Source organism: Dysidea avara, chromosome 4 (assembly GCF_963678975.1).
Source record: "Dysidea avara chromosome 4, odDysAvar1.4, whole genome shotgun sequence".
In the NCBI taxonomy this organism is placed as follows: Eukaryota; Metazoa; Porifera; class Demospongiae; order Dictyoceratida; family Dysideidae; genus Dysidea; species Dysidea avara.
This window is the reverse complement of record NC_089275.1, coordinates 33123120-33699835: the sequence shown is the minus strand read 5'-3', so window position 1 is coordinate 33699835 and position 576716 is coordinate 33123120. Positions and strand designations below refer to the sequence as shown.

General features: G+C 37.8%; 23 protein-coding genes, 14 long non-coding RNA genes and 1 pseudogene across 54 annotated transcripts; 22 read left to right on the top strand and 16 right to left on the bottom strand.

Moving 5' to 3' along the window:
• The first annotated feature begins 390 nt into the window (after positions 1-390).
• Positions 391-31852, top strand: LOC136254743 (uncharacterized). Its single transcript, XM_066047487.1, has 10 exons — positions 391-512; positions 11161-11208; positions 28731-28841; positions 28902-28970; positions 29019-29078; positions 29127-29214; positions 29264-29895; positions 30007-30135; positions 30185-30380; positions 31446-31852. Exons 3-10 carry the CDS (start codon positions 28815-28817, stop codon positions 31679-31681), a joined length of 1437 nt encoding a protein of 478 aa, XP_065903559.1. The 5' UTR covers positions 391-512; positions 11161-11208; positions 28731-28814; the 3' UTR covers positions 31682-31852.
• On the bottom strand, positions 21206-23843 carry LOC136254750 (uncharacterized). Its single transcript, XR_010700721.1, has 3 exons — positions 23344-23843; positions 23059-23289; positions 21206-21625 (listed from the first exon to the last, which is right to left on the bottom strand). It is a non-coding gene; the product is annotated as an uncharacterized lncRNA (long non-coding RNA).
• A 66-nt stretch (positions 31853-31918) lies between the features above and the next one.
• LOC136253776 (prolyl 3-hydroxylase 2-like) lies at positions 31919-37784 on the top strand. Its single transcript, XM_066046434.1, has 12 exons — positions 31919-32325; positions 33109-33202; positions 33652-34056; positions 34098-34107; positions 34175-34305; positions 34356-34472; positions 34526-34723; positions 34777-34866; positions 36110-36257; positions 37202-37322; positions 37375-37453; positions 37506-37784. Exons 1-12 carry the CDS (start codon positions 31919-31921, stop codon positions 37689-37691), a joined length of 1986 nt encoding a protein of 661 aa, XP_065902506.1. The 3' UTR covers positions 37692-37784.
• A 5422-nt stretch (positions 37785-43206) lies between these two features.
• LOC136254744 (receptor tyrosine-protein kinase erbB-2-like) lies at positions 43207-48164 on the bottom strand. Of its 3 annotated transcripts, XM_066047489.1 has the most exons (15): positions 47267-48164; positions 47130-47209; positions 46219-47075; positions 46033-46165; positions 45923-45979; positions 45754-45867; positions 45601-45699; positions 45105-45292; positions 44990-45053; positions 44768-44935; positions 44288-44715; positions 44143-44233; positions 43979-44080; positions 43475-43580; positions 43207-43425 (listed from the first exon to the last, which is right to left on the bottom strand). In XM_066047489.1, exons 3-8 carry the CDS (start codon positions 46854-46856, stop codon positions 45215-45217), a joined length of 1119 nt encoding a protein of 372 aa, XP_065903561.1. In that variant the 5' UTR covers positions 46857-47075; positions 47130-47209; positions 47267-48164; the 3' UTR covers positions 43207-43425; positions 43475-43580; positions 43979-44080; positions 44143-44233; positions 44288-44715; positions 44768-44935; positions 44990-45053; positions 45105-45214. The 3 variants fall into 3 exon arrangements, with proteins under 3 accessions (XP_065903561.1, XP_065903560.1, XP_065903562.1); XM_066047488.1 differs by having other exon boundaries at positions 44143-44715; XM_066047490.1 differs by lacking the exon at positions 44288-44715.
• LOC136253775 (receptor tyrosine-protein kinase erbB-2-like) lies at positions 43295-45215 on the bottom strand. Its single transcript, XM_066046433.1, has 7 exons — positions 45105-45215; positions 44990-45053; positions 44768-44935; positions 44675-44715; positions 43979-44080; positions 43475-43580; positions 43295-43425 (listed from the first exon to the last, which is right to left on the bottom strand). Exons 1-7 carry the CDS (start codon positions 45213-45215, stop codon positions 43295-43297), a joined length of 723 nt encoding a protein of 240 aa, XP_065902505.1.
• A 2714-nt stretch (positions 48165-50878) lies between the features above and the next one.
• Positions 50879-54270, bottom strand: LOC136254749 (uncharacterized). Its single transcript, XR_010700720.1, has 5 exons — positions 54075-54270; positions 53406-54026; positions 53166-53348; positions 53022-53111; positions 50879-51189 (listed from the first exon to the last, which is right to left on the bottom strand). It is a non-coding gene; the product is annotated as an uncharacterized lncRNA (long non-coding RNA).
• A 2157-nt stretch (positions 54271-56427) lies between these two features.
• Positions 56428-56899, bottom strand: LOC136254762 (uncharacterized). The gene is made up of 3 exons (XR_010700735.1): positions 56732-56899; positions 56602-56679; positions 56428-56556 (listed from the first exon to the last, which is right to left on the bottom strand). It is a non-coding gene; the product is annotated as an uncharacterized lncRNA (long non-coding RNA).
• A 27821-nt stretch (positions 56900-84720) lies between these two features.
• LOC136254761 (uncharacterized) lies at positions 84721-85645 on the top strand. Its single transcript, XR_010700734.1, has 3 exons — positions 84721-84875; positions 85260-85368; positions 85490-85645. It is a non-coding gene; the product is annotated as an uncharacterized lncRNA (long non-coding RNA).
• Positions 85646-86311: 666 nt separating this feature from the next.
• On the top strand, positions 86312-87906 carry LOC136254760 (uncharacterized). The gene is made up of 3 exons (XR_010700733.1): positions 86312-86465; positions 86746-86807; positions 87604-87906. It is a non-coding gene; the product is annotated as an uncharacterized lncRNA (long non-coding RNA).
• A 2995-nt stretch (positions 87907-90901) lies between these two features.
• On the bottom strand, positions 90902-94908 carry LOC136254747 (jmjC domain-containing histone demethylation protein 1-like). The gene is made up of 11 exons (XM_066047493.1): positions 94886-94908; positions 93435-93598; positions 92546-92720; positions 92451-92483; positions 92369-92401; positions 92205-92237; positions 91384-91416; positions 91302-91334; positions 91220-91252; positions 91123-91146; positions 90902-91069 (listed from the first exon to the last, which is right to left on the bottom strand). The coding sequence occupies exons 3-11, from the start codon at positions 92676-92678 to the stop codon at positions 90924-90926; spliced, it is 501 nt and encodes a 166-aa protein (XP_065903565.1). The 5' UTR covers positions 92679-92720; positions 93435-93598; positions 94886-94908; the 3' UTR covers positions 90902-90923.
• Positions 94909-100112: 5204 nt separating this feature from the next.
• On the top strand, positions 100113-129979 carry LOC136254753 (uncharacterized). Its single transcript, XR_010700726.1, has 2 exons — positions 100113-100348; positions 129848-129979. It is a non-coding gene; the product is annotated as an uncharacterized lncRNA (long non-coding RNA).
• Positions 108872-110064, bottom strand: LOC136254751 (uncharacterized). 2 transcript variants are annotated; one of them, XR_010700723.1, is made up of 3 exons: positions 109340-110064; positions 109113-109217; positions 108872-109062 (listed from the first exon to the last, which is right to left on the bottom strand). It is a non-coding gene; the product is annotated as an uncharacterized lncRNA (long non-coding RNA). The 2 variants fall into 2 exon arrangements; XR_010700722.1 differs by having other exon boundaries at positions 108872-109217; positions 109340-109499; positions 109548-110053.
• Positions 115500-125555, top strand: LOC136252730 (uncharacterized). The gene is made up of 12 exons (XM_066045297.1): positions 115500-115522; positions 115578-115763; positions 115827-115935; positions 116016-116244; positions 119628-120136; positions 120965-121134; positions 122710-123163; positions 123217-123412; positions 123460-123597; positions 123653-123802; positions 124817-124966; positions 125019-125555. The coding sequence occupies exons 1-12, from the start codon at positions 115500-115502 to the stop codon at positions 125249-125251; spliced, it is 2547 nt and encodes an 848-aa protein (XP_065901369.1). The 3' UTR covers positions 125252-125555.
• Positions 129980-133011: 3032 nt separating the features above from the next.
• On the top strand, positions 133012-142937 carry LOC136253773 (uncharacterized). The gene is made up of 3 exons (XM_066046431.1): positions 133012-133321; positions 142270-142562; positions 142778-142937. The coding sequence occupies exons 1-3, from the start codon at positions 133012-133014 to the stop codon at positions 142925-142927; spliced, it is 753 nt and encodes a 250-aa protein (XP_065902503.1). The 3' UTR covers positions 142928-142937.
• Positions 142938-174512: 31575 nt separating this feature from the next.
• Positions 174513-176913, bottom strand: LOC136254752 (uncharacterized). 2 transcript variants are annotated; one of them, XR_010700725.1, is made up of 3 exons: positions 176453-176913; positions 174775-174929; positions 174513-174730 (listed from the first exon to the last, which is right to left on the bottom strand). It is a non-coding gene; the product is annotated as an uncharacterized lncRNA (long non-coding RNA). The 2 variants fall into 2 exon arrangements; XR_010700724.1 differs by lacking the exon at positions 176453-176913 and having other exon boundaries at positions 174775-176276.
• A 7869-nt stretch (positions 176914-184782) lies between these two features.
• On the top strand, positions 184783-285762 carry LOC136254738 (uncharacterized). Of its 2 annotated transcripts, XM_066047476.1 has the most exons (17): positions 184783-184854; positions 187764-187858; positions 190887-191150; positions 200551-200625; positions 208260-208346; positions 216965-217642; positions 222137-222403; positions 229482-230380; positions 236458-236523; positions 243500-243536; positions 260022-260165; positions 274724-274816; positions 281019-281066; positions 281708-281980; positions 282029-282082; positions 285264-285335; positions 285391-285762. In XM_066047476.1, the coding sequence occupies exons 2-17, from the start codon at positions 187816-187818 to the stop codon at positions 285672-285674; spliced, it is 3384 nt and encodes a 1127-aa protein (XP_065903548.1). In that variant the 5' UTR covers positions 184783-184854; positions 187764-187815; the 3' UTR covers positions 285675-285762. The 2 variants fall into 2 exon arrangements, with proteins under 2 accessions (XP_065903548.1, XP_065903549.1); XM_066047477.1 differs by lacking the exon at positions 222137-222403.
• LOC136254758 (uncharacterized) lies at positions 193601-195687 on the bottom strand. The gene is made up of 3 exons (XR_010700731.1): positions 195656-195687; positions 195291-195579; positions 193601-195183 (listed from the first exon to the last, which is right to left on the bottom strand). It is a non-coding gene; the product is annotated as an uncharacterized lncRNA (long non-coding RNA).
• Positions 195788-196910, bottom strand: LOC136254757 (uncharacterized). The gene is made up of 3 exons (XR_010700730.1): positions 196807-196910; positions 196182-196279; positions 195788-195854 (listed from the first exon to the last, which is right to left on the bottom strand). It is a non-coding gene; the product is annotated as an uncharacterized lncRNA (long non-coding RNA).
• Positions 202965-204050, bottom strand: LOC136254755 (uncharacterized). The gene is made up of 3 exons (XR_010700728.1): positions 203910-204050; positions 203430-203494; positions 202965-203370 (listed from the first exon to the last, which is right to left on the bottom strand). It is a non-coding gene; the product is annotated as an uncharacterized lncRNA (long non-coding RNA).
• LOC136254748 (uncharacterized) lies at positions 204088-508134 on the bottom strand. 10 transcript variants are annotated; one of them, XR_010700716.1, is made up of 9 exons: positions 507261-508122; positions 507026-507206; positions 506815-506977; positions 506562-506688; positions 506244-506511; positions 506155-506183; positions 505972-506064; positions 505462-505526; positions 505250-505402 (listed from the first exon to the last, which is right to left on the bottom strand). XR_010700716.1 is itself a non-coding variant. In XM_066047498.1 (9 exons), the coding sequence occupies exons 5-9, from the start codon at positions 506271-506273 to the stop codon at positions 505327-505329; spliced, it is 333 nt and encodes a 110-aa protein (XP_065903570.1). In that variant the 5' UTR covers positions 506274-506308; positions 506562-506688; positions 506815-506977; positions 507026-507206; positions 507261-508134; the 3' UTR covers positions 505250-505326. The 10 variants fall into 10 exon arrangements, 6 of the variants coding, with proteins under 6 accessions (XP_065903570.1, XP_065903566.1, XP_065903567.1 ...); XM_066047498.1 differs by having other exon boundaries at positions 505972-506104; positions 506244-506308; positions 507261-508134; XM_066047494.1 differs by having other exon boundaries at positions 506244-506308; positions 507261-508134.
• Positions 297284-318334, top strand: LOC136254746 (protein lin-37 homolog). The gene is made up of 10 exons (XM_066047492.1): positions 297284-297331; positions 297709-297772; positions 298325-298426; positions 299228-299244; positions 309400-309471; positions 309943-309976; positions 310341-310514; positions 311578-311680; positions 311974-312038; positions 318085-318334. The coding sequence occupies exons 1-10, from the start codon at positions 297325-297327 to the stop codon at positions 318158-318160; spliced, it is 714 nt and encodes a 237-aa protein (XP_065903564.1). The 5' UTR covers positions 297284-297324; the 3' UTR covers positions 318161-318334.
• Positions 303274-306905, top strand: LOC136254739 (uncharacterized). The gene is made up of 2 exons (XM_066047478.1): positions 303274-303731; positions 303847-306905. The coding sequence occupies exons 1-2, from the start codon at positions 303478-303480 to the stop codon at positions 306506-306508; spliced, it is 2916 nt and encodes a 971-aa protein (XP_065903550.1). The 5' UTR covers positions 303274-303477; the 3' UTR covers positions 306509-306905.
• Positions 306910-308910, bottom strand: LOC136252729 (uncharacterized). Its single transcript, XM_066045296.1, has 2 exons — positions 308773-308910; positions 306910-308386 (listed from the first exon to the last, which is right to left on the bottom strand). Exons 1-2 carry the CDS (start codon positions 308908-308910, stop codon positions 307349-307351), a joined length of 1176 nt encoding a protein of 391 aa, XP_065901368.1. The 3' UTR covers positions 306910-307348.
• On the bottom strand, positions 321849-333777 carry LOC136254737 (uncharacterized). The gene is made up of 8 exons (XM_066047475.1): positions 333618-333777; positions 332713-333399; positions 331175-331873; positions 328369-329067; positions 325263-325961; positions 323819-324478; positions 323715-323765; positions 321849-322302 (listed from the first exon to the last, which is right to left on the bottom strand). The coding sequence occupies exons 1-8, from the start codon at positions 333700-333702 to the stop codon at positions 321995-321997; spliced, it is 3888 nt and encodes a 1295-aa protein (XP_065903547.1). The 5' UTR covers positions 333703-333777; the 3' UTR covers positions 321849-321994.
• Positions 347496-348778, top strand: LOC136253281 (mitochondrial carrier homolog 2-like). The gene has a single exon (XM_066045918.1). The coding sequence runs from the start codon at positions 347523-347525 to the stop codon at positions 348540-348542; it is 1020 nt and encodes a 339-aa protein (XP_065901990.1). The 5' UTR covers positions 347496-347522; the 3' UTR covers positions 348543-348778.
• LOC136253280 (uncharacterized) lies at positions 352715-354404 on the top strand. Its single transcript, XM_066045917.1, has 3 exons — positions 352715-353213; positions 353333-354063; positions 354111-354404. The coding sequence occupies exons 1-3, from the start codon at positions 353054-353056 to the stop codon at positions 354324-354326; spliced, it is 1107 nt and encodes a 368-aa protein (XP_065901989.1). The 5' UTR covers positions 352715-353053; the 3' UTR covers positions 354327-354404.
• On the top strand, positions 373612-376212 carry LOC136254735 (uncharacterized). Its single transcript, XM_066047473.1, has 2 exons — positions 373612-375783; positions 375843-376212. Exon 1 carries the CDS (start codon positions 373681-373683, stop codon positions 375691-375693), a length of 2013 nt encoding a protein of 670 aa, XP_065903545.1. The 5' UTR covers positions 373612-373680; the 3' UTR covers positions 375694-375783; positions 375843-376212.
• Positions 379737-381146, top strand: LOC136254734 (short-chain collagen C4-like). Its single transcript, XM_066047472.1, has 2 exons — positions 379737-380014; positions 380078-381146. The coding sequence occupies exons 1-2, from the start codon at positions 379754-379756 to the stop codon at positions 381053-381055; spliced, it is 1239 nt and encodes a 412-aa protein (XP_065903544.1). The 5' UTR covers positions 379737-379753; the 3' UTR covers positions 381056-381146.
• On the top strand, positions 392773-393861 carry LOC136254572 (uncharacterized). The gene is made up of 2 exons (XM_066047320.1): positions 392773-393734; positions 393782-393861. Exons 1-2 carry the CDS (start codon positions 392778-392780, stop codon positions 393806-393808), a joined length of 984 nt encoding a protein of 327 aa, XP_065903392.1. The 5' UTR covers positions 392773-392777; the 3' UTR covers positions 393809-393861.
• On the top strand, positions 394232-397625 carry LOC136253772 (uncharacterized). Its single transcript, XM_066046430.1, has 3 exons — positions 394232-395997; positions 396145-396333; positions 396659-397625. The coding sequence occupies exons 1-3, from the start codon at positions 394232-394234 to the stop codon at positions 397623-397625; spliced, it is 2922 nt and encodes a 973-aa protein (XP_065902502.1).
• LOC136254733 (filamin-A-like) lies at positions 409703-427665 on the top strand. The gene is made up of 6 exons (XM_066047471.1): positions 409703-410166; positions 418552-419991; positions 420046-425951; positions 426052-426191; positions 426238-426341; positions 427077-427665. The coding sequence occupies exons 1-6, from the start codon at positions 409815-409817 to the stop codon at positions 427385-427387; spliced, it is 8253 nt and encodes a 2750-aa protein (XP_065903543.1). The 5' UTR covers positions 409703-409814; the 3' UTR covers positions 427388-427665.
• LOC136254730 (uncharacterized) lies at positions 436336-440260 on the top strand. Of its 2 annotated transcripts, none has more exons than XM_066047467.1 (2): positions 436336-436408; positions 436531-440260. In XM_066047467.1, exon 2 carries the CDS (start codon positions 438482-438484, stop codon positions 440129-440131), a length of 1650 nt encoding a protein of 549 aa, XP_065903539.1. In that variant the 5' UTR covers positions 436336-436408; positions 436531-438481; the 3' UTR covers positions 440132-440260. The 2 variants fall into 2 exon arrangements, with proteins under 2 accessions (XP_065903539.1, XP_065903540.1); XM_066047468.1 differs by having other exon boundaries at positions 436353-436408; positions 436518-440260.
• LOC136254745 (uncharacterized) lies at positions 453765-462336 on the bottom strand. The gene is made up of 4 exons (XM_066047491.1): positions 462017-462336; positions 454959-455045; positions 454106-454836; positions 453765-454058 (listed from the first exon to the last, which is right to left on the bottom strand). The coding sequence occupies exons 2-4, from the start codon at positions 455035-455037 to the stop codon at positions 453843-453845; spliced, it is 1026 nt and encodes a 341-aa protein (XP_065903563.1). The 5' UTR covers positions 455038-455045; positions 462017-462336; the 3' UTR covers positions 453765-453842.
• Positions 462565-464254, top strand: LOC136254729 (uncharacterized). 3 transcript variants are annotated; one of them, XR_010700713.1, is made up of 8 exons: positions 462565-462860; positions 462915-462981; positions 463027-463138; positions 463187-463289; positions 463339-463580; positions 463636-463692; positions 463734-463795; positions 463852-464254. It is a non-coding gene; the product is annotated as an uncharacterized lncRNA (long non-coding RNA). The 3 variants fall into 3 exon arrangements; XR_010700714.1 differs by having other exon boundaries at positions 462565-462865; XR_010700712.1 differs by having other exon boundaries at positions 462565-462981.
• On the top strand, positions 506085-536057 carry LOC136254754 (uncharacterized). The gene is made up of 4 exons (XR_010700727.1): positions 506085-507573; positions 534912-535237; positions 535290-535926; positions 535984-536057. It is a non-coding gene; the product is annotated as an uncharacterized lncRNA (long non-coding RNA).
• A 7477-nt stretch (positions 536058-543534) lies between these two features.
• On the bottom strand, positions 543535-544104 carry LOC136254517 (uncharacterized). Its single transcript, XR_010700533.1, has 3 exons — positions 544069-544104; positions 543908-543987; positions 543535-543748 (listed from the first exon to the last, which is right to left on the bottom strand). It is a non-coding gene; the product is annotated as an uncharacterized lncRNA (long non-coding RNA).
• A 5153-nt stretch (positions 544105-549257) lies between these two features.
• LOC136253771 (uncharacterized) lies at positions 549258-550710 on the top strand. Its single transcript, XM_066046429.1, has 2 exons — positions 549258-549689; positions 549778-550710. The coding sequence occupies exons 1-2, from the start codon at positions 549258-549260 to the stop codon at positions 550708-550710; spliced, it is 1365 nt and encodes a 454-aa protein (XP_065902501.1).
• Positions 550711-572018: 21308 nt separating this feature from the next.
• Positions 572019-575742, top strand: LOC136254419 (uncharacterized; annotated as a pseudogene).
• The last annotated feature ends 974 nt before the right edge of the window (positions 575743-576716 follow it).

Genomic DNA, 576716 nt, shown 5'->3' with positions numbered 1-576716 from the left:
TAGAAATAACAATGCTGAGTGTAAAAAGGAGTTTGAAAAAGATGTTTTGTTCTTTGCCATTGTGAAATCTATTAACTATCGTACATATTGTTTGCACAGTTGCAAATACTGTGACTACATACATATTATAGTCATTATTGTAATGGCGAGTAGTCGACTACCTATTTAGTGTAGGAAACGACTATACAGTTATTGCAAGTTCACATTATTGAACTTTGCATGGGGAGAACACTGGTGTAATACATAGTGGTTAGACTTCAAACACAGGATTCTATGGAATAGAATCTCCATCTTAATATTGACCACAAGCATTTGTATATTTATACTATATTGTAAATTTGCTTATTGAATTTTGCATAGCATCACTGTTAACATTGCCACCATAGCAACGAGCATTACTTGAGCGCGCACATGAAGCAGAAGCCAGTGTAGTGGCACTAAAGAAAGAAGTTTCTGAACAAGCTCATCATTATCAAGACATTATTAATGAAAAGGATGATATAATTGTAAAGGTATGTAAATAAAATTATTAAACCAGGCGCGTGCACACAGCCGGCCTTTGGCCGACTGTGGGCGCTCGCCTGGTTTACTGAAATTGTTTTCGTAAAAGTGTGTGTGTGTGTGTGTGCCTACCTACCTACCTACCTACCTACCTACCTACCTACCTACCTACCTACCTACCTACCTACCTACCTACCTACCTACCTACCTACCTACCTACCTACCTACCTACCTACCTACCTACCTACCTACCTACCTACCTACCTACCTACCTACCTACCTACCTACCTACCTACCTACCTACCTACCTACCTACCTACCTACCTACCTACCTACCTACCTACCTACCTACCTACCTACCTACCTACCTACCTACCTACCTACCTACCTACCTACCTACCTACCTACCTACCTACCTACCTACCTACCTACCTACCTACCTACCTACCTACCTACCTACCTACCTACCTACCTACCTACCTACCTACCTACCTACCTACCTACCTACCTACCTACCTACCTACCTACCTACCTACCTACCTACCTACCTACCTACCTACCTACCTACCTACCTACCTACCTACCTACCTACCTACCTACCTACCTACCTACCTACCTACCTACCTACCTACCTACCTACCTACCTACCTACCTACCTACCTACCTACCTACCTACCTACCTACCTACCTACCTACCTACCTACCTACCTACCTACCTACCTACCTACCTACCTACCTACCTACCTACCTACCTACCTACCTACCTACCTACCTACCTACCTACCTACCTACCTACCTACCTACCTACCTACCTACCTACCTACCTACCTACCTACCTACCTACCTACCTACCTACCTACCTACCTACCTACCTACCTACCTACCTACCTACCTACCTACCTACCTACCTACCTACCTACCTACCTACCTACCTACCTACCTACCTACCTACCTACCTACCTACCTACCTACCTACCTACCTACCTACCTACCTACCTACCTACCTACCTACCTACCTACCTACCTACCTACCTACCTACCTACCTACCTACCTACCTACCTACCTACCTACCTACCTACCTACCTACCTACCTACCTACCTACCTACCTACCTACCTACCTACCTACCTACCTACCTACCTACCTACCTACCTACCTACCTACCTACCTACCTACCTACCTACCTACCTACCTTTGTTTGTCCGTATGCACCCACGTGAGCAAAAACGTTAAAAATGACAAAAATTAAGTCTGTATTAAACTTCCACACACATAAACATTGCTCTGAGGTGGTTTCTTCTTGGTGGTCTGAAATACGGGTATGGCAACTCTTCATATACTCCTTGAACAGTCTTCCTTTTCGGTTTTATAGACCTTTAACAATTTTAAAACAGCACTGAAGGCCTCTTAGGCTACCAGAGGTAGCGTATCCTTCGGGTTGAGAGGGGAGCTTACCCGTACTTATGCGAACGAAATTGAAGGGCAGCCCTGAGGCTTTCTCTATACAATTCACATGAGAAAACACGATAGACACTACAAAACAGTTCAGAAGATACGTACTTCTGTGAGTAATTTGCGGTTTAAAGTGGTTTGTTATAGTTACGCTTCCTTAGCAATACATAGCAATGTAATTACCAAATTACAAAAATAATCCATGAACTATGAAATACACTGAATTACAGAATTTACAAATTCTAATTATCTAGCTGAATTAATTACCGTAGATTCCCTAAAATTTTGACATCTCTAAATATTCGGCACTCCCTGTGCTTTAAACGCAATGTGCTCTAAATTTCGGCAAGCGGAAAGCAAGTTTCTATTATAAGCCGCTAATTTTTCAGCACTTGGAGTACTAGTTGACGAAGGTTTCTTTAGTACTGAGGATTCCCAGTGACCTCACATAATATGCTACCTCGATGCTGGATGAAGCACCAAGTGTGAAATTGTTCACGGAACGTGCCCAACGATATCATCGTGTGACATCACGGCTACCACAAAACGATCTTTGTTTCTGTTCACAGAATAACATCTCTCCTGGAGTCCACAAACATGATGCACCCTCAGATATAACGCTCTGTTAAGTCATGGAACACTTTATGCAATAACTGGGAGCTAGCGAGATTTAATTAATTATCACAAGATAGCTAGTTTAGTAGTATTGATTGTGGTTTCTATTATTATTAGTGTCGAGAGACTGTATATACAAAAGTAATGCAGTAATAACATTGATCATCTCTTCTGGATAATGTAGGCAATCACGGTATATAAGTTAGTGCTGAAGCGAAGTGAGTGTTGCGGCCAGTATCGTCAGTTTCGCCACAAGGCATTCCTGTTAGTCCGGCCCTGTAGAAAGAAATCCAGAAAGTAACCAGTAAGCAGATCACAAATAACATAGCCATGAAGCGTGCAGGCTGTATTAGGGATAGATCCCTAAAAATTCGACAATAACACCGGGTTGGTACATTTTTTCCTAATTGTTCGGCCAGACACGAACGGAATTAATTTATTTCTGCCGAATTTTTAGAAAATTTACGGTATACCTATAATATAAACTAAATTATATACATGGCTGATTAATTTAGTTAGAATGGGATATTATTAATTGCATGGGCTCCTGGTTTTTAGAAGTAGCACAACATAAACGTGTTTTTTATGGCAAGTGATTAAAGTTGTGAAATCAAAGGTGGCAGCCAAGAAATGGCTGCAATGATGTCAATGTCAATAATTTTATAATGACAAGATCATTGAAAATGATTGACATTACCATCATTTGGCGGCCACCTTTGTTTTCATAACTGTTTCACCCTGGACTTTTTGGGAGTTGAACCCTTTTTGACAGCTTGGCTATGCATAATTTGACAACTCAGCAGTTTGGGTTTACTTCTTTTTTTCTTCAAATTCTACATATTTTTGTAAATTGTTTGTAGTTATGATGAAATATTATCATGTATCAATATGATACTGTGTAATGCAGCTGATCCTGCAGATCTTTACCAAGTAACTTGTTTGTATCTCATCATGAACTCAATACTGGGTGACTAGTAACATAACTGAATTCTCTATAGGGTGACTTGTTGTGTAGCTGAGCTCTCTATGGAGTGATTGTACCATAGCTGAGCTCCTTACTGAGTGACTTGTGAACTGTCTACTGGGTGACTTATAGTGTAGCTAAACTTTCCACTGAGTGTACTGGATTCTCTACTGGGTGACTTATAATGTAACCAAACGCTCTATACTTGTAAGATAAGTAAACTCTCTGTCAATAACTAAAAGGATGGCATCTATTAGGAAACCTAACTAATTAAAGAAGGTACTGGGAAAAAGCCCTTAGTTAATTTTGACTCTCGCGTATCATCTAACACAACCCTGGTGGGTATTCATTTGTGTAACTTCGTAGTTAGCCTGTACATTAATTATTTATCAAGACATACGGTTATTAGTGTATCATGTGGCCCAAGAAGCCGGCGCGCCACACCGTGAGTATATTAACAGGGAGAAAGAAAATGTGATTTTAACATCTATGTAGTTCTGTGATCCCTTATCTGATTGGAACCACGTTTGCTACAGAAGTGCTGACTAGGTAGGGGAGTCTACATACTAAATTTGAAGAAAGTTGCTCCAGACATTTCCGAGATACGAGCGATCAAAATTTCGTTTTAATATCTTTGTTTTCTCTTCTTCATTTTGCACACTTTGCAAAATCTGCCATAAAACATGAATGCGTGCTCCAATTGGGCTGAAATTTGGCACACTTAAAGGGCTCATTAAGGCAAATCTCAGTACCAAATTTGGTAGGAATCCGATGAAAATTCATGGAGTTATGACCGATTATTCACCTGAAATAAGGTCGAAGGTCTGTCACACCCACAGGGTAAACCCCTTGAAGGAATGAGCTAAACATTGCTATGTAGATGGAGTAACTATTGTAGGAGTGCCTTTTTGTGGTTTGAAGGAATCCAGATAAAGGCCATCGAGAAATGACACAAAACCCAACTTGTGTCACAATTACGAGATCAATTTTTATGAATATAAAGCTATTAGTTTTCACGCCTACCAGGCAAATTGTTAGAGCAATGAACTGAAAATCGGTGTGTAGCTGGAATAATCATCATAGAAAGTCCTTGCAGTAGTACAGAAGAATCGGATTACAAACCACTGAGTTGTGATTCGAAAGCGAACCATGTGTAGCAAATGCGAGATCAAGATACTCTAATAGAACAGTCACCCTAATAGAGCATTCAGCTACGTTTATAACCTACTCCGTTATAGAATTATATTACATTGCAAGTTATTCTGTAGGGAGTTCAGCTACAATCAGTTAATCTTATTGACAATTCAGCTAAAGGAAAATCACCCTGTATAGAGTTCAGCTACAAACAAGTCACTGTGTAGAGAGTTCAGCTACAAAGAACTACCCAGTAGAGAGTTCATCTATATAAGTTAACTACCCTATAGAGATCAGCTACCCTATAGAGATCAGCTACAAACCAGTTAATTTATACAATGTTTACCTACAAGTAAGTCACTCTGTAGAGAGTTCAGCTACAAACAAGTCACTGTGTAGAGAGTTCAGCTACAAAGAACTACCCAGTAGAGAGTTCATCTATATAAGTTAGCTAACCTATTGAGATCAGCTACAAACCAGTTAATTTATACAATGTTTACCTACAAGTAAGTCACTCTGTAGAGAGTTCAGCTACAAACAAGCCACACTGTAGTACAAACAAGTCACTACGTAGAGAGTTCAGCAACCAATCAAAAAACCATCCTGTAAAGAGTTCAGCTATACAAGCAAAAGTTATAATTATCTAAACCAAAACAGCCAAGCTGTAAAAAAAGAGTGCGGCCCCCAAAATAGCCAGGATGAAAAAAGATGTGAAATCCAAGGTGGCGGCCAAGAAATGGCTGTGATGGTAGGTTAATGGCAATAATTTTAATTACGACAATTCAGGTGAATTTGCGTTGCCTCCTCCACTAGGATTCAGCACCAAATTCACCTGAATTGTTGTAATTAAAATTTTTGCCATTAACCTACCATCACAGCCATTTCTTGGCCGCCACCTTGGATTTCACATCTTTTTTCATCCTGGCCATTTTGGGGACCGCACTCTTTTTTTACAGCTTGGCTGTTTTGGTTTAGATATCACTTCTTTTTGTATTGCAAGCCACAAAGCCAGCCATTAACTGGCTTTGGTTCTTCCTTCTAACTTGTTTTTTTCTTTTCTGCAGGAATTGTGGAACAAAGGAAGAAATGTTGTGTACAATTTTTTGTCTGACTAATAAAAATATTTGTATATTCAACAATGAAAGATAATCATACTGTAGGTAATAAGGTGACTTCTTATACATAACTGAACTGTAGCTGAAACTCCCATTGTTTGTAGGTGAACTCTTTTCAGAGTGACTTGTTTATAGCTGAACTCTCTACATGGTGATTTGTTTCCAACACATATTTCTACAGGGTGATTTGTTTGTAGCTGATCCCTATAAGGTAACTTGTATCTAGCTGATATTTCTACAGGGTGACTTGTTTGTAGCTGATCTCTCTACAGGGTGATGTGTTTGTAGCTAAACTCTCTACATGATGGTTTCTTTGGAGCTGAATTCTCTACAAGGTAACTTCCTGTAGCTGATCTCTCTACAATGTAACTTCTTGTAGCCGATCTCTCTACTGGGTGACTTGTGTCTAGTTATACACTCTACGAGGTGATTTGTTTGTAGCTGATATCTCTACAGGGTGATTTTTTGTAGCCAACCTCTCCGCAGGGTGATTTGTTTGTAGCTGAACTCTCTACAGGATGGTTTTTTGTAGCTGAACTCTCTACAGGGTGATTTTTTTCTAGCTCAACTCTCTCTAGGGTGATCACTTCACAGCTGAACCCTCTACGAGGTGACTTCTTCTATTTGATCTCTCTACAGAGTGATTTGTTTGTAGCTGAATTCTCTACAAGGTGACGTTTTCTGGCTGAGCTCTCTCTTGTTTCTAGCTGATACCTCTACAGGGTGACTTTGTTTCTAGTTGATCTCTGGATGACTTGTTTCTAGCTGATCTCTATACATGATGACTTGTTTCTAGTTGAACTATCTAGAGGGTTATCTGTTTGTAATTGAACTCTCTACAAGGTGGTTTCTTTGTAGCTGATCTCTCTACAGGGTGACTTGTTTCTAGCTGATCACTGGATGACTTGTTTCTAGCTGATCACTGGATGACTTGTTTCTAGCTGAACTCTCTATAGGGATTTCTGTTTGCAATTGAACTCTCTACAGGATGGTTTCTTTGTAGCTGATCTCTCTACCGGGTGACTTGTTTCTAGCTGATCTCTCTACAGGATGACTTTTGTCTAGCTGATCTCTCTACACAGTGACTTGTTTCTAGCTGAACTGTCTATAGGATTTTCTGTTTACAGTTGAACTCTCTACAGGATGGTTTCTTTGTAGCTGATCTCTCTACAAGATGACTTGTTTCTAGCTGATCTCTACAGGGTGACTTGTTTCTAGCTGATCTCTGGTTGACTTGTTTCTAGCTGATCTCTCTACACAGTGACTTGTTTCTAGCTGAACTCTCTATAGGGTTATCTGTTTGTAACTGAACTTTCTACAGGATGGTTTCTTTGTAGCTGCTCTCTTTACGGGGTGATTTGTTTCTAGCTGAACTCTCTACGGGTGATTTGTTTGCAGCTGAACTCTCTACATGGTGGTTTCTTTGTAGCTGAACTCTCTACAAGGTGATTTATTCTAGCTGATCTCTCTACAGTGTGATCTGTTCGTAGCTGAACTTTCTACCGGGTGATTTGTTTGCAGCTGAACTCTTTATATGATGGTATCTTTGTAGCTGAGCTCTGTACAAGGTAACTTCTTCTAGCTGATCTCTATATATAGGGTGAATTGTTTGTAGCTGAACTCTCTACAGCAGTGTGCGAAATAACTTTTCAGACATGTCCTGTCGTACTGTCAGGGCATTGCAAAACTTGAGTGGACATTAAGCAATTTGACTGGACATTTTAACTTCTATTGTTTCTCCTTTCCTATGTTTCTACCACTTGTATGTTTGTATCAAACACTGGGGCCACCAATGTACTGTACAGCTGATTACTTGTCAACCACTCACTGATACTGATAGTACAGCATTTTAAAGGTAGCTACTGGCCACATGAAAGGGCTTCTATGCAATAAATTGGGCCTTTGTAGGAAAGGAACCATAAGGACTTCAGTCAGGGCTTGCCTTGGAATGATAAAGCTATGTGGTCAAACTTTGCTTATGCTGGCAGCTGCCATGGCTTAGAATATTATAATGGCTCTATCCCTAATATAAATAGATGCACTGATGTCTTGTTCATTCTAGCTTAAAAACTGGTTGTACAGGTGATCATGGATACCACAAGTAAAAGCTACTAACTGTAATCAGGTTATAAATACATTTTACTACTGCAGTACAGGTGACTGAGACAAGTAGGCTGGCACAACATAGTAAACTGTTAACCTCAGAGTACATCTTGGGCATACCCTTGTGGTCAGTACAAACCAAAAGCAAATAACTTAATTACATGTCAATACCATCATGTCTGGCCTCCCTCCTAGCCCAATGCAACACTATAAACTTTGAAAGGACATTATTTCCGGACAAATTCAATGATGACCTGACACCTAGTGTAATTGACCGGAAATTGTCCGGTGTCCGGACGTTATTTCGCACACTGCTACAGGGTGATCTGTTCATAGCTGTACTCTCTACAGGGTGATATGTTTGCAGCTGAACTCTCTACATGGTGGTTTCTTTGTAACTAAACTCTCTATAAGATGATGTCTTGTAGCTGATCTCTCTACTGGATGACTAATTTTTTCTAGCTTATCTATCTATAGAGTTATAACTTTCTCTATAGAGCTATAACATGTTTGTATAGCTGAACTCTTTACAGAGTGGTTTTTTTGATTGGTTGCTGAACTCTCCATCTACACGGTGACTTGTTTGTACTACAGAGTGACTTGTTTATAGCTGAACTCTCTACAGAGTGACTTACTTGTAGCTGAACATTGCATAAAGTAACTTGTTTGTAGCTGATCTAGATGAACTCTCTACTGGGTAGCTTTTTTGTAGCTGAACCCTTTATACAGTGAATTGTTTGTAGCTGAATTCTCTACAAAGTGACTTGTTGTCTCTACAAGGTGACTTGTTTATAGCTGAATTCTCTTCAGTGGGACTTATAATGTTCTGAATCTCTACAGCAACATATTTGTAGCTGAACTCTCTACAGGGTGACTTGCTTGTATCTGAATCGTCTATACGATTAACCGTTTATAGCTGATCTCCCTACAGAATAACTTGCAATGTCATATAATTCTATAATGGAGTAAGTTATAAACGTAGTTGAATGCTCTATTAGGGTGACTGTTCTATTAGAGTATCTCGATCTCGCATATGCTACACATAGTTGGCTTTGGAATCAGAATTCAGTGGTTTGTAATCCGATTCTTCTGTACTATTGCAAGGACTTTCTATGATAATTATTTCAGCTAAACACCGATTTTTGGCTCACTGCTCTAAGCGGTTTGCCTGGTAGGCGTGAAAACTAATAGTTTTTTTATTCATAAAAATCAATCGCGTAATTGTGACACTGGTTGGGTTTTGTGTCATATCTCGATGACCTTTAACTGGATTTCTTTCAAACCACAAAAAGGCACTCCTACGATAGTTACTCCATCTACATAGCAATTTTCAGCTCATTCCTTCAAGTGGTTTACCCTGTGGGCGTGACAGACCTACGACCTTATTATATGCAAATAATCAGTCATAACTCCGAGAATGTTCATCGAATTCCTACCAAACTCGGTACTGAGATTCGCCTTAATGAGCCCTTTAAGTGTACCAAATTTCAGCCCGATTGGAGCACGCATTCGTGTTTTATGTCGGATTTTGCGAAGTGTGCGAGAAGAAGTAGTAGTAGAAGAAGAAAAAACCCAAACTTTGGCCACTTGTATCTCGGAAATGTCTGGAGCGATTGTCTTCAAATTTGGAATGTGGACTCCCCTACCTAGCCAGCACTTCTGTAGCAACTTTGGTTTCAATCGGATAAGGTGTCACGAAGCTACAAAGGTGTGAAAATTGCGTTTACTTTCTTCCTGTAAATATACTGACGGTGTGGCGCGCTGGCTACTTGGGCCGCACGACACACTACCGTGTGTCTTGATCTCTATAAAGAGATCAGCTAGAAACAAGAGAGAGCTCAGCTACAAACTTGACAGATCACACCGTAGAGAGTTCAGCTAGAAATAAATCACCCTGTAGAGAGATCAGCTAGAAACAAGCCATCCAGTAGAGAAATCAGCACCTTTTAGAGAGTTGCAGGTACAAACAAATCACCCTGCAGATAGTTCAGCTACAAACAAATCACCCTGCAGATAGTTCAGCTACAAACAAATCACCCTGTAGAGGGATCAGCTAGAAGAAGTCTCCTTGTAGAAAGTTCAGTTACAAAGAAACCACCATGTACAGAGTTCATCTGCAAACAAATCACCCTTTAGAGAGTTCAGCTACGAACAGATCACCCTGTAGAGAGTTCAGCTAGAAACAATTCACGCTGTAGAGAGATCAGCTAGAAACAAGTCATCTTGTAGAGAGATCAGCTAGAAACCAGTGACCTGTAGAGAGTTCAGCTACCAAAAGAAATCACCCTTTTGAGAGATAAGCCAGACAAAGTAACCCTGTAGAGAGATCAGATAGAAACAGTTCACCCTGTGGAGAGTTCAGCTACAAAGAAACCACCCTGTAGAGATTTCAGTTACTGTGTAAACAAGTTAGATCGGCTAGAAACAAGTCACCCTGTAGAGAGATTAGCTAGAAACAAATCACCTTGTAGAGAGTTCAGCTACAAACAAAATCACCCTTTAGAGAGTTCAACTACAAACAGATAATGCTGCAGAGATTTCATCTAGAAACAAGTCATCCTGTAGAGAGAATCCTGTAGAGAGTTCATCTACAAGCAAATCACCCTGTAGAGAGCTCAGTTACATTTCAAGTCACCCAGTAGAGAGATCAGCTACAAGCAAGTTATCCATAGGGAATAATTGATATGTAATAAATATATGTATTATATATATACGTAATTTGTACATTTACTGATAAAATCAGAATTAGTTAAAGTATTTAAAATCTGCTTCATCTTTTTCTTCTTCCTTTGGTAAAGAAAAAAAGATAGGTTAAAAAAGCCCCAAAGCCTGCCATAGGCTGGCTTTGGGGTATACAAATACTGAAATCTAATCCAAAGCAGTCAAGCTGTAAAAAAAGAGTGCAGCCCTCAAAAAGGCTGTGGTGAAAAAAGATGTGAAATCCAAGGTGGTGGTCAAGAAATGGCTGTGATGGTAGGTTAATGGCAAAAAATTTAATAATGACAATTCAGGTGAATTTGGTGCCGCTCGGTCTTGGCACAAAATTCACCTGAATTGTCGTTATTAAATTTTTTACCATTAACCTACCATCACAGCCATTTCTTGGCCTCCACCTTGGATTTCACATCTTTTTTCACCATAGCCTTTTTGAGGGCTGCACTCTTTTTTTACAGCTTGGCTGTTTTGAATTAGATATTATTATCATGAACCACAGTAGTGGTTCAGTCAAACACAAACACAGTAGTCTTCTATTTCAATTTGTTATGTTTTTTGCAGCTACAGTTTGAGCTCAGTAAAGTGAAATCTGATAAAGCTAGCTTTAAGGTAAATAATGAATATGTATGTTTTATATACGTAGCAATTTATAAGTGTTGTGTTTCCTGGTTGTAGTAAGTACATATATTCTGTTTTTGTGTAATATGCTTTGCATTAGTGCTAGGCCATAGCCACTTTGTCACAAAGACAAGCCAAAAGTTCACTGTAACAGCTGTGATTATTATTGTCAGGACCAAAGAATTGTACAGAGACACAACTTTTATAGGGTACATCACGTGAGCTTAATTATATTACATCATTACATTTATAATTAGCTGATACAATAAAATAATCAAATAGTTAAGTCCAGCTTAGTACAGAATCTTGATGACACTCCCGGGGGGCACAAAATAGTACGGTGCAACAATCATCCTCAAATGAATCATAAATGGCCTTGCGAGCTTCTATTGACACCTTTCTTGGTTCACAGCTTCTATCTTTAATATTATCATCTTCATATTCAATCTGTTCTTTTGCAAGAGTTCCTGACGAGTCCCTTTTTGTACAACATTGCAACACAGGCTTATCAGATACTGGTGTTTCCAAGGGAAATAGATGATTAATAGCTTGAGAAATTATTGACTGTCCAGGTAGGAGTATTTCAGCAGATCTAACTCTAGAATCACTGCTAGGTATTAAACGCCCAAGTTTCCAAGTACTCCTATGTAAATTATTGTCTTTCACAATAACAATACTTCCTTCCTTAGGCTCCATAAGACACTGTGACTTAGGATGTTTGTGTTCAAGAGGAAGTTTTTCTCTAAGACTTACTAAGTATTCCTCTTTCCACACCTTCCAAAATAAATCAACTTGTTTTTGTCCTTTTTTCCAAATTTCTATTAACTTTGTAGCAGAGTCTTTGCTAGGTTGAAAATCCTCATCACAATGATAGTCAGCATCACTGGAATTGAAGAGTCCAAGCTTTCTATTGGTTGCTAAGAAATGTCCAGGGGTCAATGTAAAGCCAGAGTCTAGATCTTCGTAGACATATGTAAGAGGTCTAGAGTTGAGAACCGCTTCTATCTCTGTCAAGAGTTACTAATTGCTCCAAAGAAAAGTGCTTTCTGCCTATTGATTTTCTCATACATCTCTTCACTAGACCAACCAATCTTTCATAGAAACCACCCTGCCAAGGGTTTGCGCAAAGGCAATCGTGTACTTCCATTTAATACCTTCTGCTGAAATATAGCTTATCACTTCTTTGTCCTTGAAAACTTTCCTCCATTCTCTGTCCACAACTGTACGTACAAGCTTAAATTGAGGAGCATTATCTGAAATGATAACATCTGGTTTGCCTCTACGAGAGACTAATCTTCTTAAGCAATTGTGGAACTGGCTGGCTGACAAATCTAATGTCCATTCCTAGTGTATTGCTCTTATCGAGAGACATGTGAAAAGGCAGATCCAAGTCTTCTTCAAATCAGATTCATACTTCACATTAATAGGTCCCAAATAATCTAAACCCACAAATTGGAAATGATCAGATCTGGAAACTCGTTCCCTAGGCCAAGGCGGCATAGATGGGAGTCGAAATGATGGCCCTTCTAGTCTTCGACACAATAAACATTGAAACAATACTCTTCTGACTTCCGCCCTTCCTTGTGGAACCCAGTACTCTTCTCTTATCTGGGCCAGTGTATGGGCAACACCAGCATGGATTAGTCTACAATGCACTTCAGTGATCAATAAGCTAGTAAGGTGCTCTCTTCTAGGAAGTAACTTAGGATGTTTCACACTCTCAGTTAGAGTGGTATTCAAGAATCTTCCGTAACATCTCAGTATATCTAAGTCATCAATCTTCAGTCCAAGTTGCTGTTTCAAACAATGAGACTTATTCTCTTCAATAGCAGATAACACATCACAAAACCTATTCTGTTGAATACAATAGATCCACAATAACATAGCCAACTTGATATCATTTGCACATATGAACTGTCCATCAGACAGTGAATTAAATATCTCAGTCAACAAAACATGTGTCTTTCCAATAATCTCTTTCCTTGATTCTGATAGTACATCCCATAGTCGCTTCTTCACAAACTTTAAACAGTAACAAGTCACTCTGAGAAGTTTTCGTAAAGTGGAATATTTTGTTTCATCAAGTCCACATACAGATAATTTCTCATCCTGTTTACCATGAGTCAAGACATTAGAACACTCATATAACACTCTTCCAGTCTTAGTTTCTGCTTCCACATCCTGCAGTACTGGTTGTGGAGGTTGCCACATAGGCCAAGAATCATGTGAAGACATTAGCCACTCTGGCCCATTTCACCAAAGTCTCGACTGTTCAATCTCAGGTACTGTTAATCCCCGAGTTGGAAACTCAGCTGGATTTTCACCTGATGGTACATATATAATAAAATAAATCACCTTGCCTTTGAGTTTCCTTCACACGGTTATCCACGAACAATGATAGTGGTTTGTTAGTTCGAAGCCAGTACAAAACACAGGTAGAGTCTGTCCAGGTTGTTTGTTTTAAAGAGGGGATCTTCAGTTCCCTAGTGACAAAATTAGAAGCACGGACTCCAATAGTCACTGCCAATAACTCTAAACATGGAAGAGTAATTTCCTTCTTAGGCCTTTTGCTGTTTTCTGTATCAATTGATACCAATCTCAGTTTTGAAAACACTACATTAACTTTAAAATAATCCTGATACTCAGCACGAAGATATATCACTGTGGCATATGCCCTTTTAGAGGCATCAAAAAATACGACAAGTTCATAGTTACAAGTATCACTCACATGACCAATAAAACGAGGTATCTTCAGTTGTGAGATTAGCTTCAACTTCTTCAAGACACTGTTCCATCTTTTGTGTAACATCTTAGGTAATGGCTCATCCCATGTTAGTCCCTCTTTCCACAATTCTTGGATAAATACCTTGCCATAGAACAGCACAGGAGTAACCAAACCTAAAGGATCAAAAATTTGACCAATAACGTTCAACACTTCCCTTTTAGTAGGTGTTACATCTTCATCAGAAAGAATGATACCTTGAATTTGTAAAAGGTCATCTGTACAATTCCACACTATCCCAAAGGCCTTCACAACACATCCTTCTGATCTCTCAACAGTTGGTAACAAATTCAAAAACTCAGTAGAATTAGACATCCACTCTCTTAAATTCATACATGCCTTTTGAAAAATTTCTTTAGACTCCATATAAATTTTGTAGGCTTGTTCAACTGACGTAGCTCCCAGCATCACATTGTCAACATATATATTGTCACCAATAGATTGAGCAACTGGAGTTCTAAACTGTTTCAAATGAAACTTAACTGTTCCGGCTAACAAAAATGGGCTACAGATGATCCCAAACGGAACACGGCAAAATCTGTACACATCATATTCTGACACTCTCACATCATCAACATCTTTAAACCATAAGAACCTTGTCACATCTCTGCATATGTGGCATGATATGCTCAGCTATGATTTAACTAACCTCTGGTGCAACAGTTGCATATTTGCATAAAATCTATTACATTTGATTGTATATAAGAAAACACCAAGTGGTTATATAGTGTCATCTGTATGCTACACTAAGACTGCTATGGGAGTTCAGTTGTGTCAATGTACCATTTGTAAAAAAGTATTATTGCAGAAAAGAATTTGTGTACCTTGTTGTGGTGTTAGCTATAGTGTTGCAGTGTTGTGGTGTTGCATTGTTGCAGTGTTGCGGTGTTGCATTGTTGTGGTGTTGCATTGTTGCAGTGCTGCGGTGTTGCATTGTTGCAGTGTTTCGGTGTTGCAGTGTTGCGGTGTTGCATTGTTGCAATGTTGCATTGTTGCATTGTTGCAGTGTTGCATTGTTGCAGTGCTGCAGTGTTGCGGTGCTGCAGTGTTGCATTGTTGCAGTGCTGCGGTGTTGCAGTGTTGTGGTGCTGCGGTGCTGCAGTGTTGTGGTGTTGTAGTGCTGCAGTGTTGCAGTGTTGTGGTGAACTTGAAAGATATATAGAGAGAGAGCCTCCCAAGAAGCACTTGTAAGTGTGACTGATATGTAGATCAAGAAAGACAGATTTTGTTTATACCATACAGTGTACATTACTATACTACTAGTTTGTACCCATTGTCTGCTGTACTAACAGCTTCATTCAGACTATAATACAAATGTTTACAAAATATAGCCACTACAGTCAGAAGTCATTGGAGCTACATGGTGGTACTGTATAGGTGTACCCAAGCTTCATCACCCAGCTGGTGCAGATGACATTTATGAATTAATACACATAGCTAACTGCATTCAAGATGAGATATTAGCCAAGAAACATCACTGTTCTGCATGTAGCTAATCTGTATAATATCATAGCTACAGCTAACTGCTTTAACTAACACATGTTATTTAGCATATATAGTGCATGTAGTCACATTTTCAATTCCACAACTCGGACTTGCCCCAACATGCTTTAGCATCTGTCTTGTTACTATGAAGGTGTGGAATACCAGCACTACACTACATGTAACCCATTGTGTCGTACTATTATGGGTACTCACAATAATCTAATCTTAGTACAGTCTATATTGATAAGTTAATGCATCAAAGTATTATTATCATGCTGTGCTATTAAATTTGTACAGAGTTGGGAGTAACTAGTTACTTTTGTAACTAAATTACATAACGGATTACTTTTAAAGTAACTAGTAATCTAACTAGTTACATCCTTTGTAACTTGTAACTATAGGATTACCTGTCCTCAACGTAGCTTATTTACAAAAAGTTACAATAGTCACTTAATGTTTTGTACTCGATTAACCTTATACATATCTTGGGCAGAAACATTAGCTCCTTCGGCACTTGCCTCCCACTTAGTGGTGGTAGTTTGGTAAATGTACCCAGTCCCGGTTGCCACACTGGGTCAAAATATTTTCTTCTGTCCTAATAAATCTATTTTAGTTTGCTTATTGGCCTACAGGGGTCTTATATTATTTCTCTATTTCCAGTGAGCCGATACTTGGGTAGAGAAGGGATTTGGTGCTCAAGAGGTATTCTATGCTCCAAATTCCTTCCTTCAAGCCACAGAAAGGAGGACTGCAGAGCGCAGTCAGCCTTTCACCCAAGTATCTGTTTCTTCGTAGATACCTAATGTATGTTTCTTGGCATGCAAGAGTAATTATAGTAATGCAACAGTTACATGAGGAATACTTGATCATTGAAATATGTCAGCACTTTATTACAACAAAGGTCATAGAGGGTATTATACAGTCCTTGCACGTGGGTGATGACCTGTTACAATAGTCTTAGACAGCCTTGCTAATTGTTTGGGAGGAGGTCTGATGTATTGTTGAAAGGCATTGCTCCTCCAGCGGCCCAGCATTTGAACGTGATCATCTGGTAATTGAGCTAGTGAAGCAGAGGTTGCTGTGCCAATGCGGAAGCTGTGAGTATTATAGCAGTTATTGTCTAACTTACGCTTATGTAGCACAGATTTGAGTCTTGCACAGAACGTGCTCCTGGTCCAGCCTTTTTCCTTCTCGGTGACGAAGAGTGGTCCTGGCTGGGTACTTCTTTTTTGCAAATAAGACAGAACTGCCTTTACTGGGCAGACCGTACTATCAGTGGTGCCCATGTACACTTTGGTACCCTGCTTGTATGGGTCAGTTTTTGATTGCTTAAGAAAGAGTTGCAGTAAACGGGACTTTGTTCTGTTGTCAACTGCAATATCACCAAGTGATAAGTGGCAGGATGAGTCATATGAATTCTCTGCAGGGATAGTGAACTCACTGACCCTTAGGAAGCCGAAGAAGGCAAGGCAGCACATAGCCCAGAATGTAGTGCTGTCGTAAGAGGAGGCTTCTTTTGACAATGGAGTTTTGATGCTGCGTGGAATGGGAATGGTGATCGGCAGGCGTGGTTTGGTGAAACGCCTGCCAGCTTGACGCTTCTTAATTCCCCTTAGGATGAGATGAAGCCGGGGAGTGACTTGGTAATTGAACTGCTTATGCAACCCCTTGCAGACATGCATGTGTCTGACAGCTGCTAAGTAGACCTTTATAGTCCTCAGTGATGTGTTAGATGTTGCCAAGTGTGTAACAAATAGTGTCAGGGTGCACTCGGTTGTAGGAATTAGCTTTTTTCCCACCAACTTGCAAAAGTTGAAATATCTTCTTTTACCTGCCGCATAGGTCTTCCTGCTTGACTTAGCCAGGCCGGTGTGTAGTAGTTCATGAGCTTTCCCAAGGAGTTTATTTAGGTGGACAGTTCTTAGCAAGGATGGTGGTTTGAAGCAATCTGTAAATGTGACCGAATTTTGGAAAATCACCCTTATGGGCGCATTTGACACATTAAATATTTAGCTCTGAAACATAGCATTATAAGTTAAATTCCTACCCAATTAAGTGTAGAATAAACCATAGATACCCTGAATTACAAGAAAATTTTTAGAAATATTTGAAAAGTGCTTTCTGCTAGTAACAGCATCATGCTACTTCACAAATTCTAATTGTTTCAGGCGCGACCATAAGGGTGATTTTCCAAAATTCAGTCACAAATAATACCCTTAATAGACAGGTGCAGTAGACAAGCTTGTTATATTATATTATATATATATATGCGTACATATCAATGCACAGTGAACAGAAGCAAAAGTGTGCATATATGCAATGTATTAATATAGCCTATACAGTGTAGTGATATGTGTTTATCAGTTCCCATTAATTAAGGGGTGCATGAAGTTTCTTAATGGAGTGTTTGAAGTGGCGCTGAAAGGAGGGGGACGTTCAGTCTAGCTTTTGTGGTGATATGAGTTTCAAGAGTGACATTGGGATAACCTCCGGGATGATGGACACATGTGCATTCAGCTTTAAGAATTCTGCCGATCTGTTTCTGGAGAGCTGAACTGCAGCCGTGTTCAGCACCCCTGGAATATGGCAGGCTACAATTGTGAAACCGAAGTAGGCTGAGAAGAACCAAAGACACCGTAAAAGATGCATGACCAATGGCTCCTTAGAAGAGCCCTTGTTGATTGAGTCTACCACCCCACTGTTATCACACTTGAATTGAACCTTGCTGCCTGACAGTAGTGGGCCCCACACGGCACAGCTTAAGACGATTGGTACCAGTTCCTTTGCCATGATATCCCTCCATGCCCATTCCTTCGACCAAGCCAATTGTATCCATTGAGGTCCAAAGACCCCACCACAACCCCAGGACCCTGACGCGTCTGTAGCAATGAAGTGGTCCAGGGAGGAGTTGTCAAGAAAGCTGATCCCATTCCAACAGGATGCAAACAGGTGCCACCATCTGAGGTCCGACCGGAAGCCGGCTGTGAGCCTTGTACTGTGAGATAGTCTTTTGAGGCGAGCTGCTGCTTTATACATTCTAGAGACAAAGGTCCTACCTGGTATTTCCACCTTAGTGGCATGCTGTAGAAGACCTATCAAGGACAAAATCTCTCTTTTAGTAGCTTTTTTGCGGGATAGCCAGGCTTTGACTTGGTTACGCAGTCGACTAAGCTTGTCCTCAGGTAGGCGAGCCTGCATCAGTTCAGTATCTAAGGTAATCCCTAGGAATGTCAAGCGCTGGGACGGCCCCTCTATCTTATCCAGCGCAAGCGGAATTCCTAAGCTGGAGCAAGTGTCCTTAATTTTTTGAAGGTTGTTGGCACACAAAGGGGAGTCAGATGGGCCCAAGGTGAGAAAATCATCCAAATAATGCATGACTGGTGTCACCTGCATTTGTTTGAGAATCCACGACAACAGGTCAGCCAAGACATTAAACAGCTTGGGGGCAGATCGTAGCCCAAAAGGTAAACAAGTGTCAATAAAGATCTGATTATTCCATTTCATTGACAATAGGTGGTGATCGGCTGGGTGCACAGGAAGTAGGCGAAATGCATTTTTAACATCAATCTTTGCCATCAGTGTGCCATACCCTATCTGTTTGATCTGGTCAATTGCCGAGTCTATGGTGATGTACTTCAGTGAGCATAATCCTTTTGGGATCCCTCCATTGACGCTGCCATCAACTGGGTGAGACAGGTCAACGATTAATCTCCATTTGTTTGGTTGGTGGTTTTTGGGGATGACTCCAAAATGGCTAAGATGTGCGTGTGGAACTAGTGACTGTTGAAATGGGCCGGCAACCCTTCCTAAAGTGATCTCCTCAGCCAGGTACTTCTCCACTGTGTCGGGGTGTTGGAGAGCACAGCATAAATTCTGCTTTGCAGACTTCAATGGGTGCAGTTGTTACTTGAAGCCTATGTGGAAGCCCTGTGTGACTCCAGAAAGAAAGAAGTCGGTTAGTGGCTTATTTGGGTGGTCTGAAAGTGCCTCCTTCCATCTACTCACATCAAGTGGGGATGTAACTACAGTGGCTACGGGTGGTACTTTGACATCAGCTGGCTGGCTCTTCAGGTGGGTAGTCCAAACAGAGATCCAATCAGCGTAACTGCAGCATAAGTCCTTGGTGTGCATGCCAACAATGTGCTGCTCTGACATCACTGCAGAAGAGAAATAGATTTGGATAACACTTGTGTCATAAAGCGATTATGGGTGCATTCGTACGATTGAGTTAATATCTAAATATCCACGCAATATGCCCTGACTGCAACACATATACTAGCTGCCCTTGTGAAACATGGTAGCTAGTATATTGCGTGCAAATATGGGTATATTTGGTAGCTAGTATATTGCGCAGGTATACCCATATCACTGGCGATGACTTTTTGAATTTACACTATGCAAATGGTGTACAAGATTAAGATACTAAAAAAAAACAAAAAAACAAAAAAATACCTTGCTGAAACCTATTGAAACAAGTCAAGACTAGTTGTTGTTCTGTTTATCCTGCTGCCTGTAAGTGCACTGGGAGGCTTTGTGATTCCTGTCTGTGACTCTAGGGTTATGAACACATCTGTAGCATAAATGAGCATAGCGGCAGGAAGGCCGAGAGCAACCGTTAGAGCTGTCATTCCAATCCAGGCATATAGGCTGTCTTGTTGGTAGGGTTGGTTTTGGCGTGTTGACCTTTAATGAGGGTTTGAGTTCGGCTGGTAGTAAGGGGGAGGACCTTGTGGTCGATGACCCCGGATAGCCCTTTCTGGGAAGGTTGTGTTCCAGATGGTGATATCTATGGTAGACCACTGCTTGAGATTAGAAGCAGATGCCTTTAAACGGAAACGACAGTCATAAGTTAACCATTTCCCTTCACGACAATCCAGGGATGCTCCCATTATGATTCTTTGATATCCCAGGAGATCTGCCGGCTTGTGGCGAGAAACTATGGCAATGTACATCCCAAAACACTGCACCCAATTCATAATATGGGGGTCGCTTCCGTGATCTGGTATGTTAGTCGTCTGTGTTAAGATCTGCCGTGTCCAAGTAGCTTGGCAGGAGCTCAGCCATCTCAACAAATAAACCATCCTCCACACGTTTCACTAGTCTTACTGGTATTGGAGGTAGCCCATTGCTGATCAATATCAGTTTCTCGGTTTGGGACAAATCTTCTGTGTCATTGCTATTGATGCTGGCAATCTCGTCATCAAGTTCTGGGATATGTGACAGCCGGCTGCTGTTGGGGAGGTCATCAGGTGCTGCAGGCAAGACACAGAACAAATGTGCACATTAGCTACATGGCAGTGATTCAGCATGCACAGGAAAAAATGTGGCATTTCCTGTAGCAGGATATGTGCAGGAAATTTACAGGACAGGTGACATTTCCAGCACATATCCGGGAGATGGAAATGTACAGGAAATTTGCAAATTTCCTGTACATTTCCTACTACATGATAGGGCACAATTTCCTGCAGATTTCCTGCACTGGACATATGAAATTTCCTACAGATTTCTTCTATAAGGTATTTATGAAATTTCCAATACATTTCCTCTATACAATATCTATGAAATTTCCTGTAGATTTCCTCTATACAATATCTATGAAATTTCCTATAGATTTCCCCTATACAATATCTATGAAATTTCCTACAGATTTCCCTTATACAATATCTATGACATTTCCAACAGATTTCTTCTATACAGTATTAATGAAATTTCGAATACATTTCTTGTACAGTATCAATGAAACTTATACATGTGGTAAAAACTGTAAACAATAATATCTACATGGTATTACATTATATACATGTACACAGTTACAAGGGTATAGTATAGCTACAAGTTAGTCACATAGTACAGTACCATATATCAGATTTTGTGACCCATCACGAAATTTCTTTTGCTTGGGACAAAGTGTGATCACCTGGGCTGAACCTGTTTAATTGACTACCATCTTTATCATCATATCAGCATGTTTACTCCTTAAGCTTGAGTTTTAACTTTCATTAGCTCATCGTGTCACTCCTTGCTAGATGTCTCTCTGCTCTCTTGGTGTATCGATGTCACTTAATATCTTCTTGATTGATAGCTATTTCCACCTTGCCCTTAAGTTCGGCATATTACAGCTGCTCCACTTTACTGAAGTTTCTGCAAATTGTATAATGTAAATGAATGCACGGTATAATACACATTAACAAAAAAATACAACCTACACTACAATATAACTATTTTTCTTGGACATTTAAGAAAGTTGAACAATGCAAGATTACTGAAAACAGATCCAGTGTAACCATACGAAAAATGTTTGTGGTCAGGGCCAACAAATATGAAAAACTGAATACATTAATACTATGCATAGAAAACACATTAATAGTAGGACCTAATGTATTTCGCAGACTGGACTCGCAGACTGGACTCATGCACTGAACTAAACAGCTTCTTAACAGTTATCCAGGCATTATCTAGCTCCTGTACCACTGGAAACACCATTATCAAGCTAAAACTGTTGAAGCTGCTCTTCCTACAAAGTTACAGAGTTCGCGAATGCACTAATTTAATAGAATGTTTACAAAACATGTGTACTTGTGCATACTAGCAGTGGTGGAGGCTATTGTAGTTGCGTAGGATTAATTCCTTTGTTGCTTTACTGCTTAGTACTAGTGGAAGGCTACTGTGAATGACCAGAAGTAAATACTTAGCGATGTTGTTAGTATTGCGCTATCCGCTTAATGCTGCCCGCTAAGCTAGTTTACATATAAAAATATGTTGTCACTATATAGACTGTGTAGAAAAGGCTATGTGTAGCCTATATCTAACTATTTATGCACTATTATAACGTCTTGTAAATATTCTAATAAATTAGTGCACATGCGATATTTGTGCCGTAGGAAGAGCAGCTTCAGTAGTTTTAGCTTGACGTTAGAGTCTACAGTGGTACAAGAACTAGGAAATTCCTGGATAATTGTTAAGAAGCTGTTTCTAACTTAGTGTGAGTCCACTCCACAAAATACATTAGGCCTATTAGTAGCAGGTTGGCAGCTATTCTTGAAAACTAGCTCCTTAAGTGGCTGAAATACAGCAGAATCAATACCAAAATCTTTGGCTGGCTGTTGAAGGCTATCCACCACTGATTCTCATGAAGCGAGGTCCTCGTGTCAAAGCCAGAAAATGTGACTAGAGCCTGACAGGGCACCCAGAAAACATAACCTCAAGAAACCAGTTTTGAGCATCAAAATCGCCGGATAGTTTGATAGTGTAGCTACCCACTAGAGGTGGTCGTTCAATTCCCCTGGTGTATAATTTGGATCCGCTTTCTAAAGTCAAGTTACAAATAATGGTAAAGTACTGTGTGGTATTAGGTTCAATCCAAATGCACCTGGGAATGCATACATACTACTCAAGGTACTACTTAGCACAATTACTGTAGGCAAGATATGAGCAATGTAGGATATAAGGTTACACATATTTTAAACAGGATGTCTGTTTGTGGCCTTGTTTAATGATACACCACAGAATAAACACATACTACTAACAAATACATAATTACAAACAAGACTTGTAATCACAAAAGAGAACCTCACCTACAGACCAGGTGACACATCAACGACATTCAGTAACAGCTCAAACTCAATTGTTGGTTGGCATCCGGAGGTCCGATGGACTTTTTCAACAGGTGCTATAGTCTTAATGATGTTCACCATCTTGGCAAAGCTACCATTCTCTTAATATATCTGGTGATACATTCTGCTGATGAGTAACACTATATTTATCTCCAGACATACTACTCTATTGATGAGTGCGATTTTGATAACCTGGATATAATAAATATTTGTGTACTGGACTAGGCGACTCTAAATGATGCCTACCTTGTTTTCCTGCACCGAGTTGTAGTAAGAAGAGCTTGTTTGTTTCCTCACATTAGAAGCAGTGGCAATAATACCATTCCTTTTCACATACCCATATGGAATTATAGCTGTTAAGGTAGGCGGGTGATGTGCGAGTAGTGACTTGAGTCCAGAACCCCTCGAGTCAAGACGGCCGCTTCACTGGCATTCTTTTATTTCACTACTTACTTGCAGAGTCTTCTCTTTCTCTATGTCACAGAAGAACGCTTCGATTCTCTCCAACTTTCTGCCAGCACCTGCCAACGTCGCCATTTTTAATGTTCCCGCGCAGCATAACAAACGCCTCAACTTTTGTCAGAAAAAAACTATTAAGTTGCGCGCTTAGGTTAAAATTGATCGGTTAAAATTCTTGCTCTTTGCGACCCACCCAACCTTTTACTCTAGAAGAGAAAGAGAGTATTTTCCCTCATATTATGTACAGCTAGCTAAATATTATACGTAGCTATACCATAGATTATATAGAGGGCTATAATCTATGGTTTTAAACTCTAGTGCACAGACTAACGTACAAGAAGCCATACAATTGCACGTACAAGAGTTTGCTACTTGATATTATTTCAGCCCTTCAGTACACTCAGACTTACTTCAAAGATTCTGTTGAGCAGCATGCAACTGTCAGCACCCAACTAAATTACGTTAAAAATGCTTTCAGATTGCTGCATCTCAGGCTTGAGTGATGATTTAAAAAATTTTCCTGGTGGAGGGGGGGCCTGCCCCCAGACCCCCTTGAAAATATGCTACAATTGCTATGCCCTCAACTGTGGTGGCCCACCCGCCCCTATTTTGCCAGAGCCAGCCCTGCTTGGTAGTCTTGTTTGGTTACACTTTGGTTCACACTTATCAGATTTGATCAATTTAATTGTTCAGGACAAGTAGTGCAATCTGGATCCAGAGGCATAGATGGTTTCAGTGCCCATGGGTGATTAGTGCTGTGAGCAACTGGCAATCTGGCTCAGTGCCCGACACATGCTGAAACACGTAGTAGCTACTGTAATACATGAAGGAGTTGATTATATAATTACAGGGGAGGATCCAGACTTTTAAAAGGGGAGGTTCCACTTTAAATTGCAACTTCAGTGTAGCTGTAAGTTGAAGATCAAAAAAAAAAAGGTCATTACCTGCTGACAATAGCTGCCCCTCACCATAGATGCCCTCACCAACTACATTTCCTTATTTATAACTGTATACATATAGCTTGCTACACTGCTCCTCAATAGACTACTGTGACTTCTCTATTAGAGTATCTCGAGTAAGAGAGGCTCTTCTTTCAAAAGGGGGGTTCCATGGAATCCTTTGAACCCCCCCTGGATCTGCCCCTGAATTCGATACAGAATTTTGCATGTATGATCAGCTTTGGCTACACAGCATGTGCAATTCCCACTGAGCCAAACTGGAAATTGACAAATAGCTACACCAAAATCTTTTAAGTGCATTCTATGTAAGTAATTATGTATCAGATGTAAAGCAAAAGCACACATCACAATGTCGACCCCATTTGATGTGGTGTCAAACTCATACATTATGTAGAGTCGTTTTTCTATGATAAAGTGTGTGGGAATACTACCTTAAATAGACATATACTTCTTGTAGCCAATATAGCTCCTAATGGTGTTCAGTCCCCTTCATTGACTCATTGTCAATAGTCTCTCAATGGACCACCCTATAGTTTGTGGCTGCTGATAGTAAAATATCTGAGTTGAGTTAGCTACATATACGTATGCTGGTGAGAATTTTATAAATTTATCCCAGAAATTTTATTGTAGTTGTAGTGGCACAATGGATCCTAGCCACTACTGCTATGATCCAGTAGCAGTAGTGGCTACTGGATGGTAGCTTCACTGGTTTCGTATACATAATTATGTGTTGACCTGGTTATAGTGGTACTCCTCTGGTAAGAGTAGAAAGGTGTGTGCTGAAGTTCCAACAGGTACTGTAGAAAATGTATGGGAGATGAGTTTCCCAGTTCGCTGTGTATAGAAAATTGTTCCAGCTCATCGATAAAATGATTTTTTGCTTATTGTGAGATGACACATAACAGCCTATAATATTATTTAATTTTATGGTGATCCTGTGTAATTCATAATACAAAGTGATGTAATTATGTAAAGGTTGCTTGTTTTCTGTTTTGTGCCATGGTTACCAATGGGGCTCAATAGAGAGTGTCTGGAAAGCCACCCATTTGTTTGTTTAACCATTACTAGCACTTACAAATTGTGGCAAACCTATTATATCAAACAGCATGTAGCATTTTTTGAGCTGTAACAATTTGTTATTACATATATAGGTATATTGATCACGAGATTAAAGTTTGGTGCATGGGTTAATTTCTATATTCTGCAAGACAACAAAAACTGTGAAGTGTGCGATAGAATTTTCAGTGGATGCAGATATATTCATGTAATAATTCTACCTTTAGCTACCAGTTAAACTGCATAGTACAAACTGAAAATAAAATTTTTGCAAAATTCTACAGTAATTTGAGCTGAAGTGTAACCATATCAATTTAAAATTCCATAGTAACTTCAAATCAATGACAGTAAAAGTGGCACGTGTCAAACTTATATTACATGCCTAACTGCAAACTACCATAACAGGTGATAAGTACTAATACAGAAAATGCACCAGAAATGTAAACAAATTACCTTGAAATTTCTGCATAACTGGAAATCACCTGGACAGGTGGTATGTACTAGTACAGGAAATGTTCCAGAAATGTGAACAAAGAACTCCTTGACAAAATATGGTTGTGGGATTTCCTGCACAACTGGAAATTAGATGGAAGAGTGATATGTATAGAAGTACAGGAAATGTGTCAGAAATGTAAACTAAAAAATTTCCTTGACATTTCCAGTACCAGGAAATGTGACATTTCCTGCATGAGTGGAAATTGCCTGGAAAGGTGGCATGTATTAGAGCAGGAAATGTGCCAGAAATATGAACAAAATATTCCTTGACATTTTTGAAAGTGGCATTTCCTGCAAAACTGGAAATCACTTGGAAATGTGATATGTACAAGTACAGGAAATGTGTCAGAAATTCAAACAGAAAATTTCCTTGACATTTCCTGTACCGATATAACTGCCGGAAATGTGGTATTTTTTGCTGTGATGATGCAGCCTTACAAGGGGGTGAGCATTAATAAGAACACCAGTGCGGGGGGGTTATTAAAAAATAAATAATTTTTTTGATTACATGCTGCAAAAGCTAGGGCATAGTGCTCTTCATTTGAAAGTAGCATATGCAGTGACTGATTATGCAAAGTACAGCTTATACTGTTGCTTACCGAAGTCTTCGTTTTCTATATCCTCCTCGTCGGTGCTGTCTTGGGGTTCCGGGCTTGCGGGGGGTTCCAGTTCTACGGCGGCGTGACGTCTGCTCAGTCTGGGTGGGTTGGATCATCTCGGCTGGGTTGCTTCTTTTCCGTCGGCTAGATCTCACTGGGTCAGTTTGTGTTCGTGGCGGGAGAGCTTGTACTACCGCTGAGACAATATCTGGGATATCAGCAGTTGTCAAGGGGCGTGTCTTTGGTTGCTTCGCCCGAGAGCCTCCCGTACTGTTGGCTTGTTGTCTCTTTCTGCCGGTCGTAGTGGTGGCGGATGAATCTTCTTGTGTTGGTGAATTATTTGGCGGAGTCGCCATCTTCCTTCTTCCAGCGGTGCTCTTGTTCGCGCTTCCCTTCTTCTTCGGACCATTCTTCTCCTTTGGCTTTGGGGGCATGACTTGACGCCTTGCACTTGATCGCCGCTCAAAATACAACTGACTGTTGTCACGTGTTACTGCGCATATGCTAGTGTTCTTATTGATGCTCTATTACTCCAAATATTGCCTCACGTCCTGGTGGCAGCTGTCGACTTCAACATTAACTTTGTCTAAAGGTATTTAAACTCCATATAGTTACTGACAATGAAATAAGAATATGCTTTAATTTTTGCGCCATAAATGTTATGGCCAAGTTAAGTAGACACATTCTGTGTATTATTCTTCATAATTTTGCCTGAGTAACAAAGAGAACAATAGTTGAAGTAGTAAAATGACTACAGAATTATTACTTTAAAGAATGTGCACATGTTTTCTTCCATTGTACTAAGGCATATCTGAGCACACTAATCACAAAACGGTGTTTAAAAGGTGCTAAACAAGCATATAAAAGTAACTAGTAACAGAAGTATTAGTTACCTTTTGAAAAGTAACTGTAACTGTAGTTAAGTTACATAGGAAAAGAGTAACTAGTAACTAGTTCCTTTTATGAAGTACGTAACTACCCCAACTCTGAATTTGTAACAATCATTCAAGGGCAGAGTACCCAAAAATATTCAATAATTGTACATATCATTGCTTTGACTTACTGTCTGTCCAGTGAACTTGCTCTCCAATTACCTCAACTCACAACTTTAGTTAATTCCTGTACATAAACACCTATATATGTGACCGGGCCTCTGAAAATAGGGCATACGGTCACATGAAATTTGTCTACTTTTATGAAATTTTTTGACTCATAACTTTTAATGCACAATAATTATGAACTAATATATTTACTTTTTATTGCATATTTAATTTGCCTTGTGATGTAAGTCACAGTACGACAACATGTTGTTCCAATACTGAGTTCCACAGTTAAGTGACATGGTATAGTTTGTGCCCACATGTCTTATTTTTGCATGCGGGCCTGGTCACATATTATTATTACATTTAGTACATGTGCTTGAAATCAAAGGGCTGCTACCAGTGTTACAAATCAGTTGTAACAAGTTTACAGATGTTTATAACATGGCTACAAGGAGAGAGTTATAAAAGCCAGACCTGAATGGAACTGGAACAGCATCAAAGAGAACTAGCACCAGCATTATAATACTAGAAATTACCACATCAATAGCAACGCAACATCGCAACAACACACAACTGCAACACCACAACACTGCAACACCACAACACTGCAACACCACAACACTGCAACACCGCACCAATGCAACACTGCAATACCGCAACACTGCAACACCGCAACACTGCAACACCGCAACACTTTGAAAAACACTGCGAGGCACAAAATCTAGAGGAAGCTTTTCGTGACAGCTGCAAAAACACCCTGCTACATTTTGCCATGATTGGTGACCACCAGATAGTGAAGCAATTGCTGGAGAAACTTTCACAGCTGGACAATGACAAAGTTGTTTTGAACCAAATAGCTAACTCTATGACAAAGATACATGGTGATTTTGACTCCACATGTTTTGATAAGTTATAGCGACCTTTTCTCTGAGATAAACAAGTTGATTACCACTAATAAGTGTGAATATATAATTTGGTTTATGGTTTATTAGATGTTTACACAGTTTTAAAAAATTATATAGGGTGGCCATACCATTCTACAAGTTGCCACACAGCAATCTCACTACCATGAAGTTAAAAGTGACCTGAAACCGTTGCAGGTAATTATGGATGAAAATATTGGAGTCACAGAGGTTAGCATGTACTTTGCATACACAAAGAGTGCAATGTTGAGATGGTTTTGTTTTGTTTAGACTTCTGATAGTTCTGCTGTTGCTTCAGCTGCTGGTGTGACTCTGAAATTTCCTTTAGCAGCAACACAGGTGCGTAATACACTTCATAGAAATAGGTGTTAGTATGTGTCATTTTAGCAAGTAAAAAAGCAAAACAGATCAGCTTGTTATCGTGAGATGAGCCCTGAACCTTTAATGGTACATGTCCTCTGTGCTCACATGATTTTACGTGATCTTATCTTACAGCTGTTGGCAGCAATGCCAAATCATTTGAGTATGTCAGGAAACCCGGACTTTGTTCGCATGGACTCCAAAGTTACTCCTATCACAGATGGTAAAATTTTATTTGTTTTAAAGATGTTTATCTCTTGTATATCTTTTAGGCATTATTCCCATAGGAAACCCCACTAGTGGTTTACTAATAAAGAGATCACTTCTTCATAAGTACCACAGTGTCACTGTGCAACCTTTCAAGATAGATGAACTTAACCCAAATGAACGCCAAAGCTATTTGGGTGTCCATCGTCCCACTGATACTAGTAGAATGCTTGAGCTGCTGTGCGGCCTCCATGGTTTAGTGGTAGACCAATTAGCTGCTAACCATTTCCTTGTATCGGCTCTTGTCATGATAAAATGTGACCGGGACAACCCGCTGAAAGTAAAGGTCATAATTCCCCATGCACGGGCATTGAAAACTGCTACTGATAAACAAGCATCCAATGAAATCCAGGTGTTTACTGTTAGCACAGCTGGGGAAATCCCTGTTCCACTGCCACAACAGGAGTACAGAACTGATTTATACAATTGTGTCATTACGACAGTGATAAACAAGGTGCAGATATTTGCTGTGACTGTTTTGGGTAAATTTCTTACTCTAAATAAAAAGTCCTTGTCCCATACTAAACCTCCTGCAATCAGATGTATATATCGTGTGATACTGAGTGAGCCTGTGGACTCCAGTGGCTGTATAACTGCTAATGTGTTCTGTGCCATTGATCTACCGACAACTAGAAAGGTGTGTGTGTGTGCACGCATGTGTACATTGTAAATATAAACATTTACAATGTAACATCCTGTATCAAGCAATGCAAAGTTGGTGGTGTTACAGACATGTTAATTGTTACAGATACTAACAGAGGAAAGGAAATCACCACCTGATGCTGATGGCTTCTTCATACTGTCACATGATCACATTGAGATGTCATATCGCATCACAAAGGGTCACGGATGGTTGATACCCGAGAAAGAGCATAAGGTTAATTGATTGTCCAGAATTTTCGTGTTGTTTTATAATGCCTTTACAGGTCAGTGCATTGCAGATCTTGCCCAGTAGTCAATCTGAGAATTACGAGTATCCTCCATCGTGGAAGTTTAAAGTTTTTCCTGATAAGAGTTTAAAGATAAAGAAAGTGTCCAGCCAAGTGGAATGCCATCTAAACATTACTGCTGGTAGAGTGAAACTAGTTCAGGAACGGTTCAATCATACACATCCCAATCAATGTAAGCTGTATTTAGTGTGTTTTATGTGTTCCACATATGTATGTATGTATGTCATACCGTATAGGGGTGGAAGTTTCAATGGATGAAACTTTTGTGGTGGGGGGGATCAAACTTACCATATAGATTTCGAGAGGAAAATATTGCTAAAAATAAAAATTTTCGTGGATTTTCAAGCACTCCCAAAATGTTTTAGACTATATAGAGGTCTAAATATTTCAAGGCTAAAATTTTTGCTGATAGCCCCCCAAAACCATGAAATCAGCGAAAATGTTCCCCCCTCGAAATATTTAGGCTATATGGTATTCTTTTGCGGTGTGGTGGCACCTGGTGAAGAGCTAAGCCACTTTAGGCAGTGCTACGCATATTATTCATCGTTGAAATAATCTTGCTCTTTGTTGGTGATATCTATACAGATATACAGCATAATATTATATTGTCTCAGGAAACAGTTGCAGTGCATTTGAGTACATTTGAATGCATTAGGAAAGAACAAATAAAATCACTATATGTGACCCGGTCTGCGAAAAGGGCTCTTATAGCCTTTCCAATTATCCATGTTTGGCTAATCATAACTCCTAATCTACTAAAGCTATCACCATGTAATTACACCCACAGCTACTGCCAGGTTAGGGTTGTTGAGTGACCAAATTGTAGGCTTGTACCATATTCACCAGTCAAGTTATGGGTTACCATATATATGCAATTGGAAAGGCTATAAGAGCCCTTTTCGCAGACCGGGTCACATATATGATCATCATAGTCATTTTATTTTATGATATTGGTTAATGTTGCAGGAACGCACACGTATTGTAATACTCTAGTGGTCCCGCAAAAAAAAACTCTTATAAAACCATGAAAGTTTTATCTATCGAAACCTCTCCCTGTATATGGTAAATTTAGAAAGTTCACAAGAATATAATTACCTTTGTGAGCTGTGTAATTTGAAGCACTTCACGAAATATATACAAATTTTGTAATTATATGTATAATCTATATAAATTATGTATTGTATTGCATTGATTGCTGAGGATGGCTCTAATAGATATTGTTTAACATCACCTGTAGATCATCAGTTATCAGCATCAAGTTCAATAGATGATCCATCAAGTCTTCATTCAGCTATGACTGACAGCCTCACCCAAGGGACTACGAACAGTGACATAAAGGGTGCCAGACATGGTGATGGTGACGTGCACACCAATGCACACAATGATTCCAGCACTGAAGATGGTCAAACCATCACAGTACAGCTTACAAAGAGTGGTGAGTCAAGAGGAAACTCCCAAGGGACTGTTGTGTGACTCAAGACATTTTGGACAATTTCACTGGATGATCTTATAATGGTAACATCAGCTGCCAGATATGGGACAGGGGCTCATTGTGACTATTTATATTCGTAAATAGTTAAATTTTAGCGCGCTTCTAATTAGAAGCGTGTATGTAATAATTTATTGAATTTTTTTCAGCGCTTAGCAATTTTATGTTATAACGCGCATCCTGGAGCTTAAAAGCTAATATTAACGAAGAGATTTGTGACAATGGTAGTTGGCAAATGTTTGCTGCTGTTTTTCGTGGTCGCTAGCAGTAGACAAGCGTTCAGTACTACTCACAAGAGGTTCGACCAGTTACACAAGGAAGGACTTAATGCTTATGGCGGTAAGCGCTGGTCGGAAGCAGCGCACCTGATAAGACGAGCCATATACCAGTACAATGCTAGCCGGGACGAGTTGTATAGCTGTGTACGGCAGTGTAGAGAGTCTAAGATGTCAGTTGACCCAGATAAAGGTGGTAATGACGACTTAGCTAAGCTGCAACTTCAGCTGGTGCACGTGTCCCACTGTGTCAAGAAGTGCCGCAAGGCATCATGGAAAGGCGTGGCTAGTGACGTGGTGCACACGTTGACATCCGCCTACCCCTTGACTACCTGCAATTCAGCTTGTATAAGGTTTGCAGCTAATATATTATAACTATAACAGCAAGGGTTATTATAATGGAGACTTATCATTAACTCTTTTGTTAACATGAAGCTATGAAGCCATAGTAAAAGTTGCTGAATATTTTCAAGACTTATGCTTCAGAGGTATAGCTAATACATCCCATTTGTATGCATCTATTAATATTAAGCTGGGAATGGTAGGGGTTTGATTCGATTTGACCTTAAACCACCCTGTAATTTGACTTCAAATATTTTATGACCTTACAGGTCTTCAAAAATAACCTGTTTCCCAAAGTAACTACTTGTCATGTCCCCATAGGTGGAGTATTTGCTTATGAAATAGTTAAATCCCTATCTTTTCTCTGCTGTTGTCCAGGTAGGGGAGGTAGCATTAGTCTATTACAATTCTTTAGGTGCTGGAAGAACAATGTGTAAATATGATCAGTAGTCCTCATCTCATGTTGATATTACTTCTCACCTAGTGTGTTAAGTGATAACCAAGATGGTGTGCAGCTGTGTTGATGGTGTTAGTAAACAGTGTGGGCCTTATTATAGAAACTGCATCTGGTCAACCATTGTTGCATATTGTTCTCACCTTATGACCACAAAGTTAATTAAATTTCCTTCGTTATTATATATTAGCTGTTCAGTTGTTGTTACAATGTCACATCCCATAGTTAAGGATATAAATGACTGGTAGCTAATTTCAGTGGTGGCTTAAGCAGCCAGCCATTTGTGATTACCAGGGCTTTAGGATGTCATTATCACCAGCACTATATAAATGTACTTTAGGCTGACAGATCAAGTTCCAGCTGCTAGGACTTTGGCTGTGGTTACCAGGGCTAGAGTGGCCATGCCACTTGGCCTTTTCTGTCTACAGGATGTGGTAGGGTATGATTAAGAAGTGTTTACTGTGCACTATGTAATACTTGATAGCAATAGGTATAGTCTCATGCCCTGACTCCTATTTTCTGTGGGAAAAAAAAAGCAGTCTGAGAGAAGAGCTTACTTATGTCTCAAGAGTTAGGAACTAAGTTACAACTGTACCTTGAAATAAAACATTTTGTGTTACTAAAATAACTTAGAGTTCAAAAGTTCACACCATCTGTTGTCCATGACTAACTGCATTATAACATTATGGGATTGTTACTTCTGGAGATAGATGTCACAGATTTTGTGATGTTGTCCTTAACTGCTAATGAATTTATTAACTTTCTCCTCACCCCTCCTCCTCAAAGTTTGTTTTGCTTTGGTTGTGGCAGCCATGCAAATTACTTAGAAATCTTGCAAATATTTATTCTTCGTCAAGCTTAGTTAGTTGTATTCTTTTTACAGGTTGGTAAATTAGAAGAAGCTTGTAGATGGTTTGTGACTTACCAGTACTTCAACCCGGAGGATGAGAGGGTTGATGAAAATTTACGTTACTATGAGTCACTTGGGCTGGATAAGAATTCCTTTGTTAAACTGGAGACACTGCCTTACAAGGACCTGTATGTGGATGGGATGAGCTTTTATGATGAACAGAAGTGGTCTGAAGCAGTGGATAAATTTGAACTAAGCCTGAGAGACTTTTACACAAAATTAGATGAGTGTTACATCACTTGTGAGGCTGTCAGTAGCTCGGATGAGTTAGTCGAGACAGAATATTATAGCTTGTTGACTGAATTGTTTATGTCAACACTGAAGTGTTGTACAAAGTGTGTAAACAAGTTGGATTCTTTCCGTGTCAACACAGATGAGAATATATTCTAACCAGCTACTTCGAATATCTACAATACTGCTATTTCAAAAGTTAGTAGCTGTAGTATACCATGTGCTTGATTGTATATCAACATTATTTGTACATGTACCTTTCTAGTTGGGAGGCTAACTGAAGCAGTGTCTACCTTTGCTGCTCTCAAGAGGGTCAGCCCCAATAACTCTATTGTGATTGACGGCGAAGAATTTTTTAAAAGGCAAGCTCCAGAATCCAGCTGGACTCTCAGAGAGGTGTGGCTCCTATAAAGCCTTGCTAATGTGATGGGTGTGGCTTCTTTTAGGCTGATGCTCATGTGATACAGCAGCTAGAGGATGATCATGCTCTTCTGGAACTATTCTATGAAGTTTCTGGTAAAGATGAACATGGCAGTGACAAGGAGGAGGATAATGCTGTCTTGGTAAGACAGACATTGATTTTAGTGACAATTTAATCTTGTTTTATTGGTATTAGTTACAACAAGATTTCTTAAATCACCCTGTGGGCAAGGCCAGTCCTGAGCCTATAGTTACACAGCCTACGGTTACACAGCCTATTGTTACACAGCCCACGGTTACACAGACTGATGAAGAATTATTAGGACCGAATCGCGTTGTGTTTGACAATGTTCTCACAGATGATCAGTGTCAGGTGCTGATTGATTTAGCCAAGGTGCGTAGTGGGGCTGTTTTACCAGTTGTAATGTTATGCCATTAATACTGTAGTTGGGTACTGAAGGTGATGGATATAGCAAAAAAAGTCCTCATACTTCACATGAGAAATTTATTGGTCTGACAGCAATTGGTGCAGCACAGGTTAGCAACTTGATGGTGATGTCATGTTACTGTGTGTGATGCAGTGGAACCTCTCTGTATCAGACACTGAAATCAAGAATATGTGATTCATTTTGCAATCCAAACGTTTTTCTTTCTTTCAGAGGCAATGTTGTATGTAACTGGGACCAATATCCTTGTCTTTTTGTCGGGAATTCCTTCCATAACCACCATATGGCAGAATTGATTATAAACGTCCATAGCATCACTTTCTAAGTGATCTTTTACTTCTGTAGTACATTTTTGTACCCCTGCACTTATCCTGTAGCAGTCAGACCCTTAAGTGAACGGAAACAGGGATAACCAGTCCCTTATGCAGGGGCGGATCCAGGAGCCAGCAAGGGGAGGGGCACAAACAGGCTAAGCTGTAGGTGGTTGGGAAGATCCAGATTATCTTGCTATTGCTGCATTTTTGAAGCAGCAAATAATCACCTCTTAGTAGTGTCTTACTGATGATTTTTTTTGTCACTTTGGCCTTTGAAGATGCAACAGCAACACGCTAATTAATTTTAGAGGCGCTTAGTACGCACGAAGGTGCAGGATAACAATTTAACAGTTAGTTTTGACATTGCTTTACTTCAGTTTCAGGTGAAATTGTAATAAATGCTAGTAAAATGTGCATATTTTCATGAGTTATATAGCTAAACTTATCTTGGCCTCACATAATGAAGTTTAGTAATTATGGCTGGTTCTTCCTGGGTCTTCCACGAGGGGGGCATTTGCCCCATCCTGGATCCGCCATTGTTATGCGCTATTGTAGGAAAAGTGGCTATTTTTGATGGTTGCTAGTAAGCATTGTAGATGATTCTTCGAAGTGATAATGGCATTACCAGTGAAGAGAAACAGTACGGAAAGATATTATATAGGTCATGGTGGTGTGTAGCTGTACATCCTGAATTAGTGGTGTCATGGGTATATGAGCATGCGCACTTGCTCACATGTCTGAAAACCAGACTTGGGGATAATTGGCTTCAATTCTCAACAAGTTGGCAATGTTTATTGTAAATAGTACTACACTGTGAAGTTGTGAGATTTTGTTCTACTGCACGTAACTTGATATAGGGTTCTATTAGATTATTTCTATGATTTGTAAGTTACAAGCAGTAGATTTGAGCCTCTACAAATTCATTGGTGAGAAGGTTAATTCAGAGAGTTTGTTAAGAGTGGTTTCACCATGTCGCTGATCATTGTATTATAGTATTTGTTGTTAATGTGTTGTATACAGGCAGTGTCTGCCAACAAGTCAGTACTAAACGCTGCTGAGCTGTATCTTAACTCATCTGAGATGTCAAGAGCACTGGTTGAGCAACACTTTAAACTTAACACATTGTATTTCTCCTTCACCCACCTGGTGTGCAGAACAGCCATTGATGGTAACTTCTCTTGTGAATTATTTGATTGTGTCTTTAGCTGTTAAACTAAATACACAGTGGTTAATGCCTGTGGTTTTACATTAGGGTTGGGCGATATTTTTAATTTGTGACATGCGATTATTGCATAAGCTTTTAATGCGATTATTGCATCACTACACAGTTTGGAAAGTCTGTAATGTCAATATGAGTACTTGTTTTCACTTAGAATTATTTTACAAACAAAACTTTCTTGTTAATAAGTTAACAAATTGACATGGTTAGTGATAGTATACAGGAACTGTATCAAATGTGAAACCCAGAACAGAGACAAATTAGATGATAATTGTGATAATTATTGATAAACATTACCCATGCGATAATATTACGAAGGCTAAATATGTGTGATAATTGAATTGCGGGCACTTGATTACATTGGTACCTCGTCAGAGCTCCAATTGTTAGTATACCAAAGTGACTGCTCTATTAGAGTGTTTGGGTTGTTTTACATATATACCAATTTTGAAGTGCTTTCTCACACAGCTTCAGATGTTCAAGCATTTCAGTTCTATATTGGTGCTCCTGAGGGATTTTTATGCCACTTTACTATTTGGTTCTTAGTACTGTACTGAAAATCACTAGATTAAAAATATTCTTTTTACTTAGACACTGTTGGTAGGATGTAGGGCTCAGTAATGAAATGAGGCCTTATTAATGAGGTCATGAAGTACACCTTAGCTATGTTTGGAACCTGCTTGACATGGTCATTATAAAGAGGTGATCCTGTTGAAATACACCTTAGCTATGTTTGTGACCTACTTGGTCACTATCACAAAATGGCTCTAATACAATAGGTGATGGCCACTAAGTGCAGTTTCACTGCATTATCAATCCCCTTGGTTAAAATTATAGAAATTAACAAGTTCTGTGAATGTTGTGAATCAATGTAAAACATTTTTGCTACTCAGATGGCCAGCAGGAATTCCGAAATGACCTTAGTCATCCGGCTCATTCTGATAATTGCATACTGGACACTGCAACTGGTGAATGTAACAAAATTTCTCCAGCCTACACATGGAGAGACCACAGGTTAACAATATGGTGCTACTAGTAGTAATTTACTACCTCTCTCATCATTTAGTGCCATTTTGTATCTAAACGATGATTTTGTTGGAGGAAAGTTTTTCTTTTCCCATGGCACAAAGGATCTCTCACCTCAGGTATAATTCCAATTGATGCTTCACATATTATGTTAGTGGTTTACCATGTTAGACATACGTCAGTCCAAAGTATGGTCGACTGGTTGGATTTTCAGCCGGCAAGGAGAATATACATGGTGTTACGGCAGTGACCAGTGGCAAGAGATGTGCTGTGGCTCTGTGGTTTACTCTGGATCGAAACTACAAGGAACAACACTATGACGATGCTGTAAAGATGATACTAGACATGAAAACATAGTGTACAAATAAATGTATAGTCTTTGATATTGCTTCACTAGCTAAATTATTGCACTTACACTGTATATTGAATCAAGGACTTCAACAATCAAAATGTTTATTAAAAAAAATTTCAAAGGATATACAGTCAGTGGGACAGCTTGTTTGATGAGATAACTCGCACTTATGTGAGAGTATAGATGATAACATCAAAATACCCTGATAGAGCAGTCAGTCATTCTACGGTATTTGATGATTGTTCTATTAGAGTATATCAGTCTTGTTATATATATATACAACTCCACAGTACTTGTATTTAAAAAATATTAAGATCATTTTGAGCATAATAGATGTTCAAAGCATCAAGTTAATAATTATCTGTGAAAAGAGCTTATCCTTGTAAGCTCCTGTTGCAAAGAAGATAGATCTCAAAGTCAGCAAGAGCAATCAGTAATGCTAACCCACACAAAAACAGAAACAGCCAAACTGTGAAAAAATGGTGCAGCCTTAAAAATCCTGGGTTAAAAAAGTAGTGAAAATCAAAGGTGGTGGCCAAGAAATAGCTGTAATGATGTTAAGGCTAATAAATTTAATAATGGCTGTAAATTACTTGTGCCCTTGTTCTTGATGCTCCAAGACTCCTGCACCAAGCAATTATAGTTATTTGTAAGTTAATTATAGTAATTAGATAGTTAACTACATAGGCTATCAGAGCTGGTGCCTGGTAGACCCTCAGAATTGTATGTCCCTTGCAAGCCAAAGTTTTTCTGTATGTGTAGCTGTGCCGCAATTCTGTAAAGCAATATATTATTATTATTATAATATATACTATACCATGTTGTAACTCTATTGGTATTCAAACTATCAAAAGGTACTGCTACAACGATCAGTCTATGTACACACCAATTTTCAAGTATAGCTGGAATAACTCGGTTTTACCAGGGGCGTAACTAGAAATTTAAATAGGTGAGGTAGACCTTGCAATGCTTTATGAATGATGCATACACTCTAGTGTGTAAGTACAATCAGCATGCGCTTAGTATATGTAATTATAAGCACTGATAACATGTCAATCCAGGGGGTAACACTGTGAAAAAAGAGGGATATAAGATGGTATTTCCAGTGGCTTATTGTATGCAAAAAAGCTTGGTATAACCTGTATTATATTAACAATCTCATGTGAGACTTCAGTTAATGTGTTAAATATACTGAAACCATATATGAGATGGTATAGTGTGGGCATTATACTAGATATAAGCTATTTGAGGTAATGTGATAAATAAACTGAAACCATATATGCAATAGTATAGTATGGATTATACTAAAGTATAAAATGAGTATAATACAGGATTTATATGTGACCGGATTTGCGAAAAGGTACCTTTTCCACACATTTGACATACCAGCAAACAAAATAATGTAACACTTGACTCCTTATACCAATTAACTTGCTCTTAGTATCAAAATGTAGCCAGATACTGTGGCTACATTCATTGAAAATTTCAAGCAATTATATGCTATGATCAAAAAGTTATGAAGCTTTGAAGTCCAAAAAATGGGTCAAATTTTGTGTGTGAAAAAGGTACCTTTTCGCAAATCCGGTCACATATTAAGGCTTATTTGTATTCAATAAGCCACTGGAAATACCATATTATATCCCACTTTTTGCACAGTGTAAGGTTATGCCCCCCCCCCCCCCCCCCCCTCCCCCTGGAAAAGCTAGGAGCAATTTAAATTGTTAAATTTTATCAAAACTATTGTATAAATTAAAATTTGCTTGACTGTTGTATTAGGGTGAGTACTCTATTAGGGGAACTGCTCTATTAGAGTTTATCGATCTTGCTTGACCAGTTTCTGAAAAGTAAATCTTAGTATTAGCTATCCCCCTAGAACTGCACCTGTATGAACTCTTACTATGTACAATAAGTGTACAAACTTTGTTAATGCAAGCTTTCAATGCATCTAAAAGGTCCAATGTAGCTCTCAGTTCAGTGACTTCAGTCACCAATATATTTGGTGAGGCAACTGCCTCACCTGCCTACATTGTAGCTACTATTTAATATAAGCTTTGATCATACCATACTGTATGATCACAGCTTAAATATAGTTTCTTGTGTATCACTGTATTGTTATTGTGCTACAGTATCTTGTTATTATTGTTATTGTACTCCACAAGAAAAAATGGAATAGCTCTAATGGCAGTAGTCTAAGATGTATAGGCTTGTATGTGGTGGAATGATGTGTATGTGGTTGCTCAGGACTGGCTCTGATTTAGAAAGTCTACTTGTATGTATTGGCATTGTTAATGAACTACAATTACATATGCGCCTATTAAAGTTACGCTCCGCAACTATGTACCAGGTCGGGTAGCATTTGTCCAAAGGGTAGGAGCATTTGCAACAAGAATAAGCATGTGCTTAGTGATTCCCTTAGGTATGTTAATTGTATGGGATTTGTAGTTTGCAGCACAAAGTTGTCCCCAGGGGTTGGGAAACTTGCCGTGTAATGTTTATGAATCCCCACTGTTCTTTACGTATCTAGGGCATGACATTGATAGGTGCATTGCTCAAAACTATAACTCATCACTATAACTCATCATGTCATGGGCTAATATAAGAGTTAAATGCTTCATCTTTTTTCATTTAAACAAATCTGACACCTGGGTTGTGATTGTCGACTTCAAGAAATTTGTATAGTGGGATAATGCCTGTCAACAACCAGACTTGGCGTTAAATACATGAGTATTTATATTTAATTGCAATTAAATACAAATTATGAGTAATTGTATTTGTGTAATTGTATTTGTAGTTTAGAAACTTAAAATATTTGTATTTGTAGTTAAATACTTTAAAATATTTACAATTACTTCAAATACTTTTACCAAAATAAGATCATAGAATTAATTGAATCTTTGATCATAAGTGGTGATCAGGAGTCAGAGCCCCCAACCAAGAAAATGACATTTTTCAATGATTTGATATAGAGACAGTATCTTCTAATACTATCATTGCTCCCAAAGACATGACATGGCACTTCAAACAGAAACATCAAAGTAGGTTGGATGACCATTCTAAAAATCCGGATGAAAAATATCACCAGGTCTAGCTGCAGATTCCCTAGACACCTTCTGTTCCTTCTGGACATCTGAATTATCCTCCAATAGTGCGTAATAAATAATGTCACACAAAGCATTATGTCATCTCAGTATGCGAAGTGGACCATGTCCACTTCCTATCAGGTGATCTCTAAAATGATCAACCATTTGTCCACAAACACACAATGGTGAATCTGCATCAGAGAAAACTGGAATACCCAGCCAAAGCCGGAGAGCAACAACAACTCAATAGGTGGAATTGTTAACCCAAGTTGAGGGCAAGCACAAGCCAATTGCAAACCAGAGGAATTTGATAAAGCTAGTAAATGAGCCCTATCAAGTATACTCTGTTTAAGCAAAGCTTCAGAGTAAAAATGCTTATCAAGATGTAACTGTAGATAATATATTTGTGAAGCAGGGGAGAAGCTGGAAGTAGACCAATCAAATTTTGCTGTGCTATAGCTTCTCCCACCAACATGAAATCGCTATCTCTCTAGATGCCCAATAATTGACAAACTAAGTCCTTGAAATCTGAACAGCTACCAAGGTAAGCTGCATAATAAACCATGTCAGAGGTCTGACGAATGCCCAATCCACCCAATCTCATAGGAAGAGTAGCTTGTTGCCAAGTGAGATCTGAAAGTGAATGGTGAACAACACGAGAAAGGCTAGAATGAAGTTGGTTGTCAAAATCTCAAAGGTGGCTCAGCAAATGTGGAGGCACTGTGCGAAGGATATGAACAATTTTACAACAACTCAGACACTGACGCAGAAGTGAAGCTCCACCTGGGTGTTATCAGCATCCTTATAATCTGCAGTTGGGTCCCCTGACTTTTCGATGCAGCAGAGGTGTACAACAAGGATATCCTCTAGACCCCTTAGTGTTCTCCCTGGTTTTGCTAGATTTGATGGAGTCTATTGAAGTTCCTTGTGACATTTCTTTTCAATAGATGATGGAACTTTTGTGGGGTCACGGTCTGCTGTAGTAGATTTATTGGACCTCTTAGCAACACAAGGCTAGGGCCATCCTTTGGACTCTGTGAAGTTTTTTGGCCAAGTGGAGATCCATCCTTTCCAACATTTCTGAAGGAGGTAGGCCATCCACTACAATTTCGGATGGTATTGAGTTGTTGGGATCCCCTATTTTCGGCAGTCCCAAGTCCTTTGACGATTTTGCTGATTCTCTTTTTGACAAGGTCCATTGTTTACAAGACTTACTACCTAGTTTGGAAGACCCTGGTCATTGATGACTGTCCAGACATTTTGACAGCACAATGTTTTGACACTATTTCAAGCACTGCTACACAGTATATATATATATATATACAAATTTTTGAATGATCTCAAATTTGAGTAGAATTATAACAACCGTTAAATCTACAGAATTACGTTTTCTCAATGTAGCAAGCTACATAGCAAAGAAGACTTGCTAATAGATAAGTATAGTGGATCATATGTAATGAACAAAGTACTGTAACATCCAGCCAGACTTCCTCTCCTGCAATGACCATCCCACATCCTGACCAACTGTCTTGACTACGAAGTACAAACATAACTATAAAACTTTAATATTTGTAAGTTCATGTGACTGTAGGCTGTGGGTACATGTTGCCCACAACCTTTAATGCAGGCCTTGCCTGTACTAAAGCATTAAAATAGTAAAAAACAGTAAAAAAATAAAATAATTATGCATGTATTCATTTATTGATAGCTAGCTAACTATGATTAGCTACTGTACATAAATAGATACACATATAGAAATAAAGACAGCATAAAACAGATTAACTGGCAAAGACCAAAGTTAAAGATTTTTCCTGTTACCATTCTCCGAGCGGTAACCAGTCTGTTAATTCTGGCTATAAAATTGAGCCTGTTTGCAACCCCAGGAGGTAAAGTACTCAGTAAACAGGTGTTTTGTGTACAGTACTTAGCCAGTGTAGTGGAAACTTGGAGATTGCTTTTGTAAGTAATACGCTAATATTGTGAAAAATCTTTATGAATGACTGTGTTTAAATTTTAGTGATTTTAATTTTCACTAAACTTACATGTTTTGGTTTAAGACTGTATCTTTATACAGAGTCATAATATTTCAATGAAACTTTTATGGGGTGTCATGGACTACTCACTCACAAATATAAACTATTCACCTTTGCAATCTGTTGAATATTGTAAATGTGATGGGATTTAATTTAGTGGATTGTCAAACTTAGTTGTGGTGCAGAGTGAGTTTATGGTGGTACCCCTTCTGAAATCACTTTATACATCCTAAGGAGTCACTGTTCCAAGTTTGGTACTTTGGTCCACTATGTCATGATTTTCGCAAAATTTTGACCAGACCACACAGAACTGCATGTGCTATCTGAAATGGCCATGGTGAGTTGGAGAATCCAGCAGCTAATATCAGCTATAGGTGTCATATTATACATGTAACCTAATAATCAGCTGTGATAGAAGGGAATTCCAATCACCTTGATGTATATACAGTACGTACTATGTAGCAGTAAAAAAATACAAACAAATTCACATAATGATTATGTTTCATCATGTTTAGAAGTCAATAGGACACTTGTTTTAAGCTTATCTGTGTCAGATTCAACGTCATCTTCCTCCCCATGATTAGGGCTATACTGATATCCTTCATCTTCTGTGTTATTAGTGAGTTCTGTGATGAGAGGTTGAGTAACAACTATGGTACTATACGATTGGTTCACCATTATCTATCACTAGATGATCATAGCCACATGTACTCGTTGTGCTGTTAATGGTCTGGTCTCCAGCATCCATAGCTACTTCATTGGTTATGATGACATAGTTATTCTAGTGGTGTAGAGCATAGCATGATTAATGAATAGGTTCAAGACACCTTTATTTAAGGGGGGCTAGGGGGTCTTGGTGATGCCATGGCCTAGCTATAAGTCGAAGACCAAAAAAAGGTCACAACCTGCTGGCAATTAATTGTTTCCCTCTACCAACTATATCTCCCCATTTACAACTACATACGTAGCTTGATATACTACTCCTCTAAGGATACTGCAACTTATCTATTAGAGTATCTTGATCTTGACTGCTCTATTAGGGTATCTTGAATTAGTAATGCTATTGAGCTAGACAACTATTGATAATTTTAATGGGATAAGCCCCCCATAATTTTTTCACAGGGGTTACAGCCCCCTTCTCCACCACCCCTGAGTAGGTTACAGCCAAGAAAAACTTACCTTATCCTCAGTTATTGTACTTGATTTCCTCTCATAGTGACTTTTACATCGTTCCAGTTTCGTGTTTGGAAGTTCATCATAGTTGTCCAATGCACCATCAACCTGGTAAGAGTGTGTGTATAAATGACTAGTACTGTTGTGCACATCTTATGTTGTACACTTACAATTGTTAGTATATATCTTAAAGGATAAAATTGTGCATGATGACGTCTAGGTCTGCAAATGATGGTCGAGCATCAGGATTATTTAACCAACCTACAAAACAGTACTCAAATGTTGCATAAATAAAATGTTCAACATTTGACTAACACTTCACAAGTACAGTGTAGAGATCAAGGATACAGATTTGTGGTTGCTCTAGTCTTTTCCCACTTTGTAGAGCATAAAGTAATTCAAAGGGTTGTAAAGATGGATATGGTAAAGACCCAAATGTCAGTATTTATTTTATTTATTTATTTATAAGGCTTTTCAGCATGGGTACAACTACATACAGATACAGTGGTTATACATTCATGAAAACAATATTAGTCCATGCTGAGGGTCCACTAGCAACCTGTGCTAGTGGCCTGAGTATGTTACAAAAATTAATTACTTAACTACAGTAAGTTACTTATTTATTTAATTATAAATTAATTAGTATGTAACTACAAGAGATCAAAGTTCATGACAAGATGATTGCTGACACAGTTACCACACAGACAGAGATAATGATATTTGTGTCTCCCATACTGTCACTCCTATGAGACAACTCAAACATCTGTGATCAGTCATAAAGCCAAACAAGCTCACCATATGCCCAAACATCAGATTTGTGTGTGAACAGTCCATGTCCAAGAGATTCAGGAGCTAGCCATCTGAATGGTAACATACCACCTGCTGATTTATAAGTTGTTTCTCCAACATTAAGAATCCGTGTGAGACCGAAATCAGTAATCTTGACATGTTCTGGTCCTTGAACTAAAAATAAACTTGTTTAACCTTGTGGGTAGACTTCATCACATGTGTTCTTACCTAACACATTTCTGGCTGCTAAATCACGATGTACCATCCTTATGCTCTCCAGATATTTCATACCCTACAACACCACATAATTTGTCCTCTACATAGCACTCTATAATGTCTGTACCACAGCAATTTGAGCTGCAAATATCAGTAGTGTCCTTGCTGTAAACTGTGACTCGTACTTTTTCAAATGATCATGTAGTGATCCAAATGGCACATACTCAGACACAAGCATCATTCTTGTTCCAAAAGACACACACAAAACAATCGCACAACATATTCATTACTAACAGAGGCCATAGTGATTCCTTCCTACAACAGTTCAATACTTGTAACATTATAAACATCATATGTGACCGGATTTGCGAAAAGGTACCTTTTTCACACACAAAATGTGACCCTTTTTTTGAACTTTGAAACTCCATAACTTTTTGATCATTTTATGTAATTGCTTGAAATTTTCCATGAGTGCAGATAAAGTATCTGGCTGTATTGTGAAACTAAAAGCAAGTTAATCAGTATAAGGAATCAAGTGTTACATCATTTTGTTTGCTGGCATGTAAAATGTGTGGAAAAGGTACCTTTTCGCAAATCCGGTCACATATGTTGTACACATTAACCTGGAGTAGTTCATTTTGGGATTGAGCAGATGTTCCTTCCTTCATTACTTTAATAGCTACAGTATACTTGTGAGTATCTCCCTCATGTTGCCAAAATCCCTACAAAACATTTTGTGTCCATGCAACTACACTCAGTGCATTTAGTTGCAGAACCTTATAAACAGTTCCAAATGCTCCATTTCCAAGTTCCTTCTCCAACTCTAGGGCAGTCGCTGGTATCACAACGAGGTGGGATTGATTGGGAAGAACTTTTGGAGGCTGTAACAACTAAATTATTCAGTGGGACTAAGTGGAGTGTGGTCACTAAACATTTCATACAAACCTCTTCCATTTTCATGCTAGCAAATGGAGACTTGACATATATTGGATTTTCAGCTACCTGTGTATTTACCAATTGTTACAGAGTAATTGTTAAAATTGGGGAAGTCTTACTGCTTTAAAGGTGTACTTGGCTGAAGGCTTGTACAATGCTCGAGTACTAAACATGATAACCACTATGATAATAATGATCAGCAGTACTCCACCTAGTACACCTCCTACTACTGCACTAACTGGAGTAGTACTCCTAATAATAGCAAGTGTAGCATTTAACAGTACAACTAACACTTCTTCGCTTACGATGCTGAACTAACTGCTGTTGTGTTGTCATGGTCAATGGTGACACACAATTGATCTTCTTCCACTGCCATAAAATCAGGACCACAACAACCAAACAGTCCTAGATCATCACCCTCTGGTGGAATGATGGTATATCCTGGAGGATCATTACATGATGTGCAATTGGTGGACTCTGGACCAACACATTCTGCACAATAAGGATGACATTGATCACATGTTGAATTAACCATATTCTCATATTTGTTACTGGGACATCTTCCTGAAGGTAAACACTTAAATGTGTCATCCTCACTCAAAAAGTTCTTAACATTCTTACAAGCAATACATTCTTGTTGACTCCCACCAATACATCCATCACACTCTTCATGACATAATAGACAACGTTTGGCACTGACATATTCTCCATCTTCACAACTACCAACACAAATGGAGCGACCTTGACTGTCTTCTCTTGATGCAAACACACATTGTGAACATTGATGGGCCTCAGGTCCACTACAAGATTGACAGTGTTCATGACAAGGATCACAAAATTGTGTTGGGAATGGAAATGGTTCAACAGGATCAAATGGAAGATTCAGAAATGTTCTGTCAATACAACCATCATCAGGAAGACATCTAACTTGACCTAGTCTCATTTCTCAACACATGATAACAACGATTACATCCACCATCTTCTAAACGATCACTAGGACCAGTACACCCAGTTTGTGGTACACACACACACTATTACAAGGGAGACAGAAGTTAGTGTCATTAAGATAAGTACCTAATGGACACTGTGAAACACAAGTGATAGTGTTGTTGGCAGTGGGAAGAGCAAAATTCTTACATCGACCAAAACAGTCACTAGGTGCCTGTAATATACGTATGACACAAGCTAATGAAACGTTATTGTGTAATGAACTTACTGGACCAGAACAAGAATCATTACACTCTTCATGACACACTTCACATGTCATTGTAGAGTTGCATGTCAGCATACAGGAATCTTATACAAAGCAAAATATGATTTAATATGTACAGCTTTTACAAGGTGCTCACTTACAGGGCTAGGAATTGTAGTTTAGTAGACTCACAGGAGTCAACACAGATACGTTCAGCTCCATTCCTGTACAGGTAAACTTTACACACTACACAGTCAGTATCAGCTGGACCCCAACACCGATATGTCTCATTACACTGGTTGTGACATGACATTCCTGCAGCAACTGCCGCAATTAACACATGTCAAAACAAAGTTTACACTGGAAACTGTTAATTAATATTTACACTTGAGGACACCTACATAATTCAGACACTTAGTTAAGGTCCAAAACTATCTCTTAATACATAAACTGATCAGAAAAATCAGGACCCCTTGATAATCAGGACTATTAATCTGTCCCATGGTGTTTGTAATACACCAGCTGCAGTGGTAGGTGAAAGCAAGAGTTAATAATAGTGGAGGGGAGAGTGTCTAACGCTGTATAGGGCTGCATAAAATGAGCGCGTGGGAGCTAAAGGGCTTCACCACGGATAATCTCGTGTTTAGTCGTATTCTCTACACTTGACAACTAGAACCAATCGTCACTTTTGTCAGGTCACATCAACGATGCTGCACAAGTTCATGAACACTAGAATCGATATTTGGGAAGTGCTGATAGTGGTATTTGGTTCCAACATGGCAGACCAGGTAACACCGCATCGCGTCTTCGAACGACGGTTTTCCTACTTCCCATCGAGATGATGTTTCTTCTTCCACTAGAATCTGTTTTCCACTCTCACGGGTACCGCCACAATTTGATATCTTCGACTGAGAACCATGAACAGACGCCATTTTATAACACTCGCTTCTCACGTGAACTGCTATCGATACACTCTTTTCTAAATGAGTATTGCGCCGGCCGCGTAACCATAATTGAATGCGTTAACACGTCGCTTGTTAAGATTGCTGAAGCCCTTTAGCTCAAACGCGCTCATTTTATACAGCCCTATAGAGCGTTAGACACTCTCCCCTCCACTATTATTAACTCTTGGTGAAAGGCATATCTTAGGCCTGTGACACCTCACAGCAAAATGACTTACCTCTGTTTGGGCATGACTACTATGTTACAAATTTGTGAAAACCCTTTTCTTATAGTTTCTAAGTAATGGACACTTGTCTATTATTTATTACACAACACAATATTGCACAACACAATATTGCATGTGTGTACAGTTTATGATAATGTTAAATTCTGAAACTCATTTACGTCTTCACAAAAACAACATATAATTTAACAATAAGTTAACTAACCACATTCATTGTAGTCCCTTCGTGCTGTAACACCATCATATAGAACTGTCTGGTTAAGTGATGCTTTGTAATATTCCAGTTCTCCAATATAACACAAGGTAGGATTGTTGACCAGCCAAATATCTAACCCTGATATTTCTACTAGTTTGGGAAAGTGTATTTGTGTTAGACTGACAGCAAGAAGAGCACTGGAGGTTGGGTTGTTGTCACTGATCTGTAGAGAATCAAGATAATTATCTGGTAAAGCAGTGTCCCCCTCAAATCCTCTAATGTACATGAGGTTAGGAAGATAGTCAAACACTTCCTCTCCCCAGTTAGCAATGACCAGTTGTCCTAAAATCACTTCAATACTAGAAAGGTTTTCCTTAGCTTGTGAGATTCTGAGAGCTGTGAAAATAATTATAATTTTATTTGTACTATTAATATCAGTCACTTACATGAACTGCTCATATGTTATGACATTAAAAGTGAGGTCACCATTAACAATAGTACATCCAGAAAATGACGGAACTGCAGCAGGTAACAGTTCTCCATCTACTCCTCTACACACTACAATATATCATTTCATAAGCAATGCTCAGTGAACGCAATAACAGCCAGCATTTCATCTACAACTATTTGCAAATTCAGGAAATAATCCCTCTGCACCCTTTTGTAGCTATATACTGATCCTACTAGCTTATAAAATACCAATATTTGCCTTATACTTGACAATGTTTGTTAACATTTTGTTGCAACGTAATTGAATGTGTATGAAAGGAAAGAATACCAGACAAATACACAATTTGCATAATAATATAATGAATTCAGCTAATTTAAACTACACAAATCATATTATGACATCTTACCACCTGAGGTTAATCAGTACCTGGCTGGTAACTTGTATAGTGATAATGATTTGTAGCATGCATGGTAAAATAAATAGTGCTTTACTGCCATGTTATAAGTTATCCTTCAGGGGCAATCAAATGCTATTCCTTCCACATCACTAAGGTGGTACATAGCAACAGATTAGCCACAATGCACCCTGTGCCATAGCTGAAAGCTAGGCCTGTAGCACAGCAACTTTTATGTAGCCGTTCCGCATAGTTTTTGGCTGTTTTATTGTTTATTACACTATCCCACTGCAGGAAGGTGTTGGGATTAGTCCTGCATGGCCAGACTGTTATTTTTCCTTTTATGAGTATAATGGTCAGCAGATGAAAGCATCTGGTGTATTAGCTACAATGGCCATATACTGACCATTTTTGGAGATGTTGAACAGATTATTTAATGAATTCAATAGGCTTTTTAATTCAGACGAGTTTTAATGCAGATGAATGCAGACTCGTCTGCAATAATGGTCTATGGGCAAGCTGATTGGTAAGGATGGTGAATAAAGATGTATTAACAAGGTGTAAATCATGCATTAAGGTTTCTAGCTCACACTAGCAGTAATAAACATAGAACATTAATTTTGCACCTTGTCAATATGTTTAGTCATCAATCAATATCTCCAAACACTGGATAGTTGTCAGAAGTAAATGGCTATTGAGTTACACCAGACCCTTTTTCTGCTGGCCATCACTCAAAAAAGGAAATATAAAGCAGCCTTACCACACCCAAACTCAAAGAATGATACATTAATCTGCTTGCTTCTACTACTGTGGGAGGTGTGGTACAAAGCTTATGCATATATTCTCAATACAAAGCCATTGGTGTGCTAGCATGAATTGACATCTTGTGCCATCAACAAAAAAGAAAAGAAGAACAAGGGTAAGTTCATGATGCAAGCATTGTACTATGACATACCAGCTGGGCTGAAGCGATGTCTAACAGTGAAAAAATCAAACCTGCATATAGCTTTATACAGCCATGCATGATTGAGTTATGCTTGTCAGAAGGCATGCAATTAGGTAGTCAGTTAGTCAATAACCTTCAAACAATTCAATGGAATTTCAAGTCATACTAAAATTAACTGCTTGATTGTACCTAATGTCAATAATGACAAGATGTGAGGCTAGTTTCTGGTCAATATTTGTAAACCTTCATGTTCCTTATTACATGATAACTAACCTCTTCCTCACACACACACTCCATTTGGACATGGTTCACAAACACGTCCCACTGTTTGGAAACCTGGTTGACACTCACTTACACAAAATATTCCTTGCTCAAAGCGATTACCTACAAAATAGTACCAATATTATTACCAAGAGTTAATAATAGTACAGTTAAAAAAAAGGTTCTTTATTAAACACCCCTTGGGGTGTTTTATCTACAATTGTTGTCAGGCTCCCCCTTAGGGTGTCCCAGTACACCCTTAAAGGAGTTTCAGTAACACTCACCAACGGTGTTCCAATAAACTTTAAGGTGGTATACATAACACCCCTAGGTGTTTCAATAACGTCTTTAGTAGTGTTACAATTTTATTAGGGTGATATTAAAAGAACAAGCATTGAAAACTGCTATACATAATGTATAAACTTAAAATTCATAAGAGTTTACTGTTCTATACACATTATCTCCAGATTGGAATAACAGTCTCCAGTTGCAACAGCTACTCATCTTTGAGATTAAACACTTAGTACTGGAATGGAACTAGTGATGGAAGACTCAGCTACCCTCATCTTCAGGATCGCGTCCGGTAATAACCAGAAATGGTTCTGACTGACAATTCGAAACTGCACAGAGTCTACATCGACATCACGTCACTGCAAATGAAAGAATAAAAATATATGTGACTGAATTTGACAAAACCCGGCTTCGACGCACAAAACTTCGTTAGGAGATATGGCGATTTTAAGTAATCATTGTGTAATAACTTCCCAGTGCCTACAGCTGTGCAAACAAAATTTGCACCAAGTATGCATCTATTTACTAGCTATCACTGAGTGGGTGTATACATTTCTGATACCCAAAATTAGCCCTGTTTTGGGCAGCTTTTCTCGAGTGAGTAATAATATCACAGGTGATAGTAATAGGGTGGGAGGGTGGGGGTGGATGGTGGTCTTAATATACGGGTATAAAATGGAGTAAGAAGACGATTGGAATCCAGAGGCCAAGTTTGGGCTCTCCATGGCCCTCAAATCACTCCAAATTGACCGAGAACACTATTGGTGAGGTCTCTGTGAAGTCCCAGCTCACTACACACCATTATCACAAAGCCATGGCCATTCAATGGCGCCAATCTCCCACTCGTGGCTTTGACAGGGTCGGAAGAAAGCTGCCACAGAAACCAGACTTGCCAGTCCTGAAGGAAGTACAGTGTGGAATGTGATAGTGTATTAGGCCAGCAATCCATTTCTGGTAAAAACGTAAGTTTGATTTTGTGTGTGTGGAAGCCTTGTTATGTGAAATCCGGTCACATTTAATATTAAGAGAGGCATCACGTGAGATCACGTGATCTAACAATACTACAGTTAGCTTGTTTGGCTGCCTCTTGCTACTCCTTGTGTTCCATGGGTTGGTAATAAAGTGTGGGCCTGTTTTCAAGCGTCAATTGGTAAGTTACACTTTATATGGGCTATAATGTATTCATGTGTGACTGAATTTGACAAAACCCGGCTTCGACGCACAAAACTTCGTTAGGAGATATGGCGATTTTAAGTAATCATTGTGTAATAACTTCCCAGTGCCTACAGCTGTGCAAACAAAATTTGCACCAAGTATGCATCTATTTACTAGCTATCACTGAGTGGGTGTATACATTTCTGATACCCAAAATTAGCCCTGTTTTGGGCAGCTTTTCTCGAGTGAGTAATAATATCACAGGTGATAGTAATAGGGTGGGAGGGTGGGGGTGGATGGTGGTCTTAATATACGGGTATAAAATGGAGTAAGAAGACGATTGGAATCCAGAGGCCAAGTTTGGGCTCTCCATGGCCCTCAAATCACTCCAAATTGACCGAGAACACTATTGGTGAGGTCTCTGTGAAGTCCCAGCTCACTACACACCATTATCACAAAGCCATGGCCATTCAATGGCGCCATTCTCCCACTCGTGGCTTTGACAGGGTCGGAAGAAAGCTGCCACAGAAACCAGACTTGCCAGTCCTGAAGGAAGTACAGTGTGGAATGTGATAGTGTATTAGGCCAGCAATCCATTTCTGGTAAAAACGTAAGTTTGATTTTGTGTGTGTGGAAGCCTTGTTATGTGAAATCCGGTCACATATAACATATAACAAGCATGACAATAGGTACATATTTCAAGGAACTATAGTCTTGGCTGTATACCGCACAATACAAAATTTTGGTGATTTTACTCGAGAAGGAATTTGGTGGATAATATATTGGCGAATAGTTGTGTCATATTGCATTTTTGGTGAATCAAAATCATTTTGCCAAATTAGCCAAAATTTCTCCCACCGTACAGTAAGTAGTACTGGACTATTATTGATTTTGGATACCAAGAAGCACTACAGCCTATCTAGAGTTGTGAATTTATATGCTAATACGTAATTAACGCTTCATGCAGTGAAACTATTAGAGGTTTTATATGTCAACCAAACATAACTTTGTGAATGTACACTACAGGTAAACATACCTCAAAATTCTTAAGTAAAACACTATCCTTGCAAACCATCTTGGATGTAACAGATGACAAATCAGCTTCCAAGTACACAATCAGTAACATCTGAGAAAAATAAGACCTTGTTACATACATTCAGTATTCTTAATTGTTATTTACCATCTGGGCGGACAAAAATCATTAGCTACATTCACCAAGAAGTCCCAATAGTTTCTTAAATTATGGCCTGGTCTTACACTAAAATGTTGACATCAATTTTGTTCTCCACATAGGCCAGTTGATAAAAATGAAGTCCTTTATATTGTCGTCAATTGGAACAGTTGCTTTAAACTTGTTTTGTATCTATATACCAAAAGAAAACATAATTTTCAAACTATAACAAACTATTATGGTACTTACCCAAGTACTTGAGTGCAAAGAGGGGAATTTTGATCAATGACCTCTGACAAAAGTGGACATTCAGTCACTATTAAAGCCAAGCGTTCAGTAGGGTTAAATCCACTTATCTTCGAAGTGTACAGTTCCTTTGCTACCCTCTTTTAATAGTTACCCTTCATGGACTGAATAGTGTCCTCATACTCAGCCATCAGAAATTTCCAATCCATTGTCATTGGACTCCATTCTCAAGTTTTTTAGTTGGTTCATTACTGATACTTTGATCAATTTGTTTGCTACACCCTCCTCTGAATTCTTAATTTCTAAAATAAACCAGTATATCAAGGTTTTACACTGAACAACATACTGACACAAGTCCACTGTCCATTGTCATCCAGGATCTAGCTGGGTGCCGCTTTTGAACCAGCTTCTGGCACACCACATTGTAAGCCTCTGACTTTGGATGTGCAATGATGCATGTTCTTGGCATCTGAGCTATCTCCTGTCTGCCCTGCAAGTTGTCAAACCAGTGGAAATGGCCTCTAACATTGTCACGAGAATGTATAAAGTTCTACTGAAGATACCAGTCTCATTACGCTGTTCAGAAGTGAACACTTCTAATCGTCGCCAGTTCTTTCTTCACAGCTATAGATCATGTATTATTCACGTCAAAGTTGCCAGGCTATTACTCACCTTTTCCCACTCTGGGCGCCCAAGCACTGACAGCCGGGTACAAATCGTCTTCCACGTTCCCGCCGTCGATGCTGTTAAATTTTGGTACATTTCTTTACTATCGAAAGCTGCTCGCACGTTATCGTCTCAACTACTTCTTTCGGTGGCCATATTACTGATATTGTGCACCTGGTCTCGCACCTGGTACACGCTATATAGTGCGCACTGCCGTTCAAAAGCTGGGCATTCAATGGAAAACAATTGGATCGTCAAGTCATCACTTATTTCTTGGTATATTTTGACGTTCTGGAAGGTATGCGTGCCAACACACGGGCCTAGGACTGCAGGGAGTGTAGCTCAGTATCCGCTTGAATTGTCCATTGGCCTTGTCACAAACAACTTTCATTAGTGAACATGTGTTGACATCCATTAGGCTTGCAATTTTAAAGGTCGAATCAAGTGTATGAAAAATCTCGATAGCTGAGCTTGATGTATAAATTGAACTCACAAACTGGCATTTTGAATCACGTCACAGTGTATGATGATGACCACAAGGCTACCCGCCAGCATCACAAAGGAAAATTGCCTTCCATTTTGAACATGATATGGAGTCTATTAATGATATTATTACATGCCCAGCTGACGACTGGAGTGATTGAAAATCTGATTATGAAGTAGCATTTAATGTGTAGCCTTGTATCAACACTGACATTACCATGCTTATATAATGGATTGCAATCGTATGGATTGCAATCGTATGGCTGACAAATTAGTACGGCACACAGAATTATTTACTTTATCGACTGCACGTACATTCATGCTCATATCTGTGACCTCTGCCTTTTGCACGGTGTACTATTTATATTTTAGATGTCTATAATTGTACGGAATTGAATTATTATTAATGCATGCACACTAAAATCAAATATACAGAATGTACAAACACTATTAGTACTTGTAAAAGCAGTTATTGACATGTACAATCTAGCAAGCTACAGTACGTTGATGGATTGAGTGTGGATATAGTATTGCTGATCTGTTCGTCTGCATGCTGAGCTCAGTGTAACATTGTTTGGGCTTCACTGTTGCACTTAACTAAATCAGCAACACTGCATGAGCTTATAATCCTATAGCATCACTGTATGGTGTGTAGACTCATTCCTACATAAAAAGAAATTCATTTCAAATGTATCAGTATAGAGTGTACAATAACACCTTTAATACACCCCAAAGGTGCTTCACTACACCTATTACAATCCAATAACATTATAGGCGTAATATAACACTCCTGGGTGTATATGTACACTTTTAAAGGTGTAGGTGTTCCATAAACACCTTTGTCAGGGTGTAACTGAACACCTCTGTTTTAACAGTGTAGGGAGGGAGAGTGTCTAACGCTCAATAGGCCTGTATAAAATGAGCGCGTAAGACAATCTGGCTTCTTGGCCAGACATGTTGATTGCATGAAGGGAGATGTGAAATGAGGCACGCCGCAGAAGGAAGTTATCGATACTACTAGCTGTTCACGAATCAGTCTCGTGAGCAACGTGCGAGGTAGCGTGTGCAATCAAACATGTCGATTTGTGATGAACAGCCCTCGGTACTGGCCGAAATTGAAGCAGAAACAGTTCAGCCTAGCAAGAAGAAGCGTCAGAGAAGATCAATGAGGAAAAGCGGAGATGAAGCACGCTCGGAAGCACAGGTAGAATTGCATCACGAATCTACCGTTCAGCCATGTCCCGAGGTAACGCCCAAGAAGAGGCGTCAGTCAAGGAGTGATGAGCCGGAAGTAACCAAGAAGTGTCAAACGAAAGCAATGGCAAGGAAAAGAAGCGGCGCCGATGAAACACAGCCTGGAGAATCCCAACCTAAGAAAAAGCGCCAGATGAAAGTTATGAACGATTTCTCTCTGGTTCTCCCATCACTCACTGGATTAGCCACCTTCGCATCACTGCTTTCTCACCAACTATCGATTTTGCAAGGCCATACAAAATGTGACATAACGTGTTTATTGCGGTCATCAACACTATAGGAAATTACAAAGGTATACGATAATAAGCGGGGTGCTCTACGCGCTCATTTTATACAGGCCTATTGAGTGTTAGACACTCTCCCTCCCTACTATTATTAACTCTTGTTATTACTGTTATATCAAATCACACTCTCATTTCATACTAGGACACGTCTTTACACAGAGTGAAACAGAATGAAATTGAAAATTATCATTAATCTCAACTCGCGTAGTTTCAGAATTGTATATTTCTCTTGGAGGACACTCAGTAACACAAGAACCATTGTTGTTGAAATTCTTGCATGCCTGTAAGAATTACGTATGTACTAACTTTGAGCTATTGTGCAACACTACTTACAGTACACTGGTTATCATTAGGTCCCACACAACCAGCTGCACATTCTCTACTACAACACTGAGGACTCCCTGCAATGTTCAGGTAACACCTCCTAGTTGAACAGTCTTCAAAGCAATTGCCAAAATTCTTTGTTACTATAGAACAGGATAATTACAATATCAAAGATATGAGCTTCTTACAAGTTTGACACAATCCTGAGCTCCAACAATATTGGTACTCACAGTATGAACAGTTACTAGCAATAATGTCTGTACTGCCTAAATGAAAATATCATTACACCATACACTGTTATGTACAAGCTCGACTTACTAGGACAATGATCATTTCCTATGTCTTGATATTGACTGTTAGGGTCAGTAAGAATATCCTCCCACAGGACACCTCTGTGATTACAAGAGCTAACAGTCACAATGTACACATCTCCTAATGTGATCTCTGTCAGTTTTGGTAGGTACACTGGTGCTGTTACATTGCCAATTAACAATGCTGGATTTCCAATAGGATGAAAGGCAAAAAATATTGCCAAGTTACGTCCTCTAATCAGTCGTAAATTTGGTAGTGTTATATTATCAGTTACATTGATGTTCTGAATTTTTAATGTGTCACCAATTTCCTCCACACTAGATAGAAATTCAAAATCTGTAGAACTATAAGTCTCATTCAGTTGTCTGTTTAAAATGTTAACACTTCCATCAACCATCCTACACCCACAATACACAGTACTCAAAGCTTCTAAGAATTGTTCTTTTGATTGTCCAATAACAGCTGCAGTTTCTAGTCCACGGAGACCATCACAAAATTCTAATGGATAAAAGCAAATTAAAAAAAGAATAAATTATAAGATAACAAAACTGTCATTATAATTGTCAATATTACTTTACTATACAGTGGGACATTATGTGGGAAATAATAATAGTTGATTATCTTCTGGTAAGGACAATGTGTATCTTGTGTACAAATGATACCAATTAGAGTTGTTTATATGCAACAAAACTCTGCATGCATTCAAATGATTTCCTGAGAAAGTGATGAGCACCAAACAGGTCATATATACGTATTTTAGTGGTGTCTTACTACTAGCAACTACCATGGTTCATAATAGTGATCGACTATGTTTTTTCCAAACCTAAACATCATCTTAGAAAGCTCCCCCAACCACAAAAGAAGCCTTAGAAGTTAATTTGGCAGAATTATAGGTCCACTAGTAAGCAAATTGAACCAATAAATGTACTTTAGAAAAAACTGAAATGTTCATAATACCATGAACCAAAATGGTTCCAGTGGTTGATCTTCTGGCATGGGCTATCATTATACATGGACCATCCAAACTTTGTCTCATGTGTATGCCCTTGTGATTTAGATACTTAATGATTATATAAACTATAGAGGTGTACTGATCTACTGATCTACCAATCCAGTATCAGATTGGCAGCTGAGTTGGACGATTGAAGCAAAATTGGCACAACTGATTTTTAAACAGTAATTCGATTTGATCTTTCTGATAACTCCATGTATTCAAGCATACTGGACTTACTCTATCATTTCTCTTCTCCATAGGCAATCTTTTCTGTAGGTCATGGTACAAGAAGCCATATGATTATGTACAAGTTTGCTTGAAACATACCCTCGAACTTACCCAACCTTCTAAGAAACAATGAATAGTGCTGCACTAAATGAAATGAAACACTTGAATACTGCACTACATCACTAACACATCAGCTGACAAGTCAGTATTCCACTGGCAGGCAAGTCTTGCAGGAGATTACATCAATGATATTTGTGGATGCCTTATAGTCTATGCTGTATGATTGAGGCCACACCACCATTGGCACTGATACATGGCTCTAGTAACAATACTTTGGTCATTATGCAGCTTATTTATTTATTTATTTTTTATTAATGCTTTACAGCACAAGTGCTGAAGGTCTGTAGGACACCTGGTCCTACAGCCTGCTCAAAGACTTTAGCTACATAAGGTGTTTTTGAAAAGTTGCAGAAAGGAGAAAAAATCCATGACTGGACCTGGGCAGCCTTGAACCTGCAGCTATCCGATTTACGCTCGAACGCTTACAGCAGTCTACCAGGTGGTCAGGATCTCTAAGTACCCCAAGTAGAACCAAATGGAGTATAACATAACTGCACCATATATAATAAGTTTGAGATAGTAAAATTGTATGAGCTACCTGTAACAAATACTTGATACATCATCGGTATCGGTAATAGTCTAAATATATTAGATCGGATTGAAATAGCTCAAAACTGTTGAATCAGTAAATCTCTATAGCTATGTACATGAACATTAAGAAAATTTGTAAGGGTGTGGCAGTGTTTTTATTTGCAGTGCATGCTTAGGCCACTCCAAATATATTCTCTTGGACTTAGGCATATTTGCATGCGGGCGAGTGGTCCATTTCCATTATTCCATTATAAGATTAGCAGCTTTTTAACACTTTACAAGCCATTATTTGCTTGGTACAACCATAAAAAGCTGCATAAAGCATGCTTAGGCTTGAACTTCTTTTTAAGTTGCAAAAATAGCACAAACGTGGATTTGTGCCGACTTGATAGCACTGCTGACACGTGAGCTGGCACAGTTGCACAATGAGCCTGTACAGTATGCAAGAATAACCGGAAAATAATGAAAGAATACGGAATAATGGAATATTTAGAGCTGACGTTAACCAGATGCAGGCGGTGGATGGAAAACAGAAAATTTATTTGGAGTGGCCTCTGATACACTTTGTGCTGCTCTCTCTGCTGTTGCTAGGAGGTTGGCTACAGCACTTGTTGACCCTTGCTGCCTTTCTGCATTTACTGCTTGCTGTCTTATTGCTTTGGACAAACATCCAGGTGTGAGGCCTATTGGAATTGGTGAGGCCTGTCGGCGATTACTTTCTAAGGCATTATTCGAAATGATGTATTGTAGGTGGCTGGTCCTTGCAATTGTGTGCAGGCCAACCTGCTGGTTGTGAAGCTGCCATCCATGCCATGAGGGTAGTTTTTGACTCCCGATGCTGAAGCTGTTCTTCAAGTGGATGCTACTAATGCTTTCAATTGTTTGAATTGTCCGGCTACTCTTAGAAACATCTCTGTTCTCTGTCCATCCTTTGCTAAAATTTTGATAAATACCTATCGAGAGGACTCCAAACTTTATATTGATGGTGACTACATACTTTCTCAAGGAACAAGATCCTTTGGCGATGCCAATGTATGCCCTTGGTATTGTGCCTCTTATCCAGCAACTTGCTGATATTGAGGTCTCATAGATGTGGTATGCTGACAATGCATCTGCAGGCGGCTCGCTGCAGTGTCTCCGCTCTTGGCGGGATCATTTAATTAGTCTGGGACCTGATTTTGGCTACTTTCCTAATGCAGTCAAGACATGCCTTATTGTGAAACCACAACATCTTCGTAGGGCCAGAACTTTGTTTCGTGGAACAGGTGTGGTTATTACTGATGTTGGCAAGAGTCATGTTGGTTCTGCTTTGGGCACTGTTGAGTTTCTGAATAGCTATGTTCAGAACAGGGTTTCTTCATGGGTGGGTGAAATTGAGAAACTTTCTGAGATTGCTATCACCCAGCCTCAGGCAGCATATATGGCCTTCATGCATGTATTTCTGCATCGTTGGTCGTATATTGCTCGAACAGTGCCTATGTCCTCTGAGCTCTTCCTTTCACTTGATGATGTTTTGAGCCTCTGCTTTCTTCCAGCTGTGACTGGTCAATCAGCATTTGGCCCTGTTGAATGGAAGCTACTTTCATTGCCTGCTCGCCATGGTGAGCTTGGTGTCATCATTCCAACTGTTCACTTTTTATCGTCTCTTTCTTCTAATCGTGTTGCAGCCCCTCTAATTGACCATTTATTAAGACAATGTTCTTCTTGTAGTCTTGATGTCTATCAGCAGATGTACCAGTGCAAGCGTGAACTGAGGGTCTCTCATCGCAATGATTTGTCTGCTCAGGTGGATTTGCTTTCTGATCGTTTGTCTCTATATTTGAAACATGTTTTTGATGCTGCTTCTGAGCGTGGTGCGTCAAGTTGGCTAACCACACTCCCCATTCCTGGGCATGGGTTTGCTTTGAGCAAAGGGGAGTTTTGTGATGCTCTGTGTTTACAATTTGGATGGCAGCCTGTTAACTTGCCTCAGACTTGTGTTTGTGGTAAATCCTTTAGTGTGGAGCATGCCTTTAGCTGTCCGTGTGGTGGTTTTCCATCTATTTGCCACAATGATATTCGAGACTTAATAGCAAAGTTACTGAGTGAGGTGTGCAATGATGTTTGTGTTGAGCCTGCTCTCCAGCCACTAGCTGAGGAACCTCTACATTATGCTACTGCTAATGGAGAAGATGGTGCTCGACTAGATGTTGTTGCTAGGGACTTTTGGGGTCGAAATAGGCAGCGTGCATTTTTTGATGTTAGGGTGTTTAACCCTTTTGCGTGCTCCTATATTCGTTCCCCATTGTCCAGATGCTACTTGGTTCATGAACAGGAGAAGCGTCGGGCTTACGATGAACGCATCTGTGAAGTTGAGAGAACATGCTTTTCACCATTGGTGTTTGCAGCTACTGGTGGCATGGGACCTTCTCAGTGCCACTACTGTCTTTAGGAAACTTTCTTCCTTGTTAGCGGAAAAATGGAATATCAATTACAGTAAATTGTTTTGGTTGTGATGTAGGTTGTGCTTTTCCTTGATAAGAACTGCTGTGATGTGTTTATGGGGTCATCGGTCTTCGTCTCGGCATCCTATACCATCTCATGTCGATCTGGCCTGTTCTGAGGGTCGTCTTGATTCCGGCGGCCCTGAGTGAATGCTGGTCTTTCCAGCGGTCCAGCACTTTAACAGCTAGTGCTGGGGGTGGCGGCAAGGGCAGTCCATCTAGCCCGGGAAAAAAATTGGAGTGGCTTTAACTCTGCATGCTGCATAGGTCTAATACAATATACCCTGTGGCTGTAGCTAATAGTGAACACAATTTATTATTATTATTTATTTATTATTTATTACAGGTAATTTATAAGGCTAAACAGCCTGTTACACCTGATCAACAGGTAAAAAAAGTACAAGTAGACTAATTACATACATTTATACATTTATATTGGCATCACTGCATATACTAATCAATTCAGTCATTGTTATAGTACAGTTCAGTAGCTACAGGTGCTATACGTACGTCAAGGAAAGTGTACTGCTATGAATTTTCTGACATACAGGTGTATAATGATTAATTCAATGTGGTTGCCTTTTGGAGGACAACTTGTAGTGGATTGGCTGATGACAGCGATCTGTAGTAAGGCGGCGACATGTGAAAGCAAGCTAATCATCTCGGGATCTCAGCAGATAACGAGACCATGTGGTAGTTTTCATGTGCAACTAGTACAGACCGAGTGACCTTTGTACGAAATACTATCAAAAGCGAGTGGGGTGCGGCACAGTACGGTAATCAACAAGGATGGTCACGTGACAGTGTGGCAGGTTCTTTCCCCAAAGTGATTTCACACAATCGAGAAACCCTGGAGGGCATATTCTCTAATCGATAAGCTTTATAAGCTCCAATCGATAAGCTTTATAAGCTCCAATCGATAAGCTCGACTGCTCGAGTCTAGTTTCGACTTTTTTTTCCCGGGCTAGATGTAATGCCCTTTCCTACCACCCCCAGCACAAGAGGCAAACGTGCTGGACAAGAACTGAAAAGCGGGACATCTAAAAGTCCCTAGGGCCATTTGTTAGGCCCATTTCAGGGGAAGCATCTGGTGATCTAAACGAGATGGAGCGGCTTCCACGGATGCACATCGTCGCTAACCTCAACAGGGAGAAAGACAGGGTACAGCGAATCCACGCCAAAGTACTACTGTACGATAAAGCACTACGTTTGGAAAGGAGCTCAGCAAGCCGGCGATAAAATGTGATGGCTTCCTTCCCCATGCCCCCAGTTGTGGCAAACACCAATGGAGTAAAAGATGCAAACTCCACCTCACGGACACAGACATGCCAACTCTCACGCATTAGGCGTGAGTCTCACTCTTTGGCTAGTAATCTCACGCCTAACCCTCTGTTTCTCACTCTTTCAGCTTAGTTCTCACGCATTTCTCACGCCTGATCTACTTCGTAATTAGCCCTGTGCTTAAAATTGGGCAGACCTGTGCTTATTTTTGTACTTAGAACATGCGACGACCTTTTTTTTTTTTTTGGTCTTCACTACCAAAAATCCTGGAGCTGCACTTGAATCTGGTCCACATTGCCAGTAGTGTTTGAGGTCTCACTCCTAAAATTGTTAAGAGGTTGCCATCTCTGCGGACACGGTCACCATACTCCCTCTTCTTCTGCATCTCATGACGCCTATACACAGATGGTATCGAAACATTGCGGTAGCTTTGTACGTTTGGGTGAAAAACCCTTACATCAAAAAAGGCACTTTGCCGCCGCCCCCAAAATCCGCGTGCATGAATGTCAGCCCTGGCATCATCTTGGCAGTTAGCTGATCGAGGGGTAAGTTCTTCGCCACTCAGGGATTGAAGTGGTGGCTCAATTGCAACATTAGTACAAACATTTGAAAGTAATTCAGCAGTTGTATCACACAGGTCATTGTGGCGAACAAAGGTCAAACCACCATGTCGACAGATCATTGCATGATCAGCAGTGAAAGGCGAGCCACACACACAGTGGCTAGGAGTATTCAGTAAAGTCCATCCATAACGCAGGTGAAGAGCATCCCAGAACTCCTGCTTTGTCAGATGGTAACCCTGGTCTTGCAGTGGTAAAGCCAGAAGCCAAGAAGAGGCTCCAGGTTCACTATTCAGATCAATAGCTCTTTGAAGTTGTGAAGAGAGACCATTTCTGATCTCAAGAGCCCGTTTCTTAGAAGCCTCACGCCGGTGTTGGTGAACCTGAGCCTTGATGGATCGAGTATCTGGGGGATGAGCATGTGCTACCTGACTAATAATCAAGTCTTTTAATGGTGCAGTAATGACTCAGTTGCAATGTTCATAAGTAGTAGCTAGCTAGCTATTTAATTTAGCTACTACGTAGTTTAATTTACTTGTACCAGTAACTGTGACGAGGTAGCTAACGGGGATGATTCTAAAATCTGAAAAGTTTCTCATCTAGTAAAGAGGTGATTATCCGGCCATCAATTATCCAAAAAATGTTCTGTTATGCTTATCCGAACTTAATCTCGCGTGGCCAAACCATTTTTTCTCGGCACGGCGCTTATCGATTGCATTATAAACGCCTGTTCGAAAAAAGCGCCTGCTCGAAAAAGCGCCTTTTTCGAGCAGGCGCTTATAATGCAATCGATAAGCGCCGTGCCGAGAAAAAGTGGTCTGGCCACGGTGCTTTTTCGAGCAGGCGCTTATAATGCAATCGATAAGCGCCGTGCCAAGAAAAAGTGGTCTGGCCACGTGAGATTAATCCGAACTGAGGTAGTGACTGTTCTATTAGAATATTTTACTTAAAGTGTATGTTCTATTAGAGAATTTTAACTGAATGTATGGACTCGATAATGGAGGGATCACGTATTCCTAAACCATCCAAAATGTCTAGTCTGGCGCCGCCCGCCCCTTCGCAAAAAGTAAGGGTCTGGAGAAGTACAAATACCAAATCATTTCAAAAGGAATTCAATTAGACAGCGCACTTAGGTCTACTGCTTGTGACATCAGTTGATTGTCATTCAATTCGAACAAACACATTGCATTGCCAAGGAAATTTATGTGTGAACGTCATTGGCACGCATTAATTGGCTACCGCCGAATCTGGGCGGTAGAAATGATTTAGTATCTATTTCACCAGACCCTTACTTTTTTGCGAAGGGGCGGGCGGCGCCAGACTACGAATGTCATTAATATCTATGCCTAGTTCTATACAATGCCTGAAGCTCCACTGTGCGACGTTCATTTCCCATCACACTAATTTGGTTTGCTCCAGCCTGCATGCTGCTTTGACTAGTTATAAACTTTATTTGTTTAGGCCAATGAAACTTGATTACCAGTTTCTCGCTCAGATTTTTGAAAATTTGATGCGGGCGGGCGGTTATTATTCATTATTTTTCCAAAAGCACAACACACATCCAAACATGAAGATTTCTGCCAAAAAAAACAGTGAGATCTACACTGATTACTCTTGCATTAATTAGCTAAGGTACGTTACTAATCTATAACAAGTGATTTTTCCATTAGAGTATAGCTGATTGCTCTATTAGAGTAAAAGTGACCGTTCTATTAGGGTATTTCGATCTGAAATACCAATAATGAAATTCCATGCGGGTGTATCAAAAGCATGCAGCGGGCGATGACGCGAAACTGCTAATCAAGTTTCATTGGCCTTATTTTAATACTTTACAGATCAAGTTAACACACATACAGAAACATTGGAGAAAATCAAGGGTGAAAAAATTACAAGATCTGAGGGTCAGCTGGAAACTAGTGCCAGCTGCCGTAATAACTTACTACTAGTATCAAGACACACGGTAGTGTGTCGTGCAGCCAAGAAAGCCGGCGCGCCACACCGTGAGTATATTTACAGGAAGAAACAAAACGCATAGATATACTAACCCCAGGTACGGGATTGGAAACGAGCGGCGCGCCTTAATAGTTCTGTTGACACACCAACGTAGTATCGCTCTTACTTTGAACAAACCATCAAATACACTAAATAAGGCCCCTATTTGGTGATTATTAGTTTCTCATCCACCGCCCGCATCCTTCTTAAGCTACCGCATGGTAAGCCATTATTCACTCTGTGCATGCTCAGAAGAACACGTGATACCAAACTGTTATAATTATTTTTGTTGATGAACGCTAAAATGCGCTATGTATCGCCAGGAGAACTGTTGTTTTCCTTAGCAAATTGCTACAGTGCCAGTTGCAATCGTGCTCTATCGACTTCATCCGGGAAAGCAGGCTTTCAGTTGACTGTCTAAAAACAGTTGGCGATCACGAAAAGTAGAATCAGCTGGTGAAGGAAATGTTTGTAGTAAGAAAGAAAGACAATTTGTACAAGGTCTGTACATCAGTGTGTTAATATTATAAAATAATGGCATAATGGTAATACCCTCCCGCCCGCATCATAATGATTAGAAAGGCTGGATGAGAAACTAATAATCACCGAATAGGGGCCTAGCTAACTTAAGTTTGAACAAATAGTCGAAGATTCATCATCGACATAATTATACGTATACGGAGTAATACAAAGTAGTGCTGTGGGAAGACCCTCCGTGCACTACCGGTGACGCTAGGGAAGGGGCATCATGGCTAGTAGTCGCCATTATACTTCCTTAGGCTTTGATTCAGACGATTCTTTACGCCTATCCGATATAGAAGATCAACTTGAAGCGGATCTTAAAGTTATGGAGAAGAAATCTAGTACTAGTAAACGCCGACATCCCCCTCCAAAAGAAGCAAATTACAGACACGATCAGGCTGGTAAACGTTTAAAACTTACAGGAACCCCAAGTCAAGGCTCCAGGAAGAAAAAGCCTCCAAAGACCAGCTGCAGGTACTACATAGTACTCTAGGCACTGGATGTCAATCCTTGCCACACGAGGGGTCCGCCACTCAGGATTATGATCGACGTGATTCGGAATCACCGCGTAATTCCAGTTGATTCCTAGATTCCGAACGTTGAATCCTCTGATTCCTCTGATTCTGCCAGCGATTCCTCACGATTCCTTTATTCCGTCTAATTCTAAAAGGGATTCCTATAATTCCATATGATTCTAATAATTCCGGCTGATTCCAAGACTGATTCTGTAATTCCAAGTTGATTCCACGATTCCCTAGAATGGATTCTGTACTATAGGCGAGCCAGAATAGTGACTATCACAGTGTATCACTTTAGCTACCTCTGCTGAACCTACTGGTGAGTATTGAAGTCATGTTAAGTTCCACCTGGCATGGACTCGAGCCGCTAGAAATTCGCTGGCAATAGCCTATTTTTATTTATCATTACTGGGCAGGCAGCTCTATATTTCTGCGTCTGGCAAAAGTGTCAGTGGATACCATCACAACACTAGCTAACCCTGATGAAAGACCTTAAACTGGATCACACCCTAATGTATAACATCAACAGCATCACCATCTCATGGAATTCTATTGTTAAATATCTTAGAGTTCACATTCAATCTACCTTATCTTGGTCTCATCATTGTAAAGTTGTTTCTGCCAAGGCCAGGAGATCACTAAACCATCTTCGTCACAGTTTATGGGGAGCTAGCACAGCTGCAAAATCTGTAGCTTACAAATGTTTAGTTAGACCACTGCTTGAGTATGCTTGTCAAGTGTGGAGGCCACATACTGCTCGTGATATATCTGGCCTAGAGTCTATACAATGTCGTGCTGCTAGGTGGGCATGTGGGAGCCAATGGGATCCTATTTCCAGGAAATGGAGTAAGTCATCTGATGATTGTCTTAATTCACTGCGCTGGCCTAGTCTCACTGATCGTCGTAACTATCTGTCTGTGTCAACACTGTATGATATCCTCAACAACAGAACATCCCTTAGCTTTCATGATTACTATCGCTGTAATACTTCCTACACCAGAGCCCATGAACTGTCTATTGTACCTTTACTATCTTCTATCAACAGTCACCGTTATTCTTTTTTTTTGTGAATACTGTATTTTTGTGGAACACTGTATCATTTGATACACTCATTATTAAATCTGTAAATTATTTTCATCGCTCCATTTATCATCTTTTTTGTATGTAGCTTTTTAAGTCTCTGTGTGTGTTTTGCTTATTGTAACTATTGTTTCTTTTCTTTGTAGTGTACTTGTGTTGTTATTCTTTGTCCTTGTAGTGTTATTTTTGTAATGTATGTGTTTAGGGAAGCACCCTTGTACAGGCTATGCCTTTTGGTGCCACCCTGTCATTTTGGCAAATTAGATAAATAATAAAATAATAACATCTTTCCTGACTGGATGTACACAGAGTGTTGTGTGTGGTGGTTGCACTTCCACCCCTGTGATGTTTTGAGTGGTGTCCCACAAGGTTCTGTACTAGGGCCTCTGCTATTTTTTACATACATAAATGATATCAATATGCTACTCGTACTACACAGCTATTTGCACAGCCACCAAGATGTAAAGTTTCTTTTACTCAAAAGCATTTTAGATCTCAAGCTGCCCACTGGTGGAATGCAGTTCCTAACGACACGTTAACATCTCCAACTTTTCAGGACGATTTATTTTCTTATTTGTGTAAAATTTGTTGATGATTTTTATGTTTGTAAATTGTTTGCTTAATTGTTTTGTATGTGCTATGTGTGTGTTGTAATTTTTTGTTCAGTCTTTGTGTGTGTGCCGTTGTAATTTATATGTGTATATGTATGCTATTTTTGTGTTTCCTCCTCAGTCAGGGAAGAACAGCATTGCCGACTGACTTGAGGCTAATTTAAAAATCAAATCAATCAATCAATCAATCAATCAATCAAATCGATATCACTAACGAATTAAGTTCTATTTGTCGCTTATACGCTGATGACTGCATTCTATATAGGAGAATTGATAGTTTAACAGATGTTAAAGATTTGCAAGATGATTTACAGATATTGGAGCTATGGGAGAAAAAGTGGAAAATGTCTTTCAATGTTGACAAATGCGTGGTTGTATCTATAACTCTTAAACGAAACCCTATATACTCCAGTTACCACCTTCATGGAGAACAACTTACTGTGGTTCAGTGTGCCAAGTACCTGGGAGTCTCAATTGATTCAAAATTATCTTTTAACCAACATGTGGACAATGTGTGCAAAAAGGAAAAGTCTGTATTAAGTTTTGTGAGGAGAAATTTTGCAAACTGCTCCTGTAAAATCAAAGAATCGACCTGTTTCTTACTTATGTCAAGCCCACAATGGAATATGCAGCTGCAGCATGGGCTCCTTACAGCAGACGGTCAAAAAACAAACTTGAGTCTGTGCAAAGATGTGCAGCTCGCTTTGTAATAATAATATAATAATAATAATAATAATTAACTTTACAGTGTACATATACCTACATACATACAAGTTGCAGATGCTGGTATGATAGAGAATTGGGGCATATGGCAGCACACTGATGGTCCACTGACATCCTGTGTCAGTGGCCGGAAGCTAAATTGTAGAGTGATTAGCTACAAAGTTTACTCACTAGTCTAAGATTACTTAAAAGGGGGGGGGAAATTAACAGTTAAAGGGAGTTGAAGTTAATGAATGATTAATATCAAACCAGCAGTGTATCAAACATGTTATCACATCTTAACTCGAGTACCATTGAAACTCATTTCAAACATTTAAGGCTTCAGTTGTTCCATAAAATTATTCATAGCATTGCGGATGTATCACTTCCTGATTATATAGCTCATAGATCAAGGTATACCAGAAGTAGTGAACTTAAATTTATACAGCCAGACACAGCTATTGATTCTTATAGATACAGTTTCTTTCCTGCTTCAATTTGATTGTGGAACACTCTACCTAGTGATATAAATTGTGCAATATACTTTTAAGGAACTTCTGAAACATATTACATTGTAATTTATTTTTATAGCTTATATTTGTAGCCTCATGATTTTACATTTTTATTGTAATATACTCACCCATATGAGTTCTGCAATAATTATAGTAAGAATGTATTGCAACTCATTAACAAGCTAGTTAGCTAAGGGTTAGTATAAATCTCGTTGGGAACACCGGATCCGGGCCCCACTGAGAACTTGTAGGAGCTGTTATTGAAAATTGTTAGATTACAGGATGTTCTGGAATCCGGGAAACCTCGATCCAATAGCCAGCCGACGGAGAATGAATTAGCTAGATATAGTGGCTGTAGTTAGCTGCTTCTGCGACGGCTCGCATTCACTCGCGAAGACTTAAACCTCGCTATAGAAACGCACAGGAACACTCACTGTAATACACGTAGGCGTATACACAAAGTGTAAAACCAGGTGCAAAACAAGTGAGAGTTAGCTTCTTTAGCTTATGAGTGTGTTATACTGTGTTAAACGGTAATTTACGATATAATTTTCATAACATTTATTTCAAAATATTTCTAATTACAAAGTTGATTCTGCTTCAGATTCCCATAATTCCATGATTCCTTGATTGATTCCAGTGATTCCTGAGGTCTTCGACGTGATTCCGAATCGTGGCGGACCCCTCGTTGCCACACTGTAAAAGATCTCGCATTATGCAGCTGTCAATGTCCACCTACATGTCATCAATAGTATATATATCTAATCCAAAACAGCCAAGCTGTAAAAAAAGTGTGCGGCCCTCAGAAAGGCTATGGTGAAAAAAGATGTGAAATCCAAGGTGGCGGCCAAGAAATGGCTGTGATGGTAGGTTAATGGTAAAAATTTTAATAATGACAATTCAGGTAAATTTTGTGAAGCGGCACAAAAATTCACCTGAATTGTCGTTATTAAAATTTTTACCATTAACCTACCATCACAGCCATTTCTTGGCCGCCACCTTGGATTTCACATCTTTTTTCACCATAGCCTTTCTGAGGGCCGCACACTTTTTTTACAGCTTGGCTGTTTTGGATTAGATTTCATTTCTTTTTGTATTTGTATACCCCAAAGCCGGCCTATGGCCAGCTTTGGGACTTTTTTAACTTATGTTTTTTTCCTTTACTACAGGAAGACGAAAAGATGAAGTAGATGTACTTTAATTATTTTATCAGTAAATGTACAAATTATATATGTGATCGGATTTGCGAAAAGGGGTCTTCCACACACATCCAATTTGCCAACTTTGACAATTGATAACTTCAGATTGGAAAGAGCTATTGCCTTGAAATTTGGACAGTGGTGATTTCTTTGCAGCTGAACTCTCTACATGATAGTTTCTTTGTAGCTGAACTCTCTACAAGGTAATTTCTTCTAGCTGATCTCTCTACAGGGAGATTTTTTTGTAGCTGAACTATCTACAAGGTAACTTCTTCTAGCTGATCTCTCTACAGGGTGATTTGTTTGTAGCTGAATTCTTTACAGGTGATTCGTTTGCAGCTGAGCTCTTTACAGAATGGTTTCTTTGTAGCTAAACTCTCTACAAAGTAACTTCTTCTAACTGATCTTTCTACAGGGTGATTTGTTTGTAGCTGAACTATCTACAAAGTAACTTCTTCTAGCTGATCTCTCTACAGGGAGATTTGTTTGTAGCTGAACTCTCTACAGGTGATTTGTTTGTAGCTGAATTCTGTACAGGTGGTTTCTTAGTAGCTGAACTTTCTAAAAGGTAACTTCTTCTAACTGATCTTTCTACAGGGCAATTTGTTTCTGGCAGAATTTTCTACAGGGTGATTTCTTTGCAGCTGAACTCTCTACATGATGGTTTCTTTGTAGCTGAACACTCTACAAGGTAATTTCTTTTAACTGATCTCTCTACAGGGTGATTTGTTTGTAGCTGAACTATCTACAAGGTAACTTCTTCTAGCTGATCTCTCTACAGGATGATTTGTTCATAGCTGAATTCTGTACAGGTGATTTGTTTGCAGCTGAGCTCTTTACAGAATGGTTTCTTTCTAGCTGAACTCTCTACAAGGTAACTTTTCTAGCTGATGTCTCTACAAGGTAGCTAGTTTGTAGCTGAACTCTCTACATGGTGGTTTCTTTGTAACAGAACTTTCTACAAGGTGACTTCTTCTAGCTGATCTTTCAATAGGGTGATTTGTTTGTAGCTTCACTCTCTACAAGGTAACTTCTTCTAGCTGATCTCTCTACAGGGAGATTTGTTTGTAACTGAACTTTCAAAATGATGGTTTCTTTGTAGCTGAACTCTCTACAAGTTAACTTCTTCTAGCTGATCTCTCTGCAGGGTGATTTGTTTGTAGCTGAATTCTGTACAGGTGATTTGTTTGCAGCTGAGCTCTTTACAGAATGGTTTCTTTGTAGCTGAACTCTCTACAAGGTAACTTCTTCTAACTGATCTTTCTACAGGGCAATTTGTTTGTGGCAGAATTTTATACAGGGTGATTTCTTTGCAGCTGAACTCTCTACATGGTGGTTTCTTTGTTGCTGAACTCTCTACAAGGTAACTTCTTCTAGCTGATCTCTCTACAGGGTGATTTGTTTGTAGCTGAACGATCTACAAGGTAACTTCTTCTAGCTGATCTCTCTACAGGGAGATTTGTTTGTAGCTGAACTCTCTACAGGTGATTTGTTTGAAGATGAACTCTCTAAATGATGGTTTCTTTGTAGCTGAACTCTCTACAAGTTAACTTCTTCTAGCTGATCTCTCTACATGGTGATTTGTTTGTAGCTGAATTCTGTATAGGTGATTTGTTTGCAGCTGAGCTCTTTAAATAATGGTTTCTTTGTAGCTGAACTCTCTCAAGGTAACTTCTTCTAGCTGATGTCTTTACAGGGTCACTAGTTTGTAGCTGAATTCTCTACATGGTGGTTTCTTTGTAACTGAACTCTCTACAAGGTAACTTTTTCTAGCTCATCTTTCTACAGGGTGATTTATTTGTAGCTGAATTCTGTACAGGTGGTTTGTTTGCAGCTGAGCTCTTTAAAGAATGGTTTCTTTGTAGCTGAACTCTCTACAAGGTAACTTCTTCTAGCTGATGTCTCTACAATGTCACTAGTTTGTAGCTGAGCTCTCTACATGGTGGTTTTTTTGTAACTGAACTCTCTACATGGTGACCTCTTCTAGCTGATCTTTCTACAGGGTGATTTGTTTGAAGCTGAACTCTCTACAAGGTAACTTCTTCTAGCTGATCTCTCTACAGGTAGATTTGTTTGTAGCTGAACTCTCTACATGATGGTTTCTTTGTAGTTGAACTCTCTCAAGGTAACTTCTTCTAGCTGATGTCTTTACAGGGTCACTAGTTTGTAGCTGAATTCTCTACATGGTGGTTTCTTTGTAACTGAACTCTCTACAAGGTAACTTTTTCTAGCTCATCTTTCTACAGGGTGATTTATTTGTAGCTGAATTCTGTACAGGTGGTTTGTTTGCAGCTGAGCTCTTTAAAGAATGGTTTCTTTGTAGCTGAACTCTCTACAAGATAACTTCTTCTAGCTGATGTCTCTACAAGGTCACTAGTTTGTAGCTGAGCTCTCTACATGGTGGTTTTTTTGTAACTGAACTCTCTACAAGGTGACCTCCTCTAGCTGATCTTTCTACAGGGTGATTTGTTTGAAGCTGAACTCTCTACAAGGTAACTTCTTCTAGCTGATCTCTCTACAGGGAGATTTGTTTGTAGCTGAACTCTCTATAAGGTGATTTGTTTGTAGTTGATCTCTCTGCAGGTTGATTTGTTTTAGCTGAACTCTCTACAGGCTGATTTGTTTGTAGCCGATCTCTCTACAGGGTAATTTGTTTGTAGCTGAACTCTCTACAAGTTGATTTGTGTGTAGCTGATCTCTCTGCAGGTTGATTTGTTTGTAGCCGATCTCTCTACAGGGCAATTTGTTTGTAGCTGATCTCTCTACAGGGTGATTTTTTTGTAGCTGACCTCTCTTCAGGGTGATTTGTTTCTAGCTGATCTCTCTACAGGGTGATTTTTTGTAGCTGACCTCTCTTCAGGGTGATTTGTTTCTAGCTGATTGCTCTACAGGTTGATTTGTTTGTAGATGAACTCTCTACAGGGTAATTTGCTTGTAGCTGAACTCCTTACTTTGTGTCTAGTTTGTAGCTGATCTCTCTACAGGGTGATTTGTTTGTAGCTGAACTCCTTACATTGTGTGTAGTTTCTAGCTGATCTCTCTACAGGGTGATTTGTTTGTAGCTGATCTCTCTACAAGTTGATTTGTGTGTATATAGCTGATCTCTCTGCAGGTTGATTTGTTTGTAGCCGATCTCTCTACAGGTAATCTGTTTGTAGCTGAACTCTCTATAAGGTGATTTGTTTGTAGCTGATCTCTCTGCAGGTTGATTTGTTTTAGCTGAACTCTCTACAGGATGATTGCTTGTAGCTGAACTCCTTACATTGCGTCTAGTTTCTAGCTGATGTCTCTACAGGGTGATTGTTTGTAGCTGAACTCTCTTCAGGGTGATTTGTTTCTAGCTGATCTCTCTACAGGTAGATTTGTGTTGATTTGTTCATTGCTGATCGTTCTAAAGGTAATTGATTTGTTGCAGTTGAACACCCTGCAAAGTGTTTTGTTTGTAGCTGATCACTCTAAAGGGTAATTTGTTTGTAGCTGAACTCTCTCCACAGTGACTTGTGTGTAGCAGAATTCTGTGTAACTGAATTCTCTAGAGAGTGACTTAATTGTAGCTGAATTCTCTACACAGTGCATGACTTGTTTATAGCTGAACTTTCTTCAGTGTGACTTGTAATGTTCTGAATCTCTATAGTGGTATATTTGCTTAACTCTCCACATGGTGACTGTCTTCTTGCTGAACTGTCTATAAGATTAACTGTTTGCAGCTGAACTCCCTACAGAATAACTTGTGATGTAATAAAATTCTATATTGGAGTAAATAAATTAGCCGAATGCTCTATTAGGATGACTGTTCTATTAGAGTATCTCGATCTCGCATATGCTACAAGGAGTTGGCTTTCGAATCATAACTCAGTGGTTTGTAATCCGATTCTTCTGTACTACTGGAAGGACTTTCTATGAAGATTATTCCAGCTATACACCGATTTTCAGCTCATTGCTCTAAGCGGTTTGCCTAGTAGGCGTGAAAACTAATACTTTTTTTATTCATAAAAATCGATCGCGTAATTGTGACACAGGTTGGGTTTTGTGTCATATCTCCGTGGTCTTTATCTCGATTCCTTTCAAACCACCAAAAGGCACTCCTAAGATGGTTACTCCATCTAAATAGCAATTTTCAACTCATTCCATGAAGCGGTTTACCCTGTAGGCGTGACAACAAATCGATCTTGTTTTACGCGAATAATCGGTCATAACTCCTGAACCATTCATCGGATTTGTACCAAAGTTAATGCTAGGATTCGCCTTTGGACTCCCTTTCTGTGTGCCAAATTTCAAGGCGATCGGAGTACGCGTTTGCTTGTTATAGCAATTTTTGCAAGTGTGCGAAAAGACGAAGAAGAAGAAAAAAAACGAAACTTTGGCAGCTCGTATCTCGGAAATGGCTGGAGCGATTTCCTTCAAATTTGGAATGTAGACTCCCTTGGCTGGCGGGCAACTGTGTAGCAAATTTGGTTCCAATCAGATAAGTGATCACCGAGATACAAAGGTGTGAAAATGACGTTTTCGTTCTTCCTGTCAATATATTCACGGTGTGGCGCGCCGGCTTCTTGGGCCGCACGACACCTTGATATATATATATATATATATAGTATTGAGTGGTACAATTGTACAGTAGCAACACTCACGCACACAATGCCAAGCAAAACCTACGGCAGCCGTCTAACACTGCCCAGTGAAGATACCTGTGCACTTAAGTGTAGTACTGACAAATCCTCCTATGGAGGACTGTCCAAGTCTCAAGGAAAGAGGTCATGGAATTCAAAGTTGCACATTGCCCTTAACACCGCTAAGCAAGACAAGGACAGTTTGGCATTTGCTTCCCCAGTAAAGACGGGGAACCATTGATTTTACAGCTGGGTGGTCTGCATCCCCAGTTGACACTAGTCTCGCGCAGCCAGACCACTATTTCTCCCCACGACGCTTATCGATTAGAGATTATAAGCGCCTGCTCGAAATAGGGTCTGGTACACTTCCAATAGGCCAGTTGTGACAGCACCTCGATTAGAATTTATAGGTGTTGATAATGCACCCTTAAAATTTAAATTAAAAAGAACCAGCATGCAATGGAAAATTCTTGCGTGTGCTTGTTAACGCCTTTTCGAGCGGCGTAATCGACACCTTACATTCCTGCCGGGTGCTGTCACAACTGGCCTATTGGAAGTGTACCAGACCCTATTTCGAGCAGGCGCTTATAATCTCTAATCGATAAGCGCCGTGGGGAGAAATAGTGGTCTGGCTGCGCGAGACTAAGTTGACACATAGATAGTATATTCTCCGTACTATCTATGGTTGACACCAGGTCCCATTGTACAGCTGGGTAGACTGGAGCAATGTGAGTAAAGTGGGGTACCAGCTTCCCTTTGTTATAGGATAGTGACAAGGGTTGATGGATATCAAGACATTGGAATGTAATTACAATGAGAGAGTTCATTGAGAGAATAGAATCAAAGCTATTTTCAGCCTGCACCTAACTTTTCTCTGAATTCCTTCTGCTATATAGCTCATTGAAATTGGCATTTATTTTACCTTTCAAATCTGACCTGGCGTATCTGTCACAGGTTGCAGATTATAATGCCATTTATTAGATGACCCTGAACTGTCAACAACAAAATTATTGGACAAACTTTGGTACAACTGTTTAATCTAGGCCATTTTGATTTTCAGAAATTGTACTTCTTAGAGCATCATTGTACTACACACACTCGAAAAACTGCTTAAGAGGCAGTATAGAATGCATGTCATCTTAAATAATTTTTCAATTGGAAATGTATTGTACATACTGTACCTGTACCAGCTTACGATTTTGCCATGAAAAAATTGTAGCAACTCTGACTTAAACAATTCAGCTATGTGTGTATACATATTAATATTTGCATCATGTTTGTGACTGTTTGCGACTTATCTGTTGTATTAAGTGTTGGTACACTATGTATAGGGTATATGGAGGTTAGTGTAGGCTATCCATAAAGGCTATTTAAACACGGTAATCATTGTAACAAATTTACTGACTCTAATCATAAAGTACCGTAAGCTTGAAAATTAGTATTGTATAGAGCATCTAACCTGAACATGTCTTAAATAGTTGGCCACATGTCTCTGTACACTTTATAATCTGGTGATTGAACGGTACATAATTCATAATCAGCTAAACCCTATTATTAGTTGCTTATACATGTATAAGTGTATCACACTTCTGTAATGAGACTATTGTACTTTGTATGGGAGGATCATAGTGCCAAAATGTACTGTAACTTCCATACAGTATTTTTTTATGGCTGATTTAAGTAGTATGGTTATAATCAGTTTACTTCTAAATCAAAGTTATTGCATGATGCAGACTTGATTCTAGAGCATAATTTAATTACATTCTGCAATAGAAATGGAGCAAAATCAACAGCACCATCAACAGGAGGTGATAGGACAAGTGCAGGAACGGCCTGACCAGGACAATTTTCATGTTGATGACATATCGCAGGGATGGGACATGGAAGGTATGTATAGTCAGCAGCAGTGTTTGTATATCATGTCAGTCTACATACAGTTTGTGGTAGATATGTGTTGGACTGTTCTACTAGAGTAGACTTATTAACCCACACTAGGTTAAAAAGCCTTCATGGAACCTTTAGCCCACTGCTCTTGGTTGTTCTGTGAGGATCTCAGCACTGCACTACAACACTGATACACTCATGATCCTCGTGTTATGTTTAGTAACACTGCAAGCCTCTAGTTTACTACTAATAGAGGGTGGCACATTTACAGTGTATATCTAATGAATTTGTTCTCCAATATAAAAGGCCATCTAGCAGTTGCAAGTTAGCTCACATATCTCAAATTGCATGGCATCCCCCACAAGTTGCTCATGGATTTTATCATTGGTTAAACACCACCATCACAGTGCTGCAATATTAAAGTGTGGTAGTTTAATCCTGAAGGCACTCAATCCACTGCACTTAGTAATGGGCCAAGGCTTCCTTGAATGCCTTAAGCTAACATGACTTCAACCTTAATATGTGTAAAACCAAAAATTTTTCTATCCAGTGTTCCATTCGACTAGTTTAGTCAAGTGAATAGTAACACTACTGTCACCGTGACTTATATATGATATCCTTTCCATGTTATAGTCATCAGGTTAAAGATATAACTTGATAGCTACGACTGCAAGCCTTTCTTGGCTTACAATGAATGAATGTCTAAACATCAGTATAAATTAAAATTTTTAATTTGGTCATTCTTTTGAGTATACATAGCACCAAACTACACCTGTTGTCATTGTCAAGTTTTTCTTTGTAGATGAAGACACTGAAACATTGAACCAGCTATGTGATCAGATTTCACAAGAATTGAATCTTGTGTCTAGATCGGAATCCAGGCCTTCAACTTGACACCGTCGCATGGAAAAGAGAGAAGAAAGCTGGGAAGGAACCAGAAATATTCTTTTTGAAAATGTTCTGGCTAACGAAGACCTTCCAGATTCTAATGTATGTATGTTCAAAATTATATAGTGTGTGTTAGTAGTAAATGGTGCACCCAATTTTAAAATAAGGGCTCCCCATATGCATACCAATGTAAGCATCATAAAAATTAGATTCTGCCCAAATCATTCCAGAATTTGCTTCAACATTTTTTCATCCCTTATACCAATACTATGTTGCCATGTGGACTTACCTATTTTGTACAGGTAATTTTGAAAAGACCATAATGTACATACAATCAATAGAAATGTACTCTTCTTTCTAACGTCTTGGTCTCCAACTAAAGAAATGGAGGCCCATCCATCTTTCATTATACATGTACTGTGCATATATACATATATACATATACGTATGTTTGTAGTAATATGTGCATGTGTGCATCTTGTTGTACTTAAGTGTTGTTTGTCCATTTTTGTTATGTTATACAGGATTGTGTGCTGTGTGGACAAAGTGCTTTCATCCAATGTTCTCATTGTGCACCATCTGCTCTGTTATGTACTTTTTGTGACGAAAGGGTGCATTCTGAACTACCACTGCATGATAGACAGGCATGGAGGGGAACACACTTTATCCATATAGCACCCACCGTTACAGTAGATCACAAATCTCTTGAACTAAAAACTATTAGTAAGAAATTCATGTGAATCATTGAAATTTAAAAGGAGTTTAACAACATGATTCATGCGTACTTGTGTATGCCTAGTTCCTTTAGGTTATTGCTTTGATTACACAGGACGATTCTGGCCACTGAAACTACTTTGGAGGTGTCCAAGCTGCAGAGGAACAGGAACTTTAAGAAGAGAACCTGTTAGTGGAGAGAAACGTATATTAATTACATGTGAAGGTATAGTAGTGTCCATTGCAGTTAGTGTATGTGTAATTGTGTATAGCGCAAGCTATTAATTTAATTGGTGGCTTAGTCTCAGTAGGTACAGTACTATATTCTCCATGTAGCATGAAATTCAACTGTTTATTGAGTATGACTGATTATATCAACATTAGGGTAATGATTATTAAAATTTTACAGGAAAAAATATGTCTATATTTATAAAGCTGAAAAGCCATCTGACTGTCCATCTGTCACACCGCTTACTCGCCAGTGACTGCCCGTATCAACACCTCATGTGCCCAACATGAAGCACTCATCTTTTCACTACTTTAAGTTTGTTACACACGTGCTTTTGTTTTGTCTCTACAGCATGTAGAAGGCCATGGTGTAGAGAAAAATTGAGCCACGTCTTCAAAAATCACAGAACAAACTGTTCATGTGGTGGAGCACCCGACTTGCCTTCAGGAGGTCATGGGTTCGAATCCAGGTAGAAATACAATTTTTTTTCGATATGCTATACCTTTTTGTGCACACATTTTAAAAGTTGAACTTTAGCCGATGGTTACCATAAGTGGTAGGTACTCGGTATCCACTATGCGTGTCGACATGGAACTTGAGGGAAATTAAACGCCCATCATCTGGTAATTCGAGAATTACAGTCGTATATCGATATGCTCTTTTGTTCGTTCTTTACAGCTCGTTGAAGGCATTGGTGTAGGGAAGATGTTGAGCAACATTCCTCTCAAAACCACAGACAAACAACTTAAGTGTTTGCGCACAAACCTGCCAAATCCAAGATAATAGCCAACTCAGGTTCGATCCCTGCTTTAGTCAAAAAAAATTTTCTTCCATTTACTAAACCTTTTTGCTGCACCTTCTTATTTTCTGTGCATCTACTTTGTACACATAGCATTGGCATAGGGGAACTTAGGACTCTTACACAACTGTTTTGCATATTTAATTATTTGCATCTATGTTTTTTTAAGACAAAACAACATCACACACAAAAGAACTGGATAGCTACACCTCTTAGCAGTGTGTGTGTGTGTGTGCAATTGCTCTAACTTGCACTTTGACTGCTTCCTTTCATGTTATGTAATGGATATGTGTGTACGGTACCTTAACGATAAGACAAGTGTACTAGCTAAGTAGTTTCACCTAGATAAATGTATGTAGTTAGTTAGAGTTCTGTATACCGTGCTCACAGTACACTTACAGGATGGTATAAGGCTCAGACATGTACGTTAAAGGTGACGTCTGAATTGTTTCACAATAGCTGCACCTATTAGCAGTGTGTGTGCAATTGCTTCACCTTTCACTCTGGCTGCTTCACAATACCCCTGCTCACAACCTTTTATTTTACTTAATAAGGTTAGTACTGATGCTTAAATATTTGGGTTTCCATTATTAACTTACTTTTGCCTTTATAAGTTTAACTTAGGGTTAAGACAAGTCCTGCACGACAAGGCAGGACTTATAATACCAGTGTTATATTATCTTATTGTCAGTAAATTGAACATCATGTATACTGAAACAGTGTATGCATGCACCTGTATGATAGGACAAGTACTAGCTATTTGGCAGTTTTCACCTGTGTGGTTACGGTGTAGACATATAGGTAGCTGGAGTTCTGCTGTTTTAACTTAACTACATGCTCAGAGTATACCTCCAGGATGGCATAAGGCTTTGGACTATCTAACTAAAGACGTGTATTGTGGACCAATTATTAAATATCAGACATCAGCACCAATATAGCATGCATGGTGATGTCACTCCAGCAGCATGCATGGTGATGTCACTCCAGCAGGTATCAGTGCTAGTCTATATATAAAGGAGAAAAGCTGTCTGTTTATCTGAACTCATGCACTGTTTTCATTAGCTGCTGCATGTATCGAAGCGGTTTTTGTGCCAAACGAAGTGCTCATCATCTATAAACAAAAGTTTCTAAAGGCATTTCCACAGTAGGTGCTAGTATGGGTCATTGAAGGCACTTGAGTAGAGCAATAATCTCACTTGAATTCTTTCTGTAAATCATGTGTAAACCGTAAGTAAACACATGTGTGTACCAGTAAAATTGCTTTGTTGTTGTTATTGTTTTAACTGTGGCAACCTTTTAGTGCACCTTTTTGTTACAAGAACACCTTCTGTAGTTTATCGCAACTTTGATGTCAGCTCATAATTATACCATTTTTGTATGCTAGCTATGGTTTGAAATGCTGACTCTACTGTGTTTTATAGCTTAGTTGATAAGACTTTTGTTCAGTATTATCCATGATGCATGAGCTATAGTATAATCACAGTTCTGCACATATGTGTAGGGCAAGCTTAATTTACTGTTGCTTTTAGGTGCACTGTATCAGTTGCTGCAGGGAACGTTGTAGGAACATTGGTGCACATACATTAGAATGTGCAATATTATAGTGTGTCTAAATATACATGACAAAAATTGCTTTGGTACTACAAAAAATAAAAGTGTACATGTAATAGTTGTAACATGGGCATGAGGGTATACATATCAGGCAAAGCCTGAGTGCCCGTGTTACAACTAATACGTAACACTTGTCAGGCTAATAGCTTGCACCAGGTGATCAATCACACAAGCCAATGTGAATGCAGCTACTGGATACTTTATATATACATGAAAAATTTGATTATGGATCAGCAGCTGGTACGTTCTGCCTACGTTTAGTTATGGTGAAAGGATAAATCCTAGAGGTATCTTGGGAGAATTTTGGTTATGCGAGTTTAATGTTTTAATCAGGGGGTGTGTCCATATATGAAAACGTGTGGAAGCACTTGATGAATAAGCTATAGCACTAGCTCTCACCTTATCCCAACATTTTTTCAACTCGTAGGATAGCAAGGACACCAAAACTCTTCCATCTGAGTGGTTTCATCGCCAAATCCAAGTCATGCATGCTAATTACATAAGTATTAACTGATCCCCACAATCAATTTTGGCATCTGTGTCTATGTAATAGCTGCCCGGTGTGGCCAGGCTACATTTCGTTTGTACGCCCTGCCAACTGGGCTACATATGAAATGTAGCCCGGGAAGCTCCTTTGTGATCTGAGGTGTGAAAGTGATACATGTGTGTTTGGAATATTATAGCCTGTGAAAATGACATTCCCACAGTATGAACAAGAATTAGATCCCTATTGTACTATGCAATTCAGTACAAAGTAGATATATATTATATAATATCACTTATATAAGTATCATAGACTGAAATATGGCATAACCAGGGCAATAAAGTCCTGGAGGTAAGGCAGGTACCAGTACTGTGTACCTTCTCGTTATTGCAACACAAATACTTTGACACAAACTCATAATTATAGTGTTTTTTGTATATCGAAGTTTCATCCACTGTCACCATGGAAACCTGCATGTATGGTAGAAACCAATGCTAACACTTACTAAATTGATTTGTCCAATAACAAGGATCATGTATTTGTTACAGCACTGCTGTAGTTCAATGTTTATTTTCCATTGTATATAGAGAGGTATGATTTGGATGATTGTAATGCAGTCTGTGCAAAGCGCAGTTTCAAATATGGTACTGCAGTCTCTGATGTCCTTAACATTGGATTTTGGCCAAGCAGTGTCCGTCGAACATCCAACTACTTGTTTTCTAGTCGTCTTTTGGAACTATATGATGTCTTACATAAGTTTGTCCCAGGAACTTCTATCAGTGGATTCGTTCATTCCTTAGAAGAGATATCAGCTCGCAATGGCAGGGTAAATTATTTGCTTTCTCTATATGGGCTCCATAGTAGTTTATTAATTGTACCTACTTTAGGTTTCAACTATCAATCAGTCATCATTTGTAAAATCCTTTGAAGAATATAAATACTGCCAAATGGAGTTGCTACGGTTGAGCAGACAACCACTGTTTGACTGTCCTGCTTTCTATGGCAGTCAACATTCTATTCATGTGGATGGCAATAGGAAACTTTACAGATTTAGTAAAGTTCCTAGGTTTGTGTAGTTTTCTTATATTTCCATTTCAGCAGATTTATGTTTTACCTTAACATATAATAATGTTATAACCTGAATATACTGTTTAAGTTGTAGATTATGTGAACTGTTTTGTATAGGGGCATTAGAAGTTCTTATTATGGAGACATGTTCATTGCGAAGAATGACGAAGTTGACGAACATCTGAAGGCTATTGGATACCAAGGGGACAATGTGAGTTGATACTTTATTTAATGTTTGTATGCATAAGCATGCTGCATTTTCCTTTTCTGTGTTTTGTAGAATCAAGTTTCTGGTACCTGTGGAACTAGCCGGTTTAAAGCAGCTAAAGAATCATCCAAAACTATGAAAAACTTGGATGAAACTGGTCTAATTGTTGGTGGTTGCCGCCATGTTATTGCTCAAACGGCAGTTAACATGTTTCGGGGTGAACTGTAAGTTATATTTCCCACATTGCATAGACTTAATGCATGTGTGTATTTTTTATTTTACAGATTTGGATACACCCATTTTCTTCATGTACATGACTGTGTACCCAAAAAAGTTAATTGTTTTTTTCATGATGTTGTGTGCCAGTATTGGCCATGGTGTGCAAAACTCAACTATCCTTGCTCCAATGCTCTGCAAATGATACCATGCCTTCCAGCAATGCATGCCAAGGCTCACACTTGGCATTGCAGTGTAAGCTGAGTGTAAAATGTAAATGAGGGATGTTAATGTGTATTTAGATACTATGGGGAGGACGATGGAAAGATGGATCTGCTGCTGGATCAGGGGAAGACATGGAATTGTTGTTTAGCTACTTGTCCAGATGGGGCCTGACCATTGACCAAGTACATGTTGGCTTACCGTATGTGCTATTGTGTGTGTGTGCGTGCACGTGAGTGCGAGGCAGCAGAGCCAAGTGGCTAGAGCATCAGCCTGGTAATTGTAAAGTTCCAGGTTCAATGCCCAGTCAGTCCAATTTGGTGTTGTTGTTTACTTGAGTAAGAAATTTTATACTCACATTGCTCAATCTACCCAGTTGTATATTTGGGACCTGGAGACCTTGGGAAGCAGCCCACCCAGGGAAGCAAATGCCTTGTCTCACTTGGCGGTGTTGAGGTCGTTGTGGAACCTTGGATTCCGTGACTTCTCTCCATTAGACCTGGACAGTCTTGCAGGTTACTAGCCCTGCCCCAGGTGGATTTGTCTGCACAAGGCTCAAGTGTCTGAGTGGTGCATATGCAGGAATCCCAGTGCTAGTTCACTTGATGGCGATAGCTGTCTCTTTCACATGGCTGCTGCTGGCTTTTTTTGTGTGTGTATTGTGTGCATGTGTGTGTGTGTGTGTGTGTGTGTGTGTGTGTGTGTGTGTGTGTGTGTGTGTGTGTGTGTGTGTGTGTGTGTGTGTAGTGTGAGTCCACCATTATCTCTGTTACTTGACTGTGAATATAATGATTCACCTATTAGAACCTTGTCTGGACACTTCACAACACTACATCGGTGTAAGCATACATGTGCATCATACACACACACATCATACATCACACAAACACAGTATAGTTTACAAGTATATGTAACTGTATTGGCAATTGATAACCTTTAGGAAGAGAAGAGTTTCTAACAGAAGCTGCAGTCTTTTGGAATTCACGAAAGATCAAGTCTTTGCCAATGGCATTGGTGCTACGATTAAAAAAGGTTCTCAATCATTGCTGCTATATATATATTTCCTAACTGAAATAGTTTATTGGTATAATATATATGTGTAGTACTTTTTAGCATAACCATTATGTTTAGTTTGTGTTTGTGAAGGATCATGGTGCATATAGGTGTGCTGTGTATAGGCTAATAGTAAGCTGTTGATGCTGGAAGGACAACTTAATACCATCAGAGCACAATCCAGCACATCCTTTGAAGAAATTGAATTAGAACTTTTTAAGCAACAAATACAGTCTCTAGTTCAAGGTACGTATGTAACATATAGTAATTATGATGATAGTGTGCATTGTAATTTTATGCAGGTGAATTACAACTAAACGCCTATCCACAAGATGACTGTGACAAAGAACAATACTATCTGCTATACATGCAATCAGCAATCGCTGCGCAACTAAGTGAATACAGCAGCACCACTGCATCGTTGGAAAGTATTATAACTGGTACGCCTAGTTCAGTGCTAGAAGTAACAGTCAACCGTCATCCAGCCAACAAACAAATTTTTGTTGTATAAGTAAAATCACAGTCAAGAGCTGGAGACTGTTAAAGCATGGCTTTACAATGTTTCCATACTTTAAAGTAAGACTGCTTAATTTCTGACCACTTTTTAGCACTGCTACACATTCGCATATACATGTATATATATATATTATATGTATGTAATATCAACAAACATCATTTGTGCTTTGTATTGTATACATGTGGATAGCTTCTGTCCACCTGTTTAATCAAGCTAGTCATTTAGTAGCAAGATCTAGTGCTAACATTTTGAAATTGCAAAGCCTGGAGCAAAAGCTACTGTTAGATAATGAATTAGCAAAGCAGCAGTGTTTACAGGTAAGAAATATTACATCACTTAACACATAGTTTTATACTCTTTTACAATTTGGGGGAAAAGGCTAAACACTATTTGCATGCAGTTATTGAAAATTATATGGCTCTTTTATTTAAAGACTGTATTGTGGTTTTAAGCTAATACGTCCCCAGAATAACAGCTGTGTATTGTAGATACCTTTTTGCCTGCTATAATTATCATGGTGTCCCGATATCAGTTTTCATCCTAAACTATTCTTTGTAACCATTACTAATTGTCTGAAATATGCAGTTCTCCTTGTCTCTCGACCTCAACTTACATATTCAATTATTAATGCTGAGCAAGGGTACTGTAACTATGTACTCCTGTTTTATTGACTGTTATTACCTCACGTAACCTCTTTTCAGGAAGGAAGACTTCTTGCAATAAGAAGGAAGTTAGAGCAACTCCAATCTGACATGGAGATGTATTTTTTAAGCATTAAGAAGAAATTGTCAGTAATTCAGACACAGACAAGTGCGTATGTGCTTTGGTAAAAAAAAAATTGTATTAGTGTGCAAGAGTTAGTGTCCATGTACCTCAGTGAGCAGTGAATACGTGCACTTGTATAGATAGTGTTTTTCTACTAATTTCTTAGCATCTAGCAAGCAGCGGTCAAGCTTATGCCACAGCATTTCTCAAGAGAAATCTAAGCTGGAAGCGTGTGTGGCTAGGTACAACAGTTTAGTCAGTATGACTAATTCTAATGAGAAGACTTCTGCTGCACAAATTTTAGATGGAAATTTTCCTTGGTCAGCACTAATAGGTATGGTTTATTCAGGTTACCTGATATATAGACTATTCTATGCAGCAAGTAGATTGCATACTGAATACCTTTGTATGCATCTACGGGGATGTGAGTGGACACTGCATGTTATGGTGGTAATCATGAGGGGTGATGGATGGGGAACAGCTGGTGGGCTACTTATTCCAGTATGAAATGAAGTAATTGACTAGTAGTATAGAAGGCTATATGAATAATGTTGGTTGTCCATTTATCCTCCTTACACTAAAACATATCGTATTAAAAATTTTATTTTAAAAAACAAGAATAGCCAGCCATCTATGCATTCCCCAGCTCACTTTACACCATTCTAACTAAACCATATCATTGAGTGGCAGCATGCAAACAATTACTTGAGGAATTTTCAGGGACCAAGAAATGTCCAGCACTAACCAGGTATACACCTGCAATCCACTTGTGGCAAAAACATAAAGTTTGATACGTGCTTTGAAGCTAATCCAGCCTTATTAACCTTCTAATGAGCATCCCTCTGAAGCTTGTACCTAAATGTTATACCTATGTAAGTGCACTTCCATAATATTAAATTAAGTGGTTAATGAACAAAATCAGGAATATTATCAAATATTAAATGTATGCTGCTTTTTTGTATTTACGTCTATGTAGGAAAGCGCCGTAGTGTAGAAATGCAAAAAAAAGTTGGAAGCAGTGGAACTTTACAATGAGTTGAAACGATATCGCGAAGAAAGGAAATTTATTATTGCAGAAATGAAGAATCTGTTAAACTATTACCACCAATGTGTACTACCAGCGATTTCTGAGGACATCAAAGGTATCAGTAAAATGCACTACATTGTGTGTATGTGTCTTAATGACACTAGATTCTATACTTATTAATATCTGGCCCTAGTGGTACTCCTAATCCTGGATTTGTCATTAAGTCTCTTCATTAGAGGTGCTTTTTGTCATTTAAATTTCTGTGATAGCTCAATTGACCAGTACTAGTTATTTTAGGAAAAGGGGGAATAATTTATTGGATTTATGCTTGCATAGTCCACACATATAATGTATGTACTACGAATTTATTAGTATTATGTTTGCATCACTTTCAGTGATCGACCATAAAATTTTTGGTACTCCTGAAGAATCCAAGACTTCTGATTCAGAGTTTAATGTAAGTGTACTGATATATACACACATACACATAATCATTTAGTAATTTTAAAGATTTCGACTTGTGAAGGCCAAAAAGCTGCAAATTTGATACTTTCACTGTGTATGCAGCCAAATATGTAAAGTGTTTACTCACTTTAGCACACAGCAGACTATCCATTGATATAACCATGAAGTTTCACAACCTTTTTTATAACTGGTATCTGTATCATACATGCATCACAGTGGGTGATGGCAGGGGCAGTGGATATCACAAAATGGCCTAGCAGGTCATCAACCTGTCTCCAACCTTATTATACACCAGTGGAAACCATCTGACCACCTGGGACTACATGACATAGAAATTGTTTAAGTAACTGTTGGAGAGTGTATAATATATGTCTCTAGCTTCATGTTTCTGTTGGCCAGCAGATTATTAGGTGTCAGAGAATTTCCAGTAGCTGACACATGTCCCTACAAATGCACTTGTGAAAAGTACCCTGATAGCATGCCTGTGATGTAAATGTGTACTGTACTGGTGTGACTATTCATTCATAGTGAAAACTCAGCATCAATGTTACATGTATGGATTGACAATTTTCAAAAGCTTGATCACACATTTAATATGTAGATGTCATGGCAGTCCTTTAAAAGGTTAAACAGAGTACCATAGACTGTGTTTTGTTATCGTGAGACCAAGGGCAATGATCAAATTCTAAATACTCAATGTGTGAATAATGCAGCCTAGCATTATTATTTCATATGCATTACATTCTCATTTAAATAAATAAATAAAAAAATTTAATTTATCAACTTAGATAATGACAGGGCGGTACTCATCGTGCTCAGCATCGAAAGACTACTTGCAAGGAAGAAAAGCGTTTTTGGAAAGATCTAAAGCAATGGCTGCAAGATACTTGATGTCTGCGATAGATGTATTCACCAGCTCAGAAATGGCTTTGGAGGAAACTAATGAATTTGCAGGGTTGATAGAGGTACACAACTCTGATTATGAAAGCGGTAGCACAGGTGATGAAATTGAGACTTAAATAATTCACTACATTGTAACTATAGTTCTATTCATATTTCTCTTTGTAAATAACTACATTATTACATCATATATTTATAGCAAAATGAGTGAATTTGTGCATGCACTGTAAGGTATTCAGAAATAATAGTGTGTAATGGTAAAATTACTGGTGCGAGGCAAAGCCGAACACTACTTCCTTCCTGTTTACAGTGCTCACACTATTAATCCTGCATATTATGTTATTACAAATTATTCCAACACCCTTAGCAACAACTGTTGCTAAGGCAAAGACCAACCACACAATATAGACTAAAGCAACAAATACACTGTACCTTAGCAACTATTGCTAAGCATCTGTATTGTCGATACAAATCAATTATTAATATTGGCCCACTGGAATTGCCTGATAGTCAAAGTAATACGCAAGGTACTATTATTCGCCCATTTACTTAGTAATTATTAAATCTATAATCAGCTGAAGTGTTTTTCTTCTGTTGACCACAAGTGCATGCTCGTAGTACATGTACACTCTTGTGTTATCAAAGTGTCAGAAATTGTATATCCTTTATTATATAGTCTAAAACTTAATTAGCGGCATGGAAAAAATGCACAATTTTGGTACATAAGTTTTGATGCATGTATTTAACTAAGCTAGAGGATGTGTATGTGAATTAGTGGCATGGGCCGGCATCATATTATTATGTTATACATTAATGATTAATGGCTAACTAACTCAGTGTATACGTAGCTGCAGATATTTTCAGGTATATCTAGATCTCTTGCAACATTGAACAAAAATTTAATTGTGATGGGTACAGACCTACACTATAGTTGCAATTGATCAATTGCACATATCAAATATTGCCATACCTCTTTTTCACAAACTTTGAACATCAAAGCTTTAATTTTTTTATCATTGCACTAACATCCCTGAATGAGTAAAGCTGCAAAAAATTTGCTACATTTTATAAGTAATTTATAGTTAATCAGTACCAGGAGATTCAGTTGAGTCTACCAGCACTGTTAATTGTTTACTGACATGATCATGTGGCCATGGGAAAGAGATGGTATTATGTAGCTAGCTATAGGACCTAGCCTTTTCACAAATCTGATCATAGAGTTATTCTACTACCTTCAATAGACTCCATAGTAGCATTTGTGTCCAGCCATGGTTTGTGAAATGGGTCCTCTGTGCACATGCATCCAATTCAAATTTGACTATTCTAGGTACTAATAATACATATACCATATTAACCATCATTTATTTGAAGGTTGTCGGCAGTAACAATGCATTAATTACTTGATGAATTATGGCTTTTCAAATTGAAAGAAGTTGGCCCTTTCACAATTGCAAGTCACATTAATTTTAGAAATTATTGAGAACCCAATGCAGTACAGTATAGCTAATATGTGACCGGCTCTGCGAAAACCTCTTATAATATTATATATAGCCTTTCCAATTGCACAAATGTGACAACTCATAATTATATAATCTGACATATGAACAAGATATATATCAAATTGAAACTTGGCATGAACATAGCCCTTACATACTGCTATTAGCTGGAAAAGTTTCAAGTCTGTGGGTAGGGACCCGCCGATTATGCTGGCATAATTATGAGCATAATAGGTACCTGAAAGCATTGAGCATAATGCTAGCATAATAGGTAGAATATTTTGTAACAGTACGAATTCTTGCTTATAAAAATAGCTATCACAGAATAATCTATATACTCTAACAGAACAGTCAGTAACTCTAATAGAGCAATCACATAGCTGAGTGTTCTATTAGAGTATATCGATCTTTTCTGTGATATGGATTTTGACAAGTAAGGTTGTGCTTCAGCCACTTACTATTTATCCATAAATTGGAAATTATTAGCAGAGCATGAGAACTGAGGCATAAATAATTGGGCATAATTTGAGCATAATAGGTAAGTATTGAGCATAAATTTTAGCATAATAGGTAAATTTTTGAGCAGTGCAGCATAGCATAATAGGTAAAATTATGAGCATAATCGGCGGGTCCCTATCTGTGGGTCAATTAGGGATGCGGCGATTATGCCGGCATAATTTCGGGCATAATAGGTATGTGTGGGAATCAGGAATTATGCTAGCACTTTGAGGTGATTATAAAGCTTTAACAGTAGGAAAATCTGCAGATTGCATAGTTCCGTTAAAAAAGATCGAGATACTCTAATAGAGCAGTCAGAAACTCTAATAGAACAGTCACTGAATATTATTTACTTTAATAAAGCAGTCACATTGAAATTAAATACTCTAATACAGCAACCAGTTAAAGAATTCAAGACTATTGAAGCTTAAACATCAATGAGAATAGCCTGATACAGCAATGAACTGGCATTATTAGCCAATTATGGTGGCATAATTTTGGGAATAATGGGCAATTCTCAAAAGCATAATAGGTGATTTTTTGAGCACTGCTCAAAAGCATAATGCTCAATTTTTGGAGCATAATAGCCTCATGCCTAGGGTCAATTATATTAAAAGTTATGACTGTTCAAACTTGGAACTGTGGAAAGGCTGTAAGACAGGTTTTCACAGAGCCAGTCACATATCTGTATCAATAACTATGTATATATATATTATACATAAAAATTATTTAGTCTCACTCTATGTGTACATGCAGTAGTCCTTCAATAATCACAAAATAATTTGAAAATTATCCACTGCACTTGTACTCGTAGTAGTTCCCAGAAATCATAGGAGTAGGGCTATATATTATAAAGCTTCACATTTTGTCTAGAGGGATGCTAAAACTCATCAATTGTACTGTCCTCAGTTCAATTGCAAGCTTTTGTATAATTAATGCATGTTATGAGCATGCGGCCATGGGTAGCAATATTTCATGCTTCTGATCCAACAGTACTGATTTTGTAAAAAGTGTACAAATAATTTAGTTTCCAGTAAACCTGCACATCAGTGAACTGTGTACATAGCTACTGCATTGTGTGAAGTGGTCAATTGCATTTACAGATACATGAGCATACACTGGATATATACCTCGGCCATTAACATTAACAATAGGATACAATCATGCCCAGCTGATCAGAGCATACATTTTAAATTACTATTGAAAAACAAAAATTATTGTAGGTTGCTACAAATTGTACGTAAGCAAGGTTTTTTTAGTTTACGGTTGGTGCAATATCGGCATTCACCGCATGCAGTAGATTTGCATCCTTCACACTGCTTACAGCGAACCCTCCGTTTTCTTGGTTTAGCCAGAATCACTAAGGTTAACAGATTACAACATAATATAAAAAGACTACAGTGGCTGCCTTACCCGCTTCAGTAGCTGACCCATTCACTACAGTGGTCAACCCATTAACACTCATCACTACAGTAATAGTTTGCAAATGAAAATAAATTAATGCTCTTACTTCCGCCACTGGTTGATCCATTAACACTCGTCACTACAATAAAATTTATATTTTACACATGAAATTATGTTGCCGTTCTTACTTCCTCCAGTGGCCAAGCCATTAATACTCGTCGCTACAATAAAATTTAAACTTTACACATGAAATTATTTTGCCGTTCCTACTTCCTCCAGTGGCCAACCCATTAACACTCATCACTACAATAAAATTTGTACTCTACAAATGAAAATAAAATTAATGCTCTTACTTCTGCCACTGGTTGATCCATTAACACTCGTCACTACAATAAAATTTATATTTTACACATGAAATTGTGTTGCCATTCTTACTTCCTCCAGTGGCCAACCCATTAACACTTGTCGCTACAATAAAATTATATTTTACACATGAAATTGTGTTGCCATTCTTACTTCCTCCAGTGGCCAACCCATTAACACTTGTCGCTACAATAAAATTTATATTTTACACATGAAATTATTTTGCCATTCTTACTTCCTCCAGTGGCCAACCCATTAACACTTGTCGCTACAATAAAATTTATATTTTACACATGAAATTATTTTGCCATTCTTACTTCCTCCAGTGGTCAACCCATTAACACTTGTCGCTACAATAAAATTTATATTTTACATATGAAATTATTTTGCCATTCTTACTTCCTCCAGTGGCCAACCCATTAACACTTGTCGCTACAATAAAATTTATATTTTACACATGAAATTGTGTTGCCATTCTTACTTCCTCCAGTGGCCAACCCATTAACACTGGTCGCTACAATAAAATTTATATTTTACACATGAAATTATTTTGCCATTCTTACTTCCTCCAGTGGCCAACCCATTAACACTCGTCACTACAATAAAATTTATATTTTACGCATGAAATTATGTTGCCGTTCTTACTTCCTCCAGTGGCCAACCCATTAACACTTGTCGCTACAATATAATTTTGTACTCTACAAATGAAAATAAATTAATGCTCTTACTTCCGCCACTGGTTGATCCATTAACACTCGTCGCTACAATAAAATTTATATTTTACACATGAAATTATTTTGCCGTTCTTACTTCCTCCAGTGGCCAACCCATTAGCACTCGTCGCTACAATAAAATTTGTATTTTACACATAAAATCATGTTGCCGTTCTTACTTCCTCCAGTGGCCAACCCATTAACACTCATCACTACAATAAAATTTGTACTCTACAAATGAAAATAAGTTAATGCTCTTACTTCTGCAACTGGTTGATCCATTAACACTCGTCACTACAATAAAGTGTTATATGTGTATACAGCTCACATCATCAGTACAGCACGTTAACACATACTTTCACTATAATACTTTCGAACGTATGCCTTCCACAACTTCTTTACAGTGTCTTTTTTCTTCAAAAATTCAATCCCCACCCCATCAGTCCCATATGTATACCATGTTCTTCTCTTAGCATTCCGCTTGTGCATTACAATGGCAATGTCATATCCATTGTAATGCAGCTGCTGTGCCTGCAAGTGTACAATATTAACATGTTATGGTCTTAAATATCGGGTTTGTCATATCAAATGCAACATTAATCATACCACATAATTGCATGTATTTAGAAGTTTATGCTGAAACAACAAGAAAAAGAATCTTCAAGGTCTGAAGCCCTAAGTTCCACAACAGCCCCAACACCATTAGGTGAAACAAGGACAGTTGGGCATTCGCTTACCCAGTTGGCACCAGGTCCCCATTATGCAACTGGGTAGACTGGAGCAGTGCAAGTAAAATTTCTTGCTCAAGGAAACAAAAACAACATCAACTACGCAGCGACTGGAACCCTTGGATACCAGGTCGATGCCCCAACTACTTACGTAGCTATGCTAACTCACACACAAACACGTATACCACAAGCACAGAAGCATGCATGTATGCACATGCACACACAAATACACACGAAGGTAAAACAAGCAAAGCAAAGCTTACTGCACGAAAACATACAGCATATCTTCACAGCGAGACAGCACTGGCATGCCTGTGCAGTGTGCACCAATCAGGTGCTTATATAAGTCTGGTGCAGCCAAATCCTTCCGGGATGGCTGCAGGCCTAGTAGCCAGCAGGAGGATTGTTTAACAGTACACACATGCACACACACAACACTATGAATAAAAAAATGCTTTACGTAGTTGCCCATTTAATAAAGCAAGTTGCAGCTATACATATTATTTATACTATGTACCTTCTCCTTCAGAAGCTTCCATGTGTTGGAAGGGTGCTTCCTGTATTGCTTGTCAGGGGGCAGTGGCGCACTCCTCTTCTTTTCAAACGTTCTATTGCATACTTTGCACTTTTGACAACGTATGTAACACTGCGTCCCACATACACATCGATTCAGAAGTGATGCTGCAATCAAACAAATCTCACATTAATACATACGGTATACTGCATAACAATACACGAGTGCAACATTGCATTTGACGAAGAGTCCATAATACTCTCTACAATGGACTCAATAAATAAAAGTAGAAAAGATTAAATCTTCAACTGTTGTACATATGGTCATACCTATGTACCAGAAATAATGGATTCACCTGTAGACTATTCAGGTACCTACGTAAGAGTCAATGCTGGCAAATCATCCTAGGGGGGTGTGAGTAATCCAGGAGGGAATAGTACGCTTAAGGTCCAGAGAATGAAGTTCCACCAATTAAGGTGTACCTGACACACACCTGGACCTGGATAGCAGACCACCATACGGTGATGTCCAACAGGACATCAACTTATGTAACACACACACACACACACACACACACACACACACACACACACACACACACACACACACACACACACACACACACACACACACACACACACACACACACACACACACACACCCACACACACACACACACACTCACATACTACACACACACGCGCACACACACGCACATGCACATACTACACACGCATGCACACGTGACATACACACAGAGCAAAGTAAAGCCCATGGCAGCTGTGTGAAAGACAGCTATTGTTGTCCAGTGAACCAGCACTGGGATGCCTGTGCACCACTCAGGCGCTTGAGCCTTGTGCAGACAAATTCTACTGGGGCAGGGCTAGTAACCTGCAGGACGACTGCCCAAGTGTCACTGAGAGAAGTTGTAGAACCCAAACTTCCACAATGACCTCAACACCACTAAGCAACACAAGGACAGTTGGGCATTTGTTTCGTCAGTAAATACCAGGTACCCATTCATGTTACACCTGGGTGGGGTGCTTCCCCACACCCACCCAACACACACACACACACAGACACACACATACAGACACACACAGAGTACACATACAGACTATACACACATGCTACACACAAAAGCCTCCAATCTTTTGATACATTTAAAAAATTCCCACAGGAGAGGGGCATGCTCTAACTAGAACATGATAGTCAAGAATGCTTAACTACCCCTAAATGTATTCAACCTAGGTAAATTATAAATTTTTTTTAAAATGTCCATTTATCTTTGCTACTCCCTCTTCTAGCAACTTGCTGGTATTCTCCCCCCCCCCTCCCGAGTGTATAAACACTGACAGTACTTGATAAACTGATAAACTCTTGTTGAGGGTGGGAGTAAGATTTATTTGATAAAGCATTTAGGTGCAAAACCACAAACATCCTACAGTACTTACTATTTACTTCAACCTGTGGTCCTTCCTCAATGTCACTTGATTCGATGTCACTTAACTGTGGAGGTAAAGAACAACGTATTAATTGATTGACCTTGCTGTTTCAGTGGTAGAATTGAAACCATGTCTCATAGGTATGGTTACTAGTAGCGGATATGCACAAGTACTTTTTGTACGGCTTGATACATCATACATAAGCTGATGTGGTATTGCTATAACTATTATTGCTATAACTATTACAATAGCTAAATGAGCTATTATAAAATTATGCATAACAGACCAAAAGCCGGCTTATGGATGTATATCTGGTTTCCTGAAAGTGCTTTTCATCTGAGGTATCAATAATGCCACTATACTATACTATACATGAAAATAGTAATTTTGCCAAGACTGGTTGGAGACCCTTAGTGTACCCTATGACCAATGCTGGTGTACTGTTGTCTTGATATCTCAATAATAAAATAAGTATATATCATTATCACATCAAGCCGTACAAGTATCACAATAATCGTGTTATTGTAACCATTCTGATTTAACGCTAAAGTATTCATATAATATTATATGACGGGTACTTCAGTCCAAACTATGAAAAACACACCTGGATCCAATTAAACACTCTTAGGCACTGGAAACTAGACTACAGGGGTATAATTGAATTAAATGTGAGAATCTGGACTACATGAGTCTGGATAAACATACTCCATTGGTGCAAGTGAAGATTTTAATCTGTTAGTTGTTTATATAAGCACTCACAGTACCACTCAGAGCTTCACACCGTATTACCAGGTTCAAAATCACTTATAAAATAAGGTATGAAGTTACAGACACATCGCGTGTTTCATTCAACATTACAGCTATAGTTGTCCCTTCAAAAATGAAGCCATGCTTGAGATGAAACATTGGATAGTCTGTTGATACTTGTGGTGTCAATACAATATTAGACTATACAGGTATATAGTTTTATGTAAACAGTAACCATAGCAACACATAAGACTGGAGAGTGTCAAGACACAGCATTTGGCTTATCTAGTGTTGTATTTTAATACCTAACACAGCAAATGGCCAAGCTATTTTATCAGTTTTTACTGCATACTAGTTAGAGTCACCATGTCTTACAGCTGCTAGCACTCTATATTTAGAAGCATGCTTACAAGGCTACTGTTAGTTGAAATCGGCACATGTATATATGTGACCGGATTTGAAATAATCCGGCTTCCATGCACACAAAATGTAACTTACGTTTTTACCAGAAACTGATTGCTGGGCTAATACACTATCATATTCCACTCTGTCCTTTCTTCAGAACTGGCAAGTCTGATTTCTGTAGCAGCTTTTATCCTACCCTGTCAAAATCACGAGTGGAGGTTTGGCGCCATTCAATGGCCATGGCTTTATTACAATGTGATGTACTGAGCTGGGATGTCTCAGTGAGCTCGCCAGTAGTATTCCCTTTCAAGTTGGAGTGGCCTGAGTGTATGGGTGGTCCATGGAGGGCCCAAATTGGGCCTTTGGGTTCCACTCGTCTTCCAGCTTCGTTCTATACTCCTATATTAAGCCCACCCACCACCTGTGATATTATTATTCGCTAGAAAAAAGCTGCCAAAAACAGGGCATATTTTGGGTATCAGAAAGTTCTACACCCACACAGTGATAGCTAATAAATAGATGAACAATTCGTGCAAATTTTGTTTACACAGCTTTAAACACTGGGAAGTCACAACACATTGATTACTTAAAATCGCCATATCTCCTATCGAAGCTTTGTGCGTCAAAGCCGGGTTTTGTCAAATCCAGTCACATAATACATTGTCACCAAGCTTGCCATTGTTGCGTAAATTCTTAGTTGCAATTACTGGTGAAGAGGAGAGAGTTAACAGCGATGATTGCTGATCATGTTAATACTATAAACACAACTTCGATGGCCTTATTAGTAGGAATGTTGGATTTACTATTCTATAGCGTATTTGTATCCACTGCTTCACAACAGATGCAAATGACTCCCGGTTGTTCTATTCACTCCTAAACCAAAACCATTGTAACATGCATTAATGGTCAAGTGATTTATTAATTAAGTTAATTATATAACCCATTCACTACTGAATTTCCCGGCAGACTATACAGGTCTTGCCGAATTGCCCAGTATAACACTACCTGTACGCTAAACTACTTAGTAACCACCCCTCAAAAATTTTGCTATAGACTTACATACTTAGCCAAATTGTTTATGTTTACACAACACAAACCGCAAAGTAATTACAACACAACAAAGACGAAAAAACAATATAAATAGCACGTACAAACAGTCAGGTACAAATTACTATAACAGTCTATTAAACAGTTCTACATCGTCTGCTTACTGAGCGATGGTCTCTCTGGCTGGTTTTATCAAGATTTAGCTCAACAACCTCATTGCGCATGCATATATGCACGCATGCACATCATGCCACATTCTTGTAAAACCATCGACTGTCTTCTTCAGCTATTGTAACACATTAGAAACGATTAAGAGTATTCGAAAACACTAATATCAAGTCAAAGAAATACTAAACTTGACTCTGTTCACAAGAAAAGTTTTACTTGGTCCTGCAATAGTGAGCGAAGGATCCGGTTATCCCAGAAACAGGACTTTTATGGACGTGTACATTTCAGCATAGGCACATCGTGCTAACAAATGCATAATACCAGTGTAAGCGTGTCGAAATTGTATTCAGCGAGTGTTTTATTAGAGCGATCCGCCATATGACAGTTGCTGCTGTGAATGGGTTAAGCATAACTAAATTAGTATATGAAATAGCATTCCTGCCAGTTTTCAGTTAGGTAATTGTTTTAGTTATATATAGATAAAGTATAGCCACATGTGTATACGGAAATACATCTTGAGGGCGTGTGTTAAGAAGAAACAATTACAACATGATGTGAAGCTGAGTGCATGGTAGAACCCCTCAAAAGAACACAATGGAGAACAATCTTTTTATAAAGGACGGCTATACATGTCTAGGTCCCAACTCAATCATAACAGTTGTTTATACACCCCTTAATAAAGGACACCTGCTTACAAAGGACAAAATAAATTCCCTAATGGTGTCCTTCTTAAAGGGGTTTCACCGTATATTACATCCCAAAGTGCTGTTCCGTTTTGCATGCACACAAGCATGCGATTCCTTAAGTGTTATATGGTATACTTCTTGGTTGTCTTGCGTACAGTAACTGAATACTCAAACTCGATCAGTTTCAGTAATCAGTTCTAGTTGTTATCAAACTGATGACTAGTAGTAGTAATTTAAACTGTGACACACTCAATCATGCATGCTGCCGAAATTGGTTGTCCCTTACAAAACTGTGCTTTATCTTTCACATAACTGTTCTTTATTTGCACAAGTGTACTGTACCTGACCAATGACCTGTTGAGATACTAGTGGTATGTGAGTATCAGCAAATGGGGAATACTGCACCTTGAGGAATTAATTTCTGATATAACCCTGTGTGACTTTTGCTGTTTGGCAATCCCCATATGCATAGCTACCTATGATTTGCATACAAACACCAGTTAGTTCTACAACCATGTTGCTCCAAATAATGCACTAGAATTGTTTAAATGTTCTATTCCAGCCAATACCTAGTTCACCCTGGTGTCAAAACCTGGCTTATGGGTGTTCTTGCGCCTGGATTCAGCTATGAGAAGCGGAAGCGAAATCTCACAGGGTTCATTATTTAGATAAAACTCAAATTAGCACTAGACAAACACGTAACAGATAAGATCTAATCATAGTACATATCTGATCTGCATGTTCATCCTCCATAGATATCATAGTTGGCCACTACAGTCTACAAACAGCCAAGGATCAGGTCAAGAATTCAAGCAAGTGCGCACTTTTTTTTAACACTAGTACTCCCCTGTAAATTCTAGGTTTTATCCGTTCCCTGTATTTCGTAGCGTATGTTTGGCTATTTGTTCAAAATAAAGCCGTTTATTGTATTTGACTATACGTTCAATATAAGTAAGATTATAAGTTGCCGTAGAATAGTCCCCACCACTTGTTACAATGTAACTTCTTCTAGCTGAACTCTCTACGGGTGGCTTCTTTCTAGCTGATCTCTCTATAGGGTCACTTGTTTCTAGCTGATCTCTCTACAGGGTGACTTAATTGTTTCTAGCTGAACTCTCTACAGGGTGATTTGTTTGTAGCTGAACTCTCTACAAGGTAACTTCTTCTAGCTCATCTTTCTACAGGGTGATTTGTTTGTAGCTGAATTCTCTACAGGGCAATTTGTTTGCAGCTGAACTCTCTACATGGTAGTTTCTTTGTAGCTGAACTCTCTACAATGTAACTTCTTCTAGCTGAACTCTCTACAGGGTGGCTTGTTTCTAGCTGATCTCTCTACAGGGTGACTTGTTTATAGCTGAACTCTCTACAGGGTGATTTGTTTGTAGCTAAACTCTCTACAAGGTAACTTCTTCTAGCTCATCTTTCTACAGAGTGATTTGTTTGTAGCTGAATTCTTTACAGGGCGATTTGTTTGCAGCTGAACTCTCTACATGGTAGTTTTTTTGTAGCTGAACTCTCTATAATGTAACTTCTTCTAGCTGAACTCTCTACAGGATGACTTGTTTCTAGCTGATCTCTGTATAGGGTGACTTATTCCTAGCTGAGCTCTTTACAGGTGATTTGTTTGCAGCTGAACTCTCTACAAAGTGACTTCTTCTAGCTGATCTATTTACAGGATGACTTGTTTTTAACTGAACTCTCTACAGTGTGATCTGTTCATAGCGGAACTTTCTACAGGGTGATTTGTTTGCAGCTAAACTCTTTGCATGATTGTTTCTTTGTAACTGAACTCTCTACAAGGTAACTTCTTCTAGCTGATCTCTCTACAGGGCAATTTGTTTGCAGCTGAATCATATCAGACAATTCAATGTATTTTAATGTCATTCAGCTGCAGTATGAAAATGTACTGTTTGTTCAATTAGAATTTTAAAAATAAAACTGATTCTAAAAAAACCTGTTAATTTTAGCAACTTTTATATGCTCACCTGTATAGCACATATATCATATACGGGTGGGAGGGGTGGTGGGCCGCCCACGCACAAGAAGTGGTTGACAGTGAAAAAACAGTCTATAAGTATCATACAACTGTTTAAATATATACGTTCTTTGATATTGTATATGCATTAGTTTGCTAGTGATAGGTATAAACGGCGAAAAGTATGTAATGAATTGTCCGCCCACGCCCACGCCCAATTTGCGCCTTCGTTAAAATGGCCTTGCTCAAAGACGATTAAATGTCTATGACATAGTTTTCTGTATAAATACTTTGGTTTGTTTATCATGCTGTAATATTGTGCTGCTGTGTTATGCTATAATAATATTAATGCTTATATTATTTAATGATGTTTGTTTCTATTACTTTAGTGCACGGTGGGAGGTGGAAGCGTCCATGATGACGATTGGGCAATGTGCAAATAAGGTGAGTGTATGCTTTGTAAAAAGAAGCCCACGTAGCTGTGCAGGGCTCATCTTCTGTACAGCTCATCTTCTGTATAGTCTTTCATTATTTTATTTTTCCCGAGGGGTAGCCAACTCCCACGCAAAACACAGAAATGGTGTACCAGAGGGATTGCCAATGCCCACGCAAAGCACCCAAATGGTGTGTACGAGACTCCCAATCTTTATGTATTTTTAAAAGCATTTAGTGAGATTGCTAACTAGTAACTACCTGTACAGCATATCAAAACTTGTGTCAAGTTTACCGCAAAAATTAAATTACGTGTATACGAAAATTTGACTCTGAGTTACTAGTAGAATCTCACTTCCTACTTGATATAAAATAGATTACTACAAACCTCAGTCCACTAGAACCCCTGTTGCATCGAGTAGCATCCGAAAAGTAGCTCTCTGGGAAGTAGGTATTTCGTGTGTCCATTCAAATATATGGAGTTTTTGTTACAAACGTTTAACCCACGAGAGCACTGGCAAATACTGTCGCAATCCACATAAATTTCACACCAACCTGTTGCTGCTAGACTGCTCTAAATAATGCTACCCGTTTTAATGGGGATTTCCCCATGTGTGACTTAGAATCATCGCGATAATTGAGCCATGCGCAATCATCAATACGCAATGTATGGGAGTTATTTGCAATCAACGGACTTCAGCCTCCAAGAGCAGTGACTTCCCGGTTGAATTGTGATAAAATTGTATTGAACAAAAGAAAGCTGAAGGTTATAAATTGTTAATTCCACCCGTTTTTTTTGGAAAAGTCTAATGTGTAAGGTGTAATGAAACTTTACGCTTTAAAAACATGTGTTTTGCGTACAAAATGTATTGAAAAAACGAAATACGCATATGGCTTCATTTGACAAAATGTACAGACTAGTTTTGATATGTTGTTGATCTACATCTTGTTCTAGTTATTCATGATCGATCATTGTCTACTTTCTCCATTATTTTTACATGATTTTGGATTTAGGATTTGGTTTCTAATATATTTGTGTATTTCTGATTGGATTTCTCACATAGCATACAAGAGTCCCAAGGCATTGGCTACCCCTCGCTTTTTACCAAAAGCCAGTTCATCTCTAGTTGACAAAGATAGTGTGACCATCTAATTATGATATTATTTCAATCTAAATTAAATTCTTGATCACAGATACACATTTCCCTTGTTGCTATATGTGGCGCACCACAAAATTAACCAATGTAAACAACCATTACCATACCTTGTAGTGTTTTATTTTTATGTGAATATGTATTGAAGTGTGTGTGTGTGTAGTGTGTGTTTGTGTGTGTGTGTGTGTGTGTGTGTGTGTGTGTGTGTGTGTGTGTGTGTGTGTGTGTGTGTGTGTGTGTGTGTGTGTGTGTGTGTGTGTGTGTGTAGTGTGTGTGTAGTGTGTGTGTAGTGTGTGTGTGTAGTGTGTGTGTGTGTGTAGTGTGTGTGTACTGTGTGCGTGATGAAGATTTTTTAAATTCACCAATTTAAATGTGACTGTTTTTTCCACAGGTTTATATGTTGGAGAACTGCATGCAAACAACTAACTTGAAATTTTTATAATGACCATTTTAAAAAAAAATATTTATTTGATTACATGTACAAAATACGAAGATTTATCACGTGATCAAAACAGTTATTAGCATGATGTACAAGGACTATTGACCATTGATAAGTTGATGAATTAAACATTCAAGAACGGAATGCTTCTCCATTGCAACTCGCCCACGCAATATAGCGCGCGCGTCACTAATAATCAGTGCTCAGCCGGGGTATGCGACTATTGGATTGAGATGGTGATTTTTATAAAATTATTTGTACCGTGTAAAACGTTCATCACGAACGGTGTAGCTAGCTGAAGTATTCAAGAAAGGATAGATCTAGCCTGGTATAACCTGGATTCGTTAAAAAGTTCGCGCCTGGATTGTTGGGGTGAGCCAATATTTTCATTGCCAATGGTTCTATGTGTAATGTTAAACCCCCACTTTGTACCATGAAGAAGGCCGTATTAAGCTGTTACATTTTACGTGAAAGTAGATGTCATGCTGGCCATTCCTGCTAGAACCTGGAAACGGTTAAAAAGTTATCTGGCGCTCCATAACAGAGCCTTGAAAACCTGCTTCCAGTGTAGACGCGTGTATCTTGTCAATAAAATTTTTTTTATTAAAAGTCGCTTAATTGTTGGTTTATTTGATCTGAACTCTCTACATGATGGCTTCTTTGTAGCTGAACTCTCTATTAGGTACCTTCTTCTAGCTGATCTGACTACAGGGTGACTTGTTTGTAGCTGAATTCTCTACAGAATAACTTGCAATGTAATATAACTGAGTAAATTATAAATGCACCTGAATGCTTTATTAGAGTGACTGTTCTATTAGAGTATCTCGATCTCGCATTTGCTGCACGTAGTTGCCTTTCCAATCATAACTCAGTGATTTATAGTCCGATTCTTCAGTACTGTTGCAAGGACTTTCTATGATGATTATTCCAGCTACATACTGATTTTCAGCTCGTTGCTCTAAGCGGTTTGCTTGGTAGACACGGAAACTAATAGTCTTTTTATTATAAAAGTCGATTGCGTAATTTTGACACAGGTTGGGTTTTGTGTCATATCTCCATGGTCTTTATCCCGATTCCTTTCAAACCACAAAAAAGCACTCCTACGATGGTTGCTCCATCCACATATCAATTTTCAAGTGATTCCTCCAAGGGGTTTACCCTGTAGGCGTGACAGACCTTCGACCTTATTTTACGCAAATAATCAGGCACAACTCCGTGAATGTTCATCGGATTCCTACCAAAGTTGGTACAGAGATCCGCCTTTATGAGCCCTTTAGGTGTGCCAAATTTCAGCCCAATCCGAGCATGCATTCGTGTTTTATGGCGAATTTTGCGAAGTGTGCGAAATGAAGAGAAATTAAAACGAAATTTTGTTCGCTCGTATCTCGGAAATGGCTGGAGCGATTTTCTTCATATTTGGTATGTAGACTCCCCTAACAGGGCGGCACGTCTCCAGCAAATTTGGTCCCAATCGGAAAAGGGATCACAGAGCTACATAGGTGTGAAAATTGCGTTTTCTTTCTTCCTGTTAATATACTCACGGTGTGGCGCGCCGACTTCTTGGGCCGCACGACACACTACCGTGTGTCTTGATCACAGTATCACTGTGATAATCCTTTAAGGAAGGGAATTATGGCATCTCTTTCTTAGTAAAGTTATTCATACGAAGCCACAAAGCCGTTTGTAGGCTTCTTGGTAGTGGCCACCTTAGTTACTGAATTGCAATGAAACCTTACACCGATTATTCGACTAATCAAGACACACGGTTTTATTTTCCCGGGCTTGATGGACTGCCCTTGCCTACCACCCCCAGCACATAAATGGCCTGTGCTGGACAAACCGGGACTTTCTTAGTCCACGGCAAACTGAGACGCTGCCCGAATCAGCTCCACGATTGGGGGAGTCTTAACATAGTGACCGATGGATGAACGGGCTCCGCGGATGCATTGTATGGAAGACCGCAAGAGAGAAAAGGATAGACAGCACCTTAACCACCCCATGACAACAGAGTAATCATCGCCCCACTTATTTGAAAGTTGATGAGCCAAGCGTTGATAAAAAAAACAGAAGCCTCATGAGCCAGACCACCAGAGGCAGACATTACCAGGGGGGTAAAAGAGGCATGCTCCTCCTCACGAATTCTTTGAGCATACGCGCGTTTCTTAATGTTCAATACCGTGTGTCTTGAGGCCCAAGAAGCCGGCGCGCCACACCGTGAGTATATTGACAGGAAGAACGAAAATGTCATTTTCACACCTTTGTATCTCGGTGATCACTTATCTGATTGGAACCAAATTTGCTACACAGTTGCCCGCCAGCCAGGGGAGTCTCTATTCCAAATTTGAAGGAAATCACTCCAGTCATTTCCGAGATACGAGCTGCCAAAGTTTCGTTTTTTTTCTTCGTTTTTTTCTTCTTCGTCTTTTCGCACACTTGCAAAAATTGCTATAAGAAGCAAACGCGTACTCCGATCGCCTTGCAATTTGGCACAGAGAAAGGGAGTCCAACGGCGAATCCTAGCATCAAATTTGGTACAAATCCGATGAATGGTTCAGGAGTTATGACCGATTATTCGCGTTAGACAATTTATCATGTGTTCTTTTATTATTATTATATAATTACTACTTTTGGCTATAGGAACAAGTCTACAGACCTTTAGTACACCATGTGTATTGTCAATTCTTGTATCTGTGTGTGTACCTAAGCTCATGCTTGTATGTGTGTACTATAAAGCATTAATAAATAAATAAATAAATAAATAAATAAATAAAACAAGATCGATTTGTTGTCACGCCTACAGGGTAAACCGCTTTATGGAATGAGTTGAAAATTGCTATGTAGATGGAGTAACCATCGTAGGAGTGCCTTTTGGTGGTTTGAAAGGAATCGAGATAAAGACCATGAAGATATGACACAAAACCCAACCTGTGTCACAATTACGCGATCGATTTTTATGAATAAAAAAAGTATTAGTTTTCACGCCTACTAGGCAAACCGCTTAGAGCAATGAGCTGAAAATCGGTGTATAGCTGGAATAATCTTCATAGAAAGTCCTTGCAGTAGTACAGAAGAATCGGATTACAAACCACTGAGTTATGATTCGAAAGCCAACTCCGTGTAGCAAATGCGAGATCGAGATACTCTAATAGAACAGTCACCCTAATAGAGTATTCGGCTAATTTATTTATTCCATTATAGAATTTTATTACATTACAAGTTATTCTGTAGGGAGTTCAGCTGCAAACAGTTAATTTTATAGACAGTTCAGCAAGAAGCAAGTCACCATGTGGAGAGTTAAGCAAATATATCACTATAGAGATTCAGAACATTACAAGTCACACTGAAGAAAGTTCAGCTATAAACAAGTCATGCACCCTGTAGAGAATTCAGCTACAATTAAGTCACTCTCTAGAGAATTCAGCTACAAACAAGTCTTCGTGCAGAGAGTTCAGTTACAAACAAATCAACTTTTAGAGTGATCAGCAACAAACAAATCAACTTGTAGAGAGATCAGCTACAAACAAATCAACCTGCAGAGAAATCAGCTACAAACAAATCAGCTTGTAGAGAGACCAGTTACACACAAATCAACCTGTAGAGAGATAAGCTAGAAACAAATCACCCTGCAGAGAGTTCAGTTACAAGCAAAACACCCTGTAGAGAGCTCAGCAACAAAGAAATCACCACGTAGAGAGATTAGCTACAAACAAATCACCCTGTAGAGAGATCAGCTAGAAACTACACACAATGTAAGTAGTTCAGCTACAAACAAATCACCCTTTAGTGAGTTCAGCTACAAACAAATCAACCTGCAGTGAGATCACCTACAAAAAAGCACTTTGTACAGAGTTCAGCTACAAACAAATTACCCTGTAGAGAGATCAGGTAAGAGAATTCACCTTGTAGAGAGTTCAGCAACAAAGAAACCACCATGTAGAGAGTTCAGCTGCAAACAAATCACCCGGTAGAAAGATCAGCTAGAAGAAGTCACTTTGTAAAGAGTTCAGCTACAAAGAAACCATCATGTACAGAGTTCAGCTACAAAGAAACCACCTTGTAGAGTGTTTAGCTGCAAATATCACCTGTAGAGAGTTCAGCTAGAAACAAATCACCCTGAAGAGAGATCAGATAGAAGAGGTCACCTTGTAGAGAGTTCAGCTACAAAGAAACCACCACATAAAGAGTTCAGCTGCAAATAAATCACTTGTAGAGAGTTCAGCTACAAATAAATCCCCCTGTAGAGGGATCAGCTAGAAGAAGTCACCTTGTAGAGAGTTCAGCTACAAAGAAACCATCATGTAGAGAGTTCAGTTACAAACAAATCACCCTGTAGAGAGATCAGCTAGAAGAAGTTACCTTGTAGATAGTTCAGCTACAAACAATTCACCCTGTAGAAAGATCAGCTAGAAGAAGTCACCTTGTAGAGTGTTCAGTTACAAAGAAACCATCATGTAGAGAGTTTAGCTGCAAACAAATCACTCTGTAGAGAACAAAGAAACCGCCATGTAGAGAGTTCAGCCTCAAACAAACCACCTTGTAGAGAATCCAACTACAACAAATCACCCTGTAGAGAAGAAGTTACCTGGTAGAGAGTTCAGCTACAAGGAAACCATCATGTAGGGAGTTCAGCTACAAAGAAACCACCATGTAGAGAGTTTAGCTGCAAACAAATCACCTGTAGAGAGTTCAGCTAGAAACAAATCACCCCGTAGAGAGATCAGCTGGACGAAGTCACCTTGTAGAGAGTTCAGCTACAAAGAAACCATCATGTAGAGAGTTCAGCTGCAAAAAAATCACCCTGTAGAGAGTTCAGCTAGACGAAGTCACCTTATAGAGAGTTCAGCTACAAAGAAACCATCATGTAGAGAGTTCAGCTACAAAGAAACCACCATGTAGAGAGTTTAGCTGCAAACAAATCACCCTGTAGAGAGACCAGCTAGAAGAGGTCACCTTGTAGAGAGTTCAGCTACAAAGAAACCATCCTGTATATAGTTCAGCTACATTTCAAGTCACCCAGTAGAGAGATCAGCTGCAAAAAAAATATCCTGTGGGGAATAATGGGCATGTAATAAATATATGTATATAATTTGTATAATTACTAATAAAATCAAAAATAGTTGAAGTATTACAAATCTTCTTTAAGTTCTTTTCTTCTTCCTGTTGTAAAGAAAAAAACACATGGGTTAAAAAAGCCCCAAAGCCAGCCATAGGCCAGCTTTACAGTATACAAATACAAAAAGAAGTGACATCTAATCAAAAACAGCCAAGCTGTAAAAAAAGGTGCGGCCCCCAAAAAGGCCATGGTGAAAAAGGATGTGAAATCCAAGGTGGCGGCCAAGAAATGGCTGTGATGGTAGGTTAATAGTTACATTTTAATAACGACAATTCAGGAGAATTTTGTGCCGCTTTCACCATGGCCTTTTTGGGGGCCGCACCTTTTTTTACAGCTTGGCTGATTTTGATTAGATTTCGTTAAAGCTGAGCGAATATTCGAATACAGTAAACCAGTATTCGTTTGAGCCTTAATTTAGTTATTAGCATTAGTTTAGTTTATTCATATCGCTTTAAACATTTTCTTTTGTGCTTGTGGTTTGATTTTCTCTGCTTAGCTAATTGCATATCCATTTTATTCTGCATGCTCATATTGTTATACTTATGTTTGGCCTCAGCAACATGTAGATTATTCATGATTAAAATTACATGGCCTAATATACATGTAAATACTCCTGAAAAGCATTTCTGCAGTTTCCACATATTAATCAAGACTCACGGTAGTGAGTCGCACGGCCAAAAAAACTACAAAGTGCACGCCCAATTAAAAGACGCTCGGCCACTACTGTGAGTTATTTACATGTAGGGCCAGTTTTGCAATATTAGTCCTAGATTATGCAACATCTCAATAGATTTGTATTGCGTTACTGACGTGATAAAAAAAAATCTTTAAGAGTCGTCATCATCATAGTTTTCTTGCAACCTCGCTAAAATAAAAAAGTAACTATCGCAAAATAAAAAATAGGCATATTTCACTTTATTTCTCTACCTTATGTTACAACTACTGTCATGTTATACCAGTCAACATAGCCGTGTTTGTATAGTCCATCTAGCACTGACATTATCCAATCCTGGTTTGCCTATACGCGTATTTTCTTCAATCAAACCTCTAATCCCTACAATAACTTTTAAAGACACGATGTGGACACAAACTCTAATGCCTGATAAACAAGTTGTGACAGCGTTCCCTAGGGATGGCATTTTAAACAGAAATCCTTTAAATTCCATTTAGTGCCACACTCCATGCGAGCGTTTATAAATCACCAGTTGTCTTACAGTGTGAAGAACAAAATCACTAGCGAAGGTGCTTTAAGCATACTCTTCAATTCTCTATTTACATGTAATTTTTAATAGATTAACCACAAAGGCCGGTAAGGTGAATACAAAAGGTAACAAGCCTTTAGGGGTTACCACCTCTATGTAGTGTGTACCATGTAGCTTGTGTTGTGGTTTTCATTAAGTATTATGCACACACAAATGGTGCAACAAAATTTTGTAATGGATTGCTCGAATGTGGCTGGTGGTGTTGTGGCTCGAATGTGGTTCGTAGTTACCAGTGACCATGTATGAGTTGGGGTTGTTCCACACAACTTACACAATATTCAAATTTCATGATGGCCATGAAAATTTCTTGCCATATGGTAAACATACAACAATGTGTAACAACGTTAATCAACATCACATCGAGACTTGACTAAAAATAGCTCCAACAATAGTGATGATTTCTTGTATGTCAGCATGACGATACTGAGACCTGTAAAAGAATAAGCAGGCACTGAAGTTAACCTTAAATTAAACACTCATGCAACTGACCTGGAACATCGGCCGCAACACTAAAAACACTTGTTTCAATATCTGATGACACAATCCAGCAGGCACTGAATTAAAAGAGAATGTACAAAAAATCAATATGCCAGGCTGTACCAATAAAGGATGGATAATCAAAATGAACTAAAAATATATATATCCCATATGCAGGTTAAGTGAGTAACGTAACTGTTGGGTAAGCATGTAAACCAGAACATTAGGTCATTAGTCAAACAAAAGTACGCTATCACAAACTGGTCACTGATAATTGATAACTACAAAAAGAACAATTGCAATAATACAATTCCTCTGAACGTTAACTGACCTGAAATTCATGACACCTGTATCTTTGTTCTTGCATGGTCTCAACTTACATATGTACCATGATCACATTCAACTGCTAGTGGATAAACCAGTATGACCAGATGGCCTGCAAAAACCAACAAGCAGGTGTTAAATACAATACACCTAAAGCCTGAAATATGAAAAATATTATATAAGCATTATTCCACACTGATATAGTAATAGATTATAGGACGTTGTGGAACTTGCCTAAACATGTAAACTTGAACATGAGGACAACTGCATAATCTGGACACTTGGAATTGTCCAATACCTGATGAACAAGTTAGTACTAATGACATTCACTTCAACATTTTATCCCAGCTGGGTGAATCTCTTGTAACTGAGTAAAAAGGTGTTTATTTTCCACCTGCAACCAAAGTTCTACATTTCTGTGGTTGAGTGTACATAAACTGACCTGGAAAATCAGTATGCCATAGGGGTATGGAAATGGTTCCTTTCCTTCTGTTGTGACATTACTTACAGCTGACTGGTAAATGATCATCGATGTCCCTGTGGACCCCAACAATGAGTATATCAATAACTTCACAAGTTGGAATGAATTTCCTTTCAACATGTGGTGGAATGAATTTCCTTTCAACATCTGGTGGACAGGTCCAAAAACCCTATCGCACAAACACGGTGAATCAGTGTGTGGCGATGTGACACGTTGCACAAACTTCACTCCTCGTTTCATTAGCATTCAAGACCGGCATATATCATAGAGTACCTCAGTATTCTTGACTCTTACCTCTTCAAGCGTTGCTCAAGCGATGTAGTTTCTCACGAGGGGCTTGAGTTTCTCATTAAAGTCGAGCCGATTAAAGTACGCCTCACCATCCAGTTACATTTTTAAACCATTCAATTTAAAACCACATATCACGAGTGTCCACTTAAGGTAATTAGGGACTTTCCACAAGATTTCCCCTAAATAGATCACGTGTTAGTTGTCAATCCAGTGGATTCTGGTGGTATACATGGTTCAACAATGTGGTAAGTGTACTTTAATATAGGTGACTGGGCCTGCAAAAATAGGGCATGTGGGCACATGATTTTTGCCTACCTTTTCAAGGTTTCATCACTCATAATGTTTTGTACCATTATGCTATGGCACTGCAATTTTCAGCTCTTAGTAAGCAGTTAATGGGCATCATGATGCAAGTTACAGAATGGAACTATACTTTTCCAATACTGAGATATTCCCTGTAGAGTGACGGGATGTAGTTTGTGCCCACATGCCCTATTGTTGCAGGCCCGGTCACATAGTATAAGCTGTCAATAATTGTTTGTGCACTGCTAAACTCAGTTATTTTTGTGTGATAAGCATGCTTGAGGAAGGGTCTGGGGGACGAGACTAATGTTTTGGCAGCAGTTGATGATGGCCAGGCAAAGAACTGCGAGGAGAACTACTGTGATAGTGTGATAGTAGGAAAAAATTCCCACCCCTATAGCTCTGCCTAGGGGCATTAACTAGCAATATCTACAGCTGCTGTATTATGTTGCTGATATGTACATTCAGGCCAAGAATAAAGGTGAAAGTGGTAATAAGGCTCAATCCTATTATTCTGCTGAACAGGCAAGGGAGTCTGGGACTCTGGGGGCATGCTCCCTCAGGAAAGTATAAGTACTACAACTTTTTTGTTTTAATTGCTTCATCAAGTATAAAAATTTCAGTCAAAAGGTGATGATCGAGGCTCTGGTCTTATGCACTGGTTGGAATGGTTGTATCGATACTGCACTGTGACATCCTTGAGGGGTTAGTGCTGGCATTGTCCATGGCAATACTATTCCATCTCCCCGAGTCTTGATGATTGAGTCCTCCATTCCTTTCTCTGCTGCTCCAATCTTGAAGTTGTGACCACAGTCAAAAGGTGACGATTGAGGCTCTGGTCTTGCATCTATACTGTACTGCAACACCCTTGAGGGGTTAGTACCGGCATTGTCCATCGCAATACTGTTCCATCTCCCATATACAAGTCTTGATGGTTGAGTCCTCTATTCCTTTCTCTGCTGCTCTAATCCTGAAGTTGTGACCAAAATAAGTGGTTATAACATGATAGATGATTATGATGATAACAATTACAAACGTATTTATAGCTGTGTAGCAACTGTGAACTAACTAGGCACTAGCAAGTTTAATTAGGTGTCTGAAGCATTTAACATGCACAGCTTTGAGATATATTCGTCACATGCAGGCAGTAAAGATAGATTTACTCTAATAGAACAGTCATACTACACCATAAATTCATACTTCCGAATTTACGGTGTTATGAAACAATCATTATTATGTATGGATCTTACTGACTCTCCAAGATAATATTCTGCATTAATGTTAATTGCTCATTTCCAAAAAAAATACCTTTTAGAGCAAATGTAGAGTCTATCACTGACAAAAATGAGTTATATTCACCCCAAAAACACCTTCGCTGTAAAAAAGGCATGCCCAAGAAACTACAAGTACCTGGAACCCAATGTAAAAAACAAAAAAAAAAAAGCTCAGCTGAAGTGAAAAGTAACTGGTAATTTAAAGAGCTGATATCTGAAGCGGCCAAGAATACAATTACTAAAGTTTAATCCATGCAAGAACACCTTGGCTATAATACAGGTGTATACATGGAAGTAACTGGCAACTGAAATGGCTGATATCTGAAGCGGCCAAGAATGAATGGTCATATACAACTAATTCAAAAATTTAACACTGAATCTTTATAATTCAGCTGTGTTCTATATTCACTCTTGTTGCATCATAAAGTAATTTCTTTTAACTCTAATTGGCTGGTAATTTGATCACCTTTTTTTGTTCTACTATACTGACTATTAAAAAAGGTGGTCAAATTACCAGCCAATTAGAGTTAAAAGAAATTACTTTATGATGCAGCAAGAGTGAATATAGAACACAGCTGAATTATAAAGGTTCTGTGTTAAAATTTTGAATTAGTTGTATATGACCATTCATTCTTGGCCACTTCAGATATCAGCCATTTCAGTTGCCAGTTACTTCCATGTACACACCTGTTTTATAGCCAAGGTGTTCTTGCATGGATTAAACTTTAGTAATTGTATTCTTGGCTGCTTGCATGGATTAAACTTTAGTAATTGTATTCTTGGCCGCTTCAGATATCAGCTCTTTAAATTACCAGTTACTTTTCACTTCAGCTGAGGTGTTTTTTCTTTTTGTTTTTTTACACTGGGTTCCAGGTACTTGTAGTTTCTTGGGCATGCCTTTTTACAGCGAAGGTGTTTTTGGGGTGGATTACCCTGTACATGTAGCAAAGTAAAAGAAACACAGGCTTCAAAGTCAGTGTGTGGTCAACTTTGGGGAACTGGGAATTGCATGCACGGCGAATACAAAATGAATCCCACACATACAGGTGAATTACCCGAATGTATTATATTAGTTGTAACTTGGGAATTTGTGATTTTCCTGATACATATGCACAAACAGAAAGCCACCCACATGTTACTACCATTACTCAACACTATTCAAATTCACTTCTAACTTTAGACACAGTCAGTATATGGACAAATCAGTGTGATGAGTATATTGGCCTGCAAATATGATGATATATTTACATAGGTGTTTAGCAGGGGCGGATCCAGGGGGGGCTTTGGGGGCTGAAGCCCCCCCCCTTCATAATTATTTAGGCTTTACTTAATCAATATGCTGAGTATTATAATGAAATTTTGTCTTAGCATAATTATATGATCACTAATAATACAAATACTCATAAAACCACCTTATAAACATCTTTCCAAGATATTATCAGTGGATTTATGCTAAAGTTTATGCAACAAGGACCCCGATCAACATTGTAGGTGTACAAGATCGAGATACTCTAATAGAGCAGTCAGCTAACTACTCTAATAGAACATTCACTGGAAACATGTAGTTGGTTCTGTTATGGAATTTTTCCAAATCTGCCTGCACTTATACATACAATGAAGTGCATTAGTCTGTTTAAAGGGCTTCATTCATGCATCTACTTGTGTAGTTAATATGTATGGCAATACTTAATTCAGGTACACAATTTCCATTGAAAATGCTCTCAGATTCTATCTTGTATTGTTCAAATTTCAAAATTTTCCACTTTCAACATTATTATTCTAACATGCACCTATTCAGTGTTGAACATTTTTGAGAGGGGTGCATCATGTACTTGGTTGTCTGTACCTACCCAAACTTTTTCCATTAGCAAAATGCTTCAGAGAGCCATACCTATAATCTAAAGGCAGTATATAAAATATCTACAGGTATGAATTTTACGTGGAAATGTCTCCAAATTGCAGTATTTTAGCATCTATTTTTCAAAATTTTCCTGTGGGGGGCATGCCACCAGACCCCTCTAGTTCCAGCATGCCTCGCATGCTGGGAAGTGTGCTTCACACACCTCTACCCAAGAGATTAGTACCTTGAGTTAGCCCCCCCTTTTATAAATCCTAGATCCGCCCCTGTTTAGCTACAATATATCAAATGTTTTGTACTTTACATTGTAGATATTAAAACTTCCACATCTATCCAGTACAAATTACATCCGTAAGCAGTTAGCAGAGTACAAGGAAGAATTATGCAAGCTGCACTGCTTGAAGTATCTTAGTTTACTAGAGTGGTATATTCCTAGTATATGGAACAGTTAATTGTTTGGAATTTTAGTAGCTTTTCAGTAAACCTGCATTCACTGATGTTTACTGAGAGTTTAAAACTTAGTAAAACAATTATGTTCCATATACTTAAAGTTACTGACATTTTACTATCAGTATAACTGGGCACAACTACAGTAAAGCAGCTTAACAAATTAGTAAACTAAGAACCTTCAAGCAGTGCTGACCGGAAAGATAATGCCATTGAAGGATGAGCTTGATCAGCTGGATACTGGCAAGGAAACATTTCAGAAGGAACTATATCATGTAAAAAGAAATATAAATGTTATTAAAGATGAAATAAACAAATATAAACAAAAAATAAAAAGAATTAAAGACAACAACAGGATCTTAAATGTAAGTTATTTCAGTTGTACCTTATGGGTACAAGCAGTATAAGACTAGATCAGCTCACAAGCTTAATGTTTTTAATGATGAGTGTGATAATGGAAATGATTGGCATCACATGGCCATCACCTTTGATTTCACAACTTTTTCTTCACTCTGCACCACACCCTTTTTCACAGCTTGACTCAGTGTTTTGGTATAGATCCAAGATCTTGTTCACTATGTATCATACAGTACGATAGTAACTGTATGGTAAGGACCACAAAGGAGTAGCTAGGTGTGGCCCACAGATAAATATCACCCAAAAACAGCTTCAATTTTCCCTGACGATGATGAGGCAGTATTGGATGGGTAAAACTAAGCCCAAAACAGCTTTCAAATCGACCTGAAACACTTCCAACAAGTTGCTACGGAATTTTTAAAATAATCCATTTAACGGAATTTTCTACTGACTGACTGACTGCCTGATGCCTTCAGACAAGCGTAACTCAATAACGGCTAAGGCTATGGGCTTGATTTTTTCACTGTTCGACGTCGCTTCGGCCCGACTGGTGCCTTTTGGCATAACGCAGTATGTACAATATATTCTTCATGGACTTACCAGTGTCCTCCTTTGTGTCCCATTCATCTTTGCTGACAGCGAAAAGTGTCAATTTGGTGGTAGCACATGATAGCTTCCCTTCGTAACAGAAATCGTCTGTATTTTTCGTAGTGGCTATTTTGATTGCAGAGGTGCTTTTTGAACAGTTCTTGATTCGCACTGCTGTGTAACGGGTTGAACATAGCAGACAACGACTGAAACGTAATGGATACTTCACTTTTCAGACGATAATTAATATAACTGGGGCGCGCAGCACCGTTTCTTTCTTTTAGTATATGCGTGGATTGCAGAGGTGCTTTTCAGACAGTTCTTGATCCGAAATGGGTTGAACGTAGCAGACAACAAAGCGTTATGGATACTTCACCTTTTAGACGATAATTGATATTGCTGGGGCACGCAGCTCCATTTCAGATGTGGTATGCGTGGTTCACCCATCATAATGATTATTTACGAAAAACGGTGTTTCTAGAGCTCCGGCAGCCGGAGGTGGTTTGCCAATGCTACAGCTCCGTCACTCCATCACGTGATGTGATACTTCAACACGCGGTATTCAGTTCAGTTGAACTATAGACTGAGCCGCCTGTCGCCTGTACCTGTATCGTGGTATTATTATTATTATTATTATTTAATGGGCTTGTAGATGCCAAGGCAAGCTAACTTGCCAGGCTAGGCCGCAGGCCTTTGAAGGTGCCCATATCTAGATTGCTTCCAAAAATTATCCAAGCGCAGCTTGAAGGTTGCAACTGTTGGTGCTGAAATGATAAAGTCTGCTGTATAGTTTAAATGGACTCTGAGCGGGAGGGAGTGTTAGGGACTGTTGAAGAGGAGTGTGACAGCGTAAACTTTGTTCTTGGTGAGAAGTTTTCGTCTTACGAGCAGCTCAGTGAAGGAGAAGATTACTGCGTACCAACAAGGGAATAATGTCCAGTTAGCCTACACTGACTCGCGGACGCTGGATGCTGCTCGGAAAAGAGCACCGAAGAGAATACAGAAAGCAAATGGAAAGCCGTTCCACAGCAAAGGATCTGGCCAGAGACCTTGTCACAGGTATAGCAACTAAGTGGTCGAAACTTATTTAGCTGATGATGCTACGTATAATATTATGTGCAGCACGATTAAGCAGAATTGCAAAGCTTGTATAAAGCTTAACTTAAGTGAAGATGGCCAGTACCTGGAGATCACAGACGTCTGCAATACTCACAATCATGAAGTCAGCAAGGTACAGTATGCTAGAAATTAATTACATCATGCATTGAGCTATTTCTATTACGTGTGTACATTTAATTTTTTTTCTAACAGGCTATTTATGATCATTTACCCCGACAACGAAAGTTGACACCATCTGAACGGAATGAAGCTGCTGAATTGTTAACATTAAGGGTGAACAATAAGCTACTTCAGCAGCACCTATCACAATCAACTGGGAAGATTGTTACCCTAAAAGATATCAGCAATATAAAGCACTCAATACGGAAAATGGATGGAAATGATTTGGAAAAATTGTCTTCTTATCTGAAGGCAATAGAAGGTAAAACATTTTGTGTAACTGAGTAACGTACATCACCAAATATTTTATTTATTGTGCATTGCAAGTATTCCACATTTTCGCACAAACCTAATTTTACAGTATTAAATCGATACAATGGGTGAAATATTTGTGAACAATAAAAATTGTGTAAATTTATTGAACACTTGTTTTCATGATGAAGAAAGGTGCTAAGTGCAAAAACATATTTCCCAAAGTTTAAAAATCTTTGTTTACTATCATCAATGTTCCCAAAGATATGAAAGATATGAGCATTAGTATGCTCCATGTTCAATAAGCCATTCACTCTCACTTTTTTCAAATTTTACCCTTGTAGTGCTGAAAGGCATAAATTACTTATTAATTTTATGAGAAAGTAACAGTGAAAGTCATGTTGATTGTACTCATAAGTTGTGACTGTTGAACTAGGCACATGTAATTTATTTTCAAGTTCCATTTTGTCACTGTACAAATCAATCTTTCTGTTTTTACCAGTTTTCTTTGAACGTTCTTAGTTTACAGGCTGAAACTTTGGTTGACCATTCCTATGTAGATAAATATGTAATTAAAATGGAGTTAAAAATGCAGATCCTGTCTTATATAGCAGCAGTACTTCTTTGAGCACATAACATAGTTATCTCATATGCACTTGCATAATATATATTATGTACATGCATACTTGAATGCAGAAGTAATAGAGGGGTGTGTAAGCACCCTTCTATATCTCCTCTAACAGACTGGAAACTGACTTACTAATGGACTAGAAACTTGCCTTAAATATGTATATATGCACTACTTAACTGCATGTGTAGTTGTCTTAAAACAATATCAATTGCAGTTATACTAACCTCTGAACACAATCTTGAAGAGTGCTTGAACTGATATAGGATGCAGATTCAAGGCTGTCAGGCTTCCCAGGTACAGTCATGGATTTTTCTCCTTTCTGCAACTTTTCAAATACACTTAATATAACATCTTAAACAGACTGTAGGACCAGGTGTCCTACAAACCTTCAGTTGCACTTGTGCTGTAAAGCCTTGAAAGAAATAAATAACCCCTACACTTAAAACTAGTTTGAAATCCAGTGGTTAAAAGTAGTATACTCATCATGTTATGGCTGTAAACCTGTTGCAGTGACGTGTAATCCAAGAAACAAGCTTGGAAGATACCATCAATTATATGCTATAGTATGTATTTTTTGGATTTTTATTCAAATTAACTGCTGCAATTATTGCTTTTGCAAGTCCCACACACCTGCACATGCCTACACACACACACACACACACACACACACACACACACACACACACACACACACACACACACACACACACACACACACACACACACACACACACACACACACACACACACACACACTGAACGCCACAGGTGTGAGTGCTTTTTGCATGCCATATGTACAGTGCTGTATATAGCAGGGTTAAAAATCAAGAGTTATTTGGATTTTCCAGGTCAACTGAGCCATAATGTTTGTGTCAAGTATAGGTCACATTTACAAAAAATCGGATAACATGAATGACGTATCAATCAAGTTTTATCACTGCATTGATTTAGGTGGATGGCAATGTAAGTGTGCCACTGGTGGGGTTTCATGCAGAATGAATGATTAGTAAAAATGTGACCGAATCTTGGAAAACCGTCGATATACGCACAACAGCACTTTTGTAATAAAACGCATTTAAAAACTATGGGTAAAAAACGCAAGCTCCAGAAAAAAAATTATGCAAGTTTTTATCGTCTCATCATCTCGCTGGTGGGTGAATTAAGTCGCCAATGGATAAATCCTGGGAATCATCGTGTTCGCCTGTCCATAGGGAGTACAAAAATCTTTGTTTCATCTACATACACGAAAGGATTCCAAAGTTACAGACGTTTGTTTACGTTGCGGTGACGAAAGAATTTACTGACGATCGTTTTTCAGTGAATTTTCCTTCCTTCTCGAACAAGGAAGCATGCCTGGGGAAAAAAAACTATACCTTGGTGGATGCACAAATTCATGGCGAACACAATGAGCCAAGATTAAATTCCGTACGTCGTTGTGTCAATAAGTTATGATGGTTTATGTAAGCGCCTGTAGATTCTTTTCTCGATAGCTTCTGTACATATCAAATTATTTGCTCATCCGGCTGTCTAGTGCTGTATTTCCAACGCTGCTTAACTTAGGAAGCGGAAACTTGGCTAGTACATTCCCCTGTCCCTGTAGAAAACAAAGAACAAATAAAAATGCATTTAAATTGTGCGGATATCGACGGTTTTCTAAAATTAGGTCACAAATAATGACTGTATGCAAGCAGCCTATTGCTCCACCCCTTTTCACAGGGTAGTGCTGACAGATTAGTCATTATAGGTGCCTTGTATATAGGGGGAACATAACATTTGTAATCAATAACTCAAGAATGGGACTGTGTGATGAAACACGGAATTAGTTTCTAATAAGTTTTGGATTATATCTCGAACAGCAAGATTTACATGCTGCTCTCTGTAGGCCTTGGAGCCACACCCACTTATTGCGATTATATTGTTGAAGTAGTTCATCAATAAAAACTTATCTGGTTTGGAATAATGTACTATTTATGGCAACATTGAAATCAGGTCACTACTACCGATTCAGATGACCTGGAAGTAACCCAAGGTGTTCATGTTCACTATTTATATCTAAAACTTCTAGCTATATTTTGGGCACCCCACTAGTATAAGTATTAAAATTTCTAGCTATATAGCGTGAGCTATAATAATGATCAGTCAGTAAAATAATTGGTGTTGGTTTGGCTAAATAAGTAGGTTCATCACCTATGGGCAATATCACACATTTCCAATAAGTGGGCATGCCCCACAAAAAAAGCTGGCAAAGACTTATACAATCACTGTGTTTCCCATTGAGTTGTATGATATATAATGGATTAGTGGGGCATGGCTCCACGTATGCCTACAGACATGCAGTAATAGAAAAATATTATCTATGTTACATAGTGAATGTGACTCAATAAAGAGCTCAGACCATGATACACCATGATGCATCAATTCCCATGTCACCAAACTAAATGATTAATGTCACATGCAATCCAATTTGGGTCAGACGTGGATATTCTGTAAACCAGCTCAGAATGTGACCAGGGTGACTCGACCCTGATTCAACGCTGATTTGTACAAGTGTATAATGTTTTGTTCAATATTAATTTTGATATTAGATATAACTGCTGCTATGTATCATAAAATGTAGCTCTTGATCCATACCTTGGTTTTAGGGTTAGTTCCAAAATTACTATAGGGGTCAGTGGGTCATCAAGATCAGTTTCAACCCTAATATGTAGAACTTATGTACCCGTGTACATACTTGAAGTGCTCTTTAGAGCTATTTCTTCCAGGATCAACAGTTGAATTTCTGTGTGATGAAGACAAGAATCTTGTTGGTATTGTTTTTCAAGACGGCATTATGAAATCAACCTTTTCTGCTTTCCCAGAAGTTTTACTGGTGGATGCAACATATAAATTAACAGAATTGAGGATGCCCGTGTACTTGATGATGGTGGTTGACGGAAATGGTCAAAGTGAAATTGTGTGTGCCTTTGTTACAGTTTTGGAAACTGAGGAGTCAATGGGAAAAATGATACAAGTTTTCAAGTCTCACAATCCAGCTTGGGCCTCCTCAAGAGTTTTAATCTCAGACAAAGATTGCAGTGAGAGAGCTGTTTTTGCAAAAGAGTTTCCTGGTATTTGTTTACAGCTTTGTTTATTTCATGTGTTACGAAGTTTTAGACGAGAGATTACTTGTGACAAAATGGGAATCAGAGCTGGAGAAAGAGATCATGCTTTGGAAATTTTGTTAAAACTTGCATATTCTAGGTCTGAGTCAGACTGCAATCACCACTATGAAGTAAGCAAGAATGTGTGATGCATAAGTTGTTACCACTCCATCAGTGTAAATAGCTGATGTGCTTATTTTAGTCATGCATCTGTATTAAAACCATACTCACTGTACACATGGCTCAATCATGTATATGTGACCTGCTGAGTGAAAACTCGACTTGCTTGCTTTTACAACTACTTTGTTGTTTAGAGAGAATAAACAATGGGGTGTTAAAGTTGCAGTCTTTTCTGGTCAGTACTATGTACTTTTGGAGTTACAGCACTAGAAAGCAAAATTTGCAACATTGCCGTGAATTGAGGTATTCATCAAGGTACGATAAACTTATATTTTACAACATAACTTACGTTTTCTTTGTGGTACAAAAATGAAGCAAGGATATTCTCCATGAAAAGGCAAATCTAGTGATGTATTACGCATTTCAGTTTATGACATTTTTCACTGATTTGTGAATGCTTTATTAAATATCATCTGGCTACTTATACTGAGTGAGCTACACAATAGCTTATTAAGAGGCGTGGTTACCATTTCTTGATTTCTACGGCAATTAAGAGAAGACAATAGGTATCTGCTTAATAGTTGGCTTAAAAGGGTTCCAGCTAGATAAAAAGAGCTAGTTAACTACACCTCACCTATAAGCGAGTTTTAAAAAGGGTTAGGCTAACTTATTTCAAAATGGGCCTATCTAAATTTGTAGTATTAAATCTGGGTGGCGCATTTCAAAATGGGTTGACCAATTTTAAATCAGTCAAATTTCGAAGAGGTTCATAACATTATTGTATCATGTGTATTATGCATGTAGGTATGTTATGTGACTTCATGGTGTTGTTATTATAGGATTTACGGCTTGCTGGTCTCACCACAGTTTTTACTTACTACAATGATAATTGGCATCCCATTCAAGAGGAATGGGTAGAATGTTTTAAGAACACAGCCTTCACCCTGGGCAAGAGGACAAACAACAGATTAGAGAGTATCAACGCTAAAGTGAAGAGTGTTTGTGCAAGGTATCTGCATGCTTGAATGCATACCTAGACAAGTATAAGGGAAAATTAAGAATTGTAAATTCAATTAGGGATCATAGAAAAAAGTAGGAGGTCACCTACACTTGCAGATAAACTAGTGGACATTTAATCCATAATTCAGTCATGGATACAAGGATAAATGTTCACTAACATATTTGCAGGTGTAGGCAACCTCCCTTGTTCCCTACTTTTTTACTACTGTATGATCCCTAGTCAAACTTTAAAACTCTTATATATGTACTTGTTTGTTTACATTTTCGCCAGAGGTAATGTTTATGACTGAAAATGTGCCCCAACTATAAATTATTGTCTTGAAACCATTACACTTTTCTTTCAGCTATTTTCAGCTCATTTCACAGTGCTACAAACAAAAAACAGTAGAAGTGCCTCTGCAATCAATCCAGTAACCATGGAAAATACGGATGATTCCTGTTTACAATTGTATGGAAGCCATTGCGCTACCGCAATCAACACCTTGTTATCACAAATTGATACCTTCGGCTGTTAACAAAAAGAAATGGGACACAAAGGAGGACAAAGGTAAGTCCATGATGTGTACATTGTACATACTGTGGTGCATCTGTCAAGCTAAAGCAACATTGAATAAAATAGCTAGCTATTATCGAGTTGCACTTGTCTGAAGGCATCAGGCAGGCAGACAGGCAGTAGAAAATTGCATTAAACAAAAAATTTTAAAAATCTATTGAAAACATTCTGAAGGCACTTTTGGGCTTGGTTATACCTAACCAAAACTGCCAAGGCGACAGGATGGTATTGTGAAGATGATTTTTGGATGATATTTTTGGCCAACTCTCCATGTTCCCTAATATACAGCACAGTATACCGCATAATGTATGATACACAATTCATATTCAAGGGCTAAACATTAAAACATATCTATTGTGATTATACGTGTGGATCATTTACTGTAAGAGTAACTACCATGGCTCACCATGTTATAGGGACTTTTCTAGACAGTTTCACTCTGTTGTAATTATTATCCAAGTTAGGGAAAGAATGATAACTAAGAAATATTATATAAGTGTACTTGCTTATTACCATGTACTGTATACTGTACTAGTGCAAATCGTTGCACGGTAGTATGATTGCAATGATTTCAACATTTCTCATCAATGTATGTACTATGATCACTTATACCTATTCTTATATTGCTTAATTACTCAGTTTGCATGCCTCAACCAGCACATCCTTAATATGTGACTGGATTTGTGAAAAGGTACCTTTTCCACACACAAAATTTGACCCATTTTTTGCACCTTTAAAGCTTCATAACATTTTGATCATGGCATGTGAGTACTTGAAATTTTCAATGCATGTAGCTACAGTATCTGGGTACATTTTGACACTAAGAGCTAGTTAATCAGCGTAAGGAGTCAAGTGCTACATCATTTTGTTTGCTGGTATGTCAAATGTGTGGAAAAGGTACCTCCGGTCACATATATACCTCTTGTGTTCTTGCTCATGGATAGATGAATACAAAATTATATATGTATATTTTATGTAATATCCTAATTTAAATTATAAATCATTGTACAGGTACAGCACACTCATGCATTTTTTTGAACACTTTTGTGCCCTGCTGTCAACTTTACGGAATGAGAGGGATCACTGCACATTGATGGCTATGGTGAAGAAAAGGATTGATATGAAAGATCCTGTAGAAATTGAATACTCCTCAGTTCTCACACCTTATGCATTAAATTATGTATCCAAGCAGCTTTCATTGCGGAGGAAGGTCATCATATTCTCAGAACATGATCGAGAATGCCATATTACATCATCGGAAGGGATTTTGAAGGTGACAGTCAACGGATGCCACTGTGCATTTTGGAACACCACCAACCTCCCTTGTCGTCATATTTTTGCTGTGCAAGAAAGAAAGAAACACCCTTTATTTACTCCCTTACTTCTTGCGGAATGTTGGACAAAGGATTATATGAGAGATGCTTACTATAAAAAATCAGAATTAACAGTTGAGGCTTCAAGCAGTGTGAGTAGTATATGATTATACAGCTATAAAATTCACTATAATTGTATGTACAGATTTCAAGTATTGGGCATGGACCACAACGGTCATGTTTAACACAGCACCAGAAATACCATAAAAGCCATATTGTTGCTGTGGAGTTAGCTTCTCTTTCTTCCGAGGTTGGCATGACTGAATTCACAAGAAGGTACACTTTGCTACAGACCTTGAGAGATGTATGGGCATCTGGAAGGGATGCAATTCTTTGTGCAGGTATGTAATCACCCGTATTTGTTAATATTTTTATGATATTTATGCAGCTCAAGATCAGCACTGCAGTGACCAAAGAGGAACTGTTGCTGTTACTGCAAGTCAATCCCTTGTTGGTTGTGTCAGTGAAGGTCACAGTGCTAATCAGAATGCTAGGAATGAAGGCAGTCAAGCTGTTGAGAATGCTGGTGAGTGTGGACTGACAAACATTTTCAGCACTTATGCAATGAACTCTTTTGATAGGTACATGTACGACACAATCTGATGCTGTTTGTAGTAATAGTAGTGGATCAAGTACCAGCCATGGTGATAATGAAAGTGATGGTACAAGAAATAGTGAAGTAAACACTACAGAAAATCACCTACTTGAAAAGAATGATCATCATGATCAAGGTACTTTGTAGTTTAATGACTACTTACTCAAATTTTGCATAGGATATCAGCTGCCTGTACCATTGGTAGACACAGTGAAAACTAGAAGCATTGGTGTAAATGATGTGTGTGCGTGCGTGCGTGCGTGCGTGCGTGCGTGCGTGCGTGCGTGCGTGCGTGCGTGCGTGCGTGCGTGCGTGCGTGAGCCAAGTGGCTAGAACACCTGCCTGATAGTCAAAACATTCTAGGTTCAGTACCTGGTTATGCAGTTACTGTTGTTTCCTTGAGCAAGAAATTTTCTTCACATTACTTAGCTGCTCATTGGGACCTGATGACTTTGCATTACTCAGGTGCTAAAAGTCAAATCCTATTGGGGCAAGACTAATAAAATACAAGGGGTTGTATCATGTCTCACACTTGAAGGTATTGTTAGCCAACCTTCACCCGACATGAATAGTTGGCATTTGCTTCCTGAGTTAACACCTGGTAGCCATTTCATGTTACAACTCCCAGTGTCCACTAGGTAATTTTGATGTACATAGTGTGGTAGTTGAAGGGTTTGATGGTAGCCATTTGATGTTACAACTCCCAGTGTCCACTAGGTAATTTTGATGTATATAGTATGGTAATTGAAGGGTTTGATTCTTGCATTTGCTTTGTGCAAGTGTACATATACCGTAAATCAGGAAAATTTCAATGCAGAAAATTTTCGTCTATTAAAATTTCTATGCTACATATTTTTGTCACTTTTGACGGAATAGCTAGCTATACGTTAATATTTGTATACACGAATTATCCATATAATAGTTAACAATAATTCGTTGTTTTAATTTTCATCGATACAGCCAGCGATGAAAATCTTTTGACGACAAACTTTTCCTGTTTTACGGTAATACAGTATGTGTTGTGTGTGTGCATGTTTGTGTATAGTATGTGTATTGTGTGTGTGTGTGTAATCAGTAAATTACCAGGGATGGTATTGGAACTGTGGTACAAACTTGCAAAACATTTATCACAATCTGATTGCATCCACAGAGTTACAAAGTATTAGGTTACCTAGTAAAATGCGAAAGAGAGGAAGACCTAAAGGATCTGACAAGACTGTTATTGGTCTCCCTAGAAAGAAGTCCAGAGGAAGCAGGCCTGTGTCATTCCTATACAAAGGTGCTAAGCAAAAAGAACTTGGTATGTATGTTAAATAACCTGTGTGGATCTTGGAAGATGTTTTCATTTTTAGTGATTTTAACCTGGTTTGTTGATCTACAAATTGCAAAGGACGCCATAGATGGGAGCCGAATTATAGAAGAGTATGATGTAGAAATGAGACCTGAGATGGTTTCATCATCATGCACTGATGAAAATGTCTGCTTAGATATGTGCAGGAAGTATTGCACCCGGGAAGCATGGGCAGCTATTAACAGTGTAGTATCTATAATTCAAGCCAATCCCACATGGTATTGTGGAAGATGAACAAGGGAGATAATTGACGATGAACAGAATTCAATTGTTTGTGAAAGCTGCTTAGTATGGTACCACTTTAATTGTGTTGGTCTCTAAAGATCACCAAAGAGGAGAGTATGGATATGCCGCTCATGCTTTGAAGAATCTGCTGACCAATAGGTAGCCCAAGATTATTTCACGAAGTAGTCAAACATTAATTAATTTAAGAAATTTCTTCTTTGCTGTACTGTTATAGTTCAAATGATCAATTCTGTACTATAAAAGGTGCAGCCAGTAAATGACAACTAAAAATAATAATCACTTTCCTGGTATATAGACAATATACAGAATGACATGGTGTGTGCATACAGTAGATATGTGTGTATACAATGGAATTTGTGGACACTTTACAGATTGGGATGTAAAACTTTGGAGTCGGATCTGTTGACTCCATTTTTCTTGATGTGGAGAATTTGTTAAAAAGTTGGTTTCACTATTTCAAATATTGATCTTTTGACTACAGGAGAACTTGAGCAGTACTTGAAATTGTTCCATGTTGGAGAGCTGCAACTTGATGTTATAATATGTAGATGTAATACCTTCCCAAAATCTCAGATACACCCCTTAAATTGTGAGTGACAATTACACTGTATGTAGATCAGTTCGATCTTGAGACAGTCTAGCTAATATGTAAATATTTCCCAGGTTAAAACTGCATGCACCGAACACATTAACTTTCACACTTGTAGTGCTGAACTGACTATTAAGTTTGATATCCAAGAGCCCAAGTGTCTTAAATTATGCCTGTTTTTAAAGTAATTCATTAACTTTCACTTGTCCTTAAATTCAATTTCAAGCTTTAAAAGTCTCTAAGGCAGGTTGACCTTTAAAATAGCATGCTCAACCAGCAAAAGTACCCTCAAATTTAATCTTGAAAAGCTTAAAATTCTCCTTGTTTTGAGAATGGTCTTATAGCAGCAACACTGATACATCAAACTCTATAGTAGTATACTATAATCTGGCTTCACCCAATGATCACGACTCAGCTTAGCTTCAGGGGCGGATCCAGAGTTTGGAAAGAGGGGGGGCACCTTGCTGAAAAACAGTTGAAGACCAAAACAAAAAAAAAGGTCGCAACAATAATAGTAGTTATCCTTTACCAAATATATCACGTCTGTTATGTACAATAAAATCCTATTTATAGCTTCATAGGAAAGCTACACTGCCTCATGAACATTGTGACTGCTTTATTAGAGTAATCGACTGCTCTATTAGAGTATCTCGATCTTGTATGCAATTTCTTGAAGGGGGGGGGGGCATTTGCCCCAAATGCCCCATCCTGGATCCGCCATTGAGCTTGATAATTAGTCTGGCAGCTATTTAACCATGCAAGCTCCCTCTACATTCAGAGGAACATGTCATATCCAACAATTAAGCGACTTTTAATAAAAAAAATTTTATTGACAAGATACACGCGTCTACACTGGAAGCAGGTTTTCAAGGCTCTGTTATGGAGCGCCAGGTAACTTTTTAACCTTTTCCAGGTTCTAGTAGGAATGGCCAGCATGACATCTACTTTCACGTAAAATGTAACAGCTTAATACGGCCTTCTTCATGGTACAAAGTAGGGGGTTTAACATTACACATAGAACCATTGGCAATGAAAATATTGGCTCACCCCAACAATCCAGGCGCGAACTTTTTAACGAATCCAGGTTATACCAGGCTAGATCTATCCTTTCTTGAATACTTCAGCTAGCTATACCATTCGTGATGAACGTTTTACACGGTACAAATAATTTTATAAAAATCACCATTTCAATCCAATAGTCGCATACCCCGGCTGAGCACTGATTATTAGTGACGCGCGCGCATTGCGTGGGCGAGTTGCAATGGAGAAGCATTCCGTTCTTGAATGTTTAATTCATCAACTTTTCAATGGTCAATAGTCCTTGTACATCATGCTAATAACTGTTTTGATCACGTGATACATCTTTGTATTTTGTACATGTAATCAAATAAATATTTTTAAAAAAATGGTCATTATAAAAATTTCAAGTTAGTTGTTTGCATGCAGTTCTCCAACATATAAATCTGTGGAAAAACAGTCACATTTAAATTGGTGAATTTAAAAAATCTTTATCATGCACACACTACACACACACACATACTACACACACACACACACTACACACACACACACACACACACTACACACACACACTACACACACACTACACACACACACTACACACACACACACACACACTACACACACACTACACACAAACACACACTACACACACACTTCAATACATATTCACATAAAAATAAAACACTACAAGGTATGGTAATGGTTGTTTACATTGGTTAATTTTGTGGTGCGCCACATATAGCAACAAGGGAAATGTGTATCTGTGATCAAGAATTTAATTTAGATTGAAATATCATAATTAGATGGTCACACTATCTTTGTCAACTAGAGATGAACTGGCTTTTGGTAAAAAGCGAGGGGTAGCCAATGCCTTGGGACTCTTGTATGCTATGTGAGAAATCCAATCAGAAATACACAAATGTATTAGAAACCAAATCCTAAATCCAAAATCATGTAAAAATAATGGAGAAAGTAGACAATGATCGATCATGAATAACTAGAACAAGATGTAGATCAACAACTGTACAGGTAGTTACTAGTTAGAAATCTCACTAAATGCTTTTAAAAATACATAAAGATTGGGAGTCTTGTACACACCATTTGGGTGCTTTGCGTGGGCATTGGCAATCCCTCTGGTACACCATTTCTGTGTTTTGCGTGGGAGTTGGCTACCCCTCGGGAAAAATAAAATAATGAAAGACTATACAGAAACTGATCTGTACAGAAGATGAGCTGTACAGAAGATGAGCCCTGCACAGCTACGTGGGCTTCTTTTTACAAAGCATACACTCACCTTATTTGCACATTGCCCAATCGTCATCATGGACGCTTCCACCTCCCACCGTGCACTAAAGTAATAGAAACAAACATCATTAAATAATATAAGCATTAATATTATTATAGCATAACACAGCAGCACAATATTACAGCATGATAAACAAACCAAAGTATTTATACAGAAAACTATGTCATAGACATTTAATCGTCTTTGAGCAAGGCCATTTTAACGAAGGCGCAAATTGGGCGTGGGCGGACAATTCATTACATTCTTTTCGCCGTTAATACCTATCACTGGCAAACTAATGCATATACAATATCAAAGAACGTATATATTTAAACAGTTGTATGATACTTATAGACTGTTTTTTCACTGTCAACCACTTCTTGTGCGTGGGCGGCCTACCACCCCTCCCCTCCGCACCCTCCCACCCGTATATGATATATGTGCTATACAGGTGAGCATATAAAAGTTGCTAAAATTAACAGGTTTTTTTAGAATCAGTTTTATTTTAAAATTCTAATTGAACAAACAGTACATTTTCATACTGCAGCTGAATGACATTAAAATACATTGAATTGTCTGATATGTTGCTGTAGACCTTCAGTGCTGGTCACTGTAAAGTGTTAATAATAAATAAAATAATAAAAGATTTGTTAACCAGACTTTTCAACTTGCACTGCATGAGTAGTTACTAATGATGACGATCAGTAGCTAATTTGAAGTGGATCACCACACTTCATTGTTCATGAGGAGTACCTATAACACTTAAAACACGGACTTAAAAATCCAGTGGACACTTTCCGGCTCCCCTGTAGAAAACCAGTCACTTTTCAGTCCTCCGCTAGCTTTTTATTCCGGTACTTTCTTCCACTTCAATGGATCAAGCTGGCCTCAAGTACGAAGTATTGGTGGTCTTCAACTGAAAGTACGCAGCACTATTGGTGCTAAGGCTACTGATACGGGCCCCCGCTTAATATCTATGGCACGTGATGAACTGACGGAGCTGTAGCATTGGCAAACCACCTCCGGCTGCCGGAGCTCTAGACACATCGTACAAAAAAATGTTAACAAACAAGTACACAGAAAAATTTGGAATTTTCAACTAGAGTAGGAACCATAGCACTTCAATAAAAAGTACTGAAACAAGTTGGAATAGTCCATGATATTAAATCACAGTAAAACAATAAGAAATGTTATATCCCTACTGTGTTCAAGATACCATAATGGAACATTACCAGAAATTTAGTACATTTTTTGGTCGTGTGCATTAGTGTAGACAACCTGTGTAAAATATTCATATAATACAATCACTTTTGAATGCGATGTTTTTAAAGCTATGCATGTGTTGGAATAAATGTCTAATGATTGAAACCAACACATTCCAAAGGGTTTGAAGCCATTTAGTCCCTAACCACGATATTATCTTGCACTATAACCTCAAAATTTGCTTCCACTTAGTACACTTCAAAGCCATACTGTGTATGTAGTGTGTGTCTGTGTCTGCATGGTTTAATCATGGCACATTTATACCTCATAAATTAGAGTGTTAACCACATCAAAGGGATACTCGAAATAACTGTTTGTGTGCTTTAACTTTCTCAGTTAAGGAACATTGTGTGATATATAAACTGTTGGTTTCTTTTTTTTTTTCAATTTCTGTTGTAATTTACAAGTACATGTTCCTTTATAGCCTGCAGCTCGTCTATACAAAACCATTCATCCGGAAGCCACAAGTCACCGACTAAACTGATGATTGTTTCTAATGTGCATGCATGTGTGCATGTTATTGCATTTTTAAATTAATTGAGTTGATTGACTATAATGTAGTCTGTATCACAACGCGTACGCCATAAGTGTCTTGTCCTGGAGGAAGCTGGTCTATCACATCATACTTCAGTCGTTTTGCTTTGTTATTATCGCTAGCATAACTAGTCGAGCAATTTTTGGTCCAAATTTACACCAGATTTAACCTTAGATGGGTAAATTCTCAAAAAATCTTCTGTGGGGGCATGCCCCCAGACCCCCCTAGACGAGAGCATGCTAAAGCATGCTCTAGGTTTTGTACTGTGTACGTGCATATATGCTCAAAACTCCTTACTTTAAAACAGCACCCATCATAGTCTGCTGATTTTATTACAAGCATTTTCTAGTTCGATGTACGTGATTTTAATATACCCTGAAAAGTAGACTATCTCATTTGGCGCCAGTTTCAGCTAGCTACTACTTTCGTAGTTTACTTGCTGGAGAAAACAGAACACCTATAATTAGTTGGATTGAGCTTTCTAAGTAAGGTCAGTGCTGGATTTGCCTATTAATGACGAATGACGTAGGCAATACGTCATAGACTGAAGCAGTTTCTAATTTGTTGGAGCACCGCTGGACATTTATGGACGGCCTGGAACCATAAGTAGATGGCTGTATTTAGCGAAGGTTTTAGCCTACGCGTTAATAATAAGGTGAAAATGATTGGTTATATACAGACTCAACCGACTTCGTAGGGTGAGTGAGTTTATTGTATGTTAAACCCATACATTTGGGCCTACCGAACCATAGTCTGTATTGCCACATGTAGACGGACTTCAATCCTACCAAATGGGTCATTTAACCTCTATTATACAAAATTTCATTACCTTCACTGCAGAGCGGAAATTGTACACCGCTATTTGAGATGTATTGACAATCCAATACTGTATGTCAATTTAATTTTTAATCAGTAGGCCCATGACCTCAAATTTCTAGTATTGAATGCACAGTAGGGATATAACACTTCTTATTGTTTCACTGTGATTTAATATCGTGCCTACTCCAATTTGTTTCAGTACTTTTTATCAATGTGCTATGCTCCCTACTCTAGTAGAAAATTCCAAATTTTTCTGTGTAGCTACTTGTAAGAGACAAGCTCTCCACATATGTACATTCAACTTACAGTGTACATAATACTGTAGATTAGGGCTGGGCGGTTTCTCGGTATTATAGTAATACCGCGGTATTGCAATGAAACGATATCTGTATCGCGTAGATTTCGGTGAAACGATAATATCACGATATCGATATTATTACGATTTTTAGTGTTTGTGACAGCTTATTAAGCCCTTAAGGTTGTTATAATGCACACGTGATACTACTGCAAACAAGGACCTAGTACTAGCTAGTCAATTTTTTTTACAAAGATCGAGATACTCTAATAGAACAGTCAGCTAGGATCGAGATACCCTAATAAAGCAGTCAGCTACTCTAATATAGCAGTCATCTTTAATAACCGCGATAAATAGTAATATCGTGATATATTTCTGCACGATATATCATGAAGCAAAACTCCAATACCGCCCAGCCCTACTGTAGATTAATTGGTTTTCACTACGTATAAGAGCGTGCTCCATAAATATGGAACCATGGAATGTGAAATGTGTTTTTCAGGTTCTTGCTAGCATTTCTTTTGTTTTTCACTGATTATTCCTGAAATTATTCCCTGATATGCTGTATTTTCTGGGAAGATTCTTGAAACACAGCTGGCATAAGGGATCACAAATCATGCACTTTTTGCAATGCTCATAATGTCACTGCACAACTGTGATATCATCAACACTTGATACACATGACCATTTCCTCAAGGGATACCCATTGGTACTACTACCGGAGGACAAGAATAGCTGTTCTGTCTGTTATAAAGCATTTTATACACATCAAAAGTTGCATAGTGATACATTAAGTCATGGATCTATTTTATGTGTACTAAATTTTCAACTAGCTGACCAACTTATGCCTTCAGTCAAGCACTGTATATAGTAGCTCGACACTGCGTGCTTGATTTCTTTACTATTAATCAACACTTAGGATTGAGATGTGCTTTTTTGCCTAGCACAGTCTACACATACTGTATTATTATACATCGTGGGCTTACTTTAGTCTGCCTTTGTGTCCAATTTTTCTCCACTACCATGTAGGCATGGTAACAATAATGGCTTCTTGTTCATAACAAGGGACCATCTGTAGTGACTGGATTGATAGCAGGGGTACATACTGTATTTTTAATAGGCTTGCACTAACTATGTCAGCATGATTTTGAGCATAATAGGTTTTAAAAGCATCAAAAATTATGCCTGCATAATAGGACATTTTTCAAATTAAATTGCATATGTGTGCACCAAAAAGCTAGCAAAACATGAATATTATGCATTATTACTGCATTTCATATCAAACACTTTATTATTGTACTCTACCATTAACTTTCTTTGCACACTGTAGAAAACCAAGGTAATCTAATAGAGCAGTCACTTACATTTATACGCCATCCAAAATATCCTCACAAAACTGTTAACTTTTTTGATAACTTAATATAATTATTAAGCTTGAATACAGAGTTTCTCTCTATAATATTGAGCTATTTTCTCAAGGCATACAGTAATTGGTCCAAGCATTTATGTTACAATGTGTTTGGAGTCATTCTTACCTTTGATGTGGTATGCTCAGGTTCACCAGGCACAATCATGTTACATAAAGCACAAAATAGGTATCTTAAAACTTGAGTAAGGATCATAGAAATAAACAAAGGTGTCACCTACAATATTATTGCAACTATATTAGTAGACATTTAATCTGTACTTCATTCATGCATTAGTAACAAGCTGCACCTCCCCTGCTCCACTAGTTGATCCCTCCTCAAGTATATATACATTTATTGCATTAATAAAATTCCTGACATCAGCATGTGTGTGTGTGTGTGTGTGTGTGTGTGTGTGTGTGTGTGTGTGTGTGTGTGTGTGTGTGTGTGTGTGTGTGTGTGTGTGTATGCAAATGGCCATTTCCTAATGTAGGATCAAGAACAATGGCCAGCACAAAGAGGAACAACCTTCAATGCCACCAGATAAAAGTGATCCACATATACATGTAAATGATCGTGGTTATCGTAAAGCACAAGTACAATGCATGACTATTGACACAAATGGAAATCATCACAAAAGACTTAGAAAAGCAGTTGCCATGGAAGAATTTCCTGGTGAAGATGGTGACTCTCTCAGAAACAAGTTTATTAAAGACTTTTTTAACCAGGATCCACTTAAAGAGCTCCAGGAGATGTACAGGGATTCTGATCTTCAGGAATCCAGGCGGTTTTACCTGAATGGTATCAAGGAACTATTTACAAGTTCTAGGACTAGAGGTGGAGGTATGGACATACATATTCCTTATATACAAGTAGAAGGAAAAATTAGGAAGTTTAAGCTGGATTAGGGATCAAAGAATGAAAAAGCAGAGAAACAAAGGAACAGCTGAAAGTTGTGAAACTGAGACAATGGAGGTTGCCTATACCTGCAGATATACCCTACTCTTCAGTCTATAACCATGACTGAATTAGGGATTACATGTCCACTAGTATATCTGCAGATATAGGCAACCTCCCTTGTTTTGCAACTTTCAGCTGTTCCCTTGTTTCCCTGATTTTTCATTCTTTGATTGCTAATCCAGCTTAAAATTCCTACTTTTTCCTTCTACTTGTTTGTTTACTTTTTTAATAACACAATCATGACTACTGAATCCACGTGCACCACATTAAAAGAAAGAATTGTGGTAGGTGAGGCACCAGGCATTCCATAAAATAATTTTGCATCTGAATGTGTGCCCCAATAATCAATTACGCACTGAACAGTGGGGTGGCCATTACGCTTCGTTTGGAGCTATGCTCTGCTCATTACAAAGTGTTACAAGTGAAGAACAGTACAAGAAACTTCTCTGCAATGAATCCAGTCACTATGGAAAATGTGCATGAAAAGCATGACAGAGCCAGATGGAAGCCATATCGTGCCATTGCAAATCGACACTTTGCATTGTCGGTGAAAAGAACTGGAACACAAAGGAGGAGAAAGGTAGGTCCATAATACATGCATTGTACATACTGTGGTTGGTGAAAAGGCACGTCTTGGGATGAAACGACATCGAACAGTGAGAAAATCAAGCCTGTATACACTGTAAATTCAAATGGGTACAAACAACCCAAATTTTTGGGTTGAAAATTTTTGGATTGTTTTACACACCTGCAATTCAAATGACCGATTTTTTGGTAGTAATGACCCAAGGATGTATTGGTTTATTTTAACTTTGTAAGATACAGTCTTTTATTACCCAGATGCTCTATAGTTTCTTCAACCTCTAGCCAGGTGTTTGAAATAACTTTGCCATCATGGTCATTTTAACTATCTGTGGTAAAATCAATCCATGTCACAAAAGATTTGTTAATTTGTTTGTTTGTTTACATTAATTAACAAGTCAGTCATCATCAGTAATAACATAAATTAATGTATCTATGACACATATTCTTACATACTGCATTTTGATACTTTAAACATATCTGGTCTTATAGAGTTTTTCAAATTGTATTTAAAACCTATGTTCTCCATGTTCACATTTGATTGTGGGATGTAACACAACTGTTATAACGGCCAGTGTACTGTAAATTTAACCATGTAGCTGGTCATCTAAACTTTACCACAGTAGACTTGACAATTCACACTCAAATCACCAAAATATGTTATTTCAACATCCTAAGTGAACAGTTGTATTAACCTTCCTTGGTTATTTTGACTGATTTAGTTCAAATACCTACTCAGGTTACAACCACTTTTAGATGGTCATTTTAACCAAAACTTCTGCAGTTTAAATTTACCCATGGAGGTCAAATTAAATTGATCCATTTGAATATAGCCTTATCCATTATCAAGTTATGCTTGGCTGAAGGTATCAGTTAGTTAGTAGAAAATTCAGTTAAATAGGATTTTTTTTAAATTCCATGGAAACTTGTTGGAAGGGTTTGGGGTCACATTTTTGGGCTTGGCTATGTCTAACCAATACTGCCAAGCTGTTATGAAGGAAATTTGAGGCTGGTTTTAGGGTGATATTTTTAGGCAAGAAAACCCAAAACTTCATGATCCCAGTATTACTGTACTGTATGATACTACCTAGTTCCTGTTTGTTAGGTTAGGGTAATCCAAAGGCTGCAGCACATGTTGCTGTCAGACCTTCAGTGCTGGTCACTGTAAAGTTGTTATAATAATAAATACAGTACTTTGGTTAAAAGGAAGAAAATCCATCCCTCCTGTAGGAGGCTTATTGTGGCACCTGACTAGATATTGGGTGGCCTGCAGTTCAAATAGGAGAGATTTTGTTCCTTTCTTTATCCCATTTTCTGTTTCAGCTTATTGTCAGCTACTATCAAGACACAAGGTAGTGTGTCGTGCAGTCAAGAAAGCCAGTGCACCACATCATGAGCATATTTGCAGGAAGAAACAAAACGTGGTTTTCACACATATGTAGCTCCATGCTCCCTTCTCGAATTAAAATCATTTTTATACTGCAAATGCCCTCCACCTTCTGGACCCCACATACAAAATGTGAGAAAGATTGCTTAATGCAATCGTGAAATATAAGCCTTCAAGATTTGGCTTAATTTCTTCAGGTTTTTTTTCTTCGTTAGGGGCTTGGGGGGGGCTTAGATTCTTTTCACACACTTTACAACAACCATTATAAAATTCAAATGTGTAGTTCAATTGTCTTGAGCTTTGGTACACTTTAAAAACGTATTGTGGCACAATCATGTACCACGTTTGGTGCAAATCTGATTAATATTCATCGAGTTATAATTATGGACGATTTTGCATTAAAAAGGCCAACTTGTTGTCACGCCTACAGGGTAAACCACTTATGTAAAAATTGGTATGCATAAGTATAGGTTAACCATCGTAGCTCAAACTTTTTGTGGTTTAAAACAAATCACATTGACAGCTACAGAGTTACAAGACAAAAACCAAACAATTGTAAACTGTGGGTCAAAACACTCTAATAGAACAGTCACTGTGAAGTAAAAAAAGATGCATTAAAAACGTCAAAAAAAAGTTACTGACCAGTGTTTGAACCAGGGACCTCCATACTAAACATCCAAATCCTTAGCCACTGAGCCGCTGTTATCATTGCTGATTACCTCACTTTATTTCTACTTTATAAATGCTATGATTTACTCAATAGTCAAGTTCATTTCCCAAGTTCATGTTCTAGAACATTCTACAAAAATTATGAAAGTAACCATGTCATGTGGCCAAGTACAGCACAGCCAGTGTGGGTGGGCAATATTTGTTTTACAAAACCAGAAAAATTAAATGCCATTTTCATGTATCCGTCGCAGCCTTTTTACAGGTAAGATTCAGCCTTTGATATCCGACAACCAATAATGAGGATGGAGCTCATGTAGACATTTATGCTTCACGATTCTAAGGAGGTAAGCAAACATCTGAAGGCATTTTTATGTCAAAGTTAAGGCTATTGCATCTTCATATCGTGGTATCCAAGTATCCTCACTGTAGTTTATCAACGTTTTGAACGTGAGAAGCAACGGAAGTATTAACAACAAAATTGAGATTGGTTCTTTTACCCCACTTGCAATTGTCTTTTCAACATTAAGGGATGGTATGGGTCATGCTGCTCAGTGCTGTATTTTCCTTGTCTCTCTTCAGAAGGAGTAGTGTCATATAGTTCTGTGATGTCAGGGTTGTGGCAAGGGGTGCTGGTAACCCTGGGAATAATAACATAAAATTTTAAATAAAAAAGTTCTCATGTATCCGTAGCTGTGCAGTGCTTGAACGGCATTAATTAACCATTTCTGCAATGGAAACTTCCTCAGGGTAGGGCATCTCCCATTCCTAGTTTGAGTCAAATCTGCCCAGCCATCATTGGGATATACGCACCTTCAAAATTCATCTTATTTCAGCCATGCAGTCTTTGATGATTCCTGTAGTAAAGGGAAAAAAGTTATAATGAATTATCAAGGTCAACCATAGGCTGGCTTTGGAACTTGCTATTACAAAAAGAAATGATATCTACACAAGAACAGCCAAGCTGTGAAAAAAGGTGCAGCCTTAAAATCCTGGGTGACGAAAGTTATGAAATCAAAAGTGGTGGCCAAAAAATGGCTGCAATGATGTTAATGCTAATAAAATTTGATAATGGCTGTGCATTGTTAAACTTTATTAGTACAACATCATTGCAGCCATTTTTTGGCTGCCACCTTTGTTTTCATAACTTTTTTCACCCAGGCTTTTTAAGGCTGCACCTTTTTTCACAGCTTGGCTGTATATACAGTAAATTACAAGTGCTTTAATAATCAATCATAACTCACAACTGAAACAAGCTATGAAGATGGAACTTGGCTCAGTCTGTGCTTGGCTCAGTCTCACAGCAGTCTTTTGGCTCAGTCTCAGTCTGTGCTTGGCTCAGGCTTGGCTCAGTCTGTGCTTGGCTTGGTGCCTGGCTCAGATTCACAGCAAACTTGAATTCAACTTTTCATTTGTACCAAGGATTGAGGCAACTGAATTACACATTTATAGCAATTTCTGCAAAGTGTGCAAAATAAATCAGAGCCCCTGTATGGCATAACAGGAAGAACAAAACATTAAAAAAGTGTCAAAACTTTGAATGCCTATAATATCTTGCAAATGGCTGTTGCGAATTTAATCAAATTTGCTGTGTGGTCTGTCCTACCTGGCAGACAGCTACATGTATAATGCAAAACATATGCAAATTTACACAAGGGATGCATCAATGTAATACCCTTTAGACCATTTCCAGTACTTGTAGCTACTTGTAAAGTTTTCTGCCAAATCAGATAGAAGATGTAAGCAGTTGGGCAAGTGAAGTACAGTAGTATCACAAGTGCTCACAAAGGGCAGGAGGGTGGGGGATGATGGGATACTAAAGAGATTGACTTCAAAATAAAGGCAGATGACAAATGAAGTCCAGACACAAGGTTACAGGGCTGTGCTGGCTTCTTAATTAGTGGCTGATATGCAGAAAAATCAACACAGAAAACATCCAACCAACCTTATCAGACCATCCACCAGTTCACCACTAATTATTGCTAAGCCAGGCCCTTCCAAAGTCAGAAACCACCATTTGAGCTCGCCACACCACACAGAAAAGATGTCTCTTAACAGCAGTTTGAGTAATACCAAGGGTCAAAACTAATAATATGATATTGTAGCTATCCAGTAGTAGTGGTAGTTTGATTTTGCCTGATGTGTGATTTACATTGGTTTTGCAAAATCTGGTCACATAAAAACCATGGCAATGAGGTGTATTGCACTTATGACTCTGAAGTCAGAGGAAGTTTACTGTTGATAAACCCTGAGATGAAGCCAAGGGGTTTATCAACAGTAATCTTCTAATGACTAAGGAGAAGGAGTGTATATAAGTGCAATACACCAAAGTGAGCCATAGTTCATATAATATACCATGTGTCTAAATCAACCTGCACTACACAACATACTAAACACCCATGCACACATACTAACTTACTAACATGACTTACACTTATTAGTTTGGCATGGTAAACACACTGGTAGCTTTCCTCTCACAAGTCAGCTTGATCAAAATGGTAGTGACAATCGATTGTGGGAATTAGTAATCTAGGAATATTAGTGTGACATGCCTCAAACCACAGGTGTGTATATATACACTGTATACTACAGGTGAGCACAGCTATATATACTCACCTGTTCCCAGGTAAGTACACACATATATATGTATTAGATAAATCACTGCCATGAGTGCTATATGGAAAATATAGCATGAAAAGAGTGGGCAACAAAATATAGCATTCGGCTTTGCCTCGTGCTATATTTGTCTCTTACCCACTCTTTGAGTGCTATATTTCCTGTATAGCATGAGCAAAAGGCAGTGCTTTGACTGGTATAGGGAACTGTCAACTTGAGGTACACACACAACACACATGAAACAATTAGAAACTCACGAAGGAGTGTTATCATGGGTAGAATAGGCATTGCACCTGTGTTGCACTGGTCAGCCAGCACAGTCAGGCTATCAGCCTACACTGGCTTGGTTGATTGGTTGTGCTGACTAGAATGAGTGATTACTCACTTAAAGTAGGCTATTAGCCTACAAAATAGACCTGGCAGTTCTATAACTACGTACCTGATATAGAACTGTGGTCTATCTATTAAAGTGTTCTATAACTGCCCAATATAGAACACTTGGGCTTTTATGGTGAATATAAAACCTTTTTTTTTTTACTTTTATACTCCCACGCAAAGTTCTTTTTATATTTATTTATGTACCACTTTCACACCTATATGTACCACTTTCGCACCTCCTGTTCAGATCAAAGGAAAGCCAGTACATAAATATCACATATTGCAGTGACTCAAAATGTTAAAAAGAGATATACGCACTGCCTATACAAGATATATGCACTGTACCAGTGTACCAGTGCATAAATATATGCCTTAACGAGATATACGCACTGCTACAGTGCATATTTAATAGTTATACCATGACTGCAAGGGATTTTGCTGATATATACAGCCAAAGCCTGAGGGCTGCAGGTGTATATGTCAGCAAAATCCCAAGCAGCCATGGTATAAGTGATATATATCATTTGGGGTGCACTCACCTAATAGGTGAAAGAACTACTGAAGACTCATCTCATTTGTTTTATACAGTAGCATCTGACAATCAATTGTGGTTTTAAAAGCATGGGCTAATAGCCATCAAAACATTGTCCATATGTTAAAACGTCATTAATACATTACTATGCTTCAACACGCTATGTTAGAAAACTTGCGATTGTGGGATTCAGTTTAATTGTTATCATTTTTGTACTAAGTTAAGCCAACTAACTTCGCTATTGGAGAAGTAAGTAAGTTATTATATTAAGTTAAGCACTTAGGACTGTAAGTTACTAACCTATTTCAGCATAGCAGTAGTAGTTATTCTGCTCTGTGGTCTGTTCAAAGGCTGATATGCGGTGGGTAGGAATACGCATCCACGATTGCCCAAACAATTATTGTGTGCCCTCATTATCCTTTACTAACAACCAACTAGTCCATCTTAGAGAATATACTCAGTTTAGCAACCGCTACAAAATCGAGTCCCACAATGCAAAGCTCTATGTTGCTCAATATAACGAGTCAAAGCATATCATTTCTTTGGACTGGCTGGGCATCAAAGTCATTGACAAACCGCTTTCCCATGATATTTCCCGGACAATATCTTGATATTTCCCAGGCAATGTGCAAGTTAAACACTGAGTGGCGCCTTTGAACGCCCATGCTAAAGTGGTATATATCTCATTAAGCCATTGCGTATATCTCATTGACTCAAGACATTGCACACCTAATAGGAGTGCACACTATATCCAGAAATCATTAGATTTCTTTGATGTTATACTTTAATCTCTCTTCTCATATATAGGGAAGCAAGCAAACTGTGATTGTGGAATTGAATTTTGCCAAACAAGCTGTGATTGTGGGATTCAATTTTAATATATCAACAGTAGTTTGTTTTTTGCTTTTGTAAATATAGTAGTTAAAGTAACATAATTAACACTAGTCTCTTAAAATTGTTATATTAGCAAAAGTAAAATCAAACTACTGTTTGATGTATTATAATTGAATCCCACAATCACAGTTTGTTTGGCAAAATTCAATCCCACAATCACAGCTTACTTGGTTCCCCATATAAGAGAAGGGTATAGTAACTAAAGATTTAGCCAGGAAAGTCTGCATGTTAAAGTAGAACATATTAGTTATACCACGGGCAATTGTGCTTTGTCTGTATATACACACTTGCTCTCAAGCCTGTGGCCCTTGGGCATATGCATATATATCCGGCAAAGCACTCATGTCCAATGTATAACTATTACATATATTACCTGTTATGCATACTTTGTAGCATCTATTATATACATGAGTATCTCAATCTTGCCTTGACTGGGCTACACAGTAGGATGTTCTTCAGTGTCATATCTCATTTCTTACAGCAAAACTGCTGTCTATGCTATTAGTGGTCATGGTTGCCATGCTCTGACTTTTATAAGGGTATGGTCACAATGCAACTGTTTTATCCCTGTAAAACAGGTGATAAGTGCATGCACAGCTACGGGTATCTATACTTTCTCTTATAGTAGCTTATTAAATGTTTCAAATAGTTTTGTGGTGCCTATATAAATATGTGAGAAAATTGTTGATACGGAAATTAAATTAACTTCTCTGTATGGTTTACTTGCATAGGGTTAAGTGTAAGCATCGTACAAGTGTAAGCATCATTCACTGGTTCTAAATGTTGAGAGCAATGTTTGGCTTTTTGTGAACTCTTGTGGGACAATAAACCTCGTGATAATCGAAGGGAACGCTTGATGAAATACCCATGATACCGTACCATCATGATACTTCGATACCCATCCTTTCAGCATGTACATGCGACTGCTAAAGGTAATTGGCAGAAAAAAACTTTGACAATTGTGATATTATTTTCCTAATTCACCAAAGTTTTTTTACTGTAAATGTTTTTTACTATACGGTATTGCCATGCTCTAACAACAGTCAGCACTTGAGCAAATCTTGATTTTGAAAATATAATTTTGAACACAATAGGCAAGCACAATAGGAAATTTTCAAAACATAATTGACTCAAGCCTAATGGTCATCGAATGAACAGGGGTACATATACATTACTAGTCAAGGAATTAAATTTTACTGTTCCATTTATTTCTTTAATGTGATATGCAATTATAGTTCACCTGCATGTAATAAACAATTATAAATATAAAAATTATACGTCTTATATACAGTATGAGTAGGGATGATACATAGATTTGCAATAAAACAAAGGACCTACATCTGCAGTATACCGGTTGGCATGTAACCCCTACTTTATCCATGGTTGCACCATTGACAGACTGTATGTGACTAAAGATGAATGTGCACTAGTATGGTTTAATGACCTCACTGCCTTTTTATTTCTACTCAAAATTAAAAATTTTCTTAAGCTATAGTCTTGCTAATATAATCATCTATATAGAAATTCCTCACTTCACCCACATATATATGGTGCCATCACTGTTGGCCAACTTGTTTTGTATATATAGGGTAAATAGTGTGCGTGCGTGTGTGTGTGTGTGTGCGTGTGTGTGTGTGTGTGTGTGTGTGTGTGTGTGTGTGTGTGTGTGTGTGTATTATTTTTTATCACAGCACACAAATTTGAATTGTTAAATTATACTATTATCATGTAGCTACCTACATGTATGCATGGTATTATTTCCATCTATTGTTGTAGCATTAATTTACTACACTGGTTATGGAGAGGAAGGAACAGGAAACTGGTGCTTCAAAGATGGAACAATTAACTTCCAAGATATTTTCACTCTTTATAACAAATACCTCACAGGAAAGTTGTTATACATTGCTACTGACTGTAGTTACTCAGGTCAGTGGGTAGTAGAGTGTGCTAAGTGTTTGGATGAGATGAGAATCGGAGCTTGTGGTCATCAGACCAGGGAACAAGGAATATTGATCAAGGTGTGGGCATCTTGTGAACCTCAACAGAATACTACTTTTGGTGCTCATATGGCACAAAACGGGTTTACATTTGATACTAACAATAGTACTATTTACCATGACAACTGTAAAAAGTTATCAGACTCACAGACCACTTATGGATGTGACTTTACATGGCCCACATGTACTGAACCATTATCAGAAACATGTCGCCTACAAGAAATACAACACACTAATTCTAAATACTCGTGGAAATGGGAAGATGTTGTTTCCATTGACAAAAAAAGATGCCAATATGTCATTTAGTAAGATATACAGGAGAACAATGGTTTTATGTCCTGCTTGAGAATGGGCAAGAGGAAAGTTTAAAATCACAGGTTGATGCAGGTCACATTGATACTACTAATATAAAGGGATTCATTATTGCACATGGCTGAGGTAAAAATCCACCCAACCACACTAGAGAAAAGGTTATCACATTGTTCCCATCATACATTTCTTGAATAGCTGGTAATTTAACTACATAAAATTTATCTCTTTAGATGTTTTATTTAACATGTATACACTACATTTTAGGCATTAAACTATATCTACACCAAAACAACCAAGCTGTAAAAAAAGTGTGCGGCCCTCAAAAAGGCTATGGTGAAAAAAGATGTGAAATCCAAGGTGGCGGCCAAGAAATGGCTGTGATGGTAGGTTAATGGTAAAAATTTTAATAACGACAATTCAAGTGAATTTTTGTGCCACTTGGTCTTGGCAAAAAAATTCACCTAAATTGCCGTTATTAAAATTTTTACCATTAACCTACCATCACAGCCATTTCTTGGCCGCCACCTTGGATTTCACATCTTTTTTCACCATAGCCTTTTTGAGGGCCGCACACTTTTTTTACAGCTTGGCTGTTTTGGTTTAGATTTCATTTCTTTTTGTATTTGCATACCCCAAAGCCGGCCTTTGGGACTTTATAATACATATATTTATCATAGAACTCTTCATGGTGGTTTTTTGTAACTGAACACTCTACAAGGTGACTTCTTCTTGCTGCTCTCTCTGCAGGGTGAATGTTTGTAGCTGAAAAATCTACAAGGTAACTTCTTCTAGCTGATCTATCTACAGGGTGATTTATTTGTAGCTGAACTATCTACAAGGTAACTTCTTTTAGCTGATCTCTCTACAGGGTGATTTGTTTGTACCTGAATTCTGTGCAGGAGATTTGTTTGCAGCTGAGTTCTTTACAGAATGGTTTCTTTGTATCTGAACTCTCTACAAGGTAACTTCTTATAACTGATCTTTCTACAGGGCAATTTGTTTGTGGCTGAATTTTCTACTGGGTGATTTCTTTGCAGCTGAACTCTCTACATGGTGGTTTCTTTGTAACTGAACTCTCTACAAGGTAGTTTCTTCTAGCTGATCTCTCTACAGGGAGATTTGTTTGTAGCTGAACTCTCTACAGGTAATTTGTTTGCAGCTGAACTCTCTACATGATGGTTTCTTATAGCTGAACTCTCCACAAGGTAACTTCTTCTAGCTGAACTTTCTAAAGGGTGATTTGTTTGTAGCTGAACTCTCTACAAGGAAACTTATTCTGGCTGATCTCTCTACAGGGAGATTTGTTTGTAGCTGAACTCTCTACAGGTGATTTCTTTGCAGCTGAACTCTCTACATGATGCTTTCTTTGTAGCTGAACTCTCTACAAGGTGACTTCTTCTAGCTGATCTTTCTACAGGGAGATTTATTTGTAGCTGAACTCTCTACATGATGGTTTCTTTGTAACTGAACTCTCTACAAGGTAATTTCTTCTAGCTGATCTCTCTACAAGGCTATTTGTTTGTAGCTGAACTCTCTACAGGTGATTCGTTTGCAGCTGAACTCTCTACATGATGGTTTCTTTGTAGCTGAACTCTCCACAAGGTAACTTCTTCTAGCTGATCTCTCTACAGGGAGATTTATTTGTAGCTGAACTCTCTACAGGTGATTTCTTTGCAGCTGAACTCTCTACATGATGGTTCTTTGTAGCTGAACTCTCTACAAGGTGACTTCTTCTAGCTGATCTTTCTACAGGGTGATTTGTTTGAGCTGAACTCTATACAAGGAAACTTCTTCTAGCTGATCTCTCTACAGGGAGATTTATTTGTAGCTGAACTCTCTACAGGTGATTTCTTTGCAGCTGAACTCTCTACATGATGGTTCTTTGTAGCTGAACTCTCTACAAGGTGACTTCTTCTAGCTGATCTTTCTACAGGGTGATTTGTTTGTAGCTGATCTCTCTACAGGGAGATTTTTTTGCAACTGAACTCTCTACATGATGGTTTCTTTGTAACTGAACTCTCTACAAGGTAATTTCTTCTAGTGGATCTGTCTACAGGGAGATTTGTTTGTAGCTGAACTCTCTACAGGGAGATTTGTTTGCAGCTGAACTCTCTACATGATGGTTTCTTTATAGCTGAACTCTCCACAAGGTAACTTCTTCTAGCTGATCTTTCTAAAGGGTGATTTGTTTGTAGCTGAACTCTCTACAAGGAAACTTATTCTGGCTGATCTCTCTACAGGGAGATTTGTTTGTAGCTCAACTCTCTACAGGTGATTTGTTTGCAGCTGAACTCTCTACATGATCATTTCTTTGTAACTGAACTCTCTACAAGGTGACTTCTTCTAGCTGATCTTTCTACAGGGAGATTTGTTTGTAGCTGAACTCTCTACATGATGGTTTCTTTGTAACTGAACTCTCTACAAGGTAATTTCTTCTAGCTGATCTCTCTACAGGGAGATTTGTTTTGTAGCTGAACTCTCTACAGGTGATTTGTTTGCAGCTGAACTCTCTACATGATGGTTTCTTTGTAGCTGAACTCTCCACAAGGTAACTTCTTCTAGCTGATCTTTCTACTGGGTGATTTGTTTGTAGCTGAACTCTATACAAGGAAACTTCTTCTAGCTGATCTCTCTACAGGGAGATTTGTTTGTAGCTGAACTCTCTACAGGTGATTTCTTTACAGCTGAACTCTCTATATGATGGTTCTTTGTAGCTGAACTCTCTACAAGGTGACTTCTTCTAGCTGATCTTTCTACAGGGTGATTTGTTTGTAGCTGATCTCTCTACAGGGAGATTTGTTTGCAGCTGAACTCTCTATATGATGGTTTCTTTGTAACTGAACTCTCTACAAGGTAATTTCTTCTAGCTGATCTCTCTACAGGGAGATTTGTTTGTAGCTGAACTCTCTACAGGTGATTTGTTTGCAGCTGAACTCTCTACTTGATGGTTTCTTTGTAGCTGAACTCTCTACAAGGTAACTTCTTCTAGCTGATCTTTCTACAGGGTGATATGTTTGTAGCTGAACTATCTACAAGGAAACTTCTTCTAGCTGATCTCTCTACAGGTGATTTGTTTGCAGCTGAACTCTCTACATGATGGTTTCTTTGTAGCTGAACTCTCTACAAGGCAACTTCTTCTAGCTGATCTTTCTACAGGGTGATTTGTTTGTAGCTGAACTATCTACAAGGAAACTTCTTCTGGCTGATCTCTCTACAGGGAGATTTGTTTGTAGCTGAACTCTCTACAGCTGATTTGTTTGCAGCTGATCTCTCTACATGATGGTTCTTTGTAGCTGAACTCTCTACAAGGTGACTTCTTCTAGCTGATCTTTCTACAGGGTGATTTGTTTGTAGCTGAACTCTCTACAGGTGATTTGTTTGCAGCTGAACTCCCTACATGATGGTTTCTTTGTAGCTGAACTCTCTACAAGGTAACTGATGTCTCTACAAGGTCACTAGTTTGTAGCTGAACTCTCTACGTGGTGGTTTCTTTGTAACTGAACTCTCTACAAGGTGACTTCTTCTAGCTGATCTTTCAAGAGGGTGATTTGTTTGTAGCTGAACTCTCTACAAGGAAACTTCTTCTAGCTGATCTCTCTACAGGGAGATTTGTTTGTAGCTGAACTCTCTACAGGTGATTTGTTTGCAGCTGAACTCTCTACATGATGGTTTCTTTGTAGCTGAACTCTCCACAAGGTAACTTCTTCTAGCTGATCTTTCTACAGGGTGATTTGTTTGTAGCTGAACTCTATACAAGGAAACTTCTTCTAGCTGATCTCTCTACAGGGAGATTTGTTTGTAGCTGAACTCTCTACAGGTGATTTCTTTGCAGCTGAACTCTCTACATGATGGTTCTTTGTAGCTGAACTCTCTACAAGGTGACTTCTTCTAGCTGATCTTTCTACAGGGTGATTTGTTTGTAGCTGATCTCTCTACAGGGAGATTTGTTTGCAGCTGAACTCTCTACATGATGGTTTCTTTGTAACTGAACTAGGTGACTCCTTCTAGCTGATCTTTCTACAGGGTGATTTGTTTGTAATTGAACTCTCTACAGGTGATTTTTTTGTAGCTGATTTCTCTACATGATGGTTTCTTTGTAGCTGAACTATCTACAAGGAATCATTTTGTTAACAATTTTGACAGTAATAACCTATGTACTTTTTATTTCCGTTGCCCCTGTTCCAAATGTTTAAACATTCCAGCTCCTACAAACTATTTTATTCTTTAACTTGTACTCTTTATAGCTACCCCTTGTAATTGTTATTTGTAGTTATATAGCTTATTGTAATTTGTAAGTAATTAATTATGGCTACCAGTGCAAGACACTGGTAGACCTTCAGTTCTGTAATTTAATTGTTATAAGCTCTTAAATATTGTTTAATTTTGTTTATTGATCTGTACAGTTCTGTAAAGTATTAATAATAATAATAATAATAATAATAAATAATAATAACAAGGTAGCTTCTTCTATTGATCTCTCTACAGGGCGATTTGTTTGTAGTTGAACTCTCTACATGGTAGTTTCTTTGCAGCTGAACTCTACAAGGTGATTTCTTCTAGTTGAACTATCTCTTTCCATAGTTGCATGAACTCCCTACAAGGTAACTTCTTCTAGCTGATCTCTCTACAGGGTGAATTGTTTGTAGCTGATCACTCTACAGGGTGAATTGTTTGTAGCTGATCTCTATACAGGTTACCTGTTTCTAGCTGATCTCTTGAATTCTCTTCAGGGTGACTGCTCTATTAGAGTATCTCGATCTCGCACTTGCTGCACCAAGTTGGATTTCGTGTTATAACTCCGTGGCTTTAAGTCTGATTCTTCTACACCATTGAAGAGCCTTTCTAAGATGATTACTCCATCTATACAGCGATTTTCAAAGCATTACCCCAAGCGGTTTATCTGGTAGGCGTGGCAAGTAATAGTTTTTTATTAGCTAATCTCGATTGCGTAATTGTTACACACTGTTGGTTTTTTCGTTGTATCTTCCTGGTTTTTAGCTCGATTTCTTTCAAACCACAAAAGGTTTGAGGTTCACTAGTTAACCTATTCACCCACCGATTTTCAGCTTCTTCCCATACGCGGTTTACCCTGTAGGCGTGACAACATATTGGTGTTATGTTTCGTGAATAATTGCTCATAACTCTTTGTCTGTGTATCGTATTCCAACCAAAGTTGGTACAGAGATGCGCCTTTATATCCCCCTTCTTTGTGCCAAATTTCAAGGCGATCGGATATGGCGTTCGCGTTTTATAGCAGTTTTTGTAAGTGTGCGAAAAGAGGAAGAAAAATAAGAAGAAGAAGAAAAAAAACGAAGAAACTAAGCCAATTTTTGAAGTCGCATATCTCGGGAACGCTTGAAGCGATTTCTCTCAAATTTGGAATGTGGAGTGCTGAAGGTGGAGGGAATGTCCACAGCAAAACTCGTCTTGTTTCATCAAGGAAGCACAGAGCTACGGAGGTGCGAAAATTGCGTTTTCTTCCTTCCTGTCAATATACTCACGGGTGTTGCGCGCCGGCTTCTTGGGCCGCACGACACACTACCGTGTGTCTTGATAAGCTGTCTCTTACTGACTTGGTAGGCCATTTGGTTTTAAAGCAATGTTTGATTTATTGCTTGATTTTGTACTACATTTAATTAAAATTTTCTGATGTACATCGGTTTTGTTATTACTGTTTGTTATTTGGAACTCTGTTGTTTGATACCATAAATGGTCATCGATACAATATCACAGTACGTAAGTATCAATTTCTTACAGTAGGCACAAAATCTACACTGTGACAGTTGCATGGTAGAAGAACCTCATGTGCCATTTGTTTATGGAAATCAATCTAGATGTGCCAACATGAGCATCAAAGGAAGTAATAGTGGGGTTGAGAATTAGCTTCCTTTACAGCATTTGTTGTCAATCAAGAGTAATTAAACAGTACGGTACAGCTGAGCTGGCCTACTGCCAAGCTAGTTAACATGGATAGGAACAGTCAGAAGGAGTAGCCATACAATTTATTCTTCTAAATGCCATTGCGTACACTGTTGGTTACCTTATGCACACATTACATCTGTTTAGTACATTTACAGTACAGTAGGTTGTCAATATTATCAACAGGATTCAACACCTGTAGTCCTGCACTGAGTTGTGGCATTCTGCATATAATAGAATCAATTGGGATGTTACGTTTTAGATGGCAGAATAACTTGAACAACAGGTGTTAACTTTTTTTTGTGGATGGTCGGAAGGATAAGGTCTCTTGCACAAAGCATGCACATGAGTTCTTTAATTTATTACCAACACCAGTTACTTGGAATTCCAGATACTCTATTTTAGCTGCAACATAAATTTCCCCAAAGGCACTTATACTTGAAAAATAATACCCCTTACATTTTTGTACACTGTAGATGTCATAATGAAAATATTATTATAGTTAGCACAGATTTAACACAATAAGGATCTCTCCACCAAGCCAAATTCTTTCAATTGTTGCTGATCAGTGAGGCTAGGGACAGGCTCGGTTTTATTTGGAGGGAGATTTTGCAGATTGCTGACTGGTGTAAACACGCTACATAGAGCTGTAACTTACTTTCTTCCACTCAAAACAGTTTGTCAGAAGGCAGCCCTACATCCTCAAACTCTACAGTGTATTTAAAAGGTGTTTGGATGGTTTGCTTATGTATTAACAAGTTCAAGGAAAATTAGGAATTTTAAAGGATGATAAAAGTAATGAAAATCTGGAAATATACTAGTGGGCATTTAATGTTCTATAGCCACAACTCATGTTGGAATTAAATGTATATAGAAATTTGTGAAGATAAACCTGTTGAGTTTTATTAAGCTAGTGTCACTGTCATCCATCAAGTGATTGTGATTACTTTAATGGATTTTAATGTACAGAGAAATAAGCACATTCACTACTACACAACACTACTGAATTACTAGCAATTGTTTAGTCATTTATTTCTATCCTTAATCTTGGATTTGTAACAAATACCTAAGATTGTAAACAAAGTACCTTTATTACTTTAAATGATGGTGTATGACCTGGAGCCAGTTCTCCCGTTCTCAAATGCATCATGCTAGTTGCTACTGTGTACTTGTTTAGGATGATGATATCACTCATTTATGATTGTGGCTGGTTGTATATAGGCTTAGTGGTGACTTTAAATATACTTATGGCTTCTGACATTGATGGCTCTAACCACCACACATGCCCATTTTAGTAGAGTGATGATTAGCTACACTGAATTAAATGCAACCTCCAGTGCTTGGGACTCAACAGGCCATGGCTTTGCCATATACTACAGTGCATTCAAATCATTGCAAACACTTCATTTATTGCTGAACTCAAACTTGCAAGACTTCTTCACACTGCATATAGTACCAAGCACTAGTTTTGCGTATGCATGGTTGCAAGTATGGCATGTGAACATCTTGTATGGCAGCACAGCCTCAGTATAAACAAATTAGCAAAGGTAAAATCAGCCTGCAGAATGAAAAGAACCAGGCGAAAGCAGCATCAGGCAATTTCTTCTGATTACATTGATACATTTCTGGTCAGGATTGTTTTCTGGAGAGCAGCCATACAGCTTAATGGCATTTAAGCAATTTGTGGCTGGTTTAGTGGCCATACCCTATCCATTTTATAAGGTGATAGTGACATCATGCACTGTCGTAATTGTGCTCAAGTGACTTGTGAATTTTGCACCTTTTGTCAAAAAAATGTTTAAACACTTGTTATCAACTGGGGTCTTACACATGAGTTCATTAAGTTATACACTCTTTGGGCACCATAGCCACATAGAATATGCCAGGCAAAGTTCAAAGTTGTCCATATAAATTAGTACTCCGTCCATATGCATATGGCTATGTGTTTCAGTGTAAAGTGTTAGTAATCTTATCACTTTAATTAGTCTGAATTACCATAATAAATACTCTTGTTATGAGTGCTTGATTAGAATGGTATTAATATTGGTAGCTTTATTAGAATTGCTGACTGCATTATTAGAATATCTCAGCTCCTTTCAGCACTGATCTTCACCACGAAACCTGTCTCGGTTTCCTCATATGACTGGTGCTACTAAGTCACTAGTTAAAGAAAAATATGAGCAAAGGGTTACCTCAAATTCTAAGAAAGGACATATAAAAGAAATGTGGGAGCATTGCCAGATATATTTCACAAAGTTTTAACCATCTTCTAACTGCTCCTCATCCACTCAGGAAGTGTATACAGAGATTAGTCATTGGTGGCCATACCCTGTATCAAGTATCGGATGGTCTCCACATGCTCCATCTATAAAAGTTGCATTGTCAACTTAGCAAATAAAATATTATAACAAACAATTTATTACCACAAAAAAGGCAGAAGCAGTGAATACTAAATTAAATATTGTTTTTGGCATCTATTATTTCAAAATTTTCCTAAAGGGCCCCAAACCCCCTATAGCTAGCTACAGCATGCTGAGCATTGCATCTCACATACCTTTACACAAGGTACTTAGTATGCCTTTATTTAGCCCCCCTTGCTTAATCCTACATATGCCCCTGGATTGATTGCATGTGTAAACTCACAATAATTGTCCCTCTGCTTGCAATTGTTGGAGTTGTTTTGCAAGTCTGCAAAATTAAAATCACTGAATCAGATATTCTCCTTTATATTCTATCTAATCAAAAACAGCCAAGCTGTAAAAAAAGGTGCGGCCCCCAAAAAGGCCATAGTGAAAAAAGATGTGAAATCCAAGGTGGCGGCCAAGAAATGGCTGTGATGGTAGGTTAATGGTTACATTTTAACAACGACAATTCAGGTGAATTTTGTGCCACTTTTTGATTAGATATCACTTCTTTTTGTATTTGTATACTGCAAAGCCGGCCTATGGCTGGCTTTGGGGCTTTTTTAACCCATGTGTTTTTTTTTTACTACAGGAAGAAGAAAAGAACTTAAAGAAGAATTTTAGTACTTCAATTATTTTTGATTTTATTAGTAATTATACAAATTATATACATATATTTATTACATGCCCATTATGCCCCACAGGATATTTTTTTTTGCAGCTGATCTCTCTACTGGGTGACTTGAAATGTAGCTGAACTATATACAGGATGGTTTCTTTGTAGCTGAACTCTCTACAAGGTAACCTCTTCTAGCTGGTCTCTCTACAGGGTATTTTGTTTCTAGCTGAACTCTCTACAGGTGATTTGTTTGCAGCTAAACTCTCTATATGGTGGTGTCTTTGTAGCCGAACTCTCTACATGATGGTTTCTTTGTAGCTGAACTCTCTATAAGGTGACTTCATCTAGCTGAACTCTCTACAGGGTGATTTTTTTTTGTAGCTGAACTCTCTGCAGGGTGATTTGTTTGCAGCTGAACTGTCTACATGATGGTTTCTGTGTAGCTGAACTCTCTACAAGGTGTCTTCATCCAGCTGATCTCTCTACGGGGTGATTGGTTTCTAGCTGAACTCTCTACAGGTGATTTGTTTGCAGCTAAACTCTCTACATGGTGGTTTCTTTGTAGCTGAACTCTCTACAAGGTAACTTCTTCTCTACAGGGTGATTTGTTGTAGTTGAATTCTCTACAAGGTGGTTTGTATGAGGCTGAACTCTCTACATGGCGGTTTCTTTGTAGCTGAACTCTCTACAGAGTGATTTGTTTGCAGCTGAACTCTCTACATGATGGTTTCTTTGTAACTGAACACTCTACAAGGTGACTTCTTCTAACTGATCTTTCTACAGGGTGAATTGTTGTAGCTGAACTATCTACAAGGTAACTTCTTCTAGCTGATCTCTATACAGGGTGATTTGTTTGTAGTTGAATTCTGTACAGGTGGTTTCTTTGTAGCTGAACTCTGTACATGATGGTTTCTTTGTAGCTGAACTCTTTACAAGGTGACTTCTTCTAGCTGAACTCTCTACGGGGTAATTTCTTTGTAGCTGAACTCTCTATATGATGGTTTCTTTGTAACTGAACTCTCTACAAGGTAACTTCTTCTAGCTGATCTTTCTACTGGGTGATTTGTTTGCAGCTGAACTCTCTACATGGTGGTTTCTTTGTTGCTGAACTCTCTACAAGGTAAATTCTTCTACCTGATCTCTCTATAGGGTAATTTGTTTGTAACTGAACTCTGTACAAGTGCATTTTTGTAGGTGATCTCACTGCAGGTTGATTTGTTTGTAGCTGAACTCACTAAAGGGTGATTTTGCTTGTAGCTGAACTCCTTGCATTGTATCTAGTTTCTAGCTGATCTCTCTACAGGGTGATTTGTTTGTAGCTGATCTCTCTACAAGTTGATTTGTGTGTAGCTGATCTCTCTGCAGGTTGATTAATTTGCAGCCGATCTCTCTACAAGGTAATTTGTTTGTAGCTGAACTGTCTATAAAGTGATTTATTTGTAGCTGATCTCTCTGCAGGTTGATTTGTTATAGCTGAACTCTCTACAGGGTGATTTACTTGTAGCTGAACTCCTTACATTGTGTGTAGTTTCTAGCTGATCTCTCTACAGGGTGATTTGTTTGTAGCTGATCTCTTTACAAGTTGATTTGTGTGTAGCTGATCTTTCTACAGGTTGATTTGTTTGTAGCCGATCTCTCTACAGGGTAATTTGTTTGTAGCTGAACTCTGTACAAGGTGCTTTTTTGTAGGTGATCTCACTGCAGGTTGATTTGTTTGTAGCTGAACTCACTAAAGAGTGATTTGCTTGTAGCTGAACTCCTTACATTGTGTCTAGTTTCTAGCTGATCTCTCTACAGCGTGATTTGTTTGTAGCTGAACTCTCTATAAGGTGATTTGTTTGCAGCTGAACTCTCTACATGGTGGTTTCTTTGTTGCTGAACTCTCTGCAGGGTGTTTTGCTTGTAGCTGAACTCTACAGGGTGATTTGTTTCTAGCTTATCTCTCTACAAGCTGATTTGTTTGTAGCTGAATTCTCTTCAAAGTGTTTTGTTTGTAGTTGACCTCTCTTCAGGGTGATTTGTTTCTAGCTGATCTCTCTACAGGGTGATTTTTTGTAGCTGACCTCTCTTCAGGGTGATTTGTTTCTAGCTGATTGCTCTGCAGGTTGATTTGCTTGTGGATGAACTCTCTACAGGGTAACTTGCTTGTAGCTGAACTCCTTACTTTGTGTCTAGTTTGTAGCTGATCTCTCTACAGGGTGATTTGTTTGTAGCTGAACTCCTTACATTGTGTGTAGTTTCTAGCTGATCTCTCTACAGGGTGATTTGTTTGTAGCTGATCTCTATACAAGTTGATTTGTGTGTAGCTGATCTCTCTGCAGGGTGATTTGTTTGTAGCGATCTCTCTACAAGGTAATTTGTTTGTAGCTGAACTATCTATAAGGTGATTTGTATGTAGCTAATCTCTCTGCAGATTGATTTGTTTTAGCTGAACTCTGATTTGTTTTTAGCTTATCTCTGTACAGGTTGATTTGTGTGTAACTGATCTCTCTACAAGCTGATTTGTTTGTAGCTGATCACTCTACAGGTTGATTTGTTTGTTGCTGATCACTCTAAAGGTTGATTTGTTTGTAGCTGAACTCTCTGCAAAATGTTTTGTTTGTAGTTGTCTCTCTACAAGGTGATTTTTTGTAGCTGACCTCTCTTCAGGGTGATTTGTTTCTAGCTGATATCTCTACAGGGTGATTTTTTGTAGCTGACCTCTCTTCAGGGTGATTTGTTTCTAGCTGATCGCTCTACAGGTTGGTTTGTTTGTAGCTGAACTCTCTACACGGTGATTTGCTTGTAGCTGAACTCCTTACATTGTGTCTAGTTTCTAGCTGATCTCTCTACAGGGTGATTTGTTTGTAGCTGATCTCTCTACAAGTTGAATTGTGTGTAGCTGATCTCTCTGCAGGTTGATTTGTTTGTAGCCGATCTCTCTACAAGGTAATTTGTTTGTAGCTGAACTGTCTAAAAGGTGATTTGTTTGTAGCTGATCTCTCTGCAGGTTGATTTGTTTTAGCTGAACTCTCTACAGGGTGATTTATTTGTAGCTGAACTCCTTACATTGTGTGTAGTTTCTAGCTGATCTCTCTACAGGGTGATTTGTTTGTAGCTGATCTCTCTACAAGTTGATTTGTGTGTAGCTGATCTCTCTGCAGGTTGATTTGTTTGTAGCCGATCTCTCTATAGGGTAATTTGTTTGTAGCTGAACTCTCTATAAGGTGATTTGTTTGTAGTTGATCTCTCTGCAGGTTGATTTGTTTTAGCTGAACTCTCTACAGGCTGATTTGTTTGTAGCCGATCTCTCTACAGGGTAATTTGTTTGTAGCTGAACTCTCTACAAGTTGATTTGTGTGTAGCTGATCTCTCTGCAGGTTGATTTGTTTGTAGCCGATCTCTCTACAGGGCAATTTGTTTGTAGCTGATCTCTCTACACGGTGATTTTTTGTAGCTGACCTCTCTTCAGGGTGATTTGTTTCTAGCTGATCTCTCTACAGGGTGATTTTTTGTAGCTGACCTCTCTTCAGGGTAATTTGTTTCTAGCTGATTGCTCTACAGGTTGATTTGTTTGTAGATGAACTCTCTACAGGATAATTTGCTTGTAGCTGAACTCCTTACTTTGTGTCTAGTTTCTAGCTGATGTCTCTACAGGGTGATTTTTTTGTAGCTGAACTCTCTACAGGGTGATTTGTTTCTAGCTTATCTCTCTACAGGTAGATTTGTGTTGATTTGTTCATTGCTGATCGCTCTAAAGGTTGATTTGTTGCAGCTGAACACTCTCCACAGTGACTTGTGTGTAGCTGAATTCTGTGTAACTGAATTCTCTAGAGAGTGACTTAATTGTAGCTGAATTCTCTACACAGTGCATGACTTGTTTATAGCTGAACTTTCTTCAGTGTGACTTGTAATGTTCTGAATCTCTATAGTGATATATTTGCTTAACTCTCCACATGGTGATTGTCTTCTTGCTGAACTGTCTATAAGATTAACTGTTTGCAGCTGAACTCCCTACAGAATAACTTGTGATGTAATAAAATTCTATAATGGAATAAATAAACTAGCCGAATGCTCTATTAGGGTGACTGTTCTATTAGAGTATCTCGATCTCGCATTTGCTACACGGAGTTGGCTTTCGAATCATAACTCAGGTGGTTTGTAATCCGATTCTTCTGTACTACTGCAAGGACTTTCTATGAAGATTATTCCAGCTATACACCGATTTTCAGCTCATTGCTCTAAGCGGTTTGCCTAGTAGGCGTGAAAACTAATACTTTTTTATTCATTAAAATCGATCGCGTAATTGTGACACAGGTTGGGTTTTGTGTCATATCTCCGTGGTCTTTATCTCGATTCCTTTTAAACCACCAAAAGGCACTCCTACGATGGTTACTCCATCTACATAGCAATTTTCAACTCATTCCATGAAGCGGTTTACCCTGTAGGCGTGACAACAAATCGATCTTGTTTTACGCGAATAATCGGTCATAACTTCTGAACCATTCATCGGATTTGTACCAAATTTGATGCTAGGATTCGCCGTTGGATTTCCTTTCCGTGTGCCAAATTTCAAGGCGATCGGAGTACGCGTGTACTTGTTATAGTAATTTTTGCAAGTGTGCGAAAAGACGAAGAAGAAAAAAAAACGAAGAAAAAAAAACGAAACTTTGGCAGCTCGTATCTCGGAAATGGCTGGAGCGATTTCCTTCAAATTTGGAATGTAGACTCCCTTGGCTGGCGGGCAACTGTGTAGCAAATTTGGTTCCAATCAGATAAGTGATCACCGAGATACAAAGGTGTGAAAATGACGTTTTAGTTCTTCCTGTCAATATACTCACGGTGTGGCGCGCCGGCTTCTTGGGCCGCACGACACACTACCGTGTGACTTGATACTATAAGTCATGGGCAGAATTAGGGGGATGCATGGGGGCTAGAAACCCCCCTCCAAAATGTTACTGTGCACTAACTAAAAATTAAAGATAGTAGAAGCCACAGTACAGGTGCAGTTGCATCTAAAACATACAGGGGCAATGAAGATAGTGAGAACAACAGAAGAGCTAATCTCTTCTTGGAAAGGATCAAAGGGGTAAAACTATTTTAAAAGCTGCTAAAATCAAGTAGAACAGTCAACTATTCTAATAGAACATTCATCATTATAAAGAACAAATTAAGAGACCAACTCCTAGACTCATGATCAACTCTGAACTTAAACAATACTGCATGCAGCATTTATGCTGTGCCCTTATGTGGAAGCTAGTTACCACTGCTATAGAAAATAATGATTTCACTTAGTTATAGTGGCTCACATTGATTATTCAACAAGGAGAAAGCTAAATTAATTTCCTGTGAGAGCATGCTCCCAGGTACCTTAAAAAAAGCATGCTTCTCATGCTGAGTGCACTTTTCACACTGCACTATGTACAACCAGTTACCACATTTTGTAGCCCCCAGTATAGATGTCCATGCATAGCTTAGCACCCCCCTCTGGATCTGCCCCTGATAAGTACCACAAGATGTTATATCATAGCAGTACATTTTTTTTTTGCAGTCCACCAAATAGTACAACTTTGATCCTTTAAGTGTACAAGTACACTCCTTGTGTTAAACCTCATAACTTGTATATTGCAGCTATCATCAAAAATTTTTAGCAGCACTTCTTTACATAATAATAATAATTATAGTGGTATATTTATGATGTCATTAAATTTGCTAAAATGGGTAATCAATGTGTATGATTATATTACAATAGATGCACTCTGTTTATTTGCAACTTTTAGAATTGCTACAACATAGGCACAAGCAGAAAAAAGATCAGGACAAAAAAGATCATTGTATAATGGTTTTACAACAAATATACTGTCATGACTTAGATATATACTGTCATGACGTAGATACAGGACAATATAAGAATATAATAATTATTATATAGATGGCCTCCTCTATAATAGATCCTTTTGAGGAAAATTTCATTCCCAAGGTGTGCTTGAGAGGTTACTGACCAATAAAAATGCATGTTATGAATAAAGTTGTTTTCATTCATCTAAAAATACAATTTTTTAATCTTGTAAAAACTATTGATGGAAAACCAAGGGTTAGCAGTCACGCCTACAGCACTTTAAACTAAGCATACAAGTATGTACTAATAATGTGATAGGACATAGCTAGCTAGAAGCTTTCAATTTCAATCTTACAGACATAAACCAGACAGGCATATTCCACGCACTACCATTTTTCTTTTTGAATTCAGTTTAGTTTATTCACAATTACTTCTACATCAAAATTGTGTTAGCTATTTCATAACTTTCACTCCATTCATTTTGTAGCTTCAATTTCATGATAATTAACTTTTTGAAATTTTTTGCTGGTAAGTAGTGTGTCCCTGATCAGCAAAAGGAGGATGTTAAGCATACTGCACACTAGAAAAGCACACTATAGTTTCTTTAGCAATGAGCCTGTGCTCTCTACTGTTACTTTATCACACTTACCCTAAGAGTTACTAAATGATATAGCTGAAAACTTTGATCATTATATGAGTATTAGCTAATCTGTTCAATTCATCTATTGGATTTGACAGAAAATGTTTCTAGATGTCCACCATGGTTTGCAGTGCCTATAACACTATTGGTTATAGCAAGAGTATAGCTCTCCCCATTATATACTCTTGGTTATAGGGAAGAGCACTAAACATGCAATGTATAGTGTATAGTTATTATAAATTAAAGTTCTTGTTTAAGTACGTAGCTACAACCCATCCACTGCTTCTTTTGCGCTCTGTGTAGTCATGTGAAGCTTACATATATATATATATATATATATATGTGATTCAGACTATAATTATATGCTATATAGTCAATTGCAAACTGATACTACTATCAAAATTATTAATAATTCCCTATCTTTAAAATTGTCATACATGCACACATTATGATCATAATAGCTATACCCCATTCCACTATGGTCAGTTCAACACAGTTGGTCAGTTCACCTTTATAATTAGAGACAAGCATATACATGTAGTCTATATCATTTTCAAACATTCAAGGTTTATGTGTATTACAATATGTACATGTGAGATATATATACCATGCGTATGCAAATTACATACATGTACTGTTAAAATTGATGTGTTATGGTAGTATCAAAAAGTAGAACCTCTAATACCATAGACTACAGTTTTAACAGTTTAGCTAATTATTCTATAATGATATTAATAAGTGCTATGATTATCAGCTATTCAACAATACCTTTTCTGGTGATTATGATGACAGCTGCGTATTGTATAAAGCCACCAGATAGCTCACATCTGAGAATGAGCATGCACACAATCAACTGTCAGTACATGCAGTACCACATAATATGCATGTGTGACCTCCCTATAGACATTCCGGCATTGAATTTTATTACAATTGTTTACTTTGTACATTATTTTCATTTGTGAAATTAATCACTTGGCAACAGCTCTGTGACAACAACACTGCCTGTATATGTGTAGAGCAGGTACCAATATCTGAGGTTTAATTGACAAGTTAGATTCTCCTATATAGTTTTACATTGAATTAATAGAACACAATATTATGTATAGCACACAAAGTTTCTTTAGCAAGATCGAACATATTCCAAATTAAATAAGAAATCATAATTTGGGGTAACTATAAAGTGCAGGAAGGAATTTTATACTTGTATAGGAACATAGTTCCTACATGTGTAGAGCTTTATTGAGAAAATTTGCAAAATTTTGTAGGAAATATTCCCGCACCATTGAATTTGTAAGAAAGATCCTACACATTGAGCAAAGTGTAAAACATCTTCTAGGAATAATTCCTACAAGTGTAAGAATCATTCCTACAACTGGCTACAAGTGTAAAAAATGTTCCTAATTCTTACACTTGTATGAATTATTCCTAAAAATTAATTAATGTCCTACACATTGTGCCATGTGTAGGAATCTTTCGTACAAAATTCAACAGCACGGGAATATTTCCTACAAATTTCTTAATAATAGTATAGCCCTACACATGTAGGAACCATGTTTCCTACACAAGAGTAAATTCTGGTACATCACATAATTTGTTGTGTTTTTGAGAAAACTTGCCACAACATAAAATTTTAGTTTCTTATTTAGTTTGGAACATGTTATCGATCATTGCAACCCTTTTGGGTAGCTAGTTATATATACACAAACAAGCCACCTACTAAAGTAACCCATTGTGACATGGGCGTAAGCTTGATAGCATTCATGTGACTAGGATGATAAACACCACTATCCCTTATAGTAATACTGATATAGCTACATGCTATAATTATAAAACATCTCTTAGAACTACAGTACTATGTAGTCCAGTCACCAAAATATTCAACCATGAGCATGTGCATGCAGCTGTCTAGTGAAGGCAGATATTAATATCCCTATGTTCATGATATGCTCAAAATTCTGTCTATGTTTTGCCCACGATTGTTATTATGTTACTTCAGTTTTATGTCCATGTTATTTATTTGTATGCCAGCATGCTTTCAATTCTGACTATAGCTAGACTTCTGGCTCAGTGCTATCCGGAGTGCTAGAGAAAATGTGTTACAGAATTGCATCAGTTTGGCTTCTTTGTGAAAGAGAGAACCATCATTATTGATGTAAAAGGCATAAACAATATACTTAAAAATAATAAATAATTAATGTGATGTGTTCTTGCATGGACTCACATGACCACGGGTGTGGCAAGGATAAAATGAATAAAATTAATTGTTAGTCTAGCCAGAAATATCTTCCTTGATGTTGAGATTGCAATTTCTGCAGCTTTGTCAAGAATCTTCCTAGTTTAGATTAATTGATCAAAGAAATTCATGGTGTTATATGGTGTAATTATACATGCTGGTAGATGGTGGCCCTGAATACTAAGCTCAATGGTGTCACGATGTGATAGGATTCCTAAGCAATCTAATTCCGACAAGATTTTAGATAATATTAGTCTCCCTTAGACTATAAGGAAGACTAATATTATCTAAAATCTTTTTGGAATTAGATCGCTTAGTTTGCAGTTTCTTGCAGCTTCAAGGTGATGATAGGTGTCCACTGGACAGTAACGCCACTGCTGGAATTCCATGTTTCATACAGTAAGGAGAAATTATTACAGATGTATACTCTTCAGAGATTCGCTAGCTCTCATCCTGGTAAATCTGCATGCATAACTGATTATGAATGACACTTGGCTCAGCTGTACTAAAAACTGTGAAGCCAGGCAGTGTAATAGTCCGGTAGATTTAAGATTGGACCCAGAAAAAAATTCGAAGAAAGCTGATTGTGGTATCATTAGAAAGCACATGTTTCATAGAATAACATATCCAAAATCCTCTAAAATCCACCTTGGGGGAAATTTTTTATGGCCAATTTAGTATTGAGGCATACGTATGTGACTGGGTTCAGAAAAGCGGATCTTCCACACATATCCAATTTACCAATATTTACAACTCATAACTTCAGATTGGAAAATGGTATTGACTTGAAATTTGATCAGCAGTGAGCACCAGCATCACTTATTAGTTGCAGAAAATTTCAGGTTGATATTCACCTTGTGCACTAAGTTGTGGTTTCTTTATAAAATGCTTTGGTAGACCTATTTTTTGCAAATCTGGTCATTTTTTGGCTAACAAAAATACATATATTATCCTTAAAACATTTTCTCATAAGAAATTCATTCCAATCAATATTAGCTGTATGAAATAAGAATAAGTCTGGTTATAGAAATAAAAAGGTGCCTATCATGTAAGTTCTGAACAAATATATTTGTCACGATTATTGTAAACAGTTTCCTCAGCACTTCTGCAACTCTCTCCCCTGCAACTGCCACATGCTGCAACATACTTTAATCCATGATTACACTGAGAGCATAATATTGCTACCACATGGATTTGCAGTAGAAAGCTTGCATTTATATTGTACAAATTTAAGTTACAACTTCTGGTGCTAGTCCCATGTCTGTCATCATCAGTTGCATACAGCCTCGATCCTTCTAGTTTCCAGCTCCATTATGGTAATGGATCAAGTTAGTCATTAAGTTCCTTCTAATGAATAACTTGTAGATGCACATACAAGTTGTGAAAGTGCGTTGCTCTTCCAATCATTTGCACATCATTTTCTTCTTGATTAGGCCAACTTTACCCTGTTCAAATGTCGCAGATGTTGTATCACAGCCACTCCATGCAAGCATGCGAAAAGAGAAGATGTAAATATGATGTTACAATAGGACCTATGTGCCCAATAATGCCATTGATTTTCTATTCCCAACCTCTGAAAGAAAATATATACTTGCTATGCTCTGCTGCACCATGCAGGAGGACAAGAACATCAGTGTCATCAGCTACAACACACTTTACTTCCTTCAATTGCAAATTGAAGTGCACATTGAACAATCAGTATGCCAGCATCCAAATTACTCTGATGCACAACCTGGCCATCATCTCTCAGATATTGGGATGTTTGCTCTTTTCATTTGCAAGAAAACTTCCTGACTTTTGTATGCTTCCATAGATTCACTTGACTGAATCAAGACACACAATAGTGTGTCGTGCGGCCCAAGAAGCCGGCGCGCCACACCGTGAGTATATTAACAGGAAGAAAGAAAACGCAATTGTCACACCTATGTAGTTCTGTGATCCCTTATCCGATTGGAACCAAAGTTGCTGGAGACGTGCCGCCCAGTTTGGGGAGTCTACATACCAAATTTGAAGAAAATCGCTCCAGCCATTTCCGAGATATGAGCGAACCAAATTTCGTTTTAATTTCTTCGTTTTTTTCTTCTTCTTCATCTTCTTCATTTCGCACACTTCGCAAAATTCGCCATAAAACACGAATGCGTGCTCGGATTGGGCTGAAATTTGGCACACTTAAAGGGCTCATTAATGCGGATCTCCGTACCAACTTTGGTAGGAATCCGATGAACCTTCACGGAGTTATTACCGATTATTTGCGTAAAATAAGGTCGAAGGTCTGTCACGCCTACAGGGTAAACCCCTTGGAGGAATCCGTTGAAAATTGATATGTAGATGGAGCAACCATCGTAGGAGTGCCTTTTTGTGGTTTGAAAAGAATCGGGATAAAGACCATGGAGATATGACTCAAAACCCAACCTGTGTCAAAATTAAGCGATCGACTTTTATGAATAAAAAAACTATTAGTTTTCGTGTCTACCAGGCAAACCGCTTAGAGCAACGAGCTGAAAATCAGTATGTAGCTGGAATAATCATCATAGAAAGTTCTTGCAGTAGTACAGAAGAATCGGAGTACAAATCACTGAGTTATGATTCGAAAGGAAACTACGTGAGGCAAATGCGAGATCGAGATACTCTAATAGAACAGTCACCCTAATAAAGCATTCAGCTGCATGTATAATTTACACAGTTATCAGGGGCGGATCCAGAGTCTGGAAAGAGGGGGGGGCACCTTGCTGAAAAAAAGTTGAAGAGCAAAAAAAAAAAAAAAAAAGGTCACAACAATAATAGCTAGTTATCCTTTACCAAATATATTATATCACGTATGTTATGTAAAAATAAAATCCTATTTATAGCTTCCTAAGTAAGCTACACTTCCCCATGAACACTGTGACTGCTTTATTAGAGTGATTGGTGATTGACTGCTCTATTAGAGTATCTCGATCTTATATACATTTTTTTAAGGGAGGGGACGTGCCCCCTGTGCCCCCCCCCTGGATCCGCCCCTGGTTATATTACATTGTAAGTTATTCTGTAGGGAATTCAGCTACAAACAAGTCACCCTGTAGTCAGATCAGCTAGAAGAAGGTACCTAATAGAGAGTTCAGCTACAAAGAAGCCATCATGTAGAGAGTTCAGCTCAAATAAATCACCCTGTAGAGAATTCAGCTACAAACAAATTGCCCTGTAGAGAGATCAGCTAGAAGAAGTCACATTGTAGAGAGTTCAGTTACAAAGAAACAATCATGCAAAGAGTTTAGCTGCAAACAAATCACCCAGTAGAAAGTTCCGCTATGAACAGATCACACTATAGAGAGTTCAGTTAGAAACAAGTCATCCTGTAGAGAGATCAGTTAGAAGAAGTCACTTTGTAGAGAGTTCAGCTACAAAGAAACCACCATGTAAGAGAGTTCAGATGCAAACAAATCACCTGTAGAGAGTTCAGCTAGGAACAAGTCACCCTGTACAGAGATCAGCTAGAAACAAGTCACCCTGTAGAGAGTTCAGCTAGAAGAAGTTACATTGTAGAGAGTTCAGCTACAAAGAAACTACCATGTAGAGAGTTCAGCTGCAAACAAATCACCCTGTAGAGAATTCAGCTACTAACAAATCACCCTGTAGAAAGATCAGCTAGAAGAAGATACCTTGTAGAGAGTTCAGCTACAAACAAATCACCTTGTAGAGAGTTCAGCTAGAAACAAGTCACCCTGTAGAGAGATCAGCTAGAAGAAGTTACATTGTAGAGAGTTCAGCTACAAAGAAACTACCATGTAGAGAGTTCAGCTGCAAACAAATTGCCCTGTAGAGAATTCAGCTACAAACAAATCACCCTGTAGAAAGATCAGCTAGAAGACGTTACCTTGTAGAGAGTTCAGCTACAAACAAATCACCCTGTAGAGGGTTCAGCTACAAACAAGTCACCCTGTAGAGAATTCAGCTAGAAGAAGTTACATTGTAGAGAATTCAGCTACAAAGAAACTACCATGTAGAGAGTTCAGCTGCAAACAAATTTCCCTGTAGAGACAAACAAATCACCCTGTAGAAAGATCAGCTAGAAGACGTTACCTTGTAGAGAGTTCAGCTACAAACAAGTCACCCTGTAGAGAGTTCAGCTAGAAGAAGTTACATTGTAGAGAGTTCAGCTACAAACAAATCACCCTGTAGAGAGTTCAGCTAGAAACAAGTTACACTGTAGAGAGATCAGCTAGAAACAAGTCACCCTGTAGAGAGTTCAGCTAGAAGAAGTCACATTGTAGAGAGTTCAGCTACAAAGAAACTACCATGTAGAGAGTTCAGCTGCAAGCATATTGCCCTGTAGAGAATTCAGCTACAAACAAATCACCCTGTAGAAAGATCAGCTAGAAGAAGTTACCTTGTAGAGAGTTCAGCTAGAAACAAATCACCCTGTAGAGAGTTCAGCTGGAAACAAGCCACCCGTAGAGAGTTCAGCTAGAAGAAGTTACATTGTAGAGAGTTCAGCAGTTTAGTTGCAAACAAATCGCCCTGTAGAGAATTCAGCTACAAACAAATCACCCTGTAGAAATATCAGCTAGAAGAAATTACCTTGTAGAGAGTTCAGCTACAAACAAATCACCCTGTAGAGAGTTCAGCTACAAACAAGTCATCCGGTAGAGAGATCAGCTAGAAGGATCACCTTGCAGAGAGGTCAGCTACAAAGAAATCACCCTGCTTCATCTTTTCTTCTTCCTGTAGTAAAGAAAAAATGACAGGTTAAAAAGCCCTAAAGCTGGCCATAGGCCGGCTTTGGGGTATACAAATACAAAAAGAAGTGAAATCTAATCCAAAACAGCCATGCTGTAAAAAAAGAGTGCGGCCCTGAGAAAGGCTATGGTGAAAAAAGATGTGAAATCCAAGGTGGCGGCCAAGAAATGGCTGTGATGGTAGGTTAATGGTAAAAATTTTAATAACAACAATTCAGGTGAATTTGGTGCCGCTTGGTCTTGGCACAAAATTCACTTGAATTGTCGTTATTAAAATTTTTACCATTAACCTACCATCACAGCCATTTCTTGGCCGCCACCTTGGATTTCACATCTTTTTTCACCATAGCCTTTCTCAGGGCCGCACTCTTTTTTTACAGCATGGCTGTTTTGGATTAGATATCTGTACCTGCACATACCATAACATACCTGGGGATGCTGACAGCCCTACACACTGATTGTACACATGGAGATTCTGACATACTGATGGTCCAATGCGCACTTCAATTTTGCAATTGAAGGAAGTAGAGTGAATGTTGTAGCTGATGACAATAATGAAGTTCTTGTGCTACTGGTGCATGCTGGAAGCAGAACATGACAAGTACGTATCTCTTTTCATTCAGAGATTGTAAAACATTTGAAGATTTGGAAAAATGTGTTATTGGGCACATATGTAGGTCCTCTTTTCACATGCCTGGGGTGACTGTGATACAATGTTCGCAACATTTGAATAGGTAAAGTCGGTCTAATCAGCAATCAAATGATGTGCAAGGATTGAAAAGTTAATGATGGATTGTATAATGCAACAATTGCACATGTTGAAGAAGTTGGAGTTTGACATATGGGAATCAGTCTGATTCATTGAGGAGTCTCAGGTGTACAAAACAAAGTACATGGAAATGGTGGCATCAGAAAGTTATTACACATGCGAGCTGTGAAAGTGTGCTAACCCTTGCAGTTGGATGGAGTTTTCAGGATCAATGGTTTTAGTTGATTAGTTGATGCAAGAAGTTATTCATTTGAGGGAACTTAATATGGGGCTGGAAACTAGAACGATTAAGGTTGCAACCGATGATGATAGACATGGGACCAGTCCCATAGATCTTATATATTAATTTTGTACAATATATATTCCAGCTTTCCTGCCTGACTGCAAATCCATGTGGTAGCTAGCAATATTATGCTCTTGTTGCAAACATGGATTATTAGTGTGTTGCAAAATGTGGAGGAGAGAGTTGCAGAAGTGCTAAGGAAACTGTTTCTTATGAAAAAATAATTTAAGGATAACACATTTTTGTTGGTCACAAATGACCAGATTTGCAAAAATGGGTTTGCAAATGCATCCAATTGAGAAACCACAACTTAGTGTTCAAGTTGAGTATCAATATCAAGTCAACACCATTTTCCAATCTGAAGTTATGAGTTGTCAAAGTTGGTAAATTGGATATATGTGGAAGATCCACTTTCCTGAATCCAGTCACATATGCCTCAATACTAAATTAGCTATAAAAAGTTTCCCCAAGGTGGATTTTAGAGGATTTTGGATATGTTATTCTATGAAAATTTTGCTTTTAATGATACCAAAATCAGCTTTCTTCGTATTTTTTCTGGGTTCACCCCTTTTTTCAGTTATATCTACCGGACTATAAAACTTCATCCTGTTGATATGTGAACTTGTGAAGCATTCTTGGGACAAAGCAACAGGGCGGCCACTTAAGATATGAGCTGTAGTGGACTGAGCATTTTGCTGGCATCACATCAAATAACTATAGCTAGCTACGTCGACGTTTGGCCAGCAGTAGGGATTGGAGGCAGCATGAAGGATGAATGAGAATTGGCCTGCGTGACAACCCTCGGTTCTAAGTCCCACAATGAGTTTCTATATTTGATTTATACGCTAACAAAACAGTCTCTCCCAGTGACTGCGGGTTTCTGACTGCTCCATGTATGTGAAGTTATCATGACACAGGGTCAGTCCACCATTGGACAGTTCCTATCCGTAGTGCAAACTACGTACATGCATTGATAAAGCCGCGAGAAAAAATTACTGTAAAATGTACCGGGGTTTTCAAGTCCGTTGTCCTATGTATTTTGGCGCATGCGCTTAGCAGTGCGAAAGAAATGGCAGATTCAATTGAGATCAGGTAACTGTGTGTGCCCTATTATGATGGATGATTGTAAATGTGATAAAACTATTACTGTGTTGTTGTGACTCCTTTATCACCAGTGAATGGCCCTTTGGTTAGTAGGTTTTTAGCGCATGCGCAATTATAATAGGACAACGGACTTGAAAACCCCGGTAGTTGCAAAGACAATGCAATTTTCTGTAATGTACAAAATACTAGCGCATGCGCGTCTTTATGGTGTGCATTTATTGGGAGCGGGTGGGTAGACGTGAGTGGTGAGTGAGAAATTTTGTACGTGATGCGTTGTCTGTTGCCGTAATGTTCTGGTTATGTTTTTGTTTTGCTGTTTCGTCCAACGATTCTGCTGCTTTAGTTCGGTACTCCCATGGTACTACAATGTACACAGGCTATGCCGTAGTCTCGCGTGGCCAGACCACTTTTTCTCGGCACGGCGTTTATCCATTGCATTATAAGCGCCGTGCCGAAAAAAAGCGGTCTGGCCACGCGAGACTAGCTATGCCACCTTCTGTTTTCTCCCTCTAGTGCCTAAGACCAATGAAACTTGATTAGCAGTTTCGCGTCATCGCCCGCATGCTTTTGATACACCCGCATGGAATTTCATTATTGGTATTTCAGATCGAAATACTCTAATAGAACAGTCACTTTTACTCTAATAGAGCAATCAGCTATACTCTAATGGAAAATCACTTGTTATAGATTAGTAACGTACTTTAGCTATTTAATGCAAGAATAATCAGTGTAGATCTCACTGTTTTTTGGCAGAAATCTTCATGTTTGGATGTGTGTTGTGATTTTGGAAAAATAATGAATAATAACCGCCCGCCCGCATCAAATTTTAAAAAATCTGAGCGAGAAACTGGTAATCAAGTTTCATTGGCCTAACTGGTAATACGTGGTAAACCACAAGGTGTTAGAATTGAAATACCTGGAAGTCTAAGTACAGCTTTTCCCATTTGATGTGTCTATACATTTTGGCTACCTCTATATTATGAGTCTGGCAAAGAATACTGCTTACCCTGAGAATTAAAAGTAGTAACTCAAGCTTGTTTCTACCATCACACTTGGTCTATTGTTTGTACACACAGGGTGGAAGAGAGCACGTAAAGTATTTGGTGCTCCAAGGAAAAGAGGAAGATTGAAGATGCGTAATCAAATGTGCGTGAAAGTGTGATGTATATGATACACGTGGTTAGTTTGTAACCCAAGAAAATCACCAAAGAAAGATTTGTTTAGTGTCTTTGGCTTAGCTGACAGTCGTAATGTCTACTACTTTTTAAATTAATCTGCCATTTATAGGACATTGAGTTCTTGAAGCATTGGATATGTTAATGGTATGCTATTGGTAACACTGACCAATGCTGTTACATGTTGATCTATGCATTTTGATAGGTATCATTGTTGAATGGACACACACTAAACCCAGTGTGTGAATGAGAAAGAAGTCTAACTATCAAGTTTTGTTCAACCTACTGTATTTCTAAAAATCAAAAATTCATACATTTGTATTCTCACTCATACAATTATGGATAGATTTTGCCATGTTATGTAATGAAGGTCTTAGTATATGGAATGGTAATGTTCTACTATATTCAGGGGCGTACCTACCATGTAGGCAGGTGAGGCAGCTGCCTCACCAAATATTAGCAATTGAAGTGAGAAGCTAGTAGTGGACTTTTTGATACTTGAAACTTAATGTTACAACAATTTATGTTATTTAGTGCAACTTATACCATGGAAATTAGTACGAATCTATCCATAGCAGATTACCCTCGGTACTGCTTCGTTACAAACAACAGTTGGCACTTATTAGAATTTTTTGAATGGTTAGGCGATTCTTTTTTTGTTGCTAAAAATGGATGATCAGAGTGAGGACCACATTGAGTCACAACCATAGGCATAGCAACCCGGGGGGCAAGGGGGACTGGAGCCCCCTTTGTGATTTTATGATTGTAAATTCAAAAAAGATCGAGATACTCTAATAGAGCAGTCAGTTACTCTAATAAAGCAGTCACAGTATTCAGAGAACTGAGCAATGTAGCAAACTATGAAGTTGTGAATAAGGATTTTTATCAGTGATATAAATTATTATTTAGTGGAGGGCAGCCATTCTTAGTAGGTGTTGACCTTTTTTTTTTTTTTTTTTACTCTTCAACACTAAACAATATCTTGCTACGCCTATGGTCACAACAACCAAAAAAAGAAGCACAAAAAGACCATTCCACATTTATGGGGTGAGTTTAGTTAATTTTAGATATTATAATAAATTCCAAAGTATTCTATTATAAGCACACCAATGCTAGTTTGCATATAATAGGCTAGTAATAACTAACTAATCTAGAGAATAGCCTTGTCCTATTGATTAAGTAATGCCCTTTATGCTTGTAGGGTATGCTGCTCATTCTTCTCAGCCTCAGTCAACACCTGAGCTTGAACCAAGTGCTTCTTTGACAGTTCAAAACTCCAAGGGGCATGCATTTACAGAAGGTATATAAGCTAATAATTGTATTATTTTCATTGTATTAATTTTCCAGTGCACATTCTTTGCAATAATTATTACCATGGTATGACTAAAATTGCCTCCAGATTCAAAGTTGAAACACCTAATTTTCAAAAATTTCCGGGGGGGGGGGGGGGGGGGGGGCATGCCCCCAGACCTCCTAGAAGGAAAAATGCTTCGCATTTCGCAGAGTGTGTTTCGCACACTGTGTGGTCACTTCTACCACTTCTACTACCCTTAGCACAATCCTACATCTGCCTCTGGAGTCTGCCTCACCTATTTTTAATTTCTGGTTACACCCCTGATATTGCATACCATAGTTTTTTTTTTGTTGTAAAATAATTTTTGTATGCAAAAACTTGTACGAAAATTTCTTGCATGAAAATTTTTATAAAGTTCGAACTACTCTAATAGAAGAGTCATTCACGTAAATCATTTTAACAATGAAAATTTTTGTCACAAATTTTTTTGCACGAAAATTTTTTGCATGAAAATAAAGCAAATTATGGTATAGAGCTGGGCAATAGTGATGCACCAATACCTTTTTCACTACCAATCCGATACCAATACATTTGAGCCGGAAATGGCTGATACCGATACTTTGCCCCACAGGCATTTCTCACAAGAACCAACTAGTGATTTAGCTCACTAAACTCATTTTCTAATCTCATCAACTGCAGTTTGCTGGTTCTGTGGCTATTAATTATGTGAAGATAATAGTTTATGGCTTCAATGAATCTTATTTCGTGGCTTACTTCAGTTTCCACTGTACTAATAATGCTATTGGCTGGCTTCTTTTAAGGAATTCATGGCTTATATCAGCTTTTGCTCAACTCTGTTTGATGCGTTATGTATGCCGCCATCTTGATAAATAATAAAATGACGTCATTTAAAGTATCGGTTGGTATCGGGAATTTATAGCTTTACCGATACAAGTCCGATACCGCCAAAATAGGGCCAATACCGATACTAGTATTGGTATCGGTGCATCACTACTGGGCTATGCTACTGCCTGTAGTTCACTGTTCACCCATACTAACCATCCCAGCCCTGGTGTTTGTGTGCTTACAATACTGTATTTGTTCTATCATAATATTAATTGATGTAGTTCACTGGATGAGGAAGGTGCTAGGGACCTACTGAGACTACCCGGCTATAACTCCAGTATCTACAGTCCTAACTCTAATAGGAATAAACCTGAGTAAGTGTAGAACTGTTTGTGTGTGTGTCCGTGTGCATGCGTGCTGAAATTATTGTGAATTGATACATGAGTACAAAATATGTGATTTAAGTTGGGATAGCGTACAGTAGGACTGAGCGATGTTATCGTTTTAGCGATATTATCGTTTTAGCGATATTATTGTTTTAGCGATATATTGTGATATTTTGAAAGTATCAATATCGCAATATTTTGTTATTAACTATCGTGATACCATTCCTGTACATTATTGTCATAGAAAAATCCATTTGTTATGCAATACTTGGCTAAGAATCCTTGTAAGTGATAACCTGATTACCCCTGCAGAGAGGTGTGAACACCATAACATAACCTCAAAAGCATGTGGACTTCCTGCAGGAAGACTGAGCAATACACTGTGTAGTACCAGCTGCTTATTTGTAAGTACTCAACAGATGCTACACGGCATCATGGGCAAGCCTTAGCTTGACTGTCCGTATTCGTTTTGGGAATGGTCGGACGTACGGTTTAACAAAAGCTACTGTGAGGTGGCTCGCTAAGGCTCGCCAATCATGAATTGTTTAGTATTGTGAATAGTGGCTTTAGTATTGATCATGATACTAAAATGGCAGTATTGCTCAGCCCTAGCATACAGTCAGTATTTTGTTGACGTTTGATCATTGTGCGTGATCTTGCACCTACGTTCATGATTGTAATGTTGTGTATTAATGTGCGTATTGGTTAGTATGAATGTACATACATAATTGTGTTTTATTTTATGTGCATACGTTGTTGTTGATCAAGATCAAAGTCATTAAAGGTATGTGTCGTGTCGTATAATGGGCAACTTGTATCAAATGCTGTTCATTAGTGTTTGTTGTTCAAGAGACTTATGTTTAGGATTTATGTGTGTTTATCATGTACTATCACTTTGGCCTGCAACAAGCCTTTTTGCCAATTTTACAATTTGGGACCCAAAATCTTGTGTTTAATCTATCCAGTTAGTTGTATACTGGGCTTTCAAAGCTCTTGTAACTGCCAAATCTCTAAATATAGATGGGTTAAGTATGTAATTATCATTTACATTATAGTTGAAATAGTCAGCCAATTCATTTTTCTCTCTGGAATCCATCCAGGTTCCAGTATGATTTTATTGCTGATGTGCAATAGAGAATTTCTAAAGCTTCAGCTTACAAAATGGGACTACCATACTGCACAATTGGAACTACATTATGGTTGTCTGTAAACCAGCAGACTACTTCATTTGTTAACTTTTCTTAGCAGAAGTGCTTCTACTACTGTTCTTTATTTGTAGCACTGTGTAACAGGTTGAACATAGCTGGAAGCGAAGCGTAATGACCACTTCACTTTCAAGTCAGTAATTGATAGCTGGTGCACATGTTCAGACGAAAACCGTATTCTGGCACCATACTTCTCTTTGATACAGCATGCATGGGTTCACCAGTCGTAATAATGTTACAAAAGAAGTAAACAAACAAGTATAAAGAAAATATAGGAATTTTAATATGTATCATAGTAGGAAAACAAGGGAGGTCGCCTACACCTGCAAATATTCTAGTGAATTTTTAATCCCTAATTCAGTAATTTTTCTTCTATGATCCCTAATCAAGCTGAGAATTTCTTATTTTTCCTTATACTTGTATGTAAACAGTTTGCACAACACTAAAGAGAACTTTGAAAACAAGGTGGTTAAACACAACACCAAACTTTGACACTGTTGTTGATAGCACACTCCACCTTGTGTGATTGCATGATCTATTGTAGATATTACCCGCTTTTTTACACCAGGCGCACGCCCACAGCCGGCCGAAGCCCGGCTATGGGCGTACGCCTGGTTTACTGAAATTAATTCATAAAAGTGTGTGTGTGTACCTATCTACCTATCTATGTTTGTCCGTATGCACCCACGTGAGCAAAGTCGTTTAATATCGGTAAAAGCAGCTTTTACGTAAGAAGTAAAAGTGAAATGAAGTCTGTATTAAACTTCTGCACAGGTGAACTTTGCTCTGAGGTGGTTTCTTATCGGTGGACTGAAATACGGTTGTGGTGACTTTCCTCAGACTACCTTCCCCTTGAGGTTTCAGGCATTTAACAACTGAAAAACAATGATTGGTTCCACCAGAATTGTGGTAGTGTCTACAAAAAAAATGCTGAGGTTACCAGGTGGGATTTTTCACACAATCACAGGTTTGTGAGACTACCAACATGGCTACAGTGGAATTTCCACGTTACGAACAACTAAATCTATCACAGCTAAAAAGGAGGTTGACATTGTATTAGTAGAAACATATTGAGACAGTGATGTTATAAAGCAACACACACACAGAGTCTGAAGTTGTGATTAATACAGTAGATGAATTGTTGGCTGGCCGGTGTTAGACAATACATACATTTGTATGGGAAATATTTAGTACACAAGGAAAGTTTTGAAGAACACCCAATTTTACAGCAAGCATATCATTTATCTGGAAATTTCAAAAAAAAACTGACAAAAGGTACATGTTGTACATGTGTTCAGTAGGTGCTGATTAAATCACATATTGACCATAGCCAAATTTACACACAAAAAAGTTAACAAGCATGTCTCTTTCTACTGGTGATTTCTCCCTTATAAGCTTCAAGGTAGCCATTTTCTTTAACAACCAAGTTGAAATCAGAGTCACGGTATCCCATGAACAGGATGTTTCCTTTACGAGGCTTGCCATTTGCTCTCACCAAAGTCAGACAGATCACTGACAAGGATTGTGATAGTGGAGTGACATCTTATTGGTGGTGATCCCTTGTCCCTGTACATCTTTGTGACCCTGACTGTCATGGAGTAATACTTGTAGTACCGTATATGACCGTATAGAAGCCCGGGCGTTTATTTCCTATAAACCATTTTTTGACCCGGCTGTTAGGCGCAATCTGTGAATTTGCGCAGTTTATAAATTGCGCTGCGCATTTTGTGAATTCATAAAATGCGCAACAATTTATAAATTGTTGCGCAGTTTGTGAACTACCGTAAGAGCTGCGCATTTTATGAACTGGGTACCGCCGTTACGTTCTTGGCCGATTCAAGTACGTATCACAGGGAAGAATGACAGGCTTCTCATCGGACATGGATAAACTGAACTGAAGACGCATTCAGGCTACCCGGCTATCTCTCCCTCCAAGGTTCCTTTGCGTACTCTGCAGCTGGCCCGGATAAGGTGCACTGCCTTTCTCTCTCAGTGTTGCGCTACGTATACTACAGCATTTGTGGTAGGCTAAGCCATTCGTTTTGATCAGCTGAGATTGATGGGCACAGTCCAGCCTGCACGTTTTACTTTTCCTAGCAGTTGTCCAGCACATGCAAGCACTGCACAAGTAATGAAATGAATATTAGCACATAATGTTTGGTACATTGTAACTCAAGTCCAACATCATATATTTAATGTCCAGCCTTAAATGGTACACGTAGTTAGTTTCACTCTCACATTATCCCATGCATCCAGATGTAACACAACACGTGGTTAGCTACAAAATGTCACTTCTGTGTGATACAGTTATTAGTGCAAACATATAGTGTTTGGAATCAGGTATGCTGTGTTACACATATAGCTAAGTATGCTCCAATACATGAGTTACAAAGGTACAGCTCCATTTGATGAACAGCAAGACCCAGAAAAGTTGTATCCATTTTCATCTTGCCTGGCTATAACCACATGTCTTCCTAAACACCGTTCATGGTACCCCCATGAGCAACTATTGTACCTGACCTATGGAATCCATACATTAATTTGTATGCATAACTAGACCTCACCATGTCAGTTGTATCATCATCCAAACTAATCATTCCACAAGATTGACAATAGTCATCCAATGATTCTACATTATAATTCATGTGACACATCATAACTCATCAGTATAATACAACAGACGATGAAAAGAAATTTGCTGGTTCACCAAGAAATCCAACTATTCATCAAGAAGGTTATTTAAGCTAATATAGATACATTTTACCACAACATGAACAAACACTACATGTTTACTTAATGGTACAAATGACACAATGTGATGATGTATATCGAACTGATTGCTGAAGCAATTAATAGGTGCATAATTATAATAATTTTTTAGGGAAGCCATTACATGGTGCTAGCTACCACAAATCAACACATTCCACTGTCAGCAAAGATACATAAAGGAGGACTCAAGTAGGTCCATGATGTTCTCATTATACGTACTGCAGTATGTCAAATTAAGGTACCAAGCAATGTTGAACAGTGAAGAAATCAAGCCCGTAGCAGGGGGTCTGTTCCAGCATAGATAATGTATGCGTTCCTAATGGATTGGAAACGGCCGTTAAATTATCTTATCCCAGTTTTAAATTATTTTCTTATCCTAGTTACGGTGTGCCAATACATTGGGAAATTTGTTGAGTGATTGTTTGGCTTTCTCTCGCTTGTTTGAAGGCCAGTTTGAAGGCGTGGACATTCCTTTTACATTGTTTATTGTGTTGTGTTGCGTGTCTGTGGGTACTGGGAGAAATATTGTTTGCGACAGGTGACAATGGCAGGTATGTACCAGCTAATAATTCAACAGCAGTACTATTAGCCAACTTCTCGTCACCGCATTTACACAACCAAAGAAATGTGTGATACATTGAAATAAATTTTAAGCTACAGTACTGCTCAGCTTGGGCTAAACAATAGCACAAAGTAGTGCCTGTTTTCTGAAGTTTTATCGAAGCAGTGGAAATATACAGCAAAGCAGTGAATGTCACCCAGCTGTAAACAACAAACACTAATTTGCTGGTTACAAGAACAGCAAAATCTTCCACCTGTTGAGGCCATAAAGTTTACACGCAGCGAAACGAGGATAGCCCAATACGGGCGTTTCCAATCCATGTGACATACATTATCTATGGTTCCAGGTAGTTGTAAAGCTGAATACCGTGTGCAAAATACACACATGGTCTTACTAGGGGGTCTGGAGGCATGCCCTTACAGATTCCTTCTGAGATCACTTACTGACTGTTCTATTAGAGTGTCACAATCTTTTTGCAAACTAATATATCAGAAAATTGATAGGTGGGCTCCATAAATTGATAGGTCGATGGGGACCACAAAGGTTTGGTCTCTTGCAAAAATATCAGCTAAAATCCAGCCTGACTTGTCCTTCACAACTTGGCATTATTACAAACTTGGGAATCGGACTACTTGTTCAGTACAGAATAATTATTGGTATCACCCATCTCCACAACGTATGATTATGACTAGTGGCTATAAATTTTTGTGATGCTTGAGAATATGATAGCATACATAATTCACTATACTTCCATATCTCTGCAAGTATTTTTTTGTAGTCTACATGTCCATTTTCAGTTGAGTGCACACGCTCTACTATGTCATAAAATTTCTCAACTGTTGCAACTAAATGATGGTCATTCTCATTCTGTAATTACAAAATTTTGTGAGGGCAAGCACAAAGTTTCTTACCTTTTGTTTGTTCCAACTTCAGCTCTGGGTAGTTTAACAAAACAAACTTCTTTGTTGTAGTAATGAAAGGCAGAGCTAATTACAGCATCACTTCTTTCCACTCCATTCAAAACGGTCTGATATCAAACATAATCTTCTGCACCTTCTCCTCCGTTACTATTTTGTTTTGCTTTTTGGAGGTGTGATTGGGACCAAGATATTTTCCTCTACAGAACCTTTCAAATAGCCGGCTCTCTGTGACCCTCTTTTGACGTACCTCACAAACTCATAGTGAAATTCACACCTCGCATACACTGCCACGAGGAAATCTCGTGATCCAACACTTGGAACGACAGTAGGGCGGCAACCGATACAACAGGCTGTACGTGTCGCATCTCGCCTTGCCATATGGCAGCACGACACCTGCGCAATTTATAAATTGTTGCGCATTTTATGAATTCACAAAATGCGCAGCGCAATTTATAAACAGCGCAAATTCACAGATTGCGCCTAACACGGCGTTTAAACGAGACCGGCGTTAATTTGGACCCGGGCGTTTATTTCTTACTAGCCACTCGTTGAGAATGATAGGTGCCAGTACAAGTACCTACGAAATACGAAATCCATAGCCCATCACGTACATAAACCCATTTGGACTCCTCTGCTGGGTGAAACATTGGAAGTTGGGCGGAAAGATGACAATAACCACGATAAATACGCTATGGCCATCACCAGAAGAGAAGGCATAGTCGAACAAGACAAGACATCATAAGACTGGTGACGAGACATCACTGTATAGTTAGCAGCTGACACGAGTTTAGAACCCCTTTCAGTGCATATCATTAGCACCCTGGCGTTTAAATGAGCCCCGGCGTTTATTATGACAGTCCACTAGCTGTACCCGGCGTATACTTGAGCCCCTGCGTGTATTTGAGCCCGGCTTTAATACGGTCATATACGGTACATTGGATCATCATAACTGCGGTATCCTCTTAGAACATTAACTAGCACACCTATAGGTAATACACATACATACATACAGTGATTGTGTTATTTTTAACAGAGAGGTGAACGTAATGGCTTCACATTTACCTACTGCACTACAGTGTGGACCATACACACAAAAGTATACATTGTCACATAATAATCTATATGTCAAGGATGTGTTAAGCAGCTTGTTTCAAACAAACATGTTTTGAAACGACTTCTAATCTATTTGACTTATTTATGGGTTTCCTGAACTTACTGAAATCTATTGATCTACAAAATTTTCTGGTGAAATCTTCCAGTTTAAATCCTGTAATTCAAAGATTTTAAAATCTATTTTGTGTGAAAATTGTTGCTTACCAGTGTTATAACTTGGCTCAAGATTTCAGAATTCAAAGTAACCAAATGAGCAATTATTCATTTGAATATAGGTATTCCTACATAGCTGCTGCAGAGAGCAACTCTACACAAATGTTCACATGTTGTTTCCATGTGTCTCCCTTGCAAAGGTCCAGTCAACTCACTCCTACCATCTGATCAACACTTGGAGCTAACATTGTTAAAACACTAACATCATTATGACTGGAGTCTAAAACAAAATCATTACCATTCTTGATACTCGTACCTAATGGTATAGCTCCTTGAGCAGCATACTCAGCTTCAACAGTGTCAACCCTACCACATCATGATACCAGAGCTACAACATTAAACATACAACCATTCCACACTTCATAACCTGGATCAAAGGGGTGTGGCCATGCATACACACCAATCCCACATGTGTGTGTCATGGTGTAATTGATAGGCTTATGGTGGATTAAGTGCATTGTATGCACATTGTAATGTAACTACATAACTATGTATGGTTAAAAGTTTTAGTACATCTTTTTTTCAATCCACAACTGCAGCAGGACAGGCAAACAACATCTCAAGGCTCCAAACTAAGATCTCAATGATATACACAGCAGTTAAATCTATTTGTTCATGCACAATTATAGCTATAACAAAAAAGAACAGTAGCTTGATAATTTTGAAGTCCCAAGTGTAGTTATCACCCTTTGAGAAACAATAACAACAGGTAAGATGAACATGTATATGTAGTTATATTTGTAGTGTTATATCACTCAGACAGACATTGCTTGTGATTGAGGGCAACTTTCTAGCCTTACGAACACATGTAACCAGTGTTATAAATATATTGTGGTGTACATTCACTTGTGGAATGATACTACATGTCATGTTGTGGTACCTGTGTCATGGCTATACATGGCATACATGATGTGGCTGCATGGTAGTCTCCAACAGGTCTATATGGCCTGTGGGAAGTGGACTTTGCTGTGCTAGACAGAAAACATCAGCTACATTATAGGTTTGTGTATAGGTAAACTTGCAACCATGTAGCTACACCACTGCGTCCATTCATTCCAAGGATTACACCTGTATTTTATCATCTATGTATTATCTTTTGGTTGACAGCTATGTATTACCTTTTGGTTGACAGGTACAAGACTGAGGTGGTTCTTCATGTCTTTCTTCACCTCCTAGTAGTTCAAATGTGAAGTAACCAAATGAGCAATTGTTCATTTGAATTGTGTTAGATGTTCTGATTTAGTTGCTGTGAAGCACAACTCTGCACAAAGATCTAACCAACTCACTCTTACCATCTGATCAGCACTTGGTACTAACATTGTTAAAATGCTGACATAATTGTGACTGGAGTCAACAACAAATTCATCACTAGTTTCACCATCTGTCTCGATACGTTTATCTAAAATGATATCCTTTACCAGACCTCCTTGGGCAACATACTCAGCTCAGTTTCAATGGTGCCAATCCTACCATACTGTGATGCCAATCCTACCATACTGTGATGCCATAGCTACTGCTTCACTGACATTAAACATACAACCATTTATGCCTTTGTCAAATATGTCAGCATAATAAAAAGCATAATAGGCTGGAGTGGTATGCCAGCATAATGCTAGCATATTAAGTGGATATTTCAAATTATGAAGCTTAATTCCATGAAAATCTTTTGATACTCCCTAATAAAGCAAGTGCAAATTGTAGTAGAGAACTCAAATTCATTGTACATAGCTCCTTAGATTGATACTCTCTAATAGAACAGTCACTTTGTAGTGAAATACTCTAATAGAGCATTATTTTATTGATTACAATATTCCAAGATAATTGTAAGAAATGTTGCTAACCTAGGAGCATAATGCAAACATAATGGAAACACATGATAGGTGAAATATTTGAGAAATTCCTGAAAGCAATTTGGGAAAAATTTTGAGCATATTTGACTCAGCCCTACAACCATTCCACACCTCATAACTAGGATCATGTGAGACACTAGTTAGAAGTGACCAGTGGGCAGTAGGGGTGTAATAGACAAGTTAGGATGTCCCTCCTTAGTCCAAAATGCTCTTGAAATGTATTCTATTTAGGTTATATACCTGAAGGCTGTAAGTACATATGTAAGGATATTGACATTGCAGATAATCGAACTTTTATTTCTCTATTTGTATGTACTATAAAGCAAGGTGACAGAAAAGGACAGAGTGAGCCATCATCAATGATTTTCATACTTTCAAATTGCGTGGTCAAATGCTGTACATTTTTTATTACCTTTTAGTAGTTATCACATGCATATCGATCAGTTATTTCTCATAAGTTAGGCTTTTTCATTGCTCTTATAGTATACAACAATGGAATGGAACCAACAATTCTATTGTGAGCATTATTGTAATAGGGCAACAACTTTCAACTTATGCTAACCATTTGTGCAGGTAGCTATATGTATATACATTTTTTGTAAGTTTACATGTACTACACTAAGTGTCTACCATACAAAATGTCATTGCATCATGATGTTGTTAGTGTTAACATCTGAACATCTGCCTAGTTAGTTTGATGATTGAAAGTTGCAAACCTACAATTAAATAACCACAAATTACCACCCAATTTACTCTAAAACTTTCATGTACAGTGACTTTCAGAGAACGTTTAATGAGTGCATAATAATATCAGTTTCTACTACTGTATACAGTTGACCCCTGGTTATCCAAATTTCAGCAATGGTAAAAAATGTTCAGATAAGTGAATTGTTCATACAGCTGAAGTCCATACATTTATATACACAGCTCTGTTTAAATTCTCTAATAGAACATACACTAATACTCTGGCAGAACAGTCATTTTGGATAACTGAGAGTCTGCTCTATGTACAAAGAGCTATGGTGAAAGATGTGAAATGAAAGGCAGGCAAGAATGGTTAGTTACAAGGATGTTATGCTAGTTGTTTTTATAAACATGGCTGCCATGCACCTTTCATTTTATGACTCAAAGTTTTTTTTTGTTTTGAATGCCCCACCCCTTCTTATTCAACAGACTATAATAGTACAACCTATATAGCATACAGTTAGCCTAAATACTTTTGTGCTAGTAATATGATTCTCTTAGACTCCCTTGACTCCTTGTACAGATTTGCGCATAACCCTGTAGTTTCCATGCAATTGGGTAATAAATACATACATACATAACAGTAATAACTTTTATAGAAATAAGTATTAGTAAAAGTATAGAAAACACAACAGCATATATATCTAAATTGTTCAAAAATTGTTGCATTGAAAAGTGATGACTCATCAGCAAGGCCTGCAGAAAGTCAAGAAAGATCACATTTTCATGCAATGTGGATCATGTTCAATTTATATTATGCCCTTTGGACTTTGTAAGACATCTTGCAATTTCCAGATGGATTGCACACTGGTAGGATGTCATGTAGACACCAGCCTATAACACTACAGTATGCTGCAAAAACTAAGTTTTAAAATTGTGCTCACAACTATACTTTAGCCTTGGTTCTATATAGTTTTTTGAACCATCTATAATAAGATTATATTTTAGCTTATGAGCATCAATTTGGCTGCTTTGTAAAAATATAATTAAATATAATTAGCTTACAGTACTTGGCTGCTCCACCATAGTTCAGTTACTGACTGTTCTATTAGAGTAGATAAATCGTGTGCATATTCACATACAATTTGGTCTATTATACTCTGTCTTTTTGCTACACAGTAAAAACAAACTAGTGAATGTCACTACTAAATGTAGTGAACGTCACTACTAATGGCTGCCACAATACTCACTATTTTGTGTAGTGACATTCACTACTAAGTTTGTAGTGAACGTCACTACACTGACCACCAAGTAGTGACGTTAACTGCAAAAAGTAGTGAGTATTGTGGCAGAGCAATTCACTACTAATTTTTTACAGTGTAGCACTAAAGGCTTGATGCTCCAGATATCTGCTCAAAATTATACCACTATCATGGGTGGGCATCTAACTCCATGCTGTTTTGTTTTAATTGATGATTTCCAGGAGCTGGTGTTGCTAAGCGTTTTATCACTTTAAAATGTTTAGGTTAGGATAAGCTACTTGAACCAGCTTGCATCCATTTTCTTGACCATATTGTTTCACAACAAAACAATAAAATGTCATGATCCTTACAAAATGACATGAAGTGTTTTCTTGGATTATTTTTAAATGATTTATAACTAACAATGGCAGTGCAGTAGATTATAAGTAAAGTTTTCATAATCTATGCCTACATACAAAATTGCAACCTAGAAAATTTGATGATCTCACCCTGTTTACAGCTTTACATTTTGGTATAGGTAGGTATTACATGCAGGCTGTGCTCCACTTAGGAAGACTCAATCCGATCAAGTGGCTGGGGAATTTAGAAGAGGGAAATTATTTGCTTATAGTTTGTTAGCTAGAATTACCTGCTAATTGTATGGTAGCCTATCGGAATATGAGATGGATTGGTGTTGTACCATTAAATACATACATTGTAATTATAAGTTATGACTGAGTGCAACCTAGGACCTTGTGTAACTTAACCATGTCAATGTAAACTATAACTATAAAAATGTTATATATTGTCTTTAGGCATGTGGAGAAAAGCTTTGTACAATGAAGACTTAATGTGCATGACTATAACATATGATAGGTGGGTAAGTGGATCAATCTCTTGTAAGAGCAGTGCTTTAGTACACACTTTTATGAAGCATTTTGACTGCACTATTAGGGTATTTGTGTACTGTATTAGACTATGGACACATTAAGTTTTTGCAGATTTATAATTCAGTTCCACTTATAGAAATATTATTTCTGCACCATCCCATTTTGATGGTCATAGCTACTCCACTCCCATAGTTGTCTGAATTAAATGATTGACATAAAATTCAAGTGAGCTAATGACAGAGCACACTAAATGATACGATGAAAATTAGCTAATGAAAGTCTGAAACAGGGCTCAGCAATAAATTGTTCTAGGATTTCACAAGAGGGTGCTAACAGGGCAAAGTATATAGTATAGCTAGAAGCTGAGAAAAATGGAATGTAATCATAGATACAACTAACTTAGAAATATGAAAATTAGTTTTATATTGTGTGTTTCAAAATTATAACATGGTTGAAATTAAACACTAGGACATGTTCTAAGTTGGTTAGGAACCACACCCTTGGTTCTTCATAATTTTAGAAGCTTGGGTTGGATTCCTAACTTATAAACACTCCACCATTGTCCAGCAAAGGTGGGAAGGAGGCATGCATGGGTGTTTCTCTCATGTCCTTACCACCCCCGATTCTGGACCATTGTTTACTGTATAGAATTTCTCTTTTGGGAGGAATCAGGAATTTGGGGCTGGGGTGACCAGGTAAAGGCTAGCTAAGTACATGTCCAAGTTCAGTACTATGTAAAACAGTTGAAACAGTTGCCAAACTATTTAGTCATTTAAGATTACAAGTGTTGATTTTAATTTTGGTGATTGGGTGAAGCCAGATTGGTAGAGCTTGATACATGAGTGTTGTAATGATGGCAATAATGAAATATTTAGGACAACTTAACCACGTGTACCTTATGTACATTATTAGTAGTGAATAGTGTGTACATTGTATCTGTTGAATAAACAATTTCTGTGTGACATTGTATTGGCCAAATTGTATGATACCATGCAGCACTGAAATTAAAGATCTGAGTGGATATCTTACAAAGAAATGTTAGGGTATTTTCATGATTATAGTAAAACAAGGAAAGTTTTAAAATCAGACTTTTTGAGATTAAATCTGGGGGTATTTTGTGCATGCATGCCACTTTGAAAGAAAACTAACTTAATTTCTGAGAATGAATTTAAAGACAATTTTGAGAGTTAAGCCATCAGATAACAACTAAGGAACTGGGCACACTTTATAGGCTTGGCTCTCAGAAAATAATAGCTTTAAAATAGCCATCCTATAGGAACTTTTGTCAGTCGTATAATAAGTATATAATAAAAGATTTTTTTAAATTAAAAATGATTCAGAACCTGAGAACATTTTTAAGGTTGTGTTTGCAGTTATTAACCTGGGAAAATTTTATGTCTTAAATACTCTGAGATTGAAATCTGAAGGCACTTTTGATAATTTTGTGTCCTATTTTTATAACAAGGTTAACCTTAGTATAGTGTAGTGGTCACTCACAATTTTAGGGGGTGAGTCTGAGATTTTTTGGGGAGAGGGCCCAAGCCACCCAACAGCCCTACTGTCAGATACAAGGGAGGTATACAGCATGCATGCATTGCTGTTATAGTGTAGTAGCTATAAAGTAGAATTTCAGGAGGAACTGGGGGTACAACTCCTTAGTTAAAATCTTCAAAATGGTTTTGAATTGATGCTATACAAAAAATTCTAAAACTAACCATGTGCAATTACCTTTCCTCAAGGTTTTTCAAACTCATTTTCACCAGGAGCCATCATGCAACCTTTGCCGCCAGGTTCTCCTGTTTTACTTGGCTATGATAGAATCATTATGACTAATATGCATTCAAATTTCCCCCTCAGCAATTAGCTGGCTAGGTTGTCACATGGAGCTAACTCATTACCTAGCTAGTAGCTACCCCATGCATCTATGATTTAATACATGTAATTATTTTGATCAATTGACACATGAACTGGAGAATTAATTAGTTGCTTAAAATGGTGATAACAAATTTGTGACCGGGCCTGCAAAAATAAGGCACGTGGCACATTTATAAAATGTGAATACTATACCTACAGTACTGCTGATTGCACGAATCTTTAAAAATTGCGTGACGCATGCGTGTATGCGCACACAAGAATTAAAATGCTTTGCTTCACGGAACAAGTTGCTTACGTTGGGAATCTTAGTCACCGACATCAGCAACCTGTTCCGTGAAACAAAATGTTTTTAAATCTTGTATGCGCACACACGCATACTTTTAAAGATTCGTGCAATCAGCAGTAAATTCAAATAAGCGCGCTTCGTATAAGAAGCGCATGCGCATAGTTAAAGTGTGCGTTAGTTGGAACTATATTGTAGGCGTAGGCTCAGCGTCAGCTAGTACTAAAGGACCCTCGGATCAGTGGTGAGTGGTGTGGTGGGTAAAAGTGTCATAATTTAGTACAATACTGCAATCCTCACATCATACTTTCCCAACTATCGTCTAGTCTAGTCTACCGGCTACGCCTAACTGGCGGCTTCAACTTGAAACTTTAGCCTCTGCGATTCGTTCCATAGGCTAGGGTCCGCAATTCGAAAATCCCCACCTTTTGTAAATCCCTCTACCATTGTGGGATGTTCATTGTATCGCATTCAGTGCTACATGTTCCACTGAAACCCGAGGAAAGACTGATTGTTGTCGTCACTCGTGTCTTCATAGAATCATAGACTCTCTCGATAATCTATGATAGAATGTATCTCGCGAGATGCAAAACCGGTTTACGTATTTCAAAAATTTGTGCTCCACACAAAGGACCGGATAAAACTTTCTACTTAGCTAGGTACGTATTAACTAGAGTTATTGAGAGGTATGCTTAGTAATAAGCAAGTTACTTGTAAAAGTAACTAATTACATATTACTTGCAACAGGACTATTTAGTTACAGTTATTACACAAAAAATAAAGTAACTATACATATTATATTACTTTGTGTCCACAGCTTTAAGCTGTCACGAAGTGAAACTACCACCTTAATACGTGCCATGATGGCGTTGTTGGGCAATGTGCAAATCTTGGTTGTAAGTAAGAAGCTGGTGAATAAGCTTCATTCAGTAGGCTTCATTACTTCGTTGCGGCTAGGCGTTACTCAGTGGATTACTAACGAGATTAGTAACTTGGTTACTTGTAGTAATAATATTACATAATAATAGACTCGTTACAGTTACTATATTACTTAGGTAACGCATTACATCTGTTAGTAAAATAACTTGATTTATATTACCTGTTTTTATAGCGTATTTCGTTATATTACTTAGTTACCACAAAAGTAATAATATTATGTAACGCGTTACATAAGTAACATGTTACTCCCAACACTGGTAATAAGCAAATGATTTACTGGGTTGCTGGCACAGGGTTGCTTTCTCTAGAAGATGAACACAAATTTTCGAATTCAAGCTGCCCTAACAGCCAAGGCATGAAAAGCCAACTCTTTCTCATAGTGATGTAAAGGTTGAATGCATAGTCTGTCTATGCTGTTAGTCTGAAAAGGATCTGAGACTTCTCACCATCTGGGTGAAGAGTGCCAAAATTTTCGTGTGTCATTCCACAGGATTCTCTCAATGGTGCCAAATTCTTTCCAGTAACGTTTGGTAGTAGTGGCAGTTGGCGTTTCTGTGATTTCATATGTATGATGCAATATATACCCAGAAAATGAAAAATTCAGTTTGTTTTTGGGATATTTTGCAGTGTGTAGGGTGATCTTGTAAAGATTTGAAGCTGCTGTGGACCATGAGAGGTGAAGTCAAATTTAGATTATTTAGCTGCTTCCCATGGTGCAGAGCTTAGAACGATATGTGGAAGCTATTGACAAACTAATAATTGACAACTGTTGGTACCAAATCTCCAGGGACATCTTTTGTCATAATTCTAGTCAATAATTGATGTGACTAGAATTAATTGATCTTTTGTCATAATTCTAGTCAATTAGGGTGATATAGTTCTTTATGATGTTGCAGAAATTTTTAGCACTCGTCACCCAGATGGTGAGAGTACTCAGATTTTTCCATAGACAGACTATGTATGCATCCAACTGTATCGAAACACAATGAGGAAGAGTTGGCTTCTCTTGCCCTGTGTTGTAGGGCAGTTTAAAATTTAAAAAAATCGTAGTTTTTCAAAGAAAGCAACCCTATGTTGGGCACCCAGTAAATCATTTGCTTATCACTGTGCATAGTTTAACTACATCAACTATGGATATGATCTGGCTAAGTAGCAAGTTTCACCCACTCCAATGTGTGGAGCACAATATTTTAAAAATAAAGTTTGCATCTAATGAGATACTAAAATTGATATTTCTATGAAGACAATGATCACACCTCCGTTTCATGGTGGATCTAGCAGTGGGATACTAAAATAAATATTCCACAATGATAGGGGATCAATTTGATTTTTCGGATTGCAGACCCTAGCATAGTTGCATGGAACATTACACCAAGCCATGATATGAACACCTCTTTAAAAGGGGCAAAAGCCTGGTGTCGTCTATTTAAAAGCTTTACAGTGTTTCGCTGTGGTATTGAGTAGCCACAAAAGTTTCACCCATTATACCTTGTGAGATTGATAATGTAAGAAGCATTACACAGTGGTGACAATTTGAGATTGTAGGAAAAGAATTGTGGGTAGCTGATAGTATTGCCACGTTTCGGCTTTTTCTCCTTGTGTATGCCTAACAATTTTGAAGGAGGTACTGTAGCTTTGTTGACCAACAATATTTGAGCATCTGTTGATGATGTTCAGAGGTTTAAGTCCAAGTTTCAAATGCTGTGATCATTTAGTAACTGGCAATGAATCTGTTGATTAATTGATATACATGTTAATGTGGGCCTCAGGCACTTCTACATAGGTCTTTTCAAAATGTGTATTATGTAACAAATCAGGAACATTTACATTTGAACATTTACAAGAACAATGGGTTCTCAATTTTCCCAACAGCTAAGTACTCATTAAATTTCAGCACTGTTCAGATAAGTGAATTAGTATTTATAAAGGTAAATGTAAATCAATCCTGTTCTTATACGCAGAGTATACAGTAAAGAGTCAGGTCTTTACTGCACTACTATCTTTTTGCTAATCATTTTTACACTTGGATAATCAAGTGTGCACTGATACTTACAGCATGTACAGTACATACTGTAGGTCTAAGTTTTGTGCTTATACACACCTAAATATAGTGCACACGTATACGTACATGTGTATATGTTATCACTTAATGCTCTTACATAGTGAGGAATTTTTACTACATATAAATCCATAACAATGTATTTTGTACTGTAGGATAGTAAACTAGGTCCCATACATCTTAGTTGTTGTCATTGTGTAAAGATCAATGAACATGGATACTAGAGGTGTTGTCACACTTGGAAAACCTGGTGAGTAACCATATACTGCACATGGTACATACATACATGCCTACATCTGTAACTACATACATGTAGTTATTAGGTACATGCACTGTAGCATGATACTGTAATATACTACATAACAAACTCTCACATAGGTTTATTAGCCCATACACAAAACGTATGCATGCAAACTCTGTATACACCTCCAGTGTACGTATATCATACAGTATGATAGTACTGTATAGTAGGGATGGCAAAGGTGTGGGCGTGGCCTGTGATATAATATAACTCAAACACCTGCCTTGACTTTTCCTCAAAACAACATGACAGTGGGTAAAGTTAAGCCTAAAAGTGACTTCAGATCGACCCAAAATGTGTCTATACAGTTGCTACAGAATTGTTTTAAAAAAATTATTCAACAGAAGTTTCTACTGCCTGCTTGCCCAATGCCTTCAGTCAAGCATAGTGGAAAACTGGCTACAGCCACATCCCTAATTCTTTCACAGAAACATTTCTAGTTCGCTTAAGAAAAACCCTTTGGTATATTGATAAACATACAAAAAGTGCGCTATTTTGTTGCCTTTTATCCTTCTTTACCATGGCCATCTGTCAAGGTTCTCTACTAGACTACAGTAGGGCTTCCATCTGCAGGTGCACATTGCATCAAACTATTCAAATACATGTAGCATTGTATCAAACTATTTGAACACACGTGGCTCAGAAGTGGCAGCTGATACCGTTAAAAATCTTTGGCCGTAAAGTGTGTGACAAAAACCTACTATTCCAAAATTGGCAACAGCAAAAAACCTTTGGCTAATGGCGCTTCACCTGAATTTTTTGATGATCAGTCTATGATAGAACGTAGCTACCACGTACTGTATGCATGCAAGTTCCAGTGATTAAACACCTCACCAATTAAGGGGCGTGGTAGCCGTTTCAATTGTGAGTCATTATCCCTCACAATAAGGGGTAATGACTCACGATAGAAATGGCTGCCACACCCTTTTTGGCAAGGTCTTGCATGTAGCGATGTTGCATCTATCTTACAACTTGGCAAAGTTGCTCGTGTTTCTAAATGCCGAGATAAACGCATTTCTTTGCTGTGACCAACAATATGTTTAGTTAGGTGAATCCAACTTACTACAGTTTAGCAATTTATAGCTATAGTGGTGCACATGTGTTATACTAGTTGATAGTGCTGTGATTAGTATATGTAATAGGACGGATGGCTGTGGTATTCTAGATCAATAGTGTAAGCATTGTAAACAGGAAGGAGTAAAATAGTGTGAGGTGAAGCCGAGCACTATTTCCTTCCTCTATTAATCCCAAATACCATGAGCCATCCGTCCAATGCAAATTAATCCGACAACCATAGCAACTTCAAAAAAAAAAAACTGCAAAATACCAATCACACTTGGTGATCATTGCCTAGCAACAGCTATGGTCTCATAATGATGTTAACCTTAGCAACTAGCAACAGTTACTAAGCAACCATACTGTTGCCATGCCTTGGAGCATCTATCACTATGGTAACACTAGTTGTCAAGTCAGACATTTACTTTTAATAGAAATACGCCACACTATTTTAGCCGGTATTGCAGTTTTTTGTCAAGGGACCTTGACAAACAAATGTAATACTAATTCTATTGGCTAATCACTTGACGTATTTCAAAATAATATGTCAAGATGCTATTGAGAGTATTATATTGTAACACTATTATATTTACATTTATTATTTACTCTATAATAATACTGTGACTGGTTTCCAGGGTATATAGTAGTCATGAGCTTGCATAAAAAGGTCACAAACAAGTATAAGAAAAATTAGGAACTTTAAATTAGAGTAGGGAAGGTGAATATCCCCACTGATATCACTGCTGAGTAGGGATATTCACTTCTTATTGGACATTACGTACTACTCTGATCCAGTGCTTTTTATTGCAGTACTATACAGTGCCCCTACTCTAATTTAAAATTTCTGATTTTTTCTTATACTTCTAATTATACAGACTGTTCAATGTAGGTCTAATGTTTCAAATATTATTTTTAGTAGTTGAAGAAACATGTGATATTTAAAGTTCTGGTAATTAACAGAATATTACAGACATAAATATTTCTACACAAAGCAATTATGGCAAGATTACAATTGTAATTACGCATGCAGTTATTACAATTACATTACGTTAACTTTATTTTGCTCTCTACTGTATGTGTACATTTTTAAACCAGGCGCACATCTGGTTTGCTGAAATTGTTTTCATAAAAGCGTGTGTGTGTGTCTGTGTGTGTGTCTGTGTCTGTGTGTGTGTGTGTCTGTGTGTGTGTCTGTGTGTGTGTGTACCTATCTACCTATCTATGTTTGTCCGTACACACCCATGTGAGTAAAATCATTAAATGGTAAAAGCAGCTTTTACACAAGAAATAAAAGCAAAATGAAGGCTGTACTAAACTTTCACACAGGTAAACTTTGCTCTGAGGTGGTTTCTTTTTGGCGGTCTGGAATACGGGTGTGGCAACTCTCCTCAGACTTTGTGAATTACCTTCTCTTCAGGCTTGCAGACGTTTAACAATTGAGAAACAACAGTGCTAGCCTCGTAGACTACCAGGAATAGCATATCCCTTCGAGCTGGGAAGGGGACGTATCCCCTACGTATGTGAACTAAAATGAAGAACAGCTCTGAGGCTTTGTCGAGAGAATTTGTGGGAAAAAACACTATAGTAAAACTATAAAACAGTTTACAAGATACTTCTGTGCATAGTACGTTGTTAAAAGCAGTTTGTTCAACAAGCGCTTCCTTAGCAGTGCATAGCAACGTAATAGAAGAATTATGAAAATTTCATGAATTACAAAATCCGAGAATTACAATAAATTAATTATGTATTATTACAAAACCAAAAACCTATTGGTTATTTCCAGATGAGTTAGCTGGCTGCATGGCACCTGGTTTTTAGAAGTAGCACCACATCAACTTGTTATGGGTACATATGCATGACTATATTCTTTCATGTGTGTACAGTATATACTATAAGAACTATGTATTTATTGTTTTGTTAGCTGATCAGATTGTTGATGCCAACAGTGTAAATGAAATTTGTACCAAATACTCTGTTATGTGGAGACAAATTGGTCTTAAGTTAGGCTTGGATGCCAGTGTACTTGACAATGTAGAAGCTGATTATCATGAACAAAGGAAACGTTTTGAAGTCACTTTGAGAAAGTGGATGAAGCTAGCTGGGGATAACGCAACTTGGGATTTATTAGAACTTGCTATTACCAATGCAAATCGTGAAGACTTGTCACTTGAAGCACTTTCAGAATGTAAGTTACAGATACCTTACGTACTTAAACAGCATAATATCAGGACACACGATAGTGTGTCATTGGCCTAGTTCTGATGCACGACAGACAAGTTGTATTATACATAACCAAGACACCATTTTCATGATCTGTAACTTGGTAGTGCCTGATTCAAGTTAACCAGGTTTGCTGTGGAAACTCGCTCAAGGTAGGGCACCAGCTCCTTTTTAAATTTGAGTTAAATACACCTGAGATATGTGTGTGCTTTCAAAGCTTGTCTTATTTTCTTCATATTTATTTTTATCTTCTTAATCTTCTTACATTTTACACACTTTAGAAAAATCACAATAACTGGCACATGCTTTAGCTATTTATTTCAAATTGGAGGGTATAATGCAGCACATTTATAGTACAATTTTCAAGAACAAAAAAGATATGTGCAGTTTTGAAAATTACAAAAGCGATTTGTTGTCACGCCCACAGGGTAATAATATGCTTGACTAAATATCAGTCTGTACATGAAGTAATTATTGTACGGGGTAGTGTAAACCTTTTGTAGTTTGAGGGTACTGAAAGTATTAGCTAAGGAGATATAATGCAAAAACTAAAAGTGCTATTAAGACACTCTAATAGAACAGTCACCAAGAAGTAAAAGGCGTGCATAAAAGATGCCAGAAAGTTTTTCTCCAGGATTTGAACCAGGGACCTTCACACCTATGTATGCCCAAATCCTTTACCACTCTACCACATTGAAGTCAGTTGCTCACCTCACTTAATTTCTACCTTATATATGAAAGTTCTAATTTAGAATGGTGAAGTTTTATGATCTCGTAGTCAATGGAGATTCTAGACTATTCTATACGTATTACAGCAAAAATGATCGGTTACCATTAAGGTACGGATACATGAAAATGACATTTCCTTGATTTCACAAACAAGCTGTACAATACATGAGTCCACATTTGTATGTCACGTGCCTGCATCACCTTTATTTAGCCGCACCACACTACTGCTGCATATGTGCTTTGATATAGCCTATTTTTAATAGAAATGATTTTGAAGCCTTGCTTACATGTATGTATCATAAAAATAAAAACCATGAAACAAGAGAGGTAATCTACACGTGCAACTATACTAGTGGGTATGCAATTCCTAATAGACTGAGTAAAGCCATGACCAAAGTAGGGATTACTATAGCTGCAGATGTAGATGACCTCTCTTGTTTCACTGTTTTTTTATTTCTATGATCTGTACAATGTCTAACGTTTCCGTACACTTGTTTGTTTACTTTTATGACTGGTGAACCAACACATACCACATCAAAGGAAAAGAAATGGGGCCAGTTGGACATACCAGCCATAGCAACTTAACATCATGCACCACAGCCATCAGTTAGTACTGAAAATCATTGTGACCATTTTGCGTCGTTTTCAGCTTTGTTTGACGTGCTATATGGCGATACAACAAATAGAAGAACAGTTAAATAAGCACCTCTGCAATCAATTCAGTTGAAGAAATTTTAAGCAGATGCATGCCCCGACTACTGTGAAGTACTATGTTTTCAAGTGTATTTTATTTGTTATATGCACCTGTAATGTTACAAACAAAGAACAGTATATAAAAAGCATCTCTGCAATCAATCCAGTCACTGAGGTATGTAACAAGCCGAAAGTGGCAACATTCGGCATGCCAAGAAATTGCCAAAAGTGGCAATTTCTGGCAACCAGAAGTTACCAATTTTGGCTACTTTTGAACTGCTCGAAGGGTCACTAGAAAATTGCCAAATTTGGCAATTTTCCGAACAGTTCAAAAGCTGCTAAAAATGGAAACTCAGGTTAAGTCATCACAGTTTCCAAAATTGGCAACTTCTGTTTAGTTTTGAGCAGCCACAATGAATGGCACTCCAAAGCTACCAAATCTGGCAATACCTGTAATCGTGCTTTTATAACTGACGATAAACTAATCGATTGTGGAATTTGGTTTCCAAAACTGGTAGTTATTTGTTGTTTCAAAATTGCCATTTTTGGCAAGCTTTGAGATAGTCAAAATTTGTGCCACTTTTGGCAATTTTAAGCTGGCCATATAATTGCACGCATTTTGCAAGTTCGCTGTACTGTGTTTTCTTTGTTAAATGCTGAGGCGTTTTATACCTTAATCACTAATTCAGCAACTAATTACGTACTTACTGAATTAGTGAATAATCAAACTTGACTGTTACCAAGAGTTCATAATATGAACTCTTTCTGCTACTCAATTCTAAAAACAATTTTATAGTTTTAAAACCAATTGTGGAACCACTCTAGGGTGGCTACTATTAAAGATCTGTCATCTTAGAGAGCAAAGTTAAAATCTACAAATTTATAAATAGCTACAGTATAGCTACTACTATTATACGTATAAGATGGTGTGCACCAATAATTATATTAAACTGCTGCGCACGCAAATATGTACAGTAATATATACTGTATATCGTCATTTTTTTCAAAATAACCCTGTGTAACATATTTCAAGTGATTATGAGGTGTCATAGTGTTGAATTTAGTATTGAACTTCTACATACGTAATCAAAGTTAATTAGCAAAGTGATAAATAGTTAGCGACTTGTTACTCTACTAGTATATGATTGTGTAAGATGCATGGTGTCCAAGCAATTTGTAAAAGAAACATCAGCAACTTTTTTTCAAGGAAAGTTTCCGCTTACTGTCACTGTTTTTTATTGAAAGAAACAGCTTTAGATGGAAAACAAAGTTGGAATGCTTCATATATGCAAGTTGCCCCTTGATTCGCTGCATACCAGCATTTGCTTGCTCATTCACTTGTGAATTCAAGCTCTTTGTATCCAATGTATTGTATTGATCCAGACAGTAGCCAGATGGACATCCTACGTGCCCTCTGCAATGAAACCTGTCAACATAAAAAGAAGTGTTTTGAAAAAAGACTGGCTCTCTGTTCAGGCAATACTGATGAAGACCACAGGCATTGTCATAAACAATAATTTTAGGAGGCTTCAAAAAGCGCGTCTTGAATATCTGGAATGGATGCCGCGGTGATTCTAATTCTTTTAGGACTTCGAAACCATAGCATATTGCGTGGGGACAGTATATGGTAAAAATTCCAGGAGTAAGCGTTGGATGCTTAGAACTTGTTTTATTACAAACATCACTGCCAGCTGCTATTCTGGATTTGTCAATCTGGTATACAGCGTTTCCATGTAACTGTGGTAAACTTGGAAAATAGCTTAAACTATTTGTCCTGCTTGGCTCAGGATAATGGAACTTGTCAGCTTTTGAGACTTTAAATGGAGCTTGTATAGTCACAGATATATGACCCAGCAAATCAAAAACCTCTTGAGGAATTTCAGAAGAAATATGTTGATGGCAGAGCGACAAGAAAGATGAAATAACAGGAGCCTTTTTTGACAGCAAATTCCAATAGTAGCTGTTTTGTGGCATAAATACATCTATTGATCTATTAGCAACTTTCTTCAGCGTATCACATGCCTCTTTACATCCTGCGATTTGTACCATTCCACACGCTGGTGCATTTCTTGCAATTTCAGAAAAAAAACCTTCTGTATAGCACAGGTGCTAACTTTTCTTGGTGTTCATCTTCAATTTTGAGTAACAGTTTTTCGAGTGCTATAAAACCATCAGAATGTAGTATTTCAGTGAGCTGCTTAAATTCTACGTCAGTAAGCTTTTGAGGACAAACAATTGGCTTTCTATCTCTTTTGAAACAAGAATATTGCAGTAGTAAATCTCGAGCTTTTTTGGTCTTGATCAAAACTCTATCAACATGTGAACTTCCTTTAATAGGTGCTAATTTACTTTCATCCAAATCACAATTTTTTATAGGTAGCATAAGATCTTTCCGCATGCCAATCATTGTTCCATCGCATACTATTATGTCAGGACAGGGTCCACAGTTTTCACACGCAAAGGACTCATCAATTGGTATATCTAAAAGCCTACTAAAAGCATACCATGCTTTTCTCAAAAAATGTATTGAAGGTGTGGCATCCTCTCCAAAGCATGTATATGTTCTTTGAAGACATCTACGTAATAAATTAAAGGTACGTAGGTAAATAGTAAAAGTATATAGTTTACAAAAGTATAATATTTCTCAAAGTGCAGTCATAGAAGGAACACAGATGCAACGTACCTTTGGTAAGCTATCAGTGGGTTTCTTCCTTCAATCATGAGGTGCAAATAATTAAACAGCATTCCATAGTAAAATAACCTCTTGTTATCTAAATTAAAAAGTAAGCAATCTTGCCCATCAAAGTTGTATCGACATGAACAATCCCCGACAGTTGGCCTGTAGTACACTTTCCTTGTCTTGTCATGCATAGCAAGGTTTTGCTTATAAATCACAACACCTGTACCAGCAATCCAATTATTTGCAATAGGATCATTTTGATTCCATGAATTTCCATGTTTACAATGTTCATCTAAAATAGCATTCAATGTAAGTTACTGATACACATATTATGCTGATTGCTATGCTCTGTAGACAATTAATTGTACCTGAAATGAAGGGTGGAATCAAATGCATTGGGAACATCCGATTTCCTCCTTCATGCTCAGCTACACGACTCTGTAGCACTTTTGAGAGTGGATAAGGTATTTTCTTCCATGACACTGCAGTGGATACTTCATCTACCTTGCCATCATCAGTGTCCTCATCAGGTGTGAACTCAGATCTTTCTCTCCATTCTTCGAACATCTGCAAGGTAATAAAATTTTATCAAAACAATTTACAACCATATAGTACACTGTGTGTGATTTGCAATATCCTTCAATTGATGCAATACCGTTTACTCAGAAAATTTGGCAGTGACTTTAATTTGGCAGTTTGGCAATTTCCGACCAAATTGCCAAATTAAAATAATGCCAAGCCGCATCAATTCAACAAGGTCTTTATACCAAAGCACTGCTTTCTAGAGATCGACAAATTAAAATGACGCCAACAGCTAAAACAAGGCCAAACACCAAATTTTATATTTCCACTTCTACGGTATAATATTATTTGAATTTCCACTACACTGCTCACCTTGAGATGATCGCACTGTGGGTCGGTACATACAATACATTTGTAGGTTGAACTGTTTCTTTTGTGTTTCATTATCAGGCCTGCACTCTGTTCATCTTCTATCATATAAAAAGTTATATATTTATATCACAAGCATGAGATGTGACATCAATGCTATTACACAATACAGAGGGCAAAAGCCGAGGTTGAGTGTAAATAACATTGATATCATATGAGTGCTTGCATATGATATAACTGGATTCTAACCCACCACCTTTGTTCATCAATAATAATAGTGATTAGTCTTGCTTTTCAAGTTACAATTATTGTGTTTAGTAACCAGCAAAGCAGATCAGCTACATATGTATAGGTGATTTTAAATGCTTTGCTAGTTTGCAGTCAAAAAACCCAAATAGGTAATAACTAAAAAATGCTATCCTCATCTGAGCACTTCTTATTTAATAGTAATTATCATCAACACATGCACTTCTAATGTTTTTCAGTGCAATAACTGGTAGTTATATCCCTGGCATAACTTAGTTATTGCACACTTTGTTTCTTTGATGTAAAGCTTTAGTGGGTCAGAACACAGTATGTGTATGTAAACAATGAGCAAATGTCAGTATAAACTATAAAGTGTGCGTACCTGAAACAACGGCAACACACAGTGGACTTATGCTCAATACCACTATTTGCTGAGCTTCCTTAACACCACTATCTTCTTCATCATTAGCTTGTTCTGAACCTCCCCGATGGCTCTGAAGCTTACAAATGGTCGAACGATGAATGCAGTATTGTGACTCCTCCTTTAAGCAAAATGCGCTGTAGTTTTCCGTGATTATTGGAGAGGTGCACATCAACCCATCGCTTTGTACTTTTGATTCTTGACATGAGCAGGTAAATAAAAACGAGGTCTTTGACATGGAATGAAACTTCAGTTTCTTTATCAAACAGTACTCTGACTTGAGCTGTCCATTTTCAAAGCAATCTGCTATGGCATACCATTGCTTGCTCAGGGGTATAAACCTTTCTGATTGAAGTACAGCTTGGTAGTAAACTATATCTTTAGGCAGTGCACAGACCTATGGGAATCAAACTACGTAATATAGTACTTGCCAGTTATGTAAGTACATACCTTTTCTTGATAAACTAATGTAGATGACTGAAGCTTTGGATTTGGTAAAGATTTGACTCCTGAAGTTTTGACTCCTGAAGTTTTCTTGACCTGGAAACTCCTTCCTATCTTCATGGCCCTTCAAATGTGCAGATTTGTGATTCATAGAGATTAAGTATAATGCTACTCAGAAGTGTTGATTGGATTGTAAAACTTGAAAGTGTATGTCATGTGAGGAAAACTGCTTTGAAGTAATTATAGTAAAAAGGTGCATAATTCCTTAAAGTCAATAAAGACTTTTGTAGCATAATTTATTTTGCTTAAAGACTGGTCTAACCTGTTTAAACTTGCTGTTTTGCAAGGATCAGCCGTTTTCAGCTATAAATTTACACTATCACACAACCTATGGCATTTGGCAACTATTGGCGGAAAAGAATGGCTTCTAAAAACAAGATGATTTCGAGGGACTCTAAAAGGAGAATTGATGTTATTACTAAGAAGATTGGAGACCTTGAGACGTATGGAATACCAAGCTTGTTTGTTTATGCTGCTACACCTTGGACTGGAGGTCTTTGCGTTGCTGGAGACAAACGAATGGCTTCCATTGTAAAAGATAACAAACTTCAATTTCTTGAAGTTCTAAAACATCAGCCTCAAGAGGAGTCTCAAGAGGATGTTTCATCTCCAAAACTGATTCTTCCTGCTTTGCCTCAACCAATTGATGAAATGAATGGAAGGACACTTAGCTCAGTCATTGTAGGAATTGGAAAAGATTTTGGTATTGATTGGAAAGGAGACCAGCCTGAGTGGTGGCCTAATACAGTGCCTTTTAATCATCCTAGAGAGGTTCCAACACAATACAAAGGTCAGTATTATTTATTGTATAATTGTTTGATAGTTCTGTTGTATTGTAGGTGAATGGTCAGAATGCCTAAGAATAGTGCTGAAAGAAATTTACAGGAAGTTTGAAGGAGAAGGAGCTTCCATTTCTGAGTTGAAGAATGCTACAAGTTCAGATGCAGTTAGTAGCTCCAATAGGAAATCGGTAGAGATGCAAAGTCATGGTGAGGAAGAAGCTGAGGAAGAAGCTGAGGAAGAGTGGGAGATAAGACAACAAATAGAGGCCACTATATCTCCTATATCATCAAATAATGAAGAAGAGACTCATGAAGAGGATGAACATGATGACGAAAGATTAAAATAATTTACACCATTGGCCAAACGTAGATGTAAAAGGGTTATTAAGAAGCGGACACGATATGGAGAACATTAAACTTCAAATTTCTTATAGCTGTGTACTGTAGAAACTGCTTTTAAGTACTTTAATCAAATTTGCTTTCAAATCAATTCATTTACAAGATTGCATATGTTATTATAAAGAATTACACCAAGTCCCAGATTAGGTGGTTTTTGAGGACCATTAGCTTCTGCTTAAAGCAACAAAGGCAATGCCAATTTTGGGGAATTATGGAATAATCTCAGTATTGGTGACCTTGGTTGAACTCAGATAACTGCGGTTGAAAAGTTAGCTACGTATAGTAGAACTTCTGTTTTGGAAAACTATTGCATAGCTTAAAAGTGGCAACTACGTACGTAGAATGTCACCAAAAGTGGTAAATTTTGTTTATCACAACTTGTGGTTTTGGACAATTCTGAAATAATTCAAAATTTGCGACTTTGGCAAACTAAATCCCACAATTAATTGGTTAATTGTCCTGTATAAAAGTGACAGTGTGTTTGTTGCCAGATTTGGTAGCTTTAAATCATTGAATTTAGCTACCAACTTTGGAAACTTCCAAATTCTGCAACTTTGAAGTTACACAAAATTGCCAAATATTCCAACTAGCTATAAACCTGCCAAAATCAGCTTATTTTCACTTTTGAGCAGCTCAAAAGTAGCCAAAATTGGTAACTTCTGGTTGCCACTTTCGGTAAAATTTGTTCTGTAACATACCCAGAAATTGCCATTTTTGGTTACCAGAAATTGCGATTTTTGGTAAAATTTGATCTGTAACCTACCCAGAAATTGCCTTTTTTGGTTACCAGAAATTGCCATTTTGGTAAAATTTGATCTGTAACACACCCAGAAACAATCCAAAAATTTGCCACTTTTGGCAAACTAAATCCCACAATTAATTTGTTAACTGTCCTGTATAAAAGTGACAGTGTGTTTGTTGCCAGATTTGGTAACTTTAAATCATTGAATTTACCAACTTTGGAAGCTTCCAATTTTGGCAACTTTGCAGTTACACAAAAATGGCAATTATGGACAACTATCCAATTTTAGCAACTTTGCAGTTGCACAAAATTGCCAAAAATGGCAATTATGGACAACTATAAACCTGCCAAAATTGGCTTATTTTTACTTTTGAGCAGCTCAAAAGTAGCTAAAATTGGTAACTTCTGGTTGCCAGAAATTGCCACTTTTGGTAATTTCTGAGCAGTCTAATAGTTTCCAAAATTTGCCCTGTAACATACCTGAGTCACTACAAAATTATGGATGATCCTTCTGTATAATTATACTGAAACCATTAAAGTCGCATGTTACGGAAGTCAACACCTACAGTACATGGTGAAGTAATCAAGCCCATAGCATTAACCATGACCTAGTTATGCTTGGCTGGATGCAGTCAGTAAGTAAGTAAGTAAGTAAGTTAGTTAGTTAGTTAGTTAGTTAGTTAGTTAGTTAGTTAGTTAGCTAATTAGTTAGCTTAGTCAGTCAGTCAGTCAATTCAGTTTAATAGGACACTTCATAGAAACTTGTTGAAAGGTTGTATGAAAGCATTTTTTGAGCTTAGTTATACATAACCAATACTGCCAAGCTGTTTTGAAGGAGAAGTGAGGCTGTTTTGGGGTGATATATTTGGGAAAGTAAGAACTTCATGATTAGGTCCCTACTATACAGACAACGATCTATCAGAAGCTCCTAGCTGTCACTTACAGCTGTGTAATCACATGCACTAAACTACAAGTAGCATAGTAAATTTCACAATTAATTTCTCCAAAAATTGTAAGTACATGTACCTCATAACCAGAGTGTATCTATACAGTTATGTTTGATTACTTTTGTCAGTAAACTGGTACATAAGTGTTTGAGGTCCCACTTTATCTACTGCAAGACTAAACTACAGTATAGACCCTGGATGGAATAATATTAATACAATAACATTGCTCTATCAGTTTAGGTGTGTGTATGTAACTGAAATAGTACAATATCTCAGTTTGCAGTTTGTTCTGTATATGTAGTGTATTACATTATGTCAATACTTTGTATAGTGCCAAGGCAACCAGGGATGCAAACTTCAGCTAGTGTACAAAGCAAACTAGGTGAACAGTTACAGCCATCATCTGGTAAGGACACAAATACATGTTTTACAAGCAACTTACATGCAATACATGTACAGATGTATGTGCTACTGTAAAACAGCATTGCTGTATATTAGGATAAAACTACTATAATTCTTAATGTTGGCTTGCAGTTGCTAAAATTGCTGTACATACAGCTAGTGTTCCACCGATACAGAAAAATACCTACCGATCCAATACCCATACCTTGCAGTAAATTTCACCAACACTGATACTGATAATTACCATACAATTTACACACCTCTCAAGTTAGTTATGTGTGACTGCTCTTTTAGGATAATTTATTGTGCATTGACTGTTCTTTTAGAGTACTTCGATCTTTTTCATGCAAACATAGTAAGTAGTTGCTCAATGTTAAGCAAATTCTGCACCTTTTATGTTAGAACGATGCTCAACACTATTTCCTGCTTATTATATCCCAAGTTTAGCTAGTGTAGCATTTATGATGATAATGACGATTATGACAATTGGTGCACATGGCTATTAATTGGTATCTGAGTACTTAAATGACCAATGCCAATCTGATTATTGGTGCAAACACTACATACAGCATGTATGTGACCAGATCTGTTAGAATTATGTAGTGCAAGCCTAATTTTATAGTAGAATGCAATAAACACAATGGGTGAAATATTAACAAATTGAAAAAAAAAAAAATCTGTAAATTTTGTGAGTGCTTCTATCATAGTAAAGGAATGTGGTAATGGTTAATACCTTGGTACCATCCCAAAGCAAGAGGAATTCAGAAATCTTTCAGTGCTCCTATGGAGATAGATACAAACGTTAGTCTGCCTTGCATTGGACAAGTGGTTTACTATTGCTTTTTCTCACGTTTTTGCCTTTGCCCTGAGGGAATGGAAGGCAAAACTTACCCACTACCCAGCAATGGATTCACTTGTTCATGGAGAATCTGATGGTATAAGTTTCATCTCGGTAGAGGACTGCATTCGTAAATTATGACCATTTAATTAAGTGCTTATAGTTTACATATTTTCTGTATTATCATTGTACAAATTAATTTTTGAAACTTGAAGGCTTCTAGGGCTGAAACTTTGGTTGATCATTCTCTAGCTATCTAGATAAAGAGAATGTAATAAAATGGAATTCGAAAAAATACACTAACTTATGAGGTTCTTGTAGATCCGGTCACGTATGTAGATTAGGTCCTTAAAGATATACGTACATACAGTGTACATACTAGGGCTGGGACAAAGCTTCAACTGTTTTGTGGGTTTGAAGGTTAAGTAAACTATAAAAGTATCCTTCAAAGCTTCGTAGTGCACTCATAGTCTAAGAAAGGGTTACAAATACACATTATTGTCTTTATTGCAGCTACTTTTTGATATTGCGCGATCTATGTTCGTCTCTTCATGAGTGCCATGCCCACTTTTAAAATGTCGCAGTTTAGCTTGCTACCATAGTTATAGCCTTAAAACACCTTATAAAGTGATAGATATATCAGGAAAACGTCCTTTTAGGCACTAGTTGGTGTTTAACTATGCATGATTGTAGTATAGTGGAAATGTCACCTCACCCTGGATATCTAAATAGAAGTAACTGTTCTATTAGAATATTTTTTCTAACAGTTGTACAGTCAGTAACCATTGATTTTATTAGAGTAACCAAATGAACTCTGTACCATTTGAACAGATTTACTACTATGAGTACTTTTTTAATTGATATATCAAGACTCACGGTAGTGAGTCGCGCGGCCAAGAAACTACAAAGCGCACGCCCAATTAAAAGACGCGCGGCCACTACTGTGAGTTATTTACGTGTAGGGCCGGTTTCGCAATATTAGTCCTACATCTCTCAATAGATTTGTATTGCGTTACGTGATAAAAAAATCTTTAGGAGTCGTCATCATCATAGTTTTCTTGCGACCTCGCTAAAATAAAAAAGTAACCATCGCAAAATAAAAAATAGGCGTATTTCACTTTATTTCTCTACCTTATGTTACAACTACTGTCATGTTATACCAGTCAACATAGCCGTGTTTGTATAGTCCATCTAGCACTGACATTATCCAATCCTGGTTTGCCTATATGCATATTTTCTTCAATCAAACCTCTATTCCCTACAATAACTTTTAAAGACACGATGTGGACACAAACTCTAATGCCTGATAAACAAATTGTGACAGCGTGCTGAACCGTAAGTTCCCTAGGGATGGCGTTTTAAGCAGAAATCTTTTAAATTCGATTTAGTGCCACACCCCATGCGAGCGTTTATAAATCGCCAGTTGTCTTATGGTGTGAAGAACAAAATCACTAGCGAAGGTGCTTTAAGCATACTCTTCAATTCTCTATTTACATATAATTTTTAATAGATTAACCACAAAGGCTGGTAAGGTGAATACAAAAGGTAACAAGGCTTTAGGGGTTACCACCTCTATGTAGTGTGTACCATGTAGCTTGTGTTGTGGCTTTCATTAAGTATTATGCACACACAAATGGTGCAACAAAATTTTGTAATGGATTGCTCGGATGTGGTTCGTGGTGTTGTGGCTCGAATGTGGTTCGTGGTTTGCCAGTGACCATGTATAAGTTGGGGTTGTTCCACACAACTTACACAATATTCAAATTTCATGATGGCCATGAAAATTTCTTGCCATATGGTAAACATACAACAATGTGTAACGACGTTAATCAACATCACATCAAGACTTGACTAAAAATAGTTCCAACAATAGTGATGATTTCTTGTATGTCAGCATGACGATACTGAGACCTGTAAAAGAATAAGCAGGTACTGAAGTTAACCTTAAATTAAACACTCATGCAACTGACCTGGAACATCGGTCGCAACACCAAAAACACCTGTTTCGATATCTGATGACACAATCTAGCAGGCACTGAATTAAAAGAGAATGTACAAAAAATCAATATGCCGGGCTGTATTAATAATAGCATGTACTGTATAATCAAAATGAACAAAAATTATATCCCAGGCTAAGTGAATGAATAACATAACTGTTGGGTAAGCATGTCAAACCTGAACATTAGGACATTAGTCAAACAAAAGTACGCTATCACAACTTGGTCATAATACAATGTTTGTACCACTGGACGTCACACTGGTTGCCCAAAAATTGTGCCATTCCAGGACAACAGCATAATTACGAAACAAATAGTTACTACAACACAGAAGGCTTACTGTCTACACTGATATACCATAATTTAAAAACATAACAGGTGGGCATTAAATACAATACACTTAACATCTGGGTACTAGGAAAAAATCACTAACATCACAACATGTAAACTGACCTGGAAATTAACACCCTTGATGCCACTACAGTCTACACTGGGTATTTGTTTGAACCCATCAACACTATGCCTGATACATCTGAGTAGACTGAACCTGCAAATTCACATCACTAGTATACAGTGATAATTGATAACTACAAAAACAACAATTGCAATAATACAATTCTTCTGTACGTCAACTGACCTGAAATTCATGACACTCGATACCGAAACCTGTAAAAGAATAAGCAGGCACTGAAGTCAACCTTAAATTAAACATACTTGCAAACTGACCTGGAACATCGGTCGCAACACCAAAGACACCTGTTTCGATATCTGACGAAACAATCCAGCAGGCACTGAATTAAAAAGAGAATGTGCAAAAAATCAATATGCCAGGCTGTACCAATAAAGGATGGATAATCAAAATGAACTAAAATATATATCCCATATGCAGGTTAAGTGAGTAACATAACTGTTGGGTAAGCATGTAAACCAGAACATTAGGTCATCAGTCAAACAAAAGTACGCTATCAGAAACTGGTCAGTGATAATTGATAACTACAAAAAGAACAATTGTAATAATACAATTCCTCTGAATGGTAACTGACCTGAAATTCATGACACCTGTATCTTTGTTCTTGCGTGGTCTCAACTTACATATGTACCATGATCACATTCAACTGCTAGTGGATAAACCAGTATGACCAGATGGCCTGCAAAAATCAACAAGCAGGTGTTAAATACAATACACCTAAAGTCTGGAATATGAAAAATATCATATAAGCATTATTCCACACTGATATAGTAATAGATTATAGGATGTTGTGGAACTTGCCTAAACATGTAAACTTGAACATGAGGACAACTGCATAATCTGGACACTTGGAATTGTCCAATACCTGATGAACAAGTTGGTACTAATGACATTCACTTCAACATTTTATCCCAGCTGGGTGAATCTCTTGTAACTGAGTAAAAAGGTGTTTATTTTCCACCTGCAACCAAAGTTCTACATTTCTGTGGTTGAGTGTACATAAACTGACCTGGAAAATCAGTATGCCATAGGGGTATGGAAATGGTTCCTTTCCTTCTGTTGTGACATTACTTACAGCTGACTGGTAAATGATCATCGATGTCCCCGTGGACCCCAACAATGAGTATATCAATAACTTCACAAGTTGGAATGAATTTCCTTTCAACATGTGGTGGAATGAATTTCCTTTCAACATGTGGTGGAATGAATTTCCTTTCAACATCTGGTGGACAGGTCAAAAACCCTATCGCACACACACGGTGAATCAGTGTATGGCGATATGACACGTTTCACTCCTCGTTTCGTTAGCATTCAAGACCAGCATATGTCATAGAGTACCTCAGTATTCTTGACTCTTACTTCTTCAAGCGTTGCTCTAGCGATGTAGTTTCTCACGAGGGGCTCGAGTTTCTCATTAAAGTCGAGCCGATTAAAGTACACCTCACCATCCAGTTACATTCTTAAACCATTCAATTTAAAACCACGTATCACGAGTGTCCGCTTAAGGTAATTAGGGACTTTCCACAAGATTTCCCCTAAATAGATCACGTGTTAGTTGTCAATCCGGTGGATTCTGGTGGTATACATGGTTCAACAATGCGGTAAGTGTACTTTAATATAGTATAAGCTGTCAATAATTGTTTGTACTGCTAAACTAAGTTATTTTTGTGTGATAAGCATGCTTGAGGAAGGGTCTGGGGGACGAGACTAATGTTTGTACAGCAGTTGATGATGGCCAGGCAAAGAACTGCGAGAAGAACTACTGTGATAGTGTGATAGTAGGGAAAAATTCCACCCCTATAGCTCTACCTATAGCTAGGGGCATTAACTAGCATTATCTACAACTACTGTATTATGTTGCTGATATGTACATCCGGGCCAAGAATAAAGGTGAAAGTGGTAGTAAGGCTCAATCCTGTTATTCTGCTGAACAGGCAAGGGAGTCTGGGACTCTGGGGACATGCTCTCTCAGGAAAGTATAAGTACTACAACTTTTTTGTTTCAATTGCTTCAAGTATAAAAATTTCAGTAAAAGGTTGCACTGGTTGGAGTGGTTGTATCGATACTGCACTGTGACATCCTTGAGGGGTTAGTGATGGCATTGTCCATGGCAATACTATTCCATCTCCCCGAGTCTTGATGATTGAGTCCTCCATTCCTTTCTCTGCTGCTCCAATCCTGAAGTTGTGACCACAGTCAAAAGGTGACGACCGAGGCTCTGGTCTTGCATCTATACTGTACTGCAACACCCTTGAGGGGTTAGTACTGGCATTGTCCATCGCAATACTGTTCCATCTCCCATATACAAGTCTTGATGGTTGAGTCCTCTATTCCTTTCTCTGCTGCTCTAATCCTGAAGTTGTGACCAAAATATTAAAAAATGGTTATAACATGATAAATGATTATGATGATAACAGTTACAAATGTATTTATAGCTGTGTAGCAACTGTGAACTAGGTAGGCACTTGCAAGTTTAATTAGGTGTCTGAAGCATTTAACATGCACAGATATGAGATATATTCGTCACATGCAGGCAGTAAAGATGGATTTACTCTAATAGAACAGTCATACTACACCGTAAATTCATACTTCCGAATTTACGGTGTTATGAAACAATCATTATTATGTTTGGATTTTACTGAATCTCCAAGATAATATTCTGCATTAATGTTAATTGCTCATTTCCAAAAAAATTACCTTTTAAACCAAATGTAGAGTCTATCACTGACAAAAATGAGTGATATCCACCCCAAAAACACCTTCGCTGTAAAAAAGGTGCGCCCAAGAAACTACAAGTACTTGGAACCCAATGTAAAAAAATAAAAATAAAAAACAGCTCAGCTGAAGTGAAAAGTAACTGGTAACTTAAAGAGCTGATATCTGAAGCGGCCAAGAATACAATTACTAAAGTTTAATCCATGCAAGAACACCTTGGCTATAATACAGGTGTGTACATGAAAGTAACTGGCAACTGAAATGGCTGATATCTGAAGCGGCCAAGAATGAATGGTCATATACAACTAATTCAAAAATTTAACACTGAACCTTTATAATTCAGCTGTGTTCTATATTCACTCTTGCTGCATCGTAAAGTAATCTCTTTTAACTCTAATTGGCTGGTAATTTGGCCGCCTTTTTTTGCTCTATTATACTGACTATTAAAAAAGGCGGCCAAATTACCAGCCAATTATAATTACTTTACGATGCAGCAAGAGTGAATATAGAACACAGCTGAATTATAAAGGTTCAGTGTTAAATTTTTGAATTAGTTGTATATGACCATTCATTCTTGGCCGCTTCAGATATCAGCCATTTCAGTTGCCAGTTACTTTCATGTACACACCTGTATTATAGCCAAGGTGTTCTTGCATGGATTAAACTTTAGTAATTATATTCTTGGCCGCTTCAGATATCAGCTCTTTAAGTTACCAGTTACTTTTCACTTCAGCTGAGCTGTTTTTTCTTTTTGTTTTTTTACATTGGGTTCCAGGTACTTGTAGTTTCTTGGGCGCACCTTTTTTACAGCGAAGGTGTTTTTGGGGTGGATATATTATACCAGGATATACCTACTTTGCCAGAATTTATTTGAATGCATATATGTATTTTGTAGTACTTGAGTCGCATTTTGTCAAGGGAACTACTCTATAAGTCTAACCCTTACGCTTGTATTCTTTTCTGCACTGTTCTGTTACCGCAGATTCTTTATGCCCACAATCCCTAGGCTTGCAGCTACATAGCTACGCACTTGCCTCTCACATTGTACACAATAAGCATTACTGCATACTTCTTGGTAACCTGTGAGGTATATATTTCAGTTACAAAGTTTCCTGTCAATCAAAAAGGCATAAAATTCTGTACCTGTACTTCACTCCACAGCTATGTACATGCATTTCAAACTGACTATGACATCATCAAGTTTGAGTATATCTTTGCTAGTACATGTGCGTATTAAGCTATACAACTGTGTTGTTACATATATGCACGGCTTTTATCTTAGGAGTCTTGTTTCTGCACATGTATCCAAAATATTATTGTATATGTTAGTTGTGACCCTGTTTTAATTCCTATACATGCATATATTTTGGTAATGTGTACATGTGTCTGGATCACATCCCATTTGCTACATTTGGGGAAATGGTTAATCTGTGTCAACAATATTTCAACCCTACAGAAATAAATTTATCAAACTTTATATGATTATAGATATCTCTACAGCTGTCTATTATATACACACTTACATACAGCAGTTTTAAGGCAATTTTATTTACAAAGCAATTAATGCTAATAAACTATGTACGTAGTTCTAACTAGAAAACAGGCACTCTTTTTCACAGGACCCATACAACCAGTTGTAAGCACGCCAATTCATGGTCAGCAAAGTCACACTGATCAAGAGAATGAACAGTTAGAGCAGCATAGTGGTAAGTGCTGCTCATGTTTACATGTACTCATACAATATACAGACTTATTTACACATGCAATGATTCTGAAAAGCAGTGTGTGAAATAACTTGTAAGACATGTCAGGACAGTATGAAAGTTGAGTGGACAACAAGTGATTTGCCCGGACATTTAACTTTTTGTTGTTTCTCCTTTCCTGCTTGTGTTTCTGCCAACTTGAGTGTTTGTTTCAAGCAATGAGGTGACCAATCTGCACTGTACTGTACAACTGATCACTGCTCAACCACTCACATAAAAGGTCTTCTGTGAAATGGATTTGCCTTAGTGGTCATACTGCCGTGTACTATACAATGCTCTATCACTAAAGTCAAAATTCTAAGAGATGCACTGATATATTGTTCATTCTACTTAGCGTAAAATATAAAATGAATGTACAGGTGAATACCACTAGTAAAAACTGCTAATGGCTATCAGGATTTTCTGCAATACAGGTACATAGACAACTGAGACAAACAGACTGGGCCAACATAGTAACCTGTTAACCTCACAGTTTACCTTGGCCATGCTTTAGTGGTCACTCCAAACCATCAATTCATTATGTCTGGCCTTCCTCCTAGCCTGAAAACACACAAGTCATATTGTAAATCGTTTACAAAGAGTAGTCGAATAGACATTTGCAAAAGACACTTTAATTTTCTTACCTATAAACACTTTAATCAAGACACACGGTAGTGTGTCGTGCGGCCCAAGAAGCCGGCGCGCAACCCCGTGAGTATATTGACAGGAAGAAAGAAAACGCAATTTTCGCACCTCCGTAGCTCTGTGCTGCCTTGATGAAACAAGACAAATTTTGCTGTGTACATTCCCTCCAACTTCAGTACTCCACATTCCACATTTGAGCGAAATCGCTTCAGGCATTCCCGAGATATGCGACTTCAAAAATTGGCTTAGTTTCTTCGTTTTTTTTTTTCTTCTTATTTTTCTTCCTCTTTTCGCACACTTACAAAAACTGCTATAAAACGCGAACGCGTTATCCGATTGCCTTGAAATTTGGCACACAGAAGGGGGGTATAAAGGCACATCTCTGTACCAACTTTGGCTGGAATACCATAAACAGGCAAAGAGTTATGAGCGATTATGCACGAAAAATAACACCAATATGTTGTCACGCCTACAGGGTAAACCGCGTATGGGAAGAAGCTGAAAATCGGTGGGTGAATAGGTTAACTATTGAACCTCAAACCTTTTGTGGTTTGAAAGAAATCGAGCTAAAAACCAGGAAGATACAGCGAAAAAATCAACAGTGTGTAACAATTACGCAATCGAGATTAGCTAATTTTTATTATTATTATTATTATTATTATGCTTGCCACGCCTACCAGATAAACCACTTGGGGTAATGCTTTGAAAATCGCTGTACAGATGGAGTTATCATCTTAGAAAGGCTCTTCAATGGTGTAGAAAAATCAGACTTAAAGCCACGGAGTTATAACACGAAATCCAACTTGGTGTAGCAAGTGCGAGATCGAGATACTCTAATAGAGCAGTCATCCTAATAGAGCAGTCACCCTGAGCAGAATTCAAGAGATCAATTAGAAATAAGTAACCTGTATAGAGATCAGCTACAAACAAATCACCCTGTAGAGAGTTCAGCTACAAACAATTCACCCTGTTCAGACATCAGTTAGAAGAAGTTTTCTTGTAAAGAGTTCAGTTACAAACAAATCACCCTGTTGAAAGATCAGCTAGAAGATGTCACCTTATAGATAGTTCAGTTACAAATAAACCACCATGTAGAGAATTCAGCTACAAACTAGTGACCCTGTAGATACATCAGCTAGAAGAAGTTACCTTGTAGAGAGTTCAGCTACAAAGAAACCATTCTGTAAAGAGTTAAGCTGCAAACAAATCACCTATACAGAATTCAGCTATAAACAAATCACCCAGTAGAGAGATCAGCTAGAAGAAGTTACCTTGTAGATAGTTCAGCTACAAACAAATCATCCTGTAGAGAGATCAGCTAGAAGAAGTTACCTTGTAGATAGTTCAGCTACAAACAATTCACCCTGTACAGAGCTCAGTTAAAAGAGGTTTCCTTGTAGAGAGTTCAGCTACAGACAAATCACCATGTAGAGAAATCAGTTAGAAGAAGTTACCTTGTAGATCGTTCAGCTACAAACAATTCACCCTGTAAAGAGATCAGCTAGAAGAAGTTACCTTGTAGAGAGTTCAGCTACAAAGAAACCATCATGTAGAGAATTCAGCCGCAAACAAATCATGTATAGAGAGTTCAGCTACAAACAAATCTCCCTGTAGAGAGATCAGCTAGAAGAAGTTTCCTTGTAAAGAGTTCTGCTACAAACAAATCACCCTGTAGAAAGATCAGCTAGAAGAAATCACCTTGTAGAGAGTTCAGCTTCAAAGAAGCAATCATGTGAGAGTTCAGGTACAAACAAATTGTCCTGTAGAGAGATCAGCTAGAAGAAGTTACCTTGTAGAGAGTTCAGCTACAAAGAAACCATCATGTAGATAGTTCAGGTACAAACAAATCACCCTGTAGAAAGATCAGCTATAGAAGAAATCACCTTGTAGAGAGTTCAGCTACAAAGAAACTATGATGTAGAGAGTTCAACTACAAACAAATCACCCTGTAGAAAGATCAGCTATAGAAGAAATCACCTTGTAGAGAGTTCAGCTACAAAGAAACCATCATGTAGAGAGTTCAGCTACAAACAAATCAGCCTGTAGAGAGATCAGCTAGGAAAATACCTTGTAGAGAGTTCAGCTACAAAGAAACCATCATGTAGAGAGTTCAGCTGCAAACAAATCACGTGTAGAGAGTTAAGCTACAAACAAATCTCCCTGTAGAGAGATCAGCTAGAAGAAGTCACCTTGCAGGGAGTTCAGTTACAAAGAAATAAACCATGTAGAGAGTTCAGCTGCAAACAAATCACCTGTAGAGAGTTCAGCTAGAAACAAGTCACCCTGTAGAGAGATCAGCTAGAAACAAGTCACCTTGTAGAGAGTTCAGCTAGAAGAAGTCACATTGTAGAGCTACAAAGAAACTACCATGTAGAGTTCAGCTGCAAACAAATCACCCTGTAGAGAACTCAGTTACAAACAAATCGCCCTGTAGAAAGATTAGCTAGAAGAAGTTACCTTATAGGGAGTTCAGCTATGAACAGATCACCCTGTAGAGAGTTCAGCTACAAACAAATCACCCTGTAGAGAGTTCAGCTACAAACAAATCACCCTGTAGAGAGTTCAGTTACAAAGACACCACCATGTAGAGAGTTCAGCTGCAAAAAAAATCAATCACTCTGTTGAGAGTTCAGCTAGAAGAAGTCACCTTGTAGAGAGTTAAGCTGCAAATAAATCACCGTGTAGAGAATTCAGCTATATACAAACAAATCACCCTGTAGAAAGATCAGCTAGAAGAAGTTACCTTGTAGAGAGTTCAGCTACAAAGAAACCACCATGTAGAGAGTTCAGCTGCAAACAAATCACCTGTAGAGAGTTCAGCTAGAAACAAGTCACCCTGTAGAGAGATCAGCTAAAAACAAGTCACCCTGTAGAGAGTTCAGCTCACATTGTAGAGAGTTCAGCTACAAAGAAACTACCACGTAGAGAGTTCAGCTGCAAACAAATCATCCTGTAGAGAGTTCAGCTAGAAGAAGTCACCTTTTAGAGAGTTCAGCTACAAAGCAACCACCATGTAAAGAGTTCAGCTGCAAAAAACTCAATCACCTTGTAGAAAGATCGGCTAGAAGAAGTTACCTTGTAGAGAGTTCAGCTACAAAGAAACCACCATGTAGAGAGTTCAGCTGCAAACAAATCACCTATAGAGAGTTCAGCTAGAAAAAAGTCACCCTGTAGAGAGTTCAGCTAGAAGAAGTCACATTGTAGAGAGTTCAGCTACAATGAAACTCCCATGTAGAGAGTTCAGCTGCAAACAAATCACCCTGTAGAGAACTCAGCTACAAACAAATATGCAGTGTAAAAAGATCAGCTAGAAGGAGTTACCTTGTAGAGAGTTCAGGTACAAAGAAACCACCATTTAGAGAGTTCGGCTGCAAACAAATCACCCAGTAGAAAGTTCAGCTATGAACAGATCACCCTGTTGAGAGTTCAGTTAGAAACAAGGAATCCTGTAGAGAGATCACCTATAAGTATCGCCTTGTAGAGAGTTCAGCTACAAACAAATCACCTGTAGAGAGTTCAGCTACAAACAAATCACCCTGTAGAGAGATCAGCTAGAAGAAGTCACCTTGTAGAGAGTTCAGCTATAAAGAAACCACCATGTAGAGAATTCAGCTGCAAACAAACACCCTGTAGAGAACTCAGCTACAAACAAATCGCCCTGTAGAAAGATCAGCTAGAAGAAGTTACCTTGTAGGGATTTCAGCTACAAACAAATCACCCTGTAGAGAGTTCAGCTACAAAGAAACCATTCTGTAAAGAGCTCAGCTGCAAACAAATCACTTGTACAGAATTCAGCTACAAACAAATCACCCTGTAGAGAGATCAGCTAGAAGAAATTACCTTGTAGATAGTTCAGCTACAAACAAATCACCCTGTAGAAAGATCAGTTAGAAGAAGTTACCTTGGAGAAAGTTCAGCTACAAAGAAACCATTTTGTAAAGAGCTCAGCTGCAAACAAATCACCTGTACAGAATTCAACTACGAACAAATCACCCTGTAGAGAGATCAGCTATAAGAAGTTACCTTGTAGATAGTTCAGCTACAAACAAATCTCCCTGTAGAGAGATCAGCCAGAAGAAATTACCTTGTAGAGAGTTCAGCTACAAAGAAACCACTATGTAGAGAGTTCAGCTACAAAGAAACCACTATGTAGAGAGTTCAGCTGCAAAGAAATCACCCTGTAGAAAATTCTGCCAGAAACAAATTGCCCTGTAGAAAGATCAGTTAGAAGAAGTTACCTTTTAGAGAGTTCAGCTACAAAGAAACCATTCTGTAAAGAGCTCAGCTGCAAAAAAATCACCTATACAAAATTCAGCTACAAACACATCACCCTGTAGAGAGATCAGCTAGAAGAAGTTACCTTGTAGATCGTTCAGCTACAAACAATTCACCCTGTAGAGAGAGCAATTAGAAGAAGTCACCTTGTAGAGTGTTCAGTTACAAAGAAACCACCATGGAGATTTCTGTAATCAATATAATATTATGTGACCGGATTTGCGAAAAGTGGTCTTCAAAACACACATCCAATTCCGTAACCGTTGGAGACTATAACTCAGTGTTCAAGTAACATATTAATCTGAACATTTCACCACGTATTCAACTATAGTGGTGCTCATCACTGTCCAAAATTCAAGGCAATAGCTCTTTCCAATCTGAAGTTATCAATTGTCAAAGTTGGCAAATTGGATGTGTGTGGAAGACCCCTTTTCGCAAATCCGGTCACATATGTATTATACAGTATATATAATTTGTAAATTTACAGATAAAATATTTAAAGTACATCTACTTCATCTTTTCTTCTTCCTGTAGTAAAGAAAAAAACATAGGTTAAAAAAGTCCCAAAGCTGGCCATAGGCCGGCTTTGGGGTATACAAATACAAAAAGAAATGAAATCTAATCCAAAACAGCCAAGCTGTAAAAAAAGTGTGCGGCCCTCAGAAAGGCTATGGTGAAAAAAGATGTGAAATCCAAGGTGGCGGCCAAGAAATGGCTGTGATGGTAGGTTAATGGTAAAAATTTTAATAATGACAATTTAGGTAAATTTTGTGAAGCGGCACAAAAATTCACCTGAATTGTCGTTATTAAAATTTTTACCATTAACCTACCATCACAGCCATTTCTTGGCCGCCACCTTGGATTTCACATCTTTTTTCACCATAGCCTTTCTGAGGGCCGCACACTTTTTTTACAGCTTGGCTGTTTTGGATTAGATTTTCTTACCTATAATGTTGTCTTGTATATAGTCTTTGCTTACAGATGCAGACGTCATCTTTGCATAGCTAGTGCTTATTTATTTATAAGCCTATGTGCAAAGGAGATACAGAGTACTATAGACCATATACTGTTGTACACATATTCTAGAAATCTGATGCAGTGTCATAGATATTTAGCTGGCATGCTGCAACATAGTCTCTTAGCCAGTATAGGCGCATGTGTCTTATACTGAAAGCCATGAGTTCCAGGAAACTGGCTTGCGAGACTAAACCTCTATGCTTACATTACAATTCTAAAGCATGTGTGTAACAGTACGTGGAGGTGTATGCTACCATATCATTGCACATGTGCTTATAATTTGGATAAGAGCTATGCGTACAAAAATGACATCGCTAAGACACTATACACGACAATGTTAGGTATGAAAATTAAAGTTAATTAAGGTATGTTAAAAGCATGTAAATGTCTGTCCAACCATAACTGCCTTTTCTAGCTACCCATATACAAAAGGTTGTAACATGGCCAAGTACCTCCTTTAGTCACACAATCTGGTTAAAAACAAAAAAAAAAACTTGTGGTTTTTGTCAATGCATTAAACTAACAGCTGCTTTATTAGTCTGCATGCAATGAATATCTAATCAAAAACAGGCAAGCTGTAAAAAAGGGTGTGGCCTCCAAAAAGCCAGGGTGAAAAAAAGATGTGAAAATATTATGTATTTATTTAGAAATGCATGCTCATGATGTTTTACAAATGCATTGAGTTGCATTTTCCTGGATTACAATGTTGTTATTACTGCTTCAGTGTACTGTCAGCTGTTGTTATAGCAATACTGCTGCTATAAACAAGCTAAATTGACTCTTCACAATCAAATTTCTAGCTACAAGATAGACATGCTGTGCTATATCGGATCGGCTACATTTATCAGCATGAAAATATCATCCAACATCAGTTATCGGAATAATGGCAAAATCTCATATCGGTGCAACACTACTCTTTAGCTATACATGTACTTTTAACAATATCATTTAGTAATTATTACAATTGTGTTGATTAATCATAACGCAATGCAGGATGAATTGCTTGCAGCTGAATACTCTACAGGGAAATGTGTATGTAGCTGAAATTTTTACAGAGAGAATCACAATGTAGCTGTACTCTTAGACTACATAGTGAACAGTTTGTATGTAGTTGAACTCACCACAGAGTGACTTGTAACCTAACTAAACTCTACAGAAAAAATTGCAAGATAGCTGAACTTTCTACTGGATAGTTTTCTGTAGGTAAATCCTCTACAGGTTGACTTGGTTCTATCTGATCTCTCTACAGGGTGACTTTATTGTAGTTGACAGAGTGGCTTATAATTAAGTTAAATTCTCTACAAGACATAGATGAATGCTTTAATAAAGTAATTTACTTCTTATAGTTGACTGCTCTGGTGACTGTTCTATTAGTGTACCTCGACATCGCACTTCTATAAGGAGTTGGATTTCATGTTATAACTCCGTGGTTTTATGTCTGATTCTTCTACACCATTGAAGAGCTTTTCTAAGATGATTACTCCATCTGTACAGCGATTTTCTAAGCATTAATCCAAGCAGTTTTTCTGGTAGGCGTGGAAAGTAATTGATTTTATTAGCTAATCTTGATTGCATAATTGTTACACACTGTTAATCAGTTTGTTGTATCTTTGTGGTCTTTAGCTCGATGAGGCTCAATAGTTAACCTATCCATGTACCAATTTTCAGCTTCTTGCACTCGTAAGTGGTTTACCCTGTAGGTGTGACAACATATTGGTGTTATGTTTCGTGATTAATCATTAATAACTCCTCGACTACTTATCATATTCCAGCCAATCTTGGTAATAAGATGTGCCGATATACCCCCTTCTGTGTGCCAAATTTCAAGGCAATTTGATGTGGTGCTCGCGCTTTATGGCAGTTTTTGCAAGTGTGCGAAAAGAGGAAGAAAATAAGAAGGAAAAAACCCAAGAAATTAAGCCAGTTTTTGAAATCTCATATCTCGGGAATATCTGAGGCGATTTTGCTGAAATTTGGTATGTGGAGTACTGACATTGGTGGGCATGTTCACAGCAAAAAAAATCATGCTGTTTCATAAGGGCAGCACGGAACTATGAATGCGTGAAAATAACATTTTCTTTCTTCCTGTCAATATACTCATGGTGTGGCGTGCTGGCTTTCTTGACCGTGCGACACACTACTGTGCATATTAATCCACAGCTTTGGTTTTACTCTCTGATAGAATTGGAAGCAGTACAACAGCTGAGTTTAATCAGCATTGATATGCATATATACATACCACACGCTTGTTTGAATGTTATTAAATTAGGTTATTGAAGACTTCAGATTGCTGCACTACTCAGCAATGAATATCACATTTAAATTTGAATGGCCGGACAGAATCATAAACTGAATCAGCATCAATTTACCATGTGCACATTCCCACAAAACTTGCAACTAATGAATTATGTAACCATCAAGACAGTCAAATTGTTTCACAGTAATCAGCAATTATAGCAAATATTGGCCTCCTTTATTTGTAAACACTCCAGCCTCGGGCCTGTGACCTTCGGCTGTTGTGTTTAGAAATCAGATACAAATACATGTACGGATATGTTACAACTATTACATACTTAACATTTAATCAAATAATGTATGCATAATCTACATAAATTGTTTCATTATGCTTTCACATAATTTTCTAGCTAACCCACTTGAATTCACAGCAGATCAAGAAATGTTTATAGCTTTTGAAGTTTTAACTGAAACATTTTTGGAAGAATTTAGAAGATATCCTAGTAAAAAGATTGCTGATGTCAGTCGCTGGTGTTCAAACTATTGTCGCAAGTTTGGAATAAAGAACTCTTTTAGGGTTTCTTCAATGGATGACGTATTTCAGAATATCTATGACCTACCTTGTCATAATTTTCTCAATCCAGGCTTATTAAAATTTTTAGCAAGCCTCTCTAAAAATGAGTGTTTGGTCAAGTCCGTAAAAAATTATGAGTCAACTTTTTCGCCTGTAAAACTAAAAGAACTTACCAAAAGTGTGGGAGCTATGATCCAGAAAATTCAAGTTTATAAGGAAAACGAACACTGTAGTGAATTGGTTACCAAATTGCAGAAGAAAGATGTTACTGTTGGCGAACTTCATGGCTTCACAGCTAAATTGCAAAATAATATTCTTGCCCTTCATACCGGTGCAATATTGCCACAATGCATTGAGGAAGGATGTGTTTGTATAAGATGGATAATTCCTTCTTGTCTGGTTGATTATGCTTATCATTCAGCTTGTCTTAATACTAAAATGTTTTCAGAGTTAAATTTGCTACGTGTAACAATTGGAAGATACACTGTTGAAGCTCCTAATGATTCTGTATCAAGTATGTAATATTATGTATTTATGACATACAAACCATATGTGTCTACTGTATATACTGTATGTACATACAATGTATGTATATTATTTACTAATGCACATGCTGTACATTATCATTACTAGTATTTAAAAAATGTTAAATGAAGTAGAAGGATCTATGCAATAAAAATGTAGTGAAACAAGAGATGAATGATGGTATTAATTACAGCATAGCTCAGTGGGAAAGTCCCTAGTATGGCATTGAGCAAAATAATTGTTATAGCTAGTGTGCCAAAGTAGGGAGTTTCCCACTGAGCTATGCTGAAATGCTATCATTCATCTCTTGTTTCACTACTTTTATGTACATCCCTATTTCATTTTTAAATGAACAATTTAAAAAAATACTAGTTTGTTTAGTTTTTGCTGTAGCACAGCTAGCTACAATGTAACTTGTGACTGTTCTGTTAGAACATCAAGACACACGATAGTGTGTCCTGCGGCCAAGTACAGCCAGTGCGGACACGTGACAGACAAGTGTGTATTTTACAGGAACCAAGAAAACTCCGTTTTCACGCATCTGTAGCTTGATAATGGCTGCACGTAAATTAACCATTTTTGCTGTGGAAACTCCCTCGGGATTGGGCGCCTCCCATTTCAAATTTGAGCTAAATCCGCCAGGCCATCATTGAGATATGCGCCTTCAAAGTTTGTCTTAGTTTCTTTGTATTTTTCATTCATCTTCTTTTTGCAACACTTAGAAAGATTGCTATAACTCATGCATGCTTTAGTCTATTTTCTTCAAATTTGGAAGGCTGTAAGGACATAATGTAGCATGTTTACAATCCAAATTTTGTATATTTTGGATAAAGAACAATGGAGTTATATGCAATTTTTTTGAAAACTTTTATAGTGATCTTTTGTCACAGCCACAGGGTAAAACCGTTTGAAGAAATGACTTGAATATTTACTTCTTTTTTTTTTTAGGACTATAATTTTTTTCACAAACTAGACATTGTCATACAATATGGGGGACACACAAAAAATTAACTCTACTAATACAAATACACTACTACCACTACTACTACTATTAACTAAGGGTAAAGGAGATTGTCATCATCAGGCCCCTACAGAGCCAATATCTGAGGATCATTCTGGCATTGTTAGTCCATAAGGCAACAGACAGTTGCTGGAAGAGATTTTTTCTAGCTAACTTGGGAGGAACACCACTACTGGGAGTGGTTCGGTCAGTAATGATGTTTAAAGATTGCAAAGCAAATGGGGTCCAGACTCCAAAAGTTTCCACTACTGAGGGAATAAAATCTGCTCCTACCTTTTACAACTGTGAGATGTTTCTCATCCTTGGCCAACTCTCCAGCTGCAGCAGCCACCCCAGCACAAGAAGTAGATGAGGAAATATAAGCTGGCTGAGTAGTACTGCATACAGAGACATCAAAAAAGGCAGAGTGACGATGAAAGATACACCCGGGTGTAAGCCATCATTGGTCCATGAGATGCAAAGAGAGGCAACAGGAAAATAAAGAGGACCGTGTACCCACAAAGTACCATCATCAAGGTACCAAAGATTTAGCTTAACAAGGTCAGGAAGGTGAACAACATCAATGAATTGTAGAATGACAAGAGAAAATAGTAGGGGCCTAGAGGATCACCCTGTTGCACCCCAGAGGAAGCTTAAAACTCGTCTGCTACCAAATTGAAGCTCAGCTGGCTGAAAATAGCACCACTTCACCCAGGCACTGATCTCTGGACAATCCTTAGATACATGAACGAAAAGGCAGAGCGATCACATTCATTAAAGGCATTTTTCATATCCACTTTCAGCAAAGCCAAGGAACCATCACTACCATGACAAGAAACAAAGTGACGAGTGATGTGAATAGCACTTTCCAAGCCTCCAGGAATGCTAACACCAACTTCTCCATAGGGTAAAAATATGTGGGGGAAGGAAGGGTGGACTACTAGACCAGTGACATAGCCAGGAAAAAAATTTTACCAAGGCAAAATTTATACATTGAGAGGGTCAGCTTCTGACTCTACTGATTCACACACACTTTCAAGCATGGGTGGTACAGCATTTGCAGGTTGACTCTCTAGTTGGATGGAAGAAATTGTTTCAGAAGACTCTGAGCATTTTCTACATGTCATAAGCAATGCTCCAGCTTAGTCAGTACTACAGTATATGCATACCATGCTTCAATTATTAGACTAGTGTAATTGCACTCAACATAAAAACTGAATTAGACTACTCCAGAAATATTTTGAGTGATCAGGCCATCGTGGACTGCAACAGAGGTCATAGTCATGCATACTACCTTTTTCAGCATTGATCTGATGTGGTGTTTTAAGTCACAGATTATCTCTTTGATGTGATATTCAACTGCATGTGCTAAGCATGTCAAGCTAGGAAGTCTAGGGGCATGCTCCCTTGAGGAAAATTTTAAAATCATATACTTTGAAATGGCATATGGAGGCTGTTTTTTATTGTATCTGCTAATACATGAAATGCAATTGATTAACATATAACATAAATGTACGTAAATGATTTAGACCAAGCAGTGTAATGAGAACAGTGGCTATAATCTGTACTAAATGTTCTATTAGAGTATATTACTATGACTGCTCTATTAGAGTATCTCGATCTTTTTACAAATTCAAGTAGCTCAAAAGTGATACATCCAATGCCGGACTGTGTCACCATGGTTTTTGGCCCTGTTTAGTACTACAGCCATAGATACTATTGAGTGTGGTACAGTAATGCTGTCTAGTAATGTTTGAGTAGAAAATTCAGGATGCCAAAACTCGGCCCAGCTCAGCCTGTTCAGTTGAGCATTTTTTTACCAAGGCAGCTGCCTTGGTTGCCTCAATGGTAGCTATGCCACTGTAGACAACAAAGACAACTTGCCAATTGACGTGGAACCTCATCAGCAATAATAGGGCAAACACCTCCACCTTTCTTAAGCAAGGCAGTTAAAGGAGCACCACACAACCATGGAGCTAAGCAGGAGGGGCCCTTACCAGATAAAAGATGGTTCATGAGGTAAGTAAGAGAGAGTAGAAAATCAGTCTGTACAGGAGTAACCATCGTAGTGCAAACCTTTTGTGGTTTGAAAGAAATCGCACTAACAGTCATGGAGTTATAACAAAAACGTCAACCATATGTAAAATGCGCACAAGCGAATTTTATTAATAAAAATGTAGTGGATGTCTGTCTGGCAGTCATGTGAATAAAAAAGAACTTGGACAAAAAAAGAGGGTCCTAAACAACAACAACAACAAAAAAAAACAGCCAAAATCCAGACCTGGAATTGAACCCGGTGCCCCCAGTGTGTGAGCCCAGGGGCATGACCGCTGTGCTACGTGGCTCCTCCATAGGCTCTACTCAACACGCCATTTATTTTAGTGCAGCTGGCCATACCTGTGGTTACGCGCACGTGTACAAAATCATTACCATATATCGCGAACCAGGGTAGCCATGTTTTGATATGCAGTATTGTCCTGTGATTGGGATAATTAATGTTAACTCGTTTACAACCGTTTAAAGGCCTTCAATCTCCTATGGAAACTAAGGGAGGTATAAAACATGACTGTTGACATTCCATTTCAAAGCATCAGAAGATTTGATTGCTTTAATTGTGTGATTCTCTTTAAATGTGTTGTTTTACACTCGGTTTCCTGCCAACAAAGATCACCCAGCATTTTATTGATTTAGTAACAGTTTTAGATACAGTGCTAGGGACAATGTTTGAAATAACAAGTTTATGCATGAAACTGAAGCTATCAGGACTCAACCCAGAATATTAAGCTGGGGGGGGGGGGGGCAAAGTAAGCTGCTTCAGATTCTAGGGGTGTCTGGGGGAATGCTCCCCCAGGAAAGTTTTGAAAATTTAGGCATAAATATAGTCAATTTTGGTGAAATTTTACTGTGATACCATTGAATATTGACCATTGGATTATACAAATTTGGGATCAATTAAACCTTTCCATTTCTCAAGGCTTTAGGTATAAGCTTAGGGGGAGCAATAGCTAACCCAGGGGGGGCCTGTTCCCCCCTCCCTGATTAACCCCTGGCTATATTAAACCATTAATCAGCAGCATTCAAGAAAGAAGGTAACTGACTGCTCTATTAGAATATCTGACTGCTCTATCAGATACAGTATCTCAAACTTTACAAAAGTGGTCCTGACCAACCACACTGGTGAAACCAGCCATGGTCAAGCAGTCATTTATTGTCAATCTGACTGTCATCAGATAAGTAAAGCAAATAGAGTTTGAAGCAGTGTTAGGTGTGGTTTGTTTATTAAAAGCAGTCACATGGTATTGCATTAATATTGTCCTTTTAACATCTTTTTAAAACTTTAAAGTATCTTTTAATATTTGTTCATGTGACCACTGTAGAAGTACTGTATACTAATCTTCTTTGCAATGTATATACATAGACTGTAATTAATACTGTACTGTAATTATATTTATACACAATTTGACTTTTAATGTGCTGTTACAGAAAACCCGATTCAGATTTTCTGCAACCACTACCAATATTTGCTAGAAGCCATGGATCCCAATAAAATATTTAAGACGATGTTTGCAAAAATGTTACTTAGTAATAGTGACCAACATATTTTGTCATTACATATCCCAATCAACTACATGAAGAATTCTTTTATATTGGAGCATATCCGAACACTTGATGTATCAAAACTGTTCATGTTCATTGAAGCCCTTCAGAAAGTTGACAGCCAAAAGCACATTTGTGACACGTTACTGAAAAGTATGTAACCATAGATAATACATGTAATAAACAATTGGCAATGCACTTACAGTAGCAACTGTTATACAATCCTCATTTTGGTTGTATTACTTTTGTGTGCATCTGTTGTCATAGATACGAATGCTCTGCTTTACCATTCCAGAAATCCAATTACTGTTGCAAGTGTAACCAATGTCATAGTGAGCTAGATTCCATTGCCAGTAACTTGGGCCTGTAATCTGGTAGGCAATGTGAGGATAGAGTCCTTAGCAATTATCATTGGTATGTGAAATTATTATGCCATATTGCTGGTAGCCAGTATAAGGGATGTAGCAGTGTATATCAGGGTCTGATACTGATATGTCTGGATTTGGGCTAATTGCCAATTTTCAGCTTCATGTGCTACGTATAGTCCCTAGGCTAGTCTAAGTTTATTTTGTGGACCAACTACTGATATATCCCTTAACAGGTTGGCTTTGTGCATTGCCACCCATTAGGGAAAGCCCTACAGTTGCACACTTTGATATCATACTTAGCTTTTTTAAGTTGCTCGGCTGTTTTGTGTCTAAGTGTATGCTGCTCTTCCCCTAGACACCTTGATAATTACCCTGGCTGTTTGTCTTTGTTTAAAAAATTAGAATTGAAGGGAACTTGTACAACATAATGTCATCATTGTGATGACACATATTAGTTTCTTGCCCAGACTGCTGCACATATCCTCAAGGTGGCCCTTATCAATACCCCAGGGCGCTTATACTTGACTAGACTAATATATCAATGTTCATGACTGTTCTATTAAAGTACAGTGTTTAATGCGATTTGGAGATGTAAGTGCCTTTTATTTTGTCTCCCAACGGAGAAGTCTGGGTTACAACACTCTGATTTTGAATTTTTGATGTGTTCATTCCTTTTCAATGGTCATATCAGTCCGCAAACAAGAGGAAAGGAGACCATTGTGTGTGTGAGTGTGTGTGTACCTACCTACGGTACCACCCATGTGTAACATCACACTTGCTCGCAAGCATGCAATTACACACAATTAGAAAGTCACTAAAAGGGGGCATGGAACCTGTTTCGATTGCGAGTCTCCATCCGTTGATTTGAGGGATGCAGACTTGCAATCAAAAAAGGTGCCACATCCACTTTTTAGCGAGTTTTTTAATCGCACAGTGCGACATTACACTTGGTGGTACCGTACCTACCTACATACCTACCTACCCATACCCACATAAGCAAAATCGTTAAATAGTAAAACCAGTTTGCTTGTAAGAAGTAAAAGCAAAATAAAATCTGTATTAAATAAACTTCCACTTTGCTCTGAGGTGGTTTCTTTTCAGCGGTCTGAAATACAAGTGTGGTGACTCTCGTCAGACTTTGTGAATTACCTTCCCTTAGATTTTACATATGTGTAACAACTAAAAAACAATGTTACGGTCCTTGGAGTAGTCTATCCCTTTGAATTGAATGGAGGTGTATCCCCTACATACACTAACAATAATAAAGAGTAGCTTTGAGGCTTTGTCAAGAAAACATGTGGGAAAATGTACAATAAATGAACTACTGTATATAAAACAGTTTAAAAGATATTTTTGTGTGTAATTTGATGTATTATTACAAGGCCAAAAAACCTATCACTTAAAATAATAACATAGTAATGCATAGTTGGTTAATCCCAGATGAGTTAGCTATTGCCTGGTTTTTAGAAGTAGCACAACATTAACTTGTTTCATTAGGTAATGGTACGTGTCGTTGTGATGTTACCTTGCTGCTGTTCTAATTGTTGATTTCAAATACTGCTGACCTACAGCACCTTCATTGGCAAGTAGTACTACAAATATTAAGATTCTAAAAGCGAAGCATTGTATTTCTGACAGTTGAAATACTGTTTACGAGGACATCACTTCAGTGGATGGTGTTTTCAGAGAACTGCTAGATTTACCAATATTCGCTGTCGAAGCTTGAGGTCACGGTCTTTGAAATATTTGTAAATACACCTATTTTTTATTTTTTGCAAGGTTGCAAGAAAACAATGATGATAACGATGACTAAAGTTTTTTATTATGAGACGCAATACCGCAATGCAAATCTATTGAGAGATGTTGCATAATCATTGCAAAACCATCCCTACACATAAATAGCTCACAGTAGTGGTCATGCATGTTAATTGTGGACATGCGCTTCGTAGTTTCTTTACTGTGCGACTTGCTACCCTGAGTTTCCTTATTATTCATGTTAACTAATTGCAGTTAGCTATTAAAGGGGCAGTACGCCAAACCATACAAGCACTGAAACTATACAACTGTGACAAGTATTTGAAGTTGTTTTTACATATTTATTGAGTGATTGTGGTTGGAAAATGAACAACAACTCTCACTTCCATACTGCCTGCTACGACTTGGAATCATCTGTTATGGAATTACATGTTTAGACTGGTTATTTATGCCAAGTAGGAGATTCTAAACATCGTGAATGCTCAAAGGTAATGCAACAACATAAAGTACTTGGAAATGTAGCCACAAGAACAGCAGTGCTAGCTCATTGTAGACCATTAATTAACTCAACAGGCTTGTTTATTACAAGTTCTTGTCAGTGCAACAATCTTGACAACATTACAAGTTTGTGCCAGCTGCTAGAGCCTAGCTGAAGCGACTGTTTGCATCATGGGGCAATGCTTTACAGAGCAGTTATTTTTGCTACCAAACAACGATGTAAACTGCAGAAGAGATACCTTACCAGAACAACAGTACAAATTTATACCATTATTATCGCCAAGAGTTAATAATAGGAGAGGAGAGTGTCTAACGCCGTATAGTCCTGTAATAGATGATTGTGCAGAAGTTAAACGGCTTCTTTTCCATGTAACATACAGACTGGCTAGTATATTTTCGCATTTAACCACAAAGGCTATCCCAGACACAAGGGCGTGCGTTCAATTCGATGTTCAAGTTCACCACGAAGAGCATCACTCTGTTGCGTATAGAAGTGAGGCTGTTAACCTCGAAGATAACTCTGGGGGAGAGCGTCTGAGAAACCAATAAACACTGAACCAAAGACGGAGTATCACTTCGAATTTTCACTGCGTCGCCATGTTACCCTACCTTTGACCATTCTTCAATTGAAGGAGCACTGTTCCCTGTACATACAGCTCAGTGTTTAGTTCAGTCTTCGAATATTCTCGAGGATTCATCACGGTGCGGCTAAACTAATTGTGGTAAGGAAACGAACAAATACTAGAAGCTTATACGTTACACAGAAAGGAAGCCGTTTAACTTCTGCGCAATCATTTATTACAGGCCTATACAGCGTTAGACACTCTCCTCACTTATTATTAACTCTTGCTATCGCTTTGTTTAGAATTATCTCATTTGAAGATCACTACAAGTTTGCCATTTTGTGGCATGATGTAATAAAACACAACAAGTTATTATATCATGAACATAATTATTTTACAAGATGTAAAATTAGTATTTGTATGGCTTGTCATACTGTCCCTTTAAAGTGGGGAATGGGACAATATGCAGTGTATACCATAGACTACACATGGTTGTTAAGCGTATATTGCCTGTTAAGTGCATGTGGTAGACTTGTGCTAGACACCTGTTTGTTAAGCACATATGGTTGAAATCGCCTCTGCCACCTTGTATTGCGTAGAATTGTTGTCAGAATAAATCAGACATGTCACAGCACACTCGATGCCTCGCCAGGCCCGGGTCTAGCAGATACTGCCGTCTGTAATAATGATAGCTGTAGCTGCTACCTGTCTTATAAGGATTTCCGTTTCCATGACTGAAGCAAACTATTAACTGGTGTTCAAATCACTTGAAAACTGTAGTGGGTACAACTAATTCCCTCCTAGCAGAAATTCCTTACCGTAATTTATAAGCGCATGCGCTTAACAAGCATAGTAAATTTCACAAATGATTCCTCTGAAAATTATAAGCGCATGCATCTAATAACCAGAGTCTACGGTATACAGTAGCAGGAAATACAAAGTGGTCAGGGATACATGTATGTAGTTACTGGAAGTGTCATTTGCTGTGAAGTTAAAGCAGCTAAAAATGAATGGTTTAATGAAATCATGCCCATGGTTACAGTGTAGTCCAGAGGTGGAATTACGTTTGCAGATAGTCGCTGATGGACTGAGAAATGTATTTTTTTAAGGTCAGGGGGATTTGACGATAAGCAGAAATGAGATACAGTAGATGCAAAGTATGAACTTTTGCTAATGACACATTGGGGTTTTCACTACTTGGGTAAACTTCAAGGTGCAGTTGTGAAAACTCACCAATCACTGATGCAATTGTTTCAGTGATGGAATGAGCAACCTCATGAGGTGCCAATGTGATCCATTGTACCATTTTCTCAGCAGCAGGTTTTTGTCTAATGTTGTGGTTTAAATACAGAATGCCAGCTCTACATTGTATATCCACTACCAAATTAATTGTGCCACTGAACATGCATGTTCCACCCATCATACATTGTTATAAATGAAAAACGGTATGAGAAGCGCCTCTGCAACCAATCCAGCCACTAGCTACTGTAATTATGTAAATGTGAAAGATTTTCATGATATATGTAGTCTGTACTCAGCAACCACTGTTATATACATGTTATCACAAATCAAAACTATGTGGTAGTGGAGAAAGAAACAGGACACAAAGGAGGACAAAGAATAGTCCATGATGTGTCTGTTGTAACTGCTGAGGTTGGCAAAAACAGGTCTTAATGTCCAGCAATGAAGAAATCAAGCCATGCATAGTCAATTTATGCTTGGCTGAAGGTACCAGTTAATCAGTTAGTTTCTGTTGAAATGGTTTAAGGTTATTCTGAATGTATCACAGATGTCAAAGCATAAATTCCAAATAACCAGCCTTACTTTAATTTCCTTCATGCCAGCTTGGTAGACAGAATTAAACCTGAGAATCTCTTCATTACAACTGTACAATAAACACTGCTTTCAACAGTTGAATTACTGTACATAAGCAGATTGGTTATCTCGGTGTAATGTCCATGTATATGGCTGTGTAACAGCAAATCATATGTACAGTACAGTCCATTTATAACTTCACACACATGTGGCATTTTTGGCGTGAGCCATGCAACGCCATGGCACTTGCCACAGAACATTGTTGCATGGCACACACCAAGTTTGCTGTGTGGCACACGCGCGTGGTGTGCCATGCATGGCCCTCACTGGCTGCAATGCATGGCTGTCAACAACACGTGTGTGCAGTTGTATAAACAAATAGATACAGGTTCGTGTACAGTACAAACAAGTAGTTACAGGTATGTGTACAGTACTTTGCTATAGGGCTGGGATGAAGCTTTGAATGTTTCATGGGTTCAAAGTTCAAGTAAACTTTGAATTTTAAAAGTATCCTTTGAAGCTTTGTAATGCACTCACAGTCTACGAAAGACTTACAAATAAACTTTGCTATTTTTTTTGCAGTCGGCTCTTAGTGATCGATCTTCGTGTGCCACACCCACTTTTGAACCATCAAAGTTTAGATTGCTACTGTAGTTGTAGCCTTAAAACAACTTATAAAGTGATAGATAATGCATGGAAACGTCCTTTAGCCATTAGTTGGTGTTTACCTGTGCATGATTGGAGTATAGTTGACACACCCATTTGCAATCGATTGATCGCATCATTCAGTACAGCTGCTATGCACTTTCCAAATTGCTTACAAACTTATTAGAAAGATAAATCTTAAGAAGGATGTGCTGAAAACCTGTAACTTGAAAGCTAATACTGAAGCTTCGAATGTTTGAACATTTTACAACTGTATTAGCTAGCAGATGTTTGAAGGTACGTAAATTTCAGTATACACTTTAGCTACAGTAAATATTGTGCATTGTATTTATTTCATTGTGTCTTACACAGGATGGCCTTCACTCACTATCAAAGTGTTCCGTGGAGGACTGGAAGGAGACTTCAATTCACCTCAGCTACAGATTCTACTGATACTCTACACCTGCATTTTTAAATACTAGTATATGTATCACCATTGCTACGTATATATATATATTACTAGTTAATACACCTGTAGAGAAAATATATGTACAGGTACAAGTAGATTCAAAACTCAAAGAAAAGTTGCACGTGAGTTAAACGGCTCAATCCGGTTCATCTTGTATGAGATCCCATGTTGGTGTGTAAAAGAGACCTGGCGTGACCTGTAAAATACAAAGTGATAGTTAATAATTGAGTTTTAATAATGCGATGCACAGTGAAGTACAGTAAGTATACATGTAGTTTGGCTTTTCATCTCATGGCCATGTGTGGAATTAGCTAATATTAGCCACCTGTGGCAATCAGAGGATTCCACACGTGGCACTGTCATGGTGTGGCAATCTTTTTCCACGTGTGGTGCCACGGCAATCTTTCGTGTGTGGCAATCTTTTTCCATGTTTTTCCTTGTGCCACGGCATGGAAATGATCAGTCCTACACTTAACTTTTGCTTTTGCCACAGGAAAAATCGTGTGGTGCCACGCCAAAAATGCCACGTGTGTGTGAAGTTATAAATAGACTGTACTGTAGCTGAAAGTTAAGCTAAATGGCAACTTTGCTTAGTTCAGATTTGTTTAGTGTCATTTGATTGTGAAACCAAAATTATCTTTATTTTATGATTTTTTTCTCATTTCATTAAGATGTTGTTTTTTTCTCTTTTAGAGGCATGAATTTTGTCCTGCAATTATAGCTTCATACAACTAATGACATTCTCTCTTTTGATATGGTGTGCATAATTAAATGATACAAAAAGTTTACTTTAATTCTTAAATCATTAGCCAATGTAAATAGCATCAGCATCTTGCACAGCCACATAAGGTGATGATCTTTTCTAATGATCCCAACTGCATAGCTTAATTACGTAAGTACCTAATTTTGCCTGCACTTGTATTGTGGATTTACGGAGTAATTTATTTGTGAATATTTTATGTAAACATGTGTTATGGATACAAAATTCTTAAGTGTACATGAGTAATCCATTTCTGTATGCTTGATTGCACTGCGTGCTGTATGCTTACACTAATTTCTCATGGGCTGCACGTTTTCTCATGATCCCTGTAATACATAGTGTTTATCTACATGTATAGATTTGAATTCCCATGGCTTCAGTGTAGTGCAGAAAGTCTCCAAATTTGTTAAACCTCAGCTGCAAGATTCTTCTGGAACCTGTTTGGTTGAATATGATGAAAAAGAATTGGAAATATTCAAAATCTCTAAGAACACAAGGAAACAATTATTACCATCTAGATGTACAATTGTGGAAAAATTTTCCCCGTCTAATCTAATTTTGCATTATTTTGATATGATTGATACTTTAACTGATTGTTTGCAGTCAGTAAATCACAAAAAAATTTTAAAGACTCTTAACAGCATCATGTGCAGTGCTATTTATGGAATTAAATATTTTTCTGCTGACGTTATCAAAAGGCTACAAGAATATTCCAACACCACTTCATTACTGAGAGTACTATTTACATACACCAACTGGTATGATCACTCCATTATTAGGGAATTGGTAAAAGCTTGTGATTGTCCCGAAGGTGTGAAGTTGTTGAATGAGTTTGACTCTCGGATTGATGATACTCAGCCCATAACAGCATATCCTATACCTGGTCCTTCTGATCTCATGGTTCCTGATGTGTCTAGTACTCACACTGTTATGGGTGTTTGGTGTGAACAACTGTTATCTTCACTGACACTGAAGCACGTTGGAGTGGTAAAGTCACTAATGATGAACAAGATCAGTATCACTAAACATGCTTGTATATTATTAGCAGTTGATGATGACAAATTTGCTATTTTTTATTGGTTAATTCCAAGAAGCATAGAGTCGTTGATCAGAAATGCAGTTGAGGGACTCTCCTCTTATTTATATGAAAATGGATTGCTTGAGGTAGTTATTTATCCTAATTTCTCCTCCTTTTCAACAAGTAAAGAAGTCAACAGTTTTCAGTTGATCCATCGAAGTGATGAGATTTCTACCAAGGTGTGTAAGTAAATGATATTTTGTTCATATAAAGTGATTGCTTTAAAGTAGTATGGTGGATCTGCCATTTGTTTAGACATTGTTTATGCATAAATACGTTTTTATTTTGTATTGTATGTGAAAACAGTAGAAGGTATGTATACCAAAAACATTCTAATAAATGTGTGATTTTTTGTTGTGTCACAACAATGAATGAATGTACCGTGGCCTGTGATGCAGCTCACTTCATTATGTGTACGGCAATAGATTTCTATATCATCTCTCTGGTAAGCAATACCCCTTGCAAGATAAGCCCTGTACTTAGTGGTAGTGCTAGTTATCATGTAATTAATGTTTGTTACCCATATGGGACTTGCAATTATCATTCACTGTCACAAAAGTAGGGTGTATTGTTAGACTGAGCATTTGGTGTATGAATACTGTATTAGAGTTTGCAAACCATACAGTACGATGGTATTGAAAAGTAAGGATGACGAAGGTGTGGACGTGGCCGCGATAAAATATCACCCTTAAATCTGCCTTGATTTCTGCTCTTGACGACGTAACAGTATGGGTTGGGTAAAATCTAGCCCAAAAGTTCCTTCAGATTGACTCAAAGCATTTCTGTCAAGATGCTAAATTTTTAATATAATTTTCTACTGACTGCCTGCTTGCCTGATGTATTCAGGCAAGCGTAGTGGAAAAGTGGCTACAGCTATGGCCCTACTTCTTCCACAGAAATGCTTCAAATTCACTGAAGATGAAACCTTTGGTATATTGATAGCCATACAACATGTGCACTAATGTCTTACTTTCACTCTTCCTTATACTGAGCAGCCATAGCACAGTACAGCTTCAATCGTTGGGCATGCACGTTTAACAATGTTATTGCACCAACATATTGGAATACACATGTGCGGGCAATTCAGTGAGCTGTTATCTGTTATAGACGAGATGTCGCCTGCCACCAGGAAATGGAATGATATGTATGCCAAAGCATATTTTGTGAGTTAGTCAGCGTGTAAGTGAATTAGTCTGGTGGCTACACCAGACATTGGTGCATATCAGTAGTTTAGGTGCAGCTGGAATGTAAGTGGACAGCCCTTGTGCTTTTAGAATATAATTATTAAATTCATGATTGCTGCAGATCATGATCTCACTCATGAATATGCTATTTACCCATGTGACTGTAGTTAGTTTTTGAATAGTGGTCATGAATTGACAAAAAAAAGTTAACCAGCAAGTATAGCAAAAAATTAGAAGGTTTAAACTAGATTAGGGACAATGTAGTACCGCTGCAATAAAAAGTACTGAAGCAAGCTGGATCAGAGTAGTACGTATTGTCCAGATACTGTAAAACAATGTAAGAATTGAATATCCCTACTGTACATTTTGATTGTAGAATCTCTGTAGCACAGTAGTGATATTCACTTCTTATTGTTTTACAGTGTCTGGACATTGCGTACTACTCCAATCCAGCTTGTGTCAGGACTTTTTATTGCAGCGGTACTACATTGTTCCTACTCTAGTTTAAAATTCCTAATTTTTGCTATACTTATTGTCTATTAATGCTTAATCCAAGTATTCTCACTAGTGTGTGTGTTCTCTATGAAGTGACTACTGTACATGCATGGAGCCATTATGTGCGTAGAAATTTTATAAGAAGCAAAGTCACGTACGTATATATCTAAATCAATTGAACCGATTGGAACTGAAAATCCACTGTAAATATTTTGTTAATTACTCTACAATATACCATCTAATCCAAGACAGCCAAGCTGTAAAAAAGTGTGCGGCCCTCAAAAAGGCTATGGCTTCACAAAATTCACCTGAATTGTCATTATTAAAATTTTTACCATTAACCTACCATCACAGCCATTTCTTGGCTGCCACCTTGGATTTCACATCTTTTTTCACCATAGCCTTTTTGAGGGCCGCACACTTTTTTTACAGCTTGGCTGTTTTGGATTAGATTTCATTTCTTTTTGTATTTGTATACCCCAAAGCCGGCCTATGGCCGGCTTTGGGACTTTTTTAACCTATCTTTTTTTTTTACTACAGGAAGAAGAAAAGATGAAGTAGATGTACTTTAAATATTTTATCAGTAAATGTACAAATTATATATAAATACATAATATTATATTGATTACAGAAATCTCCATGGTGGTTCTTTGTAACTGATCACTCTACAAGGAGACTTCTTCTAGATACTCTCTCTACAGGGTGAATTGTTTGTAGCTGAACTATCTACAAGGTAACTTCTTCTAGCTGATCTCTACAGGGTGATTTGTTTGTAGCTGAATTCTTTAGAATAGTTATAACTATTACTTAACAAAAGATAAAGTCAGTCAAATGAGCTAACCCTACCCTCTGCACAAACAAGGTCAATAGCTGCAGACTCTTTAAAGCTAAAGCGATGGTAGGAAGATCTAGAACCTCTCAAACAAGTGATGGCCGCACAAAGTAGTGAAAAACTCAGTTTACATCTTAACCAGTGCAGGGTCATGCTGTAAAACTGTCCATTTTTTTCTGACAGAAGAGTGGCTATTCTCTTGTACACTACTGTGGCCAGGGGTCCCATGCCTCCAGTACATGAAAACACTAAGGGAGAGAATGTCCCATGCTCCACCTCACGGATCCTTTCTTCATATTTCCTCTTCTTCTCTAGCTCCGCACGCCTGTAACACTGGGGTAAAGACACTGAACAGTGTATGGGAGCAAAAGGATTAAACACCTTTACATCAAAGTATGCCTTCTGACCGCGTTCCCAAAAACCATTGGCCACAACATCAAGACGGGCCCCATCCTCAACATTAGCTGATCTGTACTGAAAAGATTCTCCTGAGAGTGGCTGTAAGGATGGTTCAACTTCAACACTATGACACAGCTCAGTTAATAATCCAGCAGTAATGTCTCGAAGCTCGTTATGACGGACTATAGGGAGACCACCACAGGGACAACAAAGGGCATGCTCAACAGAGAATAGCTTGCCACACACACAATTGGAAGGCAACAGTGGTGGTCGCCAGCCATATCGAAGACACAAGGCGTCACGAAAAGCACTTTTGTGTAAACAAAAACCATGGTCAGATAAAGGTAGAGCAGTCACCCAGCTAGAGGAGCACTTTTCAGAAGATAACATGATCGATCTATGTAATGATGGTGATAGCACAGGTAGCAGAGCATCATGGGAGTTGATGATAGACTGGTGATGCGTATCCAAAATTGTTCTCCTTGCCTCAATCTGTGAAGACAACACCTCAACTGAGTAAGCATGAGACTGCTGTATAATAAGGTGAACTAGAGGAGTGGTAACCCTAACGGAAGCAGCATACTGAAATAATGAGTAATTGACAGGATCGACAACCCCCAGACCTCCCAGTCTGGTTGGCAGAGCAAACAGGTTTCGTTCAATATCACTAAACGATGGTTGACCAGTCAAGTTGGGCAAAAATCTACAACGAATGGTTTCTTCTAGGGGAGTTAAAAAAGGTTAAATATTAGGAGTGCATCTCATTAGAAAATTCCATTTGCCTATAAATCCATGTGTAAATGCAGCAAATGCAGCTTGAGGATGGGTAACAGAGATGTCTGACAGCTGCTGCAACTCTTTGATCCAAGATGTTACTTGTTTCTCTACAAAGGAGGCGACAAAGGAAGGAGAGCCTAAAGCAGCACCGAGATGACGCTTTCCATCTGATGCTATAGAGATGCCAGTCCCCTCAAAAGCAGAAGCTGCTGCATCATGCATTCCTTCCTTCACAATAATGCAAGTTTTAGAAGGATTAGGGAAATAGCCATAACCGGGACCAACAGATGTCAATTTATCCCACCAAGACCGTAGCGCTTTTACACTACCACAAGCGGTGACATCGTCGGCGTACCAAATTTGTTGAACAGAACTTCCACCCAAACAGTTGATCATTGGAATCACACCTAGTGCATACATTGGCATTGCTAGCGGGTCTCCTTGAGTGGTGCCCTCCTCAGAGTGTAGAACTGACCCTCCATTGTACAAGTTAACATTCTCCTGATACGTGTTTATTAAAATGGTAGAAAAAGGTAGCTGAATTCTGCACAGGTGATTTGTTTGCAGCTGAGCTCTTTACAGAATGGTTTCTTTGTAACTGAACTCTCTACAAGGTAACTTCTTCTAACTGATCTTTCTACAGGGCAATTTGTTTGCGGCTGAATTTTATCCAGGGTGATTTCTTTGCAGCTGAACTCTCTACATGGTGGTTTCTTTGTAGCTGAACTTTCTACAAGATAACTTCTTCTAGCTGATCTCTCTACAGAGTGATTTGTTTGTAGCTGAACGATCTACAAGGTAACTTCTTATAGCTGATCTCTCTACAGGGTGATTTGTTTGTAGCTGAACGATCTACAAGGTAACTTCTTCTAGCTGATCTTTCTACAGGGCAATTTGTTTGTAGCTGAATTTTCTACAGGGTGATTTCTTTGCAGCTGAACTCTCTACATGGTGGTTTCTTTGTAGCTGAACTCTCTACAAGGTAATTTCTTCTAGCTGATCTCTCTACAGGGAGATTTGTTTGTAGCTGAACTCTCTACATGATGGTTTCTTTGTAGCTGAACTCTCTACAAGGTAACTTCTTCTAGTTGATCTCTCTACTGGGAGATTTGTTTGTAGCTGAATTCTCTACATGGTTTTTTTTTGTAGCTGAACTCTACAAGGTGATTTCTTCTAGCAGAACTATCTCTTTCCATAGTTGCATGAACTCCCTACAAGGAAACTTCTTCTAGCTGATCTCTCTACAGGGAGATTTGTTTGTAGCTGAACTCTCTACATGATGGTTTCTTTGTAGCTGAACTCTCTACAAGGTACCTTCTTCTAGCTGATCTCTCTACAGCGAGATTTGTTTGTAGCTGAACTCTATACATGATGGTTTCTTTGTAGCTGAACTCTCTGCAAGGTAACTTCTTCTATTGATCTCTCTACAGGGCGATTTGTTTGTAGCTGAACTCTCTACATGGTGGTTTCTTTGTAGCTGAACTCTACAAGGTGATTTCTTCTAGCTGAACTATCTCTTTCCATAGTTGCGTGAACTCCCTACAAGGTAACTTCTTCTAGCTGATCTCTCTACAGGGTGAATTGTTTGTAGCTGATCTCTCTGCAGGGTGACTTGTTTGTAGCTGATCTCTATACAGGTTACTTGTTTCTAGCTGATCTCTTGATTTCTCTTCAGGGTGACTGCTCTATTAGGATGACTGCTCTATTAGAGTTTCTCGATCTTGCACTTGCTGCACCAAGTTGGATTTCGTGTTATAACTCCGTGGCTTTATGTCTGATTCTTCTACACCATTTATGAGTCTTTCTAAGATGACTACCCCATCTGTACAACGATTTTTAAAGCATTACCCCAAGCGGTTTATCTGGTAGGCGTGGCAAGCAGTTGTTTTAGTTAATCTCGATTGCATAATTGTTACACACTGTTGGTTTTTTCGCTGTATCTTCCTGGTTTTTAGCTCGATTTCTTTCAAACCACAAAAGGTTTGAGGTTCAATAGTTAACCTATTCACCCACCAATTTTCAGCTTCTTCCCATACGCGGTTTACCCTGTAGGCGTAACAACATATTGGTGTTATTTTCCGTGGATAATTGCTCATAACTCTTTGCCTGTTTATCGTATTCCAGCCATAGTTGGTACCAAGATGTGCCTTTATACCCCCCTTCTGTGTGCCAAATTTCAAGGCAATCGGATATGGCGTTAGCAGTTTTTGTAAGTGTGCAACAAGAGGAAGAAAAATAAGAAGAAAAAAAAAACAAAGAAATTAAGCCAATTTTTGAAGTCACATATCTCGGGAACGCGTGAAGCGATTTCGCTTAAATTTGGAATGTGGAGTACTGAAGTTGGAGGGAGTGTCCACAGCAAAAAAATCATCTTGTTTCGTCAAGGCAGCACAGAGCTACGGAGGTGCGAAAATTGCGTTTTCTTTCTTCCTGTCAATATACACGGGTGTTGCGCGCCGGCTTCTTGTTCCGCACGACACACTACCGTGTGTCTTGATGTATAATGATAATAGAGCAATAGCTCTTCATACCTTGTATATGTATGTATGTTATGAACTCTTGGTTACAGGCTGCAGTTAGCAAAGCAGAGAAAACGATTGATATGAGTCTTCTAAGTGATACTCTTCCAACAGTGGTACGTTTATCATTATGTACGATAATACTTATTAAGTAGGGATTGGTAAGAAATCATATGGCTTCATTTTTGCGCTTTAAAAAGCAGCCTTGTGATAATGTTTTACCCAAAACAAGTTGACGTTGTGCTACTTCTAAAAACCAGGCTCCATGCAGCTAGCTAACTCATTTGGAATTAACCAACTGTGTATTGCTATTTTATTATGCTGTGCAATAATACATAATTAATTTATTGTAATTCTTGCATTTTGTAATTCAGTAAATTTTCGTAATTCTTCAATTATGTTGCTATGCACTGTTAAAGAAGCACTTGTTAAATGAACCACTTGTTAAACGAACCACTTTAAACAACATATTATGCACAAAAGTATCTTCTAAACTGCTTTATAGTTTAACTATAGTGTTTTTTCCCACAAATTCTCTCGACAAAGCCTCAAAGCTACTCTTCATTTTTGTTTGCATACATTGTGGATATGCCCCCTTTTTACCTGGTAGTCTACAAGGCCTGCAATATTGTTTCTCAATTATTAAACGCCTGTAAAACCTGAAGGGAAGGTAATTCACAAAGTCTGAGGAGAGTCACCACACCCATATTTCAGACTGCCAAAAAGAATCCACCAGCTCAGAGTAAAGTTTACCAGTGCGTAAATTAATACAGACTTCATTTCATTTTTACTTCTTACGTGTAAAAGCTGCTTTTACCATTTAATGATTTTGCTCATGTGGGTGCGTACGGACAAACATAGATAGGTAGATATGTGCACACACACACACACACACACACACACGCACACACACACACACACACACTTTTACAAAAACAATTTCAGCAAACCAGGCATGCATCCACAGCCAGCTGTGAGTGCATGCCTGGTTTAAAAACCACCTGGAATATGTTAGTACTACTGCAATGATGCTGTACCTTGGTTAAACAAAGCAAAAAGTCAAATGTTTCGATGTACAGTGAGTTTTTAAAATTTTAAAATTCACCTGGATTTCATCTGCCTGCCTGCCTGCCTGCCTGCCTGCCTGCCTGCTGTAAGACCCAATTATACTAAGTGTACAGCTCCAGAAATTTCAGACAACCAACCTTACTGCTGGTTGAAATGCTTTATTCATCATCACAGAATTTCCTGATCCAGCTAGCAAGAAAAGTGCAACATCAGGTAGAATACAGACAGTCAACAAGCACAGCTGTTAAGAATCTAATTTTTCACCAGTACAGTATCTACAGCCATTTTCTTCTGACTTTCTATTTCCACGTTTTATCTGTATAGTTATAGATCACTTCCCCCTCATTTCTGCACTACAGGCTTGCCAGAGATATGTAGAAACATACAGTATGCGTCAAAACAAAGTTAACGTAGCGTTGAGTAACATGGTTGTAAACATAGTTGTAGTTTAGCCATAGTAGCATCGTAGTACGACATCTTACTATGATATGTAGTACAATGGAAACTGCAATCATGCTACGCCACATTTTTGTTGGGTAGGAAGCAACTAGTTGATTATTGTATGTTTTTAGCTAGCCATGTAGTTATTCTATTCTTGCTACGCTATATATATTGCATGTTAGTCTCTACACAGGTGTTAGGCGATCTTCACATGGCACTCCGGTATCACAGTGATATGTGTTTCCCCAGGTATCATGTTTCCTGCACACATATCCCTAGGGATCTGTGTTTCCCCGCACACGTATCACTGACTGGCTAGCGATCTAAAAGTCACAGGGATATGTGTTTCCCCAGGTATTGTGTTTCCTCAGGTAAAGCATTCCCCGCACACTTATCCCTAGGGATGCGTATTTCCCTGCAAAGTTCAGGCATATACTGCTACTGCTGTTGCTGCTACTATACTGCTGTTGCTATTGCTGCTACTATACTAGATGGTGCTGCTACTGCTGCTCTTTCTCCTGCTGTTGCTACTGCTGCTCTTTCTCCTGCTGCTGCTACTAAACTACTGCCTCCTGATGACTGTAGCTATATATAGATAATGCTTGTTGCTGCTACTATAGCTACTGTTTAAGTTGCTGCTACTATACCAGCTGCCATATGCTAACTGCTCCTCCTACTGCTCTACTACTGCTTGCTGCTGCCGCCACTATTAACTATATCTCTGCTACTACCAGCTGCTGTTGTTATGTTGCTTTGCCTTTTAATAGCTAGTTCTGCTGCTGTTACTAACCCTATAGTGCTAACTATTGAGTCAAAGAACATTCAGGTAAAGTTAGCCATTTGCTGTTCAAGATATAGCAAAAATTATTAACTGATTATTTATAACTAAAAACAAATATGTAGCTATGAGATGGGAAGCAGAGAACAAACACATTTACAACAATACAATTAAATCAAGTTAGCCATATATATACAAAAAAAAAACAACAGCCAAACTGTGAACAAAGGGTGTGGCCCCCAAAAAGTCAAGGTGAAAAAGATATGAAATCAAAGGTGGCGGCCAAGAAATGACTGTGATGGTAGGTTAATGGAAAAAAAATTAATAACGACAATTCAGGTGAATTTGTGCTAGGATTCGGTACCAAATTCACCTGAATTGTCGTTGTTAAAATTTTTGCCATTAACCTACCATCACAAGTCATTTCTTGGCCGCCACCATTGATTTCACTTCTTCTGTCACCCTGGCTTTTTTGGGGGTCGCACCCTTTTTTCACAGCTTGGCTGTTTTTGTATAAATTTATATCATGCACTAGCTCAAGCAAAGTTCGTCCTGATGACAAACAGCCTTCAACATCTCTGGTAGTATACAGTGAAGAGTAGTAAGGGAGATGGAGGAGGCACTTCACCAAGATTCTAAATATTAAAAGTGAGTTTTCTGTAGATGAATTAGGTGAAATGAGAGAGAGACCAATCAGAACTGAAATGGAGGAATTACCATCAGTAGAAGAACTCTACAGTAGAATCAGTAATGGAAAGGCAGCTGAAGAACACACATTTCCTTCTTCATCTTTCACCATACTAAATCTCACTGGAACCATACCTCTTCTATCCCTCTGATCTAATACACTTCCATAATACTTTACCATTGTGTCTCCCTCTCTCTGCTTCTTTAGCCTTACACCAAAACCAGTCCTAAGCAAGAATAAAATAACTAGCTACATAGCTAGACAAATAATGATCTGCTAGTAAGTTGCTTTCTACCAATCAAAAACGTGGCGTAGCATGAACGTAGTTCCGTTGTACTACTTTGTACTAAATGTTGTAGTACGATGTTGTAGTACTACGATGTCGTACTACAACACATTTTACTGCTGCTAATGTTAAACTACAACTACAATTACCACTACGTTACGCTAACTTTATTTTGACGCGCACTGTATATAAATATAATAGTTATACAGGCACAATGTGGAGTCTATGAAATTTATAAACCCGAAGACTTGGGCTGTAGCGTACGAGCGAAGCAAGGGCACTACTAAGGGCCTGAGGGTTTATAAATTTCATAGACTCCACATTGTGTCCGTATAACTGCTTTAGACTCTATTTCACATTACACTCAGATTACTTACCTCATTCACGGCTGTTTCTGCTGTAGGCTTGGCAAGAGTGGCTGGTTTTCTTGCGATAATACTAGTGCCATGGCAACTATGCATCCTCACTTGACAAAATAATAGCGCTCATTAAATCACTACACGTGAACAATGCATAGCGATTGGATAAACCTAGATTTTGAGCATATTTTATATTGTGCCTGAAGGCGTGGAGTATATTAGAAAACAAGAAGGTGGAGTATATGAGATTTATTACCCACCCAAAACAACCTAAATAGAGACTAAATATTTTTCCCCTAACTAGTCACTGTATAGTATAGTTAAAAATAGCAGTTCCGTGACCACTCTTTGGCTAACATGTTTTGATGATTGATTTCACTTGTTGGGGTCATTTATTGAAATTTTAGCTCCCAGGTCCCTCCCAAATATCCCGGCATTTTTTGCAATGGCGTGAAAATTAAAATTGCTGCTAGCGCAACCTAAAATTGGGGTATGCTGCATACAATAGTGCACAAAGACACTGTTTAGGATAAATAAACCTCAAGGATTCCAATTCTGGCATCAGTTTCATGCTATGGCCTTTATTAGGCACAATAATCAATAATAGTTTCAATTGGAAGAGCAAAAAAGCATAAAATCGAGGTAAAGTTCTTCAGTATATACATGTAGAAACTTGTATAAGGCAAAATGAAACTTGTACATTTGATGAAGTAGCAGTATGTGCATGATCATGCAGGAATACTGAGATTTAGTTTAAATACAGAGATTTTTGAGCCACTAGTTCAGTCAGTTTAAATTGTCAATTTGGGTAAGTCACCTTTTATAATACAAGAATTTGCGGTACTAACTGTTATACTCCTAGCCCTCTGATTGATCAAATTTAGTGACAAAGAAACACCAAAAGCACATTATTTTTTGCAGCTGCATCAAGAAAAGGTACGTGGACTAAATGGTTATTTTGGTATTATATAGTTAAGCCCATTTTGGCCATAAACATGTAGATTGTAACAAGAATAATGGAGACAGCTGAAGTACTATGCATGCTTCAGTGTGGTGAGCCTTGTAATCCACCCACGGATGCCATTGGTTCCATTGGGAGGTGGGAGAGTATCAGGCAAAAGGCTCTTCTCTGGAAAGGTCTTGACAAGTTTGGAAGTGTTCATGAATGCATAGATTGGGTGAAAGGTCTAGTTGAACACTTTATTCATGATTCCTGCAGATTGACACTTAGCAATACCAAGAAACTAGAACAGGCTCAAAAGAGACAGAAGAATCATGAGGTGGATGAATGCCAATCGCAGTCTTCATCCATAGATGAGGTTAGTTCCCAAGACGAAGCTCCAGCTGCCAAGTGGCTGCAATCAAGTTTAGGGCTAATTCATGACAAAAACAAATGTATTTGGTGTTGCAAACCAGAATCAGCAGAGCATCCAGAGTCAAAGCTTTAGTTGATTTCATATGACTATGCATGGGCTGCTTTCAAGAGCCACACAGTGGCCCTTGAAGATCAGAAAATGCATGACAGAATCAACTGTCTGATTGATTCTGCTGCTGATCAGCTCTATGCTGTTGAAATCAGGTATCATCACAAATGCTGGCTGAAGTATGTTCGGAAATTCCAGAAAATGAGTGAAGATGATAAGCTTCCACAAATGCAGAACATTACTTATCGTGAGGTTCAGACTATGTTTTTTGACCACACTCGAAAGATAATCTTTGAGGAGCATGAGTACTCCTCATTTTTGACAGTACTCATGCTCTTCAAAGATTACCTTTCGAGTGTGGTCAAAAAACATAGTCTGAACCTCACGATGTTGTACATTTGCAGAAGCTTATCATCTTCACTCTTTTTCTGGAATTTCCGAACATACATCAGCCAGCATTTGTGATGATACCTGATTTCAAGAGCATAGGGCTGATCAGCTGCAGAATCAATCAGTCAGTTGATTCTGTCATGCATTTTCTAATCTTCAAGGGCCACTGTGTGGCTCTTGATGCATAGTCATGTGAAATCAACTAAAGCTTTGACTCTGGATGCTTTGCTGATTCTGGTTTGCAACACCAAACACATTTGTTTTTGTCATGAATCAGCCCTAAACTTGGTCGCAGCCTCTTGGCAGCTGGAGCTTCGTCATGGGAACTAACCTCAGCTATGGATGAAGACTGCGACTAGCAATTCATCCACCTCACAATTCTTCTGTCTCTTTTGAGCCTGTTCTAGCCTTTTGGTATTGCTAAGTGTCAATCTGCAGGAATCATGAATAAAGTGTCCTACTGGACCTTTCACCCAATCTATGCATTCATGAACACTTCCAAACTTGTCAAGACCTTTCCAGAGGAGAGCCTTTTTCCTGATACTCTCCCACCTCTCAATGGAACCAATGGCATCTGTGGGTGGATTACAAGGCTCACCACACTGAAACATGCATGGTACTTCAGCTGTCTCCATTATTCTTGTTACAATCTACATGTTTATGGCCAAAATGGGCTTAACTATATAATACCAAAATAACCATTTAGTCCACGTACCTTTTCTTGATGCAGCTACAAAAAATAATGTACTTTTTGGTGTTTCTTGGTCACTAAATTTGATAACTACAGTTTTGTCAACTCATTACTTGGTGTTAAATTTTTAATGATGGGTTAATAATGGGTTACTTTATTACTCTTATAAAAGGCCAATACTTCTGAAAATGGCCAATTATTTTGAAAAATATTTGGCCACATGTCCTAGCACTTATTTTTCCTTATTTTGTACCCTGCATGATGGTTACAGCAAAATAGTGAAAAAAGACATTTATTGCTAATGTCCCCAGTACTGTGATTCACTTTCATCACACTTTTGTAGAGGATAGTTAATGCCCCAATCCCTTCACTGACCAATCTGACATGTAAAAGGCTGCAATGCTGCATGTATGTATAAAACGCTGAACACTAACTATCAACACAGGAGAGCTAGGCATCCTGAACTGAAACTGTGAGGAGTTGCCTCTCTGTAGAGTCCTAAAACCATGGCACTTGTCTATACTGCCACCGGCTATGCATGTATAGCTGCCTGCAGATAGTCAGCTTCTCAGTCTTTCTACATAATGGACAAGGTAATAAAATGTTGTCTCAGTACATAACTATAAAGAATAGGTATAGAGACAAAATGTATACACCATAATATATTTGTAGTTAGGCACAAAACCAAGCTGTAGTATGAAGCATATTACTGCATACTATGGCTACTCCCGTACTGTAGTAATATTGTAAAAATTTTGTACTACAACCGTATTACAGCTATGGCTACATTAATTTTATTTGACACATATGTACTGTATGGCTATTGATAAATAATGCATTAGTGTACATAACAACTTATAAAGTTTCATTGGAGTTGCAGGGTTTGGCATATATTAATTATGCGTATGTATTGTACACAAATATGTTGATATTGTACGTAATCTTTACATGTACTGTATGTGCATAGCCTAAAATGCCTGCAGCTACATTTCCTAATAGGAGAGGTAAGTACATACATAACTGGCATATGTATTACCTATAAAAGGTTTAAATGTCGTTGTTTGTTTACACATACATGCTTATTCAATAACCAAAATACTATCTAATAAAACAGACATTGGAGCATACAACACTAAGGATCCTACAAATGCATTCCATCTACATACTGTACATACAAAGGTACTACTGAGTATAATAGTGTTTCATATGCAAGCTTTCATACTTATAAGCAGTGACTATACATCACAATTTGCACTTGGGTATAGGATATCACCACTTAAGTTAATCTTTTTATGTCAAATTTGTAACCCGCTCAGTGAAAACCGACCATTTTTACAAAAATCTTCTTTTTTTTTAAATTAAAACTGGGTAAAGAAAATGTGTGTTATGTGCATAAAAGTTTACTCACATTAATTTTAATCACACGATATGCACTGAAGCGTAGTTCAAATCAATAATACCTACACACCATCAAAATCACTATTTCATGGGGAGTAAGCAAATATTTGTTTTGTGTTCGTGCAGCTTAAGGGGCATGAGTTATGGATGCTTATTTACGATGTGGTAGAAATAAAGTTTACCATCATCATTTCATTATTGGAATCGCCTTTGTCTTTGTCCGCATGGAGATATACAGGGAAAACACTATACCTTAGTCGATTTTTCACTTCATGGTGAACTGACTGAACCAAACCCAATCATCATAGCTTGTTTCAGTTGTCAATGATGATCGATTAAATTAGCACCTATAATTTATTTGCCGTATTGTTGCTGTACAAATCGAATTCCTATTCCAACTGTTTTTCACTATAATTTCAATACTTTTTATCACAGAAGGTTGAAGCTTTGGCTGTCCACTCCTTTGTTACTACCATTAAGTACAGTAGTATAAGTATAGCTTGGTAAGAAATCACACGGCTTTATAATTTTTCACACAGCAACAAGAAAAAAACAGCCTTACAATAAATTTTACCACCTGGAATGCATTAGTATTAATGTAATGATATTGTACCTTCAAATGAAGTGAAATCAATTATGTCACGTACAGTGAGTATTAAAAATCACTAAATTCACCAGCAATTCATCTACCTGCTTGCCTGCCTGCCTGCCTGCCTGCCTGCCTGCCTGCCTGCCTGCCTGCCTGCCTGCCTGCCTGCCTGCCTGCCTGCCTGCCTGCCTGCCTGCCTGCCTGCCTGCCTGCCTGCCTGCCTGCCTGCCTGCCTGCCTGCCTGCCTGCCTGCCTGCCTGCCTGCCTGCCTGCCTGCCATAAGACCCAGTAGCAGTAAGTGTACAGCTACAGATAGCCAAGATAATGACGGCCGATTCACAATTCTTTTGTTCTCATTACATTTTGTCCAGTGCACTGTGCTGTTAATTTGCACAATTCATTTACCTTCAGCCTTGTTCTTCTCAAAGAATAATTGATAGTTGCAGCATGCATTGCTGCCTTAACACATGATTTCTGTCTTAATACTTCACTTTGCATGCGAATTAATTAAGCATGTAGTCAAGGAGTCGTTATCTATAGCATTTAATAAAGCTATGTAGTTGCTTTATAGTCTTACCAGTTTAGCTTTTTGTTTATCATGCCTTTGAAAGGAGTGAAGAAAAAAGCTACAACAAAATATACTATGCAGAAAACAAATTGATGATAGCTGACAAAAAGAAGGTGAAATATCAAGAAGAGTTAGAGAAGAATCGTGCTGACAGTGCAGCATGAAGCCATGACAGTTAAATGAAGGACCCAAGGAAGAGTTGCACTGACAGTTCCACATGATCTAAAGCAAATTATAAAAAGGACGAAGTTATGCAAATGAATATAACTTGTGTAATAGAGTTCAATTATTCTCCTCTTGTGGAATAAATACTCCATTATATTGCTAATTATTTTCTGTTTGTGGAATAAATAGTCTTTTATTCTGCTAATCATTCTCCTCTTTGTGGAATAAATACTGTTTGATTGTGCCCCTCCCTCCCCTCTTCTCCTCAACCCACTGACAGTGCCTCCTAGAGGGACCTAGATCATCTGCCTATGCTATGTGTATGTTCACTTAATTATTTGTATTTTTATGAAGGTATTCTTTGAAGCCACCTACGTAGCAACTCCGAGATCAAAAAGTATGTTGATGAAGTTTTAAACGAAATTTATAATAAGGAAATGGACAGAGAGAAGACAGTTACAGAAATCTGGCACTCGTATCTAACAGATGAAGATCTGCTTGTCACATTGTTGCTAAGAAAGTTGTGAGAGATAATCTTGCTTTGTGGAGAAAGTTGGTAGAAGAGCTACTGAAAACTGTCAGATGTATCGGTCAGTAAACATTCAGCGAGGAGGCATTTGAGGAAAGTTCACATACTATATCCAGTGAGCCTTATTTTCACAAAACATCATACATATGTCCTGTTTTGAAAAAGGTTACTGTAATTGATAAGAAAAACAAATGCCTGGTGACTGCCTATTGTCAAAAATGAGTACTCAATGGGTGAAATCTTGATTGTGGTTGACAGAGATGGTAGGTGTTATATCAATGCAGAAGATGAAAAGCCATCAAAAACATAGAAATGTGATCTGACTTGTAGGACATTTGGCAGTGAAGACAGACAAATCATCAGTGATTTTAAAAATGATAATTATATCATACACTACTATTGTAGTGTATAGTAGGGACAACAAAGGAGTAGGCATGGCCCACGAAATAATATCACCAAAAAAAAAACAGCCTCAATTTCCCCTAATGATGATCAGGCAGTATTGGTTAGGTGAAACTAAGCCCAAAGAAGCTTTCAGACCGACTCGAAATGCTTTCAACAAGTTGCTATGGAATTTTAATAATAAGACATTTAACGGAATTTTCTACTGACTGAGTAAATAAGTAACTGACTGACTGATGCCTTCAGACAAGCATAACTCAATAACGGCTAAGGCTACGGGCTTGATTTTTTCACTGTTTGACGTCGCTTCGGCCCAACAGGTGCCTTTTGGCATACCGCAATACGTACACTGCTTTCTTCATGGATTTACCAGTATCCTCCTTTGTGTCCCATTCATCTTTGCTGAAAACGAAAAGCGTCGATTTGGCGATAGTACGTGATGGCTTCCCTTCGTAATGGAAATCGTCCATACTTGTCATAGTGGCTATTTTGATATCACAGGTGCTTTTCAAACAGTTCTTGATTCACACTGCTGTCTAACAGGTTGAACATAGCCAACAACGAAGCGTAATGGATACTTCACTTTTCAGACGATATTTGATGTAACTGGGGTGTGCAGCACCATTTCTTTCTTTCAGTATGCGTGGATTGCAGAGGTGCTATTCGAACAGTTCTTGATTCAAAATGCTGCGTAATGGGTTGAACATAACTGACAATGAAGCGTAATGGATACTTCACTTTTTCAGATGATAATTGGGGCGCGCGGAGCCATTTCAGATGCGGTATGCATGGGTTCACCAGTCATAATTATTATTTACAAAAAAAAAATTAACAAACAAGTACACAGAAAAATTTGGATTTTTCAACTAGAATAGGGACCATAACACATCAATAGAAGTACTGAAACAAGCTGGAGTAGTGTACAATATTAATTCACAGTAAAACAATAAGAAGTGTTAAGTCCCTACTGTGCTCAAGATACCATAATGGAAATGCACAGTAGGGATATAACACTTATTGTTTCACTGTGAATTAATATTGTGCATTACTCCAGCTTGTTTCAGTACTTTTTATCGATGTGTTATGGTCCCAACTCTAGTTGAAAATTCCAAATTTTTCTGTGTACTTGCATAGAAAACATCAGTTACGTATATTTTACAAATCTTGAATAGAACTTTCAGAGTTGTTAGGCAATGAAGAATCGGCAACTACAAGAGCAGAATCTTTGTCCAACTCTGAGTCACATTTAGAGGTGAAATTTGAAGCAATTATTTATGATAAACTGAAAGAAGACCCAGAAATTACTTACTGCAGTTGTGATTAGCTGCTGTTACAGAAAGTACTCACTAGCTTTAATTTTATAACAGAAAAATTCAAAAGCTCCACTTTGGTACAGTTATCATACAGTACAATAGTACTGTATATTAAGTACATCGAAGGTGTGAGGGAGATCCGTGATATATAATCCAAACACCTGCCACAATTTTTCTTCACAACGACATGACAGTATTGGTAGGGTAAAACCAAGCCCAAAAGTGTCTTCAGATCGACCTGAAACGTTTGCATCAAGTTGCTACAGAATTTAGAAAAAAAAAATATTCAACAGAATTTTCTACTGCCTGCCTGCCTGCCTGCCTGCCTGCCTACCTGCCTGCCTGCCTGCCTGCCTGCCTGCCTGCCTGCCTGCCTGCCTGCCTGCCTGCCTGCCTGCCTGCCTGCCTGCCTGCCTGCCTGCCTGCCTGCCTGCCTGCCTGCCTGCCTGCCTGCCTGCCTGCCTGCCTGCCTGCCTGCCTGCCTGCCTGCCTGCCTGCCTGCCTGCCTGCCTGCCTGCCTGCCTGCCTGCCTGCCTGCCTGCCTGCCTGCCTGCCTGCCTGCCTGCCTGCCTGCCTGCCTGCCTGCCTGACTGCCTGCCTGCCTGCCTGCCTGCCTGACACCTTCAGTCAAGCGTAGCAGAAAAGTGGCTACAACTACAGCCCTAATTTTTTTACAGAAACGTTTCTAGTTTGTTTAAGAAAAACCTTTGCTATATTGATAAGCATACAATGCGTGCACTATTTATCCTTCTTTACCATGGCCATCAGTTAATCTATCGCTGAGTGTTAATAGACTACAGTATGGCTTCCAACCAGTGTATATTCAAACTATTCGAATACACGTGGTCGCCGGTTGCACCAAAAACACACACATACGTGACTCGCTGTTGATATCGATCAGAGAGAGCAACTCACAGCGAACTATATAGCAATGTGTAAGTCAATAAATAATTATAGTTTATTTAGTAACAATGTTAAACCCAGTCGGGTCATCCAGGTCCTGCTTTACAGATTATTCAGGTCTGCTAAATTAAATGTGGACGTGTTACTACACATCATAGCATAGCTCTGTTTCTTTTGTGAGCCACACCCACTTGCATAAATTTCAGTTTGCAGACTTATGGTAGCCACGTCCATTCATCAGTGTGTAGGTATGCACGAATCCACGTCAATTATTGTCTGCAGGCTTATGTAGAGCCATGCCCACTGATAATTTGTCATTGTATGAGTCATAATCTAGTATAATAGTGCTGTGAGTGACTCAATAGATATTTAGTGGTCACAAGCTTGCAGAAAAACTTCACAAACAAGTAAATAAGAAAAAATTGGAATTTTAAATTAGATTAGGGACAGTGTAAAATGCTGCAATAAAAAGTAGTGAAACAAGCTGAATCGGAGTAGTACGTAATGTCCAAATACTGTAAAACAATAAGAAGTGAATATCCCTACTGTACATTGAGTGTAGCACAGTAGGGATATTCACTTCTTATTGTTTTATATTATTTAGACATTATGTACTACTCCGATCCAGCTTGTTTCACTACTTTTTATTGCAGCATTTTACCCTGTCCTTAATCTAATTTAAAATTCCAAATTTTTCTTATACTTGTAAAATTATTATTTGCATGATAGAGCCCCTGATGTGTCCACAAATGAATTATACAGCTGCAAAGATTGTCGGCCAGTTTTTGAATGCTGGCAATATTCCTGCATGATGTGTACTGAATGGTTTGTACACTGAGCCGGCGCTTGAAACTGACTAATCTTAATGTATTAGTTTATTCAGCTAGCCCAGTGCTCCCAAACGGTAGTGCAATTGGGTAACTATACAAGCATTCCATTTATAATCGCATGAAGGCTATGAAAGGAACAATCCTTTTTTTACCTTTGTCTTTACAAAACACTCTTGATAGGCTGGATGAAGCAGGGTTTAGGGCTCAGTATTCCTCTAGTGACATCGTATCCGCATTCCCAGACCCAGAGAGCTCTACATGGTCACCCTACCAAAAACAAGGTTGTGTGGCAGGGTATAGTGGATGTGGATAATGTGAGGCATGCAATGACAAGTTTGCACAACACAAACTGGGTGTACAGAACCTTGAATGAAAGTAGTGTGTATGAAGCTGTTAAGAAAACTATCAAAGTTGTAAGTATTGCCAATAATCCTAGCCGTATTTATACAGAGCATCACCTGATGATGTTCACAGATTACAGTCTTACACCATTTGGAAAATGGATCAATATAAATTATGCCAACTGGTACAGATATATACTGAGCACTACAAATAGCTGAATGTCCGTGACCTCTGGACAATCATTAGAAATACCTTGACATTAAATGTTTTCCAACATTGTTCCCACTGAGCGGTATGGAGAGTTTCATCCCCAGGGTTCAGGTAATGAGTATTTTAGGTCAATAAATATGTTATTTGTTGGTGACATTTTGCATCTTTGACCAGTTACTGGATCACCAATGTTTTCAAAACTGTACAACAAGTTGATTTCCAGTAGGATAGGAAGCATTGCCTCAGTCAGTACATGGAAAGAAAGTATTGTCTATGATGTGATGATTATAAACAAACGGCAAAAGAAGGATGGGTTATTTGTCAATATTTTAGACCATGGTTCTCCTAACACCTGAGAGTTTGGAATGCTTAAAACCATGAGTGATCAATACACTTGTACTGTTAAAAATACTTTGCTGCAATTAGTTAAAGGTTAAACCATAAAATGACTGGACTATTACTGAATTATGAAGTGACCATTATGCTTTGTTTTCAGCTACATATGTTGCACCTGTTACACAGCATTAGAAATGAAGAACAATACAAGAAGTGTCTCTGCAATCAATCCATTCACTACAGAAAATATGGGCATTTAGAATGATAGCTAGTCAACTCAGTCACAAGAAAGCAATATGGAATCGACGCCTTCCATTGTCAGCGAAAGAACTGTGACACAAAGGTAAGTATATTGTACATACGGTGAAAAAGCACATCTCGGGATGAAGCAATGTCAAACAAGGAAGAAATCAAGCCCATAAAATTTAGAATACACATGTACTATTTGGGTACCACACTGTCAAATGACATGCATACAACTCATTACAACTCATTGAAGCTGTTCAGAGGAAAGCGTAGTCTTATCCATTGTGCTTGGCTGGAGGCATCAGGCAGGCAGTCAGGCAGGCAGGCAATTAGTAGAAAATTCAGCCAAATTTTTTTTTTTGATTTCACACAAACTTGTTGAAAAGGTTTGGGGTCAGTCTGAAGACATTTTGGGGCTTGGTCATGCCTAACTAGTACTGCCAAGTTGTCATGAAGGAAAAGTGAAGCTTGTTTCTGGATAATATTATTCAGCTAGAAAGCCCAAACCTGTGTGATAGTCACCAGTTGTGATTAAGCAAATCTTACAATAGTGACATCAAAGCAATCTTGATCATGGCACTGAACAGCTGCTGTATAGAGATGTCACTTTGCAAATTAGCTCTGTACTAATTTAGGGGGTGGTTTTTAATGTGTTATTTATTAGAGTACATTTTCAGTGGTGTTGCGAGCCCTTAGTATTTCCATCACAAATTTGCTTCAGAAACTGTGTTGCAATGGCAAAGCACCCTGGCAGTCTTAACTGCCTAAGATTTTTACGTGTGGGTTATTGGAATGTTTGAAGCCTTGTAGAGATAGATTGTAGAAAAAGGCTGCTACTGTTCGACCTAACGGTCGTCCAGTATCTGTTGACAAGAAGATATCTATAATGGTGAGAGGCAAGTTCATGTTATTGAAAAGCTCTTTTGTATATCACAAACAGTTTCTTATTACTCTTGCAAATACTGTGACAATTCACAAGTGTCAGGGGTTGTCCTTTGACTGTGGAATTGTCGATTTGTCAGACAGTGTATTCTGTGCTGGAATGCCATGTCTAGGGTATGCACTCTGGAAGGACTTCACCTACAGCCTTTGATCTGAAATCAATTTTTGTAAACCAAAGCTGTCTTGACAAATTTATAGATTGCATTCTTCATTTAGGAAAGACCCTCTGCCGTATGAACTACCAGTTAGAAAGAAGCAGCCAGTGAAACGTAATCTGTTATATGTAAAGACTCAAACAGAATCAAAAGCTTGCACATATATTCCATCAAAGGCAGCCCCTCAGCCAAAAAGCATAAAATTGCAGCTGACAATTACGACTGTGAAGTTGTGGTAGTTGAAAGACCTGTTGCACCACCATGTGAGTGGTCAGACTACAGGTATTACCCATGCAGTAGATGAAGAATGACAACTGTGAATGACTACAAGCATGCAAATTGCAATTTGTAAATCCATTTCAATGACAAGATGGTGGATCAGATATAATTTTAAATTGGCCTGATGTACGTTCATTCAGATCAATTGTTGGTGATGATAATTGCCTCTTCGGGGTATTAACTACAGGCTCAGAAGCTCAACATGAAGAATTACAAAGAGCTATAATTGTAGCACATAAGAGCTTCCTAGTGAGTGGAACTAGGCCTGATGGACGCAGAAATTACTCTGTTACTTACAATGATGACTACAGCAATGTTGAGGATTATCTTGCAAGAAGTAGGATGGCAGAAAATGGAGTATCGGATGTAGATTTTGAGGTGTTCTTGCGTGTATGCTAGATGCCCCAATCTATTCCTATCAAGGAGACTTGTTGTATTGCTTTCCTTAAGCCATTGATAGAAGTATACCAGAAAATGTCATTTTCAGGTTGTGACTGCTGCGAGAAGAAGGCCGGAATCTAAAAGCAGCATAGTGCATAAATATGACTTAAAAATATTAATTTAAAAATGAAGTAGTGTAAACAACCATTTATCGGATGGGCTCAATTACTGGAAACACATTCTTCAATTATTGGACGGGTGTTATACCAATAAAAATGGTCGAATTCTGTGGTACAAAGAAGTGGCATGGTTGACAAAGAGTGTGTTATGTCTGTTTAAGGTTGTAATTCTACTGACAAAGGAATGGACAAAGGTTAGCAGTTCATATAACTTTCGTACTGTAGATTTGGGGCTGTTTTCAGAAGTGATTCATCAATGGCACTTTCTCTTCATCACTTTGAAAGCCCATGACAGTCTACTGTTAGTTTCTACTTCAATGTTAGTCACAGGAAACAAGCCAAGCCATGATCAAGGCCAGTATTCACTGAAACTTCCACAGAAAAACACAGTATGGCTAGTGTCGAACTTCCAACTTGAACTGGTGTAACCTAAATCTGTAATGAAGGTTAAGATAAGCTGTGAGTAGCAAAAGATGTTACGAGGTTGGCCAGCATCTGAATATTGATGAAAGTCTGAAATATTCCAAAGACTCAACAATCAGTGCTAGTCCTTGAGTTAAAATGATAGTCTGTTATCCTGCATACGGGTCATTCCATACCAAATCAACAAAAAAAAATCCCTACCCCCTTGGATTTTCATGAAATTTGGCATAGATATGGACTCTACTAAGAAACTTTCTCACAACAAAATTTGGCCCATTCTATTGATCTCCCTTTAAGATATGACCACTCCAAATTTATTACAAAATACTACATGTACATTGGTTTAATGAAATAGTCAAAACATTGTCAGTGATTGTCACAAAACCTTTCTATGGAGATTTTTGGAATGCTTATTAAATTCTCTTTCAAGTGATATATAATTCATTATAATTCATTATAATTACTCAAAGTAAAAGGTCAAACCACAAAAATGTGACTTTTTCCTTTAATCTTACTTTTAAAAAAAAAGGATATTTCAGTTTTTGTTCAAATATTCTTCTAATACCCTTCTTTCATGACAATAAGTGTGAAGTTTGGATGGCAATTAGATCATGAGTTGTGGCTACATATGTAATTTTACATGCTACTGGGGGTATAAGTATGAACACTACTAGGCTTCAACGGTATACCGGTATATTTATTTGATTTCGATATCAGTTGCACACCGGTAGTGTTTACTAGAATATCGAAATATCGCGCATGCGTTTAATAATATCACGTGAGTTATTGTCAGCAGTTTTTATTGAACAAACATGGCCGACTCGTCGTGTACAATCGTGCCAAAGAAGAAAGTTGTGTCACCCGTTTGGGATTATTTCGGCCTCTGTGCAGGTAGCGAAGGGAAGATTATTGACGATGGTGTGACGGTGTGTCGCCAGTGTAACGGCAATGTGCGAGCAAGTGGAGGAAATACATCAAATTTGCTTTCACACTTAAGGACTCACCACCCGTCGAAGTACACTCTAGTGTTACAAGCCCAAAGGGAGAAAGTGAAAGAATCGTCCACCGCATCTTCGTCATCTACCAATGCCAGCCAAGCTACGCTCCCTGAGTTATTTACCAAAACACAAAAGTATGAAAGGACTACAAGGCGATGGCGAGAAATAACAGATTCAATAACTTACTGCATCAGTAAGGACATGCTTCCGATTTATACAGTCGAGAAAGAAGGGTTTCGTCGTCTCACTTATACCCTGGATTCAAAGTATGAGATACCTTCAGCTAAATATTTTTCCAGTGTAGCAATTCCAGCACTGTACGAAAAAACAAGGGAAACAGTAGCTGTGGAAGTTCAAAGTGCCTATTACTTTTCTTCCACCACAGATATGTGGTCCAGCTCAACGATGGAACCATATTTGAGCTATACCGTGCATTTCATAACGAATGATTGGACGCTACAGAGTCGATGCCTTCAAACACTGTTTGTTCCTAAAGACCACAATGCTGATAATCTCAGTGAAGTCCTAACAGAAACACTAGCTCAGTGGAAGTTAGAAGTAGGCCGACAAGTTTGTATAACAACAGACAATGGCAGCAATACACTATGTGCCACAACTGTAAGACTTATGTGGACACAATTATCGTGCTTTGGCCACAACCTACACCTGGCTGTTGTTAATTCTATAAAAGATGAGTCCAGAGTTCAACATTGCTTGGGACTATGTAGAAAGCTAGTGTCTACATTTTCCCACAGTTGGAAAAAAAAGCGAGACTTGACAAAAGCCCAAAATGATCTTGGTGTGCCCCAGCATTCTTTGGTAACAGACTGTCCTACTCGTTGGGGAAGTTTGATCAAAATGATTGACCGTATTCTTGAGCAAGAAGCTTGCATTCGACAAGTTTTAGTAGTTGATCGTAAGAATGCTCACCTTATTCCAACTTGGCAGGATCTAGAAGTATTGGAGTCGATGAAGGCTGCACTAGGGCAATTAGATGATTTCACAGACATGTTGTCATGTGAACAAAAAGTTACAGTGTCTTCGATCAAACCTGTATTACACGTTTTGAAATCTAAAGTGCTTAAAGTCTGTGAAGGTGATGCTAATTTAACCAACTCACTTAAACAAAGGGTTTTGGATTACCTACTGAACAAGTACGATGATAATGATGTTGACGAGCTGTTGAATGTCTGCACTTACCTTGATCCAAGATTCAAGGGAGTGTACATTGAAAATGAAGTTGATCTTGCTTTAGTAAAGGATCGTTTGGCTAGAGAAGGCACAGAAATGATTGAAGATCAAGAGGGGGTTTCTGAACCAACTTCTAGTTCCCAGTCATCATCTGTGGTATCTGACCCTAGTATCAAGAAACGTAAACTCTCAAGTTGGCTCAAGGAGACAGTTGAACTACAATCATCATCCAGTACTCCTCAAACTCCAGATCAGAAAATAAAAAAGGAAATCGAAGATTATCTAAAGTTACCAATGTTAGATGCTGAAATGGATCCTCTGCAATGGTGGAAGGTTCACATGGTAGTACTTCCCACCATGGCTAAACTGGCACAGAAGTACCTCAGTGTGTGTGCTAGCAGCTCACCTTCAGAGAGAATCTTTAGTTGTTCCGGCAACATAGTTTCTAAAAAGCGAACTCTTTTGAAACCAGAGAAGGTAAACATGTTGGTTTTTTTGAACAGAAACCTTAACTAGATGTTGACTATACCTACCTATCATCTACATGAACTACTATAAGAACTCATCACAACTTTTTTACAACTGTCATGATCAACTTATAACTTTTACAACTGTCATTTACTTACAACCTTTACAACTGTCATTAAATTATACAATAATTTTTACAACTTTTATATCACTAATCACTATACAGTGTTACTTGTGATACCATGCAGGCCTGTGGGTGTGCAGATTACAGGCATATCATGTATGTGTGTAGAATTATACAGTTTATGTGATATACCGGTATATCGTGATACATTAGTACTATCGAAACCGGGTATAATTTTTCCAATACCGCCGAACTTTAAACACTACTATAACAATGCAAACTTTTAAATTAAATTATAGTATAGAATCTCATCAGAACATGGCCAAGTTGCAATACACATACAGTTGGAGGCATAGTATAGAAGTATCATAGGTGATTAAACAGAAGTATCAATACCCTCCATTTCTGAAGCCACACCAATACCCCCTATCATACAGTACAGTAGTACTGTACATTAGGGATCATGAAGATTTGGGTTTTCCTAGCCAGAAAATTCACCCCAAAACCAGCTTCACAACTCCATCCTGGCACCTTGGCAGTATTGGTTAGGTATAACTAAGCCCAAAAGTGCCTTCAGTACCATACTTAAAGGCTTCTATGAAATTTAAAAATAAATTTATTCAATGGAATTTTCTACTGACTACCTGCCTGCCTGCCTGCCCACCCGCCTGCCTGATGCCTTCTGGCAAGCATAACTCGATAACAGCTAAGGCTATGGGCTTGCTTTTTCACTGTTCAACGTCGCTTCGTCCTGAGACATGCCTTTTGGCATACCACAGTATGTACAATGCACGGATCATGGACTTACCTTTGTCCTCCTTTGTGTCCCATTTCTTTTTGCTGACAGCTCACAGTGTTGATTTGCGGTAGCACGATGCATGGCTTCCCTACAGTACATTTGTAAATGGGAATCGTCCGTTTTTTCTGTGGTGACTAGATTGATTGCGAAGACGATTGTAACACTGTTCTTCGTTTGTAATGCTGTGTAACGGGCTGATTACACAGAAAATAGCTGAAAGCGAAGCATAGTGGCGGCTGCATTTCAAGGCAGCAATTGATAGAGGGGCACACAAATCGTCATATTTTCATGAGGCACTTCTACTGTTTTTCATCTGTAGCACTTTGTAACGGGCTGAACAAAGCTGAAAGCGAAGTGTAATGGCCACTGCAATTTCGAAGGAAGTATTTGATTCTTGGGGCACGCGCTGTTCAGGCGAAACATTTATTCTGGCGCCATCCTTTCTTTTGATGCGGTATGCGTGGGTTCACCAGTCATAATAATGTTACAAAAAAGTAAACAAACTAGTTAAAGGAAAAATTAGAAATTTCAAGTTCGATTAGGGATCATAGAAAAGAAAGTAGGGAAACAAGGGAGGTAACCTACACCTGCAGATATACTAGTGAACATTTAATCCCTAATTCAGTCTTGGTCTTGGCCTTTAACTTGTTGCTCTCTATATACGTATATCGATGCAGTTATGATAACAACATGATTTTGGTGCAAACACCATCAGGAGTCCATAATAGAGATTTTATGAACTCCTGATGCCATATAGTTGGAGGGTTTAGTAGCAAATTATCTTATGATACTGCAAGTTTTGTAAGAGAAAGGTTTTTGACAAAATTGTTGAAACTTCACAATAGGACTCTATTAAAATTATGAAGTTGGAGGGTTTTGATTTGGTACAGTGACTGTATAGAAGGCCACCGTATAGGGGCCAACTATGCATTCTCTAAATGAGATACCTATACACTAATCCACCTGTCAAAAGTAGCCACTTGCCTGAAGGTTACCGACCCAAAGTTTTGACCGGCTTAGATAGGTTCCAATGTAAATCATTCCTTATTCACCAAATTCTCCCACAAATATTTCCTCCACCAAACTTTTCTGTTATTGTGTAGTGTCTGCTGACATGTACAGATGTCCTACAGAATATCAGAAAAGTTTAGCTGAATAATTGGCAAATTTGGTGAATAAGGAATGATTTACCCTCCAACATCATAATATTAATGTGAAGTTTCCACAATTTTGTCCAACCTTTCATAAGATAATTTGCTACTAAGCCCTCCAATTATATGGCATCAGGAGTACATAAAATCTCTATTATGGACTCCTGATGGTGTTTGCACCACAATCATGTTGTTATCATAACTGCATTGATATGCATAGCAATAGGGGATATTGATGTGGCTTCAGAAATGGAGGGTATTGATACTTCTGTTTAATCACCTTATGATACTTCTATACTATGCCTCCATCTGTATGTGTATTGCAACTTGGCCATGTTCCGATGAGATTCCATACTATAATTTAATTTAAAAGTTTGTATTGTTATAGTAGTGTTCATACTTATACCCCCGGTAACATGTAAAATTACGTATGTAGCCACAACTCATGATCTAATTGCCATCCCAACTTCACACTTACTGTCATGAAAGAAGGGTATTAGAAGTATATTTGAACAAAAATTTAAAGTAATTGAAATATCCTTTTTTGAAAAAAGTAAGATCAAAGGAAAAGGTCACATTTTGTGGTTTGATCTTTTCCTTTGAGTAATTATACTGAATTATATATCACTTGAAAATGAATTTAATAAGCATTCCAAAACTCTAACCAGAAAGGTTTTGTGACAATCACTGACAAAGTTATGGCCATTTTATTAAACCAGTGTAGTATTTTGTAATAAACTTGGAGTGGTCATATCTTAAAGGGAGATCAATAAAATGGGCCAAATTTTGGAGCGAGAAAGTTTCTTAGTAGAGTCCATGTCTATGCCAAATTTCATGAAAATCCGAAGGGGTCGGGATTTTTTTTTTTTGCTGAGTTGGTATGGAATGATCCATACCCCACTTTATTGTATGAATACCATATAAAGCTAACCCCTCCCATCCATTATTTTAGTTGTTGATAGCAGTGTTATAACAATTTAATGGCCCAAAGCTGCTACTCTCACTTAAGCAGGTGACTATTGGCAAATTATTATGAGCATTCTCCATGATCTTTTTTGCTGGTACGTTTATTTAGTAACTCTATGTAGGTAACTTTCAGTGTGGAACCCACCCCCTCCCCCTACGTATTACCTTCTGTGGCTAAAAGCAACAAACAACATTAAACATATAACAAAGATGGTATTGCAATGCCCTCTTCCTTGTTAGATTTAGTCATCTCTGTCCTATGTGGTAGTGAAAAAACACTAAAGTAACTGGCGTCACTTGGTGTTTCTGCAGTGACCAAAGTACATTGTCCCCTGTGCTTCCTACATGGTAGTAGGAGGGCATGAAGGTGATCAAGTGTGAATGGTGCACAGCTCCTACTGGGTAGTGTAGGGAGTTTCTGTAGTGGCAAAGGTACACTGTCTTCTGGTTTCTCCTACGTGGTAGTAGGAATATTCTACAAAAACAAGAAATGTGGTGCAGAGCTCCTTATTGGTGTCAGGAGTTATTCTGCAGTTGGTATACTGTCCGTTCCTCTGAAATGTGACAGTGCAGTTACTCCTTGTTTTAAGGGTGCTCTGTACAGTTCGTACAAGACTTCCCAAGACATGGTCTGTTTTGCACTAAAAGAAATATTAAGGTCACTTAATTTGTCTGTGACATGTTGACACATTTTAGAACCCATAAATTAGGTATCCCATAGCAACAAGTGCACGCATCTTGCTATTCTACACCCTCTCACTTAAATTAGAACTACTCCATCATTTTAATCCAATGGACATGAAATTTTCACACAAGCTACTTTAGTAATTTTGCCAAAGAAGAGTGTTTGCCATTTTTAAATAGCAAGTTCAGATGATGAATAGCATGGAACTAAAGAAAAGGATTTCTGGGAATGTCAACTCGAAAGATAAATATGTGATGAATGAGAAGCTAAAAGAAAAAAAAGAAAAACGCACAATGGTTTGTGCTGTTTAGCATAGTGTATCATAAAAGTATCAAGGCTCTTGTGCATAAACTGTAGGACTAGTTCTAGTATAAAGGGAAAAACTGTAACTCATGTTCTAAAGCAAATTTAGCAGTTGGGTTTGGACTAAACTGTGTACTAGTGTTAGCTTATATCCAGTAAAAAAGTACAGAACATTTGTAAATTATAGAACAAATTAAATTTCATTGGAAGCCATATAAGTGGACTGTACAGAGCACCCTTAATCCTCCTCTACCATTGTACTTGGCCATAGGGAGGAAGATATGGAGGATACAAGCACCCATTTAAATAATTGGGTGGTGGTTTTGTAGGTGTACAGGAGGTTTGAGCTGCAGGGATGCCTATAGAATCAGGCTGGTATGGTAAACTGCCTACCCACCAGGAAAGGGACATAATGCTTAGGTGCAAAATGGGCTATTTTGGGGGGATTTATGTTATTTATACAAAAAAGACCAATGTAGAGGACATGCAGCTGTCTAATTGAACCTCAATGTTAATGTGTTATTAATAGAGTACATTAATATACATGTAGCTGACTGCTGTATGTATTTGACTACTGAACTGATCTTTTGTGATAATACTTGCCTGGCTTGTAGGTAGAAGAAGGTGGAGACCTCACCTATCACAGACAGCTGGGGTTTCCAAGTTGCCTTTTCTATCAGGACTGATGCCTTTTACTGATTATACATCTTCTTTTGATAGCAGTAGTACTGATGATGAAGTAGAAAGTATTTTTAAAGGTGTTGTTATATATGTTTGCTGTACGTGATTTGTGCATGTTTAATGTAGTTTGTGCGTGTGTGTGTGCATGTTTTTGGTGCAGATGTGTGTGCGTGTGCAGGGGATGCTGGTGTGTGTGAGTGCACATGCATGCATGCATGTGTGTGTGCATGTGTATGTCAGTGAATCAGTGTAGACCATTTTTTGAGTGTGTAATATGTACGTACGTATGTACTATTGCTTGATTGCTTGATTTATGATGGAATACGGCAACAAAAATGTTCAAGAATTACTGTAGTTGTGAGACCTTGACTAAAATGTTCAAAATCAAGACTCACAGTAGTGAGGCGTACAACCAAGAAACTATGAAGTGCATGCCTAATTAAAAAGACGCATGGCCACTATTGTGAGTTATTTACATGTGGGGTCGGTTTTGCATTATTATCCTTGGATTATGCAACATCTCTCAATGGATTAGTATTGCATTAGCTATGTAATCAAAAATCTTTAGTTGTCGTCATTTTCTTGCAACCTCACTAAAATAAAAATATTGCCGTATTTAGACATATTTCACTTTATTTCTCTACCTTGTGTTACACTTATCATCACGTTATACCAATCATCTTACCCATGTTTGTACCTGCCATCTAGGCCTGACATTATCTAATTCTGGTTGGCTCTATGCATATTTTCTCCATTCAAACCTGTAATCCCTACAATAACTTTTAAAGACACGATGTGGACACAAGCCCTAATATCTGAAAAACAAGCATGCAGAGCCGTAAGTTCCCTAGGGAAGGCGTTTTAAGCAGAAATATTTTAGAGTCCATGTAGTGCACGCTCCATGCAAGCGTTTATAATCGGCAGATGTCTTATAAACAAGGTGTGAAAGCGTGAAGAACGTACAAACACTAGGTAAGGTGTATAAATCGTTAGTCAATACTCCATTTAGTGCCATGCACCAGTGCAAGAAATATTTTGCAAGTTGTGTGGAATTACCAAAGCTCATGTACACAAAGTCACCAACCACGAACTACATTTTAGACTGCTTCCCTACAGTACGTGCATAGTGAAAGCCACAACACAAGCTCCACCTCAATTAATGCTTTGTAGAAGTGTGAAACTGCTGTGACAGCTACAAACAAAGCAAATGAGGCAATTCTAATTGCAGGTAAGATGGCTGCAAAATCCATGAAAATTTCTTACCTTAGAGTAAACGTATAACAATGCTATTACAACACATAACAAAAATTTAATAAACATCACATCAAATAGTTTAACTCCAAAAGTGATTGTTTCTTGGATGTCTGCATGATGACACAATATTAAGTGAGCCCTGTAGAAGAACAAGAAGGCGCTGAATTAAACATTAGACTATTATATTCAAGGCTAAGTGAATCTGGTGTATCAGAGGTAAGGTAAATGTGTTTTGATGCCTAAGTACATAAACATGGACACGAGGAGACCTGTCAAACAACAAGTGGCCACCAAACAGAATGTACAACATGGTAAATATATCTTAGCTATGCAACAGGAAAATCAGGATTAGAATTGTACCAATTCCTACTTGTTAAGCTAAGTGAATACCTGATATATTGCTTAACCAATTTTACAATCAATTCCTGATCTTAAGTTACATTAAGTTACATTAAGTTACACTTGTGCATAAAAGTACAACTTATTGTTACAAACGTGTGGGGTTAGAAAGACTAAATTATAGCGTGAAATAGTTGTACAATGACATCACACACAATTAATGACATAAATACATGAAAAGTAAAAGTAAATGTCCTAAAGTTCCTACAGTGTGTGACATTCCCAGGGGTTGATTACCCCCTGGTAATGTAAATTCAAGTTGATTGTTCTTGATCTCATGATGCTACTTCTGTTGGTGCAACATGCTGTATCAGTCTATGGAGAACACTTGGTTTCTTCTCATTATTCAACACTTGTACACGAGCTCCACAAACTTGATCATCTCTGCTTTTAACTAATTCTATCACTCTGCCCAGCTTTCACCAATATTGAGCTGTATGATCATCCTTCATCACCATAACGTCACCTGTTTTGATTGGTGTATTGTTCCTCTGCTTGTTATTCTGGCATTGGTAGTGCTCTCTCAATCCTAACAAATAGTCTCTTCTCCACTGTCTTGTAAATTGATATAGAATTCTAAATTGATTCTTGGCTCTCTTGGTCAAGGATTTGGCAGTACTTGTGACTTCAAAATGACATCCATTGTGAGTGTGAGAAATCCCTTCCATATGATCATAAATATATGTTAACGGGTGATTATTCAGTGTTTCCTCAATCTCTATCAACAGAATACACAATTCTTCAAAGCTTAAAGTTGACCTCCCTAGGTTTTTCTTAAGACATCTTTTCACACTGCCTACCAACCTCCCCCAGAACCTCCCCTACCAGGGGGCCTTCTCTAAAATTAAACTGCAGGTTTCTTGACGGTTAACCATGTACTGCTGAACTTCCTGTGATCTAACAACCTTTTTTACCTCCGATGATGCTGACCTGAATGTCTTAGCATTATCTGTGATAACGATTGAGGGTAATCCCCTATGACTCGTAAACCTTCTGAAAGCCAAAAGAAATGCAGCACTTGACAAATCAGCTGTGAGCTCCAGATGCACTGCCCTTGTGGACGCACATGTAAGAAGACATATATAAACCTTGTATTCTCCATTGGTAGCTCCTGGATCCTTTACATACAGTGGACCAGCAAAATCTATTCCAGTATTGAAGAATGGTGGTGTCTCACTCACACGCTCGTCAGGAAGATCTGGTGGTAAAAATGCAGGGTAGTTCTTTCATTCACCCTTTAGACATATGACACACTTCCGGGTGACTTGTTTCACTGCTTCTTGATCCAGTAGTTCCTTCGAATTGAATTCAAGGTCTCTCTTATTCCATCATGTAGTACGCACTGATGATGATACCTGATCAGCAACATGGAAAACCAATGCTTCGGTGGTAGCAAAATAGGATTGTTAGAGCATGATGGAACTAATGCCTTGCCAAGTCTGCCATGATAACGGATCATTCCTCTGTCATCTAAGAATACGTAGGTGCAGCTGTTTTAAAAAAACCTTCTTCTTGAGTAGCAAATCATGGTATTCATTCGAAAAAGCTTGTTGCTGGATTGATTGTACCCACAACTCTTCTGCTGACTTCAATTCTGCCACTGATAAACCTGGAGGTTCAGTGATTTCTGACCCTTTGAATCAAGATACTTGTAAACTTCCTCACTATTGCAGTCACTCTCAAAAGCTTCAGCCTTGATCCAAATCTCTCCAGAACAATTATTTTCACTAGGTTCACAATACCAGCATCTGTATCATTAGTAACTGTCAATGTGTGCATGATAACAGGAGGGTTCCTTACCAGTTCCTCGTTAGCACGCTGTTCTTCAAAGGTGGTAGGTAAGTTAGGCCACTTATCAATGGAATCTCTAAGAAATAATTGCCCATTCCACCACAAATCAGTATTAACAGGATCTGCCGCCGTACATGATCTTGACGGAATATCTGCTGGATTCTCCTTCCCGGGGCAGAATCTCCATAAATCTCTGTCAGTCAACTTACGGATTTCATTTACTCGGTTCTGTACATATGTTTTCCAATGACGGTCATTTCTTATCCAACACAAGGTTGTAAAAGAATCCATCCAACAATAGGACTTGTTAGGTAGTGATAAAGACTTTAACTGCTGTCTTACTGTATCAAAAAGCCCCCCCCCCCCCAAGCAGCTCTAATCTGGGGATGGTCTGTTTCTTAATTGGTGACACTCGTGCCTTTGACGCTACCAGATTGACATCAACTGTATCTCCTTGAGAGTACTCAATTCTCAAATATATTACAGCCGCATATGCTCTCTCTGAGGCATCACTGAAGCCATGAAGTTGACAGCGAATAGGTGTTTGGTTCTTCAAAAATAAACATTGCGGAATCTGAATGCTGGATAGGAGAGAAAACTCATTACCAAGTTGCTTCCAATGTACCAATGGATCTCCTTCTAGTTTATCATCCTAGTTAACCTTATGTGTACACAACTGTTGAAAGAGAACCTTGGCCGACACTGTGAATGGACTGATGAACCCAAATGGGTCATCCCTGATATTCGCAGAGATCTCTTGGTGGGAGGTAGTGAATCAACAAACTGGATCAATTCATGAAATTCAAAGCAGAAATTTTCTGTTTGTATGTTCCATCTAAGCCCCAGAATCTTAAATAACTTATCTTCTGGTTGACTGACTGGGCCATTTTCAACCACCACTTCACCTTCTGCTCTACCAATCATCTGTTGTAGGGTGCTATCACTAGTTCTCCACTTACAAAAGTTAAAACCTCCTTTCTTCATGATTTCCTTAGATTGCAGATATAAGTGGTACCCCTTCTTGACATCAGGCGCTCCTCCTGGAAAATCATCAACATACAATGTATTTGCCAACAGTTCAATTACCTCAGAATCACTATTCTTCTGTTGAGAAAGATGGTGCTAAATAACTCCTTGTAGGATAGCTGGGCTGACCAAACACTAATCTACAGAATCGGTACTGAACAATCTCTGGTTCCGCTGCCTGTACTCCATTAAACCAAAGTAGTCTTAGCATATTTCGGTCTTCAACATTACTCATGATCTGGTGAAACACCTTCTCTATATCAGCTGTAATTCCAATTTGGTAAGTACGAAATCTCAATAGAACATCAAATATCAGAGGAGTTAAATTTGGACCTTTTTCCAAACAATCATTTATGGAGTGATGCTGTTTCTCTGACTTAGCGGAACCGTCAAACACTATTCTCAGTTTAGTGGTATCCTTATCCTCCCATACAACACCATGGTGAGGAAGAAAATAAGCATTAATAGAGCTTAACTCCAACTGTGGTACAGGTTCAATTATGCCAGTCTGTAATTTGGTTTGGAAGATCTTATCATACTCCATCAACAAAGAGTTTTTCTCTTGAAATCGAGCCTTCAGCTTTCTTATCCTGGGCATGCACAAATTGTAATTCATAGATTCGGGTCTGGTTGACTTCCACGGTAATCCCACCTTGTAACATCCTTGTAAGAAGTCATACTTAATTTGTATTGGAAATGGTTCCTCTGTCATGTCTGATACAGGATACCCCACAATCCCAATAGATCAGTATCCCAAAATCTTCTCAACTCCTATTCCAGTCCCGAGCTATCTGAAAGTTTGTCGACTTCAGAGGAGCCTTCCGTTATTACAGCTAGGTGAGCATGTGAGTTGTTGTCATCAAGTTCACTACCTGTCGCTGGTCCTGATATTAACCATCCCAACTTAATAATTACAGCTACTAGTCCACCAGATCCTCGAATTATCTCATCACGAACAATTATGAATCTCCCAGTATTGATTAGAGCCAATAAGCACATCAATCGTGCCATTATCAAATCTGGAAGATCCATTCAGAGGAGGCAGATCCACCAATTCTAGTTCTTGGAACTCTGGGTGCTGACCAAGTGTAACAACTCTATTCAAGAGAGAACAAATGCTAGGGAAACAAAGAGCAGTAAATTCTATTCCTTGTTGGCACTTTCCTAGCAGTGTCACATGAACCAAGTCACAGTGTTGTCTACTAAAAGACTAACTGCCAAACACATTCAAACTCACAGATTCCTTCCTTACTGCATTGAGACCCAGTCTGTTCTTCAACTTCAGAGTGATGTAGGATCTCTGACTGCCACTATCCAGTAAAGCTCGGTCTGGGACCAACTCACCATTGTTACTCACTGCTGAACTACTAGCAGTCTGAAGCAATACAGCTCTCCGATTATATGCTGCTGTTTGTGTAGTAGTCATGTCTCCATTATTATTTACAGGTTCTGTGTGTGAATCAGGCACTCTTGGTTCACAAATGGATTAATGGTATTGGCGACCACATTTACAATATCTCTTTGCACTATGACATTGACTGGCATGGTGGCCAACAGCAAGGCATGCAAAACAGCGACCACCCCATTTCAGAATATCTCTCTGTGCTTGTACATCTGCCACAACTTCACAGGAGGCTAAAAATGATGCATGATCTTTCACTAGAACCTTGATCTCTGATGACAAATGATGAGGTACTACCTTGGTAATGTTTCCCAGTTCCAGGTTGCAACTCAGACCTGCCCTCATTAACTCGAACTGTGTCACTAAGTTCACGTGCATCTACTTCACACTTGATGGCTTGAAGTACCTCGTCCACCTTCCATACATCTCCAGTAGTGACCCGTGCAATTTGTAGGCGGACTTCACTAGGCAGCTTGGTCATGAGCACAGGGATGAGAAACTACCATATTCCTCTGCCTTCACATCCAAGGCCTCTAAAGCTCAAATATTAGCATAGATCTTGTCATAAATCAGTCGAAGGTGTGATGCCTTCTCTCCCAAACATTTGGGTATCTGTAGCAACTTATCCATGTGAGCTGCAATAATGGTCTGTGGGTTGCCAAAATGGTCCTTCAAGATCTCCTTGGCTGCTGAGTAATTCTTCTCTGACAAGGTAAACCCTGTATACTGCAAGCAGCTGTCCCTTCCAGTAGCGATTTAAGGTAAATGAATTTGTCTATCACTGACAATCCAGGGTTACCGTTGACGGCACTCTCAAAGCTGTCCCAAAATGTTTGAAATTTAGTAATGTCTCCGTTGAATCTCATCTAAGTAAGTTTTGGCAGCTTTGGTTTAACAACGTAGGCAGCACCTTCCCTTTCTCCCTTATCAGTTACTACAATGGGAGATGTAGACTCGTGCTTATTCTCACTATCAGTTACTACAGTGGGAGATGTAGACTTGTGGTTACTTCCGCTACCGTCAGGTGCACCCGTCTTATTAATGCACGCTACCGACTCACATGTCTCTGTCGACTCATGTGTCTTCTTCGATCCAGTCACACCTTTTGTTGATTTAGCTCCACTTATGTCTACGTTCGGTACAACACTACTAATCTCTAACCTCAGTTGGGTAATTTTGTCGGTAAGGTGCTCAGCCTCTAGAATCTCCCCTTCTATTTCCTTCATTGGACACATGGCTAAGATCATGATGACTCATGTAGGGTCTGTAGTAGGGCACATTTCTCCTTCAATGTCTTTGAAATCAATTCTAATCTACTCAAAGCATCTTCTATCAGTTCCTTGTCTAATAATGACTTCGCCTCCCTTGTGTACTTGGTTACGACACCCCTCTGTCCTCCCCACCTGGCCCTTAATCGATCTAAGTCTCTAGACATCTCTTCGAGTTTTCCTTCAGGTTGAATCACTTTCCTCTCACACGTTCTCGGGCCTCACGATGGGTGCCATGTTACAAACGCGTGGGGTTAGGAAAACTAAATTATCACGTAAAATAGTTGTACAATGACATCACACACAATTAATGATGTAAATACATGAAAAGTAAAAATAAATGTCCTAAAGTTCCTACAGTGTGTGACACTTATAAAGCAATAGCTGTAAACTTGTGCACATACGTACCTTAAGTCAAAGCTGCTAATCAGACAACTGGGCTAGGGCTCAAATTATCACTGTTTATATAGGGTTGGGTTTGTGGTCACCACAAAACACAACTTGCTTGGATATCTGACAACACAAGAGCCAAGTCCTGTAAAACAACAATCAGGCATTTTTGCCTGGTCTCAAGTGACTTACATTGACTACATCCGACTGCTAGTATGTAAACTGCTATGACCAGATTGCCTGCAAAACTAACGATGTCATTAATACATACAATACACAAAACATCTGGGTACTAGGAAAACATTAATACTATAAGCACAACACGTAAACTGACCTGGGTATTAGTTTGTTACTATCATATGAGATAGTACAATAGAAATCCACAACACCCTTTGACGTCACAATTGAGCACTACAAAAAGAACACACAATACAATTCCTCAAGCTCTATATGTAAACTGATACAAAATTCACAATACTAATAAGGGTCCTACCTAGTCCTGAGTTAAGTATCACAACCACAATCACTGTTAGTGGGTGAATCATTATGACTATATTGCCTATAAAAACAGATAGATGGGCATTAAATGCAATGCACTTAAAATGAATCATGCGATCAGTAGAGAAGATTGACCATGTTTTTGAATTAAAGCTTGTATATAGCTAGCTACTTAATCGCTGTTTCTGTTAGCTGATGGATCAAAAACAGAGTGATAGCTACTGCAACAATAAAGGTACAACCAACAAGCACTACCAAGGGTTTAAAGGAAGTGGTAACAGTGGGAATCAGGGAGTAGTTGTTGTCAGTGGTTAATAATACTTGGTCTAGCGCTAGCCTTTGTGACTAAGCCAGTATATGTGCGATTTCATACTTACATAACTTTTTTTTTAAAGGAGCAAATAAACAGTCTCTAAGAAAGTTTACTTATTAGTTCTTTAATAGGAAGTCCATTTAAAGTATTGTAAAAGCATATTAAACAGGCTTGAAACACTGATGGGCATTTCTGGAATTTTCCGTTTATGATAGCCAATGTACCTACAACATTACAGTCTAACTCCCATAATCGAATTGGCATAGGTGTGCTTATAAAAAAAATGGAGTACCTGTTGGTCTATGGGTGATTAGCCTGTATATGCTTTGCAGAGCATGCATAACAAATCAATGATCGAAAGCGAGATTTGCAATACTTGAGGTCTATCTGCTAGTCATTTTAGAGACTTACTAGCAGGTTTCTTCATGGTTTTTAAAGACCTCATTATCTGCCAACGATTAAAGCATACTATGCATAGCATTTTCTAACTGATGTTAGTAAACGATACATACTTATGATTTCCCATATTAGACCAGCATCACTGGTCTCCCCTTTTGTGAAGCAGTATTATTTTAAATGAAGGAAAGCAAGCACCACACTATTCAGCCTGGTCTGTAAAATTATATAAAGCCACAGGTATTGAAACACTTATAAATAATTGACTCAACTTTCACATTTAACACACAACATGGATTCAGTTCAGAGATGGATCAGACACATAACATAGCACTTGCTACACCAAAATCACGGACAACAACACTTCAGTGTAGTGCCATGCCATATAAAATGATTGCTGTCACTGTGAGGCATCATCTTCAGTTTGCTCTCACTACTGCCATCCAAGCTGAGTAAAGTTGCTAGGATATTGTACTATCTCAATACCATCCATGCGTGTTAGGTGGTCTGTTTCCCTTGGTCTGCATTGTGACATACGTGGCACAAACCCATTTCTATGCCACATATTACCTCCATAAATTTTATTTCTGTGTTTGAATATTCTAAGTCAAAACCTCATCCAAAAAAAGAAAAAAATTCACCCTACCTGATGGGTACATCTGTAACAAATTTGGTGCCAAACGGATCTACATGAGGGATCATGGAGCAACTATGCATGAAAATCACATTTTCTTTCTTCTTGTCAATAATTATATACTTACGGTGTGGTGTGCTGACTTTTTGGGCTGCATGACACACTACCGTGTGTCTTGATATGTTAATATGGTGTTTGGTTGATTGAATATTATTATGTATTCTACAGATTATGTCAATGAACAAACTGCCAAGGCTATACAGTACTGCATGAAGGATGATGGTGAAGATAAACCCACTCATAAACTATCATTAGCAATGGCATGTATACACCCAGATAAGGATCACGTTCCATTATTTTCACATTACAAAAAATAAACACGACATAAATATCCATTTTTTCATTCAATAAATTGATTATTTTTTGATTTATATCTTTGATATAAAAAATAAGTAAATTTAATTTTAAATGAAATTCTGCAATTTGAAGATTTTTACTAAATGTCGGCATTTTTTTAAGGCACTATTTAGGTTTTTTTACATAGTTTGAATATGAATTTGGGGAGGTGGCATTTAAACAATGTGTATAGTGATGGTGAGAATAAATATTCTTGTTATAGGAGAACATCTGATATTCCTTCGAGGCATTTAAAAACTATGAGAGGGGGGTGTTTAGGAGTTTCTTTTACTTATATTGGCAGCAGGGTTATTTTAACACCTCAAAGAGATTTTTGTATAGGAAGTGATGATATTAATAGGGGGAATGTTAATGGATGAGTATATTCCCATAATGGATTCAGTGGCTTAGACCACTGACTGCTTTATATTTGTTGTGAAAAATTGCACAAAAATTGAGAAACTTTGCCTTACGCATGCATAGGGGATAAATGGTTTGTAGGAGACAAAGAAGTAGAAATAATGTACGTGTGTTGTGCGGCCAAGAAGCCAGCATGCAACACTGCGAGTATATTGACAGGAAGAAAGCATGATTTTCGCACCTCCGTAGCTCCATGATGCCGTTATGAAACAAGACGATTTTTGCTGTGGACATACCTGCCAACTTCAGTACTCTACATACCAAATTTCGCTTCAAGCATTCCCGGGATATGTGACTTCAAAAATTGGCTTAGTTTCTTCATTTTTCTTATTTTCTTCCTCTTTTCGCACATTACAAAAACTGCCATAAAAGGTGATGCCATATCCGATTGTCTTGAAATTTGGCACACAAATGGGGGGTATAAAAGCACATCTTGGTACCAAGTTTAGCTGGAACCAAACTGAATAAGTAGTCGAGGAGTTATTAGCAATTATTCACAAAAAATAACAACAATATGTTGTCATGCTTACAGGGTAAACCACTTATGGGAAGAAGCTGAAAATCGGTGCATGGATAGGTTAACTATTGAACCTCAAACCTGTTGTGGTTTGAAAGAAATCCAGCTAAAGACCACAAAGATACAACAAAAATACCAACAGTGTGTAGCAATTACGTGATCGAGATTAGCTTTAAAAAATGATTATTTGTCACGCCCACCAGAATAGCTGCTTGGAGTAATGCTTTGAAAATCGTTGTATAGATGAAGTAATCATCTTAGAAAGACTCTTCAATGGTGTAGAAGAATCAGACTTAAAGCCACAGAGTTATATCACGAAATCCAACTCGGTATAGCAAGTGCGAGATCACGATACTCTAATAGAGCAGTCACAGTAATAAACCAGTCAACTATAAGAAGTAAATTACTCTATTAAAGCATCCACCTATGTCTTTTCGAGAATGTAAAACTGATATAAGCCACTCAGTATGGAGCTGAACTACAAAAAAATCACCCTGTAGAAAGATCAACTAGAAATAAGTCACCCTGTAGAACGATCATCTACATAATCATCCTGTAGAGAGATCAGCTGAAAACAAATCACCTTGTAGAGCTAGAAACAAGTCACCCTGTGGAAAAACAAACAGAGATCAGTTAGAACAAATCACCCTTTAGAAAGATAAGCCAGGAACAAGTCACCCAGCAGAGAGTTCAGTAGAAACAAATCACACAGACTGAGACTGTTAGTAGAGAGGTCAGCTGGAAATCACCTTGTAGAGAGATTATCCAGAAACAAACCACTCTTTAGAGAGATCAGCTAGAAACAAATCACCCTTTAGAGAGATCAGCTAGAATGCAAATCACCTTGTAGAAAGATCATCTAGAAACAATTCACCTTACAGAGAGTTCAGCTACATTTCAAGTCAGCCTATAGAGAGTTCAGTAGAAACAAGTTGTCCTATAGAGAGATCAGCTAGAAACAAGTCACTATGTATAGAGAGTTAATGCAGCTATATAAGCAAGACACCATGAGGAGAGAAATCAGCTAGAACAAATCATCCTGTACAATGTTCAGCTAGGGAAAAAATCACCCTGTAGAGAGATCAGCTAGAAAAAAGTCACCCTGTAGAGAGATCAGCTAAAAACAAGTTACCCTGTAGAGAGCTAAGCTGGAAACAATTAAGTCACTCTAGATCACCAAGCCACCCTATAGAAAGTTCAGCTACATTTTATGTTTCAGCTAGAAATAAGCCACCCTGTGGAGAGTTCAGATAGAAACAAATCTCTCAGTATAGAGATCAGCTAGAAGCAAGTTATCCTGCAAAGAGTTCAACTGCATTTGAAGTCACCCAGTAGAAGGATCAGCTAGAAACAAGCAACCCTGTAAAGAAATCAGCTACATTTCAAATCACCCTGTAGAAAGATCAGCTCAAAACAAATCACCCGGTAGAGAGATCTGATAGAAGCAAGTCACCCTGTAGAGAGTACAGCCAGAAAGAAGTCACCCTGTATAGAGAAATCATCCAGAAACAAGTCACCATGTAGAGATCAGCTAGCTAGAAATAAGTCACCCTGTAGTGAGATCAGCTACACGTATATGTGACCGGATCTGCAAAAACCTGACACAATCACGCAAGCCTGCTGTACAAATCGATTATTCTGTTGCTGCTACTTTGTACAGCTGTAACTCCGAAACTTATTGACATATGAGGCTGAAACTTTGTCATAGGGTACGCTTGTCTAAGTAGATTATAAATATTTAATAATCAGGAATTTGTAAAATGCACGATAGTGTCGGGTTTTTGCAGATCTGGTCACATATTTCAAATCATCCTGTAGAAAGATCAGCTTTAAGAAATCACCCCATAGAAAGATCAGTTAGAAATAAGTCATCCTGTAGAGATCAGATAGAATTAAGTCACCCTGAAAGAGTTCAGCTAAAAACAAGTCACCCTGTAGAAAAGTCAGCTAGAAACAGATCACGCTGTAGAGGGATCAGCTGGAAACAAGGCACCTTGTGGAGAGATCAGCTTGATTAAATCACCCTGTAAAGATTCCAACTACATTTCAGGTCATCCTTTGGAGAGTTCAGCTACAAATAAATCTCTTGGTAGGCTGATCAGCAAATCACCCTGTACAGCATTCAGTTAGAAATAAATCCTATAGGAAGATCAGCTAGAAACAAATCACTCTGTAGAGAGATCATCTTGAAACAAAGTCAGAGTTCAGTAAAAAGAAATCACCCTGGAGAGAAATCAGCTGCCACTCACCCTGTAGAGAGATCAGCTAGCTAGAAACAAGTCACCCTGTAGTGAGATCAGCTAGATTTTAAATCATCTTGTAGAAAAACCAACTTGAAACAAATCACCCCACGGAAAGATCAGTTAGAAACAAGTCACCATGTAGAGAGGTTGGGTAGAATCAAGTCACCCTGTAGAAAGATCAGCTAGAGACAATCCACCCTGTAGAGAAATTGGTTAGAAACAAGTCATCCTGTAGAAAGACCAATAGAGAAATTGGCTAAAAAAATCTTTCTGTAGAGAGATCAGCTGGAAACAAGTGACCCTGTAGAGAGATCAGCTAGAGATAATTTATATCCTGTGGAGAGATCAGCTAGAAACAAGTTACCCTGTAGAGAGATCGGCTAGATGATTCATCCTGTAGAAAAATCAGCTAGAACCAAGTCACCATGTAAAGAATTCAGATCTCCCTGTTAGATCAGCTAGAAACAAGTCATCCTGTATTGAGTTCAGTTACAAATGAGCCACCCTGTAGAGGGATCAGCTACGAAACAATCACAATGTAGAAAGATCAGCTAGAAAAAAAGAGTTTAGCTGCAACCAATTCAGCCTGTAGAGAGTTCAGCTGCAAACAAGTCACCCTGCAGAGACATCAGCTAGAAAAAAGTGACCCTGTAGAGAGATCAGCTAGAAATAATAAGTTATCCTGTAGAAAAATTAGCTAGAACTAAGTCACCATGTAAAGAGTTCAGCTAAAAACAAATCTCCCTGTTAGATCAACTAGAAAAAAGTCATCCTGTATTGAGTTTAGTTACAAACAAGCCACCCTGTAGAGAGATCAGCTAGAAAAAGAGAGTTCAGCTGCAAACAAATCACACTATAGAGATATATATCAGTCACGACATTAGCTAGAAATATGTCATCCTGTAGAAAGATCAGCTAGAACCAAGGCACCATGTAGAGAGTTCAGCTACAAACAAATCATCCTGTAGAGAGTTCAGCTACATTTTATGTTATCATGTAGAGAGTTCAGCTACATTTTATGTCACCACATAGAGTTTATTTCAAGTCACCCAGTGGAGATCAGCTACATACAAGTTATCCTGTAAAAGAAATGGCACGTAATAAATTCAAAATTTGTATAATTACTGATGAAATCAAAAATACTCTAGTTAATATAAAAAAGTCTGCTTTGAATGTTTTTTTTCTTTCGCTGTGGTAAAGAAAAAACACAGGTTAAAACAATCCCAAAGCTGGCCATACAACAGCTTTGGTGTATACAAATACAAAAAGAAAAATGATTTCTAATCCAAAACAGCCTAGCTGTAAAAAAACGTGCGGACCCCAACAAGGCCATGGTGAAAAAGATGTGAAATCCAAGGTGTCGGCCAAGAAATGGCTATCGTGGTAGGTTAATGCAAAAAGGCCATGGTGAAAAAAGTTATGAAATCCAAGGTAGCACCCAAGAAATGGCTGTGATGTTAGGTTAATGGTAAAAATTTTAATAACAACAATTCAGGTGAATTTGGTGCCGCCACCTTGGATTTCACATCTTTTTCACCATGGCCTTTTTGGAGGCCACACCTTTTTTTACAGCTTGGCTGTTTTGGATTATATAAGAGAATATAGAAAAATGTGTAAACATGTGAGATTATTGCTGATGTGAAAACAAATGTATGGTAGTAGTCTGTCAAATAGTTTTATCAATACAGACCGTATGGTGAAATCAACAACACCTCTAACAGCACTATATTCAGAAGTAGCTCTACAGAAAAGTACAGACGAGCACGCATTGCTGGAAAGTGGTAAGTTGGTACCAGATATGATTGGCTAGTCATAATTTGTGTCTTGGAATATATGTATAAGAGCCAGAAATGGCTGATCTGAATAAGATTGTGATTCCAAATATTGAAACAAAATGGAAAAATGTCACATTTACTTTACGTTTTAAGATGCCAACAGTAAATGCTATAAAAGCTAAGTATAATGGAGATCCAAAGAATTGTTGCCAGGAACTCCTAATTGAATGGTTGTGTACATATGGTATCCACCCAAAAACTACAAGGGAAGTCACTTACATCTGCAAATATACTATTGGACCTAATTCAGTCATACTGCATGTATAGACTAAATCAGAAATTAAATGTCCGCTAGTGTATCTGCAGGTTTAGGCAACCTTCCTTGTTTCCCTACTTTAGCAGCAAACTTAAATCATGGTATCAGTACAGTACCACAAAACTCTTCTTTTGAGAGACTGTTTGGCACTTATTGTAGTCATTGTCAGTAACTACTATACAGTATGTGCAGATTGCTGTTGAAGACTTGATATTTACTAAAACTGATGCTCATGATCTCCAACATTTCATAGCGTAGCTTCTGTATTGCACACCCGCAATGTTTAATCATCTCCTAATGAAGTTTTAATTATTTTTGTCTGTGTGCTGCACACTAACTGTATACAGAGACCATAGATGGTCCACCCAATGGCCAGAGCCAGTCCTACATGTTTCAAGAAATCATCAAAAATCTTTGATCTCCTTTGCTGCTACAAGGTAAATTCTCTGTTTCCCATCCACCGCCCATGTCTGTTTACTATCAGTACTATTCTATCATTTTCATGCATACTGTAAAGGTTCAGTAAAAATGTAATGTATTGCCCAACAATAAATTGAGGTTAACATGAAAGGTAAGCTAGGACATCAATAGAAATGCGCATGCTCGGGAACAGGCTACGGTAACTGGACAAACTAGTTCAATGGGTTCATTAACTCACGTGAATCATGCCTTGCTTGAAGAACGCCACGAGGCAAAGCTTTATCTACTTGCCAAGGTGATATCAACGCTGCTATAAAGACTTTGTACTGCTAAAACCACTACTCCCAAAACACGACAGGGGATGGCGAGTTATATACCATCTCTCCGCCCCTGCACCACACAGTATAAATGATTATAATAGACCCAACACTTACACTTAACTTACTGCACTATAGACGATGCATACAACATTATTAACAAACTTGGTCCCAATGCACTTCTTAGCAAAATTGATCTTAAGGATGCTTTTAGATTAATTCCAGTATTCCCAGAGGATTGGAATCTCTTGGATATTCAGTGGCGCCAGTATTTTTATGTAGATATCTGCCTACCATTTGTCCTGCGTTCAGCTCCTTTCCTGTTAAACAATCTTTCTGATGTAATCCACTGGATATTGCAACACAATTACAGAGTAGCACACTTGCTACACTACTTGGATGATTTCTTTACTCCAGGCCTAGCAATGACTGCATGAACAACCTTACAGCAATGGTTTCCTTTTGTAACAAGATTGATGCACCAGTGAAATCATCCAAGGTAGAAGGCCCATCTACTGTACATCATTAAGTTTCTTGGGCATTTTGCTTAACACTACCACCATGGAAGCAAGTATAACACAAGAAAGAAAGCAGGCCTTGCTCTCCAAACTAACTCATCTTAGATACTACCGTAATTGCACTTGATCTCCTTAATTGGAAAGGTTTCATTCTGTTGCAAAGTCTTACCAGCTGGCCGCATTTTCTTATGTAGGCTCATAGACCTGAGCACAACAGTATTGAAGCTTCACTACCATTTACCCTTGACCGTTAAAGTGAAATTAGATCTACAATGATGGCTAGATTTCTTGCCACAGTGGTCAGGAAAGAGCCTCATTCTGCAAACTAACTGGCTCCACAGCGAATCAATGCAGGTCTATACATATGCATCTGACACCCAGGGATGGGGTGCTTACTGGTCAGGCAGGTAGCTGCAATGCAATTGGTCTCCTACACAGCAAACTATGAATATAACCTGGAAAGAGCTGTTTGCAGTACTCATGGTAGTCCACACCTGGGGTATTTATTGGACCAAACAAAAAATTATTTTCCATTGTGACAATCAGGCAGTAGTGGATATATGAGAAAAGGGCGCAACCCACGACCCCTACATTATGGCTCTGGTATGCTTACTATACTTTAGAGCAGTCCTGTATAATATCAATGTATGTGTTATGCATATACCAGGTGTTCTTAATGATGTAGCTGATGATCTGTCCTGCTTTCAGATGATCAAGTTCTACCACCTCATCCCACTGGCAAAGCAAGCTCCGGACTCAATCCCTGCTTGGCCTCCACAATCATTCATCAACACCTTGCTGTTATCATGAAGTCGCTGCCTCAACCAGACTCTCATACCAATTAGGCAGAGCAATTTTCCAACGCTTGTGTATTCAATATGCTGTTCCTCCATTGCCAGCATCATCACTAACCCTCCAATACTTCTGTGCCAGTGTATCTCAACATGTGTCTCACAAAACCCTGAAGGTCTACCTGTGTGGTATCCGTCTATGGCACATAAAAGAAGGTTTTGAGGACCCGACGTCAGACCCACTGTTACAACTAGTTTGCAGGGGCATGCGCCACATACAAGGTGACAGATGCTGCATCCTCCTCCTATCACAGTTAACCTCTTACAAACACTGAAATGTGAACTGCGGCAGTCACACTACTCCCTGGCTGAGCAAAGAATGCTGTGGTCTGCTTTTACACTTGCCTTTTATGGTTTCCTGCATGCCAATGAATACCTCAATCTGCGACATCAGTCATACTGACAGAATCTCCATCAACATAAGGCAATCAAAGACTGACCCTTTCTGTAAAGGCCATGAAATCCTCATATATCCTACCAACATTTCCACCTGCCTAGTACGAGCTTTTCTGTCCTATGTTCCATTGGCCAACAAACCACCACCGAAGACCCACTTTTCAGCACAGGCAGGTTTGCCCCATTAACACAAGCTTCTTTAAACAAAACCCTCCGCAATTTGCTAAAGGCAGCTGGACTATACCAATCCCAGTATGCCTCTCACAGTTTCAGGATTGGTTCCGCTACAATTGTTACTGCTGCCAGAATACCAGCCTGGATGATCAAAAGCCTAAGACACTGAACTAGTAATGCCTACCTATCCTACATCCACCGCTTCCCACTGTTAACTCCTGCAATCACTGATCTAATGTCCAGAACAAATGCTACAAGCCAACCACTTTGGGATGCCGATCGGCATGCGCTACCTACCAGTTGACTTAGAACAATGCAAGTATTATTTTCTTTGTTGCTGTATGCTATTCCTTTACTTATATCACAACTATAACATGTATGTCATTGATGATCATTGCACTAACCAATCATTTTATACAAAAAGTATTGGGTATACTGGTATGTATACGTGTATAATATAAATATAAATATGTATTTATATACATAAGTATATGCCATGTTATATGTGTCAATTCATATAATTTATGTGTATTATACAATGCATGCGTAGTTACATACTGACATAAAAATTTCAGTGTGCAGGCCTGTGACAGGGGCAACCACAACTAAATTACAACCAACAATCACAAAACTAAATAAATCTGGGGAAAAATTGGGTGCAATGTGTTGCTTACAAAGGCATAAAAATAAACAAAATAACTTTGGTACCTACTTGCACGGTGCTATGGTCTATGTTACTATAGCCAAGATGGCTAAACTAAGAATGTCATATTGCATTGGCGTCATGCTTGTCAGCACATAGCCTCCAAATCACCAAAAGTGCTACTGCATGGCTGCTTGATATAACCTTGTATGACTGCTTTCCTACCCCACATAGCTGTTGTATGCATGAGGGTTTCCCCATTGCTGCTGCCACCGCTGCCATTGCTTGCATGATTTTTCTACTTACCCCGCATTGCTATTGTACACATGTGGGCTCCCACCGTTGCTTCCACTGCCACTACCATTGCTTGCATGACAGCTTCACCTACCCCACACAGCTGCTGTACACATGCATGTTCCCATTGCTGCTACTGCTGCTATGACTGCTTTGCCTATCCCACACAGCTGTTGTACACATGTGGGCCCCCACTGCTGCTGCTGCCGCTAATGTATGGCTTTGCATGACTGCTTTACCTATCTCACATAGCTGTTGTACACGTGTGGGTCCCTGCTGTCACTGCTGCGTTTATTGTTTTGTGTAAATGTTCACCTACCCCACATAGCTGTTGTACACATGTGGGCTCCCACTACTGCTTGCTGCTTCCTCAGGCAATGAATCACTTAACCAATTAATATCCCATGCTACGTGCCATCAATTGCATAGCCAAATAGGTAAAGCAATTTTGCCCAATGATTCCTCAGTTGCCCCTTGTCACTCCAAAGTTGGCACAGCTGACTAAGAAATGGCTGGACGGCTTAGCCTGAGTATGACCAAGCATGCTGGTTGCTTGCATCACATGCTCGGGGGTGTTGGGGTGGAATACAAACAAGCAGGCTGGTTTCACACCTAACCGCTTCCCCTTATGGGGGGTGGGTAGGGGACCTTTGCATGTTAATTTAACTTGAAAGGGTGTCACATCTCCTGTCAGTGTACTATAAAGTCAGTACTGTTTTAACTTTTTGTTATTCCTGCAACTTAAAAATGAAGGCACAAGCTTGAACAAACTTTTATGCAGTTAATTATGGCTGTGCCCAGCAAACAATGGCTTGAAAAGTTGCCAATTTTACAATGGAATAATAGAAATGGACTGCCCACCCATATGCAAATATGCCTAGAGAACAAATAATTTATTTGGAGTCAGATTGATTGTTGGATTAAGTTTATGGTGGCTTATGTAGAGGCATGTCCACTACTGTTTGTAACATATGCTAATTTATCAGTACAGTGAATTGAAGTTTGTAGGTATGCACGAAGCCACACCCACTTACAGGAATGCTGTTTATAAACTTACATAAAATCACTCCCATTGACCAAATGCTAATTATATACCTTACCTACTTAGTTTTCATACCTGTAAAACTTGTAGTTAACTGAACACGCTTGTCGAGCACCCAAAATGTATTAATTGGCACATGTCTTAGTGTTAATTAATCTGAGTCTGATTCAGATTGCTATCCAGATCATCAAGTCATCTGGGTTCCCAGTTTTAACACTGTCCTGCACATGGTCATTAGGTGATACAGATGTCTTTATGCGCCTAGGCATTCCAGTATCCAAGATTTTTAACTCCATATAGAGCCAATGAAATTCTGAATTATTATAAGGTTGTACAAATAAAACATAAGTGGACGGGGTTGTTGGTCCTATTGGCAGTGGTGACATCAGCCTTATAAGTTGACCATACCCATATGTACGTAGACTGTGCAAGTGGGTTGCCCCCTTGTTATCTGTACAGTGGTCCCTATGTTATTCAAACTCATCGCTCTTAGTGCATTCGAATAATCAAAAGGGGCAATCGGAAGGTACTTCCATGATGCTTACTCAATATAAAATTTATCAATTTCATTTCTAATATTATTTGAATGGAGTTCTGCATTATTAATAAATAAGCTCTAGGTCATCTACACCTGCAGCTAACATTAAAACTTCCTACCTTTCTGTGAACACCTGTTGGAGTTGAGTGCAAAGAAAACAGCTGATTTTCCATATCACCCTTTATGATAGACTACACACAAAGTCATGCATGTGCTACCATACATCATCAAAAAATTAGACACAAAGGAGAAGTCCATGATGCATGTATTACATAACGTACTGCAGTATGCTAAAAGGCACTATAGCAGTGTGAAAGTATGAAGCCCATTACTTCAACTATGCTTGCATCAGGCATCAGTTAGTAGTCAGCAGAGAAATAGTTTAAAATTGTAGCAACTTATTAAAACCATTTCAAATTGCACTGAAGGCACTTTTTGTTTTCTACTGTCAAGCCACCACAAAGATATTGTTAGGTTGATTTCTGGTCACTACTTTCTCATGGTAAAGTACAAGATTTTTACTATTCAGTACCATGTAATAGATGTCACAGTTACAGTCTAGTGCTTTTTAGATATTAAGTGTGTCTTCATTTAACAACTAGTCCTGATCCATTATGTGCAATGGTTAGCAGGTTATTGAAGTATAACACGTGAAGTGATTTATGTGTGCTGATATAGTGACATTGGCTATTGTAATAGGTGTAACACTAGTGGAAGGTGCAGTAGTGATTGATCAGATTAAAAATAGTGAGTGACTTGTATTATGTATTATTACTACCTATAATAGGCATCGCTAGATATTTTTGGATAGGGGCCTAGATGCCCACCCCACCCCCACCTCTGCTCTTTCAGAGCTATATCATACTTGTAAGACTCTAGTAAGGGATAAATCAGTTTGTTACTCAATAATACCACTTTAAAAGGCAGACAACCTTCTTTTACTGCAGATTCGCCTGAAACCAACTTAAACTGTCATCCACCACCTTCATGCATATTAGGCACCTCTAAAACTAATTATCATGTGGCAGGTTTAAGCTATTGTAACAGTTTTTAAGACTTGCAACTTTCTACAATGGCCATACAGTAGTTCAACAGTGAAACAATTCCTGAGAGGTGATTATTTGTTGCTGTGTGTATGCACAGACTGTAACTACTTAATATATAGCTAGTCCAGACCTTTGAATCTGAACTCGTTTGTGCCCCTCCCCTTGCCAGCTCCTAGATCTTTCCCTGCAAGTTTAGAAATTGTGACAATAAAATTATATTTTGCTGCAATTTGAGCAAAGACACATAACTCATATGGTACACAATGAGCAAATGTGATGGTATATATTAATTTGAGTTTTGTTTCACTGTTTGCTGAAACAATTAAAATATGTGTCTTGTAGAGGATGATATTCCAACAATGAAAGACCTCAACAGATATGTTGTCAAGAGACATGCTGCTGACTGGGTAGATGTGTGCATGGAATTGCAGTTAGATATTTATACGCTTAGCATTGTTGAAAAAAATGATCAGAGAAATGAGAGTTGTTTTCAAGAAATTCTACACAGATGGTTGAGGATAACTCCTAACGCTACATGGAAGACACTGGAGATTGCTCTTACTAATGTGAGAAGACGTCAACTTGGCCTTGATCCAGTTGATGATCTTTATAACAGTAAGAGAAAAGTACTGTAAATATGTTTCAATTGTAGCCACCATGTAGATCCTGGCATAAAGAGTTATGACACCTCTGTTGATAACCAGTCAGAGATTGCAGGTGAGTAATGTGTAAAATATGTCAGAAAATCTGCATGAGTACATGAACTTTAACACAGAAATATATTTTGATGTATGATCATGCTTAAATTTTTGAGTTACAAAGTTTTGCTATGATTCAGTGGGGGCACAGGAAGTTTGTGACATCCACCATTTTCAAATCAAGCATGAACAGGCAGCACAAACAATACTTGAAATGCAATCCAAAAAAAGAACAAGAGTAATAAAAGAGAAAATAAGAACAATGATGAGTTAAAATACAATACAGTACATAACAGGGTGTGTCATCGTGATAGAGTAAATAGATTACTAAGAGGTCTGGTCTTGATGCTCAATCATTACGATTAATGAACCTGAACCAAGGTCACGTTAATAGACATGGTTTTGAACTTATCATGAATTTACAGGTATGTACATATCTACCAAGCTTAAGCACCTCTGGTGAGTTTGTTATTGTGGCATAAAATGGTGGCCATGTGCTGCTTCATTTGGCCTCCAGCCTTGCAACTGTGGTCAGGCAGACAGGGAGGCTGGTAGGTAGATAAAATTTCAAGTCTTGGTAATTTTTTTTTAATTTTACATCCGGTTGTCTGTGACTGTTTTCTTGTTTTTAATGCTGTATTTGATGTCCGATGGACTAATATTATTCCATAAAAATAATTTTTGTCACTTAAGATGTTTCTAGGATAATTTTTAATGGTGGAATTGTAGGTGGCAAGCGTCTTTTTGTGGGGATCTCTACTGAAACAGTACTGCCGTACTGTTTGATAGCTTACAATGTGTGAATGCTGTACGTATCATGAATTTAGCGATGAATGACTCACAATCTTTCTATGATGGTTCTGCTCTGGATTGCCTGGTCCATCTGTTGTTCTGTAATTTTTGACATACTTCAGCAATGTTATAATGTTGTACTGGAAATAAAACCCAAGTGGACAGGGTTGTTGATCATATTGGCACTGTTGACATTATAAGTTGACCATATGTACACTGTGCAAGTTAATTGCCGCCTTGTTACCTCTGCTATACGAACTCATTGCCCTCAGTGCATTCAAATAATGAAAAGGTTTAGGTAGAGGTTATTCATTTATAATGCAGAACTCTATTCAAATACATAATCCTTACTCAACACTCTAATAAAAGAGTCATTCTAATGTTACGATAACGTGTTTGGATAATCATTGGCTGAATAATTGATACAGAACTTTACTCAAATACTCTAATAGAACATACATGTTAGTCAATACTTCAATAGAAAAGTCACTTCTACTGTTCATATAACAGAGTATTTGGATAAGAAGAAGATTTAGTGCCCCAGCACAATACAGTACCTACATTGATATAGGGAAGATTTAGTACTTGCGGCACTAAATCTCCCCTATAGTAGTGTAGGAACTAAACCCTTTCTATTGTCGTTTTGTACGGAACCTAACATATTGACTGTTCTATTAGAATATATCAGTCGCCACTTACGTGCTTTGAATTGCTGATTATTTTATGTCATGTGGCTGTTCTCATAGAGTACCTCAACCTTTTGTGCATTGTTTAAAAATATGTTCCCTATTGTACACTTCACAAAAATTTAACCTATTAGGACAACAATTTGCTCATTGCTTTTACCCACCTTTATCTGGTGGATAACATTTTATAGCTGGTTGAGCATTTTTGTGAAGCCATTAATACGCCAGTACTGCCCTAACTACCACTACATGCATGCTTCCTATCAAGCCAGAGCCCCTCACCAAGGACAGAAATTACTGTAATTTTAAGCTTGTCACACTACCTAGGAGACTTGGATCTCAAAACTAACTGTGTGAAGTTTGAGAATTGTAGCTACTACACGGTAATGCTATATAGTTCCAGTTTGGCTGTGCAAAACAGATCATTTTATGTCAAGTGTGGTCACACATTGTGCTATTTCGGTTTTTCTTTCTACACCAAAATTAATTATGTTTCTGCTTTTTAGCATTTGTACACATGCATGTACTAGTATCACCAAACATCGTTTAAAAAACTTCTTGGACTTTAGCATAGATGTACCTAACTGTTTATAGATCACACTACTACTTCATTTCATCTCATTTGATGTAAGTCAACACAGATGCTGTCTAGCATGGTTATTGCAGTTGAGAATAATACATTGTAGAATGTCTATAAACTGTCAGCAGTACTATCCTTACAAGTAAACATGCAATAAGACTAGAGTGGTATATAAAGTAAGCTTGCTCCTACAATTTTATGCATTCACCAATCGTACACCCAGAAATTTTTGCAGTATGTATATTTCATGGTTATGCACTTCAGGTATGTTACTGTAAGTTTCCCTACCAAATGATCTGAAGATTTTTATTTTTCAATTATACATCTTTGAAGGGTCTGGATCAATTTTCACTTCAAGCATCGTACTGATTGCTAAAGTGCATCTAACACGGTAGCACACATGGGTGGGAAATATTGCAAGGTGACTGATAAGGAGAAACCCAAACACCCTTGTACTACTAGGTGTGATATCCACATATAGCGCTAGAATTAAGACAAATTGTTACAATCATTTCTCCGCTGCATGTGTCAACACTTGTGGATCATGCTTAAATTTTCACGTAATGAAATTTACGGTAGCTTTTTACGAACCACAAAAACCATGAAAATTACATACCACAAACTTTCCAGGTATACATGTACAGTAGTAATCTTTCAAACGTTCTAACTGTGAAATGCATTTACAGTTCTCCTTTGATTATTTGAATCTCTATTATCTGAACACTTTGTAAACAGAAGAAATGACTGCTCTATTAGAGTATTTGTCTGACATGTATGTTCTATTAGAGTAAGTATAATAGAACATACATGAGATTGCACAGTAGCAAGGTACCATTGACTGATGAGCTTACTTACGTAGGTACACGGGTTGTTATAGACAATGGTTCTAAACCAGTATCTAAATATACTGCAGTTAGTAAGTATAGATCAATGATTTTATGTCAGTCTGCGCTCCAACAAGAGCATTGATACTCACATTGATGTTTTTCCATACTCTTGTATACTACACACTTGTCTGTCATGCTCCCATACTATGTACTACCCTTAGTTACATAACTCAATACTACACCATGTGTCTCAGTCATCAATATTGTTTTCAATCAACTCTATTTTTTATGATGCTTGCATGTATCTATTTGTAGGGTTTAAACACACTTCTGACCTATCTCTAGACAGTCAAGTAAAGACAACTGTTAACATTGGAATGCTAACTAGTGAGAACATAATGCATAATTATGTGATGGGATACATTTCATTTGTACCATGTAGAACCTAAAATGGAAAATCTTGTTTTCGTCATGGTTCCAAAGATTAAAGAACATTGGGAAGATGTTGCACATATTTTACAGTTTAAATTTACTGATGTTGAAGCAATCAAAGCACAACACAATGAAGATCCAAGGAAATGTTGCTGGCAACTTTTTCAAGACTGGTTATGGACTGATAAAGGTGTTCATCCTAAAACTTGGTCAACATTATTAGATAAACTAGAACAAGTGGAAGAACTTAAGGCAGTTATGGATGAAATCAAACTTTTTGCTGTTATGCTATAGAACTATATCCATTTCAGGCTACAGTATATGTTTATAGTGTGCACTTAGCACAATCTCTATAGTTTTAATAGTAATGATGGAAAACTGAGCACATGATGCACCTGCTGCATGTATAGCTGTATGTGGCTGTATAGCAAGACCTGTGCTGTATGTTTATTGTAGCCAGTTTTGAGACCTGAATGGCCCTTATTCATCAATTTCATCCCTACTTTCATTATGTATGCAACATCTCCCCCCCCCCCCCCTCTCACTAGAGTCAATACTCACTACCCCTATTGGAGCTTGCCAACATTGAGTCTGACTTGTTGAAAACTACTATTAAACATATATAGTGACTTACCAATACTTATTGCATAGTAAAGTTTGTATTTTTAGACCAGGTTTTCCAGGATTTTGCTGTTAACCTGTATACTCCCTTAATAGCTAACAATTTAATTTCAAACAAATCGCGGGCTACAAATAAAAATAAATAAAAACAGCTACTTTACCAAAAGATTATTGGATCTTTTAGTCAAATAATACATGTGTCATATCATTAGAAACGCTTGCAGTGTAATATGCCGCTAATAGCTTTATATAACTACCAGCACCAATCCATGCTGGGGTGTATATAAAAGGGCTAGTCATATAGTCAAAATGCATGACTAGTGGTCAATGGCACACTATTATAAGCTATAGTAATGGCTAGTAGTAGTACGCAGGGTAAAAATAAGCAATTTACGCAAGCACTATAATAGTTACTGTAACCAGGTTTTCGCAAGCCTGCAAAATTAAAATCACTGAATCAGACACTGATCATGCATGAATCAGATATTCTCTTTTACGTTCTATACTATAAGTCATGGGCGGATTTAGGGGGATGCATGGGGGACTATACAGAAGCACCCCCTCTCCCCCTCCAAAATTTTACTATGTGTTAACTAGAAATTAAAGATAGTAGAAGCTACAGTACAGGTGCAGTTGCATCTAAAGCATACACTGTACATGGGCAATGAAAATTAAACATGGAAAGAGTGAAGAGCTTTTCTCTTCTTGGAAAGGATCAAAGGGATAAAACTACTTTAAAAGTTGCTAACATTGAAATACTCTAGTAGAACAGTCAACTATTCTAATAGAATGTTCATCATTGTAAAGAACAAAAAGACCATCTTGCAACTCCTAGACTCAACTTTGAACTTATAATACTGCAGCATTTATGCTGTGCCCTTATATATATGAATTATAATTACCACTGCTATAGAAAGTAATGACTTCACTTAGTTATAGTGGCTCACTTTGCTTATTCAATAAGGAGATAGCTAAATTACTTTACAAAATTTTCCGTAAGAGAATTCTCCCAGATGTCCAAGATAAAGCATGCTCCTCATGTTGAGTGTTTTTTTCACATGTGCTGCACTAGCTGCTAGTTGTATCAACCAGTTGCCACATTTTGTAGCCCCAGTATAGGTGTCCTACCCCCCTTTGGATCTGCCCTTGATAAGTGCCACAAGATGTTATATCCTGCATATATAGCTGTACATTTTGCAGTCCACCAAATTGTACAAATTTGATCCTTTACTGTATAATTACATTCCTTGTTTTAAACCTCATAACTCTTGTATTCTTACATACAGCTATCATCACAAATTTTTTAGTAGCACTTCTTTTACATAATGATAACTATAGTGGTACAAATGAGTTGATGTTATTAAATTTGCAAAATGGGTAATCAATGTGTATGATTTTATTACAATAGATGCACTCTGTTTATTTACAACTTTTAGATTGCTACACCATTTAGGCACAAGCAGAAAAAATTCAGGACAACAGATCATTGTATGATGGTTTTACAACAAAAATACTGTCATAACATAGATGCAGGAAAATATATAGGAATATAAGATAGCTTCCTCTAATATATCCTTGTGAGGAAAATTTTATTAGTGTGCTTGAGAGGTTACTGACCCAACAAAAATTATGTTATGCATATGAATAAAGCTATTTTCATCTAAATATATATATGTTTTATCTCAAAGTCAAAAATGTATATAGCTACGGCAAACACTATTGGTGGAAAACCAAGGGATAACATTTTGCAGTCAAGCCTACAGCATTTTAAACTGAGTATACACGTGCACTGTAAAAAATTAGTAGAGAATTTCGCTTTCTGCCACAATACTCACTATTTTTGTGTACTGACCATGACTACTCTTTTGCAATGATCCTCACTACAAAGTTAGTAGTAAACATCACTACATGGTCACTACAAAGTTAGTAGTGAACGTCACTATATACACTAAAATAGTGGGTATTGTGGCAGAAATCAGATTCACTAGTCACTATTACTAGTTTGTTTTTACTGTGTATAAGTACATATATAATGTTATAGAATATAGCTAGCTATATAGTTGCTTTCAAAAACTTTCAAAATCAATCTTACATGTATTAAATCAGGAAGGCATATGCCATGACCATTTTCCCTTTGAATTCAGTTTAATTTATTTGCAATTACTTCTACATCATTTGTTAGCTATTTTCACAACTTTCACTCTGTGTATTTTGTAGCTATAAATTGCATTCAATCTCATGGTATATATCACTGTATTTTGGAAAATTTTTGCTGGTAAGTGATATGTGTCTCTGATCCCTATAACTGGAGGACGTTAAACATACTGCACACTAGTACAGCACACTAGTGACATAATTTCTTTAACAATGAGCTTGTACTCTCTACTAACACTATATCACACTTACCCATGATATATAGCTGAAAAGTTTGATCATTTTTATGAGTGTTAGCTAATCTGTTCAATCCACCTATTGGGTATTGGGTTTGACAAAATGTTTCTAGATGTTTTGCCATGGTTTGCAGTGTTTGGTTAGGGAGAAGCACAAAACATGCAATGTATAGTGTGTAGTTATTATAATTAATGTTCTTAAGTAGCTACAACCCATCCACTGCTTCTTTTGTGCTTTGTGTAGTCTGTCATGTGCAGCTTACGTATGTGATTCAGACTATAATATGCTATACTTATAGTCAATTTCAAACTGATACTAGCTACTATATATCAAAAATTGTCAATTCTCTATCTTTAAAACTGCCCATGCATGCATCATGCGCACATCATGATCTGACCAGATTTGTGAAAAGGTATAATACCTTTTTCACACACAAAATTTAACCCGTTTTTAAATTTGAAACTTTGTAACTTTTTATCATAGCATATAACTGTCTGCAATTTTCAATGAATGCATGCAGCTATAGTATCTGCATGCGGCTACCTTCTGACACTAAAAGCAGAGTAAGTCAACAGTTATAACACTGTTCGCTTGCATGTAAAATGTGTAAGATAGGTACCTTACTGCAAATCCAGTCACAATGTAGCTATATACATCCCATTCCCCCATGTTGGTCAGTTTACCTTTATAATTAGAGATAAGCGCAATCTGTATCATTTTCAAACATTCAAGGTTTATGTGTATTAATACGTATATGTGAGACATACCATGTTTATATGTGAATTGTGTACATGCACTGTAATGTGTTATGGTAGCATCTAATATGCTATGATAGCACCTATATAATTATAAAGTGTTCAAAAAGTAGCATCTCTAAGTGCTACTACATGCAGACTACAGTTTAATGTTAACTGTAAGTGCTATGATGATCAGCTATTCAACAACACCTTTTCTGGTGCTTATGATGATGACAGCTATATATATCTAATCAAAAACAGCCAAGCTGTAAAAAAAGGTGCGGCCCCCAAAAAGGCCATGGTGAAAAAAGATGTGAAATCCAAGGTGGCGGCCAAGAAATGGCTGTGATGGTAGCACTGTGAAAAAAGAGGGATATAAGATGGTATTTCCAGTGGCTTATTGAATACAAAAAAGCTTGGTATAACCTGTATTATACTAACAATCCCACATAAGGCTATAGTTAATGTGTTAAACATACTGAAACCATATATGTGATGGTATAGTGTGGGAATTATATCAGATATAAGCTATTTCAAGTATTGTGGTAATTAAACTGAAACCATACATGCAATAGTATAGTATGCATTATACTAAAGTATAAGATGAGCATAATACAGGATATATATTAAGGTTTATTTGTATTCAATAAGCCACTGGAAATACCATATTATATCCCACCTTTTTCACAGTGTAGGTTAATGGTTACATTTTAATAACAAAAATTCAGGTGAATTTGGTGCCAAGACCAAGCGGCACAAAATTCACATGAATTGTCGTTATTAAAATGTAACCATTAACCTACCATCACAGCCATTTCTTGGCCACCACCTTGGATTTCACATCTTTTTTCACCATGGCCTTTTTGGGGGCCGCACCTTTTTTTACAGCTTGGCTGTTTTTGATTAGATATCACTTCTTTTTGTATTTGTATACTGCAAAGCCGGCCTATGGCTGGCTTTGGGGCTTTTTTAACCCATGTGTTTTTTTCTTTAACACAGGAAGAAGAAAAGAACTTAAAGAAGAATTTTAGTACTTCAATTATTTTTGATTTTATTAGTAATTATACAAATTATATACATATATTTATTACATGCCCATTATTCCCCACAGGATTTTTTTGCAGCTGATCTCTCTACTGGGTGACTTGAAATGTAGTGAACTATATACAGGATGGTTTCTTTGTAGCTGAACTCTCTACAAGGTAACCTCTTCTAGCTGATCTCTCTACAGGGTATTTTGTTTCTAGCTGAACTCTCTACAGGTGATTTGTTTGCAGCTAAACTCTCTACATGGTGGTGTCTTTGTAGCCGAACTCTCTACATGATGGTTTCTTTGTAGCTGAACTCTCTATAAGGTGACTTCATCTAGCTGAACTCTCTACAGGGTGATTTTTTTGTAGCTGAACTCTCTGCAGGGTGATTTGTTTGCAGCTGAACTCTCTACATGATGGTTTCTTTGTAACTGAACACTCTACAAGGTGACTTCTTCTAGCTGATCTTTCTACAGGGTGAATTGTTGTAGCTGAACTATCTACAAGGTAACTTCTTCTAGCTGATCTCTATACAGGGTGATTTGTTTGTAGTTGAATTCTGTACAGGTGGTTTCTTTGTAGTTGAACTCTGTACATGATGGTTTCTTTGTAGCTAAACTCTTTACAAGGTGACTTCTTCTAGCTGAACTCTCTACGGGGTAATTTCTCTGTAGCTGAACTCTCTATATGATGGTTTCTTTGTAACTGAACTCTCTACAAGGTAACTTCTTCTAGCTGATCTTTCTACTGGGTCATTTGTTTGCAGCTGAACTCTCTACATGGTGGTTTCTTTGTTGCTGAACTCTCTACAAGGTGAATTCTTCTACCTGATCTCTCTACAGGGTGATTTGTTTGTAACTGAACTCTGTACAAGTGCGTTTTTGTGGGTGATCTCACTGCAGGTTGATTTGTTTGTAGCTGAACTCACTAAAGGGTGATTTTGTTTGTAGCTGAACTCCTTGCATTGTATCTAGTTTCTAGCTGATCTCTCTACAGGGTGATTTGTTTGTAGCTGATCTCTCTACAAGTTGATTTGTGTGTAGCTGATCTCTCTGCAGGTTGATTAATTTGCAGCCGATCTCTCTACAAGATAATTTGTTTGTAGCTGAACTGTTTATAAAGTGATTTATTTGTAGCTGATCTCTCTGCAGGTTGATTTGTTTTAGCTGAACTCTCTACAGGGTGATTTACTTGTAGCTGAACTCTTTACATTGTGTCTAGTTTCTAGCTGATCTCTCTACAGGGTGATTTGTTTGTAGCTGATCTCTCTACAAGTTGATTTGTGTGTAGCTGATCTTTCAACTGGTTGATTTGTTTGTAGCCGATCTCTCTACAGGGTAATTTGTTTGTAGCTGAACTCTGTACAAGGTGCTTTTTTGTAGGTGATCTCACTGCTGGTTGATTTGTTTGTAGCTGAACTTACTAAAGGGTGATTTGCTTGTAGCTGAACTCCTTACATTGTGTCCAGTTTCTAGCTGATCTCTCTACAGAGTGATTTGTTTGTAGCTGAACTCTCTATAAGGTGATTTGTTTGCAGCTGAACTCTCTACATGGTGGTTTCTTTGTTGCTGAACTCTCTACAGGGTGTTTTGCTTGTAGCTGAACTCTCTGCAGGGTGATTTGTTTCTAGCTTATCTCTCTACAGGTTGATTTGTGTGTAACTGATCTCTCTACAAGCTGATTTGTTTGTAGCTGAATTCTCTGTAAAGTGTTTTGTTTGTAGCTGACCTCTCTTCAGGGTGATTGTTTATAGTTGATCTCTCTACAGGGTGATTTTTTTGTAGCTGACCTCTCTTCAGGGTGATTTGTTTCTAGCTGATCTCTCTACAGGGTGTTTTTTGTAGCTGACCTCTCTTCAGGGTGATTTGTTTCTAGCTGATTGCTCTGCAGGTTGATTTGCTTGTAGATGAAATCTCTACAGGGTAACTTGCTTGTAGCTGAACTCCTTACTTTGTGTCTAGTTTGTAGCTGATCTCTCTACAGGGTGATTTGTTTGTAGCTGATCTCTATACAAGTTGATTGTGTGTAGCTGATCTCTCTGCAGGGTGATTTGTTTGTAGCCGATCTCTCTACAAGGTAATTTGTTTGTAGCTGAACTATCTATAAGGTGATTTGTATGTAGCTAATCTCTCTGCAGATTGATTTGTTTTAGCTGAACTCTGATTTGTTTTTAGCTTATCTCTGTACAGGTTGATTTGTGTGTAACTGATCTCTCTACAAGCTGATTTGTTTGTAGCTGATCACTCTGCAGGTTGATTTGTTTCTAGATGATCTCTCTGCAAGTTGATTTGTTTGTTGCTGATCGCTCTAAAGGTTGATTTGTTTGTAGCTGAACTCTCTGCAAAATGTTTTGTTTGTAGTTGATCTCTCTACAAGGTGATTTTTTGTAGCTGACCTCTCTTCAGGGTGATTTGTTTCTAGCTGATATCTCTACAGGGTGATTTTTGTAGCTGACCTCTCTGCAAGTTGATTTGTTTGTAGCCGATCTCTCTACAAGGTAATTTATTTGTAGCTGAACTCTCTACACGGTGATTTGCTTGTAGCTGAACTCCTTACATTGTGTCTAGTTTCTAGCTGGTCTCTCTACAGGGTGATTTGTTTGTAGCTGATCTCTCTACAAGTTGAATTGTGTGTAGCTGATCTCACTGCAGGTTGATTTGTTTTAGCTGAACTCTCTACAGGGTGATTTATTTGTACTGAACTCCTTACATTGTGTGTAGTTTCTATAGCTGATCTCTCTACAGGGTGATTTGTTTGTAGCTAATCTCTCTAAAAGTTGATTTGTGTGTAGCTGATCTCTCTGCAGGTTGATTTGTTTGTAGCCGATCTCTCTACAGGTAATCTGTTTGTAGCTGAGCTCTCTAAGGTGATTTGTTTGTAGCTGATCTCTCTGCAGGTTGATTTGTTTTAGCTGAACTCTCTACAGGGTGATTGCTTGTAGCTGAACTCCTTACATTGTGTCTAGTTTCTAGCTGATGTCTCTACAGGGTGATTTTTTGTAGCTGAACTGTCTTCAGGGTGATTTGTTTCTAGCTGATCTCTCTACAGGTAAATTTGTTTTGATTTGTTCATTGCTGATCGCTCTAAAGGTTGATTTGTTGCAGTTGAACACCCTGCAAAGTGTTTTGTTTGTAGCTGATCACTCTAAAGGGTAATTTGTTTGTAGCTGAACTCTCTCCACAGTGACTTGTGTGTAGCTGAATTCTGTGTAACTGAATTCTCTAGAGAGTGACTTAATTGTAGCTGAATTCTCTACACAGTGCATGACTTGTTTATAGCTGAACTTTCTTCAGTGTGACTTGTAATGTTCTGAATCTCTATAGTGATATATTTGCTTAACTCTCCTCATGGTGACTGTCTTCTTGCTGAACTGTCTATAAGATTAACTGTTTGCAGCTGAACTCCCTACAGAATAACTTGTGATGTAATAAAATTCTATAATGGAGTAAATAAATTAGCCGAATGCTCTATTAGGGTGACTGTTCTATTAGAGTATCTCGATCTCGCATTTGCTACACGGAGTTGGCTTTCGAATCATAACTCAGTGGTTTGTAATCCGATTCTTCTGTACTACTGCAAGGACTTTCTACGAAGATTATTCCAGCTATACACCGATTTTCAGCTCATTGCTCTAAGCGGTTTGCCTAGTAGGCGTGAAAACTAATACTTTTTTATTCATAAAAATCGATCGCGTAATTGTGACACAGGTTGGGTTTTGTGCCATATCTCCGTGGTCTTTATCTCGATTCCTTTCAAACCACCAAAAGGCATTCCTACGATGGTTACTCCATCTACATAGCAATTTTCAACTCATTCCATGAAGCGGTTTACCCTGTAGGCGTGACAACAAATCGATCTTGTTTTACGCGAATAATCGGTCATAACTCCTGAACCATTCATCGTATTTGTACCAAATTTGATGCTAGGATTCGCCTTTGGACTCCCTTTCTGTGTGCCAAATTTCAAGGCGATCGAAGTACGTGTTTGCTTGTTATAGCAATTTTTGCAAGTGTGCGAAAAGACGAAGAAGAAGAAGAAGAAAACGAAGAAAAAAAACGAAACGTTGGCAGCTCGTATCCCGGAAATGGCTGGAGCGATTTCCTTCAAATTTGAAATGTAGACTCCCTTGGCTGGCGGGCAACTGTGTAGCAAATTTGGTTCCAATCAGATAAGTGATCACCGAGATACAAAGGTGTGAAAATGACGTTTTCGTTCTTCCTGTCAATATACTCACGGTGTGGCGCGCCGGCTTCTTGGGCCGCACGACACACTACCGTGTGTCTTGATATTGTATGAAGCCACTAGATGGCTCACATCTGAGAATAATAAGCACAATCCGCAATGCATGTGTGACCTCCCTATAGATATTACGGCATTGAATTTTAATATTGTTCACTTCGTACATTAGTTCGTGAAATTAACTGTCCATGTCTATAATGACTTGGCAACAGCTCTGTGGCAATAAGACTGCCTGTATATATACAGAGCAGGCACTAATATCTGAGGCTTAATTGATAAGTTTGATTCTCCTAGTTAAATTTTACATTGAAAAATAATATATATTCAAAAGCGTTGCCAATAGATTGTATCAGTTTGGCTGCTTTGTGAAAGAGAGAAGAACTATATCATTATTGATGTAAGAGGCATGAACAATACTTTAATGTGCATGATCATTGTGATGTGTCCTTGGACTCACACAACCACTTATGGCATAGCCAGAGATACCTTCCTTGATGTTGACTGCAATCCCTGCAGCTTCGTCAAGAAGCTTCCTATACAGTTTAATTTTGAGATTAACTGCTGAAATTCATGGTGTTATACATACAATGCAGTAATGATGGTAATAGTGGCCCTGAACACTAAGCTAAATTATACTTTTATCAATGCTTTACAGCACAAGTGCTGAAGGTCTGTAGGACACCTGGTCATACAGCCTGCTCAATGACCATAGCTACTTAGACTTTAGCTACTTAAGGTGTGTTTGAAAAGTTGGAGAAAGGAGAAAAAATCCATGACTGAACCTAGGTAGCCTTGAACCTGCAGCCATCCGATTTACGCTCAATACGATGGGATTCCTAAGCAATCTAGCAAATTCCAACAAGATTTTAGATAACATTATTCTTCCTTAAGGTTGTTTGCAGTCTCTCACAGATTCAAGGTGATGAAAGGTGTCCACTGGACAGTAATGCCACCTACTGAGCTACCATGATGTTTCATTGTAGATGATGATGTCAGGACAGCAAGGAGGAATCATTAAAGATGGTAGAATAGAGATTCACCAGCTCTCATCCTGGTCGGTCTGCCATAAATAGCTATGGATGGCACTGGGCTGTGCTAAACTGAAACTCAGAAATTCCTGACTCAGCTAGGTATTGTAAAACTTCATCCTGTTGACATTGTGAAGCATTCTTGGGAAAAAGCAACAGGGCAGTGGGTCATGCATATCCACAAAGGGGAATCACACCACTAATACTAAATACTGTGCCAACCGGTTGCCACTAGCAGTATAGGGAGCTTGATAGGGAGGCTGGGTAGCTATGCGGATTGGAGGCAGCACAGTAAAGTGATGAGTTGGCTTCGCTGCCATCTTGGTTTTTCCCTTTTGCAATCGGCCATCATGTGCATCAGGGGTTGTCGTTCCTCCTCCGGTCATCTCCTTAAGGGTCACATTCCAGCCTCAGTTGACCTATATACCTCGGGGCTGTCTAAGCCCCCTCTTCTATCCTTTGTTCTGTAGGTGTAGGTATAGGAAAAACCCTTTGAAATAGAATATCTTAGTTTAGAGTTACAGTGTGGTGGATGGGTCAGTGTGCCAGCATTAACATAGATACTATAGCCGTATGGCTAAGTAGCTATTTTTGGCATTAGGGCCGGTTCTTCTATCTTTATTTAAAATTTTTTAAAAGCAGCTGGATGAATGAGAATTGGCCCAGCCTGCGTGACAACCAAGCAAAAGTTGATTCTAAGTCCAGCAATAAGTTTGACTGATATAGCTACTCTAACAAAACAGTCGGCTCGCCAGATATCTCAGCAGTGCTGACTGCTCCATGTGTGTGAAATTATCATGACACAGGGTCAGTCCACCATTGGACAGTTCCTATCCTTAGTGCAAAACTATGTACATGCCAGTGGCGTAGCCAGGAAAAAGTTTCACCGAAGCAAAGTTTATACATTGACCTAATTCGTTTCTGACTCAAATGACTCACAAACACGCTCAAGTATGGGTGGTACAGTATTTACATGTTGACTCTCTGGTTGGATGGAAGAAACTGTTTCAGAAGACTTTGAGTGTGTTTCTACATGCCAAGTAATGCTCCAGCATAGTTAATGCTACAGTATACCATGCTTCAATTATTAGACTAGCTAGTTTAATTGTACTCAACACAAAACTGACTTACTCCGGAGATATTTTGAGTGGTCAAGCCATCCATTAACTGAAAAAGAGGTCATAGTCATGCACAGTATACTTTTTTTATTGATCTGATGTGATATAAAGTCAGAGATTATCTCTTTCATATGATGCTCAACTGCATGTGCTAAGCATATCGAGCTAGGGAGTCTGGGAGCATACTCCTTCAATGAAAATTTTGAAAATATGAATTGAAATGGCACGTGGAGGCTATTTTTTGTTTGTAACTACTAATACATAATGTGCATGACCAATTAGCATGCCATGCAGTTGTTGACTCACTGGAACTTTTGAAAAGTAATTTAAAGACAATATAAATATAAATGATTTAGCCCAAGCAGTGTAATGAGAACAGTGTCATGAATGCTCTATTAGAGCATAGCTAGCTATTACGATGACTGCTCTATTAGAGTATCTCGATCTTTTTCATACAAATTCAAGGAGCTGTCCAGCCACGTGTCACTGTGGGCTCCAGCACTACAGCCATAGATACTATCATGTGTGGTGCAGCAATGCTAGCTATATGAGTAATGTTTGAGTAGAAAATTAGAGCTACCAATTGCAAAACTCAGGACTGCTCAGCCTGAATTATTGAGTATTTTTAGTTACCTCGGTTGCCTCAATGGTAGCTACGCCACTGCATGCATCGATAAAGCCGCGAGAGAAAATTATAAATGCATGTGTACGGTATTGTACAAAAACCTAGCACATGCGCGTCTATACGGTGTGCGTTTATTGGAAGCGGGCGGGTAGACATGAGTGGTGAGCGAAAATTTTTGTACGCGATACGTTGTCTGTTGCCGTAATGTCCTGGTTATGTTTTTGTCTTGCTGTTGCATCCAACGATTCTGCTGCTTTAGTTCGGCGCTTCCATGGTACTACAATGTACACAGGGTATGCCGCCTTCTGTTTCTACCTCTAGTGCCTAACTGGTAATAAGTGGCCAACCACAAGGTAATTGCCCCAGAATTGAAATATCTGGAAGTCTAAGTAGAGCCTTTCCCCTTTGATATGTCTCTACCATTTTGGCTACCTCCATATTATGAGTCTGGCAAAGGATACTGTTTACCCTGAGAATTAAAAGTAATAACTCAAGCTTGTTTCAACCATCACACATGGTCTATTGTTTGTACACACAGGACGGAAGTTACTGGAGAGCACGTTAAGTAATTTGGTGCTCCAAGGAAAGGAGGAAGATCGAAGGTGTGTAATCAATTGTGATGTATATGATACACATGATTAATTTGTATTCCAAGAAAATCACTAAAGAAAGCTTTATTTAGTGTCTTGGGCTTAGCTGACAGTCGTAATGTCTATTGTTTTTAAATCGATCTGCCATTTATAGCACATTGAGTTCTTAAAGCATTGGATGTGTCAATGGTTTGTTATTGGTGACACTGACCAATACTGTTACATATTGATCTATGCATTTTGATAGGTATCAATGTTGAATGGACACACACTAAACCCAGTGTGTGAATTGAGAAGGAAGTCTAACTATTAAGTTTTTGTCCAACTTACTGTATTTCCAAAAATCAAAAATTCATACATTTGTATTCCCACTCATACAATTATGAACAGATTTTGCCATGTTATGTGATGAAGGTCTTAGTATATGAAATGGTAATGTTCTACTGTATTGCATATAAAGCTAAGCAACAATACTGCCTGTAGTCCACTGTACACCCATACTAACCATCCCAACCCTGGTGTTTGTGTGCTTACAATACTGTATTTGTCCTTTCATAAATGTAGTTCACTGGATGAGGAGGTGGAGGAAGGTGCTAGGGACCTACTGAGACTACCTGGCTATAACTCCAGTATCTACAGTCCTAACTCAAATAGGAATAAACCTGAGTAAGTGTTGAACTGTTTGTGTGTGTTCACGTACATGTGTGCTGAAATTATTGTGAATAAATACGTGGGTACAAAATTTGATATAAGTTGGGATAGCATACAGTAGGGCTGAGCGATGTATCGCGATAATTTGAAAGTATCGATATCGCAATATTTTGATTTGTTATTAGCTATTGTGATACCATGCCTGTACATTACTGTCATTGAAAAATTCATTTGTTATGCAATACTTGGCTGAGAATCCTTGTAAGTGGTAACCTGGTTACCCCTGCAGAGAGGTGTAAACACCATAACACAACCTCAAAGCATGTGCTACAATAACTGTTACTGAAACAAGGATGATAGTGGCTAGTTTTGCTATCACCTCTACTTCCTACAGGAAAACTGAGCAATACACTGTGTAGCACCAGCTGGCTTATTTGTAAGTACTAGACTGATGCTACAAAGCATCATGGGTGAGCCTTAGCTTGACTGTCTGTATTCGTTACGTAAACTTCTGGGAATAATCGGATGTACGGTTTAACAAACACTACCATGGGGTGGCTCGCTAAGGCTCACCAATCATGAACTATTCAGTATCGTGAACAGTGGCTTTAGTATCGATCATGATAATAAAATGGCAATATCGCTCAGCCCTAGCATATAGTCGGTGTTTTGTCGACATTTGATCATTGTGCGTGATCTGGCACCTACGTTCATGATTGTTAATGTTGTGTATTAATGTTGTGTATTGGTTAGTATGAATGCGCATACATAATTGTGTTTCATTTTAATTTATGTTCATGCTTTTTTGCTGATCAGGATCAAAGTCATTAAAGGTATGTTTCGTGTCATATAATGGGCAACTTGTATCAAATGCTGCTCATTATTATTTGTTATTCAAGAGACTTATGTTTAGGATTTATGTGTGTATATCGACATTCCTTTTTGCCAATTTTATAATCTGGGGCCTGAATCTTACGTTTATTCTATCCAGTTAGTTATATACTGGGCTATATCAAATCTCTTGTAGCTGTAAATATGGATGGATTAGGCATGTAATCATCATTATTTACAGTATAGTTGAAATAGTCAGCCAATTCAATTTGCTCTCTGGAATCCATCCAGGCTTCAGTCTGATTTTATTGCTGATGTACAATAGAGAATGTCTAAAGCTTAAAATGCTTTTGGGACTAGCATACTGCACAATTAGAACTACATTCTGGTTGTCTGTAAACCAACAGACTGCTTCATTTGTTAACTTTTCTTAACATGACTTTAAGACCCAATTTAACTGCTTGCAGCTGTTACCGTGTGGAACTCTGGGCTGGTTCTTCAGCAGACCATGTTAGTAACCAGATTACTGTATACCTACCATGGCCTGTATAACTGGCATCTGACTACACCCACCAGAGTGTTGATGGTTTGGGCCATACATTCTGACCAGTAAACTGAGAAAATATTTCAAGCCAAATGTCTCAGGGTAAGCCTTTGGTACATACCATGAGGCTCTGTTAAATATTGAGTTACAGTATGTAGGCTGTAGGTCATCAGTCTGGTCTAGGGCTAGTGACATTTGAAATTATTGTACTTCTAACACTGGCTACTTGCACCAGCTGATTCAGCATTTTTAGCTCTTGCAGTTTTGTGTCTTAGTCTATTTATTTTTCAGTTTGGAATGGAGAACTTGCTTCTTAGACAGGTCTTAGACAGGTTGATAAGTAGTCCAAGCCATCTTTTACTGTACATGGCGACAATATCATCAAGGTAAACAATAGCCTTCAGTCCTCCATAACCCAGTAAGTAGATTAGGTAACAAGCACTGGAAAGCCCAAAGGTGAAACTGTAAACACAGAAGCCTTCCCTCCTAACAATTTGTAGCACTCAGGGTTGATGTCCACATGGTGATAACTATGTCGACTTGGGGTCAAGTATTCATTCTTTTCAAACACAGCTCCTTCCTTATGCATGTACATGCAATGACTCATGTTAACACTGGAGAGGTGTAGCTGCCAATTGTGGCTACCAGTTTATACTATGAATCACGTTAGAAGTTCCAAGTGTGGGATGGGTAAAAGTATTTAGCATGAAAATAAGGCATAAATGAGATGGGCCACCATATCTACGGCGAATGGGTAGTTGGATTGGCTAGGGAATCTCTTAAGTCCATCCAACACAGATTGGACAAAATGTGTGCCGTCAGTGATGATATGGAATGAGCCCAAGCTATTGCATTCACCACTTCTTCTGTTGCTGTCTTTGAACCCTTAGAATTCCCCAGGTGCTGTAATTAAAGGGTCACATGTGTGGCTGCAGCAGGAAATATTGGCAATTTGTACTCAGCTGCCCAGAGCTTTAACTTTTTTTGAAAAGGCTCCCAATTACTTACACCCCGTTCACACTATCCCGGGTTAGCCAGAGTGTTTTCAACTCGGGTTATTGAACTCGGGTTGGTACTTGTTCACACTACTGCATCTGACACGAGCTCGATAGTGCGAGCGCCGAATAATAATTAGCTAAGAGAAGCGCATGAGCTTTTGATTATTTAGGCGCTTAATAAAAAGACACTAGAATTGTAGCAAGGAAGTGTAGAACCAGCTGAAATAAGCCGTACAATGTTAGAGACACCATGTTTAAGCTAGTGGATGCTCCTTTCTCCAGGATTATTAACACGTTGTTCGAGCGTAATTGTCACAAAGTCTACTAGAACTACGGTACGTCATAGCTATTCTGAAGAACAGTTTTAGAACATAGAATATACTTGCTGTGTGGCCAACAGAGACAAGTTATATTGTTAACCTGACTTGGCCAGCTCGGAATGCGTTCAGACTGTATGCTATCCTGAGTCAACTCAGGGCCAACCCGTGCCAGCCCACCTCTCCTTGTCGTGCCATGCTGGACCCAGTTCGGCACGGCTCGATTGATTCACACTCCAGTTTGTTTCAAGCCGTGCCGTGCTCTACCCGGGTTATAGGGTAGTGTGAACGGGGTGTTAGTGGTTGAGCTAGCCTTGGACTGTAGAATGGTGGATGTAGTGCCTTGGCAAGGTCCTGGAGCTTCTAGGATAGACCAGTGATCTGATGTCAATACATCTAGAAAAGAAAAATAAAATGTCTGTGTTGGTGAACTCTACATTCATGTTGCATTGGGTAAAAAATCACGTTCTTTGGAACCTTGCAACCTTTATGCTAGACTAGAAGATGACCTTAGTACTTGGACTGGTCACATGCAGTACTCAGTCTGGTACAAGCCACCCCAGTACTAAAACTGGTAATACTCCAGTACTCGGATTGATTGAAGCCACTCTAGTATACAGGCTAGTAGTAATCCGGTACTCTGACTGATAAAAGCTACTGCAGTATTCGCTAAATAACCACTCCCGGTAACATCCCAGTACTTAGACTGGTAGAAAAAAGCCATCCCGGTACTCAGATTGGTAGCCCTCCAATATTCAGACTGGTGACACCTTAGTACTCAGACTGGTAGGGTTTCATACTCTATATGAGCAGCCATGCAATATCTGACTTATGCCCACCTGTAGTTGTATCATGGCTGGTTAAATCCATGGTTATTGACATGCAGTTCCTCTAGTTGGTCATCGACAGGCTCATCTCTTTCTTTATCAATTGCCTCATCAATAAAGCGATTATCTTCCGCCTCACAGTATGCTTCTGTTCCTGCATAGGAATAAGAAATAAACAATGAACTCTACATATATAAATTCCTTACTGTTCTGCAGTACCAAAAGCTTGTAATGACGAAAACATCATGTAAAAGATGCACCAGTCAACATACTGTTTCATCTAACCCATTCCTTGGACACTGTAAAACAAATTTAAAAAATTGCAAACTTGGCAGCCTTTTGCTGAGACAAAAACATAAATGTTCAAAAAGTATCTTTCCATATGCCAGTATTATTTGTGTGTGACTCAGACCCCCTGACCCTGCACATGTGGTTTTCTGGACTTACATGCAGTTGCAGCTTCCTGCCTTTTCTTGACACCTGCCAATCTCTCAAAATTTTCCATTTTTTGGGTCATTGGCAAAGCTGTTGTACTCTAGCACTTTTTCCCAACTGTTTTGGACTGGTTGGCAAGGTTGAATGTGCTTTTGGCTAGGAAGTACATACCTTCTTGCAGTTCCTTAATAGCTTTCTTGACAATAGGCTTCTCCTTGTCTGTCAGAGCATGCTTTCCCAAGTGGTTTGTTGTAGCTGCCACACGGTCCTGGATAGCCAAGAGTTGCTCCTTGTGCCCTTTACGCTGAAACTGGAGAGGGTGGTCCCACTTTATCCATTTCAAGGCCTGCTTAATTGTCTCCTCCTGGCTCTCCTCAGCTCATGCAATATCTGCTTCAAACTTGAGAAGCAAGTTAAACGAAAGGTAGCCTACACTTGAATTACACACACATGCTCACCTCACATGTGCCTGGCACATTCACTTACATTATGTATTCCAGAAAGGGGTTATTTTCCATCTAATTCATAGTGCTCTTGAAAGCAACAGAACAACATATAAATCTTCATATTTGAAGGTCAACATGTAGAAGAATTGGTTAAGATACCACTTTCGATACACTCAAGTATATGGAATGAGGCATGTAGTATTTTTTTTCGAAAAAAGTAACTGCACATCTGTTATTTGCACCAGCCCTTGGCTATCTAGTTATCAAAATTGTGCTGTTATTTAAATTCAATTCATCACAGTTCATAATATGAACTCCTGTCATAAGGTTGGCATTTAATTTATTCCCTTTGACACTATCTGCGGTCAATTGCTCCTGCTTACCTTGTTAATAGCACAGGGTGTGTGTACACTCAACACTTTTACACACAATATGATAAAGACAGGTCAGCAAATGAATATGAGGTTTATCCGCAATGACGTCACTAAATAAAAATGGCCGTCGTATTGGTGGGACTTTAATATTTTCGAGTACGGGCACCAATGGATGTCACAAGTAGTTTTTTGTATTCTGAGGTACACGATGACAATGACGAAGAACAAGAATCAGGTACAGTAATAATTTGCTTAAGATTCAAAGTCTAGCTATTTTGCTTGTTCATAATAGGCATGTTTTGTGAAGAGGAAGCGAGCGAAGAGGAAGCGAGCGAAGAGGATCGGGCTAACGATAATGCAGAAATCGTCCACCATTTACATGATTTAGACGTAGAGATCGATAACTTGTTGCTGATGACGGAAAGAGATATACCCGGTGCTTCCCTAAATGGTAAAGATCCCTCTGAATTAGTCGTCGTGCAACTGAAGCGATGGCTAGCTTGTCGTGGTGCTCCAACTACAGGGAAAAAGCCCAAGCTAATCGAAAGGTAAACTGTATAGCTTTGCTTTTGTTTTGTACGGTTATAAATTATAATGAGATACAATCTGGTCCTCGTGGTAAGATCACTGCATGTATTCAACTAGAGTTTTGTTTATTTGTAGAGTGATGAGTTACATCAAGTATGGCTGGGACAAACTTTTGGTGGATCCTGACAACGGTGAGAACTGTCGACGAAAATTGGCCACTGTTTCAGATACATCTTCTCCAAATGTAAATCAGTTCCAATCTGTCCCAGATGCTGAAGACATTCATTGGACCAACAGGCTTTATAATCTACCAAAGATTACCTTTGGTACCATTTATGATTATCTGGTAGATCGTAAAATGGTACTTGAGAAGATCTGTTGCCTGGAGAGTATGGCTGACAAAAGAGCTGAAGCTGTAGATGGGCATTCAGAGATACTTGAAACAAATGGTGATGGTGTACCTATTGAGTACACTAGGACATTGGACAAAGCGTATCGTTTTTTCCAAGATGACCACGTGCAGAAAATCAAATATCACCCTTTGCCTAATGTTCCCAATCACGTATGCATTACTACCACTGTTTTACCATCCATGAGGAAAGACCGCACATACAGTGTTACTATTTTTATTCATGAATGTGCACGTGTTGCTAAAGCCTATTGTTCATGTCCGGCTGGACTGTCTGGTTGCTGTAACCATGTAACAGCCACACTGTACTGTTTGGAGGATTACATCCATTCTGGTCTCCAGGAAGACGAGCGAAAAGGATGCACAGAGCGGTTGCAAACCTGGAATATTCCAAAAAAACTAGATGCTTATCCCAGAGCAATAGATAATGTTCAGCTCATAAGAAAACAGTATGGTGTATCCAAGAGACTGAAAGCTCATAGGATCAATGAATGGGATTGTCGACCGGTCAACAGAAGAATAGTTGATCCCAACAAGGCAAGGAAGTTGAGAGAAGCTTTGTTCAGCATTGAGCAGACCAAAATGGTTGCTGCTAACCATGCTGTTACTGTTGCACAAACTACACCAGAAATGAAGAAGGCAACTCAGACTAAGTCACTTCTGGAAAGATATGGATCCTCGTGTTTTTTGCAACTCCTAGATGATGAGCCTGCTCCAGCTGAGACTCACTTAGATGAGGTGAAGAAAGAACGTCTTGCTAGAGCTGCTGCACAAAAGAAAAGATTGTTAACTGAGCTAGCAGCTAGGTTAAATCATGTTAATCATAATCATACTTACGTTTGTGCAAGAAAAGAAGTAACAGAGCCATCAATCATTCCAAATCTTCATAGTGACTTGCCAACCTCACAAGCTACACACTATCTATATGAGCATAAGGTGGTTCTCAATGCAAAAGCAGCTGCAGAACTGGAACAGCTAACTCGGAAGCAAGCAACATCAGAACTGTGGCACAGTGAACGAAAACTAAGAATTACAGCATCTGTAATGAAGGAAGTATGTCACAGAAAACCAACAACTTGTTGTACTGCTTTTGTGCAGAAGAGGTTAAATCCAAAGCCACTTAACACAGTTGCTGTTCGTTATGGGAGAGCCCACGAGAGTGATGCCATCTCTTCCTATCTTGGTTACTACCGTAGTCGTGGGGTAGCGATTGAATTGAGATCATGTGGACTTATTGTCGATGTGTCTCTGCCATGGCTGGCAGCAAGCCCTGATGGGATTGTGATGGACCCAAAACATGGTGAGGGCTGCTTAGAGGTGAAGTGTCCTCTATCTTGTGAAACAATAACTGTACAAGAAGCTTGCAAAAAAGTGACTGAATTTTGTTTGATTGATGAAAAGGGGGTCATAACTTTGTCGAAAGCTCATTCTTACTTTTACCAGGTCCAAACTCAGATGTATGTGACTAAATGTAAATGGTGCGATTTTGTTGTGTGGTCCCTTCTTGGTGCACCTTTTATCCAACGCATCGAATATGATTCTGGTTTCATGAGTGGAGCTATTTTTAGAGCCCAGAAGTTTTACTTTGAGCAGTTTTTGCCAGCAGTTGTACCACACATAATAATGCCATCAATTGTTAAGCCCAGTTGCTCTGTATCAACAGCTAAACCGGTACAGCCCAAGAGCATGTCACTCCTTTCAGCTTGTACAATGAAAAAAGCAAAAGCAGTTGAACTCAACGCTCAACCACTTTCATCTGCAGGTACAGCTCGTCATTGTGACACTGTCGAAAAATCTACCTCACTACTGAAAATAACCGATTCAGTATCCCCAGAAGTTCACATTGTAAATGTGACAGCAAACAAATCAATGTCATTGGATGCTGTGCTGGGAACATTACATGTTGTCAAGTATGTGGTGAAGGGGGATGGGAGCTGCTTATATCATGCCATCTCTCATCAAGCTGGCTTTATCTCTAATCCTTGCCAAGGTGACAATACAATTAGCATGCATCTTAGGAAAATAGCACTGGACGTTATGCATAAACATCCATCCATCTGTTCAGAGGGTAATTTCTCTAAGCTGGAATGGCTCAAAAGACAGCAGGAGATCCTTAGTGCAGACAGGTGGGGCGGCGATTTGGAAATACGTCTTTTGGCCATTGGCCTTCACAGAGATATTGTAGTTATTACTGCTGCTAGCAATGGCTCAACATTTGCTCGTTTGTATCCTTCTAAGCCACCACCATTAGAGAAGATGAGAGGAGGGGTATTTAGTCCGTTAAGCATAGAGCAACTGTGTAATAAGTGGACCACTGAGAAACCTGCTCCTCTTTTGCTACTTTATAATGGTAGCAATCATTATGATTCTACTGTGTCCAAAGCCTAGCTTATAGTCCTAATGTACTCAATTTGCACCATATATTTTACTTGTTCCATTGTATATAGCTAATTGCATTTCATTTGTAATTCTCTTCCATTACATTTCACTGGTACCATATATTTGACTTGCTGTGTTGTAAATATTTCAGTTAATATTTTTCTTGTACCGTTGTCAATTTCTCTTGTTACATTTCACTTGTACTATCATATTTCACTTGTGTATTATTTCTCTTTAACATAATAACATAACGAAATGTATTTGCAATTGAATGATCAACTAACTAACGGTGGGTTAAAATTGCTAAGCATGCAGCACACAAACACAACTTGGTTAATGGTGTCCCACATAGCGGCAGGTAATACACCTTGCAGGATGTGATATTCCTTAATTCTTCCAATTGCTCGTTCAATTGCTCGTTCAACATGTATCCGTAGTTGTGCTATTTTTTTGGTCAAAATTACGTCTTCGGCAGCCATTTGAGAGTTAGATTTCAGCAAAGGGGGTACATTTAATCGTATACCAAGGGGAGCAAGCATATCTTGTATGAGAAAACCCTTGTCTGCCATTATTTCGTCCCCTGGTTCCAACTTCTCCAACAACCCACTAACTTGCACTAGTTTTTTGTCTGATATTGAGCCTTCATAACAGTCTGAGATGAATGTAACTGGTCCACTTGGCATGATACCAATAAGTACCTTTATAGTGTTTCTACTCTTATATGATGAAAAGGTACTTGACTGCGACACCAGTGATGAAGGTCGCTCAATTATAAACTCTGTAGCATCAATAATTATACGGGTGTTAGGATAATGTTTTTTGAAGCTCTCTGGCATGTACTTCTTAACACTATGCCACGGGGGGGAATTGGTAGAGAGATTTAAAGCTGTGGAACATTAGATTAATCCATGTTGTGGTTATCCGTGACACTGATGACTGTGACAATCCAAATCTAACACCCAGGTCTGTTTCAAATGCACCAAGACGCAATCTGACTAGAGTCAAAAAGAACTGTTCCAACAATGGCAATTTGCATGAAGGGCCACATTTCACATCAGTTGCTTCTCCAGGGTTTTCACACCTTCTACTATCCCACTGTCTTATCACCTGTGCATCAGACTCGAGTATTTGCTCAAAAAAAGCTAGCAGTGTTACATAATCTGAAAACCCAGTATAGTATCTCACAAGCTCCTTCTTGTCTTTTATGTTTTCGAGTCGAAACAAGGAACCTGCAGCAGCATTTCTTGCTTCTTCAAGTTCACCTTGTAAGTGTGAAACTTGCAGCTTTAGTTGTGCAACTTGCTGCCTTAATCGCTGTATTTCGGCTTCTGGATCTTCTGTAACTGACTCCACAAAACAATCATCATTGTCGTAGTACACTTCCTCATCATTTGTGTCGCTACCACTTGAAGTCAAATTAGTTGTACAATCCAGATTAAATGCTTGAGTCGCCTTTTTTGATGCATTCGTAGTACGTTTGTGTATTTCTGCTTTCCACGAAAACACTGATGGCACAGCATTACTCTTGAGTTGAGGCTTTTCTCTAGGCAATAGTAGATCAGCAAACGTGGTGGTGTAATCATCACAGGTGAAGTGCTCCGAGCAAATTTTGGTGCTCTTGGTCAAATTAAATTTAGCACCTGAATCTCTCTTGATCTTGGCAATCCACTCTTTCTTTCGTTTTTTGTCACTTGGAAAGGAGTGAAAGGAAACTTTTGATAGTCCTAGCTGCTCTCTTTCTTCCTTTCGGGCAGAAGAGTTTCGACAAGAAGGAACACAACAGTAACTCCCTCGCCAGGCTATTTCTTTTGGCTTTGGTAGGTGCATAGTTGTCACTGCCCCGGCTTCCACGCCTGGAGACTCGGCGACCGCGACAGTTTCACAACCCTACATAATGTAAATACGCAGTTAAATTTGCCCAAATATAGCCCTGTAAACCCATCACCGTACCTGATTGCTTTTGTTCGTCATGGTCATTGTGTGCCTCCGAACACAAAGAACTATTTGGAACATCCATTGGTGCCCGTACTCGAAAATATTAAAGTCCCACCAATACGACGGCCATTTTTATTTAGTGACGTCATTGCGGATAAACGTCATTAAGGTTTGCTTGGCACTAAACAGAACTCGACTATGTGTTATAGCCATCACACTGGAAAAGGGTCTCAGAACTTTAGGCCTGCAGGGCTTCTGAGGCACCATGTCATGTGGAGAATGTCAACATTGCTCTCTTCTGTCATAATATGCATTCATAGTGGGGCCATGATAGTCACCTTACTGGACACTCCTCCTCTTACTACCACCATCTCTACTTCATAGGCTATTCTATCTGTCTTCTTTGCATCAGTCAATTTCCTTTTTTTGTTTCCAGGACTGGACACTAAAGGATTTTGTTGATAGTGAATGACCATTCCCTCCCATAGTTGCAGTAGACAGAAATATTAATGTGTTTCTGCCTTGTTGCCAATGCCTTCATACCTTCATCGAGCTTCACCTCAATTGATTGAAGAGCTGTCTTCTCATAGGCTTTTACGGATTTCACTTTTGTTAATTAATTCTATTATTGCAAAGCTAATAGCTTCTCCCACCCCACAATTAAGACAGTGTTGGTGCTCGTGATCCTTCTTTCTAAACTGGTAGCTGGCATTACTGATCTTCTTTGCGATATCCTGAAAGGTCTTCTCCTGGGTTGTGTTAACTTCGCATTTGACCATGACTATGGAGGCCAAGAGGTTATCCTCAACTTATAGCCAGTTACACCTTTATATACCCAGCGTCATGAGAAGACGTGACACAACCACATATATTGTATTCACTAGGGGGTCTCTGTCTATTTCACTGTATTCAACTGCTAGAAAATACACTTGTGTGTGGTCATTCACATGTTGTTTCTCTAACAGTTAAGGCATCACTGGTAAAAACACCAATCAGACGTAAAAGGAAAAAACCTACCTCCATCATGTTGGACAGAAGTAAGAATCTAGTTATGAGAGTGTATCCATTCATAGATGTGTACATGAGTGTACTGTGTGTGTGTGTGTTACTCTGTTGTAATGTACTGATATTAGTCATCAAAAATTATTTCAGTGGCCGAATTTTAGAAATATTGAAAATTAGCAGATGAATTAGCTAATAAGCTGTTTCATATAAAGTTTTAATGGCATGTAGTACAAAACAATTGCGGGTAGAATTTTGGTCCATGAAGTTTCTTGTTTAACCATACTCAAAATAGCAATGCTGGCAGGCAAATTTTATAGCTGAATTTAATAGCTCATAACTCAGAATACATGTTGCTGTTTAAAGTTGCTGAATGGTTGCATTTATTGACCAGTGGTATAAACAATCCTTGATGATGTAAGAAAAATGGCAATACAGTTGGGGTTATGAAACTAATAATTATGTTTGTGTTACCTGGCTTACCATAAATTTGTTTTCTTGTACAGTAGTTGAAGATGATATATCTGAAGGCTCCAACAGGTGTGTCCATATGCGTAGTTGATGTTTAGTTTGTTTTCAATCGTACATTAGCATGTACAAATAATTCATGTGTTGATAGTGTGTTCCTACAGTATGTACAATGTAATTCATGAATGTACCATACACTCATGTACATATGTTACTGTGCATGTAAAAACTGGGCATGTGTCAGGGTACAAACTATGTCTGATCACAAAACAGGTCTTAGTTCTGTGATCTGTACATTGGCCAGTAAGTGGGTGCATAAGTACTGAAAGTTTAATGTTGTTTGTACAGTGAAGTTCTTTAAAAGGTGGGCTAGTTTAGTGTATCCACATGTGCGGGGTTTGCCTGGTGATATACATTACAATGAATATTTTTTTAGTCATGTGATGACGTTCTTTGACCGCAAAGTTGACCTAGCTCAGTTTGCTCCTGATGACCCGTTATACATGATGTGTCGTACCTGGATGAGGAATGATCCTAGCAACAGTGAGGAGACTGCAGTACCAGCCCCTTCACCTCCACAATGTGCTACTGACAACAGAGAGATATACAGGTACTCACATGATATCCTACAATGTGTATGATGTCTATATGTGACCATCTCAGCAACAACCCGACTTGTTCACATAAGCATGCATTTTGGGAGGCGGTGGGTCAATATTTTCACATTTTATACGTACATTAACCTGTGCTGCCTACAGTCCGGCTATGTCATGAGATTATGTAATATTTGTAGATATAGTTCCCATAATATTTATATGATGCTGTTGTTTATGCTTTTGCTCTGAGTACATATGTAATTAATAAAAGGTGTGTAAAACTACCAATGTCTTTACCAAGTTGACAGTATAGTAACAATGACTTCTAGTACTGTACATGATATACTGATACATTGATAGTATCAATATGTGGTGACTGGTAATATGATATAGTTGTATTGATGGTTGTACAATACACCAGACATGTGGTATTTGGCATTTAATTAAGTGGTTTAGTGGTATAGTTACAAGTCAAACCCAACAGTAAACTGTGAGGTTTTGAGGTTGCTATGTAAGTAGCCACTTGTCTCAACTAATGAGTAGCTTTTGCTTGTGGCATACATCAAACTTAAATTGAGGTGTATGCATATGTTAGTCTTGCTTAGTTCTATATGTTCATATCGCGGCATAAACCTTGGTGATATATGATATACAGTTTTCTATATCATGGTAGCACTAGTTGACTGATTGGTGATCGAGACTCTACTAACTGTTGACCATAAAGTTATAACATGTCTGTGTTCAGTAAAACCTTATCGTACAGCAGCTAGCGCTTTATTGCTCAGTACTTGAAATACATAGTTCTACTGAGGCCACACATTTTACATTGTCCTATTGATTGTTAAATTCTGGGTCGGGTTGTCTGACTTACTGTATGTACAGTGAAACCAACACAAAATTACATGTATGTTCATTATTGAATGAGCAATTATTCAGACAATTCTCTCTTTAAACACACTTTTGAGAATGTGATGGAAATGTTAGTCTCAATTTCTGAAAAGTTTCTGTACTATATACACATACACACCTCCATTTGCTGCAGTTTCTTGTGTGAACTAACATCCCTCCCTTGTGTAGTTTACCAGATCCTGTTCCACTGGAGAAGGACAGTAATGGTGACCCCATCAGGATTGATATCCCTACACCCCTGGACCACCCTCAAGATGATAACCTTTTCACTGTTAGTTGTCACTTGTAGCTCTTGTAAACTGTAGTACTGTATAGTGGTTATTCTCAAAAAGTTTCTCTCAACTAATTTCTTTTTTTTTGTGAAAATTTCCCCTGGCAAATTCCATATAGTTCATTGGATCACTACTTTACACACAAAGAAATCCATCTTGAAGATATTAACCAGCTCTACCGTATTGGATATATAAAACATTGATGTATGATAACAGTAACTTATCCTTGCCTGTACTGCTGCTATTTTGAAAGATGATAATCTGGTGTGAACTTGTATTTTATGTTGTGTAGGATGATGTTGATATGGTTTCACTGCGAGCAACCCATCTTCAGCAGTGGAAGAAAGTCAGACAAAAGTAGGTATACACATGTAATACTATATGATGTATGCATGCTCAGCTATTTGAATGTCATCATTGTACAGGTGTTAAACACCTACACACAATTGTTGTGTAATATAAGCAGAGTGCTAGCCTTCTGTTGTTGTACAATGAGCTATTATTATGAGAGCTTGTTTAGTGCACTACAATAATATGTAAACAGTTTACACACAACACTAAAGAATACTTTCAATAAATAGCGATGAACCGCAGATGTCTTCTTCACCATTTTTGTTAACCAACCAAATTGATTATTCGGTTAGAGTGGCCGAATGTTCTGTTAGGGCATATACCATTTTTTTAGACCACAGCAAGATGAAATCCTTTAAATTCCATTGGCTACTTTCAGGTATCTAAATTCTGTTAATCCCTTGTTTATGTCTCAATAGACCCCTGCCTTTGGGGTGATGCAAAACATGGCGTTTACGCACCTGGAGCATTGAGGTAACATTGGCGACACATGGGAGTTTAACTGGATAGCAAGTGCCATTACAGGGAGGTGTATTGGGCTTGTTTCTACTAATGGATGCTAAATTTCTCATTCACAAGCAGCTGTGATAACAACGAGCTGTGGTCTGTATAAGCTAGACATTGAAACACAGGGTTCTACGGTTCTATGGAATTTAAAAACCCTCAGGCCTTGTAGTAGCACCTTCACTTCGCTGGGCACCACAACACAGGGCCTTTGGTTACTAAATTCCATAGAACCCTGTGTTTCGATGTCTAACTATTATTTAAATTTTACGGCAATTCAAACATGCATGCATGTGTATCGTATCTATGGTAGAACATGCTTTTTAGCCCTGATTGTTCTATTAGAATAGTTTGATGTTTATTACGCTGCACTTAAGGTGTTCATTATCTATAACTGTTTTACTCACAATTCCAGTGACATGTACAGTATGTTTGTATCTATCTGACTAATATGCCTGATGGTCTATGCAGATAAATTTAAATATGTACTGTACAGAGTATGCACATCTATAATAGAAAAACAAGTGCCAAATAATGTAGAGGTGCACTGATATGACATCTAACCGATATTCCGATAACCGATACAAAATAATATTATCAAGCCAATAAACAAAGCTGATCCGATATAATAGCATAGACTTTTTTTCTTACAATTTTCACTCTAAATTTGGCTGTAAAGTGACAGTGTGGGACTTAAATCAATAGTTGACATTTCATAAAAAGGCACTGCTAGGATATCACTAGAGCATGAGTGCCCATAAACAGATGTTTATGTATATCTGCATTTGCACACATGTTACTGATCCGATATGCAAAAAACAAGGCCAATATAGCCAATACCCAATAGCCGATATGATGATCGGTACACCTCTAAAATAATAGTATACGTATCAGAGCTCAAAAACAGCAGCCTGTCATCTGATCCAAAAGCCACAATGACCTACTACATTAACAAATGGTCTGACATTATGACCTATCAAAATAGAAATTTTAAAAGGAATTGTGTATGTGAACTGCTTACTATTATCAAGAGTTCATAATATAAAAGGAGAGGAGAGTGTCCTACTTCAGTATAGCCTGTACAAACGCGTATCTCGAAGTATTACAGTAAAACTTTGATTTGTTTAGGATATCATGTCAACACATACAGTGTTAAGGTTACGGTATAGTCACGGGCAATCATTCAAAATTTTGAATGCCTATCGATACTTTTTGAGAAGCCCATAAAACCAGTCTTGCAATGTGAAAAGTTTTAAATGAAGGTGAAGCCCTTCATATTTAATTTTTTTATGTAGCTACAATGTAGTTTGAGGCAGGTGGAACAGTACAATTTGTTGTAGTAACTTGTACAAGTAAGCCAGCCCATACATCGCTCAGCTCCAGCTGTCACTACCATGTTTTTCCGCCACCAAATACAGCAAAAGCTGTAGGCTCTATTGGAATTTCTGGGGCATAGTTATACTGTATATTAAATTTATTAGGTCCTGTGGAAGCATTTTTGGCGTGTTTCTTCCCAGTGACTCAGATACAAGCCTTCAAAGAGCTTGTTTCACTCGAAAAACTACTAAAAGTTCAATAAAACATCTCTACAACCAGTAACTTAAAAAATCACTTCCACAGGACCTAGATATTTTAGTTGTTTAGTCACTTGTGTTGAAATTATAAGGATTCAGTAATCTGTAATAAAAACTAACAAGCACAATTAGTTGTATTGCTAACACTACACAGTTGCTGAAATTATTTATCCCTGCTTGGTTTAAAGCAGGTTTTGTAATTTGTTCCGCCCACGCATTTAAAACTATTCCGTAACCTTAGGGAGTGTTGACAATGACATCAGTAAGCTGCTTATTGAAGCCATAACTACAACAGTCATTGAAACTTAATGCTGAGTAGAAACCTGACCAACTAACACATTGTAAGTGACTATAGGTATTGCATCATAACTTTGAGATTCATGTTTGTACAGGCTATACACTCTCCTCTCTTTTTTATATTATGAACTCTTGCTATTATGTAGCAATGGCTGACTATATTGCATGCTAGTCTGTTATTTTGACAGATCATGTAAGAAACCTTATATTGAGTACTGCATGCGTATATATGTATGCTCATACACAGTCAAGAAGCTTTATGTACATATAGTATACAAGTACACAAATTTTCAACTAGAGTAGGGACCATAGCACATCGATAAAAAGTACTGAAACAAGCTGGAGTAGTGCATGATATTAAATCACAGTAAAACAATAAGAAGTGTTATATTCCTACTATGCTCAAGATACCATAATGGAAATGCACAGTAGGGATATAACACTTCTTATCATTTTAGTGTGATTTAACCCTTAAACCTGCACGCGCCGATAAATCGGTTTAGACGCATGGCTGTAAACAAAGCACTGTAACTTGCGAACCTTTCTTCCTATGGCTATGTAATCAACACCATTTTACTGGTAAACAAGGATTAAAATGCTACCTAGGCATTCACCCTAGCACGAAAGCATGGGGCCAAAAGTCACCCTGAAACTGTCGTTATGCAAAATAAGCACACAAACCCCTCACATACCTTTAGAAAATGGTTAATATCTCCTTCCTACTTCATCAGATTCGTGCGAAATTAACACGAGGCGATTCCCTATTGAATGGTGAGTCATACCATATAGAGCTCACGTGATTTAAATAATTGTTAATATGGCTGCCGTCACGAGTATTGAGAAATAGCAGAAAATCAAGCCACCGTTTTCAATCGCTCCATAACAAGTAAGCCTCTGTTGTTGCAGTGGTTATTTAGACTTCCTCATGTAGCCCAATGAATAAGCTTTCTGTTGGTATATAGCTTTAGGCTAGTCTGGCTAGACAGGCCATTTTAAATGTTTTGTGTAATCATGTATTCCTTAAAATTACGTGCGGGTTTAAGGATTAATATTGTGCACTATTCCAACTTGTTTCAGTACTTTTTTTTGATGTGCTATGGTCCCTACTCTAGTTGAAAATTCCAAATTTTTTGTGTACTCGTTTGTCTTGTTTGTTAACTTTTTCGTAAAATAAAATTATTATGATTGGTGAACCCATGCATACCGCATCAAAGAAAAGAAATGGCACCATGCACCCCAGTTAGCAATTATCATCTGAAAAGTGAAGTATCTATTACGCTTCGTTGTCAGCTATGTTCAACTCATTACACAGCATTACGAATCAAGAACTGTTTGAAAAGCACCTCTGCAATTAAGGTAGCCAGTATGAAAAATACAGACAATTTTCATTACGAAGGGAAGCCATCACGTGCTACCACCAAATTGACACCTTTCACTGTCAGCAAAGATGAATGGGACACAAAGGAGGACACTGGTAAATCCACGAAGAATGCATTGTACATACTGCAGTAGGCCAAAGGGCACGTGTCTGGCTAAAGCAACGTCAAACAGTGAAAAAATCAACCCCGTAACCTTAGCCATTATCTTGTCTGAAGGCATTAGTCAGTCAGTTACTCTGTCAGTCAGTCAGTCACTAGAAAATCTGTTTAATATTTTTCAAAAACAAGTTGATGTTGTGCTACGTTGCTGCAGACCTTCAGTGCTGGTCACTGTAAAGCGTTAATACAATACAATACAATAAAATCCAGGCGCCATTCATCCAGGTAAATCATCTGGAATTAACCAATAGGTTATTGGTGTGCAATAATATATCATTAATTTATTGTAATTCTCGGATTTCATAATTCATGAAATTTTTGTAATTCTTCGATTACGTTGCTATGCACTGCTAAGGAAGCGCTTCTTAAACAAACCGCTTTTAACAACATATTACGCACAAAAGTATCTTCTAAACTGTTTAATAGTTTAACTATTGTGTTTTTTCCCACAACTTCTCTCGACAATGCCTCAGAGCTGCTCTTCATTTTCATTCGCATACGTAAGGGATGTGCCCCCTTCCAAGCTTGAAGAGATAGGCTATTCCTGGTAGTAGCACTGTTGTTTCTCAATTGTTAAATGCCTGTAAAACCCAAAGGGAAGGCAATTCACAAAGTCTGAGGAGACTCACTGCATCCGTATTTCAGACCGCCAAAAAGAAACCACCTCAGAGCAAAGTTTACCTGTGCAGAAGTTTAGTACAGCTTTCATTTTGCTTTTATTTCTTACGTAAAAGCTGCTTTCACCATTTAACGATTTTGCTCACGTGGGTGCGTATGGGCAAACATAGATAGGTAGATAGATAGTACATGCACATGCACACACACACACACACACACACACACACACACACATACACACACACACACATACACACACACACACACACACACACACACACACACACACACACACACATACACACACACACACACACACACACACACACACACACACACACACACACACACATACACGCACGCACACACACACACACACTTTTACGAAAACAATTTTAGTAAACCATAACAACTTGTTGAAAGCATGTTTGGGCTTAGTTTTACCTAACCGATACTGCTTCATCATTGTCAGGGAAAAGTGAGGCTGGTTTTAGGGTGATGGTTTTCATGGGCCATGCCCAAACCTTTGTGGTCCCTACTATACAGTACTAATCGTAATGTATGATTCCCAATGTTCTGCTGTTACATACAACCAGGTATATCATCTTGCATGTGCTCTTTCATGTGTATTTGGACCACTTTACATATATACTTAAGATTTGTGTCAATATGACAATACATACTGGTAAGGTTTTTCCAATTGGTGACGAGTTTTTGAATGGGATATCCATATATGTGTACATATACGTACTTACGTAGCCTGTACAACAAACAGATTTATTTATTAAGTTGCCTCATTGCTTGATTGAGGAATGTTATCTGTACATTGTTTTGTATATTTGAAGTACTGAGTGACTTGTGTGCCTTAATGAGATATGATTGTTGATGTAGCAGAACAATGTATGCTGGACTGTTGTTGTATACTGAATAGTATGTACATTCATTTGTAGTGTACTGCGGCTACAAAACAGTCAAGCCTTGCTAGTAGTAAAAAAAAAGGGAAAAAAAGGGATGCAGCTGCAGCATTCTAGTGAAAGGTGTGATTTGACCAAGAGAGAGCTACGTTGATATCAATGCCACACCACCCCAGCCATTTATTGGTCATACATTTGATAGAATAATTAAAGTATCCTGTTTCCAGCATACAAGTGTTGCTCATTCCTCCCGGGCACAACTTAAGATTACAGTGTTCCCTCAATTATCCTACCCCCTTGGGACCATCAGATAACCAAAAGGTTTGGATAAAATCAAGCCTATTCATTTACATGTATATAGAGAGTCCTGTTCAAATACTCTAATAGAGCATACATCTTACAGGGTGTAGATATAGAGCATCATTTTTACTGTTCGGATAACCAAGTGTTCGGTTAACAGAGGTTCAGATTATCAAGGGAGCACTGTATTCTAGTTCATGTGTGTATAGTAACACTCACTGGTCTATCACATCCCTGCCCTTGGCTGCACGACACTATCATAAGCATATACAAATCATGGAATATGGTATTGTTGCTTTTGTTCTAGCTGGACTTCCGCATCTTTGAAAAACCAACAACGATACTTACAAAGTTTCGGCATCTTAAGGGAGATCCACTACTGAAGCTAAACCATCGCCTTACATAAATTTGTACATAAACAATACATACTGTATCCCACTTTGTACCAGTAATCTGTAGTCTTTGTCTATTTGTACCCTGACCACTGTTCTTGCTTGTTTGTCTAATAAAGTGTGTACATGTCCTCACAGTCTTAACTAAACATGTATGCTATGTTTTCCATGTTAATGCTACATGTATATACGGTGGAGAGTTGATGATCCAAACGTCAATGGAGACGTCTGTCAATCATCAGTTTGAATAATCAACTCTCTACTAGAGACTGTCATTTCAAATATTTTGTATGGACCTACACATGTATCAACGTGTGTATTATAGTAACTTATGAATTGTCAATTCAGCCACCATTACATGGTAATAGTGACATGGGGTAAAATAAGCAGTAGAGGGTTGTGGGGGTGTAAGCAGTCAGACAGGTAGGTACCCATGATATCCTAAATGTATAGCAACCACATTCAACTCTGTTTTACAAAGTAATACCAATGAGTTGAACTAGGTTTAAAGTGAGCTACATACATATGTAAAAGGTGACAGTGACCTCATTCTCATGCTAACTTGTTACCATGTGTTTACTATTCACTAGTTCCAGTGTGACTACTAGTCCAGTCTTTTAAGATTATTCATTAACCAGTCAGGTCACTTTGTTAGTGAGAAAGGGTTGCCCATATCCTTCAGTACTACTCAATGAATATATTTAGAACTGTTTGTCACCTACACCTTCTCATGTAGGGGTTATATATGCATGTTCAACATGTGTAGTCATCAATAGTTGTACTTTTGTTTTGACCTCTCCATCTCATGACCTAGGGTGTGTGAGTGTAAACATGTAACTGTTGTTCATAGTTTTCTCCCAGTACATCCTAAGCAACAGTTGTTCTACTCTAGGCAGTGTGTTACATATGTACCAGCTGTTTTGATTGGTTCTACCAGGATTTTGGTAGTGTTAACAACAACAAAAAATAGCTGAGGTTAGCAGGTAGGATTTGTCACAAAATCACATACCAACTGGTTTGTGGAACCTCACATTATGATCAACTAATTCTGTCAAAACTTTAAAAGAGGTTGACATTGTATTGGTATTTGGTAGAAGCCTAGATATCAGCAACTGTCCTTTATGGAGAGGTTATGGTATCCTTTAACCACTGTAGATTACTCAGTGCAATGAGTACATTGTGTATACATAGCCTGGTGTATTGAACTTTGAACTGGTAAACCATCAGAATCAATAATATAGCACACCACAGCAGTCCTGTTTGTACATATGCATGTACGATACATACAGTATGTGTTGTATACACAACACTTTAGGTATGGTAGCCTAGGTGGAGTTAGCATATGTACTACAGCTCCTACGCATATGTACTACTAAGGCTGTAACAAATATTTGATTCGTTCGGATATTCGAATTCATTCGTTAAGATATTATCCCGACACTAAATTTACCATTCGGATATTCATTAACTATTAAATTACAAAGTGTTTACAGTCAAAATAGGTTTGGCTACCAGTTATATTTCTACAAGATGGACTGTTATGCCATGTAAAATTGATTATAATGACAACCACCATTAATTTTGCATGCATTTCAGAGAGAAAGTGGCCAAATATGTGGCAATATGTACCACTTTTGCACCAACCAAAATGTTACCAAATAATTATTCGTTTAAGACATCCAAATATCCAGATAATAAATTTGACATTTGTTACAAGCCTATGCACAACTTATGAATTTTGTCTCACAAAAAAAAATTATAATATTGCCATACAGCAATACAAGTACATATACTATGTGGAGTGTGTGAAAGATTAATATGTGTACTCATACCCATAGACTGCTCTGGTTATTAAGCACATGTGCTTATAATTTTTGATAGATTTTACTTATGAAATATATGCACTTATAAAATGACTGGTAGAGAAGTGATTTGTTGTGCCCACCATACTCTTCAAGCAATTTGGATACAGTACCATTAAATTAATGAAACAGTTCTATTGAAGAAATGGCAATTCTGACAAGGTACTATAAGTGCTAATTTAGACGCATGTCTGTGGAGACACCAAATGGCACTTTTACAGAGCTTATGATAAGAATTCTCTGTTGTCCTGGCAAACCACAATGGGCCAGACAATTGCCAAAATTAAATGGACATGTGGAAGATGAATGCCCAATGTGTCCACTGTAGCATACAATGAACATTATAGTAGTAAAATGTCACATGCCGTACTGCAGCTGTTATGTGGTTACAATACACCAGAGGGTTAGCAGTGGTACATTTGTGGTCACACCCTTGGGTTGTAAGAATGTATACTATCTCCTGGAAACCAAGTGACTGTTATTGTTGATAGCATGCTTAGGCTCCTTCATACTTTGACGGCGGGACACTGTGTCCGGACAAATTGCATTATGGTCCGACATCTATGCAATTTGACCGGATTTTGTCCAGTGTCTGGATGTTATCATAAGCTCTGCTTCTAGTTTGTTGTGATGGTTTTCTGCTCCCCTGAGCTAGAAGAAACTAACTATGGAACCTGTGTATAACATATACAAGTGGCTGTAAAACCTGTATTAGGTGGTCAGCAGCATTTTAGTGGCTACAACCATCATATTACTAAAAACAGTCATGCCACGGTAATACCGTATAGCCGGAAGTTTGTGATAGACAACAAAAAAAATAGATAGATGGATAGACCAAGTTTTTGCAAAATATTGTAAATAAAATTGTAATTCACAAAAGTCTAGAAAGCATTTTTGCATTGAAGGTAATAGCTATGTGTAACCTCAAACATTACATTTTCACGAAGTTATACCAGGGGGTCATCGAGTCTGAAGTCATTACTCACATAATTTGCAAAAAATTTTTGTCCCTTGACAATTCCCAGCTATACAATATTCTATTAGAGCTTGCTATGAATGTTCTAATGGCCATTGAATACTTTTAAACAATAAAGCCAGACAGATTATAGAGTATTCATTGTAAGGCACAGTTGTAATTCATAGGTGAATTCTTGTCTGGCCAGTATTAGACAGGTGACTGTTTGATACAGACCACAATACTGACAGGAGCTTCTCTAAAGAGCAGTATCGCTATACTTTACTCAGAATTCTTTTGAAAAGAATTACATAATTAACAAATTGACTTTGATGTCAGTAACAAATTGACAGTTTTACCACTTTATTTTGCTGGGGAAAGCTCTGATACGTACATTTTTATGGGAAAATAATTGGGCTTTATGACAAGGGGTTAACATTTGTGATGTTTACTTAGTGCACAAAGAGGAAGTTTTGAAGAACACCACATTTCTAGAAAGTACATGTACAGCAAGTAGTGATGAGTGGTTTTGATATTTCATAGATGGTACAGTATTGTCAACTTGATATTGCGGTATGACTAAATTATTGGCATACCTTAGGCTTAGTTTGATGCTATTTTACACTTTAGACACAGAAATAACCCAAAAAAGATTTCAGTTGACAACAGAATTGTGTTGAAAGCCAATTGTAATATATTTACTGCAGTACATATCCATTCATATGTGCTGTAAGTAGACCTCTTCACACAGGGTATGTTATTTAGCTACTAAAAGACTTGTTTTAGAATTCATGGTATTTGCAGTAGTTTAAAATTGGACGGTATCAAAAGCAGATACCATGGTTTAATATTGTCATATTGCTCAGCACTAACAGCATTTATCTGGAAATTTCAAAAAAATAAAGCTGACAAAATGTAAATATTGTGTTCAGTAGGTGCATGTGTACAGCTAATAGTGAGAGCAAAATCACATGTTATTGACTGTAGCCTAATTCACACAGTAACAAGTTAACAAGCACGTCCCTTTCTTTCAGTGATTACTCCCTTATAAGCTTCAAGGTAGCCATTTTCTCTGACAACCAAGTTGGAATCAGAGTCACGGTAGCCCATGAACAGGGCCCTTCCTTTACGAGGCTTGCCATTAGCTCTCAGCATTGAATCAGGCAGGTCACTGACAAGGATTTTGATAGTAGAGCGACGTTTTATTCGTCGTGATCCCTTGTATCTCTTTGCCACCCTGACAGTGAGGGAGTAGTACTCATAGTACATTGGATCATCATAAGTGCGGTATCCTCTTAGAACATTAACTAGTACACCTATAAGTAATACACATACATACAGTAATTGTATTATTTTTAACAGATAGTGAATTTTACACCTGTACTGCAGTGAGTACCATACACACAAACATGTTCATTGTCTATGGTTTAAGGGTGCTCTGTACAGTTCGTACAAGGCTTCCCAAGACATAGTCTGTTTTGCACTAAAAGAAATATTATGGTCACTTAATTAGTCTGTGACATGTTGACACATTTTAGTACCCATAAATTAGGTATCCCATAGCAACAAACACACGCATCTTGCTATTCTACACCCTCTCACTTAAATTAGAACTACTCCATTTTTAATCCAATGGACATGAAGTTTTCACACAAGCTACTTTAGTAATTTTGCCAAAGAAGAGCGTTTGCCATTTTTAAATAGCAAGTTCAGATGATGAATAACATGGACTGGGAGCGTCAACCCGAAAGATATGTGATGAATGAGAAGCTAAAAGACAAAAATAAAAACGCACAATGGTTTGTGCTGTTTAGTATAGTGTATCATAAAAGTATCAAGGCTCTTGTGTGTAAACTGTAGGACTAGTTCTAGTATAAAGGGAAAAACTGTAAGCAAATTTAGCAGTTGGGTTTGTACTAAACTGTGTACTAGTGTTAGCTTATATCCAGTAAAAAGGTATAGAACATTTGCTAAAACCATTTGTAAGTTATAGAACAAATTAAATTTCATGGGAAGCCATATAAGTGGACTGTACGGAGCACCCTTAATTCATATTTCAACAAATTCTGTCTTCTTATATTGTATCTCATTGTACTGTGTGTTAAACGTCTACTGAAGGCTTTAGTATAAAGGCTACTGAAATAGTGATGTGCGATAGTAAGTTGGCAACTATATCGATTAATCACGATTATTGCATCACGATACGATAGTTATCACGATAGTAAATCCAAATAATAAGATGCATAATGTAGCACTAATTTAACTTATTTCTATGAGTACGGGTAAAGGCACATCCTGTATACCCAAATGCATATATGTCATGCCAAAATACAGCAAAGTTCAATCTCAGAAAACAATTAGAATACATAATTGAATAAACAAATGGAATACTTTAATTGTTTGAGTAATTCCGACGAGGTAAGAATGTATAATATTGGTGCTCACGATAATCACAATCTATTATCATATCACGATAATGAACTACTGCGATATGATTATCACACTATCGATATTATTGCACATCACTATACTGAAACAAGCATACAAGTATAATTTTTCTTGAGTAAGTGCAGTCCTTACTGTGGCAAGTAACTGACAACATTTGAAGCCTGCAAATATTTTCACAGTGTATTATATTCTTTTGTGTTCAAACAACCTGTTCACACAAATTTAATTTTGTTTCTAATGTATTTAGTATTTGACTTTTTAATGGCTTTCCTGAACTTACTGAAATCTATTGATCTACAAAATCTCCTGTTGAAATCTCGCAGTTTAAATCCTGTAATTCAAAGATTTATAAATCTATTTTGTGTAACAATTGTTGTCGCTTACCAGTGTTATAACTTGGCTCAAGATTTCGGAATTCAAAATAACCAAATGAACAATTGTTCATTTGAATTGTGTTAGGTATTCCAACACGTTCTGATTTAGTTGCTGTGGAGAACAACTCTGCACAAACTTTTATGTGTCGTTTCCATTTGTCTCCCTTGCAAAGATCCAGTCGACTCACTCCTACCATTTGATCAACACTTGGAGCTAACATTGTTAAAACACTGACATAATTGTGACTGGAGTCGATGAAAAAGTTGACATTTGTTTCACCGTCCTCGTCAATACGTGCACCCAAAATGGTATCCTTTACCAGATCTCCTTGGGCAGCATACTCCGCTTCAATAGTACCAACACTACCAAGCTGTGATACCAGAGCTACTCCTTCACTGACATTGAACATACAACCATTCCACACTTCATAACTTGGATCATGTGAGACACCAGTTAGAGGTGACCAGTGGGCAGTAGGGACGTAATAGTTAGGATGTCCCTCCTCAGTCCAAGTACTCTTGAAACGTACTCTAAATTCTGGTTCTCCAGCAGCATTGCAAACTGGGTTGGGCCCATTAGGCTGATAGAACTCTACATTTTCACTGGATGAGCAGCAGCAACCAACCTTCCTCTCATCAACATTTGGTTCACTGGGGCAATTTGCAGGAACTATAACACATACAAATTTAGTAATTATTTATGAATTACAAGTTATTTCTCTATAGATAAAAATATGAAAATACTACAAATCACACATCATGATGATAGACAAGCTTAGAGATAAACCATCAAAGATGGTTGTTTTTCTCCCTGGGTAGTGTTAAGCAACCAATCGTCAAAAGGTGAATGTTATTTCTTAGTAAATTTTATACCTACTGTATGTCTGTGACCAATTTCTAAAAAAGCATCAGTGTACACAGAAGTGCATATATTAAGAACAGGGATGTGTCCACAGTAGTTAGTACTGACCACCACTCAGCCACCACTACCACTCAACAGCCACTCTAGATTCACCACTTTGTCAAGTTAAGGCCCCGCATACATTATCTGGACCCCTGTCTCTTGTAGCCAACGCTTCTAAACCTTGGCACATTGCTATGAGATATAGTCCACTTATAACTAACACACACACACACACGACTATTTGAATGTGGCACTACACATTTTTCTGCAATGGTAGAGGTACACACAGCCAAATGTGGCTCAAGGCAGAGCCATGTGTGGAGTATGAAATTGCCAGTGTAGCCATTCACGTGTACCAACCCCACACATATGTCATGATTGTTAGGCCTGTGATGTATCAAGTGCAATGTACACACATTGTAATTGTATAACACATAACTATGTATAGTTGAAAGTTCTGCGCATTCATTTTCAATGCAAGTATGCAACAGGACCAGCTTGAGGCTCTGAATCAAGATCTCCATGATATAGTTGTCTATGTATTACTTACCTTTTGGTTGACAGGTACAAGACTGAGGAGGTTCTTCATGTCTTTCTTCACCTTCTAGTAGTTCAAATGTGAAGTAACCAAATGAGCAATTGTTCATTTGAATTGTGTTAGGTATTCCAACACGTTCCGATTTAGTTGCTGTGGAGAACAACTCTGCACAAACTTTTACATATTTCTTCCATCCGTCGTCATCACAAAGATCTAACCGACTCACTCCTACCATCTGATCAACACTTGGTGCTAACATTGTTAAAACACTGACATAATTGTGACTGGAGTCAACAACAAAATCATCACTAGTTTCACCGTCCTTGTCAATACGTGCACCCAAAATGGTATCCTTTACCAGATCTCCTTGGGCAGCATACTCCGCTTCAATAGTACCAACACTACCAAGCTGTGATACCAGAGCTACTCCTTCACTGACATTGAACATACAACCGTTCCATACTTCATAACTTGGATCATGTGAGACACCAGTTAGAGGTGACCAGTGGGCAGTAGGGGTGTAATAGTTAGGATGTCCCTCCTTAGTCCAAGTACTCTTGAAATGTACTCTATACTCTGGCTCTCCAGTAGCACTACACACTGGGTTGGGTCCATTAGGTTGATAGAACTCCACATTTTCACTTGATGTACAACAACAACTACAAACTCTTCTCAGGTTAACATTTGGTTCACAGGGACACTTTGCAGCAACTACAAGAGAAAGGAATACACACATAATAAACAGAGTACGTTCAACTGTTATAGTATTGGATAGGAGCAAGTACAATAGTACACACATTTCTTTAGCGTTTCACACGGTGATTTCTGTACTCACAATAACTTATCAATGTTTGCAGATAATTGACCATCAAAGACAATGATACACTTGTGTTGCTTCAATCACTAACTAAAACAATGCTTCACCACAAAACCAGGAGCCTAATTGTAAGTAGCAGGAAGTGGTGCCTTCATGCTTTTTAACTGCCAAATAATTAACGAGCATCCTCTATTGTTTGGGAAGTACTTGCATAGTAATTTTATAACTAGTGCATTACAAAGTTAATTGAAGTAGAAATCCATGTGGTTAAAAAGTAGCAAAGTAAGAGACGCAATGTTATACGCACTTACAGCAGTGATAGGTGACTGTTCTATTAGAATACCTTGATGCAATTCTCTTGGCTGTTGTTAGTTGCCTAGAGATGTTTGCACCAAAATTTAATCCATTAACAGCTGTAGTTGACATATGTGACTGTCTCAGCAAAAACCCAACTTTTTCGCAATTAAAATTTTTTTTCATTCACTCAGCAGTGTCCAAGGAATGGACCACCAAAGTTTCAGCTTTCTGTGGTGTGTAGTTTTGGAATTATAGCGATAGACAGTAGGAAGAGCAAGGTAATCGATTTGTACAGCAACTATACTGAAAATAAACTACAGGCACTCACATTCGCAGCCATAACTTCCGTTTGGTTTAGTCTACAATGTTGTAATTTGGCTTACAACATTCACCATGGATCAGCACATCAGCCAAGGTATATAGTATTAGCCCTGTAGACACTTGCGCATATGGATATGAAGGCGGTTTGGTAGAAGAAACGATGACAATCTTGTTTACGTTTACCGCATCACAAACAAATGCACATGACATGCATACCGTTGGAGCTAGAGAAACAAAACAAACATTTCCAAACTCTCCATGAACAGGCGAATAAGGTGATATATAGTTTTAATTGATTTGAGTCTTTCTTCTTCGAGTACTGGCCCAATAAAAACTTGTGTAGTTTTTTTTTGTAGCATGTGTAATTTTACAAAATATTTTTAAATTTCGATATTCTCAATACGCATGCTTGTACGAACAAGTCAGGTTTTTGCTGAGACGGTCACATATGGCGGCATGGATTATAAATCATGCAAGGAATAATATTTAGTGCGTTACATAGTGAGATGCGCTAGTGCTAAAATGGACATGCCCATAGGGGTCCTATAACTGGATCCTTCCTATGACTAGCGCATGATATTATGTAATCACAATTAAGTGTTTGTTATTAAAATAGGAAAGAAGACACTACTATACATCAATGGAGACAACCATCAACTGTTTTATCCCAGACGTGGCATGGTGAACACAAGTACATACACACATGCACAATACCAGAAATGGGATAATACACAAAGAAAACAGCTGTAAAATGGACTGCATTGTAAATGTAAACTAGTTCTACGGCACCTTTGTAGACAGTTGGGATTCCGCTGTTTGTTTGGGCTGGTTTTTACCAAAGTTTGACTTTACCATGGTTAATATTATGTAAACAAAATCGGCACAGTTGAGTTCCTTACTTCATAGCAAGTATTAAAATGCATGGTTACTAAGTAGTTCTGTGTATGGTAACTAAGATTAATAGGACGTGAATTCGCAGCCATCAATGGTTAAATTATCCCATGCAGTGAAGTATTGAGAGATTTGGCCACACTAGTTTATCTTCTACAACGATACCATAACTTCAGCTATCCCCTCTCTTATGTACATAGTAACATAAGCAGTTCAGGTGTTGATAAGTGTCTTGGTATGTCCCATGAGGATAATTCAGCACCGCTATTACAAAACTAACACAACACCACTAGCATATGCTAATTTGGTCCCCAGCACTTAAAGTGTTCTAATGTTGTGCCACGAAACCATAATGGGATATCTTAGCATGCCCTATACTTGGTTAAAATATTCACTCTGTTGTAGAAGTATCATGGTGGTTTGGTTGAGGTATACATACAAAGTTCAGCTTCATTGCTGACTAATCACCACAGTATAGACCAATCTGTTTATTTTTAACTGGTATAAGCCAATACAATCCAAGACCAACTGAACAAATATCATGATTACTACACTGTAAGTTGGCTCCACTGCAATCTACACTAAATCGATAATTTGCTAATGAACAAAGTAATTTTTGCATAGCTACGTACTTGGTCATAAATAAATAAATAATTGCACCTTAGATGTTAAAATGTGGTAGAAAAAGGTGCCATACGTTTCCAGGGTAACTGTAATGGCATAATAGAGTACCATCCTTTGTTCACTGACAAACATTATGACATAGTAACAGGACAAAGATCACAGGAATACCTTTTGGTTGACAGGTACAAGATTGAGGTGGTTCTTCATGTCTTTCTTCACCTTCTAGTAGTTCAAATGTGAAGTAACCAAATGAGCAATTGTTCAATTGAATTGTGTTAGGTATTCCAACACGTTCTGATTTAGTTGCTGTGGAGAACAACTCTGCACAAACTTTTACATATTTCTTCCATCCGTCATCATCACAAAGATCTAACCGACTCACTCCTACCATCTGATCAACACTTGGTGCTAACATTGTTAAAACACTGACATAATTGTGACTGGAGTCAACAACAAAATCATCACTAGTTTCACCGTCCTTGTCAATACGTGCACCCAAAATGGTATCCTTTACCAGATCTCCTTGGGCAGCATACTCCGCTTCAATAGTACCAACACTACCAAGCTGTGATACCAGAGCTACTCCTTCACTGACATTGAACATACAACCGTTCCATACTTCATAACTTGGATCATGTGAGACACCAGTTAGAGGTGACCAGTGGGCAGTAGGGGTGTAATAGTTAGGATGTCCTTCCTCAGTCCAAGTGCTCTTGAAATGTACTCTATACTCTGGCTCTCCAGTAGCACTACACACTGGGTTGGGTCCATTAGGTTGATAGAACTCCACATTTTCACTGGATGTACAACAACAACTACAAACTTTTCTCAGATTAACGCTTGGTTCACAGGGACACTTTGCAGCAACTACAAGAATGAGGAATACTTAATAAACACAACACTATATATTTGTATTGAAGGTAGGAAAATAAACAACAGGTCCTAAATTAAGGCCAGAGGGTGCTGCTACATTTTTGTATGAGATTACAACAAGGCTACAAAGAATGAATCCCATGACTTGTCAAATGGATGTCAGCAGCAGCTACTACAAGGATCCACAAGTGAATTGTAAGAAAGTGTATTACACAACACCACTAGTGTATGCAAGTTTGGTCCTCAGCACTTAAAGTTTATATTGTAGAATTTCCAGTGTTGTAACACACAACCATAATGGCATGCAGGTAAAATATCCACTCTGTTGTAGAAATATCATGGTGGTTTGGTTGAGGTATATACTATATATACAAGGTTCTGCTTAATTCCTAACTAATCACCACAATCTGTTCATTTTTAACTAACTTGAAATCAAGAACAAATGTGACCGGATCTGTGAAAACCCGACATAATGGCGCAAGCCTAAATTTTCAGTATAAGCCATTGATTTGCAATGGGTAAAATATTTGCGTAATCGAAAAAAAAAAATCGTAAAAGTTTTAAATGCTTTGTTCTTTGTGAAGGAAGGGTCCTATGATAAAAACCTGGATATCATCTTATTCGCCTACTCAAGAGGAGTTCAAAACTCTTTGTTTCGTTGCAGTAGACTAATGGAAACGTAAGTTATGGGCGTTTGTTTACGTTACGTCGAAACGATCGTACGCGATCGATTTTTCTTCACTGAATTCGTCTTTGTATGCAGTGAAGAATGATAATAGAAGAAACAACTTACCCAGTAATGGACTCCCCTATTCATGGCGAACACAATGGTGCAAGTTGCTACTCTGTACTGCATTGTATTTGTAAGTTACAGCCGTTTTTGTAAGCGCATGTAATTTATTTTCCCAATACTTGCTGTACAAATCGATCTTTCTGTTGTTGCTACTTTGTAGGGCTGTAACTCCATGAGTTGTTGCAATACGAGGCTGAAGCTTGGCCAGAACACACACTTGGCTAAGTAGATTATAAATATTCAACAATAAAGAATTTGAAAAATGCGCCATTATGTCGGGCTTTCGCAGATCCGGTCACAAATATCACAATTACCAAGTTGGCTCCACTGCAATTTGAAATAGGCAAGGAGCCCATATGCAGCCTTGCGGCACTTATGGGCTCCTGACTAGACTGATGTTGATATTGCTGTTGTTCTGCATAGCTACATACTTGGTCATAACTAAATATTCACACCTTATTGACCAGATCTGTGAAAATCTGACACATCGTGCAAGCCTAAATTTTACAGCATAAAGCATTGAATACAATGGGTGAAATACTTGCATATTACTAAAAAAATTCTGTAAATTTTTTGAATGCTTTTTTCTTATTGAAGAAAGGGACTAACAATAAACGCCTGGGTATCATCTTATTCGCCTACTCAAGAGGAGTTGGAAAATATTTCTTTCGTTGCAGTAGACCCAAGGACACGCAAGTTATGGGCGTTGGTTTCCATCATGTCGAAGCAATCATACATGATTGATCTTTTTTCAAAATTTTCACTGTGAAAAAACAAGACACAAGGAAAAAACTTACCACGATGGTGCAAATTTCAACTCCGTATGTCATTTGTAAGTTGCAACCATTTTAGTAAGCGCGTGTAATTAATTTTTATTTTCCCTATACTTACTGTACAAATCGATCTTTCTGTTCCTGCTAATTTGTGGGGCTATATCTCCTAAACGTATTGGCATAAGAAGCTGAAACTTTGCCAGAGGGTACACTTGAGATTACACATATTAAATAAACAGGAATTTGAAAACTGCAGGAATGTGTCAGGTTTTTGCAGATCCAGTCATGTTTATGGTGGATAATTTAAACCAATACTACAAGATGTACCATTAACCACACATTACCACCCAGTTTAGTTTAATATTCATGTGTGATAATATTGTTAGGTCCTCTATCCTAGTTGTGTTAAAATGTGGTTACAAGAGGTGCTTTACATTTCTGTAATAGGAATTTTAGCGTACATAAAATACCATCCTTTGTTCACTGACAATAGTTGTTACGTACTGACATACTATATCAATAGGATAAAGATCACCTTTTGGTTGACAGGTACAAGATTGAGGTGGTTCTTCATGTCTTTCTTCACCTTCTAGTAGTTCAAATGTGAAGTAACCAAATGAGCAATTGTTCATTTGAATTGTGTTAGGTATTCCAACACGTTCTGATTTAGTTGCTGTGGAGAACAACTCTGCACAAACTTTTACATATTTCTTCCATCCGTCATCATCACAAAGATCTAACCGACTCACTCCTACCATCTGATCAACACTTGGTGCTAACATTGTTAAAACACTGACATAATTGTGACTGGAGTCAACAACAAAATCATCACTAGTTTCACCGTCCTTGTCAATACGTGCACCCAAAATGGTATCCTTTACCAGATCTCCTTTGGCAGCATACTCAGCTTCAATAGTACCAACACTACCACGCTGTGATACCAGAGCTACTCCTTCACTGACATTGAACATACAACCATTCCACACTTCATAACTGGGATCATGTGAGACACCAGTTAGAGGTGACCAGTGGGCAGTAGGGGTGTAATAGTTAGGATGTCCCTCCTCAGTCCAAGTGCTCTTGAAACGTACTCTATACTCTGGTTCTCCAGTAGCTCTACACACTGGGTTGGGTCCCTTGGGTAAGTAGAACTTCACATTTTCACTAGAGTTGCAGCAACAGCTACACACTTTTCTTGTATTCACGTTCAGTTTATTGGGACAGCTTTCAGGCACTATACATATACATGGTCAGAAATTGATAACATTGACAACACAATGTATATGTATATTGTACACAATTGTACACACATTCCTTATTAATTTATCACATGCAATGATACTACTGCCAAACTACAAAAGTGGTTTGGCGTTAGTCTCATGTAGCCTAACCATGGGTCAAGAACGGTCAGTACAGCAATATTTCCAGCTATCCCACCCTTGTTGAATACTGAGAACCACACACAATTGTTTTTATATCAGTGGTGGCAAAGCACAACAAATACTATACTGCATTCAGATTCTTTTCTCAAACTCGGTAATGAAAAGAAAAAGTGAACAAGACTAGTACTGACCATGACTGGATAGTCAGATGTGTGATTAAATCCTGGACAATTAGTACTGTCAATGCATGCATACGTAGAGTAAAATTTAATAGATATACAGTTATGAAACTGATGCCAGCTAGCTATCTACTTGTAGGCATAACTTCCTTCATTTAGTACAAGAACATAACCATGGACACAACACTATAGATACAAGGCATAGCTACAGGGAATATGACTGTTGCCATGTGTTATTGTGCAACACAAGGTTCATCAATTAAATTCATTCATGAAAAATGCATATCTAGCTACCAGTGCAATGAACTTTTTCTGAAGTCAGAAATGACAAACAATGTGATCATCTGTTAAATAAACACTGATTAGACTAACATCTTTAATTTTAATTTACTTCCTTGATTATCTACACTGTCTAGCTATATTCCTAGATCACAGAAGTAGTTGAATGTAACAATGACTGAGCAGCTAATAGTAGTACACACAATAATAACCACTGGTTACCTAATACATACCTTTGGGTTGACATGTACAAGACTCTGGATGTGGAGTAATTTCAGTGCTCTCTTGTAATTCAAATTCAAAGTAACCAAATGAACAATTTTTAAACTGTATTGAGTTACGAGGTGCCACCCTTTCAGATTTTGTAGCAGTAGAGAACAATTCTGCACACACTTTAACATAGTCCTTCCAACTGTCTCCATCACATAGCTTAAGCCCAGCCACTCCTACCATCCTATCTACGGACGGTACAAGCATTGTCAAAGCACTGACGTATGGATAGGAACAGTTAACGGAAAACTCATCCATTGTAGTACCATTTCCATCAATAAGGCTACCTCCGAAAATATCCTTCACACTATCTCCCCTGGCCCTGTACTCATTTTCTATAGTCGTCACAGATCCAGTCTGAGACACTAAAGCCACCCCTAGTGATACATTGTTCATACAGGCATTCCACACTTCATAGGTGTGATCATGAGACACACCGGTCATGGGGGACCAGTGGTTTGGGTTAAAGAAATAGTCGCTGTGGCAGTTTCTTCTCCAAGTGCCGGTAAACTTCACGCGGTATTTAGCTTCACTAGCACCGCAGCAAGTCTCAGGCTTGGAAGGATCGTAAAACTCCGCATTTGTGCTGGAGGCACAGGAGCAGGTGCGGCAATTCTTAGGAATGCGATCTGCAAACTGCTCATCTGGAACTAAACAAAACAAAACAAACGTCAGTTTAATTAGTAATGCTGTGGTCCCGTGGATTACTTGAGCATAGCTATACGTACGTAGTACAGACATGTAACTATGTATGCATAGCTACTGTAGCTAGCTACCGTGCATACAACGAAACTGCAACTACGTACTGATTTAGCTATAAATCCTAGCGATATATGATCCACTGGCACATACCAAATAGAGGGCTTACCTCGAGCATTACAGTGTGCGCCTGCAGCAGAGTACACCCATAAAGATATCAGAAGTAGCGCTGCTACTGCTGGTGCGCTACCCATCACTGAATCGTCCAACAGCAGTAATGAACAAAAGCTACACCGCCACTGTACTTATACGGTCATAGTGAGCCTTGCACAAGCGAAGTGTGGGTCTAAACCACAAACCACGCCACTATTGAGTCAGCACTGTCGGTGTAATTAAAACTTCCGGAAATTCTCCGAGTATTTTCCGTATTCTTATAATCGGCATTTAGGTAGTAATTTCTTACCGATAATTAGATACCCATACTTTACCACTATGTCATAGCATTGAAAGGGCAAGTCTACTTTATAATCTATTTTGCATGTTTGCTTGCAAGGATAGTGATGACTATAGTAGTTTATAGACATTCGAACACAGAGACCTCAACCTGTAAAGTGCACACACCTTGGAGTGAGACCTTAAAATGTTAAATGAGTGAGATTTGCTTACTTACGAGTGAGGTCTCCTCTCAGCATAAAAAATGCAAAATTTGCCACTTTCTTTGGCTATTTTAAATTATATTACGAGCTTAATTTTCCAGGAATTGCAATGCGTGAAATGGAAAACCAACAATCCAATGCATGTGTCCCATGCACAATGTGTAAGAGTTGAGATGTCTGTGTGAGCATATTCTCCACTGCAAATAGTTAGCAACCATAATGCATCTATCATCTATCAGTGTTAAGCTCCATTCTCCCTAGTACAGGCAATCACAGACACAGCTATAACCTCAAGAGGAAATAGCAAGAGTTACAGTAAGGATGATGAATTCTTGTGGTAGCAGCAATGTAACACACGGGACAAGTTGTATGTGATATGTCAGGCTAGATTTGAAGCTTAAAATGTGCCTGAGAGTGGAGAATTTTAGCAAGCGATAAAAAAGTTTTTATTTGTGGTACATGATAAAAACAGAAGCACTGTGTCAATCCCCTTCTTATCCTCATGTTGTAGTTTTGGGGTAGCAGTTTATCCCCTGGTTGAAGAATTTTACTTTCCTGGGGTTTAACATTGATAAGTGCATAACAGAAAGCCAGTGAGAGTTTGATACAAATTAACTATGTGATCATGAGAGACCAGAGAGTTTATAATTTTGAGCATATCAAATTTATATCAACAGTACTTGTGTCAACCTTGATTTTGTGCTGGTATGTAATATTTGTACAGACCATGCCACTGTGTGTTGGTGCATTATGTATGTGCACAGGTATAAGTGCTAGATATTAACACCCTGTTAGCACTAACCACTACTGGCTTTATGTTGGTTTGTATGGGTAGCACTTAGATGACATAGTGGTTGTGATGAATACATCTATTGGTTGTAATGTACATGCTACAGTCTTTGTGCCTTATAAGGGAAATGAAAGTACTGTTTACTGTCCTGGTCCAAGGCATATTTACATGTGGGTGGGCAGTCTATAATTATTCCATTATCTTTCAAGCCAATGTTTTGACTACAATGTTGCCTGGTCACAGCCATGTACCTTAAAGCTTACTCAAGTTTTGCCAAGTTGCAGTATTGACATAATGGCTGATTTTACACACAATGACATGGGTGACACCTCTACAAAATCAATTTTACTAAACCTGTATAGTATGGAAGAAACAATTTGAAAATGATACGGAATAATGGAATATTTAGTGCTCATAGTAAACTAATGTGGTCCGGGGCAGTGGGCAAGCGGAAACAGAGAATGTATTTAAAGTGGCTTTAGACAATGGCAAGATTTATTCTTGATTGTGCCTCATCTGAATGATTCCTCCTTGCACAGTATCAAACTAAATATTCCATTCATACTAACCACATTATCAACTAGAATAAATACTCTTTTTTTTCCCCTTCAACCATCTCTTTATGGAACATCTGCCAGAGCAGGTTGTCACCTCTAGAACTCTCAAAAGGAATTAGTAGCAGTTATTATAAGTTATATAGCACTATATGATTTTCAGTAAATTCTCCAAAACATGTTAGGATACCAATGCAGTGAAGCTTGCTGGGTATTCATAATATATAGAGGGATATGTATTAGCTATATACTGAACTGCCAATTTGTATAGGTAATCACACACATTTGAGTGCAATTTTGGCTGTGACAAGTACAATTATTCCATAATTGCACGAAAATGTGTGTGATTGCCTACTAATCACATAGTGACCACCCTTCATGGTTTGTAGTACACATCTATCCAGTTCTGTGTGGCCATTAACTTCTACCAGGTGATTGCATCATCCTTCTTTGTATTACATCATTGTTGCTGCACTTAAAAGGCTTCACATGCCAGCAATTCTGATTGGCTACTTAAAATATCTACATATGTTGCATTTAAAAGGCTTCTATTGTCAGCTTATTTGATTGGCTATTCAATATATCACTTTCTTGTTGCACTTAAAAGGCTTCTGCTATTCTGCTATTTTATTGGCTACTTTACAGTGCAATTACAGAAACAAGGCCATGTGATTTGGGATTAATTATTGAGACTAATGTATGGCAAGCTAAATCACTATGTGATTAGTAGCTATACAATATGAATCACACAAACAAGTATATAAAGCATTCTATATTTTCTGCAGGCACCTCTGAACCAGCTTATGATTTTACTATGCTGAAGTGTACTCATTATTGTAGCCATTGTGTGCTTCAGCCTCATTAAAATTGCTGATATATCAACATGATAATGTTAGCTTTAACATGATAATGTTAGCTATATTGACGTACCATATTTACTTGGTTCAATGCCACGCCTTCAATAGTAGCTGCACTCAAGTGGTACAATGATTGATTTTGAAAATAAGCTGGGCTCAAGATTGTTATCAAGCATTGAGAGGTGGTCAAATTCGAATAGTTGACATAATGATTTTTAGAACTAAGGTGTAATAAATGCTGTGGCATTTAACCAAGTAAATACAGTAATCTTTTATATAAACAGTCATATGAAACAGACTTTTGACTGCTCTATTAGACTTAATGACTGTTATACTGTACTAATATTATGTTGTTATAGTATAGTTATATCACAGCAGCTTAGTCATTCGACATGAGTTCAAAGCAAAACTGAGGATAAGTGTTCTACAACTGCTGTGCGTATTTTAAATTGCCAACAATTTTACATTTTGGTGTTTAATTAATTTTGCTACATATAGCTTAATAAACACTTCCTTTTGTCAAAGGCAATGATTAAACACCTTACTAATTATAAACCATATGGCAGTTATTTGAAGTATGGTTTCACTGGAATATAGCTAAGGAATATTTCAAGAGTTCATAATAGTAATTCTTAGTGCATGTGTGCACAGTAAATTATAACCTGCATGAACAATTGTTTGTTAGACCAATACACATTGCTTGCACATGCCTGTGTAGTAAGCATCAAAAGCTTGTCACTGATTGTGAACATAAAGGTAGAAGGGGAATTCGCTTCTCCCCTTCTCTCTAGTTGCATTTTACTAAACCTCTTAAAGCTGTGAGTAACCTTTTAACCCATCTGTAAAAGGTGAAATAATTTAAACCAATATTTCAGTGCTTCTAAAATCTAAATATCTTCCTGTATGAGGCTATCTTCATACCCCTTCCCCCATCCCCCTCCAAAAATGGCTTCTGCTGTACGTGTATTTTAAATTTAATTATTTCCCCAGGGTTACCAGCACTCCTTGACATCACCCCTAGCACTAAAGATATTTAAAAGTGCTAGACATATACTGCATGAGATTCAATGAGCTAGAGTCTCAGCTATTGTAAGCTCCCAGCAAAAGCACACAGCCCTAGTGGCCTGATGTGGTCTAGCTCCTCTCAGACACATAATAGCAGAGTGTAACAAAGAATAACTATAATCCTGCAACACAGCCATGATGACATTACAGAACTATATGACAGCTCCTTCTGAAGAGAGACAAGGAAGCAAGTCTTTTGTAAAATACAGCAGCAGCATAACCCATACCACCAAATGTTGAAAATACAAGTGGGGTAAAAGAACCCATCTTAATTTCCCTAATACATTGTTCATACTTCCGTTATTTCTCACATTCAAAACATCAATAAAGTGAGGATACTTGGGTACCATGATATGAAGGTGCATTAGCATTAACACTTTGATATCAAAAAATGCCTTCTGGTCTTTACTCAGTCCCCAGAATCCTGAAGCAGAAACATCTAAATAATTTAAGACCTAATTCTGCCATATTTAAAATGCATATAACTTTTATTACCAAGGTTGGGCCCCCAACTCTCTGTCCCACTCCACTACCCCTGGAGACCATAGAGATGCAAATCACACAACAGAATTAGGTCTTGCAGACTTGTGTCCATATACGTAGCTAGTAGCTACTGCCGGGGAAGCCCCGGAGAAATTTTAATGCACTGTGCATGCCATATTCAATCCAAACAAATTATATATTTCTGAGATCGGCAATCAGTACTCTATCTATTGACTGAGTATTGAGCATATAAAAGTCAAAATCTAAAAATCAGGCTGGAATGCCTACTATAGATAGTCGTATAATTGTACAAGGATTGTATGCAGTTTTCTGGCAGTAAATGGGATTATGGTAATGCATGTGAGACCAACCAGAAAGTACTAGGTATAATTATCTAGTTCAGATATACCATGCATTATATTATTCTGCAATGTACTTACACGTAGCTGTAGCTATAGTTATAGAATAGTTAGCCACTGAGGATAGTGTAAATGCATTGGTTAACAATTATTTTGCTATAACTTGACTGGCACAGGGAAACCATGCTGGTAAAATTACATGTAATCCTAGGCTGCCGGATATAAATTTGATAGTTACAATTGATAGCATGATACAACTCAATCATGGTTGTGGCTTGGAAGAACTCATTCTGGATTGCTCAACTTGACAACCCTGGACCCTTTTTGACTCACTCTTCATGCAGGCTTTGCACACCATCCAGTACCAAACCATTAGTCTATTACAAGTATTGAGCTTGATTGATTGTATATGCCTTACATCCAGATATTAAACTTGAAGTCTATGTATGTAGCTACTGCTGTTTGAGTGACTATCTATTGTAACTTCAGTGATAGCTATTATAATAAATCTGTCAGACTGTATGGACTACATGGCAGAAAGCTACTGAGGTATTCTGCCAAATATAGTGAAGCATATTAAGTGCTTAGAACATTGGTTTTCATGTAACTAGCTCAAGAGATCCTGAGCAGCATAATATTATGAAATCCATAATATTTGATAGAAGTTTCTGAATTGTATTGCTAACTACAATTGCTACTCAACTTTATCTAATCTAGTTTTCTAAGTTTCTCTGGTTGTATAATCTGGTCTTTCAAGAAAAGTTTTCTAATCTATCCAACTACGAATGAATACCATATAGTCACAGGGGCGGATCCAGACTTTTAAAAAGGGGTTCCACTTAGGAATTGCCTGGCTGTAAGTTGAAGACCCAAATAAAAAAAAAGGTTATCACCTGCTGACAGTAGCTGCCCCTCACCATAGATGCCCTCACCAACTATATTTCCTTATTTATAACTAGATACATAACTTCCTACACTGCTCCTCAAAAGACTACTGTGACTGCTCTACTAGAGTATCTCGATTTGACTACTCTATTAGAGTATCTCGAGTAACAGAGAATAAAGGGGGTTCCATGGAACCCTTTGAACCCCCCTGGATCCGCCCCTGAGTCAGGTTATAACATTATAGCATTTTAATTATCATGTAGCAGATCATTGCACATGACTGCATAAAATACCAGCTGGACTACAATTGAGAGTAAACTTCCCTACTCAGAGGGTTGTTAATGAGTGGAACTCCTTACTGTCTTATATAGTCTCAGCATACACCAACAATGCACCATCATCAACATGCACCTACAACTTGCTACAGCCTGGATTCTATTTGTAGAGCTCTACATGTATTCTTTTGACTTAATCATTGGACAGCCAGCAGTTACAGCTATATCCATAGCTAGCTACATACTGAACTAATATTTTTATTAATTTATCAACATTATACAGTAACACCACACGTCCCACATATAAAATTCTAAATAAAGATACAGACAATTTCAGGTTGCAATTGAACAATTCGGACACATGATATTTACATGTGTAGCTACATATTTCTTTATACCCAAGCTCCTTTAATAACACAACCAAATTACTTGCCACCTTAAATTGTTAGACAATGCCAGGTGCATTATTATTTAGCACATTTAAACATTATAAGTAACATTCATATGATCACGTTCACAGCTCACGTGTGTGAATTGCATGTTCATTTGCATTTTGCAAGCAACCTGAATCAACTGTAAATGAGATTTCAGTCCAATACTGCAGTAAAGTACATTATAATTAATAATAAAAGCACAATACCTAAAGTGCTTTTCCTCCAGGTACCACTAGATGCATAGAGCCTTAGAGGTACTGTACTAGATTGGTATGTACATTCCATAGTATTCCCATAGAGACCTGTTGAACGCATTCATCTGAGTTTTATAGTATATATAGAATCTTGACATTGAAAAGTTGCTACTGTACAAGTTCCATAATACTCACTGCAATTGCCTCTAGCTAACCAATTACCAGTAAATGGCATAGCTATACAATCACATTATCACATAATAATAATAAATGGTTATGTTTATGTACTTATGGTTGACTTTCTGGTGATTTGTTTACTTACATGCAATGTGCTTGTGGCCAGGTAGCTATCATGACTTTGATTGTCATGGATTGCCCACAGGACTGACAGTTGAGCATGTTTATTTTTACAAGTGAGCTCCTCAACTGCTATAATTATGATGATCAAACTCTATCTCTATTATGTAGCATCAGAAGACATTTCTAATGTTGCATTCGATGTCCATTGCCATCCCTGTGCTTGTCATGAAACTCAGGCAGCATCCTCATGTTGACAGTTTCCAGGTGACAATTAATGAACAACAACAATGACAAGATGAGCAGTGTTTTAGATACTCTTAGTTCCTGTGTTTTCAACATGAATTTGGATATCTGGGCCATACTGCTGCCCCCGGGTTGATAGAAGAGTCTAGGGGTGGGAGCACACCCCCTAGATGCAAAGATCAATGTTTAAAAATTCACAGAATCAACTATAAATGAGACTCAAACATCTCTTGACATGTGCTTTGCTATCTCATCATTGCATGTGCCAAGCATTCTGCAATACCCATTTGCTTAAAGCTTTATATTATATGAAACACTCAAATCTATATTGGCACTTTGGAAATACCATTCTGATAGCTCATGGGAATTTAAATTTTTAGCCTACAACCTTAAACATCTTGGACATTGGTCTCTCTGTTTTGTTATAGTTAAAGCTAGTTGTGCAGAGTTGGATATTTAATAGAGTATAGCTAATTGTTCTACATATTGGAGTATTTTGATTTTACAGTATAAATATCAGTGATTTTTGACCACCTCTCAGACATCTGATTCCATATGATTACGCTTAAAAGTAATTACACCTGCAGCTTTTGAGCACTAACATTCCTAGCTAGATAGTAACCCTATGCCGAAATTCACCAGTACAGTGGAACTTCTTATCCAGGTGGTCTGGTATCCATATCTCAGAAATGTCCGTAACTAAGAATTGCATGCTATTATGCTAAAGTCACTAATTAGATGCTGTTGTAGCTATCTTAATTACTGAGTGTTATATATGCAGTTTATTGGGTGAAGGGATAAGTCACTACAGAGCATTCATGGTCACTTCCCTGGGCTGTAAAAATGCACTATTACCTAGCAACCAAGTGGTAGTTGATTGATTGATTTATAATTATCCTCTTGGTAATCGGCATGAGCCGTTCTTCCCTACCAGAGCTACAGTAAAACACATACGTACAACATAAACAGATACAAAAAACAAAGCTATACACACATAAACTGATTACTAACACATTACTTAAATACATAGATTTAGCACAGTCAGCAAGTTCAGGATGAGTCATTACAGGAGGAAATGATATCTTTGAAGTAACATCATTCCACCAAGTGCTAGCACTAATTGAAAATACTTCATAGTTCTTGATGGATGATAACTAGATAGGTTGGCAATGTAATCACTACAATGTGTAGCATATGAATGGTGGCAGCCAAAGATTGCTAAGGGTAATGTCTCTTGTTGTTGGCAATAACGTGATATATAGCAGCTATTGCACCATGTTTGAAACAGGTAGCCAGTTTAATTCCCTAGTTATTATAAACAAGCCACCTAACAGGTAAACAGCAACCTTTAGGCTCCCTCCTTGTGCTTTCATCTTAGGCCACTATTTTTGGTGATTTTTCTGTTTTTCACTAAATTCCAATTGTAGAGTGTGGGAAGGTCATTACCATTATCCATACAATATAGCTAGACTTGGTTTCATGATACCTCTATACTCTCCAGAGCCTGATACTCTCTGTATAACAGGCAATTTGCTAACTTAGCTAACTCAGTATCTTCTTTAGATGTAGCTACATATTAAATATTATAGTCAGCCTTCACCACATGATCTCCACTTGAGGATCAACTCCTTAATTACTTGTAAACTTCATAGCCCCAATCTTTTGGTAAGCTACTACTGTAAGAGTGCAGCAATCTTGAAAACTGAACTGCGCATCCTCAAAATTTGGCTATATGCTAATAATGTTAAACCTTTAATAATAGGGAAACATGTGTGGCAGTAAATACATGTAGGTGCTGATGAAAAACAGAAATTTATTTTTTAGGTCAGACGAAGTTTCACATCCCTGCCTGCATCCATTTTCACCTTACCGCATCTAATTTCATATTGCTGTTATTGCACACGTACACATGCATTTTGATGCTAAGAAGGCTGGCCAGCTTTCATTTTACAGTACAGCAAATGTCACTTGCATCTCAGAAACGGTGGTAAAACATAGTTCTATATAGTTCTTAAAAGGCTTAACTAACCTTTATAGTAACAGACAGCTTGGTTTGGAGAACAGTGAAAAATAAAAATGACCTCCTGCCACACGGAGATCTGTGGATGAGAAACAAGTATTTAAAACAAGTTTTCCTGGCCTAAACCTAATTTCATTATGCTAATTTATCTACAAGCCACATGACTGATTTGGACTGTCTGAGGTGCCCAGATAATAGAGGTCTGGATTAGAGAGGTTCCACTGTAGACATTTTTTTAGTATACATACAAATTTTCTAGGGATGTAATTTTAGCAGATTTCCGCAAAATTTTCATCCTTGAACTTCTATACTTAACCTCAGAGTAATCTTCTTGACCTCAGGGTTGCTTGATAAGGCCATTGCTACTGCTGAGGAGCAGACAGTTGGACCAAATTTAGTCAGTTCGGTATGCTCATAAGATTACTACTGGCACTTCACCTAATGGACGACTACACCATTCGGGAAACTCTAGTTATAAAAAAAAGTTCACCACGAATATTGAATTCACGTACATATTTGTCATCAGCTTGATACATCACTTTACTCTCAGTGCACATCAGCAACCTTCAGTGTTGGGGGTAACGTGTTACATAATAAGTATTACTTTTTGTGGTAACCAAGTAATATAACAAACTATGCTATAAAAACCATTAATATAACTCAAGTTACCGGCTTTATTTACAAATGTAACGTGTTACCTAAGTAATGTAATGAGTCTAATATAAAGTAATTTTACTACTACAAGTAACGGAGTTACTAATCTCGTTAGTGATCCACTGAGTAATGCCTAGCTTCGTACTTACGTATAACCAAGATTTGCACGTTGTTCAACAACACAATCATGTCAAGCTTAAGTGATAAGGTGGTAGTTGCACACGAGACAGCTTAAGGCTGTGGACTCAAAGTAATATAATATGTAATATTACTTTATTTTATGGGTAATATGTAACTGTAACTAATAGCTAGTTCAGTTGCAAGTAATATGTAATAAATTATGTAACTGCCCCAACACTGGCAGCCTTTCTTTTTACCTCAACTCATCCAACCCAATTTGCGCACCTTCAGGGTCTTCAACATCATCATCCTGAGTTCTTGACATTCAGTTGTAGTCTAGTTTCTTGCCAGAGATGAATGTAGCTACTACCATTCCGTCAGCCATTCCGCTCGCACCCGCTGAAATAAATGAATGGCTTCATCCCCCCCGGCAATCATTCTTATTATTATTATATTTGTTACTGCAAAAAATCAAAAAGATTGTTGTGCACAGTTGTGATCATAATGAATGTTAAGGTTGGTACAAAACTCATCTAAGGTAGGGGAGTGAATTACAAAGGGGGGGGGGGGGGGGGGGGGAGGTGTGGTCCAGCGTCTGATTGTAGAAGGGAAAAAGGAAATTTATAAGAGTTGATTATAATGTCAAGCTGCTTATAATATCCTTCCTTTGATGGATGATGATTAGGTATAAAATCATTTGTGGGTATGCTTAGATTGCCATTAATTATCTTATACATTGTAGTCATCTTAGACTTGTTTCTTCTTTCCTCTAGGGTAGGTAAATTTAATGATGACATAATTCTTGTTACACTACTAAGTCTAGAAAAATTATTGTAGCAAAATCTGGCTGCTCTCCTTTGGATGGGTTTATGTTGGAGGGTGTGGGTGAGGGTGTGGGGGGCCCAGACAGAGGAGGCCTATTGAACAATGGGGTGGACCATCATCTTGTAACAATCGTTCTTAACAGAAGCAGGGCATTGGTGAAGATTACGACACAAAAATCCATTTACCTGGTTTGCTTTGCTAGTGACTCTTTGAATGTGTTCATTCCATGATAGTTTCTGGTCAGTGGTGACCCAAAGATATTTTGTGTGAGGAACCTCAGAGATGATAGAATTCTCCAGATGATATAACTATGAAAAATGGGATTTCTTTTATTGGTACGTAATTCTTAAGTGTTCACATTTCTTAAGGCCACTCCAAATAAATTCTCTGACTCCTGTCCATCGCTCGCATCTAGTTACTGTCAGCTCTAAATATTCCATTACTCCATATTCTTCTATTATTTTCTGGTTATTCTTGCATACTGACAGGCTCAGTAAAAAAGCCATCTTGAAACAGGGTCAGCTCACGTGTCAGCAGTGCTATCAAGTCGGCATAAACTTCACATTTGTGATATTTTTGCAACTTAAAAGGGAAGGAACAAGCTTAAGCATGCTTTTATGCAGCTTTTAATGGTTGTGCCAGGCAAATAATGGCTTGAAAAGCTGCCAATCTTAAAATGAAATAATGGAAATGGACCGCCTGCCCACATGCAAATATGCTTGAGTCAAGGATGGGAAAAAGAGAATTTATTTGGAGTGGCCTAATGTTAACTTCCATCAGCCAAGTATGAGCCCATTCAGTAAGTTTGTCAAGGTCCTGTTGTAGGGCTATACAATTGGATTCAGAATGTATGTAGGAGTAGGCAGTAGGACATCACCTGCATGCAATTTAACCTTATTATTGACACAAGCAGGGAGATCATCATTTATACACAGTAAAAACAGAAGTGGTGCAAGTACAGTACCTTGGGGTACACCAGAGAGAATTTGTTTAGAGTAGCTGTTTTTCCCTTCTATCACTAGCTACATACTGAGATCTGCAAGTTAAAAAGGACTTAATTCATCATGCCTCCAGTGGCTGCCAGTCTTCTCCACACCTTGTGTTTCATTAAACTCCTCGAAAATAAACCCGCTGAAAATGATTTGTCGATCTGCGAAAAGTTAGCTACGTACCTCAGTCGAAAATTTGTGGACTAAGTCCCAAGCGCTTCGCGAATCCCTCTCACCAGCGAAAATTACACACTGCCACTGGCGTTGTACTTTCCATCACGTGGCTAGGGAAACTACCGAGCCCGGAAACTACCGCAAATCTTTCCTGCCTTGCTCGAATGTCTTACGAAGCCGTGTCTCAGTTATGAGTCCCGATTGTGGTGTATAATTTTTGTACGTGACGAGAGTTCTTTTGTATTTAATAAAATGGCAGAAAGTAATAGCCGCGATGCTCGAGACGATACTTCTCTAGAAAACTTAGATTCCGTTGAAGCAACAACCCACAAGAAAACGCACCCGGAAAAGTTGGCGTTTTTCTTTCCAGCTACGAAAGAATACTTAAAAAGAGAAGTACCTGGAAAAAGGGTGCTAGACATCGGATGTGGTACCGGCTACTGGTCTACCCAAGCAGCCCAGTTTGGAGCCAAGAGTGTTCATGGGTTTGACATCTCTGAAGAGATAGTACAACTGGCAAAAAAGGCAACTTCAAGTTTTAATACAGTAACTATACAATGTGGAGATGTGATGCAGATGCCATATAATGATAACGGCTTTGACGTCGCCATGAGTTTGTATGTGACTTGTCTATTACCAATGGATGCCTGTGTCAGTCATTTTAAGGAGCTCTCTCGAGTGCTTTCTTCCAATGGCAAGGCTGTAGTAATCAATTTCTCTAAGCCAGTATTTGATACAATGCTGTTAAGCCCTGGGACAGATGAAACGACAGTGGAAACTAAGATTGAAGATGCAATAGCTTCTCTACCTGACCATCCCAAGTATCCTGAGATCAAAAGTGCATTTGAGAAGTTTGACGAAATCACAATGGCAACTTTTGCAGTAAATGAGAATGGCCGTTTATTCCGAGTCTCTGATGTTGCTCGCCTTATAAATGGGCAAGAGGTATGGATGAAAACACAATTATCAGTTTACACTGACTACTATTATGATGCCAAATTCTTCAAAGAGCAAATACAAGCCGCTGGGCTTTGCTTAGACCAGATAGAAAACTTTTATACCGAGGAACGAAGAATTGCCTATAACAAGGCCAACCCTGGGTCCTCACTAGATAACACAGACACAGATAACCCACCATTCTTGATGTATCATATGTCAAAAGCATCAATATGAGATTGTTTATATTGCAGGCATATAAATTCAATGTTCATTCATCAAAGTGTACCATATCTACTTGATTAAATGCCACAACTTCATTGGTACTTGCACTTGAGTGGTGCAACAATTGATTTGAAAATAAGTACGCCTTCTATACATAGTTTTCAAGCATTGAGTGGCAGTCAAATTCAAATAGCTGCCACATTGATTTTTACAGCTAATGCTGCAGCATGTAGTCAAGTATATATATATATATGGTATATCATGTCTATGGATATAAGTGTACTTATGTCAGTGGGGATACATGTAGGTCATAACATAACTACAGTGTTAAAAATCATTAACAAACTATTAGAGCTTTTCAGAAATAATTGTTATCTGCACTTTTGTGTGTGTCAAGCCTATAGCTACTCTATAATTTATACATAATGGTAATAGTTCTATGTGGATAGCACAACTAGCCAGCTAATACTGATCTGACTCTTTATACGATATGTATACTCTTATGGAGAACCAATGGCTCTTTCACAGTGAAGTTTACTGAAGAGTAAATCATTTAAGAACATGATACGATTATAGCTACATTATAATAGCTGTATATAGCCAGCAAATTTGCTTGTGCTGTAATTGGGAGTGAGAACCATCAATGATGATAAAAATAATGCATACATATATTATACAGTAACTGAAAGTATGGTGTGTCTTCGGGCACACACGACCACAACATGGAAGACCATAAGGTGGGCGTGGCAAGGAGTGAAATTACAACAACAAAATAACAGCGAATAAACAAATAGTCCTATGTTTCTACCGACCACTCAGCACAGTTCCTTGCTAAAAAAACTCTTCTAGATGCAGTAATAGATAATCCAGCAGCTTCATCTTTAGGATGTCATGTACACAGTGATGAGAAATGTTGACAGCTATTTGGTGTACAGAAATTAGGATTCGCATAATTAAATTGTCTTGCGCCGCCCGCCCTGATAAGCATTATGAAGACGGTCACGTGAATTATTTTGCATCACATGGTTTATTAAAGATGGCTGAACAGAACCCTGCCCAGGTGCCTGCTCCCAAGATGCCCAAGGAGCCAGCACCTGCTGAATCTCGTGTGGCTGAAAGAGCTCGTCACTATGCTACTCGTTATGGTTACATCTTATGTGGATCATTTGCTCTTCACCCGTTGACACTGGTACGCACTTTGGTACAAGCTGGGGTGGAGCCGATAGAACCGACGGTGCGTACAAGTTATTTCGGGAACAAGTCACTTGTTTATCCAGGTATCTTTACGTATGGGAAACATATCGTCAGTGTAGATGGGTGGACTGGGTTGTTTAGAGGCAGTATACCACAAGCCTTGTACGCGGTACTCACACAGGCGGGTATTGACTTTATGGCAATGCCTGTGCACAACTTCGTATTTGCTTACCTTAAGAAAGTGCTTCCACCTGGCCCTGATGTGCCTGATAATGAAGAGGGTGTGTATAATATCCATTTTGGTATCCGAAGAGCTTTTAGAAGATCAGTGAAGTCAACCTTGCTTACGTTGAGTGTCTTTACAGTATGTCACCCGTTTAGAGTGATTGCGGTTCGATCAATGGTACAGTTTGATGGAAGAGAGACTATGTACAATAGCATCATTAGTGCTGTCAAAGAGATTTACAACAACGAAGGAATATATGGATTCTTTGCTGGTTTGACACCACTTATACTGTGCAGGATTGGCACGGGATTTATTCAACATTTTCTTTTGTTCATCCTGGAGCAAGCAATGCATCACTGGGTGCCAGAGCATTTGCATGAGTCCTATAAGGCTTTTAAGGAAGTATTTGCAACCTTTGTTTCTGGTCACATTATGTACCCTTTACAACTGATTACTACAATGATGATAATTAATGACAGTGGCCTAAAAGCAAGCCGTCAGATCGACACTCCAATATTCGGTTCTTTGACTTCCTGTTACTCCTACTTGTCTCAACGTGGTATACGCTATAGAGGCTCCAACATCTTTTTCAACCGAACTCAAATCCCATCCAATCACTCCAAACTGCTGTATTGACAGTTATGACAGACTTTATTTAGCGTTGCTAAGTATAACGACATAGGTGCTAATGCTAATATTAGTTATTGTATTTAATAGTCTATTAGGTCTCTTTCAAAGCATACGCTATACTAATTATTGTACTCATTTATGTACATATGATAGGATTAATTTTGTAACATATCCTATTATATTCACTGTGTGTGTTTGTATTAAGTGGGTACATATTTATGCCAAGAACAGTTGTGCTGCAGTTCTGGATCATTGTGACTTGTGCATGTTTGTGTCTTAGGGGTTCTGTGGTAAATATCGGATGATCAGTAAGGTACTATATAGTTTATGATGCTCTCTCTTGTAACACGTAAATGAAGAGGGTAATTTTTTTTGTGCATGGGGAAACCCTCAGTTAGCAGTTATCTGATACAGGATACTTTAAGAGACCTAGCACAAAGTTGCAATAAGTATTAAGTTGTTAAACAGTAGTTTCTCGTCCCCACCTGTGTTGATGTTTGGTACCTTGATCTGGAGCTATCTGATTCTATGAATGAATCCAACTTCCCACATGGAACTTTAAATGCCAGTGGATGGTAAACATACTTATGTGGCCTCACAATGCTGTGTCGCCAGTAGACTTTCTTTTTATATACGTAGTACAGCTGTTCCAATGCACAGGGTTACACCCTATCAATATGTGACCGGATTTGCAAAAAGGGGTCTTTCATATACATCCAGTTTACCAACTTTGATGATTTATTGGAAAACACTATTGACTTGAAAAGTGAGCACCAACATAGATAGGTTAATAAATGGATAAATTCAGGTTTATGTGTTACTTGAACATCAAGTTACACTGGAAGTGGAAGACTCTTCGCAAATCCAGTCACACATATACAATAACATTATAAGTAGTGGGATAGAATATCTGCATTCTGTATCTTGTATTATACAGTAAATGTTTATTAAGTGTTGAAAATTGGATGGTGACATACGAGTTATGAAGACAGGGCAAAGTTGTGTTCATTTGCCCTTTTTGACTATGCAACTAGTCAAAATACTCTAATAGAACAGTCAGTGGTAACTGTTGTGGTTATTCTATTAGTAAGATTCACATTTAGTATATATTCATCATCAGATTTACAACACACAACTTCATCACAACACCAATAAATAATGCTTTAAGTGATTAGAAAGATAAATAAAATCATGGTCTTTTATGCTACGAACTTATGATAACATCCAAAAGCTGGTCAAATTACATTAGATGTCTGACCATAATGCAATATGTCTGGACACAGTGCACAAGGAGGGAGCCTAAGGTCTGAGCTGGTATATCTATTAATTCTATAGATACATGTAACTTGCAGTTGGCTGCTAGGAGATACCATAGGCATCCCTCAGGTGTACTGTAACCATGTAGCAGCTGCCACAATGCATGTGAAATGTTAACGTAGAGTACAAAGTCCTTGTACTATGCTATAGTGGACACAATAGGCATAATCTTCTACATGTCCTGTCAATTCTAGTTTGTCAGGACAACAGAAATTTTCTTGTCGTAAGCTCTGTACTTTTGTTCTCTGAATAGTACATCTATATGAGTAAATATATCTTTCAAAATGTCTGGATATACAAGACTACATTTTTTGTACATACCAAAGCTGTATGAAATGCTCAGACAAATGCTGGACCATCTTGTAGCTAGTCACAGTAGTTAAGATGCTCATAGAACAGTCACATTGTGATTGTTCTATTAGAGTATATCAATCTTGGTATGATAACATTATATATCCAGATTGGCTCCATTAAGTTGTGCTTATTGACTAGATTCCCTATGCATTGTAACCTACCAAATAGAACATCTGCATAATTCTTATTATTTAGATTTTAATACTCTTAAAATTTTGGATGGGATCAAGTGTTCACAAATGTAACATGATTGGTGTGAATACTGAAGTACCCCAAGCTGTACTATTCTAACTTCATTTACAACTTCATATCACACAGATATTGTTAGTATGTATAACTCGCAAAGCTATTCGATTGTTATGTGGAACTGGCATGTCTACAAGACTCTTTCCATCATTATACAATCACAACACAGAGGAAAGCAGAATAATTTCTTTTCAGAATTTGACCGGTTTAGCATTATTGAAGTTATGCAGCACTTGCATCACCATTACCAACCATCCTGTACTGTATTGTGTTTCTGAATTTTCCAACCCTGCAATAACAGTATAAGTTAGGAAGTGTTTGCATGGATGATGCTGTCTACCAAAGTATCTTAGTCTCAGAGAATATATTTACGACAAGAACATGTATGGAATAGCTAATATCACCATGTAATTATTCTATTTTTTAAAGGTAAACCCTTGCCATGGGTCTCTTTTAAGGTCATACCTGTGGTTGCATGTGTTCGAGGACTCACACATATAAGTTAAACAATTGGTATAATTATCAACAGTTAGTTTCATTGATATCCAATGATTAATTTATTTTGTGTAGCTATTAATTTTAGGTGTGCAAACATAATAGATGTACATCTATGTCACACTGTGTATTATCAACACTTTAGTAATATTACAGTATCCTCTCCATGAAATGAAGCAAAACACTGGACAGTACTCATATGAATTCGCCCATAATATACTCTAATAAAACAATCATAGAGACTGGTCAACAAAATAATCTAATTGAACAACCACGTACATCCAAGTTGAAACTGCCAATTCAAATGGTAAGAATTGACCTAACCAAGCAGTTGCCTGGAAATATTCAGCCTCAACATTATTGAAAGAGGATATGAGTTACAGTACCACTTTAATTTATCAGAAGTTTGTGAATAGTGTAGCTGAGGCAATAGCCAGTATCATGGTCATTCTCAATTAGGATTGCACACATCAGTGTGATTTGCTGGCCCAAGAATGGACCACAGTACAAATAAGTCATGTACATGTATTCCCACTAACTATGGCAACCCCATAGTATGGTTGACTTACTAGATCATGTGTTAGATAATGTGTTGCCATGCAACAGTGCTGAATCCACTGTATAGGAAGGAAGAATGATGATATAAAAATAATTTACTTGGTTTATATTTTTGTTCTATTCTCCACTCCCATTGTACTAATAGACTGCATTGTCTGTAGTATTAATGTGCCATTTCCTGGAAGCTATACATTTACTGTTATGTATAGAGCTGCATGTCAGGAAGATCAGTTGGTGTGGGTTAACTCTTTTATTAGCAGTCAATACAGGAAGGTGGGTGTAAAGGTGACCTCATAATGTTAAGCTCAACTGGTCTAACTGTTCTCATTTTACACTTACTAACTACTGTATGTATCGCATAAAAAATGGACATAAGTATAATATTATCAGCTAGCAGTACACAGTAATATATGGATTGAATCATGGACAATGCTGTATATGTACTTATGCTAGCTATTTATGGCAACAAATGTTTCATTAGTGTATACAACACAGCAAAAATCATGTCCCAATTCTGCCCATACTAACTCCGTCTTTAGTAAGCATTGCTAAAATACTCTTATACTAAGACAAAAATTGACCACAGACTATATAACTGACTTCAGTTTTGGAACCTGTGATCTGTTATTGCATCAGTCTATAGAAAAAAAAGTTTGGACTATATACTAGTTTCAATAATACTGAAATATATGCAGTATTTTACATGATTTTGGCTCTGCAATTTAATTTGTTAATAATGTTGAGCTATAATTATGACACTTTCCAAAGGCAAAATGATAAACAGAACAGTATGTTATATTTTATACAGATGTAATCATGATGATGGATTGGATGCTTCAGCCTTTGTATACTATGGACCAATACTATAATAATAATTTGTTTACCTGATTATCAAGGTGTCTTGCTTTCCAGATCGGTTTACATGCTAAAGGTTACTATAAGTGTTCTACACATGCATCCTTTTTTCATGATCGAACATCCTAATTAACAGGTTCCACTGTATTATAATGACATATGAAAGCTCATTATTTGTTTATATGCTGGACATATCTACTGAAGCCGTCATCAATTATAGTTAGAGGTTCGTGCATGGTGGACTACCTTTACTTATTGTGTACACTAGGGATCTTCTTTATCTATAACTGAAGTATAATGTATTGTATCACATTATGTCTGTATACAAACGTTTAATATGTAGGTACTATAATGTACGTACGTACATGCACTTCATATAATATAAACAAGAACCATTTATATTATTAGCCTGCAACACTGCAAATTTTCTTGGCCATGGCGTAGTGTTTCCAGACTTGGTCTGGGAATTTGAAAACTTACAAAGTGGGTAGTTACTTTGTTGATACTAGCCAAGGCATAACAATGTGTTTGCCATGTGGAAAACATACATAATACACTATATCATAGACCACATGACAGTATCTAGGAAACTGGTTGTTAATTAACTGTGACATCATTACAGGACAAGTGGGCAATCTACTTGTATAAAAGGCTGGTATCCACTTATTGAAAATTATAGCTTAAGATCAACAATGAATATGCTTTATAGTTTAGCAGTTATCTACTTGCTGCTGCAAGTGGCAGCCAGTCAATCATGTCCTTCAGGTGTTGACATGAAGTTACCAGATGATACTGACCTGCTAGCAGAATTCTATGAAGATGGAAGTGCAACTCAAGTTTTACCTCCACCAGGTATTTTTATATGTTTGTGCATTCATTTTGTTTAAGTGTGTACTGTATAGTACAGTACCTACAGATATGCTGGCATGTACTATATTAATACCCTATAATAATATTTCGTTTTGTTCCAGGAATGATTGTTGGTGTGGTCCTCTTCTCAAACAGACTCCAAGATCTCAGTCCTGCACAGCCTATTACATTAAGAACTGCCATATTCAAAGATCCCATTGCTACATTTAGTGTGATTAGATGTCAAGAATTTCTGTTTGCCCCTGCTGTGGTCATTCCAAGTGGTCTATTTCAGTTCATTGTGGAGGGATTTGATTCCACTGGTTTGGAGTTTTTGTTTATTGAAGGACCTCATTATGGTCTTGCAACTCTTGAACCATCAACTACTGAATCAGGGACTTCTACCCCAGAGTCTTCTGAACAAGAGACTTCTGAACCAGTGACTTCTGATCCAGAGACTTCTGAACCAGGGACTTCTGTACCTGAAACTTCTGAACCAGAGACTTTGGAACCAGAGGCTTCTGAACCAGAGCAGTTGTTTACATTAACAGAAGGCACAGTAAGACCTCAAAACTTAACTATCCTTAGAAGACAATCAGCCAGAGTATTATTAACACTACAGAGTACTTTATCTGCCAATCGCACTAGGTTTACAGTAAGGGCTATAACTTCATTTGGATTAAGAGTGCGTGTAAGACCCAGGAGATTTATCCTAGAACCAGGAAGCAGCAGAAACATAATATTACGTATGAGAGCAATGAGAAGGACAATACCTGGCTTACAGCATATTTTTGTTGAAGTATCATCATCAGTTCAACAGCTAACATACACTAATGAGATTACTGTATTAAGGGTAAGCACATATCACATGTTATTATACTACTCAATTTAAATGTGTAGAATCAAGCAACTACCAGAGCTCCCACTCCTACTGATATGTCAAGTGACATTCCAACTGTACCATCTGCAGAGCCATTTGAATGTGATAATTGTCTCAACGGTGGACAGTGTTTTGTCCATCCAGAGTCCATACCAAGTGGAGTTTCAGAGATCGGCTGTATTTGTACTACAGAATATACTGGACCAATGTGTGAAAGTGAATTGTCTGTTGACTAGCATAATATGTGACTGAATCAATTACATGTGTACACTATTACATTATGTCATTTTACATAATTATAGTATTTAAGTTGAGGAATATATGTAGCACTACAGATGGTACTTACGCTGAATTATATGTACTAGCCAGATGTGTCTGCGTACTAGTTATGTTCATAATATTTATTTATTTATTATTAGTGGTTCTGAAAAAGCAAAGCTTATAATACCACACATTAATAATCTACGGTTTGTCCAATGTGCATCCAGCAAAGTTTAAAAGAATTAATGTTAGCGGCCACAACAATGTCAGATGGTAAAGAATTCCGATCATTTATTACTTTTGCAGCAAAACCATATTTCAGTCTTTGTATTTGTTTTCACATGAATTGTAGTCCATTCGATCTTGTACAGCAGGTGTTATATTGAAAAAACTCATCAATTGGTACATCCACAAGTCTGTGCAATGTATTGCTAATGCTTGTAATATTACTTCATTAAATGAAAACTATATAATTATTGCATTAACAAAACTTATAAAGATTTAACTTTTGTTAATTGTCAGTGTGAAACAGTGTATTTCGCCCACACTGTAGGGTCCCAACTTCCTATACTTCCTGGGCCTCCTATAGTCTGGGCAGCAGCCCTGTTATCCTGTAGATTCTTATGACAATACACATGTGATAAGATGATATTTGCTGGTTCCTGCAGTTATCTCCAAAGCTTATAACTGCTATTCTACACGTGTAATATAATACCTTGCAGCACTATAGGTGGGAGTCTAGATTACGATGTGCATATTCCAGGTGTTGTGGCTCATGCCTAGACTGCATGTTGCTGGGGATCAAGTCACAACTGGGTCTGGGATTTTTTTTCTGCATTCTTCACGTTTTAGGTTTCAGACTCCCTGTATCACAGGCTTTAAGCCTTCTCACAGGTCTCTGGTGGGATAACAGTCATAGAATAAGCTAGTTTACTGTAGTTCCTTGCTTGTTATATTATTGTGCTAAACTTGTTTATTGACAGTAATGAAAATAAAAAGTATAATTGTTGTTATAAGATTTCCTTTCATGGTCAATTCTTGGAATTGTACAATACAGGGTACAACTGAAATTTAATATACAATTTAAAAGTTTGAATTCAAACTTACAAGTTTCAGCAGTATCAGCATATATATAAATGTTTTTCTGAGAATAATGTATTAAATATACAGTACTATACATGGTTCAACATCAGTTAATTTAATTATGATGCTGTTTAATTCAACTAGCCAGTGGAGACTTGCTTAATTCTTGGTAGAGTTTAAGTTCATATTGTACACACATTTATGCACTCTGTACTTACAACAACATACAGCATATATACATCTTTGGTTTCTACATGTACTGTATGTGTATATAAATACATAGAATTAAACATGCATCAAGATGTCAAGATAAAATCAAGTAAAAAGGTACATGATTATGTGCATGTGTGTATTGCAAAAAGTGTGGATACGTACATCTCTAAGTGTACGTATGTACAATACTGCCAGAATGTATCAATGTTGCTTTGCTTTACGTCCAACTTATTTTCATGTATCATATATAGATAAGTGTATAATGATGTACCTAAGTGTAATTATATTAAAACTTAAGCAAAAAAATATAAGTTTGAAGTATAATCTTTATTACTAAGATACATCACCTATGTACTTATAAAGAAGTGCTAGCCTGCAATAGCTACGTACACTGTATGTATTAAGTATTGTGACCATGAAATCACTCTGGCTTTGAGAACCCTTGATTAATTGCATCACTTCAAAGTGACTCTACATACATCCTGTATAGATTGAGGATCAACATGACTTTGCTACTGCTACTACTGTCATTATTACTGCTACATACTGCAGATAGTTCAGTCTATACCGTGATACCTGATGATCACTACTATCCTAACACTACATGTCATCATTGTCATAACCTACAATACTACCTGCTCAATGCCACCAAATACTTCACCTCTAACACTCAACTACTCTTCCTACCAGGAATACATCACCTTAACACTGATCTCATCATACAAAATGTTCACAACATTTCGCTGATTGGTACAATTCCAGACACAGTTATTGATTGCAATTCATCAGTTGGAATAGTTATAGCAAATGTTCTTAATGTGGTCATAATGGACATAATATTTAGTAATTGTACTACTAATACAATTGAGGCAATGAATATCAGCAGCACTTATGTTTATACATCAATGATTGTTGTCAACTGTTATGATGTCCTCATGGAGAAGGTGATAATTTTAAGTGATGAAAAAATGAGTCTAGTAACTGTTAATGTTTTAGGAGAATTTACCAGTGACAGTCTCAAAAGTAAAGGAATACACCTAATATACAATGATGATTTAAATGCTACAAAAGATCAAGTACAGTTAAATCACACAATTAGAGTTTCCCAGTTTGAAGTCATTTCTATTACGCAGAGTATTAAGGATTATATTTCATTAGCGCATTATGCTTATATGTCTTTGTACGATACAAGATTTTTCAATCCATTTGAGGATTTTACATTTAACAACAGGAATTTTCAAGAAATTTTTAATGGCATTACACTGGAACTGTATCAAACTTTGTATAATGTTACAATTCTTCTTTCAGATACCACTTTTACGAACTTGAAGAACTACCAAGTATTGTTAGTTTATGTTGCCAGTTGTAGTAATAGTGTAGAGAATTTAATTACCATAATTGGCTGTACTTTTGAGAATAATTCTGCCTACCAAGTAAATGCCTTGGTAGACATAAGCCTATTACCATGTCGTACTATGTTAGAGAGTGGAAGAAATAAAATCAATTTTCATAACTGTAGTTTCATAAACAACACATACACTGGTAGTGTAATAAATGTTAGGAGTGAAGAAAAAGGTATTCTAAAATTGGTACCACAGGCTAAATCTCACATCTCAATTATTGGCTGTCTATTTCAAGCGAATACAACACAGTTTATAAACTTTATATCAGATTCAGCAGACCATGAAATGTTGCTTATTGAAAATACCAAATTTATATATTGTTATGATATTGGACTGTGGTCAATCACATTGTCCAATGTTAACCTCATCCTTAAGGGACCAGTTATATTCCATGAAGTAAGCGTGCAGGAGAGTTTGATAAATACAATTAATGACATATCATTTTATGATTATATAGAAATTTCCAACTCTGTGGCAAACAGCTTGATCAGTGGAGGAGCATATTTTAATCTTAATATAATGGAATACACACACGTTAATATTACCAACAGTACTTTTAAAAAGGAAATGTTTCTTGTTGATAGTGGGAATGATCTTTGGCATTCAGTTTATTCACCTTGCTATTTCCAATTCTATAAAAGTCACCAGAAGAGCAAGGGGAGCAAAAAGCCAATTATTACTATAACATCTAATTTAGCAACAAAGGTTTTCAGTGTTATTGCAGGCAATATTAACTGCAGATTTTATTCTAAGTCACTCCACTATGGACAAAATCCACTCATAGTGTACCCACAACACATTCAACTAAATAGCATCACATGTTCAAATCCACCATTTACCACTGGTCTACTTTGCTATTGCCTAAATAATACACAGCTTAATTGTTCCACTAATTATTTAGGGCCAATATATCCTGGCCAACATATACATTTGCAATTTGCATTAAATTCACTGGTAACTCCTGATGATACTGTGCCAATATCAGTTAAAATTTATGTGAAAAACTCACCATATAGTGTATGTCAGGTATCATCAATGTTTGAAGCAGAACAAAGAGTAACACAAAACTGCACTGAAGTAAATTACAGTATTCTATCAGAGGATAAAGCACTTTGCATATTAGTTCTTTACAACACTAACTATAGATATCCAACCATCTATTATGTTAAACTTTCAAACTGTCCACCAGGTTTTGCTTTTGATATAATAGAGAAAAGTTGTCAGTGTGATAAAATACTTCAATCAACATTTATACTGATTACAAACTGTAACATTAGTGATCAGACAATACAACGTCCTGCTAACAGTTGGATAGGTAGTACAACTACAAACAATTCTTACAATTATCACATTTGTCTTCATTGTCCATTCCATTACTGCCTTCCATACTCATCACATCTAAACTTCTCCACTCCTAACTCACAGTGTCAGTTTAACAGATCTGGTGTCTTGTGTGGGCATTGCCTACATGGCTTCAGCACTGTATTTGGCTCCTTGGACTGTAGATGTTGCTCCAATATCTACCTGGCATTGACTGTACCAGTTGCAATAGCAGGGCTTGTGTTAGTCCTGGTATTATTTCTTCTCAACCTCACAGTAACTGAGGGCACCATAAATGCATTTATACTATTTGCCAACATTATTAGTATCAACACTCCAGTGTTCTTTCATCATCTTGATGGGTTTGTGCCTGCATACTCCTTCATCTCACTTGTTAATCTCGACCTTGGTGTACAAACATGTTTCTATAATGGTATGGATGACTATGCTAAGATGTGGCTACAATTATCATTTCCAGCCTATCTCATATTCATTGCTACATCACTCATTATAACAAGCAGATACTCGTCTAAAGTACAGAGGCTCACTGCTCGTAGAGGGTTGCCAGTACTGGCTACCCTCTTACTCCTGTCATATACTAAAGTTCTTCGCATTGTATCTAGTGTCTTGTTCTCATATTCCACAATAACTCATCTACCCAGTAAACATACTACACTGGTGTGGTCAATAGATGCTACTCTACCACTATTTGGGGTGAAATTCACTATAATGTTTATAATGTGCATCATCATCTTCCTCATGTTGGTGCCATTTAATGCCACCTTACTAATCACAAAAACCATGTCCCATTTTAATATTGTTACTAAATTTAGACCACTAATAGATACTTATCAAGGCCCATACAAATGTCAGTATTATTACTGGACTGGAGCACAGTTGTTAATTAGAGTTGTATTCTTTGCAATTTCATCATTATACAGAAACCTGAACCTTACAATTGGTATGCTATTACTCAGCCTTATAACAACTGTACAAGGAGTAGTAGGTCCTTATAAAAACAAAACTAGAAATTACCATGAACTTGCTTACATGCTCAACCTTCATGGATTGTACACCATCACACTGTACCTTCAGGACACCACTAGTATCATGGCTGTTAATGTATTGGTTGCTATGGCTGCACTTCATTTCAGTATTATCATAATGTATCATATTAGCACCTACACGTGTGATGGAGTGATCAGAAGGAAACTAAACAAGAGTGTTGTCACACTAATAAGATGGATGAAACAGTCTTCAGTGAAACACCAAAAGTTTCAGCTTGAAGACAATACTCGGAATAGGATCCCTGAAGTGGCATTTAACTATTGTGAGCTCCAGGAACCACTTGTGGGCCTGGACTAAATGGAAGACTTGCATATAGTTGGTGATACATGAACTGTATATACAAAAATGGCAACTTGTAGCCAAAAATATTTTTACACATTATTAACTGCATGGCATGTAATGTAAGTAAGAATACTCATATTGATTACTTTGTGAAATGATCATCTATTTTTAGTGGCGATTCTTGACGTGACATACAGGGACACAGGGATTGAAGCTACTTAGTAGTGCTATAAAGTAGAATTTCAGGAGGGAATTTGTGGGTGCAGCCCCCAGAAGTTGCAGGATGTTTGCTTCAAAATTGTTACTAAACATGGAAATGCTAAACCTACAGTGTAACACTCCTGATCTTTACTGTAACTTTCCACTGAGATTTTCAAAAATCTTGTTTCTCAACAGGGAGGAGTGGGCATGACTTCCCTTAAAAGCACTTATTGCTATTTTTGTTAGCATTATACACTTCAAATCCATACATAAGCTGTTTGATAGGTAATGATATTTCTATAATTATACAAATACTGTAGTTTTCATTGTATAAAACAGATCTTAAAAATTCAACATGGAAAAATTTTAATTGTGACAATTCAGGTGAATTTGCATTGCCTCCTCAGTACCAAATTCACCTGAATTGTCGTAATTAAAATTTTTGCTATTAACCTACCATCACAGCCATTTCTTGGCTGCCACCTTGGATTTCACATCTTTTTCACCCTGGCTTATTTGGAGACCGCACTCTTTTTACAACTAGGCTGTTTTGGTTTAGATTATTATTATTATTATTATTATTATTATTATCATAGTATTAGTTGTAAAATCAGTGGAGAAATAACAAGTGGCAGTGGATTGATTATGCATACTAGATAAAGCAAAGGCAATGATACATACTGGAGTGATAAAACAAAACATTGATATCCTGTCCAGAGGCTAATCTAGGAGCTAGCAAAGAGAGGTACACACCCATGTAATATGTAATGGCCTAGGGTTTCTGCTTAACCTGATTTAGGTGTTAATATTAAGCATTTTAACTTGTTTTTTCAAGAATGATGGTTGAATGATGTCGTCTCTGTGATAACTAGACCATTAAATTTAAACAAGATTGGTAGGAACCCACGGCCCAGGTTATAGCTACTTATAAAATGTGTGTTCCATAAGTCATAATTGCCTTCATACAAATGTTGACTCTAATAGAACAGCCATTGTATTCACGTGTCTGATATGCACAGTGGCAGATCCAAAGGGGTACAAGGGGTATGTCCCTCCTCTTAAAATGTTCTATATGCACAAGATTGAGATACTCTAATAGAGCAGTCAGTCAAATACTCAGTCACTGTATATAACACTGCAAGTTAAAGGAAAAATTAGGAATTTTAAGTTCGATTAGGGATCATAGAAAAAAAAGTAGGGAAACAAGGGAAGTCACCTACACCTGCAGATACGCTAGTGAACATTTAATCCCTAATTCAGTCTATATCCCAAGACCAAGACTGAATTAGGGATTAAATGTTCACTAGTATACCTACAGGTATAGGCGACTTCCCATGTTTCCCTATTTTTTTCTATGATCCCTAATCAAACTTAAAATTCCTAATTTTTCCTTTAACTTGTTTGTTTACTTTTTTGTAACATTATTATGACTGGTGAACCCATGCATACCACATCAAAAGAAAGAATGGCGCCAGGATAAATGTTTTCGTCTGAACAGCGTTCGCCCCAAGAATCAAATACTTCCATCGAAATCGCAGTGGCCATTACACTTCGCTTTCAGCTATGTCAGCCCATTACAAAGTGCATTGTATGTATTGCAGTTTGCCAAAAGGCACATCTTGGGACAAAGCGACGTCAAACAGTGAAAAAATCAAGTCCATAGACTTATCTGTTATCGAGTTATGCTTGCCTGAAGGCAGGCAGGCAGGCAGGCAGGCAGGCAGGCAGGCAGGCAGGCAGGCAGGCAGGCAGGCAGGCAGGCAGGCAGGCAGGCAGGCAGGCAGGCAGGCAGGCAGGCAGGCAGGCAGGCAGGCAGGCAGGCAGGCAGGCAGGCAGGCAGGCAGGCAGGCAGGCAGGCAGGCAGGCAGGCAGGGCAGGGCAGGCAGGACAGGCAGGACAGGCAGGCAGGCAGGGCAGGCAAGCAGGCAGGCAAGCAGGCAGGCAGTAGAAAATTCCATTGAATAATTAAAAAAAAAAAATACATAACAATTTATTGAAAGCCTTTATGATCATACTGAAGGCACTTTTGGGCTTGGTTATACCAATACTGCCAAGGTGCCAGGATGGAGTTGTGAAGCTGGTTTTGGGCTTGCTAGGAAAACCCAAATCTAATATGCAGTACTGCCATACTGTATGATTAAGAATCCTCCTGAAAACTTGCATCTGCAACACCAACCCATGACACACTTTTGCTACATAGCCTGCTATATTGTTTCTTCCAAATTCACTTGGTTGTTTGTATGTTACTGACGATTTACTTTTGACTCATAGCTGAATTAATGACTGTCACTGATCCCTACATACAGCTCTTGATCAATGTAGACCACTTAGAAAGTATGACTTATTAGATAAAACTACTCTACATCAAAAATTTCTGTCCTGAAACATGTAACATACCTAAGCTTTTGGGAGGCACAGTCCCCTACTTTATAAAGCTACAGTACTTACTACCCTGGTCATGGTGCATCCACTTGCCAAGCCCTGGATCCATCCATGATGCAATCAGCACTCAATTCAGCAGTGCTTTCAGAGTTTCCAGTCTTATAATAACCTATAACAGTGAACTTCAGGCTGTAATAAAGTTTGATTATCTTCAGGGACATTTTCCATACTGGCATACTCACTTCCTCAAGCTATCCTTAAATCACTGAGCTTATTATCAATAATTTTGCATACATCAGTAACTGTAGAATTAAATAAATTGACCCAGTGTTGACTACATACAGTATGAAAATTTATGAGCAGTACCTATCAAGAGTCATGTAGAAGCCACCAGTAGGCCTGAATCAAATATGCTCAAAATTTTGTCCACAATGCTTTCCCAAAATTTTCACCTATTATGCTGCTATGTGTTCCCATTATACTTGCATTATGCTTCTAGGTTAGCAACATTTCTTACGACCATCTGGAAACATTTTAATCAGTGAATGCTTTATTAGAGTATTTCACTACAAAGTGACTGTTCTATTGGACAGTATCAACCTAAGGAGCTATGTACAATGCATTTGAGTGCTCTATTGCAATTTCCACTGACTGCTCTATTAGGGAGTGTCGATCTATTTCATGGAATTAAGCTCCACAGTTTGAAATATCCACCTAATAATTTTATGCTAACATTATGCTGGAATAGCCAGCCTACTATATATGCTTTTATTACGCTGGCACATATATTTGACACAGGCCTACCCACCAGTCTGGCTATTCTGGATATGTTTATTTTTTGAGTTTGCGGCAATGTACTGGCTTTTTTTGTGGTTGATATTTAAAGTGTAAAGAAACACATCAGCACATTTAGTACTGTAGCACCACAGGATCAAGTAAGTATACTTTTACTGATTGTATTCAATATGTACAGTAGCTACCTTCCTTAGTGTCCAACAGAATTGACTGAAATGATAAGTGTCTCTCTCCCTCATAAACTACTCCTACTCTACCACAACTACATGACATTCATCTATTGGATGGTGTTGATAGGATATCACATTGGATGTCTACATTACATGAAGTGCATTACAACGTTAATTCAACAGCTACGCTGCTAATATACTAATTAATATTTGTGACTGTCTCTGGGAAAACCGGTCTTATCGCCCATTGAAAAGTATCGAGAAACGTCGGTTTTAAATATTCAGTGTGTTGTAGCTGGCCAATGGTGGTAGCTACGCATACCAAATTTTCACACGTTTCAGAGCAATTTCTTACCTTCCTGATCATCCACTGAAGAAGTAGCCAACAGCTAAGTTTCCTGCCATTTTAGATAGTTTTTAAACCGAGGTTGTCTGTATCAGGCGAGCTCCAGAAGGGTGGAAGGCGGGGGCCCTGGAAGGTGGGCAAGATGGTGCATATCAAAACATATGTATGGGATTTGTCAAATCAAGCATTTTCAGGTGGTCAACATTAAAAGTTTTCAAAACACCGTGTTAAACCTTTGAAAATTAAGAATTATGCATTAAATAAATCTAATATCTGTTTAATATCTTTTTTGAAACCTCAACTTGGTAAAACAGGCTGATCATAAAATCTCATCATTCCTTGTCATTTGTTGTCCAATACAAAATACATGTATTTTACACTACACACAAAAACGCTAATTTACAACCTTTAACTCACAAAAGTTCTACAGCACACCATACAATAAAAGAAAGCCCTTGAATTTCTCTATCCAATTCAGACAGTACAAATGGGAAAATGTTGCCATAGCGACAGTTATTTACTGCTGATGATGACATAATACGCGCTCCATACATTAACCTATTGGAAAATTTAATTATCTCGGCGGAAAAATCCCAATTTACAAGTTGTTATCCTCAACCAAATTCGCTAAATTTGGTATCATTCTACGCAGCGAAGGATGCTTAATAAGACTCCGACCGTACAAATTGTTAAACAGGTTAGTTTAAAGAAATATGTTTAAAAACACGTGTTTTTACGGGCATTCTGAACACGTAGATTTCGCGGTACAAGGCTCCTTTTTAGCTTCCCCTTCGTTACTACACAAAGAACTTACACATGAATCGAATCGCCTTTCAACAAGGAATCTGATAAACCAAACTTCGTGTCTGTCAACCAAAGTACGCGGAAGTTATGGCGCCTTGTTTAGAAGACGGTGTTATTTTATACGAAACGGGCGTAACCCATTCGGAAATCCGGAATATCTTACCGGCACAAGTTTTGATATGGTTCAAAAATTGAAAAGAAACGTGTTGGGATGAATTGGGCCAAGTTATGGGCCATTCAGACCTCAGAATTGGCTAAAATGAAAGGAAATTTACAGCACAGGTCATTGTCCAGTACCACGGAGCTGTACAACCACACACAGCCATCTCCTGGTTGACCAGGGTTCCATCAAGACCCCAGACCACTCGTACAGCTCGCCACTGTGCTTTTAAAAAGCAGCCAGCAAAAGCAGGCCACTTTACTCTGGTCGACTGTGGCAGTGAAACTTGATAGTGCATTCATTAAGCTTTGTGTTTGTGAGAAAAAATCTAACTTCCTGTCTTGGGCGATAAGAATGGTTTTCGTAGATCCAGTCACATTTTAATTAGATGCTGTTGAGTATTTCCAATACAACTTCCAATGCTTGTGTTAACAGTAGTCATATTCCCTCCATCACAATCATGAACACTTGATCCATTACCACTAATAGTATTAACTTGATAACGTACATTAGATGGATGATAATGTCCAATATTAACATCTCCTGACTTAAGCTCTATCCTCTCATTATCTTCATGACCAAACTTAGTACATAACTTTCTTACAGGAACCATTACCATACTTGGTGAGCAATAGCTGATTTTACAGATATTTTTTTTCTTTTATGAAATCAAATAAAAGCAATCACTTGGTAAAATGAATTTAAATACTCTATAAATGTATTTTTTATCAGCACATACTGTTCACACTTAACTTTAATTGTAAACTAACATTTTTTGTAGACACTTATTAAATTTATGCATGTAGAAAATAGAAAACTGCTGGCTCTACTCTAGTATACAAAATCAATTTCTTCAACAGGAAAACGTGAAATGTACAGGATAAGTTATGCATACCTTGAGCAGGTTAGTTATATTGGAAATTTTTAAAATTCTGGTAGAAACTTATTGGAATGATTTGGGGTCTCTCTGAAGACATTTTTGGCTTGGTTATGCTTAAACAAGCTATTTTGAATGAAATGTAAGGCTGCTTTTCATGCAATTTTGTAGGGCAAAACTCCATGATCCCTACTATGCAGTACTACCATACTGTATGATGCTTACAGTAATTTGCCTTTATGTCTAATAAATGATATGCATTAACCAATAATTATAACTCACTCCATTATACAGGAACCATTAGCACCATACCTGGTAAGCAATACCATGGTTAATTTCATCACTGTAACCACAACTACATAAAAGCAACCAGTATGATAATAGCTTACAGTCTTGTAATTATAAATACATACAGTTCATGCATAACTTCAACTATATGTAGAAGTTAATTAGCTACAAAGCTGACAGCTCTAGCTACTGTATTATAGTATACAAATCAACTTAATCCCTAAGTGGATTGTGAACTTTGTAAAGTGTATAAGTCTGTATTGTGTGTGTTATGTCAGTTAATGACCACACATCTTAGAATTAGCTGCCATACACATGCATGTATGCTGTCAATATAAAGGCTTTATAGTACTACCATATATGTACATTACAGTGGAACCTCAGTTATCCGGATTCTTAGTTAACCGAATTACGGAAGTGACTGTTCTAATAGAGTAGTGAGTGTTCTATTAGGGTAGTTGAAAATACTGATATTTAAAAAAAATCTTTATGCTTTTTAAACACAGTTTCAGAGATATGGACTTTTCAGACTTATGGACCACCCCTGGTCCCAAGGGGTTTGAATAACTGTGGTTCCACTGTATGCAGTTAGTACAAAGTTTAACCAAATATGGTAAGCTGCCTACTGTACAGGAGTTAAGTCATTAATTAGTGGTTAGACTTCTCGTCTGATTGGAGGATATGGTACAAAAACAGTAGACAACAGTGAGCATTTATGAGTTCATATTCAGTTCACTACAGCTTGTCAGTGATGGGTGCCGTTTCAGTGGTACATTTCAGTGTTCTGCTCTCAGTAGTGTGTCTGGTATTAGTATTTGTTGGTGGTTGTTACTTACAGTCCTCATTGATACAGTTAAACACACAAGTCATGGAACAACAATATCACAATCAGGAGCAGGCTGAGCAACTCAACAAACAAATTATCAAACAAAATGATCAAATCAGTGAACAACAGTTAACTCAGTGGAACAACTGAACATCATTATAGATGTCTTACTGGATAGGAATGGAAAAGTAAGTGGTTATGCTAATAGTATAATGCGTGTAGATGTTTCATTAATATGTTTACAGTGCAAAGATCATTATGAGACTAGAGATAATACCATTCATCATGAAATAGTCAAGAGCGAAACCAACAATCACAAACTACAATTCAATCAGACAACACTATCATTAGACTGTTACATGGTAGAGATGGTGTACAAGGCAAAAATGGTAGAGATGGTCGTGATGGAATACCAGGTGTGAAAGGAGATGCTGGTCCTCATGGAGAAAAGGGAGATCAAGGAGCACTAGGACTAAAAGGAAACAAAGGAGGCCAAAGACCAAAGGGGATTCAAGGATCAAAGGGAGACCAAGAACTATCAGGGGCAAAAGGAGAAGGCAAGGATGGAAGAGATGGTCGTGATGGAGTACAGGGTATTGAGGGAGATGTTGGTCCTCGTGGAGATAAAGGAGATCAGGATTAACAGGACCAAAGGGACAACCTGCAAGAGGACTAGTGTATGTTCGATGGGGTCATGATTCTTGGGGCACAGCTAGTATATCCTGGGAGAGCTGCAGGATCAGTACAGGAGGTGGCAGTAATCCACGGTGTTTGCCACTAGATCCAAACTACTTGAAATATCATTCTGGAATACAAGACCATTATATATATATATATATATATATATATATATATATATGGAACAGAATATAGAGTTAGCAATGCAATTATGCAGGATATTTATGGTTCCAACATCCCATGTTCCATATGCTATGTGCCTACTAGTTCAACACTATATAAGATACCAGCAAAATACACTTGTCCAACAGGCTGGGAAACAGAGTAGTATGGATACTTAATGACATAGAGGTATCATCACTATAGATCTCAGTTTCTGTGTATTGATCACACAATGAAACCAGTACTAGGATCATCCCAAGCTACTCAATTGTGCACATATTTGACTGTGGAAGGAAGATGTGGCCCTTCCATGTCCTCCTTATGAAGAGACAAAAAAACTCACTTGTGCTGTTTGTACTAAGTGACTTTTGAGAAAGGAAATGTAGTTCACTCATTATGCATTGTACATGATTTATTCTGTGTGACAGTAGCCATTTAGTGTGCAGCAAAACTGTAGACTTTGAACACAGGGTACTATGAAATTTAGTACATTGGAGGCCTTGTATTGTGCCACCCAAGCAAGTCTAACTTACTTAGACTGCAGCTAATTGTTGTATTTTACAGCCGCACGTGACATGGGAAATGCATCAGTTAGTAGAAACAAGTCCCTTACTGTAATAAAATAGCTACAGTAGTACACACTTACTATCCAGTTAAATGCCGATGTGTTGCCATTGTTACAGGTGTGCTTTGCATTGCCCCAAAGTCAGGGATCTATTGATGAAAATAAGAGAGATACAAGATTTACTGTAGATGCCTGTAGCTAATGAAATTATGAAATTTGACATACATGTGCTATAAATTACTTTTACAACATGTATGCGCTTGTATGCCTGTAGGTACATATATAGCCACAACTTACACTTTACCTGTGGATGGCCGGTATGAGCAACATAGTCTATAGTTACTACAATGAAATACGTAGTGTATAATTTTACATAGCATACATGTAGTTATGTGTACATATGTAACATCTTCAGCTACATCAAAAAGTTAAAGTAGCCAATTATTGATACATAATGTGGTTGTCATGAATAAGCTAGCATACTTTGTTAGATCAGCATCAATAGCTAAACTGGAGTCTCGATTAGCTTTTTGCAAGTCACTGAAATTTTCCAAACTTCACTCACTATTACCCAGCTGCACAGCTTGAGACTTACGAACATGTAAAAGAAATGAATAGTATAAGCACAGCTGCTGTGGTGTGGTGCAGCTAGTTTCTTACTCAATGGTGATGTAGTTTCAAGTTATATGTGTAATAAAATAAAAACACAATGTAAGTAAGGTAATCCAAAGACTTCAGCACAAGTTGCTGTAAGACCTTCAGTGCTGGTCACTGTAAAGCTTTAATAATGATGTTGAATTTCAGCTTTAAGGAATTTCCTCACATTATACAACATTAACATAAATACTGTACACATACGGTTGTACTACAGTTATGTAAAATGACAATTTGATAAATATTGTTAACCTAAGACACCTGAACATAGTGGGTGGAATACAGGGATGTAGCCAGAATTTTTAAAGGGGGTTTCCATCAGGAACACGAAGTTACCAGCAGTAGAGGACAGCTCCAAGTTATGGAGAGATCTTGAATAATTTAATGGTCCAAAACTCAACAGATTGCTGTAACTCAATGGATGAGTAAGTGTGATGGTTAATTGTACATTATTTCACATAATCCCCCCCCCCCCCCCGCCCCCGGACACAGCTATGTAGTTAGCTATTGGTGCTACACATACAGAGATGAATCCAGTAACATAAATGGAATGATTTGAGACAGCCAAAGAATTATTTTGCTACATTTTATTACCTTGTACACACAAGTACATGATATAAACACAGTAGGTCTATCTATCTGTCTGTCTGTCTGTTTGTCTGTCTGTCTGTCTGTCTATCTATCTGTCTATCTATCTATCTATCTATCTATCTATCTATCTATCTATCTATCTATCTATCTATCTATCTATCTATCTATTCCCATGCATGACTAAAAAACTGCTGTCTGGCAGTAGAAGCTCATAAGCTCATGTTCAGTTTTACATCATCCACATTAATTTTATAATGTATTACTCTATAGCTTTATAGAAATATTCCTTCCTTCATAAAAAAAACCAAAACTTTGTCATTTGCAGCTATAAAGTTCCTTATCACATTAAAACCTGTCAATACTTGATGAATGCTCTACTTTTCTACTTCATTTGAGCTAGTATAGGTGACTGCTCTATTAGAATATCTCAATCTTCAAAGCTTTCAAGAGGATTTATGCCCTCTCTTAGATTCTTTCCTGAGAGATGAACGTAAGTTTTATGGTACTTGTGCTGTACTGTATACTGTTACTCATTTACTCTTGTATTGCCAAACTTAGTGAATTAGCTCAGCAGCTTTTGTAGAAATCTTAGGAATCTAAATTTCAATGGAGAATTTTCTGAAACCCTTGGAAATCTCTTCCCTATGCACCTGCTGACAGTATATGGTACAATTTTAAAGTGACAGTGTTTTGAATATGTAATTTATGTAGTGCACCAAGGCATAGCTGGCAATCATATTAGCAGTTAGCTATTTACGCAGCTAGTGATGAATTTTTGTCACTCCTGGTTAAAATGGCAAACTATGAAGCATGATCATTATCCTAAGTTGAAATTCTTTAAAATTCAGACTGGTTTCTGGAATACTTTTTTATTACGTTTATAGCATTTTCCTATAAAAAAGGATTTTGTGAAATCCGTTCTGCAGGAAATGTAATTTGCATCACATAATTGTGTAGTATCAATAAAATTTTGATAGGGTGTCAGTCCAGTCATACTTAGCTACCAGAAATATCAAATGCTGATGTAACTTGCACTGTGTGTTAGCCAAATATCCTCTAAACAGCACTGCAATGTATTAGTATGATACCTGCAAAAATGTCAAAAAAGAGTGTGGACAATATTTTCAATACAGCAGCTATCATTGTGTGAATGATGCAATCACCATAGGCCATGTGTTGAGTCTGCTGACACAAAAATGAAAACATGTGGACTCAGACCCACAATGGGATAGTCTTCTAAGCAGATACTGGCTCCTTCCATGTCCTCCTTATGAAGAGGCCAAAGAGCTCACATGTTGCCAGTGGCATAGCTAGCCCTGAAGGATTGGTTGGGCACAGCTAGATTTTAGGTAAAGACCAAAAAAAAAAAAAAAAGGTTGACACTTTATTACTAGGGTCATCTGGGGGCATGCCCCCAAGAAAAATTGTTTAAGTCAAACCCTCTAAAGTTGAATTTTAGAGCAATTTAAGCAGTTGATCATTTATTATCATGCTAATAATGCTTGACTCTTGTATTAGGGTGACTACTCTATTAGGGTATTTCGATCGCGCTTGAATAGTTTCTGCAAATTGAGTTGGTAGGGCACTAAAGCTGATTGGTTGGACCTGTGCCCTACAAGTCCCCACCTTAGCTACGCCTCTGCATGTTGCAGTACTGTGTGACTACACTGTATATGTATTACATGATGCAAAACAACTTTACAGCTGAATATCATACATAATACATACATTATAATGATTAGTCCCAATAATAATAATATTGAGCAGTCATACCACAGCATAGTACTACACATTTAATTTTTGCCACATTGTAAGTGGGTACATGACGTGTATAAATATGGTAAAGGTCTTACAACTTATTAACTTGTAACAGTAATGACTTAGAATCATGACTGCTTACTGGCTTATAGAAAACAAACAGTGAGATAGTCCACATAACCAGCAATGTATATATTTAACATCTGATTGTTTACTATGTGGCTTTTATACTCATACATCATTATCTTAGAATCATGGCATTTTGTTGTGTCTGCATTAGGCTATCTTCAAACTATTGCATACCAGCTGTATGTAATCAGTTGTTGATATATTTTACCCTCACAAAACATACTATTATTAGTTTTCTGTAACATTAGTTGAGGTTGTAGTTACAATGTCCATGGGGTATTAAGCACTACGTATAACTCATTGCTTGTTTATTGAACAAGAATAATGAAAATAAAAGGAGTTGATGATTATTATTAAATTACATGTACTTGCTAAGTATTATAAATACAAAATGAATTCAAACTTACCACTTTCAGCACAGCGCATAGATGTTATTTTTCTAAGAATATACTTATTTTTTTCAATAACTATATGTACATTATACATATATTGCAACTGACTAATTGAGTTTGCTTAATTCTTGGTAGAAGTCTGAATAATTGAGTAGTTTCAAATTCACATACAGTATATTTATTATTGTCTTGTACAATTGAAGCACCCCATACATATTTGTATGGAATAACAACACATACACCTAGTATGGCCTCTACAAGTATTATATATAAAGCGGAATACCTGTTGGTGAACTGAAATTGTGTCAATATCAAATCAGGTCAATAACAGAAGTACGTGCATGAGTGTTTATATGTAGTAAATCAAAGTATGGAATTTGTATCTTAGTACTGTACATAATATTTATGAATATTACCAATCTTACTGTACATACATCAGGTTTACATGTTACTGTACCAAATTTGGTGCTATATAATTCAGTATGTACATAGCTACATATTTTTTAGATTACACAGAGACATAAATTATGTGTGCTTGTGTGCATTTGCATAGTTGTGGTTGACATGGGTAGATGGTTGTTAAATACTGCCTCCATGCATAGGTATATCCTGTTGGTTTGAGATCAACATGACTTTGCTAATGCTACTACTGTCATTATTACTGTTACATACTGCAGATAGTTCAGTCTATACCGTGATACCTGATGATCACTACTATCCTAACACTACATGTCATCATTGTCATAACCTACAACACTACCTGCTCAATGCCACCAAATACTTCACCGCTAACACTCAACTACTCTTCCTACCAGGAATACATCACCTTAACACTGATCTCATCATACAAAATGTTCACAACATTTCACTCATTGGTATAAATCCAAACACAGTTATCCATTGCAATTCATCGGTTGGTGTAGTTATGGCAAACGTTGTTAGTGTGGTTGTGACAAACATGATATTTAGTAATTGTTCTTGTAATTCAATTGAGGTAATGGATATCACCAGAACTTATAAATATGTATCAGTGATGGTGATAAACTGTTATTATGTACTCTTGCAGAAAGTGATGATTTTAAGTCACGAAAAATTGAGTTTACTAGCTGTTAATGTTTTAGGGGAATTGACCATTGACAGCCTCAAAAGTAAGAAAATTCAACTGATTTACAATGATTTGGATACTGCAAATGAGCAAGTACAGCTAACCTATCATGTCAGGATTATCCGGTTTGATCTTCTATCAAAAGTAGAGAGTATTAAGGATTTGGTTTCACATTACTATATTTTGAATGACACAAGATTATTTGATTTACTTGTAGATTCTATATTTAACAGCGCAGATGGTGACAATGGAATCATAGTGGGGCTACAGCAAACTTCGTATAACATAACAATTCTCCTTATAAATACCAATTTTTCAAACCTGAAAAACTACATTGTTTTATCAATTTACCTTACCAGTTCTAGCACTGCTATAGAGAATTTAATTTCCATAATAAATTGCAACTTCAAAAATAATAATTCTGGATATCAAGTAAAGGCTTTGGTAGGCATACAAATATTTGCACACTATATCTCATCAGTTAGTGAAAGAAATCGAATAGTTTTTCAGAATTGTAGCTTTGTAAACAACACTTACACTGCAGGTAGTATAATAAAAGTTAAAGATCATAGAGAAACATTCATTAAATTCATGAAAATAGCAAAAATTTCTGTCACTATTATTGGATGTCTGTTTCAGGGGAATACAACGCAGTTCATAAGATTTGAATCACAGTCACCACACCATGAAATTTTGTTTATTGAAAATACCAAATTTATGTCTTGCTATCATATAGCATACAGTTCTGTCACTTTGTCCAATGTTAATCTTATTCTTAAGGGACCAGTAATATTCCATAAAGTAAGAGTACAGCAGAGTTTAATAAATACATATAATGATATAATGGTTTATGATTACATAGAAATATCCAACACTATAGCAAACAACCTGATAAGTGGAGGAGCATATTTCAATATTAAGGTTACAGAATACACACGTATTAATGTTATCAACAGTACATTTGAAAAAGAAATCTTTCTCATTAATAATGACTGTAAGCTCCAGCATTCAGTGTATCCACCTTGCTTTTTTCAATTCTACAAAAGTCACAAGAAAGAAAAGGGCAACCAAAATCCAATGGTTACAATAACATCTACTTCAGCTACAAGTGTGTTCAACAATATTGTAGGAAATGTTAACTGCAGATGGTACCCTAATTCACTTTTCTATGGATTGAACCCACTTACAGTGTACCCAAAGCACATTCAACTACACGTTAACAAAAGTTCAATTCTTTTATTTACCACTGGATTGCTGTGTCATTGTACGGATGAAGTGCAGCCTAGTTGCTCCACTAATAATATAGGACCAATATATCCTGGCCAACACATAAAATTACATTTTGCGTTAAACTCAATAATAACCTCAAGCACTAAAACACCAATAATAATAAAAAGTTTTGTGAAAAACTCACCACATAGTGTATGTCAGGTATCATCGATGTTTGAAGCAGAACAAAGAGTAACACAAAACTGCACAGAAGTAAATTACAGTATCCTATCAGAGAATAAATCACTCTGTATGCTAGTTCTTTACAACACTGATTACAGATATCCAACTATCTATTATGTAAAACTTTCAAAATGTCCACCAGGTTTTTCTTTTGATAAATTAGAAAAGAGCTGCCAGTGTGATAAACTACTTCAATCAACTTTTAAGTTAAATGCAAGATGCAACATTAATAATCAGACAATACAACGTCCTGCTAACAGTTGGATAGGTAGTACCACCACAAGGAATTCTTACATTTATCACATTTGCCTTCACTGTCCATTACACTACTGTCTTCCATACTCATCACACCTAAACTTCTCCACTCCTAACTCACAGTGTCAGTTTAACAGATCTGGTGTCTTGTGTGGGCACTGCCCACATGGCTTCAGCACTGTGTTTGGCTCCTTGGACTGTAAACATTGCTCCAATATCTACCTGACATTGACTGTACCAATTGCAATAGCAGGTCTTGTGTTGGTCCTGGTATTATTTCTCCTCAACCTCACAGTAACAGATGGTACCATAAATGCATTTATACTATACGCCAACATCATCAGCATCAACACTCCAGTGTTCTTTCTTCATCTTGATGGGTTTGTGCCTGCATACACCTTCATCTCACTTGCTAACCTCGACTTTGGTGTACAAACATGTTTCTATAATGGTATGGATGACTATGCTAAGATGTGGCTACAATTATCATTTCCAGCCTATCTCGTTTTCATTGCTACATCACTCATTATAACAAGCAGATACTCACCCAAAGTACAGAGGCTCACTGCTCGTAGAGGGTTGCCGGTACTTGCTACTCTCTTCCTCTTGTCATATACTAAGGCTCTTCGCATTGTATCCAGTGTCTTGTTCTCATACTCCACAATAACTCATCTACCCAGTAAACATACTACACTGGTGTGGTCAATAGATGCTACTCTACCACTATTTGGGGTGAAATTCACTATAATGTTTATAATGTGCATCATCATCTTCCTCATGTTGGTGCCATTTAATGCCACCTTACTGATCACAAAAACCATGTCCCATTTTAATATTGTTACTAAATTTAGACCACTAATTGACGCTTATCAAGGGCCATACAAATGTCAGTATTATTACTGGGCAGGGGCACAGTTGTTAATAAGAATTGTATTCTTTGCTATATCATCAGTAGACAGAAACCTGAACCTTACAATTGGTATGCTATTACTCAGCCTTATAACAACTGTACAAGGAGTTGTAGGTCCTTACAAAAATAAAACTAGAAACTACCATGAATTGGCTTACATGCTCAACCTTCATGGATTGTACACCATCACATTGTACCTTCAGGACACCACTAGTACCATGGCTGTTAATGTATTGGTTGCTATGGCTACACTTCATTTCAGTATTATCATAATGTATCATATTAACACCTACATGTGTGATGGAGTGATCAAAAGGAAACTAAACAAGAGTGTTGTCACACTAATAAGATGGATGAAACAGTCATCAGTGAAACACCAAAAGTTTCAGCTTGAAGACAAGACTCAGAACAGGATCCCTGAAGTGGCATTTAACTATTGTGAGTTCCAGGAACCACTTGTGGGTGTGGACTAAATGGAAGACTTGCATATAGTTGGTGATACATGAACTGTACATACAAAAATGCCAACAATTTACACATTATTAAACTGTACAGCATGTAATGTAAGTAAGAACGTTCATATTGATTACTTTATAATTTGAGAATGATCAACTATTTTTAGTGGTAATTCTTGACCTGACATATACAGGGACCACAACGTTGGATGACTGGTTGAAGCTAGCTAGTGGTGCTATAAAGTTGAATTTCAGGAGAGGGGATCTCTGGGTGCAGCCCCCAGAAACTGTACAATTTTTGCTTTAAATTTGTTGCTAAAACATGGAAATGTTAAACCCACAGTGTAGCACTCCTGATCTTTACCGTAACTTTCCACTGAGATTTTTTTTCAAATATTGTTTCTCAACAGGGAGGTGGGGGGCCCATGACTCCTCTTACAATTACTTATTGCTATTTCCCAACAATAAGTAATTATTTTGTTAGCATTACATAATATTATACAAAATTATACTGTAATTTTCATTGTATCAACAGATTATTTAATACATATTTGATGAGGAAATATTAAAGTGTCAGCGTTTAATTTAAAGTATGAATTCATTGAGAAAGCTGGTAACTATTATGCTTTTATGTTCATACTCTATTTTAAACTCATTGTTTATGTTTGAAATTAATAAACAATGCTGTATTTAAGCTTAATACACATGTATATGTGCACATTGTGTATGTGTGTGAAAATAATATTTTGACAGTGCTTGTAAATATACATTATAATCATCATACGTAGCACTAGTTTTAAAAGTAGTGGAGAAATAGTAAGTGCATGGAGCAGTGTGCAGTGGAGTGATTATACATACTAGAATCTAGATAAAGCAAAGGCAATGTTACAGGAGTGAAACAACATAAACATCGATATCCTGTCCAGTGTCCGGGCTAATCTAGGAACTAGCAAAGAGAGGTACACACCCATGTAATATGTAATGGGGGTTAGGGTTTGTATACCACAGAGACATCATTCAACCATCATTCTTGAAATAATACTTATTATAACATCTAAATCAGGTTAAGCAGATGCCACTAGACCATCAAATTCAAACAAGATTGGTAGGAACCCACAACCCCAAGATTTGTGGGCTATAGCTACTTACAAATATTGCACTACAAAAGTCATAATTGCCTTCATACAAATGATCACTCTAATAGAACAGCCATTGTATTCACGTGTCTGATATACACAGTGGCAGATCCAAAGGGTACGACACTCTAATAGAGCAGTCAGTCAATTATTCAGTCACCGCAACTGTATATAACACTATTACGAATCCTCCACTGAGTATGAAAACTTGCATCTGCAACACCGACCCATGACACACTTTTGCTACATAGCCTGCTAGAATTTTCTTCCAAATTCACTTGGTTGTTTGTATGTCATTGACAATTTACTTTTGGCTCATAGCTGAATTCACAACTGTCACTGATCCCTACATACAGCTCTTGATCAATGTAGACCCACTTATATAGAAAGTATGATTTATTAGATGAAACTACTCTATATACATCAAAAGTTTCTGTCCTTAAACATTATTATTATTATTATTATTATTATTATTAACACTTTACAGTGACCAGCACTGAAGGTCTACAACAACATGTGCTGCAGCCTTAGGATTACCTAACCTAGTTTCAAGGACTTAGACTTAATGACTTATACAGTAGCTGGAAAGGTGTAACAGAAAAGGGGCCAAAGTAAGGAAAAAAATCCCTCCAGCCCCAGGAATCGAACTGCAGGTCACCCAATATCTAGTCGGGGCCACACTCAGTCTTCCTCCAGGAGGGATGGATTTTCTTCCTTAATCCTAAGGTATTTATTATTAACACTTTACAGTGACCAGCACTGAAGGTCTACAACAACATGTGCTGCAGCCTTAGGATTACCTAACCTAGTTTCAAGGACTTAGACCTAATGACTTATACAGTAGCTGGAAAGGTGTAACAGAAAAGGGGCCAAAGTAAGGAAAAAACCTTAGCTTTTGGGAGGCACAGCCCCCTACTTTATAAAGCTACAGTACTTATTATGGTGCATCCCCTTGCCAAGCCCTGGATCCATCCATGGCGCAATCAGCACTCAATTCAGCAGTGCTTTTTCAGAGTTGCCAGTCTTATAATAACCTATAATAGTGAACTTCAGGCTGCAATAGAGTATGGATATCTTCAGGGACATTTTCCATACTGGTATACTCAATTCCTCAAGTTATCCTTAAATCACTGAGCTTATTATCAATAATTTTGCATACATCAGTAACTGTAGAATTAAATACATTGACCTGGTATTGACTACATACAGCATGAAAATCTATGAGCAGTACCTATCAAGAGTCATGTAGCACCCACCAGTAGGCCTGAATCAAATATGCTCAAACTTTTTCCCACAGTGCTTTTAGGAAATTCACAAAATTTTCAACTATTATGCTGTTATGTGTGCTCCCATTATCCTTGCATTATGCTACTAGGTTAGTAACATTTCTTACAATGATCTTGGGACATTTTAATCAGTGAATGCTCTATTAGAGTATTTCACTACAAAGTGATTGTTCTATTAGACAGTATCAATTTAAGGAGCTACGTATGTACAATGCATTTGAGTGCTCTATTCAGTTTATAGTTCCACTGACTGCTCTTTTAGAGAGTGTCGATCTATTTCATGGAATTAAGCTTCAGAGTTTGAAATATCCACCCAATAATAATTTTATGCTAACATTATGCTGGTCCAGGAATAGCCAGCCTATTATGCTTTTATTACGATGTGGTTGATATTTAAGGTTTTTTAAAGTGTAAAGAAACACACTAATACTGTAGCACTACAGGATCAAGTAAGTATACTTTTACTGATTGTATTCAATATGTACAGTAGCTACTTTCCTTAGTGTCCAACAGCATTGACTGAAATGATATTCATGACCAAACTTAGTACATCACCTTCTTACAGGAGCCATTACTTGGTGAGCAATAGTTGATTTTACAGATATTTTTTTCTTTTATGGAATCAAATAAAAGCAATTGCTTGGTAAAATGAATTTAAATACTGTGTAAATGTATTTTTTATAAAGTACATACCGTTCACACTTAACATTAATTGTAAGCTAACATTTTTTGTAGACACTTATTAAATTTATGCATGTAGAAAATAGAAAACTGCTGGCTCTACTCTAGTATACAAAACCAATTTCTTCAATAGGAAATGTGAAATGTACAGGGTAAGTTATGCATACCTTGAGCAGGTTAGCTAATAAGGAAACTTTTAAAAGTTTAGTAGAAAATTTGATTTTGAATGATTTGGGGTGTCTCTGAAGACATATCTGGCTTGGTTATGCTTAAACAAGCTATTTTGAATGAAATGTGAGGCTGGCTTTCATGCAATTTTGTAGGACAAAACTCAATGATCCCTGCTACGCAGTACTACCATACTGTATGATGCTTACAGTAATTTGCCTTTATGTCTAGTATTATATTGACTGAAATGATATGCATTAGCCAATAACTCACTCCACTATACAGGAACCATCACCACCATACTTGGTAAGCAATACTTGACTTTATCATGGTTAATTTCATCACTGTAACCGCAACTACGTAAAAGCAACCAGTTGATAATAGCTTATAGTCTTGTAATTATAAATACATATAGTTCATGCATAACTTCAACTATATGTAGAAGTTAATTAGCTATAAAGCTGACAGCTCTAGCTACTGTACAAATCCCTGAGTAGATTGTGAACTTTGCAAAGTGCATAAGTCTGTATTGTGTGTGTTATGTCAGTTAATGACCACACATCTTAGAATTAGTTACCATACTCATGCATGTATGCTGTCAATATAAAGGCTTTTATAGTACTACCATATATGTACATTATGCAGCTAGTACAAGGTTTAACCAAATATGGCAAGCTGCCTACTGTACAGGGGTTAAGTCATTAATTAGTGGTTAGACTTCTTGTCTGATTGGAGGATACAGTATAAAACAGTAGACAACAGTGAGCATTTATCAGTTTATATTTAGTTCACTACAGCTTGTCAGTGATGGGTGCTGTTTCAATGGTACATTTCAGTATTCTGCTCTCAATAGTGTGTCTGGTAGTAGTATTTGTTGGTGGTTGGTACTCACAGTCCTCATTGATAAAGTTAAACACACAAGTCATGGAACAACAATATCACAATCAGGAGCAGACTGAGCAATTCAACAAACAAATTATCAAACAAAATAATCAGATCAGTGAACAACAGTTACAACTGAAACAACTAAACATCATCATAGAAGTCTTACTGGATAGGAATGGAAAAGTAAGTGGTTATGCTAATCGGAATAGTATAATGTGTGTAGATGTTTCATTAATTTGTTTACAGTACAAAGATAATTACGATACTAGAGATAATACCAGCCATCATGAAATAGTCAAGAGAGAAAACCAACAATCACAAACTACAATTCAATCAGACAACACTATCATTAAACTGTTACATGGTAGAGATGGTGTGCAGGGCAAAAATGGTAGAGATGGTCGTGATGGAATACCAGGTGTGAAAGGAGATGCTGGTCCTCATGGAGAAAAGGGAGATCAAGGAGCACTAGGACTAAAAGGAGACAAAGGAGGCCAAGGACCAAAGGGGATCCAAGGGTCTAAGGGAGATCAAGGATTAAAGGGAGACCAAGGACTATCAGGAGCAAAAGGAGAAGGCAGGGATGGAAGAGATGGTCGTGATGGAGTACAGGGTATCGAGGGAGATGTTGGTCCTCGTGGAGATAAAGGAGATCAAGGATCAACAGGACCAAAGGGAGAACCTGCAGGAGGACTAGTCTATGTTCGATGGGGTCATGATTCTTGTCCTAGTAATGGGGCACAGTTAGTATATTCTGGGAGGGCTGCAGGACCAGTGTGGAACAGTAAAGGAGGTGGCAGTAATCCACAATGTTTGCCACTAGATCCAAACTACCTGAGATATCAATCTGGAATGCAAGACCATTCTTATATATATGGAGCAGAATATAGAGTTAGCAATGCAATTATGCAGGATATTGATAGTTCCAGCATCCCGTGTGCCATATGCTATGTGCCTACTAGATCAGCACTATATATGATACCAGCAAAATACACTTGTCCAACAGGCTGGGAAACTGAGTACCATGGATACTTAATGACTGAGAGGCATCATCACTACAGATCTCAGTTCCTGTGTATTGATCACACAATGAAACCAGTAATAGGATCATCCCAAGCTACTCCATCATGTACATATTGGACTGTGGAAGGAAGATGTGGATCCCTTCCATGTCCTCCTTATGAAGAGACAAAAGAACTCACTTGTGCTGTTTGTACTAAGTGACTTTTGAGAAAGGAAATGTAGTTCACTCATTATGCATTGTACATGATTTATTCTGTATGACAATAGCCATTTAGTGTGCAGCAAAACTGTAGACTTTGAACACAGGGTACTATGAAATTTAGTACATTGGAGGCCTTGTATTGTGCCACCCAAGCAAGTCTAACTTACTTAGACTGCAGCTAATTGTTGTATTTACAGCTGCACGTGACACGAGAAATGGATCAGTTAGTAGAAACAAGTCCCTTACTGTAATAAAATAGCTACAGTAGTACACACTTACTATCCAGTTAAATCCCCATGTGTAGGTGTACTTTGTACAGGTATTGCCCCAAAGTCAGGTATCTATTGATGAAAACAAGAGAGATACAAGATTTACTGTAGACACCTGTAGCTGATGAAATTATGAAACTCGACATACATGTGCTTTAAATTACTTTTACAACATGTAGTACTTGTATGCCTGTAGGTACATATATAGCCACAACTTACACTTTACGTGTGGATGGCTGGTATGAGCAACATAGCCTATAGTTACTTCAATGAAATACGTAGCATATAATTTTACATAGCGTACATGTAGCTATGTATGTAACATCTTCAGCTACATCAAAAAGTTAAAGTAGCCAATTATTGATACATAATGTGGTTGTCATGAATAAGCTAGCGTGCTTTGTTAGATCAGCATCAATAACTAAACCAAAGTCTTGATTAGCTTTTTGCAAGTCACTGAAATTTTCCAAACTTCATTCACTATTACCCAGCTGCACAGCTTGAGACTTACAAACATGTAAAAGAAATGAGTAGTATAAGCACAGCTGCTATGGTGTGGTGCAGCTAGTTTCTGACTCAATGGTGATGTAGTTTCAAGTTATATTTGTAATAAAATAAAAACACAATGTAAGTAAGGTAATTCAAAGACTTCAGCACAAGTTGCTGTAAGACCTTCAGTGCTGGTCACTGTAAAGCTTTAATAATGATGTTGAATTTCAGCTTTAAGGAATTTCCTCACATTATACAACATTAACATAAATACTGTACACATACGGTTGTACTACATTTATGTAATTAAATGACAATTTTATAAGTATATGTAATAGGATGGATGGCTGTGGTATTCGGGATTAATAGTGCGAGCATTGTAAACAGGAAGGAGTAAAATAGTGCGAGGCGAAGCCGAGCACTATTTCCTTCCTGTTTACAATGCGAGAACTATTAATCCCGAATACCACAGCCATCCATCCTATTGCAAATTAATCCGACAACCATAGCAACTGTTACTAGGCAACAGAAATTTTAAAAATAACCACTGCAAAAGTCCGATCACACTTAGCAACCGTTGCCTGGCAACCGTTGCTATGGTCGCGAAATGACTTTTAACTTAGCAACGGTTACCTAGCAACCGTTGCTAAGCAACCATATTGTGTCATACCTTGGGGCATCTATCACTATGGTAACAATGGTTGTTAAATCGGACATTTACTTCTAATATAAACACACCACACTATTTTAGCCAATCAAATTAGTATTATAGATTTTTGTCATGGGACCTTGACAAACAAGTGTAATACTAATTCTATTGGCTAATCGCTTGACGTATTTCAATATAATACGTCAAGCTGCTATTGAGAGTATTATACAGTAACACATTCAGTTGTTGGATTAATATTGTTAACCTAAGACACCTGCACATAGTGGGTGGTATACAGGGATGTAGCCAGAATTTTTACAGGGGGTTTACAACAGAAACATGAAGTTACCAGCAGTAGAGAACAACTCCAAGTTACTGAGAGATCTTGAATAATTTAATGGTCCAAAACTCAACAGATTGCTGTAACTTAATGGATGAGTAAGTGTGATGGTTAATTGTACGTTATTTCACATCCCCCCCGGGACAGAGCTATGTAGTTAGCTATTGGTGCTACACATACAGAGATGAATCCAGTAAGATAAATGGAATGACTTGAGACAGTCAAAGAATTATTTTGCTACATTTTATTGCCTTGTACACCCAAGTACATGATATAAACACAGGAGGTGTATCTATCTGTCTATCTATCTATTCCCATACATGACTAAAAAACTGCTGCCTAGCAGTAGAAGCTCATAAGCTCATATTCAGTTTTGCATCATCCACATTAATTTTATAATGTATAATTCCTACTCTAGAAATATTCCTTCCTTCATAAAAAAACCAAAACTTTGTCATTTCCAGCTATAAAGTTCCTTATCACATTAAAACCTGTCAATACTCAATGAATGCTCTACTTTTCTACTTCATTTGAGCTAGTATAGGTAACTGCTCTATTAGAATATATATCACAATCTTAAAAGCTTTCAAGAGGATTCATGTCTCCTCTTAGTTTCTTTCCTGAGAGATGAACGTAAGTTTTATGGTACTTGTGCTGTACTGTATACTGTTACTCATTCACTCTTGTATTTCCAAACTTAGTGAATTAGCTCAGTAGCTTTTGTAGAAACCTTAGGAATCTAAATTTCAATGGAAGATTTTCTGAAACCCTTGGAAATCACTTCCCTATGCACCTGCTGATAGTATATGGTACAATTTAAAAGTGACATTGTTTTGAATATGTAATTTATGTATAGTGCATCAAGGCATAGCATGCAGGCAATCATGAACACCTGTTAGCAGTTAGCTATTTTAATAATTATGTTTATATGCAGCTAGTTATAAATTTTTGTCACTCCTGGTTAAAGTGGCAAACTATATGAAGCATGATCAGTATCCTAAGTTGAAATTCTTTAAAATTCAGACTGGTTTCTGGAATACTTTTTAATCACTTTTATTGCATTTTTCCTGTAAAAAAGGATTTTGTTAATCCGTTCTGCAGGAAATGTAATTTGCATCACATAATTGTGTAGTATCAATAAAATTTTGATAGGGTGTCAGTCCAGTCATGCTTAGCTACCAGAAATATCAAATGCTGATGTAACTTGCACCGTATGTTAGCCAAATATTCTCTAAACAGCACTGCAATGTATTAGTATGATACCTGCAAAAATGTCAAAAAAGAGTGTGAACAATATTTTCAATACAGCAGCTATCATTGTGTGAATGATGCAATCACCATAGGTCATGTGTTGAGTCTGCTGACACAAAAATGAAAACATGTGGACTCAGACCCACAATGGGATAGTCTTCTAAGCAGATACTGGCTCCTTCCATGTCCTCCTTCTGAAGAGGCCAAGGACTCACATGTTACAGTACTGTGTGACTACACTGTATATGCATTACATGATGCAAAACAACTTTACAGCTGAATACCATACATAATACATACATTATAATGCTTAGTCCCATAATAATTATATTGAGCAGTCATACCACAGCATAGTACTACACATTTAATTTTTGCCACATTGTAAGTGGGTACATGACGTGTATAAATATGGTAAAGGTCTTACAACTTATTAACTTGTAACAGTAATGACTTAGAATCATGACTGTTTACTGGCTTATAGAAAACAAACAGTGAGATAGTCCACATAACCAGCAATGTATATATTTAACATCTGATTGTTTACTATGTGGCTTTTATACTCATACATCAGTATCTTAGAATCATGGTATTTTGTTGTGTTTGCATTAGGCTATCTTCAACTGATTACATACCAGCTGTATGTAATCAGTTGTTGATATATTTTATCCTCACAAAATATACTATTATTAGTTTTCTGTAACATTAGTTGAGGTTGTAGTTACAATGTCCATGTGGTATTAAGCAACTACGTATAACTCATTACTTGTTTATTGAACAAGAGCAATGAAAATAAAAGTTGATGATTATTATTAAATTACATGTACTTGTTAAGTATATAAATACAAAATGAATTCAAACTTACCACTTTCAGCACAGTGCATAGATGTTATTTTTCTAAGAATGTACTTATTTTTTCAATAACTACTGTATAAGTACATTATACATATCAATAAATTATGCTGTTATATTGACTACTTAGCTCTTGGTAGAAGTCTGAATAATTGAGTGGTTTCAAATTCACATACAGTATATTTATTATCGTCTTGTGTAATTGAGGCACCCTATACATATTTGTATGGAATAACAACACATACACCTACTATGGCCTCTACAAGTATTATATATAAAACCGTATGTTTATTTCCAATATGAATACCTGTTGGTGAACTGAACTTGTGTCAATATCAAATCAGGCCAATAACAGAAGGTGCATGAGTGTTTATATGTTGTAAATCAAAGTATGGAATTTGTATCTTAGTACTGTACATAATATTTATGAATATTGCCAATCTTACTGTACATACATCAGGTTTACATGTTACTGTACCAAATTTGTTGCTATATAATTCAGTATGTACATAGCTACATATTTTTTTAGATTACACAGAGACATAAATTATGTGTGCTTGTGTGCATTTGCATAGTTGTGGTTGACATGGGTAGATGTTTGTTAAATACTGCCTCCATGCATAGGTACATCCTGTTGGTTTGAGATCAACATGACATGTTTACTGCTACTATTGTCATTGTTACTGCTACATACTACTAGGCTTGCACCAATTATGCCGGCATAAGCTCGAGTATAATAGGCTAGCAAAAGCATCAAGCATTATGCAAGCATAATAAGGCGATTTTCAAAAAACCTACACCCCACCGTTTGGTGGGGTTCAGAGCAGGCATAGTATCACTGTGTGCTGTTGATCTAGGAACAATCAGTGGCAAGGATGGATTGTCCAAACCACTTGATGAACAGGAGTCACTTGGCAGGTAACTGGAGGAACTTGACAAACCGGAGACACTTAACATGCTCAATGGACTGGAGACACTTGATTGACTTGAGACACTCAACCAGCTAGAAGGACTGGTGACACTCAAAGGTCTTGATGGACTCAATGGGCTGAAGGCATTGCTGATGATATCTGACTGGTTAGTGACATTTGACAGACTGGTAATGTCCGACACACTGGTGACACTCGACAGACTAGTGACACTGGACACACTGGACACACTGGACACACTGATGACACTCGACAGACTAGTGACACTGGACACACTGGTGACACTTGACAGACTAGTGACTTTTGACAGACTTTGATATTAGACAGAATAGAGACATTCAACAGGCTGGTGATCCTCGACAGGCTGTAGACAATGGGCATCGAGACACTTGACACGATGGAGACACTTGATATTGATGTGCTCTTCTGAGCTGTTTTACAAAAGTCTGTGCTACAAACAGTATCGGGCTGTAAAATCATCTTCACAAAAGAAAGGAGGGCATGAGGTGCTTGGCTAGACACTTTCGTGCAAATGCTGATGCTAGACCTGAGGCGCTATATAAATTTCTAATAGATAAGAGCCGCTTCAGATAGGTCATGCACTTGATTCACTTGTTCTGAAATCATGACAGACTGACTTCATAAAGAAATCATCGTGACACTCCCTGAACTGTAACACCTGAAGTGTAAATCATCGTGACACCTCTTAATGTAATTACAGGAACCACTATGTTTTAGTACCATTTATTGTTTCTGTATGCCAAAACTGCAAACTATTAACAGCTCACTATGTCATACTATTAGGCTGTGGGATGACTTTATTGTGCAGCTGACTGTGAAAGTTAAACAATCCACTTGTGTCTGAGCGATGAAGATTTTGATCAATGCACAGTGAAACTACATACCAGTGTAGTGTACATCATTGCACAATAAGTAAGTGCTATATATATATGATGTATCTATTTTACATGTCATTTCTGCACATTATAGAATACAGTTGGAAGGACCGCCAGCTGGTCAATTTCCCTATAACTACAATCATTATCCATGACAAAGCACTGTCAGAGTGGTAGAGAACTGACTGGGGTTTTGGCTACACAGCACCTGTAAACTGAGGAAAGACATTTTGTTTTTATATGCAAAATTTAGTAAGAACAACTCATTGTAAGTTAGTGACTTGTCCTACTAGAAACAATGGCACTGCTCAACAGGTAGTGGTGTTAGCTAGGAAAAGTCATACTGGTGCAAGTCAACAAGTAAAGTTTAGCTAGGACAAGTCATTGTAAATGGCACAGGTCAACATGTGAAGTTTTGACAAGTCATTGTAAGTCAAGTATTTAATATCACTTGAAAGTTGACACACTGTATCAATTGATGGTGTATACAAATAACACTTGATTGGCTTTTCATAGTGTTTACTGGTCATGGGCTACTTATTCCAAAGCACAATAGGAATGTCACATGCTGACCTTTGCACTTTCCATACATCAACCACACTTTGTAGTTGTAATCTATGGTAATTGGGCAGGGGAGTTGAAGAGTTTCTGAACTGTTGTATAATCATACTGTAAATCTTCACACTCATAGTTGCAGTCCTAGGGAGAGTATGTGGAAGTTCTGCAAGACCCATGCAACTTCAGTTGTAGTTGTAGCATATATGTTTGTGATTTGGAGAAATTCATGATTGACCAAAGGGTACCAATTCGAGGCATTTATATACAAACTTATATGGAATTGTAGGCAAACAGATATGTGAGGCCTAAACACCAGAAAGTACAACTATGCCTTTGTACAACATCCTTGATGAACTGTTGCATGTGGTCAATTTATTAAATTTATGATTAGTGGTTAATGCATGTGTATGGCTACATGCTTTAATTTAGTAAGTGGTAGCCATGCTACTTCCTGTTTATATTCATCAAATTGTACATGTGTGTAGTTTCAGCTGTTATTGTAGGTGTTTACTTGTCTTATGTCCAAATTGTAGCTTACTATCAGACTTAGTTTTAGCCTACATGGTCTGATAAATCATCCATATAATCTACATCCACGCAGTAACTAAGCCTGCAGCTGGTATACACACTACCATTATTAACAAGATTATGTCTAATAGATTATGTCTAAAAAGCTAGTGGTGACCTTCAGCTACAGGCTATCAGAGCCCATGTTCTACAATATTAAACGTGAACTGTGTTGCTGATCACGGTGCAACAGCTCACCAACAGCAGCATCGTCAAAAAATCACGAGCTAGTATCCATCCACAAATTCACCTCTACAGTACTTCACAATTACTTCACCCCTCTTTGGGTCTGTAAAGATTTTGCTTGTTTACATGTAAATTAGAAAGTACTTTACATGCTAATGCTTCCACTGAAGTTTTGTCAGCCTTCCCACATGCAGGCTACCAAGGGATAAGGCTACCTTGGAGAAAATGTAATCTAGATGCTGACTACATTATAGTGGCATTCACAAACAGATATTTTGAAACAAACAGAGCATAATGTAATGGCTTAAATTAGCTAAACATGGAGCATGTTTTTTTTTGTGTAGGTCACTTCGTTTTCCTGCATGATAGTAGGTGAGCTATAAGTATAATGGTGTCTAGTGAAGAAACAAGCATTTTATAGGGAACAAACGGCTGTTCCAGCTGTTATAAATAACAACCAAACACCTGATTTATTAGGAATATTAATGGTTTTACACACACTTAAAACCTCTGTAAAAAAAAAAACAACTCCAGGAATATAATTTTGTGGCAAATTTTAATGTTGCTAAATACCTTAAATGCAAGATTCAACTCATTGCAAGAAAAACCCACTATACGGCAATACATGTTGTATTATAATATTATTATTTACATATCCAAGTAATACAATACATGTAATTGCACATCTTTTTAAAGTAATATAATACATATATTTACATAGCCAAGAAAATAAGTGAAACATTGTAATAACAATATATTTAGGGTTGGCAATGAAAAAATTGACCCCCTTTGGATTAACTTGTTACTTAGGGGAAGGAGCCTACCATTGGTCTAGTTTTAAATGGTGGGTATGGTAGAGACCAAATGCCTTCTGTTTGGGATATAGCTGTGTCATAAATTTTGATGGATTTCGGCTCATATTCATAAAAATAGGCAGGAACATCTAGAATGTTGTTCAGTACTTTTTTTGGGTTATTGGGTGATATGCTCTACAAAATAAACTCACTTAAAAGTTGATTCACTGTACTTCAATTTTCACTAAAACGTTGTTTGACAGGTCTGCAATGAAAAATCAACCCACTGAAACTAACGTAACGAAGTCCAAGATTGTTTTACTAACTCACAGACACCTTTTTCGGACCTTATTTAAAGGAGCTTTACAGTGTTTACATGTCAACGCAAGCTGACGCTCTTGCTCATGTTATAATTTAGAAACTCGCACCTTCCATATCCCCAAGACTACGCATCCGTTTTCAATAGTATGATGATCACCACGTATTGTACCATTCATGGAAACATTGAAGCGTGCTAAACAGTATCGCTGATGCTGCTGCCCATTTTTTATTAAAAAACCTGAAAAATCAGGAAAAATTAAAATGCGTGCTACAGAAACAGCAAGGGGAATCACAATATTATTACCCCACCGTTTTGATGTAGACTTGGGTAGGATTGATCACCCAGAGTTGGGGGAGAAACTACGGAGGTTGATTTTTCATTGCCAACCCTAATGTATCAATATGCAGTTAGCTATATTCCAGTTTAATTTTTACTTTTTTCTGAATGCCATCATTTCTAGGTCATCTATTGCCTCTATACCCAGTAAATTTGTCCTGATATCACCATTATCCTTGTCCATTTTCCATGCAGGTAGGGATTCAACTATAGGGTACGCAAGTGCTCTGTCCAACCAGCGTATCTCCCCAGTCATTTTGCTAAAATATTTACCATGCCCAATACACTTCATTGTGTCTAGCATATTAAATACCTTTTTGCCCAAGTAAATCACTCCTGGTGCCCCTGTATCCAGAATGAATGGTATTGGAATAACCACATTTGTCTTGCGTTTCGGATAAAGCGGAATTATTGCCACATATCCAACAAGTTCATTTTCCATCTTGATCCTAGTTATTGACTGGGGAAATTCTTGATTGTACTCGTCTTCATTGATTTCTGTAGCATATTTATGACTACTTGGTGGCAAATCCATCTCATTAAGCAAAACATCTAATGACTTGGCACAAACAGGGGAACTTTTCTCGAAGATTGTCCTGCACTGGGCATGCCAGCCTAGTCTTATGCCAACTTGAGACCCTTGGTGAGTCAAGGCGGCACACCTTCTCAAAAAAAAAACATTTCAGCAGTCACTGGTACAATGAGCAAATAAATATCGCCCAAGACACTGCAAGACCACACCAAAGTGAAAAATACAATACCGTATAGCGGAAAATTTTGGCGGAAGAAAATTTTGGCGAATTGATTATTGACAGAAATTGCCGAATAATATTTTGGCGAATGCATCACATTGCTTTGCCCATACATTTAATCTGACAGCATTTGCAAAGAAGCTTTGCGATGTCTAAGAAGCTTTGCAGTTTCGAATCTATGCACTCTTATGTAAATAGCTAACTATAACCATAGTATATAGGGTACGGAGTATAATCTGTGATCTTAGCTTCTCCACTCCTCACTCACAGTGTCAGTTTAACAGATCTGGTGTTTTGTGTGGGCACTGCCAACATGGCTTCAGCACTGTGTTTGGGTCCCTGTTTTGTAAGTGCTGCTCCAATATCTACTTGGCATTGACTGTACCAATTGCAATAGCAGGCCTGTGTTAGTACTGGTATTATTTCTCCTCAACCTCACAGTAACAGATGGTACCATAAATGCATTTATACTATATGCCAACATTATTAGTATCAACACTCCAGTGTTCTTTCTTCATCTTGATGGGTATGTACCTGCATACACCTTTATCTCACTTGTTAACCTCGACCTTGGTGTACAAACATGTTTCTATAATGGTATGGATGACTATGCTAAGATGTGGCTACAATTATCATTTCCATATTCATTGCTACATCACTCATTATAACAAGCAGATACTCACACAAAGTACAGAGGCTCACTGCTCATTACCGTTACTGGCTACTCTCTTTCTCTTTTCATATACTAAAGTGCTACGCATTGTATCCAGTGTCTTGTTCTCATATTCCACAATAACTCATCTACCCAGTAAACATACTACACTGGTGTGGTCAATAGATGCTACTCTACCACTATTTGGGGTGAAATTCACTATAATGTTTATAATGTGCATATCACTTCCTCATGCTGGTGCCATTTAATGCCACCTTACTAATCACAAAAACCATGTCCCATTTTAATATTGTAACTAAATTTAGACCACTAATAGATGCTTACCAAGGCCCATACAAATGTCAGTATCATTACTGGACAGGAGCACAGTTGTTAATTAGAGTTGTATTCTTTGCAATTCATCATTAGACAGAAACCTGAACCTTACAATTGGTATGCTATTACTCAGCCTTATAACAACTGTACAAGGAGTTGTAGGTCCTTATAAAAACAAAACCAGAAACTACCATGAACTGGCTTACATGCTCAACCTTTATGGATTGTACACTGTACCTTCAGGACACCACTAGTACCATGGCTGTTAATGTATTGGTTGCTATGGCTGCACTTCATTTCAGTATTATCAGGGGCGTAGGCAGGATTTCCAAAAGGGGGGTTCTGCCCTAAGTATAGAATCTCCACAGCGGGGGTCTGGGGCCGTGTACACGTGTAAACATGTGTATTCTTATAAATTCATTCGCAATAGCGAGTAGAGGTACTTGAATTCCTCTGCCTGAAGACCTGTAGCTACCCATTTCAGTGGATTTGTGTAAGTTAATTCAGTTCTAGTTAACCAGTATCACGATTTTAAAAACTTAACTCTGAAAAGGGGGTTCGTCCGAACCCTTTGAACCCCCCCTGGCTACGCCCCTGATTATCATAATGTATCATATTAGCACCTACACGTGTGATGGAGTGATTAGAAGGAAACTAAACAAGAGTGTTGTCACACTAATAAGATGGATGAAACAGTCATCAGTGAAATACCAAAAAGTTTCAGCTTGAAGACTCGGAACAGGATCCTTGAAGTGGCATTTAACTATTGTGAGTTCCAGGAACCACTTGTGGGCCTGGACTAATAATGGCCTTTAGGCCATAAGTATGGAAGATTTATATAGTTGATGATACATGAACTTTATATACAAAAATTCCAACCATTTACACATTATTAAACTGTGCAGCATGTATGGTGTAAGTAAGAATACTCATTATTTACTTAGTGCTATTTTTAGTGGTGATTCTTGATCTGACATATACAAGGGACACAGGTTGGATAACTGGTTGAAGCTAGCTAGTGGTGCTATAAAGCTGAATTTCAGGAGGGGGGGATTTCAGGGTGCAGCCCCCAGAAACTATATGTGAATCAGAGACCTTACAATTACTTTAATTATGATGTAATGTAATTATGATGTAATTTTGGGCTATAAAAACAGACTTTTTGATTGTAATTGTGCTGCTGTTTGCTGCTGTGAATAAAGATTGTTCTCTGCCTATGTGTGTTAAAAACTGTGCTTTAGAGACCATCCTACCAGGGGAACCTTTTACAGTGGAGGTCCTACCGAGATCCTGCTACCAAGGAGCTTCTTAGTCAGCAGGACTGGAACTTTTCAAGGGGGAGAGGAAGAAAGGTCATAGAGTTAACAGTGAGGTATACTGTAACTTGTAGAAGGGTAGGATATAAGCAGTTTTAGGAAACACTGTGTAGTCCAAGCATTTTACTGAACAGTATAGTAGAACTGTTAGTGGACAAATATACTCCTTAACTAGTGTGGTGGAAGGAGAAGCCTTCCCTTTGGGCTCAAAAAGGCTTACAGTGAGACATATGCAGCAGCTGGCAAGTGGCCTTGGCTTGCCTACAGCAGCCACCAAGGGTGACTTGGAGGTAATGATTAATGGCAAACTAGTGGACATGTTTCATGATCCTAAGTGTGTTCAAGTAATTGTTTCAGTGACTGAGCAAGGAGAGGAACTGTCATTGAGGGATATGGATGGAATATTCCTGGTCATTCCACCATTGTCTAGGATGGTAAGTAAGTCACCTACTCCTAGTGAGGAAAACTGGAGTGAGGAAGACATGGACTTAAGTATCGAACTTACTCAGTTACGCCACTTATTACAAGGTTTGGAGGAAGGGAATGTGGCTCTAAAAGTAGAGTTAGAGTCAACCAAGGATGAAGTAGCTCGATTGAAGGCTGACCTCAGTAAGGCCAATGAACATGTATTGGAACTCTGGCAGGAAAACTGTAAGCAGCTGATAGAGTATGACAATGCTGTAACAGAGAGAGACAGAGAGATGCGACTAGTCAGGGAACAGTTGCAAATGAGGGAGCTAGAGCTAGCCAGATTGAAGTTGTCAAACTTGGGAAAGACAGAGCTCTCAAGTGAAGTGACAAAATTAAACATAAAGAGCACTGAGAGCAGTGGTGCATTCAGAGAAGGTTATCAGGAAAGGCCTGATATTTCATGTTCTCACCTTCCCATTTTAAGGGCTTCAACATTGTCAGACCATACTAGAGGTCATGTGTTTGTGCCTACAAGACCAACAACAACAACAGCTGATTTCTCACCTTTGGAACATCTGTCTACAACAACATCACCTGATATTTTACTTTTACAAGGTGTGATCACAACTAGCAACCCTTTTCAAGGAGACAGAGATCAGTTGTTGTCAACAATGACAAGCACAACTCAACCATTGATGACTAGCCATATACCACCAATAGATCAGAGGCATTCAGGAAGAGCTAATGTGCCAATTAAGTGTCAATCTAGCCAACAGGTAACCAATTTGAGTACATCGTTATCTGATGTCCTTTATGTTAGCAGACCAATAAGTTCTACTGGAATAGCTAGTGGTAGCAAGTTGACTACTGAAAGTCAGGCTTGTGCTCCTTGTCGAGGTAAGGCACCACCGGTAGATCCTATCACTGTGAAGATGTGAGGATAACTTTTGATGACTGGCTACTGACCTTAGAGAGGGCATCCAGATGGAATGAATGGACACCTGAAGAGTCCTTAATGCAGCTAGCTGGCTACTTGAGAGGAAGAGCAGCACAAGAATGGAAGCTACTGTAATCAGAAGATAAGAAATCATACCAGGCTGCTACTAAGGCACTGAAGGAAAGGTTAGATCCAGGTAACCAGACCTTAGCAGCTCTTAACTTTCGTCATATTTCACAACTACCTGATGAATCTGTTTCAGACTTTATAGGTCGATTAGAGCAAACATTCCAGATTGGGTTCGGCCATGAACGGCTATCCAATGAGACCAGAGAAATGCTTCTTTATGGTCAACTACAAGAAGGGTTACTGTACAGTTTGATGGAGTCACCTACTGTTTCTGGTGCTCGGAATTACAAAGAGTTGTGCTTAGCAACTAAGCGAGAGGAAAGAAGATTAAATGAGCTCAAGAAGAAACAGCAGTACTTAATGAAAGCTGGGAAACCTCAGACCAATTTCCCTACCAAGTCTTATTCACCATCACAAAATTGGCGTACAACATATAGGAAACCAGGAAATAAGTTAGAGAAGGAGGGGATACAACAGAAGCAGAAACAGCTTAGATGCTACATATGTGATAGCCCAAATCACTTGGCTCGCCAATGTCAGAAATCAAAAACAGAGAGTGCAGGTGGTAAGTTAACACAAACTAAGACTCCTTCTAAGACTACTGGACCAGGTACCAATTATGTGATCAGAGATAATTCTCACAGCAATATTAAGAGTGGTTCCCGTTGTGTGCAAGTCAATATAGAGGGTGTTCCTATAACCGGTATTATTGATACTGGATCTGATATCACAATTTTGAGAGGAGATGCATTCTACAGCATAGTTTCAAAGTCTGATCTCAATGTACACAATCTCAAGGCTGCAGAGCAAGTTAAAGCTTGTACTTATGATCAGAAGCCGATATCTTTAGATGGACAATTGAATATGAAGATCAGTTTTGGTGAGAAGGTAATTAATGCTACTGTTTACATCAAGCTAATTGCACCAGATCAGTTATTATTGTCAGAGGAAGTGTGTCACATGTTAGGAATAGTAAGCTACCATCCCAGTGTAAAGTTTGTTGATAAAAGTCAGCCGGTTGTTGATGTGAGTTGTGCTATGCAGCCAAAGGGGCCTATATCTTGTAATAGTGGAGCATCAGTGGGTGATCAAAGTGGCAGTGAATTGGCCAATCACCAAGTATCAGCCTTGGATGGAAATAATTCTGATACTACCACTGTTAACATTGCACTATCAGGTGAGGCTAGCAGACAGTTTGGTGGTGATGAACAAGTTTCTCTAAATGTGTCAAGCAAGGGAGTCAAGGTTACTCAGACTGCAGTGGTGAGTTTAATTAGAACTATACGTTTACCTGCATATCACTCAGCAGTTGTACCAGTGAAGGTTAAGGATATAAGAGGATCATCTGTTTTGGTAGAGGCAGACAAATCCCTTGATGATTGTCTACAAGTTGATGACTCATTAGTGATGGTTGATCAAGATGGCATTATGGTTTCTAACAACAGTAAATCAACATATCAACTGAAGAGTGGTATGGAGCTTGCAGGTGCAAGTGAGGTGGAGCCAGAGGTGACTGATGGAAAGAATGAATTGTTAGATCAGATAATTTCTTCCGAGGCAGATATTTCCTGCTCATATCAGAGCTCAACTGATGAACATGAGGTAGTTGTAAGGAGAGAGAACCCAAGTAATCATGAGACAGCACAGGGACAACTTCCAGAACAGTTGAAGCTTTGGATGGTAACTCTGTCAAATGACACTGATTGTTCTGTTGAGCACAAACAGTGGCGACAACAACAGCTAAGGAAAACCTTTATTCAACCCAGGAGACAACTGTCAGAGGAAGAATCATTGCTAATTAGTGAGTTACTGGGAAAGTATCATGATATTTTTAGTCTAAGTGATGATGAAAGAGGAGAAACAGATTTGATGGAATTTAGCATTGACACTGGAAGTGCAAGCCCAAAGAGACAAGCTGCCAGAAGAATTCCATTTGCAGCTCGCCAGGAAATAACCAGCCAACTAGATAGGATGTAAAGAAACAATGTGGTTAAGCCATCAGAAAGTCCTTGGGCGAGTCCTGTTGTATTAGTAAGGAAAAAGGACGGAACACTGAGATTCTGTGTGGATTACAGAGCTTTGAATTCAGTAACAAAGCCTGATCTGTTTCCACTCCCCAGGATAAATGACTTGTTAGATCAACTTGGGAAGTCAAAGTTCTTCAGTACACTTGATATAAAATCAGGATACTGGCAAATTAGGGTCAGTGCTGATAGCCAGGAGAAAACAGCTTTTATTACTCACCAGGGCTTGTATCAGTTTAGAGTCATGCCATTTGGAGTAACCAATGCCCCAGCTGTATTCCAAAGGTTGATGCAGCGAGTTTTAACTGGATTACAGACTTAATCTGGAAATGATTTTGTATCTGTATACCTGGATGATGTGATAGTATTTTCAGAGACTTTACAAGACCACACTGAACATCTTAGAGCAGTTTTTGACCGAATTAGAAGAGCAGGATTAAAGCTTAATCCAAGTAAATGTATGTGAAGAAGTGGAGTATCTAGGCCACATCGTAACACCACATGGACTCCAACCAAATAATCGTAATTTGCAGGCTGTAAGGAGTTTTCCACAACCTTATAACTTGAGGCAGTTGCATCAATTCTTGGGTTTGACATCATATTATCGTAGGTTCATTCCAGGGTATGCCAAGTTGGCACATCCATTGCATGCCCTTACTAGGAAAGGAGCAGTGTTCAATTGGTCAGCAGAATGTGAGATTGCCTTTGATACATTAAGAGACAAATTATCAACATCACCTCTACTTGCTTATCCTAACTTTAATAGGGACTTCACATTAGAAACTGATGCAAGTAAGCTTGGACTGGGAGCAATGTTGTCTCAATATCAGGTAGATCAGAAGCTTCATCCAATTGCTTATGCAAGCAGATCTATTTCTAATGCTGAAGCCAACTATGCTGTCACAGACTTGGAAACTCTGGCTGTTGTGTGGGCAGTTACACATTTCAGATATTATCATTATGGTCACAGTGTTACCATCATTTCTGATCATGCCGCAGTTAAAGCCATTTTAGGAGCACCAAATCTTACTGGAAGACATGCAAGGTGGTGGAGTAAACTTTATGGCAGTGGCATTAAACAGATCGACATAGTTCATCGTTCTGGTAAGATGAATCTGCATGCTGACTGTCTTTCTAGACAGCCAGTCATGACTATTCCTTCTGATGAAGATTCCAATACTGAGGTTCAGATAGCACAGATTTCCTGTGAAGCATCAGATACCATTGATACTTTGTTACAAGAAGAGCCTAGAGCAACTGATTGCTGTAATGATGAAATTTCTGATGAACAGTTTAAGGATCCTGAACTTCAGCTAATAATTCGTTATCTTAAAGAAGGGGTACTACCAGAAGACACCAAGTTAGCCAAGAAAGTTGTAACTGAATCTGTTATGTATGCCATTGTCAATGATATACTTTATTATGTAGGTCCCAAACAAACGGAGACCTCAAGAGTTGCGGTACCACAGCAAATGCGTCAAAGAATAATGCAGGAATATCATGATGGACGGCTGGCAGGTCATTTCTCAGGTCCTAAGCTTTACAAAACCTTGGTAGTGGCCACGAATGTATTCTGATGCTTTAGAGTATGCTAACAATTGCTCTCAATGTGCCATTGTGCAAGGTACAGGGAGACGACAAAAGCCACCACTATATTCGATTTTTACTGAGCGTCCTTTTCAAATAGTCGGGATAGACATAATGGAATTACCCATTACTTCCAGAGGTAACCGCTATGTGATTGTATTTCAAGATTTGTTTACAAAATGGCCGATGGTTTTCCCCACACCAGACCAAAAAGCAATTCGAATAGCTCAGTTGTTGGTAGAAGAAGTTATACCTACCTTTGGGGTTCCTGAGGCATTGCTATCGGACAGGGGTACTAACCTCTTATCATTTTTGATGAAGGACATTTGTAAGATGTTGAGAATTAGCAAATTGAATACTACTGCAAGTCATCCCCAATGTAATGGAGCAGTTGAGAGGTTCAACAGGACTCTTAAGATGATGCTAAGGAAACAAGCAGCAAGGTTTGGATTGCAGTGGGACCAGTACATCAGTGGTGTTTTGTGGGCTTATCGAAACACACCCCACAGTTCAACAGGCGAAAAACCTTCTTTTTTGCTGTTTGGCTTCGATTGTCGGTCACCAACAGAAGCAGCCTTGCTATCAACCAAGTCACCTAAAACTACTGTTAACATCAATGATTACAGAGAGCAAGTAGTCTTGTCCCTTTCATCAGCGAGACGTTTAGCAGAGCAAACTAGTAAAAAAGCTCAAAGACAATACAAGTACCAGTATGACAAGTCAGCAACAACAACTAAGTTCAAGATTGGAGACTGGGTACTAGTTTACTTCTCACAAGAAGAGACTGGAAAGAATAGGAAGTTGTCTCAACCTTGGCACGGACCCTATCGGATAGTATCCCTTAGTGATCCAGATGTTGTAGTGACAAAGATCTATTTTCCTGAAGACTAACAGATTCAGGTACGCCAGTCAAGAATTCAACATTGCCCACCATCATTCCCAGTTGGATTCTACTGGTATGGCAATAAAAGAACTAGGTCTGGCAGGCCACCCAAGCATGTCCTCAACCATTTGGCTGCTATACAAGCAGACATGCACAAGTCGACTGAGACAAGTGATTATAATCAATCCTTACAGGCAGAGACACAAGACAGTGTTGAAACATCAGACCATTCAGGATCTAATGTGATAGATGATCAACAGACTAATCATCAGGACCAAGATACATGTCCCTACTCCTTGAGAAGCCGGGAGGCTAAAAGAAAATGCTTGGGTCGAGCTCATTCAAAGGGGGGATGATGTGAATCAGAGACCTTACAATTACTTTAATTATGATGTAATGTAATTATGATGTAATTTTGGGCTATAAAAACAGACTTTTTGATTGTAATTGTGCTGCTGTTTGCTGCTGTGAATAAAGATTGTTCTCTGCCTATGTGTGTTAAAAACTGTGCTTTAGAGACCATCCTACCAGATAAACCTTTTACATATAGGATTTTTGCTTTAAAATTGTTGCTAAAACATGGAAATGTTAAACCTACAGTGTAGCACTCCTGATCTTTACCGTAACTTTCCACTGAGATTTTTTTTCAAATATTGTTTCTCAACAGGGAGGTGGGGGGCCCATGACTCCTCTTACAATTACTTATTGCTATTTTCCAACAATAAGTAATTATTTTGTTGGCATTACCTTATACAAATAATGTAATTTCATTGTATCAACAGATTATTTAATAACATAATATTTGATGAGGGAATACTAAAGTTTCAGCATTTAATTTAAAGTGTAATTTCATTGAGAGAGCTGTAGACTATTATGGAATTTTAAAAGTCTCAATTTCATACTCTATTTTAAACTCACTGTTTACCTTTGAAATTAATAAACAATGCTGTATTTAAGTTTGTGAAAATGATATTTGACAGTGCTTGAAGATATACATTATAATTATCATACGTAGCACTACTTCTAAAAGTAGTGGAGAAATAGTAAGTGCATGGAGCAGTGTGCAGTGGAGTGATTATACATACTAGATAAAGCAAAGGTATAATGTTACATACTGGAGTGATAAAACAAAAACATTGATATCTTTTCTAGAGGCTAATCTAGGAGCTAGCAAAGAGAGGTACACATCCATGTAATATGTAATGGGTTAGGGTTTGTATACCATCATTATCACAGAGACATCATTCAACTGTCGTTCTTGAAAAATACTTAATATTATAACACCTCAAACAGGTTAAGCAGATGCCACTAGACCATCAGATTTAGACAAGATTGGTAGGAACCCACAACCCAAGATTTGTGGGCTATAATTAATATTTATACCATGGCCACGAGGGATTTGCCTGATATATATGCCCAAGCCCAAGGGCACAGGCATACATATCAGGCAAATGCCGAGTGGCCATGGTATAAGTAATATATACCACTCCGGTATGCTCGCGTAATAGAAGACAAACCTGCATTCACCACATACAGAGGTTTGCAAACATCGATTGTGGGTTTAAATTGTGGACACAAAAAAGAAATGATTGTGGGTTTCACTGATTGTAATGATACCAATAATATTTAAACCAAATAACCACTTTGTGGATGAATAAAGTAACCTAAGGTACTAAAATATACACTTAGACATATAGGTTGGGAATGTTTGAGGCATCTTTTCATTCAGTTGAAATGTATTCTGTAGAAAAACAATCCCACATTGCAAAAATGATTTTAGTGATGCTTAGTAACTGAACTATGCAATGCTGACTCACTCAATTCTTTTTTGCTTCACAGCAATGCCCCTAACTAAAATATGTCTAACTCAAACCCATAATGCAAAACTTTAAGCAGCTTTAATTCAAACCCACAATGCAAAACTTTAAGCAGCTCTATATAAATAATCAAAGGGAACTGATGCTTTGTAACTACCTCAGCATCAAAGGTAATTGTGATCAGGGCGATATCTAGATATCACCCTGTGGTCAAGGCAATATGTGATTTATAACCCTGTGGTTTCCTTTGATCTGAGGTGTCGAAGTGGTATATCTACTTATAAATTTTGTGGTCCAAACGTCATAACTACCTTTATACAAATGTTGACTCTAATAGAACAGCCATTGTATTGCATGTGTCTTGTCTGAATACACGCAGTGGCAGATCCAAAGAGGACATGTCCCCCTCCAAAAATATTCTATACAAAAGATTGAGATACTCTAATAGAGCAGTCAAGTCAAACACTCAGTCATTGTATATAACACTATTAAGAATCCTCCACAGACTGAGTATGAAAACTTGCATCTGCAGCATCAACCCATGACACACTTTTGCTACATAGCCTGCTAGAATGTTTCTTCCAAATTCACTTGGTTGTTTGTATGTTACTGACGATTTACTTTTGGCTCATCACTGATCCCTACATACAGCTCTTGATCAATGTAGACCACTTAGAAAGCAGGACTTATTAGATAAAACTACTCTACACCAAAAAGTTCTGTTCTAAAACATGTAAAATATCTATAGCTTCTAGGAAGCACAGCACCTACTAAGGTGCATTCCCTTGCCAATCCCTGGATCCATCCCTGATGCAATCAGCACTTGATTCAGCAAGTATCTTCAGCGTTATGAATCCTATATAACCTATAGCTACCATATAATTATGTAGGAAATAGTTAGCTAAAAAACGTCCACTAGTATACAAAACCTGTTTCATCAACAGAAAAATGTGAAATAATAAATTATGCTTATGCCTTGAGTAGGTTAGCTAATTAGTATGTCTTTAAAATTCCATGGAAATGATTTGAGGACTTTTTAGGGTTTGGCTATGCTTAACCAAAATATTCTGAATGAAAAATGCTGTTTTTTAGGCAATTTTGAAAGGCAAGAAATCCCAAAACTCCATGATCCATAATATACAGTACTACCATACTGTATGATGCTTACAGTAAATGATGTGCTGTTTATGGAAATGGTAACCTTAAATTTTTTACTACCAAACAACATCAATGAAAAGTTTAATAGAAATCATGATTGTTTACCAATAATAATATAATTGCAGAAAACAAATCTACATAAAACTGCTATGTATGTAGCTACAGTGCGTAACATTAATTCAGATTGCTCAATTACATACATGTATTGGCTGTGCAGTATCTATTTATTTAACATATTATAGCTATCCTTATTGGTTAACAGTAATATAAATAAAAGGAGTACTGGTATATGCTAAAGTATTATTGTCATACAGTAAAAAAAGAGCCCATAGCATGTATGTGAATTGTACAATGCAAAATGTTGGTCAAAGATAATGGATTCAACATACCTTACCATGCACTTTCAACAGTGTAGATGTTTTATGTTTCTGAGAATCTTTTATGTTTTTAATAATTACAGAACAGTGCATTATCCAATATAAATGTGCCCAAATGTTAACCTGATGAATAGAATTTGTTCATTTCTTGGTAGAAGACTGAATAAGTGAGTGGTTTCAAATTCACAAATATAATATTGTCTATGTGCAACTGCTGCACCCTATACCATGTATTGGTTAGCTATGTAGGTATAACCAAGTGCAAAAGTGTCCTCAGTACTACCTAAAACATTTGCAATAGATTGTGCCAAATCTTATCATTATACCATAATTTGTTGTATTTTCGCGCAAAAAAATTTCATGCATATGAATTTCATGATAAATTTTTTCTTGAAAAAATATTTTTATATGACTTACATGAATGACTGATCTAGTTTGATGCATGTAAAAATTTTTGTGTAAGAAATTTTCGTACAAATTTTGCATACAAAATTAGTAAATTATGGTAGTATAATACGTACTATGCTGTATATCAGGGATCATGGAGGTTTGCACTTTCTCACTAAAAAATACTGACCAGATACCAGTCTCATAATACCTTCATGGTGCTTTGGCAGTATTGGTTAAGTGTAATCAAGCCTAAACGTACTTTCAATACAACCTGAGATGCTTTCAATAGGTTACTACAAATTTAATTCAGTGGAATTTTCTACTGCCTGCCTGCCTGATGTCTTCAGACAAGTGTAACTTGATAACAGTTAAGGCTACGGGATTGGTTTGTATACTATTTAATGTCACATCAACAAGTGCTTTTTGTCATATTGCAGTATGTATAGTCAATTCATGCTTCATGGACTTACCTGTGTCCTCCTTTGTGTCCCAGTTTCGCTGACAGTGCAAGATGTTGATTCATGGTAATGCCATTTGATGGCTTCCCATCATTTGCAACACTGTGTAATGTGGGATGAACATAGCTGAAAATGAAGCATATAAATTGCCACTTCATTACTGTTCACTAATTGATAATTGGGGCATGCATTCAGACGATCAGACCAAGACAGTAAGCCTGGAGCAACTTCTAATGCAAATACATATGTTTAAAAGTCATAATACTGTTAATGGAAAGTAAACTAACGTTTCCAAGGAATTTTAAATTTGACTAGGGATCAAAGAAATAAACAAGGATCACCTAAAGATATACTAGTGTACATTTAATCCCTAATTCCAATATTAATGTTTGTGGATGAGAAATATGCAAGTTTGCTTGGTCTTATACCAATTCAACTATTATAAAAAAAACAGACAAGCTGTAATAAAAGGGTGTGGCCCTGAAAAAGGCAAGGGAAAAAGTTGTGATATTAATGTAGTGGCTAAGAAATGGCTGCAATGCCAATACTTTTGTGTGGTGAGTGAAAAATGATTGGCATTAAAATCATTGCAGCTAACAACTTTTTTCACCTTGGTTCTTGATGGTAATGCCCTCTTTTCCCAACTTTGGCTGTTTTTGATATATATAAATATAATATTTGCTTTTTATTCCACAGAGGTTATATTACTGTAAGTTAAAATTCCCAGATTATTCAGTAAATAATCAATGACTAGAAAGCTAACCTTACCATCTATTAAGAGTGTCTTTCTATGGTAAGTATATTATTTTATCTGCAATAATAAAGAAAAACTTACAACAGAATATAAACTATACTCTCGTACTAGCTACAAGAAAATCCGACATAACAGTGTAGCTAAGTTATGTATTTTATGGCAGAATTACAATGTGAACACATTAGGGTGTGTCAGTGTGTGCATACTTAAATTACAAAGCACTGAGTTTAGTGGTACCATTTGTTACATAAAAATCTTCCACTAGTTCAGTTCAGCAATTGAAGAATATCTTCCTACAATTTGAAGAATCAAAAAAACAATTTCAGTACTTAAAAGAATAAATCATTCACTATAGTTATAGCACCCTGTGTGTGTAGCTATGGAAAATACAGCAAGAGGGAGTGTGTTGAGAGGTTAATATAGCATGACACAAATAGCTGCTTTAAGGATTATGTTGTACTAGTCCCAGTCTTCTTGCTGGGAGCGTTCATCTCTTGCTTCAATTCTTGGTGACTCAAAGTATCTGCAAAAAATGGCCCTGTGATTTATTTCTAGTTGTAGCCAGAACAAACTGGTAGGATTGGTCTGGCTAGTGTTTTAGTGATTTACAATGTCATGCATGCATGTGATCAATTATGTGGCGCTATTGTTGTAGCATTCCTAACATAGCTGTTTTGAATATCTGTACTATATTTGCCCAAGTATACTGTGTATTTGCCCAAATATCTGCATAATCATATTGTATGATTCATACAGGTACCGCATGGAAGACACAGTACAGAGTGACACTTAGATGATCCTCCCTTGCAAACTACAATATACAAACATATAATATTATGCAACTTCATGGGAAGTGCTTCTTGTTATATATTGGTGAATAATATTACTAGTATGTATTGTTTGATTAAAGTGATTATTACCATCATCCTGAGTGTGTAGAATTACTACTGTAGCTTTGTCGGGAGAATTTGTGGGAAAAAACACGATAGTCAAACTATGAAACAGTTTAGAAAACACTCCTGTGTATAAGTTGTTTAAAGTGGTTTGTTTAACAAGCGCTTCCTTAGCAGTACATAGCAACATAATTGAAGAAGTACAAAAATTTCATGAATTACAAAATCCAAGAATCACAATAAATTAATTATGCATATTACACAACTTAATACAGTAGTAATACATAGTTGGTTAATTCCAGATGAGTTAGCTAGCTGCATGACACCTGGATTTTAGAAGTAGCACAACATCAACTTGTTTTAGAAGAGGGAGGAGAGGAGTCCAAACCATCTGATCCCAGCTATGCCCTCTAACTCAACACAGTCTGTCACTATGGTAACTTCCTCTATGGTGATAGCTCCTATATGGATGAGGTAGCTAACTGGCTATAGCTACACAGGGCTGGAGCCCAGAGATTTTGAGTGGTCCGGCCATGCATGGACTACAATGGAGGTCATAGCCATCATACATACTATGCAGTTTTTAATGATCTAATAATTATTATGATCTTTAAATTAAATTAGAGATTACATACTTTCATGTGATACTCAACTGCATGTACTAAGCACACATAGCATGTCAAGCTGGGGGGGGGGGGGGGGGGGGGTCTGGGGGCATGCTCCCGCAGGAAAATTTTTGAAAATAGATACTCTGAAATGACATCTGGAGGTTGTTTTACATGCAAAGTCTTTTCAACATCAATGGGATCCATGATGGTAGTTTTGTGTTACAGTGTATCAATTAATTCAGTTTTATATCTAGTTAGTAGCTAAATTTATTTTCGTGATACAAAAATTCTCCAAGTGAAAGTTTAGTTCTTTGAGAAACGATTGTAACTGCTAATGCATGACATGTATGATTAGCCCAATACAATGTGCCTTGTGCAGATGACTCACTGGAACTTTGAGTAATTTAAAGACAATTATACGTACCAGAGATGTAATGGCTTACACAGCAGCCTAGTGTAATTAGAACAGTGGCTATATTCTATACTGAATGCTTTATTTGAGTGTCACAATGACTGTTCTATTAGAGTATATTTTGATGACTGCTCTATTAGAATATCTCGATCTTTTTACAAATTCAAGTAGCTGAAAAGTGGTCCATCCAATGCCTGACCGTGGGCTCCGGCCCTGTTTGGCACTGCTTCTTGTTGCTTACTGCTGCTGTTTGTAGCTGGCCATTGTTGCTTGCAACTGGCTGCTGCATGTAGTTGATTGCTACTTGTTGCTACTGCTGCTGCTTGCAGCAGACTACTTGTAGCTGCAGCTTGTAGCTGCAGCTTGTAGCTTGCTGCTACTGTATGTAGCTTGCTGCTGCTACTGCAGTTGGTTGCTACTTAAGCTAGCTGCTGCAGTTTGTAGCAACAACAAGCTGCCAGTAACAGCAAATGGTTTAACAAGTACAATAGTCTGCTGCATGCAACTGCAGTCACAACAATTACAATAAGCTGAAATTAACAGATCTGCTGCAAGCAGTAGCAACTAACTGCAAGCAACAAAAGCAAATTACAAATGGCAACAGCAGCAATAAACACTAGCAGTCAGAAACCATAAATACAGTAGCTGTAGCAAGCAGCAATGAGTTGCAAGCAGCCAGCTAAAAGCAGCCAGCTAAAAGCAGCCAACTAAAAGCAGCCAGCTAAAAGCAGCCAGCTAAAAGCAGCCAGCTAAAAGCAGCCAGCTAAAAACAGCCAGCTAAAAACAGCCAGCTAAAAGCAGCCAGCTAAAAGCAGCCAGCTAAAAGCAGCCAGCTAAAAGCAGCAGTAGCAGCAACAAAGTTGCAACTAACAGCAGCAGCAGCAGCAGCAGCAGCAGCAGCAGCAAGCAGCAGCAGCAAGCAGCAAGCAGCAAGCAGCAGCAGCAAGCAGCAGCAGCAAGCAGCAGCAGCAAGCAGCAGCAGCAAGCAGCAGCAGCAAGCAGCAGCAGCAAGCAGCAGCAGCAAGCAGCAGCAGCAAGCAGCAGCAGCAAGCAGCAGCAGCAAGCAGCAGCAGCAAGCAGCAGCAGCAAGCAGCAGCAGCAGCAAGCAGCAGCAGCAAGCAGCAGTAGCAGCAGTAGCAAGCAGCAGCAGCAAGCAACAGCAGTAGCAGCAGTAGCAAGCAGCAGCAGCAAGCAGCAGCAGCAAGCAGCAGCAGCAGCAGCAGCCTTCAAACAGCACTACACACCAGCAAGCAGGAGATCAACAGTAGTATACTACAAGCAGTAGCAGTAACACCAAAAAAGCTGCAACTAGTAACACCAGCCTTCAAGCTACAACAACCAGCTAAAGACAGTAGCAATCATTTGAAAGCAGAGAGTAGTGGCAGGAATTTTACACCAAACTTCTCCTTTACATTTTACTCACTATGGCTATCAACAATAGCATTTATTTATACAATGTTAATCAATCATACACTAGTTACAGCTATGCTATAGTGTTGCATATGTTGAACTGATTATGAAAGTGGCCTTTTTCTCAAGAGAAAAGAGACATTTCAGCTAACCAGAAGATTGATGATGACAGTAAAGGTGGCAAGAGCAGACATGTATGGTTTGGCCTCAAAACAATTTCAAAAAGGGTCACAGGCTGTGTATTTCATGGCTTCCCCATAGGAAATGCATGATGAACATTTTTACTGATCATTAATAAAGTGTCAGACATTTGAATGAATGAAATACTTTTGCTAGTAGAGCAATAATACTAATAGTCAAATTTCAAAAATTTGTGTACTTCCTTCCGTGAGTTAAGGACTTAACACAACCTGTATACATGCAGCCTACAGTTCACTTATGTATATAGATACATAAGATCAAGTCCTACGAACGTTTGGTTACATTTTATTTCCACTGTACAAATCTACATTGATAGGAATTTCGTGTGCAGTACTTACACTGAGTTACAGGAGGTGATAGAACTACATACTTAAGTTTTATGACTACTAGGTATCCATAATATGATTTGATGTCTTCAAATGATCACATGCTTTCGCATTCATTTTTATAAGTGTACGGCTACATGCATAACACTACAGTAACAGTACTATACTGTACACTTTGCTTCACAAACCACTGTTAGTTTTACCTTCTTCTACACTGATTTCACTTGAAGAGCTTAGTTCTGCATAGTTCATTATCTTAAGGACTGATCTAATTCACAGTATAGAGGGATGTGTACATGTGCATACAAAGAGTGAGCTAACTGTATTACAGTTGCATGTACATGCGTGTGTAGCTACATAATAGGTTAATACTACATTCATCTGTACATTATGAAGAGCTTCCATTTTAAAAGCTTTGGCAGTATAAAACATTGGCAAATTTGATGAATCATTCTTTGATTTACAATTTTTTTTTCTGCAAAAGTATATTCCCAGATGTCATTCAAATTTATTAGTAAATGTGTATAGTGACATGTGACGAAACATGGCAATTAGCCACAAAGTTTTTCACCAATTGAATTTCATCAAAGTTTTGTACTGCCAAAGCCTCCTACTATACTGTAATCAACCATTGCTACAGCGCTATGCATTAAAATTGCATATAATGTGAGCCTTTGCCATGATGAATGTTTCATGCAATCAATCACAGGACAATTCTTGTTTTCAGCATGGGTTTGTGTAATAGTTATTTCATATTATTGTATGTATGTATCTATTGGTTGGTTTGTACTGTGCATGCTTGTTGTTGTGTGTGTATGCTGTGGTACACTGTTAAAATGAAGAGTAACCACAACTCTCAAGGAGTTCCCAGTGTAGGGAGGATTTAACACCCCTGGAGAGTAACCATTACTCCAAAGGAGTAACTGGGGAGTAACACATACTCTGAAGGTGGTGTCACTTACTCTTCAGAGTAATGGTTATTCTCTTCAGAGTGTTGGTTACTCTGCATGGGGTGTTAAATCCTCCCTACACTGGGAACTCTCAGAGTGGTGGTTACTCTTTTTATTTTTAACAGTGTAGGGAAGTATGTTTTTTGCCAACTACGTACCATGAGGTTAAACTAAAAATCAATCAATCAGTTTAAAAGTATAATTTGAATTTAGTCAACAACATGTGATCACATTCAATGTGGTTACTGTATGCTGACAAAACTATAAAATTTTAAACTATATACATATAAAATTTTAAGCTCTGTGTATAGTTTTATAAATTATATGCTACTATAGTACACAATCTCATTGCATAAAATTTGGCAAAACTCAGTACACAACAAGCTGCATGAGGGGATTGAGAGCAAATTTTAAACATAGATGAATAAACACAAACAAACAAGTGTTATACCACTTGTTTGTTTGTGCTGCAAATGCCAGTTGTTATCTCTGCATTCATACACAAACCACATTCAGGGTGTTTTTGTACTACTAAGGTATGCACTTCAAAGGGCTTCAGACCTTCAGCCCTTTGAAGTGTATACCTTAGTGGTACAAAAACAGCCTGAATGTGGTTAGAAGGTCTGAAGCCCTTTGAAGTACATACCTTAGAGGTACAAAAACAGCCTGAATGTGGTTCGTGTATGAATGCAGAGATAACAACTGGCATTTGCAGGCCATGTTAACGCCATATTGTTATACAGTGGTTAACGTATAAACATGTTATGTACAGTATGTGGTATCTGGCCGCGATGGGCAAAGGTCAACTACGTATATTTGTGAGTTTGTGTTGCCATGTTGATAATTAGGCTATAGCTACCTGTAGCTACTATACGTATTTTTGATTCATATAGAAATTTATCTTTCATAGAATTTTACGGCAAGGTTCTTGCTAATTTTGAGCAGGATGTTTTAGTGACCAGTTTTAGTCAGTGTACAGACTAGAGATCTGTGTCAGCGTTCGACCGCTGATCTTCGTAACGATCGCGTGAGGCGTGAGTGTATTCGTATGGCTTTGATCCCTAGCTTTGATCAATGCCATGCAGCAAAAGGTTGGGTTTGTCATCACATTAACCGCAGTACTCAGTTACGCACAGCCTGCCGGCTATGCATAGTTACTGCATTCATATCCATTGAGAAATTGTACTACCACAATTTTTTTCTCAATTTCTGGGCTGACGCATGACTGAAATCGACAGTAGCGGGTATAGCTATAGCTATAGCTAAGTACGCTCAATCGAACCGGCGCTAAATAAAACTCGAGCTGTTAGTAGCTATACGCATTGCTTATGCGCATTGCTTATACAATATAGCTATATAGCTAGTGTGCATTAATCATGCAAATCAAATCATAAAACATCATTTGCATGCAGTCTAGCATGAGTTATCCGCATACCGTTTTAGCTATATAAAACGGTTTTGACTGCGGGTATATAGTAAGGTTGATTTTGGGCCACGCTAGTAGCTATACAGCTAGCTACGTATAGTGAAACGTTATCGGTTATGGATGACATAAACTCTGATAAATTAGATTGGGTAGAAATTCAGCGAGAAACATTCACTAATTGGATAAATGAGGAATTACCGAGTACACCGACACATAAAGCGGTGAAAGATATCCGGACTGATTTCCAAACTGGACTGAGATTACTTGCCTTACTGAAGGTATTGTATACTAAATCCACCTCCTCTACTAAATCTCATCATGAGCAAGAAAACGAATTCGAAGATTCGACGGTGCAGATGTTGGTCCCGGTCCACGAGAACCCCACGAATGAATTCCAAATGCGGGAAAACCTCGAGATGTGTTTGAAGTTCATGGGAAAAATGAAGTTTTCAGGAATCTATAGCACTGGTGAGTTATCCGTATGTATAGTTGAGTCTATAGCTAGCTATTCCCACTGCACGTACGTAGCTACAGCTACATGTTTTTTTTTGCCTCCGACTTACTTTGTATCTTGAGAAACAGGTTATTCTTGCATGGGGGGTGCATAAACTAGCTAGTTGCATGTAAGGCCTTTTAAATGCCTCAGTGGTGGGATAAAGTTTAAGGTCATATCAGATCAAATTATCTACTATTCCCCCATGTATATTCTCAGGATATATAATGGAACTTAATGTTGATTGGTACATCAGTAGCTAATTTAAAGAGATGTGCATGCACTGATTATGAATTTCAACTTGAAAAATAAGTGTCAACACATACATATGTGTATACCAGTAGCTATAGCTTAAATATGTAGTTACAGGTTTTTTTGGATAGCCCTTGCCTACGACATAAAGATGGAATATTCAGCACAGTTTCAATTTTTAAATTCATTGAAAAGTATGCACAGGTGCATGTGTAGCCACTGGCTATAGAGCTAAATACCACCATAATTATAACCACACAAGATAAATATTTTATTTAAAAATTTACAGCATACATGCTGAGGGTCTGTCGGTTCAGTAGCCTGCAGCCTGAAAACAGTTACAATTACAGCTACTTAGATATACAGCATGCAGTACAAATACAATGAGATAGAATTACAATTAAATTATGTTGACTCATGGAAGTTAATTGACTGGAACAGAAAGAGCTGAACAGTGCAAACAATGTGATAAGTACAGGGTTAAAATAGTTGGAGGATTTTTCCCAGAGGTATAATTGGTAAACTGTTGTTTGTCAATGAGTTGGTGAATAGAAATAGTTGAGTCTATTAAAGGTAGATGATCCCAGTGTCTAACTATCCTGCTGAAATAGGCATGTTGATGTGCAGTAGAAGATGAATTAGCTTGTGGAAATTCCGAATCTTGCAGAGTTAGTGGCAATTATGCTGATAGATGGTAAAAATGTCCAGATGGTAGTTTAACACCCTATTCACACTGACCTGGGTTACTTTCAACTCGAGCCAACCTGGGCAAATGAAGTTGACCCAGCCCTTGTTCACACTGGTGCTCAACAAGAGGGCTGCAGATTGTGTATGCCAAATAATAATGAGCTATAACAAGCACACAATGTATGATAAGCCATTATTTGTTTTGGTGTTTAATAAAGCTACCTGAAATTGTATCGACAACATGCACAAATACTATAAGCTGTACGATGTTCTAGCTGCTGTATTATGGCCAATTTTATAGCCAGTGGGTGCCCTGCTTGCCAATGTCAGTAAAACAAAATGGTTGGGAGTCTACCACAAACATACTGCATCTCGTGGTACATTGTAACCGGTTGTAAAATGCTTTAAAATCTTTTAAAATCTATAAAATACTTGCTCTGTGGCTAACTAACAAATTATTACAGTTAACCCATCCCAGAATGTGTTCACATTGTATAACCCAGGTAAAATTTTCACTTCATTTTTTTCAGTCTTAAATGCACAATGAGGGTTTGGTAAGCTTTTGCTACAGTGATCTCTGACCCAATTAAATCCCCAGGATTTTATGCATTGATTTTGGAGAATTATATTTACATATCAATAACCCTGTATGCATATTGAGTATATACAGAATCAGATGCTCTTGGCCAGATTCTGAAATGAAGATGAATAAGTTTAGCTTCAATAAAGAAAACATTAGTGTTAAAGCTTTACTGTAAGATGTGAATTATGTGATTGAGTGAATTGATAATCAGAGGCCAGAGTTGGGGTATATAGTTACTTAAGAAAAATAACTATATTCTTTTATCCCATGTAACTTAGTTAAGTTGCCGGTGGATTTTAAATAAACAAAACTTCATGTCACAAACTTTGAAGATACATGCATGCTTGCCAAAAACTGACTTAAGTGATATAGTAATCCCCACCTCCTGTGCACTGGAGAGGGGGTGACTGGGGTATCTTCAGTGGAGCAAATTTTAATCATCCACCAGCTGGATTGTATCTACACTAGAATAGCAGCAGATGGAAAAAATTCCCAACAATATCCATTCTGGATCAGGACACAGTAGTAATACTATTTAACCACTAAAATCATTAATATTAACTACTGTAAACAGATGAGCAAATACATGTTCACACCAAAATGCTAGATCACGTGAGGTTTCTTTTACTTGTGGGAATTTATTTTCAATGAACACATGACTTGAGAATTTATTTTCAAAGAGAAGGGCCACTTTGAATATCTGAGAATAAAATCTTATTACCTACTAATTTAAATGTTTCAAGTGTAGCCAACACATTAGTTATTTCTTTGTCTCAAAGTAGCAACCTTGGACCGTTTTTAATAAAAGGATACTTTGAATGTATTCAGAAAGTGTTAAAGGAGACCAAATCTGAAAAGAGTATTATTCAATTGTCACTTTATGGCTCATAATGTCTAAAGGTGTACCACTCAATGATGACACAAATAGAGACAAGATACTTGATTAACTTTCCACACCCACTTCCAGTTTCACAGAAGTTGCAACTTGAAATCACACCACACAAAAACAAAGATAGACAGTTCAATTAACAAAATAATTCTAAATCACCTTGTTCAATGTACAAATTAAAATTTAATGACAGAACTTGGTCTGGCCTTCATTGTCATACCAAACATTATACCAGTCATCTTTGCCAGAAACAACTTCTGGAATTGTTTCAGAGTACCAATCTTCTGACCCTTTAACAATCCATTTACTTCTACTGATGAGTCCTTCCTGGTCATCGGTAAGGGCAGCAAGAAATGTTTGAATAGATTACTGTAAACTTCATTTAGGTAAAAAATAACTTCTTTAGTAGTCGAAGAGATCAGTACACAAAATGAGTCCACTGCTTTATTTCTGGTCAACAGCTTAAAATTAGCACATACAGTAACTGAACAAAATGTGTGTAGTACCTATGCAGATGTTACTTCGCTATACAGCCTTTACAAAGTGTTACATGTAAGTACTCTACATTATGCCATCTCTAGCTCACCATAACTGATTGAAAAGTGAGCTTCATGAGCTCACTTCAAACTGCATCTTCAGTTTTCCCAATGCTAATTTCAAACAATTCTAAAAAAACATCAATTTGATTTGTGTCCAAATTCCATTGGTGCCATGTTTGCAATGCAAATATTCATATAAAACATTTTCTACACAAATTCAGATCCTGTTATTTCTCCAGAAATGCTAAATCACAATACACTAAACATTTGTACTTTAAAGTACATTTGCTGTAGATCATTTGCTGAGTATCATGTAATTTTTTTTTAAATTTGTGCATAAAAGATACAAGGAAAACATTACAGGTACTCAAAAAAATTGCCAGTCTAAGGTCCCTATTCTAAAAGTGATAATTAGAGGATGTATCAATGCAAACATTGATTTTCAGATTGCTAGGAGAGAGTGTATAGATACGTAGATTACTGCATGCTAGCATATATTAAAGACTTACTCATTGAATGCCTTGTCAATACACTTAACACTCAGCAAATGTAGTATTTATAAAATAGCATGGTTAACAAGGGCTCACCTTATTAAAGTTTTACTCACTGAGAATCATTCATTATAGTTTTCTACATCAAAAGTCACACTGAAATTGCATGTAGCTGTAGTTGGTAACAGCAGGAGCCCATAAGTGCCAAAGGCAAAAAGAAGCATGAAACTAATGCTTTTAACCATTTCTGAATCCTATCTATCATACAGTACGATAGTACCATATAGTAGGGATCACAAAGGAGTAGGTGTGGCCCACAAAATAATATTACCCAAAAAACAGCCTCAATTTTCCCCTGACGACGATGAGGCAGTATTGGTTAGGGGTAAAACTAAGCCCAAACAAGCTTTCAGATCGACCCGAAATGCTTTCAACAAGTTGCTATGGAATTTAAAGTAATTTATTTAATGGATTTTTCTACCAACTGACTGAGTAAGTAACTGACTGACTGACTGATGCCTTCAGACAAGTGTAACTATATAACGGCTAAGGTTACGGGCTTGATTTTTTCACTGTTTGACATTGCTTCGGCCTGACAGGTGCCTTTTGGCATGCTACAGTGTGTACAATGCATTCTTCATGGACTTACCAGTGTCCTCCTTTGTGTCCCATTAATTTTTGCTGAAGCGAAAAGTGTCGATTAGGCAATAACATGTGATGGCTTCCCTTCGTAACGGAAATTGTCCGTATTTGTTGTAGTGGCTATTTTGATAGCATGGGTGCTTTTCAAACAGTTCTTGATTCATACTGCTGTGTAACAGGTTGAACAAAGCCAACAACGAAGCATAATGGATACTTCACTTTTCAGATGATAATTGATATAACTGGGTCACGTAGTCTTTCTTTTGGTATGCGTGGATTGCAGAGGTGCTTTTTGAACAGTTCTTCATTCGAAATGCTGCGTAATGGGTTGAACATAGCTGACAATGAAGCATAATGCATACTTCACTTTTCAGACAATAATTGGGGCACATGGCATCATTTCAGATACGGTATGCATGGGTTCACCAGTCATAGTAATTATTTGCAAAAAAAGTTAATAAACAAGTACATAGAAGAATTTGAAATTTTCAACTAGAGTAGGAACCATAGCACATCGATAAAAAGTTCTGAAACAAGCTGGAGTAGTACACGATTTTAAATCACAGTAAAACAATAAGAAATGTTATATCCCTACTGTGCTCAAGATACCATAATGGAAATGCACAGTAGGGATATAACACTTCTTATTGTTTACTGTGATTTAATATTGTGCACTACTCCAGCTTATTTCAGAAATTTTATCAATGTGCTATGGTCCCTACTCTAGTTGAATATTCCAAATTTTTCTGTGTACTTGTATATATAAAGCCATCTTCCAGTTCATCTTCCATGCAGCTTACTCACCAAACTCGACTCAAATCAACACAATCCGTGCTAATAATAAAGCACTCATCATCCGGCTACTCTAAGATTGTTATCATGAGTTAATGCATGCTTCCATTCGTTTTCTACAGTGCGTAGAAGGCCAAAGTGTAAAGAAAACTTGAGCTACATTCATTTGAAAACCAAAGCACAAACTGTTCAACTGGTGAATGCCTGAATAGCATGTTGGCGATCATGGGTTCGAATACATTTTTTTTTCTTTCAAAGCAGTACCTTTTTGTGCTCACCTTTTAACTCGACCTTTAGCTCATAGTATCTGGGCATGCAAAGCACGTATTGACACCGGATTTTAGTGAAATTAAATGCCTACCATCTGGCAACTTGTCAAATGAGTGTGTTGTTGTAACAAATCAATACGTACTTTTGTGGTTTGTTCTTTATAGAGTGATGAAGGCACTGGTTTAGTAGTCCAGGCTATACCTCAGATGACCTTGTTTTAGAGTATAAAATAATTTTTAAAACGTTTTCTAGAGCAACTGATTCCAAATCTGGTGAGTGCCAAATGTGAAACATTGAGCACTTTGAGAAAATCGTGGAACTCAAAAATCTATCATACAGTACAATAGTACTGTATAGTAGGGACCACAAAGGAGTAGGCATGGCCCATGAAATAACATCACCCAAAAATCAGCCTCAATTTTCCCTGACGATGATGAGGCAGTATTGGTTAGGCAAAACTAAGCCAGGACAAGCCTTCAGATCGACCCAAAATGCTTTCAACAAATTGCTATGGAAATATAAAAAAATTATTTAACAGGACTGATTGAGTAACTGACTGATGCCTTCAGACAAGCATAAAAGCGAAACTTGACGATGGCTAATTTTACAGTTATGGGCTTGATTTTTCACTGTTCAATGTTGCTTCTGCCTGAGAGGTGCCTTTCGGCATACCATAGTACGTACAATCCATTCTTTCTGGACTTACCAGTATCCTCATTTGTGTCCCATTCATCTATTTTTGCTGACAGCAAAAAGTATAGATTTGGCAGTACTTCCCTTCATAATGGAAATCGTCCATATTTGTCATAGTGGCTACTTGATTTCAGAGGTGCATTTTAAACCGTTCTTGATTTTTACTGCTGTGTAATGGGTTGAACATAACCGACAACAGATACTTCACTTTTCAGATGATATTCATTGATATAGCTGGGGTGTGCGGCGTCATTTCAGATGCTGTATGCGTGGCTTCACCAGTCATAATAATAATAATTTTTTTTTACAAAAACGTTAAACAAGTACACAAAAAAATTGGAATTTTCAACTAGAGTAGGGACCATAGCACATTGATGAAAGCACTGAAACACGCTGGAGTAGTGCACAATATTAAATCACAGTAAAACAATAATAAGTGTTATATCCCTACTGTGCATTTCCATTATGGTATCTTGAGTGCAGTAGGGATATAACACTTCTTATTGTTTTACTGTGATTTAATATCATGGACTATTCCAACTTGTTTCAGTACTTTTTATCGATGTGTTATGGTCCCTACTCTAGTTAAAAATTCCAAATTTTTTGTGTAGTTGTGCAATTATAGATACATCGGTATTTTAAACAATTTTATGTATGCAAAGGTAATGCAGAAGCCAAGATGACTACATTGCAAATACAAAGTACACTGAAATTCAGAAAAATGATGTATCCCATGGTTTGCATGCTCAGTTCTTTCTTGCTTGGCTATGCAGATTCTTCATCAACACTATCATCACTGTCTAGTATTACTGATTCATTGGGTTTTGGCAGTTAGCTTTCCCCATACATTTGCAAAACTCTGAGTAGATAAGGGTGAATTTAACACAAGAACAAAGTGCAGTTTTGCATCCAGTTTTGCAACTACAACTGATGAGGTTGAGCACCTTATCCAGTGTAGTTAACTGCTCTAGTGGGGTAAAAACTAGTTGAAATTCTGTTCCATTCATCTCCCAACTCTACTGCAATGGGTCCTAATCTGGGGGTGAAGACATGCCAGCAGCCTACCACATGCTGTTTGGAAATGGGTACATTGGCAGGAACCAGATTTTAAATAACCATTTTAAATTGCGTGCCACACAAAAGATCATACAAAAATTAACTGCCACCACAATTGGGTAGCTAGTTACACAAATAGATTAGTTATCTTAACCTTCAGCATTTCTCAAGCTACATGGGGTTGATTTTAACAGCCACTCCTTCTGGGATGTTTAGTTGCGTAGCTTGAATGGCAATGGTAGGGATTTGACTTAATGGGAAACAATAGTGCAAGGATAGATGGCCTTACATGTCTATCATATGCTTACCAACTGTATATGAGTGTATCAGTAACCAAAATGATTAAGTGCATAAAGTTTATTAATTTTGACTTTCTATCTCTTTGAGGCATTGATAACATTAAGTATTGAAACATAATATCAGATTAATGACCTTACTGTAAGAAACACTGATTTTTTGAAGTCAATAACTTATTCCATTATGATCACTTTTATGAGAAAACAATCGCGATGAATTTATTTACCTGCCTACAGTACAAATATGGTTGTAAATGTCACCAATGGTCAAATATGTGATGACACTATATATACAGTATCTAAAATATTTGCATGCCATGTCATGAGCAGTACAATGGAAATGTATATGAAAAAGTGGACAGTCTAGCCTATTGTCGTGGGTGATTACACCTCTACAACACTGAGTTACTGCAGTTAGCTAGACTCCATAGCTAACTACACATTATCTACATATGCATCATTTGCCTTCCATAATGTTATCTCTGCTTTGCAAAATAAACTTTAGCTGATGACTTGTTTAGAACATGATTGTTTTATAAAGTAAGTTTATTAGTCCTTATGGTGTATGCAACACTGTTAAGTTTTCTGCTAACGAGTATTCTTAAAGTGTCTGCATAGCACCAAAATCCATCATGACTGTGTACCTACCTAGCAAAAAGAAACACATTATTTGTAATACGCCATATAATGCAATTGCTCTGCTTCAATTGAAAGTTCTGTGTCAGTCTAATGGTAGCAATACTAACTGTTAAGACAGACAGGTTTTCAATGGTAGATAAAGCCAGTGTACCAGCTTTGCCATAGCTCATAAAGTTGAGCGTTATATGTTTTTTTAGCAGTGCTCAAAAATCACCTATTATATATGTGATTGGATAATGGTGGTATATGCTTTTAAGAGATGCCCATTATTCCCACAATTATGCCACCATTATGTATGTTAGTTTATTGCTGTATTAGACCATTTAAATTCATGTTTCAGCATCCCTAGCCATGAATGATTTATTAATTGTGCTATAATAGTCTTTTACTGAAAAATTGTAAATACATTCAGTTGCAGCCATATTGTATTAATTTTACATAGGTTCGATATGTGCACACATCATGTTAATAATTCTCAATATACAGGTACTGTATGATATGCAACAATACAATGGTTTTTTAACTATGTAGGTGCTGCAGATATTTACGATGGAAAACTAAACCTCATTTTGGGTTTAATTTATTCGCTCATTTATCGTTATCATATTCAGAAGAAAGTGCAGGAAAGTCCTAGTTACATTTCTAGTACTTCGTCAAAGTCAGTCAATGTTCGTGCAACTACTGCCCTCCTTTCCTGGATCAATTGGCAGATATGTGAATATTTACCAAATAGAAAAATCCGTAATTTAAATGTAGACTGGACAGATGGAATAGCTCTGTGTGCTCTTAATGAAAGCATAAAAAAAGGCCGTAAAGTAGAGGAGGGCAAGCCTCCTGATTGTGCTAAATTATTCAAATCTAACAAATTTGAAAACTGTGAGAAGGGGTTACAGTTAGGTACAGAATTTGGGTTTCCTATCATTATTTCTGCTAAACATCTGAGCAGTGATGCAATTGACGAAACTTCAGTTATGATATATCTTTGTTACTATTTGCAATATTGCTTTAAGGAACCACCTCAGGACAATTATCAGGTGCCACGTTATATTGTTGAATTCCTCAATGATGCTGGTCTAGTAGCCACTCCCCTTAAAAAAGATGATTTTCTTTTCAAGGCCCAAGAGCAAGTACCAACAGATGCTACTAAATGTATAGCTGAGTTGCAGTTCTTTAAACAGTCTACTTTTGCTGTTAGTGAAACCATTGTATTTACAGTGGATTGCACATTTGCTGGAAAAGGTGATTTAGTTGTTAACACCTTCCATAATAACATTGAAAATCAAAGGATAGTACACAAGCGTGAAAGGTCTCCTGGAATTTTTGATTGCTATTTGAAGGCTGTTACAGTTGGCACTCATGACCTAATGATAAAGTGGGGAAACTCTAATAGTACTTTTGACCACATCAATAATAGCCCTTTAACATTTGAAATTTGCAATCCGGAAGCTATTGTACTTAATCACCTGAAAAATAGGCATAATATAGTCACAGGTGATAAGGTTGAACTTCAAGTGGATATTTCTAATGCTGGTAAAGCCAATATTCTACAAGCAAAGTTTTCTGACAAGAAAAGAAAATGTAACAGAATAAATTCTGAAAATAATGTAACCCTTATATATGAAGCAAGAGAAGAGCATATAGGATCATCAGAATTGACTATATCCTTTAATGGTGTCAGCATGAAGACTGTCGAAATAATAGTTGCTTCAGATTATTGCAAATTAAATCCAAAAATAAAAATGCAAATTACTGTATTTACCAGATATGTTAATTACATTCTCAAAGAGAGTGACAATGAAATTCCAGATTTGCAATGGCGTTTTCAAAGTGGAGTTTCATTAGCTTTTTTATTGCCTGGCTTTGAGATAGGGAATGTTAACACTAAACCTAAGACCAGATCAGAGATGATGCAAAACCTGAAAGAATGTTTCACCTATATGAAATCAAAGAAGTTGGATTTAGCAGCAATAGGTATGTCACTTACATGATAAGTTACTACATTTAAATGTGCTTTAAATTCTACAGGTGAAGAGGATATTTACTATGGAAACATTGAAGCAATCTTAAAAGTATTATGGGAAATAATTAAGTTTTACCATATTTGTTATAATAATACAAGAAGCACTTTGGAGGAAGCTATGTTAGTTTGGTTTCAGACAATTCTCCGTAATAAAGCATTTACTAACTTTACCACTGATTGGTATGATGGAGTTTTGTTTTGCCACTTGATTGAAATGATTGAGCCTGGCCTATGTCCAGAATATCCATTCCTGCAATCATCATCAGCTTATAAAAATTGTGAGCTTGCAATTGAGCTTGCCAAGAGCCACTTAAAGTTACCTGAGATCATCAACGTAGACATGTTATATAAGGGAAATCTAGATGAAAAATGCATGATGGTGTATTTAGCTTTTTTTATACAACGTGCTAATGAATTATTGCTTACCTGGCTGAAATCTACTATTCCATACAGAAATATAACAAATCTTACTACAGATTGGTGTGATGGAATTAATCTAGTAGCCTTGTGTAATGTTTTGTGTCCTGGAGCAGTTCCGGCATGGAAGATTCTCGATGTCAACAATACCACCAATAACCTTGCACTAGCAATGAAAGCCTTTGAAGAAAACCTGGATATTAGGTGTCCTCCAACAATTTCACCACAACAGTTAAATGATCCACAAATTGATGAGCTAACAATTTCTGCATATCTTTGTTGCTTTAAGTATGCTTATGATAGAGCGGAAGCAAGCAAGTGCAAAATAGTCTTTAATAACCAGCAACTAATTAATGTTGAAAATCCTGTCAAATTTGATGTAGAATATACTGGAACAGGAACAGGAGATGTTACACTTTATGGACAGGATCCACAATCTGTCAGGATAGTTTTCAAAGATCCTATGAAAGACGAAAAAGTTTACCACATTGAAAGCAATCCTACATTGCTTATTGGGATTTATAATGTAGTTGTTTTTTGGAATAAGATTCTTATTCCTGGCAGTCCATTTAGTGTCCGTGTGTCCAACCCAAAATTGGTGTATTTCAAAAAGCTTCCGGGTGAACAAACAACTATCGGAAAAGAGATAGTCTTTGAAATTGATGTTAAAAAGTCTGGAATTGGACTAATTAATACTACAGTAATCACTTTAGACAATGCAAAAGAAGAGGTAATTTTTACTGACAAAGTGCATGAATTGGCTGTAATAAGATATATTCCCACTATTACAGGTGCCATAGAATTTGTATTCACATTTAATGGTGTTATCTTTAAACAGTGGAAATGTGAAGTAATCAACATTCCAAAACAGGAAGCAGATAGTAGTGTTACTGCACTACTTCCTGCTAACTATAAAAGTAACAGCATTCGGGACACACAATTAAAGAAAGAACACAAGCCACGCAACAAGTGTGTGATTAACGGTCTCCCATTAAAAAATGGTGTAGCCATGTTAAACAAGGATATTACCTTTAAAGTTACTGCGAGAGGTGCTGGAATTGGTACACCACAGTCCATTATTTTTTGGCCTGGTCGGAAAAGTATCACATTAAAACCAAAGAAGCTTAAAAATGATGTGTATAACTTTGAATATAAACCTTGTGAAGCAGGCAGGTTTGATATTGCAATATTCTTCTCTGGAACAGAGCTTAGTGAGAGTCCATATACATGTATTGCAATAGATAAAGACAGTACTGGAGTCATTTTACTTTCAAGTTTAGCATTCCCCAGCAAAGACTACAAATTTTGCATACAAGGAAGTTACTTGTGCAACAGAATCATTTATGATCCAGGTAATAATCTGGTTCCATCTTCAGAAATGTCTAAAGAAGAGCATTTTTCCACTGTATATTTCACTCCTAGCTCAATAGGTTCGTATGTGGTGTATGTAGAGTTCAATGGTGAGCAAATTCCGAACAGCCCCTTTGTTGTGCAGTGCATAGATCCAAGCAAATGTAAAGTACTAGGAGAACTGCCTAAAGTGCTTCAAGTTGACCGAGCAACAGATTTTGCAGTGACATCAGAGGGTGCAGGTCTTGGTACACTTTCCTTATTGGTTAATGGTGAAGAGGAGGGGAAAATGTGTACAACTGTAGTAAAAACCCAACAAGAGAATTCTGTACACACGGTTACCCTTATACCCAGACTTATTGGAGACATTTCAATTCAACTTTTGTTTGCAGGCAATAAAATTCCAAACTCATCTTTCAAAGCACAAATATGCGATGCTAATCAATGTAAAGTTAGTGCTGAATTTACAAAACCTGGAAATTGTGTAGTTGGAAAGACTATCACATTTACAGTATTTTCTGCTGGCGCTGGATTTGGTAAAGTGGTCAGCAAGGTTATAGGCCCTTTCACTAAACATTCTGCAGTGAATATCATTGAAACTGATAGTGGCACATTTCAATGTACATTTACTCCAAAAGAAGTTGGAGAACATTTAATAGATGTGATGTGGGGAATAGCGCATGTTCCAGGTAGTCCATTCAATTTTTTTGTAGAAAAAGCAAGTGGAATTAAGTGCCTTGCAATGGGATCTGGTCTTAATACAGCTATAGTTGGTAAACCCGCAAAATTCACTATAATTGCTGACAGTGGTTTATTAAATAGTGAAAGTTTATGTGCAAACATTAAACCAATTCAACACCAAGTTGATCTACAAATTGATGATAAGGGTACTGGGCAGTATGATGCAACATATGTTGCTCCTGAAGTAGGTGAATACACAACTGAAATCAAATACTACGGCAGGGACATTATCTTTAGCCCTTTTAAAATTGATGTAGTTGATCCATCAAAGTGCCAGTTAAGAAAAATAAAGTGTGAAGACTATACTAATACTCCACAGAAGCTTTTAGTTGACACATCTGAAGGAGGAAATGGCATGCTTACTGCCACTGTACTTGATCCACATGGCCAATATCTTGATGTCATTATTGAGGAAGCAAACAAAACTAGGTTTGTTGTGATTTTTGTTGCACAAAATGAGGGATTACACACAGTAAACATACTGTGGTCTGATACTCACATACCAGGGAGTCCATTTGAGCTTAATGTGAAACAGCATGTAGCCACAAATGCAGCAATGGTTAAAGCTTATGGGAATGGTTTACAGAATGGAAAATTACAAGAATGGGCAGAGTTTACAGTTGAAACCAAGCAAGCAGGCCAGGGTGTTCTTGCTATTATACCACATACAAATGGTGCCCATGGAGCACTTGAAGTAAGAACAGAACCAGAAGGAGATGGCATGTACATAGCAAAGTACCTTCCTACTATTGTTGGTAATGTTTCTTTAATTGTTAAATGGAGTGGCAATCATATCCCTGGCAGCCCTTTTATGGTACAGATTGCAGATGTTAAAAAATATTTATTGCAGCAACCTGCAATACAAGAGAAGGTTGTTGACTGCCAAAGTCTAGGTGCTTCTGCAGAGCATGTCGATTGCAAGATTCAACATTTAACTGATAACCCTATTATTGATGAGCCAGTAGAATTTTCGGTTGATGTTACCAATGCTGGTGAAGGATCCTTAAGAGCAAAAGTAACAGGTCCAAAGAATACACCAGTACAAGTACACTCAGATGTAGACAAATCTGAAGGTGTGATATATAACATTAAGTTTATCCCTACAATAGTGGGGAAGTACACAATAAATGTTTCATGGAATGATAAAGGAATTTCTACATCTCCGTTTGATGTAAACGTGGTAGACCCTAGCAAGTGTGTGATTAGTAAAGATCTTCCATTAAGAGATGGAGTTGCATTGTTAAACAAGGATATCAGTTTCAAAGTTATTACTAGAGGTGCTGGTTCTGGTACAGTGCAGTCCATAATTTCTCAACCTGGTAAGAAAAGAATTACCTTAAAATCAATAGACGACAAAAATGGTGCATATGCATTTAAGTATAAGCCCAGTGAAGTAGGAAAGTTTGAAATCATCATACTTTATTCCAACATTGAACTGACCGGAAGTCCATATACATGTATCACAATAGATGTTGATAGCACAGGAGTAATTTTTCCAGATTTAGCATTTCCTTATGAGCCCTACAGGTTTTATTTACAAGGGAATCGATCATATAATACTGTAGTGTATGATCCACAAAATAATCATGTAGATACAAAACTTGCAAAAGCAAACCGTTGTTCTGTGGCAACATTTACTCCTGTGTCAATAGGGTCCTATGTAGTGTTTGTAGATTACAAAGGTGAGAATATCCCAAATAGTCCCTTTTTCCTACACTGCATTGATCCTACCAAATGTGAAATCATAGGAAATTTACCTGACACTCTTCAGATTGGGAAGAAAACAGAATTTACAGTGACTTCTACTAATGCAGGCCTTGGTACACTTTCCTTATTAATCAACGATGAAGAAGATGGAAACCGATTATGCACAACGGCAGTAAAGACACAGCAGGAATATTCTGTTCACAAGGTCACTCTTACACCTAGACTTGTGGGAGATATTTCAGTCAAAATTTTGTTTTCAGGCTATGCAATTCCAAAATCACCCATTAAGGCAAAAATATTTGATGCTAATCAATGTAAAATTATAGGTGACTTAACAAACACTGGACAAGTTTTTCCAATCGGGAAAGCAGTTTCATTTAGATTAATTACTGCTGGCGCTGGATTTGGTAAACCAATTTTTAAGGTGTATGGTCCGACTACTCGCCATTACACAGTCCACTTCAGTAAGAATACAAAAAACACCTATTTTTGCTCTTTCACTCCAGCAGAGGTTGGAGAATATGCGATATATGTGACATGGGGAATAGCTTATGTTCCAGGCAGCCCATATAATATTACTGTAGACAAGCCAAGTGATGTGGTTTGCACTGCAGCAGGATCTGGTCTTTATCAAGCTACCATTGGTAAACCAGCATGCTTTACTATTACAGCTAATGAAAGTGGATTATTAGAGGGTCAAGTCATAGATGTAAATATTGTAGCTATCTGCCACAAAGCTGAAGTACAGATTGAAGACAAAGGCAATGGGGTCTACAGTGTTACATATACTGCTGAAGAACTTGGTTCTTACGTAGCTAAAGTCAAACATTATGGCCAACACATTGTTGGTAGTCCCTTTAAAATTGATGTAGTTCAAGAAGTAGACGTATCAAAATGTAAGGTTTCTGGAATAAAGATGGAAGGTGCCAGTTATTATACTGACAGTCCACATGAGTTATATATTGACACTTCCGAAGGTGGAAGTGGTGTACTAAATGTAACTGTATTAGACCCAACTAATCAGCCACTTTATGTAAACATTAAAAAAGTTAATGAGGGAAAGTACACTATAACTTTCATAGCAGAACATGAAGGAGTCCATACTGTAAATGTATTATGGTCTGAAATGCATGTTCCACTAAGTCCCTTCAAGATTCATGTTAAAAGGCTTGTTCCTGTGAATGCACAGATGGTTAAAGCATATGGTCCTGGTTTACGGAATGGAAACTTACAAGAATGGGCAGAATTTACAGTAGAAGCAAATCAAGCAGGTGATGGCACACTATCAGTGACTGCATTAAGCAGCAAAAGGTCATTTGCAGTAACAAAGGAACCCAAAGGATCTGATGCTTATATGGTAAGATATAATCCTACCATTGCTGGTGTTGTTTATATAATTATCAAATGGAGTGGTGTTAATATTCCTGGAAGTCCCTTTAAAGTGGACATCACTGATTATTCACCACTACCACCAGAAACTACATTAATTGTTACCAATCCAATGTTTCCAAACTTTGAACATGGAGTGGAATACCACCATGATGAAGAACACATATCTGGAGATGCATCACCCACCCCTGAAGCGCAAAATGTGTCTAAACCATTACCATCTAAATCATTCCAAGAAGCAGAACAGTATGATGGTATGGGTGACATTCCTACAGGTTTTACCACAAACGTTCAGAAAATCAATGAGGTTAGTTTACTGAAATGCACAGAGCAATATAGTGTATGTAAACCACATAACATATGTAATTTTTTAGTCTGTCTCAACTATGGTATTCTTAAAATTTTAGCTGTTGGAATCAGCAGACACTGACCTGGCACATTATCAACAGAACAAAGGTAGTGAAAATGGTAAAGAAGGCACCAATCCTGAAGCAATTAAGATAAAGTTGGATAAAGCACAAGATTTGATTTCTCAATTTCAAGAATTGTTAGTTGCAAAATATGTTATGTTTAGAGTTACTGCTTTTGTGTAGTGAAGACCCTCAGTTGTATGCAACATGGGAGAAACTGAAGATTGAGCTGCAGCGACTGCTAGCAATTTACAACCGAATACTTATTAGCCTGGAATCTGCTGCAGGTATACTGTATGTGTATTATGTATCTTTGTATGCGTATGTACAAAGAGTTAACAATTTTGTTAAGTAGGTGTATTAGTATATGTAATAGGTTGGATGGCTGTGGTATTCAGGATTAATAGTGCGAGTATTGTAAACAGGAAGGAGTAAAATAGTGCGAGGCAAAGCTGAGCACTATTTCCTTCCTGTTTACAATGCGAGAACTATTAATCCCGAATACCATGGCCATCCATCCTATTGCAAATTAATCCAACAACCATACCAACTGTTGCTAGACAACAGAAATTGAAAAATAACCATTGCAAAAGACGAATCACACTTAGCAACCGTTTCTATGTTCTCAAAATGACGTTTACCTTAGCAACAGTTACCTAGCAACCGTTGCTAAGCAACCATATTGTGTTATACCTTGGGGCCTCTATCACTATGGGGACAATAGTTGTCAAGTCGGACATTTACTTCTAATATAAACACACTACACTATTTTAGCCAATCAAATTAGTATTATAGATTTTTGTCAAGGGACCTTGACAAACAAGTGTAATACTAATTCTATTGGCTAATCGCTTGACGTATTTCAATATAATACGTCAAGCTGCTATTGAGAGTATTATACAGCTACACATTCAGTTGTTGGATTATCATTATTACGCTTTAAGATGTTTAAAACCACTAACATTATTTTAGCTTTCTTTATACTGCATCTCTATAACCATTCAATCTTTGTATCTGTATAGTTCCACATGGTGGTAACCAACAGGGTTACACTTCAAGGCAGCAGTATCCTCCTCCTGTACAGACAGCACCATATTATCCCCCAGCACCATATTATCCCCCGGCACCATATTATCCTCAACGTCCCATGCAGCAGACATCAAACACTACTGTTGTTGTGGTAGGAGGAGGAGGACCAGCAGTTCAACAGACTACAATCATTCAGCGACCAAGAAAGAAAGTTAACCATGTTCTTCACTTTCTGATAACTTTTTTTCTTTTCCCTCCATGGATAATTGTTTGGATTATCCTTTGCTGCATTTATGGATGCTAACGTTTTAGTTGTTCTATGCATTAGGATTTATGTACGTATAGTGACATAACACACACACACACACACACACACACACACACACACACACACACACATACACTAATTTGAATTGTTAATCTTACTGTACTTATTTATATGTTGCACATACAGCTTAAATATTGTTCAGTATCCATGCAGTTATATTTACCACCACTATTACTGTAGTCATGAATGCCTTTTTGTATGCATAGTATGCATGGCATCCATATTAACAACTTTATAGAATGTAAACAGAAGAATCGGCAGTATTGTTCTTGGTACATTGTTCTGCATCCTTAATAGACTCCATTATCCCCTTAAGTAATTACATTATATCTGTAATATACTTGTTCCCAGTAATATTTTGGGTATTGATAGATGATACGTATCAGTAGCTACACCAGTCACGCAATGTGTAGTTTTGTATATCATGTGCATGCAGCACTAGAAACAAAATGATTGATTCTTAAATGCACATGTAAGTATCATTTTACAAGCACAGCATCAACAGTTATCTATAGTTTTTGAGGAGGGTGGGAATTTAATCAGAAAAGAGCATGCACACATTTACTTAGCTAATGCAGTGCACTTCAAGATAACCCACTTATAGTTGTGCCTAGACCAGAAATCACTCTAGTCAAATCATAATTCCTGTACTGTTCAACACTGTGGAGACCATATCTATTAAAAGAGGCTTGAAAAAGTTCAACAAAGAACTACCTAAGACAGCCCCATTTTGAACTCATATTTTTATTGCTTACCCAGATTGTGGAACTCTCTACCAATAATTGACCTATCTCAATCATTAGAAGTAATCAAAGTAAAGATTTTTATGGAATCATTTTATAGCCAATTTTGACAATACCTCATGTAAATTTCATTACCTGTGTCTTTTTTTCACTGCTTCAAGACTCCTGCACCAACAATTACCCATATAATTATTTGTAACTTGTAGATAACCTGTAAATGTACTGTAGTTTATACAGCGTAGTTAGATTTCTAATGATAAGTCAATTAATTATACAGGCAAGTCCCTGGTTGTACCTCAGATTTGGATGTACCCTGCAAGCACCAAGTTTCCTGTACAGTATGTGTTATTTTAGTAAAACAATTAAATTAAATTAGTTGTTTTCATACAGTGTACTACATGTATACGTATCTCATCTAAATTGTAGTACAACTACAGTAGCACGGCTATCAACTGATTGTGGTGTGTTTGATAGATTTGCTGGAGTTTGCCTATTAGGAACTGGTGAGGCTGTGTTATTAGGTCTAAGCATGATGATTATGGCTATATGGGTTACTTACTGTAAGAATTCAGTCAGCTAGCTTGTGGGACTAATACTGGTGAGTGCGTAGTTTGGATGCAGGCAATACCTGTAACATTATTCAACGATTTTTAACTCACTGACCAGCATAAAAGGAAATGACCATACCATTGGTACCTGTCCTACAGTAGGATAAGAAGCCATTGGGGTGAAGTGAAAGGGAAGGAGGGCTAAAAATCTGGTAATATAATTATTTACTTTTAACTTAGGGCATATATAGTCAGGCATCAAATGAAACCCATAGGTTTCCAGCACTGTCACATTCCAGGGGATGGATGGTTAATTCATGTACAGAACTTGTACATGAGGTTCTTTTCCTAAGGAAACTTCTGGAGTGCAAGGCAATATTGTTAAACACTATCTTGGGGCTTGAGTGACACAGCAAGTATACAATCTTCTAACCTTAATTGTTCAGAGGTCGCTCTGGTGATGCTGATACCGAGCAATAGACTACTGCAATTCTAAATTACTGTAGGACACCACTTGTTTACCAGAGACTACCCTGAGACCTGCTTAAGTTAAACGATGCCTTTAATTGCACTCTGACACTAGCATCATCCTATGGTAACACACACACACACACACACACACACACACACACACACACACACACACACACACACACACACACACACACACACACACACACACACACACACACACACACACACACAAAGAAAAAGAAGAAGGAAGGTTGGAAGGAAGTAGTGGAAGTGTATCAAGACTCATGGCCAAAAAAGTAAAAAGCGCATGTACCAATAAACAACAAGTACAATCACTACTTTGAATTATTAATGGTTTTGCAATCTTCTTAGATGAAGCTGTTAGTTGTTGGGAATGGTCTCACTGCTAGACTTGGAATTGGATGGAAGTGTAGTGGAAGTAGTTGATTGGTTTAGGTGTTTACGATCATTGTTTGAGGCACATGGTGGAGCAGCTGGTCAGGTTAGCTGTAGGATTGCACAAGCATCTGAAGCTTTTGGCAGTCTTCTCACCCAGGAGTTGGTTAGCAAGTGGTACAGTTTTCACCGATGATGTATTACTGCAGCAGTTGTATTTTAGGTATTTATATAAGTAGAACTGTATTGTAGAAGAAATACCTGAGCTGGCTGGCAGATTTGATATGATTGAATCTATTAGTGATTTGCTGGTGCTATATAGATTCAAATGGTTAGGACATGCTGCCTGAATGCCTGATATAAGACAACCCAAGGAGCTTTTGTTTGGTTGGCTCCCTCAGAAGTGTCCTGTTCATGGTGCCAAGCTCCAATGGTGGGACAAGGTCCATCAGGATCTGAAGAAGTGTGCGATAGGAAAGTCATGATTGTCTTGGTATGAAGACACCTAAGATCACATTAGATTGAAATCTATTTGTAACGAGGGCTTGATCAGCATATGATAGCACTGCCTTTTAAAAGAAGCATTACAAGACACAAATGGAGTGTCTATGGTGTATGTGAATGGTGTAAAGTTGGTGTGTGTATGACACTATTATGCAAGAACCTGTGTACTAAGTTTACAAGTTCTACACTGTAAAACATTAAGTGTGTCTGACATGCAAAAAATATCACATCATGTGCAAAAGTATGTATATTTGGACATTTTTTGGTGTGTCAGACACACTTCAACACACTTTGAGTGTGTCTGGCACACTTCATTTTTTACAGTGTACCTATTATGCTTTTCAAGTTACTAGCAATGTAAACAAATTCAATTTTTATTAATGTGTGACTGGTGCATTGTTCATGTGATATGATCAGTGCTAGATTAGAACAATATCGTTAATATTCTAGGGCAACCATAGCCCATAGGCATTGAAAAAGAAGGAAATAGCAGGCTAAAGCCCCTCTTCAGACCACCAAGTGGATGGGGATTAACTTCCTTCAAATTAATATCTTGTCAAAACCATTTTTGAAGAAGGAAACTGTGAAAACATCACTATAATAGAAGCTCAAATAACCAAGAAAAGAAGAAGCTCAAATAACCAAGAAAAGAAGAAGCTCAAATAACCAAGAAAAGAAGAAGCTCAAATCTCCATTGTGCTACTAAAATATATTAAGTACCAGTAGTCTAAACTGTTATAATGAAAGCTTTTTGAATTATGATTTACTATACAAGCTAGATGATAACACTGTCAAATCTTCCACCAATGTATTTAATATACTTCTGCTAGCTATGACAATGGAGACTCTAAAGTTGAAGTCTGCTGTTGTTGTTGTAACTTGTTACTGCCACTTCTTCTACTGCTGTTGTTGCTTTGTTGCTACTGCTGTTGCTAGCTGCTGCTACTTGCTGCTTGCTGCTTCTTGCTGCTACTGTTACTGCTTGCTGCTGAGCACTTGCTTCTGCTGTTTGTTGTTGCTGCTTGCTGTTGCTGCAAGTTCTACAGCATAATATTGATATACGTAAAAGTACTGACCATCTTATACCTTCCTATCCACCGGCATATACAAGAGGCAAGAGTTGACAACTTCTTACATACCTTGGAAGAAGTGCAGGTGGATAGAGACTTTATAGGAGATTCCTTGAAGAGTGTTAATTAAATCAGATTAATTATTTCAATCATGGATTATTCATTGATAAAAGCCATATATGTAGAAAATAGTTCTGTGAGGAGCAATCATGAAGTATATTGGGTGAAGTTGACATGCATGTAAAATGGTTGGATATTATGAAGACATTTGTGGAGCAGGCATTTGGTGAAAAGTTTAGGTTAATGTTGTTCGACTAGCAAAGAGACAGTGTTCATCTAAAGTTGGCTATCCTAGATGGCTCATAATGGCAGATAATAGAAACAGTAAACAACAGGATAACATTTATATAGTCTAACAGTTTACTACAGCTTGTCAGTGATGGGTGCAGTTTCTACAGTACAAGTTAGTGTAGTATTATCAGTAGTGTGTCTGGTAGTAGTATTTGTTGGTGGTTGGTACTTACAGTCCTCATTGATACTGTTAAACACACAAGTCATGGAACAACAATATCACAATCAGGAACAGACTGAGCAACTCAACAAACAAATTATCGAACAAAATAATCAGATCAGTGAACAACAATTACAATTGGAAAAACTAAACATCATCATAGATGTCTTACTGGATAGGAATGAAAGGTATGTATAACTACAGTAAATTATACAAATGCTTTGTTAATGTACAAAGATCTAGTCCGGCAGACAGCAGGGTGAAGTTTGCAAAATGGTCTATAGTTTATTTTAATGCAGTTTTGGATTGTACTGTATACCTAAAAATATATAATTCCACCTGCTGGACAGGTGTCAGCTTTGGGAATTTTGCCATAGCAACCAAAGTTTAATTAGCTGCATGGCAACCATACAAATTTCACAAAATAGCTTCTGTGGGTTTCAGTTTTACCCAAATTTGTTTGAAAACCTGACCCAATTAACAAATCTGAGGTATTACAGGGTACAATTAATGTCAGAAAAAAAGAATGATTAATAGTCCTATAAACCCTTGAAGGCATCATTATGCATACCGTAGTTATGCATGTCTCAATAACTATCATAGGGCCTGTGGGCACAAACTGTACCCTGTCACACAACAGGATGTATCTCAGTGCTGGAGTAAAATATTTGCATTCTGCTACTTGTATTATAAAGTCAATCAATTGTTTAATACCTGTTTAAATGTTCAAAGCTATAGCACATTGTTACATAAAGGTATGGGTTATTAATAAAAGTTCGAAAAGTAGGCGAATTTTATGTGCTCACATGCCCTATATTCACAGGCCCAGTCAAATTTGCTCTCTTGACTATCTTTGGTTTAATAATACACCTGTAGTTTGCTTATTTATTAGTTTCAGCTTAAGCTATACTATAATAGTTACCGTTACTTTTAGACTTGAGAGAACAAACACAGTTTTCTGGTAGGAAATTTAATTCTGGCCTTTTCCCGTTGAATGCTTCTAAATCATTACGATAAAATCAAGTGTCTCGGTGATAATGATTTGCCTCCTTTGGTTTGCTGGTGTGGAAAAGCTCAGTTAATACACCCTTTCTCCAGCTAAAGTCCATGAAGTGCAAACAATTTATTAGGTGCAGTATTACAAAATGTTCAAAATCTAACCATAACATTGGTGTTAAAGATAGAATTTGAGTTTTATTCATAAAAAAGTTAATATGCATACATGTATGCATGTAGATCATCAAATGTAAGCTCAAAATCTAGTACTTGCTATATACTTGCGGAGTTTTTTTTTTTATTATTATTATTAGTACTTTACAGTGACCAGCACTGAAGGTCTGACAGCAACATGTGCTGCAGCCTTAGGATTACCTAACCTAATTTCAGGGACTTATACCTAATGACTTCACTTACTGACTGATAAGGTGTAACAGAAAAGGGGCCAAAGAAAGTAAGTAATAGCATATGTGTATTCTTCATTAACTTCCTGGTGTTTAGATTCTTCACACCTGTTCCACTATCATCTAGCTAACTTACATAGCTTATTTTCAAGAAATAATGGAAGTTATGTCTTATTTGGGGCATCATATGTGGTATCCATGCAGTACAGTAGCTGCCTCTTGTACCCCCTATATACCCTGAAATGTGGACACTGTGATAATCAGAATATTTTGTCTAAGGTCCCATTTGTATTAAACACACATACAATTAAGCCTCTGAGATCAAGACAACCTTCCAATGAAAACAGTATGATGGGGTTTCATGCAGAATAGTATTGTGAGAGGCTCTAGCTATATTTGCTAGAGGCTCTCACAATACTATTCTGAAGCCTCTGAGATCAGGACAACTTTCCAATAAGAACAGTATAGTGGAGTCTTAAGGTGTCCAGAATGAGAGTCTCTATTATATAGGATACACACAAATACACACACACACATATGTATGATTGTGTGCTACCTCTTAATCAATATTTTCTATGTACAGTAAATAGATCATGACATGCCCTTTGTACTGAAGTTATGTCTGTTCTCACTCACTTCTGCTCAATAACTTTTGTCTGTACCTTTTATTATTTTCACTGAAATGACCATCAAATCAAATTCTTTAAGGTGTGTTATTCTCCTACACTTGCATGTTGCTCCTCTTGCATGATAACCTTACAATTTGGCATGCAAGAGAGAACTTTCAATGATATAAAGTGCTGGAGGAAGAAAAATTCAGAAACAAAGCTATTCATACAATTGACAATTGCATGTGGAAGACACAAATCCAGCTTTTAAGAGCATCCATCACATTATATTGCATAAACAAAATTAGACTTAAAAGTCTTTTCTGCTGCCACCTATTTGCTCCACTAATGATTTCCTCTATTGACATTTATCAACAGCATAATATTATATTGGGGTCAGCAACAGCCTGCCATATATGTGTGTGGCACACATATGGGGTACAAATTTGGTTTTACAAATAGTTCATAATAGTGTATGTTGAATGTACACATGTATATTGCATATACGTACATATACAGCCGGTGTTCTATGAAATGCAGTGGTAGACTGGGACAGTGCTCAGTTACAACAAATCCATAACAGTCAAGCTGTGCAAAGGGTGTAGTGGTACTACAATTGTATCATTCAGAGTTAGCTATAACCTAAGCAAAAGTAAAAAGTATTGGTCTTGCTGAAATTTTAATCATTGGAGCAATTTCTTGGTGATTTACTTCACAGTTTGGCTATTCTGTCTACAGCTTGGCTATTTTGGCATGGATCCCATCATTTACTACTTTACATGTGCTCTATTCGAGGAAGAAAGTCAAGCTGATGTTGAAAACAGAACTTTACTTATATCTAAAATCATTTAGTTAATGCGATTACATTAATTTAACTAGTATAATAATCACTCAGCATAAAAATAATAGTGAACTTGTTCATTCTGGTCACCTCTGCCAGGCCTGCCTTATTAAGGCAGTGGTTGTATTAAACATGTTAATGTCACTGTGTACACAAAAGACACAATTAGGAGACTGTTACAATGGTCTGTTTAAATCAGGTGACTTTATTATACGGTGATCCAGTTGGACAGGTTTAATTGTATAGTTAATATTAGAAGTATTGGGCAATCACAAATGCAGTAAAATACCTACAGTAAAGCAAACAGGCATAACACGGAATGTGATAAAGAAATCAAATGAAACTTGGTGTATGACTTTGATTCATGATTCACTGTCTTTGTGCCAATTTTGAAGAAATTTAAAAAGAGTGGTTCAACATTTTAATTTCTTTAATAATTTAGCATGGAATGACCAAAATACTAGAATTTCCTGAGTTAATATCCCAACTTGCCCAATGCTGATGGAGGTCCAGCAGGTGGTTTTGAGTAGTTCATAGTATGGAGAAATATTTTGTGACATAAAATTAACTATTGACCATATTGCAAGGTTCAGCCAAAAAAGCCACTTATTCTGCCGGACTATCATTATCAGGCTCAAGATAACAGTGTAGTCATTATGAAATAGTCAAGAGACAAAACTAACAATCATAAACTACAATCCAAACAGAAATAGTACTATTATTAAACTGATACATGGTAGAGATGGTGTACAAGGTAAAGATGGTAGAGATGGTTGTGATGGAATGAATACCTGGTGTAAAAGATGTTGAAGAAAATGGAAATTAAGGACCTTTGGGATCAAAAGGAACCCAAGGACCAAAGGAAGGTCAAGAATCAAGGATCAAATACAGATTAAAGACCAAAAGGAGATCAAGATTTAAAGTTAGATCAAGGGCTACCAGAAGTAAAGGGAGAAGGCAGGGATGATAGAGAAGGTCGTGATGGAGTACAGAATATCAAAGGAGATGTTGGTCCTCATAAAGATAAAGGAGATCAAGGATTAGACGACAAAAGGGAGAACAGGACTAGTCTCAATATGTTCATTGGTGTCATGATTCTTGCCCTAGTAATGTTGCACAAATTGTGTATACAGGCAGAGTTGGTGGTTCACAATATTCACACAGAAGAGGTGGTATATAGTAATCCACAATGTTTTCTGTTGGACCCTGCATAACGTGGATTTAATAGTAGATTACAAGGCCATTCTTTCATATATGGAGCTGAATGCAAAAGTATAAGTACCAATCCAGAAGTTCCAAATACTGTGCCGTGTGTTACATATCCTCTGGAACAGCACTGTACAGTATATGATGCCTGCAAAATATTCTTGTCCAAAGGGTGGACAATAGCTTATCACGGATATATGATGTACAAACACAACATCTTGTACTAGCTAGGAACCATGTTTGTTTACCAATAATTACAGAACTTACCTTTCAATTCTTGTCAAGTATATATATAATATGATTGTGAATTGTACAATACAAAAATTGATGTCGGTTAAAGATAAGCTTACCATGCACTTTCAACAGTATAATAGATGTTTTCTGAGAATTTTTTTTTTTGTTTTCAATAACTACAATACATTTCCTAATATATACACAGCACTAAATGCTTGCAATTGTTAAGTTGACTAATAAAGTTTACTTAATTCTTGGTAGAAGACTGAACAATTGAGTTCATGGTTTCAAATTCATTGATGCACCATATACAGTATTTGTATAGAATGACAACACATGCGCCAGTATATAAACACGTACATGTGCATCATAATAATATCATGTTGGTAAACTAAACTTGTGTTAAGATCAAGTCAATAACAGAAGGTGTACGAGTGTCTGTATGTTGTATTTAAAATCAAAGTATATCTTAGTACATGTACAGTATAGTGCCATACTCATGTCAGGTGTACATGTAACCGTTATGTTTGATGCTACATAATGTATACATGTTTGTAGACTAAATGTATAGGTACATCCTGTAGGTTTGAGATCAACATGACTTTGCTAATGCTACTACTGTCATTATTACTGCTACATACTGCAGATAGTTCAGTCTATACCGTGATACCTGATGATCACTACTATCCTAACACTACATGTCATCATTGTCATAACCTACAACACTACCTGCTCAATGCCACCAAATACTTCACTTCTAACACTCAACTACTCTTCCTACCAGGAATACATCACCTTAACACTGATCTCATCATACAAAATGTTCACAACATTTCACTCATTGGTAGTGAAACTAGCAGCACACATTTGGTAACAATAATTGATTGCAATTTATTATCCAACATAGCCATAAAAGAGGTTTCTAATGTAGCAATAAAGAATATAGTATTTAGTAAGTGCACAAGTAGTTCAAATGAGAGAACAAACACCAGCAGAAATGATGTTAATGCATCACTGATAGTGTTAAACTGTTATCATGCTCTTATGCAAAATGTCATGATTTTAAGTGATGAAAGATTTAGTCTACTAGCTGTTAATGTTTAAGGAAAATTCACCATTGACAGCCTCAAAAGTAAGGGGATAAAATTGGTGTACAATGATTTGAGTGACAATGGCCAACTGCAGTTAAACCATAGTTTAAGGATTATCCAGTTTGAACTAATTACAAAAGTCCAGAGTATTAAGGATTTAGCAAAATATATTTATATTTCCTTAAATGATACTAGATTTATTGATTCGCTTGATAATTTTACTTTTAGCAACAGATACCTTGAAGAAACATTGTACGGGATTACAATGGAGTTACATCAAAAGTCATATAACGTTATGATTCACCTTACAAATATCACTTTTGTAAACTTGAATAACTACAAAGTTTTATCAATTGACATTGCCAGTTGTAGCAATGCAGTAGACAATATAATTTCCATAAATGGTTGCAACTTTGAAAATAATACTTCTGCATATCTAGTAAATACCCTGATAGACCTACAGGTTTCAATATGTGACTATACTTATAGTATCTTATCAGAGAGTGGAAGAAACAGAATAGTTCTTCAAAACTGCAGGTTTGTAAACAACACTTACACTGGTAGTGTAATAAAAGTTAATTGTACAGGACCATTCTTTCTATTTAAGCAAAAACCAAAAACTTATATCTCCATTATTGGCTGTCTATTTCAACTCAATACAACCCAGTTCATAAATTTTGCTTCAGTTTTAAACCATGAAAGTTTGCTTATTGAAAATACCAAATTTATATCTTGCTATCATATAGAAGACTGGGCAATCATATTGTTCAATGTTAACCTCATTCTTAAGGGACCAGTTATATTCCATAAAATAAGAGTACAGCAAAGTTTGATAAATGCAATTAATGATATAACAGTTTATGATTATATAGAAATTTCCAGCATTGTGGCAACCAGCTGGATAAGTGGAAGAGCATATGTCAATCTCAAGATTATGGAATACGCACATATTAATATAACCAATAATATTTTAGAACGTTATATTATGTTCCTTGAACAAAATGACCATAATTTTCAACTATACCCATTTTGCTTTTTTCAGTTCTACAAAAATCACAAGAGAGGAAAGGGTAATCGCAATCCTATAGTTACTATTATGTCTACAAATATTTTTAGTGGATCAGATATTGTAACAAATATTAACTGCAGATGGTACCCTAATTCACTTTACTATGGACAGAATCCACTTACAGTGTAACTAAAACATATTCGATTCTATACTAACGAAAGTTCAGTTCCACCGTTTACAACTGGATTGCTGTGTCATTGTACAGATGAAGTACAGCCTAGTTGCTCCACTAATAATATAGGACCAATATATCCTGGCCAACATATACAATTACACTTTGCATTAAACTCAAGGATAACTTATAACCCGGAATTACCAATATCAGTAAAAAATTATGTGCAGAACTCAGACTATTCTATATGTCAAGTTTCTTCAATGTTTGAAGCAGAGCAAACAGTTAAAGAAAACTGCACTGAAGTACATTACAGTATCCTATCAGAGAATAAATCACTCTGTATGTTAGTTCTTTACAACACTGATTACAGATATCCAACCATCTATTATGTTAAACTTTCAAAATGTCCACCAGGTTTTGCTTTTGATATATTAGAGAAAAGCTGTCAGTGTGATAAAATACTTCAATCAACATCTGTACTGATTACAAACTGTAACATTAGTGATCAGACAATACAACGTCCTGCTAACAGTTGGATTGGTAGTACAACTACAAGTAATTCTTACAATTATCACATTTGCCTTCATTGTCCATTCCATTACTGTCTTCCATACTCAACACATCTAAACTTTTCCACTCCTAACTCACAGTGTCGGTTTAACAGATCTGGTGTCTTGTGTGGGCACTGCCCACATGGCTTCAGCACTGTGTTTGGCTCCTTGGACTGTAAACGTTGCTCCAATATCTACCTGGCATTGACTGTACCAATTGCAATAGCAGGTCTTGTGTTAGTACTGGTATTATTTCTCCTCAGCCTCACAGTAACAGATGGTACCATAAATGCATTTATACTATATGCCAACATTATTAGTATCAACACTCCAGTGTTCTTTCATCATCTTGATGGGTATGTACCTACATACACCTTCATCTCACTTGTTAATCTCGACCTTGGTGTACAAACATGTTTCTATAATGGTATGGATGACTATGCCAAGATGTGGCTACAATTATCTTTTCCAGCCTATCTCTTATTCATTGCTACTTCACTCATTATAACAAGCAGATACTCACACAAAGTACAGAGGCTCACTGCTCGTAGAGGGTTGCCAGTACTTGCTACCCTTTTCCTCTTGTCATATACTAAAGTGCTACGCATTGTATCCAGTGTCTTGTTCTCATATTCCACAATAACTCATCTACCCAGTAAACATACTTCACTGGTGTGGTCAATAGATGCTACTCTACCACTATTTGGGGTGAAATTCGTTATAATGTTTATCATGTGCATCATTATCTTCCTCATGTTGGTGCCATTTAATGCCACCTTACTGATCACAAAAACCATGTCCTGTTTCAATATTGTTACTAAATTTAGACCACTAATAGATACTTACCAAGGCCCATACAAATGTCAGTATTATTACTGGACAGGAGCACAGTTGTTAATTAGAGTTGTTTTCTTTGCAATTTCATCATTAGACAGAAACCTGAACCTTACAATTGGTATGCTATTACTCAGCCTTATAACAACTGTACAAGGAGTTGTAGGTCCTTATAAAAACAAAATAAGAAACTACCATGAACTGGCTTACTTGCTCAACCTTCATGGATTGTACACCATCACATTGTACCTTCAGGACACCATTAGTATCATGGCTGTTAATGTATTGGTTGCTATGGCTGCACTTCATTTCAGTATTATCATAATGTATCATATTAGCACCTACATGTGTGATGGAGTGATCAGAAGGAAACTAAACAAAAGTGTTGTCACACTAATAAGATGGATTAACAAGTCATCAGTGAAACACCAAAAGTTTCAGCTTGAAGACAATACTCGGACGAGAATCCCTGAAGTGGCATTTAACTATTGTGAGCTCCAGGAACCACTTGTGGGTGTGGACTAATAACAGCTCTTAGACCATGAGTATGGAAGACTTATATAGATGGTAATTCATGCAAAATACCAAATTGCTTAATTTTACATATAATATTATTATTAAATGCACAACATGTAATATAACAGTGTTACTTTAGTATATACATAGTACTTTTAATTTTAGTTGTAGTTTAGTTAAAGTACGTAAGGTAGAAAATGTTAAATGTACTTTAAATTAGTTTAGTGCCAGCCTAAAATTATATATTTTAGTTGTAGGTTAGTTATAGTGTACTGTTAAAAACTTTTGCTTTTAGTTTAGTTTTAGTGGCAACTCAAACGATTTATATAAAGCATTCTCCAAATGCTCTTGTGTAAGATCTCAAAGCTGCATAATAATTATGGTAAACATTCCCACTATATTTATACACTACAAATAGTTGTCAATTAGCTTGCAACCATGGATCATTGGTCCATATTGTGATCACTGGGATATAAACATGTGGTTTTAGTTGTAGTTTAACATTAAGATGAAATAGTTTAGTTTTAGTAGTCAAGTCAGTTTTAATTTTTAGTTTGTAAAATAGAATTGCAGTTTAGATATCAATAAAAATAATATCAATTGCAGCTTGCAGTTTCACTGACTGCTCTATTAGGGAGTATTGATCTATTTTCATGTAAATTAAGCTTCATAGTTTGAAATATCCTCCTAATATGATATGGTGGCATAGCACTCCAGCCTATTATGCTTTTCATTACATTGGCATATATATTAGCCTTCCCTCCAGCCTGCATGGTTATTCTGGATTCATTATAATTATTTATTTATTTATTAAGACTTCACAGCACAAGTACTGAAGGTCTGTAGGACTCCTGGTCCTAGTTTAAAGTTGCTACAGAAAGTACGTTTGAAAAGATGGTATAATAAACTTATTTTTGAGTTTGTTGAGATTGCTGCACTACTGGCTTTTTTCTTTGCGGTTGATATTTTACAGTATTTAAGGTTTCTTAATGTGTAAAGAAATAGATTTAGTACTGTAGCACCACAGGATCAAGTATGTACTGCTACTGATTGTATTTCAATAGCTACAATATTTGCCTTTGTGTTCAACAGCATTGATTGAAATGATTTTCACGACTAATAATAGCTCACATCACTTTCTTATAGGGAACATTACCATACTTGGTAAGCATGCAATAGTTGATTTTATTCATGTACAGATAACTTTTTCTTTTATGGAATCAAATAAAAGTAATCACTTGGTAAAAAAAGCATATACTGTTCATATTTAACTTCAACTGTAAGGTAAAAATGTTTTTAGACCATTTTGCGGTGGATTTTGGAGGTGTCTAAGTTATTTAGACCCTTATCATAGTTTTCATGTTTACTTAATAGACTCTTTTCATGTTTGTTATGTGTACCTACATTGGTAGCACTGGCAATGCATCATCACCTGAAAATTAATTTTAGATCCGTAACTGTTGTTACAGGTGGAGTGATGGCTTGTTTCTACTAACTTATGATACATTTTTCTGTTACAAGCAGCCGTCAACAGTGTAAATGTACAACAACTACATAAAGGGTCTAAATAAGTTAGAATTCAGACCACCTAAGTAATATATGCATAGTGACCCAATGGCCCTGTGTCATGACTATTACATAGACATTTATTAAATTTATACATGTAGAAAATAGCTGCAAAACTGCCAGCTCTACAAAAATTTCATCAACAGGTAAATTATAATGTGGAGGAGAAGTTATGCTTATAACATGAGTAAGTTAACTAATTAGGAAATTTTTAAAATTCCATAGAAATTTGTTGGAATAATTTGGGGTTTCTTTGTAGGAATTTTTGGGCTTGGTTTTACTTAACTTACAGTAGCTATTTTGAATGAAATGTGAGGCTGGTTTTCATGCAATTTTGTAGGGCAAAACTCCATGATCCCTACTATGCAGTACTACCATACAGTACAATCATACTGTAGGATGCTTACAGTAATTTGCCTTTGTGTCTAACAGTATGCTCAATTGACTGAAATGATATTCATTGATCAGCAACTCACTATACAGGAACCATTAGCATACTTGGTAAGCAATACTTGACTTTTTCATGGTCACTTTCATGACAACTAAAGCAATCAGGTAAGAATCTAAATAATTATTAGCAGTCTTGTAAAGGTATTTTTTTAGTATGTACATACAGTTCATGTATAACTTCAACTGCATATGCATTTATGAATGTAGACTAGTTAGCTAAAAAGCTGTCAGCTCTAGCTACTGTATTATAGTATACAAATCAACCTTAAACCCTGAGTGGATTGTGAACCTTGTAAAATGCATATGTCAGCGAGACATATATACTGTGTGTGCATGCGTGTGTGTTATGTCAGTCAATGACCCAGCAGTTAAAAACAACTAGCCCTAAGCCGGGGGGGGGGGGGGGGGGGGGGTACACATATACAGGGGCGTACGGAGGGGGGTTTCCAGGGGTTTCTGGAAACCCCTTTGAATTTTACACAGTGCTTGAAACATTAAGAAATTGATACTTCAGGTTTCCAGAATCTGTAATCTGTCATGGAACAGGACACATTTCAAACTTTTATCTTAGTTAAATAACAGTTTCTAACATGATAGCAACGCTTATAGCATTGTTATGAATTATGATTTTGGTGAAACTGAAGATCGAGATACTCTAATAGAGCAGTCAGGTACTCTAATAGAGCAGTCAGGCAATATAAACTACTCTAATATAACAGTCACTTAGCTGTAGTGAAAACCCCTTTTCAAAATTCCTGCGTACGCCCCTGCATATAGCATTTGAAGTAAGTACTTGTTGTGCTGTATTATCCAAATAGCTAAGTAAAGAGAGGGCTTGTGTACGTGACAAAGTGCCAGTAAAGAGGAAAACCCCAGGGATTTCTGACTAACTAGTGGAGTTTGGGGCATACTCCCCAGGGAAATCTTAGAAACTTGAGTGTCTCTAGATTGAATTTGGAAGCAGAGAAGATGATTGAGATCTGGATAAGAAAATAGCAAGTTGAAGGGACAAAATAAGAACTACGTATATGTATATAATTATGTATGTACATGCAAGCCTCATTTTATTGGATTTTGATAGTGGACTGTAAAAGAAAGAAAATTACACACACTAGTTGGATTGTTAGGCAATTTTTAATCAAAGGGCAGACCACAAAATGGAAATTTTTTTGAAAATGGCCAAGTTATCTCAAGAATGGATCTTGTGGTACTTTTATTCAAATCCCTGTAGCAACTTCTACAAGACTTAAAGGTGTACAACACATAAGTATAATCAAGAGTAAATAATGGTTACTCTTGTTAAAATATATAACTTTGTAAAGAGTTTTTTTTTGTGGTACAACTGACTAGTAAGTTTTTCAACTAGCTAGGCCAATCACCACTTACAACTAGCCAAAGAAAGGTCATTTATGTACAACTAGCTTTTAGGCCATAAATAGCCCCCTTTTATGCCTTATAATGACCACACAACTTCGCTATTATTGTTAAATTACTGTCCTTTACATGCGTCATGGCTCAGTGAAAAGTGAAGAAAATTATTTTGAATACCTAATGGCAGTAAACAAGCATTAGAGTTAGCCATGCATGTATACTGTCAATACAAAGGCTTTTATAATACTACCATATATGCACATTATGCAGTTAGTACAAAGTTTAACCAAATATGGTAAACTATGCAGTGTGCCTTCTGTACAAGAGTTATTTAGTGGTTAGACATGTTGTCTGATTGGAGGATATATATATAGTACAGTAGGAGACTATATAAACAGTAGACAACAGTGAGCATTTATCAGTTGATGTTCAGTTGACTACAGCTTGTCAGTGATGGGTTCTGTTTCAATGGTACATTTCAGTATTCTGCTCTCAGTAGTATGTCTGGTAGTAGTATTTGTTTGTTGTTGGTTGGTACTTACAGTCCTCATTGATACAGTTAAACACACAAGTCATGGAACAACAATATCACAATCAGGAGCAGACTGAGCAACTCAAAAAACAAATTATCAAAACAAAAATTAATAATCAGATCAGGGAACAACAGTTACAACACTGGAGCAACTAAACATCATCACGGATGTCTTACTGGATAGGAATGGAAAGGTACAACATTTTTGGCATATGTTTCATTAAATAATAATAATAATAAATCTTTTATCACCCCACAGTACAAAGATCACTATGATACTAGGGATAACACTAGTCATCATGAAATAGTCAAGAGAGAAACCAAAAATCACAAACTACAATTCAAACAGACAATACTATCATTAAACTGTTACATGGTAGAGATGGTGTACAAGATAAAGATGGTAGAGATGGTCGTGATGGAATACCAGATGTGAAAGGAGATGTTGGTCTTCATGGAGAAAAGGGAGAAATGGGATTACCAGGATCAAAGGGAGAAGGTAGGGATAGTAGAGATGGTCGTGATGGAGTACAGGGTATCAAGGGAGATGTTGGTCCTCATGGATATAAAGGAGATCAAGACACACGGTAGTGTGTCGTGCGGCCCAAGAAGCCGGCGCGTAACACCCGTGAGTATATTAACAGGAAGAAAGAAAACGCAATTTTCGCACCTCCGTAGCTCTGTGCTTCCTTGATGAAACAAGATGATTTTTACTGTGGACATGCCCTCCAACTTCAGCACTCCACATTCCAAATTTGAGCGAAATCGCTTCGCGCGTTCCCGAGATATGCGACTTCAAAAATTGGCTCAGTTTCTTCGGGGTTTTTTCCTTCTTATTTTTCTTCCTCTTGTCGCACACTTACAAAAACTGTTATAAAACGCGAACACCACAGCCGATTGCCTTGAAATTTGGCACACAGAAGGGGAGTATAAAGGCGCATCTCGGTACCAACTTCGGCTGGAATACGATAAACAGGCAAAGAGTTATGAGCGATTATTCACGAAAAATAACGCAATGTGTTGTCACGCCTACAGGGTAAACCGCGTATGGGAAGAGGCTGAAAATCGGTGGGTGAATAGGTTAACTATTGAACCTCAAACCTTTTGTAGTTTGAAAGAAATCGAGCTAAAAAACAGGAAGATACAACGAAAAAACCAACAGTGTGTAACAATTACGCAATCGAGATTATAATATAGCTAATAAAAAAAAAAACGACTGCTTGCCACGCCTACCAGATAAACCGCTAGGGGTAATGATTTGAAAATCGTTGTACAGATGGAGTTATCATCTTAGAAAGGCTCATCAATGGTGTAGAAGAATCAGACTTAAAGCCACGGAGTTATAACACGAAATCCAACTTGGTGCAGCAAGTGCGAGATCGAGATACTCTAATAGAGCAGTCATCCTAATAGAGCAGTCACCCTAAAGAGAATTCAAGAGATCAGCTAGAAATAAGAAACCTGTATAGAGATCAGTTACACACAAGTCACCCTGTAGAGAGATCAGCTAGAAGAAGTTACCTTGTAGGAAGTTCATGCAACTATGGAAAGAGATAGTTTAGCTAGAAGAAATTACCTTGTAGAGTTCAGCTACAAAGAAACCACCATGTAGAGAGTTCAGCTACAAACAAATCGCCCTGTGGAGAGATCAATAGAAGAAGTTACCTTGCAGAGAGTTTAGCTACAAAGAAACCATCATGTAGAAAGTTCAGCTACAAACAAATCTCCCTGTAGAGAGATTAGCTAGAAGAAGTTACCTCGTAGAGAGTTCAGCTACAAAGAAACCTTTATGTAGAGAGTTCAGCTACAAACAAATCTCCCTGTAGAGAGATCAGCTAGAAGAAGTTACCTTGTAGAGAGTTCAGCTTCAAACAAATCACCCTGTAGAGAAAGATCAGCTAGAAGAAGTCACCTTGTAGAGAATTCAGTTACAAAGAAACCACCATGTAGAGAGCTCAGCTACAAACTAGTGACCTTGTAGAGACATCAGCTAGAAGAAGTTACCTTGTAGAGAGTTCAGCTACAAAGAAACCATTGTTTAAAGAGCTCAGCTGCAAACAAATCATCTGTACAGAATTCAGCTACAAACAAATCACCCTGTAGAAAGATCAGCTAGAAAAAGTTACCTTGTAGAGAGTTCAGTTACAAAGAAACCACCATGTAGAGAATTCAGCTACAAACTAGTGACCCTTTAAAGACATCAGCTAGAAGAAGTTACCTTGTAGAGAGTTCAGCTACAAACAAATCACCCTGTAGAAAGATCAGCTAGAAGAAGTCACCTTGTAGAAAGTTCAGTTACAAAGAAACCACCATGTAGAGAGTTCAGCTACAAATTAGTGACCTTGTAGAGACATCAGCTAGAAAAGTTACCTTGTAGAGAGTTCAGCTACAAAGAAACCATTCTGTAAAGAGCTCAGCTGCAAACAAATCACCTGTACAGAATTCAGCTACAAACAAATCACCCTGTAGAGAGGTCAGCTAGAAGAAATTACCTTGTAGATAGTTCAGCTACAAACAAATCACCCTGTAGAAAGATCAGTTAGAAGAAGTTACCTTGTAGAGAGTTCAGCTACAAAGAAACCAAGCTGCAAACAAATCACCTGTACAGAATTCAGCTACAAACAAATCACCCTGTAGAGAGGTCAGCTAGAAGAAATTACCTTGTAGATAGTTCAGCTACAAACAAATCACCCTGTAGAAAGATCAGTTAGAAGAAGTTACCTTGTAGAGAGTTCAGCTACAAAGAAACCATTTTGTAAAGAGCTCAGCTGCAAACAAATCACCTGTACAGAAGTCAGCTACGAACAAATCACCCTGTAGAGAGATCAGCTAGAAGAAGTTACCTTGTAGATAGTTCAGCTACAAACAGATCTCCCTGTAGAGAGATCAGCTAGAAGAAATTACCTTGTATAGAGTTCAGCTGCAAAGAAATCACCCTGTAGAAAATTCAGCCACAAACAAATTGCCCTGTAGAAAGATCAGTTAGAAGAAGTTACCTTTTAGAGAGTTCAGCTACAAAGAAACCATTCTGTAAAGAGCTCAGCTGCAAACAAATCGCCTGTGCAGAATTCAGCTACAAACAAATCACCCTGTAGAGAGATCAGCTAGAAGAAGTTACCTTGTAGATCATTCAGCTACAAACAATTCATCCTGTAGAGAGAGCATCTAGAAGAAGTCACCTTGTAGAGTGTTCAGTTACAAAGAAACCAACATGGAGATTTCTGTAATTAATATATGTATTATATATATAATTTGTACATTTACTGATAAAATATTTAAAGTACATCTACTTCATCTTTTCTTCTTCCTGTGGTAAAGAAAAAAAGATGGGTTAAAAAAGTCCCAAAGCCGGCCATAGGCGGTATACAAATACAAAAAGAAATGAAATCTAATCCAAAACAGCCAAGCTGTAAAAAAAAGTATGCAGCCCTCAAAAAGGCTATGGTGAAAAAAGATGTGAAATCCAAGGTGGCGGCCAAGAAATGGCTGTGATGGTAGGTTAATGGTGAAAATTTTAATAATGACAATTCAGGTGAATTTTGTGCCAAGACCAAGCGGCACAAATATTCACCTGAATTGTCGTTATTAAAATTTTTACCATTAACCTACCATCACAGCCATTTCTTGGCCGTCACCTTGGATTTCACATCTTTTTTCACCATAGCCTTTTTGAGTGCTGCACACTTTTTTTACAGCTTTGCTGTTTTGGATTAGATAGTTTTGACTGAACTCTATTGGATTGCTGCTTTAAAATTCATGAGGAAGTGGGAAATAAAAACAGGTACACAATGACATTATAGGATCACCTGTGATTGTTGCCACGAGACTTGTAATCTAGATCTCCTGTATTTAAAATGGTTGTATAATTATGAAATAATCATTATACATAAGTCAATCAATTACAGGCATGTAGCATCCCATCTCTAATTTTTGACTACTCTATTAGAGTAATTTTGCACAAAGTGACTGTACTATTAGAGAAATTATTAGTGCATTGTGACTGCTCTAAGAGTTTTTAGCTCAAAGTGCAAAACTTTTGAAAAAGTTTGAGAAAGTTTTTAAAAGTGATTGTAGTCAGGAAATTTTTGAAAAAATACAACTTTTGAGAAAGTTTGGGAAATTGTTGGAAATTTTTGCAAACGTTTTAAGAAATTTCTGGCAAATTATTGAGAGAATTGGCCACTGTATATTTTAATTATGATAGTCAGCACAGGGAAACCATTATGTGCTATCAAAAATTGACACCTTGCACTTATGTGAAAAAGTGCATACCCTAATAGCTATACAGTACTAGCTACCATATTGGATGATAAACATTTCTGTAAGTTTTTAAGACAAAAGAATCTGATCAGTTATGCATGTTCCCTTCTTTTCATACATACTTTCTTTCAAGGTTACAGTATGTTATCATTTTACTATTGTATAGTTGCTATAGTTTACAGGTGTGGTTTCATTGTTTGCAACATAAGAAGCCAGTTGCATTATGAAAGTCAGCAATGTACCTTGACACAAGCCAGTCATCACAATAGTCATAGATCCTCAGGAAATACGCTAAGAAAGCAGTTTTCCCAGTTTTAAGATATGGGACACTTTGATTTGTTATACTAATTATAAACAGTACAATAGTTATTACTTTTCATGGAAATCTTTAATCTACTATTTCTCCAAATCATTGACCTATCACAAATAATATACATGACAACTGAATATATAACAAAGTAGTTAGCTAGCTATCCTTAAAAGTGTGTACCAGTGTATAGCCTGTGCCCATTTAATGCTTGTTGAATGGCTATATAAGCCTCAGTCATACTTTCACATATATACCATATATAATGCATTGCATGTGTGTGTGTGTACATAATGCCTGTAAAAAAAGTATTATGTGTCATACTGGTTATAATACATATAGCTATTGATCACAAGTGTATCAGAATGCTACATGAATACTATTATAAACAATATTATTATGCAATGTGCAGTACAGTATCACATGCTGCTTTATGTTGCATTGCAAATTCAGTGACTTTTAGTCATTAATATCATCCATAATTTCTATGAAAGATTCTCGATATCGAGCAAAATCAATGTTGTCATCATCACAATCTTTGACCTGGTCACTATAAAGACAAAATACATTTGATCATTTACATACAGAACAAGTAGCTACTTTATTAAATGGTGACTTTATACTACTGTAGCAGGTAATGAAAACGGTAATAATATTCCACTAATACAATGTTCTTTAATTTCCAATTCTACAAAATAATGTTGATTTTAAGGCAAACGAGAATGTCTGTTATCCATACATTTACAAAATATTTTTCTGGTATTAATATTATACTACATATAATATCAACCAGTACCACTAGAAAAGTTATAATGTATTTATATATATATTAATACAACATCAATGTACAAAAACTCCAATAGCAGCTTGTGGTATATTTTTGATATACTACAGCAAACTAGCCAATAGAATTAGTATATCACTTGTACATTTGATATACGCATCTGATTGGCTAAAATTTTTTGATAGTGTTTAGTTGTTTTACCAGTTGGGCATGTCCGACTTGACAACTACTGGTACCATAGTAACCAATCCCTTTTACCTAGCAATAGTGTAAAGTGCGAGGCAAAGCCTCGCACTATAACATCTTTTCTAAGTTTGTATATCTTTTGGTATATATTTCGAATACCATGATATCTGTAGTATAACATATATATATATATATATATATATATATAGACATGTACATCATTTGTTAGTACATGTTGATTGTGTGGATTGGTGAGCACAGATAAATTTTGAAAATGGTGAAGAAGGCAAAAATTCATTACACAGTGATTGACAATATATAGTGAGTTTTACATAGTAAAGTTACATAGTTTCAGGCTTTTATTATAGCTTGAAAGGTATTGGAACTGTTCCAAAGTGCTCCGTCAAGTGGAAAGATGCCTATAAAACAGAAAATTTATATTATTCACTTTCAGGCCAGTTGGTGAATTTCTTGTTAGATTTAGTGGCTATGACGGAAGCTGAAAATTCTATGCAAACACCTGAATTAGTAAATTTAATGTCTACATTATATAGGACATGTATTTTGCATTGTATGGTTGCATACAGCTGTGTAACTTACACAGCACATATAGTAGCATTTCTCCTTGAGTATTCATTAACAACAACACCAAATTCAGCCAATGGTATATCAGAATTGTTGACTGCTTCTTCAGTGTTTTTAGGTTTGCAGTGTGCTAACATTTTCCTAATATTGTTCTTGAACGTTAATAGCAAAATGGTTACAAGCAGTATTAGTGGCAATAGCACTACAAATAAAGTTATTCCTACCCGAACATCTGTCTTAGAACTATCAAGAACTGGTATCACTGAAACCAAAATTGTTAACAATAGAATTATACCATCAAATGTATTTAGTGATTTTAGTTGATATGGTCTCAATAGTACTTGTACTGCAGCCATTATTACACATGTACCGATAAGTATATACTGAATTAGAACATTATTGGATGGGGTTGTGATGATGATTATTATTATCACCAGTCGATAAATCATGTAATAAGCTGCAAAATAACGATACTTGTCCTTGTAGCACCCCTGGAATTGGTCTAGTAGTGGTTTAAACCTCGTAAAATTTAGTCTTTGGTTAAGGAATGGTTCAAGTAGGAGTAGAAGTGGTAGACCAATCACAATCACTATTGTACATAACACTGCCACAATAGCATATGGTAAGTGACGACCATGAAAATACTCAATATCAGGAGATAGATATGTGTAAGTCTTATCCACATCTAAGAATGTCAGTGCTCTCATTAGCAGTAGTGAAGTAGTTGCCACTGAAGTGTATGATAATAACAGTAGAAGGCAAATGACATGGATAATTCCCCTACTGATAAATGATGAAAACCTGTAGGATATCCTTGCTAATAAAGTTATTGCTAGTAGAATTAAAGAAATAGCAAAGGGGTGTACAAAATGAATGAACTGTTGGTCAATTCCACTCATTCCTTTCACCAAACAAAGTTGTCCAAGAAACTGTGGAGTTATTTTGAAAATACTAGAAACAGTGTTAAAAGTAGTGAGAAGCCATTGTGAAAGGTATAAGGCTTGGTTCAACAGCACATCCATTATGCTGTAGTAGTATGTGATAACATACAAGTATCCAATTGGGACCTTGAAATACATCATAATAAACACTGCTACAACTACAGCTATCCAGTACAAGACTGTTAATATCACTACCAGTGCTGTCTGTCCTGCTGTACACTTCTCAGTTTTGACACATTCAGCAGAATCAAATGATAGAGTCCAACCTTCCTCACAGTTACCACAAGCAGGACCAGATCTGTGTGATCTACACTGACTTGCTCTTAATGGTGAAAGACTATAGAATCCATCAGTGGTCTCACAGCAGCTAAAGTCACAATAGTTAACAGGACATACTGCTACTGTTGGTTATCCATTCACACTACCAAACCAATAGCCTCTCTTGATAATCGAAGTAGTGCCAGAACAGAACACAGTGTCACTATCATCAAAACATGCACATCTTTTTGACTTTTTATCATACTGAAATCCAGGGTGACATGGTGATAGCACAACTATTAGCTTGATGGAAAAACTGTTTTCTTCAGATGTGGGACCAATGTGAAATGCAATGGTTAATGTGTAGTTATGAAATACAATGGGTACAGATTTATTTCCAGTAATACTAACTCCTTGAAATGCATCGCTACCACATGATATTGAAATGTCATGTACACCATCAACCTGGTAATTGGGATCATCTTCACCAGTAACTGTAAACTGTACTGCATTAGAAGAAGATTGATTGTAATAGTCAAATATACAAGCATCAAGAATAATTTCTTCACCTAGCATTATATTGTTTATATAGTATATTTCACAATTTCTGTTACCAACAATACATGTTGCAGGATGGTAGAGTTTAATATTGTTGGGAGTAACAGCTATCTCTTTGCTAAACTGACTAATTTGCCAATTCGTTTTGCTGGTACTGAGAATACTATCATTTAAACAGCTACTATCACACGATTTTGTCACAATTATATACAAGGAGTTTCCTGCAGCTCTAGCATAGTTGTTACGAAAATGACTATAACCATTGAAGGTGAAATATGTTGTGGCTTTGGCCAATATTGCATATATAGCTCCACCATACCCATCAACATTGTTATTACTAAATGTCACATTGCTATTGTTATCAAATGTTATGTTATAGTTATCACTGAGGTACAAGGCTCCACCCCTATGTAGAGCAGTATTGTTATCAAAGAAAATACTGTGAGTTCCAAATGTCACACTAGAATCTGATATAGAAACAGCTCCGCCATTTCCAGCTTTGTTGTTGATAAATAATAGTGAACGATTTTCTTTAAAATAAATAATGGAACTATCTGTGGAATGTATAGCTCCACCATTTTGTACAGCAATGTTAGCATCAAACACAATCAAATTTTCTTCAAATGTTATACTAGAATCTGATATAAAAATAGCCCCACCATTTGCAGCTTTGTTTTTGATGAATGATGACTTTTGATTAAAAGAAATATGTGAACCACCCGATGACCATATAGCTCCACCACTTTGTGTAGCTCTGTTAGACATAAAGTTTATAGTAGAATACAATCGGATGTGAGCACTGAAACAGTACACAGCTGCACCGTTTTGTGTGACGGTGTTGCCAATGAAAGTTGTCATGGAATTGTCTACAAATGAAATATTAGATAAATGTGAATGTAAAGCTCCACTAGATGATGCACTGTTGTTAAGGAATGTTACTGTTGAGTTCCCAGCAACTATTATGTAGCCATTTTTGTCTGAAAACACAGCTCCCCCGGTCATAGCACTATTTGTAGAAAATATCACCATTGAATTATCCTTAGATACAATTGCAGAATTTTTAGTAGAGTAAATAGCCCCACCATTCTCTCCAACCTTGTTGTCATTTACTGCAACTCGTGTGCTACCTCTAAATAAAACAAATGAACTGTCAGTGAGAAATAAAGCTCCACCAGATGAAGCTTTTAATATTACACGTGTAGCATAGCAGTTATAAGCTTTGGAGATAACTGCAGGAACCAGCAAATATCATCTTATCACATGTGTATTGTGATAAGAATCTACAGGATAACAGGGCTGCTGCCCAGACTATAGGAGGCCCAGGAAGTATAGGAAGTTGGGACCCTACAGTGTGGGCGAAATACACTGTTTCACACTGACAATTAACAAAAGTTAAATCTTTATAAGTTTTGTTAATGCAATAATTATATAGTTTTCATTTAATGAAGTAATATTACAAGCATTAGCAATACATTGCACAGACTTGTGGATGTACCAATTGATGAGTTTTTTCAATATAACACCTGCTGTACAAGATCGAATGGACTACAATTCATGTGAAAACAAATACAAAGACTGAAATATGGTTTTGCTGCAAAAGTAATAAATGATCGGAATTCTTTACCATCTGACATTGTTGTGGCCGCTAACATTAATTCTTTTAAACTTTGCTGGATGTACATTGGACAAACCGTAGATTATTAATGTGTGGTATTATAAGCTTTGCTTTTTCAGAACCACTAATAATAAATAAATAAATATTATGAACATAACTAGTACGCAGACACATCTGGCTAGTACATATAATTCAGCGTAAGTACCATCTGTAGTGCTACATATATTCCTCAACTTAAATACTATAATGATGTAAAATGACATAATGTAATAGTGTACACATGTAATTGATTCAGTCACATATTATGCTAGTCAACAGACAATTCACTTTCACACATTGGTCCAGTATATTCTGTAGTACAAATACAGCCGATCTCTGAAACTCCACTTGGTATGGACTCTGGATGGACAAAACACTGTCCACCATTGAGACAATTATCACATTCAAATGGCTCTGCAGATGGTACAGTTGGAATGTCACTTGACATATCAGTAGGAGTGGGAGCTCTGGTAGTTGCTTGATTCTACACATTTAAATTGAGTAATATAATAACATGTGATATGTGCTTACCCTTAATACAGTAATCTCATTAGTGTATGTTAGCTGTTGAACTGATGATGATACTTCAACAAAAATATGCTGTAAGCCAGGTATTGTCCTTCTCATTGCTCTCATACGTAATATTATGTTTCTGCTGCTTCCTGGTTCTAGGATAAATCTCCTGGGTCTTACACGCACTCTTAATCCAAATGAAGTTATAGCCCTTACTGTAAACCTAGTGCGATTGGCAGATAAAGTACTCTGTATTGTTAATAATACTCTGGCTGATTGTCTTCTAAGGATAGTTAAGTTTTGAGGTCTTACTGTGCCTTCTGTTAATGTAAACAACTGCTCTGGTTCAGAAGCCTCTGGTTCCAAAGTCTCTGGTTCAGAAGTTTCAGGTACAGAAGTCCCTGGTTCAGAAGTCTCTGGATCAGAAGTCACTGGTTCAGAAGTCTCTTGTTCAGAAGACTCTGGGGTAGAAGTCCCTGATTCAGTAGTTGATGGTTCAAGAGTTGCAAGACCATAATGAGGTCCTTCAATAAACAAAAACTCCAAACCAGTGGAATCAAATCCCTCCACAATGAACTGAAATAGACCACTTGGAATGACCACAGCAGGGGCAAACAGAAATTCTTGACATCTAATCACACTAAATGTAGCAATGGGATCTTTGAATATGGCAGTTCTTAATGTAATAGGCTGTGCAGGACTGAGATCTTGGAGTCTGTTTGAGAAGAGGACCACACCAACAATCATTCCTGGAACAAAACGAAATATAATTATTATAGGGTATTAATATAGTACATGCCAGCATATCTGTAGGTACTGTACTGTACAGTACACACTTAAACAAAATGAATGCACAAACATGTAAAAATACCTGGTGGAGGTAAAACTTGAGTTGCACTTCCATCTACATAGAATTCTGCTAGCAGGTCAGTATCATCTGGTAACTTCATGTCAACACCTGAAGGACATGATTGACTGGCTACCACTTGCAGCAGCAAGTAGATAACTGCTAAACTATAAAGCATATTCATTGTTGATCTTAAGCTATAATTTTCAATAAGTGGATACCAGCCTTTTATACAAGTAGATTGCCCACTTGTCCTGTAATGATGTCACAGTTAATTAACAACCAGTTTCCTAGATACTGTCATGTGGTCTATGATATAGTGTATTATGTATGTTTTCCACATGGCAAACACATTGTTATGCCTTGGCTAGTATCAACAAAGTAACTACCCACTTTGTAAGTTTTCAAATTCCCAGACCAAGTCTGGAAACACTACGCCATGGCCAAGAAAATTTGCAGTGTTGCAGGCTAATAATATAAATGGTTCTTGTTTATATTATATGAAGTGCATGTACGTACGTACATTATAGTACCTACATATTAAACGTTTGTATACAGACATAATGTGATACAATACATTATACTTCAGTTATAGATAAAGAAGATCCCTAGTGTACACAATAAGTAAAGGTAGTCCACCATGCACGAACCTCTAACTATAATTGATGACGGCTTCAGTAGATATGTCCAGCATATAAACAAATAACGAGCTTTCATATGTCATTATAATACAGTGGAACCTGTTAATTTGGATGTTTGATCATGAAAAAAAGGACGCATGTGTAGAACACTTATAGTAAACCTTTAGCATGTAAACCGATCTGGAAAGCAAGACACCTTGATAATCAGGTAAACAAATTATTATTATAGTATTGGTCCATAGTATACAAAGGCTGAAGCATCCAATCCATCATCATGATTACACATGATCTGTATAAAATATAACATACTGTTCTGTTTATCATTTTTCCTTTGGAAAGTGTCATAATTATAGCTCAACATTATTAACAAATTAAATTGCAGAGCCAAAATCATGTAAAATACTGCATATATTTCAGTATTATTGAAACTAGTAATATAGTCCAAACTTTTTTTTCTATAGACTGATGCAATAACAGATCACAGGTTCCAAAACTGAAGTCAGTTATATAGTCTGTGGTCAATTTTGTCTTAGTATAAGAGTATTTTAGCAATGCTTACTAAAGACAGAGTTAGTACAGGCAGAATTGGGACATGATTTTTGCTGTGTTGTATACACTAATGAAACATTTGCTGCCATAAATAGCTAGCATAAGTACATATACAGCATTGTCCATGGTTCAATCCATATATTACAGTGTACTGCTAGCTGATAATATTATACTTATGTCCATTTTTTATGTGATACATACAGTAGCTAGTAAGTGTAAAATGAGAACAGTTAGACCAGTTGAGCTTAACATTATGAGGTCACCTTTACACCCACCTTCCTGTATTGACTGCTAATAAAAGAGTTAACCCACACCAACTGATCTTCCTGACATGCAGCTCTATACATAACAGTGAATGTATAGCTTCCAGGAAATGGCACATTAATACTACAGACAATGCAGTCTATTAGTACAATGGGAGTGGAGAATAGAACAAAAATATAAACCAAGTAAATATTTCTAAATTATTTTTATATCATCATTCTTTCTTCCTATACAGTGGATTCAGTACTGTTGCATGGCAACAAATTATCTAACACATGATCTAGTAAGTCAACCATACTATGGGGTTGCCATAGTTAGTGGGAATACATGTACATGACTTATTTGTACTGTGGTCCATTCTTGGGCCAGCAAATCACACTGATGTGTGCAATCCTAATTGAGAATGACCATGATACTGGCTATTGCCTCAGCTACACTATTCACAAACTTCTGATAAATTAAAGTGGTACTGTAACTCATATCCTCTTTCAATAATGTTGAGGCTGAATATTTCCAGGCAACTACTTGGTTAGGTCAATTCTTACCATTTGAATTGGCAGTTTCAACTTGGATGTACGTGGTTGTTCAATTAGAGTATTTTGTTGACCAGTATATGATTGTTTTATTAGAGTATATTATGGGCGAATTCATTTGAGTACTGTCCAGTGTTTTGCTTCATTTCATGGAGAGGATACTGCAATATTACTAAAGTGTTGATAATACACAGGCTAACTGTGTGACATAGATGTACGTCTATTACGTTTGCACACCTAAAATTAATAGCTACACAAAATAAATTAATAGTTGGATATCAATGAAACTAACTGTTGATAATTATACCAATTGTTTAACTTATATGTGTGAGTCCTCAAACACATGCAACCACAGGTATGGCCCTAAAAGAGACCAATGGCAAGGGTTTACCTTAAAAAAAATAGAATAATTACATGGTGATATGTGACTGGATTTTGGAAAAACGATCCAAATCGCACATTAGAAGTTCCGAGATAAACGGTTTTAAAGAATTGAAGCCAGCATAACTCTCCAAGGATAGCAAGCACGCGTATGAAATTTACACAAAAGATGCATCAATCTGTTACCTTTCAAGCCACTTCCAGTACTTGTAGCTGCTTGTACAGTTTCCCGCCAAATAAGATAGAAAATGTGAGCAGTTGGACGAGCGAAGTAGTATCACGAGTGCTCACAAAGGGGTGGAGGCTGGGGGGTGGCGGGGAGGGCAAAAGTTAGACCTCAAAATGGAGGCAGACCACGATTGGAGTCCAGACACCAGATTACAGGGCTGTGCTGGCTCCTTAGTGGCTGATATGTAGCAAAATCAGCAGAGAACACGTCTGGCCAACAGTATAAGGCTGTCCACCAGTAAACCACTGACTCTTGCCAAGCCAGGTCCTTCACAAGGCCTGAAACCGCCATTTGAGCACTCCACACCACCCAGAAAAGACGTGTGTAAAAACCAGCCTCGTGTAGTTTGAGTAGTGCTGAGGGTCAAAACTTGTAGTACGATAGTGCAGCTATCCACTGGTGGTGTTAGTTTGATTTTGCCTGATGTGCGATTTGGATCGGTTCTGTAAAATCTGGTCACATATAGAGTTACGTTCAACTACTCTAATAAAACATACACTTTTTCTAATAGAATGTTCACTAAATGACGAAATACTCTAATAGGTCACACATGCCCCAGTGCAGTGGTCCCTTTAATGTTCGGCCATCGATACCCAAATGTTTTGTTATTCAAACAGTAGTGACTGTTCTATTAGAGTATTTTGTTCACTGTATGTTCTATTAGAGTATTTGAATGGAATTCTGTATATAAATCAATCAGTTTTAACTTTCCATTATTTAATGAATTTAAATTATAGAAGGACCATTGTACAGATAACAAGGGGAAAGCCATGTGCATAGTGCACATACACAAAATACATGGTCATATTATAAAGTTGATGTCACCAGTACCAATACAAAGACACTGAAAGCTCAGTACAACTTCGTAACAATGTTAAAGTATGCTATCAAAATTATAGGGCAACAGATGGAACAGCCAACACAGAACAGAATTATCATAGAAAGATTGGGAGTTATCTATCACTTAATTTCATTGTATGTACACACAACAGTCACACATTGTAAGCTAATAATACAATAAAATGGATATTATAGCAATCTATTAAACAGTGGATCCTCAATAATCTGAACAGCACTGTTCTCAAGTTGATAAAAGTAGTGAAATTGTTCAGATTATTGACTATATACAGAACCCTATTCAAATACTCTAATAGAACAATAGAACAAACACTTGTTCTCAAAATACCCTAATAGAACAGTCATTTCAACTGTTGGGATTAGCAAGTGTTCAGATTACAGGAGTTTGGATTAGCAAGGATCTATACTGTCCACATACATTATAAGCTATATGCCAATAGTTTATATCATAGAATCTTAGTATGCACACTACTAACATGGCTACCCACTCCCAAAATGACTAGCTCATTACATTTATATTAGCACTGCTATTGTAGCCATCAGTACTCCGATGTAATTGTAAAGTGATAGGTTTAATTGCTACGGCAGCTATAAGCCATGTTTAGACACAAAATTAATTTCGTTCTACGAAGTGTATAGAAAAGTGTATCTACAATGGATTGGTCTTAACCAGTAGTCACACATCCAAACTGCTGCATGGTATGGTGAAAGTGATCTTTAAATAAGATGCTCAAAGCTCTACTATTATTCTCTGACATATGTGCCTATATGCACCAAATGGACAGTACTGATATGTCTAGGTAAGCTGTATACATGAAACACGAACAAGTCTTATTTATAAGAACAACTGCTCATATCAGTGATTTTACACACAAACTAGCAAATTTGCTCTAATTGTAAGACTCTGCTTGTATTCATTTATCAATAGTATTACAGTCTACATGAATCTTATGTTTGATGCTGTCTGTAAGTTTACATGGAGTCAAACCCATGGCCACTAGCAAGAGTTCATAATATATAAAGAGAGGAGATCTTCCTACTTCAGTATAGCCTGTACAAATGCATATCTCGAAGTGATGATGCAATAACTACAGTCACTTTCAATGTGTTAGTTGGTCAGGTCTCTACTCAGCATTAAGTTTCAATGATCCTTGTAGTTTGGCTTCAATAAGCAGTCCACTGATGACATTGTCAACACTCCTTAACACTGTATGTGTAACTTGATATGACATCCTAAAGAAATCAAAGGTTTACTGTATTACTTTGAGATATACACCCTGTACATGATCATGATAAGTGGGTGTGGCTCACAAAAAACTAGTTTGTAGCAGGACTATGTTAAAACACTTCAACGTGAACTAATTGATCCATTGCACACATGATCCAATCCAGGTCAGACTCAGATATTTGATTATGTGTCGTGTGATCTAACCCTGTGAAAAGGATCAGTGGACAGCTCGCTGTGACTGAGCACTAAATCTGCAAGGCAAACATTTCAGCACAAGAAACATTCAGGATACAAATTCATCCATCTGTCAGCCTACAACATGTGCAACAGTGTAGTGCCAATTTATCAGTAAATTTAATAAAAATTAAATAGTGTGTATTTCGTCAAATTAACAACTGCAAATTGCCTAAATATTATTTTGTTGTTACACAGCATTTACGCATGCTTTGAGGTTATGCTATGACGTTATCACTTGGCAGCAGAAGTCTACCAAGTGAGTGGGAAAAAGACAATACCAGTTAATAACCAGTTTTTCCATACCGGTTCACAACGCTACTATACAGACACTCTGTGCTCAGTATACATACATAATAATATTATATGGTCAACTTATATAAAGCTAATGTCCCCAATACCATGTATGACACTGAATAGGACCATTATCAACCCCATCTGCTTTGTTCTCAGTACAACCTAGTAACAATACTGCAGTATGCTATAAAAAAGTATAGCAGTACAGATGGACCAGCCAACACAACACAGAGCAACAATATTAAAGAAAGATTGAGAGTTATCCATTACTTTATTTCACTTTAATGTACTTACAATAGTCACATATGTGACCATCTCAGTGAAAACCTGTCTAGTTCGCACAACTTTCAAATATTTTTTTAAATTTCTCAGCATTATCTGCATGTATAGTTCAAGGAATGGTTCACCAAAGTTTCAGCCTTCTGTGGTGAGTAGTTTTGGAATTACAGCGCTAGAAAGTAGGAAGAATAAGGAAATCAATTTGTACAGTGACTATACTAAAAATAAACTACAGGCACTTGCATTCGTAGCCATAACTTCCGTTTGGATTAGTCTAAAAAGTTGGAATTTGGCTTACAATGTTCACCATGGATTGGCAGACCAACTAAGGTATAGTTTTAGCCTTGTATTCACCTGTGCATAGGCATATGAAGGCGGTTTTATTAAAAAAAACATCAATAGCTTTGTTTACGTCTACTGCTCCGTAAACAAACTCACGTGACATGCAAATCATTAGGGCTACAGAAATGAAACAAAGATTTTCGAACTCCCCATGAGTAAGATGGTGTACAGTTTAATTGATTTGAATCTTCCTTCTTCGAGTATTAGCCCGAGAAAAACTTGCATAATTTTTCTTGTAGCTTGTGTAATTTTACGAATTATTTTAAAATTTAGATTTTCTCAATACTCATGCTTGTGCGAACTAGACGGGTTTTTGCTGAGACGGTTACATATTGTAAGTTATTATACATATGTACTGTACACAGTCATACATTACAAGCTATATGTAACAACAGACATTTAACCAGAACATAACTATATTATAGTATCCTGTATGTGTACGATATATTATAGACTAGTGTTACGTGAGTAGTTAGCAACAAGTTTATAGTTGTTTGCGAGTGAATCTTCGGGTTTGTTTTGAGATGTGAACAGGCAGCACTGTTATAAGACAGAATCCTAGTACATACTCCACTAACACTCACAAATTGAATAGCTCATTACATCTGCATTTGCACTGCTATTGTAGTCATTATTACTCAGTGTTAACAATATTACAGCGCTTGGTTTGATTGCTATAGTAGCTATAAGCCATGTTATCTACAATAGATTTGTCTTGACCAGCAGTCGCACATCCAGTGCTGTAAAGGTATGGTAAAGGCAAATGTTCAAAGCATATTATTTATCTTATGACACATGTGACTGCATCGTTAGTGTACAACATGCACAGTACTGATATGTCTACAGAAGCTGCATACACATGAAACACAAACAAGTCTTATAAGAATGACTGCTACATGACAAACTATTTCTTGGTGCCCCTTACTCAATCCTGAGCATAGTAAACAGTCTTTTGGCCGATAGAAATTTACCTTTTAGCTAAACAATGCTACCTTGAATGATACAAATAGTAAGTCGCCACTTATGGACTAGTCACTAAATAACAGACCACACAGCGTAGTATCAGTGATTTGACAGTAGCACAAACTTGTAAATTTGGCCCAATAATAAGACTTTTCCCCTACTGACTATAGGCTAAAATCTCGTAAGTGTATTCTAATGCTTTTGCGCATTTTAATTCTCAAATGGAATACCCTAAAAACTACCTGCAGTAAAGTATTAGTTGGAGTACATTACATAGAACTAACCTCCAAGAAAGAAAACATTGTTGTTTCCACCAATAATAGTGCTTTCCCTCAAGAGCCTTGTTTAACGTGCAGGCGGCGCAGCGCATTTGAATTGGTTGCTATGAGCTACAAACCGGCCTTACTGGTTACTGGGCACGCAAACAGGTTTTACGAGTGGTAACTAACGAGTTACTGGTCGTCACGTACTGAAAAGGGATGGCGTTATATGGAAAACTCTATTCAATAACGAATGGACGGAAGAAAAAATCCCTTTTTATTTTTCCTGTTTTACTATCGTCTAACACAATCCCGGTGAGCATTTGTGTGTGTGCTAAGTAGTTTCGCTGTACATTAATTAATTATTTAATTATTTATGACGTCGCTTATTATTATTATTACTTGGTTATGTAACTTGGTTATGTAATTATTGTTTACTGGGCAGTCAGCCATGCTGTAGCTGGTGTGCTCAGGAATCACATAAACACAGATACATTAGGTACAATAATATGATTGGAGTCTATAGTCATAAATAGATCAGTATTTGCAATTTCAATTGTATCAGTTATAGTACGTTTGCGTTGAGCTGAATCCTGGGTTGTTGATTAAGAAGCCATACAAGATCAAAGGCTTTAAACATAATGTTTATGACGCATTTATTCGTAAGCCCATGTTACGGGCGCGCACTTAATTGTTGTGAATATGGCGTCCAGTGCACCGTCAGCGAGTGCGGAGCGAACCCCCCTTGGAAAGAAGTTAAACAGCCAAACGAAGTATCTACTTATGAAACTATGGGAGTACTTTAAGCAAGAAGCGAAGAAATGTAAAATTTCTATCAACATCACAGAGAGAATCTCGAAGGCCACCGGTATTGTATGTAATGCCTTCTTTGCTGGGTTTTGGCATACATTACGCCACGCAGGGATTTCAAGGACATCTATTAGAATGGAGCACCGCAAGAAAGGTGGTTTATTTACGCCAAGAAAAAGGTACAAAATGCAATTTGCACAAGCCCGCTCAATTGTAATCGTCAGGTACAAATGTTTACGAGTCCATGTTGATGCAGACAGTTTTGACCCAGATACTGTCAGACAAGATCCATTCATTGTACGGAAGGAAGGAAATCTATCGCTCTCAAAGATTTTGGTAAGTTAAATTTTGAAACCTGCAACTTTGTCACGTACTCCGTCTTAGGCCAAACTTAAGAATGATGGTGTTTTCTCTGGGGGGGTAGAACATTGCTTTAAAGAGTGTTGAGTGATATGGGATTTAAGTACAAGACGATTAATGACAAGAGGTTAGCATTGAAACTGTTTGTGCTTTAATGTCACTACACGTATATGCAGGGTATGCTATGAGCAGCCCTGCACAGTCCATCAGCATCATAAATATTAAAGATGAACGAGGTGCAACAGAACTGAAGGAAGACTGGTTGTGTATTTGGATGAGACTTGGGTAATGAAGAACTTCTAGAGCAATTCCTCATCCAAATCAGCAGTGATAGTGAAGATGGTGATGGTGGTATTAATGAATCTTCCACTAGCAGCAACGGGTCCAAGTCTTCTTCTGGGCTTATACTTCATCTGATGTAAGATTGTTTGATATTTGCAGCATTGGTGTTACAACTTGATTTTGTTCCCCAGGAGTCATCGGGTAGCTGGGATTAAACTCTGTGAAGTACATGAAAATACAGATGAAATGTAAGTGTGTGCACTTTAATAAAAAATTATTGTGCTAGCAGAAGTTGAACATACCATCCCTTTTATATTAAATCAGTGCAGGAGTGTTTGGAAGTCACTACAGGTACTATCAGCCCAAATTCATACAAACAGTATTATTTCATTTGTTGAAAATTTTAGAGTTTTTTGGGAATGTAACTTCAAAAACAAAATGCTGGCTGTAAAAACTGTGTACATGTGTGGTGAAGTGATAAGAAAAGGATTAAAATGACAAATTGACTAAATGGGAACAGAAGATGATAGTCAGCTGTGGTGAATGTGAAATAAAATACATGTTGTTTGGCTCACTTGCAGGAACACCAATGCTGAATAACAGATTTTGAGCTGTTATAATTTGGTTTTTTTCTCTTTTGAGGCTGAAGAAGTTTTTTACCTGAATATAAGCAGGCCACTTATCTTCTAAATAGTGCAACAGTGGCCCCAGCTCTTCTACTTATGCATCTCTGTTTTACACACACAAAATCTGTTTTATTTTTCTTGTAAAAGTGTATTACAGCCTCTTACATAACGGATGGTGAAATCATGCGTGTTGAGGGCGGGTGTGTGACGTCTGGTTTGGCCACAAACATGTGTCAACATGACCATCAAAGGGCCACGCTTTAGAGGCTTCCCCATTGAAAATGTATGGCGAAACTTTACAGTGTCATAACTGGAGTGTCTTACATTCGAATGAAGCGCTTTTAATATATTTTTAGCGGATCGAGAAGCGCTACGTATCGAGCAATACAGGAGGCCCATGCGATGTAGCAATCGTAAGTTATTAATCGTTTTTGAGGGTTCAGCTCAACGCGAACGTACTATAGTACGAGTATGTTATTGCAAAGAAACGTTATCCTTTCAGCTAACTACATGTCAGTCCATGCACATCATTCTATGTAGTCAGCTCCTGTGGTTGGTAACGAGTAGTCAGCCCCTCCTTCCCTCTTTAATGCAGTCAAGTAGCTAACCTTCCATGCATGGACTATAGCTAGCTATATAATGCACAAATTCCAGTGCATAGCTTTGGTAAATGGTTTGTTGTGGCATTTGAAGTCATCAATGACACATTTTAATAAGAAAGATTTATAATGCGTACGTATAGTCTAGTAGCTACATGTACTACAAAAATCAAGTCACAGCTATAGCTAATCACATGTAGGGTCAGTGGCGTAGCCAGGAAAAAATTTTTACCGACGCAAAGTTTATACGTTGACTAAATTGAGGGTCTGCTTCTGACTCAACTGATTCACAAATACTTTTCAAGTATGGGTGGTACAGCATTTGGAGGTTGACTATCTGGTTGGATGGAGGAAACTGTTTCAGAAGACTCTGAGTGTTTTTCTACATGTCATAAGTGATTCCATCTATCAACCATTTATCATACTACGACAGATTAAGACATCTAAACATACCATCTTTACAACACCGTAGACGGAGGAGTGATTTGATATATTTGTACCAAATTCTCAAAGGCAGTTATGATATAGAAAATCATTTATTATTATTTATTTATTTATTGTTAATCAGCAGGACCCTCCAGGGGTATAATGCTGATGTGCAATTACATGTGTACAATTTCAATTAGTTACTTAACTATATAAGTATGTACAATTACGACAAGTTACTTAATTATATACATATGTACAATTACAATAATAAACTATAAAAATATATGCAATTACGATAAGTTACTTAACTATATACATAGAAGAGGCTAATTTTTGCTTAAATTCTTCAACACAGTCGGTCTCAATAATCTCAGTATCTAATCTATTCCATTCTGGTACAGTTCTTGGGAGGAAGAAATCTTTATATACATCAATTCTTGGTTGGTAAGGTACTAGTTTAAAGTTGTGTGAGTGTCGGGTCCGTAATACAGTAGATTTAAATGGGAGATAACAGTTCGGTATAATTAATAAATCATGTAGTACTTTATATAGTAAAACTAGTCTTATTTACCCCATCCACTTCTACTGCAACAAAAGGTCACACAAGGAAACTATTCAAACATCACACTAATTCGTATACAAGATCTAATTTTTATAGTAACAGAGTAATCAATGACTGGAATTCATTACCCCAATCTATTTTTGATTCTCCCTCTGTCAATGATTTTAAAACACTACTGGACAGACACTACAGTAATTGCTTATTTGATTTTGTATAGTAATTAGAATAGCTAAGTACATAATAATTATTAATTTTGTTTATGGATGTACAGGCAGAAGCCTTTATCCTTAAAATACAAATACAAATAAGTAATGCTCCAGCATCGTTAATGCTACAGTATACCATGCTTCAATTATAAGACTAGTTTAATTACATGCAGCACAATTTACTCCAGAGATATTTTTAGCAGTCAGGCCATCCATGGACTGCAATGGAGGCACACTACTTTTTATTGATCTGAAGTGATGTTTAAGTCAGAGATAATTATCTCTTTCATGTGATGTTCAACTGCATGTGCTAAGCATGTCAAGCTAGGTAGTCTGGGGGAATGCTCCCCTCAAGGAAAATTTTACTTTGAAATGGAATGTGGAGCGAGCTATTTTTTTTATTGTAACGGCTAATGCATGATCAATTAGTTCAATGTAATGCCATGCAGTTGGCTCATTGGAACCTTTGAAAAGTAATGTAAAGACAGTTGACATACATGTAAATGATCAAGCAGTGTAATGAGAACTGCAGCTATAATCTGTATTGAATGCTCTATTAGAGTATATTACGATGACTGCTCTATTAGAGTATCTCGATCTTTTACAAATTCAAGCCATACAAAATAGAATCTATGGTTGTAGTACTAAGCAGGGCTGGAGCCTATGGTACCTTGATGGTGCTGGACCACTTTTCAGCTACTGGGGTACAGCAGTGCTGTCTAGTAACGCTTGAGTAGAAAATCCGGAGTTCCAAAACTAAGTTCTGCTCAGCCTGCTGTTAAGCATTTTTACCGAGGCAGCTGCCTCAATGGTAGCTACGCCACTGAGGGTTGGCTGCAATTCTATAAGTTTTCTGTAGCTCCTGCTCCTAAATGTCACAGCTATTGTTTTCTTTGCTTCAATTGGTTAAATCAATCTTCTTAGGTCTGCCAGCTCACTCCAATCCGTTGCCTTAGCTTATTTAATAAACAATTTTTACAGTGAGCTAAGGCTGTAGTGAGTTACACTTGTCGACACTACATCCGTGATTATTAGGTAATTAGGCGTCACCTAGCTCCCACCCACACTGCGAATAAATTCCCAACGTAGCTACGGTGCATGGGTAGTGTATTAGATGCAGTCCGTTATCAAGACTCACGGTAGTGAGTCGCGAGGCCAAGAAGCACAAAGCGCGCACCCACAAAATAATATACACGCGACCACTACTGTGAGTCATTTACATGAGGGATCGATTATGCAATCTTTTAAAATCCGCATGGCGAAATCTCAGGCTTACTAAAAGATTCCACCTCGAAACCAGGGGCATGTAACCTTTGTATAATGAGTAACTACCACACGAAAAGTCAGGCAAATTGTTGGAGTAGTTTGTTCCATCGCCCACCCATTTACCATGCGTTAATTATATTATTTATTCAAATGTGCATCGTTCTTTTTTTTCATTTTATTCGTCATCGCATCCCATTGAAGCGATTTTCTTTCAACCATGAAGTTGTATTGTAAAAAGGCTGCGGCTATCAGGGGCTTTTTACACAATGTATCTGTACATTTAATTTCTCTAAAAGTTGTTCGTTAGTTTATGAAATCGCTTTTGTGCTCTTTGAAGATTCAAACTTGCCGCCATGACGTCGAGGTGTGAGGCGCCCACCTCAATTCCCAAACCCAAAACAGTGTGGAAGTGGGCAAGGTCATTAGCCATAGCGAGCTGGCTGATTTGATAGACACTGTGCTGTCAACTCTTGGTTTAATTGTGAGCAGTCACTGATTTGTTTTAATTTTGCCACGATATGCCTCCACTGACTCGTCAGTGTGACTCCGGCCCATGCAGGGCCGTACATAACTAGTAGCCAGCTGTTTCATACCCGCTGTAGTGATACAGTTGAAGTAATTTACTGTTACATTACCCGTGTACGTCTCTAATCCCGCCCCAGCCCTTCAGTGCCTGTGAAACTTCAGTGTTGACTTAAAAAGCCAGCATCAGCGCATCACCTTTCAGTCACAGCACTTCGTAGACTCACCCGGTGGGGACTATTCTACGGAACGGAACGGAACGGAACGGAACGGAATGATGGACTAAACCACGGAATGGAACGCTTTCTCAAATTGAAGCTTGCAACTTACCATTGCTGAAACTTCCCTTAAAAGTTAGCAGTGGCATCTCCAGTGGGTGATTAAACATAAGACAAAAAGAATTAACGGATCGATTGTGGGTTTTTGTTGATTGTCATTAGTAACGAAGTATTATTGTGGGATGAGCTCATTGAGCTGTATCAGTGATGTTCATCCATACGGAAGGGAACTTTATGTGAGCTGTTTTTCTTATTTAGACTTTAGAAAACAGTCTGGGCCGGTCTTTCAAGTCATAAGTCAGTGTATAAATAAAGCAAGCAGGAAGATAATGGTAACAGGAAAGAGCCAGCTGAATTAAAACTTGAAGAATTTTGTGCAGTGTGTGAGGAGCAAATATTTTGGCAGACCACAAGGAGGGTATATTCTGCAAACATCACTGAAGTGTATGCATGGAGTTATTTATATATTAACAGCTGGTGCAGTGGACTAATGCTGTATTCAATAGTGAGCTGATTTTATCTGTTGCACAATTCAAGGATGTGTCTGACTGCTAGCCTTGAATCAGGCTAAATGCCAAAACTCCAAGATCAGCCAAATCTCTATTATAAGCCGCATGTGAAACCATGCCCGTAGCCACCAGGCAAACGTGATTTGGACCAGGATGTGTGTGTAATTTCAATGTATCTAGTCAGACCTGAAATGGAGCACACATTAATTACATACCACCTAAGAATCCTAGGATTTCTTAAGTGTAACATTTCACATGCTTCACTTCAAACAAAACAGGTTAAATTTGTTCGTCTATTTTCAAGTGATTCCCGGTCCAGCTGGTCCATGAAATTACAATGGGATCACATGTATTTGTTACAGTGTGGGCTGTCCTGTGTTGGATCTACTCTAGAGTTGAAAATTCAAGGTAGACTCACTGCCAATGTACTGACACTAGCATGTTTAAGTGGAGGACAAATGAAATAGTAATGCTAGATTATTTATGTATACAAATTTTTCATAATGAAATTGATATCCCATTTTGATTTGTACTTCCACTTTGCAACATATTCAAGAACAAGAAGCTACCACACTTAATCTCCAACCATTGTCATTAATTAACCAAGATCTCACTAGTCTGTAATTCACCTTACTGTAGTGATTTTATTGATTCATCTGTATGTTTTCTTCATTTTCCTTTGAAGTTGTACGAAGAGTTCATAATAAGGTGGAGAGTGTCTAACTTGAATGCATTCACCAAACACCCTGCTTAAAGTAACACCTTGGCCTTATTTCAGAACAAAGGCTTTATCTTCTTCAGCAACACTAATCAACAGTTTTCTACCCCCCAGTAAAGGTGTTGATTTGATGAAAGGTGAACTTTACGCAGGGTGTTTGTACAGGCCATACTGAGAGTTAGACACTCTCCCCCATACAAATCAGTATTACGAACTCTTGGTTGTACAGTATAGGTAAACAAAGATAAGTTTCTCTCCCATCTTATTCTAGGATTTCTATTGACAAGGAAAATTCAATTATTTGTATACAGGCTCAAAATTGAGAAAATATAAAGAAAGTAAATTAATATTATACAGTCAGTTTGCTTTTGGATATTTAATGTCTCCAACCACAACAAAAATCCATGCATCTCATCACTGGTCGTCTGAACATTCTGAAAATGATACCTCACTCAATCAACCATATATTCTGTTTATTAGACTGAATAAAGTCATGATTACCTAAACAATCACTTAATTAATGTTTTATAATTATCCTATTCCATTTTCCTGGAGGTTCCACTGATAAAATGCAATTTCGGCAATGATAGCAGCTAGCCAAGCTGCAAGTTGATTCAGAAAGCATTCCATTCTGTAAAATAGACCCCATCCAGAATTCAACTCAGTACTCAGGCTGAGATATCTGACAATAGTCCACTACTCTGTTAATGAATCATTGATGTTCACACAATATAGCCTCCTTGAGGTATCTGAATGTTTGCTCCTCACACACTGCACAAAATTCCTTTAGATTCTGCTTAGACTGAGTTGATTCAGCTTGTCACCATACTTGTTTCCTTTGTAGTGTAGCTATACACATACTGATTTACGCCGATTAGAAAGGCTGGGCCTCAGACTGTACATTCTAAAGTCAAGTAAAAATAACTCACATACTAGTAAAAACAAGTCATGCATTAAGTTCCCTACTTGGTATATCCGAAGATGAACACACTGAGTCAGCTATTCCCACAATTAGTACTTCGTTACTAATGACAACCAACAAGAACCCACAATCGATCCTTAAATTCGTTTTATCTTTCTTGGGGGTACGTTTGATTACCTGCTGGAAGTGCCACTGATAACTTGTACAGCAATGGTAAGCTGCAAGCTTCAATCTGAGAAAGCATTCCGTTCCGCAGTTTAGTCCATCATTCCGTTTCGTTCCGTTCCGTTCCGTTCCGTAGAATAGACCCCACCGACTCACCCACAATTATAGAAACTCTTTAATGATTGCATGATATATTGTAATGGTAAACATTTGATCCCATAAAATTAAAAAAATGACTACAATAGCACAAGAAGCCAGATACACTAGTGTTTGGCTATGAAGTACCACCAAGAGTTCATAATATAGTAGTGGGGTCTTGGTACCAAATATTATTTTTTCTTCACCATTTGCGGGATTTGTCCATTGACCATAAACTCACCCACCAACAGTCACAACATCAGTATTCACCCTGCATATACAGAAAGGGATACAGTATGGTAAGGCACAGCTAACTAAAAACATGTAGTCATCAGTGTTGGGAGTAACGCGTTACTTATGTAATGCGTTACGTAATATTATTACTTTTGTGGTACCTAAGTAATATAACGAAATACGCTATAAAAACAGGTAATATAACTTAAGTTACTTTACTTACAAATGTAACGCGTTACCAAAGTAATATAGTTACTGTAACGAGTCTAATATTACGTAATATTATTACTACAAGTAACAGAGTTAGTAATCTCGTTAGTAATCCACTGAGTAACGCCTAGCCACTACAAAGTAATGAAACCTATTGAGTGAAGCTTATTTACCAGCTTCTTGCTTATAACCAAGATTTGCACATTGCCCAACAATGAAATCATGTCACGTGATAAGGTGGTAGTTTCACACGTGACAGCTTAAGGCTGTGGACACAAAGTAATATAATATGTAATATTATTATAGTTACTTTATTTTTATGGATAATATGTAACTGTAACTAAATAGTTCAGTTGCAAGTAATATGTAATATGTAACTAGTTACTTTTAAAAAGTAACTTGCCCAACACTGGTAATCATAGTCAGACTAACATGTCAATAAACACTTACTCCACTATTATGATAATTGTTAAAGTGAGCATCCAACATAGTCATTCCCAAGATGTATTCAGCATACTGCAGCAGTTGATGACCAATTTTGGAATATATTACTTGACTTCTTTTGTGGTTCTCACCTACATTGTTGACATAACAATTTTTGTTGCTAGGAAACATATGAACTAGGAGGGACTAATGGTTATAGCATAATGGTAAACAAGTTACAACAGCAAAGGAAATTTTAATAAACTATCAGTGATTGGATAGTTGATAGATAAAAGTAGAAGACAATTTTGTAGTTTTTCCAGTCCTGATTGTTTGAGGATAAGCACATTAGCTACTATAAGCATGAAAAAAGCAAGACAGACTAAATTTCAACACAAGGTTTATGATGCAAACTCACTATGCATCTACCAATGTGTTACCCTACCACCCCCCTTGGATGTAAGTAGGGCTTTACAAGGCAAATTGACATAAAACTGCTGCTTCACTATATGGGGCATTTGACAATCATTCATTAAGCAACCAAGTATTTTTTCTACGCTATGTCAAATCTCCCCGTTGCAACTGGAGCCAATGGTGGAGATTTGACACAATAGGTTTGCCCTACCATGGGGCATTTAACATTCGGTTGTGCCCACTATAGCCCCATATATGTCCGAGGGGGAGGGGGGGTAGTAGGGCAATACATTGATACGTACATTATATATAATATGGTACATCTACAGGGGTAAGTAGATTAAACCCATACCTTGCGGGCCTAAGCATGTTCCTCTCCTGTTTTGAAAACTAATCTTTTATTGCCTGCCCCTAACTGGAGTTTTCCTGACACCTTCAAAATCACAAAAATATATCTAAAATGGTTAATTTAGCTTTGACCATTGGCAAACTACAACACTCAACAATTATATCAGAGTATACATAACTCTATATATCTGCCCAGTTGCTATATAGTAGGGTCCATCAGATCTGCTCATATTATTATCACATCAATAAATTGATGCATACCGTATAGTAAAAAACGTTGGCGGTAAAAAATTGTGATGAAACCCCTCTGTTAAAAAAATAGGCGGAAAAAACTTTGGCGATTAAAATAATATTCACCAAAGTTTTTACTGTGCGGTACGTAAGGATAAAAATGACAAGGTGTCAACTCATCAGTTAAGTAGTGTAGTAAGTGTATAGCTAGGTAGCTAGCATTGTTGTAGCAGTAATTTTGTAGCTACTGATCTAGCGACGTACTAGCAAAGGCATGCTTCTCCGATCTCCTGCGATGCCAAGAGCGACCGTGTATTTGCTTTTTTCAGTGAACTCCAATAGTAGAGGTTATCACGTATATCAAAGTATTTGGCCAAATCCACCACAAGACGATGAACTAACTGACGTGCGAATAAAATGCCATCCCAAGGAGTGCTTACAACTGCCTAGAAAGATCAAGATCTCCAAAGTCAGCTCAATCTTTATTGCGTGGTGGTACGAGCTAACCTTCATCTCAAGTTCTAGTTACTCAATATGCTCATGTGATCATCTAAAACAATTGGTGAAAAAAACTTTGGCGAATTGAATGCTATTCGTTAAAGTTTTTTACTATTAGTGGAGGACCTGGCTTAAATTTGTATGCACTTAATTTAGGAGAGGATAACTCAACTGTTCTAGACTAATTTGACCCCAAGGAATAAGATGGGATATGTGCCAAATGCTCTATCCGGGGCGAAATCCCCCAAAATGGCCACGCCCTTTTTTGGAAAACATATCACTGTATCTTCTAAAACATTGCTACTGTAGAGTTCCTGTGGTGCTCAAAATGTTTAGAATGGCCATATTTAGGGGGTAAATGAAGAATATAGAGTATATATAGATATATCATTGAGTTTAGCATTACAATAAAATGCAAACATGATTATAAATAATGTTATGTTTATTCAGTAATTGGGTTTTGGCAACTGTCACCTCCCTTACATTTACAGTACTTGCAGCACTTAATTCCAGCACTTAATTCCAGCTACTCTGCAACAACACCCATTCTTGCGAGCACACTTGCCACATGTGCAGGGATCTGGCAGGCCTTCAGGTTTAGAGCTAGATCACAATCTCAGGTACCATTATATTTTCCCTTCTTTCAAAACCATAAGCCTCAGCATCCATGGTCAAAGTGGCATCTCTAAATGGTGCTTGAACCCACAGCTGCACTTGATAGTATGCTCTATGAATATGCTTCCTTGCATTGGTTGAAGTTGCAAGTAGTTCTTGCAAAGTCCAACTTGAGGGCATTGCTATTGAATGCAGCAAGACGTAGGTCATCAAATGTCTCCAGATCCGTTGTTGGTTTGAGACATTTGACCAAGTATGTCTCTGCCATCTGTATTGAGCTTTCTGTTAGCTCTGGAGAGTTCAAATCAAGCACCAAAGAAAAACTTCCTGGTTTCTGAACAGCATTTAGGGCTGCAGACTTGGTTGCTATCTTGCTGGTGGTATCACATCCAGTTAGCGCATGAATTGCTGGAAGGCACTCGATCAAGTCATTTCCCAATGCACTGCAAATGTCGTGGAGTGGCAAGATCACTCTTCTCATTCCAGAATTGCGAATTAGCCAGAGTTCTTGTAGACCAAAGTCTCTCCAATTCACTGTAAGGTGGTACAGTAGGCACACAAAGACATCTGTATCACCTGATGACAGTGTCATGGATGTAGGTCCCGACCAGCGACTTAAGATGTCTTGTATATGAAACATCATCCTGCCATCAGCTTCCTCATGTGTGCAGTTGAGCTGAGGAAATACAGAAGCACAACCAGCCGACACTATCCATGCTTGTGGTGATATACCAAGATATAAAGGTTTGGAGCCATGATAATTGGTGGTGAGCCATTCAACATAGAATGCTTGGAAAGCACTTTTGCTGGTAGAAGATGACCAAAAATTCTCTAAAATCACTGGAAAAGTCTGACATCCATCAGAGATAGGTTAAATGAAGGTTCAGCTATTAGTACAAAGTACCATCTGGGATTTTCGTTTATTACTTGGGTATGTAAAGCAGACAGCATCACCATATAGCTCAATGATTAATTGCTTCACAGATCTGTTAGACACCATATCAGCTGAACCTTCATTTAACCTATCTCTGATGGATGTCAGACTGTGTGCTGACTTGCTGAAATCAAGGTTAAGGGCCAAGAATCTAGCCTTGAAAGTATCATCTTTGGTAGCTACCGAGTCCTCCATTTCAAGGTTCCCCATTATTTCTGCTATTTTAGCCTGATATTTATTGAAATATATAGTCCTTGCAACAGTAGTCATGGAATAAGATATCAGCTGCAAAAACATCATTTACATCACACATTGCTGCTGTCTCAGTGTAGACTTGGTCTTTAAATAACATAGCTGCATTCAATAGTTTTTGGGCCATTGGTTTTTCACAGACTCTGTATAGTGTGTGAATCTTTTTTTTGCTTGACAGTCTTGCGATCTGCTCCACAAAAAATGCAGACATTTATAGCTTCACTAGGCTTAAATCTTTTGCATCGCTGTTCTGTTGGATCATTTCCAAGTCCCTAGGCCTGCTCAGGTGATTCAGATTGCTCTGGTTGAGCTAATGTGCTAACAGTTTTTGTCACATCCCTCTGAAAACTTCTGTAGCATGAAGAGGCATAGTATTTAATGATACCTTGCTCTGACACTGTCACCCTAGCTGCCCAAATGTCACTACTCTCTATTTGTTTGGCAAGTGAAACAATACAACTCCTGCCAGTTTCACCACTAGAGAGGTATTCAGATCGCTTCTTTTTTTGACATAGGATACACTCATCAAGGTTGATTGCCTTTGGTGCAGCACAAGGAGCAGTAAGTCGTACCTCATCCTGTAGGGAAATGTGTTTCTCAACATGGAGTATCACCATTCACTACTTATAATCTAGCCCACAGAAATTGCATGCTTATTTTGTCTTACCATTACACTGGTGATGGACCTTTCTCTCTCCAGATCTTGTAGTTCTTGCTTTATTATATAAACAAGGGAGTCTCTTTCACTTTGCCAGAACCAAAATGACAGATAAGCAGCTGTACTGCTCATTTAATAGAACCAAAAATAACAGGCATGTAGCTGTGCTAGTATTTATCTCATTTAATAAAATTTTAGGCATGCAGCTGTGCTGGCATTTATCTCATTTTTAGGCATGTAGCTACATGCATATCCAGCTGACCTCCTATAACTAGATTTATCAGGTATATGCATGCAGGTGTCGCAGTTGCATGTACTAATTAGGTCCTAACATGCATTATTTACCCTTACTTAATAAATTTAACATCAAATTGCAAGTATACATTTTGTATCCTTCAATGTTCCCCCTAAATATGGCCATTATAAACATTTTGAGCACCTTAGCAAGTCTACAGTTGCAGCGTTTTAGAAAATACAAGTGAAATGTCTTCCAAAAAAAGGGCGTGGTCATTTTTGGGTATTTCGCCCCGGATAGAGCATTTGGCACATATCCCATCTTATTCCTTGGGGTCAAATTAGCCAAGAACAATTGAGTTATCCTCTCCTAAATTAAGTGCATACAAACTCAAGCCAGGTCCTAGACTATATACAGTAGTAATTACGGTATACTGTATGTACGCATTGAGCTAAGCCCTCAAAAATATTAACTCATTTGTAGTATTGACTTACCCGCTAATCATTCAAATGCCTGACACATTATTTATAGCCAATGTTTTCACCATACATTATAGGAAGCCATAAAAGTATATAGCCTATTAACCTTTCCTGAACTGTTGGTGGAAGCACTTGTCTGCTCTTGACATCTTTGTTGTAAGGTTGGTTGAAACGTTGAGAAAAATTCCTCTTTCATTTTTAGCTGTTTTCTCAGGGTTCAGCTCAACTTGTTCACGGTCAGCTAGAACACTGAAGCCAGCTAGCTACGAGGTTCTGGCCTACACAAGCATAGTATATAATCCCAGGAAGCTACTATGGCATAGGAGATTCCTGTCTAAAATTACAACGGTAGTTATATAGCCGTGTACAATGACTTAGCCATACACAAACTTACCCGGCAATTCGCTGGGAGAATAGTGTGATGCACTCGGTGCTGTCAGGCGGCATGTCCATTCCGAGGCATACATTCAGCAACAACTCGCAGCTGATTCGGCTCCACTTTGTCACGAACAGATTTCGACTAGACTAATTATATCACCAACCCACTGCTTCAGCAAGAACAGTAGCCTCGACTTTGCCGGTTCTTATTTACGTGAAACATCACGCGAGATATCACGTGAGTCCTTGCGGGAATTTGAACATTATTTTCACAGTTTGAATGAATTTTCTCTTAGCAAGTCACTTTTAGTAGCGCTTCTAAACACTGAACTCGGAAGCTTTTGCTACTAATTTAGCTAGCTAATCTGTTGCTGAAGCTGTTATTATGCATGCATGCATGCATGCAGTGTCTCCTATGTAATATAATACCTAACTGTATGTTCTCTACTCAACAAAAAGTAGTGATATCCTGTGCCAAAAACAGCCCAGCTGTAAAAAAGGGAGGCCAAGAATGCACAAGTACATGTTCATGGAGTAACTACAACCAAAAGACATGATCTCAAAACTTGGCCAAGAAAGCAATTACAGTATAGGCACTTTTGTGCATTCATTTTCTATATGCTTCACATTATCACATCCAGCTAGTTGTACATGTGTGCTTGCAATATAAACAATACTACTGAGATGATAAAAGATATTACACTGCGTTGTTACCAAAATTAATTTAACTAAAAATTTACAATTGGTTTCTACTTGGCTATCTAAGATATTACACTGCATTGTTACCAAAATTAATTTAACTAAAAATTTACAATTGGTTTCTACTTGGCCATCTTTTTATTTGCAAAAAGATAGCCAAGTAGAAACCAATTGTAAATTTTTAGTTAAATTAATTTTGGTAACAATGCAGTGCAATATCTTTTATCATCTCAGTAGTATTGTTTATATTGCAAGCACACATGTACAACTAGCTGGATGTGATAATGTGAACCATATAGAAAATGAATGCACAAAAGTGCCTATACTGTAAATGCTTTCTTGGCCAGATTTTGAGATCATGTCTTTTGGTTGTAGTTACTCCATGAACATGTACTTGTGCATTCTTGGCCTCGCCTTTTTTACAGCTGGGCTGTTTTTGGCACAGGTTAGTATTACAGTGGAACCTCTCTTAACGGTCACCTGAGTTGGGCGGTCACCTCAGCATAAAGCCTACGTGACTATGGCCCTGACCGATTTCCGATCAGTTTGTACAGAAATAGTTTGCATTAAGCGGTCACCTCTATAACACGAATACAGGAGCATAGCTAGCCATAAGGTAATGGAGGAGTATATAGGTATGCCCCCAAGAAACGCTCAACATCATTCATGATTGCAAAAAAGGCTAATGACCCAATGGTGGGCTAGCCAACATAGTTACGATGTTGTATTATTACAGCTTACACAACTAGCTACGTAACTATTTCAGTACTAATTGCTTATCACTTATTTATCAATGATTCAATGGAGGTATATTCGTCGAGCATCATCGCACGTGCCACAACCACATGTATCTACCACAGCACACCAAAATAGTTATTTTTCAAAAACAAAATGATTGGAACTCTTTACCAGTGGATCTTATTTAAGTAGCAGATGCTGACATTTTTAGAACCGGACTACAATCATTATTGTAATTGTATGTGTTGCATGTATTTGGGAAAATCTGAGCACTCCAGCAGGGGTGACTGCTCAATAATAATAATAATCATAATAATAATCACTATACTCCAACAAATTCATCCACAGTCCGGTAGAGCTATATTGTTCATATTCTAGTGCAAATACAAGTTACTTTACGTTAGCCACAGCCTGTGCTGCAGTCCTAGCACACTGTTGACAGGATGACATGTTCACTCACTTCACTCTGCGAAATTCAAATGCCACGTATTGCATGAATCATCCCACCTGTCTTTCTTGCTAGCAGAGCTTGTAAGCTTGTGACTGATGCACCTGACTGACTGACAAAGTAAAAAGATAGACTGCACAGCCGTACAAAGATCTAGTGTCATCGACTCGAGAGAATAAACTTGGTACATTAATTTAACACTTTATCGCATCGTAGGCTGTAGGTTCGTAGCGTCATCTGGTCACCTTTGTCACTTGTGAGTTGCGACTCCTGCCGCGGCTAGGCACTTAGAGCGGCTCACTCTATAGTTTCGAAAATGTTCTATCACGTGAGTAATCTAGGTTAACTTATGTGTCTCTAATATTTTCGCTCGGTGGATTCACAAGTGACACTGTGAAAAAAGAGGGATATAAGATGGTATTTCCAGTGGCTTATTGAATACAAAAAAGCTTGGTATAACCTGTATTATACTAACAATCTCATGTAAGGCGTTAGTTAATGTGTTAAATATACTGAACCCATATACATTATGTGATGGTATAGTGTGGGCCTTATATTAGATATAAGCTATTTCAGGTAATGTGGTAAATAAACTGAAACCATATATGTGACCAGGCCTGCGAAAACGGCATGTGGGCACAAACTACACCCAGGTCATATCTCAGTACTGGAAAAGTATTTTCATTCTGTAACTTGCATCATGATGCCTTTAAAATGCCTACGAAGAGCTGAAATTTGCAATGTCATAGTATAATAGTATAAAAAGTTATGAGTGATGAAAGTGTGAAAAAGTAGGCAAAAATCATGTACCCACATGCCCTATTATAGGGTCCGCAATCCGAAAAATCAACTTCTACAAACCAATCCCCCTATCATTGTGGGATGTTCATTGTAGTATTCCATTGCTTGATCCACCATGAAACCGGAGGCACGATTGTTGTCTTCACAGAAATATTGTTTTCAGTATCTCGCAAGATGCAATATTTATTTTTAAAATTTCGTGCTCCACACAAAGGACCGAATGAAACTTGCTACTTAGCCAAATCGTATCCAGAGATGATGTAGTTGAAAAGTACGCACAGAAATAAGTAAATGATTTGCTGGGTGCCCGGCACAGCGTCAGGGTTGGTTTCTTTGAAAAAACAGACAAAGAGATATGAAGTTTCGAATTCAAACTGCCCTACCACCTAGGACGAGAGAAGCCAACTCTTCCTCATAGTGTTTTAATACAGTTGGGTGCATAGTCTGTCTATGCTGTTAGTTTGGAAAAGATCTGAGACTTCTCACCATCTGGGTGACGAGCATCAAAATTTTCTGCAGCATCAAAGAATTATGTCGCGCTTTCTAGCCATTTCCAGTGCTTCTGCAGCCACAACAACCATCAATTATAAACTAAAACTATGGCAAAAGATGTCCCTGAACGTTTGGTAGCAGCAGTTGTCAATTATTATTTCATCCACGGCTTCCACGCTTCGCTCTAAGCTATATGCATCAAGGGAGGCAGTAAAATCGTACAAATTTGACTTCACCTCTCACACTTCAAATCTTTACTAGATCATCCTACATCACCATTATGCTGCAAAACATCCAAAACCAAACCGAAAAAAGCACAAAATCTTTCATTTTTGATTCGAGCTGGGTGGAGCTGCTGGTATACTGCATCATATGAAATCACAGAACACCAACTACTACTACTACCAAACGTTTTGATCCATCATTTATCATCATTCTAAACAAAATTAAGTGACCAGTGTGGCATCAGAAGTACTGGAAAGCACTTTGGTACCATTGAGAGAATCCCTTGAAATGACGCACGAAAATTTTGACGTTCTTCACCCAGATGGTGAGAAGTCTCAGATCCTTTCCAGACTAACAGAATAGACAGACTATGCATCCAACCTTATCACATCCCTATGAGAAAGAGTTGGCTTTTCTTGCCTTGGCTGGTAGGGCAGTTTGAATTCAAAAATTTGTGTTTCGTTTTCTGCTTTTTGAGAGAAAGCAACCCTGTGCCTAGAACCCAGTGAATTATTTGCTTATTACTTTTAACTACATTAACTCTAGATAATATCTAGCTAAGCAGCAAGTTCTATCCTGTTCTTTGTGTGGAGCACGAAATTTTAAAAACAATTTTTGCTTCTCACGAAATATTAAAATCGATATTTCTGTGAAGACAACAATCGTGCCTCCGGTTTCATGGTGTATCTAGCAATGGGATACCACAATGAACATCCCACAATGGTAGGGGGATCGATTTGTAAAAGTTGATTTTTCGGATTACGGACCCTACCTATTATTGCAGGCCCTGTCACATATGCAATAGTATAGTGTGCATTATACTAAAGTATAAGATGAGTATAATACAGGATTTATATTAAGGCTTATTTGTATCAAGACACACGGTAATGTGTCGTGCGGCGCAAGAAGCCGGCGCGCCACACCGTGTGTATATTTACAGGAAGAAAGTAAACGCGATTTTCACACTTTTGTAGCTCCGTGATTCCTTATCCGATTGAAACCAAAGTTGCTGCAGAAGTGCCGGCTATAGGTAGGGGAGTCCACATTCCAAATTTGAAGAAACTCGCTTTAGCCATTTCCGAGATACGAGCGGCCAAAGCTTAGGTTTTTTCTTCTACTTTTCGCACACTTTGCAAAATCCGCCATAAAACACGAATTCGTGCTCCAATCGAGCTGAAATTTGGCACACTTAAAGGGCGCATTAAGGCGAATCTCAGTACCAAGTTTGGTAGGAATCTGATGAAGATTCACGGAGTTATTACCGATAATTTGCGTAAAATAAGGTCGAAGGTCTGTCACGCCCACAGGGTAAACTGCTTGAAGGAATGAGCTGCAAATTACTATGTAGATGGAGTAACTATCGTAGGAGTGCCTTTTTATGGTTTGAAAGGAATCCAGTTAAAGGCCAACGAGATATGACACAAAACCCCACCTGTATCACAATTACACGATCGATTTTTTATAAATAAAAGACTATTAGTTTTCACGCCTACCAGGCAAACCGCTTAGAGCAGTGAGCTAAAAATCGGTGTGTAGCTGGAATAATTATCATAGAAAGTCCTTGCAGTAGTACAGAAGAATCGGATTACAAACCACTGAGTTCTGATTCCAAAGCCAACTACGTGTAGCATATGCGAGATCGAGATATTCTAATAGAACAGTCACCCTAATAGAGCATTCAGCTACGTTTATAACTTGCTCCATTATAGAATTATATTACATTGCAAGTTATTCTGTAGGGAGTTCAGCTACAAACAGTTAATCTTATAGACAATTCAGCTACAAGCAAGTCACCCTGTAGAGAGTTCAGCTACAAATATGTTGCTGTAGAGATTCAGAACATTATAAGTCACACTGAAGAGAATTCAGCTTTAAATAAGTCACCTTGTAGAGACAACAAGTCACTCTGTAGAGAATTCAGCTACAAACAAGTCACTGCATAAAGGGTTCGGCTACAAAAAAGCTACCCAGTAGAAAGTTCATCTAGATCAGCTACAAACAAGTTACTTTATGCAATGTTCAGCTACAAGTAAGTCACTCTGTAGAGAGTTCAGCTACAAACAAGTCACTCTGTAGTACAAACAGGTCACCGTGTAGCTGGAGAGTTCAGCAACCAATCAAAAAACCACCCTGTAAAGAGTTCAGCTATACAAACATGTTATAACTCCATAGCAGGGGCGGATCCAGAGTTTGGAAAGAGGGGGGGCACCTTTCTGAGAAACAGTTGAAGACCAAAAAAACTTGCTGAAAACCAGTTGAAGACCAAAAAAAAAAAAAAAGGTCACGACAATAATAGCTAGTTATCCTTACCAACTATATCACGTCTGTTATGTAAAATAAAATCCTATTTATAGCTTCATAGGTAAGCTACACTGCCTCATGAACATTGTGACTGCTTTATTAGAGTAATTGACTGCTCTATTAGAGTATCTCGATCTTGTATGCAATTTCTTGAAGGGGGGGGGGGGCCATCCAGTAGAGAGATCAGCTACAAGGCATCACCTTATAGAGAGTTTAGTTACAAAGAAACCACCATGTAGAGAGTTCAGCTGCAAACATATCACCCTGTAGAGAGTGCAGCTATGAACAGATCACCCTGTACAGAGTTCAGCTAGAAAAAGTCATCCTGTAGAGAGATCACTAGAAGGATCATCTTTTAAAGAGTTCAACTACAAACAAATCACCCTGCAGATAGTTCAGCTACAAACAAGTTACCCTATAGAGAGATCAGCTAGAAGAAGTTACCTTGTACAGAGCTCAGCTACAAAGAAACCATCATATAAAGAGTTCAGCTGCAAACAAATCACGATGTAGAAAGTTCAGCTATGTCTGTAGAGAGATCAGCTAGAAGAAATTACCTTGTAGAGAGTTCAGCTACAAAGAAACCACCATGTAGAGAGTTCAGCTGCAAACAAATCATCTGTAGAGAGTTCAGCTAGAAACAAGTTCACTCTGTAGAGAGATCAGCTAAAAACAAGTCACCCTGTAGAGAGAGATACAAGTCACCCTGTAGAGAGATCAGCTACAAAGAAACCATCCTGTGGAGAGTTCAATTGCAAACAGAAAAACCTATAGAGAGTTCAGCTAGAAACAAGTCACCTTAGAGAGATCAGCTAGAAACAAGTCATCCAGTAGAGAGATCAGCTACAAGACATCACCTTATAGAGAGTTTAGTTACAAAGAAACCACCATGTAGAGAGTTCAGCTGCAAACTTATCACCCTGTAGAGAGTGCAGCTATGAACAGATCACCCTGTACAGAGTTCAGCTAGAAACAAGTCATCCTGTAGAGAGATCAGTTAGAAGGATCACCTTGTAGAGAGTTCAACTACAAAAAAATCACCCTGCAGATAGTTCAGCTACAAACAAGTCACCCTATAGAGAAGAAGGTACCTTGTATAGAGTTCACCTACAAAGAAACCATCATATAAAGAGTTCAGCTGCAAACAAATCACCCTGTAGAAAGTTCAGCTACGAATGGATCACCCTGTAGAGAGATCAACTAGAAGAAATCACCTTGTAGAGAGTTCAGCTACAAAGAAACCACCATGTAGAGAGTTCAGCTGCAAACAAATCATCTGTAGAGAGTTCAGCCAGAATCAAGTTCACCCTGTAGAGAGATCAGCTAGAAACAAGTCATCCCATAGAGAGAGTAGCTACAAAGAAACCATCCTGTAGAGAGTTCAATTACAAACAGAAATCCCTATAGAGAGTTCAGCTAGAAAAAAGTCACCATGTAGAGAGATCAGCTAGAAATAAGTCATCCAGAGATCAGCTGGAAACAAGTCACCCTGTAGAGAGATCAGCTACAAAGAAACCATCCTGTAGAGACTTCAATTGCAAACAGAAAACCCTATAGAGAGTTCAGCTAGAAACAAGCCACCTTATAGAGAGATCAGCTAGAAACAAGTCATCCAGTGATCAGCTAGAAACAGGTCACCCTGTAGAGAAATCAGCTGGAAACAAGTCACCCTGAAGAGAGATCAGCTACAAAGAAACCATCCTGTAGAGAGTTCAATTACAAACAGAAATCCCTATAGAGAGTTCAGCTAGAAACAAGCCACCTTATAGAGAGTTCAGCTAGAAACAAGCCACCTTATAGAGAGTTCAGCTAGAAACAAGCCACCTTATAGAGAGATCAGCTAGAAACAAGTCATCCAGTGATCAGCTAGAAACAGGTCGCCCTGTAGAGAAATCAGCTGGAAACAAGTCACCCTGAAGAGAGATCAGCTACAAAGAAACCATCCTGTAGAGAGTTCAATTACAAACAGAAATCCCTATAGAGAGTTCAGCTAGAAACAAGTCACCGTGTAGAGAGATCAGCTAGAAATAAGTCATCCAGAGATCAGCTAGAAACAAGTCACCCTGTAGAGAGATCAGCTACAAAGAAACCATCCTGTAGAGACTTCAATTGCAAACAGAAAACCCTATAGAGAGTTCAGCTAGAAACAAGTCACCGTGTAGAGAGATCAGCTAGAAATAAGTCATCCAGAGATCAGCTAGAAACAAGTCACCCTGTAGAGAGATCAGCTACAAAGAAACCATCCTGTGGAGAGTTCAATTGCAAACAGAAAACCCTATAGAGAGTTCAGCTAGAAACAAGCCACCTTATAGAGAGATCAGCTAGAAATAAGTCATCCAGTGATCAGCTAGAAACAGGTCACCCTGTAGAGAAATCAGCTGGAAACAAGTCACCCTGAAGAGAGATCAGCTACAAAGAAACCATCCTGTAGAGAGTTCAATTACAAACAGATAACCCTATAGAGAGTTCAGCTAGAAACAAGCCACCTTATAGAGAGTTCAGCTAGAAACAAGCCACCTTATAGAGAGTTCAGCTAGAAACAAGCCACCTTATAGAGAGATCAGCTAGAAACAAGTCATCCAGTGATCAGCTAGAAACAGGTCGCCCTGTAGAGAAATCAGCTGGAAACAAGTCACCCTGAAGAGAGATCAGCTACAAAGAAACCATCCTGTAGAGAGTTCAATTACAAACAGAAATCCCTATAGAGAGTTCAGCTAGAAACAAGTCACCGTGTAGAGAGATCAGCTAGAAATAAGTCATCCAGAGATCAGCTAGAAACAAGTCACCCTGTAGAGAGATCAGCTACAAAGAAACCATCCTGTAGAGACTTCAATTGCAAACAGAAAACCCTATAGAGAGTTCAGCTAGAAACAAGTCACCGTGTAGAGAGATCAGCTAGAAATAAGTCATCCAGAGATCAGCTAGAAACAAGTCACCCTGTAGAGAGATCAGCTACAAAGAAACCATCCTGTGGAGAGTTCAATTGCAAACAGAAAACCCTATAGAGAGTTCAGCTAGAAACAAGCCACCTTATAGAGAGATCAGCTAGAAACAAGTCATCCAGTGATCAGCTAGAAACAGGTCACCCTGTAGAGAAATCAGCTGGAAACAAGTCACCCTGAAGAGAGATCAGCTACAAAGAAACCATCCTGTAGAGAGTTCAATTACAAACAGATAACCCTATAGAGAGTTCAACTAGAAACAAGTCACCGTGTAGAGAGATTAGCTAGAAACAAATCATCCAGAGATCAGCTAGAAACAAGTCACCCTGTAGAGAGATCAGCTAGAAACAAGTCACCCTGTAGAGAGATCAGCTACAAAGAATTACCATCCTGTAGAAAGTTCAGCTACAGTCAAGTTACATTATAGAGAGATCAGCTAGAAACAAATTATCTTGTAGAGAGTTCAGTTGAAAACAAATCACCCTGTAGAGAATTCAGCCACCCTGTAGAGAGTTCAGCTTGAACAAGTCACCTTGTAGAGAGTTTAGCTACAAGGAAATCACCATGTAGAGAGTTCAGCTGCAAAGAAATCACTCTGTAGAGAGTTCAGCTAGAAACAAATCATCAGTGTAGAGAGTTCAGCTAGAAACAAATCACCCTGAAAAGTGTACAGCTACAAACAATGAGAGTTTCAGCTACAGTTCAGTAATGTAAGAAGTCACCTTATTAACTACAGTATATGATAATCATCATTCAATGTTAAACATACAAATATTTCATCAGACAAAAGCTATACACACAATTACTTCCTTTCTTCCACAATTCCTTACAAGTTAAAAAGAAGCATCAAAGCCATATGGCCAGCTTTGTGGCTTGCAATGCAAAAAGAAGTGATATCTAAACCAAAACAGCCAAGCTTTAAAAATGGAGTGCGGCCCCCAAGGTGAAAAAAAGATGTGAAATCCAAGGTGGCGGCCAAGAAATAGCTGTGATGGTAGGTTAATGGCAAAAATTTTAATTACGGCAATTCAGGTGAATTTAGTGCTGAATTTTATAGGAGGAGGCAACACAAATTCACCTGAATTGTCGTAATTAAACTTTTTGCCATTAACCTACCATCACAGCCATTTCTTGGCCGCCACCTTGGATTTCACATCTTTTTTCACCTTGGGGGCTGCACTCTTTTTTTACAGCTTGGCTGTTTTGGTTTAGATTCAATAAGCCACTGGAAATCCAATCTTATATCCCACCTTTTTCACAGTGTGAGTTGAATGTTGTGTGTGCACATTCACTAGCAACCCCTGGTGATACCGCGTAGTAGTGCACATAATTTATAGTCATTTGCGTGCCAGTTTAATACTGGTAAACTTGTGACGGAGGATTTTTTTTTTAAAACACACTATGGTGATGGGTGGGCAAATGCCTCCCCTTGCCCCCCCTTGGCTATGCCTCTGTATGTATAACAGCCAGCCTTTGAAGTCCCAAATAGCACTTCATTATACAAAAAACCTCTCACAAAGTGGTCAGCAACAGCCATGATGGTTAGTAAAGTTTATACTCACAGTTGTGTTCTGTATAGGTAAGCTTATAACTGCTCCATGGCTTTGTCTCTTCGCATGATTCTATATAAATTTCACCTCACTATATGTTGATTTGTAAGGTCGTTCTTACTCTCAGCGCCCTTCGAGTTCAATCACAACAAGTGTGATTATTAGTTTCCTTTACCATATAATCACTGCAGAATACAACAACTATTGAGACAAATACAGCTACACAAAAAAAGGATGTCCATCTGCCTCATGGAAGCTCACGTGTGTCCCTGCTCCGTCCTCTCACTCCGGAAACTTTCTTCATCAGTCCTCATTACTTCCTGAATTTACAATTGTGCAGTTACCAGCTAACTGTCTTTCTAGTCTAAAATAAAAGTTAAACTACAGCTTTTCCTTCACTGGCTTTGTAGCAATGCAGCCTAGTGATAATGTCTCCATACAGTATCTTCTGGCTCTTGTTGGTCATTCTTTCTGCTACTTTGTTTATGCCTTTTAGCTATGTAAGTAATGTATTGAAATGTAGGCATGTGTGAAGATAGCTATAATCCCAGGAATCTTCGTATAAAGGCCAAACCTTGGTTTGTTGCCTATGGCTGCTTTATAGAGGATACTGAGTTAGGCAGCCACCTCTCTATAAAGGCCAAATATTTCTGGCCCAAAGGTGACCGCTTTAGACAGGTTCCACTGTAGTATTTTTAATTACTGGTAAAGGCACTGCCTGTATACCGGGTCAACACTGTCATGTTCGGGGGAGGTCATTTAAGTCACACAAGATAGATTAATAATCTTTATCACGACAAGATAAATCACAGCAACTACAACTAACAGCAAGTTACTCTCTACAATAATGCCATGGCAGCAGAAACTTACAACACGTCAATTGCAATTACAATTTCATCATATAACATCATACAACAATACATCACATCTCTCCTGCCTCAATTTTGAAAGCATTTGGGAGGTTTCCTGTCTCTTGCAGGGTTTCGTCTAATGGCAGTGTTCGAAGGAGTTACTACTGATGATGAGCTTGTACTGTTCTGTGAACTAGCAGTGGGTGGTGACTGCTGAGATGAGTCATAGTGTTCTACTGGAAATGTAACTAAAGGAGACTCTTCAGAAGATTGACTGGTTGACAAACTGATAGGAACACTTGAATTATCCACTCGGTCATGAATGTAATCAACTATGTACTGAACCATCTTGTACTTCAACCATGTATGAAACAGGGCCAAGACATTCAATAACTACTCCTGACCTCCACTTGTCAATACCATGAAAATCTCTGATCCAGACAGTGTCACCTGGTTTGAAATTGCGAAGTTTACTATGTTGATCATGACTTTGCTTCTGTTTAGTTTGTTCTAAACACACTTTTGACTCAAGATTCGGTTGCAACATATCTAATCGTGTTCGTAGTGCACGACCCATCAGTAGTTCACAAGGAGCAATGTTTGTTGTACAATGTGGGGCTGTTCTATACATCAATAGAAAATTTGCAAGTCTTTGAGGAAAAGGAATGCCATCATTGTTACTTCGGCACATAGATTGTTTGAAAATTTGTACCATACATTTGGCTAGGCCATTTGATGCTGGATGATAAAGTGCCACTTGTAAATGTTTGATGCCATTCCCTTTACAAAACTCTGAAAATTCAGCAGAAATGAACTGTGGACCATTGTCACTTACGATTTGCTCAGGGAGTCCATGTCTTGAAAATATTTCTCTAAGCACCTTGATTGTGTTAGTGGCAGTGGTGGAGGACACGTCTATAATTTCTGGCCACTTGGAACAAGCATCAACAGCTATCAGAAAAGTTTTACTCATGAAAGGTCCTGAAAAGTCTAAATGTATTCTGGTCCAAGGCTTAGACGGCCAAAGCCATGGATGTAGTGGAGCTGCAACTGGGGCTCTTTGATCTTGCTGACAACTTTTACAACCCTTAACCAACTGTTCTATATCTTTATCAATACAGGGCCACTAGACATGACTCCGGGCTACTTGCTTCACTCTGACTACACCCACGTGACCTTCATGGAGCATCTCTAAAACTCTAGACTGTAATTTCTTGGGAACAAGAACTCTAATACCCCATAGGATACATCCCTCTTCAATCGACAGTTCTGTTCTGCAGGACCAAAATGGCTTAAGAGAATCTGGACATGTTTTAGGCCAACCTCTTTGCAGGTAGTAATACACTTTGCTTAACAAGGGATCAGATTGGGTTGCTTTACACAAATCAACAACAGATACAGACACAGTATTAATCTGAGACACATTATACAAAGACACTTCAGACAAGCACGTCCACTCACCATCAGTGTTAGCAGGTAATGGCAGTCTAGAAAGGCCATCTACATTGGCATGAGCCTTGGTAGGTCTGAATTCAATTGTATAATTGTAAGATGATAAATAAAGTTCACAACGCTGTAATCTGCCTGCTGCTAATGCAGGAACTCCATTTTTGGGACCAAACAAAGCAGTTAAAGGATGGTGATCTGTAACTAATGTAAACTGACGACCGTAAATGTAATTACAAAACTTGCGGATCCCATGAGTCAATGACAGAGCCTCTTTCTCAACTTGTAAATAGTTTTTTTCACTAGAAGACAAACTGCGAGAAGTAAAGGAAATAGGGTGCTCTTGGCCATCATGGTCAACATGAGATAACACAGCACCGATTCCGTAATTTTACACATCACCGGCCAGTCTGACAGGCAGCTTTGGATCAAAATGAACCAAGACTGTGGCCTCACTAAGACACTTCTTGATCTGTGTGAAAACTTGTGAACATTCATCTGACCAGTTTCATTTCACTCCATTCTTAAGCAAGACATGTAGTGGGTGAAGTTTTGAAGCCACATTCTGAATAAACTTTCCGTAGTAATTCACCATTCCTTAGAAGGAACACAGTTCAGTAATGTTCTTAGGAGCTGGAGCTTTGACAATTGCTTCTACTTTACTGGCTGATGTGTGTACACCTTCTGCATCAATTCGGTGCCCCAAGTACTCAACACTGTCCTGCATAAAACTACATTTCTCTCGCTTCAGTCTTAGACCATGTTTGGATAATCTGGCAAGTACTTCAGATAGATTTCTAAGGTGTTCTTCTTCAGATGAGCCCGTCACCAGTATGTCATTGAAGTAACAGACAACATGGGAGAGTGCCAGAAGGATGGCGTCCATCGCTTTCTGAAAAACTGCAGGGGCTGAGGATACCCCAAACGGTAGATGCAGATATCTGTATAATCCTCGTTGTGTGTTGATGGTCACATAAGGGCAAGATTCTGTGTCCAATAGCATTTGTTGGTATGCTGCCGATAGGTCAAGTTTAGTAAATTTACATCCACCAGTTAGGCAAGTCATCAGATCCTCAGGACGTGGCAAAGGGTACTGATCAGTCTCTAAGTAAGGATTCAAAGTTTTCTTGTAGTCGCCACATAGTCTGACTCCACCATCTCTCTTTGGCACAGCTACTAAAGGTGTTGCCCACTCACTGTAAGGTACACTCTCTATGACTCCAGTATCTTCTAAATGTTTCAATTGTTGATTAACTGCATCTCTCAATGCATAGGGTACCTGTCTGGGTCTACAAAACTGAGGCTTTGTGTCTGCAGCTGGCTACACAATCAGTTTAACCTTAAACCCCTTGAAAGTGCCGAACTCATTGGTAAATACATCACCATATTTGTCTATCACAGCTTTCAGAGGAGGTTGTTTACTGTGTACAGTAGCTACACCTAAATTATGCCAGTCCAGCCTAATTTTCATTAACCAATCACACTCCAAAAATGTTGGCCCCTGCCCATTCACAAAATAGAGTGTATGTATTCCCACATAGGTACCATATCTCACCTTCACTTGTATGGTGCCCAACACTGCCAATGACTCTGCTGTGTAAGTCTGTAGTTGTGTTCTGGACTTCATCAATTTCACTTTGGGAAACAACTGCTTTTGGGTGATCATTGACATTAGAGAGATTGCTGCTCCTGTATCCACTTCCATCAGGACTTGCTGTCCATTGAGCTCCATCTGAACTGTAATGGGCTTATTGTTGTGGTCACCAACTGTCAGAATGGCTGATTCTGGAAAAGTTTCTGTCTCCACAGTATCTGTGCCTGTTGCTGATACCCAGTTATTTTTCCTTGGTCCATGAGTAGTACTCTTAGGAAATTTTTTTCCATCAAAATTCTTAGTGGCAGATTTGCCTGTTGCTGTGTGAGTTAAGCCTCTACTAAAAGACGCTTCTGTATACTCTCGTTTCGAAGGCCACAGACGATACGGTCGCGGATGGCTTCTTCAAGGTAATTTCCAAAAGCACAATGAGTTGCTAAACGACGCAATTCGGCTTCGTATTCAGCTACTGACTCGTTAGCAGTATGGTTTCTGCGATGAAACTGAAACCTCTCCGCGATAATCACTGGCTTCGGTTCGTAGTGCCTCCTCAGAGTTTCTGACAGTAGCTACAGCAAACGATTTGGAGGCTGGCTTTTCTGGTGCCAGGAGGTCGCTCAGTAGTGAATAAGTCTTTCCTCCAATTATTGATAACAACACTGCGACCCTTTTGTTCTCTGCTATCTCGTTAGCTTGAAAGAACATTTCTGCTCTCTCTAGGTACGTGGAAATCCGATCACTTGTCGGGTCAAATTCTTGCATTTTCCCAATCGTAGTAGTCATCCTCGTCGCCAGTATGTCACGTTCGAGGGAGCCCATTTATTATTATTATTATTAATATTATTACTAGGACCGCGTCACATATAACCAAGTACATACACCAACGTGACAGCCCCCCGGTGAGGCTATTAGGTGGTGAATGCATTATCCCCAAATCAACTCAATATGTCACAGTGGTGACAGATATAACACAATAGTGGCATCGTAACTAAAGGCCACCAGTAGCTAAGTGCCAGTACATCATTGGTGTGGTATAAATGGCACAGTGATGTGTACAAAGTATACAGTATGTATACAAAACATACAGGAGAGAACTATACATTATTGCAGTATTGTATGCAGCAATACATTATAGGCAACATCACCATGCAGATAAAAATTATTAGCCAATATACAGCAATGCATATCAACATCAACTAGAGCTAAGTAAGGTTCATCAGTGATGTAGCAATGGCACAGTGATGGGTGACACACCATAGTTATGCATACACAACTTTCAGGAGATAGCTACACAATGCTGTAGGCGTATGCAAGCCAGATGAACCAGATAAAGGAAGACAGCCAAGCCACTAGAGCCTAGTAGCTACGCCAGGTGAAGGCAAAAAAGATTAAGCACGTATTGAATTGCCTGACACCAACACAAAGAAAGTTCGCCATGCCAGCTGCACAAGACAAAATTGTTTACTTGTATTTTATATGTAACTGTAAGCTTATTGTAAAGAGCGTGGCATATGTCAGTTTAATGTTTTCTTGTATTGTTTATTTACATGAATCAGTGAATCCACTGGCAGCTGGCATGGAGACTTGAGATGTTACAAACATAAAAACTTACTTGTAATCTTCTTGTTTACACAAGTGGCTTCTGTAATCTTCTTGTTTACACAAGTGGCTTCTGGCTCTCCTGCACGGGCATCACTAATCTTCTTCGCGCAATATGTAAGTAATTAAGCAAGGGTGTGGTACTGGGCGTTATATAGAATTACACGTATGGTCAAGTCATCAGCACAAACAGGAGCGACGATTATACGTTTGTGCCTTCATTCACAGGCGAATCTATCCCCGGTTAGTTCATGTCTCTAGGCCTCGTAGTTTTCTCAAACATTAATTATTAATTATTTAATTATTTATTTAATTATTTATTTATTTATTTATTTATTACGTAATTTTAACCGCGTTTCGTATTATTCTTAGTACTTGGTTATATAATTATTTATTATTGTTTACTGTGCAAAACCTCTTACAAAGAGTATATGTGACTGGATCTACGAAAACCGTTCTTAGACAGGAAGTTTGATTTTTTCACACAAACACAAAGCTTAATGAATGCACTATCAAGTTTCACTGCCACAGTCGACCAGAGTGAAGTGGTCTGCTTTTGCTGGCTGCTTTTTCAGAGCACAGTGGCGAGCCGTACGTGTGGTCTGGGGTCTTGATGGAGCCCTGGCCAACCAGGTGATGGCTGTGTGTGGCTGTACAGCTCCGTGGTGTTGGACAATGACCTGTACTGTAAATTTCCTTTCATTTTAGCCAGTTCTGAGCCCTAAATGGCCTATAACTTGGCCCAGTTCATCCCAGCACGTTTCTTTTCAATTTTTGAACACCATCTTGCCCGCCTTCCAGGGCCCCCGCCTCCCACCCTTCTGGAGCTCGCCTGGTACAGACAACCTCGGTTTAAAAACTATCTAAAATGGCGGGAAACTTAGCTGCTGACTACTTCTTCAGTGGATGATCAGGAAGGTAAGAAATTGCTGTGAAACGTGTGAAAATTTGGTATGCGTACCTACCACCATTGGCCAGCTACAACACACTGAATGTTTAAAACCGATGTTTCTCGATACTTTTAAATGGGCAATAAGACCGGTTTTCCCAGAGACAGTCACATATACAAGCACAGATAATAATCAGCAAAATTAATTATGCGATTAATTGATGTTCAGCTAGCCTAGCTATTTAAGTCACACAAAATAGATTAATAATCTTAATCACGACAAGATAAATCACAACAACTACAACTAACAGCAAATTACACTCTACAATAATGCCATGGCAGCAGAAACTTACAACACGTCAATTGCAATTACAATTTCATATAGCTAACATCATACAACAATAAATCACAAACACAAAATTTGTGCAAACATAAGATAGCTATACAAAAATATATCTAGAATTAGCTAAGTGAGAATCTAACAATGATTTAGGTGTCCGGAATTTGAAAACATACTCTACATATTACATGTTACTTGCAACTGAACTATTTAGTTACACTGCAAAAAACGAAGTATAAACTTTATACTTTTGAAGTTTAATCTTTACACCAAGACCTTTTATACCCAGGGTATAAACTCGGACTGAGGCGTAAACTTTATGCTTCGACTTCATAAGGAGTAACGTTTATACTGAATTTCCCGAAATTTGGTCAGTAAATCACCGTATTAGATTACCAAGGGTTTTTGTGTGTAAACCGCGATGTATCCTTGAACCTATTCTTAAGAAGAGAAAGTCTATCAGTATTCACTTGCTCGGAATACTGTGACAAACCAGCTAATTGGCGAGGCCATGTTTAGTACGAAACGGGAACAGGAACCACGGTCTGGAATGCCGGACTGTCAGTGCTTGAGATAACCCATCCGCACCTATCTGTAAGTAGTAAATACTGTGGTACGCAATTTAAGAGCTCTAGCTCTGGTTTTATTGCTATATGCTTGGTGGGCCATAATTGGAAGGCGTATAGTTTATTCTTGTACCCACGCTTGCTGGGTAAGGTGTTGTGTATCCTATAGGCATGCTGTATCGTATCCTTGCACAAAAGCATTGGCATAGTTTGATTTGCTAGCTGTTTGCATGTGGATTTTGTTACCCATTGGGATATGTAAGAAGAAACCTGCAAAAATTGATGATGATGTATAAAATAATTAATGGTCTTATGTATGTGCAGCATAGCTTACCCCTAACATATTCAAACTTACACAGTACCCTCCATGGTCACTCTTACAAGCTTTCGCAGCCAGCAACCAGAGTTGACTCCTACAAATTCTCATTTTTTCATCAACTGTTACTATGTGGAACCGTTTACCATCATCGGTGGTTAAAGCAGAATCTTTTAATCAATTTAAGAACAACATTGTAAATTTGTACATATAATACTCAATCTGAGTTCTGTACTTAACACAATATAATATAATAATATATGTGTTGTCTCATTCTATACGAGATATTTAATTGCGACATTTCTTTTTTGTGAATGTGTGCTCCCCTTAAGAGCTGACAATGTATACAATATATTGTGTGAGCTTCTAACTGTCTCACATGCACAAAAACCTGGTAGGCCTTGAGGTTTTATGACTGTTTACCAGTAATCCTCTAAAGATTGTGGACAACCTCTCAATATCGAACATCCAGGAAGGGAAGGAGGTAGGACAAGACCATACGTATGTGCTACAAATTAAGCACCTACAAAAATATTTATATTAGTGTTGCAATGATAATTGGATGGATTATTGGAAAAGTAATCGGCATTATTTTTTGCATATCAGTATCAGATCGGCACCGTGACAGAAAACACAGCAGATACAGATAATATACTTGCTTAATATGTGCACCAAGTGATGTTTATAAATTTTCTACATTAAAATGTTGTATTACTATACACAGATTGACATACACTAGCAATACAATTTGTACTGGTAAGTAGCTACAATACATCATCATAGTTTATACGGATTCATTAGGATATGTAGCTTACATTTCCTTTATGTGCAATGCTAATACCTCATTCTTTCTTGTCTAGGAAAACACCTCTTTAAGTGAAGCCGAGAAAGAAGTGAAGATACCCCAACCATGCATAGTAGTGCGAGGAAAACTAAGTGCCCCGAAAGATGCATTTCTGATCATAGCAAATCACACTATGAGCAAGCTATCTACATTTAGGAACATACCCCTGGTATTAATTGGAAGTTTCTATGCGTTCTATATGCATTATACCAATGGCCTGGTTAACTTCTACATATTCTTGAAATGCTACTTTATGGGGTACAAAATACCGAAGGACAGAACCAGAGTAGGGCACCTCATAGCACAACTACAGTCAACCATTTAATTAGAACAATGACTGAGGACATGCGTAGTTACCATTATTGTGTATGTACAAAAATTAACATGAAAAATCCATGAACTACTACACAGTGTACGTATACAGAGTAGAAAGTACTAATTCAAGTTTACTTCATGTATCAAGATTACCCAGAGTTGTTCTACTAAACCTGTCAGTCTCCGATTCACTCAACCAGTACAAAATGAGATTTATCCTATACGAGAAAAAAACATACATGGCAACCATAGCATTAGGATACTAAATTTACCTGTGTTGTCATATCCACTCGACAAGTACTTTAAGTAGTACACAGTGAGCTATCCTATATGAGAAAAAAACATGCATGGCAACCATAGTATTAGGATACTAAATTTACCTGTGTTGTCATATCCACTTGACAAGTACTCAAAGTAGCCCACAAGAGCTATCCTATATGAGAAAAACATACATGGCAACCATAGCATTAGGATACTAAATTTACCTGTGTTGTCATATTCACTCGACAAGTACTTTAAGTAGTACACAATGAGCTATCCTATATGAGAAAAAAACATACATGGCAACCATAGCATTAGGATACTAAATTTACATGTGTTGTCATATCCACTCGACAAGTACTTTAAGTAGTACACAGTGAGCTATCCTATATGAGAAAAAAACATGCATGGCAACCATAGTATTAGGATACTAAATTTACCTGTGTTGTCATATCCACTTGACAAGTACTCAAAGTAGCCCACAAGAGCTATCCTATATGAGAAAAACATACATGGCAACCATAGCATTAGGATACTAAATTTACCTGTGTTGTCATATTCACTCGACAAGTACTTTAAGTAGTACACAATGAGCTATCCTATATGAGAAAAAAACATACATGGCAACCATAGCATTAGGATACTAAATTTACATGTGTTGTCATATCCACTCGACAAGTAATTTAAGTAGTACACAATGAGCTATCCTATATGAGAAAAAAACATGCATGGCAACCATAGCATTAGGATACTAAATTTACCTGTGTTGTCATATCCATTCGACAAGTACTTTAAGTAGTACACAATGAGCTATCCTACTGTATATGAGAAAAACATACATGGCAACCATAGCATTAGGATACTAAATTTACCTGTGTTGTCATATTCACTCGACAAGTACTTTAAGTAGTACACAATGAGTTATCCTATACGAGAAAAAACATACATGGCAACCAAAACATTAGGATACTAAATTTACCTGTGTTGTTATATCCACTCGACAAGTACTCAAAGTAGTACACAATGAGCTATCCTATATGAGAAAAACATACATGGCAACCAAAACATTACGATATTACTGCAATTAAATTTACCAATTTATTAAATTTTAAATGCCAATTGACACCCTTTCAATTAATGTAAAATCATTATATTACTGTGTTTCAATGAATAGTATATAGCCATAGCCACTAAACTGTTGCTGGCCACTGTTTTCCCTATTATGCGCCTATCAATGTATTGCCCAACTACCACTGATACAGGCCAAGGGTGGGGAAAGGTTGGGGATGGTGGGGGAATTGATAGCTAAATATTTCTTCACTATAGTGGAGATTTGTCTTCACTAAAGAATTCACTCAGACAGCAAAGGTGTGTGCTTCAGTTTAGGAAGGAGTGTTTCAGGTAGCTACTACATTCATACTAGAATCCACTCTAATTAACTCATCACTAACCAATACCACACAACCATACAAATCCCCTCCTAGCCCCAGGGTTTGCAGGCGAGACTTGGTCGGGGTTTACATCACCAGTACTTCCCCAGTAGGTGGGGAATTGTAATTTTCAATGATGCAAATCCCCACTGTCCCCCATCTCAGCCTGTATCAGCGGTAGTCGGGGATTACAATGATAGGTGCATTACAACAGAGACACTCTCCTGGATGCGTCGTGCCATCTCATTTTCTTTATTATGTTCTGCTGTGCTGGCTATTCATGGGAGTAGAAAATTGCAGCCATCAGAGCACCCTGCTATCTCCACTGAACTGTGTTTGGTGGAGAGCCAAATCAGTTAATTACAATAGCATTTATGCACTTGATGTGTCACTATTATTATTATATACCATTATACAACCACCTGTATATAGGGTCAGTGATATCTAGTTCCAAGGTGACCGTTATACACAGGTTCCATGACAACCAAATAATTAAGGTTGAGCCAGGTCTCTAAATTATATACTGTATATTGTATCTCAGACAAGTATGCCGCAAGATTCGCACATACCCATGTGGTCCCCATGTTGTAGAGTATAACATAATAGTTCCATACCAAACACACGCATCGTTTTATCTGAGTTTTTACGACAGAATTGAACTCCTATGGCGTGCATGGCACCGTGAACGGAAGAATGCTTCCGTTTATCGCCGTTTATTGAAGGTAGCAAAACTGGCACGATTTCGTTTCTATCGAGCGGTTTCTATGGTAGCACTGGGTAGAGAAGTAGTGTAAAAGGCATAAGGAAGAGTCACAAGTTCTAATTAAAGCTTGAATTAAAGTCATATTTCACCGAAAACTACTATTTCATATTGGTTTTATATCATGGTCTCTAGGATATAACTCGTTCAGGGGCGTAGCCAGGATTTTTTGAAGGGGGTTCGGATTTAAAGTGTAATGTCTTAAGGGGAAGGCCTGGGTGCTTCCCCTAGACATGTTTGGAAGAAAATGATGCATACACAGTTTTGGGTCCTACCTTGTTCTTACTGTACATAAATGATATAACTGAGGGTATCAGTAGCCAAATGAAACTCTTTGCAGATGATTGTTTAATATACAAAGTTATTAACAGTTCAACAGACCATCAAACACTCCAACAAGACTTGACAATACTGTCAAAGTGGGCAGATAAATGGCAAATAGCTTTTAACATCAGCAAATGCAAATTTCTAATCACCATAGTAAAAGTTTATTTTCGTATGTAATGAATGGCACCTCACTGGTAGTTACAGAACAACATTTGTATCTTGGAGTAAAGTTACATCACAGACTTTCATGGAAACCACATATATAGATTACATCTGCAATAAGGCAAACAGAGCTGTTGGTTTTTTGCGACAAAATCTTCAGCATTGTCCTAGCCATCTACCTGAGCTAGCATATAAACAATTTGTCTTGCCTATTTTAGAGTATTGTTCACCAGTGTGGGATCCATACCACCAAACCAACATAAATCAAGTAGAGATGGTCCAACATAGAGCTGCTCGTTTTGTCACAGGTCAACCATGGAGACGAAATACGGATTCTAGACTATATCAAAACTTTCATAGTTAAGGCGTTTCGGTTAAACGATTACATTTCACCTAAAAGTCCTTTTGCTAAAAGCAAAACTGCTACTCGGTGAATACATGTCGAGTTAGAACGTTTCATTCAAACCCATATATTTGGCTAAGATAACAGGAATTCGCACCACGTTTAAACAAAAGGCATTTCAATTGCAGGGATCCCAGCAGTTGCTGCAGCTACTAAGTATTTTGCTACTTAAATGCCTGTCATTCGCTGAGATCTTGGCGACCTGCATTTCGTTTAATCAAAGGAAATCCTATTCGCTGAGATCATGGCGACCTGCATTTCTTTTATTCAAAGGAAATCCTATTCGCTGAGATCATGGCGACCTGCATTGGTGGGGTCTATTCTACGGAACGGAACGGAACGGAACGGAATGATGGACTAATTTGTGGAACGGAATGCTGTGTAGTGTTGTAGTCTATTATTATTATTATTATTATTATTATTATTGTTTACTGTGCAAAACCTCTTACAAAGAGTATATACAAGCACAGATAATAAATCAGCAAAATTAATTATGTGGTTAATTGATGTTCAGCTAGCCTTGCTTTAAATTGGTCTAAACTTGAACAGGTGATGAGGTCATTGGGTAAGTTATTCCAAATCTTTATACTTGAAGGGAAGAATGAGTTAAGGTATGAGTTTACTCTTGTGTTTGGCTGTAACAGCCTCATTGAATGACCTCGTAGAGAGTAGTTAGATGGAGCTGGTATGAGTATGGTATCAGCCGGTATATCTATTAATTGGTGCATGATCTTAAACATTGTGATCGCTTTCAGCTGGTTTCTGCAGTGAGCCAGAGGTGGCCAATTCAAATTTTGTAACATGTTTGTGACACTTGCATATGAAGAATAATTATTATACACAAACCTCGCACACCGTCTTTGAACTGATTCAATAGCTAAGATATCCTTTTGTGTATAAGGGTCCCAGACCACACAGGCATACTCTAGGATTGGTTTAATAAGTGACTTGTAACAACTCACTTTGACTGAGATTGGGCAGCTATGAAGGTTACGTTGTAAAAATCCTTTGATACTGTTAGCTTTGTTAGTTATCTGTCTAATGTGTTCAGACCAGGATAGCTTCGAGTCAATAGTAAGACCTAGGTACTTGGTGTGCGTCACCTCCTGCACAACAGTGTCATACAAAGTGTAATGGTAAAATATAGGCTTTTTCTTGTATGTTATTCTGATGAATTCACATTTCTTAACATTAAAGGCCATTTTCCATTTATTTGCCCATCTTTCCAAAATAGTTAGATCTTTCTGAAGTTGGTAACAGTCTTCTTTTGAGTTAATAGGGGTGTACAGAATGACGTCATCTGCATATAATCTTATTGTCGATAGTATGTTTTTTGGTAAATCATTTATGAAGCATAAGAATAATAATGGAGCAAGAACGGTTCCTTGTGGAACTCCTGATGTCACTTGACTTACGTCACTTTGCTCACCATTAACTAATACCTGTTGTCGTCTTCCAGTAAGAAAATTTTTCAACCATTCCAAAGTGTTGCCCCGGATACCATAATGATGTAGTTTATGGTAAAGATGTTGGTGTGATATACCTTATCGAAGGCCTTAGAGAAATCTAAAAGAATTGCATCAGTTTGTCCATTGTTGTTTAAGGATTCAGCAAAGTCATTGATAGTAAGTAGAAGTTGTGTCTCACAAGATCGACCATGGCGAAAGCCATGTGGCTCATCACACAAGATGTTGTGTTGAGAAAGGTGGGAGAAAATGTGTGTCTAACGCGGCTGCTGGGCGGATTTTTATAATGAGATGCAATATCACTCGGAGCTATACATGCTTATGTTCACACGCCCTCTAGTTTGTAGGTGTAGCCTTTTGCCATACATTTACTTTGTTGCCCGAGTTGTTGATATAAGCTTTCATGATTAGCTAAGGGTATAATTTTAACAGAGGGTGGACCAACACGCGGGCCCGGCGCACGAGATAACTGGTACACCCACGTGAGCTCCACCTGCACTGCAATTCGGTGTTATCTGACTCAGAGTAAAGAGATGACCGTTCCCGTCTATGATATTCGTTGTTCTCCTCCGGAGATATCTGAGGTTGTATGATCTTTACTTTTAAATCCTCCAGTGGATTACATAACTACGCTTCCTCCCAATAACCCCAAAGGTGGCGAAATTTATGTTTATCAAACTGACTCTGAAAGGCAAAGAGGTAAGTAGCTTTTATTTGTGTGCTATAATTTGTGTAGCTCTAAGCTATCCGGCGGTTATTAACAGCTCAGTCGCTGGGACGCAAAAGCATGTTTTTACATAGCTAATCGGCTACTAGCTAAGCTAGCTTAGGAAAAAATGGTCTACTTGGTGTACCTTAAACCATGCATCAATGTTCATTCAGTTGATGCCAATTTATATGTATGTAGCTATACCATTATGTGCATTTGCACGCGTACGTGCAGATACGGTTTCTATGGGTGTCTGGCATGGATTTGTAATGCTGTATAACTAGTAGAATGGCCACTTTGCTTTTCAGTAATTGAATTGATAGTCAAGAGGATGGCAGTCTTAAGTCCCATGGTGACATGCATAAGGGTGCTTTAGAATAGTCATTTGAGAGCGTGTACAATTAGTTTTAAAAATTTGTCTTCATTATCCTTTCCTTTGATGTGTTATACACTATAGTTTAGTCATTTAGAATGTAAAAATGGATAATAGAAAAAATAACAAGGGGTGTGCCCTACACTTCTGGCTATAATAGTCTGCTTCAGCCATGGTTATACAAGCTATATTATCAGGTTGTATGAGAGAAATTCTTGCAAGTTACAAATTTATTGTTTCAAATTTATTAGTCATTAAAATAAAATATAAATCTGTTGCCATGCATACAGCCAGCACATTCTCTAGAGTATAGTGTGTGTATGTGTGTGTTATACATTCTGTGGTTTTAAATTCCCATTTCTGCATTGAATCTACAGTGGTTATAGGGGTTTTTTCCTATATCAACCAGTTCATTCCAGAACATTCTCTTGACTGAATGAGTGATGCTATAAGAATGAAAATATTCACACTATGCATTAGGCCCATGGGAAGGTGGAGACAAACAACAAAATAGTGTTAACAACTAAGTAGGTAAACCAGTCAAACTGGTCACACAACTACACTACACAGCAGCAGAAGCCATGGAAAACAACTTTATTGTGTCTACCTATTCCAATCCCCTCAACCTTTCATCCACTAATAGTTGAGGAATCATGAATGTGAAATGGGTGGTGCCATAGCATGGAAGAGGGAGTTAAGGGGTTTGGTTCAGAGTATGTAGATCCCCACTAAATCAATAAAATCCTGACCATTACTTAGTGATTAAACCATGCATTACCTTAGTCACATGATATCATGTCATCACCAGATTACCAAAGGCTCTGTTGTAATTATAGAATTTTAAAATCTACAGTATGTCATCCCATTCTCCCAACCACTACTTATATACTCCTTGTCATTTAAATACAATGGGGAGAAGTTAACACTTTTAAGGACCAAAAGCAACAATTTTCAAGCACTTTGATGTCTGGAGGCTTAATAAGGTTACTAAATCCTAAGGTGGGGTTACCAACTAGTTGGTAACCTGTGGTCTAGTATATAGTCAATTGATCAAACAAACCCAGTTGTTTAAAACTAATTGATCAAACAAACACCATTTACATGTTCCTATAGACATGCAATAGTTGGTACATAGCTAAAATCAGTAAACAGTACAAGTCACACTACAAACTAAAAAATTAATTCAGTTTCACTGAAGTTTTGGCATTGATCCAAAGTTACTAGTAAATATTAGTACCTCCAGAACTGGCTGTATACAGATTGATCAACAGCAGGCTTCCCATCATGACATTGAATTTCTAGAACAAACTGACAGAGTCAAAAGTTCATCTCTTGGCCACTTAACATTTCATATTTGCAGCTAAATGGTTTCTCACCAGCTAACAGTCTCTGATTCCTATTACTCGCCCAATCTTCCCACTGCCTACTGCCCTTTTCTTTTTTTGAAAGACAAGTCTTTTCTGGTATTCTAAATTCCACTGCTTCAATAGCTGCTTGTGATTTGGGTGAACCATACACACGTTACCTTTCACTGTTGCCACTAACCGCTTGGTTGGTTCTAGGTGTGTACAAACATCACTAACACCTTGACTAATACTGTTTTCACTGGCTTCCCTCTAGATATTCGATTTCATCAAGTACTTTACTCACTTATTTGTCAATGATAAAGTCTTCATCCACACAGCAGAGAAACTTTTCTACACTTTTTGGCTTCACTACTTCACTTCCAACTACACTTGAGGGCTGAAATAAACTTTCCAACTGGATTTTGTCTTCGCCATTCACAGTTCTGGCCACTGCAGGAGTGATAAAGCTTCCTTACATCATTTAGAAGTGCCATAGCTAGTTTAAGTTTCTAAACTACTTAAAGTGTGCCAACAAGGTTTCTGTGTGATTTAGCGCCCTCTGACGATGTTGGCTTGGCTACCCAGAATTAATTACCTTGGCCTGCAGCCTCGTTAATTAATTTGTAGTTAGTGCTCGCCACATCATCATCAGGTTGCTAAATTGTGTAGAAACCTCAACTTGTTCTAACTATAACTTAGAAAGCATGATAACTCCGTATATATAGACAATCAATTAAAGCAGTTGAGAAAGTGCTTCTATGTATTTAGGTAGTTAGTTTGAGTTATAGTAATGAAATTAAGTGGTTGTTGCAATTCATATAGAATTACATATTAAGTTATGAATTTATAAAGGACCTTTTGTAGTTAGTAGAATGGTACAATGCAAATAGTAGGTATTTTGTGTACTTTGTGATACAATGATGAAACTATCCGCATAAATAATAGTACTGTTATATTATAATACCTTAATAGCCCTTTTGCAGTAACATTTTAAAAAGTGGGTGAGATCAAAGAGAAAAGAGCTTTATTTTCCATAACGCATTCAAGCATGCTACATTTTCCATTTGCGTCACAATAAAGTACAGTTATGCATTGATTGGAAAATAAAGAACCATTATTTCCCAAAAACAAGATCACATGCGCAACATTTCTAATCGCCAAAAATAGCCAAAAAGATACTATTTGTTTGTTTTACTACTGCACCTGTACTACATATACATTTACCAGTTGTCTGATGGCTGAAAACCAACGTGGTTCCAAGTTCACAAAATGAATGCTGCTCCAAACAATGACGACAAGATAGCACTTTAAACCAGTTAAAGCACCGCTACGCTTGTACTATATGAAATAAAAGCACTTGGGCACGGTCTCAAGCCTAATATAGCACTCACCTTTGCCTCGTGCTATTATAATATTAGTCTCTCACCCACATCCTCGTGCTTTTATTTCCATATTGTGTGCTTGGCGGTGCTTTAACTAGTATTTAAAATCCCAAGAGGTATTATTCTCCACCATTTAAACCTGCGCGTATGGAATCACATTAAAGGTGTTTATGTAAAACTAATTTGTTTGATGTACAGCTCATTCCACTACAAAAGTTATAATCATTTTTATAATTTTAATTTTTGGGTGTAAATTAATCAGTAGGTAATTTATTTGTAATCACCTATTAACTTCAAATGAAAGCCAAGCAGCACCTGTAATGTGAAACTGTGATTTAACTGCACCATAGTGCAAAATGATGCCTCAGTTAGATAAAGACAAAAAATGATGAATTAAAATTTCAATACAAAAATGTCTGTAAAGGTCACCAAAGGTCAAAGTTGTGATGGCACTATATCAAAATTATATATATATATATATATATATATCAAGACTCACAGTAGTGAGTCACGCGGCCAAGAAACTACAAAGCGCACGCCCAATTAAAAGACGCGGCCACTACTGTGAGTTATTTACGTGTAGGGCCGGTTTCGCAATATTAGTCCTAAATTACGCAACATCTCTCAATAGATTTGTATTGTGTTACGTGATAAAAAATCTTTAGGAGTCGTTATAGTTTTCTTGCGACCTCGCTAAAATAAAAAAGTAACCATCGCAAAATAAAAAATAGGCGTATTTCACTTTATTTCTCTACCTTATGTTACAACTACTGTCACGTTATACCAGTCAACATAGTCGTGTTTGTATAGTCCATCTAGCACTGACATTATCCAATCCTGGTTTGCCTATACGCGTATTTTCTTCAATCAATCTCTAATCCCTACAATAACTTTTAAAGACACGACGTGGACACAAACTCTAATGCCTGATAAACAAGTTGTGACAGCGTGCTGAACCGTAAGTTCCCTAGGGATGGCGTTTTAAGCAGAAATCTTTTAAATGCCATTTAGTACCACACCCCATGCGAACGTTTATAAATCGCCAGTTGTCTTATGGTTTGAAGAACAAAATCACTAGCGAAGGTGCTTTAAGCATACTCTTCAATTCTCTATTTACATGTAATTTTTAATAGATTAACCACAAAGACCGGTAAGGTGAATACAAAAGGTAACAAGCCTTTAGGGGTTACCACCTCTATGTAGTATGTACCATGTAGCTTGTGTTGTGGCTTTCATTAAGTATTATGCACACACAAATGGTGCAACAAAATTTTGTAATGGATTGCTCGAATGTGGTTGGTGGTGTTGTGGCTCGAATGTGGTTCGTGGTTTGCCAGTGACCATGTATGAGTTGGGGTTGGTCCACACAACTTACACAATATTCAAATTTCATGATGGCCATGATAATTTCTTGCCATATGGTAAACATACAACAATGTGTAACAACGTTAATTAACATCACATCAAGACTTGACTAAAAATAGTTCCAACAATAGTGATGATTTCTTGTATGTCAGCATGACGATACTGAGACCTGTAAAAGAATAAGCAGGCACTGAAGTTAACCTTAAATTAAACACTCATGCAACTGACCTGGAACATCGGTCGCAACACCAAAAACACTTGTTTCGATATCTGATGACACAATCTAGCAGGCACTGAATTAAAAGAGAATGTACAAAAAATCAATATGCCGGGCTGTGTCAATAATAGCATGGATAATCAAAATGAACAAAAATTATATCCCAGGCTAAGTGAATGAATAACATAACTGTTGGGTAAGCATGTTAAACCAGAACATTAGGACATTAGTCAAACCAGAACATTAGGACATTAGTCAAACAAAAGTACGCTATCACAACTTGGTCATAATACAATGTTTGTACCACTGGACTTCACACTGGTTGCCCAAAAATTGTGCCATTCTGGGACAACAGCATAATATTATGAAACAAATAGTTACTACAACACAGAAGGCTTACTGTTGCACTGTCTACACTGATATACCATAATTTAAAAACATAACAGGTGGGCATTAAATACAATACACTTAATATCTGGGTACTAGGAAAAAATCACTAACATCACAACATGTAAACTGACCTGGAAATTAACACCCTTGATGCCACTACAGTCTACACTGGATACTTGTTCGAACCCATCAACACTATGCGTGATACATCTGAGTAGATTGACCTGCAAATTCACATCACTAGTATACAGTGATAATTGATAACTGCAATAACAACAATTGCAATAATACAATTCTTCTGCACGTCAACTGACCTGAAATTCATGACACTCAATACCGAGACCTGTAAAAGAATAAGCAGGCACTGAAGTCAACCTTAAATTAAACACACATGCAAACTGACCTGGAACATCAGTCGCAACACCAAAGACATCTGTTTCGATATCTGACAAAACAATCCAGCAGGCACTGAATTAAAAAGAGAATGTGCAAAAAATCAATATGCCGGGCTGTACCAATAAAGGATGAATAATCAAAATGAACTAAAAATATATATCCCATATGCAGGTTAAGTGAGTAACATAACTGTTGGGTAAGCATGTAAACCAGAACATTTGGTCATTAGTCAAACAAAAGTACGCTATCACAAACTGGTCACTGATAATTGATAACTACAAAAAGAACAATTGCAATAATACAATTTCTCTGAATGTCAACTGACCTGAAATTCATGACACCTGTATCTTTGTTCCTGCATGGTCTCATCTTTGTTCCTGCATGGTCTCAACTTACATATGTACCATGATCACATTCAACTGCTAGTGGATAAACCAGTATGACCAGATGGCCTGCAAAAACCAACAAGCAGGTGTTAAATACAATACACATACCTAAAGCCTGGAATATGAAAAATATTATATAAGCATTATTCCACACTGATATAGTAATAGATTATAGGATGTTGTGGAACTTGCCTAAATGTGTAAACTTGAACATGAGGACAACCGCATAATCTGGACACTTGGAATTGTCCAATACCTGATGAACCGCAAGTAGGTACTAATGACATTCACTTCAACATTTTATCCCAGCTGGGTGAATCTCTTGTAACTGAGTAAAAAGGTGTTTATTTTCCACCTGCAACCAAAGTTCTACATTTCTGTGGTTGGGTGTACATAAACTGACCTGGAAAATCAGTATGCCATAGGGGTATGGAAATGGTTCCTTTCCTTCTGTTGTGACATTACTTACAGCTGACTGGTAAATGATCATCGATGTCCCCATGGACCCCAACAATGAGTATACCAACAACTTCACAAGTTGGAATGAATTTCCTTTCAACATCTGGTGGACAGGTCCAAAAACCCTATCGCACAAACACAGTGAATCAGTGTGTGGCGATGTGACACGTTGCACAAACTTCACTCCTCGTTTCGTTAGCATTCAAGACCGGCATATATCATAGAGTCCCTCAGTATTCTTGACTCTTACTTTTTCAAGCGTTGCTCAAGCGATGTAGTTTCTCACGAGGGGCTCGAGTTTCTCAGTAAAGTCAAGCCGATTAAAGTACGCCTCACCATCCAGTTACATTCTTAAACCATTCAATTTAAAACCACGTATCATGAGTGTCCGCTTAAGGTAGTTAGGGACTTTCCACGAGATTTCCCCTAAATAGATCACGTGTTAGTTGTCAATCTGGTGGATTCTGGTGGTATACATGGTTCAACAATGCGGTAAGTGTAGTATAAGCTGTCAATGAATAATTGTTTGTACACTACTAAACTAAGTTATTTTTGTGTGATAAGCATGCTTGAGGAAGGGTCTGGGGGACGAGACTAATGTTTTGACAGCAGTTGATGGACAGCAGTTGATGATGGCCAGGCAAAGAACTGCGAGAAGAACTACTATGATAGTATGATAGTAGGGAAAAATTCCCACCCCTATAGCTCTGCCTAGGGGCATTAACTAGCATTATCTACAGCTACTGTATTATGTTGCTGTCTACAGCTACTGTATTATGTTGCTGATATGTACATTCAGGCCAAGAATAAAGGTGAAAGTGGTAGTAAGGCTCAATCCTATTATTCTGCTGAACAGGCAAGGGAGTCTGGGACTCTGGGGACATGTTCCCTCAGGAAAGTATAAGTACTACAACTTTTTTGTTTTAATTGCTTCATCAAGTATAAAAATTTCAGTCAAAAGGTGATGATCGAGCTCTGGTCTTATGCACTGGTTGGAGTGGTTGTATCGATACTGCACTGTGACATCCTTGAGGGGTTAGTGCTGGCATTGTCCATGGCAGTACTATTCCATCTCCCCGAGTCTTGATGATTGAGTCCTTCATTCCTTTCTCTGCTGCTCCAATCCTGAAGTTTTGACCACAGTCAAAAGGTGACGATCGAGGCTCTGGTCTTGCATCTATACTGTACTGCAACACCCTTGAGGGGTTAGTACCGGCATTGTCCATCGCAATACTGTTCCATCTCCCATATACAAGTCTTGATGGTTGAGTCCTCTATTCCTTTCTTTGCTGCTCTAATCCTGAAGTTGCGACCAAAATATTAAAAAATGGTTAAATGATTATGATGATAACAATTACAAATGTATTTATAGCTGTGTAGCAACTGTGAACTAATTAGGCACTTGCAAGTTTAATTAGGTGTCTGAAGCATTTAACATGCACAGATATGAGATATATTCATCACGTGCAGGCAGTAAAGATAAATTTACTCTAATAGAACAGTCATACTACACCGTAAATTCATACTTCCGAATTTACGGTGTTATGAAACAATCATTATTATGTATGGATTTTACTGACTCTCCAAGATAATATTCTGCATTAATGTTAATTGCTCATTTCCAAAAAAATTACCTTTTAAACCAAATATAGAGTCTATCACTGACAAAAATGAGTGATATCCACCCCAAAAACACCTTCGCTGTAAAAAAGGCGCGCCCAAGAAACTACAAGTACCTGGAACCCAATGTAAAAAAGAAAAAGAAAAATCAGCTTAGCTGAAGTGAAAAGTAACTGGTAACTTAAAGAGCTGATATCTGAAGCGGCCAAGAATACAATTACTAAAGTTTAATCCATGCAAGAACACCTTGGCTATAAAACAGGTGTATACATGAAAGTAACTGGCAACTGAAATGGCTGATATCTGAAGCGGCCAAGAATGAATGGTCATATACAACTAATTCAAAAATTTAACACTGAACCTTTATAATTCAGCTGTGTTCTATATTCACTCTTGCTGCATCGTAAAGTAATTTCTTTTAACTCTAATTGGCTGGTAATTTGGCCGCCTTTTTTTGCTCTATTATACTGACTATTAAAAAAAGCGGCCAAATTACCAGCCAATTAGAGTTAAAAGAAATTACTTTACGATGCAGCAAGAGTGAATATAGAACACAGCTGAATTATAAAGGTTCAGTGTTAAATTTTTGAATTAGTTGTATATGACCATTCATTCTTGGCCGCTTCAGATATCAGCCATTTCAGTTGCCAGTTACTTTCATGTATACACCTGTTTTATAGCCAAGGTGTTCTTGCATGGATTAAACTTTAGTAATTGTATTCTTGGCCGCTTCAAATATCAGCTCTTTAAGTTACCAGTTACTTTTCACTTCAGCTAAGCTGATTTTTCTTTTTCTTTTTTACATTGGGTTCCAGGTACTTGTAGTTTCTTGGGCGCACCTTTTTTACAGCGAAGGTGTTTTTGGGGTGGTATATATATATCACAAAGAGTACAACTTAATCGTATCAAAAAGTGCACAACTTTTGCACTATGCTGCTCTACTAATCATCATATATTTCATTGATAATTTGACTGTCCTAACAGGTGACTGGCGATGTGATCAGTACAGATGGGTAAATCAAGGTGTCCATAATCTGCCAAAGACAGACCCACAAGTCAAGAAATCATACTTCCGGATCAGTCTGCCTGATGGTCCATCAAATGTGTTTATTAAGCATGCTTATAATCTGTTACCTCCAAGTGATAACATGACCACTGTGATACATTATTTGGGAGATGAAAAGGCTGCTGTACCTTTTCCACATGGTAATGCCACTACGAATTCCCAAAGGAGCTATGTAAGAACTTGTCCATCTGTACTGAAAACTTTAGAAGAAGAATGTAAGGTGGCTACCCCAATAAAAGCTTACAGAGCTGAAATCACAAAAGTTCCTCCATCAACACATTTGTCGGTGAAACAACCTCGCAACATCAAACAAGTGAAAAATATCCGCTGTCATATTTTGGAAGACTTTCGTCTGTCACATGATGGTATCATTAACCTTCATGAATTAGCGATTGATTTGCCTGATTTTATTCATTCCATTCATACTCATCCCGATTTGATCTGCATTTGTGGGCACAAGGTTTTGTTTAATGAGTTGGACCGTGTTCTATTGGTTGATTCTCCAAGTGCCCAATTACTTTCCTATGACACAACTTTTCAACTCGGTGATTTCTATGTGTCTGTCTTGTCATTTCGCCATGTTCTTTTTAAAGAGTGTCCCGCCATACCAGTAGGGTTTGTCTTACATGAACGAAAGTATCAGTCTGTTCATGATCAGTTTTTTGATGTGTGTTGTAAGTTAGCACCTGGCTTGAAGAGTACTACAAACCCAATCGTGACTGATGAAGAGCAGGGTATTGTTAATACCATAGCTTCACACCTACAATCCTCTACAAATCTGCCGTGTTGGAATCATGTTTTTTGTGATGCAATGCGCTGGCTTCGAGCGCATGGTGCTCCTTAAAAGGATGTGGGTATCTATTTGTCAGATGTCAAGGACCTTTTTCACCTACCATCACAAGTAGAGTATCAAGCTGAGCTTTTGCACATGGCCCAAAAATGGAGTGCAGCATTTTATCAATACTACTGTAACCACATTGCCCCAGACATCACATCTATTGCACGGTGGGCAATCGAGCCACTTGGAGTATATAGCCCATTTAGTGGTGTAACAAACAACCAGGCTGAGGGTTTGAATTATGTCTTAAAGCAACTTGTGGAATGGCGTGAAGTTCCTATTGATTGCATGGCTTTAGCCCTTTACAATCTTCAAGGGTACTACAAAATAGAAATTTCACGTGGCAAACGGAATTTAGTGAATTACAATCTTCATTCAAGATTTTCATCAATTGCTGCTATGGAAGCAGAGCTACCTTTCAATTCAGATCAGCAAATTTACCACCCTAAAGAAATTGTTCAGCGTATTAAGGGAAAATGTACCATGGCTAATGTTGGTGTAAGTGAATCAATGAGTGATAAGAAAGAGGATAGATGCTTAGAGCAATTAACCCAGAAAGAACGAGCAAGATGTGTAGTTGAACAACATAAAATCAGTTTAGATTCTAATTTGCGAACATTCACTGTCATGGGGACAAACAAGCCTCATGTTGTAACATTGTATCCTAAAGAATCATGTTCATGTGCTTCATCTACTTCATGTTACCATATTTTGGCTGCAAAATTAAGTATTGGCGTGACCTGTGAAGCTGTTCCCAAGACAAAACTGAGCTTAACACAACTGAGAAAAAACTCCCGTAGCTCCAAAGAGAAAAAGTCTGGAAGGAAGAGGCCTAGACCAGGAGACTATGAAGTTTGTCCTGCTCCAGATGCTTTAGGAAGTGAGTTACAGGCACAAACATGAATGTTTTAATATTGTCAAGAATTCTTAATTCCATGCAGAAAATATTTTTCATGGGTGGGTTAGTAGTAATTAACATATTTGTGGTGTGTTGGGACCTCTGTGAGCATGCCCTATACTATGAATACCCATTAGTAGTACCAGTGTGTTGGCATTGCACTCAGTAGACTGTTGTACTGGGAAAATGCATATACATTTTTTAAATCGTATTATGACTAACAACTAGCATTTCTTAGTTTTCATTGTTGTGTAGGACTTAACTTATTTCTTGTCACTAGTAGAAGTTGTAAACAACATAGCAAGTTCTGTACTGTAGGACAAGTACTATTTCCCAGACGGTGCAGACAAACATAATTTATGGGTGCATCCCTGGTTAAAAAATAATTACTCAAATACACTGAAACCTGTACATCATATCATGGACCAACCAGCAGTGATTATTAAGGTGTACTGATTTTCCAGGTCAGTTAACATGCTAAGGAATACAGCTATACTCTGACACTTATATGTGACCCGCTGGGCAAAAACCCACTGTTTTCGCAAAATTCTGATTTGTCATAAAATTTATTAAAAAGATGTGTGCCACATGAAAATTTTACGCACATTTTAATTGCTTTGATTTGGAGTGAAGTAATGCTCATATCAGCAAAACCTATGCACCACTGGGCTATAAGGAGTAAGTAGATTTTTGTTTCATGCTTGTACAGTAAATTAAACATGAGTTACAGGTGTTTATTTATGATGTGGCAAAAATAGTGGGTATTGTAATTTCTTACCTTGATGGATGTGGCAGTTTACATTGAGCTAAGTCCCATCTTTGTAGCTTTTAGTTGTAAGATATGATCGATTATTTAGGCGCCTGTAATATATTTGCTGTATTGTCACTGTACATAATTTTATTAAGATTCTTAATTGCTATTCCAGCTGTCTACCGCTGTAACTATAAGGTTATCCATCATAAGGGACTGAAACTTTGGTATTCCACTCCTTTCTTACCATAGATAACAGAGAAGCAATAAAAAGGATTTCGAGGAATGTGCTAAGTGGTGGGTGTTCATTCAGCCGGTTATATATTTCATGCAAATGAGGACAAAACCGGCTTCTGAATGCAAAACTTTTGTAAAGAAATACTATATTACAGAAATCTGTTAAAGGAAGGGGGATAATGAATTATAAAATATTTTATGAATTGGAATTGCAGTAAGTTTCCCTGTGCATTTATAAATAACACATTTGAGCTATCAATACACAGCAACCACCGGACGACTAGTTTTAGAAATACATGTAGCACAGCATCAACTTCTTTATCTTAGAATGCGAACATGATTTGTGCATATGATCTGGGAACACATTTCACTTAGAATGCATTTTACTTTTTCAGATGCTACAGAAGAGCACTCCTGTGATGCAAAGCAATCAATTCCTGGTGACCAATGCATGTCACAATGTCATGATAAAGGTTGTTAAAAATGTTTATAAAGTTTGTATAGAAGTAACATGGATTGTATTAATAGGTGAAGCTGATGGAAGTGTGGAATCTACCTGTTCAGATGAGGAGAATTATGGTAAGTGATTAAATTATCTGTATAACGTCTAATGCTCTAAAGCAGGCCATCAACAAGATGATACAAAGGAGACCAGTTCAACACGTATTTGCAATTGTAAATCTGATTGCACTAACAAAAAATGTCGATGCTTGAAGTATGGTTTACCATGTACAGATCATTGTCACAGTGGCATGAAATGCAAGAATAAAGGTATGTATAACAAAATTTACTTGGAAAAAAACAATACAGATTTACATTTATTAGCTGGTAAACAGTATAGATGTGATGATAATGTTAAAGATGATACGTTGTTAAGGAATAACGTAATGGTATAGTAACACTAAAACATGTGCTTACATAATTATAAAACCCTATTAAGTACTGAGTTTATCATCATTGTGTTTAGAATTACCGGACTGGGAGTGTTTTGACCAGTATTTAGAAGATATGTGGAGTGAAGAAAAGCCAGTAATCATATCACAAGAGGTAGAGGACATTATTGCCAGCAAATCATTTTCTGCCAAACCAATTGGGCCTATTGGTGCACACATTCCCGATGGGTTTATTCAGGTAATACCACAGTCGTTCGCTAGTTCATATGTCATCAACTCACATGAGGATGCTGCCAAGCTCCAAAAAGTGTTATCTGATCACAAGCAGCCACAGCCAAGCATACTTGTATACCCTTATGAAACTATTGCCAATGGAGATTCTGTGATTACAAAACTACTGATGGACCACTTTGGACACCGCTTCAATTTTGGTACATAATTAATACATAATTTTTGTAGTAACTGAGTACACATAAACAAATCACCAACATTATGATGTGTGTATCAGAAATGCTAAATCCCAAAGGTTTTACATTTCGTGCCAAATAAATTTTACTGAAAACATCCTGATGCAAGCCTTTTATTGATGCATTTGATAATAACCATTCACAAGGGACTTATTATTGCATTGTTATAGGTCTTGTAGTTATATCAGGCTTCTCCATTAATAAAAGACCTCCAAAGCACCTTTACAAATTACAAAAGAAGCTGAATCATGTTGATAACAGATTTTGTAACTACATCATATGTTACAGTAACACTCAGGGATGTGCCCAGGTGTAGAATAGTGGTAACTACAAGAAACAAAGTTAACCCTTAAAGGCACTTGGGAAATGTATGTTTGCACAATACAGTCATACACGGCAACATTAAGCACAGATAGAATAACCCGATCAACCTAAAAAATCTACATATCAATCGAAAGTCTATTCACTGGGTTGCTTGGGGAGCTTTAATGAACATTTTAACTACAGAGGCTTACTTATTATGAAGCGATGAATGACGATGATTATGTTTTCTATTATTCAATGTTTTCACCATGTGTACAATTTACTATAGATAGTGGGTTTAATCACATGAGTTCTATACAGCTCGATCTGAATTTCATGGCTAATTGAATGAAACTTATCTCAAATTGATAGGAGCACCATCATTGAGTTATAAATCATCTAATGTAAAGTATTTTGTTCATTGAAATATTGTTTACATGGCGAGTTTGCTTTAGCGTGAGGGTAAATCCCTAGGTATCATTATAAACTTTATTACATCACAAATAGACATAGAAAGTATGCTTTGAAGGTTTACAGCCATGCATGTTTGGGCTTATGGATATACCTTTAAGGAATCAGTGCAGAGGGTGTGATAGTGGTAGCTAATTTATTTGAGTCCCAACCACCACCTAGTACTGTGTACACATCCTTAGTACTGCATATTAAAACACAATTCACAAAAAAATTGACCAGAAACGAGCCCTACAATACTTTCACAGTGTTTGTACTAGCAGTTTAATCAAACCAAAACCAGGGGCGTAGGGAAGGGGGGTTCTGGGGGGTTCAGGAACCCCCCCTGTAAAATTTAGACTTCTGCAAGCAGCATCCTAACACACCATTTAGTATGGTAGGACAAAATGAGTGAGCAATATAGTGTAATGGCACAGCACAACAATTGATATAACTTACATTCATCTCTCAGGGAAGGATTCACAGGGGTAACATGAGCCCTCTTCAAAACTTGTTAAAAAGATCAATATACTCTAATAGAGTAGTCAGGTATACTCTAATAGAACATGCATGTAAACATCCATGTCCATATGAAGTTTTTCATATATTCCAACATTAAATCCAAAACTTAGCATGACCTTATACTGCTATAGCTTTGGTGTGCAGTGTTTAAAGATATAGAGCTCCAGTAATTTATCACTTGTGTTATGCAAGATGAATTCATGCTATGCATATTTGTATAGTTATATTGTTTTGATTGTCATTTGTATCAGTGGATTCATGGCTCCTATACCACAGTGAGATATAACCATCACTTACAGATTACTATATGTGTCTCTATGTGTTATGCTGTCTGTTTCCACTAGGTGACTTTATCTAGTACTACCTTCATCCCAGGGGCACTTAATGCATCATAATTAATGTACTTTTTGCATAAAATATAGCAATTTGCTGAGTTTTGATTTATTAAAATATTGAAAGTCTCTCAGCAACTGGGGGCTGCACCCCCAGACCCCTGCTTCTACTAACTCAATGCTGGTGCTGGAACCCCCCTTCAAAAAATCCTGGCTACGCCCCTGAAAACTGTTCTGATGAATGACTATTACGGTAACCTTTAAACAAGGTTCATGCAGCAAGTTTCTAAAGAATGGCAGGAAAGTGCCAACGATAAATTGTGAGCCTTTCCAGTCTGTTATGCAGAATAGTCATGTCCATGCCTAAAATATGCTGCCCTCTTTTTGATATATTTTAAGAGACTGTGAAATGTCCGCAACTATCAAGCTATACGGCATGATAATAATTGTATGAAAGTTTATATGTTCTTACGACAAGTAAAAAATATTTACAGTATGATGTAATTGTTGTTACAGAAAGCTATGCTTTTGATTCAAACAGTACAGGGGGCACTCAAGAAGGTATATTATAACAGTGCATTTACACAATAGATACATTCTACCTGTAATCTATATGGATACGTTGTCAATTAAAAATTATCAATTCTGTACACAAGTGACATTAAGTAGAGGCAAAAATATAAAAGATGACAACGAACTTCATTATGCGAGTATTTCTTCTTTATTTTATGGCAAAACACTTTTATAGGCTATCATTAAGTAGTATGCACATCCCATTCACAATGTACAAGCAGTTTGTGTTAGTTGGTTAATCAAGTTTCCTTCATGGTATGTGAGAATTGTAATATTGTGTCACAGGCAATGACAGAACAGCTGCTAAAGTTCCTAGATGCTCTTTTGGTCAAAGAAATGAAGCTGCTTTTCATCTGGTTAAGAGCCTCAATGCTATGAAAAAGAAGTTAGATTGTGCCAAACGAAAATTCTATCCACCCTCCTATTGCTGTTGATGATCTTCCAAATGAAATAACCACTAATGTTACAACTTGGATTGAAAAGTTTAACCTTCTCACATCAGATAAGGAGGTATTGCAATCCCCCACTCACTGGCTTAACTCCTCTATCATAGACGTTTCACAGAGATTATTGGCTGAACAATTTCAGTACTTGGATGGGTTCCAAAGTGTAGGATGCAGCTATACAATAATGTCTTTTGCGGTTCATGACAAATTTATCCAGATACTTCATGACAGTGTGAAAAATCACTGGCTTACAATTTCAACAATTGAAACAAAAGAACCAAACGTTTTTGTTTACGACAGTCTATACTGGCAATTGTCAGAAAATGTCCAGCATCAAATAGCATGCATTATGAAGACCCAATTCAGACAGATTAATGTCCACTTTGTGGATATTCAACGGCAAAGTGGAACAAGTGATTGCGGCTTATTTTCTATTGCATTTGCTACCTCATTATGCTTTGGCAAGCAACCAGAGTTGATCTTTTATAACCAACCATTAATGAGACAACACTTGATAAAATGTTTTGAGGTAGAAAGAATTGAGGAGTTTCCGATAACACACACTCGAAGATTAAAAGCAACAAAGGTTACAAATACACAATCAATTAAAGTTTACTGTTTTTGCCGAATGCCAGAAATCAGTGAGGCGTCAATGGTCGAATGTTCCGAGTGCCAGGAGTGGTACCATGCAAATATATGTATTCAAGTACCCAAAGAAGCGTGGCAGCATAAGATGGTTTGGCTGTGCACTGATGGTCGACCAGTGGCTGATAACTGACATACTTGTTACATGTCCTCTCATGAATTGTGATCATTCATTTTAATCTTGTATCTTTATATAATCATCAATAATTATAATGGCTCGAAATATAAGCACATTTTCATACACCACTGGGGGACTGCTGCATAGCTATTTACACTGACCGTGTAATTAATTCTTAGTCAATGGTGAACATATAGACATAGTTTGACATACTGTTAATCTGGAAGAAATAGCTATAACCAAAGTGACCATAAGAACTGACGATGCAGCGATTAAAGTACCCTTATAATCTGACCTTTCACGGGAGAGAGATATCGTTTCATAAAGCACAATGGTCTCTAAATCAGGAAAGTGCTAAAATCTGACAAAATTTGTAACAGCAACGGCTAATCCCACAATTAAAACTTCGTTACTATGACAATATATGAATCCACAATTGACCTTTTAAGCATATGCATGGTTGATTATACCCAGTGCCCAATGGCGGATCCAGGATGGGGCATTTAGGGCAAATGCCCCCCCCAGTGACCTTGTGGAGGAGCCATAGCTACTTCTACAACTTTATCACTGTGAAAAAAGAGGGATATAAGATGGTATTTCCAGTGGCTTATTGAATACAAAAAAGCTTGGTATAACCTGTATTATACTAACAATCTCATGTAAGACTTCAGTTAATGTGTTAAATATACTGAAACCATATATATGATGGTATAGTGTGGGCATTATACTAGATATAAGCTATTTAAGGTAATGTGGTTAATAAACTGAAACCATAGATGCAATAGTATAGTATGGATTATACTAAAGTATAAAATGAGTATAATACAGGATTTATATTAAGGCTTATTTGTATTCAATAAGCCACTGGAAATACCATATTATATCCCTCTTTTTGCACAGTGTATGTCAGGCCAAGATCAGCTTATATAACTCATGAAAATATGCACATTTATTAGCATTTATTACAAATTCACCTGAAACCAAAGCGAACCAAACTCAAACTAGCTATGAAATTGTCACCCTACACCTTCGTGCGTACTAAGCGCCTCTAAAATAATTATCGTGTTGCTGTTGTTTAAGACATTCAGAGCTATTTAAACAGTTTTTAAGACTTCACAAAGGCAAAAATGGTAAAAATCAACAGTGAGATACTACTAAGAGGTGCATTATTTGCTGCACAAAAATGCAGCAACTAACAACAGAATCTGACTCTTCCTAACCACCTACAACTTGGCCTGTTTGTGCCCCTCCCCTTGCCAGGTCCTGGATCCGCCCCTGGTTCCGGCGTATGCTATCTATGCTTTAAGTTATTTGTACGTGAGATTGATAACCCGTGAAGTGCCGTCATTTATGATTCAAATAGTTAGCTAACACCTTCAGCACTTCCGTAAAAATAAATACGAGCCTCCAAGACCTGCACTACTGCAACCATAGGTAATACATGAACATGAAATATTCGTGTATTAGCTATCCATAGAGCTATCTATGCTGCAATCATAGCCTCCGAAACTGGACAGCTTAAACTGGACTGGCACCACTAGGCGTAGGCAGACCAATACTCATTTTTTTTCTTTTTTATGTGGCCAAAGGTCACAATAGTGGTCTGGGTACGCGAGACTAGCTTAGGGCACCACAAATCCCACAACGAATTGCATATCTAGACAGCTTCTTATCATAAAACTGTGTGGAGCCTCGATCCATTCCATTCACCTATTGATGGCAGTTTCAACCTGTTACCATGGAGATTGTGTAGCGCCTTCTTGATCTACAGACGCTGCGGTCACGTAGTTATGTTTCAGCATTATTAAACCAGGTGTATACTGGTAGTGTATTCGAAAGTGTTCCGTTCCGCAAATTAGTCCATGATTCCGTTCCGTTCCGTATAATAGTCCCCACCACCTGCATTTCTTTTATTCAAAGGAAATGCTATTCGCTGAGATCATGGCGACCTTCATTTCTTTAACCCAAAAGATAGAGCATTTGCTGAGATCATGGCGACCTGCATTTCTTTAACACAAAAGATAGAACATTTGCTGAGATCATGGCGACCTACATTTCTTTAACCCAAAAGATAGAGCATTTGCTGAGATCATGGCTACCTGCATTTCTTTAGCCCAAAAGATAGAGCATTCGCTGAGATCATGGTGACCTGCATTTATATATAGCTATAGCTGATTGTATCCCATCATTCACATACCATGATGCATGCAGACACAACCTATATGAATTTCTCATGATGCCATGCATGATTATATGTTTTCAGCCTATAGCTATAGCACTATAAATTATATATATGTATATATATATAGCTACAAAGCATGTAGTTATACTATTAGCCACTTCTATAGTTATATAATAAAGTATTCAAGTCTGCTCTCAGCTTTGCATATATAATCATCACTCTGGAATACATTTAACTTAGGGCTACACATAACAAATTAACTTATACAATTAATATCATTAATGTACTTGATGATTTGAGGTTTTTATAGCCTTAAGAACCATCTGATCATTTCAACACTATATGAACAATTATAAATTTACCACATACTGCACAAGATTTGGAAACTGCCATAGGTTAAAATATTAATTCTGCATCACCTTCCTCCATACATCAGCACTTTTAATGTCAGATTATGGAATCATAGAAACACATTAATTTTAAGCTGCACTTTAAAGAATTCTCAACCAATTAACAGATACAGCAGTGTTAGTGAAATGTTATCAACTTTACAGTGGGACAGCTTGAAGAAGAGACGAGATATTCGGTCTCTATGTGTTCTTTATAAAATCTTAAAAGGTTTATTGGACATTTCACTCCCAGAATGCATGATTAATAACTCTCTTATCACTAGAGGTCACAACAAAAGATTTATTACAATATCTTCAACAGTTAATAGCTACAAGTTCATCTCCACGAGTAATCCCTCAGTGGAATGCTTTACCAAGTGTCACTGTCATTGCACCAACTCTACAACAGTTCTCTACACTTGTACACCAGTGATCTCTTCTATACATAATTACTTATACTTAATTAATTTACTTACTTACTTACTTACTTACATTCTAATTTAATTTGTAACTAATCATTGTACTATGCTCATGCATATGAATCTTACAATTATAATGATAATTTCTGAATTTCCTGGTCGTCTCTGTTATCAATGCTCAGCCCTCCCACAATTAACTTAAATTAATGTAATACTAAACACACCACCATCCATTAGCAGAGGCCAAGGGCAATCAATGCACGGCTTCTCCATTGAAAATATGTTCAAACAAAATGAATTTTGGCTGGCCATGGCCTAATGCTGAAATTAGTCAGAAAGTGGTCAATGGCGTATACTGTTATTGTTATGTTGCATGTATATTGGAGTCTTGCAATTATTATATTATAACTATAGCTATTCATCATGTTTATACAGCTGCACAATTGGTATAGACCTCTGTTAAAAAAATGTTTCTAAATTAATAAAATTTACAACAAATCATGAATCAGACAAATAACACTGAAGCTACAGACAAGATACAATAAACAAGAGTAAAGTAATAAATGACAAACATGCATGTGCAGTAGTCTATAGCTTACAGCAACCAAATTTAAAGTTAAAAATTACATCAAATCATAAATCAGAAAAGATAGTGAACAATGAGTTATAAGTATATGTTGACTAGAAGTAAAAATACACGCACGTACACTAGTCTATAGTCTACAGTAACCGAACCTCTCCCTTCTCTACTGACTTCTTCAGTTGCTTTATTGTTTCATTATGTTCTGGACCATATCCATCGAAAGAACAACATGTCCCCTCTTACTGTATGCAACAATTGTGCCCTTGTACCACTTAGTAGTTTGATAACTTTCCCCTTCTTCTCCTTCATAAAATTCTACATTTACTCTGCATCCAATTGCTTTGGTTCCCTTAGGAACTGAACTTAATGAGGCTTTCTTCTCTGGAGGCTTTGCAGGGCGACGTCTTCTTTTTCTGGGATTTGCTTGATATGAAATTGTTACGTTTGCAGAAGAAGCAATTTGCATTACAGCTATTCTTCTGTCTTCCAGATAAAAATGTTCAATAAGAGGTTTCAAAGAGACTGATTTTACATTCTCTGGAGTGCTGTGTCTGTTAATTGATTCAACAGGATTATTGGTATCTGGAAGATCTTGCCAATCTTCTATAGAAATTGAACTAAATGCCACAGTTAGTTTTTTTTTAAATCTGTGGCCGACTCCACCAGTCTACCCAGGTTTGTGTATCTCCCCATTTGCTAGTGTCAACATTATTCGCTTTTAACGACTTTAAATCAGGTGGTAATTGGGAAGAAAATATTTCAAAAGACTTTAAGCCACACAACACATCAAATGCCTTCATCACAGTATCTGGTGAAGGTTCATCAGGTATCTTTTTAGCAATTGACATAAAAATGTGATATCCCTGCGAGGAAGTTGACAAATTTACCAGCTTTTCCACACGCATTGCCGAGCAAAAAAAATGCACTGAGCACCCTCGCAAAATATTTCCTATTTCCTTGCCAAAAGCTTCAACAAAAGCATTAGATTCAGCCTCGTCAAAATCTAATAAAATTTCCTTTGATCTCTTGAGATGTTGTATTCCTTGTACAAGGTTTTAATATTGCACTCTAATTTAGACAAGGCTTTCCCTATAGATGCACCATCTTGACGATTTAGTAGCACCCTGCCACAAGCCATGTACTGCTGCAACACGGTGTTCTTACACACAACATTCAAAAGGTAAGGAAAATGGTGGCACCCTGTATAGTCAATATCTACAAATAAAACGTCTACTTTTGCCCAATGGTATGCTTGAAATGGGGCTTGAAACCAAGCAAATTGTCTATCTCTTCCGAATGAGTAAGTGTCATCACCATCAAGTTGGTACTTACCAACCATGTCATCAATTCCTTGTATATCAGATGCATTACTCTGGTCTACTCGTTCTTTAATTGATGGAAAAGATGCAATTAGCAATTATTGTAAAAGGATTTACTTTTTCATGATCAACCTTGTCTACATCACGCCTACTCTTTTTCACAGCAGCTCGTATTCTGCCAATGTGAGATGCAGCCAATGACACCTGCATTGGTCTGTAGTCCATTCCAGCACCTTTTTGTATTTCTTTAGGTGTTAGCTGGATGTTTCGTTTTGTTGCATCAACAATATCACTAATCATTTTCGGGGGAAGTTTCCATTCTGATGGTGGCAGGTGATTATGTAAGTCACCTGCAGTAGTGCTTTCTGCATTTATCACCACAAACCAATGTCTCCCATCCTCTTTGGGATCTAGTGGGTAAAAGTATGCAATATAGCAACTACAAGGACCAGTTTGCTAAAGACCCATTTTTGGGTGTGCTTTGCATCTGTTCACCCTTTGTTTGGTGGACACTGTATAAGTACAATCATCTGCTCCACACATTTTCACACCAGAACAGTATGATCGATTGCACATAAGATTCATTGTGACCCCATCAATCACAGCTGACATTTCTTTAATACCAGCTTGAGTGCGTGATAACTGAATGGATTCAAGGAGATAATGTGGATCTTTTGTTGCACATGGAAGAGAAAAGCAATCCTTGAAAAATATGCACGTATCATTTTCACGTTCAAAACCAATCAATTTCAAGTCATCCACAGTTCCTTCTTCTTGGCATTCTTCCAATGCAGCTACTATACGTGGTTTCAGTTGCTTACCATGATTTTGATTGCATCTTTTAGAAACTCTTTGTGTGACACCTAGAATTCTATCAATAAAGCAAGCATGTGGATCTAGTGACATAATTGCTCCTGGAATTTGCAAAAACTCATTTCCTGCAGAAGACAGAATATATTTCTGTGCACTTCGTAGTGGTTTTCAAATGGTCTGAATGTAAAGTTCAAATCAATCAAACAGAGATGTACTGCTACATACAATACTTTGTGCCAAGCAGATTGTGACATTGCTGTGCCATTAATAGATATGCCGGACCCCCAACAAGTGTCTTCGCTATCAAATATATCTGTTAAAACCACAAATGTATGAATGTACTTCTCATTGTTGGCAAGCAAAACAGATATCAGTAGGGTTTTGGTCACACCTGCAAAACCAGTTGTACATAGCTGTTTGATAGTATTCAGCAACACTAACAAGAAATCTTTAATGTCTATGCTAACTTCACAAATTTCTTCAGTATGTTCACATACCATGCACAGAGGACTATTAGCCAGAAAGCAAGTTGGTGGATTGTTATCATTGACACCGCCATAAAAGTAAGCAAGAGCTCGAGATAAGCATTTCCCATTATAAATCGAATAAATGAACCACCAAGCTTTGGTGTATGTATCAAGAATGCTCAACTTCACTGCTTTAAATGCCGGATCTTCTCCTTTAGGACCCAGTGAAGATTTCAACCACTGACCCAAATGCTTATCATCAATGTATTCATTGAAAAGTAGCAATCCTTTCGCTGTACTATTTAGCTTTCTACCTGCACGACCTACTTCTTGCAAGAACACACCCAGATTACGGGGGCAGCCAATTCTAATAATCTGACTGACATTAGGATTATCAACTCCTAGTTCATAAGATTCAGTTGCTACTAACACTGATATTTCACCATGTAAAAACTTTATGTCTGCCATTTTTTGGTCATCTATCTGCATTTCTCCAGTATACTTACCCACTTTAATATTGCTTTGGCCTAAAATACTAGCAACTTCCTCAACATCCTAAACAAAATCTAAGTAGGGCACTGATGAGTGACCTTCAAACAATGAGCTAATCCTACTCATGCTGTCTGCCCACATAGATGTATATACACTAGCTGAAATATCATTGCTCAAAATGGATATATCATCGTTATTTTCTTTGTCGCTATCAGGATCATCCACCATGCCTTCTCCTAAGCTGTTTAGCTTTCGGCGCCTGTAGTGTTGCATACGTATATAGCTGCAAATTGTCTCGGTGTACTCCTTTAGTTAGTACAAGACACAGATCGCTTCTTAAATACTCTCGCTTTAGAGTATTCACCTATGAGCTTGTTAATGTTGCAGACATTGCAACAAGTGGGCACAGAAGTTTGCGTAATTGCTTCATTTCATCAAAAGCTGGGCAATAATCTGGCATGCAGTCAAAGATTTTATGGGCTTCATCTATAATTACCATAGAAATCTTGTCCTGAATTTCAGGCAACAAATGGGATTGACCACTTGACCCTGAGAAAGAGTCATTACTCGGTGCACCGAATAGATACTCAGGAGTACAAAATGCCAGAGTAGGAAGATTGGAACTGTAAAACACACGCTTAAAGTTTGATGACCTCTTCTTTGTTTCTGCTGCCCTACCTAATGCTACAGCATCTATGCCTTTCCTTTCCAATGCTTCTACTTGGTTATTAATTATTGCCACCACTGGTTCAACAACAATACAAACTTTTCCAGGATTAAACTTTTCCAGAAAATAAAACACAATGACTTTCCCGAGCCAGTTGGTTGAACTAATATTACATCCCTTCCTTGCTGAACTGCATTAATGCACTGTACTTGAAACTCTTTTAATTCTCTGACATTTAGGGCAGTCTTAATCTTTTCTATATCATCACCACTTATCACATCTGAGCAGCTAATATGTTGGGAAATCACACTTTGGTCCTGGATATCTGTAGTGGTGAAACTACTGTACTAGGATCAGAGCTGCATAATACTTGCTTACTAATAGAATCAAAACCATCCGTTGATGATTCTGAAGGAGCTACACACTCATTGTATTCCAGAGCATAATCGTTGTGGGTAGAGAGTAAAGAATCTGAAGGAGATTCTGATAAGTCAGCAGTAACACGATGACTATCTTGTGGTATTTCATTACCTTGTGTGTTAGAATTAAAGCTTGCTCCATTATTGTCCGAATGAATGGAAGATACATCACCAAATAGTGTCTGAGACCCTCCATCTTTAGCAGACACAGAGAAATTTGAGTTAGGTATAGGGATTATCTGTTCGCTTAATAAAGCAGTACTTGCAACGTTGTCTATTATTGAGTGATGTATCACAACACTATTAGCAGCCGATTGATTCTGACTCTGGCCAGGATTTATGTTACTGATATCTTTAACAAAAATTTGTGGAGATGATAATTCCAGGTAATCTTGGATGGACTGTGACACATACAAAGCACTTGGGCGTGATGAGCTATCATGCTTCCAACAGTTCTGTAATAATGAGGAAATAAATGTTGAAGCATTGTTTGGAACAACAGGTCTAATGCCTCTTCTAACAGATTCAATTAATTGCATGTTGACAGCTGGCCATGGTTCACGAATAAAGGCTACTTCATAAGCCAAGATAGAAAACGAATATATGTCTGAGGCTTTAGTTGGGTGTAAATAGCTACCTACATCACTTATCAATTCTGGTGCCAAATACCCTGGTGTCATTAGCTGTTTGAGAGAAGTTGACCAGGAAGAAAATTGATTAGCAGTTTTGTATTTGTAACAGGCATAATCAGTAATTTTAAACAAAAACTACTGTTCTGATCCTGCCACCAGTACATTGTGTGGTTTAATGTCACCATGCACTAGATCATTAGAGTGAAGGTACTGTAAACCTTCTGCAATATCACTAAGGGCCATAATTCTGTGTTCAACAGGCAAATCGTCACCATAGCCGGTGCGTCAATAAATCACCCAAGGTTCTGGGTATGTGATTATGAAGTATTGTGTGACAATATTCCATAACAATGTAACCATTTGTAGGACAAATACCAAATACCTGAACAATGTTGTCATGCTTCAGCTTAAAAAGCTGCTCATAAGCCTGGATTAATGCTGATGCCAATCGGGGAGTGTGCAACTTAAGCTGCTTAACAGCAACAGTAACACCATCTAAGGTTCCCACATACACACGACTAGTTGCACCATCACCTACTTCGTGTTGAGACATTATTATCCTCCCTTCCAAATTAAAGCTGCTAATCCAATTATGGTCTTGTTGTGGCGGTAGCGGTGGTAACGGCGCTGCCAATCGCCTTTTCTTACGAGCAGGCACTCCTTGTATGTGAACTAATGTAAAAGGGCATATGAAGATGAATAAATGTGCGTGCAAGCTCACCTTGTGACATTTTTAACTCCACATTAATTCACACCAAATCAATCGATTTTCGTGACAACTACTGCACATGCGTAAAGAAGCATGATTTTTATAAATACCTACATGTGGTTACTAGAAGGCATCATTGTAGTAATATTGTCTGTTACCGCACACCAAATGCAACCGTTTCGTCTAAAACATTTACCTTGCTAATATAGTGGCTAAATGCAAACCTTTCGTTTAAAGGATTTTCTAGTCGCGGTGATCTCAGCAATCTGAGTTCTTTTATTTAAAGGAATTCTAAACATCTGTAATTCCAGAAAGGTAATATTGTTGGATTGAAACGTTTGTGACTCTGACATGTTTACAGCCAGTCGCATACAACCTTTCCATTAAAGGCCGATTACACTGCAAGTATTCCAGCAAAAAGGATTTGTTTCGTTCAGAATGGCGTAAGTGTATTGTTTCAACGTATGAAGGTGTTTTGATCCTAAACGGTTCTACTTCGCCATGATTCCTCAGTAGCAACCAACCTTTCATTTATTTTTATTATTTATTTATTTTAATACTTTTTAATGCAGTTCAGGACTGCATTAAAGGTCAGTGGGTAATAGATACCCACTGCCAAAGAAACATACATACAATACAGAGCAATAACTAATAATTACAACTGTTAGTTACTTATAATTACAATAGATAGCTAGAGTTTGTTAAAATTGGTAGAAATTGGTGCTCTAGAGCAGCGGTGGCAAGGGCACAAAAGGTGAAATGCAGAAGCTCTCTCAGGGTTGAAGTTATTAATTTAGTAAAATGCGACCATAAGTAGTTAGTTAAACAATATTTAATTGTGTTGGTAGATAGTGAAAGATCAATGACTGGTAAGTAATTGTATAGTCTGGCTATCCTGTTAAAGTAAAAATGATGTTGTGTTACTGATGATGTCCTTGGATGATTCAGTTTTTGGTTAATCCCAGATCTGGTGTTGCCTCTTGCAAAAGTAATGTAGTTGTAGATGTTAAAATTATCAGTGGGTGACTTTAATGATTTTATTAGAAACAGTATATCTTGGAGTTCGTAGTGATACATGAGAGGCAGGAGATGCAGTTGTTCCAGTCTGAGTTTGTATGAGGATGTATAATCGTTAAGAATATATTTAGTGGCTCTTTGTTGAATGCGTTCTAGTGCAGTAATGTCTCTTATTAGTTGAGGCCTCAATTGTTGTGAACAATATAATAGTTGTGATCTGACTAGTGCTAGGTATAGACGTTTCTTTGCCTCAGCACCGTTAACCTGGAATGTTCTTCCAAGTCCTAAGGTTTGGTAAGCTTTCATACATATGTTGTTATAGTATGCTGACCAGCTGAAGTCAGATGTGAATGTTACTCCAAGATCTTTATGCCGTGCTAGACATTTAATAGGATTTCCATTGATGGTGTATGTAGAGGGGACTGTTGTAGTCGAGAAGAAACGTAAATGAATAAATTTGGATTCGTGGAAAGGTAAGTCAGTCAGGGTGCTCCAATTAGAAGCTCTGTTGATATCAGTTTGTAACTTTGCAGTATCTTCATGAGATCTAATTGCATATAGAAGTTTGGTGTCATCAGCGTATATAAAAGGAGTTGCAAATTGAATGAATTCAGGTAGGTTGTTAATGAAAATGACGAATAACAAAGGTCCTAAGACACTTCCTTGGGGCACCCCTGAATGTACATAACATAATTCTGACAGTGAATCTCCTATCTTGACACATTGATAGCGATTGTGTAGATATGCTTCAAACCACTGTCTTGCTTTACCAGTTATTCCAAAGGTTTGTAATTTGCCAAGTAAGTGGTGGTGAGAGACAGAGTCAAAAGCTTTCTTGAAATCCATGTATACTACATCCACTTCACATTTGTTAGGTTCAAAGACTTTTTCTGCAAATACTAGTAGCTGCTGTAACGTAGATCTTCTAGGAAGGAAACCAAACTGATGTTTGGTGGATTGTTCTCTGACATGATTAATTATATTATTATACACAATTCTTTCTAGAACCTTCGATAAAATACATAACAGTGAGATGGGTCTGTAGTTGCTCACAGAACTTTTGTCCCCAGATTTGTACACAGGAACCACACAATGAGTGCGCCAGTCAAGAGGAATAAAACTGCATGATATACTCATGTGAAAAAGATGGCAAATTATATGAAGTAGTGGCCCTGCACGGTGTTTGAAGATTTTTGGGCTAAAGCTGTCAATGCCACAAGCTTTGGTTTCGTCAAGAGATATAAGTAAGTCAAGGACGTCAGAATCAGAAAACAGAATATCTTGAACATGAGGAGTGACACTGCTTGATTGTAAGTCAGATACAGATGATGTTGAACCTGTAAATGTAGAAAAAACTGAGTGGAAATAATTGTTAAATAGTTGAGCTTTTTCCAAGTCAGTGGATGCTGATTCATTTATGTGGTACATTTTAGCAGGAAAGCTTTCTCGCCCTTTGATACTTGATATATATTTTAAAATTTTGTTACTATTACTGTGAGCATAATTTAAAGCTAGATTTGTTTCATAATCATGCTTTGCTTCAGTTATCATCTGTTGTAATTCCCTTTGTAGATCCTCCACTTTAAGTCTTTTCCTTTCTGTAGGATGTCTCACAAGTTGTCTCTTAGCAGTGCGGAGGCACTTGATTTTGTGACGGATTGTTGGATTAAACCACTTGGGATGATTTGATTCTTTAATAGAGATCTTAGGAACATATAGATTTAAAGCACTATTTATGGCAGTTTTCAGGTATAGCCAGATAAACTCGACATTTTTAGAATTCAATGCTAAGGTAAAGTCATATTCTGTAAGGAATTGGTTCATGTCCTCCCAGTTAATATAACTTTATTGTAATCTAATCTTTGTATACGTATTTTTGTAGGTTTGCTGAGGACATGGTTAATGAGAAATTTTATCAAATAATGGTCAGATGAGAGGTTGGGTGGTAGGTTTGTGCAGGTTTCAATATGTTGAAGGCCACTAATATTAGACAAGGCTATGTCTAGGGTGTTCCCAGCGCGATGCGTGGGGCCAGTTATGCATTGAATCAAATTGAGTCAAAATACTACTTCTGCGAAATCATCAGCTGTGGGGGAACTACCACTGTAGATACTCCAGTCTATGTAAGGAAAATTTAAATCTCCCATGTTTTGGGTACTATCGAATGAATTGAGTTATGCCATGAGTGAGGTATTATATTGATCAGAACAGTTAGGTGGACGATATATCAGACACACGAGCAAATTTGGGTCTATCTCAGCAGAGACTATTTCTAAATCATTTGGAGAGGACAACTGCGTTACTGTGAGGAAAGATTTGAAAGCTAATAATACACCACCACCTCTACTATCTCGATCTTTTCTTAAAACAGTGTAGCAAGAGGGAAATATTTCATTAGTAAAAATGTTAGTTGAGAGCCAAGTTTCAGTTACTCCAATTATGTCAAAAGATTGAGAGTACACATACGATTGAAAAGCATTAATTTGTTTATTTAAACTACGTGCGTTCCATAGGAGAACTTTGAGATTACTGCTGCCACTTCTAGTATCTGATTCATTGAAATTGATTGTGTGATCATGTGTGTAATTTGTAGAATCATGAACTTGTCTGTTAGGTAGTCAGTTTGATGATGAATCCATTTGAGTGGGAGAATCATGGTCAGCAGTAACTTTGTTGTGGGTAGCATCTATTCATCTCTATCTTGTTGAGACCGAGACGGGACAAATACTGAATCGATAACTTGACCATGTAACTTATTTCATATGTAGATCTTGTTGTTATGCATTTTGATATGTTTGCGTTCAATTCCCTTGTCAATTTGTTGCCGTCTTACTTTAAGAAGAAGTGACTCTACAAGTCTTTCTTCCTTGGACATGTCAGGCTTAACTCTTATGTCTTTAGGCAATGCACTGGCCTTAGATAACAAAAGTGAAGAGTCAACAGCTCAATTGAATCTAACTAGTATTGGTCGAGGTTTCTAGGAATTGTCACGGTACTTTCCCAGTCGCAGAAGGTCACGTATAGATAAAGGATTTATGTTAGTCTTAGCCTCAGTAACAATAGTGGTAACTTTGTGTAAGTCATGATTTAGTCTCTCATGCCTAGGTATTCCCTTATCACACTCATCAGTGCCATATACTACCACATTAAACTTACGATCTCCTCTGCTGGATGGACTTGTCTTTGTGATAGTAGGTAGTTGAGTTTGCTTACCAGCTGCAGTTGAAATTGTCTGAGATTCTTGTAGTGGTCGTTGTTGAGGAGTTGAAGATGGTGACTTTGGGGCTTGTTGATCGGATGCCATAGATTTGAGTGAGACCACCTCCTTGGATAAAACATCCACCATACTCTTCAACTCCTGCAGTTGCTTGTCCTGTGAGGCCAAGCGACAATGGGGACAGTAAAAAGGCTCATCACTTTCCTCAAATATTTTGAATAGAACTTGAGATAGGCCAGCACACTGGCGGTGTATCCAGGAGTTACAAGTACTTTCACAAAATATTGCTTCTTGGCCTTCAGTGTTTTCAGTAGCATCTAAAATAGGGTCAAGGCAGACTGGGCAAATTGTTGAATTTTTCCCAGGGGAACTCAGTTGTGGTCTCTTTCTTTTGTGGGGTCGTTGAGGTGTCGTCATGGTGACAAAAATTCACAACTGAAAATGTTACAACGAAACACAGTACAGGTGATAGATTGATTTCTCGCCTTTTATGGTACCGTTTTACCAATCCTGGCGAGGTTTGACACCACGGTACGAGGTGAGTCGCTTAGTTGTGGGCGTTAATTGGGGTGAAGAGGATCCCAGAGTGTACCCAGTAGCCAGCAGACGACGTAAAATCACACTACCAGTCCGAAATGTCTAGGTCTTGTTGGGGGCGATGATAGAGTAGCAATGAACAGTCGTCGTGTAGCAGACGAATCTCTTACGCAACCGCCATTTTTATTCTCATTTAAAGAACTTTAGTTGCGAGAGTCATAGCAGAAAGCGTTTGTTTTGTTTAAAGCAATGGTAAGTGTGTATGATTACATTATGTGTAAGGGCTTTCAATTAAACGTTTTTGTTTCGCCATGATTCCACTGTATGTGCATACTTTAAATAAAACGTTTGTTTTTCGCAATGATTCCACCCTTACAAATTTCCTTTTAACTAAACTATTTGCTACAATATTTTCTTTGTTATATATATTCCCGACGAAATAATAGAGACAGCATCACTAACATCCTTGAAAACTTGCAATGGCCTACACTACAAGAACGTCGCAAATCAGCTAGTCTAAGACTAATTTTACTATCTAAAGTACATGATTTATTAATTATACCAAACTGTTACCTCTCATTTAAATCTACTGTATTACGGACCCGACACTCACACAACTTTAAACTAGTACCTTACCAACCAAGAATTGATGTATATAAATATTCCTTCCTCCCAAGAACTGTACCAGAATGGAATAGATTAGATTATTGAGACTGTGTTGAAGAATTTACGCAAAAATTAGCCCCTTCTATGTACATAGTTAAGTAACTTATCGTAATTGTATATATTTTTATAGTTTATTATTGTAATTGTACATACAGTATGTATATAATTAAGTAACTTGTCGTAATTATACATACTTATATAGTTAAGTAATTAATTGAAATTGTACACATGTAATTGCACATCAGCATTATACCCCTGGAGGATCCTGCTGATTAACAATAAATAATAATAAACAACACAAAACGTGCCCTTAGGCAGTAACATTAAAAGGTGCTGTTTGTGCATCTAACTAGCTAAAACTTACACACTGCTGTTTATGCAGCTTATAGAAACTATAAACCTATTGTAAAACTAACTAATCTTCACTTCCAGACAGCATGCTGAGAGCCAACTTCAATTTCCTAGCACACGGAAGCTCTCCACACTCGAGTCCCTTAGTTGGCAATACTTCTTTCCAGATACATTATTCTCGGCCGGTCCTCCTGTTGATGGTCAGCAACTTCAGACTTGGCTTGTACTCCAATATGTTCGAGACGTCACGTGCCCACAACATGTAACAAATAAACAAACCATTCATCAAGTAAATATACATCAACAATTCACAGTTTGTGCTAACTTGACACATGTATAACATGACCACTCAAATTTAGCAGCTGCTGCCTTGTAATATGTCTCAACCATAGATAGTATGTTTTTATTATTATTATTATTTTTATTATTATTATTAGCACTTTACAGTGACCAGCACTGAAGGTCTGACAGCAACATGTGCTACAGCCTTAGGATTACCTAACCTAATTTCAGGGACTTAGACCTAATGACTTAACTTACTGACTGACTGAAAAGGTGTAACAGAAAAGGGGCCAAAGTAAAGAAAAAAATCCCTCCAACCCTCAAGATTCGAACTGCAGGTCACCCAATGTCTAGTCGGGACCACACCCAGTCTTCCTCCAGGAGGGATGGATTTTCTTCCTTAAACCTAAAGTATTTATTATTAGCACTTTACAGTGACCAGCACTGAAGGTCTGACAGCAACATGTGCTGCAGCCTTAGGATTACCTAACCTAATTTCAGGGACTTGAATACTGATCTATTTACAGCTAGACTCCAATCATATTATTGTACCCAATGTATTTGTTTATGTGATTCCTGAGCACACCAGCAGGGCTGACTGCTCAGTAAACAATAATAATAATAATAATAATAATACTATCTGTGTCTCAACCTAGTCTCGCGTGGCCAGACCACTATTTTCATCGGGGTGGAATCTCTAATCGATAAGCGCCACCCCGAAGAAAATAGTGATCTGGCCACGCGAGACTAGCCTCAACCGACCATTGAACAGTCCTCCGCCATTTCACTCGCGCCATTTCAACCATGCATCACGTGCACAATTGATCACGTGATGCAATAGATATGCTTTTCAATGGTTCAGCAGTAATGTGATGTGACCCTCAGGAGTAGTACAGAGGAGCGCCAGTGGGCAAGTAGCTACTGGAGAGTTCCAGAGCTGTAGGATTTGGTGTGATTTTTAATTTTAAAAAATTTTGCCTCTGAAAGGGGGGTTCGTCCGAACCATCCGAACCCCCCTGCCTACGCCCTTGTATGAAGAGGGGCGTTTTCTTTCCAGCTATAAGTCATTAAGTCTAAGTCCTTGAAATTAGGTTAGGTAATCCTAAGGCTGCAGCACATGTTGCTGTAGACCTTCAGTGCTGGTCACTGTAAAGTGTTAATAAAAATAATAAAACAAAATTATCGTTACGATGCATCGACAGATAGGGGCAGGGGAGGATCCAGGGGGGGAGGATTTGGGGGCTGAAGCCCCCCTCTTCATATTTAGGCTTTACTTGATCTATATTATTATTATTATTATTGGGGGTACAGGTAAGGAGGCAAAGCCTGTAAAAACCTGATTTAAACAATCAAACTACTACAAAAATAACTATACAATATCATACTGGTAATCATAATAAAATCTATCGAGGTGTGTCTTAAACAAATTGGTTGAATGAACATTAACTGAGTCATATGGGAGTCCATTCCAATCATTTATAATTCTTACTGAATAAAAGTGACGGCGTGGCAAGCAGGTAGCGTGTGGTTTGTAGATCTTTAAATCATGACCTCTTGTTATAGAAGATGATCGAAGGGTAAATAAATAAATAAAGATAGTATATGCTAAGTATTATAATGAAATTTTGTCTTAGCATAATTATATGATCACTAATAATACAAATACTCATAAAACCACCTTATAAACATCTTTCCAAGGTATTATCAGTAGATTTATGCTAAAGTTTATGCAACAAGGACCCGGATCAGCATTGGAGGTGTACAAGATCGAGACACTCTAATAGAGCAGTCAGCTAACTACTCTAATAGAACATTCACTGGAAACATGTAGTTGGTTCTGCTATGGAATGTTTCCAAATCTGCCTGCACCTATACATACAATGAAGTGCATTGGTCTGTATAAAAGGCTTCATTCATCTACTTGTGTAGTTAATATGTATAGCAATACTTAATTCAGGTACACAATTTCCATTGAAAATGCTCTCAGATTCAATCTTGTATTGATCAAATTTCAAAATTTTCCACTTTCAACATTTTTATTCTAACATGCACCTATTCAGTGTTGTGCAATTGTGAGAGGGGTGCATCATGTACTTGGTTGCCTGTACCTACCCAAACTTTTCCATTAGCAAAATGCTTCAGAGAGCCATACCTATAATCTAATATATAAAATATCTACAGGCAGAAAATGTTATGAATTTTTTATGTGGAAATGTCTCCAAATTGCAGTATTTTAGCATCTATTATTCAAAAATTTCCTGGGTGGGCATGCCCCCAAACCCCCGTAGTTCCAGCATGCTTCGCATGCTAGGAAGTGTACTTTGCACACCTCAACCCAAGAGATTAGTACCTTGAGTTAGCCCTCCCTTTTATAAATCCTAGATCCGCCCCTGAGAGGAACTGGTTCAGTGGATAAGGTATACACAGGCAAGATGATATTCTAATTTTTTTTTGTTGTTATTTATATATCCGGGTCTCTAATTATTGTGGTCATGTGTATTTTATTGTAGGATGTGACTCGTTACAATGCACCAACTGATGGGAGAACTGGTTGTGGATAAGATACATTATTCTATACACAGGCAAGTTTAATATTCAATTTTTTTTGTCTGCGTGCCTGGTTCTCTAATGTAGCTGGGATATGACTCCTTTTGATACACTGTCTGATAAGAAAACTGGTTGAGTGGGTTGTGCTATATGCAGGAAAGTTTGGTATTCTAATTGTTCGGTTGCTATGTCAGGGTCTCTAATGTAGAATATAACTTGTTACAATGTATTGACTGATAAAACTGGTTGACTGGATAATCTACATTGTGTTATACACAGTGCCGGGCAAGTTAGTATTTTAACTGCTTGGTTTTTATGTCAGGGTCTGATCTCTAATGTAGGATATGACTCGTTTCAATACACCAACTGATAGGAGAACTGGTTGACTGGATAAACTACATTGTGTTATACACAGGCAAATTTAGTATCCGAACTGTTCGGTTATTATTTATTGCTCTAAAATGTAGGGTGTCTCTTGGTCATTGTGTACATAGGATATCACTTGTTATGTTACACTGACTGATAGGAGAACTGGTTGACCTGATGAGCTACATCGTGTTATACACAGGCATGTTACTATTCTTATTGTTTAGTTTTGCCAGGTTCTCCAATGTAGGATATGACTTGTTACGATACACCGACTGATAGGAGAACTGGTTGACTGGAATAGCTACCTTGTGTTATACACAGGCAAGTTAGTATTCTAACTGTTTGGTTTTTATGTCAGGGTCTCTAATGTAGGATATGACTCGTTACAATATACCAACTGATAGGAGAACTGGTTGACTGGAATAGCTATCTTGTGCTATACACAGGCAAGTTTAGTATATCCTTACTGTTTGGTTATTATTTTTTGCTCTAAATTTAAATGTAGGACGACTCATGGTCATCATGGTGATTACATGCAGCAAACTGAATCTGCAGTGGCTACTGGAAAAAATGAATGCTTTGTTCACAGGTATTTGTCATGACAGAAACGTAAGTGTATACTGCACGCATGCAAAGATGTCACATTTTGTTTGATACATCATATAGGATCCAATATGAAGCTGATGATGTACTCCACATATAGAACTCTTCTGTGACTGATATGAGTGGTGGACATATGAGTCGATATGACCAAATATATGTCTCTGTACACCTGTAAAGACATTTGTACACATATATTTATAACATACAATAAGCATTTTGAAATTAAGGTCATAATAGTAATTGAGGGGTATAAAGGTTACCATAATTCGGTGGTATAAAGTTTATACCAATGGGGCTAAAAGTACAAGGGTTACTCTCAAAAAAGGTATGACCCCTGTGGCCGTCCATTTATACCAAATATGGTACAAAGTTTATACTTCGGTTTTTGCATTGTACAGTTACATATTACCCATAAAATAAAGTAACTATAATAATATTACATATTATATTATTTTGTGTCCACAGCCTTAAGCTGTCACGTGTGAAACTACCACCTTATCATGTGACATGATTGCGTTGTTGGAGACAATGTGCAAATCTTGATTATAAGTAAGAAGTTGATGAATGAGCTTCATTCAGTAGGCTTCATTACTTCGTTGTGGTTAGGCGTTACTCAGTGGATTACTAATGAGATTAGTAACTTCGTTACTTGTAGGGACCCCCCGATTATGCTCATAATTTTACCTATTATGCTATGCTGCACTGCTCAAAAATTCACCTATTATGCTTAAATTAATGCTTAATATTTACCTATTATGCTCGATTATGCTAATGTTCATGCCTTAGTTCATATGCTTTGCTACTAGTTTAACACTGTATAGAAAGAAATAAATGAGTGGCTGGAACACAAATAATAAATTCTTGCTGCATGTAAGGGAAAAGATCGATATATTCTAATAGAACAGTCAGTTTGATGATTGTTCTATTAGAGTATATCGATCTTATTTTACAATTGTCATTTTTCCAGCAAGAATTTACACTATCGTACAAATATTTAACCTATTATGCTGGAATTATGCTCAATGCTTTTAGGTACCTATTATGCTCAAAATTATGCCAGCATAATCGGCGGGTCCCTGGTTACTTGTAGTAATAATATTACGTAATATTAGACTCGTTACAGTAACTATATTACTTAGGTAACGCGTTATATTAAAGTAACTTGAGTAGTATATTACACCTGTTTTTATAGCGTATTCGTCATATTACTTAGTTACCACAAAAGTAATAATATTACGTAACGCGTTACATAATAAGTAACGCGTTACTTCCAACACTGTATATATCACAATGTGGCCAACTATATAACTAAAGTTTATGGGGCAGTCATGAAACACGTAAAAACATTAGAATACACTTACGTGATTCAAAGCCAAGACAATTAATGATCTCATTGTTGTCCAATCTATATCATTAATTCCAATGTCCACATCCACCAGGAAGGGGCATACCTATACTTTCCGGAACGGGACGGAACAATGCTACATTCACTACTTTACGGGACGGGACGTAAAAAAATAACGCTCTATCGGACTATCCTTTGAACTAACAGATTGAGCGACCTTCATGTACCAATAGTTGGGCCACCACTACGCCACATCTACAGAGAATGTAGCCTCGGTAGCTCCTTCGCTAAAATATAACGCAGTGCGAGGCCGCGTGAAATAAAGAAGCACGTGCTGTGCACCTGCTCACACCTGCAGGTGCTAGCTAAGAGAGTACATGGCACAGCTGAAACGAATGATTATGATTTAATACAGATGAGAGGTCATCAGTTAATCCTGATCGAATAACTTTATGGAACCTGCCATCCATGTCCTTTAAACCTCACCTGCAAACATCCTACTGTATAGGCAACAATGTTATATCTAAAGTGACTACTCATAGAGATCTGTGTATCATTATCTCATCAGATTTAGACTGGAGACCCCACCACCAACACATAATATCAAAGGCTTATCGGATGTTAGGATTATTACGACGTTCTGTTTCAACTAACATAAACCAAGAAACATCTATATATCACTAGTCAGATCCCAATTAATGTTTCGTTCAACACTATGGAAACCATATTTATTAAAAGATATCAAACAACTAGAACAGCTTCAGCGTCGCACAATGAAGTACATATTGAATGACTATACCAGCAAATATAAATCTCGATTACTTGAGCTCAAAATTTTGCCTTTAATGTATGTTTTGGACATCTGTGACATAAAGTAAAAAAAACTTAAAACTCCTAAAAATGCATTTAATATCACTGACTATAATATTATTAAATTCACTTCAGGAAACACATGATCAGGATCTAGCTAGCTATAAACTGCAACACATAAGAAGTACTAATGTTTCAGCAGCAACTTCAGAATCTATTTCAACAGACTCTCTCGTATATGGAATGTTTTACCAATAATAAATTACAATCTTAGCCTACCTATTATCAAGTACAAACTTACAAACTTTCTATGGAATCATTTTGAACTAAATTTTGATCCTGACAACACGTGCACTTTTTCTTTTGTTTGTCCCTGTTGTAATTGTAATAAGCCCCCCAAACCTCCCAACTTTGATCATCTAGTAACCCTTGCTTTAAATGAGTTTATATAATATGATATAAGTAACTATAACTAATCTTAATAACTACCTACTCCTGGCCACTGGCACTGGATGCCAGTGCCAGTAGACCTTCAGCATACACTAGATTTTAAGGACTACTAATGTTTATACTGTATGTATCTTGTTGTATGTATGCTGTAAAGCAAACAATAAATAATAAATAAATAAAATCCCTATGCCTTATTGCTGGCACAAGGTACACGACATACACATACGGTACAGCAGTAACAATTCTTCAACTGAAGGAGTTGGGAGTAACCTTAGCAGGTACACCGCCATTCATACGTGAGAGACACATAAGTAAGTATGTGTTGTGTAAATCTGATCCGATATGTTATTCATTTATAGCTATACTGAGCTTCACCAGCTCAGTATGACTGATAGTGCACATAAGTATGTGGCTAAAGAATTAAGGTGTCCCACACAAAATTTCTATAGCTATTCTGGGCATCTCACATCTATTACACAGGACTTGGTAAAGGATTCCACAATCTTGATTGCTGGTGATAAAATATTGGGATTGGGATGATTTAAAAGCTATCGTATAGCTAAAAATACAATTAGCTCCTCTATCACTCTGTATCGGTATTTGGTTACCAATTTACAAGGTTGAAAGGCCAAGGGCTTGCATACATAATAGTCCATTGAGGTATACAACAATATGAGGAGTATTGTATTCATCATATCCACTATGTAAAATGGAGCAGCAGTAGGCCTGCATCAATCATGCCAGCACAATTTGATGGTTGGTTGGTTGATTGGTGGTAGTGCCTGTGGAGATAGATTCTTTATGTTTTTATAAATGAAAATTGTCCATATCATTTGTAACACTGTCACAAAAGGAGGTTGATAGCTGGAGAGTGTGAATGGCCAGTCACTTTTGAGTCAGTATTTGATAGTAGAGGCATGCATTCAGACAAAAATACGAAGTCTGGCACTGTTCTTTCTTTATGCATAGGTTCACTAGGCACTGCAATGTTATTTAAAATGCAAACAAACAAAAAAAATTTGGGATTTTAGAAATAAAAATTAAAGAAACAAGGGAGGTCACCTACACCTGCAGATAATCTATTGGACATTTGACTCCTAATTCAGCTATTGTTCTTGCATGTCATTTTTAAATGGTACCTAAATAAAGTTCTATGTAGATATGCTCATTTTGTTGTGTAACAATCTGCACTCTATTCTAGCAGTGTTGATTTTTTATTCAATACCTCCAGCCCGCCTACATACGTTTAGAAAATGTATCTCCTACCCGCATCTGTTTAAAAAAAACCCAAAACAGGAAACTAGCAATCAACTTTACCTGGTCTTATGTTATGAACTCTTGCTAAATCAACATAAGTTGATAACTGCTTGCTTAGCTAGGACAATGAAATAATTTTTAATGATGTGTGCATAATGCACCTTGTCTAGTGGGATACGATGCTGGGTTAATCAGCCACCAACACAACTAGCAAGCTACTTACTTATGTGTCTCTCGCTTTGAGCAACATATATTAACACATCTCCGCCTTTTGGTTTGACTGTTGGTGTGCAACAAACCCCAGTCACTTCCACTAATTCCGTGAAGAATCCCTGGCCGCTTCGTCGGTAGTATAGGCATAGATTATAATCGATAATCTATGGTATAGGGCGTACAACGGCTTCTACAGTAAGGAACAGGAACGGTAGGTTCCATAATATCACATTATGTTCGTTGCTTGATCATGTTTGCTGTAGCAGTGGCCATGTACATAATTTACACCTGCAGGTGTCAACACGTGCTTCGTTATCCATGTTATTCCACGCGCCCCGCGCTGAGTTATATTTTAGCGAAGCAGCTACCGAGGCTACATTCCCGGTAGATGTGGCGTAGTGGTGGCCCAACTATTGGTACATGGAGGTCGCTCAATCTGTCAGTTCAAAGGATAGTCCAATAGAGCGTTATTTTTTATGTCCCATCCCGTAAAGTAGTACTGAAGCATTTTCCGGAATTGTTCCGTCCCGTCCCGTTCCGGAAAGTAGGTATGCCCACCAGGAAGAGAGAACACCATATGCCAGGATTGACACTCATGTACCTTATCTCCTTCTTGCCTTCAACTATTAAATTATGGAACAATCTTCCAGAAAACACAAGATGTGCATTCAATATGTGGTTTCCAGCAAAATTTGCCTTATATGATTATGATTATGATTAAATACGGGTAAAGGCACAGCCTGCATACCCGATCAATGCAGTAATTATACAAAAATAACTCTAGAATCAATTAAATGACTTATACAAAAATAAATCTTGAATCAATTAAATGACTATCTAATAATGATTTAAAAGTGTTAATCGAAGAACTATTTACAACATAATTAGGCAAACTATTCCAATTGTTGGTGATTCTATTGATAAAGTAATTAGATCTACACAATAGTCTTGAGCGTTCCTTAAACAATTTGAATTGATGCCCCCTGGTAATAGATCTTGAGTACGTATATATATCAGTAAAATCGGTGGTGAAATAGTTGTTAAGAATTTTGAAAAGAAATATTAGATCACCTCTCAAAGAAATATTAGATCACCTCTCTAATATTTCTTTGAGAGGTGATCTAATATTTCTTTTCAAAAATTCTTAACAATTATTTCACCACCGATTTTACTGATATATATACGTACTCAAGATCTAGTACCAGGGGGCATCAATTCAAATTGTTTAAGGAACGCTCAAGACTATTGTGTAGATCTAATTCTTAACAATTATTTCACTTATATCCTCGCTTATATCGTGCTCACCCAGATGGTTAGAAATGTTCAACTTTATCCATACTTCGTATGTGACTTTTTGGTCAATGGATGATTACTACTGTGGTGTGAGGAAGTTTGGGCTATTATTCGTTTGATGTCCGTATACGAAAACCCATTTCTGTAGCCGAAAATTTTAAATGATGCAGCGACAGGAAACCTACCTCACCAATCAAGCTGCCAATGCTTTTAGGTGAAGGTTTACTCACAGAGGAAGGTTAAACTCCAGTATTTCGATAAAAGATCAAGGCTTCTGAGAGTTACAGCTCGTAATCTCAGATTTTGCAGATGTTTCGATCGATTTCTACCCCAAGAAGGCTATGGAATTTATCGGCACAGCAGCTATATTCAAGTGAGAGTTAGTCCAACATGTAACAGCAGTTAGCAAATTATTTTGAAGATGTCGAATTTTTACATTGGAAACCCTATAAGTAAAGTTGATGTTTTTGGAACTCACGGCGGTTTGTCTTGAAGGCGTATTACGCTGTGGTTATAGTAGTAGCGATTTCCAAACTACCAATTTTTCATACATATTATTGCTACTTAAATTATACACCTTCAATAAACGTTTCATAAGCTGCCGTTCCAATTAATGGTAGCCAATGCTTCGTACTTCGTAATGCACTTTACTGGATTAAAATCCATGTGGTATTTATTGAAAACAGCAAACTAAAGTTTGAGAAATAAAATCCCCATAGGGAACCCATACAAATAAGTGCGTACGTAATTCTAATTAGAAGAATGTAGCACCGGTGATAGCCGAAGTTTCCGAGTGTTTCCGCGTGAATCTGCTGCTGATGAGGACGAAGAAAGTGGTTCTGGACAAACCGTATAAATATGCTGATTTCGATTTTTCCATGTGTTTTTTGATTGGAGGACGATTTATGTTGGATTACGATGGAAATATGGCCCTTGTAAAGGTAAATCGCCTGTTCATAATTCAGCATTACAATCACCCTGGGCTTCGAGGCATCCCCCTGCATTGATGCAAGTATAGTTTAAAGGTGAGCAGTTTGTTGTCTTGCGCGGAATTTCAAAATAAGGTTCAAGGTTGAGCATAATCTTTTCAAAAGTGGAGACTGGCATGTGATACCAGCCTTACATGGCTTCACACTTACCTGTTGTTTTATTCTGGTGTATTTACTGCTGTTTTGATCCATTTTATAGCAGCTTCAGTGATTGTAATTTTGATCAGAAACTATTTATAATTTCTCTTTGCAGTATAGTGATGTCATTGTGTTATATAATAATTATTATACCCAGTGCGTAATTACAGTGTGACAAATAAAGCTGAACAGTGTCCAAACAAATCTATTTTAAAAATAATGTTGCTCTTACATTTTGTTATCTGATTGTCCCAAGGGTTTCTACCAGATGACTGGAAGGTTGCAAACATAATTCCCATCTTCAAGAAGGGCAGCCGTACTCAGACTTGCAATTATCGTCCTGTCTCCGTAACGTCAATTTGTAGTAAAATTCTTGAACATATTGTTTACAGCTGTATCTTTTCACATTTAACTAACTATAACATTCTGGCTGAAGAACAACATGACTTTCAAGCAGGCAAATCATGTGAAACTCAACTGATAACAACCATAGATGATTTAGTCAACTGCCTCAATGATAATGCACAAATGGACTGCATTTTTCTGGACTTTTCAAAAGCTTTTGATAGAGTTCCACACTCCAGACTATGCAATAAACTATCACATTATGGGATCAGAGGCCCCTCTTGTCATGGATCAAGCACTATCTTTATAATAGAAGTCAAAAAGTAACAATAGATGGCACAAGTAGCAATTCTTCCATGGTAACATCTGGTGTACCCCAAGGAACTGTTTTAGCCCCCCTCCTTTTTTATGCTTTGTAAACAATATTCCCCTAAATATAGCCTCCAAAATCAAACTATATGCTGATGATATCTTATTATATCGCAAAATCGAATCCAGAGATGATCAAAACCTTCTCCAGGATGACATCAACAGACTGGTCAAATGGTCCAAGGATTGGCAACTTCTGTTTAACTTTAACAAGTGCGAATTTCTTTACATCACAAACAAACGTTCACCATTAACCATAACCTATAGAATGGATGGTACAGCTATAAAACAAGTTTCATCAGTTAAATACCTAGGAATTACCATTAATGAGAGACTGAACTGGTCAGTGCACATCTCCAATATTTCCAAAAAGGCAAGCTCTGTCTTGGGAGTTTTGCATAGAAATTTAAAATCCTGTCCACCCCACATCAAGGAATCCTGTTACAAATCCTTAGTTATACCAATTCTAGAATATTCGTGCACAGTTTGGGATCCCCATACTCAAAAAGATATCCTAATGTTGGAAAAGATTCAAAGGCGTGCAAGTAGATTTGTTACGATCAGTTACTCTTGGTCTGTTAGTGTAACTAACCTTATTAACAACCTTGGATGGAAAAGTCTACAAAATAGAAGAGCATGCATAAAAGCTACAATGATGTATAAGATATCTAATAACTTGATAAATATGCCTTGCAACCAATCTCTTATCCCTTGCACCTCCCATACTCGCCATCATCGGCTCTGCTATCAGCTTCCTTACTCAAGAATTAACACTCACTTATATTCCTTTTTCCCGTCAGCCATCAGATTGTGGAACAGCCTTAGCCAGCAAACCATTAACTCTCCAACTCTAGATCACTTCAAAAGAACACTTATATTAACATGACTGTATGTACGAACTGTTTTGTAATATGTCACACCCCCTTCCCCACAACTCACCCACTTGTAATGTTGTGCCACACACTCTTTTTGAGGTTCTGCACATTATAATATATAAATAAATAAATATAAAAGTCATATTTCCAAAGTATGTGTTAATTGTGACTTGTGATGCCAGTAATTACCATGTTACTTAATATTACTGATGTTTCTAGTTAGTTATCCCTGAAAATGTATTGGGTACCTGTGTCACATTACACACAGTTTTCTTAGTGAATCACTTGCTTTATTCATGTAATATTCTGAGTGGTCAGTCTACAAAGAAGTGGTCACTTTTGAGAGGTTTTACCTAGTTCATATGTGCTGTTCTTCATAAAATAGATATGTGGTGAAAATTTTATGTCGTTATTAGATTTCAATCTAGATTTATGACACTTTGAATATTGTGTTTGGTGCCATGCAATATACATAAAAAGCATTGAAAATGCTGTACACAAAAATCATCACACTGTCGACTTCTTTTCCTTATATCTTTTGATAGGAACCACTGATTGAGGAGAGGTTTGCACTAAAATGACCCTGAAAAATAGCACGATATTTGTCATACCAATGAATGTACGGAATGTTAATTATTTAGTTTAGTTGGACATCTCTAGTAGCTAGTAGGGCATAGTGATTATGTAATACGGGGTACTTAGAGATAATGAGTTACTCTCTAGAATTCCTATGGATATAATTACATGAAAATAACAAGGAGAAAACATCCTGACCACCTGGCAGACTCCAGTAAACGTTCGAGCTTAAATTGGACAGCTGCAGGTTCAAGGCTACCTAGGTCCAGTCATGGATTTTTCTCCTTCCTCCAACTTTTCAAACACACCTTAAATAGCTAAAGTCTAAGTAGCTAAAGTCTTTGAGCAGGCTGTAGGACCAGGTGTCCCTACAGACCTTCAGCACTTGTGCTTTAAAGCATTATTAAATAAATAAAAATTAAATAATAGGTCACGTGTGTATATGTTCTATACCATATGCGTATTTTGTACCGTACGCGTATGGTATGTATACCATACGCGTATGGTACATACCATACGCGTACGGTACGATTTTCCGTACCATACGCGTACGGTATAGACATACGCGTATGGTACGTACCATATGCGTATTATGCCTTTTCTCAGTATCTTCTAGCCTTGCCATCACCTAGCTACAATGGGCTGTCTTTACAAGCATTTCTAGCTGAGCAAACTTAGAACACAACACAATAATCTGTTTACTACTGAGCTGTAACTATAAATTTATTCATCAGCACACACATGCATGCATTTTATCCTTGCCATGCCCATGCAATACCCACTATAGTCCTATACTAATGCACCTAAATCTTATGTACATGATCTCACTTTGTCTGCAGAACTTTACATAAATGGTACTGTGCATGTATGCTACTTTATACAGTAGCTATCAGAAGCATGCACTTATAATATACTCAATTCAGTATAAGTGTGACAATTTACAACAGAATTGGGTAAATAAGCAAGGAGAGCAATTACAACATGAATGGTAGCTAGTAAGTTCTAACTGAATTATACATAATTATACTGCATGCTTGTGCAAAGCTAATAACTGGAAAAATGAACTTCGTAAGTGTCATCAGTTGTGCAACATGGCTCCTCACTGTATTTGCATTTTTATATACTATGTACACCCTTCTTCTTTTGAGGATCCAATTTCTTGTTTACGTACTTTTCTTGTTTATACATACTGTAAATAATATATTCATCACACTGGACCTACAGCACAAATTAATGTGGATGTTGTTAACTTTAAGGAGTATACATTCAGATAAGAGTAGCTAAACACATTGTCTTCCCATCCACTAGCATGACAGTAAGTAGCGAGTAGCTATACAACGCACTTAACAATAATAAAACAATGCTATACTTAATATACATTCATTACTGAACTATACATTAGAACTCATAAACTCACCATAAAATCTCTGCCATGTTATGTTTTCCTACTTCATCTCAGCAGGCAATGCACATGCCTCATTCAATAGCAAAGATTCAGCGAACAGAACTACAGTTTTAAAAAAAATTATTGCACAATTAATTACTATGCACATCAGTCTTAGAGTATAGCATGTCTAATATTGCTATAAGCTACAGCCATGCAGATTTACATTAATTTGCAAACTAAAAACATTACTTTCTCTACAGTTATATATCTCTTTGCTACCTCCCTCAATGCTTATTGTATCAGCATTCTCCAGGTCTTCCTCTGTTTGAGCAATCATTATACATTGTACTTCTCGAGCTCATCTGATTAAAATTGTCTGCTCAACTGTGACACACCTTTAGTGCCACCAGGCATAAATATCCATTTTTAAGTGGAAGCTAGTGTACTAACAAATTAAAGGTAAACAATAGATTATATGTAGCAACAATAGAATAAAATATTTAATGAAATAATATATATATGCCTGAAAAAATTGGCTCCATTTGCCAATGGATGCAAATTATTTAATATGGTTGCTATGTTGTAACCAATCAGAATGTAGTATATGGATAATTATATCAAAATCTTATGTTTATATTTAGCTACAATGCTACCTCTACCGGCTTAGCGTTTATATCACTATGCATTCCAGTTATATTCATTGAAATATCGTGAATATCAATATGCTGGCACAATTCTACAGCCTAAAAGAAATCAATGTCTTTTGTCCTAAATAATGCATTAGAAGATCAAACTTCAAATTTCGGTTTCTGAGTAAGACAAGGAGCATACTGCTCTTGTTTTATGTTGAAGGGATAATTGCATGGGCATCTTTAATTAAACCCAAACACATTTTTACAAATTTCATATATACAAGTATAGAGAAACCCCTAGTAGAGTTTTGGGTAATATCAATCTATATAGCTTTTAATTATTGTACTAATCTTTGACTATCTTCAGGAGTATTTGTAAACACATAAATATTATGTGTGGGTATTGTTCTAATTGTAGGGAAGTGTAGGCAGACCATTTATAGGCAAAACAGACTACTGTATATAATATTATTAATCAATAACTGAAAGTACACAATAACAAATAACTCTTACAACTACAGTACACAATATTAATGTTACAGGTATGCATAAATTACATTATATTACATCATGTCACATCATTACATTACATCATTAACTCTATTATAGATATGAAGGAGGAGTAGCATTTGTAATAATGGCCTGGTTTTTGAATTTTTATTGTATCAACAATGGATCATGAATCCAATAAGAAGCAATATATGTGTAGCAATTGCAGCCACAACGTACTGTGTGGAAGAAGAAACAAAAATTAAAATTTACCATACGTTGTCAGTGTGTGCAGTTGCTATGCAACAGCTAGATAATTTGTGACCGGATTTGCAAAAAGGTACCTTTTTCACAGACAAAATTTGACCCATTCATATTTTGAAATTCGGAGTTTCGTAAGTTTTTGAACATATACCTTATAATTGCCTGCATGCAATTATCCATGAGTGTACAGTAGCTACTAGTATCTATCTGCATTTTGATACTAAGAGCGAGTTTATCAGTGTAAGGAGTCAAGTGTTACACCATTTTGTTTGCTGGTATGTAAAATGTGTGGAAAAGGTACCTTTTCACAAATCTGGTCATTTTAACTCAACTATTCTAAAGAACGTATACAGTATACCAGCTTGTGTACTTTCAAATCAATTACACTGTGGATAAATGAAGTCATTTATTGTAAAAATGCAAGATGGAAATCCATGACAAATAAGGTAGTAGACAGCAGGACGAGGCAATAAATCAATATGTACAAAAGTCAGAAGACATCAAGAAAATAATCCACAGGTGCATGCTTATACATAAACCATCATAATTATATGGGTGATGGCTCTATTGCATGTATTTTGTGGAACTGTCAGGTGCTTTGATGAAATGAAATGTTAAACAGACAACGAGATACATTGTTATAGCTAGATATACACCAATGACTACGTATAAATCAAGACATATTATATCTAATCCCCTTCCTTTGATTTATACTTTTCAGACTTATACCGTATGCAGCTAGGTGTTATCATGTTTTTCGTAAAGCTTCCAACCCAGATGATTGACCTTTATTAGTTTTGACAATGTAGAATTTCATCAGATCCTACCAGATCAGCAGGACTTAACACAATTCAAGACTGGATCTACTAACAGTGTGATGAATTCATGATTGTTTTTATCATATGTGACCGAATTTGACAAAACAAGGCTTCCACACACATCCATTTTTTTGACTTTGAGGTACCATAACACAATGTAGGAGTATGCCATTAGTCTCAAATTTTGACATAGTATTGTACTATGTTATGAAAGGACTTTGTGAAAATTTTAGGCTAATAGCTTGCTGCGTAGTCAAGTTACAGCTGGTTAAAGTCAGAAAATTGGATGTGTGTGGAAGCCTTGTTTTGTCAAATTCGATCACATATATTGTCCTAAATCAAGATGTCAGTTTCATCACTTATATATATAGCTCTAGAGAATAGAATAGCTATAATCAGATCAACTTACCCTGCCATTCACTAGAATTGACACATAGAAATTCAGCTTCTTTCCTTCCACTGCTATATGGAACAACTTGCAACCAGAGACTTTTGAAGCTTCATCTATCACCGTGTTTAACAACCTTCTTATAAATGAACTGTAAAATTGTAATTAGTTAGCTGTAGCTATATATTTTGATTTGTATATTGCATTTATACTCGCTGTGGGAGGTCTTGCAATTATATAATAATCATGATTGCTCTATTAGAGTATCTCGATCTTCACAGAACAGAAAGACTAGTTCCTCCCCCCTCCCTGTTCCCCGAACAGAAATGAAAGCAGAGTGCCATCAGGCGTAGTCAATAGGTACGGCAGTGCAAAAACCTTCTGCTTGATATTATACGCATACCAGGTTAGCTATACTCAGATGGTACGATTCTCCGTACCATACGCGTATGGTTGTACCGTACGCGTATACGCATATGGTATGTACAATACGCGTATGGTACAAAATACGCATATGGTATAGAACATATATACTGATGTGTGCTCATGTGTGTATATGGCGTGCGTGTATGATTTTTAATCCAATTGATTCTAATGATACATGGTGAAACGAGTGGGATTTCTTCAAGGAACTAAGAGAACTAAGTGATATTTTTATCATCGTGAACTGTAGAAAGATTAAACACCGACGAACTTGACATGGCATCATTTCAGATTGTCGCACCAGAGAATTTCAACTTTGACCGTCCCGAAGAGTGGCCTCGATGGATTCGTAAGTTCGAACGCTTCCGTCAAGCTTCAGGACTGCACTCGAAAGACGAGGCAAAGCAAGTTAACACTCTTATTTATTCGATGGGCGATGCCGCAGACGACATATTGAGTTCAATGGATCTGAGTGACGACAACAAAAAGAAATACGAACCAGTAAAGACAAAGTTTGACGAACATTTTGCAAGGGGGAGAAACGTGATACACGAGCGCGCCAAATTCAATATCCGGCGCCAACAAGATGGCGAGACAGTCGACCAGTTTGTGACAGCCTTACACACACTTGCTGAAAACTGTTCTTATGGACCACTTCGAGAGGAAATGATTCGAGACCGCTTAGTAGTGGGCTTGCGTGACATGCAAGTATCCATGAAACTTCAACTTGACCCAGAGCTTACTTTGAAGCGAGCAGTAATTGTTACCTGTCAGTGAAGCAGTGAAACGTCAACAGTCAGTGATACGAGGTCCAGATCAGTCTCCGAACATAGACAGAGTAGTGTACAAAAAATCACAAGTAAGGAAGAGTACACATCCTCAACCCCCACCAATTGATAATCCTAAGCAGCCACAAACAGTGCATAAGGACACTTGTACCAGATGTGGAAAATCACCACTGCACAGTCGACAACAATGTCCGGCACGAGAAGCTGTCTGTCAGAAATGTTCTATGAAAGGTCACTACCAAGTAGTGTGTCATTCCAAAGGAGTTAACGTGATTGAGTCAACTAGTCCTACAGAAGACAGTGTTGATGACTTCCTTGGAGCAGTTGAAACTAATACTGCCAACAAACCTACATGTTCTGTCACAGTATCTCTCAATAACCATGATGTTAACTTCAAAATAGACATGGGAGCTGATGTAACCGTTATCCCTGAATCAATTTTCAAGAAATTAAATGGAGTAGAGTTGCAGCACTGTAGTCGATCCTTGAGTGGACCATGCCAGAAGACCCTTGAGGTATGTGGTCAGTTTACTGGTGTTATGCAATATAACAACATAGTAGTGGAACAAGAAGTGTTTGTAATCCATGACTTGCACAAAGCACTTATTGGGCTTCCAGCAATTGAGGCACTTGAACTAGTGTCCAGAGTCAATAACATAACATTAGATATTCCAGCCAAATTTCCTGAACTCTTCGAAGGCTTAGGCTCCTTACCAGGTGAGTATACAATCCGCCTGAGTGACAATGCCAGACCATTCACTATTACAATGCCTAGAAGAGTTGCCCTTCCTCTTCTGCCAAAAGTCAAAAGTGAGCTAGAGAGAATGGAGAAATCTGGGGTTATATCAAAAGTTGACATACCAACCGAATGGTGCACAGCTATGGTCGTAGTACCAAAACCAGATGGCAGAAACATATTTGTGTTGATCTCACCAAGTTAAATGAAAGTGTCCTAAGGGAACAACACCCCATACCATCTGGAATACATCCTTGCTCAGTTAGGCGAAGCAAAAGTATTCTCCAAACTTAACGCAAATTCGGGGTTTTGGTAGATAGCATTACAGAAAGAATCAGCTTTACTTACTACATTTATTACTCCATTTGGAAGATTCTGCTTTAACGGACTTCCATTTGGAATTACTTCTGCTCCCAAATCCTTCCAAAAGAGAATCAGTGAGTTATTGCACGATCTGAGTGGTGTGGTATGTATGATGGACGACATTCTTGTCTATGGCCAAGACCAAGATGAACATGATAAAAGATTGACTGCTGTATTAGAACGTCTAAAGCAAGCCAAAGTTACACTCAATAAGGAGAAATGCAGTTTTCGACACAGAGTGTCAGATTTTTGGGTCAACTTGTCGATAGTGCTGGGATACTCCCTGACCCACAGAAGGTGGAAGCAGTCCAATTGATGAAAAGTCCCACCTCTCCTTCAGAAGTACGACGATTCCTGGGCATGGCAAACCAACTAGGTAAATTTACTCCCAGTTTAGCAGAAGTCACCAAACCTCTACGTGATCTGCTCAGCTCAAAGAATTCTTGGGTATGGGATACACCTCAAGAGCAAGCATTTACTGCAGTGACAAAATTGCAGAGTTCCAGTCCAGTACTAGCACTGTATAGTCCAGACCGTGATACCATTGCATTCGCTGATGCCTCAGCATTCGGATTAGGAGGAGTCCTACTTCAGAAACAACCTTCCGGAACATGGCAGCCAGTTGCGTATGTATCGAGAGCACTTACACCTACTGAACAAAAGTACGCACAGATTGAGAAGGAAGCACTGGCTATCACTTGGTCCTGTGAATGATTCAGCGACTATTTACTTGGCAAGACCTTCCATGTTCAAACTGACCACAAACCCCTCATTCCACTGTTGAGTTCCAAACATCTTGACGATTTACCAATCCGTGTTCAGAGATTCAAGATGCAACTAATGTGATTTCAATTTACGATCTCACATGTACCTGGCAAAGACCTTTCAACTGCTGATACTTTATCTCAAGCACCAGTTAGGGCTTCTTCATTCACTGATGAACAGTTCAATCAAGAAGTTACAGCTTACGTGAATTTAGTGTGTGAGAATTTACCAGCATCAGATCAACGTATTCATCAAACCAAACAATTCCAACTCAAAGATGAAGTTTGTCAACAGCTTGTAAAATACTGCAAAGATGGATGGCCGGATAAAAGACATGTACCAGGTATAGTAAAACCTTATTATCCTGTTGCGGGTGAAATTTCGTTTCAGGATGACTTGCTAATGAGAGGCAGTAGAATCATCATACCTGCACAACTTAGATCAGATATCCTAGAGAAGTTGCACACAGGCCACCAAGGTATTTCAAAGTGTCATGAGAAAGCCAAAGTGTCTGTATGGTGGCCAGGTCTCAGTACTCAACTAGAGAACCTTGTTCATGGCTGTCCTATTTGCTGTGAGTTCCAAAACCAACCTGCCGAACCATTAATACCATCTACTCATCCAGCACTACCATGGCAAAAAGTTGCTTCTGGTTTGTTTAAATGGAAAGGAGATACGTACTTGTTAGTGATAGGCTATTTCTCCAAGTTTATTGAAATCAGCAAGCTAAGAAATGAGACTTCTGAAGAAGTGATTTGTCATCTCAAGTCGATATTTGCCAGACATGGTATCCCACAGCAATTGTTTTCAGACAACGGGCCTCAATATTCATCTACAGAATTTTCCAATTTTTCAAAGAGGTATCAGTTTGTCCATACCACAAGTAGCCCGAGATTTCCTCAGAGCATTGGAGAAGCCGAGTGAGCTGTCCACACTATTAAGAATCTTCTCAGTAAGTCTGAAGACCCCTATGCAGCACTACTTGCATGTAGAAGCACTCCAATCGAATGCGGTTACAGCCCAGCAGAACTCTTTATGAACAGACAATTACATTCATCAGTTCCCATTTCTCCCTCACAATTGAAACCATTTATTCCTGACTACTCTGCTCTAAAGGAAAAAGAAAAGAGAAGACAGGACCGACTAAGGTCAAATTATAATAATCACCACAGAACCAGAGAGTTAAGTCCCTTGTTCCCAGAAGACCGTGTGTGGATTACTAATCAACAAACAGAAGGTACTGTTGTACAATCATCTACACCATGATCTTATCAAGTTGTGACAGACTCAGGAATGTTGAGACGAAATTGTAGACACTTGAATTCTTTACCTGAAACTCCAGTTAGTGACACTTCGGCCGAAATAGAACAATCCTCCAGTGGAGACTCTGTCAGATCTCAGTCTGATACAACAATTACTAGAAGTGGTAGAGTTTTAAAGCCTCCCTCTAGGCTTCTGGAAGATTCCCACTGGAACTAACTGACCTTTCCCATAAGGGAGATGTAGTAGTAGCGCATAGTGATTATGTAATAGGTCACGTATGTATATACTGATGTGTGCTCATGTGTGTATATGGCGTGTGTGTATGATTTTTAATCCAATTGATTATAATGATACATGGTGAATGAAACTATTTGTCGTGCTCTGGTGTCTGGAGGTGTACCTGCTGTTTTGGAGCCAGTCAGTGTTTGTCGCAATGATGGTAAGAGGCCAGATGGCTTGTCATTGATTCCTTGGTCACGGGGTTTACCCTTGCTCTGGGATTTTACCTGTTCAGAGACCCTGGCCCCATCTAATTTATCTTACTACTTCTGCAAGTGGTGCCAGCCGGCTGGCAAACTCTGCAGAGTCAGCTAAGTTCAGAAAGTATTCTTCTCTGCTTCTATCATTTCACTTCTCTCCTTCATGTGTTGAGACCCTAGGTGCTTGGGGATCATGTGCATGCTCATTAGTTCCCAGGTAATGAAACAGTCTGGTGATAATAGGGCCACCCAATTTTTGATTCAGAAGGTTGCCATTGATGTTCAATATGACAATGCTGCTTCTGTAATGGCAACAATCCTAGGATTGGGCAGCGTTTGCCTCTCTGCCTACTGTTTAAGCATTTATTATTGATTTATATTATTATCTTTTTATTAACCTTAAAAATATATATATATATATACATACATAAAGTCTACTTTAGATGTTTCAGGGACTTTCCAAGAGATTTCCCCTAAATAGATCATCTGATAATTATCACTCTGGTGGTATTGGTTCTACAATGTGGTACATGTGTACTTTAATATAGTATATGTTGTCAAGAACTGTTTGCGCACTGCTATAGTTTTTGTCATGGTATGACAGGACTTGATGGTCGGGAAAGAACTGTGATGGTAGGGCAAATGTGGTGGGGGCTAAAAAGGGGGCTAGTTGTGTAGTTGTAAATGACTTTTGGTTATAGTTGTAAATGCATGGTGATTGGACTAGTTGCAAAACTTCACCAGAACAGCCAGCCTGCACTACAGAAAAGTATAAGCCTTGTTTTATAGCCAGATTTTAAGGTAATCCTATTTTATAGTGGACTGTAAGAAATAAATTAAAACTAGTTGGATTGTAAGGCAATTTTTAATCAAACAGTAGACCAAGAAAAATTTTGAAATGACTATCTTAAGATTAAAATCAGTCTTGAGTTACTTTTAGTCAAACTTAAGATGTACAACACATAAGTGTATGTAACTTTGAGTTTGCATGTATGTAATTATATATATATATATAAATATATATATATATAATATGTACTTCTTATTATTTTGCCCCTTCAACTTGCTAGTTACTTCAATAATTGCTTCCAGATTCAATTATGGCACACTTACATTTTAAATTTCCCTGGGGAAGTATGCCCCAGACACCACTATAGTAAGTCAGAAATCCTTCTGTACTGGCACTACTGTCTTTATCACACAATTTACTTAGCTGTTTGGACAATCATGATAATATACAGCACAAAAATGTACAACGTTAGTACTTCATATAATAACTGTATTCGTGTAGCATAACTGTATGCATTATATGAATTATGTATGTATAGCACTTTATATAATATGACTGAGCTACTACTGTTACTATTATAATGACCTTCTGTATACATGTATAAGGTAACAAGAGGTTCAACTATACGGCTAAATCAGTGCCTATTTTCTTGCGATATGATCAGTTATGGCATCTCTGAATTTTTGAAGTCTGTCTATTTCTTTATCTAGTGTTTTAATGTAATCTTTAATAACTGTTGACTCTGACCGTTCACTTCTACTAAGAAGTATACTGCAGGCATTGACCAGTTCGATAACATCAAACGTTACAAAGAATGCCATAATGGGTGGGATTACATTTTTGGAAACCAATTTTGTCACTGATCCAGTTATAAATTGCCATGTTGTAGCAATTGGTCCATGAGAATTACGCTCTACAATTTCAGGCTCTGCGGGGACAGTAACTGTTCGTTTCATGACCCACGTGGCAACACCACCTATTGGATTCGCAGCAATCACAGATGACATTGTAGGATTGGTTAAATATTTAAATAATCTTATTAAAAATTCCTCATTTGGAACATACTTCACATCTATTCTTTCTTCCCTAGTAATCAACAAGGTATTTAGTATGTTTGGATCCTTGAATTCACTCAGCCTGGCTTTCATAGACGCATCGCCTTTTCTAATGGCGTTCATGGCATCCTTTACTTGTAACTTGCAGTGATCATTATGGGCTATACGCCACACAGTTCCGCAAACAACCACACCAGCCCATGCGGCAACTGCAACTCCTATCATTGTGGCATCCCAATTTGAATCACTGGACGTTTTTCTGGCTGACTCTGTCTTAGGTGTCCAGTGGTATACTAGTACGGCTATGCTGACTTTTGCAATGATTCCAACACCACTAAATACACATTTTACAAAAGTAAACCCCTTGTAGAAACGATTGAATCGAGTAACTGCTTTGTTCAGTTTTTCCTTAGTGTGATTGCGATCGTCCAATAAATTCCCTACCTCAGCCTGAAGCTGCGTGTACCCCAGATTTCCGTTAGCCTTCAGGAAGTCTTTGGCCAAACTTTCAAAATCCAAATTCTCTTGTTGGTTTGTTTGTGTCATCATCATAGAGGTTTTGCAAACGAGGGTGTGTCCTGGTTACTGTTGCTATAGACGGGTTGCCTATTTAGGGCGTGTCCCTTGTGTAACGCGAGAAAACGCGACTTTCCGTTTTACGCATGATTACAATGTTGGTCAAGAAGTCAACAAAAAACCCATTTTTAAAAATAGTTTGACAAACGTTTTTGATTCTTCAAAGGTAAAAGGTGAGTTAAAATCATCCAGTCTATCATTCTAAGTAGTAGCAAAGTCTTACAAATAATGTTTTCAGCGAGTTTTATCGCTATCCCAAAACCCGAGATTGAGAGAAAAGCATCTTCTCGTTCAGCCTTCACCTTACACGCTGGATATGTTATAGCTCGAACCTTTCTCTATAACATACTTTCTGTTCTGAAGGCTGGCTAACTCTTGCTTGCTAAAGTTAACCGAAACGTTCATTTTCTCCATTAGCCGTAATACATTTTTGACTTAGCGAATTCGGAAAGTATGTGGAAAATTTACGGTAAAACGACCACGCCTTAAAAAGGCAACCCGTCTATACGCCATCTTCGAAGGCAAAGAGGCACGCGTAATGCTATAAATACCCGTAGTTGTAGGTTTATACCTATAGTAATTGCGATACAGACGAGTCTCAGTGGTAATCTCAGTGATAATGGTGAATTCTTGCTGCGTTGTAGGTTGTAAAAGACGTAGAGGAACTCACCTAATATGGAACGGGCTCCAAAATCGGACGCAATTACTCGAGCTACAACAGGAATTTTTGAACAACTCATGTCTTTAGATAGTTCAAGGCTGTGGGGCTTTGGGCACCAAGTATCAGCTTTTTCGACTTCTTTGTCTGGTGGCAGCAGTCCTGCAAAGTCATTTCCGATTAATACGTATAATAGGAAAAACAGTCGATTCACGGACACTCACCGTCTACATATCAGACTTGCATTCAATCAACAGTTTTCTACCTTAAAGTAGTAGAGTAACTCATCTACTTTCTAAATATCCCTAGTTTATTAAATCAAATCCTTTTAATCACGAATTACAAATTAAATAAAATGAGACGTCACTGGAGTAATAATCGCACCATAAACTTAAGTATACGGAAACTTGATTAAGTATACGTTGTTTGAGACACGTATACGGGAAATGTTCACCGTATACTTTTACAAACACCGTTTACTTCCGTATACTTAAATTCATAGTGCGATTATTACTCCAGTGACGTCTCATTTTATTTGATTTGTAATTCGTGATTAAAAGGATTTGATTTAATAAACCAGGGATATTTAGAAAGTAGATGAGTTACTCTACTACTTTAAGTAGAGATTTCCAACTAAATTAAATAATTAACATTCCGGTATGACAAATATTGTGCTTTTTTTCAGGGTCATTTTAGTACAAACCCCACCTCAATCAGTGGTTCCTATCAAAACATATAAGGAAAAGAAGTTGACAGTGTGATGATTTTTGTGTACAGCATTTTCAATGCTTTTTATGTATATTGCATGCCACCAAACACAATATTCAAAGTGTCTTAAATCTAGATAGGAAACTAATAATGACATGACATTTTCACCACATATCTATTTATGGAGAACAGCATATGAACTAGGTAAAACCTCTCAAAAGTGACCACTTCTTTGTAGACTGACCACTCAGAATATTACATGAATAAAGCAAGTGATTCACAAATAAAACTGTGTGTAATGAGTAACACTAAGTATACACAGGTACCTATTGCATTTCAAGGGATAACTAGCTAGAAAAGGTACCTAATGCATTTTAAGGGATAACTAGCTAGAAAAATTAGTAATATTTTACAACATGGTAAGCACTGGCATCACAAGTCACAATTAACACATACTTCGGAAACAATCAGATAACACAATGTAAGAGCAACATTATTTTTGAAATAGATTTGTTTAGACACTGCTCAGCTATATTTGTCACATTGTAAGCACTAAGGATGATTATTATTATATAACACAATGTAATCACTATACTAGCTACAAAGAGAAATTATAAAATAGTTTCTGATCAAAATTACAATCACTGAAGCTGCTATAAAATGGAATACACCAGAATATAACAACAGGTAAGTGTGAAGCCATGCAAGGCTGCTATCACATGCTAGTCTCCACTTTTAAAAAGATTATGCTAAACCTTGAACCTTATTTTGCAATTCCGCGCAAGACAACAAACTGCTCACCTTCAAACTATACTTGCATCGATGCAGGGGGGTGCCTTTAAGCCCAGGGTGATTGTAATGCTGAATTCTGAACAGTGCTAGATGGTGATTTATATATATATGTGACCCGGTCTGCAAAAAGGGGTCTTATAGCCTTTTCAAATTGCATATATATGGTAACCCATAACTAGAGGTGTACCGATAATCGGATCGGCTAGATTCTTTATGCTCTGGCTTATTGTTTACTCTGCAACAAGTGCTACGCTACGAGAAGCCATATAAATACACGCAATTCTAGTGTTTGTTGCCAGGGCCGCCCAGAGAAATTAAGGGGCCCAGGGCAAAGAGTTAAAGTGGGGCCCTTGACCCAAGTTGTAAGGTGAAGACCAAAAAAAAAAAAAAAAAAAAAAACATCACCACCTGCTGGCAATGACAATAACTACCCATCACCAACCATATCAAGACACACGGTAGTGTGTCGTGCGGCCCAAGAAGCCGGCGCGTAACACCCGTGAGTATATTGACAGGAAGAAAGAAAACGCAATTTTCGCACCTCCGTAGCTCTGTGCTTCCTTGATGAAACAAGACGATTTTTGCTGTGGACATGCCCCCCAACTGCAGCACTCTACATTCCAAATTTGAGCGAAATCGCTTCGCGCGTTCCCGAGATATGCGACTTCAAAAATTGGCTGAGTTTCTTCGTTTTTTTCTTCTTCTTCTTCTTCTTCTTATTTTTCTTTTTCTTGTCGCACACTTACAAAAACTGCTATAAAACTCGAACGCGTTATCCGATTGCCTTGAAATTTGGCACACAGAAGGGGGGTATAAAGGCGCATCTCGGTACCAACTTTGGCTGGAATACCATAAACAGACAAAGAGTTATGAGCGATTATGCACGAAAAATAACACCAATATGTTGTCACGCCTACAGGGTAAACCGCGTATGGGAAGAAGCTGAAAATCGGTGGGTGAATAGGTTAACTATTGAACCTCAAACCTTTTGTGGTTTGAAAGAAATCGAGCTAAAAACTAGGAAGATACAGCGAAAAAATCAACAGTGTGTAACAATTACGCAATCGAGATTAGCTAATTTTTAATATTTTTATTTTATTATTATTATTATTATTATTATGCTTGCCACGCCTACCAGGTAAACCGCTTGGGGTAATGCTTTCAAAATCGCTGTACAGATGGAGTTATCATCTTAGAAAGGCTCTTCAATGGTGTAGAAGAATCAGACTTAAATCCACGGAGTTATAACACGAAATCCAACTTGGTGTAGCAAGTGCGAGATCGAGATACTCTAATAGAGCAGTCATCCTAATAGAGCAGTCACCCTGAACAGAATTAAAGAGATCAGTTAGAAATAAGTAACCTGTATAGAGATCAGCTACAAACAAATCACCCTGTAGAGAATTCAGCTACAAACAATTCACCCTGTTAAAACATCAGTTAGAAGAAGATTTCTTGTAGAGAGTTCAAATACAAACAAATCACCCTGTTGAAAGATCAGCTAGAAGATGTCACCTTGTAGATAGTTCAGTTACAAAGAAACCACCATGTAGAGAATTCAGCTACAAACTAGTGACCCTGTAGATACATCAGCTAGAAGAAGTTACCTTGTAGAGAGTTCAGCTACAAAGAAACCATTCTGTAAAGAGCTCAGCTGCAAACAAATCACCTATACAGAATTCAGCTACAAACAAATCACCCTGTAGAGAGATCAGCTAGAAGAAGTTACCTTGTAGATAGTTCAGCTACAAACAAATCATCCTGTAGAGAGATCAGCTAGAAGAAGTTACCTTGTAGATAGTTCAGCTACAAACAATTCACCCTGTACAGAGCTCAGTTAAAAGAGGTTTCCTTGTAAAAAGTTCAGCTACAAACAAATCACCCTGTAGAGAGATAAGTAAGAAGAAGTTACCTTGTAGATCGTTCTGCTACAAACAATTCACCCTGTAAAGAGATCAGCTAGAAGAAGTTACCTTGTAGAGAGTTCAGCTACAAAGAAACCATCATGTAGAGAATTCAGCCGCAAACAAATCATGTATAGAGAGTTCAGCTACAAACAAATCTCCCTGTAGAGAGATCAGCTAGAAGAAGTTTCCTTGTAGAGAGTTCTGCTACAAACAAATCACCCTGTAGAAAGATCAGCTAGAAGAAATCACCTCGTAGAGAGTTCAGCTTCAAAGAAACAATCATGTGAGAGTTCAGGTACAAACAAATTGTCCTGTAGAGAGATCAGCTAGAAGAAGTTACCTTGTAGAGAGTTCAGCTACAAAGAAACCATCATGTAGATAGTTCAGGTACAAACAAATCACCCTGTAGAAAGATCAGCTATAGAAGAAATCACCTTGTAGAGAGTTCAGCTACAAAGAATCTATCGTGTAGAGAGTTTAACTACAAACAAATCACCCTGTAGAAAGATCAGCTATAGAAGAAATCACCTTGTAGAGAGTTCAGCTACAAAGAAACCATCATGTAGAGAGTTCAGCTACAAACAAATCGGCCTGTAGAGAGATCAGCTAGAAGAAATTACCTTGTAGAGAGTTCAGCTACAAAGAAACAATCATGTAGAGAGTTCAGCTGCAAACAAATCACCTGTAGAGAGTTCAGCTAGAAACAAGTCACCCTGTAGAGAGATCAGCTAGAAACAAGTCACCTTGTAGAGAGTTCAGCTAGAAGAAGTAACATTGTAGAGCTACAAAGAAGCTACCATGTAGAGTTCAGCTGCAAACAAATCACCCTGTAGAGAACTCAGCTACAAACAAATCGCCCTGTAGAAAGATTAGCTAGAAGAAGTTACTTTATAGGGAGTTCAGCTATGAACAGATCACCCTGTAGAGAGTTCAGCTACAAACAAATCACCCTGTAGAGAGTTAAGTTACAAAGAAACCACCATGTAGAGAGTTCAGCTGCAAAAAAAATCAATCACTCTGTAGAGAGTTCAGCTAGAAGAAGTCACCTTGTAGAGAGTTAAGCTGCAAATAAATCACCCTGTAGAGAATTCAGCTACAAACAAATCACCCTGTAGAAAGATCAGCTAGAAGAAGTTACCTTGTAGAGAGTTCAGCTACAAAGAAACCACCATGTAGAGAGTTCAGCTGCAAACAAATCACCTGTAGAGAATTCAGCTAGAAACAAGTCACCCTGTAGAGAGATCAGCTAGAAACAAGTCACCCTGTAGAGAGTTCAGCTAGAAGAAGTCACATTGTAGAGAGTTCAGCTACAAAGAAACTACCACGTAGAGAATCCAGCTGCAAACAAATCATCCTGTAGAGAGTTCAGCTAGAAGAAGTCACCTTTTAGAGAGTTCAGCTACAAAGCAACCACCATGTAAAGAGTTCAGCTGCAAAAAACTCAATCACCTTGTAGAAAGATCGGCTAGAAGAAGTTACCTTGTAGAGAGTTCAGCTACAAAGAAACCACCATGTAGAGAGTTCAGCTGCAAACAAATCACCTGTAGAGAGTTCAGCTAGAAACAAGTCACCCTGTAGAGAGTTCAGCTAGAAGAAGTCACATTGTAGAGAGTTCAGCTACAATGAAACTCCCATGTAGAGAGTTCAGCTGCAAACAAATCACCCTGTAGAGAACTCAGCTACAAACAAATATGCAGTGAAAAAGATCAGCTAGAAGAAGTTACCTTGTAGAGAGTTCAGCTACAACGAAACCACCATGTAGAGAGTTCAGCTACAAACAAATCACCTGTAGAGAGTTCAGCTAGAAACAAGTCACCCTGTAGAGAGATCAGCTAGAAACAAGTCACCTTGTAGAGAGTTCAGCTAGAAGAAGTCACATTGTAGAGAGTTCAGCTACAAAGAAACCACCATTTAGAGAGTTCAGCTGCAAACAAATCACCCAGTAGAAAGTTCAGCTATGAACAGATCACCCTGTTGAGAGTTCAGTTAGAAACAAGGAATCCTGTAGAGAAATCACCTAGAAGTATCACCTTGTAGAGTTCAGCTACAAACAAATCACCTGTAGAGAGTTCAGCTACAAACAAATCACCCTGTAGAGAGATCAGCTAGAAGAAGTTACCTTGTAGGGATTTCAGCTACAAACAAATCACCCTGTAGAGAGTTCAGCTACAAAGAAACTATTCTGTAAAGAGCTCAGCTGCAAACAAATCACTTGTACAGAATTCAGCTACAAACAAATCTCCCTGTAGAGAGATCAGCTAGAAGAAATTACCTTGTAGATAGTTCAGCTACAAACAAATCACCCTGTAGAAAGATCAGTTAGAAGAACTTACCTTGGAGAAAGTTCAGCTACAAAGAAACCATTTTGTAAAGAGCTCAGCTGCAAACAAATCACCTGTACAGAATTCAACTACGAACAAATCACCCTGTAGAGATCAGCTATAAGAAGTTACCTTGTAGATAGTTCAGCTACAAACAAATCTCCCTGTAGAGAGATCAGCTAGAAGAAATTACCTTGTAGAGAGTTCAGCTACAAAGAAACCACCATGTAGAGAGTTCAGCTGCAAAGAAATCACCCTGTAGAAAATTCTGCCAGAAACAAATTGCCCTGTAGAAAGATCAGTTAGAAGAAGTTACCTTTTAGAGAGTTCAGTACAAAGAAACCATTCTGTAAAGAGCTCAGCTGCAAACAAATCACCTATACAAAATTCAGCTACAAACACATCACCTGTAGAGAGATCAGCTAGAAGAAGTTACCTTGTAGATCGTTCAGCTACAAACAATTCACCCTGTAGAGAGAGCAATTAGAAGAAGTCACCTTGTAGAGTGTTCAGTTACAAAGAAACCACCATGGAGATTTCTGTAATCAATATATGTGACCGGATTTGCGAAAAGGGGTCTTCCACACACATCCAATTCCGTAAATGTTGGAGACCATAACTCAGTGTTCAAGTAACATAATTATTAACCTGAACATTTCACCATGTATTCAGCTATAGTGGTGCTCACCACTGCCCAAATATCAAGGCAATAGCTCTTTCCAATCTGAAGTTATCAATTGTCAAAGTTGGCAAATTGGACCCCTTTTCGCAAATCCGGTCACATATGTATTATACAGTATATATAATTTGTACATTTACTGATAAAATATTTAAAGTACATCTACTTCATCTTTTCTTCTTCCTGTAGTAAAGAAAAAAACATAGGTTAAAAAAGTCCCAAAGCTGGCCATAGGCCGGCTTTGGGGTATACAAATACAAAAAGAAATGAAATCTAATCCAAAACAGCCAAGCTGTAAAAAAAGTGTGCGGCCCTCAGAAAGGCTATGGTGAAAAAAGATGTGAAATCCAAGGTGGCGGCCAAGAAATGGCTGTGATGGTAGGTTAGTGGTAAAAATTTTAATAACGACAATTCAGGTGAATTTTTGTGAAGCGGCACAAAAATTCACCTGAATTGTCATTATTAAAATTTTTACCACTAACCTACCATCACAGCCATTTCTTGGCCGCCACCTTGGATTTCACATCTTTTTTCACCATAGCCTTTCTGAGGGCCGCACACTTTTTTTACAGCTTGGCTGTTTTGGATTAGATCTCCTTATCTATAAGCTTGCTACACTGCTCCTCTGAAGAATACTGTGACTGCTCTATTAGAGTATTTAGATCTGACTGCTCTATTAGAGTATATCGATCTTTTAAACAGGTATTCAGGGGACCCTTCATGGGGCCTCCTGGGGCCCCTTTCAGGCTGGGGCCCGGGGCAAAATGCCCCAGTTTCCCCCCTGTGGGCGGCCCTATTTGTTGCTGGAAAGTTTATCACAGTCTTTACAAGTGAAGCAGTTATAGAGTACCTTTGTAATAAAAGAAGAATCACAGGATAACGGAAACTTGCTGTAGCTACCAGCTTTCTCACAAGTCATCAGAATGCGGAGTAATGCAGAAATATCCGTTTAAGGCTTCATGAGAGTATATCTACATAAAATGTTTGTGGGTGCCTAATTGTCTGGATTGCACAATAGAAACCCAAGCTGTACACCACCACAGGAAGAGTATAGCAATGAATGCATGCACATGTTGCTGTAGGGTAGGTAAATGTACACTTTTGTTTGCTTAAAATATTAATGCAAATATCGGATCGATTATCGGTTATCCGCTTCTTTTGGTTACATCAATATCGGATATCGGTACATGCCAAAAATCCATATCGGTACACCTCTACCCATAACTTAACTGGTGAATATGGTACAAGCCTACAATTTGGTCGCTCAACAACCCTAACCTGGCAGTAGCTGTGGGTGTAATTACATGGTGATAGCTTTAGTAGATTAGGAGTTATGATTAGCCAAACATGGATAATTGGAAAGGCTATAAGACCCCTTTTCGCAGACCGGGTCACATATATATTTGTTAATGTACAAACTCAATCATGAGTATATTCGTACATATGTAGTTAGCTACTTATTTACAAATTTATATAATTGTTAAATAAATCAAGAGATGGAGCTTGGATAATATGATAATCTAGTTGGTTCAATAATTTTATTGTAAAATGAAAGAAGGAGTTCATATAAGCATCTACCCTTGTTGGCAACTGCAGATACCTTTAACAGGGCCATATTTCCATCGTATTCCAACATCAATAGTCCTCCAATCAAAAAACACATGGAAAAATCGAAATCAGCATATACGGTTTGCCCAGAACCACTTTCTTCGTCCTCATCAGCTGCAGATTCACGTGGAAACACTCGGAAACTTCGCCTACCGTACGGAGGGAAACTTTGGAGGGGGAAAATTTGGCGAATCAAGCAAAATATCACTGTTGGCGAAATAAAATTTGGCGAATTGTTAGCAAAGCGCACGCCGTATTGAATTAATTAGATCACTAATCGCTGTGCCTGAAGCGAGAACTAGAGTGTCACGCCTCTCAGCGATTCGCCGCCTGGAGTCAGCTACCAACTAAAAGGTAATCAAGACACACGGTAGTGTGTCGTGCGGCCCAAGAAGCCGGCGCATAACACCCGTGAGTATATTGACAGGAAGAAAGAAAACGCAATTTTCGCACCTCCGTAGCTCTGTGCTTTCTTGATGAAACAAGACGATTTTTGCTGTGGACATTCCCTCCAACTGCAGTACTCCACATTCCAAATTTGAGCGAAATCGCTTCGCGCGTTCCCGAGAAATGCGACTTCAAAAATTGGCTCAGTTTCTTCTTCTTCTTTTTCTTTTTCTTGTCGCCCACTTACAAAAACTGCTATAAAACGCGAATGCCATATCCGATTTCCTTGAAATTTGGCACACAGAAGGGGGATATAAAGGCGCATCTCGGTACTAACTTTGGCTGGAATACGATAAACAGGCAAAGAGTTATGAGCGATTATTCACGAAAAATAACACCAATATGTTGTCACGCCTACAGGGTAAACCGCGTATGGGAAGAAGCTGAAAATCGGTGGGTGAATAGGTTAACTATTGAACCTCAAACCTTTTGTAGTTTGAAAGAAATCGAGCTAAAAACCAGGAAGATACAACGAAAAAACCAACAGTGTGTAACAATTACGCAATCGAGATTAGTTAATAAAAAAACGACTACTTGCCACGCCTACCAGATAAACCGCTTGGGGTAATGCTTTGAAAATCGTTGTACAGATGGAATAATCATCTTAGAAAGGCTCATCAATGGTGTAGAAGAATCAGACTTAAAGCCACGGAGTTATAACACGAAATCCAACTTGGTGCAGCAAGTGCGAGATTGAGATACTCTAATAGAGCAGTCATCCTAATAGAGCAGTCACCCTGAAAAGAATTCAAGAGATCAGCTAGAAACAAGAAACCTGTATAGAGATCAGCTACACACAAGTCACCCTGTAGAGAGATCAGCTAGAAGAAGTTACCTTGTAGGGAGTTCATGCAACTATGGAAAGGGATCACCTTGTAGAATTCAGCTACAAAGAAACCACCATGTAGAGAGTTCAGCTACAAACAAATCGCCCTGTAGAGAGATTAGCTAGAAGAAGTTACCTTGTAGAGAGTTCAGCTACAAAGAAACCATCATGTAGAGAGTTCAACTACAAACAAATCTCCCTGTATAGAGAGATCAGCTAGAAGAAGTTACCTTGTAGAGAGTTCAGCTACAAAGAAACCATTCTTTAAAGAGCTCAGCTGCAAACAAATCACCTGTACAAAATTCAGCTACAAATAAATCACCCTGTAGAAAGATGAGCTAGAAAAAGTTACCTTGTAGAGAGTTCAGCTACAAAGAAACCACCATGTAGAGAATTCAGCTACAAACTAGTGACCCTGTAAAGACATCAGCTAGAAGAAGTTACCTTGAGAGAGTTCAGCTACAAAGAAACCATTATTTAAAGAGCTCAGCTGCAAACAAATCACCTATACAGAATTCAGCTACAAACAAATCACCATGTAGAGAGATCAGCTAGACGAAGTTATCTTGTAGATAGTTCAGCTACAAGCAAATCACCCTGTAGAGAGATCAGCTAGAAGAAGTTTACTTGTAGAGAGTTCAGCTACAAAGAAACCATCATTTAGAGAGTTCAGCTTCAAACAAATCACCTGTAGAGAGTTTAGCTACAAACAAATCTCCCTGTAGAGAGATCAGCTAGAAGAAGTTACCTTGTAGAGAGTTCAGCTACAAACAAATCACCCTGTAGAAAGATCAGCTAGAAGAAGTCACCTTGTAGAAAGTTCAGTTACAAAGAAACCACCATGTAGAGAATTCAGCTACAAACTAGTCACCTTGTAGAGACATCAGCTAGAAGAAGTTACCTTGTAGAGAGTTCAGCTACAAAGGAACCATTCTGTAAAGAGCTCAGCTGCAAACAAATCACCTGTACAGAATTCAGTTACAAACAAATCACCCTGTAGAGAGATCAGCTAGAAGAAGTTACCTTGTAGATCGTTCAGCTACAAACAAATCACCCTGTAGAGAGATCAGCTAGAAGAAGTTACCTTGTAGAGAGTTCAGCTATAAAGAAACCACCATGTAGAGAGTTCAGCTGCAAAGAAATCACCATGTATAAAATTCTGCCACGAACAAAGTGCCCTGTAGAAAGATCAGTTAGAAGAAGTTACCTTGTAGAGAGTTCAGCTACAAAGAAACCATTCTGTAAAGAGCTCAGCTGCAAACAAATCACCTGTACAGAATTCAGCTACAAACAAATCACCCTGTAGAGAGATCAGCTAGAAGAAATTACTTTGTAGAGAGTTCAGCTACAAAGAAACCACAATGTAGAGAGTTCAGCTGCAAAGAAATCACCCTGTATAAAATTCTGCCACAAGCAAATTGCCCTGTAGAAAAATCAGTTAGAAGAAGTTACCTTGTAGATAGTTCAGCTACAAACAGATCTCCCTGTAGAGAGATCAGCTAGAAGAAATTACCTTGTAGAGAGTTCAGCTACAAAGAAACCACCATGTAGAAAGTTCAGCTGCAAAGAAATCACCCTGTAGAAAATTCTGCCAGAAACAAATTGCCCTGTAGAAAGATCAGTTATAAGAAGTTACCTTTTAGAGAGTTCAGCTACAAAGAAACCATTCTGTAAAGAGCTCAGCTGCAAACAAATCACCTATACAGAATTCAGCTACGAACAAATCATCCTGTAGAGAGATCAGCTAGAAGAAGTTGCCTTGTAGATAGTTCAGCTACAAACAAATCTCCCTGTAGAGAGATCAGCTAGAAGAAATTACCTTGTAGAGAGTTCAGCTACAAAGAAACCATCATTTAGAAAGTTCAGCTTCAAACAAATCACCTGTAGAGAGTTCAGCTACAAACAAATCTCCCTGTAGAGAGATCAGCTAGAAAAAGTTACCTTGTAGATAGTTCGGCTACAAACAAATCTCCCTGTAGAGAGATCAGCTAGAAGACATTACCTTGTAGAGAGTTCAGCTACAAAGAAACCATCATTTAGAAAGTTCAGCTTCAAACAAATCTCCCTGTAGAGAGATCAGCTAGAAGAAGTTACCTTGTAGAGAGTGAAGCTACAAACAAATCATCCTATTGAAAGATCAGATAGAAGAAGTCACCTTGTAGAAAGTTCAGTTACAAAGAAACCACCATGTAGAGAGTTCAGCTACAAACTAGCCACCTTGTAGAGACATCAGCTAGAAAAGTTACCTTGTAGAGAGTTCAGCTACAAACAAATCTCCCTGTAGAGAGATCAGCTAGAAGAAATTACCTTGTAGAAAGTTCAGCTACAAAGAAACCATTCTGTAAAGAGCTCAGCTGCAAACAAATCACCTGTACAGAATTCAGCTTCAAACAAATCACCCTGTACAGTGATCAGCTAGAAGATGTTACCTTGTAGATAGTTCAGCTACAAACAAATCACCCTGTAGAAAGATCAGTTAGAAGAAGTTACCTTTTAGAGAGTTCAGCTACAAAGAAACCATTCTGTAAAGAGCTCAGCTGCAAACAAATCACCTGTACAGAATTCAGCTACAAACAAATCACCTGTAGAGAGTTCAGCTACAAACAAATCTCCCTGTAGAGAGATCAGCTAGAAGAAGTTACCTTGTAGAGAGTGAAGCTACAAACAAATCACCCTATTGAAAGATCAGCTAGAAGAAGTCACCTTGTAGAAAGTTCAGTTACAAAGAAACCACCATGTAGAGAGTTCAGCTACAAACTAGCCACCTTGTAGAGACATCAGCTAGAAAAGTTACCTTGTATAGAGTTCAGCTACAAAGAAACCATTCTGTAAAGAGCTCAGCTGCAAACAAATCACCTGTACAGAATTCAGCTACAAACAAATCACCCTGTAGAGAGATCAGCTAGAAGAAATTACCTTGTAGATAGTTCAGCTACAAACAAATCACCCTGTAGAAAGATCAGTTAGAAGAAGTTACTTTGTAGAGAGTTCAGCTACAAAGAAACCATTTTGTAAAGAGCTCAGCTGCAAACAAATCACCTGTACAGAATTCAGCTATGAACAAATCACCCTGTAGAGAGATCAGCTAGAAGAAGTTACCTTGTAGAGAGTTCAGCTACAAACAAATCTCCTTGTAAAGAGATCAGCTACCTTGTAGAGAGTTCAGCTACAAAGAAACCATCATGTAGAGAGTTCAGCTGCAAAGAAATCATCACTGCCCAAATTTCAAGGCAATAGCTCTTTCCAATCTGAAGTTATCAATTGTCAAAGTTGGCAAATTGGATGTGTGGAAGGCCCCTTTTCGCAAATCCGGTCACATATGTATTATATATATAATTGTACATCTACTGATAAAATATTTAAAGTACGTACATCTACTTCATCTATTCTTCGTCCTGTAGTAAAGAAAAAAAACATAGGTTTAAAAAGTCCCAAAGCTGGCCATAGGCTGGCTTTGGGGTATACAAATACAAAAAGAAATGAAATCTAATCCAAAACAGCCAAGCTGTAAAAAAAGTGTGCGGCCCTCAGAAAGGCTATGGTGAAAAAAGATGTGAAATCCAAGGTGGCGGCCAAGAAATGGCTGTGATGGTAGGTTAATGGTAAAAATTTTAATAACGACAATTCAGGTGAATTTTTGTGCCGCTTCACAAAATTTACCTGAATTGTCATTATTAAAATTTTTACCATTAACCTACCATCACAGCCATTTCTTGGCCGCCACCTTGGATTTCACATCTTTTTTCACCATAGCCTTTCTGAGGGCCGCACACTTTTTTTACAGCTTGGCTGTTTTGGATTAGATACTATATACACAGTAGATCTACACCATCTTGAATAGCGAATATCGTGCTTAACATGGTAGGACTGGCTATACTTGTCATTCCCGTTCGAGGTGACGGTTCAAGGATAGCTACCACGTGTACAGTAACTAGCTACCTAGTGAGGTAGTTGAGGCAGGCTTGGCTCTAGCGTAATGCCTGGCCTACCATCCCTTGGTTGAGTAGAAAATTGATTAGTTCGAGGCTTGGTTTGCTATTTTCTTCGCCACCAAAATATTTGGATGGGGAAAATTTGGCGAATTCATGGTCAATCGCCAAATTCGCCAAATTTTAACGATGCCAAAGTTTCCCTCCATACGGTATCACCGGTGGCACATTCTTCCAATTAGAATTACGTACGCAATTATTTGTATGGGCTCCCTATGGGGATTTTTATTTCTCAAGCTTTGATTTGCTGTATTTCAATAAATACCGCATGGATTTTAATCCAGTAAAGTGTGATACTCCTCCAGTATTCGCTTACTGCTGAGGACGAATTTCCTGACTTTGACATTGGTTAAGTTAAGTACGTATAGGTAGTAATAAGTATATAGTTAGGTAATAAGTAGTAGTATGTTGTAGTTTTCAGTATGTACGTGTGTTATGATCATCATAGTTAGGGTCCGCAACGCGATAAATCGATATCCTCCAATCAACTACCTAACTATTGTCATGTGTTAGGCTAAGTGTAACTTGAATAACACCAGCGTGGCAGCCAAGTTTGTTACTTTCTTCTGGTAGAAAACGATACAAATGTCTTAAAATCACGTGATTTTTCGCTGCAGCGGTTCGTAGGGTTCTTCGTATGCCACGATATTCACTCTCAACATTGTTCAAGTAGTCTATCATCAACTCAAAGTATTGGTGGTTTGATTTTATTGGTCAGTTTCTGGTGGCAGCACGATCTGTGCAGCTTTTTGACGACAGACAAAATGTTTCTTCCTCTGGAGCACAGGACAAGCAGAGCAGCAACTGCGCCGTGGGTCAGCAATGACCAGTACTAGGTAAAGTACCTGCATGAGGAGTATGGTTATAATTGAAGCTTGTTAGCCATCTGGCTGAGCCATCTATATGCTGAAATTCGACCAAAATGACGCGATTTTTGCAAACAAATACCAGAATGGTTGATACATCAGTGAGACAGTCTCCAACAGCAAGGATACGAAGCTTATAAACACCTAACAATACGGCTATCTCGCCCAGTAAACGCATAGAGCAATCCAGTGCATAAAATAGGCACTCACGTGATTGAAATTTAAATTACGGAAATACCCATGAAATCGCTTTCATTTCTGAATAGGAACCATGCAATGTGCTCCTTTTGTAAATATTTGTGTTAATTGTTCACTCAGACGTGGTCTGGGCCAGTGCAGGTGTGTTTTGTACTAATGGTATCGCAGGAAAAGTCTTAGACTGCTGGGCTAGTCGAGATGCTGAACCTAACGCACACAAACTGATTGTCACTTGATTCCAAGTGATTTTAAGGTCATTGGAATAGATTATAGTTGTATTTTCGGAGATTTGAATATCAGTCACGTGAGTGCCTATTTCATGCATTGGACTGCTCTATGCGTTTACTGGGCGAGATAGCCGTATTGTTAGGTGTTTATAAGCTTCGTATCCTTGCTGTTGGAGACTGTCTCACTGATGTATCAAACATTCTGGTATTTGTTTGCAAAAATCGCGTCATTTTGGCCGAATTTCAGCATATAGATGGCTCAGCCAGATGGCTAACAAGCTTCAATTATAACCATACTCCGCATGCAGGTACTTTACCTAGTACTGGTCATTGCTGACCCACGGCGCAGTTGCTGCTCTGCTTGTCCTGTGCTCCAGAGGAAGAAACATTTTGTCTGTCGTCAAAAAGCTGCACAGATTGTGCTGCCACCAGAAACTGACCAATAAAATCAAACCACCAATACTTTGAGTTGAACAATGTTGAGAGTGAATATCGTGGCATACGAAGAACCCTACGAACCGCTGCAGCTAAAAATCACGTGATTTTAAGACATTTGTATTGTTTTCTACCAGAAGAAAGTAACAAACTTGGCTGCGACGCTGGTGTTATACAAGTTACACTAAGCCTAGCACATGACAATAGTCAGGTAGTTGATTGGAGGATATCGATTTTTCGCATTGCGGACCCTATCATAGTAAAGTGCATTACGAAGTACGAGGCATTGGCTACCATTAACTGGAACGGCAGCTTGTGAAACGTTTATTGGAGGTGTATAATTTAAGTAGCAAAAATATGTGTGAAAAATTGGTAGGTTGGAAATCGCTAGTTTAAAAAACTGTTGATTGAATGCAAGTCTGATATGTAGACGGTGAGTGTCCGTGAATCGACTGTTTTTTCCGATTATACGTATCAATCGGAAATGACTTTGCAGGGCTGCTGCCACCAGACAAAGAAGTCGAGAAAGCTGATACTTGGTGCCCAAAGTCCCACAGCCTTAAACTATCTAAAGACATATTAGTTGTTCAAAAACTCCTGTTGTAGCTCGAGTAATTACGTCCGATTTTGGAGCCCGTCCGATTTTAGGTTAGTTACTCTAGTACGGAAGGTTTCTACTTGATACCTGCTATCCGCACAACCCAGGGAGTACAACGGAACAGCTATCAAGAAAGCAGCGTGAGGCATGGATTGCCAGTATACATAGGGAAGGTTGGACACCCACAACATCTTCTCGTGTGTGCTCTATACACTTCAGGTCAGGTTAGCTAGACATGTTTATATACTTGTTATCAGTAATTAACTAGCTATAACTATATTTGTAGGCAAGCCAGCACAACTGTATGAAAACTGATCCTGACTGGGTGTCCACTTTATACATGGGCCATAAAATTTCTGTTCCTGACTCAGAAAGGCACAATAGGGCTGAACAACGTGCTAAAAGGAAGAGAGTTGTTTCTGATTCTGAGGATGTTGGCAATGCTAGTTCTGTAGCAGCAGCTAGTACAACCACCAAAACAACCGCGAATGATGGATGTCAGACAGATGATGCTTTCATGCTGGAGTACATACAGTTACAGAGGGATAATGACAGGCTAAGAAAAGAGAATGATGAGCTTAAAATGAAAGTATCATACTTAGAAAGAACTATCCAGTGAGCACTTGCAACAGAGCGATCACTTACTGAAATTTTACACAGGTAGTTTACACATATATTTGCCATGATGTACATTATGACTTTAGTCTTTACAGGTATTGCTGAATGGTGTGTTTTTAAGGCTTTGTTTGACCTTGTATCATCAGCCTTACCTGATAACACAAGGTTATCAAAAATGTCTATCTTAATCATGTTCTTCATGAAACTTCGCCTAAATTTAATGGATGAAGACCTTGCATTCCGATTTAGGGTGCATTGTAGCACTGTATCTAGATATTTTCACCAGGTATTGGATGTAATGGCTGTGAAGACTGCTCCTTTTATCAAATGTCCTGACAGAGATACTCTACGTTAAACAATGCCCACAGCATTTAGAAAGTTTTTTAAGAAGTGTGCAGTTATAATAGACTGCACTGAAGTTTTCATAGAGAGACCATCAGATTTACTGGCACGTGCACTAGTAGAGCGGCATAGCCGAGATATTGTGCACTTTTTGAAGAAAGTATGAAATTTTGTACATAGTTTCAACAGATTATGAAGAATTATTTTGGGTATGGAGCCATCGCAGATTTGACCTTTGGTGACCTTTATGATCACATTTGTGTACAATATATTGTATTTCTGCAATTATAGTACATAAATTTTAATCAAAACTACCTTAATGGGATACCAAATGCAAGCTCTTGCTTTAAGGAATACACTGGTGCTTGAATTAAGCTCATACCTTATTTTGTTCTCACGTTATAACAATTTAAATATTTGATTAAAATTTTTATCAAATATACATGAATTTAACTATGTCTGTCTTTCACATTCCCCAGAGCATGCAGAGTAGAGTGCACTTTAAAACAGTCTTGACACATTTGCACCTTGCAGTGCACCCTTTCTTGCATGCACAGCATATTAGTTCATGACAACCTTGTGAAGCTTCTGGGAGTGTGGTCCATAGTGGATGCCACCCTGTAGCATCCTTCCACCACCCCCATTCTGCTGGACTAAGGAATTCCGGAATCTGAATTACTGCTATACTCCAGCAATGTGCTTGGTAGCTTACCCTCTTAATGTGTTGCTTGAGTGCTGCTTGTGTTGGTGGTATGTTCTCCAGGCTTCTTGACTTCTGTGTAAATAACTGTTTCCTGGCATCATTGACTGTTAGAAGATCACTGGTCTGATCATACAGCAGCATTACAAATCGCTCCAATAATGACAAAGACAAGTCACTAATGTTGTCTTCCATGAGCATGAGGTCTTCAAATACTTCAGTAACATCAGGAAATACTTTCCACACACTCCAGGCTGTCTTTTTCCCTTGTCCTCCAAATGCTGAAACTGTGTCACATCCAGTAAATGCATGAAAAACTGGCAAAGTTTTGCACATCACTGGATCCAATCCCCTGACAATTTCATGAATTGGCATATACCTGAAATGTAATTTAATACCAAATGCTAACCACAGCTCATCCGGATTAATCTGACTAAACATAGCAATTGCCAGGATTACAACATCTGTATCTACTGTACGTATGCACAATCTTCTGTATCCTTTCTGCACAGCATCTCTTGCATGCAGTAGAAGACGTGTATCTGCTTCTTCGTGTGAGCAGGGGGAAAGCTCTGTCACATCAGCATCAATTTTGTGCTCAGAAAAAATCTTCCCATTAGTTGCATAGACCACCTTTCCCTCATCAGTTGTAACACTTGCAATTTGTTGTGACAAAAAGTTGTAATAATTCTGCTTTGTTCTCGTTCACCAGAAGAAAGTCTCTCCAGTTTTTAGGGAGATGAGTGGTAGAAGCTACTCTTCTTCGAATTCCTTTGCCTCTCTTTGGTCTGGTCACATCTTTTAAACTATTTACAATGTATTTATCCCAAACAACATCCACTCTCTGGGCTGTTGACAGCTGTTGAAATACATAAGGCAAAAACACTTTGTCAGCATATTCTTGAAAGGTTTTCACTGTTCCAGGATTCAGCATCTGTACAATGGCAGCACCATCAAATAATTTAGCATCCACAACAGGTGCATTTGTCATAGCTGCTGAAAATTAATTTGCATACTTGTCATGTGGCCACAACATGACATGACAAGCAAATTAGCTATGAACTCCTTGGTAAAAGTGAAGCAGCCTCCTATAGGGCTGCTTTATCTACAATACAAATATATGAAGCATAGATATATTCTTACATCCCTGTTGTATATAATAATTTTACACTGAGTCAGGTAATTTTAACTTTAATCAGTTATACTTTCAACCAAATTATGGTATGAACTTGATTCAAGTACCAGTGTATTCCTTAAAACAAGAGCTTTCATTTGGCATCCCATTTAGGTAGTTTAGATTTAATGTTATGTAGTTTAATTGCAGAAATACAATGTTTTGCACACAAAAGTGATTGTAAAGGTGACCAAAGGTCAAATCTGCGATGACTCCATATCTTAAAAAACTCTTCATGGTCTGTAGAAACTATGTGCAAAGTTTCATACTTTCTTTAAAAAGTGCACAATTTGCTCATTTTTGCTAGTTATGCTGCTCTACTACACAAGTTTGGAGTAATTACAAGCATCACTCCACTATTAAATTCTTGATTGGAATTACTCCACAAGGAACAATTTCTCATATATCAAAATGTGTTGGTGGGCAGATGTCAGATAAAGAAATTACTGAACAATCTGGCTTAATTCAACATTTGCTTCCAGGTAAGATGTATTACCATCATTGTGCATTTTACAACACTGTTAATTATTTAGGTGATGTGATATTAGCTGACAGAGGCTTTACATGTGATGACTATGCAAGAATGGCTATGGCTGAAGTGAAGATTCCTCCCTTCACAAAGGGAAAGAAGCAGCTAGAGAAAGTAGAAGTTGACTGGAGCCAAGAATTGTCTGTAGTTCGAATACATGTAGAGAGGGTGATAGGTGTTCTTAAACAAAAGTACACTATATTACAAGGAACATTACCAATTAGATTAATTGTTGGTGATGAAAATGACAGTACCATTGATAAAAGTGTAAGTGTATGCTGTGCATGTGTAAACTTGTGTCCATCAGTTGTTAGTCAAGATTAAAATTTAGGATTTATAGCTGAGTCTTTATTGAGATTCTTTTTGGAGCCTTTACCTTTGGTAAATTGTGGCAGCTTTCAACAAGATGGACAATACCAACGATCTTTAGGGGGGCATCTGATTTGTAGACAGTAAAATGGAACCACTTTATAGGGCACTCTTCATTGTCACATAATACCATACCACCAAAGCTTGGTTCTTGACAGTAACACCATAATCTTGTGATGTCTTCATCTTCGCAATCCAGGTGGTCTTCAGTTGATACACAGACAGTAACTGTTCTTGGTACAACATTTGCTGTGTCAGCCACTGGTCTCCTTGTGCACCACTTCCCAATGATTTCTGGGAGCATTCCTTAGACAAAAAAAGTCATATAGTGATTCCAGCTTTTGTTCAAAAAAATCATTGTCTGCCTAAGAAATGAAGTATCCATTATGCTTAAGTGAAGTATCCATTATGCTTCATTGTCAGCCATGTTCAACCCATTACACAGCAGTATGAATCAAGAAGTGCTCGAAAAGCACCTCTGCAATCAAAGTAGTTACTATGAATAATACGGAAGATTTCTGTTATGAAGGGAAGCCATCACGTGCTACCACCAAATCAACACTTTTCGCTGTCAACAAAGATGAATGGACACAGAAAAGGACACTGGTAAGTCCATGAAGAATGCATTGTATGCACTTTGGTATGCCAAAAAGCACCTCTCAGGCCAAACACTGAAATCATCAAGCCCGTAGCCTTAACTGTTATCAAGTTATGCTTGTCTGAAGGCATCAGTCAGTCAGTCAATCAGTCAGTCAATCAGTCAGTCACTAGAAAGTTCCGTTCAATATTTAAAATTCCATAGCAACTTGTTGAAAGTGTTTTAGGTCGATCTGAAGGCTTGTTTGGGCTTAGTTTTACCTAACCAATACTGCCTCATCATCGTCAAGTAAAACTTAGGCTGGTTTTGGGGTTATGTTTTTTCATGGGCC

What these genes read in the sequence shown, in the direction of transcription:
- LOC136254743 (XM_066047487.1), top strand. Translation starts at nt 28,815, where the DNA reads ATGGATGAAAATATTGGAGTCACAGAG. An exon ending in TGAGCCCTGAACCTTTAATG is followed by an intron (nt 29,079 to 29,126) that starts GTACATGTCCTC and finishes CTTATCTTACAG; the next exon opens with CTGTTGGCAGCAATGCCAAA. An exon ending in ATCTACCGACAACTAGAAAG is followed by an intron (nt 29,896 to 30,006) that starts GTGTGTGTGTGT and finishes TAATTGTTACAG; the next exon opens with ATACTAACAGAGGAAAGGAA.
- LOC136253776 (XM_066046434.1), top strand. Translation starts at nt 31,919, where the DNA reads ATGGTAGTTGGCAAATGTTTGCTGCTGTTTTTCGTGGTCGCTAGCAGT. An exon ending in CAGCAATTGGTGCAGCACAG is followed by an intron (nt 34,867 to 36,109) that starts GTTAGCAACTTG and finishes TGTTGTATACAG; the next exon opens with GCAGTGTCTGCCAACAAGTC. An exon ending in CAAAGGATCTCTCACCTCAG is followed by an intron (nt 37,454 to 37,505) that starts GTATAATTCCAA and finishes TTACCATGTTAG; the next exon opens with ACATACGTCAGTCCAAAGTA.
- LOC136253775 (XM_066046433.1), bottom strand. Translation starts at nt 45,215, where the DNA reads ATGCTTGTGTCTGAGTATGTGCCATTTGGATCACTACATGATCATTTG. An exon ending in ATCTGATGTTTGGGCATATG is followed by an intron (nt 44,716 to 44,767) that starts GTGAGCTTGTTT and finishes GTTGTCTCATAG; the next exon opens with GAGTGACAGTATGGGAGACA. An exon ending in AAATATCATTATCTCTGTCT is followed by an intron (nt 44,081 to 44,674) that starts GTGTGGTAACTG and finishes CACTCTTACCAG; the next exon opens with GTTGATGGTGCATTGGACAA.
- LOC136254744 (XM_066047488.1), bottom strand. Translation starts at nt 46,856, where the DNA reads ATGAGACTAGGTCAAGTTAGATGTCTTCCTGATGATGGTTGTATTGAC. An exon ending in CTAGCATGAAAATGGAAGAG is followed by an intron (nt 45,868 to 45,922) that starts GTTTGTATGAAA and finishes TGAATAATTTAG; the next exon opens with TTGTTACAGCCTCCAAAAGT. An exon ending in CATTTGGAACTGTTTATAAG is followed by an intron (nt 45,700 to 45,753) that starts GTTCTGCAACTA and finishes AATGTTTTGTAG; the next exon opens with GGATTTTGGCAACATGAGGG.
- LOC136254747 (XM_066047493.1), bottom strand. Translation starts at nt 92,678, where the DNA reads ATGCACAAGCGGAATGCTAAGAGAAGAACATGGTATACATATGGGACT. An exon ending in TGGATCAACCAGTTGCAGAA is followed by an intron (nt 92,402 to 92,450) that starts GTAAGAGCATTA and finishes ATTTTATTGTAG; the next exon opens with TGATGAGTGTTAATGGGTTG. An exon ending in TGGCTTGGCCACTGGAGGAA is followed by an intron (nt 91,253 to 91,301) that starts GTAAGAACGGCA and finishes ATTTTATTGTAG; the next exon opens with TGACGAGTGTTAATGGATCA.
- LOC136252730 (XM_066045297.1), top strand. Translation starts at nt 115,500, where the DNA reads ATGGACTCTGAGCGGGAGGGAGT. An exon ending in TTATCTGAAGGCAATAGAAG is followed by an intron (nt 116,245 to 119,627) that starts GTAAAACATTTT and finishes TATTTCTTCCAG; the next exon opens with GATCAACAGTTGAATTTCTG. An exon ending in TCAAGCTGTTGAGAATGCTG is followed by an intron (nt 123,598 to 123,652) that starts GTGAGTGTGGAC and finishes CTCTTTTGATAG; the next exon opens with GTACATGTACGACACAATCT.
- LOC136253773 (XM_066046431.1), top strand. Translation starts at nt 133,012, where the DNA reads ATGCCACCAGATAAAAGTGATCCACATATACATGTAAATGATCGTGGT. An exon ending in TTCTAGGACTAGAGGTGGAG is followed by an intron (nt 133,322 to 142,269) that starts GTATGGACATAC and finishes CTATTGTTGTAG; the next exon opens with CATTAATTTACTACACTGGT. An exon ending in CTACTTTTGGTGCTCATATG is followed by an intron (nt 142,563 to 142,777) that starts GCACAAAACGGG and finishes TGACAAAAAAAG; the next exon opens with ATGCCAATATGTCATTTAGT.
- LOC136254738 (XM_066047476.1), top strand. Translation starts at nt 187,816, where the DNA reads ATGAACATGGATACTAGAGGTGTTGTCACACTTGGAAAACCTG. An exon ending in ACAGTTACAGCCATCATCTG is followed by an intron (nt 200,626 to 208,259) that starts GTAAGGACACAA and finishes TCTTTTTCACAG; the next exon opens with GACCCATACAACCAGTTGTA. An exon ending in TAACATTGGAATGCTAACTA is followed by an intron (nt 285,336 to 285,390) that starts GTGAGAACATAA and finishes TGTACCATGTAG; the next exon opens with AACCTAAAATGGAAAATCTT.
- LOC136254746 (XM_066047492.1), top strand. An exon ending in CTCCATCATGTTGGACAGAA is followed by an intron (nt 309,472 to 309,942) that starts GTAAGAATCTAG and finishes TTTCTTGTACAG; the next exon opens with TAGTTGAAGATGATATATCT. An exon ending in TGGAAGAAAGTCAGACAAAA is followed by an intron (nt 312,039 to 318,084) that starts GTAGGTATACAC and finishes CTTTTGTTCTAG; the next exon opens with CTGGACTTCCGCATCTTTGA.
- LOC136254739 (XM_066047478.1), top strand. Translation starts at nt 303,478, where the DNA reads ATGTTTTGTGAAGAGGAAGCGAGCGAAGAGGAAGCGAGCGAAGAGGAT. An exon ending in AAGCCCAAGCTAATCGAAAG is followed by an intron (nt 303,732 to 303,846) that starts GTAAACTGTATA and finishes GTTTATTTGTAG; the next exon opens with AGTGATGAGTTACATCAAGT.
- LOC136252729 (XM_066045296.1), bottom strand. Translation starts at nt 308,910, where the DNA reads ATGGTCATTCACTATCAACAAAATCCTTTAGTGTCCAGTCCTGGAAAC. An exon ending in GAGGAGGAGTGTCCAGTAAG is followed by an intron (nt 308,387 to 308,772) that starts GTGACTATCATG and finishes TACATTATGTAG; the next exon opens with GGTTGTGAAACTGTCGCGGT.
- LOC136254737 (XM_066047475.1), bottom strand. Translation starts at nt 333,702, where the DNA reads ATGGGTAGCGCACCAGCAGTAGCAGCGCTACTTCTGATATCTTTATGG. An exon ending in CGCACACTGTAATGCTCGAG is followed by an intron (nt 333,400 to 333,617) that starts GTAAGCCCTCTA and finishes TGTTTTGTTTAG; the next exon opens with TTCCAGATGAGCAGTTTGCA. An exon ending in TTGTACCTGTCAACCAAAAG is followed by an intron (nt 324,479 to 325,262) that starts GTAAGTAATACA and finishes TATGTGTTATAG; the next exon opens with TTCCTGCAAATTGCCCCAGT.
- LOC136253281 (XM_066045918.1), top strand. Translation starts at nt 347,523, where the DNA reads ATGGCTGAACAGAACCCTGCCCAGGTGCCTGCTCCCAAGATGCCCAAG.
- LOC136253280 (XM_066045917.1), top strand. Translation starts at nt 353,054, where the DNA reads ATGAATATGCTTTATAGTTTAGCAGTTATCTACTTGCTGCTGCAAGTG. An exon ending in TCAAGTTTTACCTCCACCAG is followed by an intron (nt 353,214 to 353,332) that starts GTATTTTTATAT and finishes GTTTTGTTCCAG; the next exon opens with GAATGATTGTTGGTGTGGTC. An exon ending in ATGAGATTACTGTATTAAGG is followed by an intron (nt 354,064 to 354,110) that starts GTAAGCACATAT and finishes TTAAATGTGTAG; the next exon opens with AATCAAGCAACTACCAGAGC.
- LOC136254735 (XM_066047473.1), top strand. Translation starts at nt 373,681, where the DNA reads ATGGTTACAATAACATCTACTTCAGCTACAAGTGTGTTCAACAATATT.
- LOC136254734 (XM_066047472.1), top strand. Translation starts at nt 379,754, where the DNA reads ATGGGTGCTGTTTCAATGGTACATTTCAGTATTCTGCTCTCAATAGTG. An exon ending in TACTGGATAGGAATGGAAAA is followed by an intron (nt 380,015 to 380,077) that starts GTAAGTGGTTAT and finishes ATTTGTTTACAG; the next exon opens with TACAAAGATAATTACGATAC.
- LOC136254572 (XM_066047320.1), top strand. Translation starts at nt 392,778, where the DNA reads ATGCAGCAGCTGGCAAGTGGCCTTGGCTTGCCTACAGCAGCCACCAAG. An exon ending in AGTGTCAATCTAGCCAACAG is followed by an intron (nt 393,735 to 393,781) that starts GTAACCAATTTG and finishes TTATGTTAGCAG; the next exon opens with ACCAATAAGTTCTACTGGAA.
- LOC136253772 (XM_066046430.1), top strand. Translation starts at nt 394,232, where the DNA reads ATGCTTCTTTATGGTCAACTACAAGAAGGGTTACTGTACAGTTTGATG. An exon ending in ACCAGCCAACTAGATAGGAT is followed by an intron (nt 395,998 to 396,144) that starts GTAAAGAAACAA and finishes TCCACTCCCCAG; the next exon opens with GATAAATGACTTGTTAGATC. An exon ending in GCCCCAGCTGTATTCCAAAG is followed by an intron (nt 396,334 to 396,658) that starts GTTGATGCAGCG and finishes ATATTATCGTAG; the next exon opens with GTTCATTCCAGGGTATGCCA.
- LOC136254733 (XM_066047471.1), top strand. Translation starts at nt 409,815, where the DNA reads ATGGATGACATAAACTCTGATAAATTAGATTGGGTAGAAATTCAGCGA. An exon ending in TTCAGGAATCTATAGCACTG is followed by an intron (nt 410,167 to 418,551) that starts GTGAGTTATCCG and finishes TTAACTATGTAG; the next exon opens with GTGCTGCAGATATTTACGAT. An exon ending in ACGTTCAGAAAATCAATGAG is followed by an intron (nt 425,952 to 426,051) that starts GTTAGTTTACTG and finishes TTAAAATTTTAG; the next exon opens with CTGTTGGAATCAGCAGACAC.
- LOC136254730 (XM_066047467.1), top strand. Translation starts at nt 438,482, where the DNA reads ATGTTTGAAGCAGAGCAAACAGTTAAAGAAAACTGCACTGAAGTACAT.
- LOC136254745 (XM_066047491.1), bottom strand. Translation starts at nt 455,037, where the DNA reads ATGAAGTTACCAGATGATACTGACCTGCTAGCAGAATTCTATGTAGAT. An exon ending in TCAAGTTTTACCTCCACCAG is followed by an intron (nt 454,837 to 454,958) that starts GTATTTTTACAT and finishes GTTTTGTTCCAG; the next exon opens with GAATGATTGTTGGTGTGGTC. An exon ending in ATGAGATTACTGTATTAAGG is followed by an intron (nt 454,059 to 454,105) that starts GTAAGCACATAT and finishes TTAAATGTGTAG; the next exon opens with AATCAAGCAACTACCAGAGC.
- LOC136254748 (XM_066047494.1), bottom strand. Translation starts at nt 506,605, where the DNA reads ATGAGACCATGCAGGAACAAAGATACAGGTGTCATGAATTTCAG. An exon ending in TCAAGGGTGTTAATTTCCAG is followed by an intron (nt 505,527 to 505,971) that starts GTCAGTTTACAT and finishes CTTTTAATTCAG; the next exon opens with TGCCTGCTAGATTGTGTCAT. An exon ending in TGTTGCGACCGATGTTCCAG is followed by an intron (nt 505,403 to 505,461) that starts GTCAGTTGCATG and finishes ATTCTTTTACAG; the next exon opens with GTCTCAGTATCGTCATGCTG.
- LOC136253771 (XM_066046429.1), top strand. Translation starts at nt 549,258, where the DNA reads ATGGCATCATTTCAGATTGTCGCACCAGAGAATTTCAACTTTGACCGT. An exon ending in TGGGCTTGCGTGACATGCAA is followed by an intron (nt 549,690 to 549,777) that starts GTATCCATGAAA and finishes AAACGTCAACAG; the next exon opens with TCAGTGATACGAGGTCCAGA.